Source organism: Pongo pygmaeus, chromosome 13 (genome assembly GCF_028885625.2).
Source record: "Pongo pygmaeus isolate AG05252 chromosome 13, NHGRI_mPonPyg2-v2.0_pri, whole genome shotgun sequence".
NCBI classification, from domain to species: Eukaryota; Metazoa; Chordata; class Mammalia; order Primates; family Hominidae; genus Pongo; species Pongo pygmaeus.
The window spans coordinates 21,710,958-22,272,232 of NC_072386.2; the positions used below are offsets into that span (position 1 = coordinate 21,710,958).

Sequence of the window (561,275 nt, forward strand, 5' to 3'; positions counted from 1 at the left end):
ACACCCATGCTCCCATGCCTGGACTTCAGGACTCCCACCCAGGCCTTCTTGCATTGGCTTATCTCATCCTCATTATCCCTGAAGGAGTCTCTCCTTTTTGAAGTCGCATACGTTACCCAGTCCTACCCCAATAACTCTATTTTCTTTTCTTTATTTTTTTCCATTCATATTCTGCTTATGTTATTTAACTTTTCATTATTTTTTCCATATATATTTTAATTACTTTTATATATACTCAATTTACTGTACAGCACAATTTCCATGTTTCTCTCTACAAAGATAAAATTGATACAGGAAAACTTGGCTTTCTAAAACTGAGGATTATTCTCTGTTGAGGAGGATTTTTTACTATATCTCATGATACCTATCTAGATGATGAGCTCTTTTCCCCGCTCTGGAAATTATTCCCTTTACACTGGATTTTGTAGAGCCCAGCTCTTGCTGTATTCTTCATTCTTAGGGATATTCCTCAAGGGCCTAGGGGCTTCAACTCTGACCAGGGGCTTGCTGCTAGATCTTACCTGATCAAACAGACTCATGCACACGACAGGGAGGGAAGTGTAGACCAGATTGTAGCACGTGATAAACCAGGTCTCATAAACTGTCTGGAAGAATACCAAGGAGATTTTGTAGGCTCCTCTCTTCTCTACAGTCCCAGCTCCACCTTCTGGGTCCAAGATAGCCACCTTCATCCCTCAACCCCTGCCCCCCCGCCCCACCCCCACACACATTAACCTACAGCAGGAGAAACCTGACTGAGAATGTTGACCCCAGTCTCTACTTGATCCTACTTTATTAGAACCCTAGGTCCTAGGATAGAGTAAGCCCACACCAAGCTTTCAAGGTGGATCTGGACCAATCCCACCATAACCTATACAGCCCCGCACAGAAACAACACAGAGTGATTGCTAGGGAATGCTAGCTGTACCCCTGCATTCCTAGGCATGTAAACCTTTGTACTTTTTTTTTTTTTTTTTTTTGAGATGGAGTCTTGCTCTGTCACCCAGGCTGGAGTGCAGTGGTGTGATCTCAGCTCACTGCAACCTCTGCCTCCTGGGTTCAAGCAATTCTCCTGCCTTAGCCTCCAGAGTAGCTGGGACTACAGGCGCCCACCACCACACCCAGCTAATTTTTGTATTTTTTGTAGAGATGGGGTTTTGCCATGTTGGACAGGCTCGTCTCAAACTCCTGACCTCAGGTGATCCACCTGCCTCGGCCTCCCAAAGTCTTGGAATTACAGGTGTGAGCCACTTTGCCCAGTCTTTGGACTCTTTACTTGCTTAGTGGCATTCAGTGGCTTCTGTAGCACTGCATACCTCCTAATATTGGCAAGCAGAATAGACCCAATGACCCTTCCCCTGGCTGGACGCTCCATCCTGGGGCCTAGAGAGGGCTTTTTCTTTATTAGCCACAAGAGGTCAGCAGCAACACATGCATACACATACACCTCCCACAAAGCAGACTGGCTTCGCTAGGGCTTGGGAGAATACAAATCTGCTACTATTTGCTGACTGGCCTGTTATTCCTGGACTCTATGGCAACAAAAGTAGGACTCCCAAGATAATTGTTTCTGAGGTTGTTTCTCTTGGGAATCCTTGAGATGCTTCTGAAAAACTTCTCATAGGAAAAGGGACTCCTCTTAGAACATCAAAATCCAGGTGTTGCTTCTTCCCACTAAGGTGGGGGAGGTTTCACATTCAAATGTGGAATTAATTCATCAAAGTAACAATTGTGTATGTGTTGGGGTCAGGAGTACAGGCTGTCTGAGTGGGGAAGGAGAAGCAAAGGGAAGCTGTATTTCCAAGTATGGCTAGAGGTGAATGCCATATCTGGCCTATCTGGCATGACTCAGAGGCTCCTTGAGGCTTAGCCTGTTCCAAAAAGATGACTTTGGATGCTAAGAAAACTCCAAGATCCAGGAATTTGTTCCCATTACATATGTGTGGAAATTCTAAGTCTCAATGTCAGTGAAAACAGCTTAAGGGAAAGTTTAACCCAGGTATGGTGGCTAATGCCTGTAATCCCAGCACTCTGGGAGGCTGAGGCAGGCGGATACCTCGAGCCCAGGAGTTCAAGACCAGCTTGGGCAACATGGTGAAACCTCATTTCTACCAAAACTACAAAAAATTAGGGTGTCGCAGTGCACACCTGTAGTCCCAGCTACTCGGGAGGCTGAGGTAGGAGAATCATCTGAGCTCAGGAAGTCGAGGCTGCGGTGGGCCATGTTCACGCCACTGCACTCCAGCCTGAGTAACAGAGCAAGACCCTGTCTCAACATAAGTAGATACATAAATAAAAAGAAAGTTTAAAAGTAGAAGTCAAGGCCAAATCAGAGCCAGGCTAGAACAGTTATGGCTTGGAAATCTAAGGTTAGTGTAGGTTTAGGAGATGATCAGCATGGGGTGAAGGGCTTCATGAATGGATGGAAGCATGTCATACGTTGGTCTCTAGAGGTGAAAAAAGATCTGAGCTAGCTGAAGTGAGAGATGACTAGAGAAAACCCAGTTGACCAGAGTGAAGATTGCCACTGATCACCTACCTGTGCAGAGAACCCACTAAAGAAGGCATACCAGAAGTGCACCAGCGTGAAGGTGAAGTTCTTATAAAAGAAGTAGCTGAGAAACTTGCACATGCGATTATAAGACCAGCAGCCGTGGACCAAGAGTAGACGCTGAAGATAGTGGAACTGGGAGAAGGCGAAGTCACTGTTGAGCATGGCCTGCAGTCCCTCATAGCCACTGATGCCAACCCCAATGTGGGCAGCTGCAATAAAACCCCAGAAACTTCTCAGCCAGAAAGCTTGTTTGCTGGGCTCCCAGCCTGGGAAGTGTAAAGGGAAAGCTGAGATGATGTTGTACAAACCCCTTCATTTTACATTTGGAAAATGCTTTTAGGCTCAGTGCAAACTGTCTCTTACTCAGTGGAGTCTTTTCTCCTTAGTGGATTGCCCCTCCCTCACAATCTGGAAAACAGCTCCCTTTTCTGCACTTTTTTGTTTTTACAGAGACACTGTCTCCCTGTGTTGCCCAAGCTGGTCTCAAACTCCTGGACTCAGGCGATCTTCTCGCCTTGGCCTCTCAAAGTGTTGGGACTACAGGTGTGAGCCACTGTGCTGGGCATCTCTTCTGTAGCTTGTTTCGGACACTGCCACTCTAGAATGCCTGGCATGGCCAGTACTAGAAGCTGTCCTGAATGCTCTTTGCCAGTACTCTAGCCATCTGGGCTCTTTCCTACTGTCCAGATGCTGAGGTTAAAATTTCTTGCTATCTCTGGAACCCACTTAATTGAAGATGCAGGATGGATGCCAATCCAATACAATATTTAATTACCTAAGTTTACTTAAGGGGCTAAAATCCAACTGTATGTGATGTACATACTTTGTTAGTGAGAAACAAGTTCTTCAAGATGCCTAAAGGTGACTTTTTCTGGATAAAGCAATTATTATATTTGATGGATGAGAAGACTGAAGTTCCTAAAAGTTTTAATTAGTTTGTGGTAGTTTGCCATTTTTCTGGTATATACCAAATTCACTGGTCTGGAATATGCCTACTGCATCACTTGATGGGATAATTCAAACCTCTAAACTCCTAAATACCCCTAGGGTCTAGAAACTGGGGAAGAGAGCAAGAATATTTCCTAGTATTAAAGCTGAAGCTGGAATATCTGCTGGAGTTTCTTGTATGGGCAGAGAGGTTGGACTAGAGGACCTCTAGATTTGTCCATATCTCATAGACCTACATGTTGCTGGAGGCTGGTAGGTCAACATTCACCTGAACTTGAAACCAGTAAATTTGGCCAGGTTTGGTGGCTCATGCCTGTGATCCCAGCACTTTGAAACTGAGATGGGGGGATCATTTGAGGCCAGAAGTTTGAGACCAGCCTGGGCAAAATAGTGAGACCTCACCTCTCCTAATAATTAAAAGATAGCTGGGCATGGTGGTGTGTGCCTATAGTCCCAGCTACTCAGGAGGCGGAGGCAGGGGTATTGCTTGAGCCCAGGAATTCAAGGCTGCAGTGAGTTATGATCACACCACTGCACTCCAGCCTGGGTGACAGAGCAAGACCCTGTCTCTAGACAAAACAAAACAAAAAAACCCTAGTAAATGTCAGCCATTTGCTTCTACTGGTCCAAAGTGACCAGTAAGTCACCTATTCTCCTCCAGCCGGGGGAGCAGGGCAAGCTCTTGGGAACATAGACTTGGGAAAGAAAAGATCTCTGAATTGGGCATCACAGCCTACAGCCTTCAAAAAAAAAAAACAAAAAACAGACTATGACTCCTGCCCAGGGGTCCTTTCTGTGGACCTTGAGTCATCTCAGAAAGGAGGTGTGGTAGTTGCACAGCCTGTTGTTCTGTGAATGTAAGCATGTGTTCTTGTGGGAGCCATGTGTATCTGTGTGTGTGCTTACACTCATAGTGTAAGTGCATGAATCTGAATGTGTGTGCATGCCTGTGGATATGGGCTGATGCCTGCATGTGTCAATAAGTGGGAGTGCAGGCATAGAGGAGTATGAATGGAGTTGCAAAACGGTATAAATGTGTAACCCATATGAGAGGCAGGAGTGTGAGCCAGCAACAGAGTATCACTCAGATCAGTTTTGCCCATGGAGGAAGGAAGGGGCAAGCCCATGGCTGGAAGCTAACTGCCCCCCTCCCCTCACATGCCTTTGATCATGCTGACATCATTGGCCCCGTCCCCGATGGCCAGTGTCACCACCTTCTTGTACCTCTTCATCAGCTCTACCACCTGGGCCTTCTGAAGGCGTGTCATCTGGCAGCAGATCACCCCCTTGCACATGCACGCTGTTCGCAGAAGATCACCCCCTTGCACATGCACACTGTTCGCAGCAGTTCCAACTCCAGGTTCCCTTCTAGAACACAGGCCTGCAGCACCAGGACACACTCACTCTTCAGGTTGCTCAAAAAAGCTCTCAGAGTATGACCTTCCCAAATGGTTCCCTTTCCCTCCACACTCTCCTGTCCTTCACAGGGCAGGCATAGCTGCTCCCAAGACACTCCACCCCCAAGGGAGGCCAAGTCCCCAAGTCAGTTCTAGGCATCCTCACATCTGACTCAGCCTCCAGTGGAAAGCTGGTCGGGACCTCTCGTTGGGCCAAATCCATTGATGGGGCTATGAGGCCAAGTGACTTCTTGGGGGACCTGTTTCTGCTTGCTTCCCTCTTCCCCTAAGTGACAGGCCACATCAGTGGAGAAGAATTTGAATTTGGATAAGGAAGAAATATGCCCTTGGCTTCTTTCCTTATTTGCTTCTTCCTAGAGAAGCCTAGGGAAAGGAGTCTTTCAGGCAAGGGCACCTGAAGGGAAGGGGAATAGGGTGACTCATGGAATAGGAAAGGGAATCTTGAAATTTCCCTGAAGTGTGTTGGACCTAGGAAGAGGGTTCCTTGGAAGAAGAGAATAGAGTGTAACTCTGTGTTGCCCACCAGACTGTAGCCATTGATAATCAAGCCAAAGTTGCCATTGGCCACCTCCTCAGGTATTTCGAAAGGTAGTTTGGGCTTTGTGGTGAGGTAAATGTTTATGGGGTCTGAATCCAGTAGAGACTCGGGTTTCATCTTGTTCCTTGCTGTCCTGAAAGCCAAGAGTAGTGGTCAGAGTCTGACCTGAAGGCTCAGAATTTAGGAGGGAAAATGTGTCCCCAGATGAAAGTGGGCAAAGGGGATACAGGAACTCTGCAAAGCACCAGCCAAGAGCTCAGACTTGACAGCCTCTCAAGACCTGCCACTGCCATAGGTCCCTGACCATCCACATGCTACACTTCTCCATCCCACACACTCCAGCCCCATTTAGCCCAAATGCTGCTTTACAAAATTTTTTCAAATATTTAAGTTTTTTTTTTCCCTCCTATATGTCTTATCTGTTCCTTCTGGTGGTGTGGGAGCCACACTAAGGGAAGAGATGGGTGGGAAATTTTGGGTCCAGGGACTGGCTGTGGCCAATCTCCCATCTATACGTGAGTTCTTTCCGAATAGTCTCATCATCCCTGCCTTCCACGATGAAAACCTCATCCATGTCGTCCTCAAATAGATGACAGGCATAGGCAATGTTCACAGCAGTCTCTGTAGCGAAGGGGGAGCACAAGTCTCATTTTGGCTGGTGTTTAAGACAGAGACAGTCTCTTCACTGTGTACAGGTACACAGGCTGCAGAGCCCATTCATCCACATTTGCCATGGATGCAATCAAAGCGCATTTTTAATGAATCACTGGAGATCGTGTTCAAACATCCATGGATGATTATCTACCTGTACAGACTTGTGGGTTATTTATCAGTAACTACGGTCATTCTGGCCTTCTCTAGAAAGCCTTACCCTATTTCTTAGAATAATTTCAGTCTTTTTTTTTTTTTTTTTTTTTTGAGACGGAGTCTTGCTCTGTCACCCAGGCTGGAGTGCAGTGGCACTATCTTGGCTCACTGCAAGCTCCACCTCCCAGGTTCACGCCATTCTCCTGCCTCAGCCTCCCGAGTAGCTGGGACTACAGGTGCCCGCCACCGCGCCCAGCTAACTTTTTGTATTTTTAGTAGAGATGGGGTTTCACCATGTTAGCCAGGATGGTCTCGGTTTCCTGACCTTGTGATCCGTCTGCCTCGGCCTCCCAAAGTGCTGGGATTACAGGTGTGCGCCACCACGCCCAGCTACAATTTCAGTCTTTATCCACCTCTCCAGGCAATCAGGATGTGTTTCTTTGAACAGCACTGTGCCCATTTCTATGCTAGATTTTGTGCCCCCATAAAATAGTCTGGAATTTGGAATAAATTCATACTAAGAAAAAAATCAAGCCCTGAATCCTGGCTACACATGGTATCAGAATTCAGAGGAGAGTCTGCAATTGTCACAGAAACTTTCTTGAAGGAAGTCCTTGGAGGATGAATAATACTTGAAGGAAAAGGCATTTTAAGTGGGGAAACAACCCAAACCAAGGCCCTAGAGTAGGAATTGGTTTGTTTGGGGGGCATACTTAAGATAATGGTAACATTAGGATGCAGATGAGAATGTGAAGAGCAATAGATTATCAAAGTCTTGAAGGCCAGATAGAGGAGTTCAACCTTTACAACATGGAGTCACTGTAGGTCCCTGAACAGAGGAGTAACATCATAAAATTAGTATATTTGAGGAAGATTAAACTGATGGTTGTATGTTGGCTGTACTGAAATTAATAAGGGCAAGAGACAGAGAGATGAGTTCAGAAGTTTGCATTAAGTACAGCCAACAGAAAATGAGGTTGAACTGGGAGGGTAACATAGGAGGATTTTCAGACAAATTTGTGGGATATAGTAAGAGAGTAACTCTATGGGACAATACGGTACAGTCAAAGACAATTTTAAAGTTTAGCTTGTGAGTTCCTGGGTGACAGGTCATGTCTGATTGATTCATCTGTCTTCAATGCCTAATGTATCATCTGGCATAAAGTATATGCTCAGCAAATTGTATACAAGATTGAGAAGAAAGTTGTCCTCTAAGGACTTGATTTGACTTACAAGATATTTGTCAAAAAATGGCTAAGAAAAAAAAAGGAAAGAGGAGGAAAATAAATGGCTAAGGTGGATAGGGAAGAGGATCAGTCAGTCTAGGGGTTTTACCTTGCTTATCTCCAGTTAAAACCCACAGTTTAATTTTGGCTTTGTTCAGGATGTTGATTGGCTCAGGTACTCCATCTTGTAGCTTGTCTTCTATGGCTGTGACCGCTAACAGCATTGAAAAGATGTATTAGTGAATGAGGAAAAGGGAAAGAGGCAGAGCATTTAGTGCTACCTAACGAATGAACTGGCACCTCAGCACTCTTTTTAGTGAGCCGGCTCTGTCCTGGTGTGAGGATCTCAGTGGTATAAAAATCAGCATCTTCTGCCTCACAACACACACAGCTTTTCAACTAGATTACTTAGCTTCTGTGAACAGCTTTGGGATTAGAAACACTGCCAGAAAGATAAAAATTACAACCAGTGCATTCTTCCATTATGGATTGAGAAGGTCCAGGATATACTGAATCAGCTGGGATTCCAGTATCCAGCCTCCCTAGTACAAAGCTATGGAGCTCTCCTGCCCAGCCTTCCATCCTTCCTCCCAGAGAGAACCTGCATCTGTCAATCGTCTGGGAGCCACTTTCAGAGCCCTTGCTCAGTCTGCTGACTGCCAGGCCCCATCACTGCCCCCAGTTTATCCCTGGCTTCCTCACTAACCATCAAGTCTTTTTTGACTTCTTCATAGACACTTGATAATTTGCTTTCCTGATTCTCCAAAGACAAGCAGGCTTCACCGTGCCTCCTGCTCCAGTCCTGGAAGAATGCTTCATACAACTCTCGGTAGGCCACCATTAGGGTGTGAAGGCCTTCACTGGCATAATCCTGGAAGACATACGTGTGTGCACTGAGTGGGCCTGGGCTGGGTTAAGGCTGAGTTAAGAGAGTGGCAGACCAATCCTACAGGCTTTATCTGCCTGCAAAATAGGGTTTAATTATTAGCAACATGGGGCTAGTTCCTAGCCTAAGCAGAAAGCAACTGATGTGCTTTTTCAGCAAAACCTCCCAAAGATGGGGCCAGCATAGCTGGAAGGTTGAGAGTAATTCTGAAGGATAGAAGGTTCTAGCTTTTACTTGTAGTTAGGCAATTTGCTGTGTGACTCTGGGAAAAACCAAGTCTAGATCTCTTACTTGTAAAAGTGGGATGATAATGTACCCTCTACAGAGTGGATAATGATGACTATGATATGAGAATGAAGGGAATAATAAAGTAAAAAGAAGCAGTTGTTATAAAAAATAATCAAAGGTGTTACTAGATTTACAAGCACACATTCATTTCCATTTTCCTCTCTCCCTTCTTTCCTCAAATGTTCACTGGGCATCTTACACAGCACATACTTGTGTATTTGTCTATAGTTGGTTGGTTCGGTTGATTAGCCATCGCCAGCATGTTAATGAGGGCACTACTGAAATGCTCTTTGGGTGAGTTAGCATCGTTTTGCTCCTTAGCCACTGACACATCCTAACTAACCATAGCTAACCATCTTGCAGGAATAAACTCTTGGTCATAGGAGGGCTGGATGAGAGTGTGCGTGGTTTAGGGCAGAATTCATATCCATCTAAGGGTGGCTTAGAAATGGATTTTGTATATCAAGAACTGCACATGACAACAATTCTACATGATCGTTGCTATAGTGAGTGGCAAGCTAATTCACTTTGGCATTACAAGAGCAAAGAGAAACAGAATTTACTCTCAGTTCCCTGTGTAACTCCGGAGTGTTTGATGCTAGCTGTCAGGTGAAATTAACATAAGACAATATATGGACAGAATGTCATCTCTTAAACCTCTATGCTGTTGGCAGTCTAAGAAGCCCCAGAAAAGATTTCAGGAGAGTTTCTAAGAAGGAAGTGACAGTGGCAGAAACTGGTTTTGTATAGGACACAGATAAAATAACTTGACAAGCTTAACAATACAATGACAGATTCATTAATCCATTCAACAAATAACTTAGTAGTATGTGTTAACATTATCTTTTATCCCTACTTGTGTGTTTTTTCTCTTAGTGCTGGTATGAGGCAAACTAGGGCCTAGGAGCCAAATCCTGCCCGCTACCTGTATGTGCATGACCTGTTTGCTGATCCCTGTCTCAGAGGGCCTGGAGTTCTGCTTTTGCATGAGCGGGTTGTTAGAGCTTGACTCTTACAGATTTGCCATCAGTGGTGAATACACTGTAGTATAGTCAGGCCTCACTGTAAGTGTCTGTTGAGGATGGTAAGCAGGAAGCATGTCAAAAGATCTGAAACAGTGTTCTGACTTCCTTTGAGGCTGGTCTGTGGAAATGCTTTCAGAAAAGGTACCCTAACTCACATGTTCTGAAAGGTTAAAAGATAAAAGTCTAGTCCACAAAAAATACTATGGCCTCTGGGAACCAGTATAAGCCATAAGAGCTGTCTTGTGTGGGACATTTCACTGACTTAAAAAAAACTTGAGATAAAATTCATATACTATAAATTTCACCCTTTTAAAGTATATAATTCAGTGGCCTTTTGAAAGTCTATTCACAAAGTTCATGCACCCATTACTAATATCTAATTTCAGAACATTTTAATTACCCCAAGCTGAAACCCTGTATCCATTAGCAGTCATTCCCATTCCATTTTCCCCTAGCTCTATCATGGCCACTAATTTACTCTCTGATTCTGTAGATTTGCGTAGTCTGGACATTTCATATACATGGAATCTTTGTGGCCTTTTGTGACTGGCTTCTTCACATAGCATAATGTTTTCAAGGTTCATCTATGTTGTAGCATTTATCAGTACTTCACTCGTTTTTATTGCCAAATAACATTCCATTGTACAGATAAACCACATTTTATTTATCCAATCATCTGTTGATGGACATTAGGGTTGTTTCACTTTTTTGGCCATTATGAACAATGCAGTTTAGAACATTCGTGTACACGGGTTTTTTTTAATTTTTAATTTTTGTGGGTATGTAGTAGGTGTATATATTTATGAGAAATATGAGATATTTTGATACAGGCATATAATCATCACATCAGGGTAAATGGGGTATCCATTACCTCAAGCATTTATCGTTTGTGTTACAAACAATCCAATTATACTCTTCTAGTTACTTAAAAATGTACAATTAAATTATTAACTATAGTCACCCTGTTGTGCAACCAAATACTAGATCTTATTCATTCTTTCTATTTTTCAATACCCATTTGCCATCCTCACTTCCCTCCCTCTGCCCCACTACCCTTCCCAGCCTCTGGTAACCATCCCCAGCCTCTGGTTACCATCCCCAGCCTCTGGTAACCCTTCCCAGCCTCTGGTTACCATTGTAACCAGAGAGTAGAACCATCATTCTACTCTCTGTCTCCATTAATTCAATTGTTTTAATTTTTAGCTCCAACTAAGTGAGAACATGCAAAGTTCACCTTTCTGTGCCTGGCTTATTTCACTTATTAATAACATAATGATCTCCAGTTCCATCCATGTTGTTGCAAATGACAGGATCTCATTCTTTTTTTATAACTGAATAGTACTCCTTATGTATATGTATCACATTTTCTTTGTTCATTTATTTGTTGATGGACACTTAACTTTTTGCCTCCAAATCTTGGCTATTGTGAATATTGCTGCAATAAACATGGAAGTGACAATATCTATTCAATACACTGATTTCCTTTCTTTTGGGTATATACCTAGCAGTGGGATTTCTGGATCATATAGTAGCTCTATTTTTAGTTTTTTGAGGAAACTCCAAACAGTTCTCCATAGTTGGGAATTTACATTCCCAACAGCAGTGTACAAAGGTTCTCTTTTATCCACATCCTAGCTAACATTTGTTATTGCCTGTCTTTTGGATAAAAGCCATTTTAACTAGGGTGAGATGATATTTCATTGTAGTTTTGATTTGCATTTCTCTGATGATCAAAGATGTTGAGTACCTTTTTATATGCCTGTTTATTATTTGCACGTCTTCTTTTGAGAAATGTCTCTTCAGATCTTTTGCCCGTTGTTAAATCAGATTATTAGATTTTTTTTCCTATAGAGTTGTTTGAGTTCCTTATATATTCTGGTTATTAATCCTTTGTCAGATGAGTAGTTTGCAGATATTTTCTCCCATTCTGTGGGTTGTCTCTTTACTTTGTTGATTGTTTCCTTTGCTGTGCAGAAGCTTTTAAACTTAATGTGGTCCCATTTGTCCATTTTTTGCTTTGATTGCCTGTGCTTGTGGGGTATTACTCAAGATATTTTTTGCCCAGACCAATGTGCTGGAGAGTTTCCCCAATGTTTTCATTTAGTAGTTACAAAATTTGAGGTCTTAGATTCAAGTCGTTAATCTATTTTGATTTGATATTTGTTTATGGTGAGACATAGGGGTCTAGTTTCATTCTCCTTTAAAATTTTTTTTTAATTTACTTAAAAAAATAGAGTCAGAGTCTTGCTTTGTTGCCCAGGCTGGTCTCAAGTTCCTGGGCTCAAGTGATCTTCCTGCCTCGAATTTCCAAAGTGTTGGGATTACAGGCGTGAGCCACTATGCCTGTCCTAGTTTCATTCTTCTCCATATGAATAATATTGTTTTCCCAGCATCATTTATTGATGAGACTGTCTTTTCCCCAGTGTATGTTCTTGGCACCTTTGTCTAAAATTAGTTTACCGTAGGTGTATGAATTTGTTTCTGGGTTCTCTATTCTGTTCCATTGGTCTATGTGTCTGTTTTTATGCCATTGCCATGCTGTTTTGGTTACTATAGCTCTGTAGCATAATTTAAAGTCAGGTAATGTGATTCCTCCAGTTTTGTTATTTTTGCTTAGGATAGCTTTGGCTATTCTGGGTCTTTTATGGTTCCATATAAATTTTAGGATTGTTTTTTCTATTTCTGTGAAGGATGTCATTGGTATTTTGATAGGGATTGCACTGAATCTGTAGATTGCTTTGGGTAGTATGGACATTTTAACAATATTTACTCTTCCAACTCATGAATATGGAGTATCTTTTCATTTTTTGTGTCCTCTCTAATTTATTTCATCAATGTTTTGTAGTTTTCATTGTAGAGATCTTTCACTTCTTTGGTAAAGTTAATTCTGAGGTATTTAATTCTCCCTGTAGCTACTGTAAACGGGATTATTTTCTTGATTTCTTTTTCAGATTGTTTGCCGTTGGCATATAGACATGCTATTGATTTTTGTATATTGAGTTTGTATCCTGCAACATTACTGAATTTGCTTATCAGTTCTAACAGTTTTTTTGGTGGAGTCTTTAGGTTTTTCCAAATATAAGATCATATCAACTGCAAACAAGGATAATTTGAGTTCCTCCTTTCCAATTTGTATGTCCTTTATTACCTTCTGTTGTCTGATTGCTCTAGCTAGGACTTCCAGTACTATGCTGAATAACAGTGGTGAAAGTGGGTATCCTTGTTGTGTTCCAGATCTTGGAGGAAAAGCTTTCAGTTTTTCTCGATTCAGTATGATACTAGGGACTTGGGTGTTGTGATCTAAGTCGTATCTGCATTAGGAGGCACGGAAGCCCAGGAACACTGTCATTTTTGCAGACTTGTAGCAGTACAAGTGGTCTTGGATAAGATGGTGGTCTTGGATAAAATCTGGAAGAATTCTCTGGATTACCAGGCAAAGACTCTTATTTTCTCCCTTTACTTCTCCCAAACAAATGGAGTCTCTCTTTCTCTCTCTGTGCTGAACTGCCTCGAGCTGGGACACAAGCAACCCTGTGACCACTACTGTGACTGTGCTGGGTCAGACCTGAAGCCAGCACAACTCTGGGTCTTGCCCAGTGCCCTCGTAACCACTACTTGGTTACGACCCATGTTCACTCAAGGGTCTAGAGCTCCACAATCAGCAGGTGGTGAAGCCAGCCACTCTTGTGTCCTTCACTTCAGGGTGGTGATTCTCCAAGGCTCTAGACTGGTTCAGACATGTCATTTGGGATCCAGGACCCAGAGTCATAAACCCAAAAAATCCACCTGGTCCTTTATTCCACTGCAGTTAAGTTGGCATTGAAACCACAAGACAATAGTCTTTCCCACTCTTCCCTCCCTTTTTCCCAGGTAGTGGAGTTTCTCCCTGTGTCCACCATCATCACAGCCTTATGGGGAGTACTGCCAGGGTACTGATGATGTTCACTTAAGGCGGCCCAAAAGCTCTTCAATCAGCTTGTGGTAAATGCTTCCAGGCTTGGAACTCCCCCTTCAGGGCAGTGGGCTATCTTCTGGCCAAGGGTAGGTTTAGAAATGCCATCTAAGAGCCAACGCTTGGAATTGGGGACCCCTAGAGCCTGCTTGGTGCTCTTCCCCACTGTGGCCGAGCTGGTAGCTAAGCTGCAAGATAAAGTCCTCTTTATTCTTCCCTCTCCTTTTTTCAAACAGAAGGGGTCTCTCCTTGTAGTCACCACAGCTGTGAATATGCTGAGTGACACCTGAAGCCATCACATCTCACAGTCTCACCCAAGGCCCATGGCATGTATTACCTGGTTAGTGCTATTGATTATTCAGGACCCTAGGGCTCTTAGGTCAGGAGGTGATAAATCCTGCCAGGACTGGGTCCCCTTCAAGGTAGTGGGTTCCCTTTGGCCCAGGGTGTGTCTAAAAATCTCACCCAAGAGCTAGGGCCTGGAATGGGGACCTCATGACTCTGCCCAGTGCCCTGTCCTACCATGGTTGAGCTGGTGTCCAAGTTGTAAAACAAAATCCTCTTCACTCTTCCCTTTCCTCTCCTCAAATGGAAGGAAGGGGTCTCTTTTGGAGGTATGTATTGTGCTGCCTGGGGTTGGGGGAGGGGTGGCACTCCCTTAGCTACCCGGGCTAGTGTCTCACTGGGTCTCATGACCCTCCAAGTCCACTGGCTCTGAACTCAGTACAGCACTAGGACTTGGCTAGGAGTTGCAGTCCTTGCGGCCTTGACAGCCTGTCAAGTTTATTTAGGACCCCAGAGCACTTTAACCTGTGATGGTGAAGCTTGCAGAAACTCAAGGTCTTTTTTCTTCTTTTTTTTTTTTGAGACGGAGTTTCGCTCTTGTTGCCCAGGCTGGAGTGCAATGGCACTGTCTCAGGTCACTGCAACCTCCAGCTCCCAAGTTGAAGCAAATCTCCTACCTCAGCCTCCCAAGTAGCTGGAATTACAGGCATGCACCACCATGCCTGGCTAATTTTTTGTATTTTTAGTAGAGACAGGTTTCTCCATGGTGGTCAGGTTGGTCTCGAACTCCCCACCTCAGGTGATCCACCCGCCTTGGCCTCCCAAAGTGCTGGGATTACAGGCGTGAGCCACTGTGCCCAGCCAGAAACTTAAGTTCTGACTGTTGGGATGGGCAATTCCCCTCTGGCTAGGGCTGGTCTAAATGCTCCCTCTGTGGGCACTGGTTGTGTTTTGATTGGTGTTAGCAGCACTGGGTTCCCATAATTGCTGCACTCTCCCTCCCCCAAATTCACAGATACTCTGCACGATGTGGCCACTGCTGGGGGATGGAGGAGGGCTGATGCTAGTGATTCAAGACTGTCTTTCTTACCCTCTTCAGTACACCTTTCAGTGATATGAAGTTAACATCAGATACTCTGATTGCTCACCTGTTTTTGGTTCTTTGAAGGTGATTTTTAATATAGATAGTTGTCAAATATGGTGTTCCTGTGGAGAAAATGATCAGTGAAGGATTCTATTTATCCGTCTTGCTCCCATTCCTCCACCTGTGTATATGTTTTTGTATGGGTGTATGTTTTTATTTCCCTAGGAAATATACCTTGCAGTGGAATTGCAAGGTTATATGATCACTTTATGCTTAACTTTTTAAGGAAATGCCAGACTGTTTTCCAAAATGGCTGTGCTATTTTACTTTCCCATCAGCAATGCAGAGGGGTTACAATTTCTCTGCATCCTTGTCAATGCTTATTATTGTCTGGCTTTCTTTTTTTTTTCCTTCAAATTTTTGATTTTAGCCATCCTAGTGGGTGCAAAGTGGGTTTTGTGGGTTTGATTTTTGTATTTCTCTAATGACTAAAGATGTTGAACACCTCTTCATGTGCTTATTGGCCATTTGTTCTCTGGCTTCTGGCTGTGTGTTAATGGAGAGTCAAGTTGAGGTAGCTTAATAAAATAGCATATTCTCTGATTTATCAAACACTTTTGTGATCTATCTTCATTCTTATTCTGTCCCTTGTTCTCTCCCTACTCCCCTCGACCCTTTGCATATACAGATTTAGAGGTGAAAACCTCAGAGAGTATGGATCTGGTTTTCCTTTCTTGTGCCAGATGGCTGGAGCTACTCTCTCTTTTTGGTACATCCCAAATCCTAGAGTGTAGAAGTAAGGTAGGGTAGGGTAGGGTAGGGAAGGTGCCTTTGATGATTCCAATCCTGTAGACAACACAGAGAGGTATCGAACAGTCCAGGCCTGATGTTTTCTATTCTAGGCAGTCTGTTCTCATCATGGCTGGTGGAGTAGGGCCTCCCATAACAACAGGTCCTATTTTTTTATTATTATTATACTTTAAGTTCTGGGATACATGTGCAGAATGTGCAGGTTTGTTATGTAGGTATACATGTGCCATGGTGGTTTGCTGCACCCATCAACCCATCATCTACATTAGTATTTCTCCTAATGCTATCCCTCCTCTAGTCCCCCACCCTGACAGGCCCTGGTGTGTTATGTTCCCCTCCCTGTGTCCATGTGTTCTCATTGTTCAACTCCCACTTATGAGTGAGAACATGCAGTGTTTGGTTTTCTGTTCCTGTATTAGTTTGCTGAGAATGATGGTTTCCAGCCTCATCCATGTCCCTGCAAAGGACATTAACTCATCATTTTTTATGGCTGTGTAGTATTCCATGGTGTATGTGTGCCACATTTTCTTTATCCAGTCTATCATTGATGGGCATCTGGGTTGGTTCCAAGTCTTTGCTATTGTGAATAGTGCTGCAATAAACATGCGTGTGCATGTGTCTTTATAGTAGAATCATTTATAATCACTTGGGTATATACCTAGTAATGGGACTGCTGGGTCAAATGGTATTTCTGGTTCTAGATCCTTGAGGAATCACCACACTATCTTCCACAATGGTTAAACTAATTTACACTCCCACCAACAGTGTAAAAGTGTTCCTATTTCTCCATATCCTCTCTAGCATCTGTTGTTTCCTGATTTTTAATGATCACCATTCTAACTGGCTTGAGATGGTATCTCATTGTGGTTTTGATTTGCATTTCTCTGATGACTAGTGATGATAAGCTTTTTTTCATGTTTGTTGGCCACATAAATGTCTTATTTTGAGAAGTGTCTGTTCATATCCTTCGCCCACTTTTTGATGGGGTTGTTTTCTTCTTGTAAATTTGTTTAAGTTCCTTATAGATTCTGGATATTACTCCTTTGTCAGATGATTGTAAAAAATTTTCTCCCGTTCTGTAGGCTGCCTGTTCACTCTGATGATAGTTTCTTTTGCTGTGCAGAAGCTCTTTAGTTTAATTAGATCCCATTTATCGATTTTGACTTTTGTTGCCATTGTTTTTGGTGTTTTAGTCATGAAGTCTTTGCCCACGCCTGTGTCCTGAAGGGTATTGCCTAGGTTTTCTTGTAGGGTTTTTATGGTTTTAGGTCTTATGTTTAAGTCTTTAATCCATCTTGAGTTGATTTTTGTATAAGGTGTAAGGAAGGGGTACATTGACTTTAAAGGATGTGATTCATTTGGTTGTCTAAATTCTTTTTTTTAATTTGAAATGGAGTCTTGCTCTGTCACCCAGGGTGGAGTGCAGTGGCACGATCTTGGCTCACTGCAACTTCCGCCTCTTGGGTTCAAGTGATTCTTCTGTCCTCAGCTTCCTGAGTAGCTGGGACTACAGATGCGTGCAACCACGCCTGGCTAATTTTTGTATTTTTAGTAGAAACAGCATTTCACCATATTGGCCAGGCTGGTCTTGAACTCCTGACCTCGTGATCTGCCTGCCTTAGGCTCCCAAAGTGCTGGGATTACAGGTGTGAGCCACTGTGCCTGGCCTGGTTGTCTAAATTCTTATTTTTCAAGGGAAAAAAGTCTTCTTAATTAATTAATTTATTTTTTGAGACAGGGTCTCGCTCTGTCACCCAGGCTGGAGTGCAGTGGTATGATCTCGGCTCACTGCAACCTCTGCTTCCAGGGCTCAGGTGATCCTCCCACCTCAGCCTCCTGAGTAGCTGGGACTACAGGTGCACACTACCATGCTCAGCTAATTTTTTTTTTTTTTTTTTTTACTTTTTTTTACTTTTTGTAGAGACAGAGTTTCATCATGTTGCCCAGGCTGGTCTCGAATTCCTGGAGTCATACAATCCACCTGCTCAGCCTCCTGCTACTGGCATGAGCCACTGCACCCTGCCAAGTCTTAATTTATAATCAGTCATTTCTCATCCATTGTTTCTAAAGCGGTTCGGATAAATTAATGGATGACATAGCCACATTACTAAACAAACTAGGATAGTAGAGATATCTTCAAATTGTGAAGCAACAAGAGGATGACTACTCATCTTTTAGGAGGCCTTGTCAGAGAGAGTGGGGCTGATCTAGAGGGCAGAACATCGCAGAGTTTCAAGATCAGAAGCTCCCAAGGCTATGCTTTCAGGGACCATTCTTTTTTCTTTTTCCTGCCACCCTCCTCAGATAATTTTTTTTTTCCTAGAGACAGGGTCTCTCTCTGCCACCCAAGCTGGAGTGCAGTGGCATGAGCATAGCTCATTGCAACCTCAAACTCCTAGGCTCAAGCCATCCTCCTGCCTTAGCCTCCCAAGTAAGTGGGATTACAGGCCTGCAGCACCATACCTGGCTAATTTTGTTTTGTTTTCTTTTCTTTTCTTTTTTTTTTTTGAGACGGAGTCTCACTCTATTGCCAGGCTGGCGTGCAATGGCACTATCTCGGCTCACTGCAACCTCCAACTCCCTGGTTCAAGCAATTCTCCTGGCTCAGCCTCCAGAGTAGCTGGGATTACAGGCACGCGCCACCACACCCAGCTAATTTTTGCATTTTTAGTAGAGATGGGGTTTCACCATGTTGGTCAGGATGGTCTTGATCTCCTGACCTCATGATCTGCCCGCCTCGGCCTCCCAAAGTGCTGGGATTACAGGTGTGAGTCAATGCGCCCAGCACCTGGCTAATTTTTTTATTTATTTTAAAATTATTTTGCGTAGAAACAGGGGTGGACAGGGGGAGTCTCACTTTGTTGCCCAGGCTAGTCTCAAACTCCTGGCTTCAAGCAATCCTCCTGCATTGGCCTTCCAAAATGCTGGGATTGTAAGTGTGAGCCACTGCTCTCAGTCTCAGGGATCATTCTATAGTTAGTTACTAGAGAAGCTTCTCTGAAAATGTAGAGCACCATAAAAAATTAAAATAAATAAAAATAATCTGAAGCTCCCCAGAGAGCACCAAGTTTGACTCCTATTGAATGAATGAATCTCCTTTTAAACCAAGAGTTTGTTTTCTACTTGAATACCTCTGGTATTCATAGGAGCTCACACTTATCTTGACTATCCATTCCATTGCTGGACAGAGCTACCTGGTAGAAAGTTCTTTCTTAGATTAAGCCATTGCAAAGCATATCAAATCACCCCTACCTCCAGCCTAGACTCCATGACATATTCTCAGTCCATGAAGCTACCTTAGGCCTCTCCTCACCTTCTACTTTTTCTTCTGACATCATGGTATGACACAATGAGAGTGAGCGGAAAAACAAGTGCACCCAGTGATCTCCCTTTTTCACTGCTTCCACCAAAGTCTTGTCATAAAATGAAAACTCAGGATCAGCCAGTTTGTTGTAGGAGAAGTCGACCTTTTCTTTCTGGAACACATAAGCCAGAACAAACTTCTCGGCAGCAGCTTGATACTTTTTAGATCAATTTGGAGGCAGTTTCTGGAATGTGATGAGAACTCCTAGGAGGATGGGAAGGAAGAGCAAGATAAATGAAGGAGATCCTGTGCTGGTTTCTAAGGCCCTTGTAGCTCTGACCTGGGGCCAGAAAACATCCTTCTTACAGGAGACAAGCTGGGCACTGCTCGGCAGACCCCTCTTGGCCTCATTCACTCCAGCTATTCTGAATGGTTAATGTATCTTCAAACTCTGCTCTTCTAGGTCCCAAATCTATGATAATCATACCTGAGGATAATCAAAACAGAGGGGGTAATTGCTCTGTATTTGTAGGTGGTGTCTGGAAAGAGCATTGTTTCTGGTTGTCCGTTGCCTGATTTTGGGAATTGAGTAGGGAGTAGAGTCCTAGATACAGTGGTCTCATTGTGTTACACTATTCCTCTCTGGCCCCACCAGAGTTAAAAGGAGGCTAGGGAGGAATATTGCAAGATAGAGCAAGGCCACATGACAAGGAAGCTTCAGTACGTGCTTGTTGTTCACAGACTTAATTCCTGCTTGACCTGTCAGCATACCTGATTCTTCCTGCCTCTAACCCTCATGGTCACTGACTTTGCTGCTTGTGTCCCTATTTCAGTCCTTCCTTCAATCTTGTGGACCTAATACTCACTAACCATTTTCCTGGCTGACCTTGGCTCCTTTAGCCATTGACTCTGATTCTCCATTTCAGCTAGGCTGCTCGTAGCCACCTTGGGCAAACACTTTTTTCTGGCTCAGCTTGGCCCTAAGACTTTTTCTTTCTCTTTTTCTTTTCTTTCTTTTTTTTTTTTTTTGTTGTTGTTGTTGTTGAGATAGAGTCTCAGTCACCCAGGCTGGAGTGCAGTGGTGCAATCTTGGCTCACCACAACCTCCACTTCCTGGGTTCAAGCAATTCTTGTGCCTCAACCTCCCAAGTAGCTGCAATTACAGGCGCGTGCTACCACGCCCAACTAATTTTTGTATTTTTAGTAGAGACGGAGTTTCACCACGTTGGCCAGACTGGTCTCGAACTCTTGGCCTCACATGGTCCATTCACTTCAGCCCCCCCAAAGTGCTGGGATTACAGGCGTGAGTCACTGCGCCCAGCTGGCCCTAAGACTTTCTTTTCTCCACCCTGGAGTACAATGTTATGAACACATTTCTCCAGCTCATACCAGAACTCTCAAGGATCTTTCTCCAGTTCTTTGAGTATGTGGTGTTACTTGGGCTGGGCCCTACTATGTCAAGTAAGACACAATTTTGTTGCTTGGTGCTGTGTTGGGGAAAGGGAAGTTTGTAGTGAGGTATATTGGCTCTTTTCTATATCTTACCTAGAGGAAGTTTGTCAGAGCAGCAAGGAAGTATGCTCAGGTCCAGAACCAAGCCCTAGACTTGGCCAGCCATAGAGTTATGAGCTCTGGGAAGTTCATGGCTTCAATAAATTAAGAAGACCCATTATATAGCACATATATCCTAAGGCTTTCCTAGAATTGGGCTCTTACAGTGACACATTCTTTGAAACTAGAGGCTCGTGAGTAAGGAGAGACAAGGATGGAGAGGAAGGCATGAGCCAGATCCTGCATTACTATCTTATTACCAATAAGGTGTCATAGTGATTTTCCACTGGAAATGACATGGATTCTTGTCAGAGAAAGTCCTCTGGTAGCAGCATGAAGAATATACTGGAACTAGCAAGATAAGAAGCAGGGAGACCAGTTAGGAGACCACTCGGTGATTCACAAGATAAATGATGAAGTAGTGACAATAAATATTAAATTAAGGAGATGCATTTGAAAATATAGAGAGCTAGAATTGATAGGACATGGATATAAGGAGTAAAAGAGAAGAGTTAGGAATAATTTTATATTTCCTAATTGGACACCTGGATAGACAGTGAGACCATTCACTAAGATAGAATACCCAGCAGGAGATTTTTTGACAGACTGAATTGGAGATCCTGAAGACATATAGGTAGTAATGAAAGCAGGCAGTTGTACATATAGTTTTGAAGCTCAGGAAAGAGGTATGAGCTAGTTTATGATCTCCCCTTTCAGATAAGTAATGTTTGAGAACACCGAACCTGGCTGGGTTAGGACTGAGGCAGGGCTGGCTGAGAGTTGCAGAACAGCATGATCTGAGAGTCAGCACTCATGAATAACTCTGAAACTGAAAGCAAGACAACCAGTCAAACAACGCTGAAAAGCAAGTCCAAGAACTAGACAAAAGGACAGAAACTGAGGATGACACCTGAGAGGAAGTGGATTCAGAACGGAGGGTAGAAGGTAGCAACTGAGGAAACTCTTGAGTTGTTGTGGTATAGCTATAACATAGTCTTTATAGGATGTCTTTAGCTTTGGCCATGGATTGGAGGGAGTTATCCAGGTTTCCTTGGATATATGGATTTGGAGGTTATCAGTAGTAGTTAAAGCCACGTAAATATATAAGATTACATGAGGAGACTATACAGATGGAGAAGAGGTTAAATAATAGAGCCCTGAGGGAACATCAGCACCCAATGCAATGAGATGAGAAAAAGCAATCAGACAAGAAGGAAAAACAAGAAAAAAGTTGTTATTTAACAGAAGTCAAGGGACAAGAGAGATTTAAGAAAAAGGGGAGTTTAAGAGTGTTAAAATCCACAGAGAAGTTGGGTCAGGATTTAATAACAAGGTAGTCATTCATGACTTTGGCTAGGATAGTTTCAAAGTGGATATGATAGGACAGAGTCTGAATACATAAAGCAGGCTGAAGAATGAATGAAAGGTGAGGAATTAGAGACTCCTATAATAGCCTGTTTACTTCTGTGACTCCTCCTCTAGGATGCCAACTCTGAAGGTAGGAATCAAGTCTGTTTTGTTTTCCCTGAATGTTTTGTACTTACTCAGGGTCTGACATATGGCAGACACTCAATAAATATTTTGGACTGACTGATGGAGACAGATAATGGCTAGAGGGGAATGCAAGAACAAGGTGAGGTTCTATGTATTTTTAAAAATATGAATAAAAATAAAATATTAAAAATATATTGTTAGTGGTTACTTCTGGTTAAGAAGCTGTGGCTTTTAAAAGGCCATTTATTTCATTTAAAATTATTATTATTATTTTTTTGAGACAGAGTCTCACTGTGTTTGAGACAGAGTCTCGCTGGAGGGCAGTGGTATACTCTTGGCTCACTGCAGCCTCAGCCTCTCGGGTTCAAGCGACTCTCGTGCCTCAGCCACTGGAGTAGCTGGGATTACAGGCATGGCCACCAAGCCCAGCTAAGTTTTGTATTTTTAGTAGAGACAGGATTTTGCCATGTTAGCCAGGCTGGTCTCAAACTCCTGGCCTCAAGTGATCTGCCCGCCTTGGCCTCCCAAAGTGCTGGGATTACAGGCGTGAACCACCATGCCTGGCCTAATACTCTTTTTTTAAGAACAATTTTAGGTTTACATAAAAACTGAGCAAAGTACAGACAGTTCCTGCATACTCCCTCTCTCACCTCCACCCTACAGTTTTCCCTATCAACATCTTGCATTATTGTGGTACATCTGTTACAACTGATGAGCCAACATTGCTACATTATTATAAACTAATGGCCATAGTTTACATCATCTTTGACTCTGTGTTGTGTTTCATGGGTTTTGACAAGCGCATAATGTCATGAATCCACCATGACAACATCATACAGAATAGTTTCACTGCCCCAAACATGCCCTGTGCTCCACTGCTTTATCCCTCTCCCCACTCTCTCCAAACCCCTGGTAACCACTGATCTTTTTGTTTTTACTGCCTTTATTGTTTTGCTTTTTCCAAAATGTCATATATTTGAAATCACACAGTATGTAACCTTTTCAGATTGGCTTCTTTCACTTAGTAATATGAACTTAAAGTTCCTCTGTGGTGTGTGTGTGTGGCTGGATGGCACACTTCTTTTTACTGCTGAATAATATTCCAATGTATGGATGTACTAATGTAGAGTTGAGGTGAGGCCAGGCATGGTGGCTAATGTCTGTAATCCCAGAACTTTGGGAGGCCGAGGTGGGCGGATCACTTGAGGCCAGGAGTTTGAAACCAGCCTGGCCAACATGGCGAAACCCCTTCCCTACTAAAAATACAAAGATTAGCTGGGTATGGTGGCCACGCCTGTAATCCTAGCTACTTAGGAGGCTGAGGCATGATAATCACCTGAACCTAGGAGGCGGAGGCTGCAGTGAGCTGAGATCGTGCCACTGCACTCCAGCCTGGGGGATGGAGCCAGACTCCGCGGGGGGAAAAAAAAAAAGACTAGCTGAGGGGAAAGAATCATATAAGGGGATATTCAGATATTAAGAGAGAGAGCATACAGGATTGACTGAGGTTCCTGAAGAAGTAGGAAGGGATGGAATCTAGAATATATAGATTAGTACTGAAGGAAAAAGTTATACTTCTTTTGAGACTGAAGGAAAGGAGGTAAAGGCGGGTTAACATATATGTACAGAGGAGGATATTTAGCTGATAGTTTGGATTTTTCTCAGTAAAATAGAAGGCAGTATCATTTGCTACATACTGGGGAGCCAGGAGAGTGTGGCAGAAGGTCTGAGAATGGTGATTGTTTAGAAAAGCTGATACGGAGAATAAAATATGAACCCAATTACAAAATGGTGAAAAATTTGCCAAGTAGCACTGGGACAGAGGACAGTGGAGTCTCTGAATTTGTAATGGTTTTCTGATCTCCAAAATAGTGCTTAACACTCTCAAATTAGAAACAGAGCAGGGTCGATGGTTTGGTTAATTCAAGGTTGAGATTTGTTCCGTGATTAAAGAGAAGAAAAGGAGAACTAGTAAGGTACTGAAGATGCTTATGATCCCAGGGTACAGACAGGCAAGCTAGGAAAGGAAGTAAAGTCATCAGGAATTGATAGACTGGAGAAAAAGGAAAGCCAAGGGTTTATAAATCTCCATGAGATAAAAAAGCAGGAATACTTTTAAAAATCTCAAGTACAAGCCATGTACTGAGAATATGGAGGAATAAGGTTTGTGATCAAAGATTGTGAAAAGAAAGTTTATAATTCTACATTAGTACAACTCTGGGCAATTACATGGTAACATGGAAATGCGTAATACAGATTTTTTTTTTTTTTTTTTTTTGTCCAAGAGATCATCTGAAGGATTCTTTCAGGGACCTGAAAGAGTCTACAATGATAGGTCGTCCATAAGGATGACAATACCACCCAAAACAATAGCAGTGGTTGGGAGGGGAGGGAGAAGTTTCAAAGCCCTCAATGAATGGGGTGTAGAAGCCAGGAGCTTCCTAGATATCAACAACAGGAAGAGTTACAGATGAGTATAGCCAGAAGTCATAAGCATCATAGGAAGAAAGATTGTGTAGGAGAGAAAAACTAATGGTTAAACATGGCACAGGATAATTAGGGCAACACCTTTGGGCTTATTGTATCCAGAGTTTATGGTATGCAGAGTATGAGAGAGATGGAAGAAAAAGGAATGTTCTCAGGGAAAATCATGTTTCAATTAATTAAGGGATTGAGACTATAGGTAAGTTTGTTTATAAGAGAACAAAGATTCCAGTGATTTAGTGAAAAATGTGTTATGGTCAATCAGTAGTGGACAGAAGAAGGAGAGGAAAGAAACTCCAGGAGGGATTTACTCCCTAGAAGCTATAACTTTGCCTGTATTGCCAAGGATATTAGCCAAGCCCCTGGAAGATGATTTAAGGCAAATCACTGAATTTCCTTCCCCTTCCCAATCTCTTTGGATGGACAGGGGTAAGGCAACAGTTGAGAAATGGAGTCAGATGTTTGGTACATAAGCCAAGTGGCTGAGTTTGGAATTGGGTCTAGCAAGACAGAGATAAGATGAGGAATACCCTGAAGGCAACAGAAGAACTCCTGTGAAGGGACACTTAAAAACAAATCCATAAACAAAAGCTGGGTCCAATACTAGAGAAAACAGTAAAAATTAACCAGCTAGAGATAAGAAGAATGAATAGGAAGATATTTTTATAATTTTATAAAGACGAATATGTCACAAATCCTTAAGTTATAAAGGAAAATGACTGATAGATTTGATTACATGAATTAAACACTTCTACACAAAATATTATTTAACAAATTAAAAACCAAAAGACAAAATGGGAAAAATAATTGTAACATATGCAACAGACAAAGGAAGAGCTGGTATTTTTACTGTATAAAGAGCATTTTCAAATAAGAAAAAAAGGCCAAAGAATATAAATAGACAGTTCACAAAGTAAGTGTAAATGGGCAATAAAGAGATGATAAGGGGAAGAAAAATAAGCACATAAAAATGATTCAACCTAATTAGTAATCAAAAAAGGTAAATTAAATAATTAGATACCATTTATCATCAATTAAATTTCAACAGATTAAAAATTGTTAATACCAGTTCTGACAAGCATATGGGGGAAAACAAATTGTCATATATTTTTGGTGGGATTATAAAGTTATGCGAATCTACCTGGAGGGCAATATGGCACTATTTAATGTATTAAAACGTGGCTACCTTTTGACCAACAAATTTTACTTCTAGGACTTTATTATAAAGAAATAATTATCAGAAAAGTAGACAAAATGTATGTGCCATAATGATTACCAAAATGTCATTTGTAATCACAAAGGAAAATGGAATAAAAATAAGAAATTAAATAAATTAAGGTACAATGATAAAACTGAATAGTAGACACTCATTCAAAATGATGATGTAGACCTAGACCTACCAACATGGAAAGATGACGACAATAATAGTGTCAAGTGAACAAAAGGAAACTGGAAATAGCATGCATACTATGATTTTATCTCCCCCCATCTTCTAGATCTAGATGTACATATGTGTGTGTGTATACACATATGAAAAGCATAGGATATACTCCCCAACTTTACACTGGCTATCTAAATGGGATGGAATAATTTTAACTGTCTTCACACATTTCTGTATTATTTAATTTTTTTTTTACAATGAGCATGGATTTTTTTTAAAGAGAAAAAGCCAATAAAGCTATTTTTGTTTAAAAAGAACAAACGAAGATCTTCAGAATTAAACATAGGTCATTTATATAATGCTTTCTGATATTACGGGACCAGTAAAAGCTTTAATATTTCAGTGGCTAAGGGAGTCTCGATTTGTATTAAGGATGCTTCTCTGAAGCACAGCCTCACTCAGCTCCCACATGCATTTCCCATGAAGCTGTAATCACTCACCTCAGAGACCGTCGCCCTCTGTCCATACTTGTCATAAGTATCACCTGTTGGTAAGTGAACACAGCAGAGACTTGGCAAGGGTTTTAAAGGAGGGTTTGAATTTCTTTAAATTGTAGTTAAAAAAAATACATACATATCACATAAAACTTGCCATTTTAACTATTTTAAATGTAAAATGCGATGACATTAATTATATTCACAATGTTGTGCAACAATCACCACTATATATTTCCAACATTTTTTCAGCACCCCAAACAGAAACTTCCCATTTCTTCCCATCACCAGCCCCTAGTAACCTCTAATCTATTTTCTGTCTCTACAACTTTGCCTATTCTAGATAGTTCACATAAGTAGAATCATAAAATTTTTGTCTTTTTGTGTTTAGCTTACATCACTTAGCATAATGCTTTCAAGGTTCATCCATGTTGTAGCATGTATCAAATTTCATTACTTTTTATGTATGATTAACATTCCATTGTATGTATATGCTGTACCACATTTTCTTTATCCATTCATCTGTGGATGGACATGTGGGTTATTTCTACCTCTGGACTTATGTCAATAATGTCACAGTGAACGTTGGTATACATGTATCCGAGTTCTTGTTTTCAAATTTTGGGGGTATATACCTAGGAATCAAATTGCTGGGTCATATGGTGATTTAAAGGAGGGGCCTTAAAAGCTTATTTATTCTGATTCCTTTATCCTAGACTCGCAGTCAAGATACCTGCCCCCCGGTCTCCTCAGGCCACCTAGCTCCCAGTGCCCAGTAAGCTCCTTTCCCTAAGGCAATGGTAAGAAGAGGTTTGCTTGGGCCTCAACTCTTCTCCCCTAAGCGAGAATAAGATGAAGCTAGAAGTTAGTCACTGGATCTGTGATAGATTTCACACCTCAGGAAGCCCTCCAATCATAAGAGTTACCCAGAAGAGATGTGGACATAGTTTTAGAGTGTTTGGGATTCTTGACCAGTGGATGACAGACCGAATCGTGGTAGAAGACATGTCTGATGCCAAGCATGGAAACACTCATGGTCCTTTTCAACTTTACTCAGTATATGGTCAGGTCAGAGAATTAAGAGGCTCACCCAAATCAGCTCATCCAAAAATAAGCCTTCAGAGTTTATATAAGTGAAGATTTGTTTGACATGGTTACCAAACAAATAATAGGAAACACAGGAAATAATAGGAAATATTAGAGTGCGCTAGTCTTTTTTTTTTTTTAGACAGGAGTTTCACTCTTGTCACCCAGGCTGGAGTGCAGTGGCGTGATCTTGGCTCACTGCAACCTCCACCTCCCGGGTTCAAGTAATTCTCCCACCTCAGCCTCCCAAGTAGCTGGGATTACAGGCATGTGCCACCATGCCTGGCTAATATTTTTGTATTTTTAGTTGAGATGGGGTTTCACCATGTTGGCCAGGCTCGTCTCGAGCTCCTGACCTCAGGTGATCCGCCTGCCTCAGCCTCACAAAGTATTGAAATTACAGGCGTGAGCCAATGCACCCGGCCTAGCTTTTTTTTAATTCAAAAATTTCAATTATTTATTGATATGAAATTTACTTAACATATAATTATCCATTTTAATGTGTACAATTTAGAGGCATTTAGTGCATTTACAACATGCAACTACCACCTCTCTCAAGTTTCTAAACTTTTTCGTCACCCCAGAAAGATTATTCCATGTGTTCTAGTTTTTTAGATGTGATTACCTTCTTCTGTTAGCTAGGACACTGGGTATGAGTGTTCACACACATGAGGACTTAACTCTATCACAAAAACAAGCTTATGCTTAAGGCATAAGATAAATAAGGGATTGGGCCTGGGAGACACTGATCAAACTCTGACTACCCTTTGATGGTTTCTCTCAATAATATTTATTGCTCTAAAGGGGAATCAAGAAATTAGCAGCTTCAGTAATACATTGACTGCTCCATTTAATTTATTTTTAATTTTATTATTAATTGACAAATAATAATTGTATATATTTATGGATACAATGTGATGTTTTCATATATGTATACACCATGGAATGATTATATCAAGCTAACTAACATGTTTATCACCTTGCATACTTATTTTTTTGTAGTGAGAACATTTAAAACTCTTTTAGTAATTTTGAAATATGCAATACATTATTATTAACTAGGATCAACATGCTGTGCAATGGATCTTGAAGAGTTATTCTGCCCGCCTAACTGAAACTTTGTACCCTTTGACCAACATCCATCTGATTTAAAATGGGAGTGAACTGAGTATATACACATTGGGGACTCCTTGAGGACAGAGACTAAGTCTTGTACATCTTGGTATTCTCAACGCTCAACACAATAGATTGTACCTATAAGATGCTAAATAAATGCTTTTTGGTTAGAACTGTTTGGGTTGGGTGGTCTTTGCTTAGAGAATAGACAGTTGTGAGAATAGGAGGTAAATGTGAATTCCAGAGGCTTATAGATTTAGAGCTAGATTAGTCTTGAAAACAATTTGCAAAGTAAAAATTTCCCAGGACTTGGGGAAAGCAGGAAGACACGCATATCATAGAGCTTCCCATTAATAGAACATTTGTTGAAAATCATAATGTTCTGAGTCAGAGTCCCTGTTTTGTCAGAGAACACATGTTTGACTTGGCCGAGCTCCTCAGTAAGGGTGGTAGTACGAGCCTGTGCTGGTGTGTTCCCTAGTGCATAAAACATCTTCCGATCCCAGTTGATATATAAACTGTTGCCCAATCTTATTATTTCAACACTAAGGAGAAAGCAGAAAAAGAATGGTTCTGCGTCAGAACAGGACAAGCAAATACATCATCCTGGTTTCTTTCTTAGCAGGGCTAAGCATCTGAAAATCAGAGTGTCTTCCTTGGGATTCACCCTTCTGAAGAACCCTTCCCACCAGCCAACCCATGGTAATGCTGACTTTGGCCATTATCACTCAAGGCTTTACCACCTGGACCCAGATATACTTGATTAACTTTTTTGAGTCATACCTGGCTTTTATTCTTTTTTTTTCCCATAATGTATCCAGGAAAAGTTACAATTTTGGAATTTCTGCAGTAATGCAAGGTGTGATAGAGTAACAGTTAACTTATAAAAGGCTGTGTTGGCCCAATTGGAGGATTATTGCTCCTTTCACATGGCGAAGACAGAGAAACTTGACACACTCAGAGTTTATTTCAGAAGAAGGAAAGAAGCTATGAAAATCAGGAATAGTTTATGGGCTGACCCTCTGATAAATTTCCAGGCAGAGCCAGCCTGCCTGTGGTGTGTCTCCTCCCACAACAACCTCTTCTCATTTTATATGAGTTTTCCCTATTGCCTTTGTCATACTCCTCTTCTGCTCCAAATAGCGTCCATTATAGATTCTTTATGGCTAACAAGCATGCTCATTTTAAAACAGTGAAGACTTTTAAGGGGTCTCCTTATCATCATTCATACTTAATGTGTGTTAGTCTGCTTTATTATAAGAGTGACTATTAGTAATCCCTGTCTGAGACAGCTGCACTGACAGATGGGGATTTTTTCCTTTGAGGTGAGGAAGGAGGCGCTCAGGTCCTCATCATTGACTCATTACTGATAATCTCTATGCCTGGAGTTGGGACTCCTCCCATCCTTTACCATATCAGCCACCATAGCAATCCCTCTAAACCTTAGCATATAGTAGATACTCAATAAATATTACTAAATAAGGTAATCTAGTTACATAGGGTCCTTTTTTTTATTGCCATGAAGCCTCGGTACAGGGTTTAGAAAGCCTGGAAAGGAGGAAACTAAAATGTGTTTGGGTGTGTGTATGTGTAAGGAAATGCAGAACCTAGAAAAGGATGATCACAGTAGGGTAAATACTTTTTTCAGCTATTTCAAATTTTCATCCAAGGTGCTTATGAAAAAGAGGAAGGGAAACCCTTCCTCTTCTCTTCCACAACTTTTAGGAATTGAACTTAGGTCACAATTACACCTATCTACCATCTGTCACATTGTTTGTGTGGCAAAATGGATTCTGAATTCTGATTAATTGACTTACAAGTGAATGTTTGGACCTTTCTCATTGGTAAACTATGGGCTGCCTGGCCTATCTTCCTGGGGAACCTACCCATGCTTTAGCATCACCAAATTTGTATGTATGTTTTCTAGTTATTTCATGTGTTTGTATGTCTTATTTAGCCACTTACTTTATAAGTTATTTGAGGGCAGGGATAATTGTCTTTTTGTATAAACCACATAGTGTCTTCCTAGCACAGTATTCTGGACATGGAAGGCATTTATGCAATCTCTAGATATATCTCAGAGCATTTTGTACACCACCTACTGTGGAGAGTGAGGGGTTAAAGAGCACAAGTGTATGCTTTTTAAAAGTTCACACTCTGGTTGGGGAATTAAGTAGACAGTATGAGGTCAGCTCCTCCCCCACACCCCAAAGTGATCAAAGAAGCCTACCTGACATAGAGGGAAATGGGCACTATGGTATTGAGAATAATGAAGTAGGACTAGAATATGAGGATGGCAGAGACAGCTGATGAAGAGACATATTTTTCCCATTGCAGAAAAATCTGGAAGTGGTAGCCTTTCTTGTTCTGCCAAATGCCATGCCCAACTGCTAGGACAAAACACATGATGCCTAAAACCAGGAAAATCTATAAATGAAAAAAAAAAAGAATTAAATGAACATTTTATCCAACATATGTGCTGCTTCAGTTCTACAGTCTAGAGCCTTATCTCTCAACAAAGCGTCCCTCTCCTAGGAGGGCAGGGAGGCCCTATAGTTCATAGGCTCTAGGCAGCAGTACATAGGACAGAAAAGAAAGTCCAGCAGAAGCCCTCCTTGGGATTTTCAAGGGAGATAATAGTAATAAAACATAGTAATAACTAACTAAGTGCTAGGTACTATGCTAAGTATTTATACATATTATTTAATATTTACAGTAATCCTCTTTTAATAATAGATGAGGAACTTAAGAGTGAGAAAGAATTTTGTCTAAAGTCACTTAGCTACTGAGTAGAAGAAACAGGTTTTGAACCAGTTCCAGAACCCAAGCACTTAATCATTCCATTATTGAAGCTGCTTTAACAGAAGTCTAAAATGTGTGGGGCTTAGCAGTTAGGGGGTGGGTGATAAGGAAACTGATATAAAAGGCTGAAAATATGGTAGTCATGTTAACATTAAAGAATTTGGTAAAACTGAAAGGTAGACCATATGCCTACTGAACCTGCAGCTCTAAGAGAGGTGGTTAAAAAGAATCAAAATATCATTGTGTATTGGCTGCCTTTGATAGGTATTAAAAGAAAGAGTTGGTTGGGTGCAGTCACTCATGCCTGCCATCCCAGGATTTTGGAAAGACCAGACAGGAGGATTGCTTGGGGCCAGGAATTTGAGACCAGCCTAGGCAACATACTGAGACCTCATCTGTACTAAAAAAATTTTTAAAAGTTAAACTAGGGAAAGAATTAGCCAATTTGTAGGCAGAAATAAGAAGGTACAGAAATTTGGGGCATCAAAGAACTACGACTTCTAGACACTAAACAGGAAGAGATAAGATTGAGACCTTAAGCAAAAAAGGCCCAATAATTATTTTCAACTGAATAAAGTGACTCAGCCTTCAGGCAAAGTTCAGGTTAAAGGTGACACCATCTTACCCATGACTATTATTCCACATAAGCCTCAACTTTCTTGCCAGTAAGTTGAGAGAGAAGGGCATGGAGGGGCGAGGAAGCAAAGAAATAGGATAAACTCGAAAACTATGTCTAGGAAAGAATTTTCGGGGGCAGGGGGTTACTGATACATGAAACTAATTGGAAACAAACAGATGAGAAGCCTTATGGGTTTTGGAGGAATGGTATTACTAGGTAACTATGAGCCTGGTCTAAAAAAGCCTGTGACTGTTTGGAAATCCTTAAAACCACACTGGGCAGGAAGCAGGTTACAAAAACTGCAGTCCCTAAGAAGAGCATACTCCCCAACATCCACTTCAGGGTTGATCAGCAAGGATAAAGAATGAGGGAAAACTTCTCAGGAGTGGAGCCAGAAATCACTGAGAGCAATGAATAAAGGAGATCCTCTCACATCTCCAGACCAAGAGGAACCTCATTTAGATCCGATGGAGAGGACTGTGCATCAGTGAGAGATCTTGGACTCTGATTTGGATGCAGTGACTGGTTAGGATTTGGGGGAGATGATGAGGGTGTTCCATATGTGGGAGGAAAAGTGAAATGGTATGATGATCAGAAGGGTAGATTGTGGCAGCGATAATGATATGTATTCATTGAATTCTATTTTCTTTTCCTTCTGAGCACATATCTAGAGCACATTTCCCAAGCTCTCTTGCAGTTACATGGGTCATGTAACTCTGTTCTAGCCAATGCAATGTAGGTGGAAGTGATTATGCTACTTACACCCTTGGCCCTAAAAATCTATTATGTGTGGCCAGGTGCAGCGGCTCATGCCTGTAATCCCAACACTTTGGGAGGCCGAGGCGGGCGGATCATGAGGTCAAGAGATCGAGGCAGAAGTTGCAGTGATCCAAGATCGCGCCACTGCACTCCAGCCTGTGAAACAGAGTGAGACTCCGTCTCAAAAAAAAAAAAAAAAAAGAAAAAAAAATCATGTATGAGTCTTCCTATTCTCTCTTCTTCCCCATTTGCTGGTTGAATGCAGGGAATCCAGTAGAAGATCCTGAAATCCAAGAGGTTGGTGGGGCCATTAGCTAGAAAGAGTGTTCTTGAGTTATTGGTGGAGCAAGCTTCCCCTCCCCACAACATCCTTCATTGTATTGTCACATGTCACTGAGATTTTAAGGCTGTTTTTTTATTTTGGTTATCTTACTTTGACTAATACAACTATACTACTCATAGTTCCAGATTAATCTGATGCCCTCTATTTTTGATTATTTAACATTTAATTATTAACACACATAAAGACATATGCAGAAATCACAGATATATGTTGATGAATTTTCCCAAAGTAATCACACTAATGGAACAAATACCCAGAACAAATAAATTGAATATTCTCAGCACCCAGAAACCACCCTATGTCCCCTTTCAGTCACTATCCCCCTAAAATCGCACATATTTAAAGTATACAACTATATACTAGACATACACACACACGCATACACACACATATCTGTGAAACCATCGCCCATACTCAAGTTAATGAAATATTCATTATTCCTAGGTTTCTCGTGCCCCTTTGTAGTTCCTCCTTCCCACCTTCCCACTTCTCCCTCCCTACTCCTCTTGCATAACCAAAACTTCGCACCCTTTGACGAATATCTCCCCCTTTCTATCTCTCCATAGCTTCTGGTAATGGCTATTCTGCTCGCTTCTATGAGTTCGACCTTTTTTTTTTTTCCTTTGAGACAGTGTCTCACTCTGTCACCCAGGCTGGAGTGCAGTGGCGTGGTCTCAGCTCACTGCAGCTTCCACCTCCCAGGTTCACGCAATTCTCCTGCCTCAGCCTCCCCAGTAGCTGGTCCTCAGGCAACCACTAATCTGCTTTCTGACACTTTAGAATATTTGAAATTTTTAGATTTTATACAAATGGAATCATATAGTATGTACTCTTCTTTTCTGGCTTCTTCTACTTAGCATAATGACTTTGGGATTCATCCATGTTTTTGCATCTATCAATCATTCATTTTTTTAAATACTGAATAGTGTTCTATTGTATTGATATTGCACAATTTGTGTACTAATTTTTCTTTTATTGAACATTTGGGTTGTTTCCAGTTTTTGGCTATTGTAAACAAGGCTATATGGAACATCTGTGTACAAGTCTTTGCATGGACATAAGCTTTCATTTCCTTTGTACATATCTAGGAGTAGAATCACTGGATCCTATAGCAAATTTATCTTTAACTTTTTAAGAAACTGCCGAATGTTTTCCAAAGTTATTATGCCATTTTACATTCCTACCAGCACTATATGTCCACATGCCTCTAGAGACAACATGATGTTATTGCACCACCTCGAAGTCTACCCAACAGTCTTCACATCTGTGACCTTGATCATGAAGTATGGCTGGCTCAAAGCAACCCATCCCCATTGCTAGGTAATGGGAGGTCTCATCTTTGTGCCACTGATGGGAAGGTCTTTGAAGACAAGACTAGAAAAGTAGGAGAAACAGGTCTAACTGGGACCATTCCCAGAAACTGAGATTTTAAATTATGTTTTATTATGGAAAATTTAAAACACCAATTAAAGTATATAAATAGGACAACAAACCCCCATGCACCCATGTACCCATCACCCAGCTTCAATAATTGTCAATTCATAGCCAGTCTAATTTCATCCAAACCTTCTCTTCCCCTGCCTTCCCAGAATGAATCCGTCACATTATGCAATTTCATCTGTAAATAGTTTAATATATGGTTCTAAATGGTAAAGTTCTTATTTTAAAACATAATCAAAACCAGTATCACTTAAAAATTAACACTAAATGCTTAATATCATTCAGTATCAAAAACTGGTATTTGAGAGTTGAGTGAGGGGCTGGGGAACAACAAAACAAAGGAGAATTGGGATAAAACACATAAAATCTGCTTTTATTCCTAGCCCAATCCAGATTCACACTGAGTAGCTCAGCTCTTTGTGATAAGGGTTTCTCTGGGGCCATGCAATCTTTCCTTCTCAATCTTATTCCCACTTCTTATCTTTCTCTTCAATTAATCATGTGAAAACAAAGCTATTCTCATGGTTCAGATAAAGCCTCAGTGAATTATTGATCTGAGTTTGAGTTCTACTGCTCAAACTAAGCCACCAGAAAGGAAGACCACTTCTTATCAGCCCGAGCCCCGGAAAGCAGGGCTTCCCCGACAGCCTGAATCCTGAAGGTGTAGGGCACAGTGTTTTCTTTCTTCATTGCTAGAGCTTTTCCTGCCATCATGAGGCCTTCAAAGCCCTTGCAGATGTTCTACATTTCTTTTTATTGTGATAGGGTTTTTTGGTACTTAATCTTTTTTTTTTTTTTTTTTTTTTTTTGGAAAAGCAAAACATTTTTATTTCAACAAGACATTTGACCACTCATATCTCATGATATTCTTAAGCATTAGATGAATAAATGTTGATTGAGTACTAAAGGGATTATGCAAGATAACATTGGATGGAAGCTCCTATTCGCTCCCACTCAAAAACTCTCTGTTGCCAAGTACCTCTCTGGAACCTTTTAAAAATCTACTCTCCATTAAGTTTCTCTCGCTGCTACCCATGTTTCAGCTCTCAGTGCCTCTCGTCTGAGTCTGAGCCATTGCATTAGAATGAGCTCTCAATAGACTTCCAACCAACCGTCCAATCTTTTCATATGCCTATCCATGTTTATAGTCGCTACCAGGTGAATTTTCTCGTGATACAGTGTTTCTGCTGATCAAAATCTTTCACAGCCTCATTACCTGTAAAATGTTCTCTTTGCCTATAAAATGACAAAGTGTTCATTACAAACTTCTTAATTCTAAGGGCCCTCTGATCTGCTCCCAAACTACCGTTACAACTGTACAGTCAATTTTTCCCTATATGTATTAAACACTCAGGCCAGGGTGAGCTATCTGGTGTTTTCCTAACAGCACTTGAATTGTCCTGACTCTGAGTCTTTGCAGGGTCTCTTCCCTAAACTTAAATACTCCCCTTACCCTTCACACCCATACTGACATTGAGACCTTTCCAAATCTTTTTTTTTTTCTTTTTATTATTATTATTATTATTATTATACTTTAGGCTCTATGGTACATGTGTGCAACGTGCAGGTAAGTTACATATGTATACATGTGCCATGCTGGTGCGCTGCACCCACCAACTCGACATCTAGCATTAGGTGTATCTCCCAATGCTATCCCTCCCCCCTCCCCCCACCCCACAACAGTCCCCGAAGTGTGATGTTCCCCTTCCTGTGTCCATGTGTTCTCATTGTTCAATTCCCACCTATGAGTGAGAATATGCGGTGTTTGGTTTTTTGTTCTTGCGATAGTTTACTGAGAATGATGATTTCCAATTTCATCCATGTCCCTACAAAGGACGTGATCTCATCATTTTTTATGGCTGCATAGTATTCCATGGTGTATATGTGCCACATTTTCTTAATCCAGTCTATCATTGTTGGACATTTGGGTTGGTTCCAAGTCTTTGCTATTGTGAATAATGCCGCAATAAACATACGTGTGCATGTGTCTTTATAGCAGCATGATTTATAGTCCTTTGGGTATATACCCAGTAATGGGATGGCTGGGTCGAATGGAATTTCTAGTTCTAGATCCCTGAGGAATCGCCACACTGACTTCCACAAGGGTTGAACTAGTTTACAGTCCCACCAACAGTGTAAAAGTGTTCCTATTTCTCCACATCCTCTCCAGCACCTGTTGTTTCCTGACTTTTTAATGAATGCCATTCTAACTGGTGTGAGATGGTATCTCATTGTGGTTTTGATTTGCATTTCTCTGATGGCCAGTGATGGTGAGCATTTTTTCATGTGTTTTTTGGCTGCATAAATGTCTTCTTCTGAGAAGTGTCTGTTCATGTCCTTCGCCCACTTTTTGATGGGGTTGTTTGTTTTTTTCTTGTAAATTTGTTGGAGTTCATTGTAGATTCTGGATATTAGCCCTTTGACAGATGAGTAGGTTGCAAAAATTTTCTCCCATTTTGTAGGTTGCCTGTTCACTCTGATGGTAGTTTCCTTTACTGTGCAGAAGCTCTTTAATTAGATCCCATTTGTCAATTTTGGCTTTTGTTGCCATTGCTTTTGGTGTTTTAGACATGAAGTCCTTGCCCATGCCTATGTCCTGAATGGTATTGCCTAGGTTTTCTTCTAGGGTTTTTATGGTTTTAGGTCTAACATTTAAGTCTTTAATCCATCTTGAATTGATTTTTGTATAAGGTGTAAGGAAGGGATCCAGTTTCAGCTTTCTACATATGGCTAGCCAGTTTTCCCAGCACCATTTATTAAATAGGGAATCCTTTCCCCATTTCTTGTTTTTGTCAGGTTTGTCAAAGATCAGATAGTTGTAGATATGTGGCATTATTTCTGACGGCTCTGTTCTGTTCCATTGATCTATATCTCTGTTTTGGTACCAGTACCATGCTGTTTTGGTTACTGTAGCCTTGTAGTACAGTTTGAAGTCAGGTAGTGTGATGCCTCCAGCTTTGTTCTTTTGGCTTAGGATTGACTTGGCGATGCGGGCTCTTTTTTGGTTCCATATGAACTTTAAAGTAGTTTTTTCCAATTCTGTGAAGAAAGTCATTGGTAACTTGATGGGGATGGCATTGAATCTGTAAATTACCTTGGGAAGGATGGCCATTTTCATGATATTGATTCTTCCTACCCATGAGCATGGAATGTTCTTCCATTTGTTTGTATCCTCTTTTATTTCCTTGAGCAGTGGTTTGTAGTTCTCCTTGAAGAGGTCCTTCACATCCCTTGTAAGTTGGATTCCTAGGTATTTTATTCTCTTTGAAGCAATTGTGAATGGGAGTTCACTCATGATTTGGCTCTCTGTTTGTCTGTTATTGATGTATAAGAATGCTTGTGATTTTTGTACATTGATTTTGTATCCTGAGACTTTGCTGAAGTTGCTTATCAGCTTAAGGAGATTTTGGGCTGAGACAATGGGGTTTTCTAGATATACTATCATGTCATCTGCAAACAGGGACAATTTGACTTCCTCTTTTCCTAATTGAATACCCTTGATTTCCTTCTCTTGCCTAATTGCCCTGGCCAGAACTTCCAACACTATGTTGAATAGAAGTGGTGAGAGAGGGCATCCCTGTCTTGTGCCAGTTTTCAAAGAGAATGCTTCCAGTTTTTGCCCATTCAGTATGATATTGGCTGTGGGTTTTTCATAAATAGCTCTTATTATTTTGAGATACGACCCATCAATACCTAATTTATTGAGAGTTTTTAGCATGAAGGGTTGTTGAATTTTGTCAAAGGCCTTTTCTGCATCTATTGAGATAATCATGTGGTTTTTGACTTTGGTTCTGTTTATATGCTGGATTACATTTATTGACTTGCGTATATTGAACCAGCCTTGCATCCCAGGGATGAAGCCCACTTGATCATGGTGGATAAGCTTTTTGATGTGCTGCTGGATTCTGTTTGCCAGTATTTTATTGAGGATTTTTGCATCAATGTTCATCAAGGATATTGGTCTAAAATTCTCTTTTTTTGTTGTGTCTCTGCCAGGCTTTGGTATCAGGATGATGCTGGCCTCATAAAATGAGTTAGGGAGGATTCCCTCTTTTTCTATTGATTGGAATAGTTTCAGAAGGAATGGTACCAGCTCCTCCTTGTACCTCTGGTAGAATTCGGCTGTGAACCCATCTGGTCCTGGACTTTTTTTGGTTGGTAAGCTATTGATTATTGCCACAATTTCAGCTCCTGTTATTGGTCTATTCAGAGATTCAACTTCTTCCTGGTTTAGTCTTGGGAGGGTGTATGTATTGAGGAATTTATCCATTTCTTCTAGATTTTCTAGTTTATTTGCGTAGAGATGTTTGTAATATTCTCTGATGGTAGTTTGTATTTCTGTGGGATCGGTGGTGATATCCCCTTTATCATTTTTTATTGCATCTATTTGATTCTTCTCTCTTTTTTTCTTTACTAATCTTGCTAGCGGTCTATCAATTTTGTTGATCCTTTCAAAAAACCAGCTCCTGGATTCATTTATTTTTTGAAGGGTTTTTTGTGTCTCTATTTCCTTCAGTTCTGCTCTGATTTTAGTTATTTCTTGCCTTCTGCTAGCTTTTGAATGTGTTTGCTCTTGCTTTTCTAGTTCTTTTAATTGTGATGTTAGGGTGTCAATTTTGGATCTTTCCTGCTTTCTCTTCTGGGCATTTAGTGCTATAAATTTCCCTCTACACACTGCTTTGAATGCATCCCAGAGATTCTGGTATGTTGTGTCTTGGTTCTCGTTGGTTTCAAAGAACATCTTTATTTCTGCCTTCATTTCGTTATGTACCCAGTAGTCATTCAGGAGCAGGTTGTTCAGTTTCCACGTAGTTGAGCGGTTTTGAGTGAGATTCTTAATCCTGAGTTCTAGCTTGATTGCACTGTGATCTGAGAGATAGTTTGTTATAATTTCTGTTCTTTTACGTTAATTGAGGAGAGCTTTACTTCCAAGTATATGGTCAATTTTGGAATAGGTGTGGTGTGGTGCTGAAAAAAATGTATATTCTGTTGATTTGGGGTGGAGAGTTCTGTAGATGTCTATTAGGTCTGCTTGGTGCAGAGCTGAGTTCAATTCCTGGGTATCCTTGTTGATTTTCTGTTTCGTTGATCTGTCTAATGTTGACAGTGGGGTGTTAAAGTCTCCCATTATTAATGTGTGGGAGTCTAAGTCTCTTTGTAGGTCACTTAGGACTTGCTTTATGAATCTGGGTGCTCCTGTATTGGGTGCATATATATTTAGGATAGTTAGCTCTTCTTGTTGAATTAATCCCTTTACCATTATGTAATGGCCTTCTTTGTCTCTTTTGATCTTTGTTGGTTTAAAGTCTGTTTTATCAGAGACTAGGATTGCAACCCCTGCCTTTTTTTGTTTTCCATTTGCTTGGTAGATCTTCCTCCATCCTTTTATTTTGAGCCTATGTGTGTCTCTGCACGTGAGATGGGTTTCCTGAATACAGCACACTGATGGGTCTTGAGTCTTTATCCAATTTGCCAGTATGTCTTTTAATTGGAGCATTTAGTCCATTTACATTTAAAGTTAATATTGTTATGTGTGAATCTGATCCTGTCATTATGATGTTAGCTGGTTATTTTGCTCGTTAGTTGATGCAGTCTCTTCCTAGTCTTGATGGTCTTTACATTTCGGTATGATTTTGCAGTGGCTGGTACCGGTTGTGCCTTTCCATGTTTAGCACTTCCTTCAGGAGCTCTTTTAGGGCAGGCCTGGTGGTGACAAAATCTCTCAGCATTTGCTTGTCTGTAAAGTATTTTATTTCTCCTTCACTTATGAAGCTTAGTTTGGCAGGATATGAAATTCTGGGTTGAAAATTCTTTTCTTTAAGAATGTTGAATATTGGCCCCCACTCTCTCCTGGCTTGTAGGGTTTCTGCCGAGAGATCCGCTGTTAGTCTGATGGGCTTCCGTTTGATGGTAACCCGACCTTTCTCTCTGGCTGCCCTTAACATTTTTTCCTTCATTTCAACTTTGGTGAATCTGACAATTATGTGTCTTGGAGTTGCTCTTCTCGAGGAGTATCTTTGTGGCGTTCTCTGTATTTCCTGAATCTGAATGTTGGCCTGCCTTGCTAGATTGGGGAAGTTCTCCTGGATAATATCCTGCAGAGTGTTTTCCAACTTGGTTCCATTCTCCCTGTCACTTTCAGGTACACCAATCAGACGTAGATTTGGTCTTTTCACATAGCCCCACATTTCTTGGAGGCTTTGCTCGTTTCTTTTTATTCTTTTTTCTCTAAACTTCCCTTCTCGCTTCATTTCATTCATTTCATCTTCCAGGGCTGATACCCTTTCTTCCATTTGATCGCATCGGCTCCTGAGGCTTCTGCATTCTTCACGTAGTTCTCGAGCCTTGGTTTTCAGCTCCATCAGCTCCTTTAAGCACTTCTCTGTATTGGTTATTCTAGTTATACATTCTTCTAAATTTTTTTCAAAGTTTTCAACTTCTTTGCCTTTGGTTTGAATATCCTCCCGTAGCTCAGAGTAATTTGATCGTCTGAAGCCTTCTTCTCTCAACTCGTCAAAGTCATTCTCCGTCCAGCTTTGTTCTGTTGCTGGTGAGGAACTGCGTTCCTTTGGAGGAGGAGAGGTACTCTGCTTTTTAGAGTTTCCAGTTTTTCTGCTCTGTTTTTTCCCCATCTTTGTGGTTTTATCTACTTTTGGTCTTTGATGATGGTGATGTACAGATGGGTTTTTGGTGTGGATGTCCTTTCTGTTAGTTTTCCTTCTAACAGACAGGACCCTCAGCTGCAGGTCTGTTGGAGTACCTGGCCGGCCGTGTGAGGTGTCAGTCTGCCCCTGCTGGGGGGTGCCTCCCAGTTAGGCTGCTCGGGGGTCAGGGGTCAGGGACCCACTTGAGGAGGCAGTCTGCCCGTTCTCAGATCTCCAGTTCCGTGCTGGGAGAGCCACTGCTCTCCTCAAAGCTGTCAGACAGGGACATTTAAGTCTGCAGAGGTTACTGCTGTCTTTTTGTTTGTCTGTGCCCTGCCCCCAGAGGTGGAGCCTACAGAGGCAGGCAGGCCTCCTTGAGCTGTGGTGGGCTCCACCCAGTTCAAGCTTCCAGGCTGCTTTGTTTACCTAAGCGAGCCTGGGCAATGGCGGGCGCCCCTCCCCCAGCCTCGCTGCCTACTTGCTGCTTGATCTCAGACTGCTGTGCTAGCAATCAGCGAGACTCCGTGGGCGTAGGACCCTCTGAGCCAGGTGCGGGCTATACTCTCCTGGGGCACCGTTTCCTAAGCCCGTCGGAAAAGCACAGTATTCGGGTGGGAGTGGCCCGATTTTCCAGGTGCCGTCTGTCACCCCTGGAAAGGGAACTCCCTGACCCCTTGCGCTTCCCGAGTGAGGCAATGCCTCGCCCCTGCTTCGGCTGGCGCACGGTGCACTCACTCACTGACCTGCGCCCACTGTCTGGCACTCCCTAGTGAGATGAACACGGTACCTCAGATGGAAATGCAGAAATCACCCGTCTTCTGTGTCGCTCGCGCTGGGAGCTGTAGACCTGAGCTGTTCCTATTCGGCCATCTTGGCTCCTCCCCCCGGTACTTAATCTTTAAAGTTTCACTTTACTTCCTTTCCATAAGGAGAAAGAAACAAGAAATCATTAGTTTGTTTGGTTATTGCTACAGACCCTAGAGATTAATACCAGAGCTAGTCAGACCAAAGAAGCACAGACAGCCTCCCATTTAGCAAAAAGTGGCTTCAGTAAAGAGTGAAATAAATAATTTTGTCACTCTTGACAAAACTGACCTACAATCAAGGCGATTGGTCTCATAAAGGTGCTCCCTGGCCTCATAGGCAGGCTGTCAAAAGAAAGCACTCCTTGGGCTTTTGGCCCTTCACATCTGTGTTTTACATTGTGCCTTACCCCAGAAGGAGATCTTGGATCTCTGGCACCATTTCAATTTCATGCACTTTGCTCATTTGTCTCACAAATACACTCCTAGTTAACAGATCATGATTTAGAAGGCATTGTCACTGGGAGTTCTGGTCACTGGGGAGAGAGAAGGGATCTAACCCCCAGCTCAGCTGTGGGCTCATCAGGAAGGAGCTTTGCTAAACGTGCTTCCTGTGTCTGCCAGATTTTCTTCTAAGAGGCATTTCCAAGAAATGGGGGAAAATGAAGTGTTTAAATCAGGAAGGATTTCTGGTTCAGCTTACTTCAAGAAATGGAAGTGTTTTACATATGACTAATTGACAATGTCCTGGCACAAATACCACAGAAACAAAACTGCTGAGCTGATAAGAACCTAGATAATTCAGGAACATTTCTTCATTTAATAATTCAATAGAGATTTACTAAGCACTACTTTGTGTAAGGCACTTCCAAAAATATGAAGATGAGTATGGTGTAATTTCTACTGTAGAGGCTCATAATCTGGTGGCTAAGATGTTCATTCACTTTTTTCACTCACTCAACAAATAATAATGAAGCTCCCATTATATGTCAAGGATCGTTCCAGGGACTTAGGGACACAGTGGTGAAAAAAGACAACATCCTTGTGGAGAGAGGTAGACAACAAACAAGAAATGAAAAAAATACCATTTAGTGATAAATGCTGTGAGGAAAATAAAACAGGTTAATAGAATAGAGGGTCTTGATGGGGGTGTTAGAGACCTTTTATCTGAAAAGGTAGCATTAAATGATGAAAAAGAAGCAAGCCATGCAAAGACTTGGGGGCAGACATTGCCAGCAAGGGTAAAGGTCCTAGGGTAGGAACAAGTTTGCTCTCTTACTTGACTTGTAGTTTTCCTGGGTACAGATTTCTAGTCAAAATATTTTTCACTAAGAACTTTGAAGGTATGACCCTACTGGTTTCTAGGACCCAATGGTGCTTTTGAGAAATCCAATACCAATCTAATTCTCATTTTTGTTAATATCTTATTTTTATCTCTATGAGAATTTTCAAGGGATTTCTCTTCTCTGTAACTAAACCTTTCTAATTTGATCCTCTGTTTAAAAACAAATTATTTCTCTAATATTTTCTATCCCTGTGTCTTTTTGTTTTATGGTCCAGGAGAGATTTGAATCCTTTAATGGGTTTTAAAAATATATTAGCAATCCCATTTTTGATTTCCCAAATTCTATTTTGTTGTTGTTCTTAGATATTTTTCTTCTTTCCCCCTTTTAAAGCAACCTATTCTTATTTTATATATGTAATTGTTTCTTTTCTCTGAGAATAGTCATAAAAATGTTTTAAAGTTATTTTCTTTTTTCTTCCCTGAAATATAATTTGTTTATTCTAGGTTCAGGTATTTTTTTTTTAAGATGGCCTATTGCTATGTTGCCCAGGGTAGAGTGCAGTGGCTGTTCTCAGGTGCAGTAATGGTGCACTATAGCCTTGAACTCATGGGCTCACGATACTCTTGCGTTAGCCTCCTAAGTAGCTGGGAACCACACCCAGCTTCCAGGGTCAGTTATTCTATTTGTTCATCCTCATCCACCTTTTTATGCTACTTGTTTCCCTCTAGTCCACTTAAAAATATAAGTAAAATAATAGTTTGATTATTATAGGTTGCTGGAGTAGATTTCATTTCTTTTGGTTAATTTTGTTTTCCTAACAGGCCACTCCCCTGAATGGGAAACCATGAGTTCTGTGTAGGTAGAAAGAATATGTTATTTAACAAATTTCACCCTAGGCTGTACAAGAAACTTGCAGGCAAACTCAAGCCCCCTAAATTTAAAATTAAGTGGGTTTTACTCTAAGTGCTGACACTTACATTTACAAACCTTAGTTCTCTGCAGGTAGGTTGTTAAATTTCCTTCAAAAGCAGTTCTTTTGTTTGGGACTGGTTATTAATCCTTTGTCAGATGGACAGTTTGCAGATATTTTCTTCCATACTGTGGGTTGTCTCTTCACTTTGCTAATTGTTTCTCTTGCTGTGCAGAAGATTTTAAACTTAATGTGATCCCATTTTGTCAATTTTTGCTTTGGTTGCCTGTGTGCTGGGATTATAAGGAGCTCAAATAACTCTACAGGAAAAAACCTAATAGTCCAGTTTAACAATGGACAAAAGATCTGAATAGATACTTCTCAAAACAAGACATACAGATGGCAAACAGGCATGTGACAAGGTGCTCAACATCACAGATCATCAGAGAAATGCAAATCAAAACTACAATGAAGCTGGGCATGGTGGCTGATTTCTTATTGCTCAACGTCCTTTTTTTCTAGTTGAAGGACTCTCTTCAGCATTTTTTTGTAGGACAAGTGTGATGTTAATGAAACTGCTCAACTTTTGTTTGTCTGGAAAAGTCTTTCTTTTTCCTTCATGTTTGAAAGATATTTTCACTAGATATACTAGTCTAGGTAAAGTTTTTCCCCTTCAACATTTTAAATCTGTCATGCCACTCTCTTCTGTTAGATATGAGTTCTAAATTTCTTTTCAGAGAATTAATATGTCAGTATATTCAGTTATTTGCCTTCTACTTTTAAACTTAACATCCTTGTAAAGCAACCTTTTTCAATTACCTACTCTACCCTGACTCATTCCAATTACCTACTCCACACTGACTCATTCTGATCACTTGCTCCACCCGAACTCATTCCAATTACCTGCTACCTGCTCTGCCCTGACTCCCGCCAAAGCACTCACCCCATCATTCTCTTTAAATTAGCCAATCAGAATTAGTTTAGCCTGCGTGGTCTAACTCTAGCCAATAGGGGAAGGACACAGCAGCAGGGACCACATGCACCAGGGATAAGAACCCCTTCCCCTCCCTTGTCCAAGTGTGCATTCACCATTGTTCCATCTGTAAGGGTGCACCATTCTATATACAAGTAACTTGCCTTGCTGAGAATTAAAAGGAAAATTTTATATTCGAGTGCTATTTCTTTTGTGGCACCAAAACTTTATATATAACAATTTGGGGGGCTCGTCCAGGATTACATTCCCCTCCAGGACTGTCTCTGGTTCTCTCTTGTGAGGAGGTGCACCCAGCCCTATTGTGGCGGCCTCAGGGGTTAGAAATCAAGACCCACCCAGTGTGAGGAATAACCTGAGCTCTTAACAACACAGGCGGTCAGGGAGAGGGGGTACTGGCCAGCAACCTAGCTTAAAGGATTCTCACATACTGCAGCAATGACTCTGCACAGACCAAGGAAGGAGATGCCATGGGAGCCCGTAAAGTACTTCCTTGGTGGTCAAATTCTGGAGGGCTAAATGTGTGTGCACGTGAATGATCACCAACAACCCTGCTTATAGTGTTGTTCATGTGGATGGTGACAAGTCCTGCTGCTGGACGGAGTGAGTAGGTCCTCTCTGCAGTTCCACAGCTACCTCATATGGCTGAGGGCGGATCGTGCCATAGGATTTATACTGGCATGCCAACACTAAGAAGGGCCTGATTCTACCTTGGGGGAGCAGCCAGAGAGGGCAGCATGAGTAGGAAGTGTGCAAAGGACCTTCAGAGGGGGAAAAGGGGAGAAACAGGTCAACCTTCCAGGACAGGCAAGACACCCTTGGTTTGAGGGGTTGAGCCTTCCAGGACAGGCAAGACACCCCCTAGTTTGAGGGGTTGAGCCTTCCAGGGAAAGCAAGGCAAGATGCCCCCTGGTGTGAGGGGTTGAGCCTTCCAGGACAGGCAAGACACCCCCTGGCTTGAGGGGTTGAGACTTCCAGGACAGGCAAGGTGAGAAACCCCCTGGTTTGAGGGGTTGAGCCTTCCGGGACAGGCAAGGTGAGACATCCCTGGTGTTGAGGGGTTGAGCCTTCTGCTAATTTCAAGGGTTGAACCTGACACAACCCCCCCGCCGCCCTTTCCTTTCTTCTTGGGGGAAGAGAGAGTAGCTCCACTCGCGCAGGTCCCTACCCTAGGGGAAGAGAGAGAGAGAGAGACAGAGAGAGACAGACAGACAGAGAGGAGAGAGGGAAGGAGAGGCAGAGAGAGAGAGAGGGAAAGAGGCAGTGGCGGGGGAAAGAGAGGCAGAGAGAGACAGAGAGGAGAAAGAGGCAGAGAAAGACAGAGAGGGGATAGAGGCAGAGAGAGACAGAGAGGGGAAAGAGGCAGAGAGAGAGGGGAAAGAGAGGTGTGTGGGGGGAAGAGGCAGAGAGAGAGGGGAAAGAGGCAGAGAGAGGGGGAAAGAGAGGTGTGGGGGGGGGAAGAGGCAGAGAGAGAGGGGAAAGAGGCAGAGAGGGGAAAGAGGCAGAGAGACAAAGAGGGAGTCAAAGAGAGAAAGAAAGTCAAAGAGAAAGAAAGAGAAAAATAGAAGTAGTAAAGAAAAAAACAGTGTACCCTATTCCTTTAAAAGCCAGTGTAAATTTAAAACCTATAGTTGATAATTGAAGGTCTTCTCTGTGACCCTATAACACTCCAATACCACCTCTTTGTCAGTGTAAACAAGGGTGTAGTCCGAAAGCACTGAGGCCACTGACAATCTGTAGCCTTCCTATCAAAAATCCTTAACCCAGTAACCCGCAGATGGCGCAAATGCACTCAATCTATAGCGGCAACTGCTTTACTAACAGAAGAAAGTATAAAAATAACTTTTAGAGGAAACCTCATTGTGAGCACACCTCACCAGTTCAGAACTATCTTAAGTCAAAAAGCAAAAAGGTAGCTTACTAACTAAAAAATCTTAAAGTATAGGGCTATTCTGTTAGAAAAAGATGATTTATCATTAACCACTGAAAATTCCCTTAATCCAGCAGGTTTCCTAACTGGGGATTTAAATCTTAATTACCATACAAAGGTCCGACCAGACCTAGGAGGAACCCCCTTCAGGACAGGACGATAGATGGTTCCTCCCGGTTGATTGAGGGGAAAAGAAAAACAAACCACAGTGGGTATTCAGTAATTGATAGGGAAACTCTTGTAGAAGCAGAGTTAGGAAAATTTCCTAATAACTGGTCTGCTCAAACCTGCAAGCTGTTTGCACTCAGCCAAGCCTTAACGTACTCACAGACCAGGAAAGAACCATCTATACCAATTCTAAGTTAATTTAGACTAAACAAGGTCTTATTAACAGCAAAGGATAATTGAAATCCCAAACTTAGAAGGTTTTCGACAAAAGTAAAGTTTGCTAAAAGTTATCACTGTAACATGTATTATCCTAACTTCTAATCTTATGGCCTTAGGCAGTCTAGACCACAGACATGAAGGAAGTTCGCTTTAGAAAAGAATGGTTATCATCTTTAGGAACATTTGAAAAGGAAAAAAAGGGGGGGGGGAGAGTTTATGTAAAAAGAATGTTATATGGTAAATTCTTGTCCTAAAATAAACTAATTGTTTAAAAAAAAAAAAGGATGTTTGCGACAAGTCAGAAAGTTGAGCCGGGTGCGGTGGCTCACGCCTGTAATCCCAGCACTTTGGGAGGCCGAGGCAGGCGGATCACGAGGTCAGGAGATCGAGACCATCCTGGCTAACACGGTAAAACCCCGTCTCTACTAAAAATAGAAAAAATTAGCCGGGCGTGGTGGCGGGCACCTGTAGTCCCAGCTACTTGGGAGGCTGAGGCAGGAGAATGGCGTGAACCCGGGAGGTGGAGCTTGCAGTGAGCAGAGATCGCACCACTGCACTCCAGCCTGGGCGACAGAGCGAGACTCCGTCTCAAAAAAAAAAAAAAAAAAAGAAAGTTGAGGCATGTCGAAGAATTATCTGTGAAAGTTGTGGGAAAAAAAAGGTTATAAAAGGAAATTTATGCAAGAAATGTTGTATAATTTAAAAGTAATTAGGCCTCCTAAATGTAAAACTATTGAAGAAACAGTTTATGTGCAAGGTGTGTAAGGAAAGTAAAATATACTTTTGGTAACAAGATTATAAGGAAGCATAAGAATGTGAATTTTTACCTACATTAAAAGGTGAAAAATATATATATTTTGTTTTAAAGGTCTAAGCAAGTTTTAAAACGTTAATTGTAAAGGAAATTCTGTATGTAAACATATTAGCTAAAGTTAAAGAGGTATCCAGTTTTTCTGTGAACTAGACATTAAAATAAAAGCACAACAGCTTTTTCTAAAGCACTAACCTGCTCTTTAATAAAAATTATAAAAAAGGTTAAAAAGAGTCTATAAAATCTTACCTTATGGTCAGACATTAAAAATTGGATAAATATGTCTACAAGGTTTTATTAAAATTAAGTTTAACATTAATAACACACTAATATAAAGGTGAAATTTAGCTTATCTGGTATAAAAATCATACAGGAAGCATTGTTAAATATAAAATGGTGTTTGGCGTTCTTTGGTCTAAAAACTAATAAAAATAGGTGCTAAAGGAAATTTCTCAGTAAGAAGGCACCAAAGACTATAAAGTCCACGGCTGATGTCCCCACATTTAAAACAAAAGGTCAATTTCTTAGAAATTATATACTTGGTTTATCTTCCCTCAAAACTAAAAGTCTTTTAGTGTAAGTACCACCCCTAGAATTTCCAGTAAACCAGCACCAGCCTGAAGATCACGTTCTCATCAAAAAGTGGAAAGAAGGAAAACTCGAGCCAGCCTAGGAAGGACCCTACCTTATGCTGCTAACCACCGAGACTGCTGTTCATACAGTGAAAAAGGGATGGACTCATCACACACGAGTCAAAGCGCCACCCCCTCCAGAGTCATGGGCCACAATCCCAGGGGAAAACCCTACCAAACTAAAGCTAAGAAAAATTTAACTCTTTCATCTATTCCATTACTTTTTCTTCTTTCCTCGCTCTATTGCTGACCATCCAGTTATTAACATAACCAAGTCAATTTCGCCTCAAACTATTGCATTTAATGCTTGCCTTGTTATACCCTGTGGGGACTTGCCAAGTCAAAGACAGCTCTCTACTTCAGAAAAGTACCTCTGTCCCTCCTGACTCTCCTCAGAATGGGCATTAGTAAATTGGGACCATTTAATCCAGGGAGATTTTGATAAAGACCCCAGTGTCAACCATGAGTCTTGCCCCCTGATGTAGAGCTTTTATGCCGTAGTTGGTCCAACGTTCTGTGGACCACTAAAGAGCAAGGATAGACTGCCCCAACCAGTTTTTATAATTTCCTAAAACCATACATTCATTTTACTAAAGGGACAGCCCCCCTAACTGTCAGCTAAACCAGTGCAACCCTATACAGGCTATTATTTCAAGCCCCCAAAGTTCTCCCCTTTTCTAAGCCGGTTCCCTTGTTTAAGCCAGTTTTATGGTATGGGGGCTGAGGTTTCAGGCACAGACCCTACTGGATTCTTTAAAATGCATTTCCTTGATCCCCCGCTGCCTACACCTGCCTCTAAGCCTTTTGCCAAAACCTATCACAATGGAACCATTGATCCTCCTCCATCTAGAGACAAGGCCAAGATAGTGATGGTAGAAGTTAAAGACTTAAAACAAACTTTGGCAATTGAGACAGGATACTAAGGATGTAAATGCCTGGTTGAAATGGATCAAATATTCTGTCCACACGTTAAACAAAAGCAATTGTTAGGCTTGTGTGCATGGCAGGCCAGAGGCCCAGATTGTCCCCTTTCCACTAGGGTGGTCCTCCAGTCAACCAGGCATGGGCTACATGGTAGCTCTTTTCCAAGATTCTACAGCCTGGGGTAACAAGTCATGCCAAGCTCTCACTCTGCTATATCCCGAACTCTGGCACCCTGCGGGTCAGCCCCCAAGGGCCATCCAGTTTCCATCTCCTAACACTAAGTTCCCTTCGTGTCTCTCATGACAGGGAGGAAACTTGGCGTTCCTTGGAGACCTGAAGGGAAGCAGTGAGCTTAAGAATTTTCAAGAGCTTATCAATCAGTCAGCCCTTGTTCATCCCCAAGTGGATGTGTGGTGGTATTGTGGTGGACCTTTACCGGACACTCTGCCAAATAACTGGAGTGGCACTTGTGCTTTAGTCCAATTGGCTATCCCTTTCACCCTGGCATTTCATCAACCAGAAAAATAAGACATTGTAAAGCGAGAGAAGCCCATTAGAGGTCTTTCAACTCTCACGTCTATTTAGACACAATTAAAGTCCCATGGGGAATACCAGATCAATTTAAAGCCCAAAATCAAATAGCTGCAGGATTTGAGTCAATATTTTGGTGGGTGACAATTAATAAAATGTAGATAGGATAAACTACATCTATTACAATCAACAGCGATTTATTAACTACACTAGAGATGCTGTTAAAGGAATAGCTGAGCAATTAGGGGCTGATAGCCAGATGGCTTGGGAAAATAGGATAGCCTTAGACATGATATCAGCAGAAAGAGGAGGAGTTTGCATCATGATTAAAACTCAGCGTTACACCTTCATCCCAAACACCACTACCCATAAAAAAAGTATAACAAAAGCATTGCAAGGTCTGACTGCTGTATCCAACGAGTTAGCCAGCAACTCAGGGGTAAATGACCCCTTTACAGGATGGTGAAAAAAAAGGTTCGGTAAATGGAAAGGAATAATAGCCTCAATTCTTACTTCCCTCACAGCCGTAATAGGTGTATTTATTCTTGTCAGGTGCTGTGTCATACCATGCATCCGTAAGTAGATGCAGAGGCTCATAAAAATGGCACTTACTAAAACCTCCCTTAACTATCCTCCACCTTATCCAGAGAAGCTGCTTCTTTTAGAAAATCAAGCAAAACAGCTAAGCCAAGACATGTTAAAAAAAAGTTTGAAAAGAAAGCTGTAAGGAAATACAACGGGAGGGATTATTAGAAATGAGTTTTAAATTTCTTTTCAAAGAATTAATATGTCCGTATGTTCAATTCTTCTACTTTTAAACTTCCTCATTAAGCAACCTTTTTCTATTATATACTCCACCCTGACTCATTCCAATTACCTACTCCACCCTGACTCATTCTGATCACCTGCTCCATCCTACATTCCAATCACCTGCTCCACCCTAACTCATTCCAATTACCTGCTACCTGCTCTGCCCTGACTCCCGCCAAAGCACTCACCCCATCATTCTCTTTACATTAGCCAATTGGAATTAGTTTAGCCTGTGCGGTCTAACCCTAGCCAACAGGGGAACAACACAGCAGCAGGGGCCACGTGAGCCAGGGATAAGAACCCCTTCCCCTCCCTTGTCCAAGTGTGCATTCACCATTGTTCTCTCTGTAAGGGCGCACCCTTCTATATAGAAGTAACTTGCCTTGCTGAGAATTAAAAAGAAAATTTTATATTTGAGTGCTATTTCTTTATGGTACCGAAACTTTATATATAACACTCCTGACCTGTAATGTTTCCATTCAAAAGTCAGCTGCCTGAAGTACTGGAGTTCCATTGTATGTTATCTGTTTCTTTTCTCTTGCTGCTTTTATAATCCTTTGTTTATCCTTGACCTTTGGGAGTTTGATTATTAAATGCCTGAGGTAGTCTTTTTTGGGTTAAATTTGCTTGGTGTTCTAAACCTTCTTATACTCGGATATTAATATCTTCTTCTACGTTTGGGAAGTTCCCTGTTATCCCTTTGAATAAACTTTCTACCCATATCTCTTTCTGTATCTCCTGTTTAAGGCCAATAACTCTTAGATTCGCCTTTTTTTTTTTTTTTTTTGAAACAGAGTCTTGCTCTGTCACCCAGGCTGGAGTACAGTGGTGCAATCTTGGCTCACTGCAAACTCCACCTCCCGGGTTCACGCCATTCTCCTGCCTCAGCCTCCCAAATAGCTGGGACTACAGGCGCCCGCCACCACGCCCAGCTAATTTTTTGTATTTTTAGTAGAGACGGGGTTTCACCGTGTTAGCCAGGATGGTCTCGAGCTCTTGACCTTGTGATCTGCCCACCTCGGCCTCCCAAAGTGCCGGGATTACAAGCGTAAGCCACTGCACCTGGCCAGATTTGCCCTTTTAAGGTTATTATCTAGACCTTGTATGAATGCCTCATTTTATTTTCTTTTGTCTTCTCTGTGTATCTTCAAATAGCCTGTCTTCAAGCTCACTAATTCTTTCTTCTGCTTGATCAATTCTGCTATTAAAATACTCTGATGCATTCTTCAATATGTCAATTGTATTTTTCAACTCTAGAATTTCTGTTTAATTCTTTTTAACTATTTCAGCCTCTTTGTTAAATTTATGTGATATAATTCTGAATTCCTTCGTGTTATCTTGAATTTCTTTGCATTTCCTCAAAACAGCTATTTCGAATTATCTGTCTGAAAGGTGACATATCTCAGTTTCTCCATGATTGATCCCTGGTGCTTTATTTAGTTTGTTTGGTGAGGTCATGTTTTCCTGAATGGTCTTGATGCTTGTGGATGTTTGTTGGTGTCTGGGCATTGAAGAGTTAGATATTAATTGTTTGTATAGTCTTCGCAGTCTGGGCTTCTTTTTACCTATCTTTCTTGGGAAGGCTTTACAGGTATGTGGAAGGACTTGGGTGTTGTGATCTAAGCCATATCTGCATTAGAGGGCACCCAAAGCCCAGTAATGCTGCAGTTCTTGCAGACTCATAGAAGTATCACCTTGGTGGTCTTGAATAAATCTGGAAGAATTCTCTGGATTACCAGGCAGAAACTCTTGTTCTCTTTCCTTTCTCCCTAACAGATTTAGTCTATCTCTGTGCCAAGCCACCTAGAGCTGGGTGTGGGGTGACACAAGCAACTCTGAGGCTACCACCACTGGGACTGTGCTGAGTCACACCTGAAGTCAGCACAGCACTGGGTCTCATCCAAGGCCCGCTGTGATCACTACCTGGCAACTGCCTATGTTCACTTCAAGCCCCAGGGTTCCACAATCAGCAGATGGTGAAGCCAGCCAGGCTTATGTCCTTTCCTTTAGTGCAGCAAATTTCCTCAGCCCCTGGGGTGTCCAGAGATGCAGTCTGGGAGCCAGGGACTGAAGTCAAAACCCTTAGAAGTGTACCTGGTACTGTATTCTACTATGGCTGAGCTGACCCTTAAACCATAAGACAAAGTCCTTCCCACTCTTCCCTCCCATTTCCACAGGCAAAGGAGCCAGTCCCCATGGCCACCATCAAAGACCTATGGAGGGTACTGCCAGGCTACCACCAATGTTCACTTAAGGCCCAAGGGCTTAATCAGCTTGTGTTGAATACTGTCAGTCCTGGGACTCACCCTTCAGGGAAGTGGGCTCCCCTCTGGCTCAAGGCAGGTCCAGAAATGCCATCCAAGAGCCAAGGCTGGAATCGGGCACCAAGGACCCAAGTGATGTTCTATCCCACTGTGGCTGAGTTGGTACCTAAGCTGTAAGACAAAGTCCTTTTTACCTTTCCCTCTGCTTTTCTCAAACAGAAGTCTCTCACCATAGCCACCATGGCTGGGAATGTGCTGGGTCTCACCTGAAGCCAGCACGTCTAGATGCTGCCACTCTACAGTCTCACCCAAGGCTCACAATGTACTACCTGGGTATCGCTGCTGGTTCTTTAGGGCCCAAGGGCTCTTTAGTCAGCAGGTGATGAAACTGCCAGGACTGGGTCCTTCCTTTGAAGGCAGCAGGTTCCCTTCTGGTCCAGGGTGTATCTAGATATGCTGTCTGGGAGCTAGGGCCTAGAATGGGGGCCTTGTGACTCTGTCCACTGCCCTGTGGTACTGTGGCTGACCTGGTCTCCAATTTGCAAGACAAAGGCCTCTTTACTCTTCCATCTCCTCATGCAGAAGAAAGGAGTCACTTTTGTTACTGCAAGCTGTGCTGCCTGGGGTTGTGGGAGGGGTAGCATTAGCACTCCCTTCTCTGCTCTGGCTGGTGTTTCACTAGGTTGTGTGCACCCACCCCGACCCCCCATGTCCACTGGCTCTGAGCTCAGTACAGCACTAGGGCTTGCCTAGGAATGGTAGTCTTTGTGGCCTAGACTGCTTTCAAGCTTATTTAGGACCCCAGAGCACTTTAGCCCAAGGTGGTGAGGCTTGACGAAACTGAAGTTCTGACTGCTGGGATGGGCAATTACCTTCTGGCTAGGGTTGGTCTAAATGCTCCCTCTTTGGGTGGGTGTCAGCAGAGTTCAGCTTGGTTTTGCTTTCCACTATGACAGAACAGCACTGAGTTCAATGCAGGGTTCCACAATTGCTGTGCTCTCCCTCCCCAAAGCTTACAAGTTCTCTGCACCTTGCACGGCCACCAGGAGATGGGGGAATGGTGGCATCAGCAATTCAAGATTGTCTTCAATGCTTCTTTTGGTGATATGATGTTAAAACCAGGTATTGTGATTGTTTGACTCATTTTTGTTTCTTATGAAGGTACTTTTATATGTGGATAGTTGTTAAGTTTGGTGTTTCTGTGGGAGTGTGTGGGGGAGTGATTAATAAAGACTTCTATTCAGCCATCTTGTTCCACCTGTGTTTTTGTGTTTCGTTGTTGTTTTTTATAGAGATGGGGTCTCACTGTTTCCCAGGCTGCTCTCAAACTTCCGGGCTTGAACAGTCCTCCTGCCTCGGCCTCCCAACCTGCTGGGATTACAGGTGTGTGCCATCACACCCATTTGAAGACATCCTGTTTTGAAGACAAGCCTAGGCTAAATGACCTAGCTTACTGTCTAATGATATATGTTGCTAATGTTGTCAAAAGCATATTTGCCCATGTTACCTTCCTTAATTCTTGACCATGATTGTCTTCTTCATTAAGAAACTAGGAAATGGAACTTTGATCAACTGCTGAAAACTACTTACTCCATAGTAGAAAGAGAAGTATTATGAATGAATACTAGTTTCTGAGCTGAATGAACCTTCCTAATTTTCTAAAACCCCTTTTGCTAGATCCAAAGGATTTTGAAAAGGATCTGGGATGTTTCCCATAATAAAGAAAAAAGGCAGTTTATAATTCAAATATTAATGATAAGAGTGTACAAAGAAAAGGTATTTTTTTGAGTCTTCAGAGTCTAAATAATAGAGTAAAAATAAAAATGAAAAGTTATGAGATCAAGCATAGGCATTACAGGAACTGCTCAGCTATGCAAAGAAGCTGTTTAAGAGAGGAAATTAATCTGTCTATAACTAATAAGACTAAAGGCAGCTTATATCAGACAGCACAGAAATAATTTATTAACTAGTCTTCAATTTAAACACCTATTATCAAAGCTGATTATTATATATTGCAGTACTTTTCAAATTTCACTTCTTAATAGAACCCCCTTCTATTTTTACAACTGAAATTTTATAAAATAGATAAACATGAAGCTGTTCTTTTTAAAGCAAGAACTTCAAAATGAGGAGGCTAGAATAAAATCCACTTATCTTCCCTATTCCCACTGCACCAGACCTTAAGACTCCTCTAAGAAAAGAGTTTGAAAATCATCAGTTCAAATAAGGTATTCTATTAGTCTAAGTAAGGTTTTATTAAAGTGGTCATGAGTAAAACTGATTATGAGAAAATAAAAATATATCTTAATTTCTAAACTGGGTCCTTGATGCATTCTTGTACTACTAATCAAAGCCTAATATCTTTTTAAACACTTTGTGACTATTCTTCCTAACAGAGGCGTAAGCTAGACTCTCTTGTAACTTGTCTGTTCTTTTCCGCCTCAGATCTTAATCTCTGGGATCCTAAGACTGCTTGAGATTTTTTTTTTCTGGTTTTCCTTTTTATTTAATCAAAGACTGGTGAATAAACATAAATACAGCACAATTACTTCAGATCATTCTTCATATTGTATACACACAAACCCATGAACATAATCTGAAAGAAACCTGTAGACAGCAATGAAATGCATACAGCTTTTTCTTCCCTCGCTCAAAAAAAAGTTTAAACACACAAACTTAGAATCTCATCAGCACACACTCTCTTGTGACAAATGACTCAGACATAAATAGTGGGTGCAAAGAAACTATATGCTAACATACGAATAACCTTTGTTAACGAAAAAACAGAAGCAGCCATAATGATTAAGATACATTCAGTTACTGATAACTAGTTGTGCCCCAAAGGGCATTATCAAAAGAGAAATCATGCTGCAGAGAAAAGCAATATATACATACACAATGAGAAAATAAAGTGCAAGATTAATGCATGCATATTTAATACTGGAAAAATCACAGTCCACCAAAATTTTTGCACGTTTGTTATAAAAGCCCTCTGCACTCAACTAAAATTAAAATGATCTTAAAAGGATAATACTTGTAAAGTTTAAGTCTTCTCAGCCACAGAAATTGCAATAGAAATAAATGTTCAGAGTCATTTTCAAAACAAAACCAAAACAAAAATCTATTCTTCCGATGACATGCAAGATGCGCTGCTCTACATTCCCAATGACTAGGAAAAAAAAACCCTCAAGTCAATTTTTAGTTTGCAGATGATCAAGAATTTTGTATTCCAGCAGGAGTTCAAATCTTTTGGATCTTCTCGCCAACAACTACTGGATTTTCTTTTCTGATTTTCTCAGCGGCATCAGCTTTGTAATTGTAAGAGCAATTGTGTAGATCTGAGTAACAGTGTACACCACAGTAAACATTTCCACACCACATTCAAACCCAGTAAGTCCCACTTTCTTCCTCCTCATGAAACAGTGATTCTTTTTTTGTTTTGGTTTTTCAAGAGACTTGCTTTGCTCTTCAGATGGCTGCTGTGCCATGTCTGATACTGAAGCCTGCAGATCTGTTTCAGGTACTGCTTGTCCACAGATGTACTGTCCAATTGAGAAGATGCTACAGATTCTGATAAAAGTGACTGACTTGATACAGGGCTTGGCTGCATAGATGAAGATGTAGAGTGTACTGTTGACTGGGCTTCTGGGACACTGCCATCTGTGCATTGAACTGGTAAAGATTCAGAGGTTGCAGGTGGGCTTATTCTACCATTACTAGTATTCAGTCTTTGAAGATGCTCTTTATAGCACACTGAACACATGCCATTTGTACGAGGGTTTCCATAAAATCCGCAGCCAGTGGAACAAAGCATAGGCACTAGGCTGTGATTAGTTTCCTGAGCCATATTCCTCCGTTGCACACCAACAAAACCTCCACAATTTTCTGTTTGCTTCACCTCAGATTAACTTCGCTTGAAGCTGTACTTGAGACTTTCAAACAGCTAAATTCTGAATTGGAAATACCATTTCTCCTGTGAAAGGAAGGGAAGTATGTCTATTTGTAAAGAAACAAAGAAAAAAATGTATTTAACTTACCCAGATTACAAGGACATTCATGAGATGGTCTATCTGTGTTCATTTAAAAGTGGACTTTCCACTATTCTGCATTAATTTGGTATCTGGCCCTAAATAAAACAGGAAGATATCAGATATTAGAATCACTGAATATACTCAGAGGCTTGGAATTGGTTGAACTGTACCTTTATGATAATCTAATCTAACCACTTTCCAATGCTAGAGGATAAAGCCCTAGAGAAAGGCTCACGGTTTTCAATAACTCAAAAAACGGAAAATTTTTTCTAAGGATAGTTCCAATGACTTCTGTAAAGTACATTCATGCAGATCCCTCTCTTTGTAGCACCTCAGACAGTCTCAACTTTCATAGATGAGTTAAATTAGAAGAGGAGTCACAAGCTTCTCTCTTATCACCATCTGGTTTATTTAGCTTAGAGAAGGAATTTTCTGATAAAGAGATCCCCACTATCTTTTGAGGAAGCCCACTGCTGGCTCAAGCTATACTGAAAGTTTCTAACTCGGAATGGAAGAAATGAAAAGGCAATGGCAGTGATTTCTTCTGAGGTGGAAGCAGGGGAGCTGAGACTCCTCTGGAGGTGAGAGACAGAGATTCCACGTTTCTTCATGACAGGACAGATGGTAGGCAGAAGGAAGGAGCTTTTAATGGCCAATGGGACTAGAGTTGGAAATTATTAATTCGAGCTATGGCTCCAGAGAAAATGTAAGAGGTTTAGAAGAAACTGTAAGCAGCAATTTCTCTGGCCTTTCACCATCTGACCATTATTCTAACATGTGTTCTGATAAAGGACAGAAAAAGGAATTTCATCAATGTTTACACATGGGGAGCTGGGACATCTCTGATATGTGGGCAAACAGTGGGAGTGCAGAGCATAAGCTATGACATTCTTTCCTCTTAAGCATTCCTTGAAGGGCTTCAAGACATGAGAAGTTTGGCTCATAGCCTGGAAGCTACAGGGACCATATCTTCTAAGGGTCCTTAGACTGACTTTACCCCAGGCTTCAGGAAGAAGGTAGACATCATCATAGAACTTGGACATCATGTAGCAGGAACAGCAACTCAATTCCATACAAACACCTCAAAATGCTTTTAGGTGGCATTAGTTCTCTGCTCAGAGCTTCCCAAAGATACTCACTACCATGTAACCCATGTAACCAACCTTGGGAAAACTTAACTACATTTGTGCTGGTTGGCACCCTCACTGTTATTGCTTTCAGGAAAAAAACCTTTTGCTGAAGAATGAGCTTTTATGAGTGACAATTGTGTGTGAGTAGCTGCTGAAGTACATACAGTGAAGAAAGTAAGTCTAATTTAAGTCTTTTGAGTTTGGGAATTAGGTAGCCTAGTCATTGCCACTGTAGATCAAGAACCAATGAAGGAAGTTCCACCAGGGCCTCCCTAGACTCTTAAGCTTCTCCCTACGAATTTGGTCTCATTACTTTTCACAGAAGCAAGGAGTCTAGAAGCCTCATGTCTAGGAGTAGATGCTCTAGAAGGGGAGCTCTGGGAATCTGAGTTGAATAATATTCACTGTGGTAAATCTTTCTTGATATTTCCTACTACGGTTGTTGTCACTGAGGGAATGGGGTAGCACAGAGGCTTCCTCCATTTTCCTGAACCACATCATAACCCAAGAAAATCTCTTACTAAATATAATGAATTGTGGTTCTAAATGACATCTCAAGAGGGGCCACTATTAATGATCCATATGTGACTTTTCTCTGGCATGAACTTTTTACATTATATTTTTCTCTATAATAAGCATTGTGTCCATCCTCTCTTCATGGGAATAGTTCATATGTATACTCTCCCCCTTCACATGGTAATTCTATTGTACTTCCTCTGTATGTATACCCTCTCCTGTGTCCAGATCTGGTTAAAGAGACTCATGAATGCCCTGTGGTTTTGGAACACAATGCCTTCCTCTAACAAAGGTAGAACCGATATGTTGGAAGTTCATTGCTTGGAAACAGAAGTCACTTTTTTTTCCCTAAGAAATAAGGTTTTTTTCCCATAAATCTCCCATCCATCCATCCATCCATCCATCCTTCTACCTGCCTATCTCAAAGCCATAGTGTTCTGATATGTATCTGAGTGTCATATCCACAGCCTGAAAACTAAGTACCATAGCTCAGCCATGAATGGAATTTAGCAGGCTGCGGGCCAAGGGAAACGTACCGCTGTAGATCACCAAGCCAGAGCACCAGTCTGTATTCCTGATGATGCAGCCTCAGAGTAGCAGCTTGTCATGGTCCAGGAAGTAGTTTTTCCCCTTATAGGTCAGTATTCCTGAGAATTTGTGCAATTTGTTATTGGGAGCCTCACATCTCACTTCTCCTGCAGAAAAATGAAGGTGTAAGAGTTCCGGATCTGTAATCTTAGGCTTTTCCTAAGGATGAAAGGAGACTTAATAGAAAGGAGGAAATAAAATTCTTCTTTCAAAATACATACACATCTTTTTCCTATCCTCTCTCAGTTACTGCCCATTTCTCACCAGCTCCTTCAAGAAAGGCAGACAAAGTTTTCTGGGAACTAAAGAAGAATAATTCTGTATGTGACATGGATCATCCAGAGAGAGAGAAAACCCCACATGATGGTGACATCAGTACTGCCAGATCATATGAGCTCTGAATCTGAAGAAACTCAAAAATGACTTAAAGCGAACCTAGTATTTTTTTTCAAAATGGAAACAATTTGACATTTTCCTGATTAGTAAAGTAAATATGCCCTTTGTAAATGTTTAAGTAATACTAAAATGGTAAAGAAGGAAGTAAAATTCATTCACTGTCTTGAGAAAAGTGCTGTTTACCTTTTGAAGTACATCCTTTTATGTTTTTTCTATGTAAGTACTCATAAACATACCTATGTTTCCAAAAACAGGTTTATGTTATATACACTATACAGTCTTTTGTAAATTGTATTTTTCTTTTAATTACATGTTGTATTTTTTATATTTCAATAAATATCAACTTGCATATTGTTGTAATTAGTTGTATAGAAATCACTATGGATGTACCATACTTTATTTAACCAGTACTCTACTGATGAAAATTTAGGTAGGAAAACCCATTTCCTAACTCACTATTAAAGGTAGACAGAAGCTCCAGGCGATCTTCCATGTCACTGGTAACTGAGATGGCCTGCTTCACTTTCAGGTTGGTTTCACTAGAGTAAAAGACAAGTGACCATAGTACAGGACACAAACAGAACTGTCGTACGGGTGCAGTATCTCCTACTTTTTCATGGAGTTTTAGAAAATAGATGTTACCAGTAGAGCCTGGGCTATGAGTCTGAGCTGTAAAAGTCACTCCCACTGCTCCTCTCTCAGTGTTGAGGTGAGATGGCTCTTCAAGGAAGCTGAGTGTTAGCCCACTCACTCCCGTCTCTTTCCTCTCACTCCCTGCAACACACTGCCACTACTTAATCAACTCATGAGATCTAGCTGGTCAGGTGCTCTAGAGAGGCTGAAGAAACATCATAAACAACCTGGAGATAGTATCTGCTTCCTTCAAGAATAAGGAGTATGCCTGTAATCCCAGCACTTTGGGAGTCCGAGGCGGGCGGATCACGAGGTCAGGAGATCGAGACCATCCTGGCTAACACAGTGAAACCCTGTCTCTACTAAAAATACAAAAAATTAGCTGGGCGTGGTGGTGGGTGCCTGTAGTCCCAGCTACTAGGGAGGCTGAGGCAGGAGAATGGTGTGAACCTGGGAGGCGGAGCTTGCAGTGAGCTGAGATTGCACCACTGTACTCCAACCTGGGCGACAGAGCGAGACTCCGTCTCCAAAAAAAAAAAAAAAAAAGAATAAGGAGTATGGCCAGGCATGGTTGCTCACGCCTGTGATCCTAGCACTTTGGAAGGCTGAGGTGGGATGATCACTTGAGCTCAGGAGTTCAAGGCCAGCCTGGACAACACAGCGAGATCCTGTCTCTATTTTTTTAATTAAATTTAATTTTTTTAAAAAAGAATAAGGAGCAGATCCTGGTAAAAACTTGCACATACCTCCAAGGAAACATACTCCACACCTCATAAATATTTATGGGGCCCATGACAGGCTCTTAAGTAACTGCTTGCTGGAATGCATAGACAAAAAGAAAAATGGAATCCATGTTTCAAAAAATTGTGTGCATCAAGAAGTACAGTTGTAGGAATGAAGATCAATACAAAACTCTCCAGGATAAGCTTTCTGCAGATGGCTCTATCCTCCTAAAACCTTAGCTTTTGGATATTAATAAATGTCTACCTTAAATCCTTTATAGAACATGGTATTTTATCAGTGAATAGATATGTTTATATTCACATTTTTTCCCTTGGAAACTTTGAAACTGTACTCTGAAATGTTACAGTTCTGTTATCCTCTTTCCTGCTACTCAGCCTTATAGAATATGGCCAGAGTGTCTCCAATTTAGAGATGGAGAATGTGGGGTTTATTTGCCCTATTCTGTGCCCAGTGAATGCTCAATTGTTCCTGTCAAGAGCTCAATCTTAGACTTGAGGGTCCCAAGGATGTGGTGTCCATCTTCTCTTATCTGGATATTTCTAGGCCCTCTGGCTCATATATTCAATATTCCATCTGAGAATAAAATTAATTCCCTGCCTAACGCTGTCCCTCAGTGAGAGACCACTTTAAGCTGGCTAAATCATCTTAATGGAGCATCAGGAGGGAACACTTACCCATCCAGGTCTGCTGTCTCTACGTATGTCAGACTATGTGGCTCACTGCTAGAGAGTAATAGTATATCTACCTGTAGTCAGAAAAGTCAAAGAAAGTCAGGAAAGCAGGCAGGTGGGCTGTTAACATTACAGTGTGACAAAAGCAGTCACCTTAGGAAAAGATGTTCACCCTAAGCATTTTACAGACACTGATTTACTTTCTTTCACTGCTATCATACACCCTCTCCCAAAGCTACTCACACTTTCCCTGTAACTACAGTGAGAAATAGGTAAGAACAAGCTTCTTACTGCAAGAGCTATTGATTTCTGATGCAAAATGAGGCAACAAAGGTCACCAAAAGGAGTGGTAGCAGAAGTGCTCCAAGAGTCCCTGGTACCCACTCAATCCAAAAAAGAACAAGTCACAGCTAAAAGAGGTACTCACCATGACAGGCTGATTATTTCCTAGTTTTATTATATCTCCCACTTGAACATTCATCCATTTGTTCTCCTTTATCCTGTAAGAAAATGACCCTTGAATATCTGCTCTGAGAATTTCCCCAAGGCTCTGCTTTGACAATCAAGATGATTCCCCACCCTCCAAAAAAGGCTGAAAGGAATAAAGACAAGGCTCAAACTGTTCTGTGATGCATCCTTGCTGCAATCAAGAGTGGGGCCCATTTCTCTTGACTTCAGGCTATAAGGGTTCTAAAGCCCTACAAAAGTATCTGTAGACATACAGGCACATAATTTTTTTTGTTTGTTTTTTAATCCAGGTCTGGTGGCTCATTCCTGTAATCCTAGCACTTCGGGAGGCTGAGTTGGGAGGATTGCTTGAGGCCAGCAGTTCGAGACCAACCTGAGCAATACAGCAAGGCCCTGCCTCAAAAACATTTTTTAAAAAAGGTTTTTAAAGTAAAATAGTTCCAATGGTAAAGTCTGTAAAAGGAAAAATTAAAGTCTTTTCTATTTCCAGCCTTTAGTTTTGCTCCCCAAAGATAGCCACTGTTAATAATATTTTTGTATTTATTTCTAGAAAATATCAATCCATGTAATCACATATAATACACATTTAAATCACATTTAAAAGCCACATACTAGATACATAATTTTCTGCACTTTGCATTTTTCATTTAACAATCCATCTTGGAGAGCATTTATAGAAGATGTACCTCATTCTTTTTGATAGCTTAAATGTGTTCTATCATAAGGTCACATCAATTTTATCTACTTACGTTTTGTTTTTTTTGAGACAGAGTCTCGCTCTATCTCTCAGGCTGGAGTACAGTGGCATGATCTCAGCTCACTACAACCTCTGCCTCCCGGGTTCAAGCGATTCTTCTGCCTCAGCCTCCCGAATAGCTGGGACTACAGGCTTGCACCACCACACCCGGCTAGTTTTTGTATTTTTAGTAGAGACGAGGTTTCACCATATTGGCCAGGCTGGTCTCGAACTCCTGACCTCGTGATCCACCTGCCTCAGCCTCCTAAAGTGCTGGGATTACAGGTGTGAGCCACTGCGCCCGGCCTTTATCTACTTATGTTAAAATTAGATTATCTTTGATCCTCAAATCCCTACTTTCCATAAAAGGCAGCCTGGCAGTATGAGCAGATTCTACAATAATGGTGGTTCTCTGCCCTCCTCTTTTTTTTTTTTTTTTAACCTCAATTTCCCCAAATACACAGGGTCCATAAATCCTTCCTCTCTGAGAAAGGACTAAGAAGAATGTACATATTGCCACAAGCATTTTGGAAACATGAGCTATATCCTTGCAGCAGTTATATTACGCCAAGCACCCAAAGAGCAGGAAAAAGTCTACAGGCCACTGTCTGTTTTGTCTCTAAACGCAGGATTGTTATCTGCAGGGCATGACACACATCACCACTTTGCCAGCTACACATAGGCATGGGTATTCCTAGAACACCTTTCCTAAGAAGACAGCTGCTTTGAGGAGGGCCAAATTTTCCAAAAAAGTCCTTTTATATAAATCCACTGTTTCTTTTAAAGAATTTTCTGATAGTACTGTACAGTAGTAGCTATAAGCCTTGGAGACAGACATCTGGGTCTTTGTTTTATTTTGTCTTGACTTGACATTCATTGTTACTCTGGCATTCTATCTTCCACGGTTGTCACCAGTAAAATATAAAGAAGAACAAGTGCTGTCACATTCTGGCTTCTCCTGGAGATATAAAAATTTATAATTTCTTACATAAGGAGCTGCCAAACTATTACCAATTTGTTCCTGGACATTATAACAATCATGTGTCCCAGACCTGGGAGAGGTGAAGACATTCCTTACTGATTTAAAATACTCAATCCTGTAATCCAAAACAGTAAGCATGTTCTGAAGCTGTTCTTGCCTTGGGTTGGGGAGGGATTGCCAGTCTTAATAATCTAATAATTTGAATTTCAATTTCTCCCACCAGAGGGACAAGAGATAAAGCCTTATGATTTTGAGAGTCAGTGAGTTGAAACTAAGAATTTCTTATAAAGTCAGGACCCTTGAAGGGCAACACCATTAGTGAAAGAGTGGTCTAAAAAAAATTGGCTCACTGGCGAGAAAGTTTGTCTATCTTAGTCTGGAGGGTTGGGGGGGGTCAGTGAGTGGAGGACTCTTCCCTGAAAATCTGTAACCTCATATTGGATGGGGCTCAAATTTATACTTCTTTCAAATTAGGTATCAGCAGGTAATACCCCTGAGTCAACTCGCAGAAACAAACACAAACCCTTATAGAGGGATACAACCTCTCCTCCAGCCACTTAGAATTCCCTTAAAGTTCTACTAATGATGTGTTTGTAAACAAAATTATTGAGAAATGAAAAATAACAAAATTACAACTTATAAAACAGACAAACTTTTAAAATAGCAGCTCTGTTTATACTCATGTATTCTAGAAAAAGAAAGCTGTTTTCTGGAACATAGACTGTTTCAACAACCAACCTTACCTCTGCATATTAATCTAATCAGATACTCGGTAGCTTACAAAGTCTAACCAGGGCCTTGCCTGTTAACTCCCACCTTAAAATCCCTCTACGACAAATTCTTCAATAATCTTATAAAACCCAAGTGCTCAAGCTACTTGGGTGAGTTCACTTGACTAAATCCTTTTGGTCAGCAATTCCTAATATACTCAGTTTTGTCTTTTCCTTTTATTTCTATTTCCCTACTTTTCTTTTTAACTACAACTGACTTTTTTGGTGGTATCTTATGGGACATTTCAACAGGTCAAAACTCTTGAGGAAACAATCCATCGTGTGTAAGAATCAGCAGACACAATACACAACAGGATTAGCTGCCCAAGCTCTTGAGATGATAGAATTATATGATAAATACTACAGCTATTGGGTGTTTGGTAAGGCCACAATGATCAAGGCTAGACCTCAATCCTGAACTCCTTCAGGTTTGCACTTTCTTGCAATCATGCTTCTGCCCACACTGGTCACTTTTCCTTTAACACAATCTCTACTTGTTGAATTCTTCCCCTTCCCTTAAGGCCTAGTACAAACACTACACCTCTTCCAGAAAGTCTTCCTTGATTCCTTTAACCAGTTATAATTGCTTATTTTTATTAATTCCTATAGTAATTTTTTGTACCTCTTAAGATAGTCTTCATATTTTGCCTTACATAGGAATATGCCTGCCTTCTTCCATTCCTGCAACACTTTAGATAGCTATGACCAAACACTACAGCAGTGGGGCCAACATCAATACTCTGTTTAGATTGCTAACAGAAAAGATGACCTGACCAAAGGCTATAGTAGAATGGACAAAAACCATGTCAGAATCCATTAATGTTCTAAAGACAGATGTTTCCATGCTAACTACCACACTAATAATATCACTTGCATAGTAATATCATGTTATAAAATATTAATTGCTTTAATATATATTATTTCCTTTCTATTTTCACAAGCATCCTCTAAGGTAGAGAATATTATTTCTATCTTATAAAAAAGAAAAATGAGGCCCACATAGATATCTGAGGTGACATGACAAATTCAGGGCATGCTAGATCTAGAAACAAATTATTTCTATGTCTGAGGTTCTTTTCAATGTCCTGAGCTAAACCCAACCCTTTTTCAGGACTGGTCCTACCTAAACTAGCTTCTCCAGAAGAACTTACTTGCCATTCAACAGTAGCAGAACAGGCCGGTTGTTGACTCGATCGTCACTTTGATGCCTTTTCTAAAATCACACAAGAAAATGTTCAGGAAATAGACCTATAACAAACTGCATATAGAAGATTAACATTTTGAAATATTACACAATGTAGTTCCCTTCTTTGTAATTCTCCTTTTCCCCTATCCCAAGCCCTTCTTTCCTTCAAACCAGGCCAAGAGGTTGATTATCTCTGGGAAGCTGGGAAGAGAAGGCAGGAAAAGAATCCAGGGAGAAGAAAGAGACAAAATTTTAGTTTTAAATATCAAAAGCAAAAAACCTGGGGGAATGAGAATAACATATCAAAAGCTGCAGAGGACACAATCCAAATGATGGGCAGGGCTACAGATTTCTGTCTGCCTGGGTAGGTGCAGGGAAAGCTGAGTGTTCTCAAGCAGACTCCTACCCTACCTCCAACCATGGTTGACATACAGAAGCTTCTATAGTGGCTGAGGAAAGAGGCCAATATTTAAAGATCAAATAGAAGGGAAACAAATAGAGGCTATGTCCTGATGCCAGGATTCACATAAATATCTTCCTTCCAGTTGAGATTACTCCCTGAGTAAAGGGTAGGACTGGGAGTGGGGCAGAGAGAATCCTGAATTTGTCAGAATTCAAAATTGTCCAAATATTTATCATAAAGAGACTGAATTCTAAGCCAGAAGTAATTGGGTTACCATGAATTGGCAAATTAAATTTTGGTTCTCACTGGAGAGAGTTAAGATGGGGTATGCATGTGGTTATAAGCTAAACTGAGTTCAGTTATAGAGAAATAAAGTTATATTTTTGTACATCTAAGTTGTAACTGAAAGGTAAACCACAACATGCTAATCCTGGGTTTACAGAGATAAAGTGCTGAGGAAAAAAAGGTGCTCTCAAACTAGGCTAAAAATCTATTCTGGCAAAATCAGAAAGACCCTCTTGGGGAAACTGTAAGCAGGTCTATAGGACTGGCTTTCCAAATCCCACTAGTAGGCATGGTACTGGGTCCTTACTCTCACCCCTCTATGCTGGGCCTGCTGTAAGAGGCAAAGAGGAAGCCATGCAGCACTCACTGTGAGCCAGTTTCTCTTTCAAGGCCAGGACAGAGGGTTCCTAGCAGTGCACACTTAACAGAATTGAAAGTTGGAAAGGAAAATAAGAGTTAGAGAGGAGACAGGAAATGTGGAGAGAAGAAAGAGAAAGAATAGGAGAGATGGAGCAGGGGCAGATGGAAGAAGGGAAAGGGAATATAGAGTAGGAGAAGGAGGAGCAGAGGAAAAAGGATGAGAACAAAGCTAGAAAAAGCTAAGAGAGGAGTAAAGAAAGAGTGGGTTATTAAAGATGGAAGGAGGCTCAGGAGAGGGGCTAAAAGTGGTGGCAGTAGGAAGACAGAGAAAGGCCTTTCTGGCCATACATAGACCACCAATCTTGGGCCTAAAGGTACTGCATATTACTCTGGGATGAATAAGGAAAGAAGAAAGGAAAATATCTCTTTCCATTCAGGGTTTCTTGTTAGCACTAGGTAGTTCTGGGAAGTCCTTCATGCCCACAGTCTGACTAGGTGCAGTGAGGAAGTAGAGGCCCAGGAAGCTACTTCACCAGGTCATCGATGGCATCTTTCACGGCTGTTATGGACAGCACCACCATCAGGGGTGTCATAGTTGTATACCATGTCAAGGAGGAGATCTGGGGAATCAACTAAGAGAGGGAAAGGGAGAGGATCTTGGGTCAGAAAACCGAAAGGATAATACATTCCCCCCCACTACATCCCTCACCCTTAACATCATTTTCACCTCCATTTGTTCATACTAAATCCAACTATCCTAGTTGCTTTCCACTGTTGTATCTTTCATATAACCCCCCAAATATAAGTGAACATTTCCCAAGGGAGGATAAAAGAATAAAAGGCTATAAGTTGCTACCTATCTATCCTGAACCCCACTACGTTCGTGTTGATGGCAAAGACCCATTTCTCCTTTGACAGTGAAAAGCAATGGGTGTAGAGAGTGGGTAAAAGTAGATACAGAAAAACTACATGCTCTCCCACACCCTTCAGTACAAGGAGGAGTGAGATGACCTGTCCCTGTCTCCCAGTTTGGGCCTACCCTGCCCTGCTTCCTGTTCTTATGCTGGCACTCATATTCTAAACCATTCTAAACCTTCTTTAGCGCTCCCATATGTTAATTTTATGTCAAGGAGGCTGGGACAAGAAGGAGGAATAGAGTTGGAGTTGTGGTTGGGGTGAAGAATTCTGTAGCCCCCTATGGTCAAGCTGAACTGTGGCAATGCAGCCATGATGAGGAGCTCCCCTTCCTTGGAATGTGGTGACCTTGTCCCTTTCCTTGTGTAGAGGCTTGCTATACACTAGCTAATCCTGACCACAGCTATTCTAAGGGACTGGTCTGAGACTCCAGCCATCCACGTTCCTGTTGTCTAAAGAGAGAAGACAATTCCCAGTTTAGGGAGGAGAAAAATCGATTATACAGCCTGACCCCAGAGAGATTCATAAAATACTCTGTGAAAAAGGCCCCCAAAAGCAATACCTGTAAAAATAGCAAAATGAGGAAATATGCATTTGCAAATCTCCAAAACTGTTCAAATAGGTTCAGGGGCAGAAAATTAAAGACACTATATTTTGAGGTCTTGATGGCATTGTTCTGTGAGTAAACAAACAAATAAACAAGAAATACACAATTAGACAAAAGACAGCTCAAAACTGGGTTGATAAGCAGCTGCCCCTACTTCCCAGTCTACCCCTAGAGAGGCCTAGAGGGTAGAAAGATGGCAAGACTATTGGGTACCTGGGGGAATGTATCTCTGCCCTGATAGAGTTCTTGCTTATTGATGTTATTGATAGTAATAATGATAATCAAATCAACAGCAATAAAAACTTAACATTTACTGAGTACTTACTATGTGAAAGGCACTGTTCTAGCATTTTATATGTAGCAACTCATTTACTCCTCACAACAATCCTATGAGGGGGGTACTTTTGAGGATGAGGAAATTGAGGTACTGCATCCAGAGCTCTCTAACAAAGCTTTTCTTAGCTGAGCAAACTCAGTTTGGTGTGCCTTTCTGTGTTTTTTGCAATGTGGAAGGACGTCAGATGCTAAAAGCAAAAAACTGTCTTTCAACCCCAGCCCACTGAAGGTTTCTATAGGGTTCACTATCAGCATTGGAGAATCATTTGGCCCTTAATTGTCCTAAGAGGATTTAAAGAGTTTTGGCTTATATCTAAGCTACTATTTTGCTGAGTGAAAATGGGAACTTGTCTACTTCCTCAATTCTGATCTCAAGATGTTCACAGGATCATCTTACTTTCTACCTTGGAGTCTTAAATCATTTGTCCTAAGATGTCAGAGCTCAAATCTAAGAGCTCTAAAAGCAGGAGAATAAGACCAAATAATTCCGTAAGTTCAGGGCTCATCCTCTACCTCTTCCATTTGAAAGCACAGAACAAAAGAATAAAAATAACTAATGGATACTAGGCTTAATACCTGGGTGATTAAATAATCTGTACAAAAAATCCCCATGACACAGGCTGACCTATGTAACAAACCTGCACATTCTGCACATGTGCCCCTGAACTTAAATACAAGGTTTTTTTTTGTTTTTTTGTTTTTTTTTAATAAAGAAGAACCTACCTATTTCCTTAGGGATGAGAAGCTGGTCAAATAGCTTAGCACTTAGGAGTTTAGAGATCCAAGCCAAAACTAAGATTTCCTTGGTGTTCTCTCCATGATTTTCCAAATAATAATCAATCAGACACTATAGCATTTCTCAAGGCTTGCTCTGTTCACAGCCCTGTGCTGGACTATACTAGTGGAGGCTGAAAAATAATTAGACAGGATCCCTTCTGGAGAAGCTCATGGTCTGTCTTGAACGAAGTTCTAGTGAAATGATCTCTACAGGCCCTTCTCGTCATGAGAGTATGTAATTCTAACATGGAAATAGCTTTCTTTGATCATAAGATACTTTGAATTTCTCAGTGTTTAAGTCCAGATGGCTGTGATACTTGGACCCAAAGATCTTCTGAGAGGTGGCCTTACTGATGTAGCTAGCCTTCACTGTTGATTTTCCATTTGATTTTATAGCCATTTAATATATTTCAGGTTTCTACTCATGTAGGTAGCATTCTGCCTCAAGATAGAAGTAAAGGTATTTATTTATTAACTTGGCAACTAGAGTGTTTTGTTTTGCTCTTAAATGTAAAAGCGGAAGCAATATCCTAATAACATCTCCTTAACTATGAAGTTCCTCAGAGTTTAGTCCTTTTGGCAGAGGTCATAAAATTTAAACATGATAAGAGGTGGTTAATTTTGGTTTGGTTATTTTTTCTTTGGGCAGTGATATGGGACTGAAGGTTAACTGGGAAAATAGAAGAAAATAAAAGGCCAAGGATATAATGAGAATCAGTAGTTAGGAGTTAGGAAGATGACAAGGAGTCACAGTGGAAGAAGTTAGAGAAATAGGAAAATGAGCAATGCTCAGGGCCAGGGAAATGAAATGGTGTTAAATATATCAGAATCAGTCAAATCTGTTCATTCACTCATTAAATATTTAATATATATTTATTGAATGTTGGCTGTGGGAACAACATTGTGATAGAAACTGTATCACAGATATACCGTGTATACAGAGATAAATGAGATACCCTTTTTCCAAGGGCTAATAGCTTTTTGGAGAAACAGAACTAACATTTTCAGAACCATACTTAACTCCTATGACCACCATGCAAGGTGAACATTATTATGCCCATTTTACAGATGAAAGAACTGAAGATCAGAGAAGTTAACAAACTTGCCTAAGACATTAAGGTTAGTAAAGGCTGAGCTATATTCAAACTCACATCTGTCTGATGCCCAAACCTAGATTTACTGTCCCCACTGCTTGTTACGTAGGTCTAGAAGATAGAGAAGAGAAAAACCTGCTTTCATGGTCATAGCTTGGATACTATTATTATCCAGAACTATTTGATATGGTTTGGCTCTGTGTCCCCCACCCAAATCTCATGTTGAATTGTAATTCCCAGTGTTGGGGAGGGACCTGGTGGGAGGTGACTGAATCATGGAGGCGGATTTCCCCCATGCTATTCTTGTGTTCTCACAAGATCTGATGATTTAAAAGTATAGGATCCTCCTCACTCTCTCTCTCTTTCCTGCCACCATGTGAAAAAGGTGCTTGCTTCCCCTTTGCCTTCTGCCATGATTGTAAGTTTCCTGCAGCCTCCCAGTCATGCTTCCAGTTATGCCTGAGAAACTGTGAGTCAATTAAACCTCTTTTCTTCATAAATTACCCAGTCTCAGGTAGCTATTTATAGCAGTGTGAGATTGGAAATATACCACTCACTCAGAAATCATAAATTAATATCCCACAGAGACCGCAGACATATATTTTTATATAATTATAGCTATGTATATGTATACATAGCTACACATGCATGGAATTATATTACATATAAAACCATTGCTTGCGATCATAGAAGACTGAAAACAACCCAAATTTCCATTTAAAAGAAACCGGTTAAATAAAATATGTTAAATCTGCAGAGGAAATACTATATATTATAGCTGAAAAAGGAAAAAAAGAAAAAAACTATTATGAAATTATGATGATGAAAACATCTCCAAGATATACTGTTAAGGTTCAGAATAGTGTAAAAATAGGAAAATAAGACTATATATTTGTATTTGCTTTATTTGCACAAAGAAACACTAATCTGATTAATACACACCAGAAAACTAACAGTGGTTCCCTCAGGGGAGCAGATATGGACAAAGATGGGGTATTGGAGCATGCCTTTTCAATATATATCTTTTCATGAATTACTTAGTTATAGATACATAAATAAGTGAAAAATGAACAATCCAATAGGAAGTGGGCAAAGATCATTAATAGATATTTTCCAGAAAAAGAAATACAAAAGGCTAATTAACATGAATGTCATTTTCATCTAAGAGCTGGCAAAGATGACAAAGATTGATAATAATGAGTTTGACAGGAATGTGGAGAAACGGGCAGTCTCTAAGTAGAAACATAAATGGATATAATTCTTTTGGGGGGCAATCTGGCCTCTGATAATTTTTAATCTTTAGTGTGTTTTTCTTTTGGCACAGACAATTTACTTTTAGGAAACTTTCATAAGATACAGTCACACAAATATGCCAAAATATATGTATAATGGTGTTCATTCAGCACCATTTAGCATAGCAAAACACTGGAGACATTTAAATGTTCATCAATAGAAGACTGACTAAATAAATTAAGGTTTATCAATATAATGGAAAACAATGTGGCTATTAAATAAATGAGGGATATCTGTATTGTGTTGTCATAGATACATGTCTAAGTGAAAAAAGGAGAACTATGCTTTCATTTGTGCAAGAAAAACTACAGTATTTATTTTCTGGGAGTTATATATAAACCTGAAATCTGAGACATTCTCTCCCTAGCTTATGTCACTGGATTAATTTTGGCTTCTGAGCCTTCATTGCACCACTCATTGTATAGCAGCTTGAAAGAAAGTGTAATAGAATCTGTGTTATAGGATCCACATCTACAAAGAATTTCCTGCTCCCCCAACAAAGAAGAATATTACAGGAGAATACTGACCCCCTTCTGAAACAGCCAGAGGGATGACACTCACTGGATATCCAAAAATACTGTTGAATTCTTTGTTGTTGGCTTGCAGATATCTCTCATGTTCTGAAAAAAGATGGGATAAACGATGAGATGGATGCCCCTGTGTATATCAGACTGGGATGTTGGCTGCTAGTGAAGACTTCACTAGATCCCCACACTTTCTTGCTGAAGATATCTATTTAAGCATGGGATTTTGTCTCTTTAATCAAAAGAATCAAGAAATATAATAAAAATAAAAATGCTCAAGTATTCAAGCTTTCTGGAGGCAACAGGACAAGTAACTCCTGAGGAGTTCTCCACCATCAATGCTTCTAGTACTTCCTAGATCATGTCTCCACAGACAACAAGATGGTCTGCACCAATTTTACTGACAAACACAGAAACCCAGCCTTCCCTCATAAGTCAATTTTAGCACTTTGTCTTAATATATCTGAGGCTCTTTTCCAAGCCAGCTTGTCCTAAACTTGCTTAACTAAATTTAAATTAATAAATAATGACTGAGCATCTGTTGCACAGAGGCCAGTGTACTGGATGCCGTGGAGAGATAAAACGATGAGTAAGACAGTCTCTGACTTCAAGGACTTCAGTATAGTAGGAGTAAGCCTGATAACTACTTGACAAAATCATCACATCAAAACATAGAGGTGTTTGTTACAAACTACTACAAATAGTGAGCCTGTTACCATGTTATGAACAAACAAATTATATATATATATAATCAATAGATCTTTCTCCCCTGAACGAAACATTCCTATAGTCTCTTTGGTTCTTCCTTGGTTCAGCAAGCAATTGCTGGGTTCTTGGCAGGTTCAGGCCCTGTGCTAGGTCCTAGGGTTACGAGATGAGGAAAACATCATCCTGACCATCTTGGTACTCCTATTCCTAGTAGGAAAGACAAATATAAAATAAAATTTCAATCTAATGTAACGACAGAGATACAGGTTGGAGGTGCACAGAAGAGGGGATGGAAGTCAGGGAAAGTAGGACATAGAGGTATTCCTGGAGGAGATGCCTTAGTTATTTGGATGATATGGATTAAGTGCTTCCCAATTCTCTTAAGCCTGTGTATTATACCAAGAAATATAGAATTTAGCCCGAAGACTGACAGAGCTCCTAAGCTTTCTGCCCTTAATGCTTCTAGTAATTCTTAGGTAATGTCTCCACAGAATTTGCCCCCTCAGAGAGTGGGCCGTAGCAACCCCTCTGCCTCTGAGTTGTATTGAATATCTACTTTAAAGCTCTTCTGGCCCTTTAAGGCCCTCCTTGGCCCATGGCTCCCAAGATTAAAAAGAAACTTCTTTCCTTGGCCCTCAAAAATTCTATCCTAGGCTACCGATTCCTACTCTGATCTTGAACTACTTGATTCACTCCTCCAAGAGGAGTCTCTGGCTCCAGATCCTAGAAACCCAACTCTGCAATTGTTCAAGTTTATTTATTTTTTTTTGAGCTATGATTCATATAAAATTCACCCCCTGGAAGTGTACAATTGAATGGCTTTTAGTATATTCATGGTTATGCAACCATCGTCATTAATTCCAGAACATATTCATCACCCCCAAAGACACCTCATACCTGTACTCTCAATTCTCACCTCTCCTTTCAGTCCCTGGTGGACACTAATCTATTCTCTGTGGATTTGTCTATTTTGGACATTTTACATAAACAGAAGCATAAACTATGTGGTCTTTTGAAACTGGTTTCTTTCACTTAGAATAATGTTTCCAAGGTTCATTCACGTTGTAGTACGTATCAGTATTTCATTCCTTTTTACATCTGAACAATATGTCAATGTTTGGATGCACCACATTTTACTTATCTATTCATCCATGATGGGCATTTGGTTTGTTTCCACCTTTTAGCTACTGTGAAGAATATGGCGATGAACAACCATGTACAAGTTTTTTGTGTAAACATGTTTTCATTCCTCTTTATATACCTAGGAGTAGAATCAGTAGGTCAAATGGTAACTTTATGTTTAATTTTTTGAGCAACTGCTAAACAGTTTTCCACAGTATCTGTACTATTTTACATTCCCTCCTCACAATGTATGAGTGTCCCAATTTCTCCACATTCTCTCCAGCACTTGTTATTGCTTATGCTTTTTACTTTAGCAATTTTAAAGGCTGTGAAATAGTATCTCACTGTGGTTTTGATTAGCATTTCCCTAATGACTAATGATGATGTTAAGTATCTTTTCATGTGCTTACTAGCTATTTGCATTTTTTTTGAAGAAATGTCTATTCAGATTATTTGACCATTTTTTAAAAATTTCAACTTCTGTTTTACAGACAGGGATGCATGTGCAGTTTTGTGGCATAGGTATATTGCACCCACAACCCCTCCCCCTCTAGTAGTCCACAGTGTCTACTGTTCCCCTGTTAATGTCTTTGACCATTTTTAAATTGCGTTGTCTCTTTATCACTGAACTGTAAGAGTTCTTTATATATTCTGGATAGAAGGCCCTTATCAAATATATGATTTGCAAATATTTTGTAATATTTGGAATATTTGCAAAACCATTCTGAGTTGTCTTTTCATTTTCTCGATAGTTGGCTTTGAAGCAACTAAGTTTTTTATTTTGATGAAGTCCTATATGAATTTTCTTTGGTCACTTGTGTTTTTGGTGTCATAGTTTAGAAACCATTGCTAATCCAAGGTCATTAGAATTTACTCCTATTTCTTTTTCTAAGAGTTTTATAGCCCAGATGCAGTGGCTCACACCTGTAATCCCAGCACTTTGGGAGGTTGAGGCAGGAGGATTGCTTGAGCCCAGGAGTTCAAGATCAATCTGGACAACATAGTGAGACCCCATCTCTACAAAAACTAAAATTAGGCATGATGGTGCAGCCTGTGATCCTAGCTATTCAGGAGGCTGAGGTGAGATGATCACTTGAGGCCAGGATTGAGGCTGGCCAATGAGCCATGATTGCACCACCACACTCCAGTCGGGGCAGCAGAGCAAGACTCTGTCTCCAAAAATAAATAAATAAATAAAATTAAAAAGAGTTTTATAGTTTCAGCTCTTACATTTAAGTCTTTGATCTATTTTGCATTAATTCTTGCATATGGTGTGAAATAGGGGTCCGTTTTTATTTTTATATTTTTGTATGTGTATATCCAGTTCTACCAGCACCATTTGTTGAAAAGACTATTCATTTCCCAATGAATAGTTTTAATGTCCTTGTTAAAAATCAATTGACCATATGCATTTTCTGTATCTACTGAGATAATGAGGTTTTTATCCTTCACTCCGTTAATGTGGTATATCACATTGATTAATTTGCATATGTTAAGTGATCTCTGCATCCTAGAGATAAGACCCACTTGGTCATGATATATGATTCTTTTACTGTGATACTGAATTTATTTGCTAGGATTTTGTTGAGGATTTTTGCTTCTATCAGAAGTATTGGCCAATAATTTTCTTCTCTTGTAGTGTCTTTGTCTGGCTTTGGTATCAGAGTAATGCTGGCATGATAAAATGAGTTGAAAGTGTTCTCTCTTTTTCAATTTTAGGAAGAGTTTAAGAAGGACTAGTGTTAATTATTTTTTAAATGTTTGATAGAATTAACCTGTGAAGGCATCTGGTCCTGGGCTTTTCTTTGTTGGGAGGTTTTGTTTTTCTTTTTGTTTTGAGACAGAGTCTCACTCTGTCACCCAGGCTGGAGTGCAGTGGCACGATCTCAGCTCACCGCAACCTCCCTGGTTCAATAAATTCTCCTGCCTCAGCCTCCCAAGAAGCTGGGATTACATGCGCCTGTTACCACGCCTGGCTAATTTTTGTATTTTTAGTAGAGATGGGGTTTCACCATGTTGGCCAGGCTGGTCTCAAACTGCTGACCTCAAGTGATCTGCCTGCCTCGACCTCCCAAAGTGCTGGGATTACAGGCATGGGCCAACGCATCCGGCCTGCTGGGAGGTTTTTGATTACTAATTCGATCTCCTTACTTATTAGTCTGTTCAGATTTTTTCTTTGTTAATCAGGCATGGTAGGTTGCATGTCTCTAGGAATTTATCCATTTCTTCTAGGTTATTCAATTTGTTGTCATATAACTTTATAATAGTCTCTTGTGATCCCTTTTATTTTTGTGGCATCAGTTGTACATTTTCTCTTTCATTTTGGATTTTAGAGTCTTTTAAAAATAAAAGTTTACTTAAGGGTTTGTCAATTGTGTTTATCTTTTCAATAAACCAATTCTTAGTTTCATTAATTTTTTGTGTTTTTCTATTCTCCATTTTATTTATTTTTACTCTAACTCCTTCCTTCTGCTAACTTTGGGCTTAATTTGTTCTTTTCCTAGTTCCTTAAGGTATAAAGGTAGGTTGTTTAATTGAGATCTTTCTTTTTTTTCCTTAATGTAGGCATTTATTGCAATAAACTTTTCTCTTAGAACAACTTTTGCTGCATCCCGTAAGTTTTGTTATGTTTCCATTTGTATAAAGGTATTTTTATTTCACCTTTTGGATTTTTTTTTCATCCATTGGTTGTTATTCTAGTTTCATGCCATGTGGTTAGGAAAGATACTCAATATACTTTCAATCTTTTTACATTTGCTAAGACATGTTTTGTGGCCCAAAATATGATTTATACTGGAGAACAGATCCATGTGCACTTGAAAAGAACAATATATTCTGCTGTTTGGGAATGGAATGTTCTGTATATATCTGTTAGGTCCATTTGTTCATAGTGTTATTCAAGTCCACTGTTTCCTTGATTCTCTTTCTGAATGATTCTATTGTTGAAAGAGGATTATTGAGGTTCTCTACTTTACTGTACTGCTGTCTATTTCTCCCTTCAGTTCTGTTTATCTTTGCCTTATATACTTAAAGTAATTATAGATAGGTAAGTATTTACCATTGCCATTTTGTTAACTGTTTTCTGAGTGTTTTGTAGTTCCTTTGTTCCTCTCTTGCTGTATTCCTTTGGCCTTATACATTTAAGTGCTCTGTTGTTGGATGCATTTATATTCACTATTGTTATATCCTATTTATGAACTGGCCCCTTTATCATTAAATAATGACCTTTCTGTCTTTTATGACAGATTTTTCTGACATAAGTATAGCCACCCTTTCCCTCTTTTGGTTACCATTTGCACGGAGTATCTTTTTACATCCCTTCACTTTCAGCCTATGTATGTCCTTAAAGTTAAAGTGACTCTCTTGTGGGTAGCATATTGTTAGATCTTATTTTTTTGTTTTGTTTTGTTTTTTCATTCAACCATTCTAGTCAGTCTTTTGATGGGAGAATTCAATCTATTTACATTTAAAGTAATTATAGATAGGTATTTACTATTGCCATTTTGTTGTTTTCTGAGTGTTTTGTTGTTCCGTTGTTCCTCTCTTGCTGTCTTCCTTTGTGATCTGATGACTTTTGTAGTGGTGTGCTTTGATTCCTATCTTTCTCTTTTCTGTATCTACTAGAGGCTTTTTCTTTGTGGTTACCATTTGTACAAATTGTGACCAAGATGAAACTGGGATGTTCAGCTAGGTTTACCCAAGGATTTGAGAGTAAACAGATTTAGATTATATACACTAATTTGGATAGAGTTGACATTTTTGCAATATTAGCCCCCTATCTGGTAACATGCTATATTCCTGTGAGAGAGACAGAGAGATAGCTGTTGGTGTCCTCCTGGGATGCCACTCCTTTGTGCATGATGATCATGTCTGTATAGTCAGCTTACCAGCAATACATAAGCAAATGGCTATGAGTCTTCTCTGGACTATGCTTACAACCCAGCTATGCAGCTTGTAGTTTGTTCTACTGTACTAGTACATTTCTTCCTTGTTATATTTTATTCTTGTGATTATTAGGATGAATGATTACTGGATGATTACTAGTTGAATAAACATGGGAGAAGTTTTATACTTATGTGAGATGGGATTGATATATTTTGTGGAGCTTTATTTTGACTGGTTAGTGGCTTATTTACAACTGCGTGATACAAGGGCTTCTGCTAATCATTGAAGCTCAGCTTCTCCGAAGCAGTGGAATATACATAGCTCAGATAATTTAGTCACATCTAGGATTTAGAGCCGGTGTATGGCCTATGCCCTTTGTGCAGGGACTTTCTCAAGGGGCACAGATAGCTACCTGATTAAGGCAGGGTACCAGAGAAGTACTGATGTTTCTACTAGTGTTGAGATTCTCCAGTCCTTGGACAGGCTATGTTCATACTCAGTATATTAATGGATTAGTGAATAAAATCAGTTTCTCCTATGCCATTTATCCCTTCAGACAAGTAAAACCTCTCTATTTGTTTAAAAATATTATTTTATAACTCTTGACAAAGTTATAATATTTTCTTACTGTATTTCACATTTCTTATTAAATTTAATCCTAAATATCCCTGATTATTTTTTAACCTAACAAGGGTCTAACAGCCTCTGCCAGTAACTTATCTCGGTAAAACAGGCCATTCTCTCACTAGTTCTGAAGGATACCTGGGGTTCAGCCTCTACACAACAACTGAATACTGAACACATATCTCCCTCTTTGAGTTGAAGAGTAAAGTAAAGCAGTAGATCTCAAGGTTCAGAGCCTGAGTTGCTAAAGACAAATTGAGACTCCAAAGTAGGGGCAGGATTAACCTTCACCTTGTTCTGGCTCTTTGATGACAGACCTGCCATGAAGAAAGAAGAAGGAGAAAGGAAAGTAGGATTTTCACCAGAAGAAGAGGAATTGGGGGCTAGAAAGCCAGATTTCTAAGAGGTCTACAATGAAGAAAAAGAAGGAATGATGAGAAAAGTGGTTAAAACATCACTTTGCACAACCATCTAAGAGAATAAACTAAATGTTTGAGAGAGAAAAACGGCAGGTTGTAAGGAAAGTAACCAGTCTTGTTTGAAATCATAAAGGCAGGAAGAAAGTTTTCAGACTGGATAATAAAGATTAATTCAAGATTCCCTGGGGCATGTAAATACTGTGAGAGAAGACTGGGTGACTAAGTGTTTTCCCCATTACTTGTTAATTCAAAGGTTATTCCTGTTTGGCTGAAACAAGAACGGCAAAATGTGAATTATGGGTGAGAGGTTAGAATGACAGAAGGTTGGAAATTAGTTGAGACAAGGACAGTCTAGGAAATAGTCTAGCTGAAGAAGTCCTAGCTATGGAACTCAAGGGGACAAACACCTACTTCTAGCCACTGGTGACTGTGGAAAATTCATTCTCCATTAGGAACTGAGGGTTGAATCTACAGCCTATTCAAAGACTGGTTTCAAAGGACCTGTCCTAAAAGCTGGCCTGGGCATGGTGAAATAACTGAACTAAAAGGGCCAGACATCTTGGTGAAGTGAGGCAACCTGGTGTTATAAAATGTGCAGTAGACTTAAAGTTAAAAAATATAGCAAGCTCCCATAGTGGTTAAGAACACAGACAATTGAGTCAGGCTGTCAGGGTTCAAATCTTAGTCTTCTACTTCAGAGCCTGAGTTGGTAAAGACAGATTGAGACTCCAAAGTCAGGGCAGGATTAACCTTCACCTTGTTTTGGTTCTTTGATGACAGACCTGCCACAAAGAAAGAAGGAAAAAGGAAAGTAGGATTTTCACCAGGAGGAGAAGAGGAATTGGGGGATAGAAAGCCAGATTTCTTAGCCTTGAGAAAGTAACTTAACCTGAGATTCATTTTATTTTTCTGTAAGATGGAAATGTTAATAATATCTACTCATAAGGTTATTGGGAGGATTAATGAGTTAAGGCACACAAAATATTTGAAAACAATTCCTAATAATTAAAAATGCTCAGGACATTTTAGCTATTCTAGACTGGACTCTGCAACTAAATTGTTAAGCGACCTAGGGCAAGTCACTTTTCGTTTCTTGGCTTTAGTTTCTTCATGTGTAAAATGGGGTAGTAAAACCTACTGTACATGCTAATAGGGCTAAATGAGATGATAAATGTAAAGCGCCTATCTGATTCCTGATAAATCAAAAGTACACATTTTCAACCTGAGAAAAGGTGAACGAAAAATAAATAAAAAATAAGAACCACACAAAAGTACATATTAGGCTGGGTGCAATGGCTCATGCCTGTAATACCAACACTTTCGGAGGCCAAGGTGGGAGGCTCACTTGAGGCCAGGAGTTCAAGACCAGCCTGGTCAAGGTAGCGAGACACTGTCTCTACAAAAAAAATTTTTTTAATGTAGCTGGCATGGTGCCACACACCTGTAGTCCTAGCTACATGGGAGGCTAAGGTGGAAGAATCGCTTGAGCCCAGGAGTTGGAGGCTGCAGTGAGCTTGATCATGCCACTGCACTTCAGCCTGAGTGACAGAGGGAGACCCTGCCTCTAACAACAACCAAAAAAAGAGCACACATTAAATGTTATATTCTGTTATTTATCTTATAATATGTCAAGGAGATTCCATATGCATCATTGATATAGTTGTTTGTGCCCAAAATAGATTTTGAACTTTCAGCTACCTTCTGTGGATGCACTAGGCTAATCCAGGTAGCGGAAAAGGAAGTGTACAAAAGCCATAGTCTAGTGAGGAGAATTCTGTCTACCTGGTAAAAAGGTAGTAGAAGTCTCAAAATAGAAGAAGTCTCTGTTAAAGGATATAATGCTTAGAGTTTTGACTCAAATGCCAGGGTGAAAGACTTAGCTCTTATGCAATATATGTAATACCACCTCAGGTTTTAGGGGTTAAAGCTACAGAAGATTGGCAATTATCCTAGCAAGGAAATGGCAGAAACTAAAATGGAAAATGAACTCTGTAAGATGAAACAAAAGAAAGTAGCACACTGAAATTTAAGTAACCAGGAAAAGAAGGAGGAGGGCAGAAAAGGAATGAAGGCCAGTTAGTCAGGTGGCAATCAGGCTTAGGAGATTCTGAAATATTTCCTTGCTCACAATGGTGAATTGATCGCAAATGGGATTTTCCAGCTAATGCAAGAACAATGAGGTGATCTTCTGGAGTGCAAGTCTCTTAACTACTGGATTAGTCAAGGCTTACCCTCCATATACTACTATACTCACAGTTCCATTAAGCCCAGGTGCTGGCAGGGCAAATTTAGCAATGACCCCTTGCTGTAGTTCCAGATTAGCAGGCCTAGGTGATTTCAGCCAAGTCATTTAATGGCTGTCATAGAAATCTCCTTTTCCTGTCTCTAAAAATAAGTGAAGATAGCTGCAAGGGGAAGGATAAAGGGCTAATTTCAGGTCAGATTAGTTGGAGACAGTTACGGTTTGGCTGTGACCCCACCCAAAATCTCATCTTAAATTGTAATCCCATAATCCGCACGTGTCAAGGGTGGGACCACGTGGAGGTAATTGGATCACAGGGGTGGTTTCCCCCATGCTGTTCTCATGATAGTGAATGAGTCTCATGAGATCTGATTTTATGTCTCTGGCATTTCCTCTGCTTGCACTCATTCTCTCTCCTGCTACCCTGCCAAGAGGTGCCTTCTGCCATGATTGTAGGTTTCCTGAGGCCTCCCCAGCCATGTAGAAACTGTGTATCAATTAAACCTCTTTTCTTTATAAATGACCCAGTCTTGGGTATTTCCTTACAGCAGCATGAGAACGAACTAATACAGAGTCAGTTTGCATTAAGAATACTGGAATTTCTCACACAGATTCCAAATGATCACAATTTATCCTATGGTAGTCAAATAACAATCTAAAACATTACAGCTATCAGTAGATTTTAGCTAACCACATGGCTTAAAGTCTTGAATACACAAGAAAATTTATTTTTCATCTCTCCAGACTTCATTTCTGAGATATCTGGAGCATAACCACCAGATATTTCCATGTAAGGAATAGTAAAATGACTAGGCATGGTGGCTTATACCTGTAATCCCAGCATTTTGGGAGGCTGAAGGGGGAGGACTGCTTGAGCCCAGGAGTTCAATACCAGCCTGGGCAACACAGCAAGACACCATCTCTTAAAAAAAAATGTATGGTAAGAAGAACAACTAAATGATGTAGCAGAGAGTCATCACAGAAAAGGCCAGTATCCATGGCCCTGCAGAAAGGGCAGTAACTAATTTGCTTTCTCACCACCATTTCATTATGTGTTTCTGGTTCAGTCTACCCACAGCTACATCCCATGGTTTATATTTAACTTACTTATCCTACTTACTTACAATACCAGCATTCTCCCACTAAACAAAGAGCTCCTTATAGGCAGAGACCATGAGATCAGCTTTTTTAGATGCCACATATGAGTCAGATCATGCAGTATTTGTCTTTCTGTGTCTGGTTTATTCACTTAACATAATGTTCTCCAGATTCATCCATGTTGTTGCAAAATGACAGGATTTACCTCTTTTTTTATGGCTGGATAGTATTGTGGTTACCAGGGGCTGGGAGGCTGATGAGGGAGGAGTTGGGGAAATGTTGATCAAAGGTACAAATTTCAGTTAGATAGGAAGAATAAGTTCCAGAGATCTATTGTACAACATGGTGACTATAATAAATAACAATACATTGTATTCTTGAAAAATTCAAAGAGTAGATTTTAAGTGCTCTCAACATAAAAATGACAACTATGTGAGGTAATGTATATGTTAATTAGCTTGATTTAACCATTCTGGAAGGGGTTTTGTGTGTGTGTGTGCATTTCAAAACATGTTGTACACAATAAACATATATAACTTCATGTTAATTAAAAAAACCATTAAAATATTTCAGTAGCTTTTGAGGTACAAGTGATTTTGGTTACATGGATGCATTATATAGTGGTGAATTCTGAGATTTTGGTGCACCCATCACCCAAGCAATGTACACCATACCCAATATGTAGTTTTTTATTCCTCACTCCATTTGCACCCTCCCCCTTCTGAGTCTCCAAAGTCCATGTTACCACTTTGTATGCCTTTGTGTACTCATAGCTTAGCTTTCACTTATAAGTGAGAACATATAGTAGCTAGTCTTCCATTCCTGAGTTACTTCACTTAGAATAATGTCCTCCAGCTCCACCCACGTTGCTGCAAAAGACATTATTTCATCCCTTCTTATGGCTGAGTAGTATTCCATGGTGTATATATACCACATTTTCTTTATCCACTCATTGGTTGATGCGCACTTAGGTTGGTTCTGTATCTTTGCGACTGTGAACTGTGAACTGTCTTTTTTACATAATTACTTCTTTTCTTTGAGTAGATACCCAGCAGTAGGACTGCTGAATCAAATGGAAGATCTATTTTTAGTTCTTTAAGGAATCTCCATACTGTTTTCCATGGAGACTGTACTAATTTACATTCCCACCAGCAGTGTATAACCCAAATACTTACAACCACATCCTTCTCTTTTCACCATATCCATACCAACATCTGTTGTTTTTCGGCTATTCTTGTAGGAGCAGTGTGGTATATCATTGCAGTTTTAATTTGCATTTCCCTGATGATTAGTAATGCTGAGCATTTTTTTCATGTTTGTTGGACATTTGTATATCTTCTTTTGAGAAATGTCTATTCATGTCATTTGCTCACTTTTTGATGGGATTATTAGTTTTTTTCTTGCTGATTTGTTTGAGTTTCTTTTCTTTTTTTTTTTTTTCAGGCTGTCTGAATTCTTTATTTTATTTTATTATTATTATACTTTAAGTTTTAGGGTACATGTGCACAATGTGCAGGTTAGATTCTGGATATTAGTCTTTTGATGGATGCAGGGTTTACAAATATTTCCCCCCATTCTGTAGGTTATCTGTTTACTCTGATGATTATTTCTTTTGCTGTGCAGAAGCTTTTTAGTTTAATTAGGTCCCATTTATTTGTTTTTGTTGCATTTGCTTCTGGGGTTTTAGTCATGAATTCTTTGCCAAGGCCTATGTTCAAGAGAGTTTTTCCAAGGTTATCTTCTAGAATTTTTATGGTTTCAGGTGTTGGATTTAAGTCTTGATCCATCTTGAGTTGACTTTTATATACGGTGAGAGATTGGGATCTAGTTTCATTCTTCTACATGTGGCTAACCAGTTTTCCCAGCACCATTTATTAAATAGGGTGTCCTTTCCACAATTCATGTTTTTGTACGCTTTGTCAAAGATCCGTTGGTTGTAAGTATTTGGCTTTATTTCTCTGTTCTCTATTCTGTTCCATTGGTCTATGTTCCTACTTTTATACCAGTACTATGCTGTTTTGGTAGCTATAGCCTTGTAGTATAATTTGAAGTCTGGTAATGTGATGCTTCCAGGTTTGTTCTTTTTACTTACAATTGCTTTGGCTATTCAGGGTCTTTTTTGGTTCCATATAAATTATAGAATTGTTTTTCCTAATTTTGTGAAAAATTATGCTGGCATTTTGATAGGACTTGCATTGAATCTGCAGATTGCTTTGGGCACTGTGGTCATTTTCACAGTATTGATTCTTCTAATCCATGAGCATGGGATGTGTTTCCATTTGTTTGTATTATCTATGATTTCTTTCAGCATTGTTTTATAGTTCTCCTTGTAAAGATCTTTCACCTCCTTAGTTAAATATATTCCTAGGTATTTTATATTTTTTGCAGCTGTTTTAAAAGGGATTGAGTGTTCTTGATGCGATTCTTAGCTTGGTGGTTGTTGGTGTATAGTAGTGCTACTGATTTGTGTACACTGATTTTGTAACTTGAGACTTTTCAAAATTTGTTTATTAAATCTAGGAGTCTTCTGGAGGAGTCTTCAGGGTCTTCTAGGTATATGACCACATCACCAGTGAATGGAGATAGTTTGATGTCCTCTTTCCAACTGAGATGCCCGTTATTTCTTTCTCTTGCCTGACTGCTCTGGCTAGGACTTCCTAATGGACTATGTTGAATAGAAATGGTGAAAGTGGGCATCCTTGTCTTGTTCCAGTTCTCAGGGGGAATACTTTCAACTTTTCCCCTTCAGTATGATGTTGACTGTGGGTTTGTTATATATGGCTTTTATTATTTTGAGGCAAGTCCCCTTCTATACCCAGTTTATTGAGAGTCTTTATCACAAAGAGATGCTGGATTTTATCAAATGTTTTTTCTGCATCTATTGAGATGATCATACTTTTTTTTTTTTTTGAGACGGAGTCTTGCTCTGTTGCCAAGCTGGAGTGCAGTGGCACAATCGTGGCTCACCACAACCTCCGCCTCCCGTGTTCAAGTGATTCTCCTGCCTCAGCCTCCTGAGTAGCTGGGACTACAGGTGCATGCCACCATGCCTGGCTAATTTTTGTATTTTTAGTAGAGATGGGATTTCACTATGTTGGCCAGGCTGGCCTTGAACTCCTGACCTCATGATCCACCCCCTCCTTGGCCTCCCAAAGTGTTATATTATAGGCATGAGCCACCGGGCCCGGCCAATCATATGTTTTTAATTCTGTTTATGAGATGTGTCACGATTATTGACTTCCATATGTTAAACCATCCCTGCATCCCTGGGATGAAACCCACTTGATTATGGTAGGTTTGATCAACCCACTTGATCTTTCTGATGTGCTGTTCGATTTGGTTAGCTAGTATTTTGTTGATGATTTTTGCATCTATGTTTATCAGGGATATTGGTCTGTACTTTTCTTTTTTTTAAATGTTCTTTCCTGGTTTTGGTATCAGGGTGATACTGGCTTCATAGAATATTTTAGGGAGGATTACTTCTTTCTCAATCTTTTGAAATATTTCAGTAGAATTGGTACCAATTCTTCTCTTAATGTCTGGCAGAATTCACATTAGAATCCATCTGGCCCTGGGCTTTTTTATTGTTAGCAATTTTAAAAAATTACTCATTCAATCCCACTGCTTGTTATTGGTCTGTTCAGGGGACCTATTTCTTCCTGACTTAATCTAGGAGAGTTGTAAGTTTCCAGGAATTTATCCATTTCCTCTAGATTTTCTAGTTTGTGTGCATAGAGGTGTTGTTAGTAGTCTCAAATGATCTTTTATGTTTCTGTGGTGTCAACTGTAATATCTCCATTTTATTTCTAATTGAATTTATTTGAATTTTCTCTTTTCTTGGCTAATCTAGCTAATAGTCTATCAATTTTATCTTTTCAGAGAACCAGCTTTTTTTTCATTTATCTCTTGCATTTTTTTGTTTGAATTTCATTTAGTTCTGCTCTGATTTTTATTATTTCTTTTCTTATGCTAGCTTTGGGTTTAGTTTGTTCTTGTTTCTCTAGTTCCTTGAGGTGTGATGTTAGATTGTCAATTTGTGATCTTTCCGACTTTTTGATGCAGGCATTTAGCACTATAAACTTTCCCATTAGCACTTTTTTTTTTGCCGTATCTCAAGAGGTTTTAATAATCTGTGTCACTACTGTCATTCATTTAAAAGAATTTTTAAATTTCCATCTTGATTTCATTGTTAACTCAAAAATAATTCAGGAGCAGATTGTTTAATTTCCATGTATTTGTATAGTTTTGAGGGTTTCTTTTGCAGTTAATTTCTACTTTTATTCCACTGTGGTCTGAGAAAATACTTGATATAATTTTGATGTTTATAAATTTATTAAGACTTGTTTTGTGGCCTATCATATGGTCTATCTTGGAGAATGTTAAATGTATTGATGAGAAGAATGTATATTGTGCATATCTTGGATAGAACGTTCTGTAAATATCCGTTAGGTCCATTTGTTCGAGTGTCATTTGAAGTCAATTTTTTTTGTTGTTGTTGTCTTTGTCTTGATGATCTCTCTAGCACTGTCAGTGGAATACTGAAGTTCCCCATTATTATTATGTTGCTATCCATCTCATTTAGTAGGTCTAGTGGTAACTGTTTTACGAACCTGGGAGCTCCAGCGTTAGGTGCATATAAATTTAGGATTGTAATACCTTCTCGTTGGATTGAGCCTTATATCATTGTATAATGACCTTGTCTTTTTTTCACTGTTGTTGCTTTAAGGTCTATTTTATTTTAGATAAGAATAGCCACTCCTGCTTGCTTTTGGTTTCCATTTACATGGAGTATCTTTTTCTATCCCTTTACCTTGAGTTTATATAAATCCTTACATGTTAGGTGAATCTCTTGCAGACAGCAGATATTTGGTTTGTGATTTTTTTTTAATCCATTCCGCCAATCTGTATCATTTAAGTGGAACATTTAAGCAATTTATATTTAACATTAATATTGACATGTGAAGTACTGTTCCATTCATCATGTTGTTACCTAGATACTTTGTATTTTTCATTGTGTTATTGTTTCATAGGTTTTGTTAGTTTTATGCTTTCAAGAGGTTCTATTTTGCTGCCTATCAAGTTTTTGTTTCAAGATTTAGAACTGTTTTTAGAATTCTTGTAGGGCTGGTATGGTAGTGACAAATTCCCTCAGCATTTTTCTGAAAATGACTTTATTTCTCCTTCATTTATGAAACTTAATTTTGCTAGATACAAAATTCTTGGCTGACAGTTATTCTGTTTAAGGAGGCTAAAGATAGGACCCCAATCCCTTCTGGCTTGTAGGGTTTCTGCTGAGAAGTCTTCTATTAGTCTGATGGCTTTTCCTTTATAGGTTAACTGATGGTTTTGTCTCACTGCTCTTAGAATTCTTTCCTTCACATTGACTTTAGATAGCCTGATGACTATATGCTTGGTGATGTCCTTTTTGCAAGGAATCTCCCAGGATTTCTTTATGCTTCTTGTATTTAGATATCTAAATCTCTAGCAAGGTCAGAGAAGTTTTCCTCATTTATTCCTTCAAATAAGTTTTCCAAACTTTTTGCTTTTTCTTCTCCTTCAGGAACATCAATTATTCTTAGGCTTGACCATTTTACTTAATTCCATATTTTTGGAGACTTTGTTCATTTATTTTTATTCTTTTTTATTTTTTCTGATTGGGTTAATTTGAAAGCCTTGTCTTCAAGCTCTGAAATTCTTTCTTCTGGTTGTTCTAGTCTATTTTGAAATCTTTCCATTGCATTTTGTAATTCCCTAAATGTGTCTTTCATTTATGGAAGTTCTGATTAGCTATTCTTCAAGATCTCTATCTCTTTAGAAAATTTTTCATTCATATCCTGAATTTTTTTTTTTTTTTTAATTTCTTTGTGTTGGCTTTCACCTTTCTCTGGTATCTCCTTGTACTCAAGGAAATAATCAAAGCTTAATAATCAACCGTTCGAATTCTTTATCTGGTATTTCATCTTGGCTGGGTGCGGTGGCTCACACCTGTAATCCCAGCACTTTGGGAGGCCGAGGCGGGTGGATCACCTGAGGTCAAGAGTTCGAGACCAGCCTGGCCAACATGGTGAAACCTCTTCTCTACTAAAAATACACACACAAAAATAGCTGGGAGTGGTGGCACACACCTGTAGTCCCAGCTACGTGGGGAGGCTGAGGCAGGAGAATCGCTTGAACCCAGGAGGTGGAGGTTGCAGTGAGCCAAGATCACGCCACTGCACTCTAGCTTGGGTGACAGAGGGAGACCCCGTCACAAAAGAAAAAAAAAATTCATCTTTGTTTGGATCCATCGCTGGAAAGCTAATGTGATCTTTTGGGGGTGCTACAGAACCCTGTTTTGCCATATTACCAGAATTATTTTTCTGGTTCCTTCTCTTTTGGGTAGACCATTTCTTCCAGTTATTATAGAATTATTTTGATTGTGTTTTTTAAAAATTTCTTTTTACCCTCTTAAGGATCTGACTTTAATGTTTACTGTAGCCTAATTCGGCTCTTGGTGCTTTCAGGGGTGAAGATTCTACGTAAGTTCCTTGGTTATTGGGAGTCTTTGTATGATGGCCTTCTCAGATGCTAGTTTGTAGTAACAATGTGCACAGTGTGTGAACAAGTTTACTGTCTCACAGGGGATTGGAACAGCAGAATTCTCTTGAAGCTTACTTATTTCATTCCCCTGTGGTATACACCTTTTTGTTTACTTATTTTTCCCTAGTATTTTATTCACTGGTTGAACAGTCTGGGCTTCAGGCCAGCAGAGGAGGTATCCCTGTGTAGAAACCAGTTGTGGCTGAAGCAGATGGGTAAATGCAGTACCCAATGGTGGGCAGAGGTCCCAACTTTGTCAGAGGTGGCTGGGGGAGCTCTCAGTGAGAAACACTGAGGTTTTATCAGGGGGAAGGGTGGGAGCCACCTCAGCTCCCCTGCCAGGCCAGCAGGACACACTCCTGACCATGTTCTAGCTATTCAGATTAGACAGGTACCTCTTTTCATCTGCAGGAATGTTGATGTTCCAAGTAAGGAAGAATTGCGACTCTACCTCTTGTGCAAGCCTGAACCTGGAGAGTGCTCCTCCTATGGGTATACAGCCACCTTGAAGTGTTCCAGAAACGCTATGCATAGATGCACTCACACCAAGCTCCCATGGGAGAAGCCCCAGCTGTGTCTGCAATGGTGGATGAGGGGGAAAAGAAGTCCCCTTCTCTGAGACTCTTCACAAGCAGCAGGCTTGGTGCCTGGCTGTTGGAGTAGAGCTGCAGACTTTCCCTGCTAAGCCCAGCACTGCAACTGTGCCCCTGCTGAAAGAAACTTCCACCAGCAGAAAGATCTGGGACTCAGGGCCTGCCATCCAGAGTCTTTTGTCCCATGGGGTATTCCCTTGATGTAGTATACTCCCCTTTCTCCTAGAAGTAGGAGTCCCTGAGAGCCAGACTATTGTGAATTCTGTTGCTCTTCTGGATCTAGCCACCTAGAGGGGCTGCCGCACTCCAGGCTGGTACTAGGGAATGTCTGCAAGGGATCCAGTGATATGACCTGTTCTCAAGTTTCCCAGAAGCAGGTACTAGCACTGGCTTTGATGGGGTTTGCAGGGGAATGACACAGACTCTGTGAGATTCCTTGGTTACAGCTAGCCTTAGTGTGCTGGCTTTCTCAAATGCCAGTGGTACTAAGTAATGACCTGGTCACATGAACAGACTCAGGACCTCCTGGTCGGCTAGGGTGGTGCAGACAATGGTGATAGCTGAGGTCAGGCACAAGTTTCTTCCTTCCTGGGTGCAGTGTTATTCTACCTGGAGGTGCTATAATGGACTGTGTTGGCCTCTAGCCACGAGGTGGCACTTGGAAAAGAATACCAGCTGTGGTAGTAGTGGTGGGATTTGTGCTTGCCTTATATCTCCAGGGAGGGTATTCTGGTTTCTCAGGCAATGGGTAGGGCCATAAAGCTCGCCAAAGTTTCTGTCCTTTGTGTTAAGCTACCAGGGCGGGTGGAGGGGCAAAGCCAGGTGGAGGCTGGATAAGGCAGGTCTGTGCTCTGGCTCTCCACATGCAGGGCAAGCAGCGGCCCCTGTGGAGCTCAAGGGACAGTTCTCTGGCCACTGGGATATTATTCCAAGGAGAAGCATGGCTGTTTCTACTGTACAGAAGAGTTTGCACAAGGAGTAAGAGTAGCAGGTGGCAGTAAGCCCCACCCAGCTCTCATTAACATGACAAGACAGATCTGACACTCCCAGTAATCCACTAGCAGCAGCAAGCTAAGGTCCAGGCCATCTTGCTCAGAACTAAATATTGCCCCAGGCCATAAGCCTTCCCTGCAGAGATACTATGTGAGGTACTGCATATGTTAATTAGCTTGATATAACCATTCTAGAAGGTATGTATATATTTCAAAACATCATATTGTACACAATAAATACATACAATTTCATGTCAATTTATTTAAAAAAGTAGAGACCATGTTTTTTCTTTTCTTTAAATCTCTGTTAGCCTACTGCTTGGCTCAGCATTAGGCTCTGGATATAATCAAGATTTGCTGAATGAACAAGTTACACAAGTGAAAAATGCTTAGAAACATGTTCTGCTAAATTGGGGTCAGATTGCTGTCTAAACTCCTCCAGTAGAGGACAATCGCCTCCTCTTTATGGGAAGATCTATATAATCACAGAACAGCTGGACTCAAAGAGGAGCCTCAGCTAAGGCTAATGGTTTGTTGACACTTCTATGCAAAAGTCAGCAAACCAGAGGATATTCAGCATGGCTGAAGAGGGTGTGTGGAATGCAGTGTTAAGAAGAGCTTTGAGAGGAAGCTCACTAAAGTCTGGAATGTCATGAAAAGTCCAGCTCCTGAGCTACTACTGATCTCCGGCACCTCTAAGTCTGACCATCCCCTAAAGCTTCATTAATTTTTCTGTCTGAGTTAAGCAAAAACAAGCCTAAAATTGTTCAAAAGATAAGAGCCTAAAGAAAATCAAAATAATCATAAAGGCTGTCCAATTTATTAACAAAGGTCCATAGAAGGTTGGTTTGGCTGGCACAATTTAGGACATGCTCAAAAACCAAAGGCCCTTTTCCCTACTCCCTTTACAGACCTTGGGCTTCTCCCTTTCTGTAGGGCAGAAGCTGACAGGAACATCCAGGCGGATGGAAATTGGGAGTTGTGCTTTCGTACTCTGACCACATTTGCAATCTGCGACCAATGATTTTTCATCAATGCAGTAAAGGTAAAATCAGTCTTGTATGACTGAACTGCTAGACATTACTTTCAGTGCTTCTCAATCATAAAACCTTCCCTGGGATAGGAGACGAGGGTTTGGGAGTTATATGAAAAGCCATCAGTTAGAAACAAAATGCCTTGGTGATGCTAAAAAAGCAATTTAAATCTAAAAGATTCAAACCTTAACCCCTTCTGTTTAGGGTTGCCAGATTTAGCAAATAAAACATTCAGATACAAGATAAGTATGTCCCAAATATCAGATGGGACACACATACTAAAAAGTTATTTGTTTATGCAGTGGCATGATCTCGGCTCACTGCAACCTCTGCCTCCTGGGTTCAAGCGATTCTCCTGCCTCAGCCTCCCGAGAAGCTGAGATTACAAGCACGCTCCACCACGCCTGGCTAATTTTTGTATTCTTACTAGAGACGGGGTTTCACCATGTTGGCCAGGCTGGTCTTGAACTCCTGATCTCAAGTGATCTGCCCACCTTGTCTTCCCAAAGTGCTGGAATTACAGGTGTGAGCCACCGCACCCGGCCACTGGGAACTTTTGATCTGTCTTTTCTAAACAACTTTATGAGATAAAATTTATAAACCATACAATTCACCTATTGAAAGTATAAAAATTAGTGGTTTTTAGTATGTTCACAGAGTTGTGCAACCTAAATGTCTATTTTTGTGTTTATTTAAATGCTCTTTTGTAGAGTATTCTGTTACTAAGACTCTGATTAACTTTCCTCTCTACATGCCACAATATCTATGCCCTCTTCCTTCCTGGAGTTCTTTTTCTTTTTTTCCTTTTCTGTCCTTTCTTTTTAGTTTCTCCAACTTAGTTAGTTTCCATTTGTGATTACACTTTTTTCTTTTTATTAATTTTAAGAATTACCCAAAGTAATATAAAAATACATTTTCACTGTAAAAGATTCAAAAACAAAAATATATACAGAAAAAATTTAAAGTTTCCTTTCCTGTGCCTTCCACTCCTTCTTTTCCTAAGGAAGCCACTATAAATAGATTGGTGTATATCCTTTGGGTCCCTTCCATTTCAAGGAATTTATACACAAATATTTATGTATATATACACATCTCTCTCTATATATATTTTTTATGAGATCCTACTAAATGTATTGCTCTGCAAGTTACCTTTTTCTTTTTACACTATGTATTGGTCATCTTCCCTTGTCAATACATATAGATTTACTCCAACCTTTTGAATTACTACCTAGTATTATTAAGCTACCTCTCGATAACTGTTGATAATTTTTATTGTTGTCTTGTGGTGGCGGTGGTGGTGGTGAAGATGGTATTTGCAGAAGTGTGTGGAAGGTAAAGGAAAGGGAAAGAAGAAATATAATAGTGGGACAGTTTTGCAAACTCTCTAGGACAGAGAGAACTCTGTAGGCACTATGCTAGGCAGACAATCTAGTGGAATCACACAACATAGATGTAAAACAGCAAAGCATGTCAAGGCATGGTGTACATAAGATGTTAAATGAATTGTAGAGACCCAAGATAATTAAAATTATATGTCCACACAAAAACTTTTACACATATGTTTACCACAACATTATTCATAATACCCAAAAAATGGAAACAATTCAAATGTCTATCACCTGATGAAGAGATAAACAAATTGTGGTATATCCAAACACTGGAATAGTATTCCGCCATAAAAAGGATACATACTACAATAAGGATGGACCTTGAAAACACAAGTGAAGGAAGCCAGTAACAAAAGGTCACATTTTATATGATTCTATTTATATGTCAAGTCCAGAAAAATCTATTAATGGTTGCCAGGGGATAGGAGAGCAGAGGAAATAATTGAGAGTGAATGCTAATGGGTATAGGGTTTCTTTCTGGGATGATGACAATGTTCTACAATTAAGTTATGGTCATGGTTTCAAAACTCTGAATATATTAAAAATCACTGAATTACACGCTTTAAAATGGTGTATTTTGTGACATGTTAATTGTATCTCAATAAGGCTATTATTTTAAAAAACTGGGCCAGGCATGGTGGCTCACACCTGTAATCCCAGCACTTTGGGAGGCAAGTGGCCTCCCACTCAAGTGGGTGGATCACTTGAGCCCAGAAGTTTGAGACCAGCGTGGGCAACATAGTGAGATCCCATCTCTATAAAAAAGTACAAAAATTAGCTGGGTGTGGTGGCATGTGCCTTTAGCCCCAGCTAGTTGGGAGGCTGAGGTGGGAAGATCACTTGAGCCCAGGAGGCTCAAGCAATGAGCCTCAAGTTGCAATGAGCCAAGGTCACACCACTTCACTCCAGCCTGGGCGACAGAATGAAACTCTGTCTCAAACAAACAAAAACTGTAGAACCCAAGCACTACAGGAATTCAAGAAGGAGAGATAAAGCGGGGCAGGGCAGTATTGTTGGAAAGAGCTTCACGGAGAAGGACTTGCACTAAACTCAAGAGATGAACACAGGTTAATTAGGTAGAGATGCAGGGGACAGTTTTGTAGGGAGGAAAAAGGACTTAATGAAAGGGTTGGCATTGAGACTAGACAAGTTGTATGATAGTACAGTAAGTACGAAAATCTGAAGGAGGCAGAAAACAAGAACTTCAAGTCAGGACTTTAATATTAGGATAATGGTATTAAATTTTATGTCAGAGAATCCTACAAAGATTTTGAGCAGGGGAAAATGTGATAAACTGGTATTTCAGAAACATTAATATGATAGATTTACAGGGGAACAGAGTGCAGACAGAAAGACCACTTAAAAGACGGCTGTAATAGTCAACACTTAAAATGATGAAAAGCTGAACTAAGAAGTGGTAGAAAATAGAAGGAGAGGCCCGGCATGGTGGCTCACGCTTGTAATCCCAGAACTTTGGGAGGCCAAGGCGAGTGGACCATTTGAGGTCAGGAGTTCAAGACTGGCCTGGCCAATATGGTGAAATCCCGTCTCTACTAAAAATACAAAACTTAGCTGGGCATGGTGGTGCGTGCCTGTAATCCCAGCTTCTTGGGAGGCTGAGGCATGAGAATCGCTTGAACCGGGAGGCGGAGGTTGCTGTGAGCTGAGATCGTGCCACTGCACTCCATCCAGCCTGGGCAACAGAGCAAGACTCTGTCTAAAAAAAAAAAAAAAAAAAAGAAAAAGAAAAGAAAATAGAAAGGAGAGGGTAGACAAGCAAGATGTTAGAACTGGCCAATATTTATGTACTATAGATTTTCCAACCAGAATAGGCCTGAAGATTCTGAATATTCAAAATAGTGTTACCTGCCAAATTATTGGGTTTAGCACTGTCGTTTTGTAAATTCAGTGGAATAGGCCAAAATCTTGGGTAAACCAGTATTAATTGCTTACTGCTCAAAATAGCAGAAGCAGTAACTCTACCTGCAATAGGTAGCCCTAGCCTACCTGTAGGGATTTACCAGGAAAACTGGTTTCAATTCTTTTTCCTTGGTAAAACGTTTGGCTTTTGAAATAACACACATTTATAGATGAAGTTCTTAATTATCTTTCTGATTGAAAGTGTCAAGCTCTTACAGATTATTTTTTACACATTTACCAGTGTTTATCATGTGGCAGATGCTGTCCTAAATGCTTTATAAATATTACCTAATTTAATCCTTACAGCAACCTTATGTGGTAGCACTTTTATTATTATCCCCATTTTACAGAGGAGGAACTGTAGCACAGAGAAATTAAGAGATTTGCCCAAGATAACGTGGTAAGTGGTGGAGCTAGGATTCAAACCTAGACAGTATGACTCCAGAATTCATGCTCTTGACTACTGTACCTCCCATATGGTATTTATTTCACTGCATTTATGGCAGATATTTTATATTTATTGGATATTAAATATGCTGTTAATTAATGTTTCCCCTCGCTAAACCATAATCTCGCTAAGAGCAGAAATTCTGTCTAGTTTTGTTGCCATTGTATTGCCATACCTAGCACAGTGGCTCGCACTTATTTAATAATCAATAAATATTTGTCGAATGAATTGATCAGTCTTTATTGATGATTATTACATTTTTCATTTGCTTGGAACTTACCACACCCTAAAGTATTCTGCACTCCATATTTTCTGTTCATAAGAATATGCAGAGCAGTTGATTATCTTCTGGGTTCTTTAGCCCTTTAGCTCTCCTGAGGGTAGCAGAGGACTCCCTGGTTTTCCTTTGGATGGAAGCTTCCTGACTTTCTACTTCTGGAACTAGGGCCAGTGTCCTTGACATGGGCTTCCTCCAGGATGAAATTGGACAACTGCCAAATGACAGCAAGTAAAGAAAGTACACTCGCCTGTAATCCCAGCACTTTGGGAGGCCGAGGCGGGTGGATCACGAGGTCAGATCGAGACCATCCTGGCTAACACGGTGGAACCCCGTCTCTATTAAAAAAAATACAAAAAATTAGCCAGGCGTGGTGGTGGGCACCTGTAGTCCCAGCTACTCGGGAGGCTGAGGCAGGAGAATGGCATGAACCTGGGAGGCAGAGCTTGCAGTGAGCCGAGATCACGCCACTGCACTCCAGCCTGGGTGACAGGGCGAGAGTCTGTGTTATTAAAAAAAAAAAAAAAAAAAAGAAAGTACACTGTGACCTTCAATCAGTGAACTGATTTCATTCTGCACTTTCTCCATTCCTCAAAAGGAAGCCTAAATCTAAATCTTCCTTTTTCAAAATTTCACATTAGAAACAATTTGTTGTTGTTGTTCTTACATAACAGGCAGTTCCATTCTGAAAGATGGCTGGAGTGTGATTACTCCTGCTCCCTTTAGGATTTTTTTTTTTTTTTTTTAAAGATAGAGTTTCCCTCTGTCACCCAGGTTGGACTGCAATAGCACAATCTTGGCTCACTGCAACCACCACCTCCCAGGCTCACACGATTCTTGTCCCTCAACCTCCCAAGTAGCTGGGACTACAGGCATGTGCCACCATGCCCGGCTAATTTATTTATTTATTTATTTATTTATTTATTTTTTATTTTTAGTAGAGACAGGTTTTGCCATGTTGGCCAAGCTGGTCTTGAACTCCTGGCCTCAAGTGATCTGCCAGCCTTGGACTCTCACAGTGCTGGGATTACAGGCGTGAGCCACCACGCCCAGCCTCCCTTTAGAATCTTGATTCACCGAAGGAAAGCACGGAAATGGTATGGAAATCCTCCCTTACTACAGAGACAGATCCATTTGTTCTGTCCACAAAAAGGCTGCAAAGGAGGACCTTATCTGCCTCAGCAGCCTTTTTTCACACTGATCACCTCTTTTTAGCAAGACGCAGTTATGAAGAATGGGGAGAGAAGGAAAGGTACACAAGCTTTACTGGTGAATTTCCAAATATAAAAGTTGAGAGTACTCAAATTAGGATTTTCAGATGATAAAACAGTGGAGCTTGTACTTGTAAGTACAAAGTATTTACTTTTGAAAAATAGATTTCCTTTCCTGATCAGTTGTTTGGTAGGTTAACAATCTGATTGCCAGGTTGATCTGCCATATGTGCATGTACTCACACACACACACACACACACACACACACACACTTCAGAGGTAATAACAATGACATACTCAGATACATTTTCCTGAGTTTACCGACGTTCATCTTGTCTGTCCTCACTTGGGCTTTTAAATAGAGACATTGCAGAGTAGACCAACTATAATTCCATGGAATTTCTATAAAGGAAATAAAGATTCGGAATATGAGAATTTCTCATGCTGATACTGTGTCATTCAAACACATTCTTAAGAAACTTGGAACTTGATCCCTGAAGTCCAAAATGATCTATCTCTAAGACACATATGGTAGTTTGGAATTCACTTTATTTATCTTCATCATAAAGTTGTAGTTTCAAAGCTTGGGAAACAGATTTCATTTCCTGACAACCAAGTTGAAGTTGATGACTACAATTGTCAGAAAAATCATCTGAAACCCAGAAACAGGTGAAAGAAATTATTGGGTGATCTTTTAGTACGGTTTTGGGTTTATATCTTTGATTAGTTTTCTATTGACTGGACTATTTTATAACTCGTTAGGGCAGAGGTTAACTTATAGATTTTTATCTAGTAGTGATAAAAATGTTTTATGTCTGGTGGAAAAGATGACTCCAAAATTTATGACTTATTGCACTTGAGGACTTCAATTAGTTTTGTATATCATTCAGAAATCGTATTTTAACATTCCTTTATTAAATTGCCTATAAATATTTAGCTCTTAATTTTTCATTTGAACTGATCTTAATATCTTACTGGTTCCCTCATTAATTAATAAATTAAATAAACTATTGGAGACCTATTAATTTCATATTTATATAAAAGTCAAATTTTTTAACACTTGGAAAAATTATACTTTATCGAACCCCACGATTTGCTATACAGACATATCCTTCTTTGCTTCCTATTTTTCTCTCCATTTTTAACCCAACTCAGAAAAGGCCAAGAAAGTATATGTATTTTAATCAATTTCTTTCAGGTCCCCTAAAGCACAGATGAATCAAGACTAGAAAACTAGAGGTTACCTTGTTTAACTTCCTTATTTTACAGATGAAGAAGTTCAGGCTCACACAGGGAAAAAAATCTTTCTCACACAGCTATATAGTGGCAGAGTTAAATCTAGAATACAGATTCTTCCTACTACTTCACCATGCTTTGACGCTGCACTGGGTAATGAGTAGGCATGTAATATGCTGACGACTCATTCTTAAATTTATAAGGGGTTTTTGTCTCTTTTGGTTCAATGCTAGGCCTCATGTCTAGATGAATACCTGACACATAGTAAGCACTCAAAAAATATCTGTTGCATTTGAACCTAGTACCAAGCAAGACAAATTCCTTGGAAGTTAATTAGAACTCAGAGGATCATTTATAATAATCCCCTATACACTTAGAGAAAAGGTACGGTTTTCAAAGTGCTTTCATATATATGAGCCCATTTGATCCCTCTGAGGTAGACATAGCAGGAATTAGCAGTCCTAGATAACAGATTCAAGTTATTGAGGCTCTGAGAAGTTAAAGGTCATCTCCTGACTAGAATGTAGCGGAACTGGGCCCAATCTTCTGACTCCTCCTTCAATACCATCTCCACTATTTGTTGCTTCTTCAACTTTGCCTATCTGCTTCTGGGCTTGGGAGGATCATTCAGGGAGTTAGTCCGAATATTCACAATGAATACGTCGGCGACAACTTAAGCTGAAAGATGTGATTTTTCTTTCTTAAAAGTCCATTGTTAAAGGTACTTCTGTTCTAATTCTAATTAGATATAACCTACAGAAATTAGTGGCTACTTCAAATCTGAAAGCTTGCTGAAGCCATGGGTAGCCAGCCAGAGTTTGACTCTTCCCTCTAGAGTAGGTATCCTACGCCAAAGAGTGGGAGGGAATGACAGCAAACGTGCCACTTCAGATCAAGTATGGGACAAGGATTATGACTTCTTAGAGAATCTGCATAGTGCTGGAAAAGTGGAAAACTCCCTGAATTAACAAGAATGTGCAATTGCTGGAGGTTTGGGGGTATCTGCTTCATGAAATAACTGGAAAAATGTGTGCCCTTTAGGAGTTACATGGGGGATAAAGCCCCCCTTCCTTAGATAATCTCGACAAATATGTCCTCTGTGGGAGTGTCTGGAAAACCAGTATACTCGAATATGAGGAGTTGTCTCAAGAAAGTATAAGGATGGACAGCTACTGGAAATATTGAGAGGGGACAGAGTCTCTCTTCAAGGAATATTGGGAGGGAGAAGGCGATAACTTCTACTCGGGCACCCACTTTGGGAGCCTCTTGCTCACCGTCGCCGCCCAGCCTCCAACTCCGGCAAATGCCAGCTCAACGCACCTTCCTGCGCAGGCCCCCTAGAGACCCAGGTTCTGGCCTAGAGCAGAGCCCCGCCCACAAACCACGCCCATCTCCCATGAGCCCGCCTCTGGCCACGCCCCTGCCCTCAGGTGCCGGATCCACTCTGTTTCTCCATGGAGAGGGCCCCTAGCTGCCTATCTGGCTTTGAAGTACCCGAACTATGCTGGCCGCTGGGGAAATGGAGATAAAACACTCAGATCCTGCCTTTGGGTAGATCACAGGCTGATGAGGGGAGAGAGACAAGTAAATTACAACAATGTAGAGTGCTGTGGGGAGGCATCCAGATAGCAGAGCCTAGAAAGCAGTGGAAAAGGCTGGCAGACTTTCCAGCAAGGGGAGCAGCATGTGCAGGCACGGAGGGGTAGGAGCACACAGTGCTTGTCGGGGACCTGCCGGGGAAGTACTTTAGAATAGCTGCAGGATAGTGGCAAGGGGGGCGGTGCCGGCTGCGCTATCTTGGAGGGTCTTGGAGTTTCAGCCTGGAGGCTATGGGTGACCACTGAATAGTTTAATAGGAGAAAGACTTTATATTAGAGTGTGTGAAGAAAGCAGAGTAAGAACGGAAGCAGGGGATTATCACAGTAACTCAAGCGTGAGGACCTAAAAGCTGCCACAACTCTTGTGGTGGTGGGAGCTTGAGGCTACCCAATGGATTCAAGAGGTAATTTTGAGGGAGAAATGTTAAGTGGCTGGCTTGGGAGAGGAGAGGGGAGGAGGAAGTTTTTAAATGAGCAACTGAACTCTAAGGATTTATTCAGCAACCAGTGGAAACGGAGCTAGTTCCCTGTCTGGTGCTCCGTTAGTCCCTGCCCCACAAGTAGTGATAGTGCAGGTTGAGAGAGTAGGTGAGCACTATCTTTCTTGTTTCAGCTTTTCCCATTTCCATGCCATGAGGCCTTTTACCTTATTTCTTCCCCTTTGGGAGTGGGCTTTCTACTGCCGCTCTTCTTCCTTGAATAGAGCCTGAATGAAAGGCCAAGGTACAGTCCTAAGCCTAATCTTCTGTCCTGTCTGGCAGCCTCAGTCCTCTGCCAAGACGGGCAGGCACACCTCTCCCCAGTGGGCCCCTGCCTTGTCCTCACAACCCAGGCTGTGATCTGTCCTAGCAATTCTAGACAAAGGGAAGAGAAGCATGGACTAGTTTTCACCAGAACACCTCTCCTGCTACTCTTTTGGACCTTTTGTAGGAAGCTGGTGCCTTAGGTCCCATGACTCTGTTAATTAGATTGGTGGTCTCAGGTCTAGGACAGGACGTTAGCCCAGTGGTGTTTATCCAGAACCACTTCAGGCTTCACCCACTGGCTGTCAGGTATGGGGGTGGAGGAGTGTGAAGCAGCAAAGGACCATTAGGCCAAAATCTACCATTATAGAGGACAGTCATTTCCATGGCTTTCCACACATTAGCAGAATTACCAAACCCCAAAGGCTGCTATAAGATAGTTTATTACAGACTAGCCTATAATCTCCTGTAACAATGGCACATATAATAATTAACAACAGCAAAGATGCTTGGTTTCTTGTTTCATGTAATGGCCAGTACATCTGTGGACAATGTTGAGTCCTCAGGAAGTCCAGGAGGCTGCTACAGAGGAAATCCAAGAACCATGTCACATCTCTCAACAAGTCTTGGGAAGTCCATCTGACTCTCTGAAACAGTTTGTCTCTGACCTCCCAGGGAGTGTTGAGGGCCCCTTCCATCCAGCCATGTACAGAGGGATCAGAGTCCAGGCTCCTTCTATAGGGTTGAATATCTGAGGGGAATAGCAAATGACCCAGATGAGAGAGAGAGAGAGACCAAAGGCTAGATTCTTTCTGCGAGGTGGAGGATGGCTAGAAGGCAGTGGCCACAGATGAGCAGGACTTTTTCTAGACTGGTTTCTACAATTTTTGGCTTTGTTCAGGGCCCACCCAAGAAGAAAATACTCCTGGATCCTTCAACTAGCCCTCAGGTAGACACATGTTAGAACAGCCTGTCACGTCCTGAAGCATCACTCCCCTGCCTAGAGGAGTGAGTCAGGGAGACTCCCAGGCAGGTGGCCCCTAGTGCCTGGGGTCCAAAGAAATATTCTTCTCAGGGCTTTGGAGCACCACGTGAACCTGATTCGACTCATGATACAATCTGGAGGAAGGGATTAGCACAGTTCATTTCTAGAAGGTATCTTGTTCAGTTTCAAAGCCGTGTTCTCACTGGAGCCACAGAAAATCAGTGGATTCTACTCAAGGGACAGTCTAAATTCTATTCTGTGTACTCCTGCCCTGGCCATACTCCAATCCAGACCACAGTGCTCAGCAACAGGCTCAACTGACTACCCAGCCAGCCAGGTACAAGTTCCATACCCTCTAAACTTGTTCTTCTAATGACTGGTATGTATGTGTCTAACTGGATAAGGTGTGGCATGGAGATGGGTAGAGGTGGGATGAGGAGTAGAGAGGTGTCTACTAAGAATGGCTGACACTCTCAGAAATGTTTATCCTTCTCTCTTTATGGAAAATCTCTCCATGTGGTAACCCCACATCCCAGCCCCTAGTACCACAGTCCTGCTGGGTCAGGGCTTCATGACCCTTTCTGTGAAAAGCCATATTATCACCACCCCAAATTTTTCCTTAAATATCTTTAACTGAAGGGGTCAGCCTCTTGACTGCAAAGACCCTAAGCCGGTTACACAGCTAACTCCCACTGGCCCTGATTTGTGAAATTGCTGCTGCCTGACTGGCACAGGAGTCGAAGGTGTTCAGCTCCCCTCCTCTGTGGAACGAGACTCTGATTTGAGTTTCACAAATTCTCGGGCCACCTCGTCATTGCTCCTCTGAGACAAAATCCGGAGAATGGTCAGGCCTGTCTCATCCATGTGGATCTTCCGGCCCAAGGGGCACCAGCAGGCACAGCTGCCCTTGGCTGTGACATCCCTCAGAGGCATCACAGCCAGCCCTAGCACGCGATCTTCCCGGGCAAAGCAGTAATCCTTCACGCATATCTGCAACTCATAGGACTCGGGCCCCTCTTCATTTCCCAGGAGGCTGTGAGCACAAGATAGAAGTTATGAGGCCAGAGTTGAGTCTTCAGCTGATTTCACCCTAGTCTGCCATCCCCCCGGGCCCTCCTCTCCCCCCACCCCTCAAGTCTTACCCCCATCCCAGAGTCCTACAGGTCCCCCCCGTAACTTACAAGTGGAATGTCTCATTGTACTTGGGGGCCCAGTTGTTGCTTTTGGATTTGGTTGTGAACTTCCTCTTCTTATCACTTTGGTGTGGGCCAACCATGGTCACCTCCACGAAAGGCCGGAACATACCCGCTGTCTGCCACTTGAGGTCATTGGCAGCCACCACTGCCCAAACAAGGGAAACCTGTGAGGGATCCCACCAGGAATTCCCAGTTCTTGAACCCCAGGTGACCTTCCCCTTGGAGGAGGGCTGAGCTGGAGGGCTGGGATGAGCAGCCCCTGCTTTTGAGTGATGAGTGAGGCCACTGGGCAAGGAAAGGGCAGACCTGTAAATCCATCACTCACCTTTCACTGTGACCTTGTGCTCCCCAGTACCAGGGTGTGTAAACAAGTCCACCTGAATAGAGACTTCTCCCACAGGATCGTCCACACCACACCCTGAGGGACAAATGGAGAGATGATTCCCCATTGGAGAACTCTAGGAGGTAAACCTGAGGGGTGAGGAGGCCACCACCCTATACCCAAAAGCAAGAAGTAATCATCACAGTAACCATGGGAAGTAAGCAATAGGAGAAGGGAAAGAAATGGGATAAAGAACAAGGCTTGTCTTGTAACACAAGTTAAGCTGACAGCATCTTAGGCGCAACATTTTCCAAAAGTGCACTAAGACTCTCTCTCAAGGATCCCCAAAACTCTATCTCCTAGGCTGAAGGACTTTTCACTGAAAGATATTGGGGTAGGGCAGTGCCATCACCTTGTATTTGTGTCTGGGAATTATGTTGAGCTGGTGGTGTCTCTTAATGGAAAAATGTGGGTCCTCTCTAGCCAAAAGCAGCAACCTACCACCTATGCCCAGGATTCCTACAGGTCCCTGCTTGGGAGGCTGCTGTGCTCTGAAAGACTTCAACCCCCTCAAACCTGGGCCCCTGTATAGAATGAACTCCCCAGTTCCAATCTCTGAAAAGAGCCAATCTACAGGCTCCCCTTAGCAGAGACCTCACCCTATTTTAAGAAAACACCTGGCCAGGTGCAGTGGCTCACACCTGTAATCCCAGGACTTTGGGAGGCTGAGGCGGGGGGATCACGAGGTCAGGAGATTGAGACCATCCTGGCTAACATGGTGAAACCCCGTCTCTACTAAAAATACAAAGAAAATTAGCTGGCAGTGGTGGCGGGTGCCTGTAGTCCCAGCTACTAGGGAGGCTGAGGCAGAAGAATGGTGTGAACCTGGGAGGCGGAGCTTGCAGTGGGCAGAGATCGCTCCACTGGACTTCAGCCTGGACAACAGAGCGAGACTCTGTCTCAAAAAAGAAAAAAAAGAAAAAAGAAAACAGCACAGTCGTACACACCCCAGAGAAAATCCTTCTTTGTCCTGAGGCGGAGGGGTGGGAGAATGCTAAGAATACGACGGAGATCAACAACAGAACCCCTTCCTGAGCTATATGAAGGCATTACCCATCTCTAAGACTTGAGATAGAGCTCCTAAACTTTGACAGCTTGTTCCCCCACCCCCAGCACGAGTTGCTCATTCTAGCTCCCAGGGGTCAGTGTTAGCCCATATTAGATCCATATCTGCATGGTGTACAACATACCCTTTTCCGGACGAATGTCCTCATTAGCAGTAAATCTAATACCTTTCCCATCATGCACTGAATGAGGACAGGCAAGTCAGAGGTAGTAGCAGCAGCAGAACAGAGAAAGAAGAATCCGTTAGCAGTCTAAGGAGTTAACAGCCATTCAAAGCAGCTGTACACATATTCTGAGGGAGCACAGAGGTGGGGCAGAGTGGAGAAAGAAGTGAAAGAGCTGCAGTCAGTGTGTGAATGCTCCAAATTAGACTTCATGGGTCAGAGACCAACCAAATCATGGGCAGAAACAGTAGAAAAATACAGAGAGGAGGTATCTGAGACCAGCAGGACAAGAGAGAGGCTGTAGGCTTTAATTTCCTAGACCCTTAAATGATAAAGCAACAGGTAGAAAATGCACACACATACACATGGACTCTTCCTGCAGTTGCCAACCCTGCTCTCATCATATGTGTGCTCATTCCAGGCTCTCCTCTTTTATCAAGCTTAAAGCTCAATGCTTCTAAAGAGTCTTTCTGGATTAACTCAGATCTTCCTTGATGGTGTATGCCTGCACATGTACCCAGCTCTGTAAAAGTTCTCCCTGTCCACTTAAGTGAGACTCACAGCTCTTCTTTTGCTCTCTATTCTTCTCTCCCTGGATTGGAAATGAGAACAGATGGGGAATAGAGCAGTACTTTTGGTCCCTTCCATTTTCTCACTTTCCGTCACCAGTTTACCTGCTTAGAGCCCTCTCCCCTCTAGGTCAGCCCTGTGCCCCAGATTCACACACAGCTTAGTAATGCCTAAGTGCCAACTTCCCCCACCAGGTTCACTCCCCCAGGCAGCCTGCTCAGGTTTCCTTGGAACAAGCAATAACAAATGTGCCTGAGGTGCCTCCTGGGAGGGCTCTGCTCCAGCGTCAGAATTTCAACCTGAGCTACATCTATGCAGATGTGTTTTGTTTTGGACAGGCCACGCTGGAGGTAGGGAGGGGTCCTGAGGACTGAAAGTCACTGGGAGAAAACCGGCTTCCTGGGTCCCCTGTGCATAAACAGCACCTCTGAGACTGGAGCCTCAGCTGTGCACAGGGGCCCGGGATCCACACCCTCCCTTCAGCAGCTGCCATGGTTTGCCTCTCTTCCTTGTCTCCCTATCCATGCTGCAGAGTCTGGAAAGTCTTTTGCTTTCTCTCCCCAGGACAACTCCCAGCAAAGCTCCCCACACTATGAGCCTTCACATTTCTCATGGCTTCCATTCATTCTCAAGGCTTCCTCACAGATTTTTCCTTCTTGCTGCTTACCAGTCAGGGTATACTCCTTGAGTTTAATAAACATGCATGGGCCAGGCGATGTCTGGGAAAAGAAATCTTAGACATATTTCCCAGGCCTCTGTGATTCTCCTGCCTGGTAATGGGTATGGGGTGGAGGTAAGTACTGAGGTCCCATCAAGCAATCGAGATTTGAATTTGAAGGGCTCTCTGAAGAAGTAACTGGATCTGCTCCCAAGGGCATGAAGATACAGACTCCCTAGGGGAAGATGTGTATCAGAGAGGAGAGGTGGATACCCAAAGCCCTCAGGGCCTTACCTTGGGTGGTCTGCGAGCGCACAAAGGTCTTGATGAGAGTGTCAGTAGTCTGTGTGTATAGTGACAGGGCATAGCGTAGAGACTGCAGATCTGGGCTCTTCTCCAGGAAGGTTTTCTTCAGCCCATTGCCTCCTGCATGGAAGTATTGCTGCAAGATAAAAGAGCACCTGTGACTGCTTCATCCCCTTACAGAAAGCAGCTCCCCAACACTGTCCTCAGAGAAGCAAGAAGAGGACTGTGAGAATAGGCTGTTCAGGAACACCCACAGAACCAGAGTCATAGGCTCTTGGATGAAGAGTATTATTTGGGTATTTGGCAGGATTGGTAGGGGATGGCCACATTCCTGGAGGTATGGCAGTGTTTGAAGGATGGATCTTTCTGGACAGGCACAGAAATGGAATAGAAACACTTCAGGCAGGGAGAAGAACCAAAAGTGCTCTTTTACCCATCTGAACCTTACAGAACTTGAGACCTATGACATACCTCTCCCAGGTGCCTTGAAGCACAGTTCATATGTTCCTGCCTTATATCACCTTACCAATGATAAGCACCTTGAATTTAGGAACCATATCTGATTCTCTCTGTATCCTTGGCAGTACATAGTAACTCTCTTCTGGATGTGGAGTGTTAAGAGTTGGAGGGACACCTGGTCTGGGAGAGTGGAATGCCAGGGCCAAGTGAGTGTGGTGGTTAAGACTGTCTGAAAAAGGCGGGGGCCTCCACCTTGATGGTGTCCAGGGCGAGGTCAAGGACTGCACACTGCTTTGGAGTGAGATTCCGTGTTTCCTCTCGCACCATGTGATCCTGTTCAGAGAAATCAGCAGCATCAGGACAGCTCAGGGCAGTCATGAAAGTCTTGCACCCACCTGCCAGCCCACAGTGCATATTCATCTCCTCCTTTTCCTCTTCAGTCTCCAAAGCTCCAATTTCCTTCCCCCCAGCCACCCTCTCTCCATGACTTCAGAAGGACCACACCTGCCAGGAGGACCCCACACCCAGAGTACCTTGAGTTTGGAAAGATGGCTCAGCTCCTTGGCAGCAGTGAAGATCAGCTGGGTGCCCTGGGCAGAGAGGGAATCAGTCAAAAGCAGAGGACCCCAACTCCATCAGGAAGCAGGGAGTGAGGGGAAGGGAGACAGCAGGAGGAAGTGGAAGGAGGTATCCTTACCGTCTGGTCAGTGAATGGGGGCAGAACGATCATCCTCTCCATTGTGTTCATCACCACGCGCCAGAGCTCCTTCAGTACACGCTTCAGAACCGTCTTCTCACACACAGTGGCAAAGAGGGTGAGGCTGCAAGTCCAGGCAACAGGTGAGGCCAGGGTGAGAGTTTGAGAACCCGTCTCCCCAAGGGGCTCCCTTGCCCGATAGCATCTGCTTTGCTCATCCCCACAGGATAGTCCTGAATGCTGTACTCACTTGCCATCCAGGAAGTCCATGAGAGGCCGGAGTACGCTATCTGCATCCTGAGCCGCTGAGGCCCTGGCGTCTGGAGATGCATTCCCTGTGCCCCGAACCTGGCCCAGGATGTCGGCCATTTGTCGAACACACTCATCAATCCGTACCTGGAAACTACACATGTGCCCGCAGTGTAGCCTTCCCCTCCCCAAACACACGCTGTCCCTGGAGCGGCACCAGCTATTTGATCCCATTCCCATATGCTCATGGTGCAGTTCCAGCAGGGACAGTCAGCAGGAGTACAGGGAAGATCCACACACCCGCAGCTATATGGAGAGGTGTGGGGCAAGGGCTCTGGGATTGGCTAGGGACCACATCTGGCTCTGAGGGACTTGTATTGTGGGGTCACTGACCTGTTTCCAAACACCATGCTGAGCTCATCCAGAACTGTATTCAGTTTCACCTGCAGCTCCTTCAGACTGTCTGCAGCTTCAAGGTCCAGCTGTATTCATAGGAGGTAAGCCTGGCTAGGCTGCTTTTCTTACCCTCTTCTACCCTGCCACACCCCTACTACTTCCTTGCAGGGCTTACCCCAGTGCCTATTCCTCCCTCCCTCGCAGGGCCCTACTCCAATGCCTATTCTTCCCTCCCTCGCAGGGCCCTACTCCAATGCCTATTCCTCCCTCGCAGGGCCTTACCCCAATGCCTATCTCAGATTAAGCCAGCCCAGACCCCAAGCTCAATTCCTGGCCTACATCTAGTAAAGAGAGGGTGGAGTTCTATGGCCAAGGAGTTCAGGAATAAAGGGAAAATACAGTGACTCCCAAACCCTAAGACCTACCTCCTTGCCTCCCATGGCCTCAAACATTTTCTCCAGCTGGACCCTCAGTTGCTGCATGTTGTTCATCAGGATGCAGGGCTTTGGGGACAGATGTAGCTGTTGAGTCTTGGCTCCTTTCAGCATAGGGCCCATTAGCCTAGGTTCCCTCCCTCTCACACAAAAGCCACAGGGACTTCACATATTACATAGGTTTCTCCCTAAGCACTAAGAGCTGGGGCCAGTTCAGATAATTCTCCTTGACTAAAAGCAAACGTTTTCATTTTTAAGCTGGGTGGTAGGTACTCAAGTATTAATGTATTACCCTTTATAACTCTTTGAATATCTAAAGTTTATATATATATATATTAAAAAAAAAAGACTAAGCAAAGGTCTAGCTTAGCAGAGGATAAGGTACCAAATGAGAGTCACAGGAACTCTGTCAAGTTCTCGTAATTTTGTGGCATGGATCTGAAGCAAAGCCATGGTGGGAATCACGCATCAGGAGTGTCACCCCAACCCTCAATTCCGAGGACAGCTTCAAAAGCAAGGATTCAAATGTCTTCCACTCTCTTTTTGTAAGAGTCCCAGGGCCTGAACCTACCAGTTTCTCCTTTGTGCAATAGGCTGGGAAGTCCTTTGACAAGATGTCTGCATACTGCATCAGCACCTTCCCAATGGTCTGAGAAGAGGAGAAAGGAAAGAAAAGGAAAGGGAATTCTTAGCTCTTCTATGGGGATCTTGCCTGAGGTGGCACTTCTCATCACAGAACAGTAACAACAGGGAGGTAAAGGGGGAATCTCACAGTACGGGACAAAGCTCCCTCTCAACCACAGAACAGCACTAAGACAGAACCATCTGTCTGCCACAGAAACAAGCAAAGGAGAATGGGGGTCACACAAGGCTTTACCAGGAGGCCACAGTGGAGAGGTGCTGAGCTCAGGCCGGCCTGTGATGAGTCTGTGAGTGTGATGGTGGTAAGGGGGAGGGAGTAGGAAGAGTTATGGTCACCTTAGCAAACCTCCTCATGTAGTGGGCAAGGATGCTGGGGTCTGGGCATTCCAGCTTCCGGATGATCTCAAAGCTCTGATTGAGTTGTGTGAAGACATCCACCACAGAGCAGGAAAAGAGTGCATGCTCTGATGTCTGCTGGAACTAAGGAAGACCACACACAGGGTCACCATCCACAGCTGCTATCTTTTCCCAAGCTTGTAGAGTTTGAAAAGGCTCTGACCATCAAGGGTGGCTAGTGGCCCTCAACAGCCCTCCTGTGAACTCCACAGGGCAGGCATAGCCATCCTGGCTAAAGCCCAGGAACTTCTGCCAATAGCTAATTGCTGGGAGACCTGGCCTGAACCCGGTGCAGCCAAAGCCCCTGACTTACTCCATCCTTCTTATCTCGTTCCAGGGCCCCACGCAGGAATTCCAGGGATACATCCTCATTCTCATCCAGCCATTGTAGCACAAACTGCTCAAACCACCTGCAGCCAGAGCAGGAGAACAGGGGGTTAGAACTAGTGGTTGGAATATGCCATTTCCTGACTGCTCCACCAGTCTGGGATCCTCTGGATGGCGGGGCACAGTTTGACACTTTTCTTTGTCTACAGTGGTACCTGAACAGGCAGTCCCCTAAGACTGGCTTGCTGAAATGAATTGGGGATACTAGCCCTGCCCACCCAGAGGGCTCCCTTCCCTCTGTAGTGCCCACATGATGACTCACGCTGGGTACTCAGGCACCTGCCCCTGGAGGACAGGCAGATCCCGCACGTATTCATTGTGGAGCCATTTCACCTTGAAGTGCAGGTTCATGTAGTCAGCACTTTTACACAGGTGGTCTTTCTCATGCTCTAGTGGTAGGGAGAAAGTTTGGGTCAGGTCCCAGCAGTAGAGGCCATGGTTCCTGAGCCTTCCCAAGGTAGCAGATCTGGTCAGGCAGCTCCATCAGATGTCTTAGGACAAGGGTGACTCCCAACCTCCTTCTCACAGCCATCTCTCCCCACCAGTGTTCTGCTCAGCAACTCTCCACAAGTTTGGCCCAAATCTTCCTCTAGAAAGACTAAGCCAGACTCCCAGATAAAGCCTGCAGTCTCTTTGCTCTAGCGTTTGGAAGTGGTCTTTTTGTTCTAGCATCTGGTGTCTGGTGTAGAAAAGGAGAAAGGGCCATGGGTGCTGATGCTGATTAGTAGGGAGACTGCCCATGACTGTAGAGGACAATGGTTTTCCAGGGCCTTTCTGATCACAGTAGCTGAGTCATCCTTCAGACAGGCTTAAAGGCAGAGATGAGCAGGTGTACACGGCATGAATGGGTCAGTGACAACTACAGAGACAGGGAAAATCAAACTGGGCCCAAGTTGACAGAGCAGTTGGGCAGCCATGGTGTAATGGAATCTTGAGGCAAACTGAAGGGCTCCAGGGCAGAGCTGAGACACTGAAAAAATGAATTCTCAGGGAAGTATGGAAATATGAATAGTCAGTTTGGAAACTATGGAAACACAGCCAGATGAAAGGACATATCATGCTGCAGAAAATGGGGCATTTATTATGAATTTGAAAAGTCATCTTGCTGAATCTCTAGAGCCTTCTGGAAAATCTAAGACAAAGATAACTCACAATTTGCTCAGAGTCTGGAGCACTGGCCACACCCATAGGTTCTCTTCATCTACCCCCTTCATAGTTGAAGCACTAATTTGAATAATAAAAATCAATTGTATGCTGACACATCAACATAATGGTAAAAGCAAGCAAATGTGGGAGAGGGCTAAGCAGCAGAGAAGAGAAGGCCACTGTCCTTGGGGACTTTGTTGCTCAACTTTGAGTTGCCATGGGTGATGCTCCTCCAAGTCAAGGCGGAATATCCAGGCTGGAGCAGCTGGCCCTTGTGAACTAGTGTAGCAGACACTGAAGGAGGAAATGGAAGCCTGGGATTCTGCCTCAAGGGCTTCAAGTCCCAGGAATTTCATTCCCTGGCACTGCAGGCAGCACTGTCTCAACCTAAAGTTGCATTTGCCGTCTCTTCTATGAAGCAGTGAGCAGGAGAAGAGGGAAAAGGTATAAGACTAGAGGCAAAAGGACAACTAAATGTTCTTACCACCCAGAAAGAAGACTTTTCTTATACGAATGACAGTGGTTGCTTGTGACAGAGCAGAGACACCAATGAGCAACAAAGAGAGTGAAAAAATCAGGGACATCAGAGAGACCCTCAGGGACATCAAAAGAGAGACTCTCTCCTCCACCCCCGTCCCCTGCTGTTCTGGAACCAGTCTAAGAACCTAGAAACATCAGGAGGGCCCTCCTCCTTCCTTTTCAAGCAGGGCTGCCCATCACTCCATAACTCCCTAACTCTTTCTTTTAGGGACCTTCAAGTTACTGTTTTTACATATAATTTTCACTTTCTCTGTCAATTTATTATCTGCACTCTGGCCCCTATCCCTAATTTCTGTATTAACTTCTCTGGTATAAAAACTAACTGACAAGTTCTGAAACACCAGTCACACTTTAAACTATTCTAACAAGTCCCATGGAGTCATGCTCCACTAAAGTTGTTTGAGGTGGGGTAATCTGTCAGAAAGGCCAATCCATAACCTCCTGCCCCTGACTTCCACCTAACTCCCTCTTTTTCTCCTGGAGAGCTCTTCCAACCTCATGATTTCAACCTCCCAGTTTGCTGGTATCTCCCCCTAATCTCTCTTTGGTTCTGGTAACGTCTATATAAACTTCTTTTTTGAGATGGAGTCTCACTCTGTCACCCAGGGTGGAGTGCAGTGGTGCTATCTCTGCTCACTGCAACCTCTGCCTCCTGGGTTCAAGCAATTCTCCTGCCTCAGGCTCCTGAGTAGCTGGGATTACAGACATGTGCCAGCACACCTGGCTAATTTTTGTATTTTTAGTAGAGTTGGGGTTTCACCATGTTGGCCAGGCTGGTCATGAACTCCTGAACTCAGGTGATCCACCCGCCTCAGCCCCACAAAGTGCTGGGATTACAGGCGTGAGCCACCACACCTGGCCTATATAAGCTTTGGATGGAACATTTCATCATGCCTAGATTTAATTTGCCCCTGTCTCTCACTATCTTAAAATCTCCAGCTGAAGTGGAACAGAGTACACCAACTAATCTTACCCTCTTTTTCAATGCTGAGCATTATCCTCAAATCTTCCTTCTACCTCTTTATTCATACCGAGTTAAATCACCAGCCCCTGATTTCACCTCCAAATGTCTCTGGAATCTGTCCATTCCTTCTAGCCATGCTATTACCTGCCTAGGTCTCATTACCCCCATCTTTAACCTGGATTACTATAATAGCCTCCAGACTGGTCATTCTGCCTCCCAATCCACTCTCCACACTGTAGACAGAGTGACTGGCCTTTCTACATAATAATCTGATCATGTCAATCCCTTGCTTGACATATGTCAGTGGCTCCCAACTACCTCAAGATAGAGTCCAAAAGTCAGCTGGGTGCAGTGGCTCACACCTGTAATCCCAGCACTTTGGGAGGCTGAGGGGGGCGGATCACTTGAGGCTAGGGTTCAAGACCAGACTGGCCAACATGGTGAAACCCCGTCTCTACTAAAAATACAAAAATTAGCTGGGTGTGGTGGCACACGCTTGCAATCCCAGCTACTCGGGTGGCTGAGGCATGAGAATCGCTTGAATCCAGGAGGCGGAGGTTGCAGTGAGCCAAGATCAGCCCACTGCACTTCAGCCTGGGCGACACAGCGAGACTCAAAAAAAAAAAAAAAAAAAAAATAGAGAAAGAGTCCAAAAGCCTATGCATGGCTTACAACCTCCTTCACGATCTGACTCTGTCACATCTCTCCATCTTCAGGTCTTACTTATCTCTTCCCCTACCCTCTGAAGTGCTAGTCACACTGAACTGCTGCTTCCAGTTCTCCAAGCATGCCAGCTCTCTCTAGACCCCAGGTCTTGGACATGCTGTAGCCTCTGCTTGAAATGTTCTGTGTCTCCCTTTCTTGTCACTACCACCCTCCCGGCTAAATCTTATTACCCTTCAGGTTCCAGCTTGTACATCGCCTCCTCCAGGAAGCCTTCCCAGGTCCTCAGAGTCTGGGTTACATGGTTCTCCTGTGTGCTCTCAGCACCCTATACTTACTCCTCTTGTGGCATTATAACTTTGTGTTGTAACTGCCAATTTATACGACTGTTTTCTAGACTGCCCTGTGAGTTTCTTAAGGGATGGTGCTATGCCTTGTTCATCTCATTGGGTTCCAATAACCAGCACAGAGCCTGGCGCAGAGAAAATATTCAATAAACATTTGGTGAATGGAGTGGGGATTTACTGTAAAATGGCAAGAAGGAACTTTTGTTTCATATTTTAATTGGGAGAGTTGTTACACAGTTGGGCTTATTTGTCAAAACTCATTAAATTGTATTCTTAAAGCGGTCTTATTGTATTGTCTATAAATTATACCTTAATAATGTTGACTTACAAAATATTTGGCGAAGGACAGGATTTTCAACTTTACTTTTATAGTCAGAGTCAATGCCACTCTCCTATCATCCAGGCCCCCCAAACTCCTCCCCTTCTCTTGCCCTCCATATTCTGACAATCACGAAGTCCTGTTCTGGCTTCCTTCCAATGTCTATCAAAGCCCATTCTCCTCTCTCCACTTATCTTCTCTAATCCCAGCGCCCTCTATCCCTAAATTATTACAACAGCTCTTCATTATCTGCGTTCTCTGATTCTAGTCTCTCCCTATTCTAGCTGCCCTCATCTCTCACTGAGGTAGATCTTATTAAAATACTATGGGGTTCACATTGCACCTCTGCTCAAGAGCCTGCAATGGTTTCTTATTGTTCTTAAGAACTAAGATTTAGTCAGTGCTGAGTAAGTGCCATGCAGTATGCTAAATACATCTCAGTACTTCATCAGTTCAAAGAAACAGATGCTATCATCACTCCCATTTTACAGATGAGAAAATGGGAGCTCATAAAAATTAAGTAGTTTGGACCAAATTCACAGTGCTATGTAGGCAGTGAAATTGAGGTTTGAAATCAGGCCAACATTAATTCTTTCTCTTAAAGTAGAAGTTTTCAATCCTTTTGTGTTTGTTTTAAACATTAGCAGAACTCCCCTTTCAAAAGAAATCTCACCTAGAATTCCATGTAAGATTGATAAAAGCAGGGCTGGCTGAGCTGGCATCATGCAAGAGGCCTGGAGCCTAGCCTCTGGGTTTCCCCTTCAACTTAGCTCCTAAGATACTTCTGTTTGAAAACCTCTGCCCCACCTCACACTACTCCTCTTGTGGAGTTGATTCACTTTCACAGGTGTTTTCTCTTTTCCCCCAAACCCACTGGAGCCACAGTTCTTCAAGAACTGAGACTGTACTCCCCATCAGGCTCACTAAGTGGCATCTGGAGGGAGAGACCAATGACCTCCTCCCTGGCCTGACAGCAGGCAGCCCTGCTCTGGGCTTGTGTTACAGAATGTACGCGTGGTAGTCTGTGGCTGGCTCAAATGTAACACAGATCTTCAAGGTTTCTTTCAATCTCAAGACTCACTGATTCTAAACCTCACACATTCAAGCATCTGAGGGTGGTCCATCTGCCCTGCCATCCCACCCAAATAGCAGATCCAGACTCTGCTTTGTCCTTGCCCAGATGGCTCCTCCTCCTCCTAGATGGGCTTTCACAGACTGAGTAGAGAGACTACCACACATAAAACGGCACGAAACACTGCTACATAGGTGAGTACAGATGGGTACAGATAGGAAGGTCTGATACAGGTATGGAATGATATCTTTGTGGACCAAGGTAGGAAATGAATAAAAGAACAAGCTGAATGAGTAAGATGAATAATAATTTGCCTGTGGCCCTGCTCTATAGGAGAAGTGAGGGAAGAAGGATCTTCCTGGCATTGTCATACTAATCCAGAGCAGCTTTCAAGAAAAGCCAGGCCAGAGAGTCTCCAACATAAGAAAACAATTACATCTATCTGTGTATTTAAGGTTCTCTGATTCTTGAAAACTGAAGTTTCCCAAGACCATTCTCCAGGAAGTGGGCCACCTAAGAACACCCACCATGGGAGAAGTTCATCTCTGGGCTGGGAAGGTCTTGAACAGGCAGTTGCTCCAAAGCTGGAAGGAAGAACCTACATCCACACAGCCATTTTCATATTTCCTTTGGCTGCAACTTTACCCACCCAAGGTCTCCTGGGGCCTACATCCCACTAGGCCTAGAATTCCTTTAGTTTCTCACTATATCACTCACCCAGAACTTGTAGTTGTCTAGAAGAGGAAAGGGACAGTGAACTAGGAGCTTGGGCTAGGAGCCTGGCAGCCCACTGATTTGGACAGATCCTTACCCTCCAATGCATATTTCATGTCTTGGGCAAACAGATGCCACATCACCTCTGCGCTGACTTTTCCCACATTCAACTCCTGAGGAAACCTGGATGACAGAAGAAACCACAGTCAGAGAATAAGGCAAGAGCCATTTGATTTGATTCATTTCAAGGCTAAAGTGCCTAGTTCTTGGAAGTCATATTGGAGAGAGGAGAAGCTTAGGGAACAGGACTAGGTCCAATCTGGAGAAAAGGGGCCCAGGGGCCAGGGGCCAGTGGCAGGACAAGTTGGGGGCAGAAGAGATCCCCGTAGGCAAGACGGGCCTGGGGGCAGAAGATGCCCAGAAGGCAGGAAATTGAGAGGTAGAGACTCTCCAGGCAGAGGCTGGAAAGCAGGCGCAGGCTAAATAAGCTGGAGGAGAAAGGGCAAGTCAGGGTGGGCTATAAGAAGGCCCACTTCATTCACAGTGGACAGACACATACACACATGGTCTCTGGATCCCCTGGGGCTCCTATGGCAGTCACAGTCCCAGAAGCCTCTCACTCCAGGGAGGCTGGCTCAGTCTGGCCAGGGACCCCCATTATGTTTCCACACCTGTCTCCAGAAACAGTTACCCAGACAGATACAAGGGACAGAGGGACAGATGGATGGACAGGAAGAAGAGGTGGCACTGCAAACATACAGAGACAGGAAAGAAAGAGGTTGTTAGACAGATGGACAGATCAACCACCAACAGACAGGGCCAAAGAGGGTGATACTCACTGGTTCAGAACAGGTGTGTAGGAATTCTTATCTTCCTCTATGATTGACACGATGAGTGTGATGAGCTTGGGCCAGAAATCCAGGTTCCGAATGCTGGGCCCTTGTTCCTCTGGAGGTAGCTCTTGCTTCTTGATCCAGAGGACGCAGTGAGAAAGAGGGAGAAAGAGTCAGAGTAGAATGTAGAGGGTGTCTCCAACGATCCTCTTTCTCTTCCCCTCCCTATACTTCTTCCTCTAGAATCAAGGACCTTTCCTCTCCTAGAGCCTGTCTTCCACAAGACTATCCCTGTTCTGTAAGAGTGACTATTGTGAGATCCCTGAACACAGGGAGCCTATCGCTGAGAAGTTCTCTCCTCAGCCCCAGGGCACTGCTCTGATAAACTTGGTCAGTCCAAGAGACATGAGGATGCCCATCCTCCTTCCTTCTCTCAGTTGCTATGCGCAGAGTAACTTGCTGGCTAAAGGAAACAGCCCCTCCAGCCTTAAAAAGTAGGTCTACTTCTATGCAGCCCCTACAGGCAGGCAGCCCTCCTCTTCTGGTGGTATTCCTCTACTGACAGCACAACACGACCACACACATACACATCTCAGCTCTGAGAAGCTCTTTCAACTTCTGCAGGAGCTACTGAACAGATCTGGTGTGCATTTCAGCCTTTCAGTGCAGTAGGACTTCCCTTGATCCCCTGAAGTTATTAGGGGGAAGAATGGCATCTAGGAAGCTATTTGCCTAGCTAGATAAGAAAGGGCCTTACTTGGGAAGAGGCAAGGGAATACAATGGTGACTTTCAGGTAAAGAGAAATCACTCTATATTCACAGCCCAGAAAAGTGAAGTAGGAGTCACCATAGGGAGGCTGGAACACACATTATCTCCCACTAAGTCAAAGGCGAAGGTGGAGCTGCCCAGAAGGACAGGAACAGGGTCTTTATGTGGGATGTCATATGTCACTGGAAAGCTTCCACAGTCCTTAATAAGCCTGCATTATCAAGAAGTTCCTAGAAACCAGGACAGAATCTTTAATATAACTTAAATACATCTCTTCCTTTTATTTTTCTGTCACTGTCCTGGTTCAGGCTCTTATCATTCAAGGATTTCTGAACTGGTCTTTAATCTTCAATCCAATCCCTCCTCCTTGCAGCTATCGTGATCTTTCTACAAAGAAAATCTCAATGTGTTAACTCCTCTGCTTAAAGCCCTTCAACGGCGTTCAATGCAGTTTAAATTCCTTAGTTTACATCTTCCAGAATATGACTCTCAACCTCATACCTTACAACTCTTTTTGTTCCAGCTATTACCACACCACCACCACTTATTTACTGCTTATCATGTGCCACACACTCTGCTAAGACCTTTACACACATTATCCTATCTAATCCTCACAACAACTCCATTGAGTAGAAATTATTATCACCTTCATTTACAGATGAGGAGAGTGAAGGGCAGGCAGCAAGGTTATATGACTTGTCCAAAGTCATGCAGTTGCAAAGAGCAGAACTAAGACTTGATCCCAGATAGCTGAATCCCATAGCCGGATGCTGTAAGTACCCTAAATTGCTATACTTCTTTATCTTATTTTTATTTTGTTTTTTTTTGAGATGGAGTCTCACTCTGTCACCCAGGCTGGAGTGCAGCGGCATGATCTCGGCTCACTGCAACCTCTGCCTCCTGGGTTCAAGCAATTCTCCTGCCTCAACTTCCCAAGTAGCTGGGATTCCAAGCACCCACCACGCCTGGCTAATTTTTGTATTTTCAGTAGAGACAGGGTTTCACCATATTGGCCAGGCTAGTTTCAAACTCCTGACCTCAAGTGATCCACCCGCCCCGGCTTCCCAAAGTGTTAGGATTACAGACGTGAGCCACTGCGCCCGGCCTGCTTATATTTCTTTAAATTAACAAGCTCATATGTAATTCTGTGCCTCCAAGCATTCTATTTTCTCTCCGTGGTATGCCCCTTCTCTCCAGCCCCTTTCTTTAGTTAATTCCTACTCCTTCCTCAAAATTCAGATTGAACTTTGCCTCTTCTGAGAGGTTTTCCTGACATCCCTGGTCTGGGCTCCCAGAGCACCCTCTGTGAACCTTTGGTGTAGACGTATCAGAAAACTACAACTACAGTAAAACATAGTAACAACAAAATAACAACAACAAAAAAACAATAAATGTAGTAATTTGCTTTGACCTCCACTAAACAATGAGATCCCCAAAGGCTGAAATATCTCTTACTCAACTTTATGTCTGTAATGCTCTGTTAAGTGAATGAATGGACGAATAAACCAATGACTGAAGGTCAACAGATGGAAATTTTAAAAGACATCAAGAGTTTATGCCAGTGTAAATATGGAATAAGGAAAAAATGAAATTGAGAGAAAGTAAAAAGCAGATACCAAAATACAAAGGCTTAAGAGTATCCCTGAATAGTTTATGAGAACGGTGTCTTTCCTCGACCAGAGACTTCATAGACAGATGACAGAGGAGCCTAGAATGTATCAAGTAAAACAAAGGCCTCAGGAAAACCTCCCATGAACTTCAGAACCAATAGGAGGCTTTATAAACCTTAAAAGGAAGAAGTGTTAAATACATGGCTGGCACAGAAACTACACTTGGGAATGAGAAGAGGCAGTAGGAACAAGATCTTAGTCTTTATGAGGGTGCTCCTAGGAAGCTTTACAAATTGGATGTAGTTACCTAAAGATAAATGTCCAAGACATTTAGGTTGTCCTGCCATCATTTGTTGTCCAAAGCCCACTGCCTTTTAAGGTCTATCTCAAATGTTCCTTGTTTTATGTAGCTTTTCCTGGTATCTGATCAAGAGAGAGAAAAGACTCTTCCTCCTTGGAATTCCTTTAATCTTATCCCTTTTTCAAGGCCCTTCAAATAGACTCCTTTGATTAGAGTTATATATATGTTTATGAGACTGCAAACTTACTGAAGGAGCACTGTGCTCTCCTCAGACCTGGCCTAGAACAAACATTCAATATTTGTTGGACTGAAGGGAATCCACTCTGCAAATGTATGGTCAGCAAGAAACTCCTAAGATTGGAACTGTAATTGAGTAACTGGAGCTAGAAGTTCTGGCTTTGAAATAAGTTGGGAGCATGGATCGGGGATACTATTGGAAGGATCTGGGAAAATGTACTAAGTCACCAGGTACTGACTTAGGGTGCCAGGCTAAAACAGGTGAAGTAGCTCAGCCTCACAGAAGGATAGGGTCAGTCTTGACAGCCAGTGGATGAATACAACCCAGAAGAACCACACATTTCAGAGAGAAGTAATTAGAGGGAAAAGTAAAGCTTCCAGGAGTCAGCAGCTCAGAGACCACTTCAGATCTCAGAGGAAGGAAGCCCAGAACTTACAAGAGTCCGCAAGAGTCAGAATAAAGTTAAACTTGAGGGAGAAAAAAAGACTCTGGGATGGACTGAGAATTCACCTACTCAACCCCTGAACTGTGCATGAATTTAGGTTTACTTTCTTCAACATTATTATGGTTGCCATTTCTGTTCAATTCAGGTATGTCTCATCTTGCCCAGGGGTCTCTTTCCATCCACATATCTCACATGGTCCACATGGTTCATACTCCACAACTCACTCACCCTTGAGAACATCAAGTACTTTGTCCTGAGTGCTTTTCCACCACCACCATCAAGGAAAGCTGAGGCTCCAAAGAGCCACTGACAGCTGGCCCCACCTGATCCCAAACCTCTTACCAGCTGGTACTGGCGGCTGTATAAGTCGTGGCAGTTGTTGAAGATATATTCATATGTGGAGTTCAAACAGGCCTTCACACAATCCTTTACCACCTGGCTGGCTCTTGGAGGGCTTTGCAGTTCTTGTACCTGCCAATTAAAAGAAGAAATATGGGCCCAAGGTCCTGCTCACCTGGGTGGGATATTCTCCTAGCACTACCCCAAACCTACTCTAGATTCTTTCATCCCTGACTGGGTCCCTAGACCTTTCCCTGTGATGAAATTGCCAGGATAGCTGACAGGGAAAACTTCCACCCCATCCTCATGGATCTATAGTCTATGTGCTCTCTCAGAAGTAACCCAGGGAACAGGTACACAGAAATGTAAGCTTAGAGGTGATGAATCCTGTAGCCTCAGACTCTGCCCAATGATTCTCATTCTTCACGTTCCTGTAGCCAGGTCTCCAGCCCAGCACCACCCAAGCCCCCGTCCATTTCTTACCTTCATTCTGAAGAAAGTAATGCTGGTCAGCAAATCCACTGTGGATTTTAAGTCCTGAAGCCGTTCAGGACTCCCAGCAGGGAAATTATTCTGTTGCAAATCAAGCAAATGTAAGAAAGGAACAGAGGACTATGAAAACCTTCCCTGCCAAAAGTGATGATATCAAAAGCTTCCCTAATTGTTACCTACTGGGTTTTTCTCTAGTTGAGCTGGCCAAAAACACTGTAATGTTACAGGTCTCCTTCTCTTTTTTCTGTTGATGCAAACAGGCTCTTGCCAAAAGCAGGGGTTAATACTTCCCACCCTAGAAAGCGACACATCCTCCCTCCAGCCCTACTTCCCATGCAATGTATAAGCACTTGTACAAATGAACACACAGGCACGCACACACTTACACACATGCTTTTCTTGGATGAAGATTCTTACGCACCAACAGTGAGTTCTTCGAAAGTTACAATCTAACTGTATATCCTGGAATATAAGTGGAGCCACACTACAGACAAAACTGAGGTCCAGGACCTGTACTTTTTGTACAATAGACCCCAGCTTTTCTACTGTTCTGCAGCCAGCAGATGGCAGATCTCTGAGCAGAACTGCTTTTGGAGTGAGTTCCTTAGGAATTTCCAGCCATCCTTACTTCATTCACTTTGGCACGAGTCTTAGGAGGGAGCTGCTATGAAGAGCTGAAGGGAGATGCTGAGCCTGTCTTCACATTAATGGTCAGTTTTTAAACCTTCAAATGGCTTCTTATATGCCAAATATAAGATATACAGTCAGCTGTCCATTATTTGTGCAAATGGAGGGCACTTGAGTGCAGACAATTAAAACCTCATTTCTTTTTGACTTTAAGGTTGTTTTTATACTTACTTTTTAATGTGCGTATATTGCCTGTTCTGAACATTCACACACTTTAAAGCAAGTAATGAAGCCATTCTAAGATCCAACATAGGAGGAACTAAGAAACTGCCCATTTCCTTATCCTGTCCCGTCCCAGTACCCATCCTCCTACTATACCTATTTCCTCCCTTTATACTAGGAATGGACATGCTCTCTGATACAGATTACTTGCAAAAGCCAATCTACTCTCTCTCCCCCAGCCAGATTCTCACACCTCCGCTGGAAAACGAGGAGAGTATGGAAAAATGCAAAAAAGAAATGTAATTAGGTATCTAATTTTTTTAAAAGGGTACTCCTGGAAGAGATTATCCTCAGGAAACTCCCTAATGAGAATATCACCAGAGAGTTTAGTAGAGTGTTAAGAATGCGGTTGGAAAGACAACTGTCTATAAAAACTAACCATACCTGCTGCTATTTATACACCACATGGTCCCTGGAGTTAAAAGAACCACAGGTGTCAGTAGCATTGGCCATTTGGGTGGATGTGATGACACAGACCAGTTTTCCCTGGCCTCAATCTTTATAGCCAAGATTGGCCTACAGTCTCTCTGGGACCATGCTTGATATCTATTATCCTGCCCACAGCCAGCCATGTCTTCACTCACCCTGTATGTAGAGAGGTCGATCCTCAGTGAGTTGTGTAGCTGGTCCAGCAGTTTTACAAATCTCTCTTTCTGAGGGTGAGAAACAAATAAAGGGGAAGAAAAAGAGAACCTGTGTCTGAGTCCCCTAAACTATAACAGAAACAGAACCACCCCTGGATGAGTAGAAAGAGTCGGGAGGCATTGGGTTGGAGACACATCCCTGCCCATGGGAAGAACAACAAACAGTGTAACGGAAAAAATGAGATAGATAGTCCCTGTTCTATCTCTTTGCAGCTCTGTCCCAATCTGGGAAATCTCACACTGACAAGGAAAAAGCCAAGTCCCTGGGGGGAGAAATGGCTCCTTCTATGCAAGAGTCAATAGGGCATGACCAGTGCATCTCTATCCCTTTGGGACTGTAACTTATCTTAGGTAGATAAGAAGAAACTCCAAACACATTCTCTCTTGAGTCTGAGGTCTCCTGACTTATCTCGGGGTAGTGCATAACAGTTATACAGCCACAGCCTAGCAGTGATGATGGGAGGGAGAAACTGATGCGTTTGAAAGATAACAGGGCAGGCAGGAAGGGGTCTCTCTTTAAACTACATTCCACACACATTTCCCATAGTGTATACTTTTTAAATGTTAAAATATCTAGCATATACTATTTTAATAGCTGATTTTCATAGAAAAAGTATTATTAAACGTGGAATCATATGCCTGCAGGATGTTGGCATCCCACTCCTAGAACTCATGTATTGATTATATGAGTAGATGTTGATTAAGTCAATACATAATGAGATGAGGCAAAATGGAACAAATATTTGACTGGCTTAATAAGTTACACATCTAAAGAAAGACTCTATCAACAACAAAAAATTCATTAGTACCAAAAAATCAGATTTCATAGACTCAGTGAATTGGGGTGATATCAGTAACTTTATGCCCAAAATGGTAATTTTTGTGTTGGGACAGAATTATTTTATCTAGTTTATACTGAATTAATGTCAGGTGACATTCTGAGTAATGACTCAACTTCTCAGGTACCTTAACCCAGGAAGGGCACACCCTGGATAGGGAAAACAGTCCGGACACTAGAAAAGGAACAGGTTCAAGTGCACACTGGCATCATTGTTTAGACATCAGTCTCATATCAACTCAAGTAATATGAATCTGTCACAGACAGACTGAACAAGATTTTAAAAAGTCCATTTGTGGACCTGCAAGACTGAAGAATATGGAAGAATATGGTAATTCAACCAAGTTGTTGGCCCAGAGGGGTTCTGGCCAAGCCCAGGTGGTACCACCCCCAATCACCTTCTCTTCTTTATCTGTGTCTGAGGAGAGGCTATTAGTATAGTCCGCATACCCATAAGGAAACAGGAAACAAGGTTCATCTATCAAAATGGTAGCTATCTGAATTTTAAGCACATCAAGTAACTCTATAGGACCAGCCAAGAAAAATCAAACTTGGCTGGGCACGGTGGCTCACGTCTGTAATCCCAGCCCTTTGGGAGGCCGAGGTGAGTGGATTACCTGAGGTCAGGAGCTCTAGACCAGCCTGGCCAACATGGCAAAACCCCCGTCTCTACTAAAAGCACAAAAATTATCCAGGCGTGGTGGTGGGTGCCTGTAATCCCAGCTACTTGGGAGGCTGAGAGAGGAGAATCGCTTGAACTCAGGAGGTGGAAGTTGCAGCGAGCCGAGATCACGCCACTGTACTCCAGCCTGGGCAACAGAGCGAGACTCTGTCTCAAGAAAAAAAAAAAAAAATCAAACTTTATTAATTGGTAACAAATGCAGACATATGTGTTTACATGATACTTACCCCAAAGTTGGAGGCTGCAAAGCGATCAGATGCAGAGACATTGGTAGAGGCAGTTGTGTGGGCATAGTAGGCATTGATGTTGGCCAGTAAGGTGCTCATCACTGCTGGCACACCAGGACACATGTACTTGGATGATAAACATGCAAAGTGCCTGAAAAACACAGCACCCTCAGCCTCAAAGACTCTTCAGGGCTTGCAGCAAAAACCAAGCAGGAACTCTAAAAGTTTATGAGATAAATGAAGCACAGCCAGGGCAATTGCTGCCCTCTGCTTGCCTAGGGCTGCTTTCTGCGCACAGCTCTAAGGGCAGCCTCACTGACAGAAAGGCTACCCTGCTTCTCATAGCAATCTGGAATTCCCATTCAAGAAGTCCTGGTCAACTCCATACACAGCTGCTTTCCCTGAAGTTTAGTGTCCTCTTTGACCTCCCAGGCCAGTCTAGGCCAAACCGGTTGTCACAAACACATGTACACGAGCACACATACCCTGTCTGCTCAGGCCTGTGATGTCTAGGCAGGTTTGTCCTTGCATACTCTCACACGCCTTTTTCCCTGCAGAGTTCCCTCAACTCTGAGGCAGACAGAAATAACTTTTCTGTGAGTTACAACATTCCCTTTCTACATATAACCTTCTTGTCTTGGGGCATAGACCCATCCCACCCAGCTCAGAGAGGAAAGTAAAGGAATCACTGCGTGCTACCCCACTAAGGACCTGCCCATCATGTCAGTGTGCCTTAATTAGCCACCCCAGCGATTAGTAGCCACTTCCCAGTGCCCCAGCAGAGACTCACGTCATGGCCTGATATATGGACTCAATGCCATAACGCATGGCAAATTCATCCACAATTTCTTGGGCTGTCTCATCAAAGTACACCTTCCAGGCATCGTCTCCTCGAGCTTCAGGGATGCGGACTCCTCCACTGCCCTGAATGTCTGTGAGGTAATGGAAAAGATTCTGCAGGAGACAGAGCAGAGAAAGGGAATGGGTTAAACACATATGAAAAACAAAAACAAACTTGGTGGTAAAGCCCAGAAGAATGTGCACAAGGTTCCACAGAAATTCTGTCCTTCCAGTCATTGCTCAGTTCCTCCTGTGGCCCCAGTAGGCTGTTCTCCCATTAGTGGAAGAGAATGCAGTCTGAGTTCAGTCACTCGGACTCCCCAGGGTAGCAGAGTGAATCAAGGATAAAATTTAAAATGGGCCTCGGATTCCAACCACCTAGCAATCCTACTTATGTCCAAAGGCCTCTCCCAGCACTGCTTTCTGATCCCCCACCTACCAAGGGCTGGCTCACCTCATGGAGGCACGTGTACTGCACGTGATATGGGGCTACTTTCTCCTCCCCCTTGATCTCCACACTGATTTGTAGTCGGATAGCCCCTGAGACGGCGGATTTGTCTGTCCTCTTCTCTAGGAAGGAAAGAAGACTGGAGATTGACACCAATGCAACTAGACAGCATAGATAGTTCCATTCTGGCTTAACCCAAGGAAAAGAAGGGGCCAACCCAAGGACTCACCAAATAGGGTGAATCACTCCAGTGACCACATATTCCACAAGTACCCTTGAACTAGCTGGGTAGGAGAACAGGAGTGTGGAGGGGGGACAAAGGCACTAGTATGAAGATTAAAGGGCCTTCTGAAACCTAGAGAATGTTCAGCCAGAGTGAGTCACAGCCACTGCCACTCCTCTGTCCCCCATCCCTCCCCACAGTCAGTTCTTTGCAGGTGAGACAGGCTCTGTATAGAGGTATGCTTTGGGGACAGATGGTGGTTTTGGTAGAAGGACTATTCCCAGGTCCCCTTCATGCTCTCCCTTCCAAGCAACTTTCTCAGGTCCAGTTTCCTCACCCAAGTTGTACCAGACGTCCATCTCGCCACTTAGGGTCCGAACCTCAATGATGGTTTGGCCAAGGAAATCATCGGACTCTCGCTTTAGGCGTTGCTTTACTCTTGACTTGATGTCATCATCCTCATCCCACACACGCACCTTAATGCGGTCAGAGGAGTTGTGGCACTCACTGTGAGAGAATTAGGCAGGCTCTGTTAGGGGCAGACCCAGTAGCACCAAATCCTGTTACTTCCTATTCCCTCCCAAAAGCTCCGACAGCTGCACTTGAGGCCCTGGAAGAGAAGTCAGAGGACAGCAGTACAAAAGTTCCAAGAAAGTTGGGCTATCCTAGCAAATGACTCTTCATTCCTCGGCCTGGGTGGCTCTATCTACCACTGTACAGTTCTTATTGTCCTAGAACAAAGGGCAAGGGATGGAGGGAAGAGTAATTCAGGTCAATTCTGACTTCCTATACAGCTAGCTGTATCAGCAACACCAAGAGGAAAATAGCTAGACATGCCACGGAGCTCCAGGAAGCAACTGCTAGCTCCATCCTCAGAGCCCAAGACATGAAGTCAGTAAAGGTGCTAGACATGTCCATGGTAGGCCCATATGGTTATAACTGTTTGGCTTTCTATCTAACTCTCTCATCTGCCTAACTATGTGCTTGGTGAGCTTCTATATTAGCCTATCATATCCCATTGAATTGTCATCTCCTCTATCGGGTTTGCTTTGGAGAAAGGAGTTTTCCCAGGTCTTCTCTCAAGCTCTCCTCTCCAACAGTTGCTTTCTGGGATCTGTTGTTTCACCCAAAAGTTGTAACTGGCAAAATTTGCTCTTCCTTTTCCTATGTTCTTATGTTATCTTTCCACATTCCATTAAAATATTACAGTATAACCACCGCTCTGTAAGAAGATAATAGACAAATCAACAAGGAGCTTCTTGAAGCGAGGGATTGTTCTATTCATTTTTGGATAAACTATATTATGTATAGTGTCTCGTACAGAATATGAGCTTAATAAACTGTTCACTAAAAGTGGGCAAAAACGACCAAGAGCTAGTTCATTTTAAATTAGTCATAAGAAGAATTCAAGCAGGGACTATTCAGATTCTCAAACAGGTGTTTCTCCTAGTAGCTATTAATATTATCTCTGGATTAGAGATTAATTTTACTATATCCTAATCCCTTTATTTTTCTTTTCTCTTTTTAGACGGAGTCTCACTCTGTCACCAGGCTGGAGTACAGTGGCATGATCTTGGTGCACTGCAACGTCTGCCTCCCAGGTTCAGGGGATTCTCTTCCCTCGGCCTCCCGAGTAAGCTGGGACTACAGGCACCTGCCACCATGCCTGGCTCATTTTTGTATTCTTAGTAGAGATGGGGTTGTGCCATGCTGGCCAGTCTGGTCTGGAACTCCTGACCTCAGGTGATCTGCCTGCCTCGGCCTCCCAAAGTGCTGGGATTACAGGTGTGAGCCACCACGCTGGCCCTAATCCCTTTCTACATGAATCTTCTGAGGAGCCAACAGAAGGAGGCCTCTACATAGCCAGCCTGCTTGGCTGATTCACATCCAAAATCCTGACCCTAGGCCTTATTAGGGAGCGACAAAGCATGTGGATTCTCAGACATTAGTCTGCCATTTTTCAATAACCATCCTTTACTGTCATAAGAAATAGTTTGTAAGAAAGTGAGAATAAAAAAATGAGTGAGGGTAGAAGCTGAGGCAGGAAGAAACACTACCTTTATGGGAAACAGCAACTTCTTCAGAACCCAGATTTCCACTTTCAAGCCAGAATTACACAGTTTTAGGACAAGGACACTCCCTCCCCACTCCTTATAAGAGCCTTCCTTATGAGAGCCTAACCCTACTGTACCTTCCTAGGCAAGGGTAGGAGGTACAATAAGGCAGTCAGTCCCTGGTTCTGTCACTGAGCAGTAAAGTAGTAAAATCTTTCTACTGCTAGAAAAAGCAGGATGGGGTGCCCTAGGGCCCCTTTAATAGCCCTGGTGAAGACAGGGCATGGGCACAGTAACCTTGACACAACAGGTCATGAGAAGAAAACCAGAGAAAGAATGGCTGATGTCTGAGTGAAGCATGCGAGAAATGAGTTTTCTCCCCTGCCTTTGCCCAGTCTTCAAGCTCAAGCCCAGAATGGCAGGATGTGATCCTGCTCCCCCAATACACACAGTCCCAGGTAAGACAAAGTTCTCTGTGACTTACAAATGGAACTTTTCCTCCCAAACAGGATTCAAGTTTCCAAAAATGGTCTTGGTACGCTTCTTAGTCTTGCTGACTTGCACAGTCACGTAAGGGTCACTGGATCCTGTTTTGTCCTTGGCTTGTAGGCCCTGGGCACACACCACTGCAACCCAAGCATGTATTATAGGAGGCTTCAGAGTCGTTCAGAAGCCCCCCACAGCACTACTCATATGCTCTCCATCTTAGAGCAGTCTATGCTCCTTGCACAGATACCATAATCCCATTCCTCCATATTTATTCTTCATCCTGGGCCACCAGCCTTTCCCTTAAAGCCGAAGCATCCCATCTCCCTACCCAAGCCCTAACTGACCACTTATCTCTACATTGGTCCTTATACCCTCTGATATATACATGCTTCAGCCCCACCCAGTTAGCAAACCACTGGTTAACTACTCCCTGGTCCCCTGCCCTTCCCCTTCCCCCTCCCCCCACCTCTTATAATATCAAACTGTTAGCCAAGTCTACAGCGTTAGGTTGTTAGCAAATCCTTGTATTATGGTTCATGTTGTTTGCAGATAGCAATCTTGCCTCTCCGGCACCAGGGTCTAGGTAAGGAGAAGTGATGAATAATAAGGCCTTTCCTTCCCAGTGATTTCCTTTTTCTTTCTCCCCAATCCCTTGCTCCCTCACGCTCCGGATGTTTCTTCCCCAGTCTCCTCCCCATAGCCCAAGCCTTCCTGTCCCCTCAAACTGTGTCCTGCTCACCAGTAATGGTGATCTTGGCCGACCATTTGGAGGTGCCATCCAGTACACTCTGCTTCACTGTTTTCATCTGCTGCACATGGGCAGCTTTGTTCACTGTGAAGACGTCCCGGATAACTTCAAAGATCTCTGGCTTATTTCGCTCTCGGATCTTCATGCGGTCCTTCATGGCCATGATAATGTTCTGGGTCCGGTCCTCAGCTCCATGTTTACAGCTCTTTTCTGCAGCCCCTGAAGGTGGCCAGGAACACAACAGGTCACCTACCAGACCAAGGATTGAGCTGAGGAATGGGGCCTGGGAGAGGCTGCAGAGCAGTGGAGAAACTATGCAGCCAGCCTGGTTAGTAGTTCTCAGCAATCAAGCAAGGGCCCTCTGGCACCTGCACTTGCCACCCCTTCATGATGGGTTTTGGCCATGTCATTACTAGCATTTGTCTTCAGGCAGTCTTTTCAGAGCCCATCTCTTCTGCTGACTCTGTCCTACCTGTCTCTTCACGTCTAACTTAGCCATGCCATTGGCACCAATTTGAGGCTCTTCAAAGGACATTTTCCATGAATAATTGCTCAAGGCCTCTCCCTGGTCCCCTTGTATATGTCATAGCTGTCCTTGGGATAATGAAGTACTTGTGGGTCTAGAGGTGACCTTCCCTTCTCCTAGCACAATCTTTAAAGCTTTCAGTGCTACAGCTTGGCTTGTGGGTAATACCTGGGAGGTCTGGAGGGCAGGAAAATAGTTTCCCACTTCCTTCACCCCTGCTTTTCCTGGGGTCCAGCCACAGTGAGTGCAAGCCCAGCAGGAGGGGAGCAAGGACATATGAACTTTGAGAGCTACCATTTTCTCTGACAAGAATTTGTTGCTTTTCCTGCTCCTATTCTCCCCACTCCATCATGGCAGGACAAGTCATATATTTAGCCAAGGCCGTGGGAGTCTGGTATACTTTCCTCTTGGACCTCTACCAGATGCATTTGACATTTCTATTTCTGGCACTATTGTCTAAAAACAAGTAATGAATGCTGCCTTCCCTGAGTCCTAGATTCTAGGCTTCAGGAGGTTCCTCTGTGGGGCCTGGAACCCCACAAAACTCTATTTCTTTCCTCTCATTAGTCTCAGATCCTGATGCTTTTGTCATTTGGACAATAAGGCCACTGTGCTGTATACACTACAAAGCTCAGTCTCTGGGATCAACTGAATCCTATAAGATTCTAGCTACACTAGAAGGCCACAGAAAGCTCAAATAATTTTTCCTAAAGGTGCTTAAGAAGGTAGTGTAAGACCTGTTATTTGGAAAGGCAATGCCCCTTGATTCAGAATCCTACCTTCTCTGAAATGGATAGGGCTTCAGAATCAGGTGGACTGGGGGAATGATTGGTTCAGCCATCCCAGCTCTTTGCTGCAGACTATTTTGGAAAGCCCCTGCTGCCCCACTCCCCGCCCCTCACCCGCAGGGCACTCACGCTGCAGGCAGTCAGCATTGAGCAGATCCTGGCACTTCTCATGGCACTTGACTCCACATTCGCTGCAGCGCATGCCTTGCCGGGCAATGCCCCAGAGCAGGCCTTCACACTCATAGCAGTAGGTTGGGGTAGTGGCCGTCCAGACCTCAAAGTTATGAGGAGTGGTGCACGAAATAGGGTAGATTAAGGCCTGCAGGGTTTTCTTATACACATGGGATTTCTGAAAGACACATACCCCATCCCATGATTTTTGGTTTTTGTTTGTTTTGAGACAGAGTCTTGCTCTGTTGCTCAGGCTGGAGTGCAGTGGTACGATCTCGGCTCATTACAACCTCCATCTCCCAGGTTCAAGCAATTCTCCTGCCTCAGCCTCCAAGTAGCTGGGATTACACGCACATGCTACCATGCCCAGCTAATTTTTGTATTTTTAGTAGAGACAGGGTTTCACCATGTTGGTCAGGCTTGTCTCGAACTCCTGACCTCAAGTGATCCACCTGCCTCGGCCTCCCAAAGTGATGGGATTACAGGCATGAGCCAACAAGCCTGGTCCCCATGACTTTTGGATTCTGCAGGGAGATACCAGAACTGAGACCCTGTGGGACAATCAGGACCTTGATTTCGTGTCTCCTCTGGCAATGGAGAAGATGCTCTATCCTGGCCCAGCCCATAGCCCAGCCTAGCAGAATGAGGCCCACAATACAGTGTGCTCCTGGTTGTCCAACACAGGTTGGACCTGATGCTGGATCCGAGCCTTGTTCCAGCATTCACACTTTCTAAGAAAACAGAAGGTACTAGGTCCATCATGAAACCCTGAGTTCAGTGATCACACCCTTCAACATGAGACTTGGGCTTACCCTCTGATCTAGACTTGCTTAGAGTCTTTCCCAGTGTGGAAAACTAACACCTGATGCTATCTATCTTTTTCATCAGCAATGTGTGTCCAGCACTCTTGAATTCCCAGAATTCCCAATTATTAATAGCATGGCTACAGAGATGATTACCAGTCCTGAGGCCAGTGGACTTACGAAAGCACTTGGGACACTTACCAGCTCTTCGTCCTTAAGAGAAGTGCGTGTAGCCATTGCAGAAGTGATTCCTGCCTTCCGAGACTGGACCAGTGACTGTCAGGGAAGATCTGCTGTTAGCCCTGACCACTGCCAAGGGCTGGCAAAGTCCGGGGGAGGGAGCTTCAGTGACCAAAGCCACTTGACTATAGCTTACTACAGTACTTTCTATTTTTATTGTCACTCACAGCAACTGCCCTAACAGGTGACAAGTGTCCCAGGTTAAGATGCAAAAACCAAGGCCCTCAGGGGGCTGCTCTATGTTAGAAGAGCACTTTCTTCAGGGTATCTATCATCCAAAGAGTTTCTTTTTCTCTCACTCTTCTTAGTGTCCTACCCCACAGAAACTCCTTGTTTATGGGAAGGCAAAGGAAAGTGAAAAGCTTAGAACTATAGTAGGAAACAGGTAATTAAGAATAACAGAGAAACACAACTCTGTCAGAGTCACATTCAAGAGCCATTATGGAGAAAAATGATTCCATGCAAACCTCTATACCTTGGCACCTCCCCAAGCCCACATAATCCCTGGGTGGCTGCAGAGGCCAGCAGGCCTACAAGTAGGGCACTTGGCAAGTGAAAGGGGCATTGAAGCCTCAGTCAAATCAAGCAGGACAGAGGGTTAAGTCTGAGAGCTGGGGCTGCCTTGCTAGCCACACTCTTGCATAGGGGTCCCATGTATCTGCCAAACCCAAGCTTTAGGGGCAGCCCCTGGAGAGGCACATGGTTTCCTAAAGGCAGAGGACACTGAGAAGGCAGAAGTCATAATATCAGCCTAAGCAGGAGGAACAGCTGGGAAGGGCCCAAGTGATTAGGGATGCGGATTTTGTTTGTTTGTTTGTTTTGAGACAGTGTCTTGCACTGTCGCCCAGGCAGGAGTGCAGTGGTACGATCTCGGCTCATTGCAACCGCCGCCTCCTGGGTTCAAGCGATTCTCCTGCCTCAGCCTCCCGAGTAGCTGAGATTACAGGTACCCGCCACCACGGCCAGCTAATTTTTTTGTATTTTTAGTAGAAACAGGGTTTCACTATGTTGGTCAGGCTGGTCTTGAACTCCTGACCTTGTGATCCACCCGCCTCAGCCTCCCAAAGTGCTGGGATTACAGGCATGAGCCACCGCAACCAGCCAGGGATGCAGACTTTTAAAGAGGATGAGAAAGGGCTCTGGAGACACTCACCATAGCCTGTGTAGAGGACAGCAGAGAAAGGAACAACATGATGTTAAAGACCCGAAAGGGCATGAAAACTTTCAGAGGCAACTGAGAGGTTCTTCCCTATAGTCCAAAGCCGGGAGCATTTCCCAATCCACTCTGCTTCTGTCCACTAAAAACTGTCTTCAACCCAGACCACTGGCCAGGACCCAAAGCCTAGAGTACCTACTCTAAGGAGTATTATGCAATAAAGCCAAAGATAGGGCAAAAGACAGAGAGGGATAGCAAGAAATAAACTAGATACTTGCTCGTGGGCAAACAGTGAGAAAGGATGAGGAAAAAAAGTAGGAAGAAGAGGAAGAGAAAAAAGAGGAGATGAGAGACATTAAGGAAAGGAAAATGGTATTGAAGAAGACATGGCATCAGAATTTATCTTCAACCAGCTAGATCAAGAGCTAGTGGAAGAAGAGGTACATTAGAAAGGAGGAGTCGGGCATGGTAGCTCACGCCTGTAATCCCAGTACTTTGGGAAGCTGAGGCGGGAGGATCACTTGAGCCCGGGAGTTTGAGACCAGCCTGGGTAACAGGGACTCTGTCTCTATATAAAAAAAAAAAAAAAAAAAAGAAAGAAAGAAAGAGAGAGAAAGGAGAAGATGAACAAATGGTAAGAAATAATGAAACGGAAGAAAAATGATGAAGAGAAAATGGCAGATGATACTTTCATTCAGCCAACTAAGGAGGGAGAAACTAGTGGAGCAGGAAATGGGGAAGAGGGAAGAGGAGTGGTTAGGAAAAACAATAGATAGAATAGAGAGAAAAAAAGAAAACAGAAACAGAAAATGGTAATAAGGGAAAAGGGTCCACATTTAACTGAACCCTTACACCCGATTTCTAGCTTTAGAGCTCTGAGACAGCCTGCCTCACTTCACCCTCAACTACCCACAAGGCTACAGAAAATTCCTTGGGCTGTTTGTGCCTCAGAAGGTATGACCCAGAATGGGGCTTCTGGTCATCCTGGGAGGATGGGATGGAGGCCCTGGGATCAGCTTTAACTCTTAAGCCTGTTTCAATTCAATTCCACAAATTTTTATCATTGCCTCTCAGTGCCTGACACTAGGTTACAGAGATAGTCTCAAAAGCCTATGTCTTGAGAAGAGACTTTTGCTTGACTTCCAAGAAGGCATCAAGCTCCAGTCATGCTCATCCCATACCAAGCTCAATGATCAAGAAGTCAAGGGCTGGAGGCAGTTTCCATTACAGGTCATCAAAGAAGGCTGTAGAGATACCTATGAGAGTTAGATGCCTATAGGAAGACACAAAATCCTAACTTTGAGAGCCCAAGCCACAAATATTCCAGGTAGGAGCTTGAGCTAATAAATTCAGGACTCTGACTAGGGAGTGAGGTAGAACACAGTCCCCGTGAAGCCATTGCTAAGTCTCCGAAGGCTTTAAATGATTGATCATCAGATCAATTTGAGTCATTAAATGGACAACTTCCAATCCTGACAGCTTGCCAAGGCCCAATGAGGGATACCCCAAGGCTACTGCCTACGCCTGCACAAGAGTCTTCACTCACCAGATCACTGACAAGTGGCAGTGGCTTCTTTCTGCGTAAATCTGGCATGCTGTCAATGCCATAGAGCCCTCCGGCTGGCCTGAGGAGAGAAGAAAATATGTCAGGACCTTCAGTCTTGCTTTGAGTTAACTGGTGGGTTCAGTGTTCCATTCACGTTGCTCTCCCTCTCCCCAGAGGAAGAAGAACTGACCTCTACCATGTGCCTTTGAGATGGGAAGGAAAGACAGAAAGTCAGGGAAATAAAGCCATGGAAGAGTGAGCAATAGAATCTGTTCTCACAGTACTCCTCAGTGTCTCTTACAGTTTCAGCTGAGGACTGAGGCTCTTTTATCCCACAGTGGTAGTTCAAGGCATTTCAATTTATTTGAAGGCACTTTTGTGCTCCATAAGGCAAGGTAGGAATTGGCACTCAAGAGGGCCTCTCTCCACATTCAGGGCAAAGACACTGCTCCCCAAAGATAAATCTTGCCAAGGCTGTGCTAGAACAGAACCCACAGGGTGGCTCTACGGCAAGAGTCTAGGTGAGTAAGACTATACCAGACAATGGCACACAAAAGGAGACCGTCTCCATCCAAGAGTAAAAGAGTCACCAGTTCTGTCTACCTATGCCTCCTGAAGAAAAGCCTTCTCTATGGAGAAAGGAGCCCTCATAATCAAGTGTAAGTAGGGGAGGTGGTATGAGAGACTTCCAAAAAACCACTTAAGGGAAGAAAAAACAAAACAAAACACCATTTAGGAAGGAAACAGCAAAGGGACTGTGTGAGTGTGGCCTAGCCCTATGGACACATCAACAGAGCCTGGGGAAAAATTACAGCTACAGCAGCTGGACATTTCTAAAACTTTTATACTTTTTCTATACCGATTAATTTTATTGTTCTTTTATAGCAATATGCAATAAAAACAGAAAATGTTCCTAAAAGAAACTACACTGAGATAACCTGGATTTTAACTCCAGTTCTTCTATTAATGTACTATGTCTTCTCCCAAAATTCCTTCTTCACTTTGGGCCCTGGTGACACTTCTATAAAATGAGATGGATGAGCAACAAAAAACTCTCTGGCCTTAATGAAAAGAACTCATGTACTTGGTTTTAATGAGAGCAAAGAGGTTGGGAAAGTTGGGTAGCTGGGCTGTATACCACGGCTGGTCTAAAGACAGAAATATCCCAATAGAAAAAGTAGGTACTTGTAGCTATCTAGGCAAAGAATGGCACCACAAATTGGGTCAAGTCCAGGAGTTGAAACAGGCCACTCAATGTGCTGATTTCTAATAAAACAGCTCCCTGAACATAGGCAGTGGGCTTTGTTTTTAATGAGATTACCAGACTGAGGGAAGTTCTATACTTAGGACAGCTTCTAAGGACTAAGGTGAAAGAAAAGGAAGAAAGACAATAGGGAATTATTTAGAAAACTACTACATGGCTACATTTAAAAATAGTCTGGATACGTCCCATTGACATGTATGTATTTTACAATTATTAGAAGGAAAAAAACTAAAGATCACTGAAGAAGCAACTGATGCCACAACTTTGTAGCTAATTCTAGAAACTACAATATGTATCTCTTAAGGCAAGAAGTTTTTTTTTAAACATAAATGATCTTTCAATAAAAGAAGAAGGGGGTAGCTCATTCAATGATTCACCCTTGATTAAAAGAAGACAAACTAAAAAAAAAAAAAACAAAAACAGATACTGACAAAGCTGCAGAGAAAAGAGAACACTTATACACTGTTGGCAGGAGTGTAAATTAGTTCAACCATTGTGGAAAGCAGTGTGGCGATTCCTCAAAGAACTAAAAACAGAACCACCATTCGACTCAACAATCCCATTATTGGGTATATACTCAAAGGAATATAAAGTGTTCTACCATGAAGACAGATGGATGAGTATGTTCGCTGCAGCATTATTCACAATAGCAAAGACATGGAATCAAGCTAAATGCCCATCAGTGGCAGACTGGATAAAGAAAATGTGATACATATATACCGCAGTATACTATGTGGCCATAAAAAAGAACGAGATCATGTCCCTTGCAGGAACATGGCTGGAGCTGGAGGCCACTATTCTTAGCAAACTAATGCAGGAACAGAAAACCAAACACTGCATGTTCTCTCTTATAAGTGGGAGCTAAATGATGAGAACACATGGACACAAAGAGGCTAACAACAGACACAGGCCTACTTGAGGGTGAAGGGTAGGAGGAGGGAGAGGAACAGAAAAAGTAACTATTGTTATAGTACTTGGGTGATGAAATAATCTGTACAATAAATTCCTGTGACACGAGTTTAACTATATAACAAACCTGCACATGTACCCCTGAACCTAAAACAAAAGTTAAAAAAAATTTTTTTTTTTTAAAGATGACAAATTGCAAGGGAAAGGAGCATGTAAAAATGTAGTAGATCATCTACCTGATCTTTCTTCTTCCCTGGCCACAAGAGGAAGCAACTACTGAGAATTCTGATGTCAGAAGCCTTTGTAGGAAAAAGGGAAAAGGAAGGTCCAGATAACTAATTGGTGGTATTTGTGGGAAGGAGTGGGGAATGGGAAGGTACTTGAACTCTCTTCTCTCTTTAAGAACAGTCAGTTACAGGCTACATTGAGCAGCTTAAAATGACTCTGGTACAATCACATGGGTCTGAAACTCCCAAACAAGAAGCACGGACAGAACACACAGAGCTCAGAAAGGGATGTTACTTATGTCCTGACTACAGTAGAATGGAATAAGTAGATGACTCACAACAGCTGGAGCAGGACCAAGCCTAGGGAGTAACTTAATCAGCCACACATCAACAATGGAATAGAATGAATAAGATCTAGTATTGATAGCACAGCAGGGTGACTACAGTCAACAACAATTTATTGCACATTTTAAAATAACAAAAAGAGTATAAGTGGATTGTAACAAAAAGAAAGGATAACTGCTTGAAGTGATGGCTACCCCATTTACCCTGATGTGAGTATTACACACTGTATGCCTGTATCAAAATATCCAATGTAACCCATAAATAGACACACCTAGTATGTACCTACAAAAATTAAAAAACAAATGAAATGGAAAGAAAATGTTTCCAAATGCAGATATTTTTCTAATTTTTCTAATTTCCTTTTTGTTCTTTGTTCCTTTTTGTTCTACTTAAAGAGTATTTCACCACTATGAAAAGATGGACCAGAAATTATAGAGGCAAGGATGAGAAGGCCCCAAAGCTCCCTCCCCTGCCCCAGGGTAACCATTCTGCAAAGTTCCCTCTTCTGCCTCCGAGGAATCCATCAGCAGAGTTCTCTCCTCCGCCTCAGAGAACCAACCAACCTATAGTGGAACCTTTTCCTTCCCCAGGATGCAGCTTATGAAGCTGTTTCCCCTGCTTCCCAGGGGAAAAGCTAAAAGCGTCAAGAGATGCTGAATAAAATCCACAGAAACCTTGCAGTGAATTACTTACCCTTCCGGGAGCCACTGAGGCAGAGAGGGGTCACCATCATCTGGAATCTTTAAAAAGAGATAGGAAACAAGTTACATCCTGGGAAAGATGGGAGATTGCCTGTAATCTGAGCAGCAAGCAGTAGAGTACAAGCCCAGAGCAGTGTAAGTCACATTCACCATGTGGTGACAGCCTGTCTGACATCTAAACCAATGTCCTGATCAGCCAGGGCAACAAGCAGGCTGCCGAAATGAGTGGTACCTGTCTCCTTGGTGAATAGGAAATAAGGCAAAGCTCACTGAGGTCCCAGGGCTAAAGTCTACTGGAATGGCAGAACTCATATCACTCTTATATGAGCCATTAGTATAGACAGCAGTAAACCAAGCACAGGAGAAGGGCCTACTTAGGCTTCCAGGCCTCACTAAAGCAAAAGGACACCTTCATATAGATTCCAGTCTTCTTCCAGCTATATTCCTAAACTCCCTTAATGTCCCAGAGTCAGACCTGGTCTCTCTGGATTCCTATCTCATTTTGTGGTTGGATTTAGTTTGGGTGCCTTGAACCTCTGACTCACTGACACTGAGCATATTCTCTCTATTTAATAAATTCTACATAACAAGAGAACCCAGGGTAGATTAGACACTTGGATTATCATTCTAGTGAATTCTATAGGCCCTAGAATGAGAAGTCGAAACTTGAGGCACCAAATAATTCAAGGAAGCGAACAGTTCAAAAATCACCTTTTAAAGGTTTCTGTACCAAAAGAAAACAAAATAAACAAAAGCAAATCCTTCAAGCAGCATGCAGAAAGGTCCAAAGCTGCCAGAGTGCTCCAGAGGTCCAATAGCACATGCTTTTTTCAGGCTAACAGGTCTGGGGCTTCCTGCCCCTCCTTGTTTTCTTCCACCCCCAACAACTTCCCTGCCTCCTAACTATCCTGGAGCAAATGAGCTCCAGAAGGGAGGCAGAATTAAGGTGCTTAGCTTTGAACAGTGAGTGATGTTTTGGAGAGCTAAAGTGGGGAGAAGTTATGGATACAATGAGGCAATACAGAGGAGAATAGGGACAGACAGGACGGAGCAAACGGTGATGGAAAAGTGAGGGAGAATTACCTGGGTCAGCAGTAGGCTCACATGAATTTTGGATTTAAGACACCTCTTAGGTTGTCTATGTTTTAATCAAGCCTATCTCCCTACTGACCAGAGCCCCCATTCCACCCCATCTGCCACCTATCCTTTCTATAGGTAGGATGATATTGGTAATGGGAGGGCCAGGTCCAAAAGGCAGCCAGAAGTGGCTGAAGCAAAAGACAATGGGGATAGTACAGAAGAAACAACAGTAGGTGGGAAGAAACAATGGTAGGTGGGAAGTAACAGAAAAGCTGCAAGTCTTCTAAGGTTGCTTATGGAAGGGGTAAGGGTTGAGTGTGGGGGAGCCAATCCCTAAATCCCCAGATCTTACCAACCAGAACTTATTTTCCCTCTGGAAATAGCCACTGTACTCAGCAGGTTCTTATTTCCTATCCAGAGTGAGATATTTGCCAGAAACCACTGGGCTTAAGGAAACAAAGTCACAAAAAGTCTTTGAGAACCTGGCTCAGATCATGCACATTTCCTGTGCTCAGAGGGGATAACAATATGTCTGCAAAAGCCTGCACACACAGTACACGCAACTTGTGTCTGAAGGAAACACATGGTGAGCATGGATCCTAGGCTTATGGCTTCAGAACATAAGCTTCAGAGTATTCAGTGACCTACAGAAACTCATCTGAGGAGGATTCACAGTGTTTACTATGGCCCAAATCACAGGCGAAGCAAACCCTCATGGTCTTCAAGAGCCAGTGCTTGCAAGCACAGGGCATTAGTATACTACGCATTCACATGGTTTGGGGAAACCACGTAACAGGTCTACAGAAGCTTGTGCTCAACAGAGAGGTCAGGAAGCCTGTTCAGAGCACAAGTACCTTCACACTTAGGGCCTCAGGCAAGAGGCAGGAAATGCCTGCAGCAAAGCCTGCTCTCAAATACAAAGTACACATGCGTGCTGGGCTCAGCCAAAGTTTTACAGCATATGCCAGAGTTTGCAGCAACAGGTAGAAAATGGACACACACTGAGCAGAGTGGGAGAAAAGGAGGGTAATCAGTGTCTGGGGGAGTCAAACTGAGTATAAGCACACACATGCTACGTTGAATGCACACCCATGCTGGTGCACACACATTCTCGCAGTGTGCTCCAGGGATATCTGCAGGAGCACACACAAGCAAGCAGCATGCACACAAACTGCTTTTCAGAAAAACAGACAGCATGAGCCAAAGCTCAGAGGCACAGATCATGCATGCACATGTGCATGTACACACACACACACACACACACATACACACACACATACAGTGCTCGGGAAGGAGGGGAGGAAAATAGACAAAAAAGGGTGACCCAAAGGGTCACAGGCACAACCTGAAGGGCTCCTCGCTTTCCTTCTGCAAGGAGAGAAAGAGTAGAAAAAAGGGCAGAAAGGTTAGTAGATTCAGTCCTATAAGTAGGGAACCCAAAGAAAATGCCAGCTAAACTCCAAGGGACATGGAAGAGAGGGAGAAGTCCTCGGGACAACTAGGCAGTTCATAGAGCCCAGCTGACTGGCTTCCAGAATCCTTCCTACCTGTATTTGCTGGCCCAGGATTTTTAGTTTGGAACATCCCTGGAGATGTTCCAAACTAAATCAAGGGACAAAATCTACCCAGGGGTTCCAGTCATCCTTTTCCCATTTCCAAAGTGGCCTGCATCAAGGGTCAGGGCTGCCAAAGTTGCAAGACCAGCTTTGTTACCAAGGACCACTCCAACAGACTATCTAAGCTGGTTGAGCACAGAGTGATTTCCTTCCTCAGAAGCCACATGAGCTTATTCTAGATCTGGTATAAGTCCTCAAACTCCAAAGGCCCTGGTGGCTGAGGCTTTTCTATTTTGCAGTGCAGGCTTGGCCATGCATTCACTCAATGAGCTCTGGCCCGTTTCTCAAACCTGAAATTAAGCTGGGCCAGGGTAGGGCCTGGAGTTAAGTCCAGGACCAGGATGCTGAATGGCTACAGGCCTGGGGGCATCGACTGGCTGCTTTCCTAATAGAAATCACAGTGATCTAGATGATAAAACCATGACTGCAGTCCCAAATCTGATTATTTATCAAACCCAGGACAATACTCTAAAGGAAACTGACACTTCCAGAAGGGTCCAATCAAGCCATAACAGGATAAAAATAAAGCCCAGAGATTACTCCTTTCCTATTCATCAGAGACTACATTGTCTTCTAGGCCATACACGGATAGGCCCACAGGCTTCCTTCTGTAAGGAAAGTCCACCGACCTTGGTCCATTAGTGCCCCTCCATTTTCTTTTCTCTTTTAAAGAGTCATCTAGATGAGAGAAAATGGTGGCTTAAACACGGATGACAGTGGTGGAGGTAGAGATAATGGCAAGATTCAAGATATTTTTTAAAAGTGGAGGAAGTGGAATTTACCAAAGGACTGAATACAGGCTGTGAGAGAAAAGGGAGAGTCAAGAATGACTCTATGGATTGGGCCTGAGTAGCTGCAAGAATAAAGATGCCACTCATGGGTAAGAAAGACAATAGGAAAGGCAGGTTTGGCAGGGGCTTCGGAAGAAGGATCAGGAGTTTGGCTTTGGATATGTCAAATGAGATGCCTATTTATGTCCATATGGAGGTGTTACATGGATTTGGAGTCTGGTGTCCATGGAAGATGTTTGGGTTGGAGATATAAACCTGGGAATGCTTATGAAACTCGGGATTGAAAGATTATCATCTAGGAAGTAAGTATAGGAAGTCAAGATTGAATCCCAGGATGCTTCAAGGTTGGGGAGAGGAAGAGCAAAGATAACTAAGAAGGAACGGCCAGTAATGTTGGGGGAAAGGGGGAAACTAAGACAGAGAGGTGTTCTGGAAGCCAAATGAAGAAAGTGTTTCAAAAAGAAGGAATTGAGCACAAGGACAGACTGAATATCAATATAATAGAATTGAGTCCAGACATAAACTCTTACATTTACGGTCATTGATTTTTGACAAGAGTGGTAAGACTATTCAATGAAAAAAGAATAATCTTTTCAACAAATCATTCTGGGACAACTAGATATCCATATGCACAAGAATAAAGCTGGACTCCTACCTCATACTATGCACAAAAATTAACTCAAAACTGGCTGGGCGTGGTGCCTCAAGCCTCTAATCCCAGCCAAGGTGGGAAGATCACTTCAGGTCAGGAGTTCGAGACCAGCCTGGCCAACATGGTGAAACCTCCTCTCTACTAAAAATACAAAAAATTAACCAGGCTTGGTGGTGGATGCCTGTAATCCCAGCTACTCTACTCAGAAGGCTGAGGCAGAATTGCTCAAACTCAGGAGGCGGAGGTTGCTGTGAGCCGAAATCATGCCACTGCACTCCAGCCTGGGCAACAGAACAAAACTCCGTCTCAAAAAAAAAAAAAAAAGAAAAAGATCATAGACCTAAATATAGGAGTAAAAACTATAAAACTCATTAAAAAAGCATAGGAGCAAATCTTTCTGACTTCAGATTAACCAATGATTTCTCAGCTATGACACCAAAAGCACAATCAAAACAAGAAAAAAATGGATAAATTGCACTTCATCAAAATTTAAAACTTTTGTGCTCTACTTCATACCCATTACAATGGCTATTACTTAAAAAAACAAAACAGAAAATAACAAGTGTTGAAGAAAATGTAGAGAAATTGGAAGGAACCCTTGTGCCCTGATGGTGGGAACGTAAAATGGTGCAGGCACCATGGAAAATGGTAAGGTGATTCTTCAAAAAATTAGAATTACCATAAAATTCGATCAATCCACTTTGGGGTACATAGCCAAAAGACTGAAAGCAGGGACTCAAAAAGATATTTGTATACCACTGTTTATAGCAGCATTGTTCACAATAGCCAAAAGGTGGAAGCAATTTGTGTCCTGATGAGTGAACAGATAAATAAAATGTGATACATGTGTACAATGGAATACGATGCAGCCTTAAAAAGGAGTGAAATTCTGACACATTACAACATGGATGAACCTTGAGGACATTATGCTAAGTGGAATAAGCCAGTCATAAAAGGACAAATGTTATTTGATTCCACTTACATGAGGTACTTAGAGCAATCAAATTCACAGAGACAGAAAGTAGAGTAGTGGTTGTCAGGGACTGGGGTGAGATAGGATGAGGAGTTATTGTTTAATAGGTACAGAGTTTCAGTTTTGCAAGATGAGAAGCATTCTGGAGATGAACGGTGGTGATGGTTGCAGAACAATACGAATGTACTTGATGTTATGGAACTATACATTTTTAAATGGTTAAAATGTTCCACATAATATTCAGAAAAAACATGGTTTAAATAATACATTTTATGTTATGTATATTTTACCACAAAAAATTGTTTTTTGATTTTTAGTAAAGCCAAGGTCTCACTATGTTGGCCAGGCTGGTCTCAAATTTCTGAGCTCAAGCGATCCTCTCGCCTCGGCCTCCCAAAGTGCTGGGATTACAGACATGAGCCACCAGACCTGGCCAATAGGATTTTTAAAAAAACAAAACAATAAAAAAAGTCTGCTTCAAAGGACACTGTCAAGAAAGTGAAAAGATAACCCACAGAATGAGAGAAAATATTTACAAATAATATATCTGATAAGGGACTTATATCCAGAATATATAAAGAATTCTTACAGCTCAAAAACAAAAGGAAAAAAAAAACTCAATTTAAAAGTGGACAAAGGCTTAAATAGACATTACTCCAAAGAAGATAGAAAAATGGCCGATGAGCACATGAAAAGATGCTCAACATCCTTAGTCAATAGAGAAACACAAATCAAAACCACAATGAGATTCTACTTCATATCCACTAGGATGGCTATAATACAAAAGATAATAATAACAAGTGTTGCCAAGGATGTAGAGAAATTAGAACCTTCATATGTTACGGGTGGGAATGTAAATACTGCAATGACTTTGGAAAACAATCTGGCAGTTCCTCAAATGGTAAACAGAATTATCATATGACCCAGCAATTTTACTTCTAGGTAAATACCCAAGAGAATTGAAAATATAGTTCCATAGAAAAACTTGTATACAAATGTTCATAGCAGCATTATTAATAATAAGCAAGAAGTGGTAATAATAACTCAAATGTCCACCAACTGATGGATTTAAAAAATGTCCATCAATAAATATTGTTCAGCCAGAAAAAGAAATGAAGTACTGATACATGCTACAGCATCCTTAAAAACATTATGCCAGACACAAAAGGGCACATATTTTATAAATCCATGTATATGAAATGTACATAATAGGCAAATTCATAGAAACAGGAAGTAAATTAATGGTTGCCAGAGGCTGGGGGCAAAGAGAAGTGGGGAGTGACTGCCAGTGGGTAAGAGGTTTCTTATGGGGTGATGGAAATGTTCTGAAATTAGATGATGATGATGTCTGCATAACTATGAATAAACTAAAAACCATTTGATTCAATACTTTTTAAGAGACTTTAAGATGAATTTTATGGCACATGAATTATAACTCAATAAAGCTGTTATAATAAAAAGAGGGAAGTGATCATCAACTGTGTCAAACTGCTGACTGATAAAAAGAAGACTGAAAATGAACAATTAGTTTGGTAATATGGTGGACATCTAATGGCCCTGACCAAAGCTATTTTGGTGGAGTGACAGGAATAAAATAATTGAATTTTATACAATGCACATGAGAGTACTTAAAACAGTACCTGGCACATACCAAGAAAAAAATGATGAAAACTAACTCAAATTAATCATAAGCTACAACTAGTAAGCTTAGGGCCTAAAAGATCCCAAGCAGAACAGTAAAGAAAGCAGTTTTCAAATGCTTCGTTATGCTGGTAGTCTCTGTGATACTGAATCAGTTTACTAGGTTAGGGGACTGCTCCAGTGAAGTCTATGTTGCTGAGAGTCTGGCCTGTGTGCTTGTCCTGCTCTATGCAAGGGAGTGCTGGAGCACCCTGTCCATGATTCTGTCTGCAGCCCTCAGGCCAGACTGAGTACTGAGTCTTGGATAGGACCCAGAACTGTGGCTTGCTTTCTTATTGGTGCTTTAGAAAACCTCCTTCTATTCATCACGACTGCTGCTACTACCACCTGCCTACCACGGCACCACAAGTTTCTGCATTGCCTAGAAGGATGCAGCCCAGAAAGGAAACTCTGCAAGCTGAAGAGTTAGACACAAGTGTCCTCATCGTTGGTGCTCATGCTAACATCAGCTCCCACCAATATTTAAAGAGCTTGTAAGAAGTATTGCTTTGATATTTGTTGTTTCTATTGTTGCTGTACTGAAATAATTTCTCAGCGCCTGGGAAGAAGAAAAAGAGGCTGCAAAGTTATGAAGACAGAGAAATCCCTTACAGCTGAGGAATTACTGCCTCAGAAAGCTTCCTGGAAGAGGTGATATATGTTGAAGAATAGGTAAATTCTGCTAGGTTGAAATGGCAAACATAGCATTTTATGTTAGAAGGAAGCATGTATATATGAATATGCTAAGAATAGAAAGTGCAAGGCAAATTTGTATGACAGCAAAGCTTCCTTTTGAAAGACTTATGGTGGGACAATGGGAGACAAGCCTGGAAATATAAACTAGAGACCAATTGCAGTGACCTTGAATGCAAAGTAAGGAATTTAGATTCTTTTTGATAAGTTCTAAGAAGGAGCTCTAGGGAAATTTGAAAAGAGAATGACATAATTTTCATTTTTTAAATGTAACTTTATGGCTTAGTATTATATTCATATGATTCAAATTCTAAAAATTAAAAGAAGGCACACAGAGAAAAATCTCCCTCCTGTTCCATTTGTTCACCTAATACATTTCCCCATGGGCAACAATGTATCCGTTTCTTACATATCTTTCATTAGATATTCTATACATATACAAGCAGACATTATAAGTGTGTGTATTGTATTCTTTCCCTCTTTTTATACAAATGAAAGCATCTTATACATACTGCTCTGCACTTTGCTTTTTTTGCATGTCAATATATCTTAGATAACTTTCCATTTCAGTAAAGAGCTACCTCATTCTTTTTATAGCTACACAGTACTATATCCCATTGTTTGGACGTGCCAATAATTTATTTAACCAGTAATTCCTGACAAATGTTTAGGTTATTTTTAATCTTTGCTATTAAAAGCTATGCTTCAAAAATAGCCTTGTCCATATGTCACTTCCACATGTGAAAATGTGTCTGCAGGATACATTCCTGTAAGTGGTGTTGAGGACTTAAAGGGTATATATATTTGTAATTTTGATAAATTTTGCCAATTACCTTCCTCAGAGATTATGCCAATTTATACTCCCATCCCACCAGCAATGTACAAGTGCATATTCCCTCACACCTTTGCCAACACAATATGCTTCATAATTTAGATGTTGCCTTAGGAAGATTAATCAGGTTATATGCATAAGAGGACAACCCCATTTAAATTTAAAACTGGATGAATATAGCATATGCTCTTTGGATAAATTTAATTTTGATTGGGAAGGGTAATTTTAAAGCTACATATCTCCAAACTGCCTAGAAAAATGTTCTCTTACTTCCTGTAGTCAAAAAACATTCCATTTGCCAGCTCTCAGGTGAGCAGCTTTTAGGGGGAGATGGAAGAAAGGGAATAAGACCTGTGGAGGGCAATGTTGGGCTCTAGGGCTAGGTCAGCACTATAAGCAGCTCCTGGATGCCCCAAATCAGAAATAAGGTTCTGTGTCAGCAAGTCAGGTACTAGGAAGAAACAGGTAGCTGGGGTAGGGGAAATTCCCACAGGGGCCTATGAGAGAAGCCTCATCAGCTACTGGGGAAATGGCAATCTTATCTCAGCAACAAACCCACAGAGAAGAATTTTTAAATGCAACACAGGATTCTTTCTCAGCCCTTCTAGTGCCTGTGAGCAAATATGTCTCATCCCCAACTCCTGCCTCTCACTCCTACCCCTTCTTTACATCTGATATCCTAAAAGCTCTGCAGCTGCAAACTACTTCCGCTCCAGATGCTCCTCCCTCTTTTGAACAGGTATAGCACCACAACAAGAGACTGGAAGATAAGGACGGCTTCCTCTTGCTTGAGAACCCTCTTTAACTCCAATTCAAGCTTCCTCTTGCTTGAGAACCATCTTTCACTCCAATTCCCACAGGATTAGCTTAAGCTCTCTACTTGAGTAATTCAGCCTGATTCAAGCTATGGACGTCAACCAACACCTTATTAAACTGGCCACCACACCAGGTCTCATGCTGGCCAGATGGAGGTCATACTTTAGCCAGCTGGGACCCTGTTAAATAGTGACTCAGAATACCTGAGTGTATGTCTTCTACTGAGAGACGGTTTGCCTTCTGTACTAGCTCGTGCAAAAGTTTTTTCTGCCTTAGTCTTTTCTCTCTTAGAACATTCTTAAAATTGTTGATGCACTTGTTGAGATAAATGGTCTCTGTACACACTTGCTCTAGGCTCAGTCTGCCCTGCTTGGGAGATTCAGGCCTGGAACAAGTCTCACTTCCCAGACATGGAGCCAGAGCAAAACTTGGCAATGAGTTATTAGAAGCAAGAGAGAAGTTGCTTGGATCCTGAGGGGTTTGCTCTCCCTGTGTGGAGATGCCAACTCCACCAGAGACCACACTGAGCAAGCTTTCACTCCCCTGACTCCCAGGGCTCTCCAGTGAGCAATCCTGGGCATCCCCTGAACTCACTGTCCCAAGAAGTCGATCACTGTTCTCTGACTGGGAACCACTCTCATTGCTTTCCAGGTCCTCAGGACTGATGGACCCACTGTTCTCCAGCTTCTGAAACACACCCTGCAGAGCAGAACGAAAGTGGTGAATTGCTCGGCCCAGTTTACTTGTATAAAACTTGATTTCCACATCCTCATCCTCCTGAGAGCCACCCAGAACACAAGAGGACTTGTCAAAGACATCCTTGAGGATGTGAGCAGCACATTCCTCCTCTTCATTCAGGTCAATATGAACCATGTCACTGAAAGTCTCAGGCCCTATGATAATTTCCTCCATCATGGTGTCGCAGCTCAGAGCTGCAAGGCTTCTGGACTTGTCTGCCAAAAGGTCCTCTAGTTCCTTTGAGCTCAGAATATCGAGCCCAGCTTCACAGCCCAGGAGCTCGTCCTCTGCGTTTATTCTCTCTGTCTTCAGTAACCCAGACAATGACAGGCAGCTGCTGGCCTCACTTTTATCGTGGCAGTCATTTTCTGGTTTTCCTACTTTACATGCTTCATGTTTTTGGCTGTACTGTTTGAAAAACTGGGACTTCCCAGAATCCTCCTCTTTTGAGATTAATACTAGGGCAGGTTCCTCAAACTGATGGGGGGTAGACAGAGAAGCCTTTTTCTCTGACAGTTCATCACAGCTGCCACTGATAACTTGAGATGTTCTTGATGTTCCTTTTATTTCATCCCCTAGCTTGGGCACATCACTTTCCTTTGATAAATTGTTCTTGAGTAGAAAGCAAGGGCCTTGCTGCTCAGGGGCCTGGTGCTCTCTCTGTTGATCCTGAGCCTTCATCTGATATGTTCCTGTTATGGGTCCCCTGTCCCCTGTTTCCATCTGAAGAACTGTTTCATCCTGGTTTAAAGAAGTCTGACTATAATCCTGATGTTGTTGTTGAAAATATGATATAGACTCCTTCTGGGGATTCTTATAACCCTGTGGGCAGCTTGGTTCTTCTCTGGTGGCAATTCGGACTCCCACATTCTGCAAGAGGATGGATTTCTGCAAGATGAAGTCTCTATGCTCTAGATGGGCAAGCTTCACAACAGTGGGCCTAGGGGAAGGGGATGTGCCTGCCCTGTAAGCCTTTTTAACGTACCTGTTGCACTGCATGCCATTAACACAAAGATGCTTGGCTAGAAAGCTTTCCACCAGTTCCATAGTATTTTCTCCATCTTGTTCAGGAAGTCCATACAAATACAGAATGGCTTCCTCACTGGGTCTGTCCACATGGGGTTCCTGGGCCTTTTCCCCCTCACACACCTTGGCCAGGGAACAGCTGCTCACCTGTAAGCCTTCTATTTCACTCAGCACTGAGTCTACACAGCTAGAGACTTCATCCACGGAGCCCCGGACTTGGCTCAAGTGCTGCTGCAGCTCAGCAATCTCAGTCTGAAGACGGCTGATGCCTTGCAGCTCTCTGATGATGTATTCTACTACATCCCCCAAAGGTTCCCGCTGTTCACGGCTACAGCCTTGGCCATGGCCTCTGGACAAAAGGGTCTTGGCTTGGTTCCTCTCTGAGGGCTCCTGACAGCTTGTGGTAACGCTGACAGATGAGGGATCCTGAGAACCAGACCCTGAAACATAGGCAGTGGAGCCCAGAGGAAGCTGGCTGTTGTTCTGCTGCCCAAAGCTGCAAAGCTGGGCCGGGTCACCATCTCTATCTCCACTAATGGCTAAGGCTGCTGACCCACAGCAAGGGGGCAGGGAGTTGTCCTCTGGTAAGGATACAGCAGGGCCAGAGGATTTGCTCTTGGTGCCACACATGGTCTCTGCCTTAGCCTTATCTGGGGAAAGCCTGGAGGAGGGTCCCAAGGTAACCATGATTTCTTCCTCTGACTCTTGCAACAATCGCTTCATTTTCTCCCTCAGGGTTTGAGGGGTTCTCTGCTTCTTCCTCTTATTTCTGGTCAGGATGCTTAATAGAGATTACCTTGGAAGGCAACAGCCTGTCCTGCTCTTTTCAGTTTGTTTCTAGCAATTATTGCTGGCTGATGCTTTGGGCTTAGCCCACAGTGCTGCCTGGAATGGCCCCATGTGTGGCCTCCAAACCTGGCACATGCCCCTGGATCCTGGCTTGATTTATCCTGTAGCTAGTGAAAAAGGAAAACAGTGCACTCAGGTCAGAAAGTAGCAGGATGATTTTAGTTTGAATCAACTTGTCAAGCAGGAATAAAAACATTATCTCCTGAGATTATACGATTCAACCCTGACCTGCCTCCCAACCCTAGCCTTAAAGGCTATGGGCAGTCAGTTCTTTCTCATTAGCTTCCCATTAGAGTATCAATGTAAAATTAAAATAAAGTCCTTGTGTTCTCGGCAAGTACCCAAAGTCAACGGTATTGAGACAAGCTGCTGGGAGGTAGATGAGGTAAGGTCAATGAGTAAGTCCTTATTTGAACTTTCACAAAATTCAGTACTAGGAGTCTGGCTCAGAAATAAACAAACAAATGCTTAACCACCAAGGCTCAAATCACATACACAGTGAAAGACAAGACATGGAATGTTTCTTTCTTTCTTTCTTTTCCAGTTTGTTGTTCTGGTGAAGACTCCACTTACTCAAAAGTTTACCCCTGCCTGTGCTTATAGCACAAAGTATTTTCCCTTTGTTGAGTGATGGCAACCATTCTCTTGGAGAAAGGATAATGGCAAGTATTTTAAACTTAGCAGGAAAAATATTTCTTTACCTAATTCTAGAATAAAGTGGCACAGTATGCACACACTGTCCAGACGTAGGTGGCATTTAGCATTAGAGAGGCAGGTAGCCAAAGAGACAGGTATCATGAACCACAACTGGGGATGAAGGAGGTTTAGGCTTAGCTTGGTGCTCCTGAGCTCCACTTAATGCTCTCTAAGGGCTTGCTGCAGCTAATCAATATCTGGGATTGGCTTTCCTGGCCCACGGAGGATCTTTCAGAGCACCACAATAAGTGATTGTCCAGCACACTGTCCACTGCTCAAGTATTAATAACAAAGTGTTGCTCTAATCCTCTGCCTGGCCTAGAGAGAATATCACATGGGACACGTGGGGGAGGGTTACCTCACAGAGGGCTCCAGGGTGCTTTACTCTTCTCCAATAAGGTAAAGACAGACTTGCCACCAGTCTAGTCCCTACACCCTAAGCTATTGGTGACTGCATTACAGAGGCAGAGACGATGATTACCTCACATGGAGTGAGAATACATTCTCTTTTTACCGAGAATGTGGAGAGTGTACGGAAGCAGTAGAGTGGAAAGTACGAGGAGGAAAGCAGATATCTAGGAGGCACATGGGACAACTAATACTCCAGTCCTGCTAGGTGTCCTGGGAGGGGTAAGATGGATTGGTGGGAGACATGCTACTCTTCATGTTCTTTGACCAGGGATGCTTTCCCCATTTTCTAGATTTGATGGAGATTTCTAAATCATCTAAACTCTGCCTCCTTTTATTTTCCCAGTACTCAAGTTAATCCTAAAAGTGGGAAAATGCCTTAAAGAACACAGGCAGACTGCTCTCATGGCAACCCATTTTCAGGAAAGGCCACCACCTACATCTAGTCTGTGGGCCTGGAATTTAAAAAGCATTGTGCTTCCCCAGACTAGGAGGAACCAGAAGGACGATTCAGAGGACTTGGGATAAAGATGAAGCTGATTCTTTTTACTAGAAATAACTAGGCCAAGAACCAAGAGACAGAAACTGCATGTATTCCCATTTCACCTCTCTCCTTTTCTTTCCAGCTTATCTAACAACTCTAATTCATTGAGGAATTCTTCATCTAAGAACCCTATCCATCCTGTGAGGCATTACTGCTTCACCTCAAGGTCTCATGGGGCCAGGACCAGCCATGCCCCTAATCTGGCCAACTCAGTCTAGCCTGCGAGGATGCACTACATGCACAACCAGAATTTCTGGGTGTTGGGCTTGGTGCCCAGCTGCCTAGGTAGACCATGCTCCCAAGTCTAGCGGATGCCAAATTCTTCCTTCTCTCTTCCCACAAGGACAAAATCTGAATTTCCAAAGATACTCCTTTTTTTTTTTTCCTCCCCAACCATGTAGGGATTGGGTATCCCTGATTTGCTCTTGGTATTAGCTATGAACAATGTTCCTGGCTTTACAAGGGCTGGAGCTGCCAAGTGGCCTTTCAAGTTTGTCTTTAAAAAAGAAGTACTGCGCCTGGGCATGGTGGTTCTCGCCTGTAATCCCAGCACTTTGGGAGGCCGAGGCAGGCAGATCACAAGGTCAGGAGTTTGAGACCAGCCTGGCCAATATGGTGAAACCCCCTCTCTACTAAAAATACAAAAATTAGCTGGGAGTGATGGCAGGTGCCTGTAATCCCAGCTACTCGGGAGACTGAGGCAAGAGAATCACTTGAACCCAGGAGGCAGAGGCTGCAGTGAGCCAAGATTGCACCACTGCACTCCAGCCTGGGCAACAGAGCAAGACTGTCTCAAAAAAAAAAAAAAAAAATTAGAATTGCTTAGTAAGCTTAGTAAACTAAGACGGAAGCTCTGTGTACAACTACATGAAGCCATGAGCAAGTGCTACTGGACTGACATCAAGAGACTTAAGTTTGGGTCTTGTTCCACCAGTGACCTTTGATTAAACACTTGACCTCTTTGTGAATTAGTTTCCTCATCTGTAAAGTGGGGAAGATAATTTCAGGAATGTTATTATATAAAGCTAAAATGAGAGATCTGTACTTAGCAAACTGTAAAGCACTGTCCTGTTGTTATTGCTACTGATGTGGCAAATCCCTGAGTCAACAAAGTAGGGAAACCCATATCTAAAGCAAGCATCCAACCACCTAACTGGCACAATTTGAGTGAGCCATGACTTCTACTTCTGCCCCAGACTCCTGCCTTTCCCAGTCCCTTCTAATGGTCTGCAGCAGTGCCTGGAATCCTATGAGGAGAGTGTCACCCTTAAAGTTAGTCCTGTTTTCTCCTAGAAGTTTTCTTTTTAAGGTAAGGAGAAGGAGGAGTAAATCATTCAGTTCCCAATACCTCATTCAAGTGTCAGGAGGCTGGCCGTCTCTCAGACAGCCTGAAAGCATGAGGAAGGGACAAATGGCTATAGGAGCCAAGCTTTATCTTTCCAATGCTGGTGAGGCCCAGAAGTCATTGCCAGGTCTTCTAAGGCCAGCCTCACTTTGGTCCAGATAAGGCAGTTTGTCGCGAACAATAATGAAGCTGACTCCCCTGCTACTGATTCAGTGTAGACCAGGCTAACCTGGGGCCTATCTGCTTCTGCCCCTCAGATCAATACTGCAGACATAAGTTTTTGTTTTGTTTTGTTTTGTTTTTGTTTTTTTTAGTAGAGTTGGGGTTTCTCCATGTTGGTCAGGCTGGTCTCAAACTCCTGACCTCAGCTGATACGCCCATCTCGCCTCCCAAAGTGCTAGGATTACAGGTGTAAGCCACCGTGCCCAGCCCTCCAGACATATTGGGCCTCATTTCCTGGACATCTTACAAGGTATTCCCTTCCAAACTACAGTGCTTACAACACTGGCTGGCCAGCCACACAGGGGGCAAATGGCATAGCCACTGGGTTCAGAGTCCTTTCCTGTGGCCTCCTGAAGACTGAAGGCAGAGCTGCCTGGTTCCCCATGTTACTGACAAATAGGAAATTTTCAACTAGAGCTGCCATAGCAGCTTCTCCCAGCCTCAAACAAAGATGGTTCCTTCCATATTAAACAAACAAAAGCCTCCACACCTTCTTCTGAGTTGGTAGCCACTGCCCTGGGATGAACTTTGAACTCAAGAATCTCTTCTGGTGATATAGAAAGAGCACCAAACTCACTTAGTAATCCAGTCTTTGGGCTTTGAAGCAGGGGATGGAGCTCGATGTGATGCTCAGAGGACCAACCAGTCACTGTGCTGAGTTCAGTAGAATATCAGAAGCCAGAATGGGCTGAAAGGGCAACCCTCAGGGACAGGAGGCCCAATTCACCTCCTTCCCAGCCTCTCTTTGCTACTACTGTCCACAGAAGTGAAATGACAGGGAGCAAACTGTAAGAAGGACCATTTGATCTCCAAGTCAGTTGAACTGCATGAGTACTTACTGTGTGTGCCAGGGAGATAAGATGCAGTCCCTGCTCTCTAATATATTAAGATTTGGAGAGAAAGATATATATATAGATGATCACAATATAAAGTGACACATATTATAATAAAAGTTATAATAAAAAGTAAGCATTTAGCTGGGCTCACGCCTGTAATCACAACACTTCGGGAGGCCAAAGCAGGAAGATCCTTTGAGCCCAGGAGTTAGAGACCAGTATGGGCAAGGTAGGGAGATCACGTCTCTACAAAAAATAAAAAATTAGCTGGACATGGTGGCATGTGCCTGTGGTCCCAGCTGCTTGGGAGGCTGAAGTGGGAGGATCACTTGAGCACAGGAGGTTGAGGCTGTACTCCAGCTTGGGTGACAGAACAAGACCCTGTCTTTAAAAAAAAAAAAAAAAAAGAAAGAAAAAGAAAAAGAAAGTAAGCATTTAATTCAGGGGTTGGGAATGGAAAGGAGGTGAGAGGCCCAGCAAAACGAGGCAGACAAGGCCACAGAAAAGTAATGTTTGAGCTGGGATGGGGTAAGTAGGCTCTGGAGTCCACCTAGCCTTGGAGTTTCCTTTAAGGTACCCAATGTTATCTGTCTGCCCTACTAGGTTGGCCTATTGACTCTGGACAACTCTCCAAATTTCATACACACACGTTCCAACAAAAACCATACTTTTCTGTGCTCTTTTCCTAAGGACTGCCTAAGGCTGGGAAAAATAAGGCAGCCCTTTCAAGGACCATCTGCATTTGAAAAGGGAGCACATCAAAACAAAATGAATTAATCAAAAAGATTAAAGCTTTAATGATGGAAAGCTAACAATTACTGCAGGGAGTAGACCCCTTAAACTACATTGCATCACCACCAGCCTACCAACAAAAAAGAGAAAGGAAAACGCCTCAGTTTTTTGAAATGGCTGATTCTTTTATCCTTCTCTCTGACTTGTCAAATAAATGTGATTAGGAATGTAACTATTCCTTGTAAAAATTGCTTCTGACCCAAATCTGGCTTAGAGGAAACAACCAGGGGACCTCTGGGAACAGGCCAGGACTCGATGTACATATATCAAGCAGCTTCCCAGTTTGTGTGAAACAATCCCAGCAAGCAGAAATCCAAGAGCTCTGAGCCCCCAACAGAGGACAGAGCATTTCTGGGCCATATATCAATTATGTTGTATGGCTAATATGGGCTAAGAGGAATGGATTTCTAGGGCCACAGCAGGTATGGGGATTCTCAGGATGTTAATCATCAAAATGATCAGGGCACAAGATATGGCAAGTGAGATTAGCCAAAGGGAATGAGAAATGCCCTAGATCAAAGGCTTAGCAAGGTCCCAGTATTGCAGTTCCTAGGACTTGCCATCCATCCTCATCAGGATTAAGAGCAGCCCATTTATAGGCCAGAAGCTAGACATATACAAGGGAAAGAAAACTTCAAGCCTCTATATTCAAGAAGGGAAACAATCTCAGGTAACATACAGTTAAAAGACAGTGGCATGAGGGCGGACCTAGCCTTCAGAGGGCAGGCACATCAATACCTCATAATGGAGACTGAATGCCAGGCATGAGAGCAGGCTATTCTGTGCCCTGCCCAGGGCTCCCTTTCAGCAGTAGCAAGGTTTATTATACCAAGGAGTATAACAAAGCATACAACAAATACAATCACACCCAGAATCTAACCCATGACAACGACTCTTCTTTGACCAAACATGAGTCAGGCTCCTCTGAGTCCTCTTTCTAGTAGGCCCTTGACATTGGCTCATTTAGTCCAGTTTTAACAAGAATCCAGCCAGGTCATTTTAGTGAAAATTCCCACCCTTGATTTCTGATCAAATTCCTCATCGTTCATCCTTAGTATCTGTCTATGCTTGGTATCTGACCAAATTTCTTATCCCCTACCCCTGATATCTTACCACCTTGGCCTGCCCTTCAGCAAAAATCCTGTCAAGTAAGTTTAGCCAAAATCCCCTTTGATACTTCATCTTAGTAATTTCCATCCACTGATACCCCACCCTGCTCCTTGGCTAAATTCCCACTTTTCCTTATATTTGGAGTTGAGCTCAATTGTTCACCCCTACTACAAAACCCCAGTGTTGTCGTCCCCCCACATAAAGTCTGTCTTATCATCTTTAACAAGCATCAAAATAATTTTTGTTTAACACTCACGTACCCTCTTTTTCCTTACTACCTCCTGCTCTTGTGAGTAGACTGAAAAAGATACAAGTGCAGGAGAATCTACTCACTGAACACCCCACCACAAAAAACCCATCTCTATTCTCTTACTCTAGAATTTCCTTCATAGAACTTATTCCCATCTGATAGATAATATATTTGTTTGCTTGTTCATTATCTGTCTCCCTCCCCGACCTCTGTATCCTAAAACATGAGCAGGGACTTTGTTTTGTTCATAACTGTATCCTCAGCACCTAAAACAGTGCCTGTGCTTAAAAAAAAACAAAAACAAAAACAAAAACAAAAAAAACCCCAAAACAAACCAACCCTATCTTTGAATAAAAGAAACCAGAACATAGTTGGACAAACCCTTTAGACGGTGTCTAGGCCTGGAATCTCACACTACATTGTGATCCAGGTTATGGAGTAGTCTTATCATCATAGTGCTTTTCTATATTTTGAATTTGAAAGTCTTTAAGCATGGCAGGTACTCTAGCTTCTCAAAAGCCCTACTACCCTTGACCTAGAATGAGACCCTTGTTGTCATTAATCTGTTTTGCTGTGGCAGACTACTAGATGGGAGGCTCCTATTCAAAGATCCACAGCGGGTGTGAACTCCATTACACTGGAAGCTGTGTCTTATTTGTTTCTGAATTTCCAGTGCCTAGAACAGGGCATTACTATGCCTGACACACAGTGAGAATTCATTGTCATGGAAAGAATAAATGAACTGATGGCAGAGCTGAATTAGAATCCAGGTCTCCTAATTTTCTCATCCATTTCTGTTTCCATGACAACATGCTGCATTCAAGTTCTAGGTTTCCTTCTAGATTGATGGCTTACAGTCCTCTTTCATTGTAAAACTAAGGTGGAAATCTTTCCCCAGTTGTACTTAAAATTCTCTGGGAACTCACTCAGGACAAAAAAAGAAAAAAAAAAAAAAAGAGGGTGGGGGCATGGCAGCACTGGTCTCTGCCAGACTGTCCATTAGCTGGTATCTCTCCAGTGTATGAGACTGGCAGGGAGAGGCCCTGCCGTGGTTCCTGTTATCCCAGGGATGCTGTGACAGGGCTTCTATCCCCCACCCCGAGTTGGAAAAGCTGCCCTGATCCTTGCGCTAGTGATGGGTGAGTCTAGAGCAGCACTGACTAACAGAAATATAATGTGAACCACATGTGTCATTTTTAAATTTTTAATCGCCACATAAAAAAGAAACAGGTAGAATTAATTTTAATATATTTTATCTAACCCAATTGCCAAAGTATTATTTCAACATGTAATCAATATAAAAAATTATTAATCATATACTTGCATTTGTTTCCTATACTAAGTTCTTGAAATCTAGTATGTATCTTATGTTTAGAATGCATCTCAAATTAGACTAGCCACATTTTAAGTACTCAGCAGTCACATGTGGCCAGTAGCTACCACATTGGACAGCACGGGTCTAGAATTCTGGGGTGGGAAATACTCTGGAGAGCCTTCCAAATCTGGCAGTAGAAGCTCACTGCAAAGGGCACACTGTCATCCCAGAGGCAGTCGAATGTTACGTTCTTTCACTCATCTTTTCACCTGCTCACTTTGATCCTGGCTGGAAGCAGCCCATTTCCATTTTGTGTGAGGTTCAATCCTCCTCAAGGCTACAAAAAACAAAGTATCAAGGCCCCAACCTGCAGAAGATGAGAGTTTTTCTCCCTCTCAACCTGACTCTTTCATGGTACCCCGCTTCTTTCCAATACTCTGCAGAAAACCACAGGATAAACCTGGTTACCTCAACAGAAGCTTCCCCTTCACATGGAAAGCTTAGAAACCTCTCACAGACAAGAACATAATTTCAATAAAACTGGACCAAGAGTATGCTATCCTATCCAACTCATACTAGAGGGACACACAGTAGTAAGAGATTATATTTGTTTAGAATTTTCAGTTTATATGATTCCTATTTTATCATCACAACAACCCTGTGAGGCAGGAGGGTTGTTGTTATTGTTCTGATTATACTGATTTCATAGATGAGAAAAATGAAGCTCAGAGAGGCTAAATGACTTGACCAAGGTCACTGAGTATAGCTAGGATTTAAAAGTGAGTCTTCAATCTGCAAAGTTAGTGCTCTTTCTTCTACATGCAAGACACAAGTGGACAGACTATCTATTGCGCATGTGTGCATATATTCAAGACTGAGAAAACTGAAGATGACTTTTCTGTTTATACGGCATATGCACACATGAAAGGGATGAATTAATACAGTAGGATGGTGGTTTTTTCTCTTTCTCTCTGTCTCTCTCTCTCTTTCTCTCTCTCTCTCTCTCACATATACACACACAGGAAGGGTGGAAATGATACAGAATATATTCAAGAACAGAAAGGTTACTTGAGTACATGCATACACACAGGAGATGAAGGGATGGATTATATATCTATGTGCGAGTAGGGAGAGATGAATTTTGCATATTCATATATGCAAGCTGGATGAATGAGTTGTCTATACATATGCACATGCAGGAGAGGAATGGACAGGTCATTTATTCATAAACACATATGGACACATGAAAAAGGAGAAACAGGTTATTTGTATATGAGTAGGCACACATCCAGAGGGTGGCTGGGTTATCTATATACATACAGGAAAGTACCACAGAGGAATGGATGGTCAGATTATCAGCACACAAACACATGCACGTGAAGATTCTACCCCAGTGCGGCATATGCTACTTTTCACTCATTATGATGACCCCCCTCACCAGCAAGTTGACTCAAGCAATTATGTAATTAATGTAGCTGCTCCATATTCCACCCACAAATGCTTTCCTTTTGCCCTGCTTGTTGTTCAGTCAGTCATACACACTCGGTACCACTTACCTTGCTGCTGCAACCAAAATAAGGGTTAAGGAAATAAAAAAAAAAAAAAATTAAAACCATGAATTCTCAAGTTTTAGAATGCAAATGCTGTCTTTAAGAGGAAATCCATCCAGGAGCAGCACTCCTTGGTTTGACAGAGAAGCCACAGGACGAACTTTCTGAGCCAAAGCACCACTGCTTGCCCAACCGACAAACAGAGCCAAGGAGCTATTATTCTCAGTTGCACCCAGCTGGCTGGCTCCACGGTACAAAGTTGACGACAGAAACAATGCCCTGCAAAAAAACCCCTCAGTGAAGGGCTCGGCAGGACTCTCACTGGCTGCAAACGTAGAAATCTAATCTGGTCCACACCTGTCTGGCAAGGGGGATTCTGAGATCAGCCTGCTGAAGGCAACAGCAGCCAAACTTCAACTGGATGTGGAATTCTAACTCAATCGATTCTGGGCTTTGAGACTGAGGCAGAAAGCAGGGCAGCTCCTGCTCCTGCTGCTGCTCCTCCTCCTCTCCAGCTGCTTCCTGCCTGCAACCTCCCATAGGGCACCAGCCCTCCTCACACGTTCCTGGCGCACACACCCCCTTCCCAGCACACTCACGCACACACAACCCTTGCCAGCAAGCTCACTCACACACCCTTGGTAAGTGTCTCTCCCTTTTGCTAAATATAGATCTTACTCTCTCCCCTCCTCCATTTCCTTCCCTCGTTCTTCTCCTCCTTCCTTTCTTTTCCCCTATCTACCTCTCTCACATCTGGGCTATAGGATATAAACAGACACAGATGGAGACCTATACTTTCAGGAGCTCCTAGTCTCAGAGGGAAGCCGGAACACAGCATGCCAGCCATGGAACTGCTGAAGCACAATACAAAGGGAGTCTTCCCTTCTACTGAGACAAGCTCTAAGTTGGTTGGTTGGTTGGTTTCGTGTGTATATAATCTGTTGTCAGCATTTGGCAAAGCTGAAGGATAGGTACAGTGATCAAGTGCAGTTAAAATCAAACAGTGCATGTTCTTGGAGTAGACATCTATTCCAGTTCTTACTGAACAACCACCACAAGAGAATCAACTGGAAAATAAGAGCTCCCTCAAGCTATGCCAAAGCAACAACCCGAGAGAAGGAGGGGAAGTTAGGTGAGCTGAGATGAACTCTGTACTGCAGAAGTCTAGACCAAAGATGGTTTCGGAATACAGAATTAGGAACGAAGTAACCTAAAGTGATATCACAATGACCAAAAAGCTGCCTAAGGTTCAGGGCCCCTTATGACCCCAAATTTCATAACCCTTCTTTGCCAATGGATGCCCTATCTCCCTGGAGCCTCACTAGCCAGGTGGCTCTCATATGACCCTAATTCCTAATAATTCAACAATTCTAGTTAGGACTCACTGGGAAATTGAATGTCCTTATCTTCAAAGAACACTCAAGTTGTTCACTGCAACATAATGTCCAAGCACAAGCCAGGACCCCTTGAAGCTCTGGAGCATAAAATGCCAAATACATGAAACATGATATCCCCTTTCCACTCTGCAACCATAGGACATGAAAGATATCACTTAATGAACCTAGATAACCTCAGAATCCTTCTCAATATAGAGCTCGATCAGCCATTAACAATCCAGTGAAATCATTCCTCTTCTGACTCCCCTGAGCTTGATCTTATGAGAAAAGGCCCTCTTCCTCCTTAGGCCAACAGTAGGTGGGCAACTTTGATTTACCCAGCATGCCCAAACCAGGCTCTCAAACCTTGTGACTTCTGCTGCCCTGCAACATTCCTCATGGCAATCCACAATACAGTATGGCCTCTTTAGCCCACAAATCAGGTAGTCAGTCTATAGGGGCCATCCTAGGATCTGTCATTGCAGAACAGGCAGCCCTTTATGGTAGATAAAACGAGCATTTAAATTAAGAATGATTTGTTTGGCTTATCCAAGATCCTGAGAAGAAAGGGTTGATTTCAGAGCCAACATGTGCCTCCCTACTGCCTTCTTCCAATAACATTGCTTCCCCCTCAACCAAGGAAGAAAATTTAGATTCTGAGAGATGCTAAACAACCCATTTCTTAGCCATCCACCTCATTATGCAGCCAACACTGACAGCAGAGCACATACCTCCTAACCTAGTTGGGAGCTGGCTAGATGACAGAAGAGATAAGGCCTGACAGCACAACTATAACCACATCTAAATACAGAGGAAAAAAATAACTTGAAAACTGTCAAGTTTCTGTGGAAGTCACAGCCAATTTAATGTGGAGTTTCCCATCCTTCAGCCAGAAGAAGGAGGTAAAAGGTTTAAAACAAGAAATATAGGGAAGATTGATTAAATTAGAAGTCCCTCTCCCAAATCGGCAGCCACTCATAAAGAGCCCAGAACAGTGGCTGTCACTATCAGGTTTGGTCAGGCTTCCTAGGCTAAGGAAAAGCTCAAACTTTCAAGAGTGGGAAAGATTCCCCAGAAGTAGGACCCTGCTAAAAGAACCTACTTCTTCCTGCCTAATTGACAAAGTGGCCCCAAGGCCTGGCTAAGGCCTCTGGATGGTATTTCTGAGGCTAATGGAACCCACCCTGTCTTGTCACCCAAACACATCCAGCCCATTTTTCTAAGCAGCTTGGGATTCCAGAAAAACAAAGGCTCAGGCAGTAGAAGATGTGGTTAGCACATGAGGCACAACAAATCTGCTATCTCCAGTTATAATCTTCAAACTTCACAGGAGAGCTCATGCAGCTTTGACCACAAATTACCTTTGTATCTTTCCACCTTCCCATGTTCCAGCAAAAGCAAGAAACAGAGTAAGTGGGGAAGTAGCAAACAGTCAGTGAAAGCTCTTGTAAAAGAGCATGGCCCCTTCTGCCACTGTTCTATAGGGCCCACAGAGTGCCAGACACCACATGGCCAAAGGACATCAGGACTCCTCAGTGAACTAGCTCTTTGGGACAAGCAGGCAATTTGTTTTGTGAGCCACATGGGCAACAATGCAGCCCCCTCATCACAGTGGATCTGGCCCTGGGGAAGCCTGAGTAGGCCGAAAGGATGGGGTGCTTTTTAGAGGTAAGAAATAGCACAGCACCCACCTCAGTTGGGAAGCTTCCTCAAAGTAGGCTGCTCAGGAGCTAGCTGGGCAGAACTGGAAAAACAGATTGGGTTAAGAAGGAAAAGGCATTTATCCAGAAGCTGTGAAATGCTCTGAACAGACATTCTCAAGGTCTGGTTCCCAATTTAAATCCTTGCAGGGATCTTTGCCTAGAGACACATGAGTCAAGATGGAAATTCAACATGATACACTGACACTCACGCAGAGTTGTGGGAAGGTTCAGACCTGCAGGAGTTCTAAAGGGGAGCCGAATGGGTGGGTTAGTCAGAAAACCACCTGGCATACAAAATTCATCTTCAGCTAAAGCAACTGAGTGGTGTCACAGGAATACTGGAGGAGGGCCTCACCAATCACAATTCTCCCCACTCATAAAAACCAGTCTAAGTCTCCCTGACGTCAGATACAACTGGTTTAGAAGCAAAGAATATGCCTGCTCCAAACCTGGCCTGCCTTTTCAGGTGTCAATGCCAGAGACAGGCTGGGTCAGGACCAGCAGGTGCTTACCTTATTGTACAATATCAACACAGATGCAAGGTACAAAGGATGGGTACGGCCAATGTCTATATCATGCAGGAGTCAGCTTGTGACTGTTTTCCTTCTCTACTGCTGAGGAAAGCCAGAAGCAACATGAAAAAGCTGACATATAGTCACACAGCTGGGATTTATTTCATGAGGAAGATGGTTTTTCTGGTGGCTAAGAAAAGTCATTTTTCCCTCTGTAGAATGATGCCCTCCCTACACCATGGAGAAACCATATGCAGCAGAGAATGACGGGCAACAGGAGGTAATCCTGCTCCTTCCCTGAGGAGCATGCCATCCTAGGGGAGTGACAAGCCTGGCAGAGATGTGCTGACTTTACTGATGCACTAAGACATAGCTGCTTTGTTACCTAAACAGACCCGACAAGCTGCAAGGCAAGCTCTAAGAGTCATAAATTGCTGACAAGTCTTAGTCCTACAATCAGGTCAAGGACCATCCCTGATTAGCAGAAACTTGAACATAAGGAGCGGATAAACTTCTTGGAACTGGCCAGCTAACCAGTTAGGTTTTCAGCCTGTACCTCCAAAGGCTGTGGCCCCATATCTATTTCAGGACCAAATAATTAACAATTCGTGATCATAAGAAACCTATATGTCTACTGCCCTCTCACATAAACCCGACCAAAAGTCACAGCTCCCAGATTTAGGACTAATGCCGGTCCTAAAGTAGTATTTGTTTATATATATATCCCAGCCCAAGCCACAGAGTGCATTGGCCCTGCCTCAATCTCTATACCCAAAGGAAACAAAGATGCCATATACTGAGGATCCTCTAAAAGGAATCCAAAATTTGAAATCCCAGGGAGAAATGAACCTCTTGTACTGAGTGGAGACTAACTGGGTTAATATTGATCAAATATCCCCTCAGTACTTTGTGGCTTATTCTAAGATACATCTAAGAATAAGATACAGGGCAAACCCAAATCTGGAGAATTCTCTTGGCTTAGGCCCCTGTTCCTATAGTCTTGTGGAAATATGTCCCTAACCAGCAGATGAGTTTCAAGTGTCTTCGGATTCAATGAAGGAATCCCAAAGAGGTGCGTTTTTCCCTACAGGATTCTCCAAATATTCAAAAGTTATCTGATATGAGGTACTGAGTTACAGGAAGGTAGCTAATGTACAAAGGGGAAAAGAAGACTTAATGGAGGTGTATCCTTCACTGAGGATCTCTGACAGTAAGAGGGAAGCATGGTGGAAAGAAAGGGAAGCACTCAACTAGGTAAGTCAGAAGAGAGAACTACGTGTTTAGAGGCCTAGGCTGCCAGCTCACCCATATCAACCCATGCAGAGACAACTTCTCTGCTCAGATACTGGATCATTGGAATCCATATATCCTAATTCTTTACCCAGTGAAAGAAGTCCCTGCAAAGCCCTTTGTGCCTCTGCCATAATCTATTTTACCTTCTTATCTATCAGTGTCTCCTCTGCAATCTTTAGTCCAGGCTTATTTCTCATTTCAACTATTGCAAAATATTCATTCTCCCTAGTCTCCGTTCCTCCAGAACCACCTCCCACTCACTCCTCTTTACCCTTGATCCATGATGCACAACTTGCTAGGGGGATATTTCTAAGATGTACATAGGTTTTTGTCACTCATTTTCTTAAAATCCGTCAGTGACTGTGAAAAAAAAAAAAAAGTCCTAGTTCTTTACCATGTTATCAAAGTTCTTTCTTGACCTGCCCATGTCTAGAGGAATTTGGCTTCCCAACACCCTAACTTTAGTCAAAGCAAACGTCTTGCACTCACTTAATGTGCCATCTCATCCTTTCTGTTTCCAGATGGGCCTATCTAGAGTGCCATCAGAGAGTAAACATCAGGATGGTGAGAAGGTAGGAACCTTTTCAAATGCTTTGTCAGAAGATAAGACTTGTAAATAAACATGAAAAATTACTTTGGTACCTGTTATGGGCTGAATTGCCTGAACGTCTGTGTCACTCCAAAATTCATATGTTAAAATCCTAACCCTCAAGGTGATGATATTAGGCGGTGAGCCTTTGGGGAGGTGAACAGATCATGAAGGCAGAGCCCTAATGAATGGGATTAGTGCCTTTATAAAAGAGGCCCACAGGAGTTCTTTTGCCCCTTCCACCATGAAGACGCAGTGAGAAGGTGCTGCCTATGAACCAGAACACAGGCCCTCACCAGACACTGAATCTGCCAGTGCTTTGATCTTGAACATCCCAACCTCCAGAAATGTGAGAAATAAATTTCTGTCATTTATAAATTACCCAGTTTATAGTATTTTGTTAAAGCAGCCCAAATGAACTGAAATAAATTGTGTTCTCTCAAATTTCAGATGTTGAAGTCCTAACCCCCAGCACCTCAGAATGTGACCTTATTTGGAGACACAGCCTTTAAAGAGGCAATCACATTAAAATGAAGTCATTAGTGTGGGCCCTAATCCAATATGATATAAAAAGGGGAAATTTAAACATAGGGACACACAGAGTGAAGAAAATGTGAAAAGAAATAGGGAGAAGATATCAATAAGGACTACAAGTCAATAAGGACTATAAAGATCCTTCCCTCACAGCCCTCCACAGGAACCAACTCCAATTAAGGTGTTGACCTTAATTTTGGACTTCTAGCTTCCAAAACTATGAGACAAGAAATTTCGCTTGTTTAAACCACCCAGTCTGTGGTACATTGTTATGGTAGCCCTAGCAAGCTAATATAGTACCTTTCAGAATTACTACTACAATTCCACATAAAAATATTTTACAAAGTTAATAAATGAACACCTAGTACACCTATAGTCCCAGCTACTTGGGAAGCTGAGGTGGGAAGATAACCTAAGCCCAGGGCGTCAAGGCGGCAGTGAGCCATGATCACACCACTGCACTTCAACCTGGGTGACAGAGCAAGACCCTTTCTCAAAAAAATAAAATAAATAAAAAACAAAAAATAAATGAACACCTATTAAGTAACAACATCTTGTTAACAGGCATAATGAAAAGATACAATCCTTGCCCTTAAGAAGTTCATAACCTAATGGGGGAAATGTTAAAGCATGAGGCATTGTTATACTCATGTTATATATTCTGAGGGAGAGGAGTGTTAGATTTTATGTTTGACGGGGTAGTAAGAAAGGATATATAGAAGAGAAAGTGGAGGAGAAAAAAAAGATGGTAAGTACGGTTTGAACACATTGTATGAAGTGGCTATGAACATTCAGGTGACAATATCCACAGGAAGCTGGATAAAAAAGTCTGGAACTCATGAAAGAGGACTGAGGTAGAGACAGTAATTTGGGATTTATCAGTTACAGGTTAGGACATGGATGAGATTAACTAGAAAAGAAAATGAGGTAGAAAACAAAGCCTGGGAATTATCAAGTTTTAAGGGGCAAGCAGAGAAAGAGAAATGCTACGAAGAAATCAAAGATGGGGCCAGGTGCAGTGACTCAGGCCTGTAATCCCACCACTTATGGAGGCTGAAGCAGAAGGACTGAGGCCAGGAGTTCAAGACCAGCCTGGGCAACATAGGGGGACCCCATCTCTACAAGAAAAATTTAAAAATTAGCCAGGTCTGGTGGCACGTCCTTGTAGCCCTAGCTATTCTCATCCCAGCTACTTGGAGGCTGAAGCAGGAGGTCTGCCTGAGCCCAGGAGTTCGAGGTTACAGTGAGCAGTGATTGTGCCACTGCACTCCAGCTTGAGTGACAGAGCGAGACCCTTTAAAAAAAAAGCCAAGAAGGAAGAATATTTTAGAGAGAAATCAGTCAACAGTTTTATCTCATCTGTCATTAACAAATGCTCCAGGAGGTTGGTTTTCATCTAAAATGATCTTCCTAACTTGTCTTCTTAGGCTGTTTAAGTCTGAGTGTTCTCATGTGAGGACTGAATAAACACATTTCCTTAGCATGCTTGAAGGTGACAACCAGCAAAGAGAAGAAGCTTAAAGAATGGGCTACAACTTACCTCTTTCCCTTTGGCTTCAGGAAGTTTACTGAAGTCTTACAATATGACTGTACTTCAGGGCACAGTGGTAAATAGCAGCTGCATTGTCCACAGGAAGAACGCAACATGCCACTTGCAAGAGGCCATGGATCTCCCCCATGACATATGCTTGGAAACACAGGAAGCAAGTTATCCCTTGATTTCCATCTTTAGAAGCTCATGTTATTTTATTTCTTGGCCATTTCCTGATACTTAACTGCTAACTTAGTATTCTCTGGGAATTCCTCTAAGAAGACTTCTCTGATCACCCTAATCCAAAGGGCTTGTTCCTTAAAGTCCTGTGGCAACTATTTTCAGTTAAAAGACTTAATCATTTCTTTTGCAATCAATTACTTAGGGCCTTGTAATACCACTTATTATTTTTTTATTTTTTATTTGAGACGGAGTCTCACTCTTGTCGCCCAGCTGGAATGCAGTGGCGCGATCTCGGCTCACTGCAACCTCCACCTCCTGGGTTCAAGCGATTCTCCTCTCTCAGCCTCCTGAGTAGCTGGGATTACAGGTGCCTGCCACCAAGCCCGGATAATTTTTGTACTTTTAGTAGAGATGGGGGTTTCGCCATGTTGGCCAGGCTGATCTGGAACTCCTGACCTCAGGTGATCCACTCGCTTCGGCCTCCCAAAGTGCTGGGATTACAGGCATGAGCCACCGCGCCCGGCCACCTAATATTTTTAAGCGTTCATTCCATAAATCTTTGCTGAGTTTTTGCTAAGTATCAGGAGGAATTGATGCTAAGAATTGGTGGTCAGTTCTTGACCTCAAGAGCAATCTAGCAAAGGATTTAAAGCCTGTAAGTATGCAAGGAAAACACACGTAGAAAGCCTAAGTAATAAGAAAATAAGTTGCCAGGAATGGGGTCTTCCCTGAACTGTTTTTCTACCTACATGCACTAGGGATATTAGGCAGAGAAGATACTCCAGGTGAATGTGTACTCTTAATTCCTAAGACTTGAGACGCAAACATCTGCATGGCCTTTTACCTTGACAAGCCAAGCTGGGCCAAAAGACGTCTTTAGCAGAAGAGGTTTTTAACCAATTCAAAAGGCAGGTCAAACAGTCTGCAACTTAAACTTTAGCCCCTGGGCCCATATTTTTTAATAGACATCTGAATTTCTCCAAGCGTAAGGGGAGGTACAAAAATGAATATCAGGGCTAGGTGCAGTGGCTCATGCCTGCAATCCCAGCACTTTGGGAGGTCAGAGCGGGCAGATCACCTGAGGTCAGGAGTTCAAGACCAGCCTGGCCAACATGGTGAAACCCTGTCTCTATTAAAAATATAAAAGTTAGCCAGTTATGGTGGTGGGCACCTGTAATCCCAGCTACGTGGGAGGCAGAGGCAGGAGAATCACTTGAACCAGGGAGGAGGAGGTTGCAGTAAGCCAAGATCACACCACTGCACTCCAGCCTGGGCGACAAGAGCAAGACTCCGTCTCAAAAAACAAAACAAAACAAAAAAATGAATATCAAAAGCCCAAAGCAGTTTTCTCAACCTGACTTTTCATTCCCAAGTTCGTTCCAAATGACAGAGCTCCTGCCTCCAGCATATTAGCCCAATTACAGTGCTTATTCTTCTTTGGACCTGAAGTGAGACGGCAGCCTTCAGCAACTCCTAAAGGTTAGAGTGAGTGACTAATATGTATTATAAAGGACACAGATAAAATGTACAAGAATTTGAGAGAGGAAAATATTTCCAGCATTAGAAACACTGGTTTGGATGTGAATCAGAGAAGGCTCTATGAACAGCATGATATCTGAGATTGATCCAAAGAATGGATAATATTTGGATATGTGGAAACTAAAAGGAAAGGACATTTTAAGGCAGAGGATAGAGGATGGGTAAAGACATGAAAGGGAGGAGGAAGGTGTTGGAAAGAAAAGGATATTAACATTTACTGAATGCTAACAACACGCCGGGCCCTGCTCTACATGTATGATATTATTAAAACCTTATCCATCCACTGAGGCAACTATGATATTCAGAGATGAAAAAATTATGTTTCCAAAGGGCTGGGTAACTTGCCTAAGCCTAAGGTTACACAGGCCATAAGTGGTGGAGAACTTAGGCTCTGTTGAGACTATAATTACCAATGTAAAGAAAAATTAATTTTTTTGAGGATAAACTTTCATTCACTTCTCTATTCACTCACTCACTCATCTGCAAAGAGTTTAGTGGGTGCCAGGCATCAGGGATATAAAGTCATACATTTTCTCTACTCTATATTTTAATGCTGTTTTTCATTTAGCTTTTATTTAAACTTTTTATTGAATTATAATATACATTATAATTATAACATAAACAAGTCAAAGGTGTAATTTTACATCCATGTAAACAGAATCTAGATCAAGAAAACAATATAACCAGAACTCCAGAAGCCTCCTGTGCTCATATCTAATCACTACAAATTCCATCCCCCAAAGGTAATCACTATCCTGATGTCTGACACCACAGGTTACTTTTTCCTGTTTTTGAACTTAATACAAAAAGAATCATAAAAACTATGTTATTTTAAGAAATGTATAATCTTGAGGGCAAATGCTCACATAATTCCAGGACAATGTGATTAACATCAAAGTTGATTATATATGAAATGCTATAGAAAGATAAAAAATGAGAATCTAACTCGGCCTGGGCACTTTGGGAAAGGCTTCAAAGAATGTGACATCCAAGTTGAACCCTTGGTATAAATGGTAGCCATGACTCAAGCTCTATTTCAGAAAGATACATCTGGCAGTAATACATAAAATGGCTTCTAAGAAAATAAAAGCAAGGAAACCATTAGAAGACTAATACTATAGTCTAAGCAAATAAAGAGAACCCAAACACAAAGGGAAACAGAGAAGAGACAGAGACTGGTAAAAGAAACCACAAAGAAAAGAAGAGCAAGATCTGGAAGATGATCTAAGTGGGAGGCAAGAGACAAGGAAGAATAAAAAGTGACACCGTGATTTTGAGTGGGTGACTAGTAGAATGATGGTGACTTTAATATAAATAGAAAACAAAGGAAAAGGAATAGGCTCAAGAGGGAAGTTTTAAACATTGGGAAATTATAGTGAAAATAACTAGTAGATAACTAGACAGGAAGAATAGAGCCTAAGGAAAAAGGGAAGGTTTAGATTTGGGAGCATCTGCTTACAAAGGCTAGTTGGGAGGCTGGGTGCAGTGGCTCAAGCCTGTAACCCCAGCACTTTGGGAGGCCGAGGCGGGTGGATTATTGGTGAATCCCCATCTCTACTAAAAATACAAAACAAATTAGCCAGACGTGGTGGCTCATGCCTGTAGTCCCAGCTACTTGGGAGGCTAAGGCAGGAGAATTGCTTGATCCTGGTAGGTGGAGGTTGCAGTGAGCTGAGAACGCACCATTGCACTCCAGCCTGGGCAAGAGCAGACTCCGTTTAAAAAAAAAAAAAAAAAAAAAAAGGCTAGTTGGAAGCTGGCTACCTAGCACAGTACGTAGGACCAAGCACATTACCTTCCATAGAGTAGTTGCTTAATTCAAGATTCTTGATTAGAGGCTGAAGAGATGCAGTTTTGAGATTAAAAGAGATGCTTGAGGGAAGACTGTAGAAAGAAATGAGGCAGGAGCTAAGGAAGGAAGAGAATTGGGAGAATCTAAGAACAATAGAAGAAAATAGGAAACCAAAAAAGGGAGTTTTAAAAACATTATGGAATGCTGCAGAGAAAGTAAGAATGAGGAAAAAGTGACTGAGAGAAAAAAAGTATTTAAATACTTAACTGTTAATTATTTCTACCTCCCCTCTGGCCTATAAGCTCTTGGAGAATAGGAAAATGTCTTACAAATAGCCCCAACAGTACCCAGCAGTACCCACTTATTAGGGGCTTGATTTAAAACTGAACAAGTGCTGGGTACAGTGGCACATGCCTGTAATACCAGCACTTTAGGAGGCCAAGGCGGGCAGACCACTTGAGGCCAGAAGTTCAAGACCAGCCTGGCCAAGATGGCGAAACCCCATCTCTACTAAAAATACAAATTTAGCCGGGCGTGGTGATGCACTCCTGTAATCCCAGCTACATGGGAGGCTAAGGCACAAGAATCGCTTGAATCTGGAGGCAGAGGTTGCAGTCAGCCGAGATCACACCACTACACTGCAGCCTGGGTGACAGAGCGAGACCTTGTCTCAAAAAACAAAAGAAAATGAAAAAACAAAACAAAACAAAAAACTCTGAATAATTACTTAAGTTGCTTCATTTTGGATAACTTTGGCAAAAGGATTTTTTTTCACAGAGGAACAGCCAGCAATGAATATTCTCATTGGTTGGATGGTCAAATAAGCAGCAGGAATCAGAGAAGGTGGTGGTAGAGAGTGAGAAAGGATGCTTTGCTTATTACTTGGAAGCAAGTAATTTTGTATGGGAATCTGACTTATTCCATAAGAGTTAACTATGTACCTCCCTTTGATACTATGCCCAGAAAATACCTACCATTTGGAGCTAAGGCCTGCAGCCAGTATCTGATACCCTTCTCTCTAACTCTAGACAGGTTGATGATATTATGGCATCCCTTGGAAATGTTCTATGTGCTCCTCGGAAACCAGAGCCAAATCCACCCTTCCAAACAATCCACTGCCCCAAATCTCAGTCCAGGTGTGACATCCTATAATTCACCAGGCTCAGTCACAGCCCAGAACTAGGTTTATAGAAGATCCACCATTGATGAACATCCAGATCCAGGCCATAAATGTGTCCAGAATATTTCAGAGGTAAAACAAACAAACAAACAAAAAACATCCGTATTGCTCCTGACAAGTGCATGAAAGCTGCTCTTTGAAAATGTTCCCACATTGCACAGATCAGCCTTTGGCTTCCGTTGACTTCTTCCTCTTCTTTGGTGGTCCCAGAGAAGCACTAACGTACCAAATAGCCTCACTGGAGTCATCCATAGATAAGTTATCCTAGGAACTCTGTTACCACAAGGGAGACCTGGTGGCCTAGATCCCTATAAGAGCCTGAAATCCTATGGCATTGGCTCATTGCCACATTAGCCAAAAAAGCAGCAGTGTCAATGAATCTTCACTTAGCAGCAAAGGTTCCAGCCATGGTCAGCAATGACCTTTGATGGGTCATTCGGTTGCCTCAGGTCTAGGCTAGAAAGGTCATGACAGATCCCTAAAAGCCAACAGTTCTGGAAAGTACTAGGAGGCTGGCTAGAGACTTTTAAGCAAATGCTTGTAGAGCTTTGTACTCAAAAATGCATTTTTCTGTGATCTCACCAAAATCCTGTGAGAGAGAACAAGTCGCTATCCCTAATTTTATAACTGAGAAGAACAACAAATATGAATTTGTTGGTTCTTTCAGATTTTAAGGGTGAGTTAATACAAAAACCCAGTTCTCTGCATTTCTATCCATCCCTAAATTTTGTTAGTAACAATTTAACAGTAAACGGATACAAAAGACACAATATTGTGAATGGACTCTTGGGCTCTTGGGCTCTGTGTCTACCAGTCTGGAAACCCTATTTCCCTCCAAGTGGACCTCAGGAAACAAAGATTGACAGGTAAGAAATACTGAGGCTTGTGCCACCCTCTTCCCTCTTCTGCCATGGGAGGTATATTAGTTTTCTAGGGCTGCCAAAACAAAGTAGCACAGTCTGGGTGGCTTAACCAACTAAAATTTATTTTTGACCAGGCGTGGTGTAATCCCAGCACTTTGGGAGGCCAAGGGGGGTGGATCGCTTGAGCTTGGGAGTTCGAGACCAGCCTGGGCAACATAGAGAAACCCCATCTCTACAAAAAATATAAAAAATTAGCTGGGCATAGTGGCATTACCTGTGGTCCCAGCTACTTGGGAGGCTGAGATGGGAGGACCACTTGAGCCTAGGAGGTGGAGGCTATAGTGAGCCAAGATCGTGCCACTGCACTCCAGCCTGGGCAACAGAGTGAGACCCTATCTCAAAAAAAAAAAAAAAAAAATCTCGCAATGCTGGATATTAGAAATCCAAGATTAAGATGCCAAGAAGGTTGATTTCTCCCAAGGCCTCTTTCCTTGGCATGTCAATGGCCATCTTCTCTGCCTTCAAACGGTCTTTCCTCTCTGTGTCTGTATCCTCATTTCTTCTTCTTCCAAGGACATTAGTCATAATGGAGTAAAGCCCACCCATATGACCTCAGTTTATATTAATTACCCACTTAACGACCCTATCTCCAAATAATGTCACATTCTAAGATACCTGGGGTTAGGTATCTAACCCCTGGGGAAGGTTAAGACTTCAACATTATGAATTTTGCGGTGGGAATGGGGACAAACTCAGACCATGAGAGGAGGAAAAGGTGAAATCAGGAACTCAGTGGTATCAGATATTTAAAAGGCAGGGGAAGAAAGGGGACAATTTGGGGCTGGGCGCGGTGGCTCACACATGTAATCCCAGCACTTTGGGAGGCCAAGGTGGGCGGATCACAAGGTCAGGAGATCGAGACCATCTTGGCTAACACGGTGAAACCCCATCTCTACTAAAAATACAAAAAAAAAATTAGCCAGGCATGGTGGTGGGCACCTGTAGTCCCAGCTACTCGGGAGGCTGAGGCAGGAGAATGGCGTGAACCCAGGAGGCGGAGCTTGCAGTGAGCGGAGATCACACCACTGCACTCCAGCCTGGGCGACAGAGCCAGACTCCTTCAAAAAGAAAGGAAAGGGAAAGGGAAAGGGAAGGAAAAGAAAAGAAGGAAATGAAGGAATGGAAAGAAGGCAAGGAAGGGAGGGAGGAAGGAAGGAAGGAAGGAAGGGGACAATTCAGAACCAGAAGCCAGGCACTCTGGTTTTTTCCTTTCCTTTGTAGGGAAACTTTGGAATAGAGTGGAAGGATCATCTCAGTTGGTGGCTTTGGAGAATGAGAACTAGACCAGTCTCAGCTTTCATCCCTACTCTGGGCTGCTGCTTAGCAAACATGGAGAACAGAAGCAGGAGAACCACATGAACCCTTCTGGCAGCTCTGCTCTTTTCAGTGTCAATAGAGGTGGGAGAGGTGGAGGGACTTTGCTCATGTTTAAAAGAAAATTTAGGCTAGGCATGGTGGCTCACGCCTGTAATCCCAGCACTTTGGTAGGTCAAGGTGGGAGGATCACCTAAGGTCAGGAATTCGAGACCAGCCTGGCCAACACGGTCAAACCCTGTCTCTCCTAAAAATACAAAAAAAATTAGCTGTGCACGTTGGCACATGGCTGTAGTCCCAGCTACTCGGGAGGCTGAGGCAGGAGAATTGCTTGAACCCGGGAGGCAGAGGTTGCAGTGAGCTGAGATCGAGCCACTGCACTCCAGCCTGGGCAACAGAGCGAGACTCAGTCTTGAAAAAAAAAAAAAAAGAAAAAGTTAAAGAAAAAGAAAAAGAAAAGAAAATTTGAAGCTTTATTCCTAAAGAAATAACTGTTGTCACCTACTTAGCTTCATCTTTTGAATTCTTTCCTACTGACAACTTTAGTTTTTACCTAAATGGTTGAATTCCAAGGACGGAGCTAGATGTGTATATTAAAGAAACAGAAAAGGAGGGACTGAGACCATCAGGATGCTACATGAGCTGGCAGCTCCAGAACATGCTTTCATGGCTGCGATGCTCCAGAACATGCTTTCATTGACTGTAATGGTTAATATTAGGTGTCAACCTGACTGGAGGGATGCCTAGATAGATGGCTGGGGAAGTATTGTTTCTGGGTGTTGTGAGGGTGTTGCCACAGAAGATAGAAATTTGAGTTGGTGGACTGGGAGAGGAAGACCCACCCTCAATGTGGGTGGGCACAATCTAATCGGTTGCCAGTGTAGCTAGAACAAAGCAGGTGGAAGAAGGTGGAATAAATTTGCTTGCTGAGTTTTCTGGCTGTCTTTTTTCTTCCCATGTGGACATTTGCTTCCTCTCCTCCTGCCCTTGAACAGGTTATTTGGGACTTGCACCAGAGGCTTCCTGGGGTCCCTCAGGTCTTCAGCTGCAGACTGAAGGCTGTACTGTCAGCTTCTCTGGTTTTGAGGCTTTTGGACTTGGACTGAGCCTCTACTGGCTCCTCTCTTTCTCCAGCTTGCAGACAGCCTATCATGCATGGGACTTCACCTTGTAATCATGTAAGCCAATTCTCCTTAATAAAGTCCCTTTTATATATACATATATCCTATTGGTTCTCTCCCACTGGAGAACCCTAATAATACACTGACCAACTAGGCAAGCTACTTCCGCACCGTAGAAAAAACAGCTCCTCCTTATTGCTTCAGAGGCTTGGCTGCTGTGGCCACTTTCCCCAGAGATAGGCAAGAGAAAGAGAAGAAAGAAAGGTTGCACATTAGGGCATAATTAAGGCAAAACATGGCAAATTCAAAAGAGGTTTGAAAAAATTAAGAAAGAACAGGAGTAGGAGAAAATATTTGCAAATCACATGTTTGATAAGGGACTTCCATCCAAAATATGTAAAGAACTCTTACAACTCAACAACAAAAAGACAAATAACCCAATTTAAAAATGAGCGGAGGATTTGAATAGATATTACAGTAGTCCCTCCTTAGCCACTGTTTTGCTTTCTGTGGTTTCAGTTACCTGCTGTACAATACAATAAAATATTTTGAGAGAGAGATCATATTCACATACCTTTAATTACACTATATGGTTATAATTGTTTTATTTTATTATTAATTATTGTTGTTAATCTCTTACTGTGCCTAATTTATAAATTAAACATTGGCTGGGCACAGTGGTTCACACCTGTAATCCCAGTGCCTTGGGGGACCAAGGCATAAGGATCACTTGAGCCCACAAGTTGAAGACCAGCCTGGGCAATACAGCTCTTGTCTCTACAAAAAACTAAAAAATAAAAACTTAGCCAGGTGTAGTGGTGCATGCCTATAGTCCAAGCTACTCAGGAGGCTGAGGTAGAAGGATTGCTTGAGCCCAGGATTCAAGGCTGCAGTGAACCACTGCATTCCAGCCTGCAGGACACAGTGAGATCCTGTCTCTAAAATTAATAAATTAAACCTTATCATATGTATGTATAGGAAAAAACATAGTATATGTGAAGTTTGGTACTATCCATGGTTTCAGGTACCCATTTGGGGTCTGGGAATGTATCCCCTATGTTTAAAAGGAGACTACTAAACTCCAAAGAAGATATAAAAATGGCCAATAAGCACATGAAAAGATACTCAACATCATTAGTTACTAAGGAAATGCAAATCAAAATCACAAGTTAGCACTTCACACCCACTAGGATGGCTATAATAAAAAAAGACAGACAATAAGTGTTGGCAAAGATGGGGAGAAAATGAAACCCTCATACACTGCTGATGGGAAGGTAAAATAGCCACAACCACTTTAAAAAACAGTATGGCAGTTTCTCAAAATGTTAAACAACGTTACCATATGACCCAGAGGTTCCATTCCAAAGTGCATACCCAAAAAAGCTGAAAACTTATGTTCACACAAGAACTTGTACGTGAATGTTCACAGCTGCATTATTCATAATAGCCAAAAGTACTGATCCATGCTACAACATGGATGAACCTTGAGAACATTAAGCTAAATAAAAGAATCCAGACACAGTAGGCCATATATGATAGGAATCCATTGGTATGAAATGTCCAGACAAATCTACAGAGACAGAAAGTAAATTCATGGTTGCTACAGGCTGGTGGAAAAGGGAATAGGGAGTAATCCCTAATGGGTATGGGATTTCCTTTTGAGGTGATGAAAATGTTCTGGAATTAGGTAGTGGTGATGGTTGTGTGATCTAGTGACTATATTAAATACCACTTAATTGTATACTTTAAAATGGCTTTATGTTATGTTAATTATATCTGAATTTAAAAATATTTGTTACTAAAAACAAAGGAACAAGAATTTGTTGTCAAGCCACTGAGGAGAAATGGTATGAAAGTAGGACTGAATGAGAAGGCTGCAAGAGTACAACGGCAGTGTATCCTTGTCTCTATGTCACTTAGAATAGTAAAAGGAAGTGGAGGCAAGCTGTGTGAGCAGAGGGAAGAGCCATGGGTAGCTGGTAAAAGATAAAATTTGGAAATAAAAAAATTTTTTTTTCTCAACCAAAAGTGAGAATAGGCAAGTATGGGTATGGACCTCTCCTTTTCTAGAGATTTTTAGGCAAGAAAACCCCCCTCATTCCTCTTCACAACTCAACTGCCCAGAATGCAAAAGGACAAGCTTCCTTACTCTACATCCTGTTCATTCATCCTGCCAACAGATATTTATGGAGTACTTTTTATGTGCATAAGATAGTTACCTCATCCTTCTCTCCCTCTGAGGATAAGTGAAACTCCAGCTCCTCATTCTTCTACATCTTTAAAAGAATGTCTTCGCTTTCTCTTATCTCTCAGGAGCCCAATCACATCTAGTGGGTTCAGGGTTGATTTGGGAAGCATGGGAACAAAATGTAGGACATAAAACAGGTTTTAGAGAGGTGATGTCTTTTGATTGGGACAAGCTGAATTTGAGATGCTGATGGGACAAGTGAGTGTCCAAGAAGTAGTTAGAAATATGGGTTTAGGGTCTGGGCTGGATAAGAGAGCAACCCACATATAGGTGACAGGTGACATAATAAATGATATTTCAAAAGAAAAATGTATAGATTTATATGAAAAGAGCATTGAGGAAAGAACTCTGGAAAGAACATTTAAGAAATGAGCAAACAGAGAAATCAGAAAAGAGACTGAAGACAGATCAAAGAGGAGAGTTGGAGATGGTTTCTTAGATGTTAAAACAGGAGGGACTGTTCAGAAGTGTCAAATACTGCAAAGAGGTCCAATAAGATAAACACTGAAAAGCAACCACTAAGTTATCAGTTAGGAGCTCACTGATGACCTTCACAAATACAGTTTTAATGAAATGACAATGGAATCTCTGACACAGACTTTTCTCAAGTATATTCCTTGGAAAACTAGTCCCACAGAATGTGTCTCTAAAAGAGTGTTTCATGGTCAAATAAGTCTGCAGTAAAACTGTGCATATTATATTCCCTTCTTAAAGAATCACAATAAGCCTAAGTGTATTGAAGTTTCTGAGAAGTCCTAAGATATAAGGCAATCTATTGGCTTTGTGCTGTGTTGAATTCTGTGTTTCCCAAATTTCTTTGACATAGAACCCCGTATCATATGATACCTATTAATGACTCTAGAAACTGGAGTCCTGTGGAACATGCTTTGGAAAGTAGAGTTCTAAGATTAGTGTTAAAAAGACAAGCTCTGAAGTTAAATAGATCTAGATTTGAATCTTGGTCCTAAATCTTACTAGCTGGGTGATCCTGAACAAGCTTCTATCTTTCTAAATACTCAGTTTCTTAATCAATAAAGTGGGCCTAATAACATAAGCCTAATTCACAGAATTATTGTTACGAATTCATTAGGTAATGCATGTAAAGATATAGCGCCTACACATAGTAGTATTCAATAAATGTGGTTAATATAATGATATTATTATTATGGCAAGAGTTGAGATTAAAAAGGAAAACTGTGATGCAGGTACTAAAATTTTCAATGAATAAATGGGGAATTATGGGAAAGTTGTAATCTAATTGCAACAAGGAAGGTGGCTGTAGAAACAGGTTAGGCAAGGATCTAGTAATGGCTTGGAAGTGGCAGAGGGAGCCAGAGAAAACCAAACCTCACTTCTGACCCAGTAATGCATGGGGCATATAAAAGGCATAGTCTCTACCAAAGAAGGCTTCAAGGAACAGCCAGGTCCAGTCAAGGTCAGAAGGTAGAGAATATGTTGGTTCTGGTCTCAGATATCAGGTAAAGGCACTGCAGTTTCCCAGAAGGCAAAAACAGTCTGTTGAGAACAAGGGTTGTCTCACAGCATTCAGAGGAGCAGCTAGGGCCAGGGAAGGTCACTCTGGTTTGTGAAGCAATAGTAAGGCCTGTTCTTGGGTAGGGCTTACCATGAAGTTTGAAGAGGGGTCTCAAAAGCTGTGGCTAAGATAAGTCTTGAAGTATTCGGGCTTATGCACAGGATTTGCATTGCAACTACATTAGAAACAACCTAAAGATCCATCAATAGGGGGCAGAGTATATAAATTATAACACATCTACAGAAAGAAATACTATATAGCTATTTACAAAGCAGTAGCCCTATTTATACTAACAGAAAAACTATGCAGCTGTTAATAGAGTATGAACTCTATTTATACTAATAAGGAAAAAAATCTCCAAGATAGAGCAATAAGTGAAAAAAGCAAGGTGTAGGACAATTTGTGTAATACACACATACAAGTTTTGGGACACACATGCTCATAAATGGATGGATTAACTCTGGACTGATTCATGAGACACAAATAACAATAAGATGGGGGAAAAGGAGATGGGGGGGCCTGGGAATCTGAAGTAGGAAAACTGTGCATTATGTAGTTATAAATACATATCTATATATAATATCCTTTTCAATTTTTATATTTTACATTTATTACTTATTCAAAACAGTCTTCAGTTTTTTTTAGAAATGTTAGAATGGCAATGGTTAGGGAGAGGAATGAAAAGTTGTGAGAAAAAGGAGGGATCGGAAATTGGTAGTCTCCATGAGGGCAAAGAGTTGAGAAGATAGGCAGACATGATCAGAAAAAATTCCAGAGTTTAAGATTATGGAAAGAGTATTTTCCTGGTGTAATTAAGTCTGAATGGTACAGTTCTCAAAAGCCCTCTCCTTGAGCCTCATTATTGTTCCCCTAGGGACCCATTTTTGAGGCTTCAATTATAGAACAAAAAGGAAGTCACTCTTCTGGGGAGGGAGTAACAAGTGAGAACGGAACTTTGCAGAAGAGTTTCGATTTGTTCTCTGTCTTAATGATCACCTGTAAGAAAATGCTGATCTACCTCTCCGGCTGGCAGCTATAATCCTACCTCTCCTGAGACTGCTCCATTTAAACCCAGGCCTTCTCATCTATTTGCTGTTCTGTCTCTGCTTACCAAGGCTCTCCTTCCTCAGCTTTCTTCAACAACCCAACAGCTCCTGTCAAGCCTTCTTCCTGGCCTATCTCCATGCCTTCTCCTGAACTGTCCCTTCCACCTGGAACACCCACCCACCCGCTGCCACCGCAATCTCCGTTTCTAGAGCTAAAGTCTCACCTCCTCCCCCAGATTTTTCTGCAGCTAAGCCAAATAAGGTACAGATTCATATCCACTCCCACCCACACTACCAACATTACTGCCTCATCAGCAATAGCAATGTCATCAAACACTTATTAAGTACATATGGCTGTGTACTCAGCCAGCCCAGAAGACACAGAGATGACTCTATATAACCTCTTCCCTCAAGTGGCTGACAATCTTATAGGAATAGCATAAGTGTAACTAGGTTTCTATGATTCTCCAAGTCTCTTTGATGTAATATTAGCTGAAGAAGTATAAGTGACCTATAAACTTATGAGAAATATTCAAATCACAGATAATCAAAGAAATGCAAATTAGACAATGGTATACCATTCTTCTGTCAAATTGGCAAAAATTTTCTAAAATGAGAATACTTAATGTTGGTACAGCACATTCAAATACTGAAAGTACAAACCGGAAAAGCTTTTCTGAAAATAAATTAAGAAGTTTGTCAGAAGTCTTAAAATATATATATACCCCTGAAGCCAAGTGTGATGGCTCATACCAGTAATCATGGCATTGCAGGAGGCCCAGACAGGATGATCACCTGAGGCTAAGAGTTCAAGACCAGCCTGGGCAACGTAGTGAGACCTGGTCTCTATTTTAAAAAATAAAATTTAAAATAAAAATAAAATTTAAATTTAAAAACTTATACCCTTCAACTCAGTAATTTAATCTATTTTAAGTTAAAGAAATAATCAGAAATGAAAACAGATGTATGCACAATGATGCTCATCACCGCGTTATTCATAATAGTAACAAGAGGAGCCAGGTATGAGGGCTCATGCCTGTAATTCCAGCATTTTAGGAGGTTGGGACAGGAAAATTGCTGGAGCCCAGGAGTTCAAGACCAGGCTGGGCAACATAGGAAGACTCCATCTCTACAACAAATAAATCAGCCAGGCATGGTGGCACACGCCTGTAGTCCCAGCTACTTGGGAGGCTGACGTGGGAGGATCACTTGAGCCTGGAAGGTCAAGGCTGCAGTGAGCTGTGATTGTACCACTGCACTCCAGCCCAGGCAAGACCCTGTCTCAAAAGAAAAGTAGAAAAAAGAAAAGAAAGAAACAAGAGGAATATTATAAAATACCTATATGAGAGAATATTAATCTATTAATAATCATTAAATCATGTTTTCAAAAATATTTAATAACCCAGAATAAAGTTCACAAAAACAAAGTGAGAAAAAAATGTTTAAATCCACACATATTATGATCTAAATTCAGTAAATTTATGTTCATGTATATAAAGCTTATATAAGAAAATATAGCTAATGTTAATAGTTAATATTCTGCTATTATTGACTTTAAGTGCTGGGCCTTGGGAATAATTAAAAATAGTATTAATTAGAAGATAAAGAAGCACATGGAGACTTCTGTGGAAATAATGCGGGGCATCTCTGGCTGGTTAAGCATCCACAAAAGGTTAGCTAAACACACTTTGCCAGATTCCATACTGGGCTCTAGAATATCAGCCTTAAAAAGCTTAGCCTGACATTAAAGGATCTTACAAGAAGTACACAGAAAAGTAAGACATAGCAGTAAACAAGTAACTCCATTACATCATCATGCAGTAGAAAAAAATATGCAAAGAGTCTAGAAACTTTACCCCAAAACTGACATCTGACTGGGTTTTAAAAGATGTGAATGAAAAGTTAGCTAAGTGAATTAAGAGAAAGAGCATTCTAAGCATGGGAAACAGCAAATATAAAGTCTCTGAGAATTTTTGAAATATAAATAATTCTATATGTTGGAAGCATTTCACCTAAACAGGATAGCAAAAAGAGCCTAGCAGATAAGTGAAAATCCAAAAGTTTGATACATTACTGATGGGTTAGGAAAGAGAAAACCACTCTTAAGACATTACTAGTGGGAGTATAAATTGGTACACTCCCTATGGGAAGCATATACTTTTGGGAGTAGGCATTAAAGCCACTGACAAATATCCTTCTCTATCTCTTTAAAAGTACGTCATACTGCTCCACTTTAATTAAAACAGAGCTAGCATTCAACCCAGCAATCCCATTACTGGGTATATAATGAAATGAAAACAAATCGTTCTACCAAAAAGACACATACACTCATATATTCACCGCAGCATTATTCGCAATAGCAGAGACATCAGATCAACCTAGGCACCCATCAACAGCAGACTGGATAAAGAAAATGTGGTACATATGCATCATGGAATACTATGCAGCCATAAAAAACAGTGAAATGTCCTTTGCAACAACATGGATGCAGTTGGAGGCCATAATTTTAAGCAAATTAATGCAGGAACAGAAAACCATATATCGCATATTCTCATTTATAAATGGGAGCTAGGGGCCAGGCCTATAATCATGCCTGTAATCCCAGCACTTTGGGAGTCTGAGACAAGAGGATTGCTTGACACCAGGAGTTCAAGACCAGCCTAGGAAACATAGTGAGACCCTATCTCTACACAAGAATTTTTTAATTTGCTGGGCATAAGTGGCACATGCCTGTGGTCCCAGCTACTTGGGAGGCTGAGGTGAAGGGTTGCTTGAGCCCAGGAGTTAAGGTTGCAGTGAGCTGTGATCGTGCCAGTGCACTCCAGCCTGGGTGACAGAGGGAGACCCCATCTCAAAAAAATAAAATTAAAAAAAAAGTTTTAAAAAATGAGTGGCATCTAAACATTGGGTACTCATAAAGATGGGAACAATAGACACTGTAGACTACTAGAGGGAGGAAGGAGGAAGGTGGCAGGGATTGAAAAACTACCTGAGTACTATGTTCACTACATGGGTGACAGGATCTATACCCCAAATCTCAGCATCATGCAAAATATCTATGTAACAAACCTGCACAGGTATCCCCTGTATCTAATTTTTTTTTTTTTTTTTTTTTGAGATAGGGTCTCACTCTGTCACCTAGGTTGGAGTGCAGTGGCATGAGCTTGGCCCACTGCAACCTCCGCTTCCCGGGTTCAGGCAATTCTCCTGCCTCAGCCTCCCAAGTAGCTGGGATTACAGGTATGCACCACCACACCCGGCTAATTTTTGTATTTTTGGTAAGGATGGGGCTTTCACCACGTTGGCCAGGCTGGTCTCAAACTCCTGCTGGGATTACAGGCATAAGCCACCGCACCCAGCCCTCTGTATCTAAAACATTAATAGAAGTTGAAATTATTTTTAAAAAGTTAAGTTTGGTTTCATGATTTCCTTTAGCTAGGAAAATAGGAGCAAAAGCGACATATGTATTAATAACTTCTGGGTAGAAGTTTTAAGAGCCAAAGTACAACTTGCTATATTTTCTTTCACTTGTTATCTTTCCCTTCCTTTTACCATTGTGACTGGCAGTGTTCCAGGTGTTGGTTGCTCCATCAGCCTGGATTGCAGAGAGAAGACAACTTTAAAGCAAAACTCCTTGATGTGGAATACAAGCAAGGAACAAGCCCTTGCTATTTTAAGCCACAGACAAATGGATGGCAATTTGGCAATATTTATCAAAATTATAAATGCATATCCCCTTGGTATACTTGCACACATGCAAAATGACATATGTACAAGGTTACTCATTTGTAACATGGTTAACAGCAAATGACTGGAAACAACCAAATGAACATCAACAAAGGACTAAATACTTGCAGAACAAATATTTCATTCAAAGGAATATTACGCAGCTATAAAAAAGAATGAAAAATTTTCTTAGAGCTGATATGGAAGGATCTCCAAATACAAAATCAAGATATTCTCGGTATGTATAATATACCATCTTTTGTATAAAAACGGGTAAAGAAGCATTAGTATATTCATATTTGCTTGTACTTGCAGACAGATATTCTAGAATGATAAATAGGAAACTAACAAAAAAGATTATCTTGAGTGGAGGGTGAAGGAGTGATTGGGGTGGTGGGGTGGTGGGGCGGCAGCGGGGCAAAAAAATCCTTGGTGTTGTGCTTAACTTCTTTCTCTCCCATAACTTCAACCAATATGTTAATAAATCTCATCTTAAGTATAAATGGTACATTTCTGCTTCAATCTTAAACTGTTATCAGAACCCTCTTTAAACTCTGGCTTCTTGTTCTCCTCTTGGACATTTCTAATCAGTTGCCAGTTACTTTACCTGTATTAAGAATATCTTTACTATTGTTCTCTTATTCAATTAAGTTCTTAGTTACTCTTAGGTAAACCATGCCTCTGTCTGTATGATTCCAAGCTTTGGCAACTGTTTTCAGCTAGTCTTTTTGAGAGACTCTGAATTATTATACTTCTGAAAGAGAAAAGGCCATAACTTAAACTGTGTCTTCTCCAATATATTCTTATTTTTCTAATTCAGAGTTTTCCTTTTACATGGATAAGGCTAATTACTTTGCTTTGCTTTATAGGAAGAATTACAAGACCCTTACTTTTAAAAAACTTAGAAATAAAAAATCAGTAAGTGTTATGACATTCATTCCATGAATGTTCATTTTAAATGCTTGTTTAGGCCAGGCATGGTGGCTCATGCCTGTAATCCCATCATTTTGGGAGGCTGAGCCAGGTGGATCACTTGAGGTCAGGAGTTTGAGACCAGCCTGGCCAACATGGTAAAACCCCATCTCTACTAAAAATTAAAAAAAAAAAAAAAAAAAATTAGCCAGGCATGGTGGCCCACGCCTTTGGTCCCAGCTACTAGGGAAGCTGAGACATGAGAACTGCTTGAACCTGGGAGGCGGAGATTACAGTGAGCCGAGATCACACCACTGCATTCCAGCCTGGGCAACAGAGTGAGGCTCCATCTTAAAAAAAAAAAAAAAAAGCTTGTTTAGCCAGATGCAGTGGCTCACGCCTATAATCCCAGCACTTTAGGAGGCTGAGATAGGAGGATCACTTGAGCTCAGAAGTTCAAGACCAGCCTGGGCAACACAGTGAAATTCCATCTCTACAAAGCATTAAAAAAAATCAGCTGGGTGTGGTAGTGCGTACATATAGTCCTAGCTACAAGGGAGGTTGAGGTGGGAGGATCACTTGAGCCCAGGAGGTTGACGCTGCAGTGAGCTATGACCATGCCACTGCACTCCAGCCTAAGAAACAGAGTAAGACCCTGTCTCAATAAATAAATAAACAAACATTTGTTTGCCTCACGTCAGTCTATATCAACAGACTCCCAGTGTTTGCAGTTAGGCAGCCCTCTCCATGGAAAATTTTTTTAGCATGAACCTCTCAACATATGTACATTTATTCATTTAAAAATTATATAGATGTATAACTGCATTAATATACATTATAAAAATTAAAATGTGAAAAGCATAACAAATTTAAAATTTTTTTAATGTTCATTAACAAAAAAAATTTTGCTGTAACTAAAAATATTCACAGTGATACATTTTTTTTAAAACAATGTGATATAATGTGCCTAATTGTTTCCTAAATCTTACTTTAATATTTTGTTATAGAATGACTTTAAGGTCTGATTGTACATTCAATTACTTCAATACATGGTTTTCATAGCTGTCACAGCTGAAAAAGATAATGATATATCAAATCTAATGAAAGAAGAGCAATTGGTTCCAACATACTAATTATTCAGAGATTTTGTTAAACTTTGGCTAGTAATTTTTCCTCTTCTCTGATGTCAGTCAGCTGTTCTTGCAAAATCGTGAGAAATATTTTCATATTTTTAACAAGTAAGTTCAAAACTCATTGGAAATTTTCATTAGAAATATTTTTAATATGTTAATAGTCTCTTTCCAAGATTTTAGAGCATGCAATTATGAGTTTTTATCAGTAACATTGTTTCTGATAAAAGAACACACACACACACATCTATATACAAATAGTAGCATTTTCAAATATCTGTATTCACAATACCTTTTCCAAGCAGCTATCTTTTCAATAATTACTAAAACATTATCTTCTCCCTGAAGGGTCAAATTAAGAGTGCTCATATGAAGCCAGAACAATTTGAGCACCAAAATAAATGACAGTAATGGATTATAACTCATGTAATAAATTAGAAATGTAAGAGTCATAATGCAATATTGACACGAATAAATTAATGAGAGAAAAGGGAAATCTCTTCCTAAAAATAGAGTGCCAACTAATTAATCAATATAGAAAGAATAATAGAAACAGAAAGTTACCAATTGGCAACCATCATTAGTGGTGGTAGATTCAGATAGGAGATGGCTACTTAACTGGTAGGTAGAGATTTGATAAGGAACAAGATACCAGCATATCCTCAGAGTACTGCACCACAAGGCACTGAACAATTACAAAGGGAAGAAATGGTACCTTGACAGTGGAGAAACCTGGCCAATACAAACTTAACCAAGTGATCAAGGCTAACATTATAAATGGTAGGACACGTTGACATCAACTACTTTCTGACGCAATGCTCTGAAAAGAGCACAGCATCATTTTTTGTGTGTAATTCCTGCCGTGAAAGGATGGCCTCAGTCTGGACATGAGGAAACATTGAATGGACCCAAACTGAAGAACATGCTACAAAATGAAAAGCCTATACCATTTAAAACTGCTAAGGATGGGAAACACCAAAGGAAGCTAAAGAGATATCATGACTAAATGCAATGTGTCATTCTGGATTGGATTCTGGATTAGAAAGGAAAAAGGGACATTGTCAGGATGGTTGGCAAAATATGGATAGGGTCTTGATAATAGTGTTGTTACTGTTGTTTGGCAGATTTGAATGGTTATATCATGGTTATACAGGACAGTAGCCTTGTTTATAGGGAAATACAAAGGAAGATTTAGGAATGACAGAATATCATGTCTCCAATTTTCTCTCAAATGATTCAGAAAAAGATTGATCATAATGGAGGGAAGGCAATGAAGTAAATGTGAAATGTGAATAGTTGGAGCATCTGGGTGAGGAGACATAGTAGTTCTTTACTGTTTTTGCAACTTTTCCTTAAGTTTGAAATTGCTTCAAAATAAATTAATTTTTAAAGTATACATGCACATATGTGAGCATGATTCTGCTTTTAATATCTGCCAGATATTATACTACTGACAGCCAATTGTCATTAAACATGTAATTTCAATAAATCATTATATCAAAAAGATACCTGCACCCATATGTTTATTGCAGCACTATTCACAGTAGCAAAAATATTATGGGCTGAGTATAGTGGCTCACACCTGTACTCTCAGCATTTTGGAAGGCCAAAGTGGGAGGATCACTTGAGGCCAGGAGTTCAAGACCAGCCTGGGCAATACAGCAAGACCCTGCATCTACAAAAAAAAAATTTTTTTTTTTTTTAATTAGCCAGGCATGGTGGTGCATGCCTGTAGACCCAGCTACTAAAGAGGCACAGGTAGGAGGATTGCTTGACCCTAGGAGTTCAAAGCTGCAGTGATCACACCACTGCACTCCAGCTGGGCAAAAGAGCAAGACCCGAACTCAAAAAAAAAAAAAAAAAAAAGGGAAAAAGATATGGAATCAACCTAAGTGTCCATCAACAGATGTTTGGCTTTTAAAAATGTGGTGTATATATATATATATATATATATATATATATATACACACCATGGGATACTGCATGGTCTCACTTATAAGTGGGAGCTAAATAATGTGTACACATGGATTTAGAGTGTGGAATAATAGACACTGGAGACTTAGAAGGGTGGAAGCGGGTGAGGAAAGAGAAATAACTTAATGGGTATAATGTACACTATTCGGATGATGGCTACACCCAAAGCCCAGACTTCACCACTATGAAACATATCCATGTATCAAAACTGCACTGGTACCTCCTAAATTTATATGGAAAAAAAGTACCTTCTGCCTAAAGACTGCCTACCTCCTAACACACAGATAAAGACACTTCAAACTTGTAACACTAAAAATGAAAAATATTTATCTTTGTTTTTAGATTTTTTTTGACATTGTTTCAGATCTTAGTGTGCTGATACTTTGGGACTTAACCTGGCAAATTCCATAGATACTTTTGTAACCTGTTTTGGCCCTACAGATCAGCCAGTATGGACCGGCTAGGTAAGGGAGACAACTATCCTAAGGAGCTTGAAATCATTTCTTGCCCTAAACTCGCCCTAAACTCAAACGGCTTCAAAGAGACAATGAACAGTACTTGAAAATAAGCATCTAACTTTACGGTCAGGCTCTCAGCCCACTAGGTCTGTTTGATTTCCATTAATAAGCACAGAAGAAAGCCACTGGCCACTTCCCATCCCTTAAAGCTCTGGCTTAATTGTCATGCATTCCCAGAAGCACACTGTAAGAAGATGACTAATCACTGATTGCTTCTCCAGCACCATATGTCTCCCAATTTCAAAGGAAAAATTGTCCCAACCAGTACTAGAACAGATTTCCTACCTCCTGCAGCTGGAGTCGAACCTTGGTAACTGCTCGGATCCAATGTGCTCTGGCTTGGGTAAATGGTGAAGATGCATTCTCCTCAGGAAAACTTGTAACAGAGAAAAAGTACATTTCTTAAAAATAGCCAAGGCCACAAGGTGACACTGCTCAAGGCAAGACTGCCAAATGTCTAAAATAAAATGGTTTGTACTCATGCCTACACTTATTTAGTGATTCAGGCTACTAAAACAGCATAGTACTTGAATATCCAATGTGAAAACAATTCCTCTCTAAAACGATAACTCCTTTTTAGCTTCTCATCTGTTCCCTCTTTTATTTATTTATTTATTTATTTATTTTGAGACAGGGTCTCACCCTGTTGTCCCGGCTGAAGTGCTGTGGCATGATCACGGCTCACTACAGCCTTAATCTCCTGGGCTCAGGCAATCCTCCCACCTCAGCCTTCCAAATAGCTGGGACTACAGGTGCGTGCCACCACACCCAGCTAATTTCTGTACTTTTTGTAGAGACGACATTTCGCCATGTTGCCCAGGCTTGTCTTGAACTCCTGAGCACAAGCAATCTGCTCACCTCGGCCTCCCAAAGTGCTGTGATTACAGGCATGAGCCACTGTGCCTCATCTGTTCCTTCTTTTCCTTCTTTTTTCATTTACCCAATGAGCAGCATAGTACTGAATACTCAATATGAAAATAATTCATCTCTAAAATGACAATTCCTTTTAGCTTTTCATCTGTTCCCTCTTTTCCTACTCGTTTTTGTCATTTACCCAATGTGGTAGCGCCCTGGAACAGTCTGGGATCAGGACTCTAGAGGCAATGGCAAGAGCCCTGAGTCGATACGTAGTATAGAAACCATGCAGAGAGGGGTGGAATAAGCCTTTCAACCCCTCTCACTGCACTTCTTAAAACGATCAGTTCCCTTGGGGGTTTTGCATAGCATCCTTAGGGCAGAATTTTGTTCCTGCAAACCCTTCCTGCTCCACTAAGTATTTTAGAAGGCTTACCTTTTTAATGAAAAGTGCCTTTTTACATGAAAAGTGCCAAGAAAGAAAGAAAAAAAAAAAACAAAAAAACACAGCCCTTTTACTGCCATGATCTTGTTCCTTGCTTCTAGAACAACCTCAGTAAAATGAACAATACACATAACAAAATACCTTTGAGACAGAAACACTACCCTGCATTAGAACAACTCATTATTAACTAGAATAGTGGTTAATTCTTGGCAACAATGTTTCTCCTTTCTCTCTTTGAGGTCTACAGCCAATTCAGCAGACAAGTGTCCATCATCTAGACATGTTAAAATATATGGTCGTTTCTGATGCCAACTAAATGTGTCAACTGTTCTAAAACATTTGTGGGCACTTCTGGCCACGGTAGAAATGGGTTTCACTCTCACAGCTAGGACCTGAGAGGACACAACCAGTAGAGAAGGACAAGGACTCGTGCTGGGCACTTCTGCTTCTCCACCAGGAACTCTGCTCTGATAACAGTGACTGCCAAGTCTAAGGTCTATGGAGAGCCAGAGTCAGTTTTTCAGTGAGTCATCAACCCAATAAGAAGCCTGGTCCACAGCTCACCTCCTGGATGTCCCATCTATTAGATGAGCTACCAGAGATGACTAAAAACCAAAAAAGGGAAGAAGAGAGAAAATAAGTTAATATCTTCAGAAAGGTTTGCGACTCATCTATTAATCCAGTGGTAAAGTAGAAGAACCAGCCACTCCCTAATTTTTACCATGTAATCCGCATTCAGTGCTCTGGTGTTTCAGTGACAGGCTTTATTATTAGATCTTGAAATCTGAAACTCTAAGTCACACCCATCCCTTATCACTCTACCCCAGTAGGCAACTGTTCCCACCAGGGGAAATCTGTCAGGAGACAGTTTTAATTGTCACAACTGAGGGTTGCAAGGATTGCTACTGGCACCTAGTGTGTAGAGGCCAGTGATGCTATTAAACATCCTATAATATACACAACAAAGAATCATCTGGCCCAAAATGTCACGAGTGCCGAGACTGAGAACTCTGGCTCTGCTCCAACCTATCAGCTAGTCTAACCAATTTAGCTCAGTAATAACATTCAGACTCTGTACTCAGCTTCATTATGAGATGTTAAAGAGGATACATTTTAGATTTTTCTTCCTATGGATACAAATTGGCAGACACATTGCTAGGCTCTGAGGAGGCTGAGGGGTGGGTTAAATCTGACTTCTAGATCAATTCTTTCTTAACTCTGTCCTGGATTTCTCAGCCAGGGAAAAACAAAACAAAATGTTCACCAAAAAAGTTACAACAGAAATAACTGTTATTTTCCAATGAGATTTTCCCTAAGTTCCTCCTAATTGCCTGGTATTTTCAGGCTGATTTCTGATCCTCTAGCCCATACCAGCAGAATAGGTACCAGGTCACTGTTCTGAGTACTTCAACACACATACACACACCTGTACATAAGTACATGTACACACACTGACCCTGACCAACCCCTTTGAACAAGTTTGGGCCAGAGGTCAAAGTAGCATTCTTAATAGGTTAGGAAGTCAGCCAAAGTACCCACAACAGCCCCAGTGGATGAAATAACCTGGCTCAAGTCAGTTCCTGACTCAGAGGCTGCCATATACAAGGTCAACTAGTAAGCTATGAACTGCAGACTCAAGAAGCCCTGGTACACTGCAGCTCACTAACTACAAAGAACCCAAGTGCTGGCCGGGTGCAGTGGCACACCCCTGTAATCCCAGCACTTTGGGAGTCTGAGGCAGGTGGAATTGCTTGAGTTCAGGAGTTCAAGACCAGCCTGGGCAACATGGTGAAACCTTGTCTCTACAAAAAATACAATTAGCCAGGTGTGGTGTTGTACACCTAGTAGTCCCAGCTACTCAGGAAGCTGAGGTGGGAGAATTACTTGAGACCAGGCTGTCGAGGCTGCAGTGAGCCAAGACCGTGCCAGCCTGGGCAACAGAGTGAGACCCTATCTCAAAAGCAAACAAACAAAAACCCAAATATTCTTCAGAGATCTCCAAAATATCTTGGAGAGTGCACCATAAATCAAAGAAAGCAATACAGAGTTGAACCTGGAGGTGTTAACTACCACCACACCCAGCTGCAGGGAAACAAATGACAATCACTTATTTTCAGCAATACTACAGGGCAGGTACTGAGGAAGCCATGTGAGCTCCTCAAGGCAGCTGTTGCCTACCTCTCCTGGGGACTTAGGAAGTGGTCTTTTTGCAGCACCAGATCTGGGGGAGTGTGGGTTGTGGCATCTTCTTTCATCTCCTTGGGTTCACATGCTGCCTCCTTCTCTACTTGACCTGTCATCTCCAAGGGTTTCTCTTGTTCTCCAAAACCTGCTTGGCCATCTCTGGACAGGCTGTGAGAGCTGTGGCAAGAATGAATCGAGTCCCTCTCCCGATGGTCGTCATCTTGTTCATGATACTGGTCTAGTTCACTTAGCTGAGAGCTTCCTTGACTCACATTACAGGAGGAGCCATACCTACTGCTGCTGGTGGGGCTGTGAGAATGAGAGAAAGACAGATAAGTAAATAAATGCAATCAAGGACCAGGACAAAAGCATGGAGACATCCAGGAAATAATGACTACATCAGTAGCAAGAATCAAATAGGAGGTTCCTGGGAAGAGAGGACCAAACTTCATAATCTAGAAGAATTAGTCTCTATTCAGCAAAAACACAACAGGAAAACAACACAACATGCTGGGTTCTCCAACGACACTTAACCTCAGTTCTGCACTTGACTTTGAAGGATATTTTATCTTAATAGGCTATTTGTGAGTAGGATTAAAAATTATTAAAATGGCCTGTTACTTATTCCTAAAATTCTTTATTCAGTCTTCTAAAGAAGCTTGTCCAGTGGCTGTGATTAATCTTTCTTTAATTTCCATACAGTAAAATGGAATAAATGAACTCCACTCTTTTTCTATTACTTATTACATTAAGGTCATCATTTCTTCCCCTACAATTGTAAATGTGTACGCCTGTACCTTAGGATGAGCAAACGAGAGCAGACATGTTCCTTCAGTTATCATCTCAGTTTCCTCATCTGCAAGATGAGTTAATAGAATCCATTGGAAGATAGAGGCCAGGACCAAGAGAATACACAAACGAATGGTCTCATCAACATAAATGTTACAATGATATCCCTGGCAGCATAGGAAGTGTCCCAAAGATGAACATCTGTAACTGAGCTTCTTTCAGGGCAAGGCTCAGTTTTGGAAAGAGTGGACAAAGTCCAACTCCAGGATCTGGGTCAGAGCCATATTCATGCACCTCTGTATCTGAAGACCAGCAAGCCAATCTTTTCTCAATCACCTGTATTCCCATATCCAGAAAGTTATGAGAGAAAGCAGTTGTAGCAGAGAATGTGACAGTGGCAAGAAGGGCAGAGTGGAGGAAAGAAGAGCAGTATCTAGAAGTTACTTCCTTGAGTTTTATGGCCCTATCATCTAAGGGCTTCAGTTCTTTTGAAGAATTTTCTTACCACAGAGTCAAGCCTTTAACTAAAGGGATTGTGTTTACCCTTGGTCAAAGAAGAGAAATCACTGTTATTTTCCAATGGGATTTTCCCTAAAGTTCCTCCTAATTACCTGGTATTTTCAGGCTGATTTCCGATCCTCTAGCCCATGCCAGCAGAATAGGTACCAGGTCACTGTTCTGAGTAGTTCAACACACATACACATATACTTGTATATAAGTACACACACACACACACACACACACACACTGACCCTGACCAACCCCTTTGAACAAGTTTGGGCCAGAGGTCAAGGTAGCATTCTTAATCTGTACTGTATGGTGCTGCTTCTTAGGGGAAATAATAGTACCCTCTGCAGATGGATCCTGTACACTGCTCGAGACTGAAGAACTACAGCAAAGGACAGCTCTGAGTTCCTGTGAGATTTTACTCAAAGCATTTGTCAGACATCAGCCTTGAGGGTAGTAAAAGGCAGAGATGATACCCTGGAAGAAACTATGCAAATCTGTATGGAATAGGATATGGGAATACAGACTATCCCAAGGCATCCTTTGCACTTTGTATTTTACTTAATACACTCATTGCCACTGGAGAAAGCATCTTAGAAGACTTGAAAAAACAAAGCAAAATAGGTCTATCCTCATCTCCTACAAGATGTAAGTGCCTAAGGCCCAAGGAAGCATCCTAGCCTATCAAGTAGTTGTAGTTAATATACACCACCAACTACTTACTACCTCTTCCTGCCCTCCTTTCTCCGTTTCACATTATACCAGGCAGAGCAAACCAGAGTGTGTAAATATCGGGGGCCCAGCCTTTGCTTTAGGCAGGAAGCTCCTTGTTCCAATAAATGAATTACATTTGGCAGAGAGAGAAGAGGATGATGAAAATACCCACACATTGAGTTCTTGTTATTTAACCCCTAACTAACATGAAGCTCGGGTACTAGGAAAGACACAGGAAGGATAAAAAGCAAGCTATGATTAATCTACCACTAAGTCACTTGCATCATAAATGGTCAATTCCTTAAAGCCATTTATGATGCTTGAGTTAAGAACAGGCCTTTTGTTGGTCATGGGCTCCTTGATGTCATTCAGAGTGACTGGCTGCTGTACATTCAAATCAGAGTCAGTACTGGCAGGTACTGCCTCCTCTTCTTGTTTTTCTGGCTGGTGAAATATCTCAGAGACAGTGGAGGGTTCTTCCTCATGTTTCCCTGAAGGACAGGCGGGGCTAGAGAGGTTGCCTTTGGTATCCCAGTGTTCTCCAGATGCTGAGATTTCCTGCTGGTTTCCCCCTTCTCCAGACCCTGAAAGCCCCTGAGCACAGACCTCTGGACTGGCCGCCAGCTGCTCAGAGGTCCCAGAGGGCTGAGTGTAGACTTTAGCTGGCTGAGCACTGGCCCCAGATATTTGAGAAGACTTCAAAGCTTTGTTAGTCTCACTGGAGTTAAGGTCCTGATCACTGCTAGTAACTACAACTGGAGGGGAGGATTCTGTAGGCATATGTTCAGGGCCCCCTTTTTTCTCTTTTGGCCACAGAAATGAAGGATCCACCTTTCCAAATCCTAGTTTTGAATCACTTGCTAGTACACTCCCTTTCCCCTCACTACTTCCCTCAAATAGATTTGACAACTTCTTAAAACTGGACATGAAACTAGTCTCTGCTGCTCTATTGCCAGAGGGGAGAGGTGAGGAAAAGAAAGAGCTCAGTGGTTTCCCATGGTTAGTAGCTGAGGATGGCAAACGAAGCTTTGGCCAACTGGTCACATTTGGGATCTCAAAACGTGGTCTTGACTGCTCAGTTTCCTGGGGGACTACAGGTGGATCTTTCTGGGCATGAATTATCTCACAACTTTCTTTGGCAGGAAGCGCAGGGTCCTCCAGCAGAGGATGAGAAAAGTGCCCTTTGGTTTCCAGTGTGGTGCTCTGGCTCACACTTGCATCATTGAACAGCGTAGTATCAGTTTCTAGTGAACTGGCTGGATGCAGCTCCAGTAAGTCTTGGTTTGTGGAGGCAGTCTTAATAGCTGGCTCTGGCTCAAGAGGAAGAGGTGGCTGAATTGGAGGAGGAAGCTCTTCGGCAATGCAGGTAGGATCTGGATGCAACTGTGTTGGCAGCGCAAAGTTCTCTGCTTCTAACGATGCCTCCGTGTCTGTAGCTTGCAATATCCCCATGTCTCCTTCATCACTCAGAGACAATACTCCTTGCCCAGTATCATCACCTGAGAAAGAAGATGTATTAATTGTTTCAGAACGTTGAGGTTCCAGAATATTTTCAGGAGTATTATTGTCTTCCATTTTGGTTGTTAGTCTAGGATCATCTGTCAAGATATCTGATTCTGGCTTTGCACTAACCACAGTCATTCTACAGTCACTGAGAGTAGATTCTGAACTGGGTGCTATAAAGGCAGCTTCTCTCCTTTCTGGAGGTACTGATCCTACAGCATCTCTGGAACAACCATTTTGAAGCCATGAAGTAGCTGGGAGAGATGATTCTTGTTTGTATGGCTCTGGCTTGGGACTTTTGAAAATTCCAAATAATTCACCTTTGAGGGGCTGAGATGATACATCAGAAGCAAGAGAGAAAAAGGAGTTTTTCTTTGGAGATTTAGGAGAGGAGAAAAGTCCAGAGAGTGTTTTGGGAGGTTCAATTAAGCTCCCAGAGAAAGATTTCACTTTGGTTACAAACCCTGAAAGCATGTCTACTGAAGCGCCCGATGCAAATTTGTCTTCCTCTTTATCTGCATCTTGGTGCTGAAGGTTCTCTGCACACCCTGGCTCTGGAGAGGAAGAGGCTGGCTCCAGGATCTGTGGTAAGACCTCATCGGGAGCCTTTTCTAATGGCAAGTTCACTGGGTCAGTAGTAAATTTCTCATTTTGGTGGCAGTTAGTACAAGTGTCTAAATCATTGAATTTTTCAATTAACTGTTTAGCATGTGAAAAAGAGTTGGCCAGTGAGTCACTGGGGAAGGCTTTGTGGTTGGAAGCCTCTTCTTCGTGGGGAGCTATCCCAAGGTTCTCTGGGCCAATGAGGAATGTTTCAGCCTGTGCCTGAAATTCTGGTGAAGGAGGAATAATGTCTTTTTGCAATTCATTCATCTGGAAATCCACTGATGTCCCTGGTACAATACTGGAACTCAGTTTTTCCTGACAGTCCTTCTCTACACTGAGCTCATCTGCAAGGGAGGTAACCTCAATGGTGTTGTTAATGGAAATACAAGGTGCCATTTGCTGTTCATGAACTACTTCTTGGGCTATGCTATCTCTATGACCACTGGAACTTTCTCTGGTCATTGTGCTACCACCATCTACCAAAACATTTGTCTTCTTACAAGGCTGGGAGGTCAATGGAACAACAGTTGAAATGCTTTGTTTTTCCCCAGAGGTCTCCTTTTTTTGATCCAAAAAGGACAAGCTGAAGAAACTAAAAGTAGGGCTACTATGAGAGGCATCCTTCTTAATGCTTGAGCTAGCAGTGGAAAAAAAGGAAGGAAGTGTGAATAGCCCTTCTGCTTGAGATTTGGCTCTTGGTAGAGTAGCAGAGGCTCTGTTCTCAGATTTTTCAGATCCAGTCAGAAAAGAAAATATACTCTTTTTGGTTGATAACTCCGGTTGAGATGAAGATGTTGTAGCCATGGAGAAACTCCAGTCTTTGTCAGAAAAATGATCTTGTTCATTTGAATTTCTCTTGCTCAGGGTATCAAAGGATATTTCATTACTTTTTGAAACTTCTGTCACTGTAGTCATACCACTAGTTTCTACTGAAGACTCCCTGGAAGACTCTTTGAGACTACTTGTTGAAAAAGATGAATTAGGTGACTGCTGGATTAGATGGTCTCTGAATGGTACCTCTTTTTCAGTCAAATCATTACCCTGGATCCCTCTAGTTGATGGTTCCTTTAACCTACTGTCATCCATAGTAGTCTGTTTGTTCAGTCTTCTAACTCTAGCCTTCCCTTTAGAGGAAATTGGTGCAGAAGGAAAGTTCCCAGCACCCTGGCTAGCTAGCTCCATAGGAGTAGGACTTGACCTGACCTCATCCTTATTAGTCATTGAAGAAACAGATGTATTTTCAGTTGTCTGTATAGGAGATACATTGGCTTTAAAGAAATCCCCAAGGGTACCCCAAAAATTTGAAACACCAGAAGATTCTTTCTTTTCTTGAGGTAGTATCTTGACATTTGTATCACCAGTCTTTTCTAAGTTTGGTGATCCTTCTTTATTCACCTGAGTCTTAAAAAGATTCAAAAATCCAGATGACTGTTTTTCATGTGCTGTCATACTAACTGACGATTCTTCTCGACTGAAGAGTTTCAGTGCACTTTTAAATAATGTTTTATCAGACTCTTTGGATGACTGGTCCTGGGGAAGCTCACAATTCTCACACTCATCCCCACTATGCTGAGGTGCAGGAGAAACTGAAATAGAGTCTGTTGTAATGATTTCGTCATCTTTTACACCTGATTTAGCCTGAGGAGTTGTTTGGCTTACCTGGAAACCAGATTTTAACAAACTTTGCTTTTTCACATGGATGTTTTTATTTAAAGATAATTCTTGCCTTACATTTTTGATCAATTCTGGATGCTGAACATTGGATACTATCTGTCTTTCTGAATCCTTAAGAAGACTTTTTTCCACATTTGGGGAGTTACCCTCTAATTGCTTATTCACGATTAATGACTGAAAGCCATCATTTGTGAGCTCTGCTAAATCTGACCGCTGATTCCCTTTCTGCATGGCCAAAGACTCTAAGGATTCACTCTTATCAAACTTCAAAGTACTTCCAACTGAGGCACCCAAAACAGAAAATACTGAAGTCACTTTGTTCACTAATGATGTGAACCTTTCTGCTTGTTGTGAGCCTTTAGTCATATTTTCAGGATGAACCAAAGTGGTAACTTCTTCAACAGAAGACTGAAGCCAGTGGAAACTGGAAAGGTGAACTGATGAATCTTTAGCTAGAGGCTGGTTTTTATCTCTCTCTATAATTTGATCTCTGCTTAAGACATGCTTACTAATAGTTTGGGGCTGATTTCTGAGATCTAATGTACATTCAGGGTCTTCAGAACCACATGGCCTTTCTTTGAAAGATCTAAAATCTCCTTTAAACTTTTGACGATTATAGCCTGAAAAATCTAGTGGCTGATCGCTTTGGTCATAACTTGACTCTTTAAGTACTTGAGAAAAGGTTTCTAAATTTAGATACAATGGTTCCTCACTTCTTGGCAAAGCTAAAGATAAATCAAGAGGGTCATCAATTGGTTCCTCTTCAACATACCACAATATTTCATCTTCCTTATCAAGTACTTTAAAACTACAGGCAGAAATAATGCTGTCATCCAACATAATACTTGATAGACCATTTGTCTGTAAATCACAATCCAAATACTCTTGATAAGAATCAGGTATAAATAAATATGCATACTGCCCAGTAGAATCAGTGAGGAGAGAATAGATATATTGACCATCATGAAACATATAATATCCATAATCCCCATCCTCTGATGGCCACCACACTCCATGTTCAAGACATGTCAACCATTCCTGGTACTCATAACCAAAACTTGAAAAAACAAAGTTTTCATCCATTCTTAATGACTCTTGATCAACTATGGGGCATGTAGTCTTTTCATGATCTGATGAAGAACTTAAGTCAATGGGTAATTCTTCTAGTGAATTATTAGCCTCATTAATTGGAAGAGGACCAGAGTTTCCATATAATGAGTTAGCTGCCCACACATCACCTCTTAATAAGTAATCTTCATTAAATGCTAACTGATTGAATGATTCATATGGTAAGTCACACCAAATGACACTGTTTGGATTTGTTCTCCACTCCAAGATATTTGCATTTTGATCTTTTTGGCAAAAATTTATCACTGAGTTTTCTGAGTCAAGCCACAAGAAAGCATTGGCTGATGGAAATCTATTTTGATTTAACATATAATAAACTGGCTGAAGTTTTCTGGAATTTTTAGACAAATCTTTTATGTCAGAGTCCCATTCAAAACAGAAAGGATTGTTCATCTCTTCAAAAGCCTGATAGTTGTTTGATTTATTGAGAATGTTAGTATTTAGTACAGGTGAATTTAACTTGTTTGAATTTTCATGTAGTTTTGCCTCAACAACATGGTTTGGCATTTGCCTCTTAGCCATAGATTTCTCCAAAAAACCTAGCTGAGCACTTGGAGCACAGTGAAGTACAATGTTCTCGGAGGAGGGGTGATGCTTTTCACTTTGCTGGTTTTTCTCTGTAGGGGAACAATGATGATTATCATCCCCAGCATCAGATAATGGTATGTTTTCTTTAGGTAATAAGGTGGCTTCTATGAAGCTAGAAGTTTCATGTTTTTCAACATGGTTCTTCGGGTTCTCAGAAGTCACACATGAAGTAGCAGGGACCTCATCCAAGGATAAATGCTTATCTCCATTCAAACTCTTCATGTTGCCTAAAGACATGAATTTTGATTCCTCTGGTTTATGATCAGTCATACTGCTATTTGATAGCAGGTTAAATATTCCAGAGATTAAACCTGGGGTATTATTCTTGTGATGGGAGTCATCATTTTTCAAATTTAATTCTTGACTAGACAAATTTTCAGCAGAAGAAAACCTATTCAACAGGTCAGAAAGGAAGCTTCCTTGGGTATTTTTCTTGGAAATCTTATCTATAACCTTATCTTCATTAATTTCATTAACCAAAGTAGATTTGGAAGTGGTAGAAATACACTCTAATGAAGAGTCTGATGCTACTGAAGATGCTGCTTGTATAAGATTCTTACCTTCTCCTAAAGGATCTGAAGTTATATGTTCTTTGGGCACAACTCCAGGGATGGCTAAGCCATCTCTTTCAAAATTCTCTCCTGCTGTGTGGTCACTTGGATTTAATTCCTCTATACTCCCAAATTTCCCCAGATCATTATTAATATTTGTAACTGAATCAGACTTTATTATATTAAATTTGGCATCTTCAGGACTATTTATTTGGTCATTCTGATTAAATTCCTTTGTACTATCAAATTTCCCTAGATTATCATGAATATTTGGAGCTGAACTAGATTTTATTGAACTAAGTTTGGCATCTTCAGGACAATTTACTTGGTCATTCTTATGAAATTCCTTTGCACTGTCAAACTTCTCTAGATTATCATGAATATTTGGAACTGAACTAGATTTTATTGAATTAAGTTTGGCATCTTCAGGACAATTTATTTGGTCATTCTTTTTAAATTCCTCTGTACTGTCAAATTTTCCTAGATCACTATGAATATTTGGAACAGAACTAGATTTTATTGAACTATGTTTGGTATCTTCATGGCAATTTTTTTTGCTCTCCTCATCAGTGGTTACTGCTGAGCCATGTAAACTCTGGTTATTAACAGTAACCTTGCTGTCAGTGAAAGAAAATTTAAACAAAGGAAAAATGCTTTCTTTCTCTTTTAACCCCTGTTGCTTTTCAGAATGACCAAGACCTCTAAAAAATGGAAGATTTAGTTTTCCACTGAAGGAAAAGGAACGACCATCTTTCTTAGAGCCCCTTTCTAATCCATCTTCCTCCATCTGGTGAATTTTCACAGATTCTGACAAACTTTCCTTTGAACAAGTCTCAGGGGAAGTGAGCAAAAACTGGCTAAATGATTTTCTGAGTGGCTCAAGGAAATCATCATTACCTGTAACTTTGTCCTCCTCTAATGGCTTTGAAAATACCTCTTTATTTGCAGTTCTACTGCCAGCTATACAAGGATGTCCTGGCGTATCTTTGGCACATATTTTTTGTTGATCTGGTAACAGAGACAGATCTATACAGGGTTTTCCTTCTAATAGACTCTCAATATCATCATTTTTATTTGCAGAACTAACTAAGTTTGAAGGTTCACTGGTTACTTGGGAGGACAACAAATTCTCACTTGTGGGCATCTGGAACCAGCCCATAGTTTCTTCATCACTCCTATTTAAAGCAATGATGCTACTACTGTGATTGTCAAGAGTGCCTTCCCTTTTATTTAACTCCAAACCATACTCAACAAAGCTTTCTTTTCTTGGTGGCTTACTCTGGTCATCATCTTTTTTTGTTTCCTCCTTTTCTGAAAAGATCTTCAATGGATTTAACCTGCTGAAAACCGACTTTATAACTGAACTCTGACTCTGTGGAGCCGAGTCCTTTGCAATACTTTCTGTTGTATTTTGAAAGTATAAACTCCCAGTTTTATTACCCATGTGCTCATTTTCAGAGGTTTTTCCATGTCTGCCTATATTCACATTATCATCTTTTTGAGAGGATAATGGAGATTGCATGGAAAGATCCTTCTCCAATACTGCCATGGCTCTGGGTTTAGATCCCGAATTAATTGCCTCTATTTGATTAAGAGTTTCTGTTTTTTCTGGAACTAAGGAAACCAACTTTTCCACAGAGTTTGTTAGATGCTTTGTGCCTGAACCCACTTTTTCTGTGAGTGAACTAAACAAAGAACCAACAGCACATTGTACTCCAGTCAACTCAGGGAAAGAGATGGCCGTGTCCTTGTCATTCTTGACAATAGTTAAAGGTGGTATTTGATCCCCAGGCGTTCTCTGTTCTTCCTCAATAGTACTATTTTGTTTATGTGATTTTTTAGTTTTTGAAAGTGAACCAAATCTATTAATCTCCTCTTCCTTCTCTGCTAAATATTCTGACACCGTTTCTACCAAACACTGAAGCTCATCCATTGTATCAATATGGTCCTCCTTGGGCTCCTCAATAGAGGAAGGGGTTATCTCTTCTATAGAGCACCCAGACAGATCTCCAAGTGTTTTTGCATCACAGTTCATCCTTTGTAATGGCAATGCTGAATTTGCTACATAATATTCTTCAGGAAAATCTCCAATATGGTGGACATTGGATGAATGCCATGTCGGTGACTGTAAATTTTCCTGCTTATCAGAAATGGGGGAACCCAGAAGTTCATCAGAAGTACTACTAGTAGAATCTTCAAGAATATCTAATGAGGTAAAATTAGCGACATGCTGGTTTGAGCCAGATGACTTTTCACAGTGCCTTAAACAACTGGACAGATCATAATCATGACTTTCCAACTTAATGCGCTGCATGCCACTCTTAACCACAAATCCATTTTTGTAGGGGTACAAAACTGGGTACCCCATATTTTGTTTCTTTTCAGTATGGCAAAGGGTACAATTTTCAGTATTCGAATATGTACTTTTGTAGTTAGTCTTAGTTTCAGATCTCTCACCATATTGCCTTCTTTCACTGTCTTCAAAATGATTGTATAAGGGTTTCTTTTTTCTTCTTCTATCTAGTGTATCATATTTCTGAGGATACCTGGAGAAAACAGATGTTTCAACCTTAAACTCAGTAGAGAATTCTGTTTGTTGGCTCTGAGGTGGTATCTTTTTCCTGTTCTTATACTTTGGTTGTTTTTGTTGGCTGTAGTATTTATTAGCTTTTGAAAGGGTTCTAATTTCTTTTATCTCTGCTTCCTTCAAGTTTATGTTATTATTTTCTAGAAACTCTTGTGATATTTTCCCCTCTATCTCCTTATGTATATCTTCTTGCTCTTCATAGTCAACATCAGAGAAGGCTGAAATAATCCTAATTTTTTCATCTTTAGCCTGTGAGCCTTGTCTGATGTGAAGGGATAAAATTGGAGGAACAATAAAGCAAAGAAAAAGGAAGAGACAGGGAAAAGGAAGAAAGAAGTTATAAGATTTAATACATGTTCAATGAGAAGACTAGAACAAAAAAATTGCCAATGTGATAAAAAGCATTCAGACTAAAAAAATATGAAAAGGAAATCCACATGTTCTTAAATATTATATCAATGTGGTCAAATAGTTTATTCCATATCAGAAAAAGAACAGCTATAATATCAATTTTTAAATGCTTCAACTTGCAATCATTTTTCATTGGTGAGCTTTTTAGAATTCTTTTATTTTTCTAAGAAACAAATGAAAAAAATGAAACATGTTGTACCAATATCTAGAATGTATTTGCAATATTAAAGTATACCAGCAAAATATATCAAGGGATTTCAAGAAAACGAAATTTGCTGATAAATTTTCAGTCTAAAAAGAAGCCAAGCTGTTAACTTTCTGAAAGTTATATTTGAGGATGTGTAGCCAAGAATATAGTCAAACATATTTCTTTTAATAAGAAAAAAATACATATAAAACAATTTTTTACTATCAGCAGAAGTCAAACTTTGTTATACTACAAAAAAGAACAAATTATTTAAGGTATTATAATTTTTTTTTGAGACGGAGTTTCGCTCTTGTTGCCCAGGCTGGAGTGCAATGGCACAACCTCAGCTCACTGCAACCTCCGCCTCCTGGGTTCAAGCAATTCTCCTGCCTCAGCCTCCCGAGTAGCTGGGACTACAGACACCCACGACCAGGCCCAGCTAATTTTTGTATTTTTAGTAGAGGTGGGTTTTCACCATGTTGGCCAGGCTGGTCTTGAACTCCTGACCTCAGGTGATCCACCTGCCCTCAGCCTCCCAAACTACTGGAATTACAGGCATGAGCCACCGCACCCAGCCTAAGGCATTATAATTTGTTGTTTGTGAAATCTAAAGGCTATATGCATTGAGGATCACAGTGAAAAGAAAATCTTTCCCTATACTGATTATAGCAGCAGAAGCTACATGTCCACCTTAAAACAATGAATACTGAAGACAGCCTGACCTTTCTTTCACTTAGATTAAAGACTGCCTTCTTCTGTGTACCAAGGTAGGGATGGAGAAAGAACCTAAAGGCTAGGAGCTTATTAGTTCAGTGTGTTCTTTATAGATATAACATCCAAAAGCATTCATTTAGGAAACAGAAGCAAGATCAAAGCAGACACTTAGTCACTAAAAATCTTCCAGAAGGCCAGGTGCAGTGGCTCACACCTGTAATCCAAGCACTTTCGGAGGCTGAGGCAGGAGGATCACTTGAGCCCAGGAATTCAAGACCAGCCTGAGCAACAACGCAAGACCCTGTGTCTAAACTCACCATGCAGCAGTTTGGTGAGGTGGACAAGAAAAGGACATCATCCCATGGTCTAGTGAATTTTGTATTGATTGACTGAGACAGAGTCTTGCTCTGTCATCCAGGCTGGAGTACAGTGGTGCAATCTTGGCATACTATAGCTTCAACCTCCCAGACTCAAGCAATCTCTCCCAACTCAACCTCCCAAGTAGCTAGGACCATAGGCATGCGCCCCCACGTCCAGCTAATTTTGTTTATTTTTTGTAGAGATGAGGTTTCACTATATTTCTCAGGCTGGTCTCAAGCTCTTGGAATCAAGTGATCCTCCCGCCTTGGCCTCCCAAAGTGCAGGGATTATAGGCATCAGTCACTGCACCTAGCCAGTCTAGTGAATTTTAGAAACTAAAAGGATAAGCTAAATTGGAATGATTTCTTGAAAACTAACCTCCAATCAATAAAATAATTGATTCAGGCAAGGATCAATGGATGCTAATATCATTGAGTAAAAGACTATTGGGGAAACAGAGTATTGATACAGTCTCAGGTATCACTCTAGATATTATTAATTACAAAGGAGAAGAGGAAACTTTACACTGGAGAAATACGGCATATACCAAATTTTTTAACCATGAGATCAAACTAAATATCACCAATAATAAGACAAAGTATGTGCTTCCTGAATGCATGTGAAGGAAACATCCAGCATTTTTGCCAAAAACGTTTAACCTGATTCTAAACATGAAGAAACAATCAGACAAAACCAAATGAAGGGGCATTCTCAAAACAACTGGGCTGCACTCTCTTAAAAAAAAAAAAGTGTCTTAGGCCAGGCACAGCGGCTTACGCCTGTAATTCCATTTGGGAAGCAGAGGAAGGCGTATCGTTTGAGGCCAGGAGATGGAGACCAGCTTGACCAACATGGTGAAACTCCATCTCTACCAAAAATACAAAAATTAGCCGGGCATGATGGCGTGCACCTGTAGTCTCAGCTACTCGGGAGGCTGAGGCACGAGAATCACTTGAACCGGGGATGCTGAGGTTTCAGTGACCCGAGATCACCCCACTGCACTCCAGCCTGGGAGACAAAGTGAGACTCTGTCTCAAAAAAAAAAAAAAAAAAAAAAAAGCTTCTTAAAAGACCAAAAAAAAAAAGGTAATGAAATTTTTGCTAAATTAAAGGAGGCTAAGGAAACATGAAAACCAAATGCAATGCATCGTGGTTCTGGATTGGATCCTGGACCAGAAAGGAACAAATATACATACAGAACATTATGGAGATAACTGGGGAAATTTAAATATGGTCTAAACATTAGGTAATAACATTGCATCATTAAACTTCTTGAGTGTGATCATGATATTGAGGTTATATAAGATAAAGTTCTTTTTCTTAGGAGTAACATGCCAAAATACTTTCTGATGAAGTAACACAATATCTGCAACTTATTTTTAAGTGGTTCAAAGAAAATGTATGTGTATACGAATACATATTAGGGAGAATGAGATAAAGTAAATGTGGTAAAATGTTAACACAACTGGTAAATCTAGGCAACATGAATATGGGTTTTCATTGAATTATGTCTCCAAATTTTCTTTAAGTCTGAAATTTTTTTTTAATCTTAGGGCAGGGGAGAGCACATATGTATGTATTTGCTTTTATACTCATAAATATATGACAATAGTCTATGGAAGGACACATAAGAAACAACAGTAGGAAGGGAATTACGAAACAGGAAGAAGATGGGGTGGAGGAAGGTAAGTGTGGGTGGGAAACTCTTGATGCTGTATTGACATTTTTTAACCACATAATTGTTTTATATATTTAAGAAATAAAATTAAATTTAAAAAAGTTCCAGTAAAAATACTTAATCTGCTATAAGAAATCATATTGGTTTTCTTCTAAAGTTCCCAGGGAAATATTTAGGCAAGAAGGACTATCCAATCTGTGATTTTTTCTGTTTTTAATCTTGGCGAAGGGTATAACAAACTCACTGAGTCAGGAAGTGGGGTAGATACACCCCAAGTGGGACCGCCCTGATCAGTTGAGAATCACTGATCATGAAGAGAAGTATTCCTTATGGCAATATATAAACATAAAATTCCTTATGGCAATGTATAAACATGTGGAAGAAAAAAAAAAAGACTAATAATCTACACAAAATGACTGTAGTTTGGCCCATGATACTGCTACACTTTCGCTACCTCTTCAGGTTAAAGCATCCAAATTCTTGTTGCCAATTGCATCATGAGACCCGGATATTAGGAAGAGAAAGTACTTTGTGCCCAATACCCACCTGATAGCCCGCCGCTCTGGATAATCAAGGTCATAACTTTGCATAGAGTCATTACAAGAGTCCCGGGAACTGCCTTGAAGTAGCAGCTGCTGTGGCGATCGCACCGGCACAGGGAACTGGTGCACAGAAGCGTTGGGCTGGGAAGTTGTATGGTAAGGAGGTGGGATGCTGTTGCTGGTCTCACTGCGATAGTCACTATCTCGGTCATCGACAGCACTATCAGGGTCTTCAAAAGCTATGGAATAAGCACATTCAATCAAAGCAACCCAGTTTTATTTAGTCTTCAGAATTATTTCTGCTTCTGACTTAGTAGTAACAAGTCTGGACCTTGAGAACAAAAGCAAGCTGAGCTTCACATGAGCCCAGTGACGACCTCAGAGCCATGAGCAGAACTGTCTCAATTAATACCCACAAGTCTCTCTTCCTTATCATATGAGATATATACTTAGTTTAATTTTAGTGCTTATTCTCAGAGGAGCTCCAGGTTGCATTTTCCCACTGCAGAATTCTTTGGAATTCTGCTTCTCCAACTATCATAACCATAATTAAAAACTGCTTTTAAATGTCACAAATATAGTCTGGTCCTCTGTTATTAAAGAAAGGGGAAGGGAGCAGAGGTTTAAAAAAATTAGCTTTTTCATATCTTGGGGGGAAAAAACCCAAAACTTTTGTTTAACGTTGTCTTGGTGTTTTCAGACTTTTAAACATATGGATTGAACCAAATAAGCAGGTCTAACATCAGAAGCTGGTCCTGGAAATCAGGAAGGTCAAAGCCAAGGCCTGGAAATCAAGTCAAAGGCTCTAGATGCAGCTGAGAACAGCAGCACTCTTACCGTGCTGCTGCAGTGTTGGGTTTTTCTAACAATTCCTGTCAAGCACCTACACCCTAGGCTCAGAATTCCCATCCAGAGGATGGGCTGAGAGAAGAAAAAACTTACGCACTGCCAATGGGATCTTGCTGACAACGCAGCCAAGTTTATCTAACAGCAGTGACTACAATTTCATAGAATTATTTCTGCCCTTCAGACCAGCACCTGACTGGCTACAGTTTTTTTCTTAAAGTTAACTAAAAAGACCACACTTACAAATCATCGCTGTGCTTGGAAAGGGAGCTCAACCTAAGAGTGCTTTGAAGCCTGTTTTACAGAGAGGAAGTCATATCTGACACCATACCCTTATGTGTATGATTACCAGGGTTCCACGTGTCCTTTCTTGACAAGTTCCTATTTGGCTTACAATGAGGAAAAGGAATGTTCACCATCCCAAAATGGAGATACTTTTAGCAGAAAATGAACTCATGTTAGTAATTTTAAAAGATTATCTTGGGGCCGGGCACGGTGGCTCACGCCTGTAATCCCAGCACTTTGGGAGGCCGAGGCGGGTGGATCACCTGAGGTCAGGAGTTCAAGACCAGCCTGGCCAACACGGTGGAACCCCATCTCTATAAAAATACAAAAATTAGCCGTGCATGATGGCAAGTGCCTGTAATCCTAGCTACTAGGGAGGCTTAGGCAGAAGAATCGCTTGAACCCAGGGGGTGGAGGTTGCAGTGAGCTAAGATCATGCCATTGCACTCCAGCCTGTGTGACAGAGTAAGGCTCCGTCTCAAAAAAAAAAAAAAAAAAAAAGATAATCTTGTAGCAATGTGGGCAGCGGAAACCTCCTGAAGACCGTAAGATTAGGCTTTTACAATTGCTCAGGCAGGAGATAAGGACCTGCATCTATACAGTGGAAACAGAAAAGAGTTAATGAACTAGAAAAAGAAAATTCCAGACAGAATTGTAAAACATGGGGCCATATTGAAGATAATAGGGAAATGACCCCTTGGCTTCTGTTAGACAACTTGGTAGATAAGAATTCCACTAAAAGAGACAGAGCACAAACATGTGGGTTTTATAGGTAAGGAAGAAAATCTGAGCATTGGACTCTCAATAACATTTGTGGGTACAGATGGGAGACGGGTAAGATGATCTTATGAGCTTTTCCTATTTGAGTTTATGGTTACATGTGAACATAAAAAAGGAGAGGAGAGGGATTAGAACTCCAGGAGAAAAAATATCAACAGGAGAAAGAAGCTAATGTTCAAATGGTCAGGAACAAGTATTAATAATACTTGACATTTGGAGCAGGTAGTCCACTGACCAGGGCAGGAGTAGCAAAGCTTGAAAACAAAAGCAAACAAGAGGGATGCAAAGCATTCTGCTTACAAAGCATTCTGATGACATATTAGGAAAAAGAGACTGGAAGCACTGTTTTTAGCCCTTGATGCATCTGTTGTTCTGAAGACAAGAAAAATAGGACCCAGAGACAAAATCATATGCCACTCAGACTTAATTCTTTCTGAACCCACAGAAAGAGCAAGTCTGTAGAAGTCAGTGCTGGACTATTCATGCATACAGATGAAGAGGCAGAGGCAACAAAGGAGACAAAACCAGAGGTCTACTAAACTCTGGCAGGAAAAGTATTAGCACATAACCCAGAGAAATAAGATTCAGTCTCCAAGGAGGCAACTGCGACAGACAATCCTATCACTTTTGAGGCCAGAGAGTGCAGCTCAGCCAGAGTTAGAAGCCCACGACCCAAATCCACAGGTTTTACTTTCTCCCTGCATGTGACCTATTACTCCTAAATAATAGTCTGCTTTTTGTTTATTTTGCTAGGCTAAACAGAGATACTCTACAACTTTACTAAAGGCTAACAACATTTCTACACTAAAGAAATAAAGGGCAAATATTAAGAAACAAAGCATCCATGGAAAGAAGAGGTTGGGAGTAGAAGAGAATATGAAAAGCAGGAGAGGGCAAGAGAGAGAAAATACTAAGGAATAAAGTGAGACAAAGGAGAGAAACAGAAAAAAGTAGTGAGAGGCAATCACCTCCAGTTTTCCTAAAAAGTAAACCTCCTGGCACCAAGCCTGATTAGAAACTAAAAAGGGAAATTCAGGAAAATGTGTAACACTTCAATTTGAATTAAATAACTGTGTTTTTAATGTGTCACTGGCGATCTCTTACTGACTCCACAATCTATCCCACAGCACCATGTCGGCTAAACAAGAAAAGCCCTGGCTTTACAGAGAGAAACTGAGTGCAGGTTTGGTTGGCTCAGCCTAAGAAGGAACTAGAGAGTCAGTTTGAGGGTAAAAGTTGAAAAGCCCCTGGAAAAGTCTATTTGAAAGATGGAAAATTAAAAGGCTGGGAACACCTACTCACTCAAATATTCACTGAGTGCCTACATATCCAAAGCTAAACAACACAGAAGACTCAGAATATAGAGTCGGTCTAATAGGTGACAGAATATATAGATACAAATATTGAATTGCTATACAAGGCAGTTAGTACAAACCAAGTGCTATGAGTTAAAAGTAAAATCTAAAATCACTTCCTGATAGGGTAACTAAGGAAGCTTTAAGGAGGAGATGGCTTTGAATAACTGGTTTATTTTTAATAGGTGAAGATTAGAGGCAGAAGGGAAATATCTTCTAGAATTTGGATAAAAGCAGTGGCATGATGAAAGGCCCAGTGGTAGGAAAGGCTATATATTTTTGAGAAACCGTTCTGTAGTTCATTTGATAGGTAAATAAAAGGACACAGAGAAAATGATGGAAAATTAAAAACCTGCAAAAGTAGGCTGGGAAGGTCATCTAACCTGGGGCAAACAAAGATGGGCCTCCAAGCACACAGTAGGCACTCAAACAAAATCCAGTGAAATACAGAAAAATGAGGCCCTCTAGTATGTGGTATTCCTGGATTGAGTCTTGGATTGGTCTTTAAATCCACAGCACACCTATTAATAGAACTTCAGCAACCAAAGAAAGGAAAGAAAATTCATTCACATTTTTTTCATGGCTTAGTTGCTTTTTCTACTTGAAAACCTTAACTTACCTGAGCTCTGTTAACCCGTTTATGCCTGAGATTGCAATTTATGCTTGAGATCACCTACTGCTTGGTGATAACCTTGAGCAGTAGGATATAAATAACTCCCACATGCTTAGAGTTCCAATAATGGAACACTAGGCATAAATGGGTCAAGCTGCTTTTGAGTACTTTCCTAATAGCAGAAATACTCAGGATTCAAATCACAGAAAGCACAGACTTCATGAGAAATTCTAGTGACAGGACAAACTTTGGCCCGTCTTAGTGTCTACTGGATACCTAATCACTGAGACTCAACCAGATCCCGTGAGATGGGTAATACAACAGTAATGTCAGCCTAGGGCTACATGTTTTGCCACAAAGAACTGGCTGCCCACTCTCTAAGCTCTAGAACAAAGGTGGCCTTAGCTGGGCTGCTTCAGGGAAAGCCAAGCCATGTCCTCAGCCTCTTGTTTCCTTAACAAAAGCAGGTTTTTGGCTGAAATGGCATTCACAATTTGCTAGACCAATAAACCCAAGACAGCAGTCTGTTCTGCATATCCTCCTAGTCAAGAAAATCAGCCAAATCAGAATGCACACCAATTAACTTGACTCTAGTTCATCCTAGAATGAGCCTTCTCCTTCTGGTCACTGCACTCCTTAGCCAAAGGGACCAAAGGAGAAGGCTACACTAGGGGGCTGATACTACTGCTTGCCTCTGGGGAATAAAAATTAGATCTTGTCAGGATTATGACTGGGACTTTGGTTTGAAATTTGTAACACACATAAACACACACAAAGTCATCAAGAAACCAGCCTGAAAGGATATAACATTCCACCACAGGTCATTGTCTCCTGAGATTTAAGTAGGAGAGGAGAAGGAAATGGAAGTCTATGCATGAATATCCAGCTTCACAGTTCAGAGGGAGTATGTACTTTGTGGGTAAGATCAAGAAAATGATAAGGAATTTCAAATCTTACGTACTCTGTTGTTCTCCCCAGCCCAAATAGGTCCAGTGACCTAAGAAAACCACAAAGAAGCAGCAGATAATTTTTGAAAATACTTTTTTGAAGGAATTCAAAAGTCATTTCCCCATCTCAGCAATTATTATGTGCCTTACCTTACTTGAGCCTACCTCATTTGTATTCTACTAACTTTACATAACATACAGAGTTTCTGCCTTCTACCAAATGTGAGACAAATCTACAAAGTATTCTTGTTCTCTGCCTTTCACTATAGAGAGAGGCTAACAACAACCCAAAAAACCCACAAAACAACAACAACAAAAAATTACTTCTTCCATATCATTTTAAGCCCTCTTCTGGTCTAGGTTTCTCTCAGAACATCATCATTTAGGAGCTCATATGTCTTTCCTTTGTCAAAATAAGAAAAATTAGATCTCTGTCTCTAAGAAACCCTTCCTTATCTCTGTGTTCACCAAACCTGAGCCTATCACAATAAATCTATGAGAAGCTAAGCCCTGATACCATGGGTAAGGGAGTAATTCCCTTGTCTGGGAGTGAAGATAGTCAATTTTGCTGCTCTCTACTGAAAGTTAAAAGGTCAAAGAATGGCAATGTTTTTCTCTTAAGAAATTAATCTTCTAATTAAGCTCCCAGATAAGGGAATTACTCCCTTACCCATGTTATCAGGGCTTAGCTTCTCATAGATTTATTGTGATAGGCTCAGCTTTGGTGAACGCAGAGACAAGGAAGGGTATCTTAGAGACGGAGATCTAATTTTTCTTATTTTGACAAAGGAAAGACATATGAGCTCCTAAATGATGATGTTCTGAGAGAGACCTAGACCAGAAGGGGGCTTAAAACAATATGTAATAAACCACTCTAGCCTATTGGGTCCTTAAAGAGAACCACTTCTTCTGAATTACCTATAAATTTTTAATAAAATCCACTAAAACACAGAAGCTTTGAAGGACAGGAGAAAATTGAAAATATTTTTCAAAATCAAAAATCTACTGTTAATTAAGTCCTATCCCACACCCAAATTGAATTTCAGGAAACTAATTGTGATAAAGAAATCATTGAAAATAGGCCTTTAATCTCAAGAAACAAGTAAATAGCTTCATAATTAAGAATATGGGTTTTTTATTTTTTGAAAGAGTCTCACTCTGTCACCCAGGCTGGAGTGCAGTGACACGATCTCGGCTCACTGCAACCTCTGTACCCAGGTTCAAGTGATTCTCATGCCTCAGCCTCCCAAGAAGCTGGGATTACAGGCGCCCACCAAACCTATGCCTGGCTAATTTTTGTATTTTTAGTAGAGACAGGGTTTCACCATGTTGGCCAGGCTGGCCTCGAACTCCTACCCTCCAGTGATCCACCCGCCTCAGCCTCCCAAAGTGCTGGGATTACAGGAGTGAGCCACCACGCTCAGCCAAGAATATGGGTTTTAAAGTCAACGTTCAGTTCTTCTGGCTCTGCGATTTACTAGCTATATGATCTTGAGAAAGTTATTATAGATATTTCCTCATCTGTAATATGAGAATAATAATAACACAAGTGTCACTGGGTTATTGTAAAGATCATACAGGAAAAAAATATGTAAAATGCTAGGCACAGTCCCCGGAAGACGGTGAGCAAATAGCACTTGTTGTTATTTTGTCATGTTACCAGGTTTTTGCTTGCCTTACAGAGTCCTAATAAATAAGAAGCAGAAAAAAAAAAAAACACAACTCCTAGAATTGCACCCTCTGACAGTCCCAAGGTCTGCTAAGGAATCTTCAATGTGGGGTCCACAAGGCCCTCAAACTGGTTCTGAGTGTGTGACTCCCTTGAAAGTCTACAGTAAGACTCGAAATTCTAGGAACATCATATGATGCCAACCCAGGCTGTTTTCAGTACTTGAGCTAATCCTCAATCCTGGGCATACGGGACTACTAATCAATCACAGACTTTAATTTAGTGATACCCTGACAGCCAGTTTTCTTCCTATGCACTTACTTTATTCCAACCACCTATGTCTCTTCTTCTCACCTCTCAGAAAGGATATGTTGGCTTAGTGTGCCATTTTAAAATTGTAATAATTTATTTCACTTTCCAACCATGGGGGGAGGGGAGGCAAAAAAAAAACCTCTCCTATAGAACAGTTGCCATAGCAACTGCTAGAGGATAATTACTTCATTTCTTTTAAAAAGAAAGTGGAAAAAAAATAATCACATAGAACCTCAGAATATGTCTATCAACCTAGATTGCTCCAGGCAAGTGACAATGCTGTTTCTCACCACAACTGTGAGCCCAAAGAAGCCTTTCTCTGCAGGACACTGCCCCTCATCTTTGAGTACTCCACAGCAGTTTCTTATACATAAAAGTTCTCAGTAAATATCTACTGTACTAATAAATTGAATGAATAATCTGATCCCATCTACTGGGCCCATCTCTAACGCATGAAAAAACAAGTCATGTTCTCTGACAAGCCGGCTCCATATTCTCACCACTTTAGCTCAGAACCATCATAAGATAAATTACACCAGTTTAAATAAGCAAATTTCCTTCCCTACCCCAAAAATGCATTAAAACACATAACTAGCCAGCAGAACAATTACTGAGGATAGTTAGGTTTTGCTAGGCATTAGTACTGAGAAAAGGAGGGGGAAAATGTCCCAGGAAAAGGAAATTATGCATGCAAAGGCATGTTCAGTGAGCTGAAAATAGTTCCAGAATATCTAGAGTGAGAGGCCACAGAGTTATGAAAGAACCTAATGACTATGGGTCTTAGGTAATGTTTAGAAATTAAGTAATATTAAGGATTTAGAACTACCTGGAGGGCAACACAGAGCTATCAGAGCTTTTAAGAGGGGAAAGACAGGATCAGATTTGCCATTTTAGAAAGAGAACAGTGGAACAGTGTGGCCAATGGTGGTTGGTTGGGTAGAAAGGACAACTGATTCATAGGGAGGAGGTGTCAGGGAGGCTCGTAAGGAGAATGGTGCACTCATCTGTTGATAGCCTGGACTAGGGAAGTGGCAGAGCGGGTAGAGAGAAGGGGATAGATTCATAAGATATTCTGGAGGGAAAATCAATAGCGTTTAATGAGTAAATAAAATGTGGAAAGTGAGGAGAATAAAGATTAAATAACATTGCTTAGGTTTTTAGCTTGAGCTACTGGATGAATGTGACATCATTCACAGAGAAAAGGATACAACATGGTGGCAGACTGAAGGAGATGATTAATTCAGGGTTAGGTATATTGACTCTTGAGATATCTATGGAACATCTCAAAGGAACATGGCCAGTAGACAGCTAGATATACGGGTGTGGAGCTCAGGAAAGAGATGTGGAAGTTTTCAGACTATATGTTTCAATAAGGGCAGGGATTTTTCTGCTTTGTTCTTTTGCTGTATCCTCAGCACCTGATAATGCATGGCACAATGTAAAAGTTCAACAAATATTTACAAATGAGTATAAATAAAAATGCAAGTAAATAAAAACACTAAGGCAGAGTGCAGGCCAAGAAAAAAAGACTATATGAAGCGGGGGAACCCTAAGGAACAATCACATTTAAAAAGCAGACAGAAATTTTAAAAAGAAGAAGGAAAAGAGGAAGAGAAGGAGGAGGAGGAAGAGGAACAATTGACAATCCAAAGCGTCAGTGAGGCTGTGGAGCAACTGGAACTCTTGTACATTGTTAGCGAGAATGCACAGTGAAGTCGGGCATGGTGGCTCTTGCCTGTAATCCCAGCACTTTGGGAGGTTGAGGTGGGCAGATCACCTGAGGTCAGGAGTTCGAGACTAGCCTGGCCAACATGGTGAAACCTGTCTCTACTAAAAATACAAAAATTAGCCAGGCATGGCGATGGGCACCTGTAATCCCAGCTACTTGGGAGACTGAGGCAGGAGAATCACTTGAACCAGGAGCTGGTTGTTGCAGTGAGCCATGATCATGCCAATGCACTCCAGCCTAGGCAACAGATTAAGACTCCAACTCAAAAAAAAAAAAAAAAAGAAAGAAAAAGAAATGAAACTAACTCCAAAGGAAAGGTAATTTATGATAACTTATAACAAGTTCAAAAACAGGCAAAACCAAAAAGTTAGCTGGGCATGGTGGTGCATGCTTGTGGTCCCAGCTACATGGGAAGCTGAGGCAGGACAACTCACAGAATTCATGGGAACATTTTACTTATGTTTACCCATCTATGGTAGAGGATATTACAAAGGACATAGTTGAACAGCCACATGAAGAAATACACAGAACAAGGTCTGGAAGGGTCCTGGGCACAGGAGCTTCTGCCCTGTGGATTTGGGATGCACCACCCTCCCAGCACACGGATGTGTTTGCCAACACAGAGGTTCCGAAAATCCATAGTTTTGGGATTTTTATGGAGGCTTTATCATATAAACACAATCTATTATAAGTAGTATTAGTGGTACTATTTTTTGTAGAAACAGGGTCTCACTATGTTGCCCAGGCTGGTCTCAAGCTTCTGGAGTCATCCTCCTGCTTCAGCCTCCCAAAGTGCTGGGATTACAGACAGGAGCCACTGTGCCTGACCTGGCATGATCAATTATTAACTCAATCTCCAGTTCCTCTCCCTTTCCTGAAGGAAAGGGAATGGGGGGGCTAAAATTTCCAGGCTTCTTGGGAGGCCAAGGTGGGTGGATCATTTGAGGTCAGGAGTTCGAGACCAGCCTGGCCAACATGGTGAAACCTCTCCTCTACTAAAAATACAAAAATTAGCCAAGCATGGTGGCAGGCACCTGTAATCCCAGCTACTTGGGAGGCTAAGGCAGGAGAATCTCTTGAACTTGGGAGGTGGAGGTTGCAGCGAGACAAGATCACAGCCACTGCACTCCAGCCTGGGTGACAGAGTGAGACTCCACCTCGAAAAAAAAAAAAAGCTTCCAAACATGGCTTGGTCTTTCTGAAAACTGGCTCCTATGTGGAAGCCCATCAAGAGTCCCTCATTAGAACAACAGACATTCCTAGTATCCATAAAATTCTAAGGGATTAGGAGCTCTGTGTCAGGAACCAGGGACAAAGACCAAAATATATGTTTCTTATTATAAAATCACAGTATCACAGCCCCCAGTGGTAATGGCATTGTATTTACAATGTTAAAAATTCTCTAGAGATATGAGAGTATAGCAAGTACACCTCATGTCCAAAACCACCAAACTCCCAATACTTTGAAATCAGAAACCACAGGACCAGTCTTAAAATTCCTCTTTACTTTATTTCCCATGCCCAATCAGTCAACAAACTTAGTAGTTAATTCTGCTGAAATCTCCTTCCTTTTGTGCTTTCCTTGAAGATTTAACTATCCTTACCAAGAAACTTATTACCTTATGAATTATTAGAGATTACAGAATTATTCTGAATTATTACAGATATTTGACTGGACTTTTTAAAAATTTGTTTTTAGAAACCAGGTCTTGCCCTGTCACCCATGCTGGAGTGCAGTGATAATAATGGCTCATTGCGGCCTCAACCAATCCTCCTACCCTAGCCTCCTGAGAAGCTGGCACTACAGGCACGTGCCATCACATTCGATTAATTTTTGTATTTTCTGTAGAGATGGGGCCTCACTATGTTGCCCAGGCTGGTTTCGAACTCCCAAGCTCAAGCAATCCACCTGCCTCAGGCTCCCAAAGTGCTGGGATTACAGGAGTGAACCATGTGCCTGGCCATCTTTTAATTTTAATAATTACTTGAGGCTCTTGTTTAGAATGTAAATTTTAAACTCTACTCACAGAGATTCTAATTCAAAGGGCTTTTTAACAAGAAACTTGGTGACTCTCATGCCAATGATTCTTCAATTACATTGCGAAAAACACAGATATAGAATTTCCTATATGAAAAAGCCACAGTCTCTCAGACAGAAGAATAATACTCCTGTGCTAATGGAGGAAGAAGGCAGCCAGACCCACTATCCTACTGAGCCTGAAGAAAAGTTCAATGTCATCATACAGTGAAAAAATTCTAGCAGTTCTAAGACGAAAGTACATCCTCCTTCCTAGAAGGTAAACCTCTGCACTTATTCCCATCCCCTAGGCTGGCTGACTAGGCTATAGCAACACACTCACAGCTTCTTCTTCTGCACATTTTATCTTGTTTCTAGTGGAAAATGTAAGAAATCAGAAATAGTCACATTAAAAAGTAAGGTCTATAATTATCAAACAAAACACCCTCAGGCAACTGTTACATCACCCATTAGTAGTCCAGTACTGGCTAATTTTTCCATGACATTAAAATGATGGAATACTTAAGCCCCAGACTCCATGTGAACAGCCATCTGTCTAGGCAATGACAGGAACTCACCTATCAACTACTAAATTGTAGTAATTACCAGGTATCTCATAAGGACCATAAACTCAAACACTAGAAATTATTCTCTTCCCTTTTTCTAGACAGTTGATTAGGTAAGTACTGTAGAACTTCTCTTTCTACGGAAAACAGTAGTAAAGAACCTATAATTAAGGAAAACATTTCAAATCTAACATAGGAGAATAACAAAAAGAAAAACCATTCACCAACCTTACTTGTGATATAGATAGAAAAATCCAAAACGAAATACAAGCAAATCAAGCCTAGCATTATAGTAAAAGAATAATTCACCATAACCAAGTAGGTTATATTTTAGAAAGGCAAAGATGATTTATTAATAGAAACTGATTAATGCATTCATTATATTAATAAGTCAAAGAAAAATACCCATGAATAATTGGTTAAGTACTATTAAGGCATTTTGAAATGTTCAACATCCACTAATATTTTTAAATATGCAAGCTCTACTGAAGTATAAGATAAGAGAAAAATACACAAATCATAACCGTACTGCTCAACGTTTTTGTTTTTTTGAGACAGAGTCTTGCTCTGTCAACCAGGCTGGAGTGCAGTGACATGATCTCAGCTCACTGTAACCTCTGCCTGGGTTCAGGCAATTCTCCTGCCTCAGCCTCCCAAGTAGCTGGACTACAGGCGCATGCCACCACGCCTGGCTAATTTTTGTATTTTTAGTAGAGACGGGATTTCACCATGTTGGCCAGGCTGGTCTCAAACTCCTGACCTCAAGTGATCCCCCGGCCTCGGCCTACCAAAGTTCTGGGATTACAGACGTGAAACACCATGCCCGACCTGTACTGCTCAACGAATACTGTGAACACACTCAGGTAACCAGCACACAGATCAAGAAACAGCATTCCCAGCACCCAGCAAAACTCTTCCTACTCCTTTTCAGTGCTACCAGCTTTTGAATTAGCTGTTCACGCTGCCTATCACACTCTTTCCTCAGAGAGCCACATATTAATTCCCTCACCTATTTCAGCTCTATTGAAATGTCACCTTCTCATGTGGCCAATACTCAGAATTTTATTTAAAATGGCAACTCAACTCCAATTCTAGCATTACCAACTGCTTTTCACTCTTTTATTGGTCCACGCTCTAACATCCTATATTATTTCCTTATTACGTTAATTGTCTGTCTCTTCCCACCCAGGATCTTTGTTTTGCTCTCTGATATATCCCAAACACCTAGAACAAAACCTGGAATGTAAGTGTCAAAAAAATGTTTGTAGAAGAAAGTAACAAAAGGAAAAGAGGAGAGGGGGAGAAGGGGTGGGTGGGGGGCACGGTGTTGTTGAATGGGCCAGTGAGGCTAAATGTGAAAATAAGTACCAGCAGCAGAAATATAAACAGGTAAAATATTTTTATACAATTTGACAGTGTCTAACAAAATTGTAAATGTATATATTCTTTAACCCAATGATTCCACTTATAGAAATACATTTATTCAACTAATATTTATTGGGCAAAGGTACTATGGATACACAGATAAGCACGTTAATAAATCAAAGATAAATACCTATGAACAATGGGTATACTCATGAAATGTATGGCCTAAAGAAGGAAACAAATATTAATCAAATAATCACATGAACTGAGAAAGTGCTATAGAGGAAATATACATACTATGTAATAGAGGATGGGAGATTCATTTGAACATGTTTACAAAAAAATGTGTATAAAGTTGCTCACTATAGTATTGTGTTTTAGCAGCAAAAACTGGGGAACAATCCAAATGTCTACAAATCGGGGAAAAAAATTTAAATTATAGTATATTCAAACTATGGAATATGTCTGGCATCAATATCATCAATCTTCTATGTGCAACTACAATTTACAGGAAATACAAAGGACAGAAGAGTGTATTAAGCTAAACTTATTGGAATGTTTTCAGCAAAATCCGGAATGTAAAAAACTCTGCAAGTCAAACAAAACCATATAGTCCAATGGCCTGATTTCTTCAATAAACAAACTGTAAGGAAAAAAAGCAAGAGATGGAGGAGGAACCCATAGGATAAAAAATAATTGTAAGACATGATCAGGCATGGTGGCTCACACCCGTAATCCCATCACTTTTGGAGACTGAGGCAGGCAGATCACCTGAGGTCAGGAGTTTGAGACCAGCCTGGCCAACATGGTGAAATCCCATCTCTACTAAAAATATTAAAAAAATTATCCGGGTGTGGTGGCAGGTGCCTGTAGTCCTAGCTACTCAGGAGGCTAAAGCAGGAGAATCTCTTGATCCCAGGAGGCAGAGGTTGCAGGGAGCCGAGATCACAGCCACTGAACTCCAGCCTGGGTGACAGAGTGAGACTATCCCAAAAACAAAACAAAACAAACAAAAAAAATTTTAAGACATATCAAAAAGAGAAAACAAGAAAACAAGCAAAAATAAACTCTAGTGTTTAAAGATACATACTTGGGTGACAACATATAAAGAACAAGAAGGGAGTAATTATTATAAAAGTTGGGATAGTAGGTACTTTTAGGGAAGAGGGGGTTGTGATTGGGAAGAGGTACATGGAGGCTTTCTGGGGTGGCTGGCAAAGGTCTATCTTTTACCTACCTTATACTAATACATTTAAACATTTGTTTTATAAAGTTGTCTATATATCTGTGTTATATTCTACCATTAAAAAGATTTTTAATGCAGCAAACTGCTCACATCACTATAATCACTGCTATCTAATTGTTTCATTCCTCTGCATAAAGTCATCAAAGGTTCCCCCTTGCCTTCAAGATAAAATATAAACAGCTTGCTATGGCATTCAAGCCCTTTGTGATATGAGTTCTCTGTGTCTCTCTGGCCTCATCTGACCCTTCCCCACTCTTCTTATTCCCCCAACAGAAGCCATCAAGAATTTTCAACTTGCAGTACCCCAAGGTACCTTAAGTCATGCTTTTTCATCTTAGTGTCCTTGTACTATGAACTCTTTTCTCCTTCTTCACTTAACTGTCTGCTACTCATCCTTTAAGACTCAATTTATGCCAAGGATCTGGGGAGAGGTAGAAATGAATAGGTAAACTACAGAAGATTTTTAGGGCAGTGCAACTATTCTATACTAGAAGGGTGGATATGTGTCATTACACATTTGTCAAAATCCATAGAATGTACAATACAAAGAGAGAACCATAATGTAAACTACAGACTTTGTTTGAGATATCATTTCCTCTGGGAAGCAGTTCCTAACCATCCCAAATTTGTATTACATTTTCTTTCTCTGTATTCCTTGAATATCAAGTATTTACTTTCCCATTCACTTATCAAATGGTACTACCCATGTTTCTTCCTCTCTGGACTTGAGCTCCCTGAGGTCACGGACTTTCATCCTTCTCTTTTTTTTTTTTTTTTTTTTTTTTTTTTTTTGAGACAGTCTCTCACTCCCAGGCTTGAGTGCAGTGGTGTGATCTCAGCTCACTGCAACATCTGCCCCTAGGGTTCAAGCAATTCTCCTACCTCTGCCTCTCGAGTAGCTGCGATTACAGGAACGCGCCACCATGCCCAGCAATTTTTTTTTTTTTTGAGATAGAGTTTTGCTCTGTCACCAAGCTGGAGTGCAGTGGCGTGATCTCAGCTCACCGCAACCTCCATCTCCCAGGTTCAAGCAATTCCCCTGCCTCAGCCTCCTGAGTAGCTGGGACTACAGGCGCACGCCACCACGCCCAGCTAATTTTTTGTATTTTTTAGTAGAGACAGGGTTTCACCATGTTGGTCAGGATGGTCTCGATCTCCTGACCTCGTGATCCACCCGCCTCGGCCTCCCAATGAAACCTATAACAAGAAGCCATCAGATGACCATGCTTTTATGGTAATAACTGACCTTTATGCATATACAACACACACTGTACTCAGCATAGACACTTAAGTGTTGCTAGCAAATGAAACATTGATACATTAATCTGACATTTTTAAAATGGTTAATTGTGTGTAATTGTAATTGAACATAAATTATAATAAGTTGATGTAATGACTGCAATTAACCACCTCAAATTTCTTTTTAGAGGAAGCCAAGATAGAAATAAATAAATGAGTCAGAAGACTACAATTAACATTATTTTTATCAGCCAAACCATATTGTAATAGTTTCTCTCTTTTCTTTTTAGTTTGCCAGCATCTATAATTAGCATCAATATCAGCTGCTTCCACTGATACCACATATCTAGCATAAAACTCATCACCCACCCTGACAGTCCTAGACCCATTGCACTGCCCTACCACTAAAATAATACTCCCTGTGCACTCACTCTAAGGAGTCCATAACTAGTATATTTTCGTGTCTCTCAGAGTCTTAGTCCTAGACTGAAGGTACCAGAAGCTATACCCTGTCTGATCCTTTACTCCCCATTCCCCAATGGGATAAGGTAATAGGGAAAAGAATGTTCCAGCTAGTAAGAGATACCTTGACCAGGACTTGGGGAGTGGGGTGAGGTGGAGTATGTTACCTTTTGAACCCTTTCTTCCTACTTTTCATTTATCCTACTATGAATAATCTCTCCTTTCAAACTTTACATTGCAAATAACTTCTTCAAAAGTCATCTCTAACATCTTTTCTAGAATGCCTTCCTGAACAAACTTTATGCCATTCTCAACCATTTGCTTCTTCTTCTGTCACCTCAGCACTTTCCTCTCTACTTCCACAATATTATTATTGAAAATGAAATCAAAGGATTACCCAAAATTAACACGTAAGCAGAAAGACAGAAGTTAAACTAGAGGAAGAACTTTGACCAGGACACTAAACAAAAGGCCCAGTTATCAAGACCTCTTTTTGGGGAATCAGAAAATCAGAGGGCCCAGATGGTAGAGGAGAAAAAGACAGGCTAAGCAGGCAAGCAGAAAGGAGACTCAGTGAATCATGGCACAGGAACTGTTTGCCTATGGCTATCCTCAGTGTGCCATCTCTGCAATATAATTTTGTAGGAAGGGTGACTATTCCTAAAAGCTAAGGGAAGATGAAGCACGCTCATACTTTGTAAGTGGGAATATAAATAGTACAGCCTCCATAGTGGACAATTTTGTAATATATTTCAAAATTCAAATGCATTGTTAAATGTACAATGCTTTGGCCCAGCAATCCCACTTTTAGCTATTCATCCAACAGAGATATTCACACATGTATAAAATTATGTATGTAAAATATCAATTTCAGTATTGTAACTGCAAATACTGGAAGCAACTTAAATGTACATTAATAGCAATTCTAATCCTAGTATATACCCAAGAGAATTGAAAACAGCTATTCAAATACTTGTACACTATTGTTCATAGCAGCACTATTCATAATAGCCAAAAGTGGTTTAAAAAAACCATATTTCATCAACTATGAATGGATAAACAAAATATGGTATATCTGTACAATGAATTAGTATTCAGCCATAAGATGGGATAAAGGACTGATACATGCCACAATGGTGAATGAACCTCAAAAACATTATGCTGCTAAATAAACCAGTCACAAAAGGCCTAATACTATATGATTCCATTTATGTGAAACATCGAGAATGGGTAAATCCATAGAGACAGAAAGTAGATCAGTGGTTGCCAGGGGTGAGGGGTGGAGAGAATGGAGAGTGACAGTTTAATGGGTAAGAGGTCTCCTTTGAGGGGGATAAAAGTGTTTTGGAACTAGACAGGTAATGGTTCTACAACTTATGAATGTACTAAATGTCACTAAATTATATATTTAAAATGGTTTATTTTATGCTACATGAATTTCACCTCAATTTTTTAAATGTCCATTATTATGAACTTGTTCCATACATGTAGTCATACATATTATATGATAAAAAGCAAGACACTAAACACAGTTCATAGCATACTATCATTTGTGGGCGTGGAGGAATATATATTTATATGTTTGTGAATGCATAAACTCTTTCTAGAGAAATCCACAGTAAATGGCAGTAGTGGTTACCTCTGGGTAGAAACTGTATGGCTAAAGGACAAGGTACAGAAAAAAGGCTGTCTTTCATAGCATACATTTTTATACCGAATTTTGTACCTTACGCATATGTTTCCTTTCAAAAAATAAAATAAAATGGGGAAAATATCCTACTTATAAGATAAACAAGAATCAGCTACCTATGGAACTCCAGAATGATTAGGATGCTTTAATGCAAGAGCCAATACAGGAGGCTCAGAAAAAAAAAAGTGGCAAAAAGGTAGAAGAAAGGTGGCAAAAGAAGTATATGACCTGGGGACCTATGCCTTCTGGGATTTTAAAAATGAGAAGGAGAAATAGAGGACATTGAAGAAGTGGTTGAATCTGCAGAGTGGAGGCCAGCTGGTCATGCAATCCTATTTTCCTGCAGGGCACATGGTCCTGGGTAAATAAGTAAAAAGTAATCATAAGGCTCTTCTGCTTCCAGTGTTCACAGAAACAGGTCTTCTGTCACCGCAACAAAATTTTAGCCACCAAAATTTTAAGTGGCTCAAAACTTTCAATTCTACGACACATTTAAACAGAGAGAAGGTGATAGATGATAATGAGGACTCTCTGTATCTGTAGTAAAAGAAAGAAAAGGCTCCCAAAGAAATGAATCTGCCAAACTGGGCGAGCCCTGTACATCTTGGCTTTTTGAAGGCCAGCAACAACAGGGGGATTCATTTCCTCTGGTAGATTAGCAAGCACAGCTATGACATCACTGTACTCTAAGCCAGTGTGTCCTGCATCTTTGTAATCCTCTCCTCATTCTTTTCACTTATACTACTGTGAACAGTCTCTCATTTCAATGAACACATCTCGATCAGTTCTTTCAAAAGTAATTTCTAAACATATGTTTCTGGAAAGCCTTCTTGAACAAACTTTATGCCATTCTTAACCATTTATTTATTCCTTTGCCACCTCGGGACTTTCCTTCTTTCCATGGTATTACTGTGTACCCATTGAGGGTACTTTCCATGGTATTACTGTGTACACAATGTGAATATGTAATTATAAATTACATATTCAAGTTGCTGTCTTTGTATATTTACCTCTTTGGACTTGAGTCTAGGTTGTGATTCAGATCTTTTGATTGTTTTTGCATTCTCCCATTAATTCTTTCCTAGCCTCTGCAAATATACTCCCTGGTTTACATAGCTACTCACTAAGAACAAGAACCCCCCAAGAAAATATAAAAGCCTTTGCAAAGGAGAAAATGAAAAGCTCTATAATGGGTAAGCTCCTTTGTACTTCAGGGCTCTGGATTTCTTTTCTGTAATGCTGAAGTCTCAAAGCTTCACAGGAAAAATTAGGAAAAATTAGGAAAAGTATGACAGTTCTCTGTCTGGCATCTGCTTCAATGTCATTTCTACTAGGGATACCCATGAGCATTCTAATGCTTATAAATTACCTTACAATATAGCCAACAAAGCTTTAGCTATTGCCAAACTCATGTCTCAATCGCCTGAATATGAGTCTAGTAGTCACAATTACAGAAGCTTCCTAGCAATCTACAAGCTCTGGAGAAAGTAAATTTCCAACCCAAAGAAAAAGGATGCCATCTTCCAGAAAATACTGCAAATTACACTCTCTTTCAATGATCATTGTTTTTTTTCTCCTGTTTTTTTTTTTTTCCTCTAAAGGCTAAATTGTCTTTCTCTAAAACCTGGATGGGATGAGGTCCCTCAGGGGCAAACAACCAAGCATCACTCCCTGAATACATAACACATCAGATAGCAAAACTAAGAAACCAAAGACTATGTCCCTACCCTTGCAATTCACCAGTCCCATATGAGAGAAAACACTGTCACTCAGAGAGCATGATAAATCTAAGAAAAACTTCTGAGTACATTACTAAACTATACTAAAGGATAATGATGAGTGGTAGGCTAATGGGTATTAGTTTCATTATTATGCTCTAAAACTTTTGTATTTTACATTTATTCTTTCGTAATTCAGACAAAAAGAACAATTTGGCCATTGTGGGAGGAAAAACAATTATCATTGAAAGATACTGCATAATTAAATTTTTGACTCATTTTTTAAAAATAAAAAATAAAATGTTGGGAGAATATACACGAAACTGTGAAAACTAGTTATCCCGGAGTGGGATAGAGGGGGAAATTGAAGAGTACTTTCATTTTCTGTATTACACATTTCTGAATCATTTGAAGACTTTTATAGTACACATGTTACGTATTTCTATTTTTTACAAAGTTTAAAATAAGAAAGGGACTCAGTATGTTGGAAGACGAAAAAAATAACTCTTCACCACAAAAAGTGACCACAATGAATTCAAAATTAGTGAGAAAACTAACATAGTCTATGGACATAAACTGCAGCAGTTCTTGACCCAGGAATAAATGTGTGAAAGTCATTCTAGGAGGGTGAGTGCAGACAGAGGAAACATTTCTATTGTATTCAAGGCCAGGATTTTGGGAAACAGATCTTTGCTATGGAAAGCAACAGGGAAAATAAAATAAACCATCTATTCCCTATGCCTTTTTTTTTTTTTTTTTTTTTTTTTGAGACAGGCTCTCACTCTGTCACCCAGGCTGGAGTGCAGTGGCATAATCTTGGCTCACTGCAGTCTCAACTTCCTGGGCTGAAGTGATCCTCCCGCTTCAGCCTCCCGAGTAGCTGGGACTACAGGCACACACCACCACACCAGGCTAATTTTTGTATTTTTTGTAGAGACAGGGTTTCATCATGCTGCTCAGGCTGGTCTCGAACTCCTGAGCTCAAACAACCTGCCCACTTCAGCCTCCCAAAGTGCTGGGATTACAGGCATAAGCCATTGTACCTAGCCCCTGTGGCTTTTAAATAAATCCTTAGAACACAGTGAGAACTCAAAAAGGACACTGATCAAGAAGTATTCAAATCTCAACTATAAGTTAGCTGTGGACATTTTATTGTAGTATTTGGTACTCTAAAACCAATTCAGGCCGGGCCAGTGGCTCACTGTAATCCCAGCATTTTGGGAGGCCGAGGCAGGCAGATCATTTGATGTCAGGAGTTCAAGACCAGCCTAGTCAACATTGTGAAACACTGTCTCTACTAAAACCACAAAAATTAGCCAGGTGTGGTTGTGGGCGCCTATAATCCCAGCTACTCGGGAGGTTGAGGAAGGGGAATCACTTGAACCCAGGAGGCGGAGGTCACAGTGAGCCGAGATCACACCACTACACTCCTAACTGGGCAACAAAGCGAGACTCCATCTCAGAATAAATGAATGAATGAATGAGTAAATAAAACCAATTCAAAGGATGGAAAGAATAATCAAAAGATCTCTCTGATGTATATACCTGTATATTCAAACAGCAGTAAAACCTCTCAAATGATTCACAAGAAAATGCTAACGATGATTACCTCTGGGGAGAAGACCCAAGTGGCTGGGGAATAGGAACAGGAGGGAGACCTTTTACTATACTCCCTTTAATATTTTAAAACTCCTATACAAAGTATATTACCTACTCAATAAATGAATTAATTTTAATTAAAGCAAAGGGCAGCAGCCACGTAAGAAAAGCACATGTTTCTGAATGGCAAATTATATCCCATGAGATTTTTGCCACCACAGGGTGGTGGTACAGCGGAAAGAACACAGACATTTGAGTCAAACCGACCAAAGATTTAGCCCTAGTTTACCCATTTCCTAGGAACAAGTGATGCAGAAAAAGATAACTGGCTGGGAGACTTGGGAGAAAAAAAAAGACTCTGAACTTCTCTTCACAATACCATGCAAAGTGGCCATCAAGAATTCATAACTTTATCCAGCCAAGGTAAAGAAAAAAAAAGAATTCAAAACTAACAAGAAAACCAATACATTCTACAACTTTAAATCACAAATGACTTCGAGACTGCAGAATTTTAACCTAGAGGACACTGAACAAAACGCTCCACACCCATGATATCTATTGAACTATGATTTCACAGTATGACAAAAAATGATTGGGAAAGTTATGGAGCTGGACATCTCTTATGGGGGAGCACTGCAATTTGGATGCAGCCAAAGGCCAGGTGGTGTAGGGACTAAATAGCCCACTCACAGGGCCCTGAATTTAAGTGAACAGCATACATATTATATTATGGCTTCAAGAAGTGGATACATTTATAATTAAACCCAAGGTAGCAATGTCCCAGAGGAACCTGGGCATCAGGAGAGTTCAATAATCTCTCAGTTCTCCCAGGATTATCTTTGGCATTTGTCCCCCAAACTTCATTGTGAGGCATTCTTTACGAAGGCTGCCAGAAGTCCTAGCAGGCCATCCTAATTTCTTCAAAGGGCCTGCCACAGAATAGGAACATGTCATTACAAGGGGATACAGAGGACAGATTTTCTGAGTTCTGTCCCTTCGAAATTCAGTTATGGTGAGAGATTCTGGTTCTCTTTAAGGCATTATTAGGAACATGGATTAATCTACTATACACTCTCGAATCTGTAAGACATGCAAATTCTTGACTGGGTACAGTGGCTCACATCTGTAATCCCAGCAGTTTGGGAGGCTAAGGCAGAGGATACCTTGAGGCCAGGAGTTTGAGACCAGCCTGGGCAACATAGTGAGACCCCCATTTCTACAAAAAAAAAGAAAAGAAAAGAAAAGAAAGAATGCTAGTACTAGTTGAGAGTGCGAGGCCACAAAGCTCTCTAAGAGATATATCTCCTGATAGGCAGGGGTTATCAGTATGGTGGCTACTGTCATATGGAAAAATAAGTAATACAGATACAGATTTCTAGCCAGCCTTCTTTTTTACTTGGAGCTGTGCAAGGTAGTTAGGTCTGATGGTCAGGAAGCACTAGATCCTCTCAAGACGGTGTCCTCTGGCATGAAATGGTGGAGTGATAGTCCCATACTCTACATGATCAAGCTTTGACACAGTAATTGCCACTTGGGTCGGCTCCCTCTGGCTGTGGTGGGTCCAGAATAAAAGAAAGGTATCCTGGACCAAAAACGAGAGGACAACAATTCCTGTTCTGTCCATAAGACCCAACCAGGAAAGCAAGTCCTAGCCTCCATTGAGAGGTGGCCAACACAGCCCACAGGCCTAAAGCTAGTCTTGTTTCTGGTAGGTGTGAAAATGAGACTAAGAGAAGCACTGGCAGTACCTGCCTAGAGTTTTGTTTGTGGTTGATTTTAGTTGGGAATTATACCATCATCACTTGTAGAGCAGGCAGAAACCTAATCTTCCAAGTGGGGAATACCTAGTTACATATACAGAATGACCCATTTCTCTGCCTCCCCTAACAGGTAGAATATTAGAAATAAGACAGGTAATAGAGTGGCAGTGAACAGTTTTAGATGGAGACCAAGAATAATAAGAGGCTATAAGAGGAGTATTTGAATATGGTGCACAGTAGGAATATGAGTATCAGGTCTAATGGCTGAAAACTAGTGGAAAGCATTGAAAACCTACTGCTTTCCATTAAGAATCAACAAATATCAATGCAATGGACACTAGGAGCAGGACATTTGACAATAAGAGTTGAAAATGAGGAAAGTTAAGTAATTTTATTAAACATGCCTCTTTTGGATATGCTGGTAAAAGAAATTCTTTTGAAGTTTGTGGTGGTCAAATAATTTGTCACAACCCAGCAACTAAGCAGTATATTACTGACAATGCTTCTGAATGTTTGGTCACTTGTTATTCATGATGTGACTCACATCCAACTGTTCTGAACTGATTCATTCTTCAAGAAAATTTTTAAACAATATGTTGGGTTATGCCCTGTTTTACTAATTTAAAAGAATGATTCATACTCAGGACATTTTGGTTTATGATTTGTATAGATCACTAATTATAGGCAATACTGTAAGAAAACCAGTGAAACAAACCCGTAATAGATAACCAGAAAAATCTCTTTGAAACTCCAGGGTGGGCTATATCTCAAGCAAAAGTTCAAGCTATCTTTTAGATCATAATACATATAGAAATAACATAGACCCCAGAAGCTTTTTGTTTCAGACATGGTAAGTGGTTAAGGGAGGCTTTAAGGATATCATTAAAAGGTACACCACAACTCTAAAAGCTACTTGGAATTTTCAGTGAAGGAATCACTGGTATTGTTGAACTAAACTATGTCAATCTCAACAATAAATTATCATTCAACTAAGTCTCAAATTCGAACTAAAAAAGTGAATCTACAATAACTTGCTTCTGTATTGTCAGGCTTCGGTCATTTTAAAATATTTATCCCTTTTAAAATTATTATAAAACAAATGCATGTTCTTTGGAGGAAATCTGGAAAGTACAATAAAGTATAAAGAAAAAATAAAACAGGCCGGGCGTGGTGGCTCACGCCTGTAATCCCAACACTTTGGGAGGCCGAGGTGGGTAGATCACTTGAGGTCAGGAGTTCGAGGCCAGCCTGGCCAACATGGTGAAACCCTGTCTCTACTAAAAATACAAAAATTAGCCACATGTGGTGGTAGGTGCCTGTAATCCCAGCTACTTGGGAGGCTGAGGCAGGAGAATCGCTTGAACCTAGGAGGCAGAGGTTGCAGTGACCCAAGATCGTGCCACTGCACTCCAGCCTGGGCGACAGAGTGAGACTCCATCTCAAAAACAAAAAACAAAAAACAAAAACGAAACAAAACAAAACAAAAAAAATTATATTTCCTTGTGGTTTTTCTATGTACATATGTATATAATTTATTTTTTAGATAACTGAGATCATCTTAATCAGGTTAGGATCCTATTTTTTAGAACTTATACACATAAATATTTCCTATATCTTAAAAATTTATGTAAAAGTATACAATTCCATCATATGGAAATACCACAATTATCCATTCTCCCTTTCTTTGTAATTTTTCACTATTATAAATAAAACCTATACATAAATCTTCCTTTGAACCTCTAGTTATTTTCCTTGAACACTTCTTAGAAGTAAAATCACTGAGTTAGAAAGGTTGTACTAATTTACACACCCTAGCAGTTTCACCATGTTGGCCAGGATGGTTTCGATGTAAGTAGTCATCTCACCAAACCCTCGTCACATGCTAAATCACTTTTGATTCAATTCTCAATTGTAGCCAGTGATACTGTCATTAACACAGTGCGTGCGCAAAGCAGACATGTATAAAAATTGAAAAGAGCAGAAAGTTGTTGAACTTAGTAGTAGTCAGACTGTTTGGTATGGCAACATGGTGTGTTACTACATTCTTTGACAAGATATAGGTAGAAATAGTATCCTTATTGAAGAGTGAAGTGTAAATACCTTAGAAACTTTAGGTATGTTTGGAAAAAGAACAGACCAGTTTATCCCTCTAGTTCAACTTCTGACCATTTAGCTTTATGGCTAAATGTTTATATTATACTGATACCATTTGTTGCAAGATTTGTATCAAATATGCAAATCAGATTGCACAGCCTCAGAACAGCTCTATAAATTGAGGAGCAATAAGACCTGCAAAAGTAAACATGATGTACTGAGGCTCAAGCATGCAAAAAGCCACATGCATTTCCTGGTATCTGCTACCAACTCCCAGCTGAGGCCACATCTGAAGAACATATCCTAAAAGAAAGTATATCCACTTTCTAATGTGAATATATAAAATCTAATCTGCTAAAAGGAAGGAAAGTAATGGGAACATGTGGTGTAGTAAGAATGATTTTAACAAAGATGCAGAGGCAATTTAATGGGGGGAGAAATGTCCTTTTTTTTTTTTTTTTTTTGAGATGGAGTCTCACTCTGTCACCTAGGCTGGATGCAGTGGCGCAATCTCGGCTCACTAAAACCTCCACCTCCCAGGTTCAAGCCATTCTCCTGTCTCAGCCTCCTGAGTAGCTGGGACTACAGGTGTACGCCACCACACCCAGCTAACTTTTGTATTTTTAGTAGAGATGGGGTTTCACCATGTTGGCCAGGATGGTCTCGATCTCCTGACCTCGTGATCCACCCGCCTCGGCCTCCCAAAGTGCTGGGATTACAGGCATGAGCCACCGTGCCCAGCCGAAAATGCCTTTTTAACAAATGGTCTTAGGACAACTGGAAATCCACATGCAAAAAGATGATCTTCACTCAAATCACACCACATACAAATGCAATGTGTGAACCTTGATTAACTTCTACAATGGTATAAAAAGAACAAGAAAGTTTGGGGGAAAACTGGGGATATTTGAATATAGGATAGATACTGATGACATTATAAAATTTTGTTAAATTTTTGGTGTGCTGGTGGTTTTGTAATCTTATGTGAGTTTATATTCTAAGGTTAAAAAAAAACTTTCAAGAATCTTAAAGACTGTTGTCTTATTGTTGATAATAGCCCTGGGTATATTAATCCTAAAATTTGTTTGTGTACATTACAGGACACAGCAAATGAATAAATAATTTGATGTTCTTGGGAAAAGAGGTTCTCACTGGAAGATATACATGTATATGTGTGTGTATATACACGTGTGTATATATATGTGTACATATATGTGCATAATACACACACACATACACACACACACACACACACATATATATATATATAGAGAGAGAGAGAGAGAGAATATATGAAAGGAGACCAGGAAAACCTTGTGATGAGGGTGTTAATTGGTGATACCAGTATGAAGAACATAGTGTGTTTCCTAGTTCTATCCAAAGAGCCAAGAAGCAAGAGCCCTCCTGAAGCAAAGAGCAAAACCAGTGCCAAGATCTTGATTTTTAAATACCGTTCCCCACTAAAAATAACCAGCTTCATTGGAGAAATGACTTATTCTAGGACTGAGGAGGCAAAGTACAAGATGAGCTTGGAATATTTTGTACTAAGGAAGGAAGGAAGCGGTCAAAGAATGATAGGGCCATGTCAAAAGGACACAGGATCTAGTTAAAAGGAACACTCATAGGCCAAATTCAGGACAATTTGAGCATCAAAGAAAATGGCAGAACAGGATTACAAAACACTGTGTTCAAAAAAAAAAAATCATGTGTCCATAGTGATATTCATTTTAAAAGAGGGGTAGAGGGTATGAGAAGAGGGAAAGCTCTTCTTTACAAAAGACTGACAACTACTCAGTATAATAACAGTGTAACACAATAAGAAATAAATATTTGGTCTCTGCCTGCAGTTCTTGGCACAGAGCTTCTAAAACCCTTTTAACTCCTTGACTGATAGGGATAAGAAGACTGTCTTTTGTTATTCATAATAAGCCCCTTTCAATCATACCTGAGTTAATGCTAACGTGATAACTCTTGGAGGATGGAGGCTAGTTGCCAAAAGAACCAACTTTGTGATTAGAGGGTTAGAACTTTCAGTCCCACCCCGCAAACTCCAGGGAGAAAAGAGGGGCTGAAGGTTGAGGTAATTAATCACCAATGATCAATGATTTAACCAATCAAACTTACATAATGATGTGTCCGTAAAAATCCCAGCCAAAGGGGTTTAGAGAGTTTCCACACTGGTGAACAAAAATGCACCCATAGGGAGAGTAGTGCACCCAAAACTCCACAGGGACAGAAGCTCCTGTGCTCAGACACTTCCGGACTTCCTCCAATGTATCATTTCATCTGGCTATTTGTTTGTATCCTTTAAAATATCCTTTTAATCAATCGGTAATACCAAATTAACTGTTTTCCTGGGTTCTGTGAGCCATTCTAGCAAATTACTGAACCTGAGGAGGGGCTTGTGGGAACTCCAGTTTATAGCCAGTTGGTCAGAAGTTCAGGCAGTAACCTGGGATTTATGATTGGTGTCTAAAGTGGGAGGCAGTCTTGTGGGACTCAGCCCTTAACCTGTAGGGTCTGCACTAATTCCAAATCTCTAGTGTCAGAATTAAGTCATGAGACACTCAGTTGATGTTAGCAGAGAATTGCTTGGTATGGAAAACATACTTGGTGTCAGAATTGTGCAAGTATAGAGAAACCATTTTCTCTTTTTAAAAAAGAATGCCAGAATTAGAAAATCATCATTTTGCAACCACAGTGTAATAATAAATTTAGGCAATGATCATAATACATCCTAAAACTAATGCATGGAAGTTCATTTAAATAAAAGCAGTATATACACAGTCTCAAAGTATCACTGCCACTACACACTTAGTTACAAAGGAGAAAAATATCTTTGCAACAAAGAGATCTGGAAAACATCATCTGAACTAATAATTAACATCAGCATCACAAATAAAGGGACGAATTGACATCAGCTGTGCAGTAACCTGAATCTAATTACGAGGAAATAATCAGACAAATCCAGATTTTAGGAAATTTTTTCTGAGACACAGTCTCGCTCTGTCGCCCAGGCTGGAGTACAGTGGTGCAGTCTTGGCTCACTGCAACCTCCACCTCACGGGTTCAAGCAATTCTTCTGCCTCAGCCTCCCGAGTAGCTAGGATTACAGGTGCCCAGCACCACACCTGGCTAATTTTTTGTATTTTTAGTATAGATGGGGTTTCACTGTGTTAGCCAGGATGGTCTCGATCTCTTGACCTCATGATCTGCCCGCCTCAGCCTCCCAAAGTGCTGGGATTACAGGTGTGAACCACCGTGCCCAGCCAGGAAATTTTGTTAAGACAATTTAACTAGATCCTTGTCAGCTGTCTTGTAGAATGTCTATGTCAATGTGGGACCCAGCAACCTTTGGGAGAGCAATTGTTGGTGAAGAGAGGTCACTCCTTCCCCTCTCCACCTCCTGGGAAGGGGAAAAATGAATGTTTTTCCGCTCTGAATCCAAGTGAGGAGAAGCTTCATAATTCACAAAGGTTAGGGATGCCTACAAGAATGGGAGTGGAGCCAGATAGGTTGGATGTCTGCTTGGACAGGAGACTTGCAGATGTGAACTGTGTACCTTTCTAAGCAGCCAAAAAGAACAGAGGAGGCAGAGCTGGGAGATGGAGAAGAGAATGGAACTGCTTGCCTATATCCTTTGTTTCTCAGGGCAAGAATAAGTGAGTTCCCATGGGTCATGTGAATTCTGTGGAATGTGGGTGAGTCCGAGTTATCTTGATATTTCCCCATTCAAGAAGCCTCTAAGTAACAGGATACCAGCAGCAACAAGCTAAGTACATCTTTTGGTAGTAGTCAATAGCAGGACAAAAGAAGTTGAACCAGAGCAATCACTCACATAAGACCCCAGGGAGTCCCCAAAAGTAACCTTTGGAGACTCACACCTGCACCCCATTGAGAAAGCCAGCACTCACCTACACCTCAGAGGGCAGGAACAACCAAGCAATATCAGCCAGAGAGGCAACAACCACCAACAAAGAGATCAATATGTCTCCTAGGAAAACTAATGTTATCACTCTTAGAACACATATTCATCCTTCAGTCTCAATGTAAGTCTTGCCCCTGTCCCATGAAGACTGCTCTGAATACTGACACAGCATGTGAATAAGACTGCAGTGTTTCTGCACATGTAACCCAGAACTTAAAGTATAATAATAATTTTTGAAAAGACACTGCAGTGAAGTGACTGCCCATGGCATGGATATGTCTTTGTGAACTGGCATTCATCAAGATAGTCCAGGTCTCCTCCAGTCCTTAGTCACTCGGACACAGAGAACACTTCTGAGAGAGACATTTCTTATTCCTGCCCAAGTGGTTCCAATAGGACCAGAGGCTCACTTTCCCACTTCTAGAAAGCCCAAGACTCATTTTGGAGCATGTGCAACTTGGAGCATAGGAATCTCTTTGTGATGGTCCATCTGCCTAAGACACAACACCTAGCCATCCCCTCTTTGACTCCTGCTGCTTCACCAGTGCCCTAACACAGAAAGTAGACACAAGGTACCAATGTACCTACCCTGGTCACTTACTTTCTTTCTCTCCTCATTCTCTTGCATTTCTCTCCTCTCATTCAAGTCAAAAGAAGCTCTTCTTAGTTAGAAATTGGGAGATTCGGGTGAAACTCTGCTCCCTCTCATAATATTTGTCCAGAACACTTTGTATACTCTCCTAAAATCTTAGGCTTTGGGAAGTTAAAACCACAAAGATCACGTCTGCTCTCTGCCTTTCCTTTCTTTCAAGAAATGGGCACAAGTCAGCCTAAATGCTAGAACTAGTAATAAAATGGGGGATAAAAAACAGATGGACATAATAAATCACAATAATTACCCTACAACATTTTAAAATAAATATGTCACTTACCAAACGAGACAAAAACTTCACAGAATAAAAGTGACTGCAGAATGTTGTTACTGAATGCTAAAAGAGAAAGGCTTGACCTGAGACAAAGGGGAAAAGCAGATAGTTTGCCTCAATACTTTTAAAGAATCCCATCACCTTTAAGAGTATATCCATATAACTGGGGCTAGAGTAACTCCTTTTATTTTTTTACTTTTTAAACTTATTTATTTTTTAATAGAGATGGGGTCGTGCTATGTTGCCCAGGCTGGTTTCAAACTGCTGGCCTCAAGTGATTCTCCTGCCTTGGCCTCCCAAAGTGCTGGGATTACAGGCATGAGCCACCACTTCCAGCCACAGTAACTCTTGTATCAAAGGGAGAGTTTCTTTAGAGCAGTAGCCCAGTGATTTCTGAAAATACTTTGGAAACATCTTATAAATGGCTGCAGAGGATTGATCCTAACACACTGGGTAGTGGAGGGGCCATCCACGTGAAGGAATCTGAGGACTAGGAAGTAATAGAGTCGTATGATGCGCTACAGCTGGAAAAGTCCTAGAGATCATCTAGAACACCACCTCCATTGATTACTTCAAGAAACTGAAGTTGACAGTGGGATGACTTCCAAAGTCACAGAGAGACAGCAGCAAACCCAGGTTAAGAACAAGGACTCAACTGGGCTTGGTGGCTCAACGCCTATAATCCCAGCACTTTTGGAGACCGAGCCAGGCAGATCGCTTGAGGTCAGGAGTTCAAGACCAGCCTGGCCAACAAAAATACAAAAATTAGCCGAGTGTGATGACACATGGCTGTAGTCCCAGATACTCGGAGACTGAGGCAGGAGAATCACTTGAACAGGGAGACGGAGGTTGCAGTGAGCCAAGATCGTGTCACTGCACTCCAGCCTGGGTGACAGAGTGAGAGAGACTCCATCGCAAAAAAAAGAAAAAGAATGAATGAGGACTCAATTGCTTTTCTTAATAATAACTTTGTTTTTAATTGTAGAGATGGGGGTCTCACTATGTTGCTTGGACTAGTCTTGAACTTCAGCCTTAAGCCATCCTCCCGCCATAGCCTCCCAAAATGCTGAAATTACAAGCATGAGCCACTGTGCCTGGCCAATAATAACTTTTAACCATTGAAAAAAATTTAAGGCCACAATCCCATATCCTAGAGACAAATTTGACTAATATTTTGATCATTCTTTTCCTAATAATTTTTCTTATAATTGTATAGATGCATTTACATAAGTGTATACATCTGCTCAGGCTGCCATAACAAAATACCATAGGCTGGGGAGCTTAAACAACAAAAATTTATTTTCTCACAGTCTGAGGCTAGAAAGCCCAAGGTCAATGTTCCCATAAGGTTTGGTTTCTGGTGAACAGTCTCTTCCTGGCTTGCAGATGGTCACCTTTTTGCTGGGTCCTCACATGGTGGAGAGAGCAAGCTCTGGTGTCTCTTCTTCTTAAATGGGCCCCAGCCCTATCAGATTAGGGCTCCATCCTTTTGACCTCATTTAACTTTTATCACTTCCTCACAGGTCCTATGTCCAAATACAGTCAAACTGGGGACTAGGGCTTCAACATATGAATTTGGAGGGGACACAATCAAGTTCATAGAATTCTGCCCCAGCCCCCCATAATTCATGTCTTTATCACACGCAAGATACATTCATTCCATCCCAACAGCCCCAAAAGTCTTAACTCATTCAATTTCCACTTCAAAGTCTAAAGTCCCAAGTCTTATCTAATTATCATCTAAATAAGACGAGTGATCTTGAGTAAAGAGTCATCCTAAAGCGAAATGCCTTTCCAGCTACAAACCTGCGAAACCAGACAAGTTATGTGCTTCCAAAATACAATCGTAGGGCAGACATAGGCTAGACATTCCCATTCCAAAAGAGAGAAACAGGGAAGAAAGGAAGGGGTGACAGGTCCTAAGCAAGTCCAAAGCCTACCAAGGTGAATTCCATTAGATCTAAGACTCAAGAATAATTCTCTTTGGCTTGATATATCTGCCTCCTTGGCTTTTCAGGAGCTGCCTCACTGTGATAAGCCTGCCCTCTTACATAATGAAATAAATGACCTTGCCCCCAGGTCTGTGGTGAGGGGGGCAGCCCTGATGATCTCTGTCACTTTGAGGGTAATTCTTTCCTTTCCCTGGAAAATAGCACAGATTCACAGTCAAATAGCTCTATGGTCCAGTCTTCTAGAACCTAAGAAGTCCAACAGTCTTTCTTCATTCATTTCTGTCCTCTTGCATTTTACTACAAGCAGTAAGGGAAAGCCACATCACATCTTCAAAACATTGCTTAGAAATTTCTTCTGCTAAATATGCAATTTAATTGCTCTCAGGTTCTACCTTCTACAAAACACTAGAACACAATTCAGCCAAGTTCTTTGCCACCTTATAACAAGGATCATCCTTCTTCCAGTTATTTCCTTATTATTATTATGAACTGTTTCTATCTGAGATCTCACAAAAATTGCCTTTAATATCTACACTCATACCAACATTCTGATCATGATTAATTATACATTCTCTAAAATGGAAGTTTTCTCTGTAGCTCTCCTCCTTTCTTTCTAAGCCCTCACCAGAATCACCTTTCATGTCCATATTTCTAACAATAACCCCTTCATGAAAATCTCAGTTTTCTCTAGCATGCATCTCAAAACTCTTCCAGCCTCTACCCATCACCCAGTTCCAAAGCTACTTGCAAATTTTTTGGTATTTGTTTCAGCAACAATCCATCTCTTAGTACCAAAATCTGCAGTAGTCTTCTTGGATTGCCTTAACAAAATACCTTAGACTGGGTGTCTTAAGCAACAGAAATTTATTTCTCACAGTTCTGGAGGCTAGAAAGTCCAAGATCAAGGGGCTAGCTGATTCAACTCCTGGTGAGGGCTTTCTTCCTGGCTTATAGATGGCTACCTTCTTACTGTGTCCTCACTTGGTAGGGATGGAGCTCTGCTATCTCTTCTTCTTCTTATAAGGGCACCAGCCCTATCAGATTATGACCTCACTTAACCTTTATCACCTGCTCACAGGCCCTATCTCCAAATATAATAATATTGGGGGTTGAGGCTTCAATATATAAATGGGGGTAGACACAATTAAGTTCCTAGCAATAAGTCTTAAATTGCTTATGTATATATATACATATACACACACACACTGTGGGTTTTCAGTTGACCCTTAAATAACATAAGCTTGAACTGCATGGGTCCTCTTACGGATCTTTTTCAATGAGACAGACAGAAAATGCAGGATGTGAAACCTGCATATACAGAGGGCCAAGTTTTCATATAGGTGGGTTCCTCAGGGCCAAGTGAGGAACTTGAGTATGCACGGATTTTGGTACGTGCAGGGGTCCTGGAACCAATCCCCCAAGTATACTGAGGGATAACTGTAATACTTTTTTTTTTTTTTACCAAGTTCCATGAAAATGTTCCCATTAATCAAAGCATGATTTTTAACAAATGCATAATATTCTATCTTAAGGACTATTATTTTTTACTGCTGTTTAACTATTAAGTCAATTTCAAATTTTGCTACTTAAATAATTCTGCAGTGAACATCTTTGTACATGTATCTTTGTCTGCTGTGATGACTGAGGATAAATTTCCAGAAATTCAGCTGCTGAGCCAAAGCCTATTCCTATTCAAAGACTTGGTACATATTGCTAAACTATTTTTGTAAATAAAAAAAGATCAATGTCATAAATGACCAAAAAGGCAAAGTTTTGTTTTGTATTGGTTTGGTTTGGTTTGGTTTTTTTTGAGACAGGGTCTCACTCTGTCACCCAGGCTGGGGTGCAGTGGCATGATCACGGCTCACTGCAGCCTCGATCCCCTCAGGCTCAGGTGATCCTCCTGGCTCAGTCTCCCAAGTAGCTGGGACCACAGGTATGCACCACTATGCCTGACTAATTTTTGTATTTTTTTATAGAGATGAGGTTTTGCCATGTTGCCTGGATTGGTCTAGAACTCCTGGGCTCAAGTGATCCACCCGTCTCTACCTTGCAGAGTCCTGGGATTACAGGCATGAGCCACAGTGCATGGCCAGATTTTTTTTATTATTATATTAAAGAAGACTAGGCCAAGTGCGGCAGTTCATGTCTGTAATCCCAGCACTTTTGGAGGCTGAGGTGGGAGGATCACTGGAGGTCAGGAGTTCAAGAACAGCCTGGCCAACATAGTGAAACCCTGTCTCTACTAAAAATACAAAAAAATTAGCCGGGAGTGGTAGCATGGCCTGTAGTTCTAGCTACTCGGGAGGCTGAGGCAGGAGAATTGGTTGAACCCAGGAGGCAAAGCTTACAGCCAGCCAAGATCATGCCACTGCACTCCAGCCTGGATGATGGAGCAAGACTCCTTCTCAAGAAAGGAAAGAAAGAAAAAAGAGAGAAGTGAAAAGAGAAAAGGAAAAGAAAAGAAAAGGAAAGGAAAAGGAAAAGGAAAGGAAAGAAGGAAGGAAAGAGAGAAAGAAAAGAAAAGAACAAAGAAAAGAAAAGAAGGAAGGAAAGAAGGTAGGTTAAAGAGACAAGACAATAAATGAAATGTATGGTTATTGATTAGATCATGGCGGGAGAAGGCTATGAAAGTATATCAAAGAGATATCTACACTCCTAGGTTTGTTGCAGCAATGTTCGCAATAGGCAAGATTTGAAAGCAGCCTAAGCTTCCATCAACAGATGAATGGAAAAGGAAAACGTGGTACATACACACAATAGAGTACTATTTATCCATAAAAAAAAAGAATGAGATCCTGTCATTTGCAACAATATGGATGAAACTGGAGGACATTATGTTGTGTGAAATAAGCCAGGCACAGAAAGACAAACTTCACATGTTCTCACTCGTTTGTGGGAGCTAAAAATTAAAACAATTGAATTCATGGAGACAGAGAATAGAAGGATGATTAACAGAGGCTGGGAAGGGGAGTTGGGGTAAGAAGAGATTAAGGACGGTTAATGCATACAAAAATAGTTATCTAGAATGAGTAAGATCTAGTATTTGCTAGCACAATAGGGTGACTATGGTCAACAATAATTTATTACACATTTTTAAATAACTAAAAGAGTATAACTGGAATATTTGTAACACAAAGAAATGATAAATGCTTGAGGTGATGGATACCCCATTTACCTTGATGTGATTATTACACATTATATGCCTGTATCAAAATACTCATGTATTCCATAAATACCTACTATGTACCCATAAAAATTAAAAAATAAATAAAATTTTTTAAAATGTAAAAAAAAGCTTTCAAAATATTTTTGGGAACAATTAGGGAGTTTTTAATATAGACTGTATTATAGACAATATTACTGTATCAGTCTTAAATTTCTTGATTGTGATCATGGTATTTCAGTTATGTTGACTTTCCTAGCTCTTAGCAGAAACATGCTGATGTGTTATAGCATGTGCAGCTTATATTCAAATGATTCAGAAAACACTTGCATTTTTATGTATGTATGTATGGAGACAGAGATAAAGAAACATGAGAGAAAAATAAGAGGAGGATGAGGGAAAGAGCAAATCTGGCAAAATGCTTGTCGCTGAACCTAGTAAAGGGTAATGGGCACTCTTGGTACTGTTCTTTCAACTTTTCTATAGGTTTAACATTTCTCAAAATAAAAATATATGAGGGAGCAGGCAAAAGACAAGAATGGCTTATTCATAGAAAAATAAAATAGCCTGTAAACATATGAAAAATGTATGGGAATAAAGTTGCTTGATTATTTAAGGTTTTTTATTTCCTCCTGCCCTCTTGGCATTTGCGCTTTAATCGCTTCAATTGTATTTCATCAATGAGACCAGGAAGGAGGAGGAAGTAAAATCTCAATCTTTACATTTTGCTTCTCATTAGCAGTCGTGGAAAAAGGTTTAAAAGATTAAATCAATCACAATGAACTCATTACAATGAGTTTTGCAAAGGATGTGTAAACCTGAAAACCTGGTTTTCAATTCAGATTCTTCTGACCTCCTATGACCTTAAATGTTTGGTCCTAAATAGCAAAAAACAAAAGTTAGTAATAAATCATATGAAAAATAGGTTTTCTTTAAATAAAGAAAAAAAAGTTCACCTCTACCATTGGCCTTTACTTTTATCAGGAAAGTGGGTCTATAGAATGTACCAAATTGAAGGCAACCAACGGATTCACAAACCATGGACAAAGGTTTTCCTTTTCAGAAACAATACGAAGGAAGCAATATAACACAGTGGTTCACACAGAGGTAGGAGCTACTAAGTCAGATTTTCTGTGTTTGAATATTTACTTCACCAGTTACTAGCTATGTGATTTGTGACAAATTACTCAATCTATTTATGCTTCAGTTTCCTGATCTCAAAAATGGGAACAACAGTAAAATCTGTCTTAGGGTTGTTGTGAAGTTTAAATAAATTAGAATACTTAAGGTCTCAGAATGGCATCTGGCATACTGTAAGACCTCAATAGTGTTAGCTGCTATGGTTTGTTTGTTTGTTTGTTTGTTTTGAAACACGGTCTTGCTCTGTTGCCCAGGCTGCAGTGCAGTGGCACAATCATGGCTCACTACAGCCTCGATTTCCCAGGCTCAAGCCATCCTCCCACCTCAGCCTCCCAAGTGTCTGGGACTACACGCACATGCCATCACACTTGGCTAATTTTTTTTTTTTTTTTTTTTTTTTTGTAGAAATGAGGTATCTGTTTGTTGCCCAAGCTGGTCTCAGACTCCTGGGCTCAAGAAATCCTCCTGCCTCAGCCTTCCAAAGTGCTGGGAACCATGCCCAGCCTACAGTTCTTATTATTACTAATATTACAACAACAAATGCTACAATCATTACCATCATCTTCAACTTGTAGTTAATGGAGTTTGGCATGAGATTCAGAAAAAACAGAGCAACACAAAAGTATCACAATCCCCCACCCCCGCACCCCCCTACACACACACACATATATCACAGTTGAAAAAGTGAAATAGATCAGACTCTAAGTCAGTCCTTTAGTGTCTCAAGCTGTTTTGAGGGAAACTGGGGAGAAGGTAACAATATACCAAAAACGTATAGTTCATTTCAAGAATTAATCTGTGTGATCTTGACAAATCAATCTCAGGAGAAATAAGTCAATCATTTATCAAATTTTATTGCGGTGTACTAAGCATGGGTGTTGAGCCAAATGCAAAGAATATAAAATGGAACAATGTCTATGTCTTTTAAAACTTTGTGTTCATGTCAAAGAAATATATATATGTCATATGATGGATGTGCACACAGTAAAATGGAAGCACACAGGAGAGACCTAAGTTAGACTTGGGAGAAGAAGAAAACAGCAGAAAGATTACCCAGAAGTGATGATATTTAAACAGAGCCTTAAAGAATAATAACAGGTAAACAGGGATAGAGGGGGTTAAATCATTCCTCCAGGGGTAGAAGCTAACAAGTGTAGAAAAAAAGATGAGCCCTACTCTCCCCATACAAAACCAAAAAACTTCTCCCTAAAGCTAATAGATAGCCATCAGAGAAAGGCACCTGAACAGATGTGCTTCAGGAATATCTTCTAATTACACACATGACATCTCCACCCTCTCCAGCTCAGAATAACCCATGTTCAGAGAAGCGACAGAAAGCTACAATTAAAAGAGATTCATAGACAAGTTTCTCACTTACAACACTGGGCGGCAGCAGTGGGCAATGGCTTCCTCTGGCTTTCTTCTTGACTAGAATACTAGAAGCAGAAAGGAGAAAATAAATAAATAAATACAATCAGAAGCCCAAGTAAAGACAGGGAAAAAAATCACATCTACCTATAAAAAGGTTTAGTGTTTGGAAACAAAATTTTTATTGAACAGAAACAGAACATCCTGCTCCTATTTTCTCTGTGTGATGTTGACATATAGGCCAGACTATCGGTTATGGCCCTGGCCAAGTGAGACAGGCTAAATAAAGCAGGATAATGAAGAACTGTCCTGACCAAGGGCACCTGGGCACCCACCCAGCTCTGCCAGGCAGCTGTAGAAGGTTTGGCCTTAGAATCCTTAGAATATTTCACAGCCCTCTGAGTTTTCCTGGGGCTAATGTATAGAAGATCTCCCCATTCCGGTGACGCAAGTGAAAACCTGTCTGGGGCCGTTTTCTCATTTTTAAGTAATAGTGCTTCTTTGCTCATAAGGTCACATGGGAAATAAGTGGAACTGCTTGCCTAAGCATGTGGTGCAATATCTGGTATCTATAAGAGTTCCTCTCCCACTAGCACTGTAACCTCCGCCATCCCACCCACCATAACTGCCACAAAAACAAGTACATGGTACTGAAGACATAAGAAAATGTTCCATAAAAGGAAAAGGATTATGTCCAAATCTTGAGGATGGGCCCGATTTAGAAGGCAAAGCAGAAAGAGAAAGGCACAAACAAATTAACAGGGGTACACAGAGTCTGGAAGACAGTGAGAATAGTCTGGTTCAGGGTCCATTGGAGAACTAGAAAAATGTATCTCGGCCAGGCAACTTGCAAACATGAGATTTGGAGTTCTCATCCTGACCTGGTCACTTATTCATAAGCTATGAGATCTGAGGCAAGTCAGAGCTTCTCTAAAACTGCCAATGAACGAGTTACTTATTAACTCAACAAATACTGATTGAGTATCCACTATGTGCAAGGCCTTGTTCTAGGCACTGGCAAAAAGAATTTGTAAATCATGGTAAGAATTCGAACTTTTCTAGTGCACTGAGAAGCCCTTTAGGGTTTTAAGCATGAGAGAATTATGATTTGATTATACTTTTAAAAGATCAATCTGGCTGCTGTATGAGATGAACTGTAGGGAACATGAGGGTAAATAATTATTGCAATAATCCAGACAAAAGTTGATGGTGTTGTACATAACACTCTTATGAGTATCAGTGGTGAAGAGCATTTCAAATGGTTGGGATCCAAAATACAGAGCACTTTTTGTATATAAAATATACTTTATAAGCAATAGACTATGGTACAAATGTCAGAGGTAGATACTGTTATTACTAATTTCCATGGAGAATAAGAAAAGTCAAGTACAATGTAAACAATATGATAGCACTAGCAAAATTGCCAATCACAAAAATGTTCAAAACATCTTTTTTTTTTGAGACAGATTCTCACTCTTCCCCCCAGGCTGGAGTGCAGTGGAGCTATTTCAGCTCACTGCAACCTTCGCCTCCCAGGTTCAAGCAATTCTTGTGCTTCAGCCTCCCGAGTAGCTGGGATTACAGGCGTGAGCCACCAAACATGGCTAATTTTTATATTTTTAGTAGAGATGGGGTTTCACCATGTTGGCCAGGCTGGTTTTGAACTCCTGACCTCAGGTGATCCACCCCCCTCAGCCTCCCAAAGTGCTGGGATTACAGGTGTGAGCCACTGCACCCAGCCAGGTTCAAAACATCTTGAACGTCAAAGATCCACTCCAAAGTAACAAAAGGACTTGGTTATAAATAATAGCCACCACAAATAATTATGATTTTTGTAGACAGTACATAGACATAACCATGAGGAATCCCAAAATTTTAAGTATTAAGAAGAATTCAGACCTAAGAGATCAGAGTAGATATTTTCAGAAGCTATATTTAATGAATCTCTTCCAGGCCCAAAACAGAAAGCTTAAGTCCAACTAGAGTATAATTAATAATGTTAAGACGGCTAAGAAAAAAGCTACAAAATCTGTCTACTAAAAACAGACAGGGATAGTAGAAGAAAGGAAAATTACAGGCCAATTTCATTTGTGAATATAGAGACAAAAATCCTAATTAATAGATTACTAGACCAAATCTACCATATTAAATAAGTGTGTGTAATATTCATATGTGAATATGTATATGTGTGCATACATATGTGTGTTAGCATATAAATGTACATATATCCTGTCCAGGTGGGTATTAAATGCTAGGCCAGCTCAATATCTGAAAATCTACTCATATAATTCACCATATTAAACAGATCAAAAGAGAAAAGCTATGTGATCTAATAGATGCAGAAAAAGAGATGATAAAACCCCATACTTTTTCATGACAAAAATGCTTAAAAAATAAGAAAGAAAATAGAATTTCCTTAATCTGATAAAGAGTATCTACCAAAATCCATGGCAAACAGCATACTTTAAAACTTATAAAGCAGTCCCCTTACAGTCAGAAGACAGACAAGGCTCTCCACTCTTACAATGTTAAAAACTATACTAGATGTCTTAGGCATTGAATGTTTTAAATAAAAGGTCATGAGAAACAAGAAAAGTCTGAGAAAATATTACAACCAAGAGAAGCCAAAGGAGACATGACAACTAAGTGTAATGCAATATCCTGGATGAGATCCTGAAACAATAACAAAAAAGACTCAAGGTAAAAACTAAGGAAATCTGAATAAACTATGGAATTTTAGCTTTATTTTTTAGTTAATAAAATAAATAAAAAATACTCTTTAGTTAATAATAATGTATCAATATTAGTTCATTAACTGTAACAAATGTATCATACTAACGAAACTGCCTTTGCGAAAATCATAACTAAGGAAAGTATGACAGTGAAAGAAATCAGACCTAACCAGTTCCATCTTGCTTCTAACCTTTAAGCTGTCCTTGTTCATTCCTGGGCATAGGCTGAACTAACTTCGGGAAGGAATTCAGTTCATGGTTTTGACTCTGAAACAAAACTGATAATAGCCCTTTTCCAAAAAGACCCCCTTCTTGCCTGGGGACCAGTCTGCCTTTGCAGGACTAACAAATTAGCTACAAGATTAGAAATCACTTTAGGGGTCATGCAGCCTCTGGCTCCAAGAGTCTGAACCTCCCCAAATTGCTTCTGGGAATAACATCACTATTATAAAACCTAAGATCAGTGCTTGAGATATTTTGCAGACCCTGCACTAGATCGATCAGCTGACACCACCCATCTGGCCCAACCAGTTCTGCCATCCCACCCAGGAACAGAAGACAGCAAGAAAAACTCACTTCTACCTGCTATGATTCCATCTCCAACCTAACCAATTAGCATTCCCCACTTCCCAAACCCATACCTGTCAAATTATCTTTAAAAACTCTGATGCCCAAATGCTCTGGGAGACTGATTTGAGTAATAATAAAACTGCAGTCTCCTGCACAGCTGGCTCTGAGTGAATTACTCTTTCTCCACCGCAGTTCCCCTGTCTTCATAAATCAGCTCTGTCTAGGCAGCACACAAGGTGAACCCGTTGGGCAGTTACACTTAATGTAAGATGTTAATAATAAGGGGAACTATAAGATGGGGTGGGGGAGGGGATAAATATCTACTCAATATTTCTATAAATCTAAAATGCCTAAAAAATGAAGTCTGTTAATAAAAATATATGCATAAACAGGCCCAGCACAATGGCTCACGCCTGTAATCCCAGCACTTTGGGAGTCCAAGACAGGCGGATCACTGGAGTGCCACTGCCCTCCAGCCTGGGTGAAAGAGTAAGAATCTGTCTAAGAAAAAATATGTTTTTAATATATATATATATAAAAATATACGTATACATAATATATTATATATTATATTATACATACATATATTAATATATAATATATAATATACATATAATATTATATGTATATTATATATTATATACATATATTATATATAATATATATATAAATAATGTATAAACAATTCAACACTTAGAAAAATAAAGCGTAAGGACTAGGAGAATAAAAACTGTAATTTAAAGATGCAAAACCTAGTTACATAGAAAATCTAAGGGAATCTGTAAACTATCAGAACTATTAATAATAAGAGTTGATGAGTAAGATCAATACTTTAAAAAGATGAGCAGCAAAGCATTTACTTATAATAGTAATGTGATAACCGACTAGAAAATGTAATTTTTAGAATGTACCATTTGCAACAATTAGGAAAAAAAAAATCTAACAAAAGTAGTATAACACCTACATGGAGAAAAAATATATTCCCCCCTGCTATAGTCTGAATGTTTGTATCCCACCACCCCTGCCCCCACCAAAAATTCACCTGTGTGATGGTACTAGGAGGTAGGGCCTTTGGGAGATGATTAGGTCATAAGGGTGGAGACTTCATGAATGGCATAGGCACCCTTATAAAAGAGGCTCCAGAGAGCATGCTTCCATCACATGAGAACACAGCAGGGTGCTGTCTATGAACTAGGAAATGGGCCCTCACCAGACAATGAATGTGCCAGTGCCTTGATCTTAGACTTCCCATCCTCCAGAACTATAAGAAATAAGTCTTTGTTGTTTATAAGCTATCCAGTTTGCATTGTTATAGCAATCCAAATAGACTAAGACATCCACTATAGCACTTCTCACCTTCTAATACTCAACTATATTTATTATATTTCTTGCTTACTGTCTGATTCTGCCTATGTGATCCATGAGGGTAGGGATCTTCAACCTCTGATGTATATTAAACACAGAATAGTGCGTGGTACATGATGCTTAATAATTGATTTGGTGAATAAATGAATAAATCTCACCAATAAACAGGAAAATACGAATTAAAACAATTTCTATACTTGTTAGATTAACAAAAATTTAAAATCTGATAACATCAAGTATCAGTAAGGAAACAGTGAAACAGGAAAAGGGTAAATGTAAATTGGTACAATCACTTTAGAAAGCAATTTAGTAATATCTACTAAGGTTGAACAGAGCATATCCTACAACCAAGCAACTGTCCTTCCAGATATACACCCAGAGACTCTCCCAGATACAAGCATAGAGAAACAGGTCCAGAAATGTTCACTGCAGCATGCATTTATAATAGTGAAAACCTAATTGCCCATGAGTAGGAAAAGTAATACAGTGTGGTACAATCCAACTCTGTAAAGTGGTAGGTGCCCAAATCAGTCTTGATTAGCGCTTCTAGGCCCACGAGGTGTATGGGAAATGTTACACACTGTAGAATAAAAAAGTTAGACTCTATACTGTATTTTTAAAATGATTTTGCAGCAAGTATGATGAAATCTTAATAATTATTGAATCTTAGGGGTATACACATGGGTTTCCTTTTATTATTCCTGTATTTGTATGTATACTTAAATTATTTTCATGATAAAAATAGAAAAAGAGAAGAGACAGAAGCCAACTTGAAGAAACTCCCATTAACCAAAGATGAGATCATTTTAGTATCAAAAACAATGTCCAGCCTGGGCAACATAGCAAGACCCCACCTCCACAAAAAAATTAAAAACTAGCTAGGTGTGGTGATGTGTGCCTGTAGTCTCTGCTACTTGGGAAGCTGAACTGGGAGGATCACTTGAACCTAGATAGTCCAGGATGTAGTGAGCTATGATTGTGCCACTGCACTCCAGCCTGGACAACAGAGCAGGACCCTGTCTCCAAAAAAGAATGATTGCAATGGGCTGAAATACATTATCAAATATACCCAAATTTATAAATACATAGTAATATTCCATTTAAAAAAGAAAATAACTTACTGGTCACCTTGAGAAGTTGCTGAGGCAACAGTTCATTATTCTAAAAATAGATAAAGAGAATGTTTTTCTTATACAGACTATATTTCTGTGAACTGAATAGCTGGTAAGAGAAAATATTTTCTTTCTTTTTTTTTTTTTTGAGACAGAGTCTCGCTCCGTTGCCCAGGCTGGAGGGCAGTGGCGCAATCTCGGCTCACTGCAAGCTCTGCCTCCTGGGTTCACGCCAGTCTCCTGCCTCAGCCTCCCGAGTAGCTGGGACTACAGGTGCCCGCCACCACGTCCAGCTAATTTTTTGTATTTTTAGTAGGGACGGGGTTTCACTGTGTTAGCCAGGATGGTCTCGATCTCCTGACCTTGTGATCTGCCCGTCTCGGCCTCCCAAAGTGCTGGGATAGAGAAAATATTTTTTTATAGACAAATCATAGCTAATAAATGCTGAAGGGATAATATAATTAGACTATCAGACCAGCCACAGTGGCTTCCGCCTGAAATCCCAGCACTTTGGGAGGCCGAGGTGGGCAGATCACTTGAGGCCAGGAGTTCGAGACCAGCCTGGGCAACAAGGTGAAACCCTGTCACTACAGAAAAATACAAAAATTAGCCAGGTATGGTAGTGCAAGCCTGTAATCTCAGCTACTCCGGAGGCTGAGGAACTCGGGAGGCGGAGACTGCAGCACCACTGCACGCCAGCCTGGGCGACAAAGTAAGACTGTCTCAAAAAATAAATAAATAAATAAAAGAAAGAAAGAAAATCATCATTTTTCAGACTCTAATAAAATAGTCATCATTATTTGCAGCTAAAACCATTAGATGAAAGGCTGATGGGAAAACATCATAATGAATGAAATGGGCTGATGATACTTGAATCCACTGTTGAATTTTAACATCACGTCTATCACAAAAATGAACTATAACCTAATCTTCAAACTAATAGATGAACTTTTCAGTTTAAAGGAAATAAGAGAGATAAAGGAACACGGTAAATAAAACCTGGGGACACAATCAGCAAAATCCAGAATGTGCAGAAGTCTACAAAACAGATGAGGGTAAGTGAATGATTTTACAGCTAAGATGATTTAAGGAGCTGAGCTTGGTGTCTCATGCTTGTAAACTCAGCACTTTGGGAGGCCGAGGCGGGCAGATCGCTTGAGCCCAGAAGTTTGCAACCAGCCTGGGCAAATGGTGAAACACCATCTCTACAAAAAATACAAAAATAAAATAAAGTAAAATGATTTAAGAGACATGACAGCCAAATGGGCGCATCTTATCTGGCTCTTGAAATGAAAAAATCAACTATTAAAACACATCTTCTAGATAATAAAGAAAATTGAAAAGACTAGGTATTGGATGACACTAAGAAATTATTAAGTTCAGTGTGGTAATGGCATTATGTTTTTTTAAAAAGCATTATCTGTTAGAGATCTATATTGACATATTTATGGGTGAGACAAGATAATACCTAGGACTGTTTTTTGTTTTTGATATGGAATCTTGCTCTATCACTCAGCCTGGAGTGCAGTGATGTGATCTCAGCTCACTGTAGCCTCTGCCTCCTAGGTTCAAGCGATTCTCCTGCCTCAGCCTCCCAAGTAGGTGGGAATACAGGGTCCTGCCACCACGCCCAGCTAATTTTTGTATTTTTAGTAGAGACAGGTTTTCACCATGTTGGTCAGGCTGGTCTTGAAATCCTGACCTCAAGTGATCTGACCACCTCGGCCTCCCAAAGTGCTGGGATTACTGGCATGAGCCACCACACCCGGCTGGATTGGTTTTAAAATACTCCAGCAAAAAATGGAAGAGTAACTCTATATTTTTTCATGTTTCAAAATTTCCATAACAAAAAAGTTTTTAAATGGAATAGCAACCAAAATGAGAGACCACTTCATACATGCTAAGAATGGAAGAATGGATATAATAAAAAAGATAATAACAAGTGTTGACAAGAATATGAAGAAGTTGAAACCCTTATATACTGCTGGTAGGAGTATAAAATGTCACAGCCACTTTGGCAAACAGGCTGGCAGTCTATCAGTTAAATACAGAGTTACCATGTGATCTAGCAATTCCACTCCCAAGTCATACGCGAGAGAAGTGAAAACATATGTCCACACAAAATTTTGTATATAAATGTTCAAAGCAGCATTATCCATAACAGCTAACAAGCAGAGAAACAACCCAACTGTCCATCAACTAATGATTGAATTTAAAATGTACTACATCCATACAATGGAATGTTATTTGGCAACAAAAAGGAATTTATTTACATGTTAAAACATGAATGAAACCTTGAAAACATTATGCTAAGTGAAAGAAAACAAAGGACCACATGGCATATAATTTCATTTATATGAAATGTGCAGAATAGGTCCATAGAGACAGAAGGTTGATTAGTGGTGGTATAGGGCTGAGGAGGATAGGGAATAATTGAGACTGATGGCTAAGGAGACTTTATGGGGCAATGAAAATATTCAAAATTATGGTGATATCCATGGGCACAACTATGAAGCTAGTAAAAGCCACTGAATTGTAAGCTTTAAATGAGTGAACTGTATGGTATATATAAATTATATTTCAACAAAGCTGCTAAAAAGATAAACAGCACAGTGGAAGAAAGACGAAAGATAAAAACTTAGTGAATGCCATACCCTAGAATAAAAACAGAAAGCAACAAAGATACTCCTTGAGAAGAGCAACTCCAAGACACATAATTGTCAGATTCACCAAAGTTGAAATGAAGGAAAAAATATTAAGGGCAGCCAGAGAGAAAGGTCGGGTTACCCACAAAGGGAAGCCCATCAAACTAATAGCGGATCTCTCAGCAGAAACTCTACAAGCCAGAAGAGAGTGGGGGCCAATATTCAACATTCTTAAAGAAAAGAATTTTCAACCCAGAATTTCATATCCAGCCAAACTAAGCTTCATAAGTGAAGGAGAAATAAAATCATTTACAGACAAGCAAATGCTGAGAGATTTTGTCACCACCAGGCCTGCCCTACAAGAGCTCCTGAAGGAAGCACTAAACATGGAAAGGAACAACCGGTACCAGCCACTGCAAAAACATGCCAAATTTTAAGGACCATCGATGCTAGGAAGAAACTGCATAAACTAACGAGCAAAATAACCAGCTAACATCATAATGACAGGATCAAATTCACACATAACAATATTAACCTTAAATGTAAATGGGCTAAATGCTCCAATTAAAAGACACAGACTGGCAAATTGGATAAACAGTCAAGACCCATCAATGTGCTGTATTCAGGAAACCCATCTCATGTGCAGAGACACACATAGACTCAAAATAAAGGGATGGAGGAAGATCTACCAAGCAAAAGGAAAACAAAAAAAGGCAGGGGTTGCAATCCTAGTCTCTGACAAAACAGACTTTAAACCAACAAAGATCAAAAGAGACAAAGAAGGCCATTACATAATGGTAAAGGGATCAATTCAACAAGCAGAGCTAACCATCCTAAATATATATGCACCCAATACAGGAGCACCCAGATTCATAAAGTAAGTCCTTAGAGACCTACAAAGAGACTTAGACTCCCACACAATAATAATGGGAGACTTTAACACCCCACTGTCAACATTAGACAGATCAACGAGACAGAAAGTTAACAAGGATATCCAGGCACTGAACTCAGCTCTGCACCAAGCAGACCTAATAGACATCTACGGAACTCTCCACCCCAAATCAACAGAATATACATTCTCCTCAGCACCACACCGCACTTACTCCAAAATTGACCACATAGTTGGAAGTAAAGCACTCCTCAGCAAATGTAAAAGAACAGAAATTATAATTGTCTCTCAGATCACAGCGCAATCAAACTAGAACTCAGGATTAAGAAACTCACTCAAAACCGCTCAACTACATGGAAACTGAACAACCTGCTCCTGAATGACTACTGGATGCATAACGAAATGAAGGCAGAAATAAAGATGTTCTTTGAAACCAACGACAACAAAGACACAACATACCAGAATCTCTGGGACACATTTAAAGCAATGTGTAGAGGGAAATTTATAGCACTAAATGCCCACAAGAGAAAGCAGGAAAGATCTAAAATTGACACCCTAACATCACAATTAAAAGAACTAGAGAAGCAAGAGCAAACCCATTCAAAAGCTAGCAGAACGCAATAAATAAGATCAGAGCAGAACTGAAGGAGATAGAGACACAAAAAACCCTTCAAAAAATCAATGAATCCAGGAGCTTGTTTTTTGAAAAGATCAACAAAATTGATAGACTGCTAGCAAGACTAATAAAGAAGAAAAGAGAGAAGAATCAAATAGACACAGTAAAAAATGATAAAGGAGATATCACCACTGATCCCACAGAAATACAAACTACCATCAGAGAACACTATAAACACCTCTACGCAAATAAACTAGAAAATCTAGAAGAAATGGATAAATTCCTTGACACATACACCATTCCAAGAATGAACCAGGAAGAAGTTGAATATCTGAATAGACCAATAACAGGCTCTGAAATTGAGGCAATAATTAATAGCTTACCACCCAAAAAAATTCCAGGACCAGACAGATTCACAGCCAAATTCTACCAGAGGTACAAGGAGGAGCTGGTACCATTCCTTCTGAAACTATTCCAATCAACAGAAAAAGAGGGAATCCTCCCTAACTCATTTTATGAGGCCAGCATCATCCTGATACCAAAGCCTGGCAGAGACACAACAAAAACAGAGAATTTCAGACCAATATCCCTGATGAACATCAATGCAAAAATCCTTAATAAAATACTGGCAAACTGAATCCAGCAGCACATCAAAAAGCTTATCCACCATGACCAAGTGGGCTTCATCCCTGGGAAGCAAGGCTGGTTCAACATACACAAATCAATAAATGTAATTCAGCATATAAACAGAACCAAAGACAAAAACCACATGATTATCTCAATAGATGCAGAAAAGGCCTTTGACAAAATTCAACAGCCCTTCATGCTAAAAACTCTCAATAAATTAGGTATTGATGGGACCTATCTCAAAATAATAAGAGCTATTTATGACAACCCTACAGCCAATATCATACTGAATGGGCAAAAACTGGAAGCATTCCCTTTGAAAACTGGCACAAGACAGGGATGCCCTCTCTCACCACTCCTATTCAACATAGTGTTGGAAGTTCTGGCCAGGGCAATCAGGCAGGACAAAGAAATAAAGGGTATTCAATTAGGAAAAGAGGAAATCAAATTGTCCCTGTTTGCAGATGACATGATTGTATACCTAGAAAACCCCATTGTCTCAGCCCAAAATCTCCTTAAGCTGATAAGCAACTTCAGCAAAGTCTCAGGATACAAAATCAATGTGCAAAAATCACAAGCCTTCCTATACACCAATAACAGACAAACAGAGAGCCAAATCATGAGTGAACTCCCATTCACAATTGCTTCAAAGACAATAAAATACTTAGGAATCCAACTTACAAGGGATGTGAAGGACCTCTTCAAGGAGAACTACAAACCACTGCTCAATGAAATAAAAAAGGATACAAACAAATGGAAGAACATTCCATGCTCATGAATAGGAAGAATCAATATCATGAAAATGGCCATACTGCCCAAGGTAATTTATAGATTCACTGCCATCCCCCCATCAAGCTACCAATGACTTTCTTCACAGAATTGGAAAAAACTACTTTAAAGTTCATATGGAACCAAAAAAGAGCCCACATGGCCAAGTCAATCCTAAGCCAAAACAACAAAGCTGGAGGCATCACGCTACCTGACTTCAAACTATACTACAAGGCTACAGTAACCAAAACAGCATGGTACTGGTACCAAAATAGAGATATAGACCAATGGAACAAAACAGAGCCCTCAGAAATAATACCACACATCTACAACTATCTGATCTTTGACAAACCTGACAAAAACAAGAAATGGGGCAAGGATTCCCTATTTAACAAATGGTGCTGGGAAAACTGGCTAGCCATATGCAGAAAACTGAAACTGGATCCCTTCCTTACACTTTATACAAAAATTCATTCAAGATGGATTAAAGACTTAAATGTTAGACCTAAAACCATAAAAACCCTAGAAAAAAACCTAGGCAATACCATTCAGGACATAGGCATGGGCAAGGACTTCATGACTAAAACACCAAAAGCAATGGCAACAAAAGCCAAAATTGACAAATGGGATCTAATTAAACTAAAGAGCTTCTGCACAGCAAAAGAAACTACCATCAGAGTGAATAGGCAACCTACAGAATGGGAGAAAATTTTTGCAATCTACTCATCTGACAAAGGGCTAATATCCAGAATCTACAAAGAACTCAAACAAATTTACAAGAAAAAAAAAAAAAAACCCTATCAACAAGTGGGCAAAGGATATGAACAGACACTTCTCAAAAGAAGACATTTATGCAGCCAACAGACACATGAAAAAATGCTCATCATCACTGGCCATCAGAGAAATGCAAATCAAAACCACAATGAGATACCATCTCACACCAGTTAGAATGGCAATCATTAAAAAGTCAGGAAACAACAGGTGCTGGAGAGGATGTGGAGAAATAGGAACACTTTTACACTGTTGGTGGGACTGGAAACTGGTTCAACCATTGTGGAAGACAGTGTGGCAATTCCTCAGGGATCTAGAACTAGAAATACCATTTGACTCAGCCATCCCATTACTGGGTATATACCCAAAGGATTATAAATCATGCTGCTATAAAGACACATGCACACGTATGTTTATTGCGGCACTATTCACAATAGCAAAGACCTGGAACCAACCCAAATGTCCAACAATGATAGACTGGATTAAGAAAATGTGGCACATATACACCATGGAATAGTATGCAGCCATAAAAAATGATGAGTTCATGTCCTTTGCAGGGACATGGATGAAGCTGGAAACCATCATTCTCAGCAAACTATCGCAGGGACAAAAAACCAAACATCTCATGTTCTCACTCACAGGTGGGAATTGAACAATGAGAACACTTGGACACAGGAAGGGGAACATCACACACTGGGGCCTGTTGTGGGGTAGGGGGAGAGGGGAGGGATAGCATTAGGAGATATACCTAATGTAAATGACGAGTTAATGGGTGCAGCACACCAACATGGCACATGTATACATATGTAACAAACCTGCACGTTGTGCACATGTGCCCTAGAACTTAAAAGTATAATAATAATTAAAAAAAAAAAAGACAGAAAGCAAAAATCTGATATGCAGTTGGGAACCACAGACCAAGAACCATTATTATTAGAACTTTTAAAATTCCACAATTTTTGTATAAGTTATATTTGGTTTTTAAATTGTTTTAATCCCTTCTTCTGATTCTGCATAATGACACAGAGTAAAGCCTATAAAACGAAAAGTACAACATGCTTCTTTACTAGGAAAACAAAGATGATGGCAGTCTGAAAGGCTGAATACCACTCCACAGCCAGGTTTGGGAAGAACGAAAACACAAAGTAAAGTACATGCAAAGATAGCACAAATGCTCAGAGTTACTAAGTGGAGGAGGACTGGAGCTTTCAACAATGAAGAAAAGTTAGGATGTTGGTGTGGACATGAGAAGAGTTATACAGCTTAATAACAGAAGGCCTACCAAGAATAAAGGAGGTAACGGAAAACCCTGAAAAAAGTAGATGTTGCTTGTCCCAAATGCCATTTCTTCATCTTTCATTTAACTCACTGTGGGTTGAACTATGTCCTAAAAGATATGTTAGACTTCTAACCCTAAGTATCTGTGAATATGACCTTATTTGGAAACAAGGTCTCTGCAGATATAATCAAATTAATTGAATGACTGTTGTCCTTACAAGAAAAATGGAAATTTAGACACAGACACACAGAGACAGGAGAATGCATTGTGAAGACACAGAGAGACACACAGGGAGGCACATGACAACGGAGGCAGAGATTAGAATGATACATCTACAAGCTAAGGAACAGCAAGGACTGCCAGCAACTATCAGAGGTAGGAGAAGGGTACAGGATGCTTCCTCCTTCAGAGCCTCTAGACAGAGCTGAACTGATCCTGCTGACAGCCTAATTTCAGACTTCCAGTCTCCAGAACTGTGTGAAAACAAATTTTGGTTGCTGTAAGTCACCTAGTTTGTGGTACTTTGTTATGGCAGCTGTAGGAAACAAATACAGTCATCAAACCACTGCATTTTGGCTTTCTGTACTAGTCTATGGATGTATACTCGTCATCAATCACCAAATCCAACAGCTCTATTTCATAATTCACTGGACTTAACATGTGATACTGTCAAGAATTTCTGCCTTGAATCTCTTTTTTTCTTTGTTCCATTAATCTTTCCTGGTTATCTTATTCTCTCTCTTTAAGGTTGCCCTTTCTCAGTCTCCTTTGTTTCTCAGAATTCTATGTTTAAGGTTTCCCAAGATTTTGTTCCTGTTCTTTAATACTGTCTCCACATGCTCTACCTGAGCAAGTTTTTCCATTCCTATGACTTCAATTGTTACTAATATATTAATGAAGCTCTATGCCTACAGCTCCCTACCCCATTCAAACCTCAACTTCAGATTATCTCATGAAATTGTTTATCAAAAATTTCTGCTGAAATATCCTCTGGCACTCAAAGTATATCTTATAATCAGACCCATTTTTTAGTAGCCCACATGTCCAAAATAAACAAATTTATCATCTTTTCCCTCCATCAGCAATAACAAAAACATTCGCCAATCCTGATGCCCCAGGTTGAGCTGAATGTGTTCTCTTATACATACCAGCCTCATCTCTGGAGGTAAGTTAGGACCAGCAAGAACAAACAATGCAATAGTCTAAACATCCTCAAAAACAGGACACAAATAAGAATAATATCCAAAAACCTGAGAGACAGTAGAAGCAAAAGAAATGCCTCCAACTCACAGGTGTAACAAAAGAGGACAGATTCCCTGGTACAAGCTCCCTCTCTAAGAGTCTACAGCCAGACTAGTACCACAGTATGGGAGAGTGGGAAGAATAGAATAAATGGGAGATGGAACCTTCTAGTGACATTTCAGGCAATCTTCTAGCTGCTTTTCTTCTTTAATGCAATTTAAGTGATTTCATTCTCAGGACAACATGCTCTTGGGCCCCTCCCTGGGCAACCTATAAAGAGCATTGGAGATTTTCCCCCATCTTTCTATACTGCAAATAAGGCTGCTCCTACCTCATTGTCAGCTCCCAAGGCATTGATTTGCTCCCATTTGTAGGTCCAATATCTGGCTTCCTCCTCTGGGATATCTACCATAAAAAAAAGAAGAAAAAGAAAAGAAATCACATCAGCAGGTAGTAAATCATCAGCAGATAATACTTTACTCTGTCTAATGACTGAAGTCAGAGGGTGGTAGTGATGCACAAGTTTTAACTGATGGTTTGGTTCTTGTCATGAATATTATCTTTACTCTTCACAAAAACCAATACAATGTACTGTTATTCCCATTGTTATTTTGTAGATGAAGAAGCTGAAGCTCAGAGAGGTAAAATAATCTGGTCAGGGTCACAGTTTATAGAGATGAGCCATGATTCAAACCATGGTTTGTATGATTCCAAAAACTATATTCTTTCTATGTAACCATACTACCTTCCCCTCAGCAAGACCAAAACCATCCAAAGGATTAGCTTAGAAGAAAAGTTACATGCTGAGATATTGAGATGCTCAAAATTCAAAGGTTTTCTCCCAAAAAAATTAAAAGTAGAATTACCATGTGACATAATTCTCCCACTTTGGATTATATATACGAAAGATGTGAAACCAGGATCTCAAAGAGATATTTGCACACCCAAGTTCCTAGTAGCATTATTCACAATAGCCAAGAGTTGAAGCAACCCAAGTGTCCACTAATGGATGAAAGGATTAACAAAATGAGAGATTTACATACAATGGAGCATTATTCAGCCTTAAAAGGAAGAAAATCCTGCCACATGCCATAACATGGATAAACTTTGAGGACATTACACTAAATGAAATGAGTCCATCACAAAAAAAGACAAATACTGTATGATTTCACTTATCTAAAGTAACTAAAGTAGTCAAATTCACAGAAAAGAAAGAATGGTCGTTGCCAGTGGCTGTGGGGATGGGGAAATGAAAAGTTATTTGATGGAGACAGAGTTTTAGTTTTGCAAGGTGAAAAAGTTCTGGATATCTGTTGCACAACAATGTGAAGGTACTTAACACTAGTGAACTGTACACTTAAAAATGGTTAAGATGCTAAATTTTCAGTTATGTCTCTTACCACAATTAAAAATTTTTTAAAAGAAGCTATTAAAAAATACTCATAGGTTTTATGCCTGGAAAATATTATTATTATTATTATTTTTTTTTTTTTTTTAAATTTATGAAGTATTTATTGATGATTCTTGGGTGTTTCTCGGAGAGGGGGATATGGGAGGGTCATAGGATAATAGTGGAGAGAAGGTCAGGAGATAAACACATGAACAAAGGTCTCTGGTTGCCTGGAAAATATTAGATGCTCAAATATTTGTTAAGTGAGTCTCTAAGTGAAAATATTTGAATTCTTAAAAAATAATGGTATAATGGTATATCCTCATTTCTAAATATTTTACATTGACTATAACAACTTCTCCCCAAAACTCACCTTTTAAAAACATCAAGTATGACCATCTAACCAGCACTAAAGAGAAACACTCAGGTAATATATGGATCATATCAACTTCAGAGACATTTCAACAGATACACTTTCTAGCAGCCACATGAATAAAGCAAATATAGCCCTTTCCTTTCTCCTTTGTTCCACGTGTCCAAAACTTCAGCTCCTTCCCTTCAACTAGCTCTTTAACAACTGGTAGCAATATTTCAAAGTCTTATTTAAAAACACTTACACACAGCTTCAAATAGTCTACAATGTAATTTGTATAGTGCTTTCTCATCCATATGGTACATCCATAACATGGTATACTATGCACCTGTTACAAAGAAGGAGAGTGGGAGGTGCAAGGTGGAAGATGAGCTGCTGCTGCTGCTGCGGGTCTATATGCTCTGATGTGGGATGATTCACCAAGACATATTAAGTGCAAAACAGCAAGGCACAGGGAATGTGTTAGAATATGCTACTATTTGCGTTTTAAAAAGAAGATGGTGGTGTGTGTGTGTGTGTGTGCATGTGTGTGTGTGCTTATATTCAGAAACTGACTCTGGAAAGATACACAAGAAAGTATTAATAGTGGTAGCCTATAGGAAGAAAATGGATTTCTGAAGGGACTTTTCACTGGATAACTTTTTAAACCATTATTAATTTATTCCTGCCTCACTCCACAAAAATAGTTTTAAGAAGAAAAAATATAGAGAGATACAAGCATGTTTATCGCAGCGCTATTTATAACAGTACAAACTTCAAACAATCAAAATACCCAACAGGAAGTGGTTAAATGTATTATACAAATAGTTAAAATTAAAAGCCAAGGCTCTAGAGTCAGACCATGGCCAAAATACTTAAATACTCTGTGTCTTAGTTTGCTTATCTCTAAAGTGGGGAATAATAGTTAGGCCTGCGTCAAAGGACCGAAATGAGGATTAACTGAGCTAACATACGTAAATACTTAGTGACATGCCCACCAACACACAATAATTCACCATAAATGTTACTTTGTTATTATTGATTTTTTTTTTTTTTTTTTTTTTTGAGACAGAGTCTTGCTCTATCGCCTAGGCTGGAGAGCAATGGCGCAATCTTGGCTCACTGCAACCTTCATGCCTCCTGGGTTCAAGCAATTCTCCTGCCTCAGCCGCCTAAATAGCTGAGATTACAGGCACATGACACCTTGCCCAGCTAATTTTTTGTATTTTTAGTAGAGATGGGGTTTCACCATGTTGGTCAGGCTGGTCTCGAACTCCTGACCTCATGATCCACCCACCTCAGCCTCCCAAAATGCTGGGATTACAGGTGTGAGCCACCTTGCCCGGCCCTGATTTTTAAATAAAATCAACTACTAAAAGTAGAAGAATAATGTCTATTTTATATAACATTTGTAACTATGTAATTAGTGAGTGAAATCAGTCAAAAAGTAATACAACATTAAAAAAACAACCATTTAAAGTCTCTGGAAATGGTCCTAAGTGCATACAGCAAAAGAAAAAACATTTATTCAAGAATATCTACTAAAATTTGGTGAAAATGGCCAATATCTGTGGTATTTGAACCAAGACCCACTCCCTCCAATTGATTTTCCCTTCACTTGCAGCTTGGTCTACAGTCCCACAAGAAAGACTTCCTTTCTGTTTTTCTGAAATAATAGTTGTTCTGAGTTTAGTTCTTTCTGAGCTAGCTGGAAAATCATGTCATTTTTGCTTAAATCACCATAGGATACAAGATACAAATACACTGAGATCATAAAATGACAGCAATAACAATAGGATATGCAAATATCAATAATATGAACAGTAAAAAATTAAAATAAAATGAATAGAAATCGACTAAACTAAAACAAGATACTGTTGCAGGAAGTCAGGGACCCTGAACGGAGGGACTGGCTGAAGCCATGGCAGAAGAACATAAATTGTGAAGATTTCATGGACATTTATTAGTTCCCCAAATTAATACTTTTATAATTTCTTAAGCCTGTCTTTACTACAATCTCTGAACACAAATTGTGAAGATTTCATGGACACTTATCACTTCCCCAATCAATACTCATGATTTCCTATGCCTGTCTTTACTTTAATCTCTTAATCCCATCATCTTTGTAAGCTGAGGTTGAATGTTGCCTCAGGACCCTGTGAGGATTGTGTTAACTGCACAAATTGTTTAAACAATATGAAATCTGGGCATCTTGAAAAAAGAACAGGATAACAGCGATGTTCAGGGAACAAGAGAGATAACCTTAAAGTCTGGCTGCCTGTGGGCCGGGCAGAACAGAGCCATATTTCTCTTCTTTCAAAAGCAAATAGGAGAAATATCGCTGAATTCTTTTTCTCAGCAAGGAACATCCCTGAGAAAGAGAATGCATCCCTAAGGGGAGGCCTCTGAAATGGCTGCTTTGGGGACGTCTGTCTTTTACGATTGTAGATAAGGGATGAAATAAGCCCCGGTCTCCGGTAGCGCTCCCAGGCTTATTAGAACAAGGAAATTCCTGCCTAATAAATTTTGGTCAGACCGGTTGTCTGCTCTCAAACCCTGTCTACTGATAAAATGTTATCAATGACAATGTGTGCCCGAAACTTCATTAGCAATTTTAATTTCGCCCCAGTCCTGTGATCTCGCTCTGCCTCCATTTACCTTGTGATATTTTATTACCTTGTGAAGAATGTGATCTCTGTGACCCAGACCCTATTCGTACACTCCTTCCTCTTTTGAAAATCACTAATAACAACTTGCTGGTTTTGCAGCTTGGGGGGCATCACAGAACCTGCTGACATGTGATGTCTCCCCTGGACACCCAGCTTTAAAATTTCCCTCTTTTGTACTCTTTCCCTTTATTTCTTAGACTGGCCGACACAGGAAAAATAGAAAAGGACCCACATGAAATATCGGGAGCTGAATTTCCCCCGATAAGATATCATACAAAATAATCAAATAAAGATTAACAACTGGGAAATACAAAAGACTTCCAAGGATGTGCAGAAACAGGCACTCCCCAGATATAATTTATAAGAGTATAAATTGGTATAACCTTTTGGACAAGGAACTTAGTAGATTCCATAAAAAGTAATGATGTACATATACTTTGATCCAGCAATTCTACTTTAAGAAATTTATTCTAGACTCAAAATGGGCAAAGATATACAGAGTTGTTAGTTAGCAGTATATAACATCAAAAAAAATGAAAAAACCTACATGTCAATCAATAAAGGATTACTTAAATAAATTATGGTAGGTCGGGCATGGTGGCTCACGCTTGTAATTCCAGCACTTTAGGAAGCCGAGGTGGGCAGATCATTTGAGGTCATGAGTTCGAGACCAGCCTGACCAACATGGTGAAATCCTGTCTCTACTAAAAAATACAAAAAATTAGCCAGGTGTGGTAGCACAAGCCTGTAATCTCAGTGACTCGGGAGGCTGAGGCATGAGAATTACTTGAACCCAGGAGGCAGGGGTTGCAGTGAGCGAAGATCATGCCACTGCCCTAAAGCCTGGAGCAGAGCAAGACTCCATCTCAAAAAAAGGAAAAAAAAAAAAAAAGATAAATTATGGTAGAGGCATCTGTTCAGATGAATAAGATAGATCTTAAAGTATAACACGGAGCGATGTTCAGGATAAATGTCTAAGCAGTTTGTAAAACACTATATATCAGCAAATACATATTATATAGGGTATGATCCAAATTTTGCCAAAATAAGTTTCTGGAAAATAAATACCATGTGTCTAAACCAAAATACAAGAATGTTAACAGTGGTTTCACACTGGGGAATGCAAAGAAGATTAAAGGAACTGGGAAAATAAACTTTTAACTTTATCCATGTACATTTCCTTACTATTTGAATTTTTATCATGAGCATGTATTGTGATTTAATTTACATTTTAAATTATTATTCTATTTATCAGTGCTATTTAATACTTAACAAATCAGAAGGTATATATAGTCACTTCAAGACAATAAATGTTTATTTTCAAAATAATAAATCTAACAAGCAAATATTTCATAAGTCATTATAATAAATAGTCACAGAAAATTAAATGAGTTGAAGAGAATGCTTTTTAGTGTAGATTCTTTAATGAGCACTATTCTATATTCTACTTTGCACCATTCCCTGGGTGAAGTGTTATGAGAAAGACAGTGAATGAAGACAGAATATCCTCAAAGGAGATGGCTGAGGTGATGAAATATACATTAATGAAACAACTAGCAAACAATTCCAAACAATATGGTAAAAATTGTTAAATAGTTTTAAAATTTTACTCACCAAAAGGCAACTCAAATCTTGTATCAAGCAAAATTTTATGAGGAGTTGGGTTTCTAGTTCCACAGATCTCATCGTCTTTCATTAACGTCTCTGCCTCCAATGTGGACCATTCCCCAGGCCCTTCCTAGGAAACAAAGATCTAAGATTAAAGTTTAATCTTTCTTGGCTCCCTCTTAGTTCAAGAGTCAGGTTTTTTTCTCTGAAGTTCCTTGTTTGAGCTTCTGAGGGCCATTCACATCCTGATAAGGCAAACATGCCACTGTCACCACCTGCCTCCACTGCATGTGGCTTCTGTTTTCCCTCTTTGGTGGGGAGAGCAGCTTTCACTGTGCTCAGCTCTGCAGGTCTAACAAGGACAGAAAGTCTGGAGTACCATACTCTAAAACTAAGTACCTCTGTGGATCAATATTTAACCTGCACAGTTCTTAATGACTGTATCACTGTTTCTAGTCAGTAAAAAGCTACTAACATTGCTGGCTAAATAGGATTGAACTGGGGCAGCAATGAAAATGAACTGCCCATCTGCCTGGGGAGTAAAGACTTAGCTAGAACTAAAAGAAATACGGAAAATAGAGGCAATTTCAACTTCCCCACTCCCAGAGAAAACTCATGGTCCATGTTAACACCAAATAGGAATATAACAGATTTTGTCCAGGTCCAAAGTGGGGAAATGATGCTGAGTTATGGTCTAGTCTAGGAAAGTGAGGCAAGAGTTCAATCCTAGAAATAACGCATAGAGACAGTGTGAATACAAATTGCCAAGCCTGGTAGTTCCTTAAACTCTGTCAGGCTTACATGCAGAAGAAGGGCACTGAAAACTAGTTCCTTGGAGATTTGGTAACTCAAAGAAACAAAGCAGAGAATAGCCAGCCAGCTGGCTAAGGAAGTTTAATGGGACTCCTCCCAGGGCAGTGACTTAGAGGAGAACACAGAAACCACAAGTACCCTAAGTAAACACACACACCAACACACACATACCTCAGAAGGGGCTATCTACCTGATAAGGCTGAAGAGGTCCTCTGGAGCCTGTGAGTTCAGTCACAGGACACAGGGTAGGTCAGACTTAAATAAAATCATCTGAACCTTCAGGTGAAGTTAGGAACAGGCAGGTTGCATGCCCTCTAATTAGAAAGGGGGAATAATAATCCAAGATGCATGGATGAATATTAGCTAAAGTGGAGCTAGCATGGGGAGAAGCATGGGCTGGGAACCATACTTCCAAACAGAAAATGCAATGACTGACCTCATCCGACTGACGAATAGTCTTCAGCGCAATCCACACAGTCCCCACCATGGTGTCCCAGATCAGTCCTTTGTTCCATACCTCCACACTTAGACCCAGGTCCAGGCGACTAATCTCACTAAGGGAAAGAGGAAAGCCCTTTGAGGAAAGCTAGACAATATGAAAGAAACAACTACATCTCCTGTTTTGCTAAACTTTGAATGCTTTCTCACCAGGATCCTGTCTTCAGGAAAAATAAAAATTTCCCAGAATGCCACGACCATTTTTAGGCTCCAAGAAACCTGTATAAGGTATCCATAGAAAACTGCCTTTGTTACAGTTAAATAAGTTCCAGAGACCTGCTGCTATACCACATAGTGCCTCCAGTTAGCAATAAGGTATTGTGCACCTCAAAATTTAAGACAGTAGATTTCATATTAAATGCTCTTAACACACACATACAACAAAAAAAAGGGGACACAAGTAAACTTTTAGAGGTGATAAATATATTTACTACCTTGATTATGGTGATGGTAACACAAGTATATACATGTCTAAATTGTATACATTAATTATCTACAGTTGTTTATATCCCAATTAAACCTCAGCGGGGATGGGGGGCGGGAAAAGAAAGAAAAATGCCTTTGTCTATCCATTCTTTCTGCTTTGGAGATACAATCATAATTAGACTAATGCAGTTTCACACAATATGAGGCCAAGTAATAAGGACATTATTGCCAGGCCTGCCTGCCAATTTCCACCATAGGCAACAGTTCTATACGTTTTATTGTTAACTAACACTGCTTCAACTTAAACTACACATTGTATACAGGAAACTTTTAGGAAAGGTAAGTCTACTTTACAAGATTTATAAGGCCGGGCATGGTGGCTCAAGCCCGTAATCCCAGCACTTTGGGAGGTGCACGGATCACCTGAGGTCAGGAGTTTGAGACCAGTTTGGCCAACGTGGCAAACCCTGTCTCTACTAAAAATACAAAAATTAGCTGGGCATGGTGGCGCACGCCTGTAATCCCAGCTACTTGGGAGGCTGAGGCACAAGAATCACTTGAACCCAGGAGGCAGAGCCAAGATCATGCCACTGCACCCCAGCCTGGGTGACAGAGCCAGACTCCATCCCCACCAAAAAAGCCAGGGGGAGGGGGGGATTTATGAAAGGGAGTCCAGGTAGAAGTAGGGTCCCTGAGAACATATAAGTTTGATAGGAACATGTGGTCGTAGGCAAGTGAGGGGCTCTAGAGTGTGCTAGTTCACACCACTCAGTCCCTGGAGACTCATTAATCATTATTAAGCTAGGCACTGTCACTTATAAGCAAAACTATTACCATGGGATAATGATAAATATAATGATTTTCCTATAATAATAACCAGGGGAAAAAATTCGAAAAGAAATCATTCCATAAAGAGCCAGATAAGCACTATTTAAAAGCAGTATCATACACGGTTGAATATCTGCTTGGAAGGACTAACTCAAACATAATCCCAGTCTTAAACTAGAATACGCAAATAGTACTTGTGTTAATGCTAAAAACGTTCTCCAGAAAGCTCTTATTGAAACACAAGGTTACTTGAGGGGTAATCCAAGAAAGATGAGAAAAGACCAATTCCAGCAGAGAAAGCAGAAAGGCATTCTCAGGAAAACAACAGCTATATATCACAAGTAGAAGCTTCAAGTTTGTACTTTAGAGAAAGTTGGGATCCCTGTTGTGCTATAAAATAAATGTTCTCAGATTCACAAGTCTGAGATACAGAATGACAGCCACAGAATTCATGTCAGGTGTTGAAAATGAATAAAGCAAAGAAAATTTGTCCCTTTTATATAAATATAATACAGCATAGAATGTACTGAGTTAATTTATTCATTTAATTAGCATTTCCTGAGCACTTACAAGACATACGACTTGGTGCTTTGGAGAAGAAACATATAGGACTCAGTTTTTGTGTCCAAAAACTTCTAAGCTATCTGGAGAGCTGTTCAGAGCCACAAAGTAGATGAATAAGCCTAGCCACTAAGTTACAGTGTTCACAGTGTAGAAACTAAGCTTTTTGTCACATAATTTAATTCAGCCTAATTAACCAATTAGTCTTGGAAAATATATGCGACATCCTCAAATCCCTTGGACTTATCTGTCACTTGAATATGGAATCGAAAAATTGCTTGGGCCAGGTGCAATGGCTCATGCCTGTAATCCCAATATGTTGGGAGGCTGAGGTGGGAAGATCACTTGAGCCCAGGAGTTTGAGACCAGCCTGGACAACATGGCAAAACCTAGTGTCTCCTAAAAAAATTTTTCTTAATTAGCTAGACATGGTGGCATGTGTCTGTAGTCCCAGTTACTCAGGAGGCTGAGGCAGGAAAATCATTTGAGCCCAGGAGATCAAGGCTGCAGTGAGCCAAGATGGTGCCACTGCACTCCAGCCTGGGCAACAGAGTGAGACCCTGTCCCACAAAATAAAGAAAAAAAGAAAAATTGCTTGGGGATACATATATAATATTCCCAAATCAACTCCCAAATAGCATCTCAAGCCAACAGACAGAAGAAATAGCCAGAGGTCTTCAACAGCTTGACTTGAACAGATAAAGAAGAAAATCTGCTCTTCAGAGAACTCTCCAGGGAGAAGGCCCAAACAATGAGTATATATTCTATAAGAAGCTTCTCATCTCACCTACATTTGCTCAGCAGGTCCAGCTAAGAGAGGTCTGAGAGCTCTATTTATGCTTCATACCCAGGACCCTAGGGAAGTTTCTTCTCTGTTAATTCAATCAACAATATACATAAACATGTGTATAGCAGACTCTGGGCTACACAAATGCACACAAATAGTGAAGATGCCCACCTTACCCTTAAGAAATGAACAATCTAATCCTAAAAACAAGATATGAAAGTATTAAAAAAAAATATATAAGAAATACCAAAACGAATATTAGATACTGCCACATAATACATCATGGAGAAGGAAAAACGAGAACGGGAGATAGGAAACCAGCACTGGAGATTCCGGTGACAAAAGGACAGGGTAGTAGACTAAGTTCTGCAAGGAGTGAACCAAAAAAAATAAGTAAATAAATAAAATAGGACAGGATAGGAGGAATAAGGAGTAGGAAGAGCAGAAAAGTAGAGCAAGTAGCTAATAAAACCCACGTGTAAAAGAAGAGAGGGCAAAATTCACACAGCATCTCAACGTGGGAGACAGGAAGAAAATTCACACATATCACAGCAGGGTCGAAAGGGGAAGTGCTATGGGAAATTGGAAAATAAACACGTAAGAATAATGCTAGCTATGCTGATGAGAGGCTGCAGAAGATCACTCTGCCTCACATGATGGGAACAGTTATAACTGGAAATTATGGTTATAGCCAACTGGAAGTGCTAGGTTTATAAACCATAGCCAGGACTATGGCTAACATACTGGTATGGAAACAGACTTGCATAAACCATTTGTAGCTGACTCTGTACACTGCATGTGTAAAGAAGGAAACAGGTGCTCTCAGTCTCATATCACTGTCACTGAGAGAGGGAATAAATGAGGCTTATATAATCTTGAGAGAGAAGCAACCAGTGAGAAAGAAACATGACACCATTGGCCTCCTTCTCTTTGAAGCCCAGTTCTCCCTCAGCTTCCAGGACACCATTATCTCCTGGCTCTCCTACCTCTCTGTTCAATCCTTTTTAGTTCCCTCTGTCCCCTCATTAAATGCTGCCACTCTCCAGCTTCTACCCCAGTCCCTTTTCTCACCATACACATTCTCTCCCTAAGCTTTCTCATCTTCACCTATGGCTTCAACTGACCAAAACATTTCTCCAAAGCAGACTTCTTCCCTGAGTGCCAGCTTTAGGTTTCTAACTATCTTCTGTACCTCCAACTCCCAAAAAAAAAAACAAGCATAATCTTCTGAGAAAGGAAGACCTTTACAGATAAGGAAACTAGTGCCCTATGAAGCTAAATGATTTGCCCAGTCCTTCAATATATTCTATACTTTTCTCCCCTTTTGTAGAACAGGAACAAAAAAATCCTGAAACTAAAGGGGACAAAAGAAAGAAATAACAAGTTTTTAAGCCAAAGTTTAATTAAAATCATAATATACTAAACTTTGTCATACACGAGAAATTCTACTAATATTTATTCATTTTAATTAATTGAATATAGGACATTTTACTCCATAAAGCAAAAGGTTTATAAGCACAGAAATCTTCAGCCTCTAAAACAGACGACTGAGGTACACATGAAGATACAGTCTCTCACATGCATGGCCACATTCCTTCAAAGAGCCTTCTGAGAATCAAAGAAAGATGAAGTTATGTTTAATGTCATGCTAAGTCTGTTGTACTCTATTCTAATTCTGACCACTGAGAAAATCTGCCTATGTAGTTTTTCACCAACATAAATCAATTGGGAGTTTACCTGTATTATCATTCATCTCTAAGAACAAATTACGAATCCACGAGAAAACAAAACTGCAGTTGTGCTTCATGTACCATGAACCTCACTTATTTCTATAACTCCACAGTTTTCAAAAGAGTATTTAACAGTGCCAGTACATTTTATAAATCTCAAAAATACACAAAATCTTCTAATTGTTTCATCCAGTGCAATTCCCTTAAAAAGATTATGAAATATGTAGGCACGCTGCTGCTGCAAACTACTTACAACATGAAATCCTGTTCCCAGGAAGGCTGATCACCACGAACTGCTACAGTTGTGCTCTTCACATTCTGTACTTTCAGGGTCACATATGTGTTAAATTTATCTTTGAAAAAATACAAAATGGAGACAATACTTAGTGCTCAGATTGTTACCCATCTCACAAAGCCCTTGGAATTAAGCAATATAGAAATTAAAGTATTACATATGCAGGAAAAAATTAAGCTATATTGTACAATATAGCCTCATTCAAGACATAGCAGAGTTGCCAAAATTATAAAACTATGTACTATCTTCAAGAGCATAATCTAAATTACTATTTTTTTAATTTTAAGAAATTTTATATATGACCCAACAGATATGCATATACACACACTCAAAGTGAAACAGATTCATGAATGCCAAGATATGATACATTGATATTTCCTGTTCTAATTTATTTAATCTATTACAATGTTAATCCTAACCTACTATGTTAATTATATAGCCCACTTGCCGTCTGGGGGGAAAAATCCAAATCGAATTGATCTACTAGGAAAGATAAGGTACATAAATTTAATAAAATGTAGAAAGAGATACATACCAGAAGGAAAAAAGAAACAGTGATAAAGAACTGCAGAGCTGTTAACAGGGACAAAAATTAAGGAAAAATCTTCACAAAGAAATTAGATTTCAAGCTCGATCTACTCAGTTTGGCCTAAAGCACAAGTTACATAAAAAGAAATCTTTTTTTTTTTTTTTTTCTGAGACAGAGTCTTGCTGTGTCACTGAGACCAGAATGCAGTGGCATGATCTTGGCTCACTGCAACCTCCACCTACCAGGTTCAAGCAATTCTCATGCCTCAGCTACCCAGGTAGCTGGGATTATAGGTGTGTGCCACCATGCCCAGCTAACCTTTGTATTTTTAGTAGAGATGGGGTTTCACCATGTTGGCCAGGCTGGTCTCAAATGCCTGACCTCAAGTGATCTACCCATCTTGGCCTCCAAAACTGCTGGGATTACAAGCATGAGCAACCACGCCCAGCCAAAAAAGAAATATTATCACAGAGTTGAGAAAAGGAAATTTTCTAACCTGAGAGTTGAGTACCAAACAAGTTGATTGCTAAACAAAGGTGGTGGCCTGAAACTTCAAACTCAGGCGTCTCACCCAATTCTTACTACAGCACATTTGGCACTCGCCTCACTACATCCACGTCAGCCATGATTAGGGGCACTGAATTGAGGGTTTGCTTTTCTATGTAAGAAATTAATCCTAATGTTATACAATGAAAAAATAGCAAACTATCACTTTGACTCATCAAATTGGCAAACATTGCTTAACATGATTACCTAATGTTACAGAAGATATGAGAAAATGGAACCCGTCATACACTTTCGGCTGAAGGTAAGTCTTTCTTTTAAATATCATTTAAAATGGTGTGGTTTTATACTTATCAACATGGAAAATTTATAATTATATTAAAGATATATGAGGATAAAAGCCCATACAAGGGGAATCTCCATCCATATCCAGTAGTAGTAGTGCAGTAGGCCACTGAGCTATGTTTTATATCACATTATTTTGTACTCCACCCCAACATCCAATCACACACAGCTGACCAGACCAAGAGTAAATAACCCAAGAGCAGCCAATCCATGAGCTGGCCAAAAGCTGAAACAAACCTGATTCCCTCTCAAAAGATTTTAAATAGGGTAAAAGGATAAATATTGACAACTGGTGGTTGGTGCTGAAGCTAAAAGGAAGGGGTATATTGAGGCAGCTATTATGGGTGCAAGATGGGTAAGCATAGAAAACCAGCTGGGAGAGAAACAACAGAGCAGATTCTCAGAAAAAAAGAGCCAGCAAAGACAGAAAGATAATAACCTTTAAAACAAGAAACTGCTCAGAAACTGCTTTCATTACTGTTGCACCCAAGGTCCAGTTTTCAGGTTTTCCTGAGTTCTCAAGCATATTCATATATTTCCAGTAATGCTCCAGCTCCCCTCCCTCCTTCCCCAGCAGTAACCAGAGGAAATCTTCCTAATGTGACAATCAAAATTGAGGAAATGCATATTAAAATAAGGAAATACCATTTTTAATCTTCAGATGGACAGAGATTTTAAAGTTTCATATCGAATGTTGATAAGGATTTGGGAAAATAAATGTTCATAAACTTTTGGTCTCAGTATATACAGTAAAAACTTGCAGGAGAACAATTTGGCAGGAGTTATCAAATTTTTAAAAATATATATATACTTTTGAACCAGCAATTCTACTTCTGAATCTAGTACATAGACACATTTGCAAAAGCAAGCAATGAGAAGTGCACAAGAACATTTATTATTTGTAATAGCAAAAATTTGGGAACCTAAATATTAATCAAGTATTAATCAATCAGGGACCTATTAGGGTACAAATCTACAACAAAATTCTGTACAGCACCTTAAAAGAATGAACCAGACACACACATACACACACACACACATACACTTTCATGATGTGTTGCTGGGGGGAAAAGCAGGTTGCATAAGATATGTTTCACACGGTCTATTTGAATATTTTAAATTTTAAGAAATTTTATATATGACCCAATAGATACATATACACATATTCTCAAGCTGAAACAGGTTCATGAACTGCAAGACATGATACATTGATATTTCAATATTTATCCACTACACACTGGGGCCTGTCGTGGGGTGGGGGACTGGGGGAGGGATAGCATTAGGAGAAATACCTAATGTAAATGACGAGTTAATGGGTGCAGCAAATCAACATGGCACATGTATACCTATGTAACAAACCTGCACGCTGTGCACATGTACCCTAGAACTTAAAGTAAAAAAAAAAATTGTTTCCACTAATTGTCAATATTTATCCTTTTACACTATTTCAGACTTTTTTCCGAGAAAAAGTCGGAAAAGGTATATCAAAACCTCTAAATGTATAGTTATTATTGCGAAGTAGAATTGGGTTAGCCAAGAGGTAAGAAAACTAATTTTTCACTAGATCAATGATTTCATGAATTAATTTAGTGAAGTAATGAATTAAATTACTGAATTTGATCAATGAATTCATAATTTTTTTAAATTGTTTTGAAATAACAGCAAATACAAGAGGAAAAGACATAATAGAAGGCTGGCCTTACCTGGTGAACCCTGGAATTTGGCCCTTTTAACTGCAAGAGAAAAAAGAGGATACCATGAAGAATGTTTCCAAGTTCATTTTACTTAAGCAACATTTATTAGGCACTACGTACCAATGTTAGAGTTAGGTTTAGATTGTTAAATCTAAACCTGGAGAAAAAAAGCTGAGACTTCTGATCAAAACTTGAAAGGCAAAGAGTCAGACGAGCCCTTAAAAGTCAATCTAATCTCATATCCAGTGCAAAAATCTCTGTTCCAGGCTCCTGACAACAAGGTGGAGAGATCTAAGTTACTCCTGTGGCAGGCAGCCAGTTTCATGTGAGATATCTTCTGAAAGTTTAAGTTACAAATGTTCCTTATTTAAAACCCAGCATAGAAATCCCCTCTATTCTGTTCACACCAAAAGAAGAGCATAACAGGCCAGATCTAGATAATAACCTTTATAACAAGAATGAGAAATAACCTCTTTCTGAAAATAAGCAGATAGTAAGAGGAGCTCCTGTCAATGTAATCACAAAGCGCTGTTTCCAAAGGCAGTAGAGAACTACACAGGAAAGAATCCCACACTGGAGTGCACATGCCAACTCCTGGGAAAGGTCAAAGACCATACATGCAGGAAAACTGCTAAATCTCAGAAAGCACCAAGTAGCTATCAAAGAAGATTAGAGCTACGTGCCACAGGAGAAAAAAAGATAAAGAAAACCCTAAAACACAAAACCTGGAAAGGAAGCTTAAGAGTCTAGGTCTGCCATTCTCCTTATCCTGCATTACTACTGAAAGCTTCACCTTAACTAACATCCAAGTCTTGCTTAACACTTCTAAGAGATTGGTCATTCTGTACCTTTCACATGTCCTCTCCATTTTCAGACAGGATTTTACTAAAATCTATTCTTTTTATTGAAACAAAGTCTATCTCTCACTGGAGACTACCTTTTGTAGTCCCATTTCAGTTCAAATCCTCTTCCCAACTGGTGTTCTTTTACATAAATGTGTAGAAAGTACATACACATCTCTCTGAATGGCCTGGCTAAAGCTACCTTAAAAAGATTAAGCTCTGCAATTACTAATTGGTCAATAAGCACAAATTTGCCATTATGCTAGTCAACGATATAGTGATAATAATGGTTCAGTGATGTGACACTGTATTGAGTGTCACTTGATTGCATGTGAAGGATGCAAAGTATTGTTCCTGGCTGTGTCTGTAAGAGTGTTGCCAAAGGAGATTAATGTTTCAGTTAGTGGACTGGGAGAGACAGACCTACCCTCGACCTGGGTGGGTACCATTTAATCAGCTGCCAGCACAACTAGGATAAAAGCAGGCAGAGGAACGTGGAAGAGGAAGACAGACCTGAGTCTTCTGGCCTCCATCTTTCTCCTATGCTGGATGATTCCTGCCCTTGAACATCAGACTCCAAGTTCTTCAGCTTTTGGACTCTTGGTCTTACACCTGCGCTTTGCCAGGGGCTCTCGGGCCTTTGACCACAGCTGAAGGCTGCACTGTCGGCTTCCCTACTTTTGAGGTTTTGGGACTCGGACTGGCTTCCCAGCTCCGCAGTTTGCAGATGGCCTAGTGTGGGACTTCGCCTTGTGATGATATGAGTCAATTCTCATAATAAACTCTCATATATAGATATGTGTGTGTATGCATATATGTATATGTGCGCACACACACACACACACACACCCCCATCAGTTCTGTCCCTTTAGAGAACCTTGACTAACACAAGTTCTTTCTGGGGGCAGAGGGAGCCTTGCAATCTACCAGGGCAGTGGAATTTCAAGCTTGAGCATACATTAGAATCACCTGAGGGCTGTTAAAGCACAGAATGCTGGGCCACATCACCTTGGTTTCTAGACTCAGTGGAGTGCAGCAGGGCCTGTGAAACTGTATTTCTAACAAGTTCCCATGTGATGTTACTGGCATTTACTGGCTAAAGAACAGGGATGCTGGTAAACATTCTACAGTATGCAGGACAGTTCTCCAGAGCAAAACCTAGCCTATCCTGCCACCAGTGCCACCCATCACTGCATGCCATCTGGAGGTCTAGGGACTAGCTTATCAAGCCTGCTGCCACCACTAAAAGCCACACATGCTGCTGAGTGGTGCAAGGACTGGCACACCACTGCTACCACCACTGTCAACTCCTCACACGTTACCCAGGGGATCCAAGGACCCACCCACTTGGTCGGCCACTGGCACTGCCAGCACCCAAGCATACCACCTGGAGGCCCAAGGGAGCTCAAAGACTGGCATTCCTAGAATGCCACTGCTACTACTGATTCCAGAGGACCAGCCCATCTGGCATATCAGTCCCCAGCAAAGTCTTGTCACAGCCTCCACCAACAATTACAGCCTACACCACTGAGAAGCCAGGAAACCAGTCTGAGTAAAGGTGAAGAAATCATACGGAGACTACACTACTGTACCCACCCAGAATCAAAGCCAAAACACCTTTCCCCAGCAACAATATAGATACATCTACAGAAAAAAAGTCTTTCCCTAAAAAAGCCAATCCATAACATTAAAAGAAGGAATTGTTATAACACATACACAAATATCAATATAAGAAGAAAAGAAACATTCAGCCGGGCATGGTGGCTCACACCTGTAATCCCAGCACTTTGAGAGGCCGAGGTGGGTGGATCACTTAAGGAGTTCGAGACCAGCTTGGCCAACATGGGAAACCCCATCTCTACTAAAAATACAAAAATTAGCTGGGTGTAGTGGCGCATGCCTGTCATCCTAGCTACTCGGGGGGCTGGGGTGGGAGACTCGCTTGAGCCTGGGAGGCAGAGGTTGAAGTGAGCTGAGATAGCACCACCGCACTCCAGCCTGGGTGACAGAGTGAGACCCTGTCTCAAAACAACAACAACAACAAACAAGCACACAATAAACATGGGTTCTTCTTGTCTTTTTCCAGTTCTTAGAGGAAAGGCTTTCAGCTTTTCCCCATTCAGTAGGATGTAAGCTATGGGTTTGTCACATATGGCCTTTACTGTGTTGAGGTATGTTCCTTTAATGTGTAATTTTTTGAGAGTTTTTTTTTTTTATGATGAAGGGATGTTGAATTTTATCAAACGCATTTTCTATGTCTATTGAGATGATCTTACAGTTTTTGTCCTTCATTCTGTTGATGTGATATATTGCATTTATTGATTTGCATATGTGGAACCATCGTTGCATCCCTGGGATAAATCCCCCTTGATCATGGTATATTATCTTTTTGATACATTACTTGATTTGGTTTGCTAGTATTTTGTTGACGATTTTTGCATCTGTGTTTATCAGGAGTATTTGCCTTTAGTTTTATTTTTTTGTTCTGCCATCATCTGGCTTAGTAGACAATGCCCCACTTTCACAACTCTCATTCAACTTAGTACTGGGAGTCCTAGCCAGAGCAATCAGGCAAGAGAAAGAAATCCAAGGCAACCACACTGGAAAAGAGGAAGCCAAATTGTCCCTCTTTGCACATGACATGATCTTATATATAGAAAAACCTAAAAACTCCACTGTTTGTTTTTAACTCTTAGATCTGATCAATAAATTCAGTAAAGCTGCATAATACAAAATCAACTACAAAAATCAGTAATAATAAACTAACTGAAAAAGAAATAAAAAAAGTACTCACATCTACAATTGCTACAAAAAAATATTCAATACCTGGGAATAAATTTAACCAAGGGTGAAAGACCTCTACAACAAAAATAACAAAACACTGATGAGAGGAATTGAAGAGAATACAAACAAATGGAAAAACGTACTATGCAAATAGGCTCTAACAATATTGTTAAAATGACTGTATTATCCAAAGCAATCTACAGATTAAATGCAATCCCTATCAAAATACCAATGTATTATTCAGAGAAATAGAAACAACAACCCTAAAATTCATATAAACCACAAAAGACCCTGGATAGTCAAAGCAATGCTGAGCAAAATGGACAAAGCTGGAGGTATCATGCCATCTGACTTCAAAATACACCATAAAGCTATAGTAACCAAAACAGGTTACTACTGGTATAAAAACTGAGACACAAGCCAATGGAATAGAATGGAGAACCCAGAAATAAATCCATGTATTTACAGCCAATTGATTTTTCAACAAACGTACCAGAAAAACACAGAGGAGAGAATAATATCTTCAATAAATGGTGTTGGGAAAACTGAATATCCATATTACAGAAGAATGAAACTGGGCACCTATCACAAAAATCAACTCAAAATGAATTCAAGAGTTAAACATAAGACCCAAAACTATAAAACTACTAGAAGAAAACAGGGAAACACTTCAGGACATTAGTCTAGTCAAAGATTTTATGGCTAAGATTTCAAATGCATAGAAATAAATAAAAATAGACAAATGGGACCCTATAAAACTAAAAAGCCTTTGCACAGCAAAAGTAACAATCAATAAAGAGACAAACTACAGAATGGGAGACAATATTTGCAAACTACTCATCCAACAAGGGACTAATATCCAGAATATATAAGGAACTCAAATCAAGAGCAAAAAAAAAAAAAATCCCATTAAAAAGTGGACAAAGGATCTGAATAGACATTTCTCAAAAGAATGGCCAACATGTATATGAAAAAAATGCTCAAGAATACTAATCATCAGGAAAATTAAAATCAAAACCACAGTGAGCTTTCATCTCACCCCAGTTAGAATGGCTATCACCAAAACCACAAAATATAACAGATGCTGGCCTGGATGGAGAGAAAAGAGAACTCATATACACTGTGGACAGGAACATGAATTAGTACAGCCCTTATGGAAAACAGTATGGAGGTTTCCCAAAAAACTAAAAACAGAACTACCACATGATCCAGCAATCCCATTACTGGGTATTTATCCAAAGGAAAGGATGTCAGTATGTCAAAGGGATATTAGCATCCCCATGTTTACTGCAACACTATTCATGATAGCCAAGATATAGAATTAACCTAAGTGTCAATCAACAAATAAATGAAGAAAATGTGGTATATATACAAATGGAATACTATTCAGCCATAAAAAGAATGAAACCCTGTCATTTGCAGCAACATGGATGGAACTGGATAGCATCATGTTAAGTGAAATAAGCTAGGCACAGAAAAACAAATTTTGCATGTTCTCACTCATGTGACAGCTAAAATAAAGGAGATCTCCTGGAGGCAGAGAGTAGAATGATGGCTACCAGATGCTGGGAAGGGGGAGAAGGGCGGTGAAGAGAGGTTGGTTAATGCGTACATACAGTTATATTGAAGGAATACATTGTAGTGTGTGATCACAGACTGGGGTGATTATAGTTATCAATAATTTGCATATTTCAAAATAGCTAGAAGAAAAGATTTGAAATGTTCCCAACACAAAGAATTGATAAACATTTTAGGTGATGGATATCCTAAATACCCTGCATTGATCATTATAGATTGTATGCATGTACAGAAATATCACATGTACCTCATAAATATGTACAGTTATTATGTATCCAAAAAATGGCCTTCCCATCTGGCCCCCAAAAGATGGTATACAAGCATGAACCATCTTATCTTTCTCTGAGTATTTATATCTTGCTTGACTCCCATGCGCACATGTGCATGTAATAATAAAATTTATATGTATTTTTTCCTGTTTAAAAAATGCTATCTACAACAGCATCCCCCCAAAATATTAAATTCTTGGAATAGATTTAACAAAAGAAATGTAAGGCCTGTAAGTTAAAAACTATAAACACTGAGGAGAGAAATCAAAGAAGTAACTAAATGAAGAGATATACCATGGTCAATGTTTGGAAGACTCACTATTGTTAAAATGACAATTTTCCCACATTAATCTACATATTCAAGACAAACCCAATCAAAATTCTAGCAGGCATTTTTTTTTAGATACTGACAAGCTGGTTTTAAAATTTATGTGAAAACGCAAAGGACCAGAAGAGCCAAAAAACATTTTGGGGGAAAAAGGGTGTTGGAGTAATTATACTACCTGATCTCAAGTTATATTATAAAGATACAGGAATCAAGACAGTGTGGTATTGGCATAAAAAGACATAATGATCAATGGAAAAAAATAGAAAGCTCAGAAACAGATCCACACCCATATGGGTCAACTGATTTTCAACAAAATTGTCAAGACAATTCAGTTGAGGGAAAAGATAATCTTTTTAACAATGGTACTGAAAAATTTGATATTCATATGCAAGTGCATATACATATTTGCTTATTTTATCCTTACTGTACACAATATGCAAAACTTGAAATGAGTCAGAAATAGAACTAAATGTGAGAGATAAAACTATGAAATATCTGGAAGAAAACATAGGAGAAAATTTTAGTGACCCTGGGTTAGATTTCTTAAATTGTATGCAAAATGCATGAAGTTTAAAAGAAAAAAAAATGTACAAACTAGTGCTATGCTTTGAATGTGCTATGATCTGAATACCCCATGACAATCAAACCAAAAATGGACAAATAGGATCACATCAAGTTAAATATCTTCAGCACAGCAAAGGAAACAATCAATAAAGTGAAGAGACAACCGACAGAATGGGAAAAAGTAATTTGCAAACTATTCTTCTGACAAGTGATTAATAACCAGAATATTTAAGGAGCTCAAACAAGTCAACAGGAAAAAATCTAATAATCCAATTTAAAAACAGGCAAAAGACCTGAATAGATATTTCTCAAAACAAGACGGACAGGCCAGGCATGGTGGCTCACGCCTGTAATCCCAGCACTATGAGAGGCCAAGGAAGGTGGATTGTTTGAGCTCAGGAATTCCAGACCAGCCTGGGCAACATGGTGAAAACTCATCTCTACCAAAAATACACAAAATTAGCCGGGTATAGTCGCACCTGTGGTCCCAGCTACTCAGGAAGCTGAGGTGGGAGGATCACTTTAGATCGGGAGGCAGAGGTTGCAGTGAGCTGAATTTGCTCCACCGCACTCCAGCCTGGGTGACAGAGTCAGATAACGTCTCAAAATAAATACATAAATAAATAAAAATTTAAAAGACACACACACAAATGGCAAACAAGCACATGAAAAGGTGTTAAACATCAATGATCATCAGTGAAATGCAAATCAAAACTACTATGAGGTATCGTCTCACCCCAGTTAAAATGGCTTTTATCCAAAAGACAAGCAGTAAGAAATGCTGGCAAAGATGTGGAGAAAGGGAACCCTTGTACACTGTTGGTAGGAATATAATTATTAGAGCCACTATAGAGAACAGTTTGGAGGTTTCTCAAAAGACTAAAAATAGAGCTACCATATGATCCTGCAATCCCAATGCTAGGTATATACCCCAAAAAAGGAAATCAGTAAATCTGTACTCCCACATTTATTGAAGCGCCATTTCACAATAGCCAAGGTTTGGAAGCAACTTAAGTGTTCATCGTAACAAAAATGTGCTACATATACACAATGGAGTACTATTCAGCCACAAAAAAGAATGACATCCTGTCACTTGCAACAACATGGATGGAACTGGAGGTCACTGTGTTATGTGAACTACACCAGGCACAGAAAGACAAACTTCACGTGTTCTCACTTATTTGTGGGAGCTAAAAATTAAAACAATTGAACTGATGGAAACAGTAGAACTACCTATAAAAGAAGCTACTGGAAAGAGCAGTTGCAGGGGAAGTGGGGATGATTAATGGGTATAAAAATATAGTTAGAATAAATAAGATCTAGTATGTGATAGCACAACAGGGGGATTACAGTCAATAATAATTTATTGTACATCTTAAAATAACTAAAAGTATATAATTAGATTGTTTGTTAAACAAATAAAGGATAAATGGTTGAGGTGATAGATACCCCATTTACCCTAATGTGATTAAGCACTGTATGCCTTTATCAAAATATCTCATGTACCCTATAAGTATATACATGTATTATATACCCCAAAATTAAAAATTAAAGAATACAAAATAAGGGGAGAACAAATAAAATATATATTCATATTTGCTTATACCTGCATAAACAAACTCTGCTAAAGACAAAACTAGTAATGATGAGTTATTCATACAAAAAGACAAAATTAAGCCCTTACCTCATGCTAACACAATTATGAATCATAAATGGATTAAATATCTAAATGTGACACTAAAGCTTTAAAACGTTCAGAAAAAAATAAGAGAATGAATATCTGCATGATAGACAAATAGACATATACACACATTTTAGAATAGTAATAACCCTAAAAGGAAGGAATGCACACCAACTTTGACAGTGACTACAGCTCGGGAGAGAGAGATTGAGACAGTAAAGAAAATTTCAACTTTATCCACTGTACACTATTTTTTTAATCTTGATTAATGTAACAAATCATTAACATTTGTTAAATCAAGGTGGCAACTACGTGGGTATGCAATATATTATTCTCTGTTCTTTTTTATAAGTTTGAAAATTTAAAGAAAACAATGTCTTTACTTTTTTTTTTTTGGAGACAGGGTCTTGCTCTGTCACCCAGGCTGGAGTGCAGTGGTACAATCATGGCTCACTGCAGCCTTGACCTCCAGGGTTCAAGCAATCCTCCTGCCTTAGCCTCCCAAGTAGCTGGGACCACAGGTGTGTGCCACCACACCTGGCTAATTGACTACTTCTTAATATTCAAATACCCACTGTTGGAAAACAGTTTCTATCTATACCTCACTGTTTAATACACTGGTTTTCTATAAATGTAGCAAGGTACTGAAACTGGTGTGCTATCTGCCAGCCATGAGTCAAGTGGCTTCTCCTAACGGTGAAAGCAGAGAACGACCAGGGCAAAGACTCTGCACTCAAAGGACCAAAGAAGGGACCCCCAGCTGGTACCACCAGCCACTCCACTGCCAATGAGGTTTCTCCCCAATGTTGAGTGTATGGAAATCTAACGCCATCGGCCTAACACACACTAAATATATTTGTTCTATAGAATTTTTTAAATTTAACCATGAAGAAAAATCTAAACTCTCCTCCAGATTTTGATTCTCACCCAGTTCCTTGACGCTATGAAAAATAAACACGAACACTGGCCGGGCACAGTGGCTCATGCCTGTAATCCCAGCACTTTGGGAGGCCAAGGAAGGCAGATCACCTGAGGTTGGGAGTTTGAGGCCAAGCTGACCAACATGCAGAAACCCCATCTCTACTAAAAATACAAAATTAGCCAGGCGTGGTGGCGCATGCCTGTAATCCCAGCTACTCAGGAGGCTGAGGCAGGAGAATCACTTGAACCCAGGAAGCAGAGGCTGCAGTGAGCCAAGATTGCACCATTGCACTCCAGCCTGGGCAACAAGAGCGAAACTCCATCTCAAAAAAAAAAAAAAAGAAAAGAAAAAGAAAAACATGAACATTAACTCTGCACATTTCTAAATTAACCACTTTACCAGACGCGGTGGCTCATGCCTATAATCCCAATACTTTTCAAGGTCAAGGTGGGAGAACTCCTTCAGGCCAGGAACTTGAGATGAGCCTGGGAAACACAGTGAGGCTCTGTCTCTACAAAAAATAAATTAATTAATTAATTAAAAATAATAATAATAAAAATGGAGCCTGGGAGGCAGAGGTTGCAGTGAGCCTTGATCATGCCACTGCACTCTAGTCTAGGTGACAGAGCCAGACCCTATCTCAAAATTAATAAATAAATGTATTGAGCTGTATGAATCAGATCAGCTTGGACACCCACATATCCTTTTTCATCAGTGACCTTCTAACAGATCTAGACTCACACCAAATAAGAGTCTTGAAGAGTAAAATTTATAATCATAATAATATAATAATAGTAGCTGCCTGTCAACTACAATCCTATGTTGCTTCTTGCCATCCCATGAAGTATATTTTTCATTGATAAGTTTTCTAGTGTGTGGACATGTTACTGTTTTTGTTACTCTTCTCCCTTGGCTCTTAGGATTAGAAATCATCAGTTTCAGAGAAAACCTGGTGAGAGAAAGAGCCTATCTCACAATATATAATAGAAAGTAAAAATGCCAGATGCTCATTGCCTAGACTCCCTTACAGATTATAATTTTTTCTTTCTTTCCATACCAAAAATCTTTTTTTTGAGGGTCTCGCTGTGTCATCCAGGCTGAAGTGCAGTGGTGCAAACACAGCTCACTGCAGCCTCCACCTCCAGGGCTCAGGCTCCTGAGTAGCTAAGACTAGGTACCTGCCACTATGCCTGGCTAATTTTTTTATTTTTTATAGAGACAAGGTCTCATTATATTGCTCAGGCTGGTCTCAAACTTTCAAGCTCAAGTGGTCCTCCCTCCTCAGCCTCCGAAAGTGCTGGGATTATAGGTGTAAGCCACCGCATCCAGCCTTAATTATTTTCTGATCTTACTGCATAGGCTAGGACTGCCTGTAAACTATTGAATGTAAGAAATGATAGTAGGCGCCGGGCGCAGTGACTCACGCCTGTAATCCCAGCACTTTGGGAGGCCGAGGCAGGCGGATCACGAGGTCAGGAGATCGAGACCATCCTGGCTAACACAGTGAAACCCCGTCTCTACTAAAAATACAAAAAAATTAGCCAGACGTGGTGGCACGCGCCTGTAGTCCCAGCTACTCGGGAGGCTGAGGCAGGAGAATGGCATGAACCCAGGAGGCGGAGCTTGCTGAGATCACACCACTGCACTCCAGCCTGGGTGACAGAGTGAGACTCTGTCTCAAAAAAAAAAAAAAAAAAAAAACAAGAAACGATAGTAGGCATCCTTGTATTGTCCCTGACTTTAAAGAAAATACTTTGAATAAATCAATTTTGAGTATGATGTGTGCTATAGGTTTCTTTAAAGCTTATTTTGAAATAATCAGAGGGAGTTGCAAAAATAGTAGAGAGGTCCTATGTACCCTTCACCTAGTTCCCAACAGTAGCTAAATCTTACATAACTATAGTACAATATCAAAAAAAAACCTGATGTGTGTGCATAGTTCTGTGCTATTTATCACATATGTAGACCCATGTTACTATTGCCACAATCAAGATATAAAACTATTCCCTCACCACGAAGATCTCCCTCTTGCTACCACTTTATAGTCATATCTACACCCTCCCTCATCATCCCAAACCACTGGAACCATTAATCTGTTCTCCATCTCCATCATTTTGTCATTTGCAGAATGTTATACACAGAGAATCATACAGAATATGACCTTATGAGATTGTTTTTTTTCCACTCAGCATAACGCCAAGTTGTTGAATGTATCACTCACATAGTTGGATTATGTTTTTATATCCACGCTGCCAACTGTCTTTAAATTTGTGTGTTTAGACTATTTACATTTAACATAATTATTAAAATGTTAGGGCTTAAGTCTGACATTTTATTTTCTATTTTTCGTTTTCTTTTTCCTGCCTTCCTGTGGATTAAATATTTTTCAAATTTCTACCCCTTTTATCTATCATTAACAGGGGTTAACAGGAGTTAGCAAAGGGGAGGAGCCATGGTCTTTCCATGGCATGTGGCTAAAGTAGCATGGTTATTGTCCAAAAATTTCTGTCTTGCTACGTTTCCTCTTTCACCATCTTTTAAAGAGAAAAGGCTGTTTTTGGCTTTCTTGGGGTGTATGTTCCCATTGCCATTTCTGACCAAGTTGCCAGTTGATCCAACACTTATGTTATATGAGGCAAACAAACAATCAAGCAAGTCCAGGGAACTCACTGTTATGTCATTCCATGGGTCGTGAAACCCCTAGCTGGTCTGTCGTCTTCTCTTTACCTTTCAAACTCTTCCTGTGTTTGTTTTACATACAGTGTCCAGGGTTTTGAGCTATACTTAGCAGTTACAATACAGAACAATCCATCCTGGTCCAGAAAAGAAAGGTCCCTTTTGAATTTACCATGAATTTTTAGCATGAATGCTTACTGAATTTTATCAAATGCTTTTTCTGCATCTGTTGAGATGATCCAAGGATGTTTCCTCTTTAGTCTGTTAATGCTACAGATTTTAGATGATTAACAGATACATTAACAGATTTTCAGATGATAAGCCACTCTTTTATTCCTAAAATCAACTTAACTTGATAATGCTGTATTATTTGTTTATATGAAGCTAGATACATTTTAACAATGTCTTTAGGACTTTTGGTCCTTTATTTAGGCTTGAAAATGGCCTTAGTATTTCTATACAGAAATGTTATTGTCTGGTGATAGTCATATTGAATTACTATCATCATAAAGTAAGTTAGGGAAAGTTCCCTCTATTACGATTAAAACTCAGGCTCAGAGACACCAGGAATCAAAAGATACTAACAGGCAAATGCTGGCTTTAGCACCTACTCATCTGTTTTCTTATTGTTTCTGGCCTTCCAAGAATTCAACTATGTAGGAAAAAAATTGTTCATTTTGTCCCTGTCAATAGCATATTCAGGTGTACTAGCATGAGAATAGCTTCCTCAGAAAACTAGTTTATCACATTCCAGAAAATAAAAACCCTACCCTTGAAATTTATTACATCTGTATTTTAACTAAACCACATCTCTAAATTCTTCCCAGAAAAAAAACACAACCTTAGACTACTTTAACTACAATCTCTACTTTCTGCTTTACATCCTATTGTTGTCAGGAACTTTATTTCCATCTTGTTTGTAAAACTGTAATATATTAGACATAATTAAAATTATAGTAGTTTTATAAAGTATATTTATTTATTTTTGGTTTGTTTCTGAGACAGTCTCACTCCGTCACCCAGGCTGGAGTACAGTGGTGAGATCACGGCTGACTGCCGCCTTGACCTCCTGGGCTCAAATAATCCTCCCCCCTCAGACTCCCCAGTAGCTGGGATTACAGGCGTGTGCCACCACACCTAGGTAATTTTTTAAATTTTTTGTAGAAACAGGGTCTATGTTGCCCAGGCTGGTCTCAAACTCTTGATCTCAAGTGATCCTCCCACCCCAGCCTTCCAAAGTGTTGGGATGATAGGCATGAGCCACCACTAAAGTATATTTATTTACATTTACTCATGTTTAACAATTGTTTTACTCAATAGTCTTTCTTGTATCTCAATCCTTCCTTCTCATTTCAATTTCCCTCTTCCAGAAGCAACTGTGAGAGACTGTTCAATTTTTTACTTATTCAGCAAATACTTACTAAATGCTTACTATGTGCCAAGGATTGTTCAAGTTAGTAGAGATACAGCAGTGGAGAAACAAAAATCCCTTTCATCACTGAGCTTACATTCTCACATTTTTGTCTGAAATGTCTATTTTACTTTCAATTTTGAATAATTTAGCTAGTAAAAAAATTCTAGATAGTAATTTCTCTCAGGATCTCTATTGTTACTATTACAGTCTTAAATCAATCTGTCATTCCTTTGTAGATAATCTGTCTTTTCTTCCAATTAACTTTATGAAGTCCAGCCATTTCTCATTAAATATTGCCTCTCCTCTCTTCTCCTTTTTCCCCACTAGAGAACTTCTATTAACTATGTTGGACTTTCTCATTTTATCTGCAATGTCACTCAGCCTCTCTCTTTCTCCCTCTGTTACATAATGGGTAATTTCTTTCTAGTATACATTCAAAAATTCAATAATACTCTTCACTTGTTTAACTTTTCCCTTGAGTTTTTAACTTTAATGAAATTTTTTCTATTAGTATTTTTTCTTTTTGGTTTTTTTTCAAATATACCTAGTTTCTTTCGTTTTGTTCTTGTTGTTGTTGTTGATTGTTTGTTTGTTTTTGAGGCAGAGTCTTGTTCTGTTGCCTAGGCTGGAATACAGTGGTGCGATCTCCACTCACTGCAACCTCTGCCTCCAGGGTTCAAGTGATTCTCCTGCCTCAGCCTTCTCAGTAGTTGGGATTACAGGCATGCACCACCACACCTAGCTATTTTTGTATTTTTAGTAGAAAAGGGGTTTTATTGTGTTAGTCAGGATGGTCATGAACTCCTGACCTCAGGTGATCCACTCATCTCCACCTCCCAAAGTGCTGGGATTATATGCGTGAGACACCATGCCCAGCCTGGTCTTTTTTCTAAATATAGTATCCCTTACTTTTTCGATTCCTTTTTAAATGTCTATAATCATTTCATACTCATTTTGATTTATATGCAGTCTGCTCTCACCAGTTAATGAAGGTCTGATTATGTTCTACGTCATGTATCATGACACTCTAGTTGGTCATTTTTTTGTAGGTTTTATAATTTTGCATTATGAACTCATGTAAAGTGTAGCTGTATCCACAGAAATTTGTGTAACCTGATGTGAGAGTGTGGCCCAAAGTTGTTTTCTAGCTTTGGACTGTCTTTTTGGGGTAGCTTACTGGCTTAGGGATTGCTGAACCATGTAAATTAAACAAACTTGAATCTCAGACTTTCATGAGCACAAGCCTATGGTTATGAATACTCAAGTCAGACATTTTTTCCCCCATCCACCCAGAACTCAGACTAAGATGAATAAACTTGATTTTCATCTTCCTGTGAATATTTTCTAGGCCAGGCTTTAACTGAGCATATGACCCTTTGAGAATCCTAGCTTTATGAAAGCAAGGATCTTATTTCCAGCTACCTGACTCATCACCTTGTCTCTTGTCACCAGGAAGCATTATAACCTATGTCTTTATGGTAAGAATGCCTTTGCTGCCTTATGTATTAGGTCAGGCTGCCTTAATAAGACACCATAGATTGAATGGCTTAAACAACAATAATTTATTTCTCACAGTTCTGGAGGCTGTAAAGTCCGAGATCAAGATGCCAGCCGATTTTGTTCCTCGGTAAGGGCTCATACTTCCTGGCTTGCAGATGGCTGCGCTCTCACTGTGTCCTGACACCAGATGCAGGGGAGACAGGGAAAGGAGTACAAACTGCCTGGTGCTGTTCTTATAAGGGTACTAACCCCATCATGAAGGCCCTACCCTCATGACCTCATCTAAACCAAATGACCTCCAAAAGGCCTCATCTACAAATACCATCACATTGGGAGCTGGGGCTTCAACATAGGGATTTGGTGGGGGGCATCACAATTCAGTCCACCTTATGAAGAGAAGTGAATTTATACATACCACTTAGGGCACTGCCCTGGAACACAGTTAGCACTCAATATATTGTGTGTTATTTCCATTTAACTTAACCTATACAGCCACCAGAAAAGGTGGGTACTATTGTTTCCCCATTTTGCAGGTGAGAAGCCTGGAATTCAAAGAGGCCTTGCCCAAGGTCCCACAGCCCAAGGTCTGGAACTAAAATCTAGGTGTGTGGAATGGCATAAATTAGCTGGGCTATTTATTAGGGGGTGGGAGGCTATTCCACTAGGAGTAACACGTCATTAACAACTGCTCCTCCACCAACTCCCATGTTCTTAAAGCATTAGTTCTACTTTCTACTCTGGTTTTAAAATTCTTTTCCATTTCAGCCCAAGGGGGAGCCGACTTACTTTCTTGGAAGCTAAATTATAAACTTAATGGGATATTTGTTATATTTGGTCAGTATTTCTAAGCTTTTGCAGTACAAGGGTTTGAGGTCATGTAGTTTATAATATTCTGCCTTTCATGCTTTCATATCTCATGTGGCTTTATTCTTAAATGTTTTATTTTTTTGAGACAGAGTCTCACTCTGTCACCCAGGATGAAGCACAATGGTGCAATCTCAGCTCACTGCAATCTCCACCTCCTGGGTTGAAGCAATTCTTGTGCCTCAGCCTCCTGAGTGGCTGGGACTACAGGCACATGCCACCATGCTTGGCTAATTTTTGTATTTTTAGTGGAGACAGGTTTTCGCCATGTTGGCCAGGCTGGTCTCCAACTCCTAGCCTCAAGCGATCCACTAACCTCGACCTCCCAAAGTCCTGGGATTGCAGGCGTGAGCCTGTGCGCCCGGCCTGTTCTTAGAAATTTTATACCTCTGTGCTACTGTGGATGGGATATTTTTTCTCTTACTTTTTGTGACAACTTATCACTAATGCATAGAAAAGTTATTCTTATAGATTGCTCTGATTACCTTAGGGTCTAACTTCATGCAAAAGTGAAGCAGTCTTCCAAGTAAGCTCAGGTTTCTTAGTACATGTTAGCTCAGACATTTTTATTCAAAGTATATAGATAAGTTTGCAACTCAGAATAGCTACACTCAAAGCTCTTAATTTATTTCCATTATAGAAAGTACATTACCGGGTGGGTGCAGTGGCTGATGCCTGTAATCTCCACACTTTAAGAGGCCGAAGCAGAAGGATCACTTGAGCCCAGGAGTTCAAGGCCAGCCTGGGCAACATAGTGCAGCCTCAACCTCCCAGGCTCAAGCCATCCTCCTGCCTCAGCCTCCGGAGTAGCTAGGACTACAGACATGCACTACCACACCCAGCCAAAATTTAATAAAATAAACTTTTTATTACAATCTTTAATAATACTGCTCTACAATGAGTTTTATGATAAGCTGTAATGATGAGGGACAGAGAAACAGACATTCTCATACACTGTACGTAAACGTGTAATTTGGAAAAGTCTCTAGGGAGGGCAATTTGGCAGAATCTATCAGTCTTAAAAAGCACAGACCTGTGCTCTCCCAGTACTACTATTCATATTGCTATACTTGCACATTTGCAAAAATAAAGATACTCATTGTAATCTATTTGGCAATAGTAAAATGTTAGAATCAGCCTAAATGTTCAATAGAAGATGAGTAGATAAGTTAAAATACACCTATATAATGAAATACTATGCAATAAAAATAAGGCAGACTTACGGGTACCCACATGGAATAATTTCCAAAATACATGAATGTAAAAACACAAATCATCTAGACTTAAGACCTGACACACACACACACATGATAAAAAGTATGCATAGGATGCTACCACTTACATTTTCAAAAGTGAAGACAGGCACACATATGCTTATAAGATAAAACATCTAGAAGAACACACAAAGAACCTTGTTTTAGTACATGCCTCTCTCCAAGAACAACTGAGAGGAAGACATGAGAAGATTTACTTTTCACCATATATCCTTTATTCTTACTTAAAATTATCATGTGAATATATTATGTGTTTAAAACATAAATAGGATGCTGACTTAAAATATTTCAGCTTAAAATGACTTTTATATTTGCCACACAAAACTGCCAAAAACAATTTTAAAACTTCTCCCAAGCACAGTATTGCACTCCTGTAGTCCCAGCTACTTGGAAGGCTGAGGCAGGAGGATTCATTGAGCCCAGGAGCTAGTACAGCCTAAGCAACACAGAGAGACCCCATCTCTTTAAAACAAACAAAAAAACAAAACACTTCTATGGGGCATTGCAAGATTTCTGCAACAATGACCACTAACAAGAGTCCATCAAAGATAAGTTTATAGGCCAGATGCAGTGGCTCACACCTGTAATCCCAGCACTTTGGGAGGACGGTGTGGGCAGATCACTTGAGGTCAGGTGTTCGAGACCAGCCTGGCCAACATGGCGAAACCCCATCTCTACTAAAAATACAAAAATTAGCCGGGCGTGGTGGCACACGCCTGTAGTCCCAGCTACTTGGGAGGCTGAGGCATGAGACTCGCTTGAACCCAGGAGGCGGAGGCTGCAGTGAGCTAAGATTGTGCCACTGCACTCCAGCCTGGGTGACTAAGTGAGACTCTGTCTCAAAAAATAATAATAATAAGTTTATTAAACAGGGAATGGTTTATGATCATTTCAAATGTCAGCCCCTCAGGTAGGAATAAGTCAAACAGTGTAGCGGTGCCAGTAAATAAAAGTTACTTTCTGTGAGGAGGAAGGAATTCTGGGTCTGCACTGTCAACTGTAGTGCCCGTCAGCTTTATGCGGCTAACGAGTATGTGAAACGCGGCTAGTGGGACTCAGAAAATGAATTCTTAAATTCATTGAATTTTAACAAATTCACATTTAAATACCCACATGTAGCTAGTGAAAACTATACTGGACAGGAAGCTATATACAAATTGAGTGGAGGAAATGGTAAACAGGTGTGCATGGAAAGAAATCAATCGCTCAAAATATGGAATAAGGTCAATTTTAAACATTTATTAGGAATTACTTGTTCTTGAAATGCATAAGGTAACTTAAATGCTTTCTAGAAGGAAAAAAAAATTTTTTTTTTTAGTAACTGGGTATTACTTTGTTGTCCAGGCTGGTCTTGAACTCCTGGGCTCAAGCGATCCACCCACCTTGGCGTCCCAAAGTGGTGAGATTACAAGCATGAGCCAATATGACTGGCTGAGAAAACTGTTCTTATTGCCGTGTGCTTAAAAGAAGGGTAAGGCACCTAAGGAAAGTATTAGTCCACTAGAAGGGAAACATAACACTAAAAATAAGGTTTTCTTACTGTTATCTCAAATGTCAGTCTGGGAATAATTAAATAAGTAACAAAATGTCATGTAAAATGGAAATAGAATGAAGAATGAGGTAGGGAAAAGAAGGGGGTAGAAAAGAGAATGAAAAACAGCAGCAATGTATAGAACTATATCATTGCCAAGTTTTCTCATGATTCCTCATTTGGCTGGGCATGTGGCCCATGCCTAAAATCCCAGCACTTTGGGAGGCCAAGGTGGGTGGATCACTTGAGGTCAGGAGTTCGAGACCAGCCAGGCCAACATGTTGAAACCCCATCTCTACTAAAAATGCAAAAATTAGCTGGGTGTGGTGGTGCGCACTTGTAACTCCAGCTGCTTATGAGGCTGAGGCAGGAGAATTGCTTGAATCTGGGACGTGGAGGTTGCAGTGAGCCAAAGTCATCCCACTGCACTTCAGCCTGGGCGACAGAGCAAGACTCTATTTAAAAAATAATAATAATAACTAAAGTGGAAGGGAGGCTGGGCGTGGTAGCTCATGCCTGTAATCCCAGCACTTTGGGAGACTGAGGCAGGCAGATCACTTGAGGTCAGGAGATCAAGACTAGCCTGGCCAACAGTAAAACCCCGTCTCTACTAAAAATACAAAAATTCGCTGGTGCAGTGGTATATGCCTGTAACCCCAGCTACTCAGGAGGCTGAGGCAAGAGAACCGCTTGAACCCATGAGGCAGAGACTGCAGTGAGCCATGATTGCGCCACTGTACTCTAGCCTGGGTGACACAGCAAGACCCTGTCTCAAATAAGCAAACAAACAAACAAACAAAGTGGAAAGGAAAGCATAATGTGAGGGAGACATATTGTTAAGTGAGAAAATTATAGATAATTTTCATCATTTTGTGAAATAGGACACTTTTATTAATTGCAAGGTGGATAAACAGTAAGAAACAGATTTTGTAAGAGAATTTCAAGCAGTAAAGTCAGTAAGGATCATAAATTGGAAAGTCAACGAAAAGCAACAAAAATATTCCTTGAAACTATCAGAGTGACATGGTTTCAATTTGTGTCCCCACCCAAATCTCATGTTGAATTGCAATCCCCAGTGTTGGAGGTGGGGCCTGGTGGGAGGTGACTGGATCATGGGGGTGGAGTTCTCATGAAAGCTTTAGCCTTTAGCACCATCCTCTTGGTGCTGTTCTGGTGATGGCAAGTGAATGACGAGTTACGAAATCTGGTTGTTTTAAAAGTGTGTAGCACCTCCCCACTCTTGCTCTTGCTCCTGCCATGTAAGATGTGTCTGCCTCCCTTTCGCCTTCCACCATGATTGTAAGTTTCCTGGGGCTTCCCCAGAAGCAGAAGTGCCACCATGCTTCCTGTACAGCCTGCAGAACTGTGAGCCAATTAAACCTCTTTTCTTTATAAATTACCCAGTCTCAGGTATTTCTTTATAGCAGTACGAGAACAGACTAATATAGAGTAATAGTCTAAAGAGTATCAAAGGGCAGATCTATTTCAGATTGTGCCCCCTCCCTAATTGCATTTTATTATATGAATTCCAAGGAGTCATTGAATGTTCCAAGAAGGGTATTATTTCATCTAAAAATTAGATGGGTGCCTTATTAAAATGGAAAGCAAACCTGAAAGCAATTGGTCTAGAGTTCTGCTTTGAACAGGGTCTACAGAATAAGGAACAAACAGCAGGGATGGCAGGTAGACTTGCAGGGGTATCATTCCAGAAAGGGGAGTTTACAAGTTGGCAAATAACACCCTCTTTTATCCACAGACTTAAAAATGACAGTTATCTACTGGCTGATAGAGATATCCAAGATGTATTTTAAGTAAAAATACATAATACATTTTGTAAAAGCAAACCAAAAACCTCACATCACATACAAAAATTAACTTAAAAATGTATCAAAGATCTGACTATAATAGCTGAAAGTATACAAACTCTTGCAATGGTTTCTTAGCTATAATGCCCAAAGCACAAGCAACGAAAGAAAAAATATGTAGATAAATTAGGCTTCATCAAAATTAAAACTTTTTCACTTTAAAGGATACTATTAAGAAAGTGAAAAGCACAGAATGGGAGACAATGTTTGCAAGTAATATATCTAATAAGAGTTTTGTATCTAGCATATACATAAAGAACACATACAATTCAATAAAAAGACAAATAATCCAATTTTTAAACGGGCAAAGGATTTGAATAAATATTTCCCCAAAGAAGATATACAAATGGCCAATGAGGCCAGGCATAGTGGCTTACACCTGTAATCCCAGCACTTTGGGTGGCCTAGGTGGGAGGATCACTTGGGCCCAGGAGTTCATGACTAGCCTGGGTAACTCGGGGAGATCCCCATCTCTACTAAATAAATAAATAAATAAATAAATAAATAAAAATTAATTTCTTCTCTGCAGAGTTCATAGAAAAAAACATATGTTTTTTTTAAATTAGCCAAGCGTGGTGGTGGTGCACACCTGTAGTCCCAGCTACTCAGGAGACTAGAGTGGGAGTACTGCTTGAGCCCAGAAGTTCAAGTTGCAGTGAGCTATGATCCCACCACTGCATTCCAGCCTGAGTTACAGAATAAGACTCCATCTCAAAAAATAAATAAAAATAAATAAATGGTCAATAAATACATGAAAATATGCTTAACAACCACTAGTCATTAGGGAAATGTAAATCAAAACCACAATAAGATATCATTTCACATCCATTAGGATGGCTTAAAAGAGATAATAGTAACTTTGAGCTTGAATGTGGAAAAGGTGGAACCGTCATATACTGCTGGTGGGAATCCACAATGATACAGCCACTTTGAAAAATAGTCCACACAGAAACATGCCACACAGGAACATGTACACAAATGTATCTAGCAGCATTATACATAACATCCAAACAGCAGAAACAACCCAAATGTCCATGAACTAATGAATGGGTAAACAAACTGTGGTAATATCCATACACTAGAGTTTTTTTTTTTTTTTTTGAGATGGAGTCTCACTCTGTCACCAGGCTGGAGTGCAGTGGCGTGATCTCAGCTCACTGCAAACTCCGCCTCCTCGGTTCAAGTGATTCCCCTGCTTCAGCCTCCCGAGTAGCTGGGACTACAGGTGTGTGCCACCACACCCAGCTAATTATTGTACTTTTAGTAGAGATGGGATTTCACCATGTTGGCCAGGATGGTCTTGATCTCTTGACCTCGTGATCTGCCTGCCTTCGGTCTCCCAAAGTGCTGGGATTACAGGTGTGAGCCACTGCGCCACACCCAGCCTATACTATGGTATTATTCAGCCATTAAAAAGAATGACATACTGATACAAACCACCATATAGATGAACCCTAAAACATTATGCTAAGTTTAAAAAGCCAGTCACAAGGACCATAAATTATATGATACCTTTTAGATGATATAACCAGAACTGCAAAATCCATAGAGAAAGAAGACGGATTAGTGGTTACCAGGGGATAGAGGGAGAGGGAGTGATTATTTAATGTGTATGGGTATTTTTCTTGGGATGATGAAAAAATTTTGGAAGTAGAGAGACACAGTAATTGCATGACACTGTGAACATACTAAAAGCCACTGAATTGCACACTTTCAAATAGTTAATTGTATGTTATGTGAATATCACCTCAAGTTTTAATTTTTTTTAATTTTTACTTTTGAGACAGGGTCTCCCTCTGTTGCTCACTCCAGCCTGGACAACAGAGGGAGTGGCACAATCTCAGCTCACTGCAACCTCTGCTTCCCAGGCTTAGTGATCCTCCTACCTCCCAGCCTCCAAGTAGCTGGGACTAGAGGCATGTGCCACTATGCCCAGCTAATTTTTGCATTTTTTTTAGAGATGGGGTTTCACCATGTTGCCCAACCTGGTCTCAAACTCCTGGGCTCAAGTAATCCATCCACCTCAGCCTCCCAAAGTACTGAGATTACAAGCATGAGCCACTGTGCCCAGCCTCACCTCAAGTTTTTAAAAATCCACACAAAATTGTATACACAAATGTTCATACCAGCATTACTCATTACAGTCCAAAAGAGGAAACAACCCAAATGTCCATCAACTGATGAATGAATAAACAAATTATAGTATACCCATATAATGGAATATTATTCAGGCATAAAAAGGAACAACGTACTGATACACACTACAACTTGGATGAACCTAAAAAAATTATGTTAAGTGAAAGAAAGCAGCTACAAAAGACTACATATTGTATTATTCCATTCATATAAAATGTCCAGAATGGGTAATTCTACAAAGACAGAAAGTAGATTCATGGTTTCCTAGTTGGAGGAACCTCCCTAGTGGGAGGTTGGAGAAAATGGAAATGATTGCCAATGGCTAAGAGGTTTCTTTTTTACAGTGATAATAATATTCTAAAGTTTATTGTGGTGACAGTTACACAACTCTGTGAATACATTAAAAACCACTGGATTTATACTTTAAAGGGATGAATTGCATGGTATGCAAACTACACCTCAATAAAGCTATTTTTTTTAAAGTAAACCAAAAGGGCATGTATATATGTGTGTGTGTTTGTGTGTGTGTATTAGTCTGTTCTTGTATTGCCATAAATACATGAAACATGGTGATTTATTTAAAAAAGAGGTTTAATTGGCTCACAGTTCCACAGGCTATACAGGAAGCACGGCTGGGGAAGCCTCAGGAAGCTTACAATCAAGGTAGAAGGTGAAGGGAGATATAGCACTTTACATGGCCAGAGCAGGAGGAAGAGAGTGAGGGGTGGGGTGCTATACACTTTTAAATAACCAGATCTCATGAGAACTATAACAAGAATAGCACCAAGGGATGGTGTTAACCCATTCATGAGAACTCCACCCCATTATCCATCACCTCCCATTAGGCCCCACCTCCAACATTGGGGATTACAATTCAACATGAGATTTGTGGGAGGCACAGAGGCAAACCATATCATTCTGCCCCTGGCCTCTCCAAATCTCATGTCCTTCTCACATTACAAAATATAATCATGCCTTCCCAACATTCCCCCAAAGTCTTAACACATTCCAGCATTAACTCAAAGGTCCAAAATCCAAAGTGACATCTGAGACAAGGCAAGCCCCTTCCAGCTATGAGACTGTAAAATCAAACACATTAGTTACTTTGAAGATATAATGGGGGTACAGGCATTGGATAAATACTCCACTTTGAAAGGAGAAATTGGGCAAAAGAAAGGGGTGATAGGCCCCATGCAAGTCCCAAATCCAGTAGGCAGTCATTAAATCATAAAGCTCTAAAATAATCTCCTTTGACTCCATGTCTCATATCCAGGGCACACTGATGCAAGGAGTGGGCTCCCAAGGCCTTGGAAATTTCCAAACTTTTCCAGGGTTCAGCCTTCAGAGTTGCTCTCACAGGCTGGCGTTGAGTGCTTGTGGCTTTTCCAGGCACAGCGTGCAAGTTGCCAGTGGATCTACCATTCTAGGGTCTCAAAGACAGTGGCCCTCTTCTCACAGCTCCACTAGGCAGTGCCCCAGTGTGGACTCCGTAGAGGGGCTCCCACCCCACATTTCCCCTCTGCACTGCCCTAGTAGAGGTTCTCCATGAGGGCTCAAACCCTGCACTAGGCTTCAGCCTGGACATCCAGGCTTTTCCATACATCCTCTGAAATCTAGATGGAGGCTCCCAAGCCTCAACTCCTGCACTCTGTGCATCCACAGGCTTAACACCAAGTATAAATCACCAAAGCTTACAGTTTACACTCTCTGAAGCAGCAGCCCAAGCTGTACCTGGGCCCTTTTGAGCCCAGCTGGCGCTGGAGATGCCAGGATGCACAGAGCAGTGTTCCAGGATGCATGGAGCTGTGCAGTGCAGCAAGGCCCTGGGCCTAGCACAGGAAACCATTCCTCCTTCCTAGGCCTCTGGGCCTGTGATGGGAGAGGCTGCCACAAAGTTCTCTGAAACACCTTCAAGGCCTTTTCCCCATTGTCTTGAAAATTAGCACTTGGCTGCTCTTAGGCAGATTTCTGCAGCCTGATTGAATTCCTCCACTGAAAATGGGGTTTTTCCTTTCTACCACACAGCTAGGCTACAAATTTCCCAAACTTTTATGCTCTGCTTCCCTTTTAAATAAGTTCCAGTTTCAGGTCATTTCCCTGCTCATGCATATGAATGCAGACTGTTAGAAGCAGCCAGGCCACATCTTGAATACTCTGCTGGTTGGAAATTTTTTCCACCACATACCCTAAATCATCACTCTCAAGTTCAAAGTTCCACAGATCCTGTTGAAATGAAGGAAAAAATGTTAAGGGAGCCAGAGAGAAAGGTCGGGATACCCACAAAGGGAAGCCCATCAGACTAACAGCAGATCTCTCGACAGAAACCCTACAAGCCAGAAGAGAGTGGGGGCCAATATTCAACATTCTTAAAGAAAAGAATTTTCAACCCACAATTTCATATCCAGCCAAACTAAGCTTCATAAGTGAAGGAGAAATAAAATCCTTTACAGAGAAACAAATGCTGAGAGATTTTGTCACCACCAGGCCTGCCTTACAAGAGCTCCTGAAGGAAGCACTAAACATGGAAAGGAACAACTGGTACCAGCCACTGCAAAAACATGCCAAATTGTAAAGACCATTGATGCTAGGAAGAAACTGCATCAACTAACAAGCAAAACAACCAGCTAACATCATAATGACAGGACCAAATTCACACATAACAATATTAACCTTAAATGTAAATGGGCTAAATGCTCCAATTAAAAGACACAGACTGGCAAATTGGATAACGAGTCAAGACCCGGCCAGGCGTGGTGGCTCACACCTGTAATCCCAGCACTTTGGGAGCCCAAGGTGGGCAGATCACAAGGTCAGGAGATCGAGACCATCCTGGCTAACATGGTGAAACCTCGTCTGTACTAAAAATACAAAAAATTAGCTGGGCACGTTGGCAGGCGCCTGTAGTCCCAGCTACTCGGGAGGCTGAGGCAGGAGAATGGCGTGAACCTGGGAGGCAGAGCTTGTAGTGAGCCAAGATCACGCCACTGCACTCCAGCCTGGGTGACAGAGCGAGACTCTGTCTCAAAAAAAAAAAAGTCAAGACCCATCAGTGGGCTGTATTCAGGAGACCTATCTCACAGGCAGAGACACACATAGGCTCAAAATAAAGGGATAGAGCAAGATCTACCAAGCAAATGGAAAACAAAAAAAAGCAAAGGTTGCAATCCTAGTCTCTGATAAAACAGACTTTAAGCCAACAAAGATCAAAAGAGACCAAGAAGGCCATTACATAATGGTAAAGGGATCAATTCAACAAGAAGAGCTAACTATCGTAAATATATATGCATCCAATACAGGAGCACCCAGATACAAAAAGCAAGTCCTTAGAGACCTACAAAGAGACTTAGACTCCTACACAATAATAATGGGAGACTTTAACACCCCACTGTCAACCTTAGACAGATCAATGAGACAGAAAGTTAACAAGGATATCCAGGAATTGAACTCACCAAGAATTCAACTCTGCACCAAGTGGACCTAACAGACGTCTACAGAATTCTCCACCCCAAATCAACAGAATATACATTGTTTTCAGCACCCCATCATACTTATTCCAAAAGTGACCACATAGTTGGAAGTAAAGCACTCCTCAGCAAATGTAAAAGAACAGAAATTATAACAAACTGTCTCTCATACTACAGTGCAATCAAATTAGAACTCAGGATTAAGAAACTCACTCAAAACCGCTCAACTACATGGAAACTGAACAACCTGCTCCTGAATGACTACTGGATGCATAACGAAATGAAGGCAGAAATAAAGATGTTCTTTGAAACCAACGGAACAAAGACACAACATACCAGAATCTCTGGACACATTTAAAGCAGTGTGTAGAGGGGAATTTACAGCACTAAATGCCCACAAGAGAAAGCAGGAAAGATCTAAAATTCACACCCTAATGTCACAATGAAAAGAACTAGAGAAGCAAGAGCAAACACATTCAAAAGTTAGCAGAAGGCAAGAAATAACTAAGATCAGAGCAGAACTGAAGGAGATAGAGACACAAAAAACCCTTCAAAAAAAAACAATGAATCCAGGAGCTGGTTTTTTGAAAAGATCAACAAAATTGATAGACCGCTAGCAAGACTAATGAAGAAGAAAAGAGAGAAGAATCAAATAGACACAGTAAAAAATGATAAAGGAGATATCACCACCGCTCCCACAGAAATACAAACTACCATCAGAGAATAATATAAACACCTCTATGCAAATAAACTAGAAAATCTAGAGGAAATGGATAAATTCCTCGACACATACACCCTTCCAAGACTAAACCAGGAAGAAGTTGAATCCCTAAATAGACCAATAACAGGCTCTGAAATTGAGGCAATAATTAATAGCCTACCAACCAAAAAAAGTCCAGGACCAGACAGATTCACAGCCGAATTCTACCAGAGGTACAAAGAGAAGCTGGTACCATTCCTTCTGAAACTATTCCAATCAATAGAAAAAGAGGGAATCCTCCCTAATTCATTTTATGAGGCCAACATCATCCTGATACCAAAGCCTGGCAGAGACACAACAAAAACAGAGAATTTTAGACCAATATCCTGATGAACATCAATGCAAAAATCCTCAATAAAATACTGGCAAACTGAATCCAGCAGCACATCTAAAAGCTTATCCACCATGATCAAGTAGGCTTCATCCCTGGGATGCAAGACTGGTTCAACATATGCAAATCAATAAACGTAATCCATCATATAAACAGAACCAAAGACAAAAACCACGATTATCTCAATAGATGCAGAAAAGGCCTTTGACAAAATTCAACAGCCCTTCATGCTAAAAACTCTCAATAAATTAGGTACTGATGGGACGTATCTCAAAATAATAAGAGCTATCTATGACAAACCCACAGCCAATATCATACTGAATGGGCAAAAACTGGAAGCATTCCCTTTGAAAACTGGCACAAGACAGAGATGCCCTCTCTCACCACTCCTATTCAACATAGTGTTGGAAGTTCTGGCCAGGGCAATCAGGCAGGACAAAGAAATAAAGGGTATTCAATTAGGAAAAGAGGAAATCAAATTGTCCCTGTTTGCAGATGACATGACCGTATATTTAGAAAAACCCATTGTCTCAGCCCAAAATCTCCTTAAACTGATAAGCAACTTCAGGAAAGTCTCAGGATACAAAATCAATGTGCAAAAATCACAAGCATTCCTGTACACCAATAACAGACAAACAGAAAGCCAAATCATGAGTGAACTCCCATTCACAATTGCTTCAAAGAGAAGAAAATACCTAGGAATCTAACTTACAAGGGATGTGAAGGACCTCTTCAAGGAGAACTACAAACCACTGCTCAGTGAAATAAAAGAGGACACAAACAATGGAAGAACATTCCATGCTCATGGATAGGAAGAATGAATATTGTGAAAATGGCCATACTGCCCAAGGTAATTTATAGATTCAATGCCATCCCCATCAAGCTACCAATGACTTTCTTCGCAGAATTGGAAAAAACTACTTTAAAGTTCATATGGAACCAAAAAAGAGCCAGCATTGCCAAGACAATCCTAAGCCAAAAGAACAAAGCTGGAGGCATCATGCTACCTGACTTCAAACTATACTACAAGGCTACAGTAACCAAAATAGCATGGTACTGGTACCAAAACAGAGATATAGACCAATGGAACAGAACAGAGCCCTCAGAAATAATACCACACATCTACAACCATCTGATCTTTGACAAACCTGACAAAAACAAGAAATGGGGAAAGGATTCCCTATTTAATAAATGGTGCTGGGAAAACTGGCTAACCATATGTAGAAAGCTGAAAGTGGATCCCTTCCTTACACCTTGTACAAAAATTCATTCAAGATGGATTGAAGACTTAAATGTTAGACCTAAAACCATAAAAACCCTAGAAGAAAAAACCCAGGCAATACCATTCAGGACATAGGCATGGGCAAGGACTTCATGTCTAAAACACCAAAAGCAATGGCAACAAAAGCCAAAATTGACAAATGGGATCTAATTAAACTAAAGAGCTTCTGCACAGCAAAAGAAACTACCATCAGAGTGAATAGGCAACCTACACGATGGGAGAAAATTTTTACAATCTACCCATCTGACAAAGGGCTAATATCCAGAATCTACAAAGAACTCAAACAAATTTACAAGAAAAAATCAAACAACCCCATCAAAAAGTGGGCAAAGGATATGAACAGACACTTCTCAAAAGACATTTATGCAGCCAACAGACACATGAAAAAATGCTCATCATCACTGGCCATCAGAAAAATGCAAATCAAAACCACAATGAGATACCATCTCACACCAGTTAGAATGGCGATCATTAAAAAGTCAGGAAACAACAGGTGCTGGAGAGGATATGGAGAAATAGGAACGCTTTTACACTGTTGGTAGGACTGTAAAATAGTTCAACCATTGTGGAAGACAGTGTGGTGATTCCTCAAGGATCTAGAACTAGAAATACCATTTGACTCAGTCATCCCATTACTGGGCATATACCCAAAGGATTATAAATCATGCTGCTATAAAGACACATGCACACGTATGTTTATTGTGGAACTATTCACAATAGCAAAGACTTGAAACCAACCTAAATGTCCATCAATGAAAGATCAGATTAAGAAAATGTGGCACATATACACCATGGAATACTATACAGCCATAAAAAAGGATGAGTTCATGTCCTTTGTAGGGACATGGATGAAGCTGGAAACCACCATTCTGAGCAAACTATCCTGAGGACAGAAAACCAAACACCGCATGTTCTCACTCATAGGTGGGAATGGACACAGGGTGGGGAACATCACACACTGGGGCCTGTCGTGGGGTGGGGGGAGCGGGGAGGGATAGCATTAGGAGTTATACCTAATGTAAATGACGAGTTAACGGGCGCAGCACACCAACATGGCACATGTATACATATGTAACAAACCTGCACGTTGTGCACACGTATCCTAGAACTTAAAGTATAATAATAATAATAATATTAATATTAATAATAATAAAAACAAAGTCCCTAGATCCCCAGGGCAGAGACATAATGCCTCCAACCTCTTTGCTAACACATAACAAAACTGACTTTGCTCCAGTTCCCAATAAGTTCCTCATCTCCATCTGAGAACTCCTCAGCCTGGCCTTCATTGTCCATATCACTATCAACGTTTTGGTCACAACAATTTAACAAGTCTCTAAGACAGTCCAATTTTTCCCTCATCCTCCTGTCTTCTTCTGAGCCCTCCACACTCATCCAACCTCTGCCCATTACCCAGTTCCAAAGTCACTTTCACATTTTCAGGTATCTTTATAGCAATGCTTCACTCCTTGATACCAATTTTCTGTATTAGTCTGTTCTCGTACTGCTATAAAGAAATACCTGAGACTACATACTGTATAAAGAAAAGAGATTTAATATTTAATTAGCCCACAGTTCTATAGGCTGTACAGGAAGCATGACAGCATCCGCTTCAGGAAACTTATGATCATGGCAGAAGGCCAAGGAGAAGCAGGCACATACTACATGGCCAGAGCAAGAGGAACAGAGAGAGGGAGAAGATACCACACACCTTGAAAAAATCACATCTCAAGAGAACTTACTCACTCACAGGAGAAAAGCACCAAGCAGATGGTGTTGACCTATTCATGAGAACTCCGCTCCCATGATCCATCACCTACCACCAGGCTCCACCTCCAAAACTGGGGATTACAATTCGACGTGAGATTTGGTAGAGACATAGATCCGAATCCTATCAATATGCTTGAACATATGTTATGAACAGGAACCTAAGTATGGAAAGATACACGCCAAGTGGGGTGTTAACATTATTACCTTAATTGATAAGATTGAAACAGATGTGTAGATATGTTTTTTAAAGTTTTTAAATCCTTATACATCTTCTAACGGTTCGCATATTGTATTAGTCTGTTCTCACATTGCTATAAAGAACTACCTGAGACTGGGTAATTTATTTAAAAAAGAGGTTTCATTGGTTCACAGTTCCACAGGCTGTACAGGAAGCATGGCAGGGGATGCCTCAGGAAACATGATCACGGCGGAAGGCGAAGGGGAAGCAGGCACATCTTACCCGGTTGGAGCAGGAGGGAGAGAAGGTGGGAGAGGTACCACACATTTAAACAACAAGATCTCATGAGAACTCACTCACTGTCACAAGAACAGCAAGGGGGAAGTCTGCCCCCATGGTCCATCACCTCCCACCAGGCCCCTCCTCCAACATTAGGGATTACAATACAATTCAACATGAGATTTGAGTGGGGACACAAATCCAAACCGTATCACATATTAAAATAAGCAAGTGTTTTGAAAACATATCACATATTAAAACAAACAGGTGTTTTGAAAAATGGCTGGGTGTAGTGGCTCTGGCCTGTAATCCCAACACTTTGGGAGGCTGAGGCAGGCAGATCACTTGAGGCCAGGAGTTCAAGACCAGCCTGGCCAACATGGCGAAACCCCACCTCTACTAAAAATACAAAAGCTAGCCGAGTGTGGGGGCACACACCTGTAGTTCCAGCTACTCAGGAGACTGAGGTGGGAGGATTGCTTGAACCTGGAAGGCGGAGGCTGTAGTAAGCCAAGATCATACCACTGCCCCCCAGCCTGGGTGAGAGAGCGAGACTCTGTCTCAAAAAAAAGAAAAAAGAAAAACATTAAATATTTAAATAAGAAAGCACTATATTGCTCAATCAATATCAACTACTTCCTCAAGACTGTTAAAAAATACCAGATTGAATAAACTTGATATTCATCTAATTATGAAGCTAATTTAAAATAAATATTTAGGCCAGGTTCAGTAGCCCAAGCCTGTCATCCCAACGTTTTGGGAGATTGAGGCAGGAGGAATGCTTGAGCACAGGAGCTCAAGACCAGCCTGGGCAACATAGGGAGATCCTGTCTCTACAAAAAAATTAAAAATTAGCTGGGCATGGTGGCACATGCCTGCAGTCTCAGCTTCTCTGGAGGCTGAGGTGGGAGGATTGCTTGAGCCTAGGAGGTCAAGGATGCAGTCAGCCATGATCGTGCTACTGCACTCTAGCCTGAGCAACAGAGCAAGACCATGCCTCAAAAAAAAAGAAAATAAATAAATAAACAGATTTTTAAAAAGTAGTATTTTCAGAGTCAAAGTTGGGAGGTACTTCAGCACACAATTCCTGCCTCATCCATATTACTACTATAATATGTAAAAATGGAAAAGATGTGTGGAAAAGAAATATTCATTACAAAAACACTGAGGTTCTTATAAAACTCCAGCCAATATGAAAACCCTGGAAGTCAGGGCTAAAGAGAAAATGGCTGGGCAGAGCATCCTCCCCAAGATCCTTACAAGTAAAGGTAGAAATAGGAGAATATATAAGAACTGTACCTAACCCTCAAAAAAATGTGTAACTTCAGCTCTTGAGTCTCTCTGACCTTGATATAGAACCAAAGCTACAAGGGATTATGGGAAATAATCCTATTCACACTGACTCTGCAGCCAGTGACCTGGTTCCCCAGGCACAGGGAATGGCTAACTTGCCTTGTTCTAGCCAGTTCTATGCATGGAACAATTTCCAAAGCATTGTGGCACTAGTTCCCTTGTTTTTAACCCATCTATTTCAGAATCTAGAAGTAAAAAGGTGTATCACCTCCCAAATACAATAACCACCATTTCTTATTTAAAACTTCACATTTTAAAAGATAGAAATGAAAAAAAACAAAAGATAGGAATAATATAATCCCACTGCCCTGTATATATATGTACGCATGTATATGTGTATGCGTATTAGCATAGTTACAATAATTAATTTGCATATTCAGCTATATTTTTACATTTGTCAAATATTTGGACATAAAGATAGACCGTGACATCTCTCAGCCAACTGACCACAGTTGACTCAGCTGTTCTGACTGGCTAGCAAGATGTTCGTGAAGGAGGGGGAAGAAAAAAAACAACTCTAACAAAGCTGAATATTCTGTCTGTGCAGACCAATCTAGCTTTTTAAAACGGAATCCTCAGGACTAACTTTAAAAAGTATTTTTCAGGGCCAGTATGGCCCTCTGAGAATTATGAAAAAGGGTATTTGAGACCTTATGAACACCCTTTTCTTGGAAGGAAAAGGCTAAAATCAGAAATAAGATAAAAAAGGCTAAAATCAGGGACAAGATTTAACAAAATAACTATGAGGATGTAAACAAAAAAGTATCTGAGACAGAGCTCAATCAATTTAGAGGTTACTTTTGCCAAGGTTAAGGACCATGGCCTGTGACACAGCCTCAGGAGGTCCTGAGAACATGTGCCCAAAGTTTTTGGGTTACAGATTGGTTTTATACATTTTAAGGCAAAGACAAAAACTGATAACACGTTAAGTATGCATTGGTTTGGCCTGGAAAGGGGGCACATTGATACAGGAGTTAAGAAGAACTTACTTAGGCAGATAGTAAGGGTACAGAAGTCCTTGGTAAGGTTTTCCTTTTAATAAGAAGCAGCCCCAAATCATTTTCTAACAAAGAGCAGCCTGTAAAATCAAGCTGCAGACATACATGCTGGCAGGTGTGCCAATCATGTTCAAAATAGTGGCTCCATCTTCCCTTCTTTGCTAGCCATGTGTATAGTAAGAAGCAGACAAGATGGCATCAGCCAAGGGGAAAGTTCCATTTGCATAAAAAGATTAGGGTGGGGTGGCCAGCCTTCCCCAAGTACTATGTAAAGGTCACACCTGATTGAACCAATTTGTGAGCCCCATGTAAATCAGACACTGCCTCCTTAAGACTACAAAATCCGGCGCATCCACCACCAGCCCACCTTTTGCTCTCAGAAGTCCCCTCTCTCACACTAGAGAGAGAGCTGTTTTCCTTTCTTTTTGTTTCTCTTTCTCTTGACTATTAAACCTCCATTCCTAAACTCCTCGTATGTGTCCGTGTCCTAAATTTTTCTGGCACGAGATGACAGACGCTGGGTATTTACCCCAGACAGCGTAGCCAATTCATGTCAGGGGGCTCACTCAGGATACCAAGGTACAACACTCATCAAAACGGTGAGTAGAGGAGTGGACTCCAACTCTGTCCTTTCATTTGGGGGCTGTTGGCCTCCACTTCAGAACTAAATCAAATCAATAATGGGCATCTGTCAGCCAGTTAAAAACACAGTTAGCGTGGCTGCCATTCTTAAAGACTGAGATGTGAGATTTACTGGGAAGAAAACGGAGAATCCCCCAGCACCCATGGGTTGCTGGGCATGTTGGCCATGTTTGAACCAGCTTCCTTTCATGGAGGACTTAGCCATTGTGAGGGGCTGTAAGAGGTTCTAGAGCAACTGAGGATTTCTGGCTGGGGCTACCTTCAGGTGTTATCCAAAGGCTTCTGGGCTGATCCCAGTCTCTGACCACCTGATGGGGTGTTGGCAACAGGATCTCCAACTTTTCTATCATAATTTCCTCCTTTCCTGTCTGCGACTGTCATATCTCCTATTCTCTCTGTGTATGCTATGTGAGCGAAGTTTTACAGTTCAGTTATCTTGTTTGGCAAGATCAGGAAATGTTGTAGGGGATATAGCTCAAGGGAAGGCATCTTTGAGATTTTCTAGAAACAGTAGGCTCCCCCCGACGGCATCACTCTCTGCCCTTGGTCTGAAGAGCATATGGCATTTGCAGGTCTCTCCCTGCCCTTGGTCTGGAGAGCAAATGGAACTTCCAGGTCACTCTGCCCTTGGTCTGGAGAGCACGTGGCATTTCCAGGTCTCCCTCTGACCTAGGACTGGAGAGCACATGGCGTATCAAGGTCACTCTGCCTTTGGTCTGGAAAGCACATGGCATTTCAAGGTCAACAGCACCATCTAGTGGAATAGGGATCCTCTTCATGAGGCACATTGTCAGTCCTTTACCAAAAACAGCCTAGCTTCCCAATTCTCTTCCCTTTTTGAGCCTCTCTACTACACACCAGGCTTCATGCTGCTTCTGTAAATGGGAAAATTCTGACTTCAACAACTAGGAATAAAACATCCTCCAAAACCAAATTTTATTCCTGATGCTGCCCCATCAACAGGAAAACAGCCATTTAGTCCCTACAATCTTTTTTTTTTTTTTTTTTTTGAGACGGAGTCTTGCTCTGTCACCCAGGCTGGAGTGCAATTGTGCGGTCTCGGCTCAATGCAACCTCCACCTCCTGGGTTCAAGCGATTCTCCTGCCTCAGCCTCCTGAGTAGCCGGGATTACAGGCACAGGTGGATTACATGCTACCACGCCCAGCTAATTCTTATATTTTTAGTAGAGACAGGGTTTCACCATGTTGGTCAGGCTGGTCTCGAACTCCTGACCTCATGATCCACCTGTCTCGGCCTACCAAAGTGTTGGGATTACAGGCAAGAGCCACCACACTCAGCCCCTATGACTTTTAAGGCACCTATTCTGCCTCCAATCAGAATGGTACTTAATTAGTAAGGGGATTTTAAGTTCAGAAGTTAACCAGAACCATTCTCTAAGGGTAAACACTTTAGCATGGACTGTAATAGCAGGATATAGAGCTCAAACCAGCACACTTCCTCCATTAAGGAGGGAAGTACAACAGTTGCCCAAATGCACCTGTCACATAGTCTCTCCCAAGATCCATTTTTCAGGGAGCCAGGCAGGTCACACAAGTCTAGGAAGTCAAAGGAAATCACAGGCAGAGGACTTGAGTTGCATGAATGAGCGTGACTAATCCCAATCACTTAGTTCCTCTGGTTCCATGGCTGGGGGTCACGCCTGCAACCATGGGTGGCACATTAAACAAGGTGCCAGGACCCAGAAACCACAGAGGGAAAACAGCAGGAGGGACGTCCCCACTGTTTTCCTCTCCACCCTGGGTCACACCAAAAGGAAGGTGAAAAAAGAGATGGCTTTTTATCACTTCTCTTTCTAGATGGGTAACAGATCATCTTCAGCCTGCACCCCTCCGGAATACATTCTGAAGCACAAGGACTCCTTTGATTCTAATAATTTAAAGAAAAATCAACTCATTTTCTTTTGCACAAGGGCATGGCCTTACTAGACCTTTGTAGGTGTTACAAAATCAACCCAGCTCTTTTAGTAGTCATATCAGGCAGGCCTGTAGCAAATGATTCACCAAAGTCAGAGAAGTAACTTCCAGGGGAACAATCTAAGGATCCCCCTTATTCAGGGGCCCCTCAAGTTCCCTTCTCATTACAGTACCTGAGGCAAATAAAGGGAGACTTAGGCCAATTCTCCAACCACCCTGATAGGTATATAGAAGCTTTCTGAAATTTAACTCAGGTGTTTGACCTCTCATGAAGGGATGTTATGCTGCTTCTAAGCCAAACCCCAACTACAGCTGAAAAACAGGCAGTTCTGCAGAAGGCAGAGAATTTTGGAGATGTACAATATGTCTCCTATAATAAGCAAAAAGGGAAAAGAGAAAATAGAGAAGATCAAGAAATAGAGGAAACACCATTGTCAATAGGAAGGGAAGGAGTACCTCTTAACAACTCTAATTGGAACCCCCAGACTTTTCTATGGTATTTTTCCTTCTTTTACAGCTTAAAATGGCTCCTATATGCTTTTATAATGTTCTTCCAACCTGGGAAAAGTTAATTTTCCAAACCTTAAAAATGCTTGGCTTAGAGCTGAGCTGGGGGAAAGGAACTAGAAGCCTGACATGTGGGCAAAAGGGAAAAATTTTCTTACGAGTCAGGTTTTTGGCTTCTCTCTCCCTGTCCAAACTGGCAAAAGGGTTAAGGATTATTGTTTATATTTGTGGTTAAGTTTTAATTAATGAAAAGGGATTTGTGAGGTTGGTCTTAAACTGTAGCCAATCTGTTGTGCTTCGTGTATCTTTCTGTATGGTCCTGTGGAAAGAAAGGGTACCTTAGGTTAAGATACAGACCCAGGACCCTATAAGCCTGCTGCTGTTCAAGCCAGTCCAACAAAATGGTCAGTAACAAACTTGGCTACAGGCCTCCATCTTGTTTCATGTACTTGGAAACATGACGTGTAACCACGTGGCAATACTTTGTTTCAGTCACTGCCATTTTACAATGGTGGCTGTCTTGTGCTAAGTTAGTTCCTGGGGGAGGGCCACAAAATCAGATAAGCCAGCTTATCAATCTAGGCAGAGCCAGCTGATCCATCAAGGGCAGAGTTTACAAAATATCTTAAATACTGATCTTGAGCAGTTAAGGGAGGATAAAATCTTGTAGCCTCCAGCTGCGTGACTCCTAAGCCATGGTTTCTCATTTTGTGGCTAGTTTCTTGGTCTGGTCCCCAGGCAAGAGGGAAGTATATCTTAGGAAGGGGCTGTTACCACCTTTGTTTTGGACTATAAACTGTAAACCGGACACCTCCCAAAGTTGGTTCAGCCTATGCCCAGGGATGAGCAAGGACAGCTTAGGGGCTAAAAACAAAATGGAGTTGGTTGGGTCTGATCTCTTTAACTGTCTAGGTCACAATTTTGCAATGAGAGTTTCAAAAGTTGCTTATCACCCCTTTGAAAATACCTGATACCTGGCAGGGCACGGTGGCTCACGCTTGTAATCCCTGCACTTTGGGAGGCGGAGATCACCTGAGGTTAGGAGTTTGAGACCAGACTGACCAACATGGTGAAACCCCATCTCTACTAAAACTACAAAAATTAGCTGGGTGTGGTGGCTGGCACCTGTAATCCCAGGTGTTTGGGAGGCTGAGGCAGGAGAATCACTGGAACCCGGGAGATGGGAGTTGCAGTGAGCTGAGATGGCACCACTGCACTCCAGCCCGGGCGACAGAGCGAGATTCTGTCTCAAAAAAAAAGAAAAAAGAAAATACCTTGCACACTGGTGGTTAAGTCATAACCTAATTAAGGCTTGTTGGTCTCACCTGTGAGGTTACTGTTTGTGACATTCAAAAGCTGAAATCTTAACTGCTTGGTGTGGCTAAAGTTTAGTAACAAGGGATCTAAAAGGATTTTCTTAAAGAGTGCTCAGCTTAATTAAAAGTGGATATCCCAGTTATAGATATACTTAAAAGGCTATTATGTTTTTCTCTTCTTGGATCATGTTTTTCTGGAAAAAGGCTTTTTTCTTTTTAGTCGACTGAATTATTTTTCTCCATTTTTTGTCTTGCCACTCTTAATGCACATATGACAGGCCCTAAGATAACTTCTGGTAGCCTGGGACTCCTTGGGAAAAACAGAGGAGGCACTACAGACCCTGTTTTGGCTGCGGGGTGGGGGAAGAAAAAAAAAAACTGTTTTCCTCATGAAACCCCAGGAATTAAAAGCAGATCGTTCCCTCTCAAAATCAAAGGCTCAGTTCTGTTTTACATTGTGTTATCTGATAGTTTTGAGTTTTGGGGATATCAAATTACTTCACATTATGAGAGAGCTTTGGTGCGTAATAACTAGGTAGGAAATATACTTTAAGGAATGGCTAATAGTAGTTATGAAGGGATACTTAACTCTTTGCACATCTGAGTCAGAGAAGCATGCTCTTGGCCACCTATAAGATATGGAAACATCCCCACCCCCTACTGAGAGATGAGACTCCCATGAGGGATGGGCCGATTACAAAATAAGCCAATTGGCTTTGGCTTGCCTTGAAATGAAATGCACAGTAGAAGCACTGCACTGTCTTCTTCCACAGTATCTCCCACCTTTGGGGGATCCAAGATCCAGTATAAAATGGCACCGTTAATTTTGTGGATCTTTCTTTGCCTTCAGCTGTGCCTGCTTCTTAGGCCCTAAAAGGCATGCTATCCTGTCCCTGTTCCTCCAAGGGCTCCATCCTGAAACCAGTAATCCAATTAAGAAACTGGCAGGTCGGGCGTGGTGGCTCACGCCTGTAATCTCAGCATTTTGGGAGGCCGAGGTGGGCGGATCACCTAAGGTTGGGAGTTCGAGACCATCCTGACCAACATGGAAAAACCCCGTCTCTACTAAAATATAAAAAATTAGCCGGGTGTGGTGGCGCATGCCTGTAATCCCAGCTACTCAGGAGGCTGAGGCAGGAGAATCGCTTGAACTGGGGAGGCGGAGGTTGCAGTGAGCCGAGATCACGCCTTTGCACTCCAGCCTGGACAACAAGAGTGAAACTCTGTCTCAAAAAACAAAAAAAGAAACTGGCAAATGAAAAATGTTACAAGTGCTGAATCTTCTATTTGTGTTGCTATGTATGTGTTGTGTGTAATGTCTATAAAAAGAGCTCTAATTGATTGGGTTAAAGAAAAATAAGCACTTAAATATTTTTTAGTTCACATGATTGTAATCTTTAAGAAATAAAAATAGTCTGAAGGAGTATTGGTAAAATGCAAGTGTCATCAAAATGCAAATAGGTGGTCTAAATCATACAACTTAGATACTAGGTTTGCTAAATGGTCCAAATTGCCTGCTTTACAGATAGGTAAGGCCTGGGACACGTGAAAGTTAGATGCTGAAGAGTGGTTATCTGCACTTCTGTCTGGGTCCTAGGCTCCACACCTGGTACATAATTAAAATCACTTACTAAATAGGTTTTTCACCAAAAGTAAAAGTTGCTAAGAGTTAACAGTGCCACATGTATTTGAGGTCACTAAACAGTTTTACATGCAAAGCATATAAAAACAGTAAAATGTGTTTTTTAGTAAAAGATCATAAGAATGCATGGAAATGTAAATTTTGCCCAGGGATGAGGGATTATCTTAAATTTGATAAGATAAAGCCAGAGGTTTAAGCAAGTTACAGAAAGATTGTAAAAATTAATCTTGCAAACAATGTGTAAACATTAAATCCAGAAGGGCATTATACGGTCTTTTCATAAATTGAGTATTGAAATAAAAGTATAGCAAGGTTGTCTTAAGATGCTAATCTGCCCTTTAGTAAAAGGGGTTATAAAAGGTTTGTAAAGATTGCACCTCATGGTCAAATTGGTTAAAATTAGATGGAATCATCTACAAGGTTTCATTTAAACAAATTGGGGCTAACATTAATAAACTAATGCAAGGGTAAATTTTGGCTTGGAATAGGATTTTCATGTAATAGTAAAGGCTAATAGAAGGTTTTTGCCTTTTGAGTCATTTTGGCAAAAGAAGTAATTTATGGCAATCTGAAATTCTATTTCATAACATCAAGTATTTTAAACCTCTGACATTTAACAGGTGTCCCAAAATCAAACTTCAAGTTTCAGAATTGTCTTTCCTGATGCCTGGCTTTCTGGATGGTTCAGAGGCCCCTGAAAAATCCAGAGAAGAGGTACACAGGATTATTTGGCATGTTTAGTCACATAAGATTGCCAAAATGATGTCTGATCTTCTTTAAGTTATATTTTGGTGAATACTAATAAATGTTCCAAAATTGCATGTGACTTCTAAAATTCTAATGTCTAAGTATATGCTATCAATTATAATTAAGGTTAAAGTTATTGTAAATCACAGAGATAACTAAACTTATTTGTCAGTCATGTTTTTAACTATAACTACCTTGGAAATTTTGTCATTCGCAGACAATTGTTGTCTTGCTTTATTCTTTCTCAAAAGATGGTTTATAATCAAGCTATAGGACTTTAACAGGTGTTCTCAAATGTGGGTTTTTTAATAGCTTTAAAGATTGTAACACGGAATAAAGAAAAGAAAGTACAGGACTATGAAGAACTAAAATGCTCACGTATATCAAGCAAAATAAGAGTTAACTAAATGGACTGCACTCATAAAGCTAAAGCAAACTTTCTGACTTTTGCTTGGAATATTGCTGATCCTTGTTTTGTTTTTCAGAGTCAATGAAACTTATTTTGAACTACTTATGGCCTTTAATAATTGAGTAAGGTATACTCTTGGGAACAAAATTTGGAGCATGTTTGTTTCTCTCCGCCTAGTTCCTCTAGAATTTGGAAACTATTTAAGGAGTCAATCTAGACTTGCAGAGCCAATAAAAGCCCCATGAGAAGAACTGGCCTCATACCCTTAACTACACAGTCCCCGTCCAGGGTTCCTGACCTGCAGTCAGTAAAGAATGTCACTTTCTAACAGATCCAGGAGCTCCAAGTTTATCTTGGGACCTTAAGAGGAGGGGATCACCCAACTCACAGGTATTTGAGGATATAAACCCATGGCTGGGTTCAGCTCTAAGAGGTTTTATCTAAGATTCCTTGTGGAACAGAGTTCCATCAAAGCCAATTCAAAAGGCCTATGTAGAAATTATTATTTCTGCACCTTATGCAAATAATCAGGCCAAGTATAAGACTAAAGTTTATTATACAAACAACACAGTCCTATCATAATTTGTTTTTACCTAAAATAAAGACTGGAGAGAGAAAAATTATGCTCCAAAGCTTATCATCCATTTGTCACTAAATTCTAGTCTCAATGATTGTTTTTAAGTTTTTTTGACTACATTTTAGACTAATCCCGCTTATTCCTGTGAATCAAGTGGTGATCTCCTGAAGCCTGGAAGAAACAAAAAGGAATGGGTAATGTAAAAAGCTGGATCAATACGCTAGTTCTGGGCAATTATCCTGCAACATCTGCCAGGTAATGAAAGTGAACAGGGTGCCCATAACCCAGATGTTTCTGTTTGGGAAAATAAAACCAAGAAACTTCATAGATCCCCAAAGGGAAATTCTATATCTTGGCAAGTAAAATTTTACATGGAAATTATCTACTACACCACACTTGCAGGAATTGCTATACTCACTCTACTATTTGCAGTAAGACCTATAGATGGTAGCACCTTCTAACTGGAATATCGGACAGAGCATTTCCTTTGCTGTAGTATTTTGCTTAATTATTATCCTAATAGCAGAGATAACAGTTCCCAACAAAAAGGAAGCATGATAGTTTTACTATCACTGAGTCTGCAAGAACTTCTTATTGGGTTTGGTAATATGTCACACCCTGGCTATACAAAGAAGGTTATAAAGGGAAGAAATTTTTATGTAAGGAAGCATCTCGTGGCCGGGCGTGGTGTTCCTTTCTCTGCCAGCCACATGTACAGTAAGGAGCAGACAAGATGGCACCAGCCAAGGGGAAAGTTCATTTGCATAATAAGATTAGGGTGGGGTGGCCAGCCTTCCGCATGTGCTATGTAAACATCATACTTGATTGAACCAATCTGTGAGCCCTATGTAAATCAGACACCGCCTTCTCAAGACTGACTATAAAATCTGACACATCTGCCACCAGTCGGCTTTTTCCTCTTGGAAGTCCCCTCTCTCACTAGAGAGGGAACTGTTTTCCTTTCTCTTTGTTTCTCTTTCTTTTGCCTATTAAATTCTGCTCCTAAACTCCTCATGTGTATCTGTGTCCTAAATTTTCCTGGTGCAAGATGACAAACCCCAGGTATTTACCCCAGACAACACAGATTCTTCAACATCTCAAAGTGGGACAGCGGGTGGGAGGACCTTCCAGGTCATAAGTGGATTGAAAGATTTCCTGGTTGCCAAAAGGTTGGAAGTTAAGCTCTGCCTGAAGAGTTGAATTCAGCATAAAGAAAATGCTTGAGTTTAGATAAGGGAGCTGTGAAAGCCAAGATTTTCATCATGTAGATGAAAACTCCAGGCAGCAGGCTTCAGAAAGAATAGGTGGTGAATGTCTCTTATCAGACCTTAAGAGATGTCAGATCTAGTAGGGTCTACACCTAGTAGGGTGCTACGAAGAGTCATGTTTTGTCAGTCTTAAGATCTGTTTTAATGTTAATGCTGGTCAGTTGTGTCTAAACTCCAAAGGGAACACTGTATGATGAGGCATATCAGATGCCCCTTCTCCTTATGCCCTGAAGTAGTTTTTCAGGTTTCTTTAGGTTTCCCTTGGCCAAGGGGGGAGGTCATTCGGCCAGCTGGAGGACTTAGAGTTTTATTTTATTGTATTGTTTTTGTTTTTGTTTTTTTCTTTTTTTGAGGTAGAGTCTCGCTCTGTCACCCAGGCTGGACTACAGTGGCATGATCTCGGCTCACTGCAACCTCTACATCTAGAGCTCAAGCAAACCTCCCTCCTCAGCCCCCCAAGTATCTGGGAATACAGGCACGTGCCACCATTTTTTTTTTTTTTTTTTTTTTTTGTATTTTAATAGAGATGGGGTTTCATCATGTTAGGCCAGGCTGGTCTCGAACTCCTGACCTCAAGTGATCCGCCCACCTCAGCCTCCCAAAGTGCTGGGATTACAGGCATGAGCCAGCATGCCCAGCCTAGAATTTTATTTTCGGATTATAGAGAGTTCTTTTAACAGCTGCAAACTAGCGGGATTTGAGAAAAGCTGTAGCAAGAGCCCAAAGTGAAGCTCGGAGTTGGAAGAACATTCTTGCTAAATAAATCAGGGGGATTCTCTTTGGATGCAATGAGGTGCAGCACCCAGAGAACAACTTGGCAGAATTTGAGAACTGTCCTGCAAGACATAGGACATAGTAGTTGGTTGTACTAGTGGCAGACCATTTTCTAGTGTACCAAAGGAAGCTACACAGAGCTGACATATACTCTAGGAGGAAGCAGGACTATTCTAGTGCAAGGCAACAATGTGGCCACACCAGATCTTAACTTGACATAGCATCTTAGCCAACTACAAATAATATCCTCCACAAAGAGAAGTTTCTCTAAAAGGGTGATTTGTAGCCAGGACTTCCTCCTCGCTGTCCTGAGGCACTTCACTGGCAATCTGAGCCCTTTTTGTTAAAATCCAAGAGGAGCCTTCTTGCTATAACAAAAGTACCTTAGGAAAAGTAAATAAATAAAATCTAAGAGGAGGCTTCTAATAGGAAACAAAGTGAGATCATCTAAGAATACTCAATATGTTTGAGGTGGGAGGAAGGGAACCCCCATATGAATGAATATCTCATTATTCATGGGAGGAAAAAGTATTTTATTGTTTTGAAGACCAAGAAAAGATTATAAAACAACGTAAGAACATAGGACTCAAAGGTAAAGAAACATTTTTAAAATTTTGTGTTAAAAAAATAAATTTTAATCAGCATTGGTTTCACAGCTTCTAAATTTTAAAAAGAGGGGGGTCACAGAAGCAAAAGATGAAAAGCAGAAGACTGAGGAAGACTGCTGAGAGGCAGATAAAAATCAAAAGGGAGCTCAATGAGAAAGAATATTAAGTTAAACATGAGAAAAAGTATAAAAATGCACTAGAAGCAGCAATAGACGAGTCAACTTTCAAGAAAACTGATGGTTTTATAATTTTTAAAGGAGGGAAGTAGGAAGATATAAAGAGCTCTAACACACAGATATTGGAGTTACTGAAGATGATATAGGAACAAATGGAAAAGAAGTAGTATTCAAAAATAAAGTCCAGTAGGGCTGGTAATCCTATAATCACTCCACAGCTTCTTCCCGCACACTGCACAAACAAAACCAGTTCACCAAGACCATGGCACTGCAATAAAGAAAGAGTTTAAATGATGCAGGTCCAGCCATCCACACAGGAGATGGAGTTATTACTCAAATCCACACAGGAGATGGAGTTATTACTCAAATCAATCTCTCCAAAGACTCAGAATTTAGGGTTTTTCAAGGATAGTTTGGTGGGCAGATCTATCTTAATTTTTATTTATTTTTTATGTATTTATTTATTTGTTTTTTTGAGACAGCGTCTCTGTCACCCACGCTGAAGTGTGGTGGCTGATCTGGCCTCACTGCAACCTCCACCTCCCGGGTTCAAGCAATTCTCCTGCCTCAGCCTCCCAAGTAGCTGGAACTACAGGCCCGCACCACCATGCCAGGCTAATCTTTATATTTTTAGTAAAGACAGGGTTTCACCATGTTGGCCAGGCTGGTCTCGAACTCCTCACCTCAAGTGGTCCACCCACCTCCGCCTCCCAAAGTGCCGGTATTACAGGCATGAGCCACCGCACCTGGCCGGATCGATCTTCATTGATATAAAAACTTGTCCAGGCCAGGCATGGTGGCTCACACTTATAATTAGTACCTTATAGGTACTAATATTATCTCCATTTTATAGGTGAGAAACATGAGAAACAGATAAAATAAATTTCAGGTCACATCTGAGTTACTATATGTCAGTAAAACACAGCTTCTAGATCACTGAGACACAGCAATACCAAAAGACATTAACTGAATTTTTTTTAGAAAACAGAATCCAACAACTTGCTCTAAGAGACTTGCTTACAATCACGAAACATAGAAAAACAAAGATAAAGGATTTTAAGATTAGTTACATCTGTGAAATAAGAAAAATAAGGGTCCCTATCAAGGCACTAGAGAAAATTTTTTGAATGAAAGTAAAAGAGAAAAACTCAGGCCACTAATATGGAAAGAAATGCCATTTTTTTGTTTTTGTTTGTTTGTTTGTTTGTTTTTTCGAGACAGCGTCTCATTCTGTTGCCCAGGCTGGAGTGCAGTGGTGTGATCAAGCCTCAGTGTAGCCTTCACTTCCCAGGCTCAAGTGATCCTCCCATCTCAGCCTCCTGAGTAGCTGGGACTACAGGTACCTGCCAAAACAGATCCAGCTTTTTTTTTTTTTTTTTTAAAGACAGGGTCTCACTGTGTTTACCAGGCTGGTCTGGAACTCCTGGGTTCAAGCAATCCCACCTCGGCTTCCCAAAGCGCTGGGATTACAGGCGTAAACCACTCTGCCTGGCCAAAACTCTGTATCTTTTTCCCCTAACACTGGTCACCCACTTAATTGATTTCAGAACTAATGAACAAAAGCAAAAACAAAAACAAACACTGCTACAATTTTAAAAAACACTGTTGCAGAGTATGTAATTTACAATTTACAGATTAAAACTCAGAAAGGCTAAGTACCCCAAGTCTGACTTCATTAAACAGTGCAGTATGAAATTGAAACACATTCAAAAGCCCATAATTTTTGAAGTCCACAGCTCTCTCCCTGCAGTACTGATACCAAATTCACACTGACTGAAATAGCTAATGCTCCAATTTATGCTCACATTAACCAAGTAAAAAAAAAAAGAATAAATTTTATTTAAATATGGTGGTATGGATAGAATAAGAAGCAAAACTAAACTTGCAAAGCAGCCATATATCTTTAGTTTCATTCATTCACAAACATTTCTCAAATAGGCTTCCACTTTACTTCATAGCGACTTATCACAACTTGAAAAGAATACAGATGAAATATACATAAATATGCTACCCTGTCCTTGAAAAAAAACTTAATTTCTCCAAGAATCAATAAAATTTACTCCCTATAAGGTCTCTCTCAAACCAAAAGACAAACAAGTACTTACGTCAAACCTCAACTAACAAAACCAATGACTAATTATAAAGTAAACACAGTTAAGGTTATAATTGAGCATGTACAAGTGTTCAAGTGTATCTTTTTAAATGTTTTCTAAATAAATAAACCTCAGTTGGAACAGAGTTTACATTAATACACAATCAGATTTCTATGGTTACTGTTTATCAGAAATAACCCAAGTTTAATTATACACAGCCAGGACAAGGTCATTCTAGCCATCCATCTACCTAATTCCTACGTTAGGCAACTGACTCTTACAGTCTATAGTGAAGTGTAAAGAAAAATTAGGATGTTACCCAATTAACTGAACTTAATGCTTTAACTTTACCTAGAACTAAAACCACTAAAGTATGATCTCTCTCTATTTTTTTTTCTTTTTTGAAACAGAGTCTTACTCTGTCACCCAGGCTGGGCTAGGGCACAGCGGTGTGATCATGGCTCACTGCAGACTCAACCTCCCGGGCTCAAGTGATCCTCCCACCTCAGCCTTCCAAAAAGCTGGGACTGCAGGCATGCACCACTACACCCAGCTAATTTTTATATTTTTTGTAGAGATAGGGTTTCGTCACATTGCCCAGGCTGGTCTCAAGCTATGCACATGCCTCAGCCTTCCAAAGTGCTGGGATTACAGGCGTGAGCCACTGCACCTGGCCAGAAGATGATTCTTAGTAAAGTTAAGAAACTTACTTATAGATACAGTTTTAGTCACTACCTAGTGAGATTCAAAACAGAGTTCTCTAGAATCCCAAATTTTCCATTATACCACACTCCCTCCCAAGAAAAAAAGGGATTTTATTAAACTCCCTTTATTTATTTTTTATGAAAATATTAAACTAGAGCCATAATGAACTCTCCAGTCTATGAAACACCTGCTATAATGCTGTCCACGAATATATCCTAAGCAAACAGAAACCACAGCTATAGTGAGACTCTGATTCACAGCCAACAATGCATAACAGCTATCTTTCCCTAAATACTTTTATTAAAAAAAAGATTTTATTCATGTTCCAAAGCACTACCCCGTATAATTAATTTGGTATTGTATTGTATAGTTAAGAGTAAAGCAAAAAAAGTAAATTCAGCTTTTCAGTATGTAAAAGGACAAACTTCCGTAGGCCAGTGCCCTCATTTGTAAAATGAGGATAACAAGGTTATTACAAGAATTAAATCATTAATCCTTACCTGCTTATCGGCAAAGAGCTTGGCAAAGAGTAAAGACTCTTTACTCTTAGCTTCAGTATTTCATACTGTTAGCTTCAGTATTTCATTGATTCTAAGATGGTGAGACATTGTCTTTTTTTTTTTTTTTTTTTTGAGGCTGTCTCACTCTGTCACCCAGTCTGGAGTGCAGTGGTGTGATCTCAGCTCACTGCAACCTCTGCCTCCCAAGGTCAAGCAATTCTTCTGCCTCAGCCTCCAGAGTAGTGGGAATCCAGGCGTGCACCACCACACCCAGTTAATTTTAGTATTTTTAGTAGAGACGGGGTTTCACCATGTTGGCCACGCTGGTCTCAAACTCCCAACCTCAAGTGATCCACCCGCCTCGGCCTCCCGAAGTGCTGGGATTACATGTGTGAGCCACTGGCCTATTGTCTCGTATGTAACCACTCTGAAATTGAAATGAATCTTACAATCAATGACATGTCATAGAGCAATCAATTGTGTGTGTGTGTATGTGTTTTTTTGTTTGTTTGTTTGTTTTACAACAGAGTCTCGCTCTATCTTTCAGACTGGAGTACAGTGGTGGATCTCAGCTCACTGCAACCTCCACCTCCTGGGTTTAAGCAGTCCTCCCACCTCAGCCTCCCAAGTATTAGGGACTACAGGCATGTGCCACCATGCCTAATTTTTGTAGAGATGGGGTTTTGCCATGTTGCCCAGACTAGTCTTGAACCCCTGGACTCAAGTGATCTACCTGTCTTGGCCTCCCAATAGTGCTGAGTTTACAGGCATGAGCCACTGTGCCCAGCAATAGTATTTTTCAAATAATACATAAAATAATGATGCCTCTTACAATCTATGGCATCTTATAGTGGATGAAATGGAGTATATTATAATGATGATGCTGAGTATATGTTTACCCTGTCACCGTGCCTCCACATAACAGATCCACAAAGAACAGACCAAATCTACTCTAACCCTGATCTCCTGAGTCACGTTTCCAACCTTAACACATGGACTGCCAACTCTTCAAATTCAACATATCCAACACCCAAATCATCTCCCCAGAAGCTGTTATTCTTTCTTTCTATGCTTCGTATCCCAATTAATGAGTGACACCATAATGGAAAACTTGACTTTTTCTACAGTTCTTCCCTGTCCCTCAGTTGGAATTTCTACAATCCATTATATTTTTTCTGTTTGAGAAATTATCCATTTGTGTCTTGCATCATGCTTAGCTGTACACATGGCCGTCACCTCTTCTTTGCCCTCAATTTCTTGAGGGCAAGGCCCACTTCTTCCTCATTTTTATATACCCAGGGTGACTAGTTCAATGCCTCACCCATAGTTAAGTGCTCAGTAAATGTTTATGGAACTGATCACATCCTGTTTGTTTATAAGTTTCAAAACAGTTAAGTCTCTACAAACAAGAGATAAAAAGGACTGAGAGTAAAAGTTACTATACAATAGAATTTCAAACACATGATCTTAAGAGTGTAATTCTCATCAACTCTATGAAGGTACATGGGGCAAATGTTAACACTTCCATTTTAAAATCGTGTCTTGGTAGTCAAGAGGCTTGCCAAAAGCTTTCACTGGTAGAAAAAGGATTCAAACAAATCCAAGTAGAAACCCAGTGCTTTCAGTTTATAAACTTCTATACTTCTGCCCCTTCCTCGGTCTTATTTCCGCTAACTTTCCACCTTATGTTGCCTACAAGGCTCTGTAGTTTTGTTTTTTGTTTTTCTGAGATGGAGTTTTGCTCTTTCACCCAGGCTGGAGTGAGATGGCGCACTCTTGGCTCACTGAAACCTCCGCCCCTGGGTTGAAGAGATTCTCCTGTCTCAGCAGGATCCTGAGTAGCTGGGATTATAGGCACCCGCCACCACACCCGGCTAATTTTTTTTTTTTTTTTTAATAGAGATGGGGTTTCATCATGTTGGCCAGGCTGTGCTGCGGCTCATGCCTGTAATCCTAGCACTTTGGGAGGCCGAGGCGGGTGGATCTCCTGAGGTCAGGAGCCCCAGCTTCATCTTAATCCACGTTTTCCCTTTCTCTTGGAATGGTGGCTATACTTGCCTTCTCTCAGATCCTTCAAGGCCTTTGCACATACTATTTCCTCTGCCTAGAATATTCTTCTCCTTCTCTCCATAGTGTCCTCTTCTTCTAGATCTCAGTTCAATCTTCACTTCATTAGGGAGGACTTCTCTGATCTGTGTAGGTAACTTTCCTTAACACATGTTCTCATAATAACATATACTCTCGTTTATAGCACAAATCAGTTGTATTTTTTCCTACTCGTAATTTTATATTAATTCGTATGATTCTTCCTTGTTTAATGTCTAACTCCTCCGTAGTCCTAGTCTATATAAACTTCCAAGAGGGAAAGGGGTATTTTCCTCACCGTTCCTCCCCAAGTGCCTAGCCCAACAGTTGTGGGGTTTTTTTGTTTTTGTTTGTTGGTTTGTTTGTTTGAGACAAAGTTTTGCTCTGTCTCCCAGGCTGGAGTGCAGTGGTACGATTTCAGCTCACTGCAATCTCTGCCTCCTGGGTTCAAGCGAGTCTCATGCCTCAGAGTCCCGAGTAGCTGGGATTACAGGCGCCCGCCACCACGCCCAGCTAATTTTTGTATTTTTAGTAGAGACGGTGTTTTGTCATGTTGGCCAGGCTGGTCTCAAACTCCTGATCTCAAGTGATCTACCCGCCTCAGCCTCCTAAAGTGCTGGGATTATAGACATGAGCCACCACACCCGGCCCAATAGTTGTTGAAAGAATAAATGAATGAACCCTTTGCACTCTCCTCAAGTTCTCTAAATCATCCCCACCACCTCACTATCAGCTGATAATTTTGCATCCTACTTTACAAAAGAAATCAGTTATCATCTCTCCCTTCCCCATCTCATCTTGACTTTCCCCTTCTTACAGATTCCTTCCCTTCAAGCTACAAAATACTCAAATTTCTTCTTTTTTTAAGACTACTCTTTTTTTTTTTGGAGACAGAGTCTTACTTTGTCACCCACGCTGGAGTGCAATGGTGTGATCTCAGCTCATCGCAACCTCTGCTTTCTGGGTTCAAGCAATTCTCCTGCCTTGGCCTCCCAAATAAGTGGGATTATAGGCATGCACCACAATGCCTGGCTAATTTTTTTTTTTTTTTTTTTTTTTTTTGTATTTTTAGTAGAGACAGGGTTTCACCATGTTGGCCAGACTGGTCTCGAACTCCTGACCTCAAGTGATCCACCCACCTTGGCCTCCCAAAGTGCTCCCAAAGTGTAGCCTACACTTGTTCATTCCACTTCTTTACTGCCCAAATACTCATCAACTACTATAATACACTGCCTGCCCTCACATTACCCAAATGAAACTGTTCTTGTTTTCAAATCCAATGATCTCTTCATTTTTTCCTAAACCCCAGTAAGTCTCCTTCACCTCTATCATCTGATCATTCCTTCTTGAAACTCGCTCTACTCTAGGCTACAGACCCTAACACAACACTCTGCATTTTCCTGCAGTTCTGACCACATCTATCAACTCCTCTTCTGCCCATTCCTATACACTGGAGTTCCTTGGCGGCAGCATCAGCCCCTTTTTCTCCTTTCTGACCCTCCATAAGCATTTTAATTCAAGCTAATGTCTTTATTACCAAATACCTGCAACTTCCAAATATTTATCTCTAACAGATTTCTCTACTAAGCTACAAACCTACATTTGGGTTACCATTTTCAAGGATCATCTGCAATGAGACTGATACATTCGATTCAATATATCTCACATGTAACATCTCACAGATCCCACAAACTCAACTGAACCCAACTTTCCTCCCTCTCTTTGTATTTTCTTCCTCAACTGAGAAGTCTAGGCTGGACACAGGGGCTCACGCCTGTAATCCCAGCACTTTGGGAGGCTGAAGCAGACAGATCGCTTGAGTCCCAGGAGTCTGAGGCAAGCCTCAGCCGCATGGCAAAACCTTGTCTCTACAAAAATGGCGGGGCACGGTGGCTCATGCCTGTAATCCCAGCACACTGGGAGGTTGAGGCGTGTGCATCACCTAAGGTCAGGAGTTCAAGACCTGGCCGAGCGCGGTGGCTCACGCCTGTAATCCCAGCATTTTGGGAGGCTGAGGCGGGCAGATCACGAGGTCAGGAGATTGAGACCATCCTGGCTAACACGGTGAAACCCCGTCTCTACTAAAAATACAAAAAAAATTAGCCGGGCGTGGTGGCGGGCGCCTGTAGTCCCAGCTACTCCGGAGGCTGAGGCAGAAGAATGGCATGAACCCGGGAGGCGGAGCTTGCAGTGAGCCGAGATCACGCCACTGCACTCCAGCCTGGGTAACAGAGCGAGACTCGGTCGCAAAAAAAAAAGGAGTTCAAGACTAGCCTGGCCAACACGGCAAAACCCCATCTCTACTAAAAATACAAGAAATTAGCCGAGCATGGTGGCGCACACCTGTAGTCCCAGTTACTTGGGAGGCTGAGGCAAGAGAATCGCTTGAACCCGGGGGGCAGAGGTTGCAGTGAGCCGAGATCACACTCTGCACTACAGCCTGGAGGACAGAGGGAGACCCTGCCAAAAAAAAAAAAAAAAAATTAGCTGGGTGTGGTGGCACACACCTGTAGTCCCAGCTACTCAGGAGGCTAAGGTAGGAGAATCACCTGAGCCCTGGAAGTTGAGGCTGCAGTGAGCTGGGATCAAATCACTACACTCCAGCCTGGGAAACAGAGTGAGACTATCTCAAAAAAGGTGAGATTCTGTCTCAAAAAAAGAGAGAGAGAGAGAGGTCTAGGAAGACTTTCAGCTCCCTGTCTTAGATGACTAGATATCATAAAGCTGGATGAAGAATATTAATACTGTTTTTATATTAAAATAAGTACTCATTCTACACCTGGGACAGTACTAATCACTTTCACAACAATTACGTCAGCAATATTTGCTAGAGGTATTTTCACCATCACTGGTACTACTACCCTAACAAATACATGAATTTTAAAGATGTGGAAATTAAGGTTTAATGAGATGAGGTAACATATGGAAAGGCAGACAACTCATAGTGTTGGAGCTGATATATTCACCAAGCCATGTCTGTCTAAAACCAAAGCTTTTAACATCTACCTTATATCACAGTGGTTAAAGCATAGCAAGAGTATAAGCTGTAAAAATGGGCTGAAGAATACAATCAGATAGATTCTGGCCAGGCACAGTGGCTCATGCCTGTAATCCTAACACTTTGGGAGGCTGAGGCGGGAGGATCACCTGAGCTCAAGAGTTTGAGACCAGCCTGGGAAACATGGTGAAACCCCATCTCTACCAAAAATAAAAAAATTAGCTGGGCATGGTGGTGAGTGCCTGTAATCCCAACTACTCGGGAGGCTGAGGCACGAGAACTGCTTGAACCGGGGAGGTGGAGGTTGCAGTGAGCCGAGATAGCGCCACCGCACTCCAGCCTGAGGTACAAAGTGAGACTCTGTCTCAAAAAAAAAAAAAAAAAAAAAAAAAGATAGATTCTAAAGATTAAGATTACAAAAGGAGAGCACCATTCCAAAGAGTGACATGCTCTCTGGTGTAATTGTGGGAATGGAGGGCTGAAGTGAGGTAGACATACAGGTTTATATCTATCATTTACCCCCCTTTCCTTGGCAAGCAGATTTCCTCTATCCTTTTGCAGACAAAGTCTCTAAAATTTGCTTCATAACTAATTTGGCTCATGTAAGTAATCTAGCCTTTCGAATCATCTTTGCCCCAACTCTAATTATATAAAAGCAATTATCTTCCTACTGTCCAACTGCCAGCCCCTTCTTGGTTGCTAGGCAGATCTCCCTCCCTGCCCTCTAACCTCTTCTCAACATCATTTACAATGAAACGCTATAGAAATCAATAAAGCAAACAGTTGCAAGAGAAAATTGACAGCCCAACACAATCCACAGGCCTGTCTTCTACAGCTCTAAAGAAGTACTTACTATGGCAAAAGAGAGAACCAAGCAGCAGCAGGAAAACAACACTCTTCTTTTTGGAAACCTGTATTTCCTAATGACTAAGAATTGCTTCTCCCTACTTACAGGATAAAAATAGTTTACACACATACACCTTAGCACAAACTTCCTCCTGTCACATTTTTACCACATATTTTATCACCGCAGGATTCATCAGCACAAAAAAAAAAAAGACTTCATGATTCTTTTTCCTTTGATTCTACTGGCCTTTCTCACACACCCAGTGGATAAGTATTTCTGGACGTCACACTTGAGAAAGTACATTTCATTTTTACTAAAGATAACAAAAGAATTTTTAATGTACTTTATAAAGGTGAACACAACATTTTAACCATATGCTTACATTTTTATTCCATTTCCCAGTAATCAAAGAAAAGACTGCAACAAAACAGGAAATGCAAAGCTGGTTATCTAACCTTCCTCATCCAGAGCAGTTACACCTAATATAGTATACGAAAGGAAACAGGAGAGGGAGGATTAAGAAAGGTTGATTAAAGAGTACAAAAATACAGTTGGATAAATGGAGTAAGATCTAGTATTCGATAGTTCAGTAAGATGATTATAGTTAATGAAAATCTATTGTAGATTTCCAAATAGCCAGAAGAGAATTCCAGTGTTCCCAGTATGAAAGATGTTTGAGGTGACAGATATCCTAATTGCCCTGAATTGATCATTAACACATTATATGAATTTATCTAAATATGACACATATCCCCAAAACACGTACATCTATGACATATCAATTTAAAAAAAAAAAAACAAAGGGACCAGGCATGGTAGCTCACACTTGTAATCTCAGCACTTTGGGAGGCGGAGGCAGGAGGAGGCCTTAAGCCCAGGAGTTTGAGACCTGAGACCTGCCTGGACAGCATAGTGAGACCCCATCTCTACAAAAAAAAATTAATAAATAAAATTTTAAATGAAGGAAATAGGGCTTATTTTTGAAGAGCCCTAGAAAAATAAATTTCACAGCTTTTCTGTGGCAGTTCAAATTTCATCAAGAAATTTTAATTTATGTTTAATCTAAATCACTCCTGCTATAATTCAAGTGCCTCCAATTTCTCCCCTACATAATCTAATCTACACTGTCATGAGATTAAGAAATACATCAAATAAATAAACAATAGTATATTCATCTAACAAGATACTACATAGCAACGAAAATCAATGAACTAACTGCCACACACATCAAGTGGAAGAATCTGACAAACATGTTAATCAAAATAAACTAGCCTGGGGTAGGGAACAGTGGCTCATGCATGTCACCTCAGAACTTTGGGAGTCCCAGAGAGAAGGACTGCTTGAAGCCAGGAGTTCGACACCAGCCTGGGCAACATAGGGAGACCCATCTCTACAAAAAAATTTTCAAAAATTAGCCAGGTGTGGGTGGCACATGCTTGTAGTCCCAACTACTTAGGAGACTGAGACGGGAGGATCTCTTGAGCCCAGGAGTTTGACGCTACAGTGAGCTATGATCACATCACTGCACTCCAGTCTGGGCAACAAAGTGAGACTTCTTTCTTTAAAAAACTATACTTGAGACGACGCATCGTGGCTCATACCTGTAATCCCAGCATTACGGGAGGCTGAGGCGGGTGGATCACCTGAGGTCGGGAGTTTGAGACCAGCCTGGCCAACATGGTGAAACCCTGTCTCTACTGAAAATACAAAAATTAGCTGGGTGTGGTGGTGGGCGCCTGTGGTCCCAGCTACTGGGGAGGCTGAGGTAGGAGAATCTCTTGAACCTGGGAGATGGAGGTTACAGTGGGCCAAGATTGAGCCACTGCACTCCAGCCGGGGTAAAAGAATGAGACTCCAACTCAAAAAAAAAGGAGCCAGGCACGGTGGTTCATGCCTGTAATCCCAGCACTTTGGGAGGCTGAGGCGGGCAGACCACTTGACCCCACAGGTTCAAGATTAGCCTGGGTAAAGTGACAAACCCTGTCTCTACAAAAAATACAAAAATTAGCCAGGTATTGTGGCACAAGCATACAGTCCCAGCTACTCAGGAGGCTGAGGTGGGAGAATCACCTGAGCTCGGCAAGATTGAGGCTGCAGTGAGCCCTGATTAGCACTATGGCACTCCAGCCTAAGCAACAGAATGAGACCCTGTCTCAAAAAAAAAGAGAAGGTATATATAAAATACCCCCAAACTCAAAGACTCTTGCTTTAAATGCTAAAGACAGTGGCTCATGACTATAATCCCAGCGTTTTAGGAGGCTGAGGCAGAAGGATTGCTTGAGCCCAAGAGTTCAAGACCAGCCTGGGCAACATAGCAAGACCCCATCTCTAAAAAAAATTTTTTTTTTAATTAGCCAAGCATGGTAGTTCACACCTGTAGTCCCAGGTACTCAGAAGGCTGAAATGAGCATATCACTTGATCCTAGGAGGTCGAGGCTGCAGGGAGCCATGTTCGCACCACTGCACTCCAGCCTGGGCAACAGAGCAAGATCCAGTCTCAAAAAACTAATAATAAAATAAGGCTGGGCGTGGTTGCTCACACCTGTAATCCCAACACTTTGGGAGGCCGCAGTGGGCAGATCACTTGAGGTCAGGAGTTAGAGACCAGCCTGGCCAACATGGTGAAACCCCATCTCTACTAAAAATACAAAAATTAGCTAGGCGTGGTGGTGGACACCTGTAGTCCCAGCTACTCAGGAGACTGAGTCAGGAGAATCCCTTGAACCTGGGAGGCAGAGATTGCAGTGAGCTGAGATTGCACCACTGCACTCCAGCCTGGGCAACAGAATGAGACTCCATCTCAAAAACAAAACAAAAAAAACAGTAATAATAACAATGTGAAAATAAACGTTAAAACAAGACAGTGCAGTTATTTCCCTACTCAAGGAAGCAGTTAATTTATTCTGCTTATTCCAAATCAGACCTAATAATCCTAATGGATTATTTGGGTTTATATAAGAACACTGTATAACAGACATTTTAAAACCTATCTAGATTCCATGGCCTCTTATCTACAATACAGATTTGTGTCATAAACATGCACAGAGAAAGTATCCAACAAATATTTACTAATGATACACAGCCCGAACTTTAAACAAACTCAAAGTCTGAAATACACAGCACAGGTAAATAGGATAAAAATTAAGCTTATTGGCCTAAAGAGCCCAACTTTTAGAAACCCCATTTTTAGAAACTAAATTACAGAATACACTACTTATAAGGAACAGAACAGTTTATAACAATAGCATAGCAGAGCAAATTGGTCCTTTCCCCCATCACTGCCTGGCTCACACAAAGCACAATCAACTTCCTGAGGCCCTAACTGAAAGGAACACAGCCACAGCTCTGCTCTAAGGGCAGGGACTACTAGAACCACGATCGATGGAAGCCCAGCAAAAAGGAGTTAGCTGAGGCAGATGACAATAACATTCAGTGGGGGGTGGCAGGGTAGGGGAAGGAGATGAGAAGTATCTGACCAACCTATACTTGTGTCTGAAACTCTAATATCATTACCATTCCTACTTTCCACAATGGCTGTAAACCAAAATATATTTTTGGACTTTCCCTAGAGTAGAATCAATGCACAATCAATATGTCTAGTTAGATGGATGATTAATGATAAGCCACGAACTTTTTGAGATGGCTCTGTCACCCAGGCTAGACTGCAGTGGCATGAACATGGCTCACTACACCCTCAACCTCTCGGACTCAAGCCATCCTCCTGCCTCGCCTCCCAAGTAGCTGAGACTACTGGCATGCGTCAACACGCACAGCTAATTGTTAAATATTTTTTAGTAGGAATGGGGTCTTGCTATGTTGCCCAGGCTGGTCTCAAACTCCTGGATGCAAGTGATTCTCCTGCCTCAGCCTCCCAAAGTACTGGGATTACAGGCATGAGCCACCTCACCTGTCCAGTAACGAGTTTTTTAAAGGGCAAATCACAATATAAATCAACTTGGTCCTGTTACCATCACCAGTGACATTGTTTTGTTCTGTTTTAAAAATGCAGACGGGCACAGTGGCTCACACCTGTTAATCCCAACACTTTAGGAGGCTGGGACAGGCAGATTGCTTGAGCCTAGGAGTTCAAGACCACCCTGGGAAACATAGCAAAACCCTGTCTCTACAAGAAAGCCTGTAGTTCCAGCTACTCAGGAGTCTAAGGTAAGAGCATCACCTGAGCCCAGGGAGGTCAAGGCTGCAGTGAGCCATGATCATGCCACTGTACCCCAGCCTGGGCAACAGAGTGAGACCCTGTTATCAAAAAAAAAAAAAAAAAAAAAGCAAGTAATACATGTTCATATGGAAAATAAAATACAAATAAGAAAGAAAAGTACATGGAAATTACAGGTCAAACTTACTTACAAGAGCAGAGTCTTTGGTCTTTTCAATAGGCATAGAAAAATATTACCTGCTGATGAAGGATCTGCCTCTAATTGAGGATGTTGATCTGAGACACCGAGGCATTTGGTCCAACTGAGTATAATTATATGCCAAAGAAAACAGCAATGAGCAAATCACACACAAAGTCCAGGTGGAAAGCTAATTGGAGATCTCCAAACATATAACAAAAACCATCTATGGAGTGGGAGAAGGGTAAGGACTGAAAACTACCTATTCGGGTATTATGCTGATTACCTGGGTGACAAAACTATCTGTATATCAAACCCCTGCAATATGGCAATATGCAATTTACCCATGTAACAAACCTGCATACGTACCCCTTGAACTTAAAAGTTGGAAAGAAAAAAATTAATAATAAAAAAACTGGTCAGGTGCAGTGGCTCACACCTGTAATCCTAGCATTTTGGGAGGCCGAGGTGGGCAGATCACTTGAGTCCAGAAGTTCAAGACCAGCCTGGGCAAAATAGGGAAATTCCATCCTACAAAAAGTAGAAAAATTAGTCAGGCATGGTGGCATGCACTTGTAGTCCCAGCTACTCAGGAGGTTGAGATGGCAGGACAGATTGAGCCCAGGAGTTTGAGGATGCAGTGAGCCATGATCGTACTACTGCACTCCAGCCTGGGTGACAATGCAAGACCCTGTCTCAAAAATAAAAACAAATGTTTAAAAACCATCTACAGGCTGGGCGTGGTGGCTCACGCCTGTAATCCCAGCACTTTGGGGGGCCGAGGAGGGCAGATCACAAGGTCAGGAGTTCAACACCAGCCTGGCCAACATAGTGAAACCCCCTTCTCTACTAAAAATACAAAAAAAAAAAAAATTAGCCAGGCGTGGTGGCAGGCATTTGTAATCCCAGCTACTCAAGAGGCTGAGGCAGGAGAATTGCTTGAACCAGGAGGCAGAGGTTGCAGTGAGCAGAGATGGCGCCACTGCACTCTGGCCTAAGCAACAGTGTGAGACTCCATCTCAAAAAAAAAAAAAAACAAACTACAAAGATGTTCATTGTAGCACTGTTTGTAATAGTGAAAAGAAAAATATCCTGAATATCATCAATATAAAGCAGTTTAAATTATGTATGCTTATATAACAGAATACTCTGCAGCCATTCAAAAGAATGGTATAGACCAGGGTGTCCAACCTTTTGGCTGCCCTGGGCCACAGTGGAAGAAGAATTATCTCGGGCCATGCATAAAATACATTAACACTGGCCAGGCGCTCATGCCTGTCATCTCAGCACTTTGCAAAGGCCGAGGCAGGCGGATCATGAGGTAAGGTGATCGAGACCATCCTGGCTAACACGGTGAAACCCTGTCTCTACTAAAAATACAAAAAATTAGCCGGGCGTGGTGATGGGCGCCTGTAATCCCAGCTACTCGGGAGGCTGACAGGAGAACCACTTGAACCCAGGAGGCAGGGGTTGCAGTGAGCTGAGATCGCGCCACTGCACTCCAGCCTGGGCAACAGAGCGAGACTCTGTCTCAAAAAATAAAAAAAAAATAAAAAAATACGCTAACACTAACGATAGCTGACAAATCTCATAATGTTTTAAGAAAGTTTACAAATTTGTGTTGGGCCACATTCAAAGCCGTCTTGGGCCATATGCAGCCCACGTGCCACAAGTTGGACAAGCTTGGTTTAGACTCAGATGACCTGACAGAAAAATATATCACTGAGGTTAAAAAAAAAAAAAAAGCTGAAGAATGCTGTGTACATTCAACTGCAGAACCTATATACTCATCTGTAATGAAAATTTCCAGAAGGATAGGTAAGAGACAGTAAACAGTAGTTACCTCTGGGAAGTAAGAATACAGAATGGGGACAAGAGAACTTTTCCTTCTACTTTACACTCTAAACTGTTTCAACTTCTTATCTGCATATTTATCACCTTATAATGAAAACAATGAATTAAAAAGTTAACAATAGTTGGGTGTGGTGGTGTGTTCCTTGTAGTCCCAGCTACTCGTGATGCTGAGAAAAGAGAGTCACTTGAGCCCAGGAGTTCAAATCCAGCCTAGGCAACATAGTGAGATCCCATCTTTAAAAAAAAAAATTAAATTAAAAAAAAAGTTAGCAACGGTATTGGCAGGTGGTAGGCCCATGGAAATTTTTTTCTTTTTTTGTACTTTTCTGCATTTTCTTAATTTTCTATAATTAGCAATGTATTACCATACACATTTTTTTTTTGAGACAGGGTCTCGCTTTGTCACCCAGGCTGGAGTACAGTGGCATGATCTCGGCTCACTGCAACTTTGCCTCCTGGGTTCAAGCAATTCTCATGCCTCAGCCTCCCAAGTAGCTAGGATTACAGGTGCGCACCACCACACCTGGCTAATTTTTGTATTTTTAGTAGAGACAGGGTTTCACCATGTTGGCCAGGCTGGTCTCGAACTCCTGGCCTCAAGTGATCCACCTGTCTCAGCCTTCCAAAGTGCCGGGATTACAGGCAAGAGCCACCAAGCCTGGCCTGCATGTATTACTTTTGGGGGAAAAAAACCATAGTTAAATTATCTAACTATGTTATAAACACTGGGAATAACTATGTTGTAAACACTGGGAATTACAAAGAAATATTATGGAAAGGTCTGATTCTAAAAATGCTTATAATTGCTTGGAGAAACTTGGTCGTGAATACCAAGACAATGAAAGTCAAACAAAATCCTTAATTTAGTTTACTGCAGTTGTTCATGTGGCACTGGTCCCTATGGAAGCCCAAAAAAAGTATCAGTATTATAAGTAAAGCTGTGCCAAAACATGTTAAAGACTTATATTTCTTTATACTTATGGAAATATTTAAAGAAAGACTAAGTGAATTCTACAAAAGAGTGGTTTCTTAAAAATTCAAGTCTAGGCTGGGCGCAGTGGCTCACACCTGTAATCCCAGCACTTTGGGAGGCCGAGGTGGGCAGATCACAAGGTCAGGAGTTTGAGACCAGCCTGGCCAACATGGTGAAACCCAGTCTCTACTAAAAATACAAAAAATTAGCTGGGCATGGTGGCAGGCGCCTGTAATCCCAGCTACCCCGCAGGCTGAGGCAGGAGAATCGCTTGAACCTGGGAGGCGGAAGTTGCAGTGAGCTGAGATCACACCACTGCACTCCAGCCTGGGCAACAGAATGAGACTCCGTCTCAAAAAATTTAAAAAAAAAAAAATTCAAGTCAATCACCCGCTGAATGGTCAATATCCCCTTTAGAACATCCTTACCACTCATTCAATTTCTGTTTAGTGTCAAAAAATCTACGTAGCCCATTCCATTTGTTCTGAACAACCCAACTGTTCTTCTTTATGTTAAGCTAAAATCTAATTTCCTGTCATTTTCAACCACTGATCCACACTTGTCCCAGTTCTGTCCTCTGGAATGACAAAAAAAAAAGGTGATATAACTTCTACAAGACAGTTTTTTAAACAGTCTTCATGTACTATCATGATCCTCTCCCTCTTAAATCTTCTAGAACTAAATTTCCATATTCTTCAAATGGTTCGGTTCCTACATGTTTCATTATTCTAATCACTCCTCTCTTAAGATAACCTAGCTTCTCAATATGCTTCTTAGAAGGAAATACCACAGCTGAACACAAAATTCCAGATCTGATCTGACCAGTGCAGTTACTTCCTCTGTCTGGGTCACCATAAGCACCACAATACAAGACCAGTTGCAGGCAGCATATGATTCACTTCCAAACTAATGGCACTGTTCAGACCACAAGTGCTCTGAGGGTTTAAAGGAAAAAGAGATCACTGTGGACTGGGGACCTGAAGAAGTTTTCAACAACAAAAAAAGTAGACTGTTAGCTGGGAAAGTAAGAATACATTTTAGATAGGCAGAAAATATGGAACGAGTATTTCAGGGGGCACAAGTGCAGAACAGAGCAGAGGCAGGAATAAACAAAGTTAGTGCTAGAGCAAAGTCTGCATAAGGATAGGCAAGAATAGAAGGCCACAAGGCTGGGGTCAGATTATTGAGAGCCTTAAACCTGCAGGCAATAAGGCATGATTAAAGGGTAAGACAAAATAACTGACTTCTTGAATGAAATGTTTAGGAATGATTAATTCAATACATCAAGTTAACTACTTTTTGAACTCTGCATAGGAAGTTTCTAATTGATTCTACTCCAAGATAAATTGAAATTGAGTTATAATAAATATCACTATATAAACTGCTTTCAAAATACAACATTCCTACTGCCAAAATACAATGTAAGGAATGTCATTTTAGAAAGATGTATTTTGTGCTGGGTGCGGTGGATTATGCCTCTAATCCCAGCACTTTGGAAGGCCAAGGCAGGTGAATCACTTGAGGTCAGAAGTTCAAGACCAGCCTCGCAAACACGGCGAAACTCTGTCTCTACAAAAAATACAAAAATTAGCCGGGCCTGGTGGTTCACTCCTGTAATCCCAGCTGCTCAGGAGGCTGAGGCATGAGAATCACTTGAACCCAGGAGGTGGAGGTTGCAGTGAGCCAAGATTGCAGCACTGCACTCCAGCCTGGGTGACAGAATGAGACTGTCTCAAAAAAAGAAAAAGAAATAAAAATAAAGATGTATTTCAATTCATTTCTGTAAGTTTTCCCAAAATGAATACTTTGCCATTCAATGTGAATATCTGCATATAAGGTACCTGTTTGTTTCAGTATTTAAAATCTTCTAGATCTCTATTCAAAAAGACAATGGCCTGCTGATCTCATTTCTCCAGATTCAAAAAAGAAGAAACTTCACTAATGTAACATTAAAAAGGAAAGAAGTTAGCTAAATAGCAGAATTTCTAGACAATGAAACCTGCCTGCTATTAAAAGAAATGAAAACACCAGTAGTTATTTAAATTCAATTAAATAGGAATTTCTGATTCACGAGTGCTCCTGCCTAAAGAGTCTTTCATAAGGACCAGCTCTGTAATACAGTGTGGCAGTAGAGAATTAAACTGTCCAAGAGACACAGCAAAGTCCAATCTCTCCCAAATCCTGCTACTCAGCAGCAGGGATCTAAAGGAATAAATAGATTCCCAGCTGCTGAGAGAAAATGTCTTACTAAAAGCAAAGCAAAATTCTCATTAATGAAAAATCAACCATGAAAGAACAAAAACTGTGTATCTCATAATCCCCGGAAATGGCCAAATCCATTTTGAGTTAATGCAGATTTAATAAAATAGTGGACGAGAACTGAGCAAAGCAGTTTCATTTGCCAGTAGCTGGGGGAAACACCGTTATAGGAGAAATCACAAACAACAACAATGCTTCTAATCTGTAGAGCCAAAAGAAATATGAACTCTATCCAGTAAAAGATATCAGGAAAAGGCTCCAGTGAAGGCTCTAGTTGATAAATGCTCTCTCAGTCATAATCAAGACACATATGACAGGCTGTAACCTGAATTTCCCGAGATCAAATTCAATGGCTAATCCAAACCCTGTGTTTTCCTGATCAGATAATCTCTCTGAAGTCACAGTACTTGCATTCATTCAAAACCAGCATTAAGCTTCTACTACGTCAGACACCAGGAATACAAAAACTAATAAGAAACAGTCTCTACCCACATAGAGCTTAGTTCGCGTACCATGCCTCATCTTAAACCCCAAAGCTCTTGCTTTAAGATATCTTCTTAGATGGGTCAAATGTCCTCAGGGGAAAAGCAATAATGGCCCTTCACCTTGAGTTACTGTGAGGCAAGCTAAAATAAAAATAAAAAGAAAAATAAATCATACCTCTTATCCTCAAAAGCAGTCACCACATCCTCCCAAGTGGAACAGAAGAATAATCTTAGCCTATGCTACACGTTAGTGTTCAGGGAAGTGGCAAGGGACAAGACAAGCAATAGAAGGGATGTGACAGCTGTACCACTAACGCATTCAAAGTGTGATAAAAAGAACCTGCTACTAAGCATACTGTAGTGTTACGGTGCGAGGAGGAGGAGGAAAATGAGAGGCTGCCCACCATGCACAGGCACCAACCATCCGCGGTCTTCTAACTCGTCCACTCTCACTAGAGAACCCCAGTCACTGTTTAATAGGATCTGAGCCTGCCGTCCAACAACGTTGTCACATGGCTACCAGAATGGAGAGCTAATCGTCCCTTGCAGGAGCTTGGGGGAAAAGAAGAAAGAGTGGAAAGAACTCAAGTGTTTATAAGTGACTGCCTAAATAATCGTCCCCCAAAGCACGGACGGGATGTAAAGTTTGGGTGAGACGGTCACCGGACGTCCACTGGAAGGGTGCGGGGACCTCTACGCCGACACCCCGCCTCCCCGCCTCAGTCCGCGCACTCACCGCGCACGCAGAGCAGTGACATGGCCGAGGCTCGGGCAAGCCTCTGCCGCGCCCCAGCCGCGCCGGGCCGCTCCCTCTTTCCTCTCAGCAGGTGCCGCGACTGCTCTCGTTACCGGCCCCACGGGTCTGGCAGCTCCTCATGGTCCCGGTCGCAGGTAGCGTCCCGCCGCTGCCTCGGACCCGCCCCAAATCTCACCGTCCGAGCGAACTCCGGGTAGCGGTGAGTACCGGCCGGCAGGCTGGGGACTGGGCGCGGCACAGCGACGCCATCGCTGGGAGGTAGGAGCTGCCGGGACTCCCTCCCGTCATTCCACCCGGGATCCGCGCGAGCGCCTGGGCGGAGCTAACCCTGGCGCCCCGCCCCCCAGCCAATTAACTCACGCCCAGTCCACCGGCCCCGCCCCCTCCACGAGCACGTAGGAGGCGGGGTCCCCTTCCTCCTTTCTTTCTTGCGCTCCTGAAGGAAGCTCCGCCCACTAATCAGGCTTACTGCAGGGAGCAAGGGGCTGACCCTCACCTGTGTGACGCGAGAATGGAAGCCCTCTGTTCCTCCTGCATGAGCAGGGCTTCCACCCAAGAACAGATTATTTTCAAGGACTTCCACTGGACTTTCTTAGAGTCTAGCGGTCATAGCTGACAGCCTGTAATTTTAAGTTAACGGAGTCGCACCGCACAGCAAAGTAAGTTTTAATTAGCAACTAGAGCAAAAGACAAAACTGAGTGTGCATAAAGTATGTCTGGAGACCTCAGTTCTTATCTAGACCGTTTTTCATGCTCATCATTGTATCTCCAATGTCTGGAATAGTGCCTAGTGTATGGTAATCAGTCCGTAAATATTTACTGAATGAAGGATGGTAACCACGGAGGGATTGTGAGTGGAGATACCTCTGATCTTTGACAAATCTCCTATCGGTGCTTGGTACCAACATGAGCTAACTCCATGGCTCAAACCAACAAGACAATTTGCTAAGGTCTGGGAGCACCCCCTCCAGAGAATCCCTGATCTCCCAAAATTTGGTCGAGATCTAAAGTTCATTTTGTTGTACAACTCCCTTTATTATTATTATTATTATTATTATTATTATTATTATTATTTTGGAGTTTTACTTGCTTCCAACAAGGAAGGCAAGTTTTCCTGCTTCCATGACGAGGGAAGGCAGGTAACTCCTTTATGGAGTTTGAGCTCACTTGCAACAGGGAAGATGAGGGGTTTTTTTCCTGGGATGGTAGACAGCCGTTTTCAGCCTGAGACGCACCCCTAGGTAAGTAGCTGAATAGGGATTTTTGTCTTGGCTAAAGTTAACAACCAGCTGGTCTTAATTTCTGCTTACCATTAGAGTGCTCAGTGATCGTATTGTTGGGGTTTTTTTTAATTTTGTTTGTCTTTTTCCCATTGACCAACTCTACTTCACTTGGTCAAATCCAAGTGAGAATTCCGAATTATGGGTAACAAGGCCTATCTAATTTGACTAAAATTCCTCACAGCTGCAAAAGAAAAAACAAACAGAAAACAAAAAACCATGTATTTGGTTTCTGTGTTTGCTTCCTGGTCTTAAAAATTAAACTGTTCTTAGGCCGGGCACGGTGGGTCACGCCTGTAATCCTAGCACTTTGGGAGGCCGAGGCGGGTGGATCACGAGGTCAGGAGTTCAAGGCCAGCCTGGCCAACATAGTGAAACCCTGTCTCTACTGAAAATACGGAAAAAGTTAGCCGGGCATGGTGGCGGGTGCCTGTAATCCCAGCTACTCGGGAGGCTGAGGCAGGAGAATCGCTTGAACCAGGAGGCGGAGGTTGCAGTGAGTGGAGATCGCGCCACTGCACTCCAGCCTGAGCGACAGTGTGAGACTGTCTCAAATTAAAAAAAAAAAAAAAATTAAATTGTTATTTTGTTTACTTTTCTTCCACCCTATACCTCCTTCACCCTTTGCCATCTGCATTACCAAAAAATCGAGAAAAGGCTTCTAATGACTTCAACCTCTTTAAAGAATTTAGGCTGGGCACGGTGGCTCACGCCTGTAATCCCAGCACTTTGGGAGGCCTAGGTGGGTGGATCACGAGGTCAGGAGTTCGAGACTCAGCCTCGCCAACATGATGAAACCCTGTCTCAACTAAAGATACAAAAAAAGTTAGCCAGGCATGGTGACACGTGCCTGTAATCCCAGCTACTCAGGAGGCTGAGGCAGGAGAATTGCTTGAACCTGGGAGGCAGAGGTTGCAGTGAGCTGAGATGGTGCCATTGCACTCCAGCCTGGGTGACAGGGCGAGACTCTATCTCAAAAAAAAAATTTAGAACAAAGGTGCCACTCACCCCCTTTTGGGGTGTTCTCTTGTCTTTGTGGGATTTCAAGAGTCATGGGCAGATTCTTCTTAGGTCTAAAGCTCTGTTTTCCTGTATTGCATGACCTGACCTCTTTGGCTTTGGGTGCCAGAGATGACCTTGAACTGTGAGAGGATTTGACCTTGGTGTGTATAATGTTGGACAAGAGCTACAAAGTTACGGGCGGCTGAGCACAGTTTATAGGAAGTGGTTTGGGCTATTTCCTTTTTTTTTTTTTTTTTTTATTTTCTCTCCTAGGAAGTTGTTGTTTAAGAATCCTAATTCTACGCCAGGTGCGGTGGTTCACGCCTGTAATCCCAGCACTTTGGGAGGCTGAGGCAGGCAGACCACTTGACTCCACAAGTTCAAGATTAGCCGGGCGTGGTGGTGTGCACCTGTAATCCCAGCTATTCGAAGGCTGAGGTAGGGCAATTGCTTGAACCAGGGAGGTGGAGGTTGCACTGTGCCGAGATCGTGCCACTGCACTCCAGCCTGGGTGACAGAGCGAGACTCCATCTCAAAAAAAAAAAAAAATCCTAATTCTAGTTTGGAGATCCATTCTGAAGGATCCTTTGTATTGCTTTTTCTCCCAACGTTAATCTCAATTCCGTTTGTCTGTGTGAATTTGCATGAGGAACTGAACTGTTGCTTTCATAGGTATACCAGAGACTAAGTTTTCTCAGCTCCAAAAAGAAAGGGCATTTGCCCCTCCCAACTGAAAGGTGCCCCTGAGTGACTGGGGACCTTGTGGGAGTGTCTGAAAGGTTGACCCCGAACGATGTGCAGCAGTCCTGCAGGGAAATCCCCAACAAAAACTAATTTAGGCCAGGTGCGGTAACACACACATAATCCTAGCATTTCAGGAGGCCGAGGCAGGCAGATCACTTGAGGTCATGAGTTCAAGACCAAGGCTGACAAACATAGGAAAACCCCATCTCTACTAATAATACAAAAATTAGCCAGGTGTAGTGGTGCGTGCCTGTAACCCCAGTTGCTTAGGAGACTGAGACGTAAGAATTGCCCGAACCCAGGAAGTGGAGGTTGCAGTGAACCAAGATTATGCCACTGCACTCCAGCCTGGGCAACAGAGTAAGACCCTGTCTCAAAAAAAAAAAAAAAAAAAAAATTTAATTTAAAAACTGGCTCGTCCAGGAAACACATTGAAGGGCTGATCACCCAGTGTTTTGAGCCCTCTCAGAAGTCATAAACCTCTGGAGAGAGAAACTGAGACATGTAAGAGGGTGGAAACAATTCAGTGGTGGCACGTTGTGGAGTCCTGCCCACAAGCAGCACATGATAATCCACCACACAAAACCTCTAAGCCACAGCTCAGTTTCTCCTTTTAAGGAAAAAAGAAGTGGAAAACAAATAATCTAAGAATGAGAAGAAAACAAGAAGAATGACCCTCTTTTGAGCACTCTGTAGGTTTTATGGCACCTCTACTGCCAAAGTTTATGTAAAATGGAAAAAATATGGTCTTTGTGCACGTTTACATTAAGGAAAAAGAGCCCTAAGGTCGACCTACTAATTAGAGAGTTCCTAAGACCTCTTTTCTCTATTCTTTTCTGCTTGCTCTAAATCTGCCATTATTTTTTGTTAAGATAAAAACCACAGATTAGATCCAACAAGTTCTTTTTGCAAACTGGTAAATTTGAATTTATCTCATGGCTAAAAGTTCTGAAGTAAAAGCTATAGGATGTGTGTGTGTGTGTGTGTGTGCGCGTGTGTGTGTGTGTATTTAAAAGGCTTTTATAATTTCTATAATTTTATCTTTAATTGGCCATTAAATCTGTTTCAATTTCCATCTAGCACACCAGACTTTTTCTCTCCACACTTTATAATGTAAATTTTGCTATTTGGCGTTCACCTGAGTTGTTTTCTTTAATATGCAAATTTAAGGCTGTTTAGCTGACAACTGCCTAGGGTTGTGAAACAGGTTATCAAGAATCTGAAAGTAGAGGGGAGGGAGGAGGGGAAAAAAAGAATCTGAAAGCCTAAGAAAAAAAAAAAGTTTTTTATGAATCTATAAGAGGTACCTCTAGGCCAGGTGCAGTGGTTCACGCCTGTAATCTCAACACTCTGGGAGGCCGAGGTGGGCAGATCACCTAAGGTCAGGAGTTCGAGACCAGCCTGGCCAACATGGTGAAACCTGTCTCTACTAAAAATTCAAAAATAGCCAGGTATGGTGGCACATGCCTGTAGTCCCAGCTACTCAGGAGGCTGAAGCAGGAGTATCACTTGAACCCAGTGGGTAGAGGTTGCAGTGAGCTGAGATCATGCCATTGCACTCCAGCCTGGGTGACAAGAGAAAAACTCTGTCTCAAAAAAAAAAAAAAAAAAAAAAAAGATGTACCTCTATCAGCATGCCTAATGTATCTATGTATTTATGTGTTGTGTACACAATGTTTCACTACTGAAAATATATAAAAGAGCTCTAATTAATTGGCTTAAGAAAATAAAAGTGCTTAAATCAAACACTTATTCAGGAAAAAATAAAATAGTCAAATGCTTTTTCAAGTTTACATAACTCAAGTAAAATCTTTACTATGTTGATGAAAAGAGTCAAACTCTGTAAAATATTTGAAGAGATTTATTCTGAGCCAAATATGAGTAACCATGGCCCATGACACAGCCCTCAGGAGGTCTTGAGAACATGAGCCCCAGGTGGTTGGGGTGCAGCTTGGTTTTATACATTTTTGGGAGGCATGAGACATCAAATACATTTAAGAAATACATTGGTTTGGTCCAGAAAGATGGAACAACTCAAAGGAGGGCTTCCAGGCTATAGGTAAATTTAAACATTTTCTGGTTGAAAATTGGTTGAGTTTGTCTAAAGACCAAGGATCATAGAAAGGAAATGTTTAGGTTAAGACAAAACACTGTGGAGACCAAGGTTCTTTTGAAGTCTTATAGTGGCTGCCCTTAGAGACAATAGATGACAAATATTTCCAGTTCAGATCTTCAAAGGGTGCTAGACTTTTAGTTAATCTCTTTAGGATTGGGAGGGCCTGAAAGAAAAAGATCTAGCTATGTTAATAGAGATTCTTTACATATGCACATTTTCCCCCACAAAGGGCAGCTTTGCAGGGCCATTTCAATAGATGGCAAAGAAACATGATTTAAGGTAAAATATTTTGTTTTGCTTCCTTGTCTCATAATGTTATGCCACAGTCAGGTTGGAAAGTAAGTCACAATATATAGGGTTAAGTAAAAACCATCTGATAATTTATTATTTGTAGGGCATGACTCCCCAGACCCCTTACATAGGAATTTGAGCAAGATATAAAATCAGAATTTAGTCTTCACTAAGCTAGGTTTAAAATTATTGTTACATTAATGTTAGAAATGTCTTAGGAATTGCCAGCATACATTTTTGTTTATGTCAGGTCTCTGAGCCCAAGCCTGCACCTATACATCCAGATGACCTGAGGCAGCTGAAGAACCACGAAAGAAGTGAAAATGGCCAGTTCCTGCCTTAACTGATGACATTAGCTTGTGAAATTCCTTCTCCTGGACAATGAGTCTCAAAAGCTCCCCCACTGAGCACCTTGTGACCCCCACCCCTGCCCACAAGAGGACAACCCCCTTTGACTGTAATTTTCCACTACCAACCCAAATCCTATAAAATTGCCCCAACCCTAACTCACTTTGCTAATTCTCTTTTCCAACTCAGCCCGCCTGCCCCCACGTAATTAAAAAGTTTTATTGCTCACACAAAGCCTGTTTGGTGATCTCTTCACATGGACGCACTTGACATTTGGTGCCGAAGACCCGGGACAGGGAGACTCCTTCGGAAGAGAGGTCCCCTGTCCTCGCCATCACTCCATGAGGAGATCCACCTAAGACCTCGGGTCCTCAGACCAGCCCAAGGAATACCTTACCAACTTCAAATCGGGTAAGCGGTCTTTTCACTGTCTTCTCTAGCCTCTCTTGCTACCCTTCAATCTCCCTGTCCTTCCAATTCCAGTTCTTTTTCCTCTCTAGTAGAGACAAAGGAGACACATTTTATCCATGGACCCAAAACACCGGCACTGGTCATGGACTTGGGAAAACAGACTTCCCTTCGTGTTTGATTGTTGTGGGGACGCCTGCCCTGATCATTCACCCACATTCCATTGGTGTCTGCTCACTGTGGGGACGCCTGCCTTGGTCATTCACCCACATTCCCTTGGTGGCGAGTCAATTGCAGGGACGCCTGCTTTGGCTGCTCACCCATATTGCAGTCCAGGGCTGCTCACCACCCCCCCTACTTCTCCATGTCTCTACCTTTCTATGGGCAACATTCCACCCTCCATTCCCCCTTCTCCCTTAGCCTGTGTTCTCAAGAACTTAAAACCTCTTCAACTCACACCTGACCTAAAAACCTAAATGCCTTATTTTCTTCTGCAATACCACTTTGCCCCAATACAAACTCAACAATTGTTCTAAACAGCCAGAAAACAGCACTTTCGATTTCTCCATCCTACAAGATCTAGATAGTTTTTGTTGTAAAATTAGGCAAATGGTCTGAGGTGCCTGACGTCCAGGCATTCTTTTACACATCGGTCCCTCCCTAGTCCCTGCTTCCAATGCGATTCGTCCCAAATCTTTCTTTCTCTCCTGTCTGTTCCTTCAGTCTCCACCCCAAGCTAAGTCCTTTAAATCCTCCTTTTCTACGGACCCATCTGACTTCTCCCCTCCTCTCCCCTCCTCCCAGGCGGCTCCTCGCCAGGCCGAGCCAGGTCCCAATTCTTCCTCAGCCTCTGCTCCCTGACCCTGTAATCCTTCTGTCACCTCCCCTCCTGACGCCCAGTCCAGCTCACAGTTTTGTTCCGCGACTAGCCCTCCCCCACCTGCCCAACAATTTCCTCTTAGAGGTGCTCCTTTTTCTTAGCTGACCTCTCCCAAATCAGTTAGCATTTAGGCTCCTTTTCATCAGCTATAAAAACCCAGCCCAGTTCATGGCCCGTTTGGCAAGATCCCTTAGACGCTTTACTGCCCTAGACCCAGAGGGTCCAGAAGGCCGTCTTATTCTCAATATGCATTTTATTACCCCATCCACTCCCGACATTAGAAAAAGCTCCAAAAATTATATTCCGGCCCTCAAACCCCACAACAGAACTTAATTAACCTCGCCTTCAAGGTGTACAATAATAGAAAAGAGTTGCAATTACTTGCCTCCACTGCGAGAGAAACCCCAGCCACATCTCCAGCACACAAGAACTTCAAAATGCCTAAACCGCAGAGGCCAGGCCTTACTATAGGACCTCCTCCCTCAGGATCTTGCTTCAAGTGTCGGAAATCTGGCCACTGGGCCAAGGAATGCCCGCAGCCCGGTATTCCTCCTAAGCCGTGTCTCATCTGTGTGAGACCCCATTGGAAATTGGACTGTCCAACTTGCCTGGCAGCCACTCCCACAGCCCCTGGAACTCTGGCCCAAGGCTCTCTGACTGACTCCTTCCCAGATCTTCTCAGCTTAGTGGCTGAAGACTGAAACTGCCCGATAGGCTCATAAGCCTCCTGGACCATCACAGACACTTTGGGTAACTCTTACAGTGGAGGATAAATCTGTCCCCTTCTTAATCAATACAGAGGCTACCCACTCCACATTACCTTCTTTTCAAGGGGTTGTTTCCCTTGCCTCCATAACTGTTGCGGGTATTGACGGCCAGGCTTCTAAACCTCTTAAAACTCCCCAACTCTTGTGCCAACTTGGACAATATTCTTTCATGCACTCTTTAGTTATCCCCACCTGCCCAGCTCCTTTATTAGGTTGAGACTTTTAACTAAATTATCTGCTTCCCTGACTATTCCTAGGCTACAGCCATACCTCATTGCTGCCCTTTTCCCCAGTTCAAAGCCTCTTTTGCTTTCACTTGGACTGACCCTAACACCCATCAGACTCAGCAACTTACCTGGGCTGTACTGCACAAGGCTTCATGGACAGCCCCCATTACTTCAGTCAAGCCATTTCTCATGATATACTTTCTTTCCATCCATCTGCTTCTCACCTTATTGAATATTTTTACAACCTTCTACGTTATAGCCCCTCCTACAAATCTTCCCAACAGGACATTCTCTTGCCCTTCCAACATCTGTTCTCAAAAGGACGTCGCACATTCCCCTCCAAAGCCCAAATTTCTTCCTCATCCATTACCTGTCTTGACATAATTCTTCATAAAAACACATGTGTTCTCCCTGCTGATCGTGCCCAACTAATCTCCCAAACCCCAATCCCTTCTACAAAGCAACAACTCCTTTCCTTCCTAGGCATGGTTAGGTACTTTAGCCTTTGGATACCTGATTTTACCATCCTGACTAAACCATTATATAAACTCACAAAAGAAAACCTAGCTGACCCCATAGATCCTAAATCCTTTCCCCACTCCTCTTTCCATTCCTTAAAAACAGCCCTAGAAGCTGCTCCCACACTAGCTCTCCCTAACTCATCCCAACCCTTTTTCATTACACACAGCCGAAGTGCAGCGCTGTGTGGTTGGAATTCTTTTTTTTTTTTTTTTTTGAGACAGAGTCTCACTGTCTCCCAGGGTAGAGTGCAATGGCACAATCTTGGCTCACTGCAAGCTCTGCCCCCCGGGTTCACGCCATTCTCCTGCCTCAGCCTCCCAAGTAGCTGGGACTACAGGCGCCCGCCACCACACCCAGCTCATTTTTTTTTTTTTTTTGTATTTTTAGTAGAGACGAGGTTTCACCATGTTCGCCAGGATGGTCTCGATCTCCTGACCTCATGATTCGCCTGCCTCGGCCTCCCAAAGTACTGGGATTAGAGGCGTGAGCCACCGCGCCCGGCCGTGGTTGGAATTCTTACACAAGGACCGGCACCGCGCCCTGTAGCTCCTCTATCACTCCCAACTATTCTTCTTCTGAAAACCTGCTCTACCAGATTTCATAATTTTTATTTTACTCTGTGGAAAATTCATTCTTCCTGCCTCACAAGCCCAGTCTATTCTCTCTTCCTTTCGTGACCATTTCCATGTAGGATATAAGCTTCTGGCTCACCTCCTGCAGCCCCTCATTTCCTTCCCATCATGGAAGTCCATCCTTAAAACCATCACTTCTCAATGCTCTGCCTGCCATGCCACCAACCCTAAGGTTTTCTCAGGCCTCCTCCTTTTCCTACGCATCAGGCTCGTGGATTTACTCCAACACAAGATTGGCAGATTGACTTTACTTATATGACCTGTGTCCGTTGGACACCCAGCCTGATCTCTCCTCTTCCTCCTAGAAGTTGCAAGTACTCTCCCCTACTTCCTTTAAACACACTTGCATTTCTGAAGAACAGTAATAACCCTTATGAGCCTAATACATCCCTTCATTCTATTAGGTTTATTCATCCTTACCCTACTTTTTGCAACAGGGCTTTATGCAGTCACCCCCACTACTTGGGCTGTACCCCAAAAACTTGTCATCCCTACTATCTTCTATCTAGTCATACTCCTATTCACCATTCTCAACTACTCATAAATGCCCTGCTCTTGTTTACACTATTTCTCCAAGCCATCACAGCTGATATCTCCTGGTGCTATACCCAAACCACCACTCTTGACTCCCTCTTGGAGTTGTTAGATGATCTTTGCTGGCAGGGCACCCTCCAATACTTTCACCCTGATGAAGTTCTATTCTTTACTTTTATACTCACTCTTATTCTCATTCCCATTCTTATGCCACCCTCTACCTCTCCCCAGCTATCTCCACCACACTATCAATCTCACTGTCTCTCTCCTAGCCATTTCTAATCCTTCTTTAACAAACAATTGCTGGCTTTGCATTTCTCTTTCCTCCAAAACCACTGAGGCCTTGACTTACTCACTTCTGAAAAAGGAGGACTCTTCATATTTCTAAATGAAGAATGTTGTTTTTACCTAAATCAATCTGGCCTAGTATATGACAACATAAAAAAAAAAAAAAACCCTCAAGGATAGAGCCCAAAACTCACCAACCAAGCAAATAATCACATTGAACCCCCTTGGGCACTCTCTAATTGGATGTCCTGGGTCCTCCCAATTGTTAGTCCTTTAATACCTGTTTTTCTCCTTCTCTTATTTGTACCTTGTGTCTTCTGTTTAATTTCTCAATTCATACCAAACCGCATCCAGGCCATCACCAATCATTCTATATGACAAATGCTGATTCTAACAACCCCATAATATCACCCCTTACCCCAAAATCTTTCTTCAGTTTAATTTCTCCCACTCTAGGTTCCTACACCGCCCATAATCCCGCTCGAAGCAGCCCTGAGAAACATTGCCCATTTTCCCTCCATACCACCCCCAAAAATTTTCACCACCCTAACACTTCACCACTGTTTCGTTTTGTTTTGTTTTACTTATTAATATAAAAAGACAGGAATGTCAGGTCTCTGAGCCCAAGCCTGCACCTGTACATCCAGATGGACTGAGGAAACTGCAGAACCACAAAAGAAGTGAAAATGGCCAGTTCCTGACTTAACTGATGACATTACCTTGTGAAATTCCTTCTCCTGGACAATGAGTCTCAGAAGTTCCCCACTGAGCACCTGTGACCCCCACCCCTACCCGCAAGAGAACAACCCCCTTTGAGTGTAATTTTCCACTACCTACCCAAATCCTATAAAACTGCCCCACCCCTAACTCCCTTTGCTGACTCTTTTTCTGACTCAGCCCACCTGTACCTAGGTGATTAAAAAGCTTTTTTGCTCACACAAAGCCTGTCTGGTGATCTCTTCACACTGACACACTTGACAGTTTGCATTTATTAATCAAGGAATTTCAGACTTATCCCTGCCAAATACTGTAAGGTGTCAAAATTTGGCATAGGGGTTACAAAACTATAAACCTAGCCCAAAATGGAATAATCTTTGCTTCTGTGGCAAGGCACGGTGGCTCATTCCTGTAATCACAGCACTTGGGGAGGCTGAGGTAGGTGGATCACCTGAGGTCAGGAGTTTGAGACTGGCCTGGCCAATATAGCAAAACTCCATCTCTACTCAAAATACAAAAATTAGCCAGGCTTGGTAGCAGGTGCCTGTAATCCCAGCTACTTGGGAAGCTGAGGTAGGAGAATCTCTTGAACCCAGGAGGCGCACGTTGCAGTCAGTTGAGATTGAGATTGAGATTGAGCAGTGCTCGTAGAGCTGGAGCCCTGGCTCTGCAGCTGTGGTTTGGGCAGCTGCAGCAGACCAGGGAGCTCCCATCCCAACTCAGAAGGTCAGGGCTTCCACCGGCTCCATGGAGTGTGTAGCCCCAGCCGTGCTTCCCTGCTGCAGCCAGCATGATGGCAGCAGCCACTGCCATCATTCCCCCCTCTGAAGAGGTATACCTAACTGCTGTTAGTATAGGGATCATGACCACTCTTAACTGCTTCATGCTGAGAAGGGATGTTGTTTTGGGAAAATGACAGTCAGTTTTCTCTCTCAGAGGCCTATCTAAGGGTCCCCAGTACAAAGGAGCCAATGTCCGAGTCTCCATTTTTATGACCATTTGGAGTTTGACGACCCATCCCTTGTTTCTTCTGAGCTGCAGTCTGAGGTCACTGGTTGGTTCACCCTACAATTGTTAAAAGCTACAAATAGCTCAAAAGAAAAACTTCCTTGATTATGAAAAACAGAACATAAGAATCAGCAGTGTTCCAAGCAAAAAGCAAAAGTCAAAAAAGATTAGTCTTCCATTAGTACAGTTCACCCAGTCAACTCCCGATCACAATCTCCAAAGTTATCAGAAACCTGCACTCAAGGGTTATAATCCATCCTTTAAAGAGGATCACACAAAACAATTGTCTATGAATGTCAAAATATCCTGGGTAATTACAGTCAAAAACACAATTGACAAAAAAAAAATTGGTCATCTCTGTGATTTATAATAATCTAACACAATAACCCTAATTATGATTGATAACACAAACTGAGACATCAGAACTCTAGAAATCCCATACAATAATGGAACATGCATTAACATTTTTCACTAAAATATAACCTGAAGATCAACCACCACCTTATTTCAACAATCCTATGTAACTAAACGTCAAATAATCCTGTTTACCTCTCCTCTGGATGCTCCAGGAGCCCTCTGTTGCATCCAGAAGTCAGGGGTTAGGAGAGACAATTTTGAAGCTATAAAGGCTTAAAATACTTAATAGAAGTTCAGGTTGCCATAAGTCATCCATTTAAATGACTCAATTATTTTTTTAAAGCAAAAATCTTTATTCATCAAGTGTGAAGATATAGTTTTCCAAACAATCTGTCCCTTGTTCTTCCCCTATTTTTTCGATAGTTTATTCATGAGGCAAACAAAAATCTCTTTCAAGAGAGAGAAAGCCAAATTTCACCCTTGCAATACTCTACTTTTTTTTTTTTGAGATGGAGTCTCGCTCCGTCACCAGGCTAGAGTGCAATGGCCTGATTTCGGCTCACTGCAACCTCTGCCTCCCAGGTTCAAGCAATTCTCCTACCTCAGCCTCCCTAGTAGCTGGGACTACAGGTACTTGCCACCATGCCCAGCTAATTTTTGTATTTTTAGTAGAGATGGGGTTTCACCATGTTGTCCAGGATGGTCTCGATCTCTTGACCTCATGATCCGCCTGCCTCGGCCTCCCAAAGTGCTGGAATTACAGCCATGAGCCACTGTGCCTGGCCTACAAATTTTTGTTAAAGAGCATGTCAGTGCTTCAAGAAAACCATGTGCTTTTATTCCAGTGTTCAATTTATGGAAAAACCAAATAATACCCCTTTGAATTTAGTCAATGTGTTCACATACAAGATTCCTTTTACAAGATTAATTTTTATAAACCTTCTATAACTTGTTTGAACTTTTAGCTTTATCTTATCTAACTTAAACAATTCTTTAACCCTTTAACCTAGGCAAAAATTTACATTCCCATGCCTTCTTATATTCTTTTACTAAAGACACATTTTACTTTCCTTATGTGTTGCATGCAAATCTATTTTCAATAGTCTCCATTACATATTATAATGGTAGACAAATATAAAATCTAGAAAAAATGTATGCTGACAATTTTGAAGGACTTCTCTAATTTATGAGCCTACTTATATGCTTATAACAATAAGTGTACATACAAATAAACACATCTAGACCTGTATTTATACAGACAAACTAAGATCCAATAGCTTAGTTTGGATCCATGGAACCCTAGCCATGAGACAGCAATACAAGCTCACAAGTTTTACTTTGTTTGCCCTAGTAGATAATCCAATGAAGGCTGTGAACCAAAATTTCAGGTAAAGCAGTTTCCATGGTAATTTGATGTAAAGGCCAAACCTCCCCAGACTCCAAAGAACACTGGGGCCAAAGAGCACCAAAGGAGAACATCACACATTAACCAGGCCCCCTGCTTAGAACAACAGCACAAAAGCCCGGATACATGCAATGCCATCCCACTTTCCCATTCAACAGTAACCTTCAGATTCCATACAATACTGGGGGCCAAGCAGTATTGCAACTGTGAGACAAAAGTCTAAGGAGGGTTCAGTACTAGACCTCAGAATCTTTGCGAAGGGCATCCTCTTTGGAGAGGGCGATGTCTGGAGGATTCCCTGGGGCGTCCCCCTTTGGGATCCAATCTTGGAGTGTCAGATATCTCTGACCTTAGGTGGGCACTGGTGCCACTTTATGTTTTCCCCCCAAAGGCAATGGCCTAACTATGAGCCTTACAAGGCCACGCTTTCCCATGCTTTCCATTCCACTAGAGTGATAGCCATGAACTAAAAGGCATTACAGCTTTATTATTCTTTCAAAATATTTGATCTAAGTGCTATTTTTCTTTCATTTTTTTTATTTTTTGAGACACAGTTTCACTCTGTCACCCAGGGTGGAGTGCAGTGGCACAGTCTCGGCTCACTGCAACCTCTGCCTCCTGGATTCAAGTGATTCTCGTGTCTCAGCCTCCCAAGTAGCTGGGGCTACAGGCACAAGCCACCACACCTAGCTAATTTTTTGTATCTTTAGTAGAGATGGGGTTTCACCATGTTGGCCAGGCTGGTCTCAAACTCTGACCTCAGGTGATTCGCTCACCTCAGCCTCCCAAAGTGTTGGGATTATAGGCATGAGCCACTGTACCAAGCCTAAGCACTATTTTTCCTTTTTCTTTGTCTTTTTCTTTTTTTTTTTTGAGATGGAGTCTCACTTTGTCACCCAAGCTGGAGTGCAGTGGCGTGATCTTGGCTCACTACAACCTCTGCCTCCTGGGTTCAAGTGATTCTCATGCCTCAGCCTCCCGAGTAGCTGGGACTACAGGTGCGAGCCACCACACCCGGCTAATTTTTTGTATTTTTAGTAGAGACAGGGTTTCACCACGTTGGCCAGGCTGGTCTCAAACTCCTGACCTCAAGTGATCTGCCCGCCTCAGCCTCCCAAAGTGCTGGGATTACAGGCATGAACCATCATGCCCAACAGTGCTATTTTTCTTTAAGCCAATCAGTTAGAGCTCTTTTATATAAACATCACACATGACACATATATATCTACACAAACGGAGATCCAGTAGTTGTAAGATTTTTCATATGCCAATCTGTTTTGTTTTGTTTTGTTTTGTTTTTTGAGATGGAGTCTCGCTCTGTCACCCAGGTCGGAGCGCAGTGGCATGATCTCAGCTCACTGCAAGCTCCGCCTCCCAGGTTCACGCCATTCTCCTGCCTCAGCCTCCCAAGCAGCTGGGACTACAGGCACCCACCACCATGCCCAGCTAATTTTTTTGTATTTTTAGTAGAGACGGGGTTTCACCATGTTAGCCAGGATGGTCTCGATCTCCTGACCTCGTGATCCACCCACCTCGGCCTCCAAAAGTGCTGGGATTACAGGTGTAAGCCACCGTGGCCGGCCTCATGTGCCAATCTCTTAATTGCGTTGCTGGCCCTGGGGTGGAGTCCTTCAAGAACCAGGGCCAGGAAAACATAGTTTCTGTGGTCTAATAAGTAGGCATAGCTGGAAGATTAAAAAAAATTTTGAGAGGGATCCATCCACCTCTAATCTCTGAGGCTCCATCAGGAAAACAGAGGTTTTTCCCAAAAACAGGTCAGTGGCACCTCCTCCATTTTCCCAAGGAGTCCCAGGCCATCTGAGGTTAAGTTGGGGCCCCTCATGTTGCACATAAAGAGTGGCAAGACACAAATGGAGAATTCAGTCGACTGAGAAGAAAGAACCTTTTCCCGAAAACAAGATCCACGAAGAGAAAAGACATAAAGGCCTTTTACATATACCTACAGCTTGGATATCCATGGACATCTACTTTTAATTAAGCTGACTTAACTAACACTCTTTTTTAAGAAGTCCTAAGTCTCTTATTACCCAACTTCAGCCATGCCACAATGGCCAACACTTCTGGCTTTTGAACTCATGGAGGGGTAGAGAATATAGTGATTTTTATTCCTGCAACCAGTTTGCACACAGAGAAGCCAGAAGTCCAACTGGTAAGAATTTTTACCCTTTTGCTGGCATTCAGACTTCTGGGTTTCCTTCCCCCAAGCCATGGAGCCCTATTGACTCTAAAGTCCTGTTCAGTGATTTAGGATGTGCCTGCGGAGTGCAGGCTGAAAATGATTGGTTGGTTACCCATCTGGAAAGAGAGGAAAAAGGCATCCTTTGTTCCTCTCTCTTCCCAGTGAATACCCGGGATACATGACACACAGCAGAAAAGGTATTCCTCTTTCTTTTTTCAAGCTTATATACCTGAGTCCTGGCAACCTGTTCAAGTCCCAACCATGGGTGCAAGTGTGACCTTCATCCATGAAGCAGGAGGCATAGCCAACAGGAATATTCACACTCACCTGAGCAGAGCCTAAGCCTTCCACTGTCAGTAACCTTTGAGTTCCCTGGACCTTATCTATGCCATGGATGCGAGCATGACCTCCATCCATGAAATGGGAGGACCTAATTAGCAGGAATTAGTCATACTCACCTGCACTGTGTCCCTCAATTCCCACTGTCATCTACCTCAGGTCTGGTGTTCCATTCCAGGGTTTCAAAGTGAAGCTTGGGACAAAAAGGTGCCAAAAAAGGAGGGTGGATGAATCCTTTAAATTAGTCCCAGATGGTCCTCACCAAATTGCAGCTAGCAACTGCCAGGGGCTGCTCCTCCATTGCCTCTCTATCAACAGCAGGTGAAGCTGTGGGGCCAGGTCCTCCTCAAACAAGGGAGATAAAGGGAGTCCCAGGAATTGGGGACCTAGCCTAAGAAGGTGACAATTAAGAGGCTGGGCTTTTCCTGAGGTGACCCTCACAGTCATGCTAACAGAGGAGGGGGTCCAGATCGGAGAAGGGGCCTAGATTGGAGAAGAGAACTGAATGGCCCACTCAAGTCCAGGAGGAAGTCCATCCTCCTTCTCTTGATCCCCTAAATCACCTGGGGCTCCAGGATGGCAATAGCAGTCTGAATCACCAAAGTCAGGGAAAGGAACCCTGGGACCCATCAGCCCTACCATACCATTTGGGAGACTGGCCCTGGACCTGGCAGCCCATGTCTCAGGGACAGCTAGCCCTCCAATGGTTTGCATTACAGCAGTCAACAGGTACAGCTTAGGAATTCTGAGGTTTATGCAAGGTGGCTATTAGAGCCTTTGCCTTTTTCTTGTGTCTCCTTGCTCTCTCTTGGGCTTCCTGATCTCTATTGTAAAAGACCAAGGTGGCCACTTTCAGGAGGTCCTCTAAAGTATTACCTGGTCTTATGGCCTTTTCTGCAGTTTCCTCCTATATCAGGGGCTGCCTAAGTAATAAACTCATCCCCTAGGACCAGCTGTCAACCTATTGAATCAAGAGATAGGTGAGTTTTACCAAGACCCCTCTTAGCCTTTCTAGGGAGGCAGTGGGACTCCCATCCAATCCTTGATCTACCATGGATAGTCCAGTGCAACTGAGAGGCCTAGGCCCATTCCCAGGCAAGCCCACCAGTATGCCCGCCTGGAAGAGTTTCTTCCTCCATTCTCCCATTTCATCATTGGGGTCCCATTTAGGGTCCTCCATTGTTACTGCTATTCTTCCAACTAGATAAGGCTCCTCCCCTTCCCTGGCCCTATGCAAGATGTAAAGCTCATTCCCAAAATTTTTTGCCACTTGCCAAGAATGGCCTGCTTTTCAGCATTGGTCAGGGTTTGATTCAAAAGTAACATGGTGATCCTTCCAGGAGAGCTCAAATACTTGTGTTAAGCTCTGGAAGGCCTATATATACCCTTAAGGGCCATCTGAAAACCTGCCAAGATCCCCCTTAATTTGCAATAAGCCCTGAAGAGAAAGGGGGACTTGGATCTTAATGGGGCCATATTCACCAGGCATCTGTTGTAGGGGCAGTTGAGACTGAGACCTGCCTAAAATCAAGATTCCTAGGCTGGGATAAGCTTGAGACAACCAGGATAGGAAGGAGTGGAGGGGATTGATTCCCCTGCTGGTGGTAACTTTGGGGTTTTCTTCCCCAGTTCTCTGGGATTACCCCTTGCAGTCTCTCCTAAGATGGCCACTAGGAGGGCTGAATCAATGCTACAATGTTGGCAATGGTCTGGGTCTACAAGGGAAAGAAGGCCTGCACGTTAAGGGACCTTGGACCATTTGCCCTCATGTTTACAGAAAAGCTTCCTTCCTAAGGCAATGGTTCTTTTCTGTGCCTCAAGGTGCTAAGTTGGCAACCAAGTAAATTACAAGAACATTTTCACCACAAATTTACTTACAGATACGAAGGCACACTTTGCTTCATCTGTGCTACTCTAAACCTTCCACTTTATACTTTTGATGACTAAGCAAAATGCTCATTCTGCCCAGTAATATTTCTGGTTTGCAACATTTTTAACATTTAACATTGTGTATAAGATAGGAACCCCCAAAGAAAGAAAGAATGATAGGAAAGACTGGAGGTCCTAGTGCCAACACCCTAATGGGTGGTCAGGGACTGGAGTTAGTCCAGGGGCATTTGGATAACACCGAGGTGTAGCCTCAGCCAGATACCCTCAGCTGCCCCACGGCCTCCTTCTGGTCCCACGCAACAGCTAGACCTCTGTGAAGGGAAACTATGTTGGAATGAAAGCCAACATTCCCACAACTGAGGGTGAGGGGGGATTGACAGTGTCCTCCCCAGCAAGCCTGTCCTCCACCAGCCATGCTAGTCACTTTTAACTGGCTAACAGAGGCCTGGTATTTTTCTTTCATTTTGACTATTGTGGAGTTTAGAGACTCCGAAAAAAAGAACAGAAAGATTTGATTTTATTCACCCTTCTGCAGACCCCAGACAGCCCCCAAAGTTTTACAGAATCTCTAGGGTGTCAGTTCTTCTGGCTGGAAACTTCTTTGGCTGTGGTGTCTTTGCCTGAGTTCTTGTCCTGCATACAGAAAGAATGAGGTACACAGATAAGTGAAGGGTGAAGAAGAAGAGTTTTATTTAGTGTTGGAACAGCTCAGAGGAGTGAGTAGCTCCTCTCTATAGGCAGGTCGTCCTGACGAGTGTTCAGCTCTCAGCAGAGTGAGGCCCTGGAACAGGTGGCTCCTCTTTGCAGGCAAGTCATTTGGATGTCTCTGAGTCTCTGAAGTTCTCAGCAGAGACAGTAGCTCCTCTCTGCAGCAGGTCCTCCCATCCTATTGTCTGTCTGCCCTCTTTGTCCTCTGGCAGTCCTCTGCCCTGCTCTGTCTGAGCCCAGGGCTTTTATGGACCTCAGAGAGGAGGAAATGCCTGCCAATTGGTCCATAGGTGACCATGAGCAGCCATGGCTGGCCCAGAAATGGCACCACGTGCCTCCACTCTGGTCTGCGGGACTGGCGGCACGGCCCCGTTTTCGGGTCCTCCCTGGTCTGAAGGTAGGGCCTTACTGGGGACCCATCCCCTTCCACTCAGGAATCAATCTGCCTCCCACTGCCATTCATGGCCCCAGGGCTGGACCCCAACCCCCACTCCAAGATGGGAGCAGGAGCCAGGAGGGGAGCGAGGCCAGGAAATGCGAGCAGAAACCCCTGAACCCACAAGGATGGGGGTCCTTCCTGGGGCCCCCGAGGATGCGGGCTACGGAGACACCCAGGACCTCTGCCTGGGAGGGCAGCAACAGCCACGCCGGGAGCTCCTGCCCTGCCATCTTGGAAGGAGCGGGGCTCCCACTAATCGCCAGCTCCTGCCGGCTTCCTGGAACAGGAGGCCCAGGTCTGCAGCCCCGGGTGCAATGGCTACAGCTGCACCGGGTAGGGCAGATCCTGCCTGTTCCCGCCTCCCGCAAGAGCACAGGGAGGCTCGGATCCGCAGCTGCAGTTTGGGTGGCTGTAGCCCCACCCAGAAGGGCATGGCTTCTGCCTGCTCCATAGAACAGGAGGCCTGGCTCTGCAGCTGTGGTTTGGGCGGCTGCAGCAGATCAGGGAGCTCCCATCCCAACTCAGAAGGGGCAGGGTGGCTGGGCACAGTGGCTCACGCCTGTAATCCCAGCACTTTGGGAGGCCGAGGCAGATGGATCACGAGGTCAGGAGATCGAGACCATCCTGGCTAACACAGTGAAACCCGGTCTCTACTAAAAATACAAAAAATTAGCTGGTAGTGGTGGCATGCACCTGTAGTCCCAGCTACTCAGGAGGATGAGGCAGGAAAATCGCTTGAGCCCGGGAGGCAGAGGTTGCAGTGAGCTGAGATCGGGCCACTGCACTCCAGCCTTGGCGACAGAGGGAGACTCTGTCTCCAAAAAAAAAAAAAAAAAAAAAAAAGAAGAGGCAGGGCTCCCACTGGCTCCACAGAGCGTGCAGCCCCAGCCGCTGCGCTTCCCTGCTGCAGCCAGCATGATGGCACCAGCCACTGCCATCACCTGCTACCAGGGATGGTGAGGCAGGAGGATGCTTGAGCCCAGGAAGTTGAGAATACAGTGAACTGTGTTCATGCCACTGCACTCCAGCCTGGGTGACAGAGCAAGACCCTGTCTCAAAAAAAAAAAAAAAAAAAAAAAAAAAAAAAAATGCTGCTCCATCTATGGAGTAGCCATTCTTTAATTCCTTTACTTTCTTAATAAACTTGCTTTCACTTTGCACGGCATACTTGCCCTGGACTCTTTCTTGCACGAGATCCAAGAATCCTCTTGGGGTCTGGATCAGGACCCCTTTCCTGTAACATATTTCTGGTTAACACAGAGGGGACTATAGTGCAGAAACCCTGACCCAACGGCTACTTTTGGGTAAGTGTTGGCGTCCTCTGACAGCTTTCTCGTGTGAACCACAAAAGGGACAATATTGAGGAGACCCCTGATCCAAAGGAAATAGACTGCAACACTGATTGGACGACTTTGGTGGGGCTTTCTCGTGAACCACAAAAGGGACAATATTGAGGAGACCCCTGATCCAAAGGAAATAGACTGCAACACTGATTGGACGACTTTTGGTGGGGTACCAGGGTAAAGAATAGGTTTGAGTTAGAGGCTCAACTTAGAGGAGTTAGGGTCTCTTCTAGGCAGAGTGGGTTAGAGGCCCCTCTTAATAAAAGGCAAGGATACTTGACCAACCTCGGGTTAGAAGCCCACCTTAGGAGAGTTAGAGTCCCTTCTAAGATTTAAGGGGTTAGAGGCCCCTCTCGGTAAAGTACCTCTCGGCACTATGGGATGTTAACTGCTATTCTCTTTGGATTAATCTGCCTTGCACTTTTTGCTGATGGCTGTAGGTGACAGAGTTAGGCATGTACAGGATTGTGGGACATGTGGAGCTTTTTCCTGTCCACAACAGCAGCCACAGCCACCTGAACTTTTCAGTGTTGCTGCAGTGGGTGGGTCTTTCTCTGGCCTCCCTGAGCATTTCACTTACCCCACCCTGCCACCGACAAAGCCTTTCTCTCTCTCCTTTCCCTTTCTTATCTTTTCTGTTACTCAGGGCAACCATCTTGCCCAGAGACCACGTGTTGAAACTCCAAGTCGGGAATTGGATTAAAGATGATGGGGCCCATCTAGGGGCAACCTTAAGCCTTGCCAGTTTGATATTGGGTGCTAAGCAGAGTGGCCGATGTCTATGCTTTATCACTCGTATTTTGCTCTAGCCAGATTGAAAAAAAAAAGAAAATTTCCTTTGTGATGCAGCTTGGCCCCAGGGCAATGGTGTCGCAAGCTAAATCACTAGGGCCGCTCAGGGAAAGGGAATCCAGAAGCCTGGCATGCCGGCAAAAGGGTAAGAATTTCTTAACAGTCAGATTTCTGGCTTCTCTCTCTGTGCAGACTGTTGAATGAATGGTTAAAAAAAAAAAATGGGGGGCGGGTGGAGTGGCTCACACCTGTAATCGCAGCAATTTGGGAGGCCGAGGTGGATGGATCACGAGGTCAGGAGATCGAGACCATCCTCCCTAACACAATGAAACCCCGTCTCTACTGAAAATACAAACAATTAGCCAGGCACGGTGGCACGTGCCTGTAGTTCCAGCTACTTGGGAGGCTGAGGCAGGAGAATCGCTTGAACCTGGGAGGCAGAGGTTGCAGTGAGCCAAGATCGTGCCATTGCACTCCAGCCTGGGCAACTGAGCAAGACTCCATCTCAGAAAAAAAAAAAAAAAAAAAAAAAAAAAGAATCAGTGTTTAATCAGTGTTTATCTCCTCTGTAAAGTTTTGACTAATGGAAAAAAGAATTCTAAGGCTAGTCTTAAGCTGGTGTATTTTGTGCTATAAATTTGTTTTTCTGTGTCAAGGGGTACTTTAGGATAAAACACAGGCTTAAAATACCTGTAAGCAAGCCCACTTTTCAAGATGAGCCAGCAAGCTGGTCAATAACACACTTAGCTGCAGTTTTGAAACAAACAAAAAACTGGATGAAGTCTTCACCGTTTTATGTCCTTGGGAGTTTGACCTTTTAACCACATGGCGATACTTTCTTTTGGTTTCCACCTTCAGGGAACAGGAATTTTAGGGTTCATGTCATAGCCCTAAAAATCATATTAAATAGTTTAAAGCCTTTGCAAGTTCAAAATTAACTACTGTAGGTTTCTTCTAGGAAAGAAAGTGGTCACTGCCCCTTAATGTAGCTCAATGGTCAAGATTTTGCACTTTCACAGTGGCGATCCGGGTTCGATTCCCCACCTAGGAAGTAAGTAGTTTCTGGTTTAATATCTGCATGACCTTGTCTATTCTCTTCTCTTCCATGGACTGCCAAATTTTCCCTTCTGTAAGCACCTAGGAGGTTACCTTTGGTAAAGTTAAGACGCTAGAAATATCAGCTCACTGCATCCTCTGCCTCCTGGGTTCAAGTGATTCTACTGCCTCAGTACCCTGAGTAGCTGGGATTACAGGCCTGTGCCATTACACCCGGCTAATTTTTGTATTTTCAGTAGAGTCAGGGTTTAACCATGTTGGCCAGGCTGGTCTGAAACTCCTGAAGCTCCTAAAGTGATCCACCTGCCTAGGCCTCCCAAAGTGCTAGGATTACAGATGTGAGCCACCACACCCAGCCACATTTTTTTAAATAAATAGAGACGGGGTCTCACTATATTGTCCAGGCTGGTCTCCAACTCCCGGCCTTGAGTTTTCTTAGGCAGGCACTTTAAGAGGGGATAGGGTTATCCTAAGGATGTGGCCTTTAGCTATTAGAAATTATGTTATTGCCTGTAATCCTAATACTTCGGGAGGCTGAGGCAGGAGGATTGCTTGAACCCAGGAGTTTAAGACCAGCACCAGCAACATAGCGAGATGCTGTCAAAAAATATATACACATATACAAAAATAAAATATAAATTAGCTAGGTGTGGTAGTACATGCCTTTAGTACCAGCTACTTGGGAGGCTGAAGTGGGAGGACAGCTACAGCCCAGGAGGTCGAGGCTGCAGTGAGCCATGATTGTGCTTCTGCACTCCAGCCTGGGTGACAGAGTGAGACCCTATTTCTAAAAAAAAAAAAAAAAAAAAGACAGCCGATATGAAAGCATGAATGATAAAACCCTTTGCAAACAATATGGATTATCCTTGGAACTTGAGCACAAACTCATGATAGAGGCAGGAGGCAAACATGACGTGTAGTCTGGGTGCTGTCAGTCGTCTTCCTATAGCACACTTCTTATCTTGGTCTAGCCACACTGACATGATTTATTTTCCTCAAAAGTACGAATCCATTCCTGCTTTTTTTTTTCCCCCTAAAATGAGTCTTGCTCTGTCACCCAGGCTGGAATGCAGTGGTGCAATTTCGGCAAACTGCAACCTCTACCTCCTGAGTTCAAGCAATTCTCCTGCGTCAGTCTCCTGAGTAGCTAGGATTACAGGTGCCCACCACCACACCCAGCTAATTTTTGTATTTTTAGTGGAGACGGGGTTTCCCCATGTTGGCCAGGCTGGTCTCTAACACCTGACCTTGTTATCCACCCACCTTGGCCTTCCAAAGTGCTGGGATTACAGGCGTGAGCCACCGCACCCGGCCCCATTCCTGCTTTTAAGATCTCTGCACTTATTATTCCCAGTGCTTCAACAATTTGCCCCAAGATCTTTGCCCATCTGGCTCCTATCATTCAGGTTAAACTCACAGGTACCTCCTCAGTAATGCCCTCCCTGGCCATTCAAACTAATTGGGTCCCCATTACTCTCTATCACTCCCTGAGTTATCTACTCATTTATCCATTTTTATTTATTGCCTGACTCCCCTATCCAGAACATAATTTTTTTTTTTGAAACAGAGTCTCACTCACTCTGTTGCCCTGGCTGGAGTGCAGTGGTGTGTTCTCAGCTCACTGCAACCTCCACCTCCTGGGTTCAAGTGATTCTCCTGCCTCGGCCTCCCGAGTAGCTGGGACCACAGGTGTACAACACCACAGCCAGCTAATTTTTGTATTTTTAGTAGAGACCGGTTTCACCATGTTGGCCAGGCCGGTCTTGAAGTCCTGGCCTCAAGTGATCCGCCTGCCTTGGCCTTAGAGGCATGAGCTACCACGCCCAGCCTGGAATGTTATCAATTTTTAAATTGTTTCCTCTCTTGTTATATAAATTTGTTTCCTCTCTTGTTATATAAATTTGAAATTTGTTTCCTCTCTTGTTATGTAACTACCTACATAATAATGTGCCCCTGACAGAGCCTGAGGAAGTCCTGATGACATGTGCCCAAGGTGGTCAGAGCACAGCTTGGTTTTATATATTGTAGGGAGACATGAGACATCAATCAATATGTGTAAGAAGTCCATTGGTTCTGTCCAGAAAGGTGAGGACAACTCAAAGCAGGGAGAGGGCTTCCAGATCACAGGCAGATGAGAGAAAAACGGTTGCATTCTTTTGAGTTTCTGATGAGCCTTTCCAAAGGAGGTGATCTGAATACATATCTATTTCAGTGAGCAGAGGGATGACTTTGAACAGAACGGGAGGCGGATTTGCCCTGAGCAGTTCCCAACTAGAATTTTTCCTTTAGCTTAGTGATTTTGGGCACCCAAGATATTTTCCTTTCACATTTCCCCACTTTTCTTTTTAAAAATCTTTTGGAGAAAGCATTTTAGAAGAAAATGAGTATCTGCTCTTAGGTTTCTTCTGGATAGGATAGTTTATTTCTAGACAGGTAGATCCCAAAAGCTCATTTTTAGCAGGTTTTGAAGCCTCATGTCCTATGAAAAGAAAATAGGGAGAGAAAGGGAGAAAAAGAGCAATCGTGCAAAATCAATATAGGTCATATTACTCTGAAGTCTATACATCAGTAGGCAGATATGAAACAGGCTTATGTATGTAAGTAAGTTGTTGTTATTTTCTTCTGAAGTTTAAGTTGTCTAGTTTCAGTTTGCAGGGCTTTAAGAAAGCACAGCTTAGTTTTCAGTGACTCCAAATTAGAAAAAAAAATGGGGAAAAAAAGAAGGAAAAAACAAGAAAAATTGAAAACATTACTTTGAAGATTTGTAGAAATTTTGAAGAAAAAATTAGAATTCAGCCCAAACTGTAAAAAATTATAAAAATTGAAAAACATTAGGCAAGACTAAACTCTAACAACAGATGTATTATAGTTTTTGAAACATAATTTTTCTCTCTCTCATTTTCTAATTTTATTAAGGACAAATTATGATAGGACTGATTTGCTTTATTATACTTGGCCAGATTATTTGTATAAAATGCAGCAAGAATAATTATTTTTCACATAGGCTTGTTTTTTTAAATTGGCTTTGATGAAACTTTGTTTCGTAGAAGGAAACTCAGATAAGACTTTTTTTGAAGCTGAGCCCAGCCATGGATTTGTGCCATCAAATACCTATGAGTTCAGTGATCCTCTCCTCTTGAGGTTCCAAGATAAACTTGGGGCTCCCTGGCCTGTTAGAAAGTGACAAAATTTACTTACCACAGGTTAGGAACCCTGTATAGGGAAGGTGTGGGGCCAGTTTCACCATGGGGCTTTATTTGCTCCGTAAGTCAAGTTTAATTCCTTAAAGGAAAGCATACCATTCCAGTCAAAGCCTTGGTAAAATAACCAGTTCCTCCCATTGCATCCTGTTACAAATGAAAACAGATTCTTTTTTTTTTTTTTTTTCAGACGGAGTCTCACTCTATCACCAAGGCTGGATTGCATGGCGTGATCTTGGCTCACTGCAAGCTCCACCTCCTGGGTTCATGCCATTCTCCTGCCTCAGCCTCCCAAATAGCTGGGACAACGGGTGTCCGCCACCATGCCTGGTTAATTTTTTTTGTACTTTTAATAGAGATGGGGTTTCACCGTGTTAGCCAAGATGGTCTCGATCTCCTGACCTTGTGATCGCCCGTCTCGGCCTCCCAAAGTGCTGGGATTACAGGTGTGAGCCACCGCGCCTGGCCGAAAACAGATTCTTATTGTACTTATGCAAATAACTGCATTGCCATAAGTTAAGAATACTCACAAATAGTTTCCAAATTCTGGAGAAATAAGGTAGAGAGAAATATATATGCTCCAAATGTTGTTCACAGGAGTATATTAAATTGTTAAAAGTTGTTAATAGCTCAAAAGAAAAGTTCCAAGTCTCTAAAAAACAAAACAAAGGATTAGCAACATTTAAAGCAAAAGTTAAAAAGATTACTTTAGTTTTTTATAAGTTCAGTTTGTGCAATTAACTCGTGTTCTGCTTGCTATTTGTTAACATTTTAGCTCTCCATCCATGAGAGTCTTAAAAGGTTTTTTCCCTCTATTCTAATGTCACAATCTCCAAAGTTATCAGAAACCTGCATTTAAGCACTCCTGTTAGAGTTCTGTGGCTGATTACAGAAACACCTTCTAAAGAGGACCAAAACAAGACAACAATTGTCCATGAATGACAGAAAGGTTTTGGGCAGCCATTGTCAAAGACAGAATTGACAAGGAAATTTGTTACCTCGTGGCATACAATAATTTAATATAATAATTATAATTATTACTGATAATGTACACTGTTATATCAGAATTATGGGATTTTCCCATAATTTTGGAACACATATCAATAACATTTATACAAATACAGCCCAAAGAAAACCAAACACCCTTTCATATTTGACAATGTTTCCTGAATAATTTTTGTACCAAATAAGCCAAATTATGTCATATTTAGACTTTAGGGAACTAATATCTTAAAGGGTTAATTAGGTCAGAAAAAAACATAATTTACAATTTGATTTTGGAAACTGTGTCAAATATCAAAGGTTTTAAACACTTGCTATTACAAAATACGATCACAAGTTATTGTAACATAAGTCATTCATTTAACCAAAGTGATAACTCAAGGATTTTTTTTTTTTTAAAGCTGAAAACGTCCCTTCTTCAAGAGAGGAGATTTAATTTTCCAAACAATAAGCCCTAATAAAAAATTGAATGAAGCCCATTAAATTTGTTTTTCAAAGTTTTGTAAACAATCTATAAAATTTTAACTTTGACCATAAGATATAGCTTCCACAAGCCTTTTATAACCTTTTAACCATTATTAAGGAGTCAGTTAATGCTTTAAGAAAACCTTGTGAATCTGACACAGTGGCCCATACACTAGTCTTGCATCAGTGTGCCTTTGATGTTAATGATTAATTTATAGAGAAACAGAAATTATTTCATCTTTCAAAATTGGCCCTTAGAATCTTACGTGCCCACCTCTTCCATGATAGTCCTTGGGCCTTGAGTTGAATAGCCTTAATTTCTTACCCTGTGTCTTGGGAATGCAGTTTATTTTGATTGGCATCTTCTACAGGGCATGAAGGTGAGGTTTCAATTGCTGTCAGTGTTTAAGATTTAGCAGGACTTAATGCCTTTTTTAGGCCCAGGAATCAAAGCCCTGTAACCCAATGTCACAAGGACTTTAAAAGCACATACAGGAAGATACATGGATGTAATAACCTTAATTTTTAAAAAAAAATTTTTTTCTTAGGTTTTTTTTCCCAAGCAAATCAATACTTAATATGGCAACTTGAACATATAAAAGTTTTTGTTTTTTTTTAATATAAATTCTCTTATTGTGACTTACACTGACAGTTCATGACATGCTCGTACTTTCTGGGTTGTCCTGAACATCCCTCCTTAAACAACCAGTCATTTTATTTTAGGACTAAATTTACCATACAAGATTCTTTCTCATATAAAATAGTTTCTCTTTAAGCTTTCTTACAAAAAAAAAAAGAAAACAAAAACCCAGCTTTTTATTTTTATAACTTTCTTTGTATCTCTTTTATTTCCTGGTTCCTTTTACCTTGTTCTATACATAACCTTTAAATAAGCTTTGAATTAGACAAAAACTTATTCATCTTTTTTAAAAAGGACACAATTTTTTTTTTAACAAGAATGTTTTCCTACAATATATATTTATTGGAAAATACCCAAATAATGAAATATCTATTATATAATTATTTTTTGTTTAGATGGAGTTTCACTCTTGTTGCCCAGGCTGGACTGCAATGGCACGACCTCGGCTCACTGCAGCCTCTGCCTCCCAGGTTCAAGCGATCCTCCTGCCTCAGCCTCCCGAGTAGCTGGGATTACTGGTGCTCACAACCATGCCGGCTAATTGTTTGTATTTTTAGTAGAGACGGGGTTTCACCATGTTAGCCAGGCTGGTCTCTAACTCCTGACCTCAGGTGATCCACCCACCTTGGCCTCCCAGAGTGCTGGGATTCCAAGGGTGAGCCACTGCACCTGCCCCATTATTTAATTTAATATAACTTAAGATTCTAAATTATGACAAGTTTGTTTACAAGTGTTCAGCCGATTACAGTCACCTAATTATTTTAATTGTTTACTTAGATTATTTATGAAAACTACAATAGACATGATTTAAAGTTATGAAATCACCACTGCAAAATTATAACTGAGACAGTGAAAAAGATATGACCTAGCTGACTCCATCTTGCTTCTAATCTCCAAACTGTCCTTGGTCATTCCCGGACTTTGGGAGGAAGTTAGTTTATAGTTTAGGTTTGAAACAAAGATAGTAACAGTCCTTTCCCAAAACAAAGCTCCTTAAGGCCCACGGACTAGTCTGCCTAAAGGCACAAGATTAGAAGTTACGGTAATTTACTAAATAATTCAAGATGTAGTTATTTTCATTAAACCAATATTAATGTTTTATTAAAAATTATACAAGCAAAAACATAGATCATTCTGTTTTGAGCTGGGTTTATAGTTTTGTAACCCCTATGCCAAATTTTGACACCTTATAGTATTTGGCAGGGATAAGTTTTGCTTGAAATTGCTTGATTCATAAATGCAAACAAAAATGTATCCTGGCCATTCTTAAGACATTTCTAATATTACTCTACCAATAATGTTTTCTTTTTCTTTTTTTTTTTTGAAATGGAGTTTCGCTCTTGTTGCCTAGGCTGGAGAGCAATGGCACAATCTCAGCTCACAGCAACCTCCGCCTCCCAGGTTCAAGCCATTCTCCTGCCTCAGCCTCCTGAGTAGCTGGGATTACAGGCATGCGCCGCCACACCCAGCTAATTTTGTATTTTTAGTAGAGATGGGGTTTCTCCATGTTTGTCAGGCTGGTCTCAAACTCCGGACCTCAGGTGATCCGCCCGCCTCTGCCTCCCAAAGTGCTGGGATTATAGGCATGAGCCACCGTGCCCGGCCATACTTTGCCAATAATGTTAAAGCTAGCTTATTTATTAAAGATTTTATTTAAGTTACATAAACTTGAAAAAGCATTTGATTAGTCTTTTCTTTTTTCCCAATAATGCATTTGATTTAAGCACTTTTATTTTTCTTTAAGCCAATTAATTAGAGCTCTTTTATACATTTTTAGTAGTGAAACATTGTGTATGTGACATAAACATACATAAATATATTTTTTATGTATTATCTAAAAATACATAAACATATTTATAGATTCATAAAGACCCTCTTTTTTTCTATCTTAGACGTGCAGATTTTTGATAACCTGTTTCAGAACCCTAAGCAGTTGTCAGCTAAATAGCCTTAAATTTGCATATTAAAGAAAACAACTTAGGTGAAAATTAAATAGCAAAATTTACATCATAAAGTCCAGAGAGGAAAAAGTCTAGTGGTGCTAGAGGGAGACACTTTTATTTTTCTTTGAGCCAGATCAAACATAAAACTATGAAAATTTATCATGAGATTGTCTAAGGAGACCAGTTTTATTTAGATAGGGACTACCTATCTTTTAACTGAATCTCTGAGCTCCGAGCAGGGTCCACACTGAGTCCTGGTTCTCTAATAAAAGGGAAAAGCCAGGCACGGTGGCTCAGGCCTGTAATCCCAGCACCTGGGGAGGCCGAGGCGGGTGGATCATGAGGTCAGGGAGTCGAGACCAGCCTGACCAACATGGTGAAACCCCATCTCTACTAAAAATACAAAAGAAAATTAGCTTGGCGTGGTGGCAGATGCCTGTAATCCCAGCTACTCAAGAGGCTGAGGCAGGAGAATTGCTTGAACCCGGGAGGCAGAGGTTGCAGTGAGCTGAGATCGCGCAACTGCACTCCAGCCTGGGCGACAGAGCAAGACTCCATCTCAAAAAAATAAATAAATAAATAAAATAAAATAAAATAAAATAGAAAAGGGAAAACACTCTGTTGCAACTATTTCAGTAAAAGAAAAAAAAATCAGGTGAAAACAGAATTCGGTCAACTGAGAAGAAAGAAAGAAAAAAAACTTTTGCTCAAAAAAAAAAAATGACAAGGTCCTAGGAGAGAAAAACAAACAACTAAGAAGCAAACAAACAAAACAAAGAAACAAAAACATAAAGGCCTTTTAAATACAAACAATGCACACACATCTTGGATGTTAGCCTTTTAATTAAGCTGACTTTTAACCACTGAGCTCCTTAAAAATTTTTTTTAAATTTTATTACCATAGTTCAGCTAGGACAAAATGCTGCTATTTCAGAAGTACAGCCATTACTCTTTCAGTTTGGTCTGGCTGGCAAAAAAGGTTGCCTCGTTATGTAAATAAAGCCTCTTTAGTAGTCAAAATTAAAAATCTTTCCTCTTTTTTTTTTTTTTTTCCTTTTGTTGGCTCTTTTCTTCCCACTTCAGAGGCCTTGTTCCCCATGATTTAGAGTTCCCCTTTGGATTTGACCAAGTCAAGACGTGTGTCAGACCCAAAATGTGCTGCTTGCAGGCCTAGCTTTTCAGGGCTCTTACCCCCTGAACCAGATCAGTCCACCCGTGGCATGGCTACCTGGCACAGTGTGTCAGGGGCTCAAGGTGCGGGAGGGGTCAGCTCCTTATATGCACCTGCCGGCTGAGATTAGACCCTAAGCATGTTCTTCTGAAGGGGAAACCTATTTAGAGCTGCTGCACGTCTTAGGGAGTATTCCTCCCAGACACCCTCACATGGTTCTCAGTTGCCTGAGAATGCCCTGAAAGGCTGAGGGGAGCAAGGTGCTCTTATTTCTTCAGCGTGGAAGATTCCGCACTCATGAGTTAGAAGGTTTGGAGTTAGTCCAATTCAATAAGGGAAAGGACAAACACACACACACACACACACACACACACACACACACACGAAGACATAAACAAACAACAAAACAGTTAAGCAAAACTAACAATGATCACAAAAATTATATGATTTCTGAGCGCTCTAAGTGTAAGCAGAAATTTAACACCAACTGGTTGTTACTGCTAACTTTAGTTGTTTAGAAAGAATTTGCAAGACAGAATCCCAAATCAGTTATCTCACCTAGTGATGGGGCCCAAGCTGAAAACTGCTCTCTGCCAGTGGAGAAACAGGCAGGCTCACCTTTCTTGATGGAAGTGAGTGGAAACTCCCCACAAAAAAGGAGTTTTTATTAATGGCAATTAAATCTCAGACCCCCAACTGAAAAACGTTGGAAGATCAGGGATCCCTGGAGGAAAGAAGTCCCAGACTTCAGCAATCGTCCTATCAGTTTGGGCTATAAGGTGCCCAAGCCAGTACCAAGCACCAACAGGCAAGCTGCTGCAGGCCGGGTCACCTTCACTCAGGATCCCTCTGTGGCTACCAGATGTCAATCGAGAATAATGACGAGACAAGTCCCACTCATTTTAGGAGGTTTATTTGCCAAAGTTAAGGACATGTTCCCATGACAGAGCCTCAGGAAGTCCTGACGACATATGCCCAAGGTGGTCAGAACACAGCTTAGTTTTATACATTTTAAGGAGATGTGAGACATCAATCAATATACAAAAGAAGTACATTGGTTCTGTCTAGAAAGGTGGGGACAACTCGAAGCAGGGAGAGGGCTTCCAGGTCACAGGTAGGTGAGAGAAAAATGGTTGCATTCTTTTGAGTTTCTGATGAAACTTTCCAAAGGAGGCAAACAGAATATGCATGTATCTCAGTGAGCAAAGGGATGATTTTGAATAGAATGGGAGGCAGATTTGCTCTGAGCAGTTCCCAGCTAGAATTTTTCCTTTAGCTTAGTGATTTTGGGGGCCCAAGATATTTTCCTTTCACAACATTAAACACATTACAATTTAAGAAGCCTTGCAAATTTTTTGAACTAAAACTTTTGTCTGCTCTGCATATGTTTTGCCACCATCAGTTGTAACACAATTTAATAGATTCCACTTCTGGTTGTACTGAACTAGTGTTTTCTCAACTTCTTTGAAAATATTTTCACCTGTAATTGTTTCATGCAGACTATTCATAGAGGCTAATTTACTTACTTCATATTCATCATTGAATTGTTGAATAAAAAACAACTGAACAGTACTGGTAACACGCATTCATCAAGAGCAAGGAAATCCACTTCAGATCATTGCTTTTTTTTCTTTTTTTTTTGAGATGGAGTGTCACTCACTCTATCACCCAAGCTGGAGTGCAATCGCAGGATCTCAGCTCACTGCAACCTCCTCCTCCTGGGTTCAAATGATTCTCCTGCCTCAGCCTCCTGAGTAGCTGGGATTACAGGTGCCCACCGCCATGCCCAGCTAATTTTTGTACTTTTAGTAGAGACGCGGTTTCACCATGTTGGCCAGGCTGGTCTTGCACTCCTGACCTCAAGTGATCCACCTGTCTCAGCCTCCCAAAGTGCTGGGATTACAGGGGCCTTCTTTTTTAATGGACTATTGTGTTGCTCTTGGGGAAATGAAATAATCCTGCCGCAAAAAGATTCCTCCCTGTCAATATAGATGAGTGAGAGAATGTAATTTCTTATTGAGTAAGCAATAACAGATTACATGCATGTAAGGTAGCCTGAAAATGACTACAAGGTTAAGACAAAATTGCACATAACTTATACAGCAAAGCAGAAGAAAGAACAATATCTCCTCAAGGGACAAAGGACTGCGCCTCCTGAAAAATCTCCTGTGCGTCCAGCAAGAGACCCTTGTTTACATATCTAGAGGTCATTTGACACACAACCTTGGAGTTATATCCGTATTATAAAAACTGGAGTCTAGGCTTAATCCCTAGAGAGATTCCAAATATTAGAATAAGGACCCAAATTTATTTTGTATCCAAGGAGTAACTCTAAGAACTCTAAGAGAGGAGTCTGGGTGCAGTGGCTCAGGCCTGTAATCCCAACACTTTGGGAGGCTGAGCCCAAGAGTTTGAGACCAGCCCTGGGCAACATGGTGAGACCCCATCTCTACAAATTTTTTTTTTTTTGAGACCAAGTCTCGGTCTGTCACCCAGGCTGGAGTGAAATGGTACGATCGCAGCTCAAGGCAACCTCCACCTCCTGGGTTCAAGTGATTCCCCTGCCTCAGCCTCCCAAGTAGCTGGGCTTACAGGCACGCACCATCACGCCCAGCTAATTTTTGTATTTTTAGTAGAGATGAGGTTTCACCATGTTGGCCAGGCTGGTCTCAAACTCCTGATTTCAAGTGATCTGCCTGCCTTGGCCTCCCAAAGTGTTGGGATTACAGGCACGAGCCACTGCACCCAGCCAAAAAATAAATATATATTTTTTAATTAGCTGGGCATAGTGGTACAGGGCTATCATCCCAGCTATTCAGGAAGCCGAGCCAAGTGGATCCCTTGAGCCTGGGAGGTTGAGGCTGCTGCAGTGAGCCATGATTGTGCCACTGCACTCCAGTCTGGGTGACAGAGCAGGACCCTGACTCAAAAAAAAAAAAAAAAAAAGAAAGAAAGAAAGAAAAGGAGAAAAAAATGAAAGGAGAGAGAGAGGAAATGGTTTATTTGCCCTTTATAAATGGAGGAAATAACTTTTATTTATCCTTACACTCCCAATGTCCTCAGCTCTACAAGCAACTGTTATCACCAAAAGGCAAATTGTCTTAAGCAAGCTTATTTTCCTTGGACACATTTTTTTGGCTGCAACAATCAATAATGGAGGCCGGGTGCGGTGGCTCACGCCTGTAATCCCAGCACTTTGGGAGGCTGAGGCGGGTGGATCATGAGGTCAGGAGATCGAGACCACGGTGAAACCCTGTTTCTACTAAAAAAATACAAAAAAATTAGCTGGGCACAGTGGCAGGCGCCTGTAGTCCCAGCTTCTCTGGAGGCTGAGGCAGGAGAATGGTGTGAACCCAGGAGGTGGAGCTTGCAGTGAGCCGAGATTGCACCACTGCACTCCAGCCTGGGTGACAGAGCAAGACTCCGTCTCAAAAAAAAAAAAAAAAAAAAAAAAAAAAATCAATAATGTATTTGGGGCTAGGGTACCAACAAACATTAAGATGGGATTCTTTAATTGCTCAAACCATTCTGGGCGCTAAATTGGTGTTCACTGGGGTTTGGAATGAACAGATACAAAGAGTATGCTTGTACTTTGCAGCCTGGTACCTGTAGGCTAGTGGCCTGTAATTCCAAATCATGAGAGGGTGCAACAGGGCAGGTATCAAGTGTTCTTATGCCTTTTACAGCCTCTCCTGAGGCAAAATTGAGGCCTCTTCTTAGTGACATATATTTATAATTCTGCTCCATTTGAAATACAGCCTCCCAAGTAGATGGGACTACAGGTGCGTGCAACCATGCAGCTAATTTTTTAAATTTTTTATAGAGATGAGGTCTCACTATATTGCCCAAGCTGGTCTCAAACTCCTGGGCTCAGATGACCCTCCCACTTCAGCCTCCCAAAGTGCTGGGATTACAGTTGTCAACCACCCTGCCCAGCAAAAGTGACCCTTTTCGATATGCAAATATAACTCCTAGAAGAAATGTGTGTGGAGAAATTACTTGGTGTGATTAAGTACTGGGAATAGAGAGATGTGGGTGAGAATAATAAGAAAAGGAGTAAAAAATATTAAAACTGCCTTTGCAAAATTATGACACACATTGAAAGAGATCGAACTTAACCAACTCCATCTTGCTTCTAACCTCCAAGCTGTCCTTGTTCATTCTTGGGTGTAGGCTGAACTGACTTTGAGAGAAACTTAGTTTGTAGTTTAAAACAAAGATGGTAACAGCCCTTTCCCAAAGCAGACCTCCTTCTTGCCTGGGGACTAGATTGCCTTTGTAGGACTAACATTAGCCACAAGATTAGAAATCATGGTTTAGGAGTCATGCAGCCGGAGATTAAAAGACTCTGACCCTCCCTAAACTGCTCCTAAGACCAGTGCTTGAGATATTTTGCAGACCCTGCACTTGATGGATCAGCTGGCACCACCCAGATGGATGAACTGGCTCATCTGATCTTGTGGCTCCACCTAGAAACTGACTCAGTGCAAGAAGACAGCTTTGACTCCCTATGATTTCATCCCTGACCAATCAGCACACCCGGCTCACTGGCTTCCCCCTGCCCACCAAGTTGTCCTTAAAACTCTGCTCCCAGAATGTTTGGGGAGACTGATTTGAGTAATAATAAAACTCCAGTCTCCCACACAGCTGGCTCTGTGTGAATTACTCTTTCTCTATTGCAGTTCCCCTGTTTTGAGAAATCCGCTCTGTCTAGGCAGCCGGCAAGGAGAACCTCTTGGGCAGTTATATTATGGGATGGCTGAAGGACTTTTAAAAATATTTAAAGAGGCTGGGCACTGTGGCTCATGCCTATAATCCCAGCACTTTGGGAGGCCAAGGCAGGCGGATCACGAGGTCAGGCGTTCGAGACCAATCTGGCCAACATGGTGAAACCCTGTCTCCACTAAAAATACAAAAATTAGCTGGGCGTGGTGGTGGGCACCTGTAATCCCAGCTACTTGGGTGGCCGAGGCAGCAGAATTGCTTGAACCTGGGAGATGGAGGTTACAGTGGGCCTAGATCATGCCACTGTACTCCAGCCTGGGTGACAGAGCAAGACTCTGTCTCAGAAAACAAACAAACAAATAAAATATATTTAAAGAATGGCCAGGTGCAGTGGCTCACGCCTGTAATCCTAGCACTTTGAGAGGTCTAGGTAGGTGGAACACTTGAGGCCAGGAGTTCGAGACCAGCCTGGCCAACATGGCGAAACCCCATCTCTACTAAAAATACAAAAAATTAGCTGGGTGTGGTGGTGGGCACCTGTAATCCCAGCTACTCAGGAGGCTGAGGCAGGAGAATCACTTGAACCCAGAAGGCAGGGGTTGCAGTGAGCTGGGATCACACCACTGCATTCCAACCTAGGCAACAGAGCGTGATTCTGTCTCAAAAAAAAAAAAGTATTATATGTATTATATATATATAATATATAATTTATATATTATATATATATTATATATTATAATATATAATATATATTATATATTATAATATATATTATATTATATATTATAATATATTATATATTATATATTATATATTATATATTGTGTATATATTATATAATATATAATATACATAATATATAATATATAATATATATTATGTATATTATATATATTATATATATATTATATATATATACACACACACATATTTAAAGAACATTGATGTCCAAATATTGAATTTTGGGTTGTTCATATAGGTATATTTTTTTCCTTGTATTACCCCCAAATAATCAGTAATGCCTGCTACTCATACAGATGCCTTCCATAAGAAGTTTGGGGAGGGTAGGAAATAAAGAAATAATTATATTTCTAGGCTAGAGAGAAAAAAAAAGAAAGGGGCCAGGTGCAGTGGCTCACAGCTGTCATCTCAGCATTTAGGGAGGCAGAGGCAAGAGGATCATTTGAGGCCAGGAGTTCAAGACCAGCTTGGCCAATACAGTGAGACTTCATTTTTACAAAAAAAAAAAAACAGAAAAACTTACCAGGGCATGGTGGTACATGTCTGTTATCCCACCTAGTTGGGAGGTGGTGGTGGAGGATCACTTGAGCCCAGGAATTCAAGGCTGTGGTGAGCCATGATTGTGCCACTGCACTCCAGCCTAGGTGACAGAGCAAGACCCTGACTCAAAAAATCAAAAAGAAGGAGAGAAAGAACAGCTGCAGGGGTGAAACCAGGGAATTGTAAATTCTCAATCCTAGAATTCACAAAAGGATCTATGATGACACTGGACTTCCCATTTAATGTGAGGTAAAACATTATATGCAATTTTATTTAATCTCAAAAAGAAAGGGTAACCCCAACTGACATTTTAGTTACAATATGTGAAAATAAGTAATTCAAAATCTAGGTGTCTCACACGTCCATGTGAAGAGACCACCAAACAGGCTTCGTGTGAGCAACAAGCCTGTTTATTTCACCTGGGTGCAGGCAGGCTGAGTCCAAAAAAGGAGTCAGCAAAGGGTGGTGGGATTATCATTAGTTCTTATAGGTTTTGCTATAGGTGGTGGAGTTAGGAGCAATGTTTTGCGGGCAGAGGGTGGATCTCACAAAATACATTCTCAAGGGTGGGGAGAATTACAAAGAACCTTCTTAAGGTTGGGGGAGATTACAAAGTACATTGATCAGTTAGGGTGGGGCAGAAACAAATCACAATGGTGGAATGTCATCAGTAAAGGCTATTTTCGCTTGTTTTGTGGATCTTCAGTTGCTTCAGGTGATCTGGATGTATACATGCAGGTCACAGGGGATATGATGGCTTGGCTTGGGCTCAGGCCTGACAGTAACAATCTCTTTGGAAAACATATTGGCAATATCTACTGAAGCTAAACATACACATGACTAGCAATATCTACTGAAGCTAAACATACACATGACTAGTAGCTCAGCAATTTGATTCCTAGGTATATACCCAGTAGAAATACATGTACATCAATCACAGTTGTTGTTTTTGTTTGTTTTTGTTTTAGGTTTTTTTTGAGACGAAGTCTCGCTCTTGTCCACCAGGCTGGAGTGCGATGGCGTGATCTTGGCTCACTGCAACCTCCGCCTCCTGGGTTCAAGCGATTCTCCTGCCTCGGCCCCCACTATGCCCAGTAGCTGGGATTACAGGCACCTGCCACCACGCCAGGCTAATTTTTGCATTTATTTTAGTAGAGACGGGGTTTCACCATGTTGGCCAGGCTGGTCTAGAACTCCTGACCTCAGGTGATCCACCTGCCTTGGCCTCCCAAAGTGCTGGGATTATAGGCATGAGCCACGGTTCCTGGCCTAGTTTTTTTTAATAGGAAAAATAAATACCAATTTGGGATAGTGGTCAACTCTGGGAACAAAAGGTGAAGAGGAAGAGAAGGGAATGAGATTAGGGAGGAATATGTGAGGTCTACAGCTTTATTTGAAATACTAATTTCTTTAACAGAGAACTTGAAGTAAATGTAAAATATTAAGATTTGGTAAAGCTATGTGATAAAAATATGTTTTTTTTTTTTTTTTTTTTTTTTTGGGAAACAGGGTCTCGCTCTGTTACCCAGGCTGGAGTGCAGTGGAGCAATCTCTGCTCACAGCAATTTCTGCCTCCCAGGCTCAACCAATTCTCGCACCTTAGCCTCCCAAGTAGCTGGGACTACAGGGATGTGCCACAATATCCAGCTAATTTTTGTCTTTTTAGTAGAGATGGGGTTTCACCATGTTGGCCAGGCTGGTCTCAAACTCATGACCACAAGTGATCCACCTGCTTCAGCCTCTCAAAGTGTTGGGATTACAGGTGTGAGGCATCACACCTGGCCAGAATATGGGTATTTGTTATAATATTCTTTAGAGCTTCCTGTATGCCTCAAGTATTTCATAAAGAAGTTCTAAAAATCTTGTAGAAAAATAAAGACTCAGACTGCTTAGCTACCACTGTTGTTTTTTTTTTTTTTAAAGACTGCAATATGATGCCAGGTGCTCTGGCTCACACTTGTAATCCCAGCACTTTGGGAAGCTGAGGCAGGAGGATAACTTGAGGCCAGGAGTTGTAGACCAGTATGGGCAACCTAGCAAGCCCTATCTCTACAAAAGATTAAAGCCCTATCTTTAAAAGATTAAAGGCCAGGCGCTGGTGGCTCACGCCTAATCCCAGCACTTTGGGAGGCCGAGGTAGGCGGATCACTTGAGGACAGGAGTTTGAGACCAGCCTGGCCAACATGGTAAAACCCTGTCTCTACTAAATATACAAAAATTAATTAGCCAGGTGTGATGGCTTACGCCTGTAGTCCCACTACTCAGGAGGCTGAGGCAGGAGAATCACTTGAACCTGGGAGGCAGAGGTTGCAATGAGCTGAGATTGCACCATTGTCCTCCAGCCTGAGTGACAGAGCGAGACTCTGTCTCAAATAAAATAAAATATAATAAAAAAATTTTTAAAAAATTTAAAATTTTTTTTCTTTTTTTGGTAGCATGTGTTTGTAGTCCTAGCTACTCTGGAGGCTGAGGCAGGAATATCACTTGAGCCCAGGAGCTCAAAGTTACAAGGGCTATGATTGCACCACTGCACTTCAGCCTGGGTGACAGAATGAGACCCTGTCTCTTAAAAAACAAAACTAGGCTAGGAGCGGTGGCTCATGCCTGTAATCCCAGCACTTTGGAAGGCCAAGGCAGGTGGATCACCTGAGGTTGGGAGTTCGAGATCAGCCATGATCAACAGGGAGAAACCCTCGTCTCTACAAAAAATACAAAATTAGCCAGGCGTGGTGGCACATGCCTGTAATCCCAGGTACTCAGAAGGCTGAGGCAGGAGAATCGCTTGAACCCGGGAGGTGGAGGTTGCAGTGAGCCAAGATTGTGCCATTGCACTCCAGCCTGGGCAACAAGAGCAAAACTCTGTCTCTAAAACAAAACAAAACAACAACAACAACAAGCAAAAAAAAAAAAAAAACAACAGCCGGGCACAGTGGCTCATGCCTATAATCCCAACAGTTTGGGAGGCTGAGGCGGGTGGGTCATGAGGTCAGGAGATCAAGACCGTCCGGGGCAACATGGTGAAACCCTGTCTCTACTACAAATACAAAAATTAGCCGGGCGTGGTGGCATGCACCTGTAGTCCCATCTACTCAGGAGGCTGAGGCAGGAGAATCGCTTGAACCCAGGAGGCAGAGATTGCAGTGAGCCGAGATTGTGCCACTGCACTCCAGTCTGGGCAAAAGAGCAAGACTCTGTCTCAAAATAAAACAAAACAAAAACTGTTAAGGTCATCAAAAACAAGGAAGTTTGAGAAACTGTCACAGCCAAGAGGAGCCAAAGGAGACATGATGTCTAAATGTAATGTTCCAGCTTGGGTTAGATTTTGGCACAGAAAAAGGACATAAGGTAAAAACTAAGAAAATCAGAATAGGCCGGGCGCGGTGGCTCACACCTGTAATTCCAACACTTTGAGGGGCCGAGGCGGGTGGATCACCTGAGGTCGGGAGTTTGAGACCAGCCTGACCAACATGGAGAAACCCTGTCTCTACTAAAAATACAAAATTAGCCAGGCATGGTGGCACATGCCTGTAATCCCAGCTACTGGGGAGGCTGAGGCAGGAGAATCTCTTGAAACCAGAAGGTGGAGGTTGCAGTGAGCCAAGATCACACCACTGCACTCCAGCCTGGGTGAAAGAGCGACAACTCCGTCTCAAAAAAACAAAAAGAAAATCAGAATAAAGTGTGGGTTTTAGTTATTGTTAATGTATCAATATTGGCTCATTAATTGTAATAAATGAACCATATAAGGAAAGATGTTAATAATAGGAGAAACTAGGTGTAGAGTATATATGAAAACTCTCTGCACTATTTTTACAAGTTTTCTGTAAATCTAAAATTGTTTTAAATTAATTTTTTTAAAGTCAAGTAATTTACCTAAATCTATACAGCTAGTAAATACTCAAAAGTATGAGACAAACTCATAAGTTGAACCCATAAGTTGAAGTTTGAAGTTTAAGTTGAAGAAGTTTAGATGACTTCAAAATCTGTGGTTTTCTCACTACACAAAACCTTTCTTAGTTTACCCTTCTGGGATTATGTAGGCATTTGTATCACTGTCTAAACAATAAGTTCCTTATGGCCAGAGAAAATACTTTTTTCTTTCTTTTTTTTGCGCTTCCACACCACTGACGTTGAGTAAACCAGTTTAAGTTAACTACTGACAAAGTCACAGAGCCTAAAGAATCTGAGATTTGGCCGGGTGCTGTGGCTCACGCCAGTAATCCCAGCACTTTGGGCACCCGAGGCGGGCGGATCACTTGAGGTCAGGAATTTGAGACCAGCCTGGCCAACATGGTGAAACCTGTCTCTACCAAAAATACGAAAATTAGCCCGACCTAGTGGCACGCGCCTGTAATCCCAGCTACTCTGAAGGCTGAGGCAGGAGAATTGCTTGAACCCAGTAGGCGGAGGTTGCAGTGAGCCGAGATCGCACCACTGCACTCCAGTTTGGGCGAAAGAGCGAGACGCCGTCTCAAAAAAAAATAAAAAAGAATGTGACTTTTGTAGAACTTGATCAAATCAGACCCAAACGGTCCGCTCCTCGGAGAGGCCACAGATTGGCGCTGAGCTGGGCTCTCAGTTCTGCAAGTGTCCTGTGCTGCCATCTACCGGTGTCTGGGAAGCGTCGCCCTCCCTTATTGTATCTCCTGGGGAGAAGTTGGGGAGAAGAGACTCAAGCGCCACTTAAATTGCAGAACATACGTTAACTGTCATGCAGTTCATTAGACACCTGTACAAGGGAAAGGACTCACTTTTCTCCAGCAATTGCAGGCCCTCCTAACTCCATATCAACACTCATCTCGTAAAATTCACAGATCTCGCTGACCTGCCTCAGTAGGTACAGATCTGACTCCTACTGTCCATCCCATTCCAGAACCCACACCCGCCTGCACAGCGTAGGCTTCAGAAACTGCTCAGCCTCGCAAACCTGAACCCCACCGCCCAGATTCCCTCATTTTCACAGACCCCTGAGATTCCTTGCACTACCTTGCAATCCCTACGGACCTCCCCTATTAGCGCGAATGCACGCGCCCACCCAGACATCCCTACAAAGAGGTTCGAGTTCCGGCGGCAGCTCACACCGGTGCGAAAGCAGCGAGACAGCCCCAACCCGGCTCAGAGCCCTCAGGCTGGTGACTTTGGCCCTGGCTCCATCTCCCCACCTCCGCCCTGATCCGCTCCGCTCAGGCTAGCAGCCTGCCGGCCGAGGCCCCGCCCCTCTAGACCTGTCATCACAGAAGCCGCACGTGGCCGGGGTGGGACCTCAGGCGACCTGCGGCCATCACTTTGTCTCCTCCTTCATCCATTGGGGCCGCCACCGCCAATCAGAGCCAGCAGATCCTGGTTGGAGTGCGACCGCCCGGGTGAGGCGTGAGGGAGAAGGGGCGGAAGGAGGAGGGGCTCTGAGATGGGAGGGGGATCGTGGTGGAAGGGGCCTGGCGCGACTTCTGCCAGGCTGGAATCCGAGGGGGCGGGTCCTAGTGAAAGGCGGAGAGACCGAGAGGAGGCGGGGATCGGGGGTGGGGCCTGGGAAAAGCTGAGGATCCTGGGGAAATGCAAAGAAAACGCGAAGGAGGTGCGGGGTCAGAAGGGGGCGAGGCCCGGGCTACAGGGGAGGAGCTCGAGAAATTAAACGAGGAAAGGGACAAGTCCGGAGAAGGTGGAAGGTGGGACAAGGGAGGGGGTGGGCCCGGGCGTTGCGGGGGCGGGGCTTGGACCGAAGGGGCGAGGTTTGCAGGCCGAGGCTACAGCTAGGGCTGCTCAGTAACTGCCCCAACCACTACCACGTCCCCAAGTGCAACGGGACCCACGGAACTACAGGTGTAGGGCAGGGTGAGCGTGGAAGAAGGGACGCGGATGGGGGTGCGCTTTGCAGACAATCTGGAGACTGCTGTGTGTTGAGGGAAGATACGAAGTCGCGGGAGCAGTTGGGGACTCAATGTGTGGGCAACAAGGTGCATTCTCCAGAGGCCTCTATGGGGGAAGGGCGGGAGCGCTTTGTTGTGGGGGGGTTGCGAGGTACACTGTGAGGGGGCTGTCTCTGTCTGATGTGGGGGGTTGCAGGAGGTACATGAGGGGCAGGGGACATGGAGGAGCTTTGAAGGAAGGGGGGGCTGTTTAATGGAGAAGGAGTGTAGCGGTGTCGGAGGGTCTGCGGGCACTATCTAGGCGAAGGGGTTGTAGGCCCCACTTGAGGCGGGAGAACAGAACCCCCAGTACTTTGACAAAATAACAGTTTAGGGCATTGTAGTAACTCCAGGAAGACACTTGTGTTCTGGGTTCTAAGAGTAAGGGTGTTGGGGTTAGTGGGGTGAAGAGGCCAATCTGTTGCACTCCTGTCTGCTCAGCTTTTAACTCCACCTTCTGGCCTGGGCACTCAGAGAGGAGTCAGACCCTGCTTGTCACTAGGGCTTGTGTGACTGTCTCCTCAGTCTATTTTGGATCTGTCCAGCTGAGACTGGGGTTTCTTCCCTAAGCTGAGGTCCCGGGGGACCCTTCCCCCACTGGGTTCCTGTCAACCCCCCATCCTAGTTCCTGTTCCTCCCAGAGCCGGCCTTGGTCTCTGTCTCCCCCCTCCCCCGCCCTGCCCTGCCCTTATGCTCTGGGTGTGCTCATTTCCCACTTCCTTCCTTGCCCCAGGGCCTGGCCTGGCCCTTGCCCATCTAGGAGCTGTGCCCTGCCCGGTACTTTGTACTCAATGACCAGAGACCCTGGTAACCAGCGGCAGGGCTCAGACCCCACCCCCACCACTATCACCCAGGTCTCTTGCATAGACCCCCAAGTGACTGGTAGCCACATTTAACCACTTGCCACAAACAGATTTTCCCCACCCTTATCCTTCTGGGTGGGGAACGCTAGGGCTTCTGTGGGAAGGGGGAAGTGGTGAGGAGTATTGAGGGTCTTCTGTCTGTTTTGAGAGGTGGGCCATGACTGTAAGCTGAACCCAGTAAGGGTTGTGAGGTTCCAGCCTCAGCTAGGGGAAGAAGAGGGAGTGGCTCCCCACACTCCAGGCTTGGAAGCACTATCAGAACCGACTAGGACCTAGTTCTCTTGAGGGCTCCTCTGCTTCCCTGAGGGGATTTGATGGAGTGCTAGAGTTCTTTTTGCCCCTGGGCTGGCTGGGAGAGGGTGGGAAAGGCTTGAGTTCCACACGGTGGCTGAATGAGTGTGACAGTGTTGCTAAAAGAGGCCCCAAGCCAGCCTCCTCACACAACCACCCAGGAGCTGAGAGACTGGCTGGGGAGGGGGGTGGGTCTGCTGAGGACAGACAAAGCCCTGGGGTAGGGTGGGGTAAAAAAGGGCAGGCTGAAGCCTTTTGAGGAGGAGCTGATTGCTATGGCAACACTGCTTCCCAGACAGTCTCTCAGAGAGGGCGGGCCTAGGGCAGACTCTCCAGCTTCCTCAGGACTGGGGCGGTTTGCGTGAGTGGGTGGGGCATGAAGAGAAAGGGCATCAGTTTGCTGTGCTGAGACTGGAGGATATAGCCTTTCTGCTTTGGTACAGGCAGCGGAGCATTCGAATGCCTGGAGCTATCCTCTGATATGCATATGAGTGAACAACAGTCATTAGAATTGCAGAGCTGCAGAGGCCCTCAGCAGTCATTGTTTATACAAACACCTCATTTTACAGGTTTGGAAATTTATGGCTAAAGAGACTGTGATTCCCCAGATGTCACAGTGAAAGGGCAGAAGATAGGATCCAGATCGCCTGATTGCTGTTCACTCAGCCCAGGGCCTGTTTTCTTCAGTCAATGTTTATTGAACATTGCCAGGGACTAATGTTGGCTCTGGGAATATGAGCATGAACGAAACAAAGTTGCTGCTCTCATGGAGCTTCCATTCTAGTAAGGAGAGAAAGAAATTGTGGAGGGGGAGGGGGAAGTCAAGTAGTGATAACCGCTATATAAAAAAAAAATAAAGCAGGGTAAATTTAGGGCAGGAAGGTAAGGCCTCTTTATTATTTATTTATTTATTTATTTATTTATTTTATTTATTTATTTTTGAGACAGAGTCTCACTCACTCTGTCGCCCAGGCTGGAGTGCAGTGGTGCGATCTCGGCTCACTGCAACCTCCGCCTCCTGGGTTCAAGTGATTCTCCTGCCTCAGCCTCCTGAATAGCTGGGATTACAGGTGCACGCCACCACACTCAGCTAATTTTTGTATTTTTAGTAGAGACGGGGTTTCACCATGTTAGTCAGGCTGGTCTCGAACTCCTGACCTTGTGATCCACCCACTTTGGCCTCCCAAAGTGCTGGGATTACAGGCGTGAGCCACCGTGCCTGGTGGTAAGTCCTCTTGGTTGTACCCTGCTGCTTTCCCAGGGTACACTGAGGCCTGGAACATCTTTGATCCTTCACCCTGAACTATTGTCCTGTGACCTTTGTAGGTAACCAAGGCCTGGCCTATGGTAGTGGCAGAAAGATAGAATAAGGTGGGGTTGCTAAGGGATTATTTTTTTCCTACAGTGTTCTATGTCTCTGTTTTCCTAGTAAGTTTTTATTAAGGCAAGTAGGCTCTTACATTGATACACTGTAATTTTGACAAGGGTGTTGAAAATTTCCTTAATCCTGTTCCTTACACTAGGGAACCAGCAAGGAAGTCAGTCCAAGGGAACTGGGTTCTTATTCAGGGTTTTCCTCTTGAAATGGGTGGTCTAGGGTGAGGTAAGGAGAAGGGAGCTTAGAGGGACTGTTACTTGCTTGTGTCTCCCAAGTCTAGGACTGAGGGACTAGGGGGAAGAGGAAGGAGCCTCTTTTTACTATCTAGTGATATAACCTCAGGGCCCTGGGGGATCCACAACACAGGCAAGGCAGAAACAAGGACCTTGGGCTCTCTGTGGCCTCTAAACTGTAGAAGAATGGACTTTCCCTCTTTGGCTCTGGTGTTTGCCTCCTGCTTCTGTGAAGGACCGGGAGAAAAAGCCTCCTAAGTCCCAAATTGTCCGACTTGCTGACAAGTGCAGAGGGCAGGGTAGACAGGACCATTGATTTTCTTAGGTTACCTCTAGAGTACCCTCTAGAAAGTGTCTTTGAATGCTAAATCCTTGCAAAGGTTTCCATCCTGGTCATTTGAAGAATAGGAGGACAAGGGTTAGGGATGCCGGTTCTGCTGCCATTTGATTTGACTGGGTCTGAACTGGGCTGGGGCCCAGTGACTCAGTGGGAGGGTGGATAGTTTTGAGGGAGCTGTGAGTCATGGGGTTGAGCTCCATCACAAGAGTTGGGCTCATTTCCCCCATTCTGGGCAGAAGCCCTCCTATCCCGCTTCCCTGTATGCTCCGTCTCCTTGAACATGGGCCTGTGAGTAGAAAGAGTGCTGGCAGAAGGGATGGGACAGCCTGATCTCAGAAAGGGAGTTCAGAGGCACAAAGAATAATGCTGGTCCCTGAAATTAAAATGTATCCGTATCTTAGGAATCCGTGGGGCTCCTCTAAAGAAGGCAAAAGAACATCAATTTAAGAGTAAGAGAGGGAAAAGTACCACTTCTTAGCATTGAAGGAGATAGGGTCCCACCTCAGGCCTTTTTCTTCTCTGGCGTGGAGGAAGCTTCCTGGGCTTCACTAGTTCTCCAGCTCTGAAGCTTTGGTTTGGAAGGTGGGGAAAGACAAATGGGAGTGAGGTATTTGGGGTCTGAGGTCTGGTATAGACAGCGGGCGGACTTTGAGGGTTGTCAAACCGTATCTTTAAAGCCCTCGGGCTTCCTATTAATCGGCCTGGAAGGAGGATGGGCGGGGGAGTAGGGTGGAGGGGTAAGATGTGGAAGGCCTACGCCTTTGAAAGGGTTAAATGGCAGGGCAGGGTGTTGCTTTGGACTCCGGCAGCTGTCGGGTTAAGGAGAAGGGCGGAGCGACCTTGGGTAGGCCTACCCCCTTATGGACCAATAGGCGTGTGCCTCTTGGAGGGGGCGTGCCTCGCACTTGAGGTCGCGGGGAGGCTGGCTTCTTATGGACCAATGAGCATGGCCGCTTTCCAGGGAGGGCGTAGCCTGAGGGGGGCGTGGCGGCCGTGGCCTCCGCGGCGCGGGTGGTGGGGCGCTGGGCGGGGCGGGCGGCCCCATCAGCTGGTAGGAAATGGCCTGTGAGTCAGAGGGGCAGCGGAGTCGGCGGCGCGGAGCCGGGGCGGCCCCGGGGAGGGACCGTCGCAGGGAGGGGCGCGGCAGCGGCTGGGGGGCTGCGGGCGCCAGGGCCCGCTAGTGTTGCACACGAAGCTGAACAGCGAAGAGCCTAGCAGAGCAGGGCTCAGCTTGAGCCACCCTTTGTCTGGGTTGGGGGCCCGTGGCAGGGAGGACCGGGGATCCAAGGGGAGGGACCGGGACGGGACGGAAGGGCCCGGAGCAGCGGCCACCTCCGCGGAGCCAATTTGGGAGCGGGGTGAGTGTGCTAGAGGGAAAGAGCAAATCTCCGAAGCTCCACTATAGTATGGGGCCTGTCCCAGGTTGTGGGGAGGAGAGGAGTGAGAAAGGACCTGGGAGGCTGCGCAGGGGCTAAGGGATCGTCCAGAACAAGGAGTCCAGGAGTCAGGTGAGTCTGCCCGGCTTAGTTTAGAGAGGCTGCTAAGGTCTGCTCTCTCCCCTCTGAAGGTAGAGGGCTCTAGGCTGGGGGCCGAGGGGTTGGTAAGAGAGAAGAGGTCGACCTTCCTACCCACAGTGGTGGTCCGTGGGAACAGTCCCCCTAGCTTGTGTGGATGTATGTAGGGACGAAATAGAGAGCAGCTGGCAGCAGTTCTCTCTGCACAGGATGAGGGTGGAAAGCACATGGATAGGAATTCATCCTGTCACTCTCCTTGATCATGGTAGAAATGGAAATCTTTAATACTGAAGGGAAGGGGAGAATGAGCCTCGAAGCTGATACCTATACCAATACCCACCTCACCCACCTCCCAGGCCTCAAAAGTGTCTAAAGGTACAGATGTATTCTGGGACTTGTTGTTTTTGCTGGCCTTGCTCCCTTGGCATGTTGGGAGCTGTAGTCCTTGCCAGCCACAGCCTGGCACAGCTGTTTGATGCCAGCTGCTGCCCACCCCCTGCACGAAGAGTGAGGCTTGGCCTACTCTACCCTGCCCCCCTCCCCGGCAGTCCTGCCCCATGAGTCAGCTTGAAGCCATGGTCTAGAGCCAGACTGGCTGGGTGGCAGGGGAGTGAATCTAAGAGCGTCTTGTTGACAGGGTGGGAACTGAGAGGGCTCTGGGGTTAATGAGCAGATGCCAGGTATGCTGGGGTCAAGTAGGGCATCATGTCATCCCCTGGCTTCCCCAGGGCAAGGGGTCAAGAGGGCAACTGGGATGACCTGGAAGTGGTGGTGCTAAGGAAAAGGCCCCTCCTGAATCTGTGTGGCTTGGGTGGAGGAAAGAAGGGTAGAAATTAGTGCAGGTTGTACCTTCTGACAAGGTTGGTTGCAGGTAGGATAATGCCAGTTGCCATTGGTGTTCTGCCCTTTCCAGCCATCCCGCCCACCACAGGGAACCAGGATTTTCTTAGGGATCCCGATTCTTAGGAGAATTTGGTGAAATGGGATAGTGGGGTACAATGATGGGAACTTGGTGTAGGAGAGCTTTTCAGTCCCTGGGTACAAATCTCTCCTTTCTGCCTGCTCCCCACCCCCACCTCTGTTCCTGATTCTCCCTTGTACAATTAATCTCTCTGCTTCTCTCATCTGGGAAATTTTTCTCTCCACTGTCAGGACTGCTGCCCAGATCTCTGGGACTTGTATTCTACTTTTTTTGAGCCCTGCTGTGTGCTTACCCCTGTACTTGGGGTTGGATGGAGGGGTGGGACACAGATCTGTCCTCAGGAACTCTACGGTCAGTCTAGAAGATGCCTTACTCACGGAGTAAGCAGAACTGTTAGTGAGCTTACAGGAAGTAGTAACACTGCCATAGGTGAGGTCTCAGAGAAGGGAGAGATGCTTATGGTCTGGGGTGGACAGAGCAGACTTTCTGGAAGAGATGGCATTTGACCTATCCAAGGAGGAAGAGTCTTGGGTAGGCATTCAAAGGGCACTCCTTGAAGGGGAAAGGGCACTGTGAATGTCAGACAGCAAAGGAGAAGGCTGACCCTGGGGGCAGTTGGCTTTCAACTTGACATTCTCCTCACCCTAGTATGGGCTGGAATAGTTAGTGAAGACCATCTTATGCACCAGTGGTTTGGGGTTTTGGTGTTGGGTGTGTGAGCACTGGGGGAGGGGCATGGAGAGGTACTCCCTAGTTGCTTCCAGCTGACTGACTGCTGCGGCCTTATCTCTAGTTTGCAGGGCCTTGCAGGAGGGCCCTGGAAAGTGCCTTCTGGCAGTGACCCCTTCCCCTTCCCCTTCTTGTTTTTGGTCGGATTTGTTGCCTCTTGTTAAAGAGACAGGCTGCTGGAGGCAATTTGGAGTTCAGGGCTGAAGGGCCAGCTCTGAGCTGACTTGAGGTTTGTACCTCTGAGGACCGCTGATGGGGTGTAACTGTGTGTGAGACCTCTGCCCTTAGTGCCCTAGGATGGCACTTGTCCCTTTGGAGATAGACATATAAGAAGGAGTTGTGCAATTTGGTGGCTTTGAGTAAGAGAGCTGAATTCTTCCCCTGGCCACCTCTCAGCTGGCATGGTCTCTTGGATTTTGGGGGTCTCTCATCCCTTCCTCCATGTAGGGCAGGAGTCCTCAAATGGTGGCCCTGACAAGTAGTTATTCTACCTCAACTCACTTGTCACATCCTTATACTGAGCCAAGACCTGCCTCTTTGACTCCTCAGGTAGCCCAACTCTGCCATCTGGGCCTTGGACCCCAAGCCTACCCTTTCTGTTCCTGAAGAGCCTTTCACATGGGAGAAGGATGTCCTGGAGTGTACTATATTAGCCTATAATTGGTGATGGGCCTTACCGCTGGCTCCAGTGATCCTGGCTTATGTCTGTTCTTCTCTCCTCAGGGTCCTGCTGAGCTCAGGAGCTGCACGGAATGGTGGCAGTCACCTTGCCAGTGCAGCAGGCATGGATCAGACTGCAAGCTAGGGGCACAAGGCATCAGTTGGGAAGAGGGGACGCACAGCTAGGCTTGAGGCCTCTTCATCGGGGTAAGTACCAGGGAGAAGGAGGGGGAGGTGCGTCCAGTAAGAAGCCTGAGCTAAACCTGTCACCTTCTCAGGAGTTCTGAGAGTGGTCTCTATATTCCATTAGTCCATCCAGGGATTTGTATACATTCATCCCTGGGAACCCATCAAAGTCACCCCTTTAGGCAAGGAGAGGGTCTGAAACTCAGCTGGAAGGAAGAAGACTCATTGATTCCCCTGACCACCTTTTCTTCTCTTCTCTTACACAGATGTCCCCAGGCCCCCCAGCCCAGGCCCAGCATAAAGGCCGTGTTGGGGGGCCCCCCTGACCCAAGGGGGGCTTCATGCGCCACGTGCAGGCGGAGCCGTCTCCATCCTCAGAGCCGGAGGCTGGCCCTTCACAGCCTCCAGTCAGGCAGGGGGCCCTCCAGGGTGGCCTGCTCATGGGCTACAGCCCAGCAGGGGGGGCGACATCCCCCGGGGTCTACCAGGTATCCATCTTTTCCCCTCCGGCTGGTACCTCTGAGCCTCACAGGGCCCTGAAACGACAAGCCCCACCCACTGAGGGTCCCCGGGAGCTGAAGAGAGGCCCTGGGCTGGGGGCCAGAGAGGGACTACCCCCTGAAGAACCATCTACTGTGGGGCTCTTGGGCCCAGAGGGACTGGGGCTGGGACTAGGTGTGGCCAGCCAGCATTTCTCCCACCGTGGCCTCTGTGTTGTGGAACAGAGAAGTAGTGTCACCTCATCTTGGACTTCAGGGGCCTGGAGTCCCCCTTGCCCCCCATCAAATGCTTCCTGCAATACTTTGCACACCAGAGACTGGGCATCCCCAGATCCAGGGGGACAGGGGTCCCTGGGGGAGTCCCCAGGGCCAGCCCCTCCAGGCCAGCTGCACACACTTGACACTGATTTGCACAGTCTTGCACAAATAGGGGGTAAGAGCCCAGTGGCTGGGGTGGGCAATGGGGGTAGCCTCTGGCCTAGGGAGTCCCCTGGCACTGCCAATGGGCACAGTCCCGAGCACACACCCCCTGGCCCTGGACCTCCAGGCCCCTGCCCCACCAAGCGAAGGCTGCTTCCTGCTGGAGAAGCCCCAGATGTCAGCTCTGAGGAAGAGGGGCCAGCCCCTCGGAGGCGCCGGGGATCCCTGGGCCACCCTACTGCTGCCAACAGTTCTGATGCCAAAGCCACACCCTTCTGGAGCCACCTGCTGCCTGGACCCAAAGAGCCTGTTTTGGTAAGCCAATACAAGACCTCATTTACTCTTTTTTTTACTTTTTTTTTTTTTTTTTGAGATGGGATCTCACTCCATCACTGCTGGAGTGCAGTGGCACAATCTCAGCTGACTGCAACCTCCTCCTCCCAGGCTCAAGTGATCTTCCAACCTCAGCCTCCCGAGTATCTGGGACCACAGGCACATGACATTGCACCCAGCTAATTTTTGGTATTTTTGGTAGAAATGGGGTTTCGCCATGTTGCCCAGGCTGGTCTCGAACTCCTGAGCTCAAATGATCGACCCACCTTGGCCTTCTAAAGTGTTGTGATTACAGGCGTGAGCCACTGCGCCTGTCCTTCATGTACTCTTAAGTGGATATTTGTGTGGGTAAAGGTGGAGGCCTGGGGGGCGGGGTGTTCCTTTGAGAGTTTGTGATGAGCTTCTGCCCCAAAACATACGTGGCCTTCACCTTGTCTCTTTTCCCAATCATTTCTCTCCGTAGGACCCAACAGACTGTGGTCCCATGGGGCGGAGGCTGAAAGGAGCCCGTCGCCTGAAGCTGTAAGTGACCAGATTTTTCCTCTACCCTGTCCCTGAGAATGGGGGCAGAAGTCTGTAATCTTTCCAGCATCCGAGTAGGGGACCCCAGGGCAGATGCCCTACATAGTGGCAGAGGGTGGAGTCCAAGGGCATAAGCAGGAATCCCCGAATACCTCAAGCCAACCCCCTGTGTTTCCCTTCCTCTACCAGGAGCCCCCTTCGAAGCCTCCGGAAGGGGCCAGGCCTGCTGAGCCCCCCCAGTGCCTCCCCTGTTCCTACCCCTGCTGTCAGCCGTACCCTGCTGGGCAGCTTTGAGGTAGCTCCCGTTGGGGTTTGTGATTGCCGGGGTCCTGGGAGAGGTGGGATGGTGGAATGCGGCTTGGATGGATAAGGAAAAGAATTGGCATCTCTCTCATGTGTTTTCCCTACCCTAATCCCAGGAATCATTGCTGCGAGGACGTTTTGCACCATCTGGCCACATTGAGGGCTTCACAGCAGAAATTGGAGCTAGTGGGTCATACTGCCCCCAGCATGTCACGCTGCCTGTCACTGTCACATTCTTTGATGTTTCTGAGCAAAATGCCCCGGCTCCCTTCCTGGTATGCCTTGACTCCAACCCCAAAGTCAGCTCATCAGGAGGATGAGGATTTGGGGGCGGGGCCGAGGGCAAGAGGTATTTCTTACTTATTCCTCACCTAGGAGTGAGTCAGGGCCAGGTGAGGAGAACTCTAGTGTAGGGCAGGGGCAGGTTCAGGGTGAGAGCTTGTGGAGAGGGACATGTATTTAGGGCCCGGGGTTTTCCTAGTCCCCACCTTGACTGATGGCTCCCTGGCCTTCCCAGGGCATCGTGGATCTGAACCCCTTGGGGAGGAAGGGTTACAGCGTGCCCAAGGTGGGCACCATCCAAGTGGTGAGTTTGCCCTGAGGGAGTGGGAATGGGGAGAGAGGAAAGCAGCCCTCAGGCCCTACCAACCTTGACTGTCCTGTCCCTAGACCTTATTTAACCCCAACCAGACTGTGGTAAAGATGTTCCTCGTGACCTTTGACTTCTCGGACATGCCTGCCGCCCACATGACCTTCCTGCGCCATCGCCTCTTTTTGGTGCCTGTGGGTGAGGAGGGAAATGCTAACCCCACCCACCGCCTCCTCTGCTACTTGCTGCACCTCAGGTGAGGAGAGGGCCCAGGGACGGCCGGGGAGGCCCAGGTATCCCTTCCCTGAAGAGGATCTCTCCTTGCTTCGATACTGTCTGGATTCTTGCTTAGTTTATTTTTAAATTTTTATGTATGTATGTATGTATATATGTATGCATTTATTTATTTTTAGAGACGAGGTCTCGCTGTGTTGCTTAGGCTGGTCTCCGACTCCTGGGCTCAAGCAGTCCTCCCACCTGGGTCTCCCAAAGCACTGGAATTACAGGCATGAGCCACTGAACCCAGCCTGGATTCTTACGTTGATCACATTGTCCTCCAGGTTCCGGAGCTCCCGCTCAGGCCGCTTAAGCCTGCATGGAGATATCCGCCTGCTTTTTTCCCGCCGGAGCCTGGAGCTGGACACAGGGCTCCCCTACGAACTGCAGGCTGTGACCGAGGCCCCTCATAATCCACGTTATTCACCTTTGCCCTGATTGCCAGCACTCTGAACCCATGCGGGCTAATGACCTGCCCATCCTGCTCCATCTTAGAGAACATATATGGAGAGACAGCAAGAGACCCTTCAGGCTTGAATTAAAGCCCTCACCATGCTCACGCCCAAATGGATTATTTGGGTGTTTAAAGCTTCTGATCCTTACTACACCCTGCCCTACTTCGGGTACTCCATGTGCCTGTCCCCTCCCTTGGCTTTCCCAAGGCCAGCTTAGGTAGTAGGGAGGAACCGGAGCTACCCTGAGATTGTCTCTAGTTCCCAGGCAAGTTATGCCAGCGTTGCCTCCCTGTCCTGGGCAGGGGCCACTTATTATTTTATTTATTTTTAATTTATAATTTATTCAAATTGGATTGCCTTGGTAACCTCCCACACCTGATAATTGGCATCACTCCTCCCCGCTTCCCACTCTCAGATATTGCTCCAACCTCAGGAGTTGAAGAGGCTTATGCGGGGGGCAGGAGGAGAACTGCTCTCCCTCAGCTGAGGGAAGAGGGGCTATTCCAGAGGGACTGAGTCAGTAGCCAAAGACTCAGCTTCCCCTGTCCATCCCCTAGTCCCTTCACTTCCCCTACCCTCTGACCTATCTCTGAAAGCCAAGTTATGCATATGTGTGTGTGCACAAGCTTGTCTTTGTGTGGTATGTGTGTGTGAGAGAGTGTGCATGTATGCACACACACAGGGGTTAACCACCCCTCACCTAGGGCTCCAGACTCCAGTTGTCCCTCTCCTCCTACCTATGTCTCCTTGCTTTGGGGTCCTGACTGAAGAAGGTGTCCAGGGGGCAGAGTCAGGGCCAAGCACTGGGGTGCCTCCTCTCACCTGGCCAGACTCTGACCCACCTACCTCAGCTGGGGTGAGGGGCACCCCTCAAACTCAGTCATGTGGTTCCAAACTACCCCATTCCCCACTCCAGACTCTGACCCAGCCTCAGTCCTGACTCCTGGGGCTGGGCTGAGGGGAACAAGCATTTGCTGAAACTTGAAAAAACAAAGCAAATCAAAAACAGGAAAAAATTGTACCTGGTACTTTTTTTTAGAAAAAAAAGATTAAAAAAGAAAGAATAAATTCTTGTTTGGAAACTTGAACTAAGCTCTACTTTTGTTGTTGTTGGGGAGAGGGTGTGAAGGGGGATGGAGGGCCTTCCTGGAGCTGGGACTCAGCCCTTTCTACCAGAGAGGCAACAGGCCTGGGCCCATGAGGTCTTAGGCTAGTCCCTGCTGATTCCTGGGGCCCGGTTTTTCTCCTTTCGGAGGGGTTGATGGGTAAAGTTCAGCCGTAGAAGCTGAACTCTGAATTGTAGATCAGGATTCTAATACTGGTTCTGTTAACGACTTTAGCCCCTCAGAACTTCAGTGCCCTCATATGTAAAATGGAGGTGACTACGGAGGTCTCTTGACTACCAGAGCATTAGGGATGTGCGCAGGGTGACATGCTCCAGACAAGGTTGAACGTTGAGGCTGTTTGCTGGACTCTGTATTTAAGACCAGGCATAACAAACCTTGCTTGGGAAGACAGGGAAGGAGCTCTAGCGTCTTTGAGGAAAGAGGGGAGGGGAAAATCTCGGCCCAATCGCCAGGCAATGTTAGGCCCAGTTTCCATGGCAACGGGATTGGGGTCAGTCCCCAGTGGGAGTCCTGGGCACAACACAGCGGGACTACCAGAGAATATCACTATGGCAACCATGGCAACGAGTCAGCTCCAATCCACTAGTCGCTATGGTGACAGATGGGGGTGGGCAAACTGAGTCTCGGGTGAGGGCGAATAATTCAGTGCGTGGTGTCTGAGTGATAATGCACGCGAAAAATAGCCTCCATTTTGGCCATCAGGCCGGGGATCTCCGGCGTGAACAGCTAAACCCAGAACAACCGCAGCCTTCGCCCTTCTCTAGAAGGTCTGCGTTTCCCAGGGAACAACTTGATGCGCCGTTCGACCAAGTAACGCTGATTGGGTGAATGTTGAAGGCGGGGACGGAACGGCCGGAAGTACATCCGGGGGAGCGGAACTGCAAGAGGAAAGGCTCGGGTAGGCTTCTGGGAGCGACCGCTCCGCTCGTCTCGTTGGTTCCGGAGGTCGCTGCGGCCGTGGGAAATGCTGGCGCGCGCGGCGCGGGGCACTGGGGCCCTTTTGCTGAGGGTGAGAGCGAGACAACCTTTCCAGAGGGTCGGGACAGAGATTACCTGGGTTCTCCTTTGGAAAAGAGCGAAATTCCAACTTTTGAAGAGGACTGGGGTCAGAGGTCATGGTCCCCATGTGATTCTCTCTCCGAGGATCCTGAGGGTCGTGGTTTATGGAGATGCCTTCAGGACCGAGGGGCGGCGTGTCTGGCCAGATGGGATCTCTGCTCACCCTCTTCTTTCCTTCAGGGCTCTCTACTGGCTTCTGGTCGCGCTCCGCGCCGCGCCTCCTCTGGATTGCCCCGAAACACCGTGGTACTGTTCGTGCCGCAGCAGGAGGCCTGGGTGGTGGAGCGAATGGGCCGATTCCACCGGATCCTGGAGCCTGTGAGAAACCTCTTCTGCCCACCCTGGGCCAGCCAGATAGATGACCAATCCCTCACGACATGGAATGTCGGGAGGACCTCCTTTCGGCCTGCCCGCACTGTTAGCTCCCGACTCTGTAGGCCAGACCTGACAGGGCCCAGGCTGCTGACCATCATCCCCATGTTACCACCTTTTCCTCTGCATCTCACAGGCCCCATTCTTGGGAACCTCCCCTGCCTACTCTCTCAGCTCTGCTTCTCAGTCTGCGTAGAGATGGCTCTTCTGCTGGCTCCGATTCTCATGACTCTCCCCTCCATTCAGGGGCCTAGTCTTGCATTCCTGTTCTCTTGGGTTTTCTTACCAGTGACACCTCAGCCTTCTGAGGACTTATTTCTTGGTAGGAGCTGCTGCTTTTCTGGGCATGTTCCATGTGTTGACTCCCTACATACTCCAGGACTAGCTTAGGTCCCAACCCAATAGTTCCCAGCCTTCTGAGGACCCATGACTCCTCTTCCCAGGGTTTGAACATCCTCATCCCTGTGTTAGACCGGATCCGATATGTGCAGAGTCTCAAGGAAATTGTCATCAACGTGCCTGAGCAGTCGGCTGTGACTCTCGGTGAGGGGTTCAGGGTGACATGGGTGCTCTGAGGCTATTAGGATGTGGTTGCTGTAGATCCAGAGCTTAGTAGAAAGAACTGGTTGGGACCTAGAGGCCTGACTTTCCTCATTTTCTCTCCTGGTTCTACAGACAATGTAACTCTGCAAATCGATGGAGTCCTTTACCTGCGCATCATGGACCCTTACAAGGTATCTGTCCCCTACTTTATCCAGCCTTTTCAGTTGCCCTCTTCACTAAAATCTTGTGCCGAAGCTTCTTACACTATCCGTGTCCATCTCAGGCAAGCTATGGTGTGGAGGACCCTGAGTATGCCGTCACCCAGCTAGCTCAAACAACCATGAGATCAGAGCTCGGCAAACTCTCTCTGGACAAAGTCTTCCGGGTAAGCAGATCTGAGCCAGAGTTAGGGTTTGAAGACACAAACCTGATGCTCTTAATCTTTTCTGAAGGTCAAGATCAGTCCCAGGCCCTTCTCAGTGTAGGCCCTTGATAGGTAGGTTGAGGCTGTGGGGCTTACACCTCTTTTTCCAGGAACGGGAGTCCCTGAATGCCAGCATTGTGGATGCCATCAACCAAGCTGCTGACTGCTGGGGTATCCGCTGCCTCCGTTATGAGATCAAGGATATCCATGTGCCACCCCGGGTGAAAGAGTCTATGCAGATGCAGGTGGGGGCCAAGGAGGGGTGGGAAAAGGACCTCAGGGTACTCCAGTCCCAGGAGGATCCAGACTTCTCTCCTGTTGTGATGGGTAGAGTTGCATGTCTGTATGAGTTTCCCTTGGCTTGTTGATTGGGATTGTTGTGGGCTTCCAGGTGGAGGCAGAGCGGCGGAAACGGGCCACAGTTCTAGAGTCTGAGGGGACCCGAGAGTCGGCCATCAATGTGGCAGAAGGGAAGAAACAGGCCCAGATCCTGGCCTCCGAAGCAGAAAAGGCTGAACAGATAAATCAGGCAGCAGGTCAGGAGAGGGTAGAGGCTGAGGGAGGAGCAAGGCATGGGCCTTTGAAGATTGGTGCTGGGGCAGGATCTTTGGGGTACTTTGACTTCATGGGTCAAGCAAGCTCTGTCCCTTCTCTTGCAGGAGAGGCCAGTGCAGTTCTGGCGAAGGCCAAGGCTAAAGCTGAAGCTATTCGAATCCTGGCTGCAGCTCTGACACAACATGTGAGAGGCTCCTGGGTGGGAATGGGGACAGGAATTGACAGTGGAAGGGGTTCTCTTATCTACGCTTGAGGAGAATTCCGCCTCTGTGGGCTCTGTTGAGCCAGATTACATGGTCCTTTTTATTGTGAACTGCTTTCCTCATTCCCCATCCACCCCTTCTTCTCCGTATCTGTGATCTCTGATTTTTATCCCCCTGTGATCACAGAATGGAGATGCAGCAGCTTCACTAACTGTGGCCGAGCAGTACGTCAGCGCGTTCTCCAAACTGGCCAAGGACTCCAACACTATCCTACTGCCCTCCAATCCTGGCGATGTCACCAGCATGGTGGCTCAGGTTAGAGCTCTCTGAGGACCCAGCACAGAACACTGGTGCCAGAGACCAAACTGAGACCCCACCACCATCATCAACACTTACATACCATAAAGGTCTTCAGAGTGCCTTGGCCCTAGACCTCCCTTCATTGTTTGTAGAGAAGGAATCTCAGAATGAAACATCTCCACTCAGTCCTGCAAATATGGAAGTTCTTGAGATACCTTTTTTTGGTAGATACTTGTGCTGGTATTCTGAGAGTCAGTTTACTCTGATGGGTTGCAAGATTCCTAAAATCAACTCCAGAGCTTACAAGACAGGTTTGAGGAGGGAGAAAGGAAAACCAACTTACTGGCCCCCATGCCATCTTTTCCCGTTTAGCCATTGGTAGGCTGGGCTGTGCCTCTGTCAAGTGTCCTCATGGTATTCTCTCTGTTCCTCTCCTCAGGCTATGGGTGTATATGGAGCCCTCACCAAAGCCCCAGTGCCAGGGACTCCAGACTCGCTCTCCAGTGGGAGCAGCAGAGATGTCCAGGGTACAGATGCAAGTCTTGATGAGGAACTTGATCGAGTCAAGATGAGTTAGTGGAGCTGGGCTTGGCCAGGGAGTCTGGGGACAAGGAAGCAGATTTTCCTGATTCTGGCTCTAGCTTCCCTGCCAAGATTTTGGTTTTTATTTTTTTATTTGAACTTTAGTCATGTAATAAACTCACCAGTGGCAAACCAGAAACTGTCCTCTTTGATTGGGGAATGAAGTTGGGAAAGTCACTAGCATTTTCCTTGGATCCAGTCCTGTCAGCATGATGCCTCCATGGATAAGAGTGAACTTCTTGTAAAGTAAAACTATCATTTTTGTCTTCAAGAGAAACTGTGGGATAGGGTGGAAGAGTTAAACCATATGTTCACTGAACTGCTGGCTGGGAAGTGAAGTCCCCTTCCTGCTAAGTGTGGGGCTGTGTGTTTGAGGCAGGTGTTTGGGGGTTTTTTCATGGGAAAGAAGTACTTTCATGAGAAAGTACTACTCTGTGCTGGCATACTTAAAGGGTTTTCAGGGACTAAGGGTGCTCTTCATTCATTTATTCAAAAACATTGAATGTCTATCAAGTGCCAAGCTCATTACTAGACACTGGATTACAAAAATACCTGAAACCCAGTGGTCCCTGCTTTCACAGAATACAAGGTCAGGTAGGGAAGACAGACAGGAAGCAGACAGTGATAGAAAGTGATAAATGTGGCCTGGCGTGGTGGCTCAACACCTGTAATCCCAGCACTTTGGGAGGCCGAGGTGGGCGGATCATGAGGTCAGGAGATTGAGACCATCCTGGCCAACATGGTGAAACCCCGTCTACCAAAAATACAAAAATTAGCTGGGCGTGGTAGCATGTGCCGGTAGTCCCAGTTGCTTGGGAGGCTGAGGCAGGAGAATTGCATGAACCTGGGAGGTGGAGGCTACAGTGAGCCGAGATCACGCCATTGCACTCCAGGCTGGCAACAGTGAGACTCTCTCTTTCTTAAAAAAAAAAAAAAAAAAAAAGTGATAAATGCTATGGTAGAGGAAAGTTCTGGCTGAGGGATCTTGGTGGGAGGAGCATATCAGCTTATGAGTAGCAGCGTTGCTGACTGCCACTGAACTCAGGCTGGAAAAGTTAGCAAGTTTTCACCAAGTCAGGTCCTGGACTAGAATAAACAAAGGCTCACTGCTTGAGAGAAGCTGGCTGAAGGGTGTAGTGTTAAGGGGGATGTGACTATATGGCAAGGGCCAAGTCACAAGGAGTGAGATTCTTGTTGAAGGGGTTGGACATTATCCTTAGGGTAATAGGGTTTTTTTGTTTGTTTGAGACAGCGTCTCCCTCTGTTGTCCAGGCTGGAGTGCGATGGCATGATCTCGGCTCACTGCAACCTCCACCTCCCAGGTTCAAGCAATTCTCCTGCCTCAGCCTCCTTAGTAGCTGGGATTACAGGCATGCGCCACCATACCTGGCTAATTTTTTTGTTTTTTGTAGAGACGGGGTTTCACCATGTTGGTCAGGCTGATCTCGAGCTCCAGACCTCGTGATCTGCCCGCCTGAGCCTCCCAAAGTGCTGGGATTACAGGCGTGAGCCACTGTGCCCGGCCTATGAAGAGTTTTTTTTCCTTTCCCATGAAGAATTTTAAGATAAAACATCACATTGGCCAGGCACGGTGACTCATACCTGTGATTCCAGCACTTTGGGAGGCTGAGGTGGGAGGATCACTTAAGCCCAGGAGTTGGAGACCAGCCTGGGCAACATGGTAAGACCCCATCTTTACAAAAAAGAAAAAAAGAACAGTAATCACATTAATGTTTTCGTCAGAGCTGTCTTGCTGCAATGTGGAGAAGGGATAGTAGGGAGAGATAGGAGGCTGGGAGGACAGTGAGAAGGCTGCCTCAGTGATCCTGGAGAAGGGATGAGGCCTGAACTGAGATAAGGGGCTATGGGGATGAAGGTGGAAGAATAACTAAACTTTTTTTTTAATTAACATATTCCTTTATTCGTTTGGTCAGTTTGTGAACCTCAAATATATGCTAGGTGCTGAGGATATCATAATGAAGAAAACAAAATTCCCTGACCTCAATGAGCTCACATTCTACTCGGAGCGGACAAGCCATAAATACGTGTAGAATTTCAGATGCTGATAAGTTGTGCTATGGAAGAAATTAAGGAAGTGAGAGGGGAAATTTTTCCAGGGGGTGTGGTGGTAGGAGGTGCTGTACTAGTAAAGTAGGTGATTCCAGGAAGCCTTGCTGATGTTACAGTTGAGCTTCAATATGAAGGTGATGGAGATCCATTTCAGCATCAGGAACTGAAGCTGACAGAGGAGATGGCAAATGCAAAGGTCCTGAGGCAGAACTGCTGTGGATGGAACAGAGTTAGGGAAGCAAAGAAGTGGCAGCTAGATGAATCAGAAGGGGAAGAGGCAGATAGTGTGCAGGGCCATGTAGAGCCAATGCAAGAACTTTTACTATGAGATGAGAAACCAGTGGACAGGTTTTGTTTCTTTTTGAGACAGAGTCTCGCTCTGTCGCCTAGGCTGGAGTGCAGTAGCACGATCTCAGCTCACTGTAGCCTCTGCCTCCTGGCTTCAAGCAATTCTCCAGTCTCAGCCTCCTCAGTAGCTGGGACTACAGGTACACATCACCACGCCTGGCTAAATTTTGTAATTTTTAGTAGAGTTGGGGTTTCACCATGTTGGCCAGGCCGGTCTCCAATTCCTGACTTCAAATGATTCTCCAGCCTCAGCCTCCCAAAGTGCTGGGCTTACGGGTGTGAGTCATCATGACTGGCTTTTTAAAAATTTTTTTTATTTTTTGTTTATTTTTATTTTTGAGGAGTCTTGCTCTGTCGCCCAGGCTGGAGTGCAGTGGTGCAATCTCGGCTCACTGCAACCTCCACCTCCCGGGGTCGAGTGATTCTCCTGCCTCAGCCTCCCAGGTATCTGGGATCACAGGCGCCCGCCACCACTCCCGGGTAACTTTTGTATTTTCAGTAGAGACGGCGTTTCGTCATATTGGCCGGGCTGGTCTTGAACTCCTGACCTTAGGTGATTCACCTGCCTTGACCTCCCAAAGTGCTGGGATTACAGGTGTGAGCCACTGGGCCCAGCCTCCCCTCCTCCACTCCGAAGGATTATTTGCTCAATTATTCAGTCGTAAGATTCAGTTACAGGCTTTGAGAGGAGGAGTAATGAAATCTCAGTTGGACTCAGCTAAGCAAAAAGGGGAAAATAAGTATTATCTCCATTTTACAGATGAGGTAAATAATGACAATATGTGCGGCCAAGCTAGGATCCAAGTCAAGTTTGACTCCAGCAGCCGTGCTCTTAGTCGTAACCATGAATGGACAGTGGTTCCCTGAACTCTTCCTCCAGCTTGGTCCCCTGTCCCCAATTTTCAATTACTAAATATCCCATCAAACTGGGGCCAGCCCCACGCTCCCAGCCAAACTTCCACCGAGGTGCCGGCAGATGGCGATGGAGCCACCGGCGGGCCGCTCTGTCTGGCGCGCGCATCTCTGTGCTGCCAGGTCGCAGGCGCCGCCGCCGCCGCCGCCGCACTTCCGGGTGCCATTGCAGGTGAGCCAGGGTCTCCCGAGAACCTCACCGCCCGGTATTCCCTTCACCCTGAAGTAAGGGTGTCTCCCTCTTCCCCTCAGCTCCCAAACAAGGTGCTCAGTACCGCTGCTACGGTGCCCAGCGGGAGGCTGGGTAGCTACCGGAGGAGGCAGAGCCGGTCGCACGCCTGGGTCCCAGCGAGGCCCAGTCGACTCTCGACCCGCGCCCCAGCCTCCTTGCGTGGCGAAGGTCGTGCCTCAGGTCTCCTGGCGAACCTGGCCGCCCGGAAGCGGAGCGTGACTCCTCCCCTTCGTCCCCTCGGTGCCCGCCAGGCGGCGCCGTCGGCTGGGCCCGGATTCCCCTGCGGCTTCGATCCCTTTCCACTGGGTATTGAGATTGGCGAGGGGAGAGGCGCAGAAACGGCCTGTAAGAGAGCCTGACCACCAATTGGAATAAGTTTCCCTCGTGACTGTGTTTTTTCAGCATTAGCATTTCTTGCCTGTACATGTGAACGTTGTGCTCTACCCCTCGAAGATCCTGATTCAGTAGATCTGGGGTGGGGCCTCATGGAACGGCGTCTCCCTCTGTTGTCCAGGCTGGAGCGCAGTGGTGCAATCTCGGCTCCCTGCAACCTCCGCCTCCCCGATTCAAGCGATTCTCCTGCGTCAGCCTCCCCAGTAGCTGAGACTACAGGTGCCCGCCACCCATTTTTGTGTTTTTAGTAGGGACGGGGTTTCACCATGTTGGCCAAGCTAGTGTTGAACTCCTCACCTCAGGTGATCCGCCCGCCTCGGCCTCCCAAAGTGCTGGGATTACAGGCGTGAGCTACCACGCCCAGCCTGGAAATAGAAGGAGAGTAATGTTGCGAGGGGTTGGCTGTGGGATGGTTTATCTCCAGGAAGGTTTCCGGGAGGAAGTGATTCTAGCTGGGCTTGTGTTCAGGGACCAGAATATCCACTGGTTCTTTGCCCCACAGTAATGAATTTACTTCCCCACCCCTATCAGGATGCAGAAAGCCTCAGTGTTGCTCTTCCTGGCCTGGGTCTGCTTCCTCTTCTACGCTGGCATTGCCCTCTTCACCAGTGGCTTCCTGCTCACCCGTTTGGAGCTCACCAACCATAGCAGCTGCCAAGAGCCCCCAGGCCCTGGGTCCCTGCCATGGGGGAGCCAAGGAAAACCTGGGGCCTGCTGGATGGCTTCCCGATTTTCGCGGGTTGTGTTGGTGCTGATAGATGCTCTGCGATTTGACTTCGCCCAGCCCCAGCACTCCCACGTGCCTGGAGAGCCTCCTGTCTCCCTACCCTTCCTGGGCAAACTAAGCTCCTTGCAGAGGATCCTGGAGATTCAGCCCCACCATGCCCGGCTCTACCGATCTCAGGTTGACCCTCCTACCACTACCATGCAGCGCCTCAAGGCCCTCACCACTGGCTCACTGCCTACCTTTATTGATGCTGGTAGTAACTTCGCCAGCCACGCCATAGTGGAAGACAATCTCATTAAGCAGCTCACCAGTGCAGGTCAGTGTGGGCCACTTTGAAGGCCAGAAGTACCTTGGCAAATTTCTTCAAAATTTGAAGTCAGGGAGTCAGACCTTTGGGTGCCCAGATGCACACTTGACTATGGTGTTGGGGGACAGAGGAGAAGAAAGAGGCCAGGGCCCTGCTGGTAGGGAGCTCAGTTTGGGGGACAGAGGAGAAGGGATCTGGGCTTTGTTCCTATGAAGCTTCTAATCTGAATGGAGTGTAAGTTTTATTCTTGGAGACCTCTCAGTAAAAGGGAGAAGAGAAGAGGAGAAGATGTGGATCTTGGCTTGCAAGTGTGGAGAAGAAAGCAGAGAAATACAGGCCCTGTTCATTCATTGACTTGGAAGAAGCAGGATACACCCAGGAAAAACAACTCAGTAGAGATACCCAGAGACAGAACTAGGAGAGCATGTTGTAGGAAGGATAAGTGTGAGGTCTGGGTGGAGTATGGTTATCAGGGAAAGCTTCCTGGTGGAAAATGTTAGGCCCTGAAGGATAAGGATTGCTGTATGGAATTGCTGTACTTCAGGTTGCATGGTTGGGACTTCTGATGGGTCTTTAAAGGGCCTCTTTTCCTCTTTTCTCCTAACCCTGACGTTTGCTCAGGCTCTGACGTCTCTTTCACGTCCCTGCAGGAAGGCGTGTAGTCTTCATGGGAGATGATACCTGGAAAGACCTTTTCCCTGGTGCTTTCTCCAAAGCTTTCTTCTTCCCATCCTTCAATGTCAGAGACCTAGACACAGTGGACAATGGCATCCTGGAACACCTCTACCCCACCAGTGAGCATGGGGCCAGAGCACTTAGTTCTAAGAGTGGGAGCTGGGGAGAACTGCTTTAGTCCACAAATTCTGAGCCACCCATGGGTATAACAGCCTGGGCTTGTATCCCTGGACATAGAGGAGTGTCAAAGCCTGGCTGGGGTTGAGGAGTGGGTCTTAGTCTTCTGTGCTCAGTGTTCTCCCCTTCACAGTGGACAGTGGTGAATGGGACGTGCTGATTGCTCACTTCCTGGGTGTGGACCACTGTGGCCACAAGCATGGCCCTCACCACCCTGAAATGGCCAAGAAACTTAGCCAGATGGACCAGGTGATCCAGTGAGTGTGGGGTATTGGCTGGGGGAGTGGGTTTGTGTCTGAGAATCTCGAAGAAGCTCTTATCTTAGAGCTTCTTTCCTGGCTGAATTCTGTCTTCTCTAGGCCTTCTGCTGAAGCTAGAGGCTCCATCCATCTTGATTAACTCAATGTGTAGCTTTGGGCATCAGGATCATGGCCGAAGACACGTCTCTTTGCCAAAGGTCTAGGCCTTACTAATGGAGTTATAGCTGGGGATGAATAGGCCCCTGGAGAAAAATCTTTTTTCTTTTTGAGAAAAATATTTATTCGTTTCTACTCCTGACACATTTCTTGGCCCCCAGGGGACTTGTGGAGCGTCTGGAGAATGACACACTGCTGGTAGTGGCTGGGGACCATGGGATGACCACAAATGGAGACCATGGAGGGGACAGTGAGCTGGAGGTCTCAGCTGCTCTCTTTCTGTATAGCCCCACAGCACTCTTCCCCAGCACCCCACCAGAGGTGAGGCCTGGGATGTTCCTCATCTGTTCTCCCAGTAATCAGCCCATGTTACCATCACAGCATCCTCATGAATACCTCTATTTTAGGCCCCCAAATCCATGATCCTGGGTATCCCCCACTCTCATTTCTTACCTAGGCCCCTATGTCTGCCATCCCAAATATTGACTTCAGCTTTGTGATGAATCTATTGACCACTGTCATTTCCCTTTAGGAGCCAGAGGTGATTCCTCAAGTTAGCCTTGTGCCCACGCTGGCCCTGCTGCTGGGCCTGCCCATCCCATTTGGGAATATCGGGGAAGTGATGGCTGAGCTATTCTCAGGGGGTGAGGACTCCCAGCCCCACTCCTCTGCTTTAGCCCAAGCCTCAGCTCTCCATCTCAATGCTCAGCAGGTAGGTAAGCGGGCTGGGTTTCCAGGTGACAGAGCTAGAGTGGGCGTGAAAGAAGCATAATGAACCACTCTATTGTCCTTTGACTAGTCTTAGTCCCACCTTCCATACCTATCCCTCTTCCGTTATCCCTCCCTTCCCTGATCCCGGACAGAGTTTGGGTCCTTGACTTCCAGGTACCCCCTTTTGTAATACCTATTTTTGTCTCTGCCCCAATTTATGTCTCTGACCTGTTCCCCTTGGCCTCTGACCTTTTCTCTGCCAGGTGTCCCGATTTCTTCATACCTACTCAGCTGCTACTCGGGACCTTCAAGCTAAGGAGCTTCATCAGCTGCAGAACCTCTTCTCCAAGGCCTCTGCTGACTACCAGTGGCTTCTCCAGAGCCCCAGGGGGGCGGAGGCGACACTGCCGACTGTGATTGCTGAGCTGCAGCAGTTCCTGCGGGGAGCTCGGGCCATGTGCATCGAGTCTTGGGCTCGTTTCTCTCTGGTCCGCATGGCGGGGGGTACTGCTCTCTTGGCTGCTTCCTGCTTTATCTGCCTGCTGGCATCTCAGTGGGCAATATCCCCAGGCTTTCCATTTCGCCCTCTACTGATACCTGTGGCCTGGGGCCTGGTTGGCGCCATAGCTTATGCTGGACTCCTGGGAACTATTGAGCTGAAGCTAGATCTAGTGCTTCTAGGGGCTGTGGCTGCAGTGAGTTCATTCCTGCCTTTTCTGTGGAAAGCCTGGGCTGGCTGGGGGTCCAAGAGGCCCCTGGCAACCCTGTTTCCCATCCCTGGGCCCGTCCTGTTACTCCTGCTGTTTCGCTTGGCTGTGTTCTTCTCTGATAGTTTTGTTGTAGCTGAGGCCAGGGCCACCCCCTTCCTTTTGGGCTCATTCATCCTGCTCCTGGTTGTCCAGCTTCACTGGGAGGGCCAGCTGCTTCCACCTAAGCTGCTCACAATGCCCCGCCTTGGCACTTCAGCCACAACAAACCCCCCACGGCACAATGGTGCATATGCCCTGAGGCTTGGAATTGGGTTGCTTTTATGTACGAGGCTAGCTGGGCTTTTTCATCGTTGCCCTGAAGAGACACCTGTTTGCCAATCCTCTCCCTGGCTGAGTCCTCTGGCATCCATGGTGGGTGGTCGAGCCAAGAATTTGTGGTATGGAGCTTGTGTGGCGGCGCTGGTGGCCCTGTTAGCTGCTGTGCGCTTGTGGCTTCGCCGCTATGGTAATCTCAAGAGCCCTGAGCCACCCATGCTCTTTGTGCGCTGGGGACTGCCCCTAATGGCATTGGGTACTGCTGCCTACTGGGCATTGGCATCGGGGGCAGATGAGGCTCCCCCCCGTCTCCGGGTCCTGGTCTCTGGGGCATCCATGGTGCTGCCTCGGGCTGTAGCAGGGCTGGCTGCTTCAGGGCTCGCACTGCTGCTCTGGAAGCCTGTGACGGTGCTGGTGAAGGCTGGGGCAGGCGCTCCAAGGACCAGGACTGTCCTCACTCCCTTCTCAGGCCCCCCCACTTCTCAAGCTGACCTGGATTATGTGGTCCCTCAAATCTACCGACACATGCAGGAGGAGTTCCGGGGCCGGTTAGAGAGGGCCAAATCTCAGGGTCCCCTGACTGTGGCTGCTTATCAGTTGGGGAGTGTCTACTCAGCTGCTATGGTCACAGCCCTCACCCTGTTGGCCTTCCCACTTCTGCTGTTGCATGCGGAGCGCATCAGCCTTGTGTTCCTGCTTCTGTTTCTGCAGAGCTTCCTTCTCCTACATCTGCTTGCTGCTGGGATACCCATCACCACCCCTGGTAAATATCTCAGCTCTGATTCACATAAAGACAATAGTGATGTGAATTTGGCCCCTCTTGTTTTCAAGGAGGTGTTGCTCCTCATGTTCCTGAGCTTGACAGAGGGTCCCATGCTCCACACAACTAGGAAGGTCTTCTTGGTGTCCTCTCTCTTATCTGCCATAGCCAAGCAAATTGGTCCCTCCCATTGGGTCCCAGGGTTCATGGAGAGGGGAGACAAGGAGTCCTCTAAGACTCCTTGTGGAAATGCTGCATCCTCATGAGCACATTTCTTGATTTTCCAGTGATGGAAGTAGTAAATTGTGAATATATAATGGTACTGAGCTGTATGTGTTTGAGAGAAAGAAAGAGATTGGCCACAGCAGGATTCAAATAAGCCTGATGGCGCTTTTGTACCACAGAGAGAATTAGAATAACAGAATGTTGACTGTAAGGAGGTTGCGCTGATGGGCATGTGAGTGTGTATGAGAATTGATTCTGAAGTAGTAGGAGTATATGATTGTGGAGCAGTAGCCTATGGATTAGGGAATAAGAAGTGACTGTAAAGTGGCATATCTTTTCTTCCAGGTCCTTTTACTGTGCCATGGCAGGCAGTCTCGGCTTGGGCCCTCATGGCCACACAGACCTTCTACTCCACAGGCCACCAGCCTGTCTTTCCAGCCATCCATTGGCATGCAGCCTTCGTGGGATTCCCAGAGGGTCATGGCTCCCGTACTTGGCTGCCTGCTTTGCTAGTGGGAGCCAACACCTTTGCCTCCCACCTCCTCTTTGCAGGTACTCCCTCCTCCTTCACTTGCTTCCATTGTTTACTCTGGCTTTGTGGAAAGAAAGGAAACCCCTGGATTTGAATGGAGAGATGTGGGTTTGTTGGATCTTTGGCACCTCTTGGCCTAGGCTAATTGGAACCTGAGCTAGCCAGGGTGGCCTACTGATTCCAGCCATACCCTCTCCCGAGGCAGTAGGTTGCCCACTGCTCCTGCTCTGGCCTTTCCTGTGTGAGAGTCAAGGGCTGCGGAAGAGACAGCAGCCCCCAGGGAATGAAGCTGATTCCAGAGTCAGACCCGAGGAGGAAGAGGAGCCACTGATGGAGATGCGGCTCCGGGATGGGCCTCACCACTTCTATGCAGCACTGCTGCAGCTGGGCCTCAAGTACCTCTTTATCCTTGGTATTCAGGTGGGTGTAGGAGAGAGATCAGGGAGTTGGTGTTTTTTCTTCGTGTGTGCATCACTTTCTTTCAGACCTTCAAAACCGCGGGAGAGAGCCTTGACTGAAGTTCACATAAGTGAAGTGGTTGCCCAAGCCCAGTGGCCTCAAATGGCAGCTCTGAGACTTGAACCTGGGTCTCCTTAATCCTGGATCATTTCCCCTCTACAAGCTAGATCTGGACCCTGCTAGTTGCATTTGAGGATTACTCTATCAGTGGACAGACTGGAAAAACTGAGTTGATAGCCAGGATTTTCTTCCCAAACTGTGGTCATGGATCCTCTTCCTTTCCTCCAGAGGCAGATGTGGCACTGATATCTTCCTCCATCCTGGGGGCAGAGCCTGAGTGTTAGCATTGCAGATGGATAATGACTTGCCCCAAGTCACATAGTGAGTCTGCTTGGGGCAGGACAGGAAGTAGGTCTCCTAACTCCTAGCCCAGGACATGCAATATTTTTTCCACCGACATGCACTATTCTGCTTCCATTTTTTACAGGGGCCTATAGAAACTCTCCCTTTGCCCTGCTTCCTCCTCTCCTTCACAAGTAACGTGGCCCCTCCTCTCCTCCTCTAGATTCTGGCCTGTGCCTTGGCAGCCTCCATCCTTCGCAGGCATCTCATGGTCTGGAAAGTGTTTGCCCCTAAGTGAGTAGATTTGCTTGAGAAGTAGAGGTGGTGGGGAGGGAGAAACTTGGAACAAAGTATGAAGATCCTAAACATCCAGGATGGCCAAGGTTTTGCCTCTACAGGGAAAAGGCAGTAGACCTACTCTGTTCCCTGAGATTCTCCACCTTTCTTTGCAGGTTCATTTTTGAGGCGGTGGGCTTCGTTGTGAGCAGCGTGGGACTTCTCCTGGGCATAGCTTTGGTGATGAGAGTGGATGGTGCTGTGAGCTCCTGGTTCAGGCAGCTATTTCTGGCCCAGCAGAGGTAGCCTAGGCTGTGATTACTGGCACTTGGCTACAGAGAGTGCTGGAGAACAGTGTAGCCTGGCCGTACAGGTACTGGATGATCTGCAAGACAGGCTCAGCCCTACCTCTTACTACCATGCAGCCAGGGGCCGCTGGCTTCCAGGACTTCATCATTCTATAATTCAGGACCACAGTGCAGTAGGATCCCTAACTCCTGAGTTGGATGCATCTGAGGGACAAGGAGGGTGGTCTCCGAAGTGGAATAAAATAGGCCGGGCGTGGTGGCTTGCACCTATAATCCCAGCACTTTGGGAGGCAGAGGCGGGAGGATTGCTTGGTCCCGGGAGTTCAAGACCAGCCTGTGGAACGTAACAAGACCCCGTCTCTACTATTTAAAAAAAAGTGGAATAAAATGATAATATAATTATGTGTGTCTGAGATGTGGGGGAGCCCCACTGTTTTATAGGGGTTGTGAGGAGGATCAGTCTCTCCTGCCACCAGGCACAGATGAGATCAGTCATCTTAGGCAAGCCTGGCTGCACCTGAGAACCTTTATGAAGTGGTTGGAGTTGTCTGAATTCACTGCCTCCACCTCTTCCCAAATCAATCCTCTTATCCCACCGCTATTTTCCTTTGCCATGCAACACATTTTGTTAAGTTCCTGTTCTTTGTCTGATAAAGAGAGAAGACTGAGAAGAGAAGCCCAGGCATCATGCAGCACCGACTTTAACTGTCTGAAGCCCCAAATAGTGCTATGTCCCCGCTCCACTGGGCCTTTTCACTGTAGAACACCCTTTGCCCTTCCCTTCTGTGGAAGCCTCTCTTGTTTCCCAACCTGTGCCACTCTTTATCACATCTACATGCCCATCTTATGTAGCATTCCACCTTGTCCCATTCATTATTCCTGACTTGAAGCCAAAATTGTGTGAATCCACTGGTTCTCTTCTCATGTGTATGTTTTGTGCCCTCTGTTCACCCCAGCACTCCTGTCATGTTTGAAATGCTGGCATGAAATCCTCCTAGAGATGTCCATCAAAAGAGTTGGGAAGAGGCCCTGGAGAGAAGCATCAGGACTGGGATTTGAGGTTTGATGGTACCTAGAACAAGAGGAGCTGATACCACTGAAAAACAGAACAGATGTTAAAACCATGGAATAGCACCTACTTTTAGTTGGCATAAAGTAGAGAAGCTGAGTAGTAGTGGTTGTGAAGTATAAACGTTCACTGCTGTGGTAGGTAGCTAAGGGAAGAATTGAAATTATTTTTATTGTTACTATCATTTTAAAGAGATTTTTGCTCTGTTGCCCAGGCTGGAGGGCAGTGGTGCAATCATAGCTCCCTGTAGTTTCAAACTCCTGGGCTCAAGTGATCCATCTCAGCCTCCTCAGTATCTGGGACCATGCCTGGCTAATTTTTAAATTTCTGTACAGACAGAGTCTTGCTACATTGCCCAGTCTGTTCGTGAACTCCTGGCCTCAAGCGATCCTTCCACCTTGGCCTCTCAAAGCACTAGGATTACAGGTGTGAGCCACAGCACCTGGCTAAGTTCAAATTATTAATGGCCAGTGGTCCGTAGATGCCAGATAGTAAGACAACGAAAAGTATGTTTCAGCTGGGTGTGGTGCCTCGTGCCTGTAATCCCAGCACTTTGGGGAGCCAAGGTGGGTGGATCACCTGAGGTCAGGAGTTTGAGACCAGCCTGGCCAACATGGCAAAACCCCATCTCTACTAAAAATACAAAAATTAGCTGGGTGTGGTGGTGGGCACCTGTAATTCTGGCTACTCAGGAGGCTGAGGCGGGAGAATCGCTTGAACCTGGGAGGCAGAGGTTACAATGAGCCAAGATCACGCTACTGCACTCCAGCCTGGGTGACAGAGCCAGACTCTCTCAAAAAAAAAAAAAAAAAAAAAAAAAAGGATAGGTTGTTGTTAACCATGGTAGAAAGAGGTTTAATAATGCAAGGGAGTGAAGTTGGCCCCAGCTGGCCTGTAAGATGAATTAGAAAAACGCCTCTCCCCAAGTCTGGTGGAAACAACTCCCAAGCATAGTTTGGTGAGCAAATGGTGTCTTTGTGAGAAAGGGGAAAAAAACCAAAAAACAAAACAAAAACCTTTCCTCCATTCCTAGTACCCATGGAAGGATTTTAGGCCCTAGTTCCTCCACTTCTCAGCCAGGTACCCTGCACTTTTTGTAGTAGCCTCCTTGCCTGGAGCCTAAGGCTGATTTGCTGATCTGCCAACCACTGTCTATTCTTTCTCCTGGTATATCTATAAGATTCTATTAGATAAAGACATTAGTACATTGATTTACACTATTAAAAATTATTTCTAGCCAGGCACTGTGTCATGTCCCTATAGTCCCAGCTACTTGGGAGGCAGAGGTGGGAGGATCACTTGAGGATAGCAAGACTCCGTCTCTACAAAAATAAAAAAATTAGCCAGGCATGGTCCCAGCTATGTAGGAGGCTGAGGTGGATCACTTGAGCCCAGGAGTTTGAGGCTGTAGTGCACAATGAACGCACCTGTGAATAGCCACTGCACTCCAGCCTGGGCAACATAGATCCTGTCTCTCTTAAAAAGAAAAATTATCTTATCCCTCCCTTTTCCTTGAAATCAGAGTCCGTTTAAAAAGAAAAATTATCTTATCCCTCCCTTTTCCTTGAAATCAGAGTCCGTTCCACACTAACCCAATGATTCTTTTTTTTTTTCCTTTAATTTTTTATAGAGATGGGGTCTTGCTGTCTTGACTAGGCTGGTCTTGAACTCCTGGCCTCAAGCCATCCTCCTGCCTCGACCTCCTAAAGTGTTAGGATTACAGGTGTGAGCCATTGCACCCAGCCCTGATTCTTTTTTAAAAAAGCTTTATTGAAATGCAATTTACCATAAAATTTACCCATGTAAGGTGTAAGATTTAATGGTTTTTGTGTATTTACAGAATTGTACAACCATTACCAGAATCAATTTTAGAACATTTTCACCAACCCCAAAAGAAAATCTACTGTTTAGATATCACCCTCCAATCCTCCCCAACCCGTGGCTAGCACTAATCTGCTGTTTCTCTATATATTTGCCCATTTTGGATATTTCACAGAAATGGGATCATAATAATATGTGGTGTTTTGTGACTGGCATCTTCCAGTTAGCATAATGTTTTCCGGTATCATTTATATAGCAGCACACAGCAGTACTTCATTCTTTTTCTTTTTTAAAATTGAAGTAAAATTCATATAAAAATCACCATTTTAAAGTGTATAATTTAGTGGCCATTAGTACATTCACAACATTGTACAATTATCATCACTATCAATTCCAGAATGTTTTCATTACCCCAAAAAGGAACTGTACCCTTAAGCAGTCATTCCTTCTCTTCTCCCCCTTAACTCCTGGTACCACTAATTTATTTTCTGTCTCTATAGATTTGCGTGTTCTGGACATTTCATATAAATGGGCTCATACAGTAGTGCCTTTTTCTGTCTTATCTTCCTTTACTCAGCCTGATGTTTTCAGAGTTCATCTATGTTGTAGCATATATTGGTACTTCATTCCTCTTTATGGCCAAATAATACTCCATTGCATGGATATACCACATTTTGTTTATCCATTCATCCATTGATAGCCATTTGGATTTACACATTTTGGTTATTATGTAATGCTGCTATAAACATTTGTGTATAAGTTTTTGTTTGGACATATGTTTTAATTTCTCTTGAATGTATACCTAGCTATACACTGAGCAACTTTTGGGTCATAAGGTCACTCTGTTTAATCTTTTAAGGAACTGCCAGTTTGTTTTCCAAAGTTGCTGTATCATTTTACAGTCCTACCAGAAGTATATAAGGGTAATGATTTCTCCACATCCATGTCAACACTTGTTATCATCTGTCTTTGATTCTAACCATACTAGTGGGTGTGAAGTAATATCTCATTGTGGTTTTGGTGTGCATTTCCTTAATGATTAATGATGCTGAGCTGAGCATCTTATCTTGTGCTTATTGGAGAAATGTCCATTCAGATTCTTTGACTATTTTTAACTGGATTATTGTTATTATTTTTGGACCAGGGTCTTGCTCTGTCACCCAGGCTGTAATGCAGTGGCGTGATCATGGCTCACTGAAGCCACAACCTCCTGGGTTCAAGCAATCCTCCTGTCTCAGCTTCCTGAGTAACTGGCAGTACAGGTGTGCACCACCATGGCTGACTAATTTTTTATTTTTTTGTAGAGACAGGGCCCCACTATGTTGCCCAGGCTGGTCTTGAACTCCTGGGCTCAGGCAGTCCTCCTGCTTCAGCCTCCCAAGGTGCTGCGATTACAGGCGTAAGCCACTGTGCCTGGCCAGCATTCTTTATACATGCTAGATACAGGTCCCTTAACAGATATATGATATGATATATGATTTACAAATGATATATGATTTACAAATATTTTCTCCACTCTGTGGGTTGTCTTTTCATTTTCTTGATAATGTCCTTTAATGCACAAAAATTCTTTTCTTTTTTTTTTTTTTTGAGACGGAGTCTCGCTCTGTCACCAGGCTGGAGTGCAGTGGCTCTATCTCGGCTCACTGCAACCTCCGCCTCCTGGGTTCAAGTGATTCTCCTGCCTCAGCCTCCCGAGTAGCTGGGACTACAGGCATGCATCACCATGCCCAGCTAATTTTTGTATTTTTAGTAGAGACGGGGTTTCACCATGTTGGCCAGGATGGTCTCAATCTCTTGACCTTATGATCCGCCCGCCTTGGCCTCCCAAAGTGCTGGGATTACAGGCATGAGCCACCGCGCCTGGCCTACACAAAAATTCTTAATTTTGAGAAAGTCCAATGCATCCTGCTTTTTTCTTTCATTGCTTATGCTTTTGGTGTCATATGAAATAAATTATTGCAAAATGCCACAACTTAATTTTAGAACATTTCTGTCACCCCCTCAAAATTCCCTACATTGACTCCCTAATCCCACCCCAGGCCAATGATCTGTTTTCAGTCTTTTATTTATTTATTTATTTATTTATTTATTTATTTATTTAGAGACGGAGTTTCACTCTGTTGCCCAGGCCGGAGTGCAGTGGTGTGATCTCTGCTAACTGCAGCCTCTGCCTCCTGGGTTCAAGTGGTTCTCCTGCCTCAGCCTCCCAAGTAGCTGGGACTATAGGCATGTGCCACCACGTCCAGCTAATTTTTTGTATTTTTAGTGGAGATAGGGTTTCACTGTGTTAGCCAGGCTGGTCTCCTGCCCTCAGGTGATCCGCCCGCCTCAGTGTCCCAAAGTGCTGGGATTACAGGCATGAGCCACTACGCCTGGCCTGTTTTCAATCTTTTTTTTTTTTTTTTTTTTTGAGATAGTCTTGCTGTGTCGCCCAGGCTGGAGTGCAGTGGCGCGATCTCGGCTCACTGCAACCTCTGCCTCCTGGGTTCAAGGGATTCTACTGCCTCGGCCTCCCGAGTAGCTGGGATTACAGGTGTGCATCACGATGCCCGGCTAATTTTTGTAGTTTTAGTAGAGATGGGGTTTCACCATGTTGGCGAGGATGGTCTCAATCTCTTGACCTCGTGATCCGCCCACCTTGGCCTCCTAAAGAGCTAGAATTACAGGCGTGAGCCACCACGCCCAGACTGTTTTCAGTCTTTGTAAATTTCTAATCCTAGCACTTTGGAAGGCCAAGGCCAGTGGATTGCCTGAGCTCAGGAGTTCGAGATCAGCCTGGGCAACATGGTGAAACCCCGTCTCTACTAAAATACAAAAACGTTAGCTGGGCGTGGTGGTGTGCGCCTGTAATCCCAGTTACTTGGGAGGCTGAGGTAAGAGAATTGCTTGAACCCAGGAGGCGGAGGTTGCAGTGAGCTGAGATTGCACCACTGCACTCCAGCCTGGGCAACAGAGCGAGACTCCGTCTCAAAAAAAAAGTTTGTTGGTGCACTCTTTTGCCCCTTTTCATTGCTAAATCATTGGCTTTGACCAACTGATGGACATTTTGATTGTTTTCAGTTTTTAGCTATTATGAACATTTTTAGCTACTATGAGTATTTCCAACAAATCTCAGTGTGGACGTATGTTTTCATTTCTCTTGGGAGTATTCTTTGGAGTGGAATTGCTGAGTCTTACGGTAAATTTATGATTGACTTTTTTTTCTTTTTTTTTTTTTGAGATGGAGTCTTGCTTTGTCACCCAGGCTGGAGTGCAGTGGCGGGGTCTTGGCTCACTGCAAGCTCCGCCTCCTGGGTTCACACCATTCTCCTGCCTCAGCCTCCCAAGTAGCTGGGACTACAGGTGCCCGCCACCACGCCTGGCTAATTTTTTGTATTTTTAGTAGAGACGGGGTTTCACGGTGTTAGCCAGGATGGTCTCGATCTTCTGACATCGTGATTCACCCGCCTTGGCCTCCCAAAGTGCTGGGATTACAGGAATGAGCCACTGCGCCTGGCCTATGATTAACTTTTTAAGAAATTGCCAAACTTTTCCAAAGTGAATGTACTGTTTTATATTCCCACCAGCAGTGTATGAGGGTTCCTCATACACATCCTCAGCAACACTTGGTGTAATCTGTTTTTATTGTAGTCATTTTATGTATGTATGTGTGTAGTGTTTTTATTTTTATTTTTATTTATTTATTTTTGAGACAGAGTCTCACTCTGTCACCCAGGCTGGAGTGCAGTGGCATGGTCTCAGCTCACTGCAACCTCCGTTTCCCAGGTTCAAGTGATTCTCATGCCTCAGCCTCCCAAGTAGCTGGGATTACGGGTGTCTGCCAACATGCCCAGCGAATTTTTGTATTTTCAGTAGAGACAGGGTTTTGCCCTGTTGGCTTGGCCGGTCTCAAACTCCTGGCCTCAAGTGATCCACCTGCCTCAGCCTCCCAAAGTGCTGGGATTAAAGGTGTGAGCCACCACGCCCGGCTGTGTGTAGTGTTTTTTTGTTTATTTTTTGAGACGAAGTCTCGCTGTGTCGCCCAGGCTAGAATTCAATGGCAGGATCGCGGCTCACTGCAACCTCCACCTTCCGGGTTCAAGCCATTCTCCCACCTCAGCTTTCCAAGTAGCTGGGATTACAGGCATGTGCCACCACGCCTGCCTAATTTTTGTATTTTTAGTAGAGATGGGGTTTCACCATGTTGGCCATGCTGGTCTCAAACTCCTGACCTCAAGTAATCCATCCACCTCGGCCTCCCAAAGTGCTGGGATTACAGGCATAACATGGCCTGGCCCTGGCCATGTTTTTAACTCTGTTTCTCTAATAGCTAATAATGCTGAGCATCTTTTTATGTGTTTCTTAGCCATTAGTAGATCTTTTTTGGTAAAATGTCTGTTTTTTTTTTTTTTTGGTTCATCTTAAAATTGTTTTTTGTTTTGTTTTGAGACAGGGTCTCACTTTGTTGCCCACGCTGGAGTGCAGTGGCACAATCATGGCTCACTGCAGCTTCGACATCCCTGAGCTCAGGTGATCCTCCCACCTCAGTTTCCCGAGTAGATGGGACTACAGGTGTGTGCCACCATGCCCAGCTAATTTTTGTATTTTTTTTGTAGAGGTGGGGTTTTGCTATGTTGTCCAGGCAGTTCTTAAACTTCTGAGGCTCAAATGATCCTCCCACCTCAGCCTCCCAAAGTGCTGGGATAACAGGCGTGAACCACCACACCCAGCTAAAATTGTTTTTAAAAATCTTTTTCTTGAGTTTTGGGAGTTTTTATGTGTTAGGGATACCAGTCTCTTATGAGGTATATAATTAGCAAGTAGTTTCTCCCACTCTGTGACTGTGACCTTTCTTTTTTTGAGGCAGGGTCTCAGTCTGTTACTCAGGCTGGAGTGCAGTGGTATGATCATGGCTCACTGCAACCTGGAACTCCTAGGCTCAAGGGCTCCTCCCACCTCAGCCTCCCTAGTAGCTGGGTCTACAGGTGTGTTATTGTGCCAGGGTTAATGTTTTAAATTTTTTGTAGAGATAATGTCTCTACAAAAGACACCATCTTTGTTGCCTAGGCTGGTCTTGAACTCCTGGCTTCAGGGAATCCTCCAGCCTCAGCCTCCCAAACGGCTGGGATTACAGCATGAGCCACATCCAGCCTGACTTTTCTTTTCTTTTCTTTTCTTTTTTTTTGAGATGAAGTCTGGCTGTTACCCAGGCTGGAGTGCAGTGGTGCGATCTCAGCTCACTGCGGGGTTCACGCCATTCTTCTGCCTCAGCCTCCCGAGTAGCTGGGACTACAGGCGCCTGCCACCTCACCCGGCTAATTTTTTGTATTTTTAATAGAGACGGGGTTTCACCGTGTTAGCCAGGATGGTCTCGATCTCCTGACCTCGTGATCCGCCCGCCTCGGCCTCCCAAAGTGCTGGGATTACAGGCGTGAGCCACCGCGCCCGGCCCCAGCCTATGACTTCTTAATGATGTCTTTGTAGTACAAGAGTTTTTAATTTTAATAAAGTTAACTTTTTTTTAATTGTTCAAGCTTTTAGTGCTGTGTCTAAGAACTTGTTGCCAAACCCAAGGTCATAAAGCTGTTCTCTTACGTTTTCTTTCTTCTTTCTTTTTTTTTTGAGACAGAGTCTCACTCTGTCATCCAGGCTGGAGTGCAATGGCACGATCTCGGCTCACTGCAACCTCCGCCATTCGGGTTCAAGCGATTCTTCCGCCTCAGCCTGCCGGGTAGCTGGGATTACAGGTGCACGACACCACGCCCTGCTAATTTTTGTATTTTTGTAGAGAAGGTTTCACCATGTTAGGCTGGTTTACGTTTTCTTTTAGAAGTTTTATATTTTTGGCTGTTACATTTAGTTTGTGATACATTGAGTTGATTTTATGTATGTATGTATGGTCGCGTTCTTTCCTGTCTTTTTTCTTTTTCTTTTTTTTTTTTTTTTGCATATGGATATTCAATTCTAGCTCCATTTAATTTGAAATGATTGGGCAGGTACTTTTGAGCAGTGCAAATACAGAGCGGCACTGCCAGCAGACTACACGCGGTAGAAAGCCGACCTTGGTGAGCGTGTTGGTGCTCGACAGTGAGCACAGAATGGATGGACGATTACGGAGCGCCCTCGTTTCCAGTCACCGCTTTCTGGAAACACCGTCCGCCGGGGCGGAGCTGTTCCGCACCGGGGCGGTACTACGACTCCCAGCATGCACCTCGCAGACGGCCCTCAGTGGAAGCGGGAACCCAGGCTGACCTGGGGGGTGGGGCAGCGAGGAAGGGCTGAGCCACGGACTGTGGGGCCGAAACTCGCTCCCGCCCACCCTTTCTCGAGGCTGTGGCCTCCGCGAGGGCCGAGTGGGCCGCATCGCCGGCCGTGCGACTGCCCCAGTCAGACACGGCCCCCGCTTCTAGCCCGCCTAAGCCTGTTTGGGGTTGCTGACTCGTTTCCTCCCCGAGTTTCCCGCGGGAACTAACTCTTGAAGAGGACCAACCGCAGCCCAGAGTTTCGCAGGCCCGGCCAACCAGAAGCGAGGTTGAGAGCCGGGCGGGCCGCGGGGAGAGAGCGTCCCATCTGTCCTGGAAAGCCTGGGCGGGTGGATTGGGACCCCGAGGGACGCAGGGGAGCTCGGCGGGGTGCGGAAGTGCCCACGCACCCGCTGGGGTTGGGAGCTTGGGAGGGCCAGCTTCACCCTTCCGAAGTCCGCTTCAGGTCTCCGGGCCCAGCCTCGGCCACCATGTCCCGCCAGACCACCTCTGTGGGCTCCAGCTGCCTGGACCTGTGGAGGGAAAAGAATGACCGGCTCGTTCGACAGGCCAAGGTAACACGGTTGCTGACACCCTCGGTTTGCAGCCCCAAGATCCCTGAAAGCGGGTTTGCAGTGGATTTACCCCAACCGATGGGGAGGGGCTGAGCTTGACCAAAGAGCCAGAAATGACTGGAGAATGCATTCCTTGCCACTGCTGCAAGGGGAGAAAAAAGGATTGATCCTCATTGACAACCCCTCCCTCATGTGGCAGGTGGCTCAGAACTCCGGTCTGACTCTGAGGCGACAGCACTTGGCTCAGGATGCACTGGAAGGGCTCAGAGGGCTCCTCCATAGTCTGCAAGGTAGGCGGGTCCTCCCCAGGATGGTCAGTTCCCCTCTTCCATAGCCAGAGACACATCCGCTCCTGCATTTCTGGGATCGATATAATTACTCAGGGGGCAGGGAGTCCTGTTTAAGGCACAGAGGAGACTGGAGTGGAATCATCTTTGTACAGGCAAATCCCTCTCTTCCTTACACACTCACAGAGTGGCATTTGAAAAATGGTTTCCAAGATGGTCTGATCTGGATAACCTTTTTGCCCTTTCCAGACTCTCTGTCCAAAGGTTGGGTTCTTTTTTTTAATCCTTAGCTAATCGGCTGGAGGGTGGGTTCTTTATTGTAGCTGTTTTGGTTGGAGTGGGGTGATCTCTGGGTTGGGATCTTATTTGGAGGATCTTCCATGGGGGTGCAGTCTGTAAGACCAACATTGTTGCTCCAGGGCTCCCTGCAGCTATTCCTGTTCTTCCCTTGGAGCTGACTGTCACCTGCAACTTCATTATCCTGAGGGCAAGCTTGGCCCAGGGTTTCACAGAGGATCAGGCCCAGGATATCCAGCGGAGCCTAGAGAGAGGTGAGGGCCAGAGATTGTCCCTGATTCCCCTGCCAGCTTCAGTCTGGGTTTAAGTTATTGCAGGGAGATGGGAGGATAAACAACATCTGTCACTTCCATGGAGAGAGGTGCCCTCCTCTGTGCTCCTCAGACCAGGTTGAGGTATTATTGTTGTGACCTTTGGGGTCCTGCAGGAGAGGAAAGCCAGAGTGTGTGGGGAGATGGAGGATGAGGTGCTACCTCAGCTGTGTGTGTATCTGTGTGTGTGTATACTCTACAGTGCTGGAGACACAGGAGCAGTGGGGGCCCAGGTTGGAACAGGGGCTCAGGGAGCTGTGGGACTCTGTCCTTCGTGCGTCCTGCCTTCTGCCGGAGCTGCTGTCTGCCCTGCACCGCCTGGCTGGCCTGCAGGCTGCCCTCTGGTTGAGCGCTGACCGTCTTGGGGACCTGGCCTTGTTGCTAGAGACCCTGAATGGCAGCCAGGTAATAGGGAAAGTGACCTGAAGCTGAGGGTCTCCTTCTTCCTTCCTCCTCCTTTCTCTCCAGCTGCAGTAGCATCATCATGTACTGGACAGGCAGCTGGGTTGGTGGTCGGAAAACCTGGATTCTCTCTGGGACTCTTGGGTGACCTTGCCCTGGTTGGTCTCTCATTGTGGGGATTCTCTTAGGAGTGTTTTTTAAAAATGGGAAAGGCATGGTGGCTCATACCTGTAATCTCAACACTTTGGGAGGCTGAGGTAGGAGGATCACTTGAACCCAAGAGGTGGAGGCAACAGTGAGTTGTGAGCTATGATCACGCCACTGCACTCCAGCCCTGCAGCCTGGGTGACAGAGGGAGACCCTGTCTCAAAAAAAAAAAATTTTTTTTTTTGATAGGGATAGGGCTCTTGTGATCTTGCTGAAGTCACCTCTCAGCCTTAGTCTCCTTACTGGTAACTCAAATATGGTCCTTGCCCTGAGTGAGGAGCCACGCTAGAATAGATCATCACTGCCCCAGGTTTTTCTTCCTTTTTTTAATCCTTGCCTCAGCTATCTATCTCTTAGAATTGGGGGAAACTACAGGCATTATGCATAGCTTCTTGCTTTGTAAGGGTAGCTGAGGCCTGTGTCCTCAAGGATCAAGAGGACCCTTGAGCTCAAGGTCTAGCCAGGATAGATGGAGATAGGAGAAGACGGGGAGGTTATAGGCTTGGAGCTTCTGGTTGTCCTTCTTTCCCCAGAGTGGAGCCTCTAAGGATCTGCTGTTACTTCTGAAAACTTGGAGTCCCCCAGCTGAGGAATTAGATGCTCCATTGACCCTGCAGGATGCCCAGGGATTGAAGGATGTCCTCCTGACAGCATTTGCCTACCGCCAAGGTCAGCTAGCAACCTGACTCATCTCTTCTTCCTTTAAGTGGTCCTCCAGACTCATGCCTTCTCTCTTGTCCCATTCAGTTCCATGGGCTTCTTAGACCCTTGTTCCCCATCATGACACCTGCTCTATAGGCCTCTTCAAGCTCACACCCTGATTGTCCTCAGGTCTCCAGGAGCTGATCACAGGGAACCCAGACAAGGCACTAAGCAGCCTTCATGAAGCGGCCTCAGGCCTGTGTCCACGGCCTGTGTTGGTCCAGGTGTACACAGCACTGGGGTCCTGTCACCGTAAGATGGTAAAGACAGTCCTAGGGTGGATTGGGGAAACCACAAGCATTATGTATAGCTTTTTGCTTTGTAAGGGTAGCTGAGGCCCGTGTCCTGTCCCTTTAGGGAAATCCACAGAGAGCACTGTTGTACTTGGTTGCAGCCCTGAAAGAGGGATCAGCCTGGGGTCCTCCACTTCTGGAGGCCTCTAGGCTCTATCAGCAACTGGGGGACACAACAGCAGAGCTGGAGAGTCTGGAGCTGCTAGTTGAGGTAGGGAACTGCCAGGTGAAGATGTGGGGGAGAGGATTCCTGAGGTGCTTGTGTTGGGGTGACTTGACTAGTCAAGATCCAAGTATAAGGAAGTATGGCTCCCAAAGATTATAGATACAATTTTTTTCTTTCTCTTTTAGGCCTTGAATGTCCCCTGCAGTTCCAAAGCCCCGCAGTTTCTCATTGAGGTGGAATTACTACTGCCACCACCTGACCTAGCCTCACCCCTTCATTGTGGCACTCAGAGCCAGACCAAGCACATACTAGCAAGCAGGTGCCTACAGACGGGGAGGTGAGGTTCCCCTTGCTCACCTGAGCTTCTCTTCCCACTTCTGATGCCTCCCCTGGGGTGTGACTCTGCTTTTGTTCTTGTGACTTGGGGGATGAATGAGGCAGTGGCAGGACATAAGTCGCCACTCCTCAGCCTCCTACCTTGCTTCTAGACCTGAACTGAGGACCCTTCTCTAAGACATTAACCTTCTCTATCTTTGACACTCTGAAGTCTCTTACCCAGTCCATTCTGTAACTGGGATAGATCATACTGAGCCAAAATTGGAGCCCTAAGACTTTCCCTCCCTTTCTCCTCTTCAGGGCCCATGAACATCCCTCTGTTAGCTAAGAGAGAACATTCTCAGGACCTTTGCAGGTTCCCTGCTAGGGCCTAGGGTGAGGCTTATGGGCTCTTACTCCTCAGGGCAGGAGACGCTGCAGAGCATTACTTGGACCTGCTGGCCCTGTTGCTGGATAGCTCGGAGCCAAGGGTGGGTGTGTCTTCAAGCTTCTCTGCAATGGGGTAGACGGGTTGGTGTCCCCTTTGAAATACAGCAAGACTGCAATTTTTTGTTTTTTCCTCTATTCTGTCTGTCCAGTCTGGGGGCCCAGGACTGCATGGTACCAGAACCTGGTGAAGAGGTTGGGGATGGTGGCTCATGCATTTCAAGACACTGCCTCTTCTTCCCACTCCAGTTCTCCCCACCCCCCTCCCCTCCAGGGCCCTGTATGCCTGAGGTGTTTTTGGAGGCAGCGGTAGCACTGATCCAGGCAGGCAGAGCCCAAGATGCCTTGACTCTATGTGAGGAGTTGCTCAGCCGCACATCATCTCTGCTACCCAAGATGTCCCGGCTGTGGGAAGATGCCAGAAAAGGAACCAAGGAACTGCCATACTGCCCACTCTGGGTCTCTGCCACCCACCTGCTTCAGGGCCAGGCCTGGGTTCAACTGGGTGCCCAAAAAGTGGCAATTAGTGAATTTAGCAGGTGAGCCCGGGGTCCTAGAGGGGGTGTGGAGGGATGATTTTCTGACTGGGACCTGAGTTGGTGAGCTCCATGTTCACCTACTCACCCTAGAGTTTCTGAAACTGATTCCTGTTCACCCCTGTTCTGTGTCCTACTTCAGGTGCCTCGAGCTGCTCTTCCGGGCCACACCTGAGGAAAAAGAAAAAGGTGATCTAGACTTTCAGTTTTCCTCTTACCTCCTGGAAGTGGTAGTGGTGGAAGTGGGTTCCCTTTAATGTGTCCCAGCCCACCAGGAGACTTAAGAGAAAGGGACTGTGGACACAAGAAGAAATAGAGGAGGATTTGGGGTTTTGGTGACTGTGAGGCTGGAAAGACACTTCTTGACTTTGGGAGTGGTCTCCAGGGGCAGCTTTCAACTGTGAGCAGGGATGTAAGTCAGATGTGGCACTGCAGCAGCTTCGGGCAGCCGCCCTAATTAGTCGTGGACTGGAATGGGTAGCCAGCGGCCAGGATACCAAAGCTTTACAGGACTTCCTTCTCAGTGTGCAGATGTGCCCAGGTATGTATACTTGCATGACATCGGCTATGCATAGATGTGCAAGGACAGAGAGGCCCATGGGAAATACTTGGGCATAAGTGTAAGAGTGATGTTCTCAGACAGGAGGGGTGATTGGGGTTGTGCTATATATACCTAGGGATATATCCAGGTGTTCAAACATACACAGTGTGTATGCAGGGCTCCCAAGAGTTCCCTGGTTTCCCCGATATCCTCAGACACAAAGACCATGACTCTGCTGTGGTGGGTTGCGCAGGAGTAGGGGGCAGATGATGGACACTGGGATGGGAATGGTTGTGAATGATCTGCCCCCGCTTCCATATGTGAGTGTAGGCAAGATACTTCCTCTCTCTAGGCCTCAGTTTCCCTTTTTGTAAAACAATGCCTGAGACTATGTGAAGTTCTAAGACTCTGTACTCTGGGCTGGGGCTACAGGTAATCGAGACACTTACTTTCACCTGCTTCAGACTCTGAAGAGGCTAGATCGGAGGGATGAGGCCAGTGCACTCTGGTGGAGGCTGGAGGCCCAAACTAAGGGGCCACATGAAGATGCTATGTGGTGAGGCTCAGGCCTGCTGGCTTGGGGCTGAGGGGCAGTTGGTGTCCTAGAGTCCTTGGACCTATTGTGGGTGGTGAACACTGAAAGAGGGGGTATGGCTGCCCAGCTTTCTGCCAGTCTTTCACCCTTAGGCATCATCCTTCTTGCTCTCCAGGTCTCTCCCCCTGTACCTAGAAAGCTATTTGAGCTGGATCCGTCCCTCTGATCGTGACGCCTTACTTGAAGAATTTCGGACATCTCTGCCAAAGTCTTGTGACCTGTAGCTGCCATGTTTTGAAGAGCTTGAGCTGGGTCCCCAGTGGGCTGTCTCTCTGTGGGGAGGGCTTTCTGCTTCACCATCATTAGGAATGTGACCATTCCTATATAATTCCTGGACTGGTGAGGTTGGTGGTAGGCCTGTGAAATTTGCCGTAGTTACTACCATTCTGGTCTTGGAGGAAACAATCTCTGCCACCACCAAGTCATTGACTTTGCTCGAGGCACCTTTTTTCCTGTTTCCCCTTTTCTGTTGTTGAGTAAAATTTCATATTTATCTCTTGTCTGCCTACTACATATACTTGCGTGGGAAGGCTCGTGACCGTCTAGTTCAGTGCTAGTTGTCTATGATGCCCTTTCCTGACATCATCTACCTTACGAACTTGAAGTCTGGGTATGAGGAAAGGGCTACAGGAATCCTTACTTAGGAGGCAGTGGCTTTAGTCCTTCACATTGCCTGAATGCAGAGCCCCAAAGCCCAGGACAGTGACAATGAGTGGAGTTGGGTCTGAAGGGTGGTCTAGATAGGACTCTCAGGACAAGGGCAGGTACCTGTTACTTAGAAACAGGCAGATTTCTCTCAGAGTGACTCTTCACTCCCTTCCTAATTCCAAATTCTAGAAATTCGACTCGTCTCAGTCAAATGTGTCTGTGTGGGTACAGGGTGAAAGGTGAATTGAGTCAGCATATCACCGACAGCTGCCTGTTGACTACTAACAGGGACCCCTGTTATTTGGGGCCCAAGGATTTTCAAGTCCCATCATATGCAGTTTTCTTGCTAATTTGGGTTCTACTGAATTGGCTGTGTGTTCTGTGGTTGCCCTTTGACTTCTCTGGATTTGAGTGCCTTATTATAAGGTATTAATATTAATGACGGAAGGAAGAAAGGCACAAGCGCTGAGAAACTGCAAAGGCTGTGGGATTGGGGTTACCAGAGGGTGCAGTGACTATGGGGTAGGAGTGGGGTGCTAGTCAGAAAGTTCAGAGTAGGGGTGGTTGGAGGCAGCGTTAAGAAGGAGCAAGAAGTGTCAGGGTGGTGATGGCGTCTTAGAAGATCTCCTGGTTTTGGGAGAAGATGGGTGTATGGGTTACCACAATAGGACTAGACTAATACAAGGGTTCAGTCTATTGTGCCACGTTCTTCCAGGAGGATAAACTCCGGAGCCAATGAACTGGAGCCAAGTGGGAGAGTCCGCCTCTAAGGGATTAAAGGGTCTCCTCTCACTAGTCGATCTCGCCCTATTCCTTTCGTTGATTGGCTGAGAATTCCAATCCGTCGAGGAAGCGTAGCGTTGCGGCCAATTGACGTGGCGTTACTAGGCGTGTCGCATCACTGAGGCGGGAGCCAGGCCGCAAGCGAATTTCCTGATTGGCTGTGGTCTGCGGGTTGCTGGGGAGAGGCGCAGAGAGGCGGGCGAGAGTCCGCAGGGCAGGCGCTGATTGGCTGAGGTGGGAGCAGCTTCCCTTCCGATGATTCGGCTCTTCTCGGCTCAGTCTCAGCGAAGCGTCTGCGACCGTCGTTTGAGTCGTCGCTGCCGCTGCCGCTGCCACTGCCACCTCGCGGATCAGAAGCCAGCGTTGTTCGCCCGACGCCTTGCTGCGGGTGGGAGGAAGCGAGAGGGAAACCGCTTGCGGGTTTGTCGCCGCTGCTCGCCCACCGCCTGGGAGAGCCGAGCCCCGGCCCAGTCGGTCGCTTGCCACCGCTCGTAGCCGTTACCCGCGGGCCGCCACAGCCGCCGGCCGGGAGAGGCGCGCGCCATGGCTTCTGGAGCCGAGTGAGTGTGCGCGCGCCGTTCGCTTGCTGCGGCGGCGCGCACCGGGACCAGCCGAGCTGAGTAGGCCCGGCGGGGCCTGGCCGTGGGCGCGTCAGAGAGGTGGAGACCAGGAAACAGGGAAGGGGAGCTAGGGGACGAGTGACGGGCCGTGGACCCGGCAGGCCCGGCTGGGGCCAGCTGCGCACCCGCGCGCCCCCTAGGCGGGGCTTGCGTTGGGTCCGGGTCGGAGCCTGGGCCGGATCGTGCTGTGTCATGCAGGCCCCGGCCCGCCCGATTGGCTCCCTTGGAACGGACGTCTGGGCCTGGCTAGGTCTTCCGGCCCACACCGCCGGCGCGGCGCACCGGGGCTTTGGGGCGCCAGTGCGCCGTCCGGCCTACCACCCGCCGAAAGCCTTTGGTCCCCGGAGAGAGCAGGCCCTGCGAGCCCGAGGCCCCAGCCGGGCCCGGTGGGCGTGGACTTTGCGCCATGTGAAGGCCTCAGAAGCTCTGCCACCGAGGCGGAGGCCGGGGTCGGGGAAGGCTCGGCGAGCTCAGGGAAGCTCACAGCCGCCTTTTTGGAGCCGGGTCGGCCGGGCCGGAGGTGGGCATCCTCTGTGTGTGACCTGAGTAGCGAGGGACTGTTAGGGAGAGGGCGAGCCCTATGTTTCGCTTCTGGTCTTCTTACTTTAGGCCTGTTGTTCATACTAGAAAGTTTGAGCCAGTTTTCCTTAATGTTATGACTCGTGGGTGGGGAGAAAGGAATTTTTCTGTAACATTTTAGGTTCTTGCTAAAGTTGGAATCTCAGTTCGTGTTTTGTGCGCCTTTCCAGATTTCCAGCTTTCGTGGTGTGCAGTTTAGAGTTGCACTAACAACTCTTCAAAAACACAAACGTGCGCGCGCCCCTTTCCCCAACCAGCTATATTGCGAAATTATCCGGGCTCTGGGGCTTTCTGACCCCACCTCCATCCTTCAGGAAAGCGTTAGATAAAACTTGACTACCTCAGCCCATTCAATTTAGAATAGAGAGCTTTTAGAGGCTGAAAAAAAAAAATACACAGCCACCCCAAGGAAACTCTATGCAAATTACCTTTCTTCCTTGAAGAGATTAGTTTTTTGAGGTGTGTTCCTTTTTCTCAAGTTTCTGAGTTCGGATAAAGTATTACTCAGTTGCTTATTTAAAAGAGTCACTTATTCTGAAAGTATTCTTTTGGTTTATATGCAGTCAGCCTTTTATTTTCAAAAGTAAAGATCTAAAATTCTTGGAACCTGGCATCATCAGCTGTTTCTAACGTCTTGGTCACCTTGATGATTCTTAGCTGAACCCCCTCCAAGTCCCGTGGAGTCCCCTGTGCAGTTCTGGAAAGGGATTGACTTATACAGAAGACAATGGAGGATGGCCCCAAAGAGTGTCCAGAACTGCTGTTGGCCCATGGTCAGGCCAAATTCACTCTTGTAGAGATTACCACCTCTGATCTCAGTAGGTAGATGGGGAATTAGAGGCTTTACCTTAAGAAAAGGGCATACCACTCATCTCCAGAGCCAGAGTCCGGGATGGTAGGCAGAATGGAGGTTTTCCTAGGATGCAGCTTTGAGATTAAAATACAAACTATTGGCCGGGCACAGTGGCTCAGGCCTGTAATCCTAGCATTTTGGGAGGCCGAGGCAGGCAGATCACTTGAGGTCAGGAGTTTGAGACCAACCCGGGCAACATGGAGAAACCCCATCTCTATTAAAATGCAAAAATTAGCCAGGCATGGTGGTGGCGCACACCTGTAGTCCCAGCCACTCTGGAGGCTGAGGCAGGAGAATCATTTGAACCCAGGGAGGCAGAGATTGCAGTGAGGGAGATCACGCCACTGCACTCCAGCCTGGGCAACAGAGGGAGACTCCGTTTCAAAAAATAAAAAACTATGGTGACTAGATGCATCTGGCATTTTATTTTTCTCCAGTCCCAGTTCTATAAGTCAAGCAAGAAGATGGGCAGTCCCTGAAAGGGTATTTTGATGGGACAGGAGTGGGAGAGCTCGTGGGTTTACATTGCTCTCAACTGTCACATTGAGCATGCCTGGCCTCCAGTGTGTTGATAAGCATTAGAAGAGTCTGCCTACTCAGCAGCATTGTGCCTAGAGTGGCAGACTTTTGGAATGGGGGAAGCAAATTTGAGCAGAGGAAACTCGTTAGAAACTAGTTTAGAGGCAGTGGTTAAAAATGCAGCTTATGTGTGAGGGTTAGCAGAAGGCCTACCATTTTGTTAGATGAATGGGGTTTGTTTTTCTTTTGGGTGTATCAGGACCCAAAGATGTAAGAAACCCATGGCTTCCTAGCTGAGCACACCATTTTTCTCTGTCTCTTGGAAATTGTGAGGATATTTCCAATGGGAATACTATTTTGTCTTGTTTTGTTGACTTCAGTATCCCCAGCCCTTAGAACAATGCCTGGCACATAATAGACACTCATGAATTTGTTGAATGAAGAAATTCGTTTTAAAAATTTATTTTCTTTGCTTCCTTCATTGTCTGGCCTTCCTACTTTGGTTAATGCTTATGTTTTCCTGAGCCTTACTAACACGAGGCCGCTCTTAAAAAAGAGAGAGAGCGCTGGGTGCCGTGGCTCATGCCTGTAATCCCAGCACTTTGGGAGGCCGAGGTGGGCAGATCACCTGAGGTCAGGAGTTTGAGACCAGCCTGACCACCATGGTGAAACCCCATCTCTAGTAAAAATGCAAATATTAGCCAGGCGTGGTGGCGCATGCCTGTAGTCCCAGCTACTCGGGAGGCTGAGGCAGGAGAATCACTTGAACCTGGGAGGTGGAGGTTGCAGTTAGCTGAGATCGCGCCATTGCATTCCAACCTGGACAACAGAAGCGAAACTCCATCTCAAAAAAAAAAAAAGAGAGAGAGAGGGAGCTCGCTGAGTCTAGTATGTGACAGCTGGAAATGGGCTAGGTAATAAGTTGGTGTCACTGTCTGGTGAATGACCCTAGCTTCTAGGAAATAACAGACTGAGTGTAGACCCAGTCGACTTTGATTTGGGTGAGAGGGATTTGGATTTGCCCCATGTCTCAGCATTTCTTGGTTTTGATTTTTTGAGCCAACTTTATGGAATTGTGTACTTTTGCAGAAATTACTGTGAAGTTCTTTTGACCTTGAGCCTCTTTCTGGCAGTTTCATGTCTGTTAGTGTTTTTTCCAAATAGATGGTCTTTATGGTTGGCATTCCTTTGGTACTATGGAATGCCCTGGCATCAGTAGGTTTAGCCTATAAGGAGGGTAGCGCCAATGATTCTGCTTCATTATCCCCAGGCTTGCTTGGTAGAACTTGAGGCCTCCCTGAGCCTCAAGGGAGGTTGTCTGGCTTACTTCATTCCCTGGAAAGTTAGCTTATGCTTTACTCTATACTGTTAATCATGGTGACCATTAATACCATGTGCCAGGTATTATGTTAAGCATTTTACACTCATTATCTCCCTTAAGACAATAAGCCTCTGAGATAAGTATTATATTCCTTCTTTTATAGAGGAGGACATCAAAGTTCAGAGGTTAGGTAACTTGCCCAAGATCACAATTAAGCAGTGGCATAATTGAATTCAGACCCAATGGGTCTGACTATAGAGTTCCTGCTCTTAACCACTCTTCTATAAGTCTAAGACTATTTTTATTGCTCTAATAACTATTCAGCCTCCATTTCTATTATGTCTTCTTCTTAGGCCATCATTTTCTGACCCTGGGGCAGGATCACTCACTTGGGGCCTTATAGCTGGGACACTGATGCTCAAAATACCAGGAGCTGCTGGAATGGGTATTGTAATACGTATGCTAGATACTGCTCCTCGTGACCTTGGCTGCCTTTCCTTCATCTGAGCTTTCTGGTCTAGGGACAGCTACATCTATTCACTGTTTCTTTCCTAAGTATGAGTTTTAGAGACTGGCGAGGCCCTTGGGGCAGGAGTATCTACTGACTCCATTTCCTCCTTCTAGTTCAAAAGGTGATGACCTATCAACAGCCATTCTGAAACAGAAGAACCGTCCCAATCGGTTAATTGTTGATGAAGCCATCAATGAGGACAACAGTGTGGTGTCCTTGTCCCAGGTAAGCTGTGGCCACAGACTAGTCTTTCCTTACTGCACTTACTTGAGGGATTTTCCCAGGTTTCTTTTCTCATTTTTCTTGCAGTGACTGCAGATAGAGTGGGGTTTACTGGGAATCCCAATCTCCAGGGCTGCTGCTTACTCCCCTTCTGCCCAATGACCCAAAGGCCTTAACTTTCTTTCCTCAGCCCAAGATGGATGAATTGCAGTTGTTCCGAGGTGACACAGTGTTGCTGAAAGGAAAGAAGAGACGAGAAGCTGTTTGCATCGTCCTTTCTGATGATACTTGTTCTGATGAGAAGATTCGGATGAATAGAGTTGTTCGGAATAACCTTCGTGTACGCCTAGGGGATGTCATCAGGTGTGTGTCGGGTTTTTGGCTTCACAGGGATGGGAGGCCAGAGATAGCCTGCATCACAGGCAGGACCCATGTATTACAGGCAGGACCAAGTTCTTGGCACCTGTCGATGCAGGAAGCCTCCGGTCACGGGAAGACTTACGCTTCAGGGTTGTCTTTAGGTTTTGCTTCTGCCTTCCTGGGACTTCAAAATCCGTTTCTGCAGGTCCCTTGAGACAAATTGGCATTCCTGTAACTTTCTTGATGGCTTTATTTTTTCCTACTAGGGTGTAATTTATCATACTTATAGCCTGGCTTAGGATACCACTTGAGGGTTGTGTATGTATATGCCAAATAACCTCCTCACTACCCTCACTAGTATGTCCAATTAATGGCTTGTGTTGGGGTTGGAATGAGGTGGGGATATGGGCATGGAAGGTGAGCTGCTAGCAGGTCTTTTAAGCCCCTAAGTTAACCCGGGAGAGAGGAATAGTTGGAGCCAGACCTAGGATAGCTCTCAATGTGAGTGATTTTTGCTTGTTCTTGCATAATTTTAGGCAAGAGGTTACCCCATCTTGGAGTCATCTCTAGCCACTCCTACCCAACCAACCATCACCTGGCCAGGATCATCTCAGGCTTTTGATTCTTTTTAATGGAGTCTAAGTTTCATGTAGCTTTCTTCTTGGGAGTGCTTAGTCACTTCCTCAAGGTGTTCTGACCACCTGGCTGAGATAATTTTGTTTTTTTCACTTCTGTTTCACTGACCCTGACAATTGTTAGCTTAAGACCATCCCTTGTAATATTGGGTCACCAATATTAGCTAGAAGGGGATCATCCTTGGATATCTCACTGAAGACCCTGCATGTCTTTGTGGGGTTTCTAAATGTGTGGCTCTTGATTTTGGCTCACTGATTAGGAGTGAGTGGGGCTGTTCCTTTGCCCTCACTTCCACCCTGTTCTCCTTCCTCTCTTCACCTAAAGCCATCCTGCCTTTTCTTTTTCACTTACTATCAGCTATCTGTGCCAGGCCCTTTTGGACACCCAGTGCTTGGGCCCGAAGTATGGTTGGTAATATGGAGTCTGCTTGTCATCCTCAGCATCCAGCCATGCCCTGATGTGAAGTATGGCAAACGTATCCACGTGCTGCCCATTGATGACACGGTAGAAGGCATTACTGGTAATCTCTTTGAGGTATACCTTAAGCCGTACTTCCTGGAGGCTTATCGACCCATCCGGAAAGGTGAGAGCTAATTCTGAGCTTAAGGATTATTGACTGTAGGGAATAAACCTTGGAACATCTTTATCTCATTTTTTTTTCTTTTTTTTTTTTTAATCTTTTATGCTTTTCCCCTGTATTTATTTATTTATTTTTTAAGAGATGGGGTCAGCTGGGCACCGTGGCTCACACCTATAATCCCAGCAATTCGGGAGGCTGAGGCGGGTGGATGACTTGAGGCTAGGAGTTCGAGACCAGCCTGGCCAACGTGGTGAAACCCCATTGTGGGCACCTGTAATCCCAGCTACCAGGGAGGCTGAGGCATGAGAATTGCTTGAACCCAAGAGGTGGAGGTTGCAGTGAGCCAAGATTGGGCCACAGTACTCCAGCCTGGGTGACAGAGCAAGACTCTGTCTCAAAAAAAAAAAAAAAAAAAAAAAAAAAAAAAAAGAGATGGGGGTCTCACTATGATGCCCAGGCTGGTCTCAAACTGCTGGGCTCAAGTGATCCACCTGCCATGGCCTCCCAAAGTGCTGGGATTACAGGCATGAGCCATCAAGCCTAGTCTCATTTTCTTTTCTTTTTTTTTTGAGATGGAGTCTCGCTCTGTCCCCCAGGCTGGAGCGCAATGGTGCAATCTCAGCTCACTGCAACCTCCGCCTCCTGGATTCAAGCAGTTCTCCTGCCTCAGCCTCCCAAGTAGCTGGGATTACAGGTGTCTGCCACCGTGCCCGGCTGATTTTTGTGTTTTTAGTAGAGACGGGGTTTCACCATGTTGGTCAGGCTCGTCTCGAACTCTTGACCTCAGGTGAGCCACTGTGCCCAGCGGCTAGACTCATTTTCATGTATTTGTATACACACACATGCAAACCCTGCACACATATTCATATGTCTTACCCCCCTTCTTTCCTCCATCCTTCCCTTGCTCCATCTCTCCCCTTCTCTGTTCCAGGAGAGTAAGCTATCTTTATGGATCTCTGAAGGAGAAGGTGGTCCATTTTGGCTGGGTCAGGGTCCAGAGTGCACAGTTCTACCATTGGTGGTTGTAGTGAAAACTTGGGCTACCTATATGGCAGAAGTCAGAACTTAATGGGCTTCTGACATGTCAGGTTTTGTTCACTGACCTCTTGAGTGTCAGAGGGACTCTTCACAGTTTACCTTTCTCCTCTTGCCTGCTGCTTATTAAGACAGGTGGGGTGGAGTTGGGGAGAGATAGGGCAATATCTAATGAAGGGCACTATCTAATGAGCTTGGCATTTTGACCCCAGGGTCTGATGAGTTCTCACTTTGTCTTGTAGTTGACACCTCTAACTGTGCTTGTACTGTTTGCTCTCACAGGAGACATTTTTCTTGTCCGTGGTGGGATGCGTGCTGTGGAGTTCAAAGTGGTGGAAACAGATCCTAGCCCTTATTGCATTGTTGCTCCAGACACAGTGATCCACTGCGAAGGGGAGCCTATCAAACGAGAGGTGAGTTTTCTCCCTGATTCCAATATCTGATTTCATGATTACTCAGTGTGGCATCATGTGGTAACTGTCAGGACTGGGTGCTCGGCCGGCTGCGGTGGCTGACACCTGTAATCCCAGTACTTTGGGAGACTGAGGTGGGTAGATCACTTGAGGTCAGGTGTTCAAGACCAGCCTGGGCAACATGGTGAAACCCCGTCTCTACTAAAAATACAAAAATTAGCCAGGCCTGGTGGTGCACATCTGTAATCCCAGCTACTCAGGAGGCTGAGGCAGGAGAATCGGTTGAACCCAGGAGTCGGAGGTTGGTTGCAGTGAGCTGAGATTGTGCCACTGCACTCTAGCCTGGGTGACAGAGTGAGACTCTGTCTCAAAAAAGAAAAAGACTGGGTGTTCTTTGGAGAACTAACCATCCTTCAGGGATGAGAAACCTGCCAGCTATTCATTTCTGGGCCTAATTGTTTCATGGATTTACCTAATGCCAGGAAGTTCAAAAACCTAGACTGAACCCAAAATATATGTGATTGAAATCATTTTTGAAGTAAAGCTGATGCTGGCTTCAGGCCTCTGCCCATTCCCAGGGTTTCCAGCATCAGATTTTAGAGACCCCTTCTAAGTAAGACTACGAGTAATGTGAGAGGCAAGGACTGTGCTAAAAATCTTTGCGTTGGGATTTTTGTAGTTGTTCTTTGAGGCCGGATCCCTTTAGAGGAGAATCTTTTTAAAATTTAATTTAATTTTTAATGAGATGGAGTCTTGCTGTATTGCCCAGGAACTCCTGGACTCAAGCAGTCCTCCCACCTCTGCCTCCCAAAGTGCTGGGATTACAGATGTGAGCCACCATGCTGGGTTGAGAATCTTCTTATACGGTAGGTTTTTGCACACTAGGTAGTGGAATGATTTAGAGAAACTCAGCTTTTGCTGATATAATATTCTTGCCTTCTCCTTTCTTTATCTCTTCCATATTCAGGATGAGGAAGAGTCCTTGAATGAAGTAGGGTATGATGACATTGGTGGCTGCAGGAAGCAGCTAGCTCAGATAAAGGAGATGGTGGAACTGCCCCTGAGACATCCTGCCCTCTTTAAGGCAATTGGTGTGAAGGTGAGCATCCTGGGCTCTGGGATCAAGTCTGAAGTGGTGCCAATGTCTAATCCTGTCCCAGCGTCTAATCCTGGGACTGTTTTCATGCATGGCTTTCATTATTGCCTTGGATTAGAGGGGCAATAATGTATCCTTTAGTTTACCTAAGGCTCTAAATGACTTAGAGCTGATGGTCTAAAACCAGAGTAGGCTAATTAAATTGTCTGTTGTGTGCGTGTGCGCACAAAACACATACACATATATATGGGTTTTTCTTTACAACTCTTAGAATATAAAAGCCGTTCTTGTATCAATGGACCCTGTAAAAACAAATCTCACCGTAGTTTGCCAGCCTGTCTAGAGCAGTGTCACCCAGTAGAAGTAAGGAAGTTAAGGAAATTTTCAGAGTGTTAAAGGGTTCTGAGTCTAAAACATTTGAGAACTATTGGTCTAGAGTGTAGCTTCTCAATCTTTTCTGTATCATGGAACACACTGAAGATGAAGTTACTCATTTTCCTAGTGGGTGTCACACAAATAATTTCATTTTCTATGTGGCCAGTTTACTTGTTCTGCCTGTGGGTGAGGCCATAGAAAGGGGAGTGTCGAAGAAGAAAAATGATGATTGTAAGGAACAGCATTCCAGTGTGATACGTTCTGGAGGGCATGATGACTGGAGTGAGTGAGCCTCTGGCAATGAAGAAAATAGACCCTGCTCTCTTCAATGGCTTAGCTAGTCTTTGGCCCTTGGTCTGTCTAAAATTGAGCCCTTAGTGTAATGGCCTCTTGCCTTTCCCTAATCATGTATCTTCAAACGCATTTGGACTACAGTTTCTCTGCCCTTAGTCTCCTACGCAAGTTGCGATCATAAATGTTGCCCACTTTCTAGCAGTATTTTCCCTGCTAGTAATAGAAATGAGTGTGGCCTCAAGTAAATTGTCTTCTTAGCATTTACTGCTGAGGGCTTATTCTTAATATTGTCAGGGTTGAAGCCTGATTCTCACCCTCTCTGGAGCCCTAGTCAAGCCATTTTAGGGTTTGGGTGAAGGTGGGAACCTAATCACACTCTGCATTGGTCCACAGCCTCCTAGAGGAATCCTGCTTTACGGACCTCCTGGAACAGGAAAGACCCTGATTGCTCGAGCTGTAGCAAATGAGACTGGAGCCTTCTTCTTCTTGATCAATGGTAAGATACTTGGTTCATCTTATGTCTAGCTAGACCCAATTTTGAACTGGGCTTATGAGCTGGAGCACTTACAAACACATCCTTTTTGTACCCATGCCCTCCTTCACGTTTATAGCATATTTCTTATGCTGGGGTATGTTACAGACAGATGAGCAATAAAGGGAAGATATTTTACGTTGGTGCTCCCTGTCCTGCCCCCCTTGAGAAAGATTGTGGACAGACTGAAGAGCGGGAGCAAGCTAGAATGAGAAATCAAAGGGTGACTGCTTAGTGATTTGAGAGGGTTTGGGGAAAATGAACTTCGATCACTGGCTCTTGGAGAATGCTATTTAGTGGTGTGCCATCTGGTGTGCCGTCTCTCCTGCTCTGGCCAGAGGTCCTAGAGCATTTGCTGTCACCTTTACAGTTCACCTGTGAGAAGAGTATACTGAGTCCCTGGGCTTCTCTCCGGCCTTACCTGGTGGCTGTCCTGGGATAATGGCTGGTAGAGGATGTGAGAAGTAGGCAGAGGTTACCACCTTGTCATCCAGGACCTGTCTCTGGGCCAAACAAGCAAGATAACTGATTTTTGGAAGGAATTGGGAAAGACTATCATTTTGTTATTGTCTCCATTCCGTATCCTTTCAGGTCCTGAGATCATGAGCAAATTGGCTGGTGAGTCTGAGAGCAACCTTCGTAAAGCCTTTGAGGAGGCTGAGAAGAATGCTCCTGCCATCATCTTCATTGATGAGCTGGATGCCATCGCTCCCAAAAGAGAGAAAGTAGGAGCTTACCTGAGGGGATAGAGGGGGGTTGAAAGGCCCTGACTTCACTTCTGACCAGACATCCTGTTCTGGCAGACTCATGGCGAGGTGGAGCGACGCATTGTATCACAGTTGTTGACCCTCATGGATGGCCTAAAGCAGAGAGCACATGTGATTGTTATGGCAGCAACCAACAGACCCAACAGCATTGACCCAGCTCTACGGCGATTTGGTAAGGACTCCAGATACTTTTGACTCTGTCCTTGCTTAGGTCCTACTTCTCTCCTTCATCTAGGTCACCTAATCCTCTTGAAGCCCTTCACAGTGATTGGGTCCAGGGGTCTTTTTCCTTTATCCTACGTCCTGTCTAGAGTGACCAACCACCCTGGTTTTCCTGAGACTGAAAGGTTTCCCAGGGCTTGAGACTTTTTCAGTGCTGACATTAGGACAGTCCTGTGCTGGCTGAGATGGTTGGTCACCCTAGGCCTGTCTCTTACCTCTGGACTAGAAATGAGCCCTGTTTATGTTTGTGCACTGTCCCACAGGTCGCTTTGACAGGGAGGTAGATATTGGAATTCCTGATGCTACAGGACGCTTAGAGATTCTTCAGATCCATACCAAGAACATGAAGCTGGCAGATGATGTGGACCTGGAACAGGTGAAGTGATGATGAGGGCTGAGCAGGCGTTAACAATGTCTCTAGGCAGTTGCTGGGAACTGGCTAGAGACATAAGGTTAAGATGTGAGGAGATGGGTTTTTGATTTCTGGAAAGGGGAAAGGAAGTAATCTGAGATTGAATCCAGGAAATTGGAGTTGGCATTTTTCATAATTGATGCTGCATTTAGAGTAAATCAGAATTGTTGGAGCAGCCTTATTTCTAGGTCCCAAGTCCAAAATTAAGTACTTAAAACCCAGCCCATAAAGGTATTGCTAGTATATATTCAAGGAAATGAGAGGACCCAAGGATAGCAGTCGGGGGAAGGATTCTGTTGTCTCTGAGCCTCCTACAGCAGCTGGGTCTTTGAGGCAGCATAGTAAGTAGACCTTTCTCTGCAGGTAGCCAATGAGACTCACGGGCATGTGGGTGCTGACTTAGCAGCCCTGTGTTCAGAGGCCGCTCTGCAAGCCATCCGCAAGAAGATGGATCTCATTGACCTAGAGGATGAGACCATTGATGCCGAGGTCATGAACTCTCTAGCAGTTACTATGGATGACTTCCGGGTAAGGACCACACCCATGCCTCATGTACACACGTACATGCTTTGACCCCTCCCCTGGTAAGTCTCATTCCCAGTTTTCCCTCCGTTTCTAGTGGGCCTTGAGCCAGAGTAACCCATCAGCACTGCGGGAAACCGTGGTAGAGGTGCCACAGGTAACCTGGGAAGACATCGGGGGCCTAGAGGATGTCAAACGTGAGCTTCAGGAGCTGGTCCAGGTAGGGTAACTTGGTCCAGGGTGAGTCACTGCCTCAGTACATTGTAATTGACCTGGGTGATCTCAGGGTGTCAACACATTTGCTGCAAGAGTTGTGAGAGCACGACTTAGGAACCTACTGTTCTTAGGTTTGAGGCACTAAGGAGTCTGCTTCTAGAGAACCTGGATCTGATACCATTGGGTACACCATGAAATAATGGAGGGGATGCTTCTGTTTAATTAGGTTTCTTTCAAAATGTGGAGGTAGCCTTGAACCCTCTTTCCTTTTCCTCCTAGTATCCTGTGGAGCACCCAGACAAATTCCTGAAGTTTGGCATGACACCCTCCAAGGGAGTTCTGTTCTATGGACCTCCTGGCTGTGGGAAAACTTTGTTGGCCAAAGCCATTGCTAATGAATGCCAGGCCAACTTCATCTCCATCAAGGGTCCTGAGCTTCTCACCATGTGGTTTGGGGAGTCTGAGGCCAATGTCAGAGAAATCTTTGACAAGGTGAGCTACAATAGACTGAACTATGTATTGATTTGCTTGAGAGCAAGGAATAGAGGCTGTTTTTCTTTAAGAGGGTTGAAACATTCTTACTGCTGACTGCTCAACTGCACAGTAAGTCACTTGATTTTCTTTCTGAGATCTGAGAGACCTAGTGTTATTTTTTTTTTCTCTCTCTCTCGAGACAGGGTCTGGCTCTGTTGCCCAGGTTGGAGGGCAGTGGTACAGTCATAGCTCACTGTAACCTTGAAACCTGGGCTTAAGCAATTCTACTTCAGCCTCCTGAGTAGCTGGGACTATAGGCATGCATCACCACGTCTGGCCAATTTTTTATTTTTTGTAGAGACGAAGTCTCAGTATGTTGCCCATGCTGGTTTCGGATTTCTGGCCTCAAGTGATCCTCCCACCTTGGCCTCCCAAAATGCTGGGAATACAGGTGTGAGCCACCACATTTGGCCAGAGACATCTAGTTTTGTTAGTGCTTGAATCAATCCATTCCTCCTACAGGCCCGCCAAGCTGCCCCCTGTGTGCTATTCTTTGATGAGCTGGATTCAATTGCCAAGGCTCGTGGAGGTAACATTGGAGATGGTGGTGGGGCTGCTGACCGAGTCATCAACCAGATCCTGACAGAAATGGATGGCATGTCCACAAAAAAAAATGTGTTCATCATTGGCGCTACCAACCGGCCTGACATCATTGATCCTGCCATCCTCAGACCTGGCCGTCTTGATCAGCTCATCTACATCCCACTTCCTGATGAGAAGTCCCGTGTTGCCATCCTCAAGGCTAACCTGCGCAAGTCCCCAGTTGCCAAGGCAGGTGCAAGATCATGGGCTGTGGGAGACTTGTATGAGTCCTCAGGCTGGTACGGAGTGCTCTTTAGTTTCTGGACAAGATTCCACTGGGGTTAGGGTTGGTCTAAAGGGAAGGTAGAATTTTTGAGGATATCAAGATAATCTAGAATCAGGAATAAAATGGGGTGGCCAAAGAAGGGGCAAACTGTAGTTGGGAGTGCTTGGGTAGCCCAAAGATCTGTGTATCTCGAGAGGAGAGGCTAAATGCTAAGGTACCTCTGCTGCTTCTTTTAGGATGTGGACTTGGAGTTCCTGGCTAAAATGACTAATGGCTTCTCTGGAGCTGACCTGACAGAGATTTGCCAGCGTGCTTGCAAGCTGGCCATCCGTGAATCCATCGAGAGTGAGATTAGGCGAGAACGAGAGAGGCAGACAAACCCATCAGCCATGGTGAGTCTGCATCCTTTCCCCAGATGTGCCAATCATGGGGAGCCAGGCAACAGCCACCACCATGCCCTGGAGTTGAGAGTAGAAGCTATTGGAAAGACCATCTAACTGAGAAGAATTTTGATAGGGCATCAAAGATAAAGAATGCTGAGGTGAATCCATTCAATTTGGAATAAGGCTGAGAAGAGATGGGCAGGCTCCATTCTCAGTCTGAACCAAGCTCCATGAGGGAAATCAAAGTATGAGAATGCACCAAACACAGCAAGGTTTTTTTGCTTTTGTTTTTTTGTTTTTTTGAGACGAAGTCTCACTCTGTTGCCCAGACTGGAGTGCAGTGGCACGATCTCGGCTCACTGCAACCTCCGCCTCCCAGGTTCAAGCGATTCTCCTGCCTCAGCCTCCCGAGTAGCTGGCACTACAGGCGCATGCCACCATGTCCGGCTAGTTTTTTGTATTTTTTTTTTAGTAGAAACAGGGTTTCACCATGTTAGCCAGGATGGTCTCAATCTCCTGACTTTGTGATCCGCCCACTTCGGCCTCCCAAAGTGCTGGGATTACAGGCGTGAGCCACAGAGCAAGGTTTTAAACTGAGATGAGACTGATATACTTATCCCTGATGGTTGGGGAAGGGATAGGGTCCACAGACCTCCCAAAATGAAAAGGCAAATTCATGTGTGTGTAAGCTCCATAAAGGTAGGATCTCTGTCATCTCACTTGTTTTCCACTATGTCTTGTGTTACCCTTAATTAATTCATTAAGTTCCAAACATGGGACTTAATGAGCAAATAAATGGCTTTCTTTCCCTTTTGAAGGGTCTGTGACATCCCTTCTCTCTCCCATAAAAGCTTAAAAACTACTGATGAACTAATCCTAGGAGGCAGTCACGTAAGTCACAGCAATTGGCCTCTCAATGGAAGAGATAGGTTTTGAGCTGGGCTGTGAAAAGAGTAGAATTTGAATAAAGGGAATAAGCAGCCCAAATAATGTGCTCTAGTAGTAGGATTGCAATCATTGGGAAACCCTGGGTAGATTTAAGAGTATATATGTCACTGGAAGTGAGACCGCTAGGTAGGATGTAATCCAAATGTGGTAAGCACTGAAAGCCATTGGCATTTCCTTTTAAAGTATTAAGGTTTATTGAGGTCTGATATAAATACAATAAAATTCACTCTTTTTAGGTACCATTTCCATGCTTTTTGACAAATGTATGTAAGTTCTATAACTACTACCACAGTTGAGACTTAAAATTTCTACTATCCCAAAAAGTTTCCTTAGCCACTTCAGTCAACATCTCCCCTCCTTAAGCCCCATCACTGATGTGATTTCTGTCCCTACAGTTTTCCCTTTTCCAGAGTGCATTGACAAGTTTTTAAGCAGAGCAGTGACTCAATTTTAGGAAGCATGGCCTAGCATCTTACCTCAGGTTGGATTGGAAGGGCAAGGAGACCAATAAACTGTAGTAATGGGAGGCCTGGGATGAAATCCAGGCTGGGCTTTAACTAGCCCTAGTGATCTGTGTTTACCAACTATAGGAGGTAGAAGAGGATGATCCAGTGCCTGAGATCCGTCGAGATCACTTTGAAGAAGCCATGCGCTTTGCGCGCCGTTCTGTCAGTGACAATGACATTCGGAAGTATGAGATGTTCGCCCAGACCCTTCAGCAGAGTCGGGGCTTTGGCAGCTTCAGGTAAGTTGGTTGGGAGCATTAGACAGTGCTTAAGTTACTTTGGGGACCTACACCAAACGGGATGGGAGTCCTAAGGAAGCTAGAGGGATAGTTTTGGAAATCTTACACAGGCCCTGTCCTAACCCTCTTTTTTGGCTTTGCTCTTGTACACAGATTCCCTTCAGGGAACCAGGGTGGAGCTGGCCCCAGTCAGGGCAGTGGAGGCGGCACAGGTGGCAGTGTATACACAGAAGACAATGATGATGACCTGTATGGCTAAGTGGTGGTGGCCAGCGTGCAGTGAGCTGGCCTGCCTGGACCTTGTTCCCTGGGGGTGGGGGCGCTTGCCCAGGAGAGGGACCAGGGGTGCGCCCACAGCCTGCTCCATTCTTCAGTCTGAACAGTTCAGCTACAGTCTGACTCTGGACAGGGGGTTTCTGTTGCAAAAATACAAAACAAAAGCGATAAAATAAAAGCGATTTTCATTTGGTAGGTGGAGAGTGAATTATCAACAGGGAATTGGGCCTTGGGCCTATGCCATTTCTGTTGTAGTTTGGGGCAGTGCAGGGCACCTGTGCGGGGTGTGAACCAAGGCACTACTGCCACCTGCCACAGTAAAGCATCTGCACTTGACTCAATGCTGCCCGAGCCCTCCCTTCCCCCTATCCAACCTGGGTAGGCGGGTAGGGGCCACAGTTGCTGGATGTTTATATAGAGAGTAGGTTGATTTATTTTACATGCTTTTGAGTTAATGTTGGAAAACTAATCACAAGCAGTTTCTAAACCAAAAAATGACATGTTGTAAAAGGACAATAAACGTTGGGTCAAAATGGAGCCTGAGTCCTGGGCCCTGTGCCTGCTTCTTTTCCTGGGAACAGCCTTGTGCTACCCACCACTCCCAAGGCATTCTTCCAAATGTGAAATCCTGGAAGTAAGATTGCACCTTCTTCCTCTCCTGATCAACATCGGTATGATGTCTCCTGTTGCCTCACCCTGTGTCTGCAGTATCACTGGATAGGACCGGTGGAAAGGGAGCAGCCTGATAGAGCTGCAAATGTGGAGAATATGGCATCCCTCCACCTATATTTGATGTGGACGGTAAGGCTAGACCTGCAGGATCCCTTATCCTGACCAAAGACTGTGTTGGGGTGCCATTTGAAAATTGCAGGGTTGCAAAAGAATACAATCTTACTTGCAGGTGCATATTCTCTATACTCCCTTTTAATGCGTCAAAAAATTCCAAACATCTCCTGGTTGGTGATCACTTACAGTTGTGTCCACCTTTATTTTATGTACTTTGATTAAAAAAAAAAAAAAAGCCTTTTGTTAATATAAAATTTTAGTATTGAATTTTTTTTTTTCCAAACAGAAAATAGACTGTCCTCTTCAACAGTAATCACTTAGTGCTTCTGGGGTCAGTAGTGCAGAGAAAATAAATTACTAAATTAAATATATGTTGATTGGCTTTGGGACATAATCTCAAAAGATAGTCCTGAACACCATAATTTTGAATAAAATACTGTAATCTCCAAAGATCAAAATCCCTAAAGTCTAAAATTCTGAAAATCACAATCCCAAAAGGTCAAAATCCCAAAATACAATTCTGGAAGAAATACTAAACATTTTTCGAAAATTTACTTACATTTTTAAAAGCGTATTTATTTGAGAAACAACACAACAGAACGTTTCGTAGGCCACTTTACACGATAAAATAGAGAATAGTAACATTTTTGCAAGATAAACACTCAGGTATACCAATGACAGTTGCACAGATATAACGGTGATGAGCAGATGAAACATTCATAAAGAAATAGGTCAAAAAGTGAAATGTATAAATGCTTTGTCGCTATGCTTGGTAATTGTGGGCACTTAGCTTTATAACTGGTCATCTGTAATACTGTGACAGAAAACCTAAGTCTTGATGAGATGGTTCAAAAACTGTTGCGTTACCACTGCATTGTCTCCCAAAGAGACGAGGTCTTGAGAAATTTTATCCTTCACAAATGCACGTGTACAAAAAACAGATGTCTCTTCATTTATTGAAGAACTTTCAACATTTTTATGCACGCATATAATGCTTACACACAGAGTCAACATTGTGGTCATGGAGTCAAATTTTTAATGTCCAAGGCACCAGAAGAAAAATCTGTCCTAGGCTGGGCGTGGTGGCTCATGCCTGTAATCCCAGCACTTTGGGAGGCTGAGGCGGGCAGATCACCTGAGGTCAGGAGCTCAAGACCAGCCTGACCAACATGGAGAAACCCCATCTCTACTAAAAGTACAAAATTAGCCAGGTGTGGTGGTGCATGCCTGTACTCCCAGCTACTTGGGAGGCTGAGGCAGAGAATAGCTTGAACCCGGGAGGCGAAGGTTGTGGTGAGCTGAGATCGAGCCATTGCACTCAAGCCTGGGCAACAAGAGCAAAACTCCATCTTAAAATCTATCCTAGCTCTTAGAGATCAATTTGCCTTCTGTATTTGTTCTCTCTGGGCCCCCGCCTGTTGGATAGTACCCACCAACATTGAAGGCAGATCTTCCCCTCTCAGTCCACTCAGACTTAGAAACTAATCCCCGGAAACAACCTCACAGACACACCCAGATAATGCTTTACCAGGTTTCTAAATACTCCTTCATCCAGTAAAATTGACACCTAAAATTAAGTCCACAATTCTACTCATTGGCAACTTGGCGCCCTCATGTGTCTCTCTAAACCATACTTAAGACAATAACAACGTAATAGTTCTGTATAACATGATGCAACTGTCTTGTTTACAACGAAAAACATACTAATCCTTTCCCCAGAATTTGAAATTTTATTTTGTCCAGGTTGTGATTTTAAGGATTTTGATCTTTTGGGACTTCAACATTTGGGGTTATGGTGTTTGGGATTGTGTCCTTCAGGATTATGATCAACACTGGTATTAGTCATCCTAGACTTTATACTAGGCAAGACCAGGCTCCCTTTTGGTCTACATAGATAATCTTCAAGGATGCATGATACTTAGACTGGTTGATTAAACTGGAGCAGCTCTGGAACTCATGCTGCGAAACGGATATTTTGCACTTCTGGTATTTGTTATTTCAGTAGGTTTTTAGGGAACAGGTGGTGGTTGGTTACATGAATAAGTTCTTCAGTGGTGATTTCTAAGATTTTGGTGCACCTGTCATCTGAGCGGTGTACACCGTACCCAATGTGTAGTCTTATTCCTCACCCCCCGCCACACCTTTTCCCTGAGTCCCCAGAGTCTGTTGTGTCATTCTTAGGCCTTGGCATTCTCATAGCTTAGCTCCCATTTACGAGTGAGAACATACGATGTTTGGTTTTCCATTCCTGAGTTAGTTCACTTAGAATAATGGTATTCCAGTTGCTGCAAATGCCATTATTTCGTTCCTTCTTATGGCTGAGTAGTATTCCCTGGTATGTATATATCCCACAATTTCTTTCTTTCTTTTTTTTTTTTTTGAGATGGAGTCTCCCGTTTTCTTCCAGGCTGGAGTGCAGTGGCATAATCTCAGCTCACTGCAACCTTTGCCTCCCAAGTTCAAGCCGTTCTCCTGCCTCAGCCTCCCGTGTAGCTGGGATTACAGGCACACGCCACCACGCCCAGCTAGTTTTTGTATTTTTAGTAGAGATGGGGCTTCGCCATATTGGCCAGGCTGGTCTTGAACTCCTGACCTCAGGTATACCACAATTCAATTTCTTTATCCACTCATTGATGGGCATTCGGGCTGGTTCCATTAGTTTTGCAATTGCAAATTGTGCTGCTATAAACGTGCATTTACAAGTATCTTTTTCATATAATGACTTCTTTTTCTCTGGGTAGATATCCAGTAGTGGGACTGCTGGATCAAATAGTAGTTCTACTTTTAGTTCTTTAAGGAATCTCCACACTGTTTTCCATAGTGGTTGTACTAGTTTACATTCCCACCAGCAGTGTAAAGTGTTCCTGATCACCATGTCCACGCCAACATCTTTTATTTTTTGATTTTTTGATTATGGCCATTCTTACAGGAGTAAGGTGTTATCACATTGTGGGTTTGATTTGCATTTCCATGATCATTAGTGATGTTGAGCATTTTTTAATATGTTTGTTGGCCATTTGTATATCTTCTTTTGAGAATTGTCTATTCATGTCCTTAGAGCACTTTTTGATGGGACTGTTTTTTTCTTGCTGATTTGTTTGAGTTCCTTGTAGATCCTGGATGTTAGTCTTTTGTTGGGTGTATAGGTTGCAAAGATTTTCTCCCACTCCATGGGTTGTCTTTTTACTCTGCTGACTGTTTCTTTTGCTGTGCAGAAGCTTTTTAATTTAATTAAGTCTCATCTATTTATCTTTGTTTTAGTTGCATTTACTTTTGGGTTCTTGGGTCATGAAGTCTTTGCTTAAGCCAATGTCTAGAAGGGTTTTTCTGATGTTCTAGAATTTTTATGGTTTCAGGTTTTAGACTTAAGTCTTTGAACCATCTGGAGTTGATTTTTTTTTTTTTTTTTTTTTTTTGAGACGGAGTCTCCCTTTGTTGCCCAGCCTCAGAGTACTCCATCTCAGCTCAGTGCAACCTCTGCCTCCCGGGCTCAAGTGATTCTCCTGCTTCAAGCCTCCCAAATAGCTGGGATTGCAGGCGTGCACCACCACACCTCTGGCTAATTTTTGTATTTTCAGTAGAGATGGGGTTTCACCCATGTTGGCCAGGCTGATCTCAAACTCCTGACCTCAGGTGATCCACCCACCTCGGCCTCCCAAAGTGCTGGGATTTCAGGCATGAGCTGCTGCACCAGGCCTCAAGTTGATTTTTGTATAAGGTAAGAGATGAGGATCCAGTTTCATTCTTCTACATGTGAGTTGCCAGTTATACCTGTATAGCTGTGAACAAGGTGATAGCTCTTTTGGGGTCTCAAGTTTCTTAGTCTGATAAAATGATTGAAAAATGCTTTCTAAACTGTGGAAGCCTGCATACTTAAACCAAGAGGCAAATTGTATAGGCAGTCCATCTTTCCCTTCACATTATTTCTAGAAAGAAATTGGAATGTGATCTTACCATAGCTGATCACTCTATATAGGGTAAACACTGCGATTAGAGGTTGGGTTTCTGACCAAGAATGTGGTATCAAATAGAGGACCAGCGGTATGCCATAGAGGCAAAAACAAAGATGGAACAACATATCTAATGTCTTAAACTATGTTTATGTCTGGCCAGGCATGGTGGCTCACGCCTGTAATCCCAGCACTTTGGGAGGCTGAGGCAGGTGGATCACAAGGTCAGAAGATCGAGACCATTCTGGCTAACACAGTGAAACCCTGTCTATACTAAAAATACAAAAAATTAGCTGGGTGGTGGTGGGCACCTGTAGTCCCAGCTACTCGGGAGGCTGAGGCAGGAGAATGGCATGAACCCGGGAGGCGGAGCTTGCAGTGAGCCTGGGCGACAGATGGGGACTCCGTCTCAAAAAAAAAAAAAAAATCTATCTATCTATATATATCTAGATAGATTGATCTAAGGTACTGATTCTACAAATTCCCCTGAAAGTCCGGTGGACACAATGCCCATGAAGGATGCAGGTCTTCCATTTCAGCTGAACTGTGGCAAGTGTCAAGTGGTTTGCTAACCTTTGCTCAGCCCTACAACCCACTAAGAGCTTTAAAATACTTAATATAGGATTTGGATTTTTTTTTTTAATAAAGCTACTCAGATAAGTGTGGACTCACGTTCCCATGTAAAATGGAAATTCAGAATTGCATTGTCTTTGGAGACCATAGTAGTGGGAGAGGGAAAAGGACCTTTAGTTCCACCCTTGGCCAGCAGGTGGTGAGTTTTGGACTCAGACCCTGTTGACAGGTTTGGGCTAAATGAAGCTTTGGAACAGAACAGTGACACTAGTGAGAGGAATCAAGGAAGCAGCATGTACCTTCTGATTGGCTGATTCTCAACCAAATATACAGAGTAGAGGGAATACGATAGAGTGGAAAGAGCACTGGATTGAGAATTTGGGCTTGACCTCAGAGAACCTCATGTTAAAGCCTTACTATCAGGAAACAGGAGCTATCAACAAGGCACACAGTGTTAACGGGGCTGCAAGGAAGGCATTGCCATATAAAATACGGTTTCTAGGCCTTAAAGGAAGGTGGGAAACTCGACGTGGAGAAGTGGAGGAGAACAGTTTGAGGCACAGGTCAGGAAGTACAGCACTTGCTCATAAAGCTGAAAGTTACACTAGCAACAGAGTCCTGGGGTAAATTTGGAGAGATCAGGAACCATGTTGTGAAGACCCTCAAATGCCAGGACTGAACTTTCTTACAGGTGTGGGTCATCTGGAGGATTCAGGCAAGAAAGTGACATAGGCTTCAGCGTTAAACAATTCAATTTATTTCTTGTGGCAAAAAAAAAAAAATCCAAATAAGTCATCCAACAGTTTCCAAGTGTACAGTACAATATTGTCAATCACATGTACGTGGTTATACATAGACACTTTACATTAAATAACCTTTTATTTTTATAGAAGCAGTAATGTGCATTGTAGAAATTTAGAAAAATAGGCCAGGGCGCGGTGGCTTACACTGGTAATCCCAGCATTTTGGGAGGCCGAGGCGAGCAGATTGCTTTAGCTCGGGAGTTTGAGACCAGACTGGGCAACTTGGTAAGACCTCATTTCTACAAAAAATACAAAAATTAGCTGGGTATGGTTGTGTGTGCTGGTAGTCCTAGCTACTTGGGAGGCTGAGGTAGGAAGATCACTTGAGCTCAGGAGGTAGAGGCCACAGTGAACTTACCACTGCACTGCAGCCCTGGATGACAGAATGAGACCCTGTCTAAGAAAGAAATTGGTAAAAATACAAGCAAAATTAAAAATATATTTCCAATAACCAGAGGTCATCACTGTTTTAATAACTTTAGTGCATATGTTTCTGGATCTTTTTTGTGTATGTGTCTATACATGTGGTATTTTTAAACCCGAATTGAGATCATACTGCATTATAACTTTTTGGTTTTGGTCAGTATCTTTTTTTTTTTTTTTTTTGAGATAGAGTCTTGCTCTGTCGCCCAGGCTGGAGTCCAGTGGCGCGATCTCGGCTCACTGCAAGCTCCGCCTCCTGGGTTCATGCCATTCTTCTGCCTCAGCCTGCCGAGTAGCTGGGATTACAAGCACCCACCACCAAGCCCGGCTAATTTTTTTGTATTTTTAGTAGAGACAGGGTTTCACCATGTTAGCCAGGATGGTCTCGATCTCCTGACCTCGTGTTCCACCCGCCTCAGCCTCCCAAAGTGCTGGGATTACAGGCGTGAGCCACTGTGCCCGGCCTTAGTCAGTATCTTTACCTTTCCCTTTATGTAAATGTTCTTGGTTGAGCGTGGTGATGGTGGCTCACGCCTATAATCCCAGCACTTTGGGAGGTCGAGGCAGGAGGATTGGTTGAGGCCAGGAGTTTGAGATCAGTCTGGGCAACAGAATCCTCATTTCTACAAAAAATAAAAAAGTTGGCTGGGCATGGTGGTACACAGCTGTAGTCCTAGCTACTCAGGAGGCTGAGGCAGGAGGATCACTCAAGCCCAGGAGTTAGAGGCTGCAGTGAGCTGTGATCACACCACTGCACCCTAGCCTGGGTGACAGAGCATGACCCTGTCTCTAAAAGCAAAATTCTAGAGGTCAGGAACCAATCTAGATACCCATATCATATTCAGAGTTTCCCCCAAGTGACCCAAATATCATTCATAGCTATTTGGACCAAACCAATATCCAACCTAGGTCCACAAGTTGGCATCTGTTAGGTTCCTTTATTCAAACTTTAAAAAATAAGAGACAGGGTTTCGTTCTGTTGCTCAGGCTCTAGAGTGTAGTGGCTATTTACGGGTGCTATACCGCTACTGATCTGTGCAGGAATTTTATCTGCTGTGTTTCCCACCTGGGCCAGTTCACCCCTTCTTAGGCACTGGTGGTCCCCCACTTCTGGAAGGTCACCATACTGATACCAAACTTAGCATCATTTGGTTCCCAATCGTCATGGCACACTACATCCTGGGCTCAAGGGATTCTCCTGCCTCAGCCTCCCAAGTAGCTGGGATTATAAGCGTGTACCACCACCCCTAGCCTTTTACTCAAACTTTTATGACACTTGTTGAAGAGATCGGGGCAGTTGATCTCCAGAGAATTGTAGCCATGTGCAGGATGGATTAGAAGGAATAGAGCAACCAATTTAGTGAGAAATAATGACTAAGACAATAGTGATGGTGGAAATGGAGAGGGGAAGATTGATTTGAAATACATTTCATAGATATAATTGACAAGTTTTTTGTTGTTGTTGTTTTTGTTTTTTTGAGATGGAGTCTTGCTCTGTTGTCCAGGCTGGAGTGCAGTGGCATGATCTCAGCTCACTGCAACCTCCGCCTCCTGATTCAAACGATTCTTCTGCCTCAGCCTCCCAAGTAGCTGGGATTACAGGTGCACAGCACCACACCCGGCTAATTTTTGTGTTTTTAGTAGAGATGTGGTATCACCTAGGCTGGTATCGATCTCCTGACCTCAAATGATCCTCCTACCTCGGCCTGCCAAAGTGCTGGGATTACACGCATGAGCCACTGAGCCTGGCTGACAAGATGTGGTGATGGATTAGATCAGGGAGGAAGGAAGAGTCAAAGTTTAAGTATTTAGGTGGGTGTCATGCATTTTGATAGGAATGGGCATGTTGGAGGAAAAAGTTAAAGGGAAAATACGTTTTTGGACAAGTCAAGTATGAGATAATATATGGTATGCTGTTGGATATGGGGACCTGAAGCCTAGAGATGCTTAGAAATGATCATGTTTTTACAATACACCATATTTAATGGAATGGGCTCAAGACATTCTATTTTTAAAAAACGGTATTGGTAAATTGGACATGATTTTGGGGAAGGTTAGATTATCACCTCATACCATAAAAATCGGTAATCTAAAACATAAATATGCAAAATTATCAAAGTGCCAGGAGAAAATGTTTTAGAAGTCATGAAGTAAAGTGTTGGTAGATTTAACTACATAAAAAAATTTAACTTTGATACAGTAGAAGTCACCATAAAATTAGACAATAAGCTACAAATTGGAATAAAATATTTGGAACATACATAACAGTTTGGGTCACTATCTCTGTAGGCAGGATCATGGCCCTCAAGATGCCCACATCGTAATCCTTGGAACCTATGTATATATTATTTCACATGGAAAAAGGGGCATTAAGGTTCCAGGTGGAATTAAGGTTGCTAATCAACTGACTTCATTTATTTATTCAGAGACAGGGTCTTGCTCTGTCGCCAAGGCTGGAGTGCAGTGACATGATCTTGGCAACCTCCGCCTCCTGGGTTCAAGCTATTCTCCTGCCTCAACCTCTGGAGTAGCTGGGATTACAGGCACACACACCATGCCAGGCTAATTTTTGTATTTTTAGTAGAGATGGGGTTTTGCCATATTGGCCAAACTGGTCTTGAACTCCTGGCCGCAAACGATCCAGCTGCCTTGGCCTCCTGAAGTGCTGGGACTGTTACAGGCATGAGCCATTGCTGCGCCTGGCCATCAACTGACTTTAAATTGGAAGACTGTCCTGGATTATTCAGCTTTGTCCAGTGTAATCATAAGGGTCCTTAAAAGTGGAAGAGGTAGGGTCGGGCACAGTGGCTCACGCCTGTAATCCCAGCACTTTGGGAGGCCGAGGCGGGTGGATCACCTGAGGTCGGGAGTTTGAGACCAGCCTGACCAACATGGAGAAACTCCATTTCTATTAAAAATACAAAATTAGCCAGGCGTGGTGGTGCATGCCTGTAATCCAAGCTACTCAGGAGGCTGAGGCAGGAGAATCGCTTGAACACAGGAGGCAGAGGTTGCAGTGAGACGAGATTGTGCCATTGCACTCCAGCGTGGGTGATAAGAGTGAAACTCTGTCTCAAAAAAAAAAAAAGGCTCACGCCTGTAATCCCAGCACTTTGGGAGGCCAAGGTGGGTAGATCACGAGGTTAGGAGTTCGAGACAATCCTGGCTAACATGGTGAAACCCTGTCTCTACTAAAAATACAAAAAAATTAGCCCGGCGTAGGTGGTGCACACCTGTAGTCCCAGCTACTCGGGAGGCTGAGGCAGGAGAATGGCGTAAAACCTGGGAGGTGGAGCTTGCAGTGAGCCGAGATCGTGCCACTGCACTCCAGCCTGGGAGACAGAGCGAGACTCCATCTCAAAAAAAAAAGTGGAAGAGGGAGGCAGAAGAGGTCAGAGTGATATAATGTGAGAAGAACTTGACTTGCCTTTGCTAGCTTTAAAGATAGAAGAAGGGGGTCAGTAACCAAGGAATGTGGGCAGCCTCTAGAAACTGGGAAAGGCAAGGAGTGAATCCTACCCAGAGCCTAGAGAAAAGGATGCAGCCCCGCCAACCCCTTGATTTTAGCCCTGTGAGACGTGTCAGACTTTTTGCGGGGAGGAGACAGGGTCTCTGTTGCCCAGGCCGGCATGTAGTGGCGCAGTGGCTCACTGTAGCCTTCTGGTTCAGGTGATCCTCCCACCTCACCTTGCCAAGTAGCTGGGACTATAGGCTTGCACCACCATGCCCAGCTAATTTTTGTGTTTTTTGTTTGTTTGTTTGTTTGTTTTTTGTAGAGACAGGGTTTTGTCATGTTGCCCAGGCTGGTCTCAAACTCCTGGGCTCATGCTATCAGCCCATCTCGGCCTCCCAAAGTGTTGGGATTACAGATGTGAGCCACTGCACCCAGGCTCTGTGTCAGACTTCTGGCAAAATAAATTTGTTTTGTGGTAATTTGTTACAGCAGCAGTAGAAAACTGTAATACATTGACTAATACGATGTCCAACAAATAGTGCATTAGAAAATGGGTAGAGGATATGACCAGGTGATTATAGAAATCCAGATGGTTACTAGACGTATTAAAAGGCACTTGTTTTCATGGCCTTGGAGATGGATGAGCTGACCCAGGGAGAGAAAAGAGCAGAGGGCTGAGAAGAAATGGTCAGAAAGATATGTGGAGAACTTATGGGTCAAGTGGATGAAGAAGAGAGCAATACCCAGGACCAAGCACAGTTGCCTAGACTCAGACTACCTGTGCTCGTGTGAATGGATGTAGTTTTTTGTTCACATGCTGTGAAATCGTTCCCTCTCAAGGGCGGCTTTGGGCTATGCTGACCTGGCCCTGTAGCCTCACCCTATAGAGTAGGGATGTGTGGACTTCAGATGTGATCATCTGTGAAGACCCACAAAAGAGAGTTAAGCCTGCAGAATCCTGAGTGCTCTACTTCTGGGACTTGAAACTGAGGGGATATGGCTGCAGCAGAATTGGGAATTGACATTTTCAGTACCCTAGATTCCAAAGAAGACATGAGTGGGATTTGTCTAATTCAGCTAGTTTATTAGAATTTCCATTTCTTGTCTCCACATCCCCACCTTCCCCCTGGTTTGGCTTCAGGTCTTGGCATACCAAGTGCTAGTATTACCAGCCTTTACTGACTAGATTTGGTGGGTAGGGGTCGATGGTTACCCAGGCATTTGGCTAACACCTTTTGCAAACCCCTGGTAAGGGAAGCCTTGAGGGTAGGGGAGGAGAGATGCTTCTCCATGTGGGCCCAAGGACAGTGCTTACAGTGGTGAGGGGTCAGGATGTCACTTGCTCTCTGCCCTGCCTCTGGCTGATCCTGGGGACCTGAAGCTTTGGGGAGAAGCAGCTGGGGAAGAGCAGTGTGTTGAGAGCTCTGGCCCCTGTGTTGAGACCTTTGGGGAAATGTGCTTACAGGGGCCTCTACTAGGCTTCTGGCCTGGGCAGGGTGGTTCTTCCCTGTGACTGTGGATAACCCCAACCTTGCAGTCCCTCCTCTATGGTCTCCTGCTTTGGGCTTCCTAGGGTGCTCTCTCTTTTTGGCTGAGGATGAGGCTGAAGCCTTGTCCTTTCTCTTGCCTGAGACCAGAACCTTAGAGTTTGAGGGTTCTCCTGGGCCTGGAGAGGGATAGTTCACACCAGCCTCCATGTGTACACATGGCCCTTGGGATGGGACCTGGCTCACCATCTTCCCCTTCATTTTCTCCCCTCTCTGAGACCCTTGTTCTGCCCTGCCAGACTCCTGTGGCTGAAGCTGGGAAGAGGATTGGGAGTGATGACAGTGGGAGGACTGGACAGGCTGAGGTACTGTGCCCTGAACTTTTTGAGGATGACAACTTGAAGAGTGGGGGCATGGATTGGGGGGATAAATCTGCTGTGGTGGGCAGGAAGGGAGTCCCCAGGAGTCTGGAATTGTGGAGCTCAGAATAGGGGAGCTGCAAAATGATTGACTTGGGCCAGGGGCTCTGGAGGCAGGGCTCTGCCGCAGTTTCTTCAGCCTGAGCTTCAGCTCTCTACTCCACTGCCAGGCATGGATCCCAGGATGGGTGAGCAACTCTGGGACAGTCCATCTGTGGGAGAGTGGGGCCTCTGCCTTAACCCCTGGGCACGTCTCTCCCTTGGGTAGACCAGGATGAGTGTGTTCAATCTTCACAGCTTCAGCTAGGGTGGGAAGCTGGGGTACTGGGTGTAGGGTATCCACTGCTGGAGGGCTGGGGCCTTGGGGAACTTCTCTTTGTTGCACATTTCTCCACACAAGTTCAAAGTCAATGTGTGGCTCTGGTAGAGGAGTAGAGAGTGAGCTGGGGGCTGGGAGCTCAGTGGCCCAGTGGTTCTTTCTTTGCTCCACTGCCTCCCCGTCAGGCTTATAGTTGCTTGGGTCTGCAATAGGCTCACTTACGTGGGACTTTGAAACAGAGTTTGAGGGTGGGCTGGAGCCCCCACCTGGGAACACAGGAACACAGTTTTCTTTTTGCTCCATTTCCCCTGCAATAGACTGAGAGTCAGACAAGACTCCCAGAGGGCTGGCTTCATGCAGGTCTTGGGGTAAGTTACAAGCTGGGTGCTTAGAGGCCCAGGAGTTTTTTCTCTTTTGTATGTCCCCACATCTAGCTTCAGAATCAGACAGGACCCCCATGGATCTAACTCTGAGCGGCTCTGGTGCAAGAGCTGGGGGTGGGCTGAGGGCTGGAGATGGAGACCTAGAAGCCCAGGAATTCCTGGAATGCTCAGTGTCCTTCCATGTAGCTTCTGATGTAGTGAGGCCTTCCCCAGGATTGATTCTGTGTGGTTCCATAAGGGAGGTTGGAGGTGCGCTATGAACAGGGTCTGGGGAATCAAATGCCCAGAGGTTCTCTTTCTGCCCCATGGTCTCCCACAAAGCTTTGGATTCAGACAGGACTCCCTGGGGGCCCATTACTAGAGATTCCAGGAGAGGGACTGAGGGAAGGCTGGGAGGTGAAACTGGGTTTGCAGGGACCCAAATATTTTCTCTACTCTGCATGCCCTTCCATGGTGTCTCAGATGCTGGTGGGACACATTCAGGGCTGGTTCCAGAGAGCTCTGGGTTGAGGTCCAAGACTAGAGACTCAAAAGCCCAGAGGTTTCCTGAGTTTTCTCTGCATTCCCACTGGGGCTTATATCTGGATGGATCTTCCAGGGAACTCTCTCCCTGGAGTTCTGGCAAGGAGTCTAGGGGAGGGCAAGGGACTGGCATTGAAGACTCAGAGGCCTGAGGTTTCTCTCTGTATCCCGTGGTTCCCAAGAAGTCCTTAGATATAGCAAGTCCTCCTTCAGGGCTAACTTTTTTGGGTTCTGACACAGAAGCTGGGGATTGGCAGGGGGGTGGCGTCAGAGGCTCAAAAGCTTGGGGCATCTTTTTGTGTCCTGTGGTTTCCAAATGAGTCTCATATCCAGGGAGAACTTCCAGGGGGCTAGTTCCAGGGGACTGTGTGGGTGCCTCAGCACCAGATAAAACTCCCTTGTGGTCCACAGGGAAGGGCCTCAGATGGAGGGGTAGTGATGAGACAGAAGGAGAAGATGGAGGTGGAAGCAGCTGAGGATTGGGGGCCATCCCTTCTAGATCTTCCATAGTATGGGCCTCATGGGTAGAAAACTGGGCTGAGGAGTGATACTGGGGAAGCAACAGGTTGGACCTAGGTAGGAAGGCAAGCTTGTTGAAGAAGACAGAAGAACAGACAGACAACTTCAGAGGAGACGGGCCACCTGAGCTCAGGAAGATGGCCTCCAAGGACTCGCTGTGCAGAGAGGGGAGACCCCAGAAGAGCTGGCTTTTTCTCTGCTGCCGGTGGTTCCCTGATGCTATCTTGTGCCTCACAGGAAAGCTGGTCAGAATCTGGAAGATGGGGAAGGATCTGGAAGGGCTCACCGGCTGCATGACTGTTTGCTCTGGTATCCCTATAGCCTTGAGGAGGCCCTCAGAACCACAGGATGGCTGGGGTGGGGCTGGAGTGGCTTGCTCTCCAGTGGGAGCTTCTTTGGTAGAACATGGCTTCAGTGGATCCAGAGATGCCTCGTCTTCCCCCTCTTCCTCCTCTTCTTCCCCTTCTTCCTCCACTTCTGATTTCTGCTTACACAGGTGATCAAGGAAGGCCACATGGTGCAGAAGTGGTAGGTCCTGGGAAGTAGATAAAGATACTCTCAGGCATGAAGCCTTTTCAGATACACAAGGTTTGCTATGAGGCACTCAGTCTGCTCCATATCCAGAGTGGACAGTTACCTAATCCCACGTGTGTGGTCAGTCACCTACACAGCTCCTCATCTAGTATTAATGGTCATTACCCAGTCCTCATTTGGAGATCAGTATTCCCTCACATAGCCCTACATCTAGAATCCATGGTCACTCACCTGGCTTCAAATCTAGTGTCTGGTTACTCACCCAGCCTCACATCTAGGCTTATAGTCACTCACCTGGGCCCACATTCATACCAATGACCTCACATGTGGTGTCAGCAGTCATTCATCCAGCTGTACAGTCACAGGTCACCCACCTTGCCTTGCACCATATTCCCAGAGCACCAGGGATGAAGCTGTCGCAACCTCCCAAGCTGCCACCATCTCCGAATCTGCCAAACCATGAATAAGAGTAGTGTCACCAGATTTCCTGGACTCTGGAAGCAGCTGCTGCCGCAGTGTCTGCAGGCTAGGGCATGGGTCAGTTGGCCCCAGAGAAGCCCCATATCCCCCTTAGCCCCGAGCAGGTCCTCCAGCAGCCATTCCATTTCCCTTAGCCTTGTGGCAGTTTACCCTGAGGTCATCACTGCATCACAGAACAAAGAACTCCCATCCCCCACGGAGGCTTGGGCTTAACAGCCTTCTCCCTGAATTTAGAACCAAAAAAAATTTCCTCCATCAGGCAATTCATGCTTCACACAGTGAAATGTGGGTGATCCCCTTTTGATTGCCCAGTTCAGAACTGTGCTTCAGGCATTGTGGTTAAGTACATGGATTCTAGCACCGAACTGCCTTATTCAAATCATAGCTCTGTCATTCCCGACCTGTGAAAACTCAAACTACTTAATTTTTTCAGTGCCTCATTTTTCTTATCTGTAAAATAAAGGTATTATCTTTATTTTATAGATATTTATTGTTATTATTTTGAGACAGAATCTCACTGTGTCACCCAGGCTGGAGTGCAGTGGTGTGATCATGACTCACTGCAGCCTCAACCTCCTGGGCTCAAGTGCTCCTCCTGCCTCAGCCCCCTGAGTAGCTGGGACCACAGGCATGTGCCACCGTGCCCAGCTAATTTTTATATTTTTTATTTTTGTAGAGACAGGATCTCTCTGTATTGCCCAGGCTGGTCTCGACTCCTGAGCCCTAGGGATCCTCCCGCCTTGGCCTCCCAAAGTGGTGGGATTATAGGCGTGAGCCATCTTGCCTGGCATATTATTCTTAAAGGCAAGGTCTCATTGTATTGCCCCGGCTGGTCTTGACCTCCTGAGCTCAAGAGAGCCTCCCATCTCAGCCTCCGAGTAGCTGGGATTACAGGCATGGGCCACTCTACCCAGCACAATAATATTATTACTTACTACATAGGGTTGTTTTGAGGATGTAAAAAGTAAAGTAGAGGTTCCTCTTCAAAGACTTTCCTCTCTGTCTAATTAGGAATAAATAGTAACATCTCTTAGAAGCAAAATTTGTTCAAAGACCTCTGTTAACATTCTTAAATATCTGCTAGCCATAATAAAGAAATCAATTTACTTTATGTTCTTAGATTCCACAATTTAGCCTAAATATTTGCCCTGGCATGCTTATATTGGTCCAAGCAAGCATTAAGTCATAGCCTGTTCCTCTTCCTTATTTGAAGGTGTTTTTACCTTTCTCAGCATTCCACAAGTTAACTTCCTCCTTCCTTTGTTCTCCTCTGCCTTTGCCTCTTTTAAAAAGTTCTAAGTTGTTAGCCAATCAGGACAAATACAGAAAGTGAGGTCCCGTTCCAGCCAATGGAAACCGGCCACAGCAGTAGGGTGGATGCGTCAGGCTATAAATGATCCTGCCTCCTTTGTTCGGTGTACTCTTCATGGCAAAACTGCTGGTGAGTGTACCGTTTCTGCAGAAAGTAAAAATAGCCTTGCTGAGGAAATTAAATTTATGTTCAAGTGCTATTTCTTCACGGCACCGGGGAACAAGCATTTCTAACAAGGATTAAATGAATAAATGTATATGCTTAGAATAATATAATGTATGCTTTATTAAATTTCTATTTAAGTTTTCTAATTATAAGCTTCATTCTGTCTTTAATGGTTGGGGTCTATCCCCTCTTTTTTATGCTCGTGTCACCTGTGAACTGCGAAGCATTCATGTTAAGGATGACAAATAAATGTGCTTTGCCATTCTCATTTCCTCCATTTCCCCCTAAAACCACCACTTTGTTCCATGTCGGCCCTTCCTTTCAGGGCCACACTTCAATCCCTGTCCTCATTAAAAGCTGATTTGTTCTGGTGGAAAGTGTGCTGAGCTGAAAGTGAGGAGACTTGGGTTCTCTAGCTCCATCACTGATCCACCACATGATCTTGAGAAACCCGAGAGGTTTCTCCATTGGTACCATGAGTTGGACTAGATTGATTGATTCATTCATGCAACATTTGTTGAATGCCTGTTATGGACCAGGTATTGTGCTCAGTCTTTAAACTGCAGAAGAAAGATAGAGTCTCTGCACTAAACTAGGTCCCATTTCATTGCGGGATCAGTGAAGTAACAGATAATGAAAATACAGATACGCACAGAGCTTTATGGGGCCAGAGAACAGATACCCACTAGTCTGAAGAAGGAGGTTGATGGTGAGGGGTGCTTCCCAGAGGAGATGATTAATGCTTGATTTGAGGAACCAAGAAAGTGAGGATGTAGTTTAGGGAGTGAGAGAAGGACAATCCACGCAGTAGGAACAGCCTATGTAAATGTGCTAGGGCAGAGAAACTATGCCCCATTATGGAAATTGAAGGTATTTTGGTGTGGCTGTAGTTTTGGTTGGGGGTTGGGGAAGCGGTAGGAGATGAACCTAGAAAGACAAGATCATAAAGTCCCTGAACACCAGGCTAAGAAGTTGGAACTCTGTCACTTTTCAATGTGAAACCATTGAAAAGTTTTAAACAGGGAAGTGACAAGATGAAGTTTGTGTCTTGGAAATAACATTCTAGTGAGGGTAAAGACGAAAAGCAAGAGGTTAGGTGAGTCTTGCTGTAGTTAAAGAAAAACTAAAGTGAGGCCTGAACCATGGCAGTGATGGTGGACATGGGGAATATGGATTCAAGTAGAACTCCAGAGATAAAAATTGATTAGACTTGTTTACCAGTAGGATAGGTTGGGGGAGAGAGGAAATTGAGGGTGACTCCAAGATTTCTGACTTGGGAAACTGGATGTTTATTGGTGCAATTTCACTGAGATAAGAAACAAAGACCTGGGAACAAAGTTAAGGTGGTTGGGGGGCGGTGATGGGTTCCATTTTAGATATTTGAATTTGAGGTTCTGATGTCACCTCAAGATAAAGCTAGGCAAGGGACAGATACATGGATCTGAAGCTTGGGAGAGCAGTCTATGGGGGGATGTAGATTTGACATCTAGCAGCATATATGTAGCAGCTGAAACCATTGAAGGGCATAAAGATGACCTACTTATGTGTAACATTTGGCCCAGACAGTGCTTTTTAACTGTGACCAACGGTGTTTTCGTTTTGTTTTGTTTTGTTTTGTTTTTGAGACGGAGTCTTGCTCTATTGCCCAGGCTGGAGTGCAGTGGCGCGATCTTGGCTCACTGCAAACTCCGCCTCCTGGGTTCATGCCATTTTCCTGCCTCAGCCTCCTGAGTAGCTGGGACTACAGGCGCCTGCCACCGTGCCTGGCTGATTTTTTGTATTTTTAGTAGAGACGGGGTTTCACGGTGTTAGCCAGGATGGTCTCAATCTCCTGACCTCGTGATCCGCCCGCCTCGGCCTCCCAAAGTGCTGGGATCACAGGTGTGAGCCACCACGCCCGGCAGCCAACGGTGTTTTTTTTTTTTTTTTTAAAAACTTGAATGAGTAGCCAATATTGTAAATCAGTAGATTGTACATAATAATATTTCCAACTTAAAATCTGGCAACACTGGACTTATATTCCCACAAAGTAAAGGCTTTTTGGAGCTAAGTAGCAATTGCTCCCTTTGGAATGAACTTGCGCTCTCCAGTTCACTGCAGTTCTCACCCTGTTCTTAGAGTAAATGCCAAGACCGGGTATGGTGACTACTCACACCTGTAATCCCAGCACTTTGGAAGGCCAAGGTAAGAGGATTGCTTGAGACCAGGAGTTCAAGGCTGCAGTGAGCTATGATCATGCCACTGCACTCCAGTCAGGGCAACAGAGTGAGATCATGTCTCTTAAAGAAAAAAAAAAAAAAAAGTTTAATGCCAAGACTGAGGGCTCGTTGCTGTTGATCATTGTGCCTATGATTTTGTTTTCTTCCACTTGTTTATATTTACTAATTTATAGTATCTGCGTGGTATTTGAATTTGCAACCACTAGTTGAAGAAGGTAAATTGAGTCCTGATGGAAGACAGAGAAGGTAATACTCAACACTTATTCTGTGCTTGTTAATTTATATTACGGCAAGATAATTTACCAGTTTCTGTCTCCTACTCCTTGCCAGATGGGATGACTAGTAGGATAAAAAGATAACTTGGCTCAATTTTCTTCCAGGAATACTGGATTTCTTGTCTCATGTGATTGCTTGTTTGGTTTTTTGGAACAGGGTCTCACTTTGTCACCCAGGCTGGAATGCAGTGGCGTGATCTCAGCTCACTGCACACTTGACCTCCCAGGCTCAAGTGATTCTCCCATCTCAGCCTCCTGAGTAGCTGGGACTGCAGGCACACACACACCACACCTGGCTAATTTTTGTATTTTTTTGTAGAGACAGTGTTTTGCAGTGTTGCCCAGGCTGGTCTTGAACTCCTGGGCTTAATCAATCCACCTGCCTCGGCCTCCCAGTGTTGGATTACAAGCATGAGCCACCACACCTGTCCTGTCTCATGGGATTGTTAGTGGATTTGTGTTTCCAAACCAAAAAAAACCCACCCAGCTAAATTAAATTCCCCTCCACACAGAACCTGTATAAAGTTGTAGAACAGTGGGGCAATCTCAGCTCACTGCAAACTTCACCCACCGGGTTCAAGCGATTCTCCTGCTTCAGCCTCCCAAGTATCTGGGATTACAGGTGCCTGCCAACATGCCTGGCTAATTTTTGTATTTTTATTAGAGATGGCATTTTACCATGTTGTCCAGGCTGGTCTCAAACTTCTGACCTCAGGTGATCTGCCCACCTCAGCCTCCCAAAGTGCTGGGATTACAGGCATGAGGACACCACACCTGGCCATGACTTCTGATAGGGAGTGCTGATTTAATGGCTTTGGAACTAAGCATCTAGCACTCTGTCTTGGGAGCTGCAGAGATCTGGTGTGCATACTTGGCAGAGATGCTATGAATCTGCCTGCCTTTGAATGGACCATATGGATTTAGACAATGGTCATCCCAGGAGCAACCATGACAGACTGAAGACCAGAGTCTCTTTTTTTTCTGTCTCTCTTTCTTTATTTTATTATTTTATTTTTTTAGAAATGGGGTCTCTCTATGTTGCCCAGGCTGGTCTCCAACTCCTGGGCTCAAGTGATCCTCCCGCCTCAGCCTCCCAAAGTTCAGGGATTACAGGCCTGAGCCACTACACCTGGCCCAGAGGCTCTTTTCTAAGTTTTTTTTTTTTTTTTTTTTTTGTCAGTGTACAACATGCTAAAGAGGGAAATGGGCCCAATAAATGGTTGATGTTGGTTGTCTTTCCACCCTAGTAAATGGGGTTTTGAGCCAGTTAATTTAATTTAGAAAAATTAAATAATGTGATTTTTTTTTTGCTCCTCAGTGATGTGGAACACATTTATACTCTAACATTTATTATCTCATTTAATCTTTTTTCTTCTTTCTTTCTTTTTTTTTTTTTTTTGGCTTAAACAACAAGCATTTATTTCTCATAATTCTGGAGGCTGGGAAGTCCAAGATCACGGCCTCCTCAACTTCTTTTCCCCTCCACCCCCAGCAGCCAGCAGGTCTCAGAGGAACCAGAAGACATCAGATGGTAACTTTTTATCATTAAAAACCATTGCATCCGATCTACTTCTGTCCTGCTACTGTGGCTGGTGCCCCTCTGGAGACCTCCCTTGACTCTTCCAAGCCGGGATGAGTGCCCTTATCACTGCTTCCCCAACCCCCACACAGCACTTTCCACACTACATTGTAACTTGTGGCTTAAATATGTCTTTTCAGACGGCAGGAACCTGGTACCCAGTTCACTGCTCTAACCTCAGCAACTGGCACTTAGTATCTGGTTAGGACTCAGCACCCTCTGGGTGAATGAACAAACTGTGAGCGTGGTTTTGGAGAGGCCCCGCCCAGTCTGCTCGGGGACGGAGCCTATCTTGGGGCAGGGCCGTCAGTGGGCGCTCTCAGGCTTCCTAGCAGCGGCATCCCCGGGTATCTCAGGAGGCTGAAGGCGCCTTCGCTTCCTTGATATGAGAGCTGGGCATTTAAGCTCACAACCGAGATTCGGGCGGAGCGCCAAGGAGGCCTTTCCGCTGCAGGACCCGCCCCACCTCCCGGGCTTTCGGGCTTGTGGAACCCGCGCCGGATCTCCAGCGTCCTGGTGGAGCATCGACGCGCAGCCACAGCCTCCATCGGAACTCGCGGGTTCTTCCTCTCCACCCTCCCCTCTGCCTTTCCCTTCTCCTGCTGCTCCTCTCTCCTGTTCCGCCCTCTCCGTAGGGATGTAGTGTTAAGAGTCCGGCAGCAACCCAGCTCCAGTTGCCACCTGGACTTGGACCAGTCTCATCGAGTGTCTGAGAGGCCCAGCGTCCTGGCGGTGTCAGGACTGGTCAGGACAGTGGGATCTCACGGAGCCGCCCTTCCGTGAGGGGCTTGTGGGGCCGACGTCCGCTGGAGGGATAATGCCCACGGTCCTGGGGGAATTGTTTCCCAGGGGATGAGGGAGTTGTGAGGCTGCAGTGCCCCTGGTGGGCCGGTCGGAATGGGGAGTAGGAGCCCCGAAAAGGCCCATGGGTCAGAGTGTCAGCGGCCAGTGGTGAGATCGAGTCCCGAGGGGCAGAAGCTGAACCTGCCCTGCCGGCCCAGGATGGCATCTCGGAAGCCGAGCCATGGTGAGGCTTCTGGCAGACAGGAGAGACTGCAGGCTTCTAGAAGGGAGGAGCCTCTACAGCAGCTGCCTTCACATCTATGTATTGGCACATGACTGCGTTTTGTGAGGAGCTCCTGTGTGTCAGGTCCTGTGTTTGATAGGAACTCTAGCTATGTCCTGATAGAGGTGGTAGGAAATGTTGTTTGTTTTAAAGTTTTCTCCGTTATTATATTATATACTGAATTTGGAAGATGTGGAAAGGTAGAAGGAAGAATTTCATCGACCTCAAGTTTCTATATTTGCTGTTTCTATAGCAATTTGGTGTATTTATTTCCAGAGCTTGTTACTCCTTTTTTTTTTTTTTTTTAAGACGGAGCCTCCCTCTATTGCCCAGGATGGAGTGCAATGGCGCAGTCTCGGCTCACTGCAACCTCCGCCTCCCAGGTTCAAGTGATTCTCCTGCTGCAGCCTCCCTAATAGCTGGGCGCGCCATCACGCCCGGCTAGTTTTTTTGTATTTTTAGTAGAGATGGGGTTTCACCATATTGGCCAGGCTGGTCTCAAACTCCTGACCTCAGGCGATCCACTTGCCTCAGCCCGCCTCAGCCTCCCAAAGTGTTGGGATTGCAGGCGTGAGCCACTGCGCCCAGATTTTGTTACTCGTATTTTTATATTGTTTAAATCATATGTAGTGTTTATTTTATTTTCTTTTATTTTTGAGACAGAGTCTCGCTCTGTCGCCCAGGCTGGAGTGCAGTGGTGTGATCTTGGCTCACTGCAACCTCCATCGCCAGGGTTCAAGCGATTCTCCTGCTTCAGCCTCCCAAGTAGCTGGGATTACAGGCGCCAACCACCACGCCTGGCTAATTTTTTTTTTTTGCTGCTGTGTGGTAGCACGATCTCAGGTTACTGCAACCTCCGCCTCCCTGGTTCAAGCGATTCTCCTGCCTCAGCCTCCTGAGTAGCTGGGATTACAGGCGTGCGTCACCACACCCGGCTAATTTTTGTATTTTTAGTAGAGACGGGGTTTCATCATGTTGGTCAGGCTGGTCTCGAACTCCTGACCTCATGATCTGCCTGCCTCGGCCTCCCAAAGTGTTGGGATTAGAGGCGTGAGCTCCCGCTCCTGGCAACACCTGGCTAATTTTTGTATTTTTAGTAGAGACGAGGTTTCACCATCTTGGCCAGGCTGGTCTCAAACTCTTGACCTCGTGATCCACCTGCCTCGGCCTCCCAGTGTTGGGAGGCCAGCCCGTAGTGTTTTTTAAAGGTAGGAAAGCAGTTAACATTTTATTATAAACCTTTTCTACACTCTGTAAACATCCTAAACATTTTTTTTTTTTTTTTTTGAGACAGAGTCTTGCTCTGTTGCCCAGGCCGGAGTGCAATGGCGCAATCTTGGCTTACTGCAACCTTCGCCTCCCAGGTTCAAGCAATTCTCCTGCCTCAGCCTCCTGAGTAGCTGATATTACAGGCATGCACCACCAAGCCTGGCTAATTTTTTTTGTTTGTTTGTTTTGTTTTTTAGATGGAGTCTTGCTCTTGTCACCCAGGCTGGAGTGCAGTGGCATGATCTCAGCTCACTGCAACCTCTGCCTCCTGGGTTCAAGCAACTTTCCTGCCTCTGCCTCCCAAGTAGCTGGGATTACAGGTGTCCGCCACAATGCCCGGCTAATTTTTGTATTTTTAGTAGAGACGGGGTTTTGCCATATTGTGCAGAATGGTCTCAAACTCCTGACCTCAGGTGATCCAACTGCTTCGGCCTCCCAAAGTGCTGGGATTACAGGCTTGAGCCACCACACCCGGCCTAATTTTTATATTTTTAGTAGAGACGGGGTTTTCCATGTTAGCCAGGCTGGTCTCAAACTCCTGGGCTCAAGCAATCAGCACACCTCGGCCTCCCTAAGTGCTGGGATTACAGGTGTGAGCCACTGGTGCCTGGCCTAAACATCATTTTTAATGACTATGATATTTTTCCAAAGTGGATATACTGTAGTAATTAACCATTCTATTTTTTTTTTTTTACTTTTAGATGGTTTCCAATTTTTGATACCATAAGACTTGCTTAATATCTATACATAATTATATTTTGCTTATGAGCATTTTTAAAAAACCTATAAAACTTGTCATGAATTTCCGATTATTTCCTAACCCTGAATTCCACACTTGGATCACTGTGCTTCTGTCTCTCCTTAGGTGAATTAGCCACTTTTATAGTTAATTATTTCAGCATTGACTTCTCATATGAACTTCAATCTCATAAATCCAGTTGCTTGATAAGCATCTCCAAGCTTGATTCGCCATAAGTACTCAGACCTAACATCTTCATTATTTAGGGCATTATCATCTGTCCCAATGTGGTCTGCCTGTTGTATTCCCCAAATCAGTTAATATCGCCTAGTCACCCAAGCAAGAAACACAGGAGCCATTCTATGCTGCTTCCCCTTCATCCTTCCCAAAAGCAGTCACCAGCTTTTGCTAATTTTAGCTGCAGTTTCTCAAATCTGCCTCTCCTCCCACCCTTACAGACACATTGGTAGTTCAGACCCTCATCATTTCTCCTGTAACTTGTGCAGCAGTTGATCTGTAGCTGATCCTAGCTGATCTCTGTTCCTCCAGCTTTGCCCATCTTAAATCCTTTTCCCTCACTACTAACAAAGCAGTCTACATAAAACAAAACTGATCATGTTATTCCCCTCCTTCAAGTCCTTCAGTGAGGCCATACTTCCTACGTGTGGTATACAAAGCCCTCTATCTCCTGATATGCTACTTCTTCAGCTTTTCTTGCTCTTTCCTGCTCTGCATTTATTACTCTAGTAACAGAGGACACTTGAAGTTTTCCCTGAGTCGCCCATGCTGTTCAGTGTGTCCATGTCTTTGCTTATGATTTTGATTTGTTGGTATGGAATGCCCTACCACTTTTTTCCACCTAATTCTTTTTTTCCTTCATATCCTGATCGCATTATATCTTGACTAATTATTTTTATTTTTATTTTCTTTGAGATGGAGTCTCACTCACTCTGTTGCCCGGCCTGGAGTGCAGTGGTGCGATCACTGCAAGCTCCGCCTCCCGGGTTCACACCATTCTCCTGACTCGGTCTCCCAAGTAGCTGGGACTACAGGCACCCATCACCACGCCCGGCTAATTTTTTTTTGTATTTTTAGTAGAGATGGGGTTTCACCATGTTAGCCAGGCTGGTTTTGATCTCCTGACCTCGTGATCCGCCCACCTCAGCCTCCCAAAGTGCTGGGATTACAGGTGTGAGCCGCAGCACCCGGCCTATGTTGACTAATTCTTAATTGTCCTTCTAGCCCAACTCAAGCATCATATCCTCAGGGAACTTACCCTGAAGGTCCAAGTTGACCTAAATGTCCCTTCTTTCTGCTTTATATACTGCTTATCTCTGCCTTTCAGTTAAAACACTTTAAACGTATATACTTCATATACTATTTTTTATAATTTTAATATCTGCAGTCTGTGTATGTCTTACTTTTCAGTTTGTAGTCTCTCTTGACTCTGCTCATGGTTGTCTGTTTCGTTGTATGTTTGATATTTTATTAGGAATTCATATTTGGTTAAACTTCAACTTTGGGAATCCTGAGAGGTCTGGGTTGAGATGATTTGTCTTGGTTTCTTCTGTGTGCTAGGGAACACTATCTTTTATTTATTTATTTATTTATTTTTATTTTTATTTTTTGAGACAGAGTCTCCCTCTGTCACCCAGGCTAGAGTTCGGTGGTGCTATCTCGGCTCACTGCAGCCTCTGCCTCCTGAGTTCAAGGAATTCTCCTGCCTCAGCCTCCTGAGTTGCTGGGATTACAGGTGCCTGCCACCACATCCAGCTAATTTTTGTATTTTTAGTAGAGACGGGGTTTCACTCTGTTGCCCAAGCTGGTCTCGAATTCCTGACCTCAAGTGATTTGCCCACCTCAGCCTCCCGAAGTATAGGAATTACAGGCGTGGGCCACTGTGCCCAGCTGGGAACACTATCAACCTAGGACTGTATTTCTACTTATTTCTTGAATTGGGGTTTATCAGACTCTGAGTATGGTGTACATTCAGATGCTGGAACTGCATGAGACTAGGGCTATGATTATAAATGATCAGGGAAAATGCTTAATGTTATTAGTCCTTTCCACCCAGTTTTGCCATTTTTGTCTATTTCTCAAATGTTTCTCTCCTCCCCATTCTTACTATTACCAGGAACAGACTGGTTTTCTTGTTGGTTCACGTTACCAGTATGCAAATTTTCCTCTTCACCTCATCAACAGATGATATAGCCCATTTGGGTGCCTGGCTTTAAGTACAGTTCTTAGATTCAGCTCCTCTACTTTATCAAGTCTAAATACTATTCCTCAGTGATGCTGATAACCAGCAAAGTTTTAGTTTCTATGTTGGGCATATTTTTAGGGCAGCCCTGTAAGGATGTGCTCCATGGTACAATGACTTCATGAGTGCAGGTCTTAAGTAGATCCTAAGATAGGATCTTGGATCCTGAAGATAGTTCAGAATATTTGCAGGAGAGCAGAGTCCCTCAACACCCATTCCTCAGTCACCTTCCCTTCTTAGGTGTCTGTGGGTCAAATGTTTCCTTTGTAGTTGAGCTAATGTGGAGAGCAATGCTAAAATGTTAGAGTCTAAGTAAGGTCTGTACCCAGGGGATAAAGTCTTACTGGACAGAGCATACATGTATCTGTTGGAGTGAGATTCTTTGCTCTTTTCAGTAAAGGACTACTGACTCAAAATCAATTGAAGATCACATACAGGAAAACTTTGAGTTTTTTTTTTTTTTTTTTCTTCTTCAAATCATGGGAGAGATTTTCAAAGAAGAAAAAATAGAAAATATTTTAATGCACTTTAAAAATAAATTTCAGGTTTGTCTGCACCATCTGTCAGGTAAAAAAAATGAATTTTAGGGAAAGAGCACAGATGTTTATTAATTCAATGTAGAAATTATATTACTGGCTGGGCCAGGTGTGGTGGCTCACGCCTGTAATCCCAGCACTTTGGGAGGCCAAGGTGGATGGATCATGAGGTCATGAGTTCAAGACCAGCCTGGCCAGGATGGTGAAACCCCATCTCTACTAAAAATACAAAAATTAGCTGGGCGTGGTGGTGGGTGCCTGTAATCCCAGCTACTTGGGAGGCTGAGGCAGGAGAATCACTCGAATCTGGGAAGTGGAAGTTGCAGTGAGCCAAGACCATGCCATTACAACTCCAGCCTGGGTGACAGAGCAAGACTCCATCTCAAAAAAAAAAAAAAAAAAAAAAAAAGAAATTATATTACTGGCTGGGAGCAGTGGCTCACACCTATAGTCCCAGCACTCTGAGAGGCTCAGGCAGAGGATTGCTTGAGGCCAGGAGTTTGTTACCAGCCTGGGCAACATAGTGAGACCCTGTATCTACAAAAAAAATTAAAAGATTATCCAGGTGTGGTAGTGTGTGCCTGTAGTTCAGCTACTCAGGGGGCTGAGGTGGGAGGTGACATAGCAAGACTCTGTCAAAGAAGAAGAGTGAGAGAGAAAGGAAGGAAGGAAGGATCATATTAATTTATTTATAATGAATGTCTGCCTTAGTTTATTTAGTGTTGCTATAAGGAATACTTGAGGCTGGGTATTTATAAGGAAAAGAGGTTTATTTGGCTCATGGTTCTGCAGCATCTGCTTCTGGTGAAAGCTTCAGGCTGCTTCCACTGTGGTGGAAGGTGAAGTGGAGCTGGCATGTGCAGAGATCACATGGTGAGAGAGGAAGCAACAGGGGAAGTGAGGTGCCAAGCTCTTTTTAATAACCAGCTCTCACTGAACTAATAGAGTAAGTTGTGTTACTTCAAGGGTGGCACCAAGCCATTGGTAAAGGATCTGCCTCCATGATCCAAACAGCTCTCATTAAGCCCCACCTCCAACACTGGGGATCAAATTTCAACATGAGGTTTGGGTAAAGGATGTTCCAGTAAAGGACTACTGACTAAAAATCAATTGAGGATCACAAACAGCGACAGATTTGGATGTTTGGGACAAACAAGCATGCTGCCCCTGGCCTTCCAAATCTCATGTCCTTCCATACAAAATATAATCATTCCATCCCAATAGTCTCCAAAAGTCTTAACTTGTTCTAGCATCAACTTATAAGTCCAAAGTCTCGCCTGAGACTTAAGGCAAGTTCCTTAAAGCTGCGAGCCTTTAAAATAAAAATCAAGTTATTTACATACAAGATACAACGGTTGTACAGGCACTGGGTAAACATGTTCCCGTTCCAAAAGGGAGAAATTGGCCCAAGAAAGGGGTAACAGGCCCAGGCATGGTGGCTCAACACCTGTAATCCCAACACTTTGGGAGGCTGAGGTGGGAGGATCGCTTGAGGCAAGGAGTTGGAGACACACCTGGGCAACATAATGAGACAGGTCTCTACAAACATTTTAAAAATTAGCTGGGTGTGGTGGTGTGTGCCTGTAGTCTCAGCTACTTGGGAGGATGAGGTGGGAGGATTGCTTGAGCTCAGGAGTTTGATGATGTAGTAAGCTATAATGGTGCCACTGGACTCCAGCCTGGGAGACAGAATGAACTATGATCGTGCTACTGCACCTATATATATAGGTGTGTGTGTGTGTGTAATGGACCTTATGCAAATCCAAAACCCAGCAGAGCAGACATTAAATCTTAAAGTTCCAAAACAGTCTCCTCTGACTTCATGATCTGCATCCTAGGCACACTGGTGTGAGGGATGGACCTCAAAGGCCTCAGGCAGCCCCACCCCCATGGCTTTGCTCAGTCCATGTGGCTGCTCTCATGGGTTAGGTTGAATGCCTACAGCTTTTCCAGGCTGAGGTTGCACACTGCCACTGGCTCTATAATTCTGGGGTCTGGAGGACAATGGCCCTGTTTCCACAGCTCCACTGGGCATTGCTCTAATACAGGTCTCTATGGGGGCTGCAATCTCACATTCCTGATTGTCATTACCTTAGCAGAGGCTCTCTGTGGTAGCTCTGCCCCTTCAGCAGGCTTCTGCCTGGACACCTAGGCTTTCTGATGCATCCTCTGAAATCTAGGTGGAAGCCACCAAGACTTCTCCACCACTCTTGCATTCTGGGTGCCTGCAGACTTAACAACATGTGATAGCTGATAAGACTTAATGGCTTCTGCACTCCAGAGCAGCATCCTGAGTGGTACCCGAGGTTCTTTGAGCTGTGGCTGGAGCCAGAGTGGCTGGGATGTGGGAGCAGCATCTCTAGGCAGCACAGGGCACAGAGCCCTGAGCCTGTCCTCCAAAAACCATTCTGTCCTCCTGGACCTCTCGGCTTGTGATGGGAGAGACTACCTATTTTCTGAAGTGCCTTTGGGGACTTTTCCCCATTGCCTTAACTATCAGCATGATTAACTTTTAGTCATGCTCTCTTGCAAGTCATCTCTCTTGCAAATGGTTGCTCCACAGCACCCTTGTATTCCTCTCCTGAAAATGCTTTTCCCTTTTCTGTTACATGGCCAGACTACAAATTTTTCAAATTTTTATATCTGCGTCCCTTTTAATTATAAATTCCACCTTTAGATCTGTGAAAGGTAAATAAATCTCAGACCTCAAAATCAGTAATCCAAGGGGAAAGTCAAGCTAGGAACTATGTCAGGAAAACCTGCCTCTCATTTTGTTTGTAAAGAAGATAGCTACAAAGATTAAAAAAAAAAAAAAAAAAGCTACATACCTCCCTCACAATTTTCCCAAGCAATTTTTTGTGGGCCTCAAGATCTTTACTCTAAAACAGTTCTGTTGAATTTCACCCTGCAATGTAAACTGATAGCTTATTTTCACAGGTGTGGGACAGGAAGTCATCCCTCTGAGACAAATGCATATCTGATTGCTTCCTCAGCCCTATTGTTTATGTAAAAATGCAGATTCACTGAGCCAGACTAAATTGTGTATTCAGTGAAAGGCTGATCAAGGACTCAAAATAATGAAATCTCTTGTTTCTTATCTACCTATGACCTGGAAGCACCCGCTTCCCCAACTTCAAGTTGTCCTGGCTTTCCAGACTGAACCAATGTACATCTTACACATATTGATTGATGTCTCGTGTCTCCCTAAAATGTATAAAATCAAGCTGTACCCCAACTGCCTTGGGTACATGTCATCAAGTCTTCCTGAGGCTGTGTTATGGGTGTGTCCTTAACTTTGGCAAAAGAAACTAGAAAAATTGATTGAGACCTGCCTCAGATATTTTGGGTTCACAGTTTGGTAACCACGAAGGGATTCTGAGTGGAAGTGCCCCTGACCTTTGACAAATCTCCTTTTGGCGCTTGGTACTAGCTTGAGCTATCCTTTTGACTCAAACCAATAGAACAATTTGCTGATGCCTGGGAGCTCCCTTCCCTCCAGAGAATCCCTGGTCTCTCCAAATTTGTTTGAGATCTAATGTTTATTTTGCTGTACAACTTTTCTGGAGTTTTACTTGCTTCCAACAAGGAAGGCAAGTTTTCCTGCTTCCATGCTGATGGTGGGCAGGTAACTCCTTTCTGGAGTTTCAGCTCTCTTCCAAGAGGGAGGGTGAGTTTGAGCTTTTTCCCACTTCTAGGGTGGTAGAGAGCAGTCTTCAGTTTGAGCCCCATTCCTTGGTAAGTAGCTGAATTGGGTTTTTGTCTTGGCTAAAGTTAAGATTAACAACCAGCTAGTCTTAATTTCTCCTTATTATTAGAGTGCTCAGTAATTGTATAAATTGTGCGATCATTTGTTTGTTTTGCTTAACTGTTTTTTTTTGTTTGTTTCTGTTTTTGTTGTTGTTTCTGTCTCACTTTGTGGAGTCCTAATTAGGGAAAAGGAGTCAAGCTGGCGAGATCAGGGGAAAGCAAAGAGATAAAGCAGATAAGCTATAATAGGTCTGCCTTTCTTTGTGGCCCAGGACACAAACATTATCTGTGCAGATAATGTACAACTCACACTCTTCCTGCTTATCAGATGGTTCCATTTATCATCAAACACCTTGGCTGACAGAAAAGTTGCAAGTTAGCTCCTCTGCAACCTTGTCATTATCAGTACTACATGTAGCACTCTGCAGCCCAACAATCAGCTTATAAAATCTCCAGCAAGCCTTTGTTTTCTTGCAGTCACTTCCTCTCTTGCTGATTCTGTTACTGGAAAGGGGTCCCTATCCAAACCCCAAGAGAGGGTTATTGGATCTCACGCAAGAAAGAATTCAGGGCGAGTCCATAAAGTGAAAGCAAATTTATTAGCAAAGTAAAGGAAGAAAGAATGGCTACTCCACAGGCAGAGCAGCCCTGAGGGCTGCTGGTTGCCCATTTTTATGGTTATTTCTTGATTATATGCTAAAAAAGGGGTGGATTATTCATGCCTCCCCTTTTTAGACCATATAGGGTAACTTCTTGATGTTGCCATGGCATTTTGAAACTGCCATGGCCCTGGTAGTAGTATAGCAGTGAGGACGACCAGAGGTCAGTCTCTTGTCCATCTTGGTTTTGGTGGGTTTTGGCCGGCTTCGGCTTCTTTACTGCAACCTGTTTTATCAGCAAGGTCTTTATGACCTGTATCTTGTGCTGACCTCCTATCTCATCCTGTGACTAATGCCTTAATCATCTGGGAATGCAGCCCAGTAGGTCTCAGCTTCATTTTACCCAGCCCCTATTCAAGATGGAGTTGCTCTGATTCACACACCTCTGATAATTCTGCCCATTGCTTTTTTGAAACGTATTTTAATACTTTCTGTAATAAATATGCCTTTCTTTACCTATAACTGTCTTGGTAAATTTTTTGTTTTGTTTTGTTTTTTGAGACAGAGTCTCACTCTGTCACCCAGGCTGGAGTGCAGTGGCATGATCTTGGCTCACTGCAACCTCTGCCTCCTGGGTTCAAGTGATTCTCTTGCCTCAGCCTCCCGAGTAGCTGAAATTACAGGCATGTGCCACTATGACCAACTAATTTTTGTGTGTTTAGTAGAGATGGGGTTTCACCATGTTGGCCATGCTGGTCTCAAACTCCTCAAGTGATCCGCTGGCCTCGGCCTCCCAAAGTGCTGGGATTACAGGCATGAGCCACCACGTCCAGCCAATTTCTTTTTTTAAGGAGCTCAATGTTTAAAAGTCAGCTTAATTAAAAGCTAATATTCAAGGGGTATGTGTGTGTGTGTGTGTGTGTGTGTGTGTGTGTGTGTGTACTTATTTAAAAGGCCTTTGTGGTTTTTTCTCTCCTAGGACCTTGTTTTATTTTTTTTCTTTTTTTCTTTCTTTCTTTTTTTGAGAAAAAGGTTTTTTTTTTTCTTCTTAGTCAACTGAATTCTGTTTTCTTCATTTACTTCTGCTGTCTCTCCTTTCTCTTGCCACCCTCTGCTTCATGAGGAACCTAAAATAGTTTCTAACAGCCTGACATTCCGTAAAGAAAACAGAGAAGGTGCCAGACTCCCTTTTGGGAAGAAATCTCTGTTTTTCCTTATGGAACCCCAAGAGTGTAAACAGACAAGTTCATCTCAGATCTTAAACTGCTTGCTTTTGTATTGTGTTACCTGATTTTTTTTTACTAAAACAGTTATTACAACAGAGGTTACTCTTGGGTGTTTAAATCAAGGAAGAGTTTGGTTTAGACACTTAGAGAAATGTCTTTGTTAAAAAAAAAAAGTGCACTGTAAAAGCATCACATGGTCTAGCCTCATAATAATTGTCAGGCCTCTGAGCCCAAGCTAAGCCATCATATCCCCTGTGACCTGCACGTGTACATCCGGATGGCCTGAAGCACTTGAAGATCCACAAAAGAAGTGAAAATAGCCTTAACTGATGGCACTCCACCATTGTGATTTGCTTCTGCCCCACCCTAACTGATCAATGTACTTTGTAATCTCCCCCACCCTTAAGAAGGTTCTTTGTAATCTCCCCCACCCTTAAGAAGGTTCTTTGTAATTCTCCCTACCCTTGAGAATGTAGTTTGTGAGATCCACCCCCTGCCCGCAAAACATTGCTCCTAACTCCACCGCCTATCCCAAAACCTGTAAGAACTAATGATAATCCCACCACACTTTGCTGACTCTCTTTTTGGACTCAGCCCGCCTGCACCCAGGTGAAATAAATAGCCTTGTTGCTCACACAAAGCCTGTTTAGTGGTCTCTTCACGCGGACGTGACAGACATTTGGTGCCGAAGACTAGGGTCAGAGGGACTCCTTTGGGAGACCAGTCCCCTGTCCTCACCCTCACTCCATGAAGAGATCCACCTACAACCCCAGGTCCTCAGACCAACCAGCCCAAGGAACATCTCACCAATTTCAAATCAGGTAAGCGGTCTTTTCACTCTCTTATCCAGCCTCTCTCGCTACCCTTCAATCTCCCTGTCTTTCTAATTCCAGTTCTTTTTCCTCTCTAGTAGAGACAAAGGAGACACATTTTATCCATGGACCCAAAACTCCGGCGCCAGTCATGGACTCAGGAAGACAGCCTGCCCTTGGTGTTTAATCATTGCGGGGACGCCTGCCTGATTATTCACCCACACTCCATTGGTGTCTGATCACCGTGGGGATGGCTGCCTTGGTCATTCACCCACACTCCCTTGGTGGCAAGTTAATTGCAGGAATGCCTGCTTTGGCTGCTCACCCACATTGCAGCCTAGGGCTGCTCCCCACCCTCCTTCTCCATGTCTCTACCTTTCTCTTTAAACTTACCTCCTTCACTATGGGCAACCTTCCACCCTCCATTCCCCCTTCTTCTCCCTTAGCCTGTGTTCTCAAGAACTTAAAACCTCTTCAACTCACACCTGACCTAAAACTTAATGCCTTATTTTCTTCTGCAATACGGCTTGGCCGCAATACAAACTCAACAGTAGTTCCAAGTGGCCAGAGAATGGCACTTTTGATATGTCTATCCTACAAGATCTAGATAATTTTTGTCAAAAAATGGGCAAATGGTCTGAGGTGCCTGATGTCCAGGCAATCTTTTACACATTGGTCCCTCCCTAGTCTCTGCTCCCAATGTGACTCATCCCAAATCTTTCTTCCTTCTCTGCTGTCTGTTCCTTCAGTCTCCACCCCAAGCTCTGAGTCCTTTGAATCCTTCTTTTCTGCAGACCCATCTGACCTCTCCCCTCCTCCCCAGGCTGCTTCTCACCAGGCCGAGCCAGGTCCCAGTTCTTCCTCAGCCGCTGCTCCCCCACCCTATAATCCTTTTATCATTTCCTCTCCTCACACCCGGTCTGGCTTACAGTTTCATTCTGTGACTAGCTCTCCCCACCTGCCCAACAATTTCCTCTTAGAGAAGTGGCTGAAGCTGAAGGCATAGTCTGGGTACATGCGCCTTTTTCTCTGTCAGACTTTTCCCAAATCAGCCAGCTTTTAGGCTCTTTCTCATCAGACCCCACTAAATATATACAGGAATTCCGATATCTAACTCTGTCCTACAATTTAACCTGGAGTGACTTAAATGTCACTCCATTCTAACTTCTACCCTCTCCCCAGATGAATGGGAAAGAGTTTTTTCTCTTGCCCAGTCTCACACTGATAACCACTGGCTTCATGAGCCAGACCTCCATGAAGGCATTATAGCAGTTCCCCGAGAGGACCCCCAAAGGAACTATCAGGCAGATTCCCCAGGTATAGCTAGGTGAGATTACATGATTTCCTGCCTAGTTGAAGGGCTTTAAAAGGCAGCTTACAAAGCTTTTAATTATGACAAACTTAAAAAACTACCCCAGATAAAGGTGAAAACCCAGCCCAGTTCATGGCCCGCTTAGCAGCAACCCTTAGATGCTTTACCGCCCTAGACCCAGAGGGGCCAGAAGGCCGTCTTATTCTCAATATGCATTTTATTACCCAATCTGCTCCCGACATTAGAAAAAGCTCCAAAAATTAGATTCCAGCCCTCAAACCCCACAACAGGACCTAATTAACCTCTCCTTCAAGGTGTACAATAATAAAGAGTTGCAATTACTTGCCTCTGCTGTGAGAGAAACCCCAGCCATATCTCCAGCACACAAAAACTTCAAAACGCCTAAGCCACAGCAGTCAGGCATTCCTTCAGAACTTCCTCCCCCAGGATCTTGCTTCAAGTGCCGGAAATCTGGCCACTAGGCCAAGGAATGCCCACAGCCTGGGATTCCTCCTAAGCCGTGTCCCATCTGTGTGGGACCCCACTGGAAATTGGACTGTCCAACTGGCCCAAGGCTCTGACTGACTCCTTCCCAGATCTTCTCGGCTTAGCGGCTGAAGACTGACGTTGCCCGATCGCCTTGGAAGCCTCGTGGATCATCACAGATGCTTTGGGTAACTCTTACAGTGGAGGGTAAGTCTGTCCCCTTCTTAATCAACACGGAGGCTACCCACTTCACATTACCTTCTTTTCAAGGGCCTGTTTCCCTTGCCTCCATAACCATTGTGGGTATTGATGGCCAGGCTGCTAAACCTCTTAAAACTCCCCAACTCTGGTGCCAACTTGGACAACATTCTTTAATGCACTCCTTTTTAGTTATCCCCACCTGCCCAGCTCCCTTATTAGGTCGAGACATTTTAACTAAATTATCTGCTTCCCTGACTATTCCTGGGCTACAGCCACACCTCATTGCTGCCTTTTCCCCCAGTTCAAAGCCTCCTTCACATTCTCTCTTTGTATCTCCCCACCTTAATCCACAAGTATAGGACACCTCTACTCCCTCCTTGGCGATGGATGATGTACCCCTTACCATCCCATTAAAACCTAATCACCCTTACCCTGCTCAACACCAGTATCCCATCCCACAGCAGGCTTTCAAAGCATTAAAGCCTGTTATCACTCACCTGTTACAGCATGGCCTTTTAAAGCCTATAAACTCTCCTTACAATTCCCCCATTTTACCTGTCCAAAAACTGGACAAGTCTTACAGGTTAGTTCAGGATCTGTGTCTTATCAACCAAATTAAATTGTCTTGCCTATCTACCCTGTGGTGCCAAACCCATAGACTCTCCTATCCTCAGTACCTCCCTCCACAACCCATTCTGTTCTAGATAAACCTAGCTGACCCCATAAATCCTAAATCCTTTCCCCACTCCCCTTTCCATTTCTTAAAAAACAGCCCTAAAATCTGCTCCCACACTAGCTCTCCCAAACTCATCCCAGCCTTTTTCATTACACACAGCCAAAGTGCAGGGCTGTGTGGTCGAAATTCTTACACAAGGACTGGGACTGTGCCCTGTGGCCTTTTTATCCAAACAACTTGACCTTACTGTTTTAGCCTAGCCCTCATGTCTGTGTGCGGCAGCTGCCACTGCCTTAATACTTTTAGAGGCCCTCAAAATCACAAACTATGCTCAACTCACTCTCTATAGTTCTCATAACTTCCAAAATCTATTTTCTTCCTCATACCTGATGCATATACTTTCTGCCCCCCTCCACTACCTCTCAGCAAGTCAAACTCATTGCCTTAACTCAAGCCCTCACCCTTGCAAAGGGACTACGTGTCAATATTTATACTGACTCTAAATATGCCTTCCATATCCTGCAGCACCATGCTGTTATATGGGCTGAAAGAGGTTTCCTCACTATGCAAGGGTCCTCCATCATTAATGCCTCTTTAATAAAAACTCTTCTCAAGGCCACTTTACTTCCAAAGGAAGCTGGAGTCATTCACTGCAAGGGCCATCAAAAGGCGTCAGATCCCATTGCTCAGGGCAACACTTATGCTGATAAGGTAGCTAAAAAAGCAGCTAGCATTCCAACTTCTGTCCCTCATGGCCAGTTTTTCTCCTTCTCATCGGTCACTCCCACCTACTCCCCCACTGAAACTTCCACCTATCAATCTCTTCCCACACAAGGCAAATGGTTCTTAGACCAAGGAAAATATCTCCTTCCAGCCTCACAGGCCCATTCTATTCTGTCATCATTTCATAGCCTCTTCCATGTAGGTTACAAGCTGCTAGCCCGCCTCTTAGAACTTCTCATTTCCTTTCCATCGTGAAAATCTATCCTCAAGGAAATCACTTCTCAGTGTTCCATCTGCTATTCTACTCCTCCTCAGGGATTGTTCAGGCCCCCTCCCTTTCCTACACATCAAGCTCGGGGATTTGTGCCTGCCAAGGACTGGCAAATTTACTCACATGCCCCAAGACAGAAAACTAAAATACCTCTTGGTCTAAGTAGACACTTTCACTGGATGGGTAGAGGCCTTTCCCACAGGGTCTGAGAAGGCCACTGTGGTCATTTCTTCCCTTCTGTCAGACAATTCCTCGGTTTGGCCTTCCCACCTCTATACAGTCTGATAATGGACCAGCCTTTACTAGTCAAATCACCCAAGCAGTTTCTCAGGCTCTTGGTATTCAGTGAAACCTTCATACCCCTTACCATCCTCAATCTTCAGGAAAGGTAGAACAGACTAATGGTCTTTTAAAAACACACCTCACCAAGCTCAGCCTCCAACTTAAAAAGGAGGACTCTCTGAAGGATAGAGCCCAAAAACTCACCAACCAAGCAAGTAATTACACTGAACCCCCTTGAGCACTCTGTAATTGGATGTCCAGGGTCCTCCCAATTTTTAGTCATTTAATGCCTGTTTTTCTCCTTCTCTTAATTCGGACCTTGTGTCTTCCATTTAGTTTCTCAATTCATACAAAACCACATCCAGGCCATCACCAGTCATTCTATATGACAAATGCTATTTTTAACAACCCCACAATATCACCCCTTACCACAAAATCTTCCTTTAGCTTAATCTCTCCCACTCTAGGTTCCCATGCCACCCCTAATCCCGCTCAAACCAGCACTGAGAAATATCACCCATTATCTCTCCATACCACCCCCCAAAATTTTTCTGCCCCAACACTTCAACACTATTTTATTTTTCTTATTAATATAAGAAGACAGGAATGTCAGGCCTCTGAGCCCAAGCTAAGCCATCATATCCCCTGTGACCTGCATGTGTACATCCAGATGGCCTGAAGAATTGAAGATCCACAAAAGAAGTGAAAATAGCCTTAACTGATGACGATCCACCATTGTGATTTGTTTCTGCCCCACCCTAACTGATCAATGTACTTTGTAATCTCCCCCACCCTTAAGAAGGCTCTTTGTAATCTCCCCCACCCTTAAGAATATACTTTATGAGATCCACCCCCTGCCCACAAAACATTGCTCCTTACTCCACTGCCTATCCCAAAACCTATAAGAACTAATGATAATCCCACCACCCTTTGCTGACTCCTTTTTCAGACTCAGCCTGCCTGCACCCAGGTGAAATAAACAGCCTTGTTGCTCACACAAAACCTATTTGGTGGTCTCTTCACACAGACGGATGTGTGTGACAAAGACCATGTGTGATCCAGTTGTTCCGGTACACTAGGGCAAGAACCCCTGGGGATACAGAAAGCCCTCTGTCCTTGTGATAAGGCTGAGGGTCTAATTGAGCTGATTAACACAAGTCAGCCTGCGGACAGCTAAGCTGAAAGAGCACACTGTAACACATGCCCACTGGGGCTTTGGGAGCTGTAAACACTCAACCCTAGACACTGCCATAGGGTTGGAGCCCATGCTCCCCCTGGGGGTTTGAGCATGGGGGCACTGAAGAAGTGAGCCACACCCCCATTGCACACCCTGCAAGGGGGATAAGGGAAAAGTCCTCCCATTTCATTACCACTTGGCTAGCCCTGTGATTATTAAATTCTTTCTTTGCTGCCAAAAAAAAAAAAAAAGAAAAGAAAGGAATTTGGAAATCTAAAATAGGAAAAAAGAGGTTTTATGAATCTATAAGATCTACTTCTACCTGCGTGTCTAATACATCTACATATTTATGTGTCATGTATATGATGTTTCATTACTAAAAATATATAAAAGAGCATTAATTAATTGGCTTAAAGAAAAAAGCACTTAAATACTTTATTAGAAAATTGAGACTTTAAACCAAGTGCTTTTTCAAGTTCAAGTGACTTAAGTAAATCTTTTTTTTTTTTTTTTTGAGATGGAGTCTTACTCTGTCCCCCAGGCTGGAGTGCAGTGGCACCATCTCGGCTCACTGCAAGCTCCACCTCCCGGGTTTACTTATGCCATTCTTCGGCCTCAGCCTCCTGAGTAGCTGGGACTACAGACGCCTGCCACCACACCAGGCTAATTTTTTGTATTTTTAGTAGAGAGGGGGTTTCACCATGTTAGCCAGGATGGTCTCGATCCCCTGACCTTGTGATCTGCCTGCCTCGGCCTCCCAAAGTGCTGGGATTACAGGCGTGAGCCACCACACCCGGCCTCGACTTAAGTACATCTTTAATAAATAAGCTGGTTTTAAAAATATTGGTGAAGTAGAATTAGAAATGGCTTCAGAATTGATCTCTGCTAGATGTCAACATTTGGCATGAAGGTTGTAAAGCTATGAATGTAGCCCAAAAGAGAACTGTTTATGTAAAATTTGATATATAAGGCATTTAATATTGTTTAGTTAATGAAAACAGCTAAATCCTGAATTTTTGGTAAACAAAACACCATTTATCTAATCTTAAGTTTCTTACCTAGGAAAATCTGAAATTCACAGATTATAAAAATGGTTAACCATATGAAAAAAAGGTCAACATCACTGATCATTAGAGAAATGCAAATCAAAACCACAATGAGGCCAGGAGCAGTGTCTCGTGCCTGTAATCCCAGTACCTTGGGGGCAGATGTGGGTGGATCACTGGAGGTCAGGAATTTGGGACCAGCCCGGCCAACATAGTGAAACCTCGTCTTTACCAAAAATACAAAAATTAGCTGGGCATGGTAGCACATGCCTGAAATCCCAGCTACTCAGGAGGTTGAGGCAGGAGAATTGCTTGAACCCAGTAGGTGGAGGTTGCTGTGAGTCAAGATTGTGTCACTGCACTGCAGACTGGGAAACAAAACGAGACTCTGCCTCAAAACAAACAAAACCCCCAGAAAACCCACAGTGAGATACCATCTCATACCAGCCAGAATGGCGATTACTAAAAAGTCCAGAAACAACAGATGCTGTCGAGGTTGCAGAGAAAAAGGAACACTTTTACACTGTTGGTGGGAGTGTAAATTGTGGAAGACAGTGTGGCAATTCCTCAAAGATCTAGAAGCAGAAATACCATTTGACCCAGCAATCCCCTTACTGGGTATATACCCAAAGGAATATAAAAATCATTCTGTTATAAAGATATGTGCATGTGTATGTTCATTGCAGCACTACTCGCAATACCAAAGACATGGAATCAACCCAAATGCCCATAAAAGATAGACTGGATAAAGAAAACATGGTACATACACACCATGGAATACTATGCAGCCATAAGAAGGAATGAGATCATGTCCTTTGCAGGGACATGGATGGAGCTGGAAGCTGTTATCCTGAGCAAACTAATGCAGGAACAGAAAACCAAACACTGCATGTTCTCACTTATACGTGGGAGCTGAACAATGGAAACACATGGACACATGAGAGGATCAACACACACTGGGGCTTCTCAGTGGGAGGGAGAGCATCAGGAAGAATAGCTAATGGATGCTGGACTTAATACCAAGGCGATGGGTTGATCTGTGAAGCAAACCACCATGGCACACGTTTACATATATAATAAACCTGCACATCCTGCACATGTACCTCAGAACTTAAAAGTCGAAGGAAATCAAAAACAAAAACAAATAGTTAACAAGAAAATAAGTTTATTTTTGTTGCTTTTTGTTTGTTTCTTTGTTTGTGATAAAGTCTCACTCTGTCACCCAGGCTGGAGTGCAGTGGCATGATCACGGCTCACTGCAACCTGCAACCTCTGCCTCCCAGGTTCAAGTGATTCTTGTGCCTCAGCCTCCCAAGTAGCTGGGATTACAGGCATGCACCACTATGGCCTAGCTCATTTTTGTGTTTTTGGTAGAGGTAGTGTTTTGCCATGTTGGCCAGGCTGGTCTCAAACTCCTGGCCTCAAGCGATCCTCTCACCTCAGCCTCCCAAAGTACTGGGATTACAGGCATGAGCCACTGGGATGGCCATCAGGGAAATAACTTTAAATGATAGCTATCACAGTTTTCATAAGTAATCTGGGTAAACTATTTTTAAAAATTAGTTAGGTAAATGTAATGGAATAAAGGCTTATAAATAATCTTATCATATAATTTAAAATCTAAAGTTATATGAAGTTAAATAATAGATATTCATTAAATGTCTGGGTCATTTCCTTTTAAAAAAGTTATAGGAAAACATTTTTCTAAAAAAAGAAACGTGTTCTTATTTAAAGGAAAATAATTTTTGTCTAATTCCAAGGTTATTTAAAAGTTATTTATGAAACAAGATAAAGGTAGTCAGTAAATATGAGCAATGTAAAGAAAGTTACAAATATAAAGAGTTGTTTTTGGCAAGAAAGGTTAAAAGGAAAATAATTTTATGTAAGAAAGAATCTCGTGTGGTAAAATTTTGTCCTGAAATAAAATGACTGGTTATTTAAGAAAGAGGGATGTCTAGGATAAAACAGGAAGTCCAAGCATGTTGTAAATGATTTGTATCAAGTTGTCTGTAATTAAAGGGAAACTATTTATAATACTTTTTCTAGAGATTGGGTTTTGATCTAAAAAAAACAAACACCAAACAATTGGTTAGAACAGCAACATTTTCTTAAGGTATTGATTTACTCTTAATAAAATTACAAGAGATTTTAATTTTTTTTTAGCCCAAAGTTCAACTTTTATTGCATTTTGCTGTTTTCAGCTTTCTCTCCCCTTTTAAAAGGACTGAAATAATAACTCTCCTTCAACTCATTTTCAGCTCCTATAAGTTTTTTTCCCCTCAGGTTCTAATTATTTGTTGTGGCCTGATGCTAAAAATGTTTTATCTTAAAGGTCTAAAGGAAATGTTTTCTTCTAACATAGTATCCTGTGCTCTTGGCTTTAAATTGTTCTATGAATCTGAAAATTTTTACTTGTGACCCAGGAAACATTCTTCCTATGTCTAATTCAAGTACTATTTTTGTTAGTTTTGACTTGCAGATTATCTAAATGGATTGCCCATAGGGAACAGAAATTGCACTGCAGAAGGTCTTTGCTTTTGCCTTTTGGTAACTGGCCTAACAAACAGATTTTATGTTTTATTGAAATAATTCTTATATCATTATTATTAAGTTTTGGTTTGCTTAGAAAAAACAGAAATTAAAAAACATTCTAAATTAAGGTTATTGCATCCATGTAACTTTCTGTATGTGCTTTTCAAGTTTTTGTGCCATTCAATTACAGGGTTTGACTCTTGAGTCTAAAAAGGACGCTAAGTCCTGCTCAATCTTAAATACTGACAGCAGTTAAAGCCTCATCTTCAGACCTGGTAGAAGATGCCAATCAAAATAAACTGCTTTCATGAGACACAGGGCCAGAAATTAAAAGTATTCGACCTCCCAAGGCTCAGGGACTATTGTGGAAGAGGTGGGTGCATGCGATTGTAAGGGCTGATGTTGAGAGATTAAATTAGTTTGGTTCTCTATAAACCTAACCATTAATATCAAAGGCACACTGATGCAAAACCAGCATATGGCTGGTCTTTGAGCATTTTCTTAGAGCATTAGCACACTCCTTAATAAAAGGTTATACAGGTTATAGAAAGGTTTATGGAAATTATATCTTATGGTCAAGATGACTAAAATTTAGTAGATTTTGTTTATAATTGTTTTTTTGAGACAGAGTCTTGCTCTGTTGCCCAGGTTGGAGTGCAGTGGCACAATCTCAACTCACTGCAACCTCTGCCTCCTGGGTTCAAGCAATTCTCCTGCCTCAGCCTCCGAAGTAGCTGGGACTACAGGCACATGCCACCACACCTGGGTAATTTTTGTATTTTTAGTGGAGACAGGGTTTCACCATGTTGGCCAGGCTGCTCTCGAACTCCTGACTTCAAGTGATCCACCTGCCTTGGCGTCCCAAAGTGCTGGGATTACAGGCATGAGCCACCATGCCCGGCCTGTTTATAAAATTTTGAGAGATTTAGTTGTTCTTATGCTGTCTTTATTAGGGCTTATTGTTTAGGAAAGTAAGTCTCTTTTCTCAAAGAATAAAAGTTTTTTCCTTTTTGAAATCTTTGAGTTATCATTTTGGCTAAAAAAAGAATTATTTTATAATATTTTACAATGATCCTATTTTGTGATATCAAGTGTTATATTTGACAAACTTTCCAAAATCAAATTCTAACTTTGCTTCTCTTAATTTTTTTGATGTTAGGTCCCCTGAAGTGCAAAAAAGACATATTTGGCTTATTTGATATAATAAAGTCATATAGGAAGTTTTGTCAAATATGAAATGGTATTTACCATTTTTCAGATTCCTGTGATTGGGATTAGTCCTTTTTTTTTTTGAGATGGAGTCTCGTCCTGTTGCCCAGGCTGGAGTACAGTGGCATGATCTCGGCTCACTGCAACCTCCGCCTCCTGGATTCAAGCGATTCTTCTGCCCCAGCCTCCCGAGTAGCTGGGATTACAGGCACGCGCCACCACGCCTGGCTAATTTTTGTGTTTTTAGTAGAGATGGGGTTTCACCATGTTGGTCAGGCTGGTCTCGAACTCCTGACCTCGTGATCCACTCACCTCGGCCTCCCAAAGTGCTGGGATTACAGGCATGAGCCACCACGCCTGGCCTCAGATGAGTCTTAGTATATGTTGTCAGTAGTAATTATGCTTATCATGTAAAATTGTTGTATGCCACAGAAGTAACTAAATTTTCTTGTCAATCATGTCTAACTATGACTGTTCTAAGAGTTTTGTCATCCACAGTTGTTTTACTTTTATCCTTTTTTTTTTTTTTTCTGAGAAAGAGTCATACTCTGTCACCCAGGCTGGAGTGCAGTGGTGCAATCTTGGCTCAATGCAACCTCCGCCTCCCGAGTTCAAGTGATTCTCCCACCTCAGCCTCCCAAGTAGCTGGGGTTACAGGTGCATGCCACCATGCCCAGCTAATTTTTGTATTTTTAGTAAAGATGGGGTTTTGCCATGTTGGCCAGGATAATCTCAAACTCCTGACCTCAAGTGATCCACCCACCTCAGCTTTCCAAAGTGCTGGGATTACAGACATGAGCCACTGTGCCCAGCCTACTTTTATCCTTTTCAAAAGGTGATTTTATAAATAGCTATATGACTCTGACAGGTGCTTTTGAATGCAGGTTTCTGATAATTTGGGAGATTGTGACACTAGAATAGAGGAGAAACATCTAAGACTCCCGTAGACAGTTAATGTGTTCATAAACATTGAGCAGAACCGGAGTTAATTACATGGACTAAACTAATGGAAAACTGAAATAATCTTTTTATGACTTTGTTTGAAACATTGGTAATTCTTTTGTTTCTGAGTTGAGAAAACCCTTCATCTTTGAGCGATTTACAGCTTTTAACAATTGGGTAAACTAAATTCCTGTGAGCAAAATCTGAAGCATATTCCTCTACCTGATTTCTCCGGAATTTGAAAACTATTTGCAAGTATACTTAATTTATGGCAGTCTAGTTATTTGCATAAGTTCAATAAGAATCTGTTTTCTTTTGTAACAGGATACAATTGAAGACACTGGTTATTTTACCAAGGTTTTGATTGGAATGGCATACTTTCAGATATAAATCAACTGCTTTAAGGAATCAAAGTTGACTTACAGAGTCATAAAACCCCTTGGGAAAGCTGGCCTCATGCCTTGTCCATACAGTTCCTGTACAGTTTCCTGACCTGTGGTAAGTAAAGCATGTCACTTTCTGGGCCAGGTGTGGTGCCTCATGCCTGTAATCCCAGCACTTTGGGAGGCCAAGGTGGGTGGATCACTTAAGGTCAGAAGTTTGAGACCAGTTGGCCAACAGGCCAACAGAGCAAAACCCCATCTTTACTAAAAATAAAAAAATGAGCTGGGCATGGTGGCATGTGCATGTAATTCCAGCTATTTGGGAGGCTGAGGCACGAGAATCACTTGAACCTGGGTGGCAGAGGTTGCCGTGAGCCGATATTGCACCATTGCACTCCAGCCTGGGCGACAGAGTGAGACTTTGTCTCAAAAAAAAAAAAAAAAAAAAGAGTCACTTTCTGATAGGCCCAGGAGACTCAAATTATCTTGGGACTTCACCGAATTTATACAAGTATCTGCAGGCACAGGCTAGGCTTGAGGCATTGAAGTCTAATCTGAAATTTCTTATGGAATAAAGTTCCAGCAAAGCCAGTTGTTTTTTTTTAAGAGCCTATATGGCAAATAATTTTTTCTTTTTTGAGACAGAATCTTGCTCTGTTGCCCAGGCTGGAGTACAGTGGCACAATCTGGGCTCACTGCAACTCTGCCTCTGAGATTCAAGTGATTCTCATGTCTCAGCCTCCTGAATAGTTGGACTACAGGCATGTGCCACCATGCCTGGCTAGTTTTTGTATTTTTAGTGGAGATGGGGTTTCTCCCTGTTGCCCAGGCTGGTCTTGAACTTCTGGCCTCAAGTGAGCCACCTGTTTCAGCCTCCCAAAGTGCTGGGATTACAGGTGTGAGCCACTGCGCCCAGCCAGCACATAATTATTCTTGCTGACTTCATGCAAATACACAGGCCAAGTATAATAAGACTAACACTTACTTTATGCATAAATTTGTCCTATGATTTGTGTTTAGTGAAAATGGGGACTGGAGAGAGAAAAATTATTTTTCAAAGTGAACTATAGTACACCTGTTATTAGATACTAGTCTTGCCTAATATTTTTCAATTTTTATTATTTTCTGGTTTGGACTGAATTTAAAAATTTTGGGGGGGTACAGGTATTCAAAATAATATTTTCAATTTTTTTCTTCTTTCCTTCCTTTTTTTCATTTTTTGTGATTTGAAATCACTAAAAATTATGCTGTGCTTTCTTAAAACCCTGTGAACTGAAGCTACACAACTTAAACTTCAGAAGAAAATAACAGCAACCTATATGCCAGCCTACTGATGTATGAACTTCAGAGAAAAATTGCTCTATCTTTTCATTTGTTTGTTGTTTTCTTTCTTTCCCTATTTTCTCTTTGTAGAACATGATACTTTACAACCTGCTAAAAATGAGCTTTTCTAATAATGTGAGACCTACCTGTCTAGAATAAATTATCCTAGCTATAAGTGATCAGAAAAACCTGAGACTGGAGACTCATTTTCTTCTAAAATGGTCTTTCTGAAAGATTTTAAAAAGAAACAGAAAAAATGTGAAAGGAAAATAAATCTTGGATTCCAAAATCACTAAGCCAAGGGAAAAGTCAAGCTGGGAACTATGTCAGGCAAACCTGCCTCCCATTTTATTCCTAAATAAGACAGCTACAAAGATTAAAAAAAAAAATCTCCCTCACAATTTGCCCACAAGGAAATTTCTTGTGGGCCTCAAGATCTTTACCCTAAAACAGTTCTGTTGAATTTCACCCTGGCAATGTAAACTGATAGCTTATTTTCACAGATGTGGGACAGGAAGTCATCCCTCTGCTCACCTGAGACAGTTGCATATCCAATTGCTTCCTGTGCCCTATTGTTTATGTAAAAATGCAGATACACTGAGACAGACTAAACTTTTTCTTTTTTCTTTTTTTTTTTTTTTTGAGTCAGAGTCTCACCCTGTCACCCAGGCTGGAGTGCAGTGGTGCAATCTCAGCTCACTGCAACCCCTGCCTCCCAGGTTCAAGTGATTCTCCTGCCTCAGCCTCCCATATAGCTGGGACTATAGGCACATACCATCATGCCCAGCTAATTTTTGTATTTTTAGCATAGGGGTTCTCTATGTTGGCCAATGCTGGTCTCAAACTCCTGAGAGTGAGAGGTCCTGAGAGACCTCGAGTGATCCACCCGCCTCAGCCTCCCAAAGTGCTGGGATTACAGGTGTGAGCTACCATGCCTGGCGCAGACTAAATTGTGTATTCAGTGAAAGGCTGATCAAGGACTCAAAAGAATGTAACCTTTTGTCTTTTATCTACCTATAACCTGGAAGCCCACCCCCACCCCCATCCCACCTTTGAGTTGTCTCACCTTTCCTGACTGAACCAATGTACATCTTACACATATTATGTCTCATGTCCCCCTAAAATGTATAAAACCAAGCTGTACCCCAACCACCTTGGGCACATGTCATCAGGACCTCTTGAGGCTGTGCCATGGGTGTGTCCTTAACCTTGCAAATTAAACTTTCTAAATTGTTTGAGACCTGTCTAAGATATTGTGGGTTCATAGGTGATTCTTTTCCTGCTGGAACTGATTGTAAGCTGGTAAAAGCAGCCACACCACTTCTTGAAGGCTTTGCTGCTTAGAAATTTCTTCCACCAGATGCCCTAGGTCTTTACTCTTAAGTTTGACCTTCTACAGAGTCTTAGAGCATGGAGACAATGCAGCCAGTTCTTTGTTTATACTAACAAGGTTTGGTCCAGTTCCTAATAAGTTCTTAATTTGTATCTGAGATGTCAGCATGGCCTTTACTGTCTATATTTCTATGAACATTTTGATCACAACCACTTAATCAATCTCTAAGAAGTTCCAAACTTTCCCTCAGGAAAAGTTTGCTCCGGCTGGTTTTGAACTCCTGGCTTCAAGTAATCCTCCCACCTTGGCCTCTCAAAGTGCTGGGATGACAGGCATGAGCCACCATTCTCAGCTGATGCCTTCTACTACTTGTTCTTGTTGAATAGCTCTGGTTAGAACTTCCATTACAATATTGAATAGCAGGGCATCCTTTTCTTGTTCCTGATCTTAGGGGGAAAACTTTCAGTATTTCATCATTGATATCCTTCTAGCTGTGGCTTTCTCATAAATGCTTTATATCACGTTGGGAAATGGTCTCTTTATTCCTAGTTTTCTTAATTTTTATCATTAAAAGGTTAGATTTTGTTAAATACTTTTTCTGTGTCAACTGAAATGATCATTTGGTTTTTCCTCTTCATTCTATTAATATGATGTGTTACATGGATTGATTTTCTTATGTTTTATCACCCCTGCATTCTTGGAATAAATTCCACTTGGTTATGGTGAATGATCCTTTTAATTTGCTGTTGAGTTCAACCTGCTAATATTTTATTGAGGATTTCATCATCTATATTTATAAAGGATATTGCTCTGTAATTTTCTTTTCTAATGATGTCTTTATCTGCCTTTGGTATCAGGGTAATTCTAACCTCATAGAATTAGTTAGAAAGTTTTTCTCTGCTTCATTTTTTTGGAAGAGTTTAAGAAGGATTGTTGTTAATTCTTTAAATGTTTAGTAGTTGATATCTGCATCATCATCCTAAGGGTGTCTCCAGCTATATTCATCTCACTTTTCAATTTGCTTTTCTGTCCTATCAATTTTCTCTGTGGAAGGCACATATGTTCCATGAAGAAGGCTGTTGGATGTTGTGTAGAATACCTCTCCATATTTTTCTCTTAGTTTTTAATATATTTCTATGTCAGGTTTGATCTGCTTGGTCAACAAATGATACTGGTGTAACTGGGAAGTGGCATAATGTAAAAATCCCAGATTGGAGTTTTTCCTTTTCCTCTCCCATCTTTCTGTATCTCTTCTCATAGTCTTTGTCTGAACATTCTTTTTTTTTTTTATCCTTCTTCCTGCAATTCCCATTTGAAATGAGCCTTATTAGCTTCCCAGTTTGCAGGTAGTTTTAAGTCGTTTATCATCCTCCACAACTTCTTGGCAATTTAATTTTCAAGCTTCAGTCTGCTTCAGATGTAGTTCCCAGAATTTGTGCAGTCTTGGTTCATGCTTCTGAGTGGCCAGCTCCTTAGCTGCTGCAAGAGCCTCCTTCTCCATGCTGTCCACTGACACCTTCTCAGCCATAGTCTCAGCCGTCCTATGGCAGTGCTTTTCTCCATACTCTTCCCCCCAACTCCCCATTTTGATACACGGTTTTGCTGGGCATAGACTTTTTTCTCTTGTACTCTTAGTATGCCCATCCCCTGCCTTCTTGATGGCTCCTGATGACAAATCAGCTGTTAATCTTATTGAGGATCCCTTGTATGTGACAAGTCATTTTTCTCTTGCCTCTTTCAAGATGCTATTTTTGTCTTTGTCTTTGACAGTTTGATTATGTTGTGTTTAGGTGTGGATCTCTTGCTGTTTATCCTGCTTGGAGCTCATTGAGCTTTTTGGGTGTGTAGATTAATCTAATTTGGGAAGTTTTCAAACATTATTTCTTCAAATATTTATGCCTTCTCTTTCTCTTCTCTTTCTCAGGCTATTGTTATTTATTTTTATGTTCTTATACTTGAGGGTGTTTTACAGGTTTTATAGGTTTTGTTCATTTTTTCATCATTCTTTTTTGTTTCTCAAATTGGATAATCTCAGTTTCTCAAACTGAATAATCAGTGAACCTTCAAGTTCACTGATTTTTGTTCTGCCTTCTCAACTCTGCTCTTGAGCTCCTATCAAATTTTTCATTTCAGTTATTATACTTTTCAACCCCAGGGTTTCTATTTGGTTATTTAAAAAATAATTTCTACCTCCTTATTGATAAGTTCTATTGAGTGAGCCATTATTTCCACACTTCTCTTAAGTTTTTTAGTCTTTTTTTTTGTTGGCAACAGGTTCTCACTTTGTCATCCAGGCTGGAGCACAGTGGTGTGAACATGGCTCATGGCTCATTGCAGCCTCAATCTCCTAGGCTCAAGCCATCTTCTCATCTTAGACTCCTGTGTAGCTGGGACCACAGACCGGTACCACCATTTCCTGCTAATTATTTCATTCTATTTGTAGAGATGGGGTCTTCCCATGTCACCCAGGCTGGTCTCGAAATCCTGGCCTCAAGCAATTCACCTGCCTCAGCCTCCCAAAGTACCAGGATTATAGAGTGAGCTACTGCTTGGCCTAGGCAAAGTTTTTCTTTGTTTTTTTTTTTTTTTTAACATATTTTAAATAGTAGATTTAGCTAGGCATAGTGGCTCACACCTGTAATCCTAGCACTTTGGGAGCCTGAGGTGGGGGGATTGTTGAAGCCAGGAGTTTGAGAACAACCTGGACAACATAGTGAGACCTTGCCCCTATAAATTTTTTTTTCAAAGCTGACTTATAGTCTTTTTAGTAAATCAAATGTTTAGGCTTCCCCAGAGTCACTTTTTGTTGATTGCTTTTTTCCCCTCGTGTGTATATAGGCCATTCTCTTTTTTTCTTTGCATGTCTTATAGTTGTTGAAAACTAGACATTTAGAACAGTATTTTCATGCGCGTCCCTGTGAAGAGACCACCAAACAGGCTTTGTGTGAGCAACAAGGTTGTTTATTTCACCTGGGTGCAGGTGGGCTGAGTCTGAAAAGAGAGTCAGCCAAGGGAGATAGGGGTGGGGCCATTTTATAAGATTTGGGTAGGTAAAGGAAAATTACAGTCAAAGGGGGGTTGTTCTCTGGCGGGCAGGAGTGGGGGTCACAAGGTGCTCAGTAGGGGAGCTTTTGAGCCAGGATGAGCCAGGAGAAGGAATTTCACAAGATAATGTCATCAGTTAAGGCAGGAACAGGCCATTTTCATTTCTTTTGTGGTGGAATGTCATCAGTTAAGACAGGAACCGGCCATCTGGATGTGTACATGCAGGTCACAGGGGATATGATGGCTTAGCTTGGGCTCAGAGGCCTGACATTCTTGTCTTCTTATATTAATAAGAAAAATAAAATGAAATAGTGGTAAAGTGTTGGGATGGTGAAAATTTTTGGGGGTGGTATGGAGAGATAATGGGCGATGTTTCTCAGGGCTGCTTTGAGCGGGATTAGGGGCGGCATGGGAACCTAGAGTGGGAGAGATTAAGCTGAAGATTTTGTGGTAAGGGGTGATATCGTGGGATTGTAGAAGAAACATTTAGAATTATTAGTGATGGCCTGGATACGGTTTTGTATAAATTGAAAAACTAAACGGAATAAGAGAAGGAGAAAAATAGCTATTAAAGGTCTAAGAATTGGGAGGACTTAGGACATCTAATTAGAGAGTGCCTAAGGAGATTCAGCATAGTCCTGTCAGCAAAGATTATTCATTTACTTTAAGAGTTAAGAGTGGCAGTTTGGGGATAGCATCAATATCAGCTGTGATGGCTTGGAAAAACAGTGTAAACTGGCAGTATAAACAAGAGCACGGCATGTATGAGTAGTTGAGAACGGTGAATAGGAGTATGACTAGACAGAAGATAGTAGGGATGACAAGTTTTTTGGGGCACAGTCCAAGTTGGTCTGGTGTCTGGAATGAGACTGGGGCTTAATAAAAAGGAATGTCTATACAAGATCTCAAATGGGCTGTACCCTGTAGTATTCTGAGGACAGGCCTGAATTCTGAGAACGGAGAGTGGTAAAAGTATTGTCCAGTCTTTTTTAAGTTGGTGGCTGAGCTTGGTGAGGTTTTAAAAGACCATTAGTCCGTTCTACCTTTCCTGAAGACTGAGGACTGTAAGGGATATAAAGGTTTCACTGAATACTAAGAGCCTGAAAAAATGCTTGGCTGATTTGACTAATAAAGGCTGGTCTGCTATTGGACTCTATAGAGGTGGGAAGGCCAAACCGAGGAATTATGTCTGACAGAAGGGAAGAAATGACAGCGGTGGCCTTCTCAGACCTTGTAGGAAAGACCTTTACTTATTCAATGAAAGTGTCTGCTTAGATTAAGAGGTATTTTTGTTTTCTGACTCGGGGCATGTTGAGTAAAGCCAATTTGCCAGTCCTGGGTGGGGGCAAATCTCCGAGCTTGATGTGTAGGGAAGGGAGGGGGCCTGAATAATCCTTGAGGAGTAGTAGAATAGCAGATGGAACACTGAGAAGTTATTTCCTTGAGGATAGATTTCCACAATGGAAAGGAAATGAGAGGTTCTAAGACGTGGGCTAGTGGCTTGTACTGTAGCATAGCCTGCCTTTGCTGGTGTGTGGCCATTAGGCCTGGTGGAACTGCCATCAATAAACCAAGTGTGATCAGGGTGAGGAACAGGAAAGAAGGAAATATCGGGAAATGGGGTGAATGTCAGGTGGATCAGAGAGATACAGTCATGGGGTCAGGTGTGGTATCAGGAATAATGTGGGAGGCCGGATTGAAGTCCGGGCCAGGAACAATGGTAATTGTGGGAGACTTAACAAAGAGTGAGTACAGCTGAAGGAGCTGGGGAGCAGAAAGTATATGTGTCAGGTGTGAGGAAGAAAATAGATTTTGGAAGTTATGAGAACTGTAGAGAGTGAGTTGAGCATAGTTTGTTGTTTTAAGGGCCTCTAAAGTATTAGGGTGGCAGCAGCCACTGCACGGAGACGTGATGGCCAGCCTAAAACAGTAAGGTCAAGTTGTTTGGACAAAAAGGCTACAGGACGCGATCCTAGTCCTTGTGTAAGAATTCTGACTGCACAGCCCTGCACTTCAGCTGTGGGTAATGAAAAGGGTTGGGATGGGTCAGGGAGAGCCAGGGTAGGGGCAGTCTCTAAATCTGTCTTCAAGGAATGGAAAGAGGAGTGGGGAAAGGATTTAGGATCTATGGGGTCAGCTAGATTTCTTTTTGTGAGTTTATGTAATGGTTTTGTTAGGATGGCAAAACCAGGTATCTAAAGTCAAAAGTATCTAACTATGCCTAGGAAGGAAAGGAGTTGTTGTTTTGTAGAAGGTGTTGGGATTTGAGAGATCAGCTGGACATGATCGGCAGGGAGAGCACATGTATTTTTATAAGAATTACGCTGAGATAGGTAACAGATGAGGAAGAAATTTGGGCTTGACTGAAGTAATGGGGGCTGTCTGTGAAGTTCTGTGGCAGTACAGCCCAGGTAATTTGCTGAGCCTGATGGGTGTCAGGGTCAGCCCAAGTGAAAGCGAAGAGAGGCTGGGATGAAGGGTGCAAAGGAATAGTAAAGAAAGCATGTTTGAGATATAGAACAGAATAATGGGTTGTAGAGGCAGGTATTGAGGATAGGAGAGTCTATGGGTTTGGCACCACGGGGTGGATAGGCAAAACAATTTGGTTGATAAGGCATAGATCCTGAACTAACTTGTAAGGCTTGTCTGGTTTTAGGACAGGTAAAATGGGGGAATTGTAAGGAGAGTTTATAGGCTTTAAAAGGCCATGCTGTAACAGGTGAGTGATAACAGGCTTTAATCCTTTTAAAGTGTGCTGTGGGATGGGATATTGGCACTGAGCGGGGTAAGAGTGATTAGGTTTTAATGAGATGGTAAGGGGTGGATGATTGGTTGCTAAGGAGGGAGTAGAGATGTCTTATACTTGTGGGTTAAGGTGGGGAGATACAAGGGGAGGATGTGAAGGAGGCTTTGAACTGGGGGAAAAGGTGGTAATGAGGTGTGGCTGTAGCCTAGGAACAGTCAGGGAAGCAGATAATTTAGTTAAAGTGTCTCGGCCTAATAAGGGAACTGGGCAGGTGGGGATAACTAAAAAGGAGTGCTTAAAAGAGTATTGTCTAAGTTGGCACCAGAGTTGGAGAATTTTAAGAGGTTTAGAAGCCTGGCTGTCAATACCTACAACAGTTATGGAGGCAAGGGAAACAGGCCCTTGAAAAGAAGGTAATGTGGAGTGGGTAGCCTCCATATTGATTAAGAAGGGGACGGACTTACCTTCCACTGTGAGAGTTACCTAGAGCATCTGTGATGGTCTTGCAGGCTTCTGAGGCGATCGGGCAGTGTCAGTCTTCAGCCGCTAAGCCGAGAAGATCTGGGAAGGAGTCAGTCAGAGAGCCTTGGGCCAGAGTTCTAGGGGCTCTGGGACTGGTTGTCAGGTGAGTTGAACAGTCTGATTTTCAGTGGGGTCCCGCACAGATGGGACGCGGCTTAGGAGGAATCGTGAGCTGCGGGCATTCCTTGGCCTGGTGGCCAGATTTCTGTCACTTGTAGCAAGCTCCTGGGGGAGGCGGGCCTGGAGGAATGCCTGGCCGCTGCGATTTAGGTGTTTGGAAGTTCTTTTGTGCTGGAGATGTGGCTGGGGTTTGTCTCACAGTGGAGGCAAGGAATTGCAACTCAGAAATATGTTGCTACTTGGCTGCCTCTACTCTATTATTGTACACCTTGAAAGCAAGGTTAATTAAGTCCTGTTGTGGGGTTTGAGGGCCGGAATTTAATTTTTGGAGTTTTATTTAATGTCAGGAGCAGATTGGGTAATAAAATAAAATGCATATTGAAAATAAGACGGCCTTCTGACCTTTCAGGGTCTAGGGCTGTAAAGTGTCTCAGGGTTGCTGCCAAACGAGCCATGAACTGGGCTGGGTTTTTATATTTGATGAAAAAGAGCCTAAACGCTAACTGATTTTGGGAGAGGTTGGATAAAGAAAAAGGAGCATTAACCTTGACTATGCCTTTAGCTCCAGCCACCTTTTTAAGAGGAAATTGCTGGGCAGGTGGGGGAAGGCTAGTCACGGAATGAAACGGCAAGCCGGACCAGGTGTGAGGAGGGGAGGTGATAAAAGGATTATAGGGTGGGAGAGCAGAGGCTGAGGAAGAATTGGGACCTGGCTCGGCCTGGCGAGGAGGGGAGAGGTCAGATGGGTCTGTAGAAAAGGAAGATTAGAAAGACTCAGCAATGCTTGGGGTTGGGACTGAGGGGACAGGCGGGAGAGAAAGAAGGAAGATTTGGGACTAGTTGCGTTGGGAACAGAGACTAGGGAGGAACCAATGTGTAAAAGAATGCATGGACGTCAGGCACCTCAGACCATTTGCCTAATTTATGACAAGAATTATTTAGATCTTGTAGGATGGAAAAATTAAAAGTGCCATTTTATGGCTATTTGGAACTACTGTCGAGTTTGTATTGGGGTCAAGCAGCATTGCAGAAGAAAATAAGATGCTTAGATTTTAGGTCAGGTGAGAGTTGAAGAGGTTTTAAGTTCTTAAGAACACAGGCTAAGGGAGAAGAAGGAGGAATGGAGGGTGGAAGGTTGCCCATAGTGAAGGAAGCAAGCCCAGAGAAAAGACAGAGTAGTGACACGGAGGGAAGGGGTTCGGGGGTTCTTACCCTCCAGAAAAGCGGGAAAGGGGTCGGGGCACAGAAATAAGGGGTTGGGGGCGCAGAGATAAGAGGTCAGGGTACGGAAATAAGGGATCGGGGCACAGAGATAAGGGGTCAGGGTGCGGAAATAAAGGATGGGGTGCAGAGATAAGAGGTTGGGGCGTGGAAATAAGGGATTGGGGCACAGAGATAAGAGGTCAGGACACGGAAATAAGAGATTGGGGGGGTTCTTGCCCCCAGAAAAGCAGAGAAAGGGTAGAGACGCGGAGAGAAGGGATTGGGGGGGGGTTCTTGCCCCCTAGAAAAGCGATACTTGCCACTAAGGGTGAAGGACCAAGGCAGGTGTCCCTGCGTGGTCAGACACCTCTGAAACATGGGTGAAAAATCAGAGAGGCGCTGCAATGATTAAACACCAAGGGAAGGCTGCCTTCCTTAGTCCGTGACTGGCGCCGGAGTTTTGGGTCCACGGATAAAATGTGTCTCCTTTGTCTCTACCAGAAAATGAAAGGAATTGAAATTAAGAGAGGGAGAGATTGAAGGGTGGCGCCAAGATTGAAAGGAGAAAGTGGTTGAGGGATAGTGAGAGAGGTTGGAGAAGAGAGTAAGATGAGGCCGCTTACTCAATTTAAAATTGGTGAGATGTTCCTTGGGCTGGTGGGTCTGAGGACCCGAGGTCGTAGGTGGATCTTTTTCACGGAGCAAAGAGCAGGAGGACGGGATTGATCTCCCAAGGGAGGTCCTCCGATCCGAGTCACAGCACCAAATTTCATGCGCGTCTGTGTGAAGAGACCACCAAACAGGCTTTGTGTGAGCAACAAGGCTGTTTATTTCACCTAGGTGCAGGCGGGCTGAGTCTGAAGAGAGCCAAGGGGGAGATAGGGGTGGGGCCATTTTATAAGATTTGGGTAGGTAAAGGAAAATTACAGTCAAAGGGGGGTTGTTCTCTGGCGGGCAGGAGTGGGGGGTCACAAGATGCTCAGTAGGGGAGCTTTTGAGGCAAGATGAGCCAGGAGAAGGAATTTCACAAGATAATGTCATCAGTTAAGGCAGGAACAGGCCATTTTCATTTCTCTTGTGGTGGAATGTCATCAGTTAAGGCAGGAACCAGCCATCTGGATGTTGGCTTAGCTTGGGCTCAGAGGCCTGACAAGTATAATGTGGTATTTCTGGAAATCAGATTCCCCCCTTCCTCCAAGCTTTGTTGTTGCTGTTTGTCATTGTTGTTTGCTTGTGTAGTGACTTTACTAATTCGTAAATTCTGTATTTTTTTTGTTGTGTGTGGCCACTGAAGTGTCTGCTTGGCTAGCTTAGCCAAAGACTGGACAGAGGTTTCATTAAATGATTGCACCCAATGAGTTTCCCAGGCTTTGCTGGAGGGGTATGTACATAAATTTTTCTGGAACTATTTTAGAGTCACTTGCTGGCATACAGGACAACAAAGGCGTCCAACCACTGTGGAGCACCAAAGACAAACCAGAGCAGCTGCACATCCTCAGCAGCTCCCAAATTCCAAAATCTTGGGGGATGGAACCATCTCTCCTGGAGTCTCACGTCTGCACAGTGAGGCCCTGGTGGCTACTGTCCTGACTTCTGGTGATTATTTTGCACTGGAGTCTCTCTTTGTTTTAGTCAGTAGAATCTCTAATGCCCACTTTCACTTTTTGGTTTAAATACAGGCTAAAGGTTCCCCACTGCTCCCCCAGCCCCAAACTCTGTTTCATCCCAGCACCTACCTTGGGCCCACCTTCAATCCTCATTCCTGCTCCTATTACTTTCTTTTTCACCCCAGATTAAGGCTTCTGGGTTATCCTTTCCTAGGACCCAGAATAAGGTATAGTCTGTCACCCCAGTTGAAGCTCAACATTTGTTGAGAATTTCTAGTTTTTACTCTCTGTAATTCAGAGATCTTAGGAAGAATTTTGTCTTCCAGCTCCCAACCTTGTTCAGTACAGCCTGGCCTCCCAGGACTATGTGCCATTTTCTATTCTTCCTAGAGAATTTCCTATAAGCAATAATATTTGGAACCAACTAGAGTACTGCTTTTGAAAGAGCCTCATGTAGCACTAGTGGGTCCTGGCCTAGAGGATCCAAGAGCTTTTGGTGCCAATGCAGCCTCAGGGCAAATAACAGACACATCTCAGCTAAGGAACAATCATAGATTCTTACAGCCCTCAAGGTATTTATGGGTCAAGGCAGCAAGGGTCTAAGGAAGAATTGATTGGGCACCCAAGAAGCTTCCATATGAGGGGCCTCCCACCAAATTTCAGAATGACCTAGGGAAGGGTCTGAGGCATAGCCTAAGAAAGAGTCCCAAAGGTAACCTATCAAGGCGTTCAGAAAGCTACTCAGTAGGGGTTTTGGGGGCTGATTCATCCATCAGAGGAGACCAAAAAAAAAAATGACTTGTTGAGTCACTCAAGGAATGGGTCAGGAAACGACTTATAAATGCAAGAACCTAGACTGGAAGCAACTGGAAAACACCCTGAAAGTTCACTTGGGCAGGTGGCCTATATATGTGTATTGTTCATGGCTTGCTGACAGTGATATATCTATCGCTCCCTTCTGGGAAGTCCTATAGCTACTTGGAAACTGGAAATTTGGCACCCTCAGTGCAGGAACACTGCCTAAATAGCTCTTGGAAGCTTTCCTTTCTTGATGCAGGTGCTACACAGGCACTAGAAGCCTAAGTGGTGTGGTTTTGAGTGTGGCAGAGATACAGTTTACCTCTTTAAAGTCTCTGAATCCGTAAAACTTAAGGTGATAGAGACCCAATCATGGCTCCTTTCCCAAGTCCACCTTTATCCCTCAGCCACCCATGTTTCAGGGATGGCTAAATTGAGGTTGCTTAGTTCCTTGAAACAAACAGGCAGGTTGGGAGATAAGCTGATCACAAGAAATTCAGCCCCCACCCTGGAGAGTCCTTTCCCTGCCTCCTCAACTGTAAGCAAGGAAGTCTAGAGGACCCTGAGTTCAAGGAGTAGAGCAAACTTTTTAGCTCCTTTTGCCCTCACCATGGACAAGTCGTGTCAGAGTGGGACTATTTGAGGGCCAAGAGAGGCAGTCCAGAGTTACTTCAAGTTAGACAAAGGCAGGACATACCCAACGGATGAGAGTGGAGTTGTATCCCAACAGACTCTGGCCATGGAGGAGCATTGCCTGGAGGCAGAAGGGGCTCACCACAGAGCATAGCATCTTCTTGGAGTTTTTTCTTTAGGAAAAGGATATGGGAGATTAGGTATTTCTTTAAGAGCTGAAGAGGACAGGGAGGTAGGAAGTCCAAAGAGACTTCAGTTCCTAAGCCACAACGGGAAGATGTCCAGGAGATAAATGTCTATCTGAGTAGTCAAGGGGCTCCGGTGACTAAGGAATACTCCCCAACCAAGAATGCTGGTTGCCCAAGATCCAGAATGGCCAAGCCTTAAGGGGATATTACTGTCATACAAGATGAGCAAATGATTGTCATAATACTATCATTACAAAATCATACACACACACACACACATACACACACACACACCTACTATAAAAACATTCAAGGGCATATCAATGTGAGAAAACCCAATAAAGACCCCAACCTCTCAGGACCAGATTGAACTAGTCTCTCCCACAGCTCTTTTACTATCTTGACTTTTCTACAGCTCTGTGCACGCATGCCTGTCTCTAGGGATGGTTGCACAGGCATCATAATAGCAGAAATTCCTCATGCAGCCTCTAAGAAGGGTAAGATTCAAATTGCAGGTAAGGTTGCAGTCAGCCTTAGGACTTTCCCATTGAAGTGTCCCTTGCCTCAGATAGCCTTGCTTCTAGGCTCTCAAAATCCTATCCCCGGCTGGGCGCAGTGGCTCACATCTGTAATCCCAGCACTTTGGGAGGCCAAGGGTCACCTGAGGTCAGGAGTTCAAGACCAGCCTGGCCAACATGGTGAAAACCAGTCTCTACTAAAAAATACAAAAATTAGCCAGGTGTGGTGGCGGGCACCTATAATCCCAGCTACTTAGGAGGCTGAGGCCGGAGAATCACTTGAACCTGGGAGGCGGAGGTTGCGGTGAGCCGAGATCATGCCATTGCACTCCAGCCTGGGCAACAAGAGTGAACTCCGTCTAAAAAAAAAATCCTATCCCCAGAGTGTGCTCAGCAGGACATGGTAATTTCCCAGGTCTTGTGTGTCTACACAGAGGCCAAAGGGAGCAGTCTGGCCCAGCAGACCAGAATCCCAAATCTTCAGGCCTCAGGAAAAATCCTGGACAAGAATTTAGCCACAAGTCAAAAGAGAGGCTACCCTAGGAGCCCCAAAGGAGGAGAGCATTGAGTAGGGGATGTAGGGTGGGGGCGTCTCCCTGCTCAGGCCAGAGGATTAGTAGATACCCTTGTAAGCAAGACCCCCTGGTTTCTGGACATTTCCTCCTTTCGAAGGGGGTACAAAAGTACCTCAGGTGAAAGGATGAGGAGCTTTTTTTCAGTGTCTTTATTGTGGGGGAAAAAAGCCAATTAGTGTCAGCTTCAGCCAGGCCCAGCTGAAGGCAGTGCTGTCTGGACAGTACTGGGGACACTGGCACTCAGGAGGGCATGACTGTCATGGGCCTGATCCTGGAGAAGATGTGGGATTCATGCTCAAAGTCAGCCCCAGGAGGACATCCAGGGCTAGGCAGAGCCTGCAGATGGGTATTTCTTCAACTATAGGGCTCATTCTACCCAGACTGCAGGAAAGGGACAAGTGCCCCCTCATGCAGCCACTATTCAGGTCCTGAGGGCCAGAGTTGTCTCCGTAGACACAGGCAGGTCAGAGGCCGGGACAGACATCGCTAGAAAACTGTGAGATTCGAGGATTTGCAGCTGTGTTCAATGCTTCCCAGGGAGCCTATGTCCATAGCCAGGCCTCACCAGCATGGGCCAAGGAGGCCAGGTACCTCTGGCTACCCTCTCTAATATCCAGGCTCTGTCTTTTACTGCTAGCCACCATGAATATTATATAGTACTATAAGTGTTTAACTGTACATAGCACATATGAAAGCACTTTCCACAGCTATTGTTCATAGAACGTGCTTATAAGCCAGAACCGTAAAACCTTAATTATAATACATCAACTCCATACTTCCAAAGAACATACCTTCCCACAGGAATATTGACCAGTACTTTTCATCGTACATTCAATCGTTCATCGTACATAGCACATTACAGTCGAATAAATCCTCGTGACCACAGATATCCCCCCCCAGATAGTGGTTTCTCGCTCACCATCCTCCGTGAAATCAATATCCTGCACAAGAGTGCTACTCTCCTCACTCCGGGCCCATAACACTTGGGGGTAGCTCTTCTAGTCAGCCAGAAAGTCCTTCAGCCTCGCCAGGAGCAGTGGCTCATGCTTGTAATCCCAGCACTTGGGGAGGCCAAGGCAGGCGGATCACTTGAGGTCAAGAGTTTGAGACGAGCCTGGGCAACATGGTGAAACCCTGTCTCTACCAAAAATACAAAAATTAGCCTGGTGTGGTGGTGCATGCCTGTAATCCCAGCTACTCGGAGGCTGAGGCAGGAGAGTCGCTTGAACCTAGGAGACAGAGGCTGCAGTGAACCAAGATCGCATCACTGCACTCCAGCCTGGGCGACAGAGCAAGACTCCTTGTCAAAAAAAAAAAAAAAAAAAAAAAAAAAGGTCTCCATCCCCTCCTAGAAAAAAATTTTCTCCTAGAGAAAATTTAGACAAGAAGAGAAAATCTGTTTTCATGCTAGCACATCTTCTGAAGACAATGGTCTCTGTCTCTCATGAGCAGGGATATTTTTCCTTCCCAAATAGATGTTTCTTCTATTTGGGTGTGCTTTCTGAGTGGTACTTTCTGTCTGTGCTGTGTTTGGAGTATATGTTTTAGAAATCCCAGGAGGCTTCGAGGAAGGCAGAGGTCAGCTTCAGCTTATACTGAGGGCCTGCTTGGGCTTCTCAAATGTGACCAGAGCCCGGGAGGGAGGGTGGCAGTGGCCCTCCTCACCCACCCCCATCCCAGGTTTGTTGCTCCTGCTCAGATGCCATATTTTTAAAATACTTTATTTTTTACATAATACTGTCATTACAAAAAAATACAAAAAAACTACTATAAAAACATTCAGGGGCTTGTCAAAGTGAGAAAACCTAAAGACCCCACCCCAGGATCTGGCTGAAGCAGTCTTCCCCCAGCTCCTTCACTATGACCTTTATACAACTGTGGGGGTGGGGTGGGATCACACAGGCATAAAAGGGCTGGAAATTCCCCACACAGCCTCCAAGGGTAAGAAATAAGTAGCTTCACATATCACAAAAGTGGGATTTGGAAGTTTGGGGGTGGCTAGGCCCTGAGTTCAGAGGTGTGGGGAAAAACCTGTGACCCTGAATCTCTTGGTGGGGAATAGCTGCCACCTGACCCCAAAGCCCTTTCCCTTCCTGATGAAGGCTGGGAGATGGGCCCTGTCCCCCACCTCTTAGCCTTAATACCTCAGGCCCCATTCCCTGCCCTCCACCCCTGAATACTCCTGAGAGCAGCAGGGAGGACAGAACCTCCAGCTCTGCAGGTGTAGGCAGGGCAGCTGTTGCGGAGGCTGCTGAGGAGCTCACCCCCCTGCTCCAGAGGAAAAGTGTCTCGTGCTCAAGTCCCTGTTCACAGGTTGTGAACTTTCCCTTCTTATCCTTTCTCCTCTCTCCCAGAGAGGCACAGACAGCTCTAGGTGAGTGCTTCTTGTGCATGAATATGTGTGCCATAACCTTGGACACTGTGGACCTGGGGGTGGGGCTGAGAAAGCAATGTCCTTTCTAGTCTCTTCCACCCCCAACAGCAGGAAGCCAAAGGGAAGGGAGGGGGACTGGTATTAGCAAAGCTGAGGGGAGGAGGACATGCTATGTACAGGCATGGATAAGGAATCTCTACATATCTTCAAGTAGCACTCAGGTCACTCTCCAGCCACTGCAGTGGAAACTGGATTCAAAGCTAGTGACATGAACATTGACCCCTGGCCTGGGCTAGCTCTCCCCACCTCCCTCCCACTCCCCGCTGGCAGCCCAGCTCTGAAAGGGGTCAGGGACAGGAACATTTTCCTGAAAACCAGTGGCTTTTTTTTTGCATTTTAGAAAAAGTTGCCAGTGTCCAGTGGACATCAAGCTGGGTGCACATTGAGTGGAGTGAGTGTTGGGGGTATTGCTGTGGTAGGCTCTGGACTGGCTGGGGCAGAGCCTAGGAACAGGGTAGGTGCTGCTTAAGGATCTGTCTTGTCTGTGGCGTTAATCTGTCTGGGAAGCGAACTTTGAACTCAACAATGAGGTCTCCCCGCTGAGTTGGCACTTTGGGGAAGGGAAGGCCCTCCCCACGGAGTCTCTTCACGGTGCCTGGCTTGATGACATCATTGCAGGGCAAAGGGATCACTCGGCCGTCGATGGTGGGAATGTTCACAGTGCAGCCACACAGCGCCTGGGAAAGACGAAGCAGAAAGTGAGGAAAAGATGGGGTAAGGTGAGTGGGAAGGAAGGAAATAGACTGAGGTGGGGAAAGAATGTGCCGGCTGGCGGGAAGAGAGGGAATGTCCCCACCGTCTCCCCAGCACATACACACAGCCTGACTAGGCCCCACCTCCTTGAGGCTGATCAGGGCACTGTAGAGCACGTTGGTGCCATCTCGGCGGAAGTGTGCATGGGGCTTGTCTTTGAGCACAAAGACGATGTCAGCAGGGATGTTGTCAGGTGTGGCGTCACCCTCTTTGGGGAAGGTGATCTTGGTGCCTTCCTTCCAGCCACGCTTGATGACTATGTGCAGGATCTTGTCCTCGGTGCGCACAGTTCGCCCATCAGGGTTGAGGCGACGCCTCGTGATCTTCATGCGCTTGGTGGAGCCATGGTAGATCTCCTCCAGGGACACCCGCAGCTCGTGCACCACTGGGGGGTCCTGCACCTTGCGCCGAGGGTACAGTGGTTCTGGGGCTCGCCTTGGACCCCTACTCAGCCCATTGAAGCCAAAACGGCCGAAAGCGCCAAATGGGTCCTCATCTTCATCCACATCCATGTCATCTGGGTCAAAGCCACTGAAGGGCCGAGTGGAGCGGCTGCTGGCAAAGAAGATATCGAAGGGGTTGGAGCCACCAAAGAAGGAGGCAAAGGTGGCATGGGGGTCCCCGTGAAAGGTGTAGTGAAAGGAGCCACTGGAGCCACCTGACGTGCCACCGCCGGTCTTCAGGCCTAGAGGGGAGGAGAAGTTAGGGGCAGTGTGGCTTATTCTGGCCCCACCCCAGTGTCTTCCCCCTGCCCTCTAGCTCCCAGTTCACAGGCCTAGAGAAAGAAGCAACCTTTAAATCCCACAGAGAAGGCCAGGCTAATAGAGTAAGAAAGGCTTCTGGCAAGATTATCTTCCATTCCTAATTATATATTTAATAACGATGCACAACTTGAGATTCAAAGAGGCTTGCTTACCCAATAGGTGGAAAAGCCAGGACTAGAGGACTTAGAGGATGTGACTTCCAGTCCTGTAATCTTTTCCACATACTCATGGTCCAAAGATGTCTCAAAAAGCCTTGAATCAGCCTGGTGTCACATTACAAGTGATACTTGGTTCCCAAATCTTTGCTTATCTCCAAAGACATATAGGACAAGGGGCCATCAGACAGGATGTGAACACAGAGGGGGCTGGTAGGTGAACAGTTGCAAATAGGGTAGGGATCCAACCCAGGAGGAAGACCACTTTCACTCTGCTTCTAGCAATGTTTCCTCTTTCCCTGACCCCTGCTCAAATGGGAAATCAGGAAGCCTTAAAAAGTGGGAAAGCTCATTAGCTTGGAGATGAAGAGCTATTTTTCAAGAAAAAGTTTTCAAATGATTTGTTCCCACACTCTGCTCAGTGTTACACAACTTTAGGGAGTGTCATTCACACATTGTACAGACATAGACTACAATGGGAATGGAGCTCCCTGGAGTTATACAACAGCGAACGCCATACCCCACATCTAATGTTGAGCAACCAAAATGCATGAATGGGCTGGCACATGGCAGGTGGTGACCTTAGCTGCTCTCTCTGTCGGGTCCTGTCTAAGGGGCTCAGATTCCTGGAGGCAGCCTTCATGCACAGGAGGGGGTGCTGGCGGTACTAGGGGATGTGGGGAGAGGGTTCACACTGAGAACTGCTCCGGAATACGGAGACTATGGGAGGGGTCCAGGCCAGGAAAGAGACCCTTCTCTTTGAGGCCGTTTATCTAGAATTTCAACTGATCATGGAGATCTGAGCCTAAATTAGCCTCTTATTTCCTGGGACCACAAGGGCAGATTTGAGTTTCACTAGAGAGGCCAAGTGGCAGACGGTTCAGGGACTTGTGGCAGCTGCCTCTTCACCCCTCCCCCAAGACCTAGGCTCTCTCCTTTCCTTCTATCGAGGGGCTGATTATCAAGCGAGTTCAAGCAGCCTGGCAGAGCTCGGTGAGAGAGGGAGGGAGGCTGGACTGATGATGACGGGAAGGGGTAATTCTCTCTATAGGGATTTCTATTCTTCCACTACCACCCCCTTTTCAAGCTGGGAGCAACTTGTCCCTAGCTGTAGCTGCACACAGAGTCTGTGTGTATAACTGCTCTATAATAGATGGCTGCTGGGGATTGGGCACGGTGGACAGAAATATAACCAATATTTCTAAGTTACTTCTCCCTCCCCAGGCCATGGAGGTCCCCTTAAGGCCATGCCGCATCCTCAGGGGCCCTCCTGGAATGGGGTTCTGCATCAGAACCTGGCGTCTGGACCCCTTCACTTAGGCAGAAGGGGTGAAGTATCTTGGGGGAGCTCAGCTCCTGCCTTCTTTCTAAACAAAGGTGAGGCTGAATGGAGGAATGGGTGCAATTCCAAGACAGGTCACATGGTGGCATGGTGTCTGCACTGCTTCCCTCTTCCACTCCTATCCCTCCCATCCCTCCATGCCAGAGAGAAAAATGTCTTAGCTGGAAGAATACTGGGGGTTCCAGCCGGTATTTGGTGAATCTGGGAGTTGGCACGTCTAGGAGGTAGGCAGGAAGAATAGAAAGAACCGGCAGCATGGACAATAGGAAAAGGGAGTTGGGAGGACGAGGGTGCACAGAGGGGCATGGAACACAAGGCCAGGAGGAGGAGAAGAAAATAACCTTCTTATCTACATATGATTAGCCCATTTAGTTTTGAGGATAGAATGGGGAGGGTGAAGAGGAGGAGAATGTGAAAGAAAGGTAGATTCTGCTGGGGAGAAAGGACAGTTCTTCCCAGGAAGGAGAGTCCTCAGCGTGACAATGTCTCTTAATATAGCCTGACAGGTGCCTGTGGCTGGCGGGTGGCAGGCAGCCCTGAGGGGCAGGCCCAGAATTAGCAGCTACATCATGGCCGTGGGATGTGCTGGGAGGGGCCTCCCTCTCAGAGGCTTTATTTGGGCCTTTCCTGCCTCCCACCCCATGGCCACCAGCTACCCCAGGGAAGGGGGAGATGCCAGCAGCAGTTCCCCTTCCACCCTTGGATCCCTGCCACTTCCTCTGGGAGGCAAAGCTCCACCTCTGTTCTGCTGGCCAGAAGCAGGCAGGGCCGGGGGAGAGAAGGGGAAAACCATTTCTGCTCAGGGCTCTGGTAGTTAATTCCCAGGCTGCTTAAGGGCCAGACTTTTATGCTGATGAATGTAAATGCTCTGTCCTCAGAGAGCCACACACTCCTTCTCCTCAACCTTCCTCATCAGCCAATGAAGCAGCGGAGACTTCAGGCAGGACTAATAAGGCTGGGAAAGAAAGAAGGGCGGGGAGGGCCTCTGGCTCTTGCTTCAGACCTCTCTAAAGCCTGAACCCGAGGAGGGAGGGGGCAGAGAGAGGCAGGGAGAACTAGGGTGAGCTGAGCTGGGTAGTGGGTGGGCTCCTCTCTCCTCTGGGTGACAGTGCTGGAAACCCTTGCCACCCTCACCCCCTCCACAGCCTCCAGTTCCCTGCTACACAAACTGGTGCACCTGGGACCCCTACCAAGCGGAGGGGTCCGGGATTGGGCTGGAGTGCTGCCCTCTTACCTTCCTCCCCATACTGGTCATACAGGCCCCGTTTCTTGGGGTCACTTAGCACATCATAGGCCTCTGCAATCTCCTTAAACTTCTCCTCAGCGTTGGGTTCTTTATTCTTGTCTGGGTGGTACTTCAAGGCCATCTTCCGGTAGGCTTTCTTGATCTCATCCTCGTTGGCCCCCGATGGGATCCCAAGAATCTTGTAATAATCTTTTCCCATCACAGCTACTGGACCAGCACTGGTCTCCTTGTTTCTGAAAGAAACCCAGGGCCAAGACTTGATGCCTTCTCTTCTGCCCCTGCCCTGTTCCTGATGATCTTGCAGTCCCTAAATGACTCCCTGGGTAACCTTCGGCAGGTCATGCCTGTTCTGTGGGCCTGTGTCCCCCCATCTGTAAAATGAAAGGTTTGCACTAGATGATCTCTTCTGGCTCTGACATTCTAGAATTCTGTGATTCCGTCCTCACCTCCTGGGTTTTCCCAGCAGGAAGCTGAAGGTTCTGGCCCACTCTTGGGGCTAGGCTGAGGCCCTGGTCCTTGGGCCAGACTGAGGACCTCTGAGAGGCCCTGCTGAGCGAGGTGGCACCATGGACTGAGCAACCCACACACAGGAGCTGGCGAAGGTCAGTGTAACGGGTGAGGTCACCTGAGCATCGTGGTCTCCTACGCCACGCCTCAGGCATGGTGCCCAGGCTGAGGGCAGCTGGGGCAGTGGCCCAGGACTGGGAACAGGCCTGGGTCTTCTGCCAGCTGTCCTGGCCAGCCAGACTGAGTCAGGGAATGGGTGTCTGGAGTCCTGTCTGCCACTGGAGACCCCAGGCCTCCCCACCCCCACCCCTCTGACGATGCTAAGCCTCACGTGTGACTCAGATCACAGGGTGACTCACAGCCTTTGGAAACTGCTGTTTCCAACTCCCTCATTAGCGGTGGGGGCGACACTATCCTTCCCCCAACCAGGGCAACAGTTCTCTTTACTCATTTGCCAGTGTCTACACACAAAACTGTGAGGGCTGTGCCGCCTAAGCACCAGTGTGAGTGAACAAAAGCATCCTGGGGACAGGACTTTTTCAACCCCAGCTGTTAGGAGACAATTGGGCACTAACCAACCACCATTTCCTTAATACCTCTCCTAGCCCCACCCCACGCCCCCAGTCCACCCTGTGGTTTAGGATCTGGCCTAGCGTCAGACCCGTATTCCTCTGAGTCCCTTTTAAGGTGGGTGCAGGAGCATTTGTTAAAAGAGAAATGCACAACCCGAATTCTTCATTCCAATCTCCCTCCATCGGTGTGTCTGTGGTGGATATCAGGGGAAGGGGTACTTTCCTGTAGCTAGAGCTCTCTGGGGGATGGCCAGAAGCCATTCTCAGCCCTTCTGAGACTTGGCCAACCCCTGCCAAAGCCAGGAGAACCAGAGTCTTTCTAGCAATGTCCTAGGCTGGCAGCCACAGCTGAGACCTGCCTTTCTGCCTCTGCTTCACAGCAGGGAGGTGTACAGGGTGTCCCCGCAGGAGTGAGGGCTGTAACCGGGTAAGGGAGGCGCCCAAGGCCCTAGGTGGGCAGGGACAATGGCCCTCACTGCTGCCCCCACAGGCCCTGCTGCAGGTGGCTGGGTTGACTCATGGTTCTGGGAGTCACCTTTCTCTGACGAAGAAAAGGCTCCACAAAGGCGGGTACTCCCCCATCGCCCCCCACCAGCATGTCACGTCTGTGGGGGAGACGGGGTGGGGGGTGGGGTTGGGAGAGGCAGAGAAGAAAGAGCACCTCTTGGAGTGGGGGGCAGCCATTTTCGGAAATGGCAGCAATAGCTGTCTGAGAGGGAGCTGGGGGTGGTCTGCCATTTCTGCCTCAACCCACACCTTCTTTCCCCTGGGACTGGGAAAGAACCCTAGCACACCAAGCGGGTGCCCCTAGAGAACGGGAGCAGCTTCCAGGCAGAGGGCCAGTGGAACGGCTCACCAACCACCCACCTCCTTTTGGTGTCCCTGCATTACCTCCGCACCCGGCCAGCTTCCTCCCTGGTACCCACCTGCTAGCTGCTCTAGGCCCATACATCTCTTGCCTCCGCAGACACAGGGCAAGCTCTTTCAGGATCTGCCTCCTTTTTCTCCTTCTGCTTTCCTCCCTCCTTCCCTTCCCCCCTACCCACAGGCCACGTGTTGGAATGACAAAGGAGCCCCATGGCATGGCACTGCCTTTGATGGAGAAGAATGAGGAGGATGTTAAGGTAGAGGCAGGAAGGAAAAATGGGGAGAAAATGGTGAGGGGGACTGTTGAGGTACAGGGAGGGGAGATGGCTGATACAGAAAATGAGGTACTGATGGAGGGGGATGAGTGACAGATGGAAATGGCTGAGGTGGAAAATGGGTTAATGATGGGTTGAAAGGGAGGAATGTAGAGAGTTGAAATAATGGAGGAAATGTCTGTGGAAAATGGATACCTGAAGGGTTTGAGAAAAGAGAGGAATGATAAGGGGTGCAATTCATTCAAATATGTGGGTGAGGCCGGAGGGGATTCCTGTATGTCACAGAGGGGATGAGGATGAGGTGGAGGAAGCAGGAAGGCAATGGAGGGGATGGCCGCGTGGAGGGTTTGACTGGGTATGGATATGAGTGCCCTTCTCCGGAGGGACTTACCGAAACTTTACAAACCCATTCAGCGTCCACGCTCGAAGTTTTAAGGGCTCCAGCTGAATTTTAAACATCAAGCTGGCTAAGAAGTCTTCTCCCCAGGAGTGTGGGAAGCTCCGGAAAGCTCCTCGGGCCTGCAGTGGGGGTGCTGCTGGGGGTGGGCAGGAGAGCACTGTGCGCTTAAACATGCCCAGCCAAGCCCCTCACCTCTGATCGCTCCACCGGAGCCGGCCTGAAGTGCTGCAGCTCTGGAAGCCACCTCCTCGGACTCTCAGAGGCGCGTGGCCAGCAAGGCCTGTCTGGCGCAGCAGGTGCCGGACCTGATCCCCAGGTGTGGAGAGTGAAGGGAGAAGACCCGCGGCCACCTGCTCTCAGGTGCAGCAGTGTCTGGCTGGCTGTGAGCGGCTGTATGGCAGCGTGTCAGTGAGGCTGGGAGTGCAAGCGTGTGTTTGTGAGTGGCAGTGTGTATACCTGTGACAGGTGTGATTGTGAGGGCCCGAGAGGCAGTGAGCGCCTGTCGCCTCTCCCTGGGGAGGACCCGACCCCAATCCCCAAGAACCTACTCAATGAAGTCACTGACGGGAGTCTCCTCCCTCGCGGATGGGCGGGGCAGAGCGGAGCTCGGCCGGGACAAAAGGCGCGGTGAGGAGAGGAGGGGAGGGGGCTCGGGCGGGGGAGGGTGGTCGGTGATGTCACCCGCGCTGGCTGGCTGGTCTGCTCACAGATGCCTCCGCCCCACAGAACCCAATCTGGTCCGGTCCGACTCGACCCTCCCCTCCCCTCCCCTCCCATCCCCTCTCCTTCCCTCCCCGGCTCAGACGCTGGCTGCACCCTGTGACAGCCAAGCCCGGGTCGAGGACTCCGAGCACCCTGCAGACCCCGGGGCCCCGCACCCCTATGGCAGCAGAGCCTACGGGCCCTCAGTGTCCCAGCTCCCCAACACCAGGAGCCCTGGCTTCGCGACGCCCCGCTCCCGGGACCCCCGAGTCCTGGCTCGGCGTCCTCACCGGTGAGGAGCTGCGGGCACCGCCGTGGTCCGTGAGACAGCCGCTGCCCCCTCCCCCGGCTCCGGCTCCGCCGCCTCCACCCGGGACAGGAGTCGCCTGCCCGCCGGCCGCCGACAGCGGGACCGGGAGCCCGCCCCCACGGCTCCGCCTCCGCGCCGCCCATTGAACCGCCTTCCCGTCACTCAGCTCAGCCTCTACTGTGATTGGGCAGTTTTCAACAAGCGGCTTGGTGATAGCCGCCCATCCTCCGCCCCTGTCACCCGGCCACACGCGCACACATTCCAGGCAGTGATTGGTGTGGATCTGATTGGCGCCCTCTGGGATCACTCAACCACGCCTCTTTGCCATCTTGTCGTGCCATTGGTGAAAAAGACAGAGGGCGGCAACCCCGCTCGCCCTTTGATTTTATTGGTTCGTGCCTGAGACTCAGACCCGAGCCCGGGGGCAAACTATATTAGTCCAATCTCCGGGTTGAGAAGGTGGGACGTACTGGCCACTGCTGGAATCCCAGGAGAACCTTCTGGAACCCTTGCGACGTCAAAGGCAGCCTTAAAGGAAAACTGTACCCACCAGTTGGCCGTGCGGCCGTGCATTCTTTCCTTTCTTCACTGGGGGGGCAAGGGGGAGAGAACAGTGCACTCTGGGAGGTGTAGTCCCTGGACCGGGGCCAAAAGGTCAGCACTTCTTACTCTCCTTTCAGCCAACGGTGTAACCACCTCGAGCTGACCTCATTTAGCTTTACCTTATCCTGACCCCGCGGTGGCCTGACGTGACCTAACGGAATCTCTAACAGACCCCACGGATGCCGGGTTTCAGAGCCCCCCGGACCTCTCCTCTGAGGGAAACGGATGGCTCTGCCCAGGCCAGCGCCTCCAGGAATCCCCGCCGCCCGCCCTCTGTAGAGCCCCTCATCCTCGCGCCCCTCTTCAGCGACCTCGCGGTCCCCATTTCAGTCCCCCTTCTAATCAGTCTCTCATCCTGCTTCCCCCTGGAGTGCCTGTGTTTTAGCCCTTTCCTTCTTGGCCCTCGAAGATCTCCTGTCTTCCTTCCTGCAGTGATCCGTTTTGTCCTATTCTTGGTTCTTTCTTTAACCCGGATCTCCTATCCTAGCTCTCCCCTTTAATCCTTCATTTCACTCCCCAAGATCCCCTTCCTTAACACCCTCAGAATCTCTAGTCTCCCCCACCCCCCATTAAGTCATTAGATCTCAGCCCCAGTGTCCCCGATGCAGGGAGCAGGCGGGGCTGCGGAGGCGGTCGCCGGCGGAAGCCGCCACTCGAGCAGACACGGTGCCTGGCGCCCACGTCACTGTCTCCCAGGCCCATCTGTGCTCGAGGGAGCGGGGGTGGGGAGGGAGTAATTTGGGGGTGAAGTGGGGGAGGGGAGTGCTGGGGGGTTGATGATAAAAGAAGGGTCAGGCCAGAAGCTCTCCTTTACTTCTTTCTTTCCTATTTTCCAGAGACAGTTTGGACACCCATGAGGTCTTGCTAGAAACTGCGGCTTGAGTACCTGGGCCAAGAGCAGAGCAAGGCGGGGGTGGGGGTGGGGGTGGGGCCAGGGTCCTGGAGTCAGGTCTGCAGATTCTTCACTACCTGCCTTCATGCCAGGAGTCACTATGGGGCTCCCAAGGGTAAAGGGGCATGAGGTGTGAAGGAAGAAAGAGACTTGGGGTGAGAGGAGGATGGAAAGGAAGTGGGGTTGGGGGCCAGGAGGGGAGCAGAGATGGGTGATGAATGTGGGGAAATGAGGAGCATGAGGAATTTGAGGAAATGGGGTTGAGGGAGGGGAGGTAGGGAGAGGGGGTGGTGAGAGGATGGGGAGATGGGGTGAGGGGATGAGGAGGGGCAGGGCGGGGGGGCAGGGTGGGGGATGAGGAAAGAAGGGGTGAGTAACGAAAGGATGAGGCACAGAGATGGGGTGAGGAGGAGTGAGGAAGGGGGAGGGGAGGGAGGAGGGATGGACATCTCTGTGTGACACAGAGATGGGTAAGGTGGGGTGAGGGGCCCTGCACTGCTTCTGGCTCCTCAGATCTGGGGGCTCTCGCTTTCCCACCTCCAGACCCGTGGGGCCCAGGCTGTGGGTGGCTCTACTTCTTCCTATTCCAGTTCTGTCTCTTTTGCCTCCCCCAGCCTTGCCTGTGCCAACACGGAGGCAGAGAGTTTAGTCACCAGCCTTTACCTGGCCCCTGCTAATGCTAAAGTGTAGGCTCGGACCTTTGAGGGTGCAGGACTGTGCCTTCAGGTGTTGGTGGCACGGACTCCACTGTTTGCCTAGTCCGTGGTTCCTGCCCTCAGTCCCATTGTCCTGGGTGTCACGTGTGTGTAGTGCTCAGTGTGGCATGGACTGTGACAGTGTGGTCTGGAGTCTATGCACCTTGTGAGCTTACACGCCACACTCATGTCTCATCTCCTTTGTAAATGGGGATTGGTGCCTCGGGGTTGTTGAGAGGGTTAATTAAGGTAACACAGGTAGTGCACTTAGTTCTGAGCTGGGCATGTAGTTTATACCCAACCAAGGGTTAACTTGGTTAACTCAACCAAGTTAACCATTACTCTACATGTTCACAGATGCTGGGAGTGCAAGTGCATCTATAAATCTGTGAGCCTGATTGGGAGTTATTTGTAGTGTGGTACTGGTAATGTGATTTGTGAGTGGATCTGTGCAGTTATTTTTGTGTGGTGGTGTGCCTGATTCTGTTGTATGTTGTAGGTATATGATTTTGGGTCAGTGTACATGTGTGAGTAAATGACTGTGCGGGCATGTGTCTACATGACAAAGAGTGGATGAGGTATATAGCCGCTGACACATTGACACCATGTCTGCCAGCGTATGCACGCATCTGCGATCATGCCAGTCCCAAACGCCCGCACTCACCCTCCCTCCCCTTGGAGACGTCATAACCCTAGGTGTCCCTCATTTCCTCACCCTGAGGGAACCGGAACCTGTGGGCAGGGGTGGGGGTGGGTGCCAGTGAGGAGGTGTTTTAGACAGAGGCACATGTTCCCTCCCAGACTGCATAGGGAAGGGAGCCCCTATCCTGCTCACATCCCAAAGGCTGCAGAGGAAGTGCCCCCAGCCTGTTTTCAGTTCCCTGTCTTGTCACCATGGTAGCAGTTGCCAGGGGTTCCCATGGTTGCTAAGATCTGGGTGTGGGAAGCTGCCAGGCCCTGTTGCCAGTAGAAACAGAGAATCCTGGAGGGGAAGGAAGACTACCCTCACAGCTGCCAGCTCTCTGCAGTGACAGAACTGGCCCTTGGGCCACTTCTCTCCCCCAGTTGTACCTATGATTTGTATGTGGTACTACTAGTGTGTGTGTGGGAGCAGGAGCGGGGGCTTTAACAGGAAACCAGAACTAGAATACTGGGATACTAGAATACTGAGGAAAAGGGGGCTACTTGGCCTACCCATCACCATCCTTAAAGTTGGGAGGGACTTACGAATTAGTGACTACCCGCCATCTCTACTAAAATACAAAAAAAAAAATTAGCCAGGTGTTGTGGCGCATGCCTGTAATCTCAGCTACCCAGGAAGCTGAGGCAAAAGAATCGCTTGAACCCAGGAGGCAGAGGTTGCAGTGAGCCGAGATCGCACCACTGCACTCCAGCCTGGGTTACAGAGTGAGACGAGACTCCCTGTCAAAAGAAAAAAAAGAAATGAGTGACTGTCTCCTTCTGTCCCCTGTCCCTCATATCTCTCCCCTAGGCAGTCTCCCTGTTTGTTCTTGAGTTCTCCAGTGACTGGGTACTTATTACCTGATGCTTTCTCCTGGGTGTGGGAATGCCACGTTGACCCATCACCTTGGCTGCAGACGGCCTCCCTCCTGTGATCAGACTCTGAGCATCTCACCTGATACATGCTTCATGCTGACACCCAGGCCCAGACTTTGGTCCCACACTGAGTCCCAACTTTGACCTCAGCCTGAGACACAACCTGGTTATTGTCCTGGTAGAGACATTTCCCCAAATCCAGCCTCTGCCCAAACCCTCCTTCTAGACATGGCTGAGCCCTAATTTTGATACAAAATACTTGAATTCATCTTCAGATTCAGTTCTGATCCTATACTGAACTAACTGAACACTACTAGGGATCTGACTCCCTGATATTCGCTGGCATCTCCCTGCGTGTTCTGAACCTATGCTGACCAGCACCAAAAGGGTTCAGAGGGGTGATTTCTTGCCTTGGGATGAGAGAGCTATGTTAGAGATGACCAGCAGAGGGCGTGCAACATCAGGTTCTAGAGGCAAGCGTCCAAGAGCCCACCTGTGAACTAAGAAAATTAAAGTTCTCGTTTTTGATGCCAAAACTTTGGGGTTATGTGGGTTCTTACAGTCATGAATCTTCTCCTTCTGGCTCACTTGGGCTCAGCACTGGGTATGCACAGAATGTGCTTAACTGTTTACTGGCATCTCAGGTCTCAAGAGGACTGAAGTCACCCCACCCCCAAATCAGCATTTCTGTCACATGCTTAATACAGCTCCACTGCCTTCCCTGGTAACCAGTTATGTTTGGTCCTATTGAGCAGAAATCTGCCTCTCCATAGCGTTCACATTTCATCTTAGCTCTGTCCTTGGGACCACACTGACCTCATTGGCCCAACTGCCAAACGTCACCATCTGCATCCTTCAAATCTGCTTCTCTCCAGGACCCATGCCTTCATGGGTTCACCCCCTGCCTTTCTCAATTCTACTCACTAAGATCATGTCCCCCTGAATGTGTTTCAGTTTCTGGTGCCCAGTTATGATTAGCTTTTCCCAGGAGAGCTGGTGTAGGGTACGAATGAGCCGGCCTGCCTCCCTCCTCTGACTCTGAACTTCTTTCCACATAGGCTCAGATTACATCAGTTTTTTTTTTTTGTGGTTGTTGTTTTGTTTTTCTTTTGAGATGGAGTCTCGCCCTGTTGCCTAGGCTGGAGTGCAATGGCGTGATCTCGGCTCACTGCAACCTTTGCCTCCTGGGTTCAAGCAATTCTTCTGCCTCAGTCTCCTGAGTAGCTGGAACTACAGGTGTGCACCACCAAACCTGGCTAATTTTTGCATTTTTAGTAGAGACAGGGTTTCACCATGTTGGCCAGGCTGGTCTTGAACTCCTGACCTCAGGAGAGCCACCTGCTTCGGCCTCCCTAAGTTCTGGGATTACAGGCATGAGCCATCACACCTGGCCCACCAGTTTATTTTTTGTTAGCCACCTCATACTGTTCACCCATACCGAATTAAGGCCATAAGCTCTTTTCTCCCTGAGCTGTTAGCAGCTCACCTCTTGTTCATGTGTACATGTTATAATTTTGAATGGAGAGCTGTATTCATTTTAAACAAAGATACTTGAAATAAAATAAAATAATTTGTTGGCAACACATTCTCAATTTTAGGACAATCTTTGGGCTTGGAAATCTCTGTACTTAATGGTTACTCAAAGGGGGGACAAGGAGGGACTGAAGGTCCTCAGCTGGCTTGGCTGTGACTTCAGCACTTTGGACAGAGGCAATCACAGTACCCACCCCACCCCGACCCAGCTATGCCTGGGACTGTGTGAGTGTGGAGATGACACACTCACAGCCTTCAGATGGAGCAGAAATCCTTGCTACTTACTCAGTACCTTACAATCTGTAAATCTGTCTCCTCTTACAAAACTCTTTCCTCAATTAACCAGCCCAGGAGGCTGACAGGACAGGGACTGTCCTACAGATTTTACAGTTGAGGAAACTGAGGTTCAACAAAGTCAACCTCCAAGCAACCCTTAGAAAGGGTGGGGTGGGAGAGAGCACTACTCCATGTTTGGCAAATTTAGCAACCATTGATTCTCTTAAGGAATGACTTTCCCCAAGGATAAAGAGGAAATGAATTTGAACCAGAGCAGGACAAGGTGGGTGGAGGTTTGTGTAGAACCAAGACCCTGGCCAGTCCTGGGAGCAAGTGGCAGTTGGTGGGAGGAACAGTCCTCAGAGGGTCTAAAGTTCAAGCCAGGACTGCTGAATTGAGGGCGGGGAAACCTTACTCATTTGGGCCCACAGACACCCAGCCTTTTTATGCCCTTTTTCTGTCCCAATGCTTAGCTTCACTGAGCCTGGAGACAAGGACAAAGGGCTGGTGGGATGTCATTAATCTGCTCTCAGTCTGGTGGACCCCATGGGAAGACTTCAGGGAGGAGAGGTGTGGGAGCCTGGTGAGTGGATGGGGTGAATTGTGCAGTGGTAAGAAATCCATGCCATGGATACAGGCCTGGTTACCTGTCTGTGTCTATTCCCAGGGTGGGGAGGGGAGGTGCTGGCTCACACAGCAGTGGTTCCTTTGAGGTGTGCTTTGACAGGAAGCACAACAAAGTGGCTAAGAACATGTCCTCTGAAGGCAAACTGCCTGGTTCCCCTACTTCCTGTGTGGTTGTGTAACCTTGAGAAACATGGGCTCTCTGTTCCTCATTTTTCTCACCTGTAATAAAAATCTCATAGGATTATTGTGAAGATTAGTGACTCTATGCAAAGCACTGCCAAGTGCATAGTAAGTGCTCAAAAAATGTTAAAGACGACTTGTACTTGGGACCCTCTCTGGTTCTGGAGGTAGAGTATCAGCCTCTGATCCACAGTCTAGGGATGCTGTCTCACCTACAGGTACTGACTGTTCTCACCAGATAAAAGGGAGGAATGGGGATCCCATAGTCCTCCAAATGGCATCTCCAATCTTAGCTTTCCCAACCCTATCATATTACATTAAAGCAATTTGTCAAAAGGGAGGAAACACTCAGACCAGGAGAAAACAGCCAATGAGTTTCCTTACTTTTAGCTCAGGAGGAACTGGGAAGTGTCTAAAACTGGCCCTGAGGCATGGCACAGGGGAGGGACAACACATAGCAGACAGCCCTGGAGAGCTTATGACCTCATCCTCAATTTATTTGAAAGCTCTGGCTCTCCACTTCAGTGCTCCTGTTTCCGCTCTGTATCTGTGCTGGATACAGAAATGTCAGTATCTCTGTATGTGTGGTGCCCCTACCTCTACCCATCTCTTGATTTTTGGGAAGGTCAGGGCCAGGAGAACTCTGGAAAGAGTCACAGCATGTTGTGTCCTTCCTGGTGACCGCAGCTGCCCCGGTCTTACACTCACACCCAGGAACTGGTCAACAATGGGAAACCACACAGAAATGGCAGGTTCCCCAAACAACAAGAAACAGGAAGCCGACAGAGCATCGCAATCGCTTTATTATGATTTCCACTGTGCCCAGCCTCAGGGCATCAGCTTCTTCTGGAGTGCTGTGAAGGCTGGGCCACGCAGAGGAGCATGCAGCTGTAGAGACAGGGAGACAGGGCTTGGGGACGTTCCCCTCAGCTTGCTGTCAAGTTACCTTCCGCAGAAAAGCACATGGGAAGGGCATGAGGGACCAGAGCGCATTGGATTCCCTAGTGTTACTCAAGTGTTCTCAGAGTCCCTCTCACAAGCTTGGGTTTGGCTGGGGGACAAATCACAGGCCAACCCATGATGTCACGAGGCTAATCTTGAGGGCCTTTGTGTCACCATGGCTATGGAAAGGCCTGGCTACTTATAACTTGATGTTCTTAACTGTAGGTTGTGCCTACCCAGTGCCATAGAAACTGGAATGTGATTGGGCTTCTTAGTCACTGGCCCAGACCAGAGCTGACCCCCTTTCCATGCTCTGGGTCACTGGGGCATGTGGCCCAGAGGGAAAAAGCTTTTCCTTAGTGCTAGTAGAAATTCTGTAACCTGTTTATTTTCTTTCCAAGGTTGCCAAAAATAGTGGCAGCAGAAAAGTAACAGCAGAGAAAATGCCCAGTCCCACCTTACACCAGGGCTGAGCCGTCAGGAACAGGCACGATGCGTGAATATCCCCCACTCCAGGAGATCTCGCCATTGTCTGGGTTGCAGCCAGGGGCCCACAGAGATATCCTGGGCAAATTCAAACTAAGTGGTAGGAGAAAGTAGCAATTTTTCAGATAAGAGCTTGAAATAAGGAAAAGAAAAAAAAATAAAAAAAAGAAAATAAGAATTTTATTTCACTGTAAATAGAGGAGGGGTAAAAAGGGACTGTGGTGACAGTCCTGAAGTTCTGGCATCAAAACTGTTCTGCCTTTTAGGGCCACACATCTATCTGTCTTCACTCTGCTGGTCTGAAGGGAACATGCTTTCAGGATCACTAGAGCCAGCTACCAGTTCTCAGTCCTGCTTGAAGTTTCTCTTGGCTCTGGGGTGGGCCTGGCTGGCCTGGGGCCCTGCCAGGCAGCTTCTGCTGACCTTCCCTCTTGGCTTTTGGGCTTCCTGGCACCACTCTGACTGAAGCTGTGAAACTTGCAATGGCTGAGGTTGTGCTTTGGGCTATGAGTCCTGGGTATAACCTTGGGGCTCACTCCCCAAGGAGGTGTCCTCTTCCCAGGCAGTTTAATGCTGTGTTTTCCATAATGGTGACAGGAATAGGGGACCCTAAGACTTGGCCACTTAAGGTCAGGGTGACATCCCATAGGTAGCAGCAGGACCAGAAAGGCTGGTATCTGCCCTGTTAGCCCCAGGTACTTGGGCTGAGGGCAGAAAGAGGCAATATCCTCATGGTTTCTACTGCAGGTGTCCTCAAACGAAGAGGAACACTTGAAGGTTAGATCAGTACCTAGAGTGAGGGGACTGCTCCATTCCTGGGATACTCTAGGGGCCCTTGTTCAAGTGTTCTGTTGGGGAAGGCTGGGCTCAGGAGAGGAAGCCAAGGAGCAGACTTGGAGTGGTTTTGTGGCCAGGGCCACTGCTCAGCTGACCCTCGGTCCCTGCAGCTCCACCACATCATCCAGCTGCCCCTTCATTCACATCTGAACATGAGGAAGAGGAATGCTAGGTGAAAAACGCTTAGGGCAAGTGGGCTTCAGAGGAGCCTGTCTGTAACCCAGGCCTTCCTTGGTTAGAAACACTGATCTCAATTTTGGGTAGCCACGAAGAAAAGACTGAAACATTTTCTCATACCCTTATTAGAGCCAAACACTAATATTTGTACTTGGCAGAATTTCAGAGTCACAGTGATGGGAGGGCTTGAAAATGAAATGGGCTTCACTGGGTTTCTGAACGTTTTTAACATCTCTATACATACCGCAGAGGGGCTCTGGGGATTAGAACACTGCAAAGGGAGATTCTGGACAGGGGGTTGAGGCAGGGCTTCTGCAACTCTGGACTTGGGGAGCAATGGCACTTCCCCTTTGGTAAAAAGCTAGATGACTGCCTGTGGAGAAGAGGCTGGCTGCTCCTTCGTGCTTTTCTGCTTCCTAGGACTCCTGTGGGCTGGGAACTCCACTCTTTGCTGAGGGAAGTGTCCCCTGGGATCTCTGTAGCAGGCCCTCACCCAGGAAGTTTGCTGTTCTGGAATAGGGAGAAGGGTGATCCAAATGGGCCTGCTTCTGTTGTGGAAGAACTCTAGGTAGGGCTGCTTTGCCAGGCCCTGGAATACGGCAGGCCTGACCTGGCCCACCGACTCTCCTCACTCACCCGTGGAGAGCTAGAGGCAGCAGCTCCAAAGAGGTAGGCATCACCTTGATCTGTGAAGGATCAGGGAACAAGATGGACTTCCAGTCCCTGTGACTGATGAGGCAGGAGAAAAATGCTGTTCAGCTCTCAAAGCCCAGAGCTTGTCTCTACTCAAAATGCCCTGTCTGTGAGATCGAGCAGCCCAAGGCCAGTGGCACAGGAGACGATTTGCCAGGAGAGTAGGTAAGAGCCCCTGTGCTTAATGTGCTTTAATCTCAATGCAAAACCCCAGGCCTGGCTGCTTCAGATGCAGTTCTTAGGCCCAGGAGTCCTGTGCTTTCTTTTTTTGACTAGACTGAATAACGGCCTCTCCTATGGATCAATCCTGGGGGACAGTTGAAGAGCATTTCTAAAGCTGTGGGCCATACACCTGAGCCCAGATTTGTCTCCTGTCTGCTTCATTTCAGTCCCAAATAATCCAGCCCCAGCAGCTCACCACCCTGCTTCCAGCTAAGGTGGTTCCTACAGGAGTAGACTACACAGGGCTCTCACAAAGCCCCCGGCTGCAGCTCCTTGCTTTCCTTGAAACATTCAGCACTGAGCGGTGTGTGCTTTCTTCTGTACGCACCCGATTTAGCACAAGGGCCTCGAGCAATGAAGACGTGTTTGCTTCTGCATGACTGCACTCCACTCCCTTTTGAATAACTCTTGGTAGTCAGATCTCGCTATGCCTAAGTCACTAGGTTGGAAACAGAAGGCTAGAACATGGACCCCATGGCCGGCCAAGATGAGCCATAACACACAGACTGAAGAATTTGAATTTGATGAGTACTTAGGAAGGAGGGCTGGGGCTTGCAGGCCAGGCTTGGTGCTCTTGTGGCAGCCTCTGATTGCCCCAAAAGGCTTTCCATGCTAGGCCCAAGCCCTAGCCTGGTGGGGAAGGACATGTGGTGAGCAGCAAGGAGAAGCAGCCACTCAAGCCGAGTCTCAGTGACAGGGAGAAGAGGAAAACTTCTCCTTCTGTAAGGCTTTCCCAGGACCTTCTCTGCAGAGCCTCTTCTTAAGCCCCAGCCTCTTATCCTCTTTGTCAGGATGGCTGAAGGAGTCCCTGCTCAGGGCTCTGCAGATCTTTCTTGGGCTGTGGAAGGTGTCTACAGTTGAGCTGAGCTGGAACGATGAGGAAGCATGAGCCCCATTCTCTCCTTTTCCTCCATAGTGTGCTCTCGTCAGTCTCTGTGGTCGGTGACTTGGGTGAAGCATCTAACACAGAGGGCTATGGCTCCTGCCAGTGTGTTTGCTCCATTCAGGCCCCCTTGGCCCTAGGCCATGAGCTACCATCTGAAAAATAGGGGCCAAGAAGGCTCACCTTGATTTTTGACTACCCTGCTAAAGAGTTTTGGACTCAGGTGACCTGACTGAGAGGTTCCTAGAATCCCGACTCCCTGGGAAGGGCTGCCTCCCCTTCTTCCAGTCAGGATTCTCCGGGCTAGTTGCCTTTTCTGTCACCAGGAATTGGAATTAAAATAAATAAAGGGCTGAACTTCAGTGGTGATGTTTAACTCTTTTCCCAACTCAGTACAGCCGAGGTACATAATGCACACCTACTAGTAACAGCAGCTCACTGCAGAAGGAATTTTCAGTGGAGAAAGCGGGGCCCATTAGGATCTCCAGGATCTCTAGGCAGGCATGCAAGTCTGACATGCCCCCTTATTAAGAATCACTTGGCCAGAGTCTTATCTATTGGAAATTAGAACTGGCCTGCCTATAGCAGGGGTGAGTAGAGACCCCCTCCTCTATACCAGGGGCTTCACAAAGGGACTTTGGTCCTTTCTCAACCAAAAAGAACCAGGTTTCTGAAGGCATGGACAGCTGGGCAGCATATGCACATGTGTGTAAGTGTGGTGGCAGGTCCCATCTATGATGTGGGGCAGGGGCGGTCCAGGAGAGGATGCTGCCACAGCTCCCAGGGCTTCTCCTTGTGGCAATGCATTCACTGCCTCTATTGTGAGGGGAATGGTGATTTCAGTGCCATAAAGCTTAGTGACAAATTAAGACGCTGGCAGTGTCCCAACCCCATGAGTCTCAGTGCCAGAGGTTGGTGGGGGAAGGGAGAAAGGAAAGGAGGGAGAGGATGTCACTGTCCTCAAACCGAGCTTCTCTGCTCCATGCTATCCTGGGGGCTTCAGGTGAATGGCTGCGCTGTTGGGGCGAGCAGCCAGGATGTAGAGGACATTCTCTTGCAGGAAGGTAGGCCAGTCCACAAATCTGGAGTGGAAGCAAAGAACAGAGTCGTGAGGCTGGTTTGAAGACGCGTGAGCCCTGATCCCAGGGGCAGCATGGCTTGAGCTACACAAAACTCAGGGAAGCTTGGCTCATGCCTGACCTGGCTATGGCTGGCTGTGCTACCAGGCCAACAGACCAGCTGGCTGGTCCTATAGACTTGGGTCAAATGTGCACTCTTGGAGCCTGGTTTCTTAGGTGGGCGCTTGCTGTTTTGGAGTGGGAGTGGATAATGCCCTCTCTTACTTGTGTGTTTTGTGGGGGTTCAGAGGGTACAAATGGCCAGGTGAGGAGGTCCTACTCACCTGGACTCCTGCTCTGTGGGCAGCAGGGTCTTGTCCTGACTCTTGCTGCTGCTGCTGGCTGGGCTGCTATCTGCGATGGGACCCACATGGCTGATGCTGCTGGGCATGAGGACACGTGGTTAGGAGTGGGATAGTGAAATGCCTGCCCCCTCCAAAACTCTGGTAAGCCCAAGGCTCTGGACATGCTCATCCAGGCTCTTCTGACGTGTGGCAACACTGAGTTGAAGGTAGAGGCTGTCCTATGCCCTGGCCCGTAGGCATCACCATCCTCTACCTAATGCACAGGAGGCTCCTCTCTCGGCTGTTGGCAGGGGGAGCAGGGAGGTATGGAAGGGCCACTGGCATGGAAAAGGGAGGAGGAGAGGCTGAGTGGGGACCAGGACTGGTAAGGAGCAGACCTGACACTGCAGGAAGGAGCCTCTGAGAACCGTTTGCAAAACCAAGAGTGCTGGGCCCGGCGGCACTCTGCCTCACTGATGGTGCTCCCACTGCCCCGTGCCAGGAAGGTGGCTCGGGCTCGCTCCCGCTCCTTCACTGTCAGAAGCCTCAACAGAGAGTTCTGGGGAAGAAGAGACAAGATCTTAGAGGTGAAGATATCTTGTAAACTGCCAAGCCATAGAGAATCCTATCTCCATTACCACCTTTGCAATCTCCCTTAGAAGCTGCCCAGAGCCCTTCTGGAGGCATCAGCACTTCCAGTGCGGCCAGGGCAGATCAGTCTTCCTCACGCAGTTTCCTCAGCCTGGGCACCAGATCATCTGTCACTGGATGGAACCTGAGCCCATTCCTGATACTGGTCCCTGCTTGGGCAGGACCCAGTCCTCCCCCAGTCTGCCCAGCATGCCTCCCAGGCCCTTGTCACCCAGTATCCCAGGAACATTTGCCCCAACTGGCCCTCACCTGGGGACGCAACTGCTGCAGAAGCAGGAGGGACTCATGGGACAAGAAGTCAGGCCACTCGATGTAGCCTCGATGTTCAGGGTCCAGGGCAGCAAACTGGCGGGCCACCTGCTCTTCTTGCTCCTCACTCAGGGCCCTGTCACGGTCCCCCCGCTTGGCTGCTTGGTGGCGGTAGCGCAGAAAGTCCTCCAGTGTCAGGGAGCAATCTGTGGGAGGCACCCCGTGCTAGCCATGCCCATCCTTCCTCAGCCTCAGGGCACCTCCATCACCTCCAGGGCACCCTCGGGGCCCCCACACCCACAGCTCTTGCTAAGTCTCTGCCTCCCATGGCCAGGGTCACCCAGGCTGTGACAGGGGATGGCTGACTCTGCTGGCCAACAACTCAGGAACAAGGACCCATTTACCCTCTACCCACTAAATATGGAACACTCCTTTCATGGTTCATCCTAGAAAGCCTGAAGGAGAAATCTGCCCGGCCCCTCTCCATCCAAGCAGCACCACCCAACCTTACCAGGGATGACTTTACACCGCTGAAAGGTCTCCGTGAGGCTGTACATTTCCTCCTCAGTAAGCAGCAAGTTGATGTTGTCCTGAAAATAAGGAAGAGCTGAGTCGGTGGCCATACAGGCCAGTAAGAAAGGCCAGGGTCAAGGGGGCTAGAAATAGAATTTCGACTGGAAAGCAATTCCAAGATCATCTAATCCCAGCCTCCTATTCACAATCAATGAGATTGAGGCCCCAGAGAGGGGAAAGGACTTGGCCAGAGTTGTCTTTACTCTGGGGCAGAATCTTCCCCAGAACCCAGATATCCTGACTCCAGCACTGAGTCCCTTTACTAAAGCAGTGGTTTTCTCCTCTGAGCTAACCTAGGGATTTCTTGGAAGTGCCTTAGGAAGCTGCTGCAGGGAATAAGGGGGCTAGTGAGTAGGCAGGTTGTGAATCCCTGTCTCCATCAACCAGAGCGGCTCCATCTCCATCCCTTTTATCTACTTGGCTTCTGTGTTAGGCTGTGCTAAAAATGTATTTTAGTTAAAAAAAAGTTTAATCCTAGCTCTGCTCCAAGTGGGTTGTATCACTTTAAATAACTCCAGAATGGTTTTAAAAGATGCCATTATTACAAGGCTCCTAAAGCCAAATGAGTTTTTTTGTGGTGCCACAGAAATTTTAATTCCAAAGGAGCACCGATATCTTATTGTGTTGATGTTACCATACAGTCTTTAAACTATCAAAGATCCTTTCTAGTACAAAGTCATTTTCTTCCTCTGAGATACCAGCAAAGTACAAGAGCAGATATTTCATGAGTATTCATATGTGGATTTCATAAAGAACTTAAACCATTCTTTTTCTTCCATAACACTTTTTAAAAACTAATATATAATAGTTGTATTTTTCTTTCAAACCATACTTTCAATAAACACCTACTGAGCACCTAGTAAACACTGGGCGCCACAATGGTGTGTAACACTGTAAGATGTTCAATGTGGCTGAGGTTTGGAGTACGTGTGAGTGTGTGTGTGAGGGAAGGAGGGGGCCTATTATGAAGTACCTCCAATACCCTTTATCGAGCCCCTCAAATTAGGCCTTTATTCTGAGGGCAAAAGGGAGCCACCAAAGGGTTTTCAAGTGGGGAGTGCCGTGGTCAGATCTCTGGCTGCTGTGTGGAAGATGGATTAGAGGGGCAGAGTCTGGAGGTGTGGAGAGCAGTTGGGGGCTGCAGCAACAGTCCAGGCAAGAAATGATGAGCAGCTAAACTGAGACATGAGAATGAAGAAGGGAAGAGAGATATTAGAGGCAGCATCATCAGGACCTGATGACTCACTGGATGTGAGGCATGAGGGAGAGATTGAACTGGAATTGGTAACTGGGGCATGGTATTACTATTCACAGAGATAAGGAGTGGAGGAAGAGCAGGTTTGTGGGCAAAGATGAGTTCATTTTGGGGCATGATGAGTGTGAAGTATTTGTGAGATATCAAGGTGGATAAGTGCAAGAGACAGGAAATTTAGGTCTGGACACACGAAAATAGGAGTCATTAGTGTTTAGATGGTGGCTGTAGATGAAGTCACCCAAAGAGGGCGCAGTGAGAAAAGAAGAGTATTAAACAACAGAACCCTGAGAAACATAGGACTGAGACAAGAAACTAACAAAGGGCATTGAGAAAGAATGGTCAGAGACTAAGGCTGGAAGAGCATCAGTAGAGAAGAAGGTACTGGATACCAAGCAAAGACAGCTGCAGAATGTGGGAGGTAATGTTAACGGTGGTTACACCACTGAGGTGGGATTTTATTGACTTTCTATTTTCTCTCTTTTCCATATCTTATGCAATAATTCTCATAAAAATACTTAAATCCTAAAGAAAAGGGAAAGGAATAAAGAAGTAATAAATACTTCGGAGACATCAAGTAAGAAGATGCCTCAGAAAAGGTCAGTGGACTTGACAATTAGGAGGTGACTGGTAACCTTAGGGACAATTCTGCAGAATGATGGATGCAGATGTCAGATTAGATGATAGGTGGTTGAAGAACCATAGGAGATGATGAAATTCTTTTAAGAAGTTTGGCTGTGGGGCCAGGTGCGATGGCTTGTGCCTGTAGTCCCAGCTACTGAGGAAGCTGAGGCAGGAGGATTGCTTAGGTCTAGGAGTTCGAGGCTGCAGTGTTACGATCGCACCACTGTACTTCAGCCAGGTGACACGGTGAGACCCTGTCTCATAAAAAGAAAAAAAAGAAGAAGAAGATTTGTTGGCTGTGAAGGGAAGAAAAGAAAGGAGAGGTACTTGGAAGGAGGCTTTGTAAAAAGCCCAGTGGAGCATGGTGGCAATGATGGTAGGACTGTGTCAGGAAGTTGGGGGACGGAGCAGTGTGTTCTTGGGGGTTAGGGAGGTGACCCCTTCACCCCAGTCCTATAGCAGCAGCACACCACAAAGCAGAGTGGCTGAGATGAAAGGCTGGCATCCGGAAGGGGTGACAGGCACTAAAGAAGGTCGCCGGTACAGCAGGGTCTGCTGCAGTGTACTCCAGGGGGACAGGTGTTTAAGTGGCTGAAAATAGCTGTTCCATAACAAGCCATAGAGGAAGAGTTATTTGTTAGAAAGTGGCACATCTCTGCTTTCGTCTAAGCAGCAGGAAGAAGAGTGGGATCAGCAGATGCTCCTCACTCTGAAATCAATAAACAATGATGATATCTGCAGGACAACAGATCAATAAGGCAAGACTTGAACTCTATTCAGGTGTAGTGAGAAATGGATATAAATCTGGCTTTCAATGGAAACCTCAGACTCTGTCCTTCATTAGAAGTTAGAAGGCATTTATATATAATTTGCGAAGTTCTGAATCAATAGAGCTTTGTCATTTAATTCACATAATAACCACTTCAAAGAGGAAGAGCAAATGCTTATGAGTCAGGTGGCAGGCTGAGTGAGGATCTCAGGCCTAGGAAGTTTTCCTGTGGTAGAATCTACCCCTATTGGAAGCAAGCTGGTTAGGATCTCAGGTTAGTTTTCATATGGATACAGTGAATGACAACTATAGACTATTAGAGAAAGAACTGCTCCAAGCAGAATTACTTTTGAGTAATTAGGCCTCAGTCAATCTCCTAGCTCAGAGGTTCTCTACTGGGGGTGATTTTGCTACCTTCACATTGAGATGTATGCTACTGGCATCTAGGGGATTGAGGCCGGGGTGCTGCTAAACATCCTACAATGCACTTGGTCCCCCAAACAAGTCACTAACCAGCCTAAAATGTACTGAGGTTGAGAAACCCCATCCTAGCTCTAGGTCTCTTGTATGTACCATTGGAAAATTCTTTTTTTTTATTTTTGAGACGGAGTCTCGCTCTGTCGCCAGGCTGGAGTGCAGTGGCACGATTTCGGCTCACTGCAACCTCCGCCTCCTGGGTTTAAGTGATTCTCCTGCCTCAGCCTCCCGAGTAGCTGGGACTACAGGCACGTGCCACCACACCCAGCTAATTTTTGTATTTTTAGTAGAGATGGGGTTTCACCATGTTGGCCAGGATGGTCTCAATCTCTTGACCTCGTGATCTTCTGGCATCGGCCTCCCAAAGTGCTGGGATTACAGGTGTGAGCCACTGCGCCCAGCCCATTGGAAAATTCTTTAGCTCACTGCCTAAAATCAAATGTTCTAAGACCAGGCCTCCAGGAAAAGTGCCAAGTCCTCTGCTGTCCCTGCAGTCCAGACTTACACAGTAGTGGCAGCTCCAGCCTGTTTCTGTGTGGGCCATCTCCATCACCTCCGCTGCACTGTCTCCTTGGATGTAGCCCATGCGGCGCAGGCAGCCATCATGGAAAACCCTGGTGCAGACCCTGCACGGGAAGAGGCTCTCAGCTGTCCAGACCTCACAAACATCACACATCTCATCGTTGACAACCTGCAGAAAGATGGCAGGAGGAAACAGGGATGTGTAAACGTAGGCAGCAAGATTCCAAGGCCACTAAGCACAGAGCTACCTGCATGGGGCTGAGTCTTCCCAGATTAACCTAGAGGAACAGCTCCAACTGAAGCCATTGTTGAGGTTTTCTTTCTGGACGACAAGAACCAGGAGGTCCTTCCAGCTGCTCATGCCTTTGTGACCATGTTTATGAACAGGGAGCTACTAGCACTTTTAGAAAGAACAATCTGTTGTGAGAGATTGTTCCAGGCATTGCAGGACATTTATCATCCCTGCTTTTCTTGGTACCAAACACCAGTAGCCACCTGGTGTTGTGACCTCCCCAAACTCCTCCCTCCCAAATTTCCAAATGCCTCCTACAGGGGGTAGTACTATCCATGGTTGAAAACCCATGGCAGCGGGGAAGAGGAGAAGGGTCGACAGAAGACCTGCCACAGCATCATTCTTTATCATCCATTGCCCCAAGCCTTCAACTAAGATGAATCCAGGATATAACAAACATTTTATTCTTACAGAAGAAATTCAAAGATTTTTTTTGGACTCAGCTCCATTTTTCCGGTTTTGAGGATCACCTTACCCACATCCATCTTCCCTGTCCTGCTCCCTGATGCACTAAGACTTGAGGATCCTGTCCTAACTGGATACTCACAGGCTCTCTGGGCTCCAGGCAGATTTCTGGAGGTTTGTCATCATCCAGCTTCCGGGTGGGGCGGATGAAGGCAGGGGGTGTGAATCGGCCGGTCCTGTCAAACTCCTCAGGCTCCACGCCGCGCCCATCTCTGAGCCGCTCCCAGGCTGCGCGGCCGGCACTACTCTCTTCCTGGACCACCGAGGTTCCTGCTTCTGCTTCCTTCTCCTCCTGTACCTCCTGGACGGAGCCCTCTACAGTGCCACGGCGGGACCCTGGCAGCTCACCTGTGCGTCGGATGGAAGGCCTGTCCCGCAGCCCATCCTTGAAAGCAGACACAGCCAGACTCACCTTCTGCACCTGCTCCACTGTCTGCCGCTTGGACATCAACACCCCCATGGCTCTGTGGACAAAAAGCAGGGGGGCACAGGTTCAGCCAATGGCTGAGGATGTCAGGCCAATCAGTTTCAACCTAAGTGGCAAGGGCTATTAAACAGTTTCTCCCTCTTCTAGGACATGGTGGGGGTGGAGACAGCACATGTTAAGGATCAGAAGGTGTTGGTTCTACTTCTTTCCTAAATTTTATTTATTTATTTATTTATTTATTTAATTTATTTATTAGAGATGAGGTCTTACTATGTTGCCCAGGCTGTTCTTGAACTCCGGGGCTTTAGTGATTCCCTTGGTTCAGCCTCCTGAGTAGCTGGGATCACAGGCCTACCACCTTGCCTGGATGACTTTGGTTCGATTTCTGACAGGCCTTGCAACTTTGGTTTTCCCATCTATGGAATGAGGGCTATTTCCCCAGCCCACTTCACGGGGATGTTACAAGGATAATTAAGAAAATGGGCATAGTGGTGCTTCACAGACTGGAAAGCACTCTAGGTACATGAAATGATATCTCTGTCTCCCTTCCTGTCCTAAAACCAATTTAGTCCAGGGGTCCTACACCTCTGCTACTTCGAAATGGTTGGAGACTTCAGAATCCAAATTTCTCCTCTACCCTGCAAGAAGACTCAAGGCTTAAAGCAAGCTGGCAGCAACACAGTTCAGGCCTTTTGAGACAAGAAAAGCTCCTTCAGTAAGTGCCATGAACAATCCATCTGGGGCTAATCCTCATCAAATGCCTACTTTTTAAGTCAATGAACTCCTAGTTTTAGATGACTCCTGAATTAGTAAAGAAACTCTGCCACCCGTATCCACGTGGTCAAGGTCACACAAACACGCCTTTGCCCCCTCTCATTAGTAGCTGTGCCTCTCTGTGGGTCTGTTTATCTATTACAGACACTGGCCTATTACAAAGCTCTAAGGTACCTCTCACACTTCTAAGGCTGCACTAATGTCACTCCCACGTTTTCTGCTTTAATTCTTCTGAACTGTTCAAGAAAGGTCCATATCCTTTACAGGTTAAAAAGTAACATCAGACCTGCTCTTCTCTGCGGTACCAGAGCACAGCATTGGACAGTGAGGGCATGACAGGCACATTGCAAAGCTGGTCTGCTATTTCCTAGCCTGAGGAGACTTAGTGGAAGTCAGCTGGGGAATGCTTTTTCTAAGTAAAGTGGAGCAGAGTCCATTTTAGCCTTGCTCTCAATCCATTCTAATCAAGGCTTATTGAACAGTATTATGTGCAAGGCACTAACTGTTCATCACAGGAAACAGAAGACAGGAGAACAGTCTCACCACTCAAGCTGCTTAATATTAGAAACCAAAGAAGTGAAAGTGCTGAGAGTACCTAAAGGAAGGCGAGACCCACCACACTACTGGTGGTCAAAGTGGACCTTGAAGGATGCACAGGCGGTTATGCTCAGTTTGTTTGGAGGAAAAGGTGACAGCGGGTAGGAGGAGAAGTAAGGCCAATTCGAAGGTTACTGTTAATACCATAGTCCAGACAAGAGGTAGAGGGTTTAAATGGAAATGGTGATAGCAGGAACAATACTGACTGAGTGTATGAGTGTATCTTTTACCATGGAAAGAGAGTTAGGGAAATCTAGGAATAAACTGATAATTGATTGGATGAAGGATAAAGGGAAAGAGGGCAGTTTTTGTTTTTTTTTTTTTGAGACAGAGTCTCGCTCTGTCGCCCAGGCTGGAGTGCAGTGGCGTGATCTTGGCTCACTGCAACCTCCGCCTCCTGAGTTTAAGTGATTCACCTGCCTCAGCCTCCTGAGTAGCTGGGACTACAGGTGCGTGCCACCACGCCCAGATAATTTTTTGTATTTTTAGTAGAGACGGGGTTTCACCATGTTAGCCAGGATGGTCTCGATCTCCTGACCTCATGATCTGCCCGCCTCGGCCTCCCAAAGTGCTGGGATTACAGGCGTGAGCCACCATGCCTGGCGAAGGAGGGCAGTTTTAAATGGACTAACTAGAAGAATGGTAGTGCCACTTACAGAAATTGGAAATAAGAGGGATAATTAAATTGGATTTTGTATATGTTGAATTAAAGATGTCCCTGGGACATTCAGGTGTTGAGTTATCCCCTGATTAAAACTTTCAGTGCTTCCTTCAGCTTTCAGGAGGAAGTCCCCACAATCAGTCTCTTTACTGTGGCCTGTGAGCCCTGCACGGTCTGGCCTCCCTTCTTTACTCTGTGTCCCAACCATAATGGCCTTATTTCAGTCTTTATTTGCTATACTCCCTCTGTTTTGGGGAAGTTTGTACATTCCTCCCCACCTGACTAGTGCCTATTTGTCTATCAGAGCTAAGGCTCAAGTCTCATTTCCTTGGGGAAGTCACTGCTGACTCCAGTCCAGGTCGGAGTGCTCACAGCACCATGCCCTTCTGCTCTGGGCACTTATCTTCATCATTACATATTCAATAGGATGATTACTGATCAATGTCAGTTTCCCCTATTAGACTGTTTTATCCCACACAGTACTTATCTCCACTGCCTAGCAATGTGTCTGTCTATTAAGCATCTAACAGAATAGATTCTTAATAAACATTTTCCAATTAGCTAATTAATTGTGGAGAATTCTTTTTGCTTTTAAAAATGAAACCTTAATACCTGTACTATCTGATGACAGCCCCATCTTCTTTTCGGAAACACTGCTTGTATGTGCCACAGTGGTGTGAACTCCTACACTGCTCAGGTGCTTGCCTTGCCACTACTGCTACCAAGGAAATTCATATTCTTGAATTTATAAACTGATTGATAGCAAAGGAAAGAACCACCTCCCCGACTCCATTTATAAATTTGTTTGTAAAACTGAAGTATGTGACGAAGGAACATTGACTTTAAATACTTAATACTGCCTTAAAGGGCAGTGGCACAGGAGATTTATTGAAGAAAGATTTATTGAGCACATTCAGGAAATCATTTAGGGTATTCATGCCTCAGTGGACAACTAAGAATAAATTGTAATTAAAACGAAAATATCTTAATCCCCAAATAAATTCATTAAAAATTGTGATTAAGAAATCTTTTTTTCCATCAGCTGGAAACAAATATTAAACAATAGGGAAATAAATTATGTACCATGAAAGACTAAACAACACGGAAAACACTGAGGTAGAAGTATATTTATTGATGGGAAAGATACTCAAAATATGCAAACATATTAACAAAAATAGCAAGTTACAAAAATGCTCATGTTATGATCTAAATTTTGTACTGTATGTACTTTTAATCATTTTGTAATCTATATTCTCCCACATTGCACATTAATTAGATAATAAAACAAATCCTAGGGTTGGCAACTTGATGACTTGCTTTTGTTTTGGGTCCCCTGTTCTGTGATTCAGAACCTGTTGCTGGTTGTTTTGGGCTTTAGTTCTCTGTCTGTTAATGAGTGTATTTGGAACATATAGTCTGAAGCATTTAGAATGCTCATGTTGCTTTTCATCTTCTTTTAAAAGTTCATATGATCTAATGAGGGAATCTAGCCAGGGTGGGGTGGGGATGGAGAGAAGAGTATGTATATGTTAAATTTTTTGCTGAGGCTTTGGACCCAGTGGGTTCTTGAAGTGACAGGGCTGGCCCTGTAGTCCCCAGACGCTGCTCAAATGCCTCATGGGCAACAGCATGTTCGATGGCTGGGTGGGATGCAACTCCCCAACTTACAGTGAGAGAGGCACCCCAAGAGAGAAAATACAAAACTGACAGATAATTCTTCATATTTTTATTTGAGCATATTTTTATTATGAGCAATTACGTTTTCCAGACCACTAGGTTTTCCTCAGAAACCCCAAGGCATGTTTCTCAAAACTTTCAACTGTGGCTCAGAGTAAGAAATATATTTTATGTGATAACTCTGTAGACACATGTGTTTATAGATCTGCAACTGAAGTCAAAATTTTGTGGAACAATCATACTTTTACTACATGTGATACTCCCTGATATTTTCTATCCTATTTCATTAAAACAACCCTGATAGTGACTCTCTGAAATGATTTCATGACCTACTAATGGATTTAAATCTGCAATTTGAAGAATGCACCTCTAAAAGACAAGGATATAAGGAAAGTGCTGCCCTTAACTGATGTGGTGAAAGATGAACAGTTTATTCAAGCTCCTCTTAGGAGTCTGTGTGGTTGGAAGATCCACCAGAGATGGACAGCTACTAATACACCTCTGACTAAAGAAAACCTATTGTATCCAAGAGGCTGATGCTCTTTCACCTGTGGGTATATGTAAAAAAAAAAAAAATTTAGCTAGGCATAGTGGCACATGCCTGTAATCCCAGCTACATGGGCAGCTGAGGTGGGAGAACTGCTTGAGCCCAGGAATTCAAAACCAGCCTGGGCAACATAGCAATACCTCATCACATTAAAAAAAAAAAGATTGATTGGAGCATTCTTTTTACAGTGATTAAAAAGACGGAAACAAATTGGGCATGGTGATTTGCTCCTATAATCCCAGCTACTTGGGAGGCTGAAGCATGAGGATTGCTTGAGACCAGGAGTTCGGGTCTGTAGTGTGCCATGACTGTGCCTGTGAATAGCCACCGCACTGAAACCTGGGCAACACAGTGAGACCCTGTCTCTTAAAAAAGAAAAAAGGTGGAAACAACCTCAATAGGGAAATTACTGAATAACTTGTGATATATTCACGCTATTAAAAAAGAGAAAAAATGATTTAATTATTTATTTTGAGATGGGGCGAGGGGGTCTCGCCATATTACCCAGGCTAGTCTCGAACTCCTGCACTCAAGCAATCCTCTCACATAGCTGGGACTACAGGTCATGCTAATTTTTGAAAAATTTCAAGCAATCCTCTCACATAGCTGGGACTACGGGTCGTGCTAATTTTTGAAAAATTTTTAAAGAGACAGGGTCTTGGTATATTGCCCAGACTTGTTGATAACTCTGGGGCTCAAGTGATTCCCTGCCTCAGCCTCCCAAGTAGCTAGGATTATAGGTTCCAGCCAGAGCACCCAGCTTGATTTAATTTTTTAAACACAACAGCCAGAACAATGATTCTCAAGTGGTGAATTGGCTGGATCCTGTGGCAGGTGGGAGGTATATATCAGAAACTCCGGGAGGAGGGGAGAAATAATTGAGTTTCAAGAGCTTAGCAATTATATATTTATATTTGGAAAACAAATATTAAAAACCATCTCTGCTTTTTTTGTGTGTGTGACATAGACTACAAAACAGTGAGTTTGACAGTATCTTCTTTATTCTTAGGGCTATACGGAAGGTACTAACTCTCCAAATAGTTGGAGGCAGCCTCCTCCCAGGAGTTATATCACAAGTTTTAGGGAACAGTCAAGAGACTTTTATGTTTATCAGAACGAAGGCATACACTGGAAAAAAATAGTTGAGAAACACTTATTTGGAGATCTGGAAAAAACATAGTAAATTCACATTTTCAAGAACGATTCATTAGAGGAAAACCAATGGTATGCCTTTGTTTTTGGCTTTTTCAGATGCTTTAATAAAAGTTATTGAACAAAGACCAGCCAGTTAGGAAGTTACTCTATAAGTGAACTTATTAACAGAGAATCATCAAATTAACCACAGACACCTCCCAACACACTGTAGATCCGCTATAACCCATTATTAACTGTAAGGATACCATTATTCTTTATAAGGATACCAAGAATAGCTATGAAGCTATCTCCATGGTCAATTATGTCATTGCAACGGTTTTGGGAGTTTATCCTTAAAGCAATTTCTATGAAGACTGAAGCTGACATCTACTAGCAAAACAAACATAAAAACAAACGCTTTCCAGTCCTAAGCACAGGCTCTTGGAGCACTGCTATTCCTTTTAGCTGAGATGGTTCAATCTTGTAGACCATTTTATGCCTGTAAGGGCAGAAATGCAAAGTAGAACTATTCACAGTAAACCATCAAAATCCAAACAAGACCACCAAGTCATTTTGAATTGACATGACTTTGACTTTGACTTTGACAGTAAACTATGAGGACACAACAGAATTCAGCTTTAAAAGCGAGTCTAAAACTCTTAATACTTAATGGAGAGGATCAAAACTGTATAAAAAAGACACTTTGATTAAAAGTGTGTGTGCTGAAATATCCAAGAAGTGCACCTGGGATGTTTGAGAACTTAACAAAATCAGCTCAAATTTTTAGAGAAACAAGTGGTACTGATTGGTGCCAGGTAAAAACAAATGCCTGTGGATAAAAACCTGGCCTCTCCTGTGCTGGAAGAAGTCCTAGGAAAAAGAGAGAGTTAAAAGGAAATCAAGTTGCAAAGATCCCACAAATTATACCTAATGATTACTTCTTTCGCTGGTGGGTGGGACTGGGGGTTTCTGCCTCCCTAAAAATGATGAAAAGAGGCCAAAAAGATATTGTCCCAAGAATTATGTGGCTGTCAGGGAATTTGTGGTATTTAGGGAAGGCTTGGAAAAAAACTCAGGGGAGAAGAGCAGGTGATGGTAAATAACAGTGGGACAAGAAGGTGGAATAGGGCCGTCTGACTTCATGAACTGGAAGAAATGAAAACAGCAACAAGTAGAATCTGTCTTGGGTAAGAGAAGCATGTCTAGATGTGTTTGTCAGGCAGTAAGACATATGTGGGCAGCTTGGAATGTTTGCAAGACACACCCATTTTCTGCAGAGCACCTGCTTAGAATTCAGCGGGATTATTTATAAGGGCAAAGTGGTGGGAGTAAGAGGAGGAGGGGCTGCTTTGCAGCAGGAGCTGATAGAGAAATAAGGAAGGGGAAGGAAGCTGGGGAGCCTCTATTTCCCAGCACTCTCTATAAAGATTCAGAGCTGTGGAGAGCCTGAAAGGCAACACTCCTAATAGGCAGGAGTTTCCTCATGCAGCCTGTTAAATGTAAAGTACATTTACTGATTTTCTCTTCTTAAAATTTATGTTTTCAGATGGAGGGTGGTTCTAGGGTCTCACTATGTTACCCAGGCTGGCCTCAAACTCCTGGGCTCAAGTGATTCTCCTGCCTCAGCCTCCCGAATAGCTGGTTCAATCTGATTCTCGGTATGGGAATGGAGGCTACTTAAAAGGCTCACAAGCAAGTAAAAGTGGCTGCCTGGAGGTTAGGGCTTCCCTAGGAAGGAACAAGGCAAAGAAAACCTCTGAGTGAGGGGAAAGGGAAAGACAACCAAAGAGAATGGGTCGAGCAAATGGAGTAAAGGAATCTGTGTTTCACTGAGATCAGGAGGGAGAAAAGTAGAGATGGTTCTTACTGACTTCCACAGAGCATGTGACACTCACTTTTAATCAAAGTGTCTTTTGTATACAGGTTTGATCCTCTCCATTAAGCATTAAGGGTTTTAGCCTCTTAAATCTTTGTTGAATGAATGATGCAGAGATGACTGGGCAACATAAACAATTTATTTAAGATCATAGTGTCTTTTCTCTTTATCAAATTGGCCAGAGAGACTAATGAGACCAAATCTCCAAAACTCAATTCTAGAAACTATGCAGTCACCAGCTCACATCATCACATCTACTCTATTTCCCAAGAGGTGGCACCTGGACAGTGAGTCAGGGCCAGCAGGGATGAGAACACGAGGATGATTTCTCTCTGACTGCAGAGGAGAGTTAAGAAATTCTGCAATTTAGCCGGTTTCTACAATCACAATGGTAAGAAAAAAGAAGCCAGTATTACCAAAGTCAACAGTCCCCTGCATTTATGCTGTGTCCTGTGGACTATGGTGAGGCCCACAGGAGGGCAGTTGCCTTAAGGACACAAGTAGAAAGTGTGAAAATGCACTTCCTTTGTCCTGGGTTTGAAATTTAGCATGAGCAGTATCTGCACATACAAGTGAAAAATTTCAAGGTGGTCAACAATTGGCTCCTGGAAGCATGTGCCCGAAGGGCTGAGAGCCTTAGGAAAAGCCACATGCCTAACACAGAAGGTGACCAGCTGCAAGAGTGTGGAAAATCAACACAACCAGGGTCTGTAAAAAAAAAAAACAAAACAAAACGCTGAATGCATAGCACAGACTCTGAGCTTACTGTGAACATCAGCATCAACCTCAAGATTTTAAGCAAAAAAAAAAAAAAAATCAAAAAGAGTTCTCGTGCAGGTCTTTGAGGAAATCCAAGCCCCAAGGGGTCCGATTGTTCTCCAGTGACTGGCTGTTGCTTTAGGAAAATCCAGTGCCTCACTACAGTGCTCTTGGAGCCTGTTCCTACTCAGACATTTTGTCACCTGGCAGTAGCCTAGAAACTAATTTTAGTTTTCATGTTTGTAGACCCTGAAAGGTCTACCTGGTACCTCCCCACCTCTCTTCATTCAGCCTGTTTATTCAGGATGACACAGTCACAACTACATGGGGCTTTTCTGGGGTTTCCAAGGAGCAGAAAGGCTAAAGACAGAAAAACTGTCTTTCTGGCCTCAGCTCAAGACTACAAGGCATACTGCTGCTGTTTAATATTTACTGAAAGCTCACAAAGTTCTAATATATATGAGAGCAAAATTATGGCATGAGCTTAGCCTCTTAGAGCCTGAGTCTTCATTAAAAGCCACAGTGCTGACTTCCCACAGAGGCAGAGCAACAGTTAAGGAACATCACACCATCAGTGATTGGCTGGTGAGACTGCACTTAGCAAGCAGAGCTTTTCAGCGAGATGGAGAGGCACTCCCTGTTTTCTGCTCTGGTTCGCTGAAACACAGATTCAGCCCCATGTAATGCAATTATCACACCTTAATTATCACCATTTACTTCTCTGTGATTCTGCAAACTTTTGCCGAGTACAGCCTACTATGCATCAGGCACAAATCAGGTGCTTAATAACTGATGGTAGAATGAACAAATGGAAGCTCATTCAGCCTGTGACAATGCAGTGAGTATGTGCGTGTGCAGGGGGCATAAGTGTAGGATTGAAAAAAAAAGGTGTTGCTTGAGCTAAATTTTGAATATGAGTAGGAGTTACATCAGTGGATAAGGAAAAAAAAAAAAAAAAAAGCATTCCAGGAAGAGGTAACAGCACATGCCAAGGCACGGAGCTATATGGGGACTCCATCATGACTTAGATGGTATGAAGCCAGCCTGGGGGCTAGATAGAAATAGGCAAGGAAATGTGTCTTCACATAAGAATTAGCATCAGCCCAAAGAACTGGTTTGAGATAGTATGCTTAAAATATTTGTTAGAAGAGAATATGTATTTGAGTTTCAAGGAGGAAGAAAATCCCAGAGAATTGGATTTGCTGAGGCCGGGAAGAGGGACTGCCCTGATAAGTTCCAGCGCTGACCAGTGAGTGCACTGTTTGGCCTTAGGACCCAACAGGAAACTCCTTCGCAACCTAAGAGCTCGTAGGTGGTGACTGTAGTGAATCATTGGGGCTTTCCCTCTGGGAGACTCCTAAGCCTCAAAAAAACAAACATACAAAAAGAGAGACAGCCAATTAGCCCACACAGTTCTGCTTTAGTGAGAGGACCCCAGTAAGATGAAGCATTTCTCAAAACCAAACAGCCAACATATATCTAAAAGGGCTTCATAAACTGTAACATGCTATCCAAATAAAAGGTTCTGTCATTACTATCATAGGAAGGCAAAAATGTGGCCAGTTTACACTCAGAGTATATGGGCAAAAGTAATTTTGGCAGGGCACTGGCAGGAGGGCTGAATGTGCCTGCCAGAGGAGGCATAGCACAGCAGCTGAGTTTCAGTGATGCTTGGGAAAAGGCATACTCTATATTGGTTCCTGTAGATATTCTGTAATGCCATAATTTCCCCCTTACTTTTCCTACTCTTTATAGTGAATGATTAGAGAAATGCAGACTGATTCTATGTGAACTCCTCAGGGGCAAGAAACTCTCATATTTATCTAGCATTGTGCCTGGCAAGTAAGTAGCACTTAAGTAAATGTAAGTGAGTTTCTGAGGAGACTGCTGGAAGAGTGGGGAGAATGGAGGGGGATGTGCTAATGGAAAAAATAATCATGTCTTCAGCTGGACACTGATGGTCTTGGTTTCTTGGTCCAAAGCTGGCAAGCAATTCCTGTCAGAATTTGGTCATTAAGATTGAGGGGTGGAGTGGATAATGATATTCCCATCAGAAATGAATAAATCAATTTGGGACATGAAGATAGCAGAAGCCAAGCAGCACTGCTGGAGAGAAGCGTGTGGGACTAAAAGATAATAGATTCTGTAGCTAAAGAGAAGGGAAACTATGTTTGCATAAATGTGATCCACTTAGGAACAGGTGTAGTGGAAAAAATTGCAAGGAGTCGGGGAAATGGGCCTGGGGAGGTCTTACTATCCATGTTGAGGGAAAGGAATGGCAAATGTTAGAAGACAATGTTAGAAGATTGGAGAATATGTGAAAGATCAAAGGTTGAGAAATCCAGACAGTAAAATCCAGACACATTTGGGTACACTCAAATGAAACCGGGTGAGCCGTTCTCTCCCCCTTTTATTTGCCTTTGGAGAGAGCATTTTTGAGAAGATTAAGGCCACCTGGTGACATCTTTCATGCACATTCTGGAATGATTTGATTTGCAGACTCATGCTGTGACTAGGGAGAGTTAGGCAGTATTCTTAGGATTTTTGAAATCTTAATTTTTACCCAATGCTGGACATGGGGAAGGTGATATCCAAGGTCCAAGATTAGGGGAAAGCCTGGATCCATTTAGTGATTTTTCCAGGGTCATGAGTGGGTGTGATAATAAGCACCCTCAACAAAAGACCAATTTAGGAATAAAACCTCAATGACAAATCAATGAGCTGGAACAAAGATCGTATCTTCAGGTTTGGTCCTTCTGACTTTCTTTAAATATATGCCTACCTATTTATCCTGATCTGTTAAGCTGATCAGATGGGTTTGAACTGAAAGGGGGATTATAAACAACTTTACAATGGGGAGGTCCTAACCAACATAAACCTTTGTCAGGGTTTACTCCACTGATTTGCATGCAAGGTAGCATCACTGAGTTAAAAAAAAAAAAAAATCTAACAACTGGTAAACTATGTTGTTCTGTTTTCCCACTAGCTTGGTCTCTCTTCTCACTATGTAATTCCAGGAGCCAAAGGAAGCCACTTCTATTCAAGGAGGATTTAACTAGGTTTGACTGTGGAAGAAAGCAGGGAAGGGGAGCAGGAAAACCCTTCCAGAATGGCTCTGTAATGAATATCATATCTTGGCCCTCTCACCACTCTGTTTTTGGACGAGAAACCAGAATCCATCCTTGGGGCTCAAAGTTGAACTCTTGGCATTCAGCTAGAATGAAAACAACGAGGGGGCAAGATGAGGAGGCAACACTATGTCTGGCGCAGACCCTTTGCGCTCCCCCTAACAGACTCCCAGTGAGCCTTCCTTGGCTCTGCACCTTTCCTGTCCTCCTCCTCCTCCTCATGCAGAGGCACTCTTGGGCAAAAGTGTCCTGAGTGCTATCTGTGGGCCATTGTCCACTGGTGCATGCAGTCAGAGGGTTACAAGGACAGTGTGGATCGTGCTTCCTAAAAGTGATCCTGTCTCTCCTTTCTTTCCTTCGAGTATTCTGTAGCAGGTAGGGTGGCCTTGGGACACTCCGTCTGCAGAAGGGTCCCCCTAGATCCCCAGAGCAAGCCCTGTCAAAAACCACACCCAGAGGCCTCAATTAGGTCCAGAGCCACCCCAAGGCATCATGACAGTGGGACTGCCAGTGAAGGAAGCCACACCCTGAAATCTGGGGATTCTGTGGAAATCAGTTCCTGCAGCAATCTCATGGCCAGTTAAACTGTCCTCATCCACCTATTTAATCATCACATTTACTGAGCTTGTACCACTGCAAAACCCTATGCTCGGCAGGCACCTTAATGCAACTTATTAACAAATATCTATTCTTTCTTCTGCTGCGCCTTAGTACTTTTTCCCAAATAAAATTTGAAAAACATTTTATGATTATGTTTTTCATCAGCTTTGTGACCTTGGGCAAATTGCTAAACCTCTCTGAGTCTCAATGTTTAAAAGGGGATAATTTCACAAAGCTGTTGTAAGAGTTACATGTGATGTTTAAACATACCTAGTATAGTGCCTAGCGTACTGGTGCTCAACAATCCTATACATACTTTATTCCTTCCTTCAAAGGCCTTTCCCTCCAGGACCTGCCAAAGTCAGTTATTCCACCTGATCTTACTGCTTCCTTCTGGACGGTCAAACCTAGGGGCTCAAATCTCCTATCTTTGCTTTAGAGGCCTCACTGGTCCTCATCCCCCGCTTGGGGACCTGTGCTCTCGCAGCAGTTTCTGTCTCCACTAAAATGCGGCGTGGAGCAACGGGGCTACCATGGAAAAGAAAAATCCGAATGGGGAAAGAGGGGAATGGAAAGAGGCTGCAGCCCTAGAAGGCCCCCACCTCTGGGCCACGGTGTGGGGATACAAGTGAGGGCACATGGAACCCTACAGGGATCCCAGTCGAGGCCAAAGTCCTTGGAGCCGTGGGAAGTCACTCATGGATCCCATGGCAGGATCCCCCCTCCCCATTCAGAGGTTGCTTCCCACAGTTCTAGGGCACAGGCTCAGGTCCTCCTTTTCTAGGGAGCCCTCTGGGGGCTCCACCACCTCGAGGCTCCTGCGGCTCTCCTATGTTCCCAGGTGGTCTTCCATTGAGCCAGCTCCAGAGACCACCCTTGTGCCTGCTCCCACAGTGACACAGAAGGGCTCTCTGGGGCCAGTCCCCTCCACGCTGGGGCTCCCTATGGCAGCAAATGCAGACAGCGCCCCGGGAGTCCATTCCCACAGGGGGTCTTTATGGGAACGGCTCCCCACAGCACCTCAGGGACTCCCCCAAGGCGTAGAGGCAGCAGTTACTCGGGGTTCATCCAATGACACAGGGGGGCCACCTTGGAGGCGGCTCCCACACAAGCACCTCAGAGTCCCGGAAGACTGTCCGCGGCCGCAGACCCGCCCCTCAGGTGACGGCCTGGTCCCCGCCGCCCCCGCCCCCGCTTACCGGGACCGTCCGGGTGCGGGACGCGGCTCCGGGGCGGCGGACTCTACACCGCGGGCCCCGCGCTGCCCACGGCAGCCCGAGAGCCGGCGTGCTGGGCCGAGCGCCGGCAGCAGGCGGCGCGGGCGGAGCGGCAGGCTGAGGAGGCGGCGACGCGCGCGCCCCGAGCACACCCACCCGCCCAGCGGGGCTGCGGCGCGTGCACCCGCGCGAGGTGCCCCGGGCCGGCCGGTGGGCGCGCCCCGCCCCACCCAGTCCTCTTGCGCCTCCAGGAGCCGCCCTCGCGGCTCCGCGGGCGACGGGTGACCGGCGACGGGCGGGCGGGCGGGCGTGGGGCGCCGTGGGAATGCGGGAGGACGGCGGCCGGCTCCGATGAGCAGACGGCCCAGGTGCCCGTGGGCGCCCCCCACGAGCGCCCGGCACTGCGGCGCGGGGACTGCGCCAGCGGCCGACTGCGGCAAGGACAGTGCCCGCCCGGAGGAGGCGGCCCGGAGGGGGCGCCGTTGGGGGGCTGGGGCCGCTCACCGCTCGCATTCCGCGCCAGGGACGCGGGGGGGAGGGGGTGCGGGGGAAGGCGGGTTCCGGGTGGATGCCGCCACCAGCACGTGCCTGGGGTGGGGAGAATGACTCATCCAGCAGGTCCTAGCAGCCGTCCCCCGCAGGGCTCCGGGCTCACGACCCTGGCAGTGGGGCACTCACCTTTGCAGTACCCCACTGGCCTCCGGAGGGTCCCAACGAACCTTCACATAGTCCTCGGCTGGCCCAGCCTACCCTATGCGCTGTTTTCTGGGATTATTGGTTTTTCATCTCCAGCAGCGAGGCTGTGCTGTCGTGTAACCCACTTTTTGCCGCAGCAACCTCATCCCTCACACTATCCAAACAGCTAGCTTGTCAGAAGGCCAGCAATTCTGAGGGCTATAATGTGCATTACACCAAACTACACGCTTTGAAGAGGGCAAGAAAAAGATAAAATCGTAAGACACCCAGCAACTAATCATAAGGAAAAACTGAAGATATGCAAATGATATGTCGAGAGCCCTTTAATTTATATTAATTGCATTTACATTTTTAAAATACCTTTATTTTCTTGTGCATTCAATTTATTTACCTCAAATATAATGCACGTCATTTTTTTGAGCGTCTAGTATTTGTTACATACTGTGCTAGGTACCCTGGTGGGATATAAAAAAGAAATTTTGCCCTCAACATGGAATTTACCAATAGGGGATATAAGGTAAGTATGGTATATTTCTGTCACTTTAAAACACAAAGTGCCAGGTACTATTCTAAATGGTTTAAATATATTGTCATTAATTTTCACACCATTCCTTTGAGGGAGTCTACTGTTAGTTTCGACATTTTGCCAGTGATGAAACTGAGGCAAAGAGAGGTTAAACAACTCGCCCAAGGTCACATGGCTAATATGTGATGGAGGTGAGACTGAAATCCAGGTATTCTGATTTCATACTGCAAGCTCCTATTTCTCAGTACTGCCACTGAGAAAGGAGAGGCTATAAACCATTAATATATGGAGTTCTAAAATTAGTACTTATTAGTTCTAAAATTAGTGCTTATTTCTCAAGAGACACTATGGTTATTTTGCTTGTTGTGAAACTAGCACTAAAAAGCAGACTGAGCCTTCCATATAGTCTGGGGGTCCCCTAACTTTCTTTAGAATTACATCATACTGACAGTTTCACAGATAGACTTCTCTGAACTGTTTTTAGTAAGTGTTTTATTTCTAGGCCGTCTGATGGGCTTATATGGAAAAGGAGGTTGTAACATCATCATATAAATCTCTGTCAGTTAATTCCTTCCTTCATTCAAAAAAATTTATATTGTGGCCAGGCGCAGTGGCTCACACCTGTAATCCCAGCACTTTGGGAGGCTGAGGCAGGTGAGTCACCTGAGGTCGAGACCAGCCTGGCCAACATAGTGAAACCCCACCTCTACTAAAAACACAACAATTAGCCAGGTGCAGTGGCACGCACCTGTGGTCCCAGCTACTCGGGAGGCTGAGGCAGGAGAATCTCTTGAATCCAGGAGTCAGAGGTTGCAGTGAGCCAAGATCGCACCACTGCATTCCAGCCTGGGCGACAGAGTGAAACTCCGTCACACACACACACACACAAAAGTACATTGTGCATCTGTAGCATGCCAGGCATTGTGCTGAGAACTAGAAAGGGTGCAAATAAGAGTAAGACACAGTACTTCCCCTCAAAGAACTATAATCTCATAGAGGACAAGCATTGACAGAGAACCATAATCATAATACAAAAGAGAAAATCAGTGCGCGCAATAGAGGAATGAAATACAATGCAAGTTCCAAGGTGGGAGAGACAGATTACTTCATGAAGGGAGGTACTTGGGTTAAGGAATGCATAATGACCATTTAAATTATTGTTGATATTAAAACATTAAAAGTCATATCAAAATTTATCAATTTCATTTTTTAATTACATGCAGTTTTTCTCATGTTGAGGAGTGACAGCTTTTACTATGTTATTGTTCAGAGAATGGAGAGGTTAGAAAGTGCAAACTTTTTGGAGGTAGTTTATGCAAGTGGAGGACACAGAATTATGCACAAGATAAGATTTTCAAGGTCAAAGGAACAGCAAAAGAAAAAGCAAGGTGGGATTGAATAAGGTTGGTCTGGGGGCAGCTGGGACTCTGACAAGGTGAAAGCGTTGCTAGAGAGCAGCCTGTAACCACTCTTTTTTTTGAGACAGAGTCTCATTCTGTTGCCCAGGCTGGAGTGCAGTGGCTTGATCTCGGCTCACTGCAACCTCCGCCTCCCAGGTTCAAGCGATTCTCCTGCTTCAGCCTCCGGAATAGCTAGGATTACAGGCATGTGCCACCACACCTGGCTAATTTTTGTATTTTTCGTAGAGACGGGGTTTCGCCATGTTGGCCAGGCTGGTCTTGAACTCCTGATCTCAGATGATCTCCCTGCCTCGACTTCCCAAAGTGCTGGGATTACAGGCATGAGCCACTGCGCCTGGCCCTAGCCTGTACCCCTCTTAACTGTCTTTACAAGGTAGGGACTGTTTTCAACTTTCATTTTTTTTTTTTTTGCATATTCTTTGGCTATGGCAAACATATGCCAAAAATATTCTGAGGTGGTCTGAGTTCAGATATTTATGACCATAAGTTTTTGGGCTTATAAGATTGACAAATACGGTTACCACCATGTTAATGTCTAGAAAGTAGAGAATATTGTTCTGGCTGGGTATGGTGGCTCACGCCTGTAATCCTTGCACTTTATGAGAGCGAGGTGAGAGGGTTGCTTGAGCCCAGGAGTTTGAGACCAGCCTGGGCAACATAGCAAGAAACAATCTTTCACCTCCAACAGCGAAGCTGTGCTGTCGTGTAAAATTATGTTTAAAAATAATACTTAAAGAGAATATTGTATGCTCAACTAATATTTAATAAAAAAGGAGTTGGGAAAGGAAGGGAAGGCTATTTGATAAGTAACTAAATTCTTAGATGTTTTAATATGGTAGATAATAGGGAGCCTCTATATGTTTTTGTTTTTGCTTTTTGAGACAGGGTTTTGCTCTGTCACCCAGGCTGGAGTGCAATGCACTATATGTTTTTTTTTTTTCCTTATAAGTTTTTGAGCAGAGTAGTAACATCTTAAGGACCACCCTAAGCATTTAGAGTATTATCTTTTAGATAAAGGACTGAATGAGAGTGTGTATGATCTTTTGTCTGTAAACAAATTGTAAAAGTATAAACATGAAGATGAGACTAATTTCTCTTAGGCCTTAGACAAAAACCTGTTGGGATATTAAAGAGACTGGGGGGGGAAATCAGAATGCCACCAAACTCTGTGTTGTCCTCATATCCTGATGGTGAGCTCATGTAGAAGAGAATCTGTGCAACCTTTTTGCTTGCAATACACATCTCTTGAGGCCACTGCCTAGCACACAATTCCCCCTTTGTTGTGAATGGCTTCAGTGCACAAGGACAAAGCCCCAGTGGCCTTCTCAGATTTAGGGCATTCATCCCTTGGCTGCCGCTAATTGATCCAGAGGTAGACACCCAACCAAAGTTGGTGCAATTATACGCACTCAGGAACTTGAAACTCCAAACACAGAAGCAAAGAGCCTGAGAATTGTGGTACGTACATTAGTGACAGTGTGTCCTGAAGTGAAAACCTACCGACTGCTGTTGTGGGTCCCTGCTCTTCCTACATCTTGGTTCTTCTGATCCTTCCATCCCTTTTGTGTGTGTGTGTGTGTTTGTGTGTGTTTGTTTTTTGAGAAAGGAGTCTTGCTATGTTGCCCAGGCAGGTCTCAAACTCCTGGGCTCATGCTATCCTCCTGCCTCTGCCTCCCTAAGTGTTGGGATTACAGATGTGAGACACCGTGCCCATCTCTTCTATCCCTTTGAATGCTTCAGCCAGCCTGTGGGTTTCCATTGCTTACAACCAAAGGGTTTTTGTTGTTGTCGTTGTTTGTTTGTTTTAAGAGACAGGATCTTGCTCTGTTGTCCAGGCTGGAGTGGAGAGGCGCAATCACAGCTCACTGCAGCCTTGACCTCCCAGGCTCAAGTTATCCTCTTGCCTCAGGCTCTCGAGTAGACATCATACCTGGCTATTTAAAAAAAAAAAAGTATATATATATATATTTTGTAGAGATGGGGGTCTCACTGTTGCCCAGGCTGATCTCAAACTCCTGGCCTCAATTGATCTTCGCACCTTGGCCTCTCAAAGCACTGAGATTACAGGTGTGAACCGCCACACCTAGACTAAAGGGATCTTAATAGGGTTGAAATAGAGTCACCAAACTGTAGATGAAGAATCTGGGACTAAATTGGAATCTCCTGGTGCAGTAAACAATACTAAAATGGTGTTGACATCTAATCAGAGCTTGTATCTTCACAGCAACAATCCCTTAATACCTGTCCTACCAAAGAAACACAAGCCCTGGGCTTCTTTGTTATTAGGATTGGCACTTAAAAATCCTGAGTATAAGGCTGGATGCGGTGACTCACACCTATAATCCCAGTGCTTTGGGAGGCCAAGGTCAGAGGATCACTTGAGGCCAAGAGTTTGAGACCAGACTGGTCAACACAGCAAGACCCCTATCTCTACAATAAAAGATAAAAAAGAAAAATTAGCCAGGACTAGTGGCACATGCCTAGCTACTCAGGAGGCTGAGGTGGAGGATTGTTTGAGCTCAGGAGTTCGAGGCTGCAGTGAACTATGTTTTACAAAAATTTGCTTCCAATGTGTAGTTTGTCCTTTCATTCTCTTGACAGTGGCTTTTGCAGAGCAAAGTTTTTAATTTGATGAAGTCCAGTTTAGCCATCTTGTCTTTTATGGGTTGTGCCCTCAGTGTCACATCTAAGAACTCTTTGCCCAACCCACAATCACAAAAGATTTTGCCCTTTTAGGAAGAAATGAAGTTTATACTTTTATTATTTACACTTAGGTTTATGATCTATTTTTAATCAATTTTTGTGTAAGGTATGGGTATAGATTGAAATTCCTGATTTTGTATATGGATGTCCAGTTGTTTTAGCACCCTTTGTTGAAAAGACTTTCTTCATTGAGTGGCCTCTCTGCCTTTTTTTGGATATCAATTGTTCGTGATCACAGGTATTTGCATATGTCCAAATTCATCAAAGAGTATATATTAAATATGTGTAGTTCTTTGTATGGCAATTCTACTTCAATAAAGCTGTTAAAAAATAAATTGGCAATTTTTGTGTGGGTCTATTCCTGGACTCTTTATTTTGCTGTGTTGATCTATGTCTCTATCCTTTTGCCCATACTACATTGTCATCTTCATTAGTATAGCTTTTTAGTAAGTCTTAAAATCAGTAGTGTGAGTCCTCTTTGTTCTTCTTTTTTGAAATCATTTTGGGTATTCTAGTTCCTTTGCCTTTGGATATAAAATTTAGAATTAGCTTTTTGATTTGTATTAAAAAATCCTGGTGGCATTTTAATTGGCACTGCGCTAAATCTTTAGTTTGAGAAAAAACTGTGATCTTAATGTTGACTCTTAAAATCCACAAATATGGCATATCTCCCCATTTAATTAGGTCTCCTATGATTTCTTTTATTGGTGTTTTGTAGTTTTCTGTATATAGATCCTGCACATCATTTGTGCAGTTTTTAGTTTCAATTTCCAATTGTCCAAATAGCTAGTATATAGATGTATACTTGATTTTTGTTTTGCCCTTGTATCCTGTGACCTTGCTAAACTCACATATTAGTTCTAGGAGCTTTTGTGTAGATTATTTTTCATGCAGACAATTGTGTTTTCATGCAGACAATTGTGTTCTCTGTGAATAGAGACTATTTTAATTATTACTTGCCAATCTCTATGCTTTTTATTTCTTTTTCTTTCTTTACTGCACTATCTGGGATTTCTAGCATGATGTTGAATAGGAGTGGTGAAAGCAGACATCCAATCTTAGGGGGAAAGCATTCAGTTTTTCAACATTAAATATGATGTTGGTTTTAAGTTTTGTTGTAGAAGCTCCTTGTTAGGTTAAGAAAGCCTCAAGGTGCTGAGGGTGGCCTCCAGCCAACAGCCAGCAAGAATTCACAGCCTTCAGTCTTACGGACACAAAAAAATGGATTCTGCCAACAATCTGAGTGAGCTTTGAAGTGGATTCTTCCTCATTTATATTAACTTCCTATTGCTGCTGTAACAAATTATCACAAACTTAGTGGCTTAAAATGACACAAATTTATTATCTCACAATTCTAGGGGTCTGAAGTTCAAAATGAGTCCTATGGGGGATAAAATCAAGGCATCAGCAGGGCTCTATTCCTTCTGGAGGCTCTTGGGAAGGACCCATTCCTTGTCTTTTCCAGCTTCTAGAGGCCACCTGTATTATTTGGCTTGTGGCCCCTTCCTCTGTCTTCAAAGCCAGCAATAGATGGTTGAATCTTTCTCACATCACATCACTCTGACTTCTATTGTTACATCTTATTCTTTGAATCTCTTTCTCTTATAAAGACACTTATGATTTTAGAGCCCACTGCATAATCCAGAATAACCTTCACATTTCAAGATCCTTAACTTAATCATATCTGCAAAGACCCCTTTGCCATATAGTGCCCTTGTACTATAACATATTCACAAGTCCTGAGGATTGGGACATTGACATCTTTGAGGGACCATTATTCTGCCTACCCACTAGTCAAACCCCCATATGAGAATACAGACCAGCCAAAACCTTAGTTGCAGCCTTATGAGACCCTAAACATAGCACCCAGCTAAGCTATGCATGAACTCTTGAACCACAGAAAGTGTGAGATATTAAGTGTATTGTACTATGTTTGCGGTAATTTGTTAAGGAACAATAGAAAACTAATATAATAGGCATACAATTGTTTATAATATTTCCTCATTATCCCTTTAATATCTGCCCTACAGACCTTATTTCATTCATGAATATTCCTTATTTCATTCCAGATATTGGTAATTTGTGTCTTTTTCTTTTTTTCTTAGTCTGGCTAGAAGTTTGTCAATTTTATTGGTCTTTTCAAAGAATCAGCTTTTGTTTTATTTGATTTTTCTCTATTGATTTTCTGCTGATAATTTTGTTAAACTCTACCTTTTCAATTTTCCTCCTTATGTTTGCTTTGGGTTTTGTTTGCTCTTCTGCTTTTAGTTTAAGGTGGAAGGTTAGCCTTTTGGTCCCAAGATCTTTCTCCTTTTCTTTTTTAAAATCGAAATATAATTCACATGTTATAAAATTCACCTTTTTAAAGGGTACAATTCATGGTTTTTAATACATTCACAGTGTTGTGCAATCATCACCACTATCTAATTTCATAATATTCTTCTTTATTGATATAAACTTTCCCAAATTTTGATATATTTATATTTCACTAAATTAAAAATATTTTCTTATTTCCCTGGAGACTTATTCTCTGACACATGGGCTATTTAGTAGTGTCTTGTTTAGTTTCCAAGTATTTTAGGTTTTTCACAGCTATTTGTCTGTCATTAATTCCTATTTTATTCCATTGTGGTCCAAGAACATACTCTGTATTATTTCAATTCTTTTTTTTTTTTTTTTTTTGAGACAGAGTCTCGCTCTGTCACCCAGGCTGGAGGGAGTGCAGTGGCACGATCTCTGCTTACTGCAACCTCCGCCTCCTGGGTTTAAGTGATTCCCCTGCCTCAGCCTCCCAAGTAGCTGGGACTACAGCAGTGCACCCCCATGCCCAGGTAATTTTTGTATTTTTAGTAGAGACGGGGTTTCACCATGTGACCAAGCTGGTCTCGAACTCCTGACCTCAAGTGATCCACCCGTCACCAGTCAATTCTTTTTTTAATATAATTACATAAATTTTATTTTTCATGTGGTTATTATTATTTTTAACCATAACTGGCTTATGATTTCTTTCTTTCTTTTTTTTTACTCTAAGTACTGGGATACATGTGCTGAACGTGCAGGTTTGTTACACAGGCATACATGTGCCATGAATGGTTTGCTGCACCTATCAACCCGTCATCTAGGTTTTAAGCTCCGCATGCATTAGGTATTTGTCCTAATGCTCTCCCTCGCCTTTCCCCCTACCCCCTGAGAGGCCCTGGTGTTTAATGTTCCCCTCCTTGTGTCCATGTGTTCTCATTGTTCAGCTCCCACTTATGAGTGAGAACATGCGGTGTTTGGTTTTCTGTTCCTGTGTTAGTTTGCTGAGGATGATGGTTTCCAGCTTCATCCATGTCCCTGCAAAGGACATGATCTCATTCTTTTTTATGGCTGCATAGTATTCCATGGTGTATATGTGCCACATTTTCTTTATCCAGTCTATCACTGATGGGCATTTGGGTTGGTTCCAAGTCTTTGCTATTGTAAATAGTGCTGCAGTAAACATATATCTGCATGTGTCTTTATAATAGAATGATTTATAATCCTTTGGATATATACCCAGCAATGGGATTGCTGGGTCAAACGGGCATTTCTGGTTCTAGATCCTTGAGGAATCGGCACACTGTCTTCCACAGTGGCTGAACTAATTTACACTCCCACCAACAGTGTAAAAGCATTCCTATTTATCCACATCCTCGCCAGCATCTGTTGTTTCCAGACTTTTTAAAGATCACCACTCTAACTGGCGTGAGATGGTATTTCACTGTGGTTTTGATTTGCGTTTCTCTATTTATCACCTAGAAATATGGTTTATTTTTGTGAATATTTCACGTGCACTTGAAAATAATTTTGTTGGATGGAGTGCTCTTTAAATTAGGCAATTAGGTCAAATGGGTTGATAGTGTCATTCAGGTCTTCTGTATCCTTACTGATTTTCTATATACTTGTTCTATTGACTACAGACAGAGGAGTGTTTAAATGTTCCAGTATACTTGTGGATTTGACTTTTAGTAATACTAGTTTATGCTTTAGCATCTGTTATTATGTGCATATACCTTTGGATTGTGATGCAACATTTGGGAATCAACCCGCTTATCATTATATAATGTGGCTCTTTACTCCTGGTAGTAGTTCTTGTTCTGAAGTCTACTTTGTCTAATGTTAATATAGTCGGTCTAGCTTTGAGTTGCCATGCTATGTATTTTCTCATATTTTAACTTTTAATCTATCTATACAAGTTGAGCACCCCTTATCTGAAATGCTTGAGAGTTTGGATTTTTTCAGACTGTGAAATACAGTCGTGTGTTGCTTAACATGGGGATAGGTTCTGAGAAATGTGTTGTTAGGTAATTTTATCATTGTACAAATATCATAAAGTGTACTTACACAAACCTAGGTGACATAGCCCACTACACACCTAGGCTATGTGTCATAGCCTATTGCTCCTAGGCTTAAACCTGTATACCATGTTAGTGTACTGAATACTGCAGGCATTTGTAGCACAATGGTATTTGTGTATCTAAACCTATCTAACCATATAAAAGGTACAATAAAAATATGGTATAAGAGATAAAAAGTGGTCCACCTGTATAGGGCACTTACCATGAATGGAGCTTGCAGGACTGGAAGTTGCTCTGGGTGTCAGTGAGTGGGTGGAGAGTGACTGTGAAGGCCTAGGAAATTACTGCACATGACTGTAGACTTTATAAACACTGTACACTTAGGCTGTACTACATTTTTAATGTTTTTCTTTCTTCAAAAAAAATTAACCTTAGCTTACTGTAACTTTTTAACTTTATACACTTTTCAATTTTTAGAAAACTTCTTTACTCTTCTAATAACGTTTAGCTTGAAACACACATTGTACAGCTGTACAAAAATGTTTTCTTTCCTTATATCCTTACTCTATAAACTTTTTCCTATTTTTCTTTTCTTTTTTTTTTTTTGAGACGGAGTCTCGCTCTTGTCACCCAGGCTGGAGTGCAGTGGTGCGATCTCGGCTCACTGCAAGCTCCGCCCCCCAGGTTCACGCCATTCTCCTGCCTCAGCCTCCTGAGTAGCTGGGACTACAGGCGCCCGCCACTATGCCCGGCTAATTTTTTTGTATTTTTAGTGAGACGGGGTTTTACCATGTTAGTCAGGATGGTCTCGATCTCCTGACCTTGTGATCTGCCTGCCTCAGCCTCCCAAAGTGCTGGGATTACAGGTGTGAGCCACTGCGCCCAGCCAACTTTTTCCTATTTTTAACATGTTTATTTATTTTAACTTTTTAAACTTTTTTCTTAAAAATGAAGACATGAACACGCACACATTAGCCTAGGCCTACACAGAGTCAGGATCATTAATATCACTGCCTTCCACCTTCATATCTTGTCTCACTGGAAGGCCTTCAGAGGCAATAACAGGCCCGGAGCTGTCATCTCCTGTGACAACAATGCCTTCTTCTGGAATACTTACTGAAGGACCTTGCTGAGGCTGTCTTACAGTTAACTATTTTTTTTTTAAATAAGTAGAAAGAGAGCACTCTAAAATAAAGATAAAAAGTATGTCAGCATTTATATACATAAACCAGTAACACAGTCATTTATTATCACTAGCAAGTATTATGTACTATATATAATTGTAGGTGCTATACTTTTATATAACTGGCAGCACAGTGGGTTTGTTTACACCAGCATCACCCCCACCATGTGAGTAATGTGCTGCGCTGTGACTTACAAGGGCCATAGTGTCACTAGGTGATAGAAATTTTTCAGCTTCATTATAATTTTATGGGACCATTATTGTATATTTCGTCCACCACTGACCAAGACATCATTTATGCAGCACATAGCTGTAAATAAAAGCTAAAGGAAGGTCACTTGTTGAAATTACTTGTCATATGCCCATTACTGGGACAACCACTGTGGCTAGAAGGATGGGACTCTATAATTGGCTAGGTCCGAGTCTCAAGCTCACCCTGTGACAAGGAAGTACAATACTATAATTGGCAGCTGAATGAGAACCACATGGAGCAGAGTGGGGAAAGTTCTCTAAAGGCGGGGAAAGTTCTCTAAAGGCGAGGGTTGCTGTCGGTAGAAGAAGAGGAGAAAAGAATTGAGGGGCAGATTCTAGAAACAGATGTCCATTCTGCCCTCTCAGCTGAACCACCCTTTTTTCTTAGGACCTGGGAACTTTTGATTTCTTTTTGTTTTGTTTCCCTTTCTTATTCATCAGAGCAAATTAATTACAAATTTCTGATGATTTCTCCTTTTAAATGTTTCTCATCTTCTTCTCCCAAATTTCATCACCGTGGCCTGGATCTTTGTGACCCTGCACCTGCTTGTGTCAATAAATTCCCAATTGTCCTTCCTGCCTTCTCTTTATAAGACCAGTCCCTGGGTAGTCTGTAGCTGTATGCAACTTCTTAAAACACCAACTTCATCATCATTATCATAAAAATTATGTCAGCATTTATCTAATTTTTGTATACTTTGTAAAGTACTTTCACGTATTGTCAAATAATCACCCCATGTAGAACTAGAAATCCCGATCTATAATATATTGGCTTTAATTAGATTAATCTAAAATTGTGCCTATAAACCTGTAAAACAGCAAAGTCGCATCTTCGAATGGGTTTGGAAGTGGGTATGGAAACTTACAAGAGAAATAGTGTCAATCACTTAGAAAAAACCCTGTCTTATATGCCAGAAGTTGAAACTCTTGTTGAACAGAATAGAAAGAATCTGTTTCTATCAGACTTGACCATGAAGGTGTCAAGACATTAAGGAGGTAGCTTCTAAATAGACAAGATATTGTCTTCTCAGTGAGGCAGTTAGGAACCACCTACCATTAATAATAACACCAACAACTAACAGAATGCATGTGTTAAGTGCCTGCTATGTGTTAAGTATAGTTAAACATTTTACACAGATTATATTATTTTATTTAATCCTCCAAATAATCCTGCAAGGTGTTGTGGTGACCATAAAAAATGTGCCTTTCCTATCTCCTACTGCAGAGCATAGTATTGGCAACCCTAGCTGCTGCACTCTGAATCAACTGCATTTGCACTAAGGCCACACTTTCCATCGACTGTTCTCAGCCAGCAAGTGATTGCAGCAGGGTACTAAGGCAGGCTTATTCTGACAAGATGTAGGACTCCTTTGACAGGATACTTTGGCTTGAGGAATTCCCATTGGCCTTGCTGAAATTTTCTTAAAACAGCATGGCAGTTGTCTTAAGTCTATTTTCTGCTGCTGTAACAAAATACCACAGACTGGGTAATTTATAAAGAAAATAAGTGTATTTAGCTCATGATTCTGGAGGTTGGGAAGTTTAAGAAGAGCATGGCACTGGCATCAAACAAGGGCCTTTGTGCTGTGTTATAACATGGTGGAAGGGCAAGTGAGTACAGGAGCCAGAGGGAGGAAGGGTGGGGACCAAACATCGTTTTATCAAGAATCCACTCCTATGACAGTGAATCCACTCCCGAGACAACAGAATTAGTCTATTCATGAGGGCAGACCCCTTAAAGATCCCACCTCCTAATACCATCACAATGGCAATTAAATTCGACATGGGTTTTGGAAGGGACATTCATACCATAGCAGCAGTGTAAGGCTCTTCCAAACTAACCTTCTTTTTTTCTGTCTCACCTACACAGGACTCGGATCTGTGTCATGTTCTGATAGCTCTCCCAGCCTTCTCTGATTCCCTCTATTTTCCCTCACAGGAATTCACCCTCCCTCACCCCCTCCAAAGCTCTTGTGTATCTAATTTCATCTTGACATCTTCCCATTTGATGACCTAACCAACACACATGGTCCAAGAAAATAGGTATAAGATGGAGTTCCAGGTATAGTTCACCCATTGTCTAGTAACCAGAGATTACTCCCTCTTGGGTGGTACGTGGAGGATGGATAGTCCCTGACATGCAGTGGTGGTGCAGGTGCTAAAGATTTCACTAGAGGTTACCTGGGAAAACTCTCTGATTGAAAGGATTGCCTTTGCTGGTACAATGATTCTGTCATTTGGAAGACATGGGGGGAACAATGCATACAAAGACAGTGGAGTTGGCTGGCTACTACTAAGCTGAATTGATGCTTTGCAGAGGGATAATGAGAATCAGAGGACCATTAACAGTTAAGAGGTCCAGAGAATTTATTTTATTTTTGATTTTTTAGATTTCTCTTTCTTTTTTTCCTTTTTTTTTTTTTTTAAAGAGACAAGTTCTCAATATGTTTCCCAGGCTGGAGTGCAGTGGCTATCCACAGGCACAATCATAGCACATTGTAGTCTCAAACTCCTGGACTCAAGCAATCCTCCCACTTCAGTTTCCCAAACAGCTGGGATTACAGGCATGTGCTACCATGCCTGGCTAATCCAGAGACATTTAAATAAGCAGGCAAGGCAGGTCTGTTATGCTACAGTCATGGTCCTGGTTGGAAAAACTTGGGACCCTGGCATGTGGCATACAGACATCTGGATGAATGCTTTGAGGATGTTGGCTCTAAAGACCCTCTGAACCCTAGGACTTTGCAGAAGTGGTCTACTCTTCTCTAGTAAGAGCTGGCACTTGTGTATTGATAGATGTTGCAGAGTCCCTTCTCTCATAAGGCAACAGCTGGCCCTCTCAGGGGCTCTACCTCTTCTCCTGGCTGTTAGGCCAAAAACTTAGGGTTAAATACCAGCACAACCTGCCTAGGAAGTGATAGACCTGATAAGGGAGACAAAGTGTTACACACTGAAGGAACTAAAAGAATTAGCTATCACATATTGGCAGAAGTTAGGTGATATACCTGGGATTGTATTTTGAGGGTGCTTCATCAAGCAGGCTAGAATATAAGACTGGATAATGACTTGTGAGCATTTTTTTTCTTTTTATCAGCCTACATCATGCTTTGATTGTGAACAATTTTTTGGAACACAGGATTTAACACCCTGGCAAGAACCCTAGAGAATAGGGTGGTTCTTAGAGACTTGAAGAAAGTGATGGCCAATATTGAGTGAAGTAGAAATGCTTTAGCTATTCTGACAGATGGTAGAAGAAATAAAGAGGCTGAGGAAAGTGAGCAAGCAAGAATAGCTATATTATGCAGGCTACAAAACATACCAGTTGATTATGTCTTATGGCAGAGCTCAGAAGACATATAGTTCACCCAGGCCATCAGGAAAATACTGCTGAAAGCAGCACTAGCACCACAGTGGTGGCTCCCCTCTGCAGTTCAGGGGCTGATAGTAGGAGAGGTGGTTACAGAGCTGGGCTCATTGATATCCATGGGACTAATGAGCTTCAATGTAATAGAGGCTATAATAATTGTAACAACCTTCAAGGTCTGAGGGACAGCCAAGGAGCTTGAGCTTGAGGGAGTTGTAGAGATGGTAATAGAGCGTAATTCTCTGGGAGAAAAATAGGTAGCAACACCAGGACCAATATATACTGTGATGAATCCCCTAGTTTTTTTTTCCTGAAAAGGACTTGGGGCTGTTTACTTGGGTGATTATAAACCAAGCAAGGGAAAATACCTAGACATTTTGAGGACTACTAGACACACAGTCTGAGTTGATATTGATACTTAGAGGCCCAAAACATCCTCATGGTTCTAATAGAATACGAGGTCTACAGAGACCAATTAATAAATGAAGTCCTGGCTAAAATCTGGCTCAGAGTGGACCTGCTTAGTTTGTGGATGCACCCAGTGGTCATTTTTTCCTGTTCCTGACTGCACTGGTATACTTGGATATTAGAGTAACCCTCATATTGGGTTCTTAGCCTGTGAGGTAAAAGACGTAATAGTGAGAAAGACCAAGTAGAAACCTTGAAACTGTTCCCTCACCTTCCCTCCTCTCCCAGCCAAGATAGTAAACAAACAATATCTTCCCTAGCAAGCAGACTCAGAGAAACAAACAAACAAACAAACAAACAAACAATATCACATCCCTGGGTGGGTCCTGGGGAATGACTGAAGGCTGCTGCAGGCTTAAAGAAGCAGTAGCCTCAATCATAGCTACTGTGCCAGATATGGGTTAATTGCTACAGCAGATTGATGAGTCTTCAAGGACATTGTATATGGCCAGTGAACTGACAAAGGCATTGTTTTCTTTTTTTTATTATTATTATACTTTAAGTTCTAGGGTACAAGTGCACAATGTGCAGGTTTGTTACATAGGTATACATATACCATGTTGGTTTGCTGCACCCATTAACTCATCATTTACATTAGGTATATCTCCTAATGCTATCCCTCCCCCATCCCCCCCCCCGCCCCGATCCCATGACAGGCCCCTGTGTGTGATGTTCCCTGCCCTGGGTCCAAGTGTTCTCATTGTCAATTCCCACCTATGAGTGAGAACACGCCATGTTTGGTTTTCTGTCCTTGTGATAGTTTGCTCAGAATGATGGTTTCCAGCTTCATCCATGTCCCTGTAAAGGACATGAACTCATCGACAAAGGCATTCTTTTCAATTCCAATCAGTAAAGAGGATCAGAAACAGTTTGTATTCATATGGGATGGCCAAAAATATTCATTTACAATTTGCCCTCAGGGTTATGTTAATGCCCCTGCCCTCTGTCATAATATAATTTGATGAGATCTGGACCACCTGTGTATCTTGCAGAACCATCACACTAATCCATTTCATTGATAGCATGCTGATGTGCTCTAGAGGGTGGGAGACACCTTAAAAGATTTAGGAACCTACAACTTCAGTGAAATTTTTAGGGATCATTAGAAGTTTGTTGGCATATCTTTCCAAAGTAAAAAATGAATTGCACCTCATGTATCCCCTACCATAAAGATGGAAGTACAGTGCCAGCAGACTTCTTTGGGATCTGGAAGCAACACATTCTACACCTAGGAACATTGCTCTGTCCCAACATGGAAGGCTGCCAGCTTTGAATGGGACCTGGAAAAGAAAAGGGTTCTGCAGTAGGTTTAGGCTGTGGTGCGAGCTGTCCTGCCAGTAGGATTTGGAGGACCCTAAGGTGTTGGAAATGTCAGTGGTAGGAAAAGATGCAGTATGAAGGTTATGTTAAGCTCCCAAGAAGGAATCACAATGCAGGCCTTGGAAGTCTGGCTACTGTTGCTTCTGAATGTTTAAGCTATCAGCAATAGAGACCAATGGTGTGCCCTTGATGTGGCACTATTCCTTGATGAGACCAACCAGCCACTTAGTGACAAGTCAACTACATTGGGCATCTCTCATACTGGAAGGGTGCTATGGTCTGACTGTTTGTGTCCCTTCAAAATGTTGAAATCCTAACCCCCAAGGTGATGGTATTAATAGATGAAGCCTTTGGGAAGTGATTAGATCATGAGGGTAGAAATGAATGGGATTAATGTCCTTATAAAAGAGGCCCAAGGGAGCTTGTTTGGCAGACAGCATGGTGGAAGGCATCCACCATGTAAGGTTACAGTGAGAAGACATCTGTATATGGAAAAAGAGGGTCCTCACCAGACATTGAATCTGCCAGTGCCTTGATCTTTGTCTTCCCAGCCTCCAGAACTGTAAGAAATAAATTTCTGTTGTTTATAAGGTACCCATTTTATGATATTTTACTATAGCAGCCTGAACAGACTAAGACAAAGGGCCAGTGGTTCATCCTTAGAAGGACAAATGACTTATTCTGGGTATGGGTTTGTCTTTGCTACCATTCGTGCCTTAGCCAGCATCACTATTCAGGGGCTTACGGAATGCCTGATCCACAAGCATACAATCCCACACAGCATTAGCACCCAGACATGAGACCCACTTCCCAGTGAAGGAAGTGTGGAGTTGACCTATGATCATATTGTCTACTGGCCACATGACATATAGCATCATCCAGGGGCAGATGGTCTCAGAAAATGCTAGACCAGCCATTTAAAGGCACAGCTAAAGTGCCAGCTTGGTGGCAACATTCTGAAAGGATGGGGCACCATCCTTTAGGATGCAGTATATAGACAGATACCTTTATATTGTGCTAGGTCCCCAGGAGGAAGAATACATGCGTCTGGGAACTAAGGGTGCAAGCAGGAGTAACCCCACTTACCCTTACTCCTAATGACCCACTGGAGGATTTTGTATTTCATATCCATGCAACTCTGAGCTCTGCAAAATTGGAGGTGTCCTGGTCTCCAAAGAAGGTGCACTCTTGCCAAAAGATACAGTCAAGAGTCCCACCGAACTATAAGCTATGCCTTCCACCAAGGCATTTCAGGCTCCTTGTGTTTAGGAACCAGTCTGAGAGAAAAGGAGTCACCATATTGGCAGAGGTAATTAACCATGATCAGCAGAAGGAGGAAAGGCTGCTTTTACACAGTGGGAACAGGAAGGGAATATGTGTGAAATCTAAGTGACACAGTTGGGCACCTCGTGGTATTCCGTTGCCCTCTCAAATGGACACTTACACAACTCCAGCTGGAGAAGGATGTGATTACCAACGGCATGATTACCAGACTCTTCAGGAGTGAAGGCTGGGTCACACCTTGGTGGCAGGTAAGCCACCAAGACCTGCCAAGGTTATAGATAACAAAGAGGGAACTTATTTTATTTTTTCGGAGAGATGGGGTCTCACTATGTTGCTGGCCTGGTCTTAAAACTCCTGGCCTCAACTGATCTTCCTGACTCAGTCTCCCTAAGTATTGGGATTATAGGTGTGAGCCACCACACCCTGTAAGAATTAAAGAAAGAGGAAAGAAACACCAAAGGTGGCTCACCAGTCAAGACAGGTTTTTTTTTCAGAGAAAACAAACCTGAGAGGAGCATTCTAGCCAAGTTAGGTCAGAGGCACACTCTCTTACAGGATTCAGGGTGGGAGAGTTTATCAGAGGCTTGGACTGCTTCTGTGTCTCTTTGTTGTGCTTATCTGGGAGGGAGAGTTGTGTGTCTGTTCCCTCCCATCTTTCTGCAGCTGCAGGCATACCCTCCAAGTTTGCTTTTAGCTCCCCTATCTTGGTGCAAGGAAAGGAATGTGCTTATTAAGGCCCACTGTTTCACTGGGGCCCATTGTATAAGGGTGAAGTTTGGCAGTTACCCAAGAGACTTTCCCCCCACCTCCCTCTGTGCCTGAGCTATCTTATCTGTGTTTTACTGTCTGCTCTTTCTGGCTGCTTGTCGTTAGAAGTGATTTCCTTGAAATGTATGAGGCTAGAAAGGGAGCTGGAACTTAAAGTGGCGGTGTTTCTCTGAGATGACAGTGCTCCTGCTCTGTCACACCCTACCTCAACAGTGAGGGGAATTTAGAATGGAGAAGGGAGAGTATGAGTACCAGTTGTAGGCCTGATATCAACAGTAGTGATATTCCACTAACCTGGCCCTTCTAAGTGTACCTTTAGGAAGAAGGGTCTGTGGGAACCATAGAGGAGCTGCTCCTCAGTCCCCTGAGTAGAAGTAGATGTGTGGGACCATGAGAATGTGCCTCCCCAATCTCCTACTGTAGGGAATACAACGGTTGGTGCTGTGTTCTAAACACATCACTGCATTTGCTCTGAGGCCATGCTTCCCATGGTCTGCTTCCGGCCAGTGATGGCACATGGCAGAGATATAATGCAGGTCCATTCTTATGAAACATAGGACTCCTCTGACAGACTACTCTGGCCTGAGAATTCTACGTGGCACCCTAAGGCCTGACCTATCCAACCTTTCTTCTTTCCTTCTCTCCTTCTCAGGGGTCAGGTGTGCATCTCTGACAGCTCCCTCAGCATCCTCCTGCTTCCTCCCAATTACCTTTTGCAGGCATTTCCCCCAATATCCTGCAAGTCTACACCGATTCTTGGCATCTACTTCTTGGAGGACCTAAACTAACACAAGTAGGTATAAATTTGCCCATTATTTTATTATTATTATTATTTGAGATGGAGTTTCGCTCTTGTTGCCCAGGCTATAGTGCAATGGCACGATCTTGGCTCACTGCAACCTCCGCCTCCTGGGTTCAAGCAATTCTCTGCCTCAGCCTCCCAAGTAGCTGGGATTACAGGCATGCGCCACCACGCCCGGCGAATTTTGTATTTTTAGTAGAGATGGGGTTTCTCCATGTTGGTCAGGCTGGTCTCGAACTCCTGGCCTCACGTGATCCATCTGCCTCGGCCTCCCAAAGTGCTGGGATTACAGGTGTAAGGCACTGCGCCTGGCCAATTTTATTAAATTATTTTTTTTTAAATAAATCACGCTCATGGCTTTTTTTTTTTTTTTTTTGACGGAGTCTTGCTCTGTCACCCAGGCTGGAGTGTGGTGGCACAATCTCGGCTCACTGCAAGCTCCGCCTCTTGGGTTCATGCCATTCTCCTTGCCTCAGCCTCCCAAGTAGCTGGGACTACAGGCGCCCGCCACCACGCCCGACTAATTTTTTTTTTTGTATTTTTAGTAGAGATGGGGTTTCACCGCGTTAGCCAGGATGGTCTCCATCTCCTGTCCTCGTGATCCGTCGGCCTCGGCCTCCCAAAGTGCTGGGATTACAGGCATGAGCCACTGCGCCCAGCAACAGGCTCATGGCTTTTTTAAGCCATTGTATAGACGAGGAAACTATGCTTCAGGGAAGTTCAGTAACTTGCACAGGGTTATATTGCCAGTAAGTGTCAGAGCTATGATTTAAATCCAGATAATCCTGGCGATATAACCATGTGCCTAGATCTCAATTTCCTGTTTTCCTTCCTCTGCAGTTTCTGTTTGCTGCATTTTCCCTTACTCTCCCAGAAAGGCTTTTGAATATTCTAGTCTGTCTCTGCCCTGCAAAGGCAAGAGGAGTTTTTGACTACATTTGTAATATAACGTGAAAGAAAGAACTTTGTATTCCTGGGGTGGGCCGCAGTTCTTGAGGTAACAAGGGAAGGAGAAACTCAGGGAACAGAGTTGGGGCTGCTTTGCTGAACTTCCCCTCACTGCCGGGGGAGTCTCCTGGAAGAGTTAAACCTTGAAAGTTCTGTTTTATAAGAGACCATATGCTAGAACATGTGCCTTCTTCAAGCAAAATTCTCTATGATTTTGTAAGGCTTCCTCTTCTTCATTAAACAAAACACAAAATTTCTAAGGTTAACACACTGGAATGAAAATCAAGGGCTGTCTCCACTTTGCGGCCCAGGCTCTGTGCCTGTGGAATTCATCCATCTTTTTCTGATCAGTTTCCCTCACCGCATTGGCCTCAAGAAAACACTGTTCCTTCAACATTCTGATTCTCACGTGGACACAGGGCTTTTCTTAGATTCTCTATAAAAATATGGAATATCTGATTGAGACATTAGTAAAGGATAACAAAAGGGAAACTAATCTAGAGAACCATGAATCTATTTCAGTCAACATGACTTGGAAGTCAGAGCTTTATTTTCAGAATCTTCATGATCCTTTCCATCTCTGCGCAGGGCTAGCCAGGTTCTTCCCTTCCTGGCCCTTGGTGGACCTCCATTAGGTGAAAACCATGACCTTTTACATCAAGTGAGGCCAGACAGCTTTCTGCCTTGTTGTTGTGATTTTCATTTTTTTTTTTTTTTGAGAACTCTTATTCACCCTAGATACTTGGCACAGGAATCACTTCACCTCACTGCTGAAACTTTATCCCTTACCAGTAGGGCTGCAGCTTCCACAGTGTATCTGTATCCTAATTTAACCTCTTCTCCTCTTTTTCCTCCTCTTTGTCCTCATCTGTCTTCATCGTCATCATCATTCTTATCTGTACTGGATAATTTTCACATTCTCATCAGTACACAAATATGTTGTGAGATACTGTTGACACACACACATATATAAACCCCCCCCCCTCCAAAATAAACTCCTTTATTCCACAACCCTTTTTAATTTATGGCTCTTTTCTCTGTTATCCTTTCTAGATAAACTCTTTCCTATGTAGCTGTCTCCACCACCACCTCTCTTCCTATTCTCTCTCTCTCTTTTTTTTTTTTTTCAGATGAAGTCTCGCTCTGTCCCCCAGGCTCGAGTGCAGTGGCACAGTCTTGGTTCACTGCAACCTCTGCCTCCCGAGTTCAAGCAATTCTCCTGCCTCAGCCTTCCGAATAGCTTGGACTACAGGCACGTGCTACCATGCCTGGCTAATTTTTGTATTTTTAGTTGAGATGAGGTTTCACCCTCTTGGCCAGGCTGGTCTCGAACTCCTGACCTAAGGTAATCTGCCTGCCTCAGCCTCCCAAAGTGCTGGGGTGCTGGGATTACAGGCATGAGCCACTGCGCCCGGTTCCATCCTCTCTTGAACCCACCACATCAATTAGACTTTCATTCCTACCCTTCCACGGAGAATGGTCTTGTAAAGGTCCCCAGTGGCCTTCAAGTTATGAAATCCAGCATTCAGTTCTCAATCCACATCTTACATGTCCTCCAGGTAACATTAACGTAGTTGATCATTCCCTCTTACCTTAGTAAACAATCTTCACTTGCTTTGGCGACACCACATTCCTCTAGTTTTCTGCCTGTGTCATGAGCTGCTTTTTCTTATATTTCTCATCTCTAAATGTTGACTCAGGGCTCAGTCCTTTCCTTTATCTATATTCACATCCTTTCAGGGGTCGGCAAACTACTGCTACAAAGGGTCAGAGAGTAAATTGCTTCTGTAAGAGGCCAGAGAATATTTTTGGTTTTTTGAGCCATATGGTTTCTGTTGCAACTACTCTAGAAGCTGTAGACAGTATATAAATGTTGAATTGATCATTGTCATGACTGCTGCATTATTCAGCACCCATTATGTGCCTTACATTGCTAAATAAATGATAATTTGTCAACCTGGTATTTCACCATAGCTACCTGAGCATTACTGGAGCTCCAAGGAAGGAAAAGTTCCCTTCCTGTGTAAGGGAAGGGCAGAGTCCTATTTTGAAAGGTCTGTATACTTCTCCAGCCCTTGTGCCCAATTTTGTTTCAGAGTCAGGGATTTCGAAAGGCTTAAGGCTCAGGAGGTCCTGTTTTTTTTTCCAATTAATGTCAGAATTCAGCCTTTGCTGAGAGTAGGAGGGGTGAGCTGGGGGTACACAGGAGGCATGTTCAGCAGCTGGGAGGAATGAGGGACAGCTCTTAGCAGGGTCAGAGGAAGAGGGAGGTTACTTTATTTATTGCGATGGGGTGATTAAACTCCCAAAATGAATTTTGAGAGACAGCTGCACACAGAATAGAGATAGTGATTAGAACTAATTACTGTTGTTGTAGATGTTTTGCATTTGTACGGCACTCTGTATTTACAAAGAATTTTGTAATCACTTATTAACTTGCCCTCACCATAGACTTGTGACATAAGCAATGTTACTACATGTTTGTTTCTGCCTTCTGGAAAGAAGCTGAGTGGCTGTGGCCACACACTGAAATTGTGGAATCAAAATCCTCATTGCAACTCTCTTATTCCCAGTGTGATTTTGAGAATCTATATAATGGGAACTTGAACATTGTCTTACTCAGTAATTTTACTATGAAGAATAACTCGTGAAGATGGTTTAGTGCTTTGCTAAATTAAAAAATATATCATCTGGAAGGACCTAATAACAGTAATAATCTCAGGCTGAGGCGGGCGGATCACTTGAGGTCAGGAATTTGAGACCAGCATGGCTAACATAGTAAAACCCTGTCTCTACTAAAAGTACAAAAATTAGCCAGGTGTGGTGGCACCCGCCTGTGATCCCACCTTGAACCTGGGAGGCAGAGGTTGCAGTGAGCCAAGATCACACCACTGCACTACAGCCTGGGTGACAGAGCGAGACTCTGTCTCAAAAAAAAATTAATAAACTCTCTAACTTCAGTTTCCTCCATGTTTTTTTTTTGGTTTTTGTTTTTTGGTTTTTGGTTTTTTTTTGAGACAGAGTCTCACTCTGTTGCCCAGGCTGAAGTGCAGTGGCGTGATCTCAGCTCACTGCAAGCTCAGCCTCCCAGGTTCACACCATTTTCCTGCCTCAGCCTCCCGAGTAGCTGGGACTACAGGTGCCCGCCACCATGCCAGGCTAATTTTTTTGTATTTTTAGTACAGATGGGGTTTCACTGTGTTAGCCAGGATGGTCTCCATCTCCTCACCTCATGATCCACTCACCTCGGCCTCCCAAAGTGCTGGGATTACAGCCGTGAGCCACTGTGCCCAGCCTCCTCCAGGTTTTTTGAAATAGAATTAATAATAGAGTGAGTCTATATCATAGAATTTTTACATGGCCAGTGCTTAGCATAGTGCCCAGCTTGTTTACTTAATAAATGCTTAATAAATATTAGCCATTATTAATATCATAAGAAAATCTGTGCAATATATTCTCATTGTCTCTACTTGATTGCTTTAATATTTCTGACTTTGAATAAAGATGCATACACGTTTATTCACTTGTTCAGCAATATTTATTGAGTGACTACTACTTATCAGGCATTGTTCTTGGAGCTAAGGAAATAGTGGTGAATATAAAAGGAGTTCGTTAGCAGGGCATGGTGGCATGCATGTAGTATCATATACTCGGGAGGCTGAGGCAGGAGGATCCGTTGAGCCCAGGAGTTTGAGGCCAGACTGGGCAACATATCAAGACACTGTCTCTTTAAAAAAAAAAATGAGTTCCTACTCTCATGAAGCTTATACTGTGGGGAGGGGACTCATATTATCATGTTGGAGGGGCTCACATTCTAGTGGAGTTAGGTTGTGATAGAGAAGAGAGAAGCAGTGATTCAGTGATTGCAGTATATTTAGAAAATATGTGGAGAAAATTTTTCTGAATTTTTATATAAAATAGTATTTTTATAGTGACAGGTAAAATATATAAACTATTAATTTTATATAAAATTACTTAAGTATATATTTACATATTTTTTATTTAAGAATATACTTATTAATTGTAAAATATTTAAGGAAAAGACTATTATACAAGTAGTAACACCATACTGAAATTTGGAAAAATAGAAAAATTATCCATAATTTCATTACTAATTTTATTCATTTAAAATTGCCTTGGCACATTTTTTAATATAGTTTATTCAGCACACATTTACTGAGGATCTATTTTGTGCCAGGTACCTAGTCCATGGGATATTCAACAGTGGTTAGGGGAGGCTAATGAGATCATAGGTAAAAGTAACTAAGAGGTAATTATGACATCCTTTCCCCTGGTATCCCATACAGTAGGATCCTAGAGAAAGACAGCTACTGCGAGTCTGCCCATTTGCCCTCTTTAGAACCTCTGGGCTAGAAGACATCAAAGTTCAACCCCCTTTTCCATGCTTGAATCTCTTACCACATCCCTGGAGCTCTTGCTGCTTCAGCATGGGAAAAAATGGGCTCAGTTTCCTGACATTTGGGCATGGCTTGGGGTTGCAAACAGCATTCTGAACTCCCTTAGCCCAGGGGAATATTGGCTATGTTGAAAAAAGCAGGTACAGATGATAGACAGAAGCAGGATTAAGCCCCTAGGAGATGCCAGGTGCCTGAAGACCAGAGAGAAGTTTCTGGAGATAGAGAGGAGCCCCAGGTTCTCACTGTTGTGTTCTCACCCTCCCGTGATTTCATGGGAAAATAGTCACTCCTTACCCCACACCATAAGGACTTACACTTTTCTTTCTTTTAGGCTTATGGGTTGAGCTAGAAGCCCAAGTCCCTTCAATATAACCCTGAAACAAGTTAGTTTTACATTCTACAGGCTCAGGATTTAGCCTCTTGCCCTCTTTTCCTGCTTTCACCAGTATCTCCCCAGGCTGACTTCTTGCCTAGTGTGTTAGTCCGTTCTCACGTTGCCATAAAGAAATACCTGAGGCTGGGTAGTTTATAAAGAAAAGAGGTTTAATTGGCTCAGAGTTCTGCAGGTGGTATAGGAAGCATGGTGGCTTCCGTTTCCCATGAGGCCTCAGGGAGCTTTTAGTAATGGCGGACGGCAAAGCAGGAGCAGGCACTTGCGCAGCAGGACCAGGAAAGAAGGGGGAGGGGCCACACACTTCTTAATTTTTTATTAATTTTTTATTTTTATTGTATTTCAATAGTTTTTGGAGTACAGGTGATTTTTGGTTACATGGATGAGTTCTTTAGTGATGATTTCTGAAATTTTGGTGCACCCATCCCCTGAGCAGTGTACTGTACCTAATATGCAGTCTTTTATCCCTCAACCTCCTCCCACC

At 43.3% G+C, this 561,275-nt stretch overlaps 9 protein-coding genes, 1 long non-coding RNA gene and 2 pseudogenes across 71 annotated transcripts; 6 read left to right on the top strand and 6 right to left on the bottom strand.

Annotated features, from left to right (window-relative positions):
• Positions 1-56,096: 56,096 nt before the first annotated feature.
• Positions 56,097-57,534, bottom strand: LOC129043753 (AN1-type zinc finger protein 6-like; annotated as a pseudogene).
• Positions 57,535-101,607: 44,073 nt separating this feature from the next.
• UNC13B (unc-13 homolog B) lies at positions 101,608-335,178 on the bottom strand. Of its 6 annotated transcripts, XM_054500696.2 has the most exons (40): positions 334,800-335,010; positions 271,678-271,707; positions 268,555-268,654; positions 263,908-264,025; positions 262,665-262,788; positions 256,971-257,044; positions 242,034-242,091; positions 205,256-205,490; positions 193,060-201,318; positions 190,707-191,021; positions 187,514-187,604; positions 137,729-137,775; positions 134,291-134,369; positions 131,550-131,624; positions 130,504-130,723; positions 129,052-129,279; positions 128,308-128,449; positions 126,107-126,276; positions 125,553-125,668; positions 125,049-125,212; positions 124,259-124,409; positions 122,452-122,520; positions 120,950-121,039; positions 120,470-120,598; positions 116,771-116,898; positions 116,029-116,114; positions 110,429-110,555; positions 110,093-110,189; positions 109,720-109,863; positions 109,313-109,390; positions 108,733-108,810; positions 108,305-108,393; positions 107,913-108,065; positions 107,663-107,786; positions 107,499-107,555; positions 107,218-107,298; positions 106,495-106,642; positions 103,687-103,779; positions 103,347-103,506; positions 101,608-103,198 (listed from the first exon to the last, which is right to left on the bottom strand). In XM_054500696.2, exons 1-40 carry the CDS (start codon positions 334,819-334,821, stop codon positions 102,913-102,915), a joined length of 13,035 nt encoding a protein of 4,344 aa, XP_054356671.1. In that variant the 5' UTR covers positions 334,822-335,010; the 3' UTR covers positions 101,608-102,912. The 6 variants fall into 6 exon arrangements, with proteins under 6 accessions (XP_054356671.1, XP_054356675.1, XP_054356676.1 ...); XM_054500700.2 differs by lacking the exon at positions 193,060-201,318 and having other exon boundaries at positions 334,800-335,126; XM_054500701.2 differs by lacking the exon at positions 193,060-201,318 and having other exon boundaries at positions 116,771-116,895; positions 334,800-334,936.
• Positions 334,801-345,798, top strand: LOC129043756 (uncharacterized). 3 transcript variants are annotated; one of them, XR_008504514.2, is made up of 3 exons: positions 334,801-335,019; positions 340,504-341,012; positions 345,460-345,798. It is a non-coding gene; the product is annotated as an uncharacterized LOC129043756 (long non-coding RNA). The 3 variants fall into 3 exon arrangements; XR_008504515.2 differs by lacking the exon at positions 334,801-335,019 and adding an exon at positions 335,268-335,479 and having other exon boundaries at positions 345,460-345,796; XR_010123410.1 differs by lacking the exon at positions 334,801-335,019 and adding an exon at positions 337,411-337,540 and having other exon boundaries at positions 345,460-345,796.
• A 30,972-nt stretch (positions 345,799-376,770) lies between these two features.
• Positions 376,771-389,048, top strand: ATOSB (atos homolog B). 19 transcript variants are annotated; one of them, XM_063650177.1, is made up of 10 exons: positions 376,794-376,903; positions 384,440-384,583; positions 384,829-385,495; positions 385,610-385,797; positions 386,279-386,337; positions 386,527-386,632; positions 386,757-386,915; positions 387,158-387,226; positions 387,310-387,485; positions 387,790-389,048. In XM_063650177.1, exons 3-10 carry the CDS (start codon positions 384,904-384,906, stop codon positions 387,941-387,943), a joined length of 1,503 nt encoding a protein of 500 aa, XP_063506247.1. In that variant the 5' UTR covers positions 376,794-376,903; positions 384,440-384,583; positions 384,829-384,903; the 3' UTR covers positions 387,944-389,048. The 19 variants fall into 19 exon arrangements, with proteins under 19 accessions (XP_054357841.1, XP_063506247.1, XP_054357845.1 ...); XM_063650176.1 differs by lacking the exon at positions 376,794-376,903 and adding an exon at positions 377,269-377,372; XM_063650172.1 differs by lacking the exon at positions 376,794-376,903 and adding an exon at positions 377,282-377,494.
• STOML2 (stomatin like 2) lies at positions 389,048-393,264 on the top strand. 2 transcript variants are annotated; one of them, XM_054501879.2, is made up of 10 exons: positions 389,048-390,096; positions 390,327-390,464; positions 390,962-391,061; positions 391,194-391,252; positions 391,345-391,446; positions 391,596-391,730; positions 391,877-392,021; positions 392,145-392,224; positions 392,430-392,558; positions 392,983-393,264. In XM_054501879.2, the coding sequence occupies exons 1-10, from the start codon at positions 390,052-390,054 to the stop codon at positions 393,118-393,120; spliced, it is 1,071 nt and encodes a 356-aa protein (XP_054357854.1). In that variant the 5' UTR covers positions 389,048-390,051; the 3' UTR covers positions 393,121-393,264. The 2 variants fall into 2 exon arrangements, with proteins under 2 accessions (XP_054357854.1, XP_054357853.1); XM_054501878.2 differs by lacking the exon at positions 390,962-391,061.
• Positions 393,265-396,533: 3,269 nt separating this feature from the next.
• Positions 396,534-404,420, top strand: PIGO (phosphatidylinositol glycan anchor biosynthesis class O). Of its 14 annotated transcripts, XM_063650185.1 has the most exons (13): positions 396,582-396,627; positions 397,202-397,299; positions 397,612-398,123; positions 398,765-398,908; positions 399,100-399,223; positions 399,544-399,703; positions 399,915-400,094; positions 400,357-400,581; positions 401,830-401,881; positions 402,449-402,655; positions 402,841-403,055; positions 403,660-403,730; positions 403,889-404,420. In XM_063650185.1, the coding sequence occupies exons 3-13, from the start codon at positions 397,613-397,615 to the stop codon at positions 404,016-404,018; spliced, it is 2,019 nt and encodes a 672-aa protein (XP_063506255.1). In that variant the 5' UTR covers positions 396,582-396,627; positions 397,202-397,299; position 397,612; the 3' UTR covers positions 404,019-404,420. The 14 variants fall into 14 exon arrangements, with proteins under 14 accessions (XP_054358666.1, XP_054358659.1, XP_063506249.1 ...); XM_054502691.2 differs by lacking the exon at positions 397,202-397,299 and having other exon boundaries at positions 396,534-396,627; XM_063650178.1 differs by having other exon boundaries at positions 396,613-396,627; positions 400,357-401,881.
• Positions 404,421-412,502: 8,082 nt separating this feature from the next.
• FANCG (FA complementation group G) lies at positions 412,503-424,738 on the top strand. Of its 6 annotated transcripts, XM_054502696.2 has the most exons (15): positions 412,507-412,639; positions 412,889-413,709; positions 413,909-413,999; positions 414,416-414,547; positions 414,807-415,009; positions 415,747-415,882; positions 416,045-416,175; positions 416,273-416,419; positions 416,560-416,711; positions 417,114-417,180; positions 417,386-417,675; positions 417,815-417,861; positions 418,058-418,213; positions 418,646-418,769; positions 418,924-419,301. In XM_054502696.2, exons 2-15 carry the CDS (start codon positions 413,626-413,628, stop codon positions 419,030-419,032), a joined length of 1,869 nt encoding a protein of 622 aa, XP_054358671.1. In that variant the 5' UTR covers positions 412,507-412,639; positions 412,889-413,625; the 3' UTR covers positions 419,033-419,301. The 6 variants fall into 6 exon arrangements, 5 of the variants coding, with proteins under 5 accessions (XP_063506258.1, XP_054358672.1, XP_063506257.1 ...); XR_010123411.1 differs by having other exon boundaries at positions 412,504-413,709; positions 418,678-418,769; positions 418,924-419,060; XM_054502697.2 differs by having other exon boundaries at positions 412,504-413,709; positions 416,560-416,693.
• Positions 420,478-436,555, top strand: VCP (valosin containing protein). Of its 2 annotated transcripts, XM_054502692.2 has the most exons (17): positions 420,478-420,799; positions 424,756-424,867; positions 425,055-425,227; positions 426,301-426,443; positions 427,758-427,888; positions 428,856-428,987; positions 430,047-430,149; positions 430,777-430,910; positions 430,989-431,124; positions 431,438-431,550; positions 431,950-432,114; positions 432,206-432,328; positions 432,604-432,816; positions 433,321-433,629; positions 433,903-434,058; positions 435,588-435,742; positions 435,896-436,555. In XM_054502692.2, exons 1-17 carry the CDS (start codon positions 420,783-420,785, stop codon positions 435,999-436,001), a joined length of 2,421 nt encoding a protein of 806 aa, XP_054358667.1. In that variant the 5' UTR covers positions 420,478-420,782; the 3' UTR covers positions 436,002-436,555. The 2 variants fall into 2 exon arrangements, with proteins under 2 accessions (XP_054358667.1, XP_054358668.1); XM_054502693.2 differs by lacking the exons at positions 435,588-435,742; positions 435,896-436,555 and having other exon boundaries at positions 433,321-433,633; positions 433,903-434,057.
• Positions 436,556-447,070: 10,515 nt separating this feature from the next.
• On the bottom strand, positions 447,071-451,959 carry SPATA31G1 (SPATA31 subfamily G member 1). Of its 5 annotated transcripts, none has more exons than XM_054502703.1 (3): positions 451,894-451,959; positions 450,565-450,639; positions 447,071-450,191 (listed from the first exon to the last, which is right to left on the bottom strand). In XM_054502703.1, exons 1-3 carry the CDS (start codon positions 451,903-451,905, stop codon positions 447,183-447,185), a joined length of 3,096 nt encoding a protein of 1,031 aa, XP_054358678.1. In that variant the 5' UTR covers positions 451,906-451,959; the 3' UTR covers positions 447,071-447,182. The 5 variants fall into 5 exon arrangements, with proteins under 5 accessions (XP_054358678.1, XP_054358681.1, XP_054358679.1 ...); XM_054502706.2 differs by lacking the exon at positions 451,894-451,959 and having other exon boundaries at positions 447,071-448,540; positions 449,780-450,191; positions 450,565-450,813; XM_054502704.1 differs by lacking the exon at positions 450,565-450,639 and having other exon boundaries at positions 451,894-451,958.
• Positions 451,960-483,322: 31,363 nt separating this feature from the next.
• On the bottom strand, positions 483,323-483,955 carry LOC129044463 (pre-mRNA-splicing factor SYF2-like; annotated as a pseudogene).
• Positions 483,956-496,030: 12,075 nt separating this feature from the next.
• Positions 496,031-504,764, bottom strand: DNAJB5 (DnaJ heat shock protein family (Hsp40) member B5). 4 transcript variants are annotated; one of them, XM_054502712.2, is made up of 5 exons: positions 504,633-504,724; positions 503,833-503,945; positions 501,008-501,252; positions 497,596-498,197; positions 496,031-497,436 (listed from the first exon to the last, which is right to left on the bottom strand). In XM_054502712.2, exons 3-5 carry the CDS (start codon positions 501,216-501,218, stop codon positions 497,203-497,205), a joined length of 1,047 nt encoding a protein of 348 aa, XP_054358687.1. In that variant the 5' UTR covers positions 501,219-501,252; positions 503,833-503,945; positions 504,633-504,724; the 3' UTR covers positions 496,031-497,202. The 4 variants fall into 4 exon arrangements, with proteins under 4 accessions (XP_054358687.1, XP_054358684.1, XP_054358686.1 ...); XM_054502709.1 differs by lacking the exon at positions 503,833-503,945 and adding an exon at positions 503,632-503,773 and having other exon boundaries at positions 504,633-504,719; XM_054502711.2 differs by lacking the exon at positions 503,833-503,945 and having other exon boundaries at positions 504,633-504,764.
• Positions 504,765-511,800: 7,036 nt separating this feature from the next.
• On the bottom strand, positions 511,801-536,771 carry PHF24 (PHD finger protein 24). 10 transcript variants are annotated; one of them, XR_008504730.2, is made up of 10 exons: positions 536,607-536,771; positions 522,614-522,995; positions 521,758-521,943; positions 518,069-518,147; positions 517,558-517,763; positions 517,056-517,216; positions 516,658-516,756; positions 514,094-516,337; positions 512,415-512,536; positions 511,801-511,903 (listed from the first exon to the last, which is right to left on the bottom strand). XR_008504730.2 is itself a non-coding variant. In XM_054502713.2 (8 exons), the coding sequence occupies exons 2-8, from the start codon at positions 522,989-522,991 to the stop codon at positions 516,241-516,243; spliced, it is 1,206 nt and encodes a 401-aa protein (XP_054358688.1). In that variant the 5' UTR covers positions 522,992-522,995; positions 536,607-536,771; the 3' UTR covers positions 511,801-516,240. The 10 variants fall into 10 exon arrangements, 4 of the variants coding, with proteins under 4 accessions (XP_054358688.1, XP_054358690.1, XP_054358691.1 ...); XR_008504732.1 differs by lacking the exon at positions 536,607-536,771 and adding an exon at positions 535,911-536,065 and having other exon boundaries at positions 516,658-516,753; XR_008504728.2 differs by having other exon boundaries at positions 511,801-512,536.
• Positions 536,772-561,275: the final 24,504 nt, after the last annotated feature.

What these genes read in the sequence shown, in the direction of transcription:
- UNC13B (XM_054500696.2), bottom strand. Translation starts at nt 334,821, where the DNA reads ATGTCACTGCTCTGCGTGCGCG. An exon ending in CTCTTAAGGACGAAGAGCTG is followed by an intron (nt 130,724 to 131,549) that starts GTAAGTGTCCCA and finishes TGTGTCTTTCAG; the next exon opens with AAATCCCATGTGTATAAGAA. An exon ending in ATGGACTTCCTGGATGGCAA is followed by an intron (nt 107,787 to 107,912) that starts GTGAGTACAGCA and finishes CTGGACTTGCAG; the next exon opens with CCTCACCCTCTTTGCCACTG.
- ATOSB (XM_054501866.2), top strand. Translation starts at nt 384,904, where the DNA reads ATGCGCCACGTGCAGGCGGAGCCGTCTCCATCCTCAGAGCCGGAGGCT. An exon ending in ATGCCCCGGCTCCCTTCCTG is followed by an intron (nt 386,916 to 387,157) that starts GTATGCCTTGAC and finishes TGGCCTTCCCAG; the next exon opens with GGCATCGTGGATCTGAACCC. An exon ending in TGCTACTTGCTGCACCTCAG is followed by an intron (nt 387,486 to 387,789) that starts GTGAGGAGAGGG and finishes ATTGTCCTCCAG; the next exon opens with GTTCCGGAGCTCCCGCTCAG.
- STOML2 (XM_054501878.2), top strand. Translation starts at nt 389,916, where the DNA reads ATGTTGAAGGCGGGGACGGAACGGCCGGAAGTACATCCGGGGGAGCGG. An exon ending in GCATCATGGACCCTTACAAG is followed by an intron (nt 391,253 to 391,344) that starts GTATCTGTCCCC and finishes TGTCCATCTCAG; the next exon opens with GCAAGCTATGGTGTGGAGGA. An exon ending in ACAGATAAATCAGGCAGCAG is followed by an intron (nt 392,022 to 392,144) that starts GTCAGGAGAGGG and finishes CTTCTCTTGCAG; the next exon opens with GAGAGGCCAGTGCAGTTCTG.
- PIGO (XM_054502684.2), top strand. Translation starts at nt 397,613, where the DNA reads ATGCAGAAAGCCTCAGTGTTGCTCTTCCTGGCCTGGGTCTGCTTCCTC. An exon ending in TCCATCTCAATGCTCAGCAG is followed by an intron (nt 400,095 to 400,356) that starts GTAGGTAAGCGG and finishes TTTCTCTGCCAG; the next exon opens with GTGTCCCGATTTCTTCATAC. An exon ending in TCTTTATCCTTGGTATTCAG is followed by an intron (nt 403,056 to 403,659) that starts GTGGGTGTAGGA and finishes CTCCTCCTCTAG; the next exon opens with ATTCTGGCCTGTGCCTTGGC.
- FANCG (XM_054502696.2), top strand. Translation starts at nt 413,626, where the DNA reads ATGTCCCGCCAGACCACCTCTGTGGGCTCCAGCTGCCTGGACCTGTGG. An exon ending in GTCTGGAGCTGCTAGTTGAG is followed by an intron (nt 416,420 to 416,559) that starts GTAGGGAACTGC and finishes TTTCTCTTTTAG; the next exon opens with GCCTTGAATGTCCCCTGCAG. An exon ending in GCAATTAGTGAATTTAGCAG is followed by an intron (nt 417,676 to 417,814) that starts GTGAGCCCGGGG and finishes GTCCTACTTCAG; the next exon opens with GTGCCTCGAGCTGCTCTTCC.
- VCP (XM_054502692.2), top strand. An exon ending in GTGTGGTGTCCTTGTCCCAG is followed by an intron (nt 424,868 to 425,054) that starts GTAAGCTGTGGC and finishes TTCTTTCCTCAG; the next exon opens with CCCAAGATGGATGAATTGCA. An exon ending in ATGATGTGGACCTGGAACAG is followed by an intron (nt 431,551 to 431,949) that starts GTGAAGTGATGA and finishes CTTTCTCTGCAG; the next exon opens with GTAGCCAATGAGACTCACGG.
- SPATA31G1 (XM_054502701.2), bottom strand. Translation starts at nt 450,795, where the DNA reads ATGGAATGGCTGCTGGAGGACCTGCTCGGGGCTAAGGGGGATATGGGG. An exon ending in GGAATATGGTGCAAGGCAAG is followed by an intron (nt 450,192 to 450,564) that starts GTGGGTGACCTG and finishes TCTACTTCCCAG; the next exon opens with GACCTACCACTTCTGCACCA.
- DNAJB5 (XM_054502708.2), bottom strand. Translation starts at nt 503,813, where the DNA reads ATGTTTAAGCGCACAGTGCTCTCCTGCCCACCCCCAGCAGCACCCCCA. An exon ending in AATGGGTTTGTAAAGTTTCG is followed by an intron (nt 501,253 to 503,631) that starts GTAAGTCCCTCC and finishes GGTTTCTTTCAG; the next exon opens with AAACAAGGAGACCAGTGCTG. An exon ending in TGACCAGTATGGGGAGGAAG is followed by an intron (nt 498,198 to 501,007) that starts GTAAGAGGGCAG and finishes CCTCCCCTCTAG; the next exon opens with GCCTGAAGACCGGCGGTGGC.
- PHF24 (XM_054502713.2), bottom strand. Translation starts at nt 522,991, where the DNA reads ATGGGGGTGTTGATGTCCAAGCGGCAGACAGTGGAGCAGGTGCAGAAG. An exon ending in GCCTGGAGCCCAGAGAGCCT is followed by an intron (nt 521,944 to 522,613) that starts GTGAGTATCCAG and finishes ATCTTTCTGCAG; the next exon opens with GTTGTCAACGATGAGATGTG. An exon ending in GCTCCTTCCTGCAGTGTCAG is followed by an intron (nt 516,757 to 517,055) that starts GTCTGCTCCTTA and finishes CCTCATGCCCAG; the next exon opens with CAGCATCAGCCATGTGGGTC.